The sequence below is a fragment of the Gobius niger genome (assembly GCF_951799975.1).
Source record: "Gobius niger genome assembly, chromosome: 1".
Classification (NCBI taxonomy): Eukaryota; Metazoa; Chordata; class Actinopteri; order Gobiiformes; family Gobiidae; genus Gobius; species Gobius niger.
The window spans coordinates 14,606,735-15,095,476 of NC_136852.1; the positions used below are offsets into that span (position 1 = coordinate 14,606,735).

At 40.8% G+C, this 488,742-nt stretch overlaps 38 protein-coding genes across 46 annotated transcripts; 19 read left to right on the top strand and 19 right to left on the bottom strand.

Annotated features, from left to right (window-relative positions):
- Nucleotides 1–26,619: 26,619 nt before the first annotated feature.
- On the top strand, nucleotides 26,620–29,148 carry aipl1 (aryl hydrocarbon receptor interacting protein-like 1; the record flags this gene model as incomplete). Its single annotated transcript, XM_079562816.1, has 5 exons — nucleotides 26,620–26,796; nucleotides 27,615–27,803; nucleotides 27,897–28,073; nucleotides 28,602–28,743; nucleotides 28,949–29,148. The coding sequence occupies exons 1-5, from the start codon at nucleotides 26,695–26,697 to the stop codon at nucleotides 29,146–29,148; spliced, it is 810 nt and encodes a 269-aa protein (XP_079418942.1). The 5' UTR covers nucleotides 26,620–26,694.
- A 2,207-nt stretch (nucleotides 29,149–31,355) lies between these two features.
- On the top strand, nucleotides 31,356–45,818 carry trarg1a (trafficking regulator of GLUT4 (SLC2A4) 1a). The gene is made up of 3 exons (XM_079575228.1): nucleotides 31,356–32,181; nucleotides 43,120–43,246; nucleotides 43,983–45,818. Exons 1-3 carry the CDS (start codon nucleotides 31,774–31,776, stop codon nucleotides 43,997–43,999), a joined length of 552 nt encoding a protein of 183 aa, XP_079431354.1. The 5' UTR covers nucleotides 31,356–31,773; the 3' UTR covers nucleotides 44,000–45,818.
- A 1,158-nt stretch (nucleotides 45,819–46,976) lies between these two features.
- gosr1 (golgi SNAP receptor complex member 1) lies at nucleotides 46,977–54,600 on the bottom strand. 2 transcript variants are annotated; one of them, XM_079575891.1, is made up of 9 exons: nucleotides 54,521–54,600; nucleotides 53,991–54,102; nucleotides 52,746–52,833; nucleotides 52,563–52,670; nucleotides 52,352–52,443; nucleotides 51,787–51,861; nucleotides 48,599–48,628; nucleotides 48,023–48,105; nucleotides 46,977–47,452 (listed from the first exon to the last, which is right to left on the bottom strand). In XM_079575891.1, exons 1-9 carry the CDS (start codon nucleotides 54,552–54,554, stop codon nucleotides 47,328–47,330), a joined length of 747 nt encoding a protein of 248 aa, XP_079432017.1. In that variant the 5' UTR covers nucleotides 54,555–54,600; the 3' UTR covers nucleotides 46,977–47,327. The 2 variants fall into 2 exon arrangements, with proteins under 2 accessions (XP_079432017.1, XP_079432018.1); XM_079575892.1 differs by lacking the exon at nucleotides 48,599–48,628.
- A 633-nt stretch (nucleotides 54,601–55,233) lies between these two features.
- On the bottom strand, nucleotides 55,234–67,035 carry cpda (carboxypeptidase D, a). Its single transcript, XM_079551365.1, has 21 exons — nucleotides 66,236–67,035; nucleotides 65,648–65,889; nucleotides 63,042–63,184; nucleotides 62,784–62,953; nucleotides 62,169–62,572; nucleotides 61,890–62,081; nucleotides 60,881–61,048; nucleotides 60,694–60,803; nucleotides 60,455–60,557; nucleotides 59,569–59,711; nucleotides 59,315–59,484; nucleotides 58,829–59,131; nucleotides 58,558–58,753; nucleotides 58,354–58,489; nucleotides 58,139–58,285; nucleotides 57,953–58,051; nucleotides 57,824–57,888; nucleotides 57,614–57,745; nucleotides 57,328–57,513; nucleotides 56,288–56,390; nucleotides 55,234–56,146 (listed from the first exon to the last, which is right to left on the bottom strand). Exons 1-21 carry the CDS (start codon nucleotides 66,874–66,876, stop codon nucleotides 55,920–55,922), a joined length of 4,080 nt encoding a protein of 1,359 aa, XP_079407491.1. The 5' UTR covers nucleotides 66,877–67,035; the 3' UTR covers nucleotides 55,234–55,919.
- Nucleotides 67,036–68,653: 1,618 nt separating this feature from the next.
- cryba1a (crystallin, beta A1a) lies at nucleotides 68,654–70,075 on the bottom strand. The gene is made up of 6 exons (XM_079575949.1): nucleotides 69,966–70,075; nucleotides 69,639–69,692; nucleotides 69,389–69,507; nucleotides 69,173–69,314; nucleotides 68,906–69,048; nucleotides 68,654–68,816 (listed from the first exon to the last, which is right to left on the bottom strand). The coding sequence occupies exons 2-6, from the start codon at nucleotides 69,675–69,677 to the stop codon at nucleotides 68,669–68,671; spliced, it is 591 nt and encodes a 196-aa protein (XP_079432075.1). The 5' UTR covers nucleotides 69,678–69,692; nucleotides 69,966–70,075; the 3' UTR covers nucleotides 68,654–68,668.
- Nucleotides 70,076–71,736: 1,661 nt separating this feature from the next.
- Nucleotides 71,737–73,198, top strand: crybb1l3 (crystallin, beta B1, like 3; the record flags this gene model as incomplete). Its single annotated transcript, XM_079564532.1, has 5 exons — nucleotides 71,737–71,802; nucleotides 71,882–72,000; nucleotides 72,239–72,371; nucleotides 72,607–72,749; nucleotides 73,030–73,198. 5 exons carry the CDS (start codon nucleotides 71,737–71,739, stop codon nucleotides 73,196–73,198), a joined length of 630 nt encoding a protein of 209 aa, XP_079420658.1.
- An 896-nt stretch (nucleotides 73,199–74,094) lies between these two features.
- On the top strand, nucleotides 74,095–82,224 carry unc119a1 (unc-119 lipid binding chaperone a1). Of its 2 annotated transcripts, none has more exons than XM_079562491.1 (5): nucleotides 74,095–74,568; nucleotides 79,907–80,020; nucleotides 80,127–80,217; nucleotides 81,122–81,294; nucleotides 81,373–82,224. In XM_079562491.1, exons 1-5 carry the CDS (start codon nucleotides 74,445–74,447, stop codon nucleotides 81,483–81,485), a joined length of 615 nt encoding a protein of 204 aa, XP_079418617.1. In that variant the 5' UTR covers nucleotides 74,095–74,444; the 3' UTR covers nucleotides 81,486–82,224. The 2 variants fall into 2 exon arrangements, with proteins under 2 accessions (XP_079418617.1, XP_079418616.1); XM_079562490.1 differs by having other exon boundaries at nucleotides 74,097–74,568; nucleotides 80,124–80,217.
- An 11,614-nt stretch (nucleotides 82,225–93,838) lies between these two features.
- On the bottom strand, nucleotides 93,839–103,921 carry LOC306960320 (solute carrier family 13 member 2-like; the record flags this gene model as incomplete). The annotated part of the gene is made up of 14 exons (XM_079552735.1): nucleotides 93,839–93,967; nucleotides 94,168–94,305; nucleotides 94,386–94,547; nucleotides 96,303–96,418; nucleotides 99,636–99,730; nucleotides 99,972–100,181; nucleotides 100,255–100,377; nucleotides 100,486–100,657; nucleotides 101,298–101,354; nucleotides 101,423–101,676; nucleotides 102,223–102,359; nucleotides 102,460–102,588; nucleotides 103,119–103,280; nucleotides 103,910–103,921. 14 exons carry the CDS (start codon nucleotides 103,919–103,921, stop codon nucleotides 93,839–93,841), a joined length of 1,896 nt encoding a protein of 631 aa, XP_079408861.1.
- Nucleotides 103,922–104,116: 195 nt separating this feature from the next.
- slc46a1 (solute carrier family 46 member 1) lies at nucleotides 104,117–107,720 on the top strand. The gene is made up of 6 exons (XM_079555794.1): nucleotides 104,117–104,540; nucleotides 104,992–105,383; nucleotides 105,535–106,007; nucleotides 107,120–107,203; nucleotides 107,285–107,441; nucleotides 107,645–107,720. Exons 1-6 carry the CDS (start codon nucleotides 104,232–104,234, stop codon nucleotides 107,709–107,711), a joined length of 1,482 nt encoding a protein of 493 aa, XP_079411920.1. The 5' UTR covers nucleotides 104,117–104,231; the 3' UTR covers nucleotides 107,712–107,720.
- An 800-nt stretch (nucleotides 107,721–108,520) lies between these two features.
- Nucleotides 108,521–113,075, bottom strand: sarm1 (sterile alpha and TIR motif containing 1). Of its 2 annotated transcripts, XM_079577832.1 has the most exons (9): nucleotides 112,965–113,075; nucleotides 112,134–112,879; nucleotides 111,391–112,009; nucleotides 111,102–111,314; nucleotides 110,936–111,027; nucleotides 110,540–110,866; nucleotides 109,982–110,171; nucleotides 109,526–109,647; nucleotides 108,521–109,300 (listed from the first exon to the last, which is right to left on the bottom strand). In XM_079577832.1, exons 2-9 carry the CDS (start codon nucleotides 112,592–112,594, stop codon nucleotides 109,189–109,191), a joined length of 2,136 nt encoding a protein of 711 aa, XP_079433958.1. In that variant the 5' UTR covers nucleotides 112,595–112,879; nucleotides 112,965–113,075; the 3' UTR covers nucleotides 108,521–109,188. The 2 variants fall into 2 exon arrangements, with proteins under 2 accessions (XP_079433958.1, XP_079433957.1); XM_079577831.1 differs by having other exon boundaries at nucleotides 112,134–113,071.
- A 663-nt stretch (nucleotides 113,076–113,738) lies between these two features.
- Nucleotides 113,739–118,276, top strand: vtna (vitronectin a). The gene is made up of 8 exons (XM_079571291.1): nucleotides 113,739–113,887; nucleotides 114,111–114,230; nucleotides 114,528–114,908; nucleotides 115,690–115,829; nucleotides 115,894–116,050; nucleotides 116,307–116,459; nucleotides 116,532–117,020; nucleotides 118,054–118,276. Exons 1-8 carry the CDS (start codon nucleotides 113,824–113,826, stop codon nucleotides 118,170–118,172), a joined length of 1,623 nt encoding a protein of 540 aa, XP_079427417.1. The 5' UTR covers nucleotides 113,739–113,823; the 3' UTR covers nucleotides 118,173–118,276.
- Nucleotides 118,277–119,370: 1,094 nt separating this feature from the next.
- On the bottom strand, nucleotides 119,371–123,532 carry scarf1 (scavenger receptor class F, member 1). Its single transcript, XM_079570281.1, has 11 exons — nucleotides 123,328–123,532; nucleotides 123,043–123,104; nucleotides 122,873–122,974; nucleotides 122,177–122,717; nucleotides 121,886–122,104; nucleotides 121,656–121,784; nucleotides 121,479–121,585; nucleotides 121,295–121,406; nucleotides 121,093–121,217; nucleotides 120,642–120,779; nucleotides 119,371–120,461 (listed from the first exon to the last, which is right to left on the bottom strand). Exons 1-11 carry the CDS (start codon nucleotides 123,426–123,428, stop codon nucleotides 119,386–119,388), a joined length of 2,712 nt encoding a protein of 903 aa, XP_079426407.1. The 5' UTR covers nucleotides 123,429–123,532; the 3' UTR covers nucleotides 119,371–119,385.
- A 995-nt stretch (nucleotides 123,533–124,527) lies between these two features.
- On the bottom strand, nucleotides 124,528–130,442 carry rilp (Rab interacting lysosomal protein). Its single transcript, XM_079572667.1, has 8 exons — nucleotides 129,880–130,442; nucleotides 129,008–129,134; nucleotides 128,336–128,457; nucleotides 127,325–127,507; nucleotides 127,046–127,215; nucleotides 126,853–126,978; nucleotides 126,409–126,507; nucleotides 124,528–125,099 (listed from the first exon to the last, which is right to left on the bottom strand). Exons 1-8 carry the CDS (start codon nucleotides 130,225–130,227, stop codon nucleotides 124,973–124,975), a joined length of 1,302 nt encoding a protein of 433 aa, XP_079428793.1. The 5' UTR covers nucleotides 130,228–130,442; the 3' UTR covers nucleotides 124,528–124,972.
- Nucleotides 130,443–130,674: 232 nt separating this feature from the next.
- prpf8 (pre-mRNA processing factor 8) lies at nucleotides 130,675–143,097 on the bottom strand. The gene is made up of 43 exons (XM_079575328.1): nucleotides 142,928–143,097; nucleotides 142,397–142,510; nucleotides 142,113–142,281; nucleotides 141,864–142,028; nucleotides 141,538–141,756; nucleotides 141,249–141,461; nucleotides 141,039–141,164; nucleotides 140,862–140,967; nucleotides 140,535–140,725; nucleotides 140,185–140,304; nucleotides 139,920–140,109; nucleotides 139,722–139,841; nucleotides 139,411–139,545; nucleotides 139,208–139,337; nucleotides 138,931–139,127; nucleotides 138,631–138,837; nucleotides 138,357–138,520; nucleotides 138,153–138,279; nucleotides 137,767–137,959; nucleotides 137,508–137,695; nucleotides 137,202–137,440; nucleotides 136,985–137,131; nucleotides 136,694–136,904; nucleotides 136,483–136,599; nucleotides 136,156–136,403; nucleotides 135,902–136,081; nucleotides 135,691–135,826; nucleotides 134,979–135,148; nucleotides 134,775–134,904; nucleotides 134,553–134,699; nucleotides 134,301–134,461; nucleotides 134,033–134,224; nucleotides 133,632–133,869; nucleotides 133,411–133,539; nucleotides 133,192–133,305; nucleotides 132,951–133,124; nucleotides 132,584–132,777; nucleotides 132,270–132,509; nucleotides 132,039–132,180; nucleotides 131,808–131,948; nucleotides 131,595–131,734; nucleotides 131,239–131,441; nucleotides 130,675–131,146 (listed from the first exon to the last, which is right to left on the bottom strand). Exons 2-43 carry the CDS (start codon nucleotides 142,503–142,505, stop codon nucleotides 130,992–130,994), a joined length of 7,017 nt encoding a protein of 2,338 aa, XP_079431454.1. The 5' UTR covers nucleotides 142,506–142,510; nucleotides 142,928–143,097; the 3' UTR covers nucleotides 130,675–130,991.
- Nucleotides 143,098–143,260: 163 nt separating this feature from the next.
- Nucleotides 143,261–146,267, top strand: LOC306976693 (arsenite methyltransferase). Its single transcript, XM_079574726.1, has 10 exons — nucleotides 143,261–143,543; nucleotides 143,784–143,914; nucleotides 143,999–144,149; nucleotides 144,216–144,352; nucleotides 144,419–144,488; nucleotides 144,589–144,670; nucleotides 144,742–144,873; nucleotides 144,956–145,098; nucleotides 145,234–145,353; nucleotides 145,519–146,267. Exons 1-10 carry the CDS (start codon nucleotides 143,508–143,510, stop codon nucleotides 145,594–145,596), a joined length of 1,080 nt encoding a protein of 359 aa, XP_079430852.1. The 5' UTR covers nucleotides 143,261–143,507; the 3' UTR covers nucleotides 145,597–146,267.
- A 51-nt stretch (nucleotides 146,268–146,318) lies between these two features.
- aifm4 (apoptosis inducing factor mitochondria associated 4) lies at nucleotides 146,319–150,861 on the bottom strand. The gene is made up of 19 exons (XM_079574411.1): nucleotides 150,653–150,861; nucleotides 150,184–150,274; nucleotides 149,951–150,060; nucleotides 149,773–149,882; nucleotides 149,572–149,616; nucleotides 149,420–149,501; nucleotides 148,628–148,740; nucleotides 148,448–148,534; nucleotides 148,278–148,369; nucleotides 148,073–148,203; nucleotides 147,818–147,933; nucleotides 147,666–147,737; nucleotides 147,518–147,581; nucleotides 147,368–147,444; nucleotides 147,122–147,239; nucleotides 146,906–147,004; nucleotides 146,751–146,826; nucleotides 146,575–146,679; nucleotides 146,319–146,456 (listed from the first exon to the last, which is right to left on the bottom strand). Exons 2-19 carry the CDS (start codon nucleotides 150,270–150,272, stop codon nucleotides 146,426–146,428), a joined length of 1,617 nt encoding a protein of 538 aa, XP_079430537.1. The 5' UTR covers nucleotides 150,273–150,274; nucleotides 150,653–150,861; the 3' UTR covers nucleotides 146,319–146,425.
- Nucleotides 150,862–152,115: 1,254 nt separating this feature from the next.
- Nucleotides 152,116–164,762, top strand: tlcd2 (TLC domain containing 2). The gene is made up of 4 exons (XM_079575051.1): nucleotides 152,116–152,551; nucleotides 152,876–152,958; nucleotides 154,443–154,525; nucleotides 163,517–164,762. The coding sequence occupies exons 1-4, from the start codon at nucleotides 152,373–152,375 to the stop codon at nucleotides 163,895–163,897; spliced, it is 726 nt and encodes a 241-aa protein (XP_079431177.1). The 5' UTR covers nucleotides 152,116–152,372; the 3' UTR covers nucleotides 163,898–164,762.
- A 2,961-nt stretch (nucleotides 164,763–167,723) lies between these two features.
- Nucleotides 167,724–174,017, top strand: ccdc92ba (coiled-coil domain containing 92Ba). The gene is made up of 4 exons (XM_079574947.1): nucleotides 167,724–168,147; nucleotides 168,526–168,666; nucleotides 170,205–170,252; nucleotides 171,542–174,017. The coding sequence occupies exons 2-4, from the start codon at nucleotides 168,534–168,536 to the stop codon at nucleotides 172,261–172,263; spliced, it is 903 nt and encodes a 300-aa protein (XP_079431073.1). The 5' UTR covers nucleotides 167,724–168,147; nucleotides 168,526–168,533; the 3' UTR covers nucleotides 172,264–174,017.
- Nucleotides 174,018–174,644: 627 nt separating this feature from the next.
- On the top strand, nucleotides 174,645–186,623 carry cluha (clustered mitochondria (cluA/CLU1) homolog a). 3 transcript variants are annotated; one of them, XM_079573310.1, is made up of 27 exons: nucleotides 174,645–175,042; nucleotides 176,853–177,043; nucleotides 177,235–177,406; nucleotides 178,131–178,274; nucleotides 178,373–178,500; nucleotides 178,587–178,741; nucleotides 178,839–178,964; nucleotides 179,274–179,421; nucleotides 179,494–179,586; nucleotides 179,662–180,096; nucleotides 180,182–180,441; nucleotides 180,516–180,892; nucleotides 181,434–181,535; nucleotides 181,667–181,767; nucleotides 181,853–182,005; nucleotides 182,089–182,151; nucleotides 182,230–182,474; nucleotides 182,564–182,648; nucleotides 182,766–182,919; nucleotides 183,016–183,155; nucleotides 183,217–183,297; nucleotides 183,403–183,528; nucleotides 183,618–183,739; nucleotides 183,841–183,934; nucleotides 184,009–184,143; nucleotides 184,528–184,601; nucleotides 185,090–186,623. In XM_079573310.1, the coding sequence occupies exons 1-27, from the start codon at nucleotides 174,907–174,909 to the stop codon at nucleotides 185,214–185,216; spliced, it is 4,167 nt and encodes a 1,388-aa protein (XP_079429436.1). In that variant the 5' UTR covers nucleotides 174,645–174,906; the 3' UTR covers nucleotides 185,217–186,623. The 3 variants fall into 3 exon arrangements, with proteins under 3 accessions (XP_079429436.1, XP_079429437.1, XP_079429438.1); XM_079573311.1 differs by having other exon boundaries at nucleotides 180,516–180,805; XM_079573312.1 differs by lacking the exon at nucleotides 174,645–175,042 and adding an exon at nucleotides 175,881–175,978.
- Nucleotides 186,624–187,402: 779 nt separating this feature from the next.
- LOC306976648 (lissencephaly-1 homolog B-like) lies at nucleotides 187,403–199,659 on the top strand. Its single transcript, XM_079574650.1, has 11 exons — nucleotides 187,403–187,596; nucleotides 188,708–189,000; nucleotides 192,798–192,882; nucleotides 193,199–193,273; nucleotides 193,362–193,568; nucleotides 194,268–194,436; nucleotides 195,693–195,795; nucleotides 195,878–196,106; nucleotides 196,677–196,778; nucleotides 196,863–197,019; nucleotides 197,402–199,659. Exons 2-11 carry the CDS (start codon nucleotides 188,969–188,971, stop codon nucleotides 197,473–197,475), a joined length of 1,233 nt encoding a protein of 410 aa, XP_079430776.1. The 5' UTR covers nucleotides 187,403–187,596; nucleotides 188,708–188,968; the 3' UTR covers nucleotides 197,476–199,659.
- An 834-nt stretch (nucleotides 199,660–200,493) lies between these two features.
- Nucleotides 200,494–209,522, top strand: mettl16 (methyltransferase 16, N6-methyladenosine). The gene is made up of 10 exons (XM_079574400.1): nucleotides 200,494–200,640; nucleotides 200,836–200,965; nucleotides 205,045–205,232; nucleotides 205,324–205,464; nucleotides 205,533–205,648; nucleotides 205,857–205,999; nucleotides 206,914–206,983; nucleotides 207,095–207,184; nucleotides 208,565–208,738; nucleotides 208,828–209,522. Exons 2-10 carry the CDS (start codon nucleotides 200,838–200,840, stop codon nucleotides 209,395–209,397), a joined length of 1,620 nt encoding a protein of 539 aa, XP_079430526.1. The 5' UTR covers nucleotides 200,494–200,640; nucleotides 200,836–200,837; the 3' UTR covers nucleotides 209,398–209,522.
- A 492-nt stretch (nucleotides 209,523–210,014) lies between these two features.
- Nucleotides 210,015–218,661, top strand: mnta (MAX network transcriptional repressor a). The gene is made up of 6 exons (XM_079574353.1): nucleotides 210,015–210,252; nucleotides 211,915–212,497; nucleotides 212,576–212,617; nucleotides 212,695–212,806; nucleotides 217,050–217,242; nucleotides 217,433–218,661. Exons 1-6 carry the CDS (start codon nucleotides 210,180–210,182, stop codon nucleotides 218,155–218,157), a joined length of 1,728 nt encoding a protein of 575 aa, XP_079430479.1. The 5' UTR covers nucleotides 210,015–210,179; the 3' UTR covers nucleotides 218,158–218,661.
- A 2,539-nt stretch (nucleotides 218,662–221,200) lies between these two features.
- On the bottom strand, nucleotides 221,201–225,694 carry septin4b (septin 4b). The gene is made up of 10 exons (XM_079575404.1): nucleotides 225,342–225,694; nucleotides 224,861–224,957; nucleotides 224,503–224,776; nucleotides 224,292–224,426; nucleotides 223,787–223,904; nucleotides 223,605–223,706; nucleotides 223,439–223,535; nucleotides 223,200–223,362; nucleotides 222,991–223,090; nucleotides 221,201–222,196 (listed from the first exon to the last, which is right to left on the bottom strand). Exons 1-10 carry the CDS (start codon nucleotides 225,591–225,593, stop codon nucleotides 222,128–222,130), a joined length of 1,407 nt encoding a protein of 468 aa, XP_079431530.1. The 5' UTR covers nucleotides 225,594–225,694; the 3' UTR covers nucleotides 221,201–222,127.
- A 26,763-nt stretch (nucleotides 225,695–252,457) lies between these two features.
- limk1a (LIM domain kinase 1a) lies at nucleotides 252,458–282,942 on the bottom strand. 2 transcript variants are annotated; one of them, XM_079574231.1, is made up of 16 exons: nucleotides 282,671–282,942; nucleotides 281,061–281,160; nucleotides 269,478–269,616; nucleotides 258,631–258,740; nucleotides 258,200–258,397; nucleotides 258,012–258,117; nucleotides 257,729–257,928; nucleotides 257,458–257,644; nucleotides 257,252–257,338; nucleotides 256,687–256,818; nucleotides 256,554–256,613; nucleotides 255,904–255,969; nucleotides 255,469–255,631; nucleotides 255,336–255,391; nucleotides 254,945–255,102; nucleotides 252,458–254,867 (listed from the first exon to the last, which is right to left on the bottom strand). In XM_079574231.1, exons 1-16 carry the CDS (start codon nucleotides 282,726–282,728, stop codon nucleotides 254,702–254,704), a joined length of 1,986 nt encoding a protein of 661 aa, XP_079430357.1. In that variant the 5' UTR covers nucleotides 282,729–282,942; the 3' UTR covers nucleotides 252,458–254,701. The 2 variants fall into 2 exon arrangements, with proteins under 2 accessions (XP_079430357.1, XP_079430358.1); XM_079574232.1 differs by lacking the exons at nucleotides 269,478–269,616; nucleotides 281,061–281,160; nucleotides 282,671–282,942 and adding an exon at nucleotides 263,696–263,932 and having other exon boundaries at nucleotides 252,459–254,867.
- Nucleotides 282,943–283,301: 359 nt separating this feature from the next.
- On the bottom strand, nucleotides 283,302–289,166 carry LOC306960417 (uncharacterized protein; the record flags this gene model as incomplete). The annotated part of the gene is made up of 16 exons (XM_079552849.1): nucleotides 283,302–284,557; nucleotides 284,659–284,730; nucleotides 284,968–285,009; nucleotides 285,801–285,854; nucleotides 285,980–286,018; nucleotides 286,159–286,203; nucleotides 287,513–287,563; nucleotides 287,629–287,685; nucleotides 287,765–287,824; nucleotides 288,222–288,266; nucleotides 288,366–288,389; nucleotides 288,510–288,539; nucleotides 288,682–288,711; nucleotides 288,789–288,803; nucleotides 288,886–288,912; nucleotides 289,157–289,166. The coding sequence occupies 16 exons, from the start codon at nucleotides 289,164–289,166 to the stop codon at nucleotides 284,511–284,513; spliced, it is 648 nt and encodes a 215-aa protein (XP_079408975.1). The 3' UTR covers nucleotides 283,302–284,510.
- A 142-nt stretch (nucleotides 289,167–289,308) lies between these two features.
- On the bottom strand, nucleotides 289,309–317,443 carry elna (elastin a). The gene is made up of 32 exons (XM_079573951.1): nucleotides 317,097–317,443; nucleotides 311,988–312,044; nucleotides 311,371–311,418; nucleotides 310,650–310,733; nucleotides 310,480–310,506; nucleotides 298,193–298,288; nucleotides 298,013–298,084; nucleotides 295,466–295,540; nucleotides 295,187–295,234; nucleotides 294,955–295,017; nucleotides 294,842–294,874; nucleotides 294,699–294,764; nucleotides 294,429–294,470; nucleotides 294,264–294,350; nucleotides 294,005–294,124; nucleotides 293,793–293,837; nucleotides 293,586–293,723; nucleotides 293,354–293,524; nucleotides 292,949–293,044; nucleotides 292,823–292,909; nucleotides 292,292–292,429; nucleotides 291,906–292,031; nucleotides 291,716–291,844; nucleotides 291,571–291,645; nucleotides 291,459–291,485; nucleotides 290,633–290,696; nucleotides 290,465–290,535; nucleotides 290,301–290,342; nucleotides 290,186–290,221; nucleotides 289,981–290,091; nucleotides 289,693–289,728; nucleotides 289,309–289,388 (listed from the first exon to the last, which is right to left on the bottom strand). The coding sequence occupies exons 1-32, from the start codon at nucleotides 317,170–317,172 to the stop codon at nucleotides 289,315–289,317; spliced, it is 2,460 nt and encodes an 819-aa protein (XP_079430077.1). The 5' UTR covers nucleotides 317,173–317,443; the 3' UTR covers nucleotides 289,309–289,314.
- A 22,992-nt stretch (nucleotides 317,444–340,435) lies between these two features.
- Nucleotides 340,436–343,921, top strand: LOC306981013 (protein NipSnap homolog 2-like). Its single transcript, XM_079580559.1, has 10 exons — nucleotides 340,436–340,558; nucleotides 341,016–341,152; nucleotides 341,230–341,275; nucleotides 341,964–342,058; nucleotides 342,227–342,297; nucleotides 342,399–342,539; nucleotides 342,625–342,656; nucleotides 343,221–343,315; nucleotides 343,391–343,474; nucleotides 343,550–343,921. The coding sequence occupies exons 1-10, from the start codon at nucleotides 340,467–340,469 to the stop codon at nucleotides 343,612–343,614; spliced, it is 858 nt and encodes a 285-aa protein (XP_079436685.1). The 5' UTR covers nucleotides 340,436–340,466; the 3' UTR covers nucleotides 343,615–343,921.
- A 495-nt stretch (nucleotides 343,922–344,416) lies between these two features.
- On the bottom strand, nucleotides 344,417–346,228 carry psph (phosphoserine phosphatase). The gene is made up of 6 exons (XM_079580570.1): nucleotides 346,144–346,228; nucleotides 345,349–345,492; nucleotides 345,131–345,265; nucleotides 344,880–345,025; nucleotides 344,661–344,809; nucleotides 344,417–344,589 (listed from the first exon to the last, which is right to left on the bottom strand). Exons 1-6 carry the CDS (start codon nucleotides 346,203–346,205, stop codon nucleotides 344,479–344,481), a joined length of 747 nt encoding a protein of 248 aa, XP_079436696.1. The 5' UTR covers nucleotides 346,206–346,228; the 3' UTR covers nucleotides 344,417–344,478.
- A 1,286-nt stretch (nucleotides 346,229–347,514) lies between these two features.
- LOC306966300 (phosphorylase b kinase gamma catalytic chain, skeletal muscle/heart isoform-like) lies at nucleotides 347,515–350,785 on the bottom strand. Its single transcript, XM_079561016.1, has 10 exons — nucleotides 350,667–350,785; nucleotides 350,349–350,472; nucleotides 349,644–349,822; nucleotides 349,335–349,389; nucleotides 349,197–349,262; nucleotides 348,956–349,119; nucleotides 348,578–348,668; nucleotides 348,338–348,491; nucleotides 348,135–348,260; nucleotides 347,515–347,917 (listed from the first exon to the last, which is right to left on the bottom strand). Exons 2-10 carry the CDS (start codon nucleotides 350,435–350,437, stop codon nucleotides 347,651–347,653), a joined length of 1,191 nt encoding a protein of 396 aa, XP_079417142.1. The 5' UTR covers nucleotides 350,438–350,472; nucleotides 350,667–350,785; the 3' UTR covers nucleotides 347,515–347,650.
- Nucleotides 350,786–351,128: 343 nt separating this feature from the next.
- chchd2 (coiled-coil-helix-coiled-coil-helix domain containing 2) lies at nucleotides 351,129–353,789 on the bottom strand. Its single transcript, XM_079555682.1, has 4 exons — nucleotides 353,635–353,789; nucleotides 352,690–352,948; nucleotides 351,396–351,588; nucleotides 351,129–351,317 (listed from the first exon to the last, which is right to left on the bottom strand). Exons 1-4 carry the CDS (start codon nucleotides 353,682–353,684, stop codon nucleotides 351,307–351,309), a joined length of 513 nt encoding a protein of 170 aa, XP_079411808.1. The 5' UTR covers nucleotides 353,685–353,789; the 3' UTR covers nucleotides 351,129–351,306.
- Nucleotides 353,670–356,009, bottom strand: LOC306962514 (protein FAM98C). The gene is made up of 9 exons (XM_079555669.1): nucleotides 355,872–356,009; nucleotides 355,550–355,656; nucleotides 355,318–355,431; nucleotides 355,003–355,244; nucleotides 354,853–354,930; nucleotides 354,645–354,761; nucleotides 354,364–354,510; nucleotides 354,177–354,282; nucleotides 353,670–353,877 (listed from the first exon to the last, which is right to left on the bottom strand). Exons 1-9 carry the CDS (start codon nucleotides 355,913–355,915, stop codon nucleotides 353,801–353,803), a joined length of 1,032 nt encoding a protein of 343 aa, XP_079411795.1. The 5' UTR covers nucleotides 355,916–356,009; the 3' UTR covers nucleotides 353,670–353,800.
- Nucleotides 356,010–357,211: 1,202 nt separating this feature from the next.
- LOC306962583 (BICD family-like cargo adapter 1) lies at nucleotides 357,212–367,390 on the top strand. The gene is made up of 10 exons (XM_079555764.1): nucleotides 357,212–357,647; nucleotides 358,230–358,445; nucleotides 361,650–361,769; nucleotides 363,362–363,508; nucleotides 364,289–364,471; nucleotides 365,374–365,538; nucleotides 366,109–366,186; nucleotides 366,365–366,477; nucleotides 366,553–366,673; nucleotides 366,849–367,390. The coding sequence occupies exons 1-10, from the start codon at nucleotides 357,399–357,401 to the stop codon at nucleotides 367,086–367,088; spliced, it is 1,632 nt and encodes a 543-aa protein (XP_079411890.1). The 5' UTR covers nucleotides 357,212–357,398; the 3' UTR covers nucleotides 367,089–367,390.
- A 1,462-nt stretch (nucleotides 367,391–368,852) lies between these two features.
- ube4a (ubiquitination factor E4A) lies at nucleotides 368,853–376,775 on the top strand. The gene is made up of 20 exons (XM_079580054.1): nucleotides 368,853–369,023; nucleotides 369,340–369,496; nucleotides 369,597–369,773; nucleotides 371,161–371,273; nucleotides 371,362–371,514; nucleotides 371,584–371,743; nucleotides 371,816–372,018; nucleotides 372,108–372,299; nucleotides 372,375–372,708; nucleotides 372,794–372,920; nucleotides 373,020–373,327; nucleotides 373,411–373,543; nucleotides 373,618–373,808; nucleotides 373,890–373,990; nucleotides 374,072–374,185; nucleotides 374,256–374,430; nucleotides 374,531–374,711; nucleotides 374,794–374,941; nucleotides 375,356–375,513; nucleotides 375,622–376,775. Exons 2-20 carry the CDS (start codon nucleotides 369,370–369,372, stop codon nucleotides 375,752–375,754), a joined length of 3,228 nt encoding a protein of 1,075 aa, XP_079436180.1. The 5' UTR covers nucleotides 368,853–369,023; nucleotides 369,340–369,369; the 3' UTR covers nucleotides 375,755–376,775.
- Nucleotides 376,776–377,199: 424 nt separating this feature from the next.
- On the top strand, nucleotides 377,200–402,951 carry kmt2a (lysine (K)-specific methyltransferase 2A). The gene is made up of 34 exons (XM_079558570.1): nucleotides 377,200–377,517; nucleotides 383,478–383,550; nucleotides 383,693–386,814; nucleotides 386,970–387,147; nucleotides 387,228–387,456; nucleotides 387,534–388,195; nucleotides 388,272–388,348; nucleotides 388,457–388,693; nucleotides 388,766–388,912; nucleotides 389,024–389,122; nucleotides 389,213–389,333; nucleotides 389,426–389,542; nucleotides 390,413–390,597; nucleotides 390,695–390,874; nucleotides 391,006–391,116; nucleotides 391,202–391,275; nucleotides 391,442–391,656; nucleotides 391,760–391,854; nucleotides 391,943–392,080; nucleotides 392,173–392,331; nucleotides 392,417–392,528; nucleotides 392,644–392,722; nucleotides 392,816–392,976; nucleotides 393,057–393,191; nucleotides 393,286–395,749; nucleotides 395,845–398,373; nucleotides 398,693–398,761; nucleotides 398,831–399,048; nucleotides 399,158–399,232; nucleotides 399,349–399,523; nucleotides 399,847–399,954; nucleotides 400,043–400,123; nucleotides 400,242–400,371; nucleotides 400,449–402,951. Exons 1-34 carry the CDS (start codon nucleotides 377,272–377,274, stop codon nucleotides 400,722–400,724), a joined length of 13,077 nt encoding a protein of 4,358 aa, XP_079414696.1. The 5' UTR covers nucleotides 377,200–377,271; the 3' UTR covers nucleotides 400,725–402,951.
- A 2,677-nt stretch (nucleotides 402,952–405,628) lies between these two features.
- Nucleotides 405,629–408,046, top strand: c1qtnf5 (C1q and TNF related 5). Its single transcript, XM_079572909.1, has 3 exons — nucleotides 405,629–405,673; nucleotides 406,426–406,668; nucleotides 407,505–408,046. Exons 2-3 carry the CDS (start codon nucleotides 406,440–406,442, stop codon nucleotides 408,026–408,028), a joined length of 753 nt encoding a protein of 250 aa, XP_079429035.1. The 5' UTR covers nucleotides 405,629–405,673; nucleotides 406,426–406,439; the 3' UTR covers nucleotides 408,029–408,046.
- Nucleotides 408,047–412,571: 4,525 nt separating this feature from the next.
- On the bottom strand, nucleotides 412,572–415,123 carry rnf26 (ring finger protein 26). Its single transcript, XM_079571217.1, has 2 exons — nucleotides 414,967–415,123; nucleotides 412,572–414,844 (listed from the first exon to the last, which is right to left on the bottom strand). Exon 2 carries the CDS (start codon nucleotides 414,699–414,701, stop codon nucleotides 413,364–413,366), a length of 1,338 nt encoding a protein of 445 aa, XP_079427343.1. The 5' UTR covers nucleotides 414,702–414,844; nucleotides 414,967–415,123; the 3' UTR covers nucleotides 412,572–413,363.
- A 5,742-nt stretch (nucleotides 415,124–420,865) lies between these two features.
- On the top strand, nucleotides 420,866–464,506 carry mcamb (melanoma cell adhesion molecule b). 3 transcript variants are annotated; one of them, XM_079580102.1, is made up of 16 exons: nucleotides 420,866–421,071; nucleotides 450,446–450,570; nucleotides 452,256–452,487; nucleotides 453,106–453,176; nucleotides 453,809–453,896; nucleotides 453,984–454,163; nucleotides 454,985–455,115; nucleotides 455,190–455,322; nucleotides 455,401–455,516; nucleotides 457,225–457,366; nucleotides 457,549–457,676; nucleotides 457,896–458,037; nucleotides 461,553–461,594; nucleotides 461,943–462,066; nucleotides 463,220–463,331; nucleotides 463,435–464,506. In XM_079580102.1, the coding sequence occupies exons 1-16, from the start codon at nucleotides 421,005–421,007 to the stop codon at nucleotides 463,435–463,437; spliced, it is 1,836 nt and encodes a 611-aa protein (XP_079436228.1). In that variant the 5' UTR covers nucleotides 420,866–421,004; the 3' UTR covers nucleotides 463,438–464,506. The 3 variants fall into 3 exon arrangements, with proteins under 3 accessions (XP_079436228.1, XP_079436229.1, XP_079436230.1); XM_079580103.1 differs by lacking the exon at nucleotides 461,553–461,594; XM_079580104.1 differs by lacking the exons at nucleotides 461,553–461,594; nucleotides 461,943–462,066; nucleotides 463,220–463,331; nucleotides 463,435–464,506 and adding an exon at nucleotides 459,533–459,671.
- Nucleotides 464,507–465,001: 495 nt separating this feature from the next.
- cbl (Cbl proto-oncogene, E3 ubiquitin protein ligase) lies at nucleotides 465,002–481,727 on the bottom strand. Its single transcript, XM_079580092.1, has 16 exons — nucleotides 480,778–481,727; nucleotides 478,373–478,620; nucleotides 472,761–472,907; nucleotides 472,298–472,454; nucleotides 471,598–471,719; nucleotides 471,189–471,326; nucleotides 470,834–470,921; nucleotides 470,458–470,589; nucleotides 470,116–470,334; nucleotides 469,606–469,737; nucleotides 469,091–469,498; nucleotides 468,831–468,919; nucleotides 468,571–468,759; nucleotides 468,410–468,498; nucleotides 468,087–468,332; nucleotides 465,002–467,476 (listed from the first exon to the last, which is right to left on the bottom strand). Exons 1-16 carry the CDS (start codon nucleotides 480,922–480,924, stop codon nucleotides 467,172–467,174), a joined length of 2,856 nt encoding a protein of 951 aa, XP_079436218.1. The 5' UTR covers nucleotides 480,925–481,727; the 3' UTR covers nucleotides 465,002–467,171.
- Nucleotides 481,728–488,742: the final 7,015 nt, after the last annotated feature.

Consider the following 488,742-nt stretch of genomic DNA (forward strand, 5'->3'; position numbering starts at 1 on the left):
TTTAGTTGTAGGGGAAACTGGAGCCTCGAGAGGAAGTCTAAGCAGACACGTTGAGAACATGCAAACTCCACACATGTCACCTTGCTGGTCCATGTGCTGCACAGATCATGGAGCAAATTTGAGAGGATTGCATAATGTTACGTAACAACAAAAAATGAAAAAGTAGCTTTTTGTGTTTTAGGCATGTTGCTTATTACTCATACTCAAGTCCCGGGTACATATTGCAGGAGTACTGTATGTTAGACTTTTAAGCTGCCAAGTTAAAGGTGTGTTTGTAGGATTCGCTCCTTGTGGTTTTTAAAGGGCACAGTATCCAAACATGGGTCGTTGGGTTGCTTGGCTCTCTATTCGTGAACATTGCATTCCTAATTTGAAAGCAAAGAACCTCCAGCGTTCAGTCACTGAGCTTTAACTTCTGGCGGTCGGCTCTAACATTAATTGGGGGCAGGGATTGTGGACGTGAGTGAAAGTCCCTTCATGCTCATGTGGACCTGCAAACTGAAGTGTGCGTGTGGCTCACTCCTCTTTCTGATCGGATAATCATCTTGAGAAAATGTGTTCCAGATCCTACCTTTGAAATACTTAAACATGCAGATAGATTAAAGATAGATAGAAGTAGTAGTGTAAGAGTTTTGTATCATGAGATTTTACTGTTGTATTGTATACATACAGTAATTGAAGATCTCCCATCTCACCTTCCACCTTCCTTTCTTCTGCTTGTTCTACATGTCGCTTCATCACACCACCACCATTCTCCCATTACCCACCCCAAACCCCCCGCCCCCTTTCTGTTTGAGCAAACGTAAACACTTGCATCTTCATATTGTTCCCATGCATTCCTGTCTCCAGATGCTCCATATGTAAATCCCTTTTGATGACGCTCCTCGCTTCGGAAATAACTTCCTCTTTTCCCTGCTGCGGACTTCCTGCCTGCCTTCCTGTAGCAATGTGCGCAATGCGTTTCAGTGAATAAGCAAGCAAACATTACAGTTAACTCTGCTTAACTCGCCGTAATTGGAATGAGTGAGACATTGATTTGGATCTGACTGTCATGATCGGGAATGCGGCTGAGTCATGCCTTGTTTGCATATTCTAGCACACTTTGTACCACCCAGGCAAAATCAGGGCAAACCGGATTTAAAAGGGGTCAAATTTGGATGAAGCTACGTCTAAACCCGGTGTAAACCAAATCAAACCTGAAAAACACCCAACTCAAATCCATCAATCCATCAAAGCATAAATGATATTTCTCTAAGTCTAAGTCGAGCACAGTTTGAGAACCACTGCTGTAAGGAATACATTAGCTGTTTACTAGACTTCACGTCATGGTTAAACTATGCGTTACACATGTTTTCCGCTTTCAGTCAGGGTTTGAAGCTGAATAAGATTTAAATAGATTGTGCAGTAGCGCGAATAAAGATGGCACAATGCTATTAAATGTGCAAAAGTGAAAAAGATAAACAATAATGCTCAGGAGGCAGATTGGATAAACGTGTGTGAATGATGATTTTATGCGACTGAGAAGTTGGGAAATTTTGTCATGTCATTTTCTCAGGTCTCGACAGGTGGAATTTAGCGCATATGCTACGACCTGGCATAATGCAATTCTCCTTTTTGAGTTTTGTACAATATGATAAATAAATAAAAAGTGTTAGTGATCATGCAATAACTGAAAGACCTTCTAGTACAGGGGGAGAACGATTCTTTTCCCTGAAGCCATAAACATTTACAAGGCCCTAATATGCAATTTCAAGCATTTGCACAATTCCTGGGATTAGCTTCTTTTCTATCAGCACTGTATATGTTTGTTCCTATGCACAATACACACAAATGGTGAACTGGAGCTTGTCTTGTCATCCTGGACGTCATTTTTGGATTGGACAGCACTTTGAATGATAAAGCCTGTCTGACAGAGTGCTAGTCTTAGCAGAATCACCCTGGCTGTTGTTGCTTACTGTGTGTGGGGAGGGGGTATGTGTGTTTGTGAGACTATTGCGTTCTCTATTGCATGTTGAAATCTGTATATGTTCTTCTCACTAGTCTTATTCATGGCTCAAGGGAAGGGAAGGGCAGATATATTGATCTTCTAACATCTAACTATTAGAGGATTCACTACACACTCCTCCACTGCTTCCAAACCAACACGGGCAACCAATTTCAGCCTCTGGCCCACTAGATGATTTTGGGAAATATTATTGCAAATAAGAGATCAATGGAGACAATGGTGAGCTTTGGCCCTTGGTGTTTTGGCAATGATGAAAGTCGGTCCTCCACATCACAAACCTGCCTACCCCTGAGCCTGAGGTTTAGGGACCTATGGGGGCATGTGACTAGGTCGCAAGTATCCCCCTTTTTTAGGTGAAACATTATTTGTGTTTTGTAGTAAATTATACAAATTCTATTCAAATGTTTTGGTTTGAATAAATATGCTATTCAGTCATACTACAATAGTAGTAAACAGATGTTTCATTTTTTACACACATATTAGGTATTACTACTACTAAATAAATGGAGGAACTATTCTAAACTACTGGTGATCCAATTCCAAGATCATGTATCATATTAAATATAAATACACCTAGCAGTAGAGAACTGATACAAGTGTATTTTATTCCCGATTAAACTGGTGTGTTTCTTGCATTGTATTGTCGATTGCAACTTTAACATATTATTATAGCATTATTCTCCTGTATAAACCACATATCAAACCACTAATAATATATATATTTAAACACTGTCTAGCTGTAGTTTCACTGTGAATCATCAGAAATGTGTCCCTCACATGTGAGTGTTTGTACTTTCCCCACATATTTCCAGCATGCTGTTCTTCCTGCCTGTACTCGGGGTCATTAAAATGGAACTATAGCAGTGCTGTATAGAGCCTGGATCAAATTGTCATAATTGATTTTGGACCAGTATTTCCATTCCTCGGATGAGTCACAGGGCCTCCCCTTTTTTATTGCTGTGCAGCCTGTTGCAATGTGCTGTTATTGGCCCGTGTTCTTAGATTTAATCCCTTCTCCATCCGCTCTGGATTTTCTCATTCATACTTTAAATATCATTCACATTTAGTCAGAAATACCATTTAACCTCATGAAACTCAAGCCACTACAATGTAGTCCCTGTTGCATATTTCTATTGCAATCTCTAAGACTTAGCCTGTTATATCAGCTGTCAGTGGGTCATAGGTCGCTGAGTGACAATGCATTTTTACTCACTGCCCGTCAGGGCTCCCTGATGCAGGGGAAAATTGCAAAATCTTATTACAGTCTTGTGTAGTAAAACTATATTGTTGCAGTATTATAAATGTGTTAGACATTTGTTTTTCATCAAATTGTGTCATAACAAGATTTGAAGGGAAAAAATTAAAACAGGACCAAAATAAGGCTAAAATGTAACTGTTACACATGTTTGACTTACTATACATTTTTGCTTGAGGCTGTGTTTGCACAAAAGAAAAAAAAAGTATAAATCGCAGTCAGATGAAGAATCTCAATCAATCAGTCAATGGTTATGTATAGCCCAGTATCACAACGGGAGTTTGCCTCACAGGACTGTACAAACATTAAAGTAATGAAACAAAACCGTAAACAAGACAATGTAAAGTTCAGGCAAATGAAGTATTAGGATGAATGAGGGTCTGTTTGAGAGTGCGAGTGGAGGACAACGGATGCAAATTAGCCCATGGCTACAATCCGGCGTGGCGTGTTTACATGCACGAGTCCCATGTATGTTCATTAACATGCACTGTCCCAAATAAGCAAACAAATAAATAAATAAAATTCAGGCAAACACAACGTCCAAGGAAGCATCTCAGCAGTTGTGTGATCTATTATTAATCACCTAATATTCCAACAACAATCATTTATATTATAACAATAACTTATATTTCTAATTTTGACAAACTCAGTTAAGTATGTTGTGTCTGTAAATGGTTCACTTTCACTTTCTTAGTTTCCTTTTACTACCATTGTTTTCTATTCTTTTAATACTATGGACCAGCATTCTGTGTCTTTAATAAAGCTTGAATGAATGAAAGATCTTCTGACAGAAATGATTCACTGAAGAACTCAAACGGACTTGAAGAAGTGGTAACTTTCTTGTGTGTCTCGGTAGTGAAGTAAAAAGGCACTCTGTGATGGCAGAAAAGTTAAAAATTATCTTCGATTTCCTTTCCTCTGAGGCCACTGGCGTTGCTCGTATTTTGTCCTAAGTTAATTGCTCTGATCGAGGAGGGTAACGAGATACTTGTGGGACAAGGATGGGGCACCTGATATAGACAAATACTGTCTTCTGGCCAGTCACCTTGCACTTGATTTGACAATTTCTATGAGAAGGAAACGTGAAAAATGTAAACTATGTATTTTAATGAGTGCTCCCTAAGTTTAGTGTGCATATAGGTCACCAGCATCCCAGCAAGAGAGTCACCACTGTGTCTAGCATCAACAATTCAAAACAGCTTTGTGTATTTTCTGTACTTCATTAACCTTGAAGTAACGGCTTGATTCATGAGCCGTTGCCACATAGATTTACCATGTGTGCTCTTCTTGAGTGTTTCTGTGTTCGTAAGTTGGTGCGAGAGGAGCCATTTTCAGCCTGTTGCTTGTTGCATGGCCGTAATTGTCTTGGGAATCGTCAGCCCCGTGTAATAAATCACTCCTGGTACACTGTGTTCTCTCTCCGGGATGGGCCCAGTGTGGTGCATGCAGCGTGTGCCTCGCATGACGTCAGCACCACAAACACAGTAGAGACATGATCAAGGTTAAAATGACATTTCTCCAAGCACTTGTGTCTGTCGAAGTGGCTGACTTTGGTTTGTTTATATGTTCAGCAGAGATACAGACACACTCATTTACACACTTTACTTGCTCACTTAAGTCCTTCCTGTCTTTCTATAACACACATTTATTTGTGTATCATTGCAAAGATGACAAAGACAAAACACAAATTAAATTGAACCAAATCCAATGTAAAACCAAAAGGAGCTTTGCAGGAGAAGTCAAAAGGGAAGATTTAATGCATTTAGTGAAAATACACCCACAGATTTGAAAGCATTGATTCAAAACCTAAAAATCCATGTAAAGTGAGTGAGATTAAAGATTAAAGATTAAAGATTAAAGATTAGAAGTCAAGTTTTCTGGTGGAAGATTCATATAAGGATTTCTTACTTTTTCATTCTTTCTAGTTAAGGATGGGTATTGAAAAAAACAAAAGTATTGAAAAGTGATAATGAAAAAGAAATTGCATCTTAAGAGACCAAGTGTTGCGCCTGTTGGAAGTTACTTGTATGTGTCAGCACAAACAAATGAAACAAATTTAATAGTCTTTAATGGAATAAATTAACATTATTTTTCTGTTTTATGGTTCTGTATGACAAATATTTTAGTGTATAGGACAAAGTATCGTTCAGGTATCAGTATTGTAAACCAAGTATCGTTAAAGGGACTAGATATATGTTGCCATTTTCACACTCACTACTGCCACCTCAGGTCTTAAGCGCAACTGCACTTTCTATATTAAGCTCATGCATGACTGCACTTCGGACCCAAATTAACAACGTTTTGAATGACTGCAGGATTTTAGCGACAGTTGAGATGAATAGGTCTCATTCTACACATTAGGACATTGTTGGAAGTAGGGGTAGAAAATAATACTATACTATATCATTTTAACATCCGTCTAGTCTCTTTAAAGAAGAACTAAGTAACTTGTTTACCCTAATGAATCCTTTTCGTAGTCCGTAATACAAGTGTTGTCTCTCATCTGGGGTCTCTGGCCAGAAAATCACCCTTGCAACTTTTCCTGCTCTGGGTCGGAGGCGCAATACACACTAATGGAACCATGAAGAAGAAGCTAACAGGCTAACGGGCAAAGCTAGCGCCACTTAAACAGTATTTACTGCCAAGTCTGAGTGAAAAAATAATGTCCATTGTGTAATTGGATGTACAATATCTCTCTCTCCCTTTGTCTTTCTGTCAGCATAGTATTTACACTCACGGACAATTAATGAGTAAAAAAAGGCAACATGCTACGACACCTGCAGTGGTGCTTATGGCCACTAGGGGCATGAGTTACTTAGTTCTGCTGCCAGTATTGAATTTATTTATTTTTTCAAATGACTGTAATTAATTAATGATTGTGGCTCTATAATGAAATAAGTGCTTGCAAAGTTAGAGGAATAAATCGCTACATTTTATATACAAATATTTAAGTAGATGAATGCCACTTTCTGACCACCTCTTTTCATAAATCAATAGTGCATTAGTTTTGTATATCAGTGGTCTCCAACCGAAGCTCCCAGTAGCTCTCCAGCCTTTTACAAGTAGCTCCCCAAAGGCTTTCTACATTTTAACATGTGCTTGATGAGTCAAATGGTAAGTTGGTTTGGCCTTCTGTGACAGTGATAGTGAAAGTCTTAGGTCAATTTTTTTTTAGCCTTTGCGCATCAGATTATTGAGTTATGTACACATCGAACACTTAATTCTAGCATACTGTATGCACATATGATACATGCAATGTCTTTCTTTCGCCTTTTGTGTAGAGAGTCTTTCAAGACTACCTCCAAATATTGGAGCCTACTTCATCACATGTCCTTTTGCACATGTACTGAACATTTTCTTTACCATAGTCATACTTTACTGTGCATGTTTTTAAGCTTTGAACAACAGCTTGTTGACCTCATATGTCAGCATCTCTCCCTTTTCTATGCATTTATTCCCCCTGTGTGCTTGCACCTTAGGGCGAGGTTAACCGTTTCTTTCCTACTCTCTTCAACTCAGTCCTTTGTGCAGCGCTAGAGAACCTCTCTGTTTACTGCAAACAAAGACTCGCTTGGCTATCAGGTACTCCTTTACAAATGTAGTCAATGAGTACATACAATAGATTCCTCTGGCCTGGATTTCACTGGCAATATCATACACGCACAGTCGCACACTGGATCTGTATGGGTTGGCGTGGAGTTTTTGTGTCAGCTGTTGCGCAGAGCAAGGGAGAGAGTTCGCGAAGGTTTCCGGAGGGTTGTTGGGTTCACCGCGGCCCCGAAAGCTAAAGCTAAGACATGCCCAGAGTCCCGTCCTTGAACTGTGAAGGAATATGCAGCTAGGAAAAGGATTTTTTCTTTTTTTTTTCTTTTTACCAGACGGACTGCGATAGTTGAAGTGAGGCCAGCTGAAAAAGAGCCAGGCGAGACCGAGTCCAGGGCCAAACACTGCCCGGCGGAGATGTTGCCCTGTTTGAATGTAGAAGATTGTGTTGACCCTTGATTAATGTATATTTATTTATGATGTCCCAATGATGACAATGGGATTTCACTTTCACATTCGAGATGAAATGCGACACCACTTCTCAAAAATAGTAGCAGAATCTTTTGCACTAGTTATTCTTATGCAGCATATCTCATGGCAGATTTTTCATGTAGCCTATATCTATTTTGGTTGATACACAAGCGCGGAACACTTTTTTCCCTTGATTTTTGTTCTGTTCTATCTGAAATGTGATTTGGATTTTCTTGCACAGCGATCACATAGTTGAGAACTGTGGTTATTTAACACAATCCCAGGAAGAGGGTGACTTGAAAGCAAGAATTCGTACATTAATGCATGAATACGGTCAACAAAACCTCAGCTGCCCCACAGGACGAGCTGTTTCCTATCAAGTGTTCTAGCCTCATATCTTACTTGTAAATACTTTCTGCGTTCAATTATAGCTAAAAAGGGAAGACAGCAGAAAGCGCTCAACTGTCGGCTGACGTAGGCCGGATTACTGAAGTCTGAATCACACGAATGCCATTTCCTCGTATCATCTCCTCTCACCTTTCCTGCTACAGTTCCCTTCAAGGACTGTACTAAGGCCCCTGACAATGAGACAGAGTTTTGATATCCATTTATATGCGCTATGTACAACCGCCCCGTGCAATTTTTGATCAATTAAAAAAATCCCCAATAAAGTTTAATGAGGTCTTACAAGTGATAACAAGATTGATTTGCTTTTAACCAATATTTCGAGCTGGGAGACTCTTGAACTAAGTTACTTGTTTACCTTATTAAATCCTTTTCGTAGTCCCTCTGGGGGTAATACAAGTATTAATGGGATGATTGGGGGGGTCTTTCATCTCCCCCTGGTGTCTCTGGCCAGAAAACCACACTTGCAACTTTCCCTGCTCAGTGTCGGAGGCGCAATACACACTAATGGAATCATGAAGAAGAAGCTAACAGGCTGACGGGCAAAGCTAACTGCGGGCTTGCGCCACTTTAGCAGTGTTTACAGCCAAGTTTGATTGAAAAAAAAAATCTCCATTGTGTAATTGGGTTGTGAACAATGTGCAATATCCCTCTCTCCCTTTGTCTTTTCCTGCAGTGGCACTCATGGCCTCTAGGAGCAAACCAAATAATTGTAAAACAATGACACATTGTGTTTGTAATTATTACCAAATACCTTTCAAAGCATAATACCCCTGCTTTATGTTTCACTGATACAGACCAAGTGTTTCCCTCCACAAAAAGGCAGTGACTCCTGGATTTTTTCCTCTAGCCTGAAAGTCGGTGGTTCAATGCCCGCTGTGTCTAGTGCAATATTGCCATTGTGTCCTTGGGCCATACACTTCACCCACCTTGCCTCCCGTGTACACTGCTGTATAAGCGTGCATCTATGAATGAACAATGGCAGCTAATGCGTGTTTCCTGATCCGTTTTCTTCTTGATTTGCAGGACGTACACGACACCTCACACGGAGAGTCGCGGCGCACCCAAATCTCGTTTTCATCCACTGGCCGACCCACAGCAGTTCTTCACTGGCAAGCTTTATGTCTTCATGCTGCAACTAAAGCTGCCAGCTGAAGAACTGTTGTGGTCAGCTCTATGCTCCGTGCTGCAGCGACCTCGCGGCCCGTAGGATTTGCCCACCCCCTGCCCGTGGCGCACAGAAACCCAGTTACGTGTGCAGCTCGATCATGTGCTGGCCCTCACACCATGACACCTGCTGCATTATGTAACGAAAAAGCATTGCATCATGGAACCGTCAACTCATCACCGCCACCACTCGCACTTACCTCCAACGACAGCAATGTAAGGAGCAAGTGTATTCAGATGAGGAGTGACAAAATACTGTGCAGGGTTAAAGACTTTCACCTGATTGCGTCATCACATAATATTTCTGTGCCAGCTAAAGCTGTTACAGATGATTCTGTGTGCTTTGTATGTAGATTTGTGAGTCTAAAAAATAAAAGTGAAATACATGAAGAATTGGATTTTATTATCAGATGATCAGAAATATACAAAATGACAATTTAATAAATGTGCATTTGAAAGTACAATGTTTGAATGGTTGTAAGTCATTATTAATTCATTCACAAAGACTGCAGATATTTAGTGAGTACAATATCCTATACAAACATTAGACCCTTTAGCAGTTCCTATTGCAATTTTCTCCTCAATGGTAATGCTTCTGGATGTGTTAAAAAATGTGCGCTGTTGTTAGAATCTTAAGTTAATCTTATCGCTCTCCTGATACTCACCATGAGACAAATTGCTATTTGATATTTTTCTAAAAATCATGCAGCCTTTTTCAGTGATTCTGTACACTATAGCTTATATCTTATATGAATGTGGGCTGAGCACTGTCCTGAGTGTAGCACCATAAACAGACATGTGGTGTGTGACCTGAGCGCTCATAAAGCAGACTTCAAGAACCCAGAGCAGGATACAGGCTCAAAGGTGTCTCTTTAAAAAGCTGCCAGTCGGAGCCTGACACAGGAAAGGAATGTTCCACGACTGAACTAAACCAGATGCCTGCGCTTCCACCACATTGAGACCATAGACGATGCCTGACTTCAGGTATAGTCTACGGATCATGAGCTCTTGTTTGGCCAAACTGACTGGTATGAACACATGAGACTCATGTTTGTAACCCTGCCATGGCCGACTGTGGTTGGGTTATTTCTTTCCGATATGGTGCACTAAACAAAACACATAATTAGATTTAACAGGTCCAGAAGCATGTTTTTGATGGGTTTGTTTGTATTTATTTAAACTTTTGTCCTTACTGTACATGTTTCTTTGAAACATTTGACCCCATCGAGACGGGATTTATTGTTGATTCAAAAATTGAACACTGCCTGAGTAATCGCAAATTCTCTTTACAAGTTGGTGACCACTCAAACTGTGAATTTGATTTGACTGTTTCAAATGTGCACCCATAGCTTGTGCTCCGCAATCCCATTATGTTCTTGTCTGCTGCCCTTTGCTGCTCAGCCCTTGCACTTGGCCGACCTACCCTTGGACCTTCTGCCCCCACAGACCCGCCTCACCCCTCTGGCACATGCAAACCTGGGATTAGTCCTCTCTTCAGTTGCACTGCCAGTCTTCCGCATTATAAAGGTGCACACACGGGTCACGGTTTGACCTTTACGTCGGTGTCTGTCCGCCTCCATGTGCTTACGGGGACTTTTCTGCTGAGTGCATTAAGAAGCACCTGCGCTTATTCCGATGATGGTGGGTTTTTGGAGTTAGTTGTTTTTCAAATCCAGATGCATAAGGCCAGAAGAAGAGCTGCAAGGAGAAGGACTGTGAAGATAAAGCTTTAGCTTCCACAAAATAGAAACTAGCCTAACTTCTGTCATGCTATCGTTAACTTTTGCACTATCAGTGAAGTCATTTAGCTTTACATGCTTCCTGGTGTCACCATTTATCATTTACCATTTGTTTCCTCAACTTAAGTGTTCCATTATCTTTAATCGTTAATTGATTTTAAATTTCTTCATGATTGCGCTGCAGTTTCCTCTGAGGTTAAAGCAGTGGTAGCGAGTTGCCCGTGCCCTTTGGAATTTGTAACAGTAATCAGCTCCTCACAGCATGGAAACACATTACGCTGCTGACTTTGACCTGGGTCGTTAGTAGATTATCTTCTACTGTAAGGTCCAGCCGAGTTTCCCACAGAAGGTCAGGCTGCATATCCCTGCACTGTTCAAGTCAATCGCTCTGTACCACGACTATAGACATCAATGCGTAATCTATGATCCCTACCGCTTCAGTCTGTCTGCAATGCCAGAAAGAACCAATTAGGATGAGGGCTGATTTGAGATTTAAGACTTACATTGATAAGCACATTATATGTTTAATTGTAATCAAGGCAATTGATACAGTATCATTTAGAATGAGGTGTCACTATTATATATAAAACTCTGATATTCCTATAGCTGCCTAAGCTATTTCCATCCAATTACCCTGTTATTACTGTGTTGTAAAGTAAAATGGAGCTGATCAACTGTTGTCTTTATGTCAAAAACGACTTGGTGTTGGTTAAGTTGTAATCACAGCTCTGCAGTAGAGCGCTAGTTCTCTTCATCTGTCTGTAAATGAAGAGCCTTCTACTCTCCTGTACGAGTGCCTTAAATCTGGGCAGGGAGAGTCTCCAAGGCCAGCTCTGAAGAGGTTTACAAGCATCTCCTAAATTCCTCCCCGTGGGTGAAATCATGTGAAAGCAGCTTAGGCAGATTACCCCTGCCTCGACAGCAGCTGGCACTTCCCTCCTTCCCAGTGCACCTGACTCACTACTATGTGATGCAATGGGCACATGCTGCACCTCCAGTCAGAGGACCTTTAGCCCCGAGTGACAAGAACACCTTTGGTCTGGCACACATTTGGCACTCTACATGGGACAACAGAGAATCCAACACCAAGTCCAATACCATAGACCATAGTGTGAACCAAAGCCAGTTCTGTTTTCACACTGAATTTGTAGAGCTGTGAGAAAGCCACAACATACAGGCACATAATGAAAGCAAAGCTGTAATACTATGAACAGCTTATTCCCGTGGGTAGTTGCTGAAGTTAACAAAAGACATAATGTATAATCCAAGGCATGGAGGATTCTTGGATCAGTACCTGGACAATGTGTGGCCTGCAAGTGATTAGTGGTTGGTGAGAGGCTGTTGGAGAGTGTGGGAGGTAAAAGAATACTGCAAGGTGAAGCGCCTCTGAGTGAAAAAGTCCTATATATCAAATGCCCCTCTTTCCCTCTATCATCTTTAATTATGTACAATCAATTAATCCTCCAACAACATATTCTTCCTGAAAGGTTGTGGCTCTAGAAAATACAATTTTATGTGTGATGCTCTTTATATGGTGAAATCTAAAATGTCAAAGTGCTACAGAATTAAAAAACATGATCACTTCGAAGATAAAAAAGCCGTTTATGCCGCACTGTCACCAACTGTATGTCCTCCGTGACATTGAGGAATGGATTAGATGCAGACAGAAGTTATTTCTACAATGATAATCATCCACCTTCAAAGCAATCGTGTCAATACATCCACCAGTGATACCTATTGGGGTGAATGTATCAAGTGCAGGCCTGTGGTAATTACACTGTATACAAATTTGAGATGTAGTGTCATTTTTATAGCTCTTGACTCTTTCCAAGTATAGTTTAATGAGGTCCCAGGTGCACTGTCATCTTAATGTGTCAACACAATCCACACCCTCACATCAAGCTGATTTATCGAGTACGACAGGGGTGTGTATGCCATTTCTGAATCACGGGCAGAATGAGGCTATAAAGATACTTTTCAGCCTGTCAGGTAAATCACTGAGCCATGGGCCTGGTGCTCATCCTTGGAAAAACCACACTCTTATGGGTCACTACACGAGGCACAAAGGTTAATATTATACAGTCTCGACATCCACTGCCTTTAAAAAAAATAAAAGGCAAGAAACTGCTCTTCTCAGTGGCACAAAAGTCAAATAAATTACGACTGAATGTGTCTCTCAGAAATCTTTGCTGAGTTGCGCTGGTCTGGTTTGTCTTTCACTGTCTTTCTTTGAAGCTGTTTTTGAGATCGAATGCAGCGCAATGGTCATCTTCAGTGTCTCTGGTTCCTGATAAATGACCAATGAATGAAGCCATTTGTCCCAACAGTCAATAACTGTCTTCAGACCCTTTCGTTATTCTTCATTGTGGAGAATCCAGAAGTGATGCTGTAGCTCTAACAACGCAGGCCACTAAACCTCAGACTATTTTTGTTAATACAGGTGACTTGATGGGTCGATTGATGTGCCGCAAGGAAAAATTTGTTTGTTAATTTGTTAAATCATATAATGTAGGGCCTGATTTGCAATAGAGTGTGCTAAAGTGGTGCAAAAAGCAGGTGCAGTTGATAATTCTGTCTCTCATAAATTAATTTACATATCAGATTGCATCATTAATAATATAAACTGTCTCTAATGATAAACCCAGTACGACACTCTGTAAAATTGCATGTGCTCATTTTAAGAATTAAGCACCTGGCATAGTAAATCAGGCCCTTATTGTATTGTATTCATACATCTGCACATCTGTGAATACAATACCGCTGTTGTTCTACGTCAATTGTTGTTGTCCGATCATATTTAACATTTATTTTATTTTTTACTATTTATTCATTTTAATATTCTTTATGCATGCCCTTATAGTCTCATAGTTTTAAAGTTTTCATAGCTTATTTGTGTCTAAATTCTGTGTTATATGTTTTATGTTGCACGAGTGTACCGAGAAAAGATCCTACTTTGTAAACTGGTTCTCAAACAATGGCAATGAATACAATTCTGATTCTGATTAAGGCTTTTTGCTAAAACACTGAATATACAAACCATGGCTGGGCCTTTTTTCTATTAATTCCAAATAATTCATCATATAAGGTTTAGTGCGATTAAAAGTATGAATCGAAATTAATCACACTTTCTTTGAGCGGCACAGACACCTTTTCAGTTTCCTTTTTCCTTCAAGACGACCAAAAAAATCCCCAAACAATTTTACTCTCAAACTTCTTTATTCACACAGTTAAGCCAACATAAACTTATTTTCCAAGTCTCGCAAATGCACCCTGCCGTTGTGTCCTTGGGCAAGACACTTCACCTTCCTTGCCTCCAGGGAATTAAAAGAAAAAGTGGTTATGGACTGTTCTTGTCCAATCTGTCATGCAATGTGAAACTTGTTGTACAGTTGCAAGCACAGTTTATCTTACTGGTTTGTGTGTTGTAATGTAGTGCTATATAGTATGTTTTGTGTCGTATTGTCTGACTCTGAATGGTTGCAATTGTCAATGGAACTGAATGTGGAGAGGAAATTTACCTACAGGTATGTCTCTATCTCATGAGCTCAATGTCTCTGTCCAGTGTCCCTTAAATAAACATTAAACCGACACTCAAATTGAATCCATTTGACACAGGGACTTTGCTACACCAATACCAAGCCAGCTCCTCAGTGCATTCTTGGTTTGCAATGGTCAGTATCTAACAAACACGATCCAAAGGTGGGAGCAGAAGTGTTGTTTTGAGTCGTCTTGTAACCAACAACACACTCTTTGAAGGTTGCAAAGAGAGAATGGAATTATAAGTAGCAAGACACTGTGTAGTTGCCGTTACTACCAAATCCAGAATGCTTTTACACATTGCAGCTAGTGCTTGGCTAGCACTGTCTCCCAAAATAGCCTGCACTTCCACATAGGTGGGCTGCAAGGAGCTGGAAAGACAAAGTGGAGATGGATGCGAGAGTGGGCTGCAGAATAGCGGAACAAAAGCAGTTTATATCTTTAATGCGCCGTGTACTGTGAGTGTCTTCCTGTCTCCTCCATGAAGGCTCGTTATTTACCTTTTCACCAAGTCTGACAACACACACTTCGCCATCTCTCATCCGGCCCTCACGTAGACACATACTTCAAAACCCTATGCAGTTCACTGAAAAGAGAGGCCCATACATGTCTATGAGGCACAGAGTAGAGCTTACCCAACAGAGTTATAAATATCTATAGGGCTTGCACCTTAAGACGGTTTTGTCTGGCTGGAGGGCGTTCGGAGTTCAATGTAACCTGACAACTTAATCCTTTTTAAGAGTGAAGCCAAGTGAGACTCGTGAATGTCTAGATTAAGGATATCCGACGTTGTACTTTGTACAATGTATCATAATGATCTGCTGGATTCCAAATTCATGATTCATTGAGGCTTACAGTTTCAGAGACATATAATGGTGTGCAATATTATTGTGTATTGTGATGTTTTCCTTGTTCGATACATCAAACTTGTAGGTATTCTATTTGGTAAAACTGGTGCGCCTAAGCAAAGCAGTTCACAAGAGCATAGTTTCTGTGTACCACTTTGGAAAAGCTACGAAAGCATCCTTAAAACAGGGTTGAGTGTCCAGACTTCATCAATCTACTCACCTACTGTTTGCTATTTCAATTAATCTTTATAACCAAAAATGTTACAGAATAATCTATGTAATTTCACAATGAACTTAATATTACCTATAGATACAAAAGGAATAGTGTACTTAGCTCTATACTCAAATGAAGAGGATCATCAAGGGGGAAAAATCATCTGAGAATTTAACCCATAACTCCAGCCTTGTATCTGCGGATAAGGCCTTACTTCTAGCATATGTTATATCCTCTCAGTGAAAAGAACAGTATATTGTGTGTCCTATGCAGGCATGTCACACATACTTGAGGAAATTGTCCGTAGTTGCAGATGGGGGCGTGGGCCGGAGGAGGTGCTGCATGCCCTCTGCGCCACATGGTCCACATTATGCTGCTGCCGTCCTCGTGTCATCGGGCCCACTCAAACGCCCCACTGTTCCTGCGCTCTTCCCCGCTCAGGAAACACCATCTCAAATGGTTCTTGTGCACGCCGCGTCTCTCTTGGGGAGTGTTCCCGGGGAGATGGGAGTTCAGTGAGTTTGTGTTCAGCCATGCACAGTGCACCAGTGGACTGTGATACTGTCACGCGGAGATCGATGCATAATTCACATAGTGTGGTTTGAGACTTGGGCAAAAAGCTGCACGCTCTCCTTTTAAAGACACATACTGTACCGCTGCAGTAACCTAGCTTTAATGGTTCCTGTAGTATTTCCACCTACTGTAGGAGTCTATACTGCTTTGTCCAAGAGGTAAAAACTAGTAGTTAACAATGATAGAATAACTATGAATAAGTATTCATATAAAACGTTTTTTCTTTGTTTTTGGTTAAACAGGTCAGGGGAGCAGTTGGTTTACTATTCACACTGTAACTAGGTTTGGGGTACAATTTATTTTGTGTTTGTTACATCACCCCATGGTCATTAATAATGAATACTTTATTTTCTTTATTTTCCTTTTTTTTTATCGCAATAGAAACAACTCTTTACCCACTCACCACATAGCCTTTTCCAATTACCTCAGTTGCCCCCTGTTATACCTTATACACTCACTTCCTGCTTCTAAAGGTAGACAAATAGCCTTAAGAGCACGCCAGGTTAAGTGTATTGAGGTCAGACTGGATGAGCGCCGAATACCGTTCATTTAATCCCTCGACTTGGTCCATCCTGCAGCAGATTACAGCAGCAGTCCATGTGGAGAGGACTGTCCCATAGGCGAGCTCTCTGTTGGCTGCACTTCAATCATGTTCAATATCCTACTTCCTCGGCTCATATCCTGCATGAGGAAAGGGTCAATACCACACGGTCACATGTCTGATCAGAGTCGCAGCTCCAGTTCAAAACAGATGGCAGGCCTCTGATGCCTGCATATTCTAACGACTGTTCCTAACGAATTAAGTGTTATGGATTAATGAGCGACAAGAACAAAATTAGGAAGACACTGTATGTTTTGGTATCAATCAGAACATTTAGAAAATTGAAAAACATTTTAAATGACAACCACTGTTTTACACATGGATGGAGGTAACTTGTTTACCTTAAAAAATCCTTTCCGTAGTCCCTCTGACGACAATACAAAATCAATCTTGCAGCTTTCCCTGCATCGACCCGGAGGTCCAATACACACTAATAGAATCACGACGAAGAAGCTAACAGGCTAACAAGCAAAGCTAACTGCGGGCTAGTGCTACTTAAACAGTATTTACAGCCAAGTTTGAGTGAAAAAAGTTAGCTCCATTGCGTACAATATCCCTCTCTCCCTTTGTCTTTTCTGTCAGCGTGGCATTTACTCTCACGGACAATTAATGAGAAAAAAAAAAGAAAAAAAACATGCTACAACGGGCGGCATGGTAGTGCAGCGGTTAGCGCTTCCGCTTCACAGCTAGAAAGTCCCTGGTTCGATTCCCACCAGGACGGGGCCTTTCTGTGCGCGGCACTGCTGTCATCCACTGCTCCTTATGGGTTGCCCCAGTGGCATCGAAGGATGGGTCAAATGCGGAGGACAAATTTCCCTAAAGGGACAACAAAGTATACAAACAAACAAACAAACACCTGCAGTGGCGCTTATGGCCTCTAGGAACATGAGTTACTTAGCACTGCTTTAAGGTCTTACTCCGGGTTGCCAGGTCTCTGCAGCCAAACCTGTCCAAAAATGTCTGAAAAACCACCCAAAATGTGCAGACATACAACAATTTTCAATGTTTACAGACCTAATGTGTTCCTGCGATGACGACAAACCTCTTCTTTCTCCTTCTCTCACTGAAAAAAAAACAGCACTAAGAGCATTGGATTTGAGATTTTGTGACGCTTTTAAAAATGATCAAGTAATAAGCTAAAACTGGTCTATGTTACATTGAACACAGCATGGCAAAAACACAGACAGTTTTTTCCACCCGCGGCTAGACTTAAAAAGCCCAATTTACTTTGTACAGCTGCTGCTACTTTGATTTCCCGCCGGTGCATTCACCTCGGACCAATCGCAGCTCGAGTGGTGCACTGTTGAGTTGCAGCAAATAAACGTCTAAATCATAACATAGAAAATGGCAACTGCAAAGACAAGAGCTTACCACGTGACAGATTCAGCATTTGAAAGTGATCTACAGCTGTGTTCACTCATAAGAAAATGAGCAGGTATAGCCTAAACCACATAAACCACGCCACATTTCTTTGATTGATTGGAGTTGGTTGCAGCTCACTCAGCGCCGGGTAGAGCCACATTAAGATAAAATTCAATGGGAGCTGTACCAGACTGTGTTAATACCTTGTGAAAACATTGAGTGAAAGAGTCAGGCAGCTAGCCAGGCTAATGTTTTTCAAGTTGCTATGTGTGGAAGGCTAAAAAGGACACTGTACATGTCACCAATTTTAAATGAAAAGTATCAAAAAGGTTTTCAAATGCCCTAAAATAGTCAAACATGCTTTTCATTTTTCTATAATGTCTGATGTAGGCTAATGTGAAGCATTTAGTTGATTTGCAGGCTAGTGTTAATGCAAAATGATATTTTCCCCATCAACTGTGTCTCTTGAGTGACAAAACTAATGAGCTGTTGTTGAAAGCAAACAATAGGATTAGGTGAGTTCAGTCTCAGGGGGCGGTTAGGTCAATTAGCTCAATTAGCTCACGGTGCGAGTGCTGGAGGATTTGACTTGTCTTTATAAGGAGCTTGTCAAAGGCATCCTGCTGATGACGTCTGACACCTCCCACCATGTACAAGGGCAGGGGAGCTTCAGTATGTTGCACAGCTATAAACCTTCAGAGAGGAGAAATTATGAACATTTCTCTTTCATTTGCTGATTCATTGCGGCTGGAATATCCTTGACTAAGTTTGTTGATCCACAATGGAGATTGCGTGGTCACCTTATTCTATCACCTTCACATTTTACTTAAAACTTAAAACGATGATTCTTTCTGTATGGAATCAAGTCTTATCTGTCAACATCAACTCCATGGATTAGTGTGCGTTTATTTGTTACATAAAAAGTAACAATTTGATGCATCAATGTATTGCATAATCAGGTTTGAAGCCATCCAGGTCAATGTTACGCAGTCCAAAGTGCACCAACAAGACTGATGTTTATTTTCCTATTGTGTATACCCCTGTGGTCTGTCACCCAGATCATGTAATGTCATTTTTATTGTGTGTGCATCAACTTATCATCCACTGCAGGCCACAATCACGAGCGGCATCTCCGGACCATGAGTTAAAGTGCGGTGGCCCTGTGCACTTTGTCCTGGCTGCTATGTGTCTGGCATGTTGCTAAAGGTCGAGGCCAGGTACAAAGTGGAACCGGAGAGACCCGATCAGGGTAAATGTGGTTGAGCGCCATAGGACAAAAGTGCAGTGCATATTGTGCAGTTTGCTCTAAAACAAAGATTTACATCACTGAACAATGAAGGGTCTCAGATCATTTCACGTTTGATCTGTAGTGCAACTTTCTTTTCTCTTTACATCAGATAAAAGAATAACAATACTGAGTGCTGAACAATAAAGAGATGATGAAGGAAAAAAGAAAGTCGAAAATATATACATTTGGTTTAGTAATTCATGGTACAGGCCTTTACAATGGTCTCTGCAGATTCCATTATCCATTTATTTATGGATTGCTTTATTAAATGGTTAGTTTTGAATACTAATACGTCCTTTATTTCCTCAGAGACAGCAGCAACTTGCACAATCAATCGTGAGCAACAACGACATCCACACATCAGGAATCCAAGCTGGTGTGTCATTTCAGCAAGTTCGTCTTTCACACGCGTGACTTCACCAAGAGCAGTCTGTTCCTGGCAGTTTTGCAAGTCAGGGCAGCTTACAGCTAAAAAGGCCCTACAACACATGCAGTACACAGTGAGCAGTGCTGTTGGCCTCTTGTGGACAGGACCGGTACAGCAGAGTCAAAAGTCCCTGCATGTGTGGCTGACCTCTGGCCTTTCCACAAGGCACGCTGCCAAGTAGTCTCCACATGTCACACGGGTTCACAGAACGATTACACGGGATTTAGACAGGGGTCGAATTAAACAATCAACTTGGTCCAACTGCTTCCTGTCTGGGTGCACTAATGTTAAATCAGGCAATGATGTAATTTAGGTAGGGCATAAAGCTATTTAAAAAAGAACTTTGAGCTTAATGCCTTCATTCTGTAACAACATTGTGTAACTTGATTTGTACATTTCTTATCGTACAGTCCTGTGGTGTAACAAAAGGGTCAGCACGGCGTTACACAAAACCGTGATAAAGGTTTAATTTCAAGTTCTGCTGCAATTTACATGGAACTTGCAGACTCAGTTTTATGGTGGGTTAGACCGTCCAGAGCAGGGTGTGAGAGAGCAGGGTTCATGTGATCCTTTGTGTAAGCCTCCTGTCACTTCTACTTGAACTGACACTTTTATGCATGACCAATAAGAGAACAGAGAGTCACATTCGAAGGTGTTGAGTATAATAAGAAATATCGAGCGCCGAAAGGAAGCGATTGATGATCTAATAATATTACACGTAATAACATCATAGTGTGAGCTAATATAACAATACCCATGAAAACCTTGTCTCCACTGTTTCTTATGTTAGTTGTAGTTGATATTACACCTCACTGCATCATCACGTTAGTTGCTCAAATAATTCACTCAGTTGACAGAATGAAAAACTTACTCTTTGACTGCCACCCACTGCAAAAATAGATGCTTATTAGGCGCATGTTTTGTATTGGCAGCAGTGTAATCCAAAAATGTTACAGAGTATGCTTTGAAATTAGGCTTTTGTGCAAACTACCAAAGGCCCCTCCAAAATCTCTCTGTTTTTTTTTTTTACTTTTTTGCATTTTCTAATACATTTAAGACAATTATTGTGCTAACCTATTCTACAACCACCAATTTGGCATTCAATCAAGACTCCACCCTTTTGAGTCATATTGGGGGTTTTCTGGGGGGGGGTTCTGGAGGTTCTCGAGGCAGCACTGTGGTTGTTCTCACAAATTAGTTTTTGTTCATCAACTCTATCAGTTGTAAATGAATCCATATCGCTGCCTTTTGAGAAACAGATCTGTGTAAGAACAGCATACTCAGCACTGCCTTGTCTGTGGAAGTGCCCCCTACACATTTGCTCCTACTGTAGTGTGTTTGGTTTGTACCTCTCTCTCCCAAACTGTGTGTGCCCAGGGCCTCATTCCCACGACGCTCGCACCATTAGCGCACAAAGGTTTACACATTCATAAATATTATGTTATGTGCGTATATGCTGTGCGTCATGGAAGAAAACCGTCCCCATGTGTTGTGCATATGAATGAATGGCCTTTTACACAGGGAATAGCCCCTCCCTTGGAAATCCATGACTGTACCTTCCCAAAATAGACTCTCTCTTTCAAAGTGGAACTAATGCATCAGCTATGGTTGCACGGAGGCAACTGATAGGCCAAAGCAGGGGGTCTTGCTGTGTGTAGCTGAGTGTTCTCAAAGACTTTGAATAGAGTGGTACAGTGGGCTGGTTTCCCACACTGTAAGTAGCCTAAGTGCTGCTAACGTGTGCCTAATACGGCCAGACAGCAGAAGAGCACAGTGTTGTAGGTGTGTGTGACGCATGTTTTATGAGTCACTGTGGAAGGAAGCCGAGTTATATCAAAGCCCATTGTCACCGGATTACATTTGCAACAGGTTAATACTAAGTGAAGTTACACAAGGAGTCACTAAACTTTTTTGCCCGTATTTGTGACTAAACTGAATAAAACTTATGTTTTAGAGTTGTTGACGTTGACGTTTAAAGTATGTTGACGTTAAAAGGCTGTCATTACTATGGCAACGCAAACCTGTCATCACAGAAGAGCCACACCACATACACAAGTAGCATTTTTGGTTTCACCCCCCACATGTTATAAAACATTTAGTTCAGTTTGGTTGTGCTTGCTTTATTGTAAATTCTATCAATGTGAAACAATAGAAAATAACCACAAAGCAGCGATTATCAGCCCTCGCCGACCGCCCTGCCCAATGAAAGGGCCGCTTCGTTTCCTTTTTTCTCCCTCAATCTTAGGTTATGGTATTGCTACTACCTTTAGCACCACGCTCAGTTTTATTTGACCTTATGCAGAGAAAAATTAGTATGAATTTGTATCACTCTATATTAGGGCTGTGCAATTAATCGAAATTCAATTACGATTTCGATTATTACACTAAACGATTATTAAATTAGCATAATCGAAATTATTTATTTTTTCACTTTTTTTTCACTTTTTTTTTTTGCAAAGCAGACCTACATTATTTCATGCCGCTGGGATTATTTTCCCTTCGCATTTCATGTGCCATGGCTCAAAAACAAACTGCGCTGTGTGATGATGTCATCAGGCCGCGCTGCTCAGTTTACTTGTGAGGGCTGGCCAGCAGGGGGCGGGTGTGAAACAGAGACCTCTCCTTAATCGAGGCATACTTGAAATCATTTGTACTTTTATGACTGTTCAAAAAACATAAAATATTCAGCATAGTTGTTTGATTAATAAATAAATAAAATAAAGGTAGACTTTTTTTTTAACAACAAATAATCGTTTGAATAATCGGGATTTCAATTATGACCAAAATAATCGTGATTATTATTTTTTCAATAATCGAGCAGCCCTACTCTATATTTAAAAGATGATCAAAATCGGGCTTCATATGTGCAAATGGGAGCAATTGTTTGTTTATGACAAAAATCACAAAATTCTTCGCGCAGTGGCAGCTTCGCCGCATAAAAAACGTTACATTTTAAAAAGTACTTTGGATAACTTAGTTCTACTTCTCAAGATTATTTTCCACCCCAGTTTAGCTCGTTTCGATAAACGCCTAAGGGGGCGATCGATTTTGTACAAAGTGGAAAATAATGGCGGATTCCCACATCGCGGGCTATCATCCAAAATGGCCGATATCCAATATAGCGGACAGCGTTGCCATAATAATATTTTTTACTCAACGTGTCCTATCATGCAATGTTAAAATTTTGTAAATGAAAAATTTGGAAGTAGCCTAAAGTTGTGTGGGATCAGGTCAAAATCTGTGTGTTTTCGTTGTTCACTGGGCGAAATTTGTGACGGCGTGAAAGAAGAGAAAGAATGTTCCCATACGAAAACAATGTATCCACTTTCTCCGGTACCATAAACAACACGCATCGGGATTGGGATGTTCCAAATATGTTAGGAATGAGTTTGGACCACCATAAGTAATATTTTAACTTAGTGGCTTCCTCTTTATGTGTTTTGTTTGTAATAAAAAAAAAAACTAAATGCTGAATCATATTCAGGCAAGTTTTTGCTTTTACTGGGGGATGCAAATACAATGGCCACGAAACCTTAATAACAATATAATAATATGTTGCTAATGATAAAGAAACCACATAAAATATATACATGCCATGAAACTGACATAACATACTTTAGTATTGGGCCTGGATTCACCATTCATTTATGGGGATAGACGGCTCAATTCAAACGGGTCTGGGAGCCATTCGCTCACATACGGATCAGTAGAAACAGGCTACTACAGGAATGACATTTCTAAGATTTCTATGGAAGCCATCCTCACTTAGTCCATTCTTAAATTACAGTCTCGACAGTACTGAAGACACTGTGAGATGGGTGGTTAAGAGATCAGAGTTAGTAACAACATGTTTATTACTTTCATATATAATGTGGGGTTCTGGATGGTCAATAAATGTTTTCTTTTACATTATATAGATGGACACATTTTATTTCACTATTTGAAAAATAATTATGTGTAGGGCCTTTAATGCAATATATGTTTCTACTATTAATTCTTTTTTTTTTTCTTGCCACAAGAGGGTGCAAAGAAACATTCTCATTCATGTTTAAACCGTTGCCTATCACAAATGTCTTCTTTAAGGTTACACAACGGAAACTTAAATGAGGGATTAGAATGGTTGAGTTTTCTATTTGTTCAATTAGTACGGAATAATGCACTAAGGTAATTTTTGAAGTAATAGCTCCTTAAAGTGCTTACAGACTCTGTTCACCCGCGCTACAGTAGCCGTACATTTCTCACACACACGCGGTGCCCTACAGATGGGAGACAGATGTTTAATGGAAGGTCACAGAGTCCATACCGTAATTGTCTGCTTCACTCTCTCTCCGTATTGAGTGCATTGTTCAGATCACCACATCCACATAAATCCAGGAAATTTCCTCTGGAATGGAAACAATGTCCTATATGGGGCTATTTGTGTTTCTTTCTCTTTCTCTCTCTCTCTCTCTGTCTCTGTCTACCTCACACAGAACTGCTCTCAGTTTACCAGAATTCTATGTATCACCAAAGATCTGTCTCATTTATGACATACAAAACTCTTTTGGTTGATTAAACTTATGTGAACCTATTTTTACACAGTTTCCAGGACCTTTTGTGTGTCTCATATTTATAGATCTATATTTTATAAAATGATTATTACTTACTACACAAGTATTTAAGTAAATTAGTTGGATCACGATGTCATGGTGCATGTTTTTTCCCTTAATTGTGCCAAAACATTTTACTTGAGATGGTTGCAACTCACTGAATTTTTGAGCTTAGAGTTCTCAAACTTTCACACAAAGTACCCACATTTGCTTACTACAGATGGCACCAATTCAAACCCCACTACCGGGGTAGGTTGTAACACAGGATGAGGTAAGTTGTAAGTTAAACAAAAGAAGCAAAAACAGAGGCCACGTCATATGATATACCTCAAAAAGAGGTTTATATTGAAATAAAAGAACAATGCAGAACAATGTCTCTCTAACCTGTCATATGCTTACCTCATGTGGAGTCAGTCCATAATACAGATCTGCTGCCCGTCAAATAGTCGGCCAACACTTCCTCCTGCACTTCAAAGAAAACTTGATGATTTGTTGATGCTCCAATAACCTACACAGGAAAATCACTGGACCCTGCTCTCTCAGCTTCTGCAGTGTTTTGCTGTATCTGCTCTGTGTTATATGTCAGATCCCACGTGCCTTCGCAACTGATCTGACTGATTTGCCCTTCTTTCTGACCTCATCAGATGCTTTTTTAGGAATTTGAAGGCACACCTCTGTCAGCCGTTCTTTCCCACTGCCGAGGCATTCTGTAAAAGTATTAAAACCAAGAAAGTGTCATTAGTTGTATGTAAGGGGACCCCGTCTGCCATTGTTTAGCGAGCTGTATTAGCATAATAGTTTGAGATTAGCAGGGGAAATGTGCATCACATTTTGCCTGAGAAACTACTATTTAATCTGATGTAAGTCTTATGGTTTTATGTGCAATAGTTTAAGCTCTAAACAAAATATAGTCTTGGTCAAGAAATGTACTCTTATACCTCAAAATAATTTCTCTATAGAATCTGCATGAACCTGTTTACAGCTTTGACAACCACCATGTGATGTTTATATCCTATAGAGACAAAAAGTGTCCGCCCAACTAAATAGCTCCCAAAAAGAATGTATTACTTACACCGTGTGTAACGTTTCGGGCATTGGCCCTTCCTCAGACATGAAGGAAGGGCCTGAGGAAGGGCCAATGCTCGAAACATTGTACACGGTGTAAGTAATACATACTTTTTGGGAGCTATTTAGTTGGGTGGACACTTTTTTTCTCTTTGTTTTCTACTTTGATCCGGCACACTATTCAAACTGAGTGTGTGTTTTTTGTTTTTTCTAATGTTCATATCTTATCCCTGAGTGGTGGAACTGGAGCTGTACATTCCAAGTAAATTGTGCTACAAAACAAAAAGAAGTAGGTAAGACTGAAGCATCTTTGACATAAACAACATAATAGCACCATCAGTTTGGTACTACATTTCACCACAGTCAGTGATGACGACTGAAACTGAATGCAAAACTAAGACATGAAGAAGTGTAATCTGATTATTTGTCCCTGCGGGCTAATCCAGCAGTGGATACACGCTCGTGTCATCTCCCCATCTCACACATGCACAGTGCTCTCTTCATTATAGACACTTGTGCCTTGTGGTATAGACCATATACTGCTGTATAAAATGTCAGACATGCAAGACACACTCTTGCTGGGGACAGAAGGAGTCAAGAAAACCATTCTGCACGGAGGAACAGGAGACATCCCCAAATTACCCACAGGAACAAAGGTAACACATTAAATCATTCATTAATCCTATGGATGTGATACATAGTTGGAAATAATATGCTGTAAAATAAAGTGTTGATAAAAAAAAACATATATATATATATATATACTCTAGTCTAAATAACCATTTGGCTACATTGCTGCATTTGTAGATTGTCTATATTCATTTTGAAGGTTCGTTCATCCACAAGATTTGTATCTATTAATTCTGAAACAATTATCACTCCAGGATCGCTCATTATAGAAATCTTTCAATTATCCATAAATCACACCTGTGTGCAGCTATTCTCAGTGACCAGAAGATGGCAGCAGTGTCTGGCCCAAATCTCAAAGAAAAGACCTGTAATGTGAAGTTGAACTATAACATGGAGCAACCTGATTATATATTTTACAACATTAATTCAAGTTTGATATGTCTAATGCTGCATCAGATGTGCAGCAGGCCAAAGAGTTTGTGGTCAGGTTGCATTTACTCAAGGTAAATTGAAGTAACTGTACTTATTCCCATCATTTTACCACACAGTTCTGTTAATTTCTAATTCAGTAATAATATTTTGAAATTATATTACTGAATTAGGTAAGGATAAATTATAATTTTCCAAATGGGAGAAAACAAGTGTGTAATGTATTTATGTTTTTTTCTGGTTTAGACTTGGTTTTCACGCTGTTGGACACAATTTTAGGTCAATGTGTCAAAGTAAAATGTTTTATTCAGTGGTAATTGTTTTGGCTACTCTAAACTGTTGATGTGGGTGTCCATGGCTTAATCAAAACTCAACCACTTGTTTATTTTTAGTATATTTATGTAATGTTCTCATTGATTTTAATAGTGCCAACCTCCATCAAAGCACTAACACGACTCTCTCCTCCAGGTGACATTCCACTTCCGAACCCAGTTGTGTGATGCCGAGCGCACGGTGCTGGATGACAGTAAAGTGGTGGGGACGCCGATGGAGATAGTGATCGGAAACATGTTTAAGCTGGACGTGTGGGAGTCTCTGCTGGCCTCCATGAGGATCGGAGAGGTGGCCGAGTTTTGGTGCGACACTGTTGTAAGTGACAATCCATGGGCCTCTGTAAGAAATGTGCAATTAAGGCAAGGACATGTTAATTTAATGGCAAAGTATGATGCTGTAACTATTCAACAAAGTATAGGCATATATGAGAACAATTAGACTGCAAGAATGTATGTAAAAGTCAGAACATGAACAAACACAACATCAATGCTCGAAACACGATGCTGCAATGACCTCATTAGACTCGTCATGCGTCTATTTACTTAAGCGATTGTCACTTATTTTGTTACGTTTTGGTGTCAGTGGCAGATGGTGGAGGTACTGCCATTAATCTGCAGCAGCCTCACTATAGCCTTCTCTCTAATCGGCTCTGGGTACCGCTGACTCAGCACTCCTCCCTCCCTGTCTCTCCTCTCTGCTCCGCTTTGATTAGATTCGATGGAGTTCAGAGCGATCATTCCCTGCTTTCTCTGACATTACCGCCACACATTCTTCCAGTCTTGAATCAGATTTACACCATCAGCCATTTGAAGTCTAACGTTGTCTCTTAATCGTGTAATACCTCACTGCACTTTCATTTGGAGTGCTGTAGAAAGATAACAAGATAACCTAGAATAATATACAGTATAAGAGCCACATGTGTGTGCTGTCCATGGTGCTGTCTTACCCCTCTCTTTCCCTTTGTCATTGTCAGTTTGTGAACTTCGTGCTGCAGTAAAGCGTCACTTTGCTCCCTGAAAGTTGAAAAACATGCTCATAAATTCAAACTTATGAAGAATACAAATGTGTAAGAAACATTGGAAGGAGTTTGGACCACAACTAACAGTTTAACTTGCGTCGCCTTGTTTCCCCAGCACACTGGCGTCTACCCACTCGTGGCCAAGAGTATGAGACGCATCGCTGAGGGCAAAGACCCGGTGGAGTGGCAGACGCACACGTGTGGAATGGCCAACATGTTCGCTTACCACACCCTCGGCTATGACGATCTGAACGAACTCATGAAGGAACCACAACCACTTTACTTTGTTCTGGAGTTGATCAGGGTACAGCAACAAAAAAACATAGAAATGAAGGAAGTAATCATATGTTTTCATTCATAACATAAGGCAAGAAATGTGCTGTTTGTTTTGATCCAGGTCCAGCAGCCAAACGAGTACAACAGGGAGTCGTGGGCGCTGAACGATCAGGAGAGGCTAAAGGTGGTGCCCGTTCTGCACGGCCAGGGCAATAAGTTTTACAAGCAGGGTCACTACCCAGAGGCAGTTCAGAAGTATAAAGAGGCCATTATCTGCCTGAAGAACGTGCAGACCAAGGTACTCATGCAAAATATACACATTCACTCACATGGAGAAAATGATCTGCAAAGTTAATTTACACAGCAAAGATTCAGTGAAATTATGACAATTTCTCAATAATTAGTTCTGCATCATCTCCCCTTAAAGCTGCAATATGTAGCTTTTTATCTTGGAAAAAAAAGTTGATATTTGTGTGTATTTGACCTTGTAGTGACCACGCTGCTGTATGAGTGGTCAGTATGGCACCTTTACTTTCGATCACAGTGAATCTACAACGCTCCAGGATCAATTGTTTTGTAGGTTTTCTAGTCAGAGGGTCCCGTCAGCAGTGAAAACCTTCCCAACCATTGATCCTGGAGCGTCCTAGAGACCACTGTGATCGAAAGTAAAGGTGCCATGCTGACCACTCATACAGCAGCGTGGTCACTACAAGGTCAAATACACACAAATATCAACTTTTTTTTTCACATAAAAAGTTGCATAATGCACCTTTAAAGTCAAATATGTGACATGATCTACGGTGTGATTGATGTTTATTATTTGAAGGAGAAAGCATGGGAGGCTCCGTGGCTGAAGCTGGAGAAGATGGCCAACACGTTGACCCTGAACTACTGCCAGTGTCTTCTGCGCATGGAGGAGTACTACGAGGTCATCGAGCACACGAGTGACATCATCAACCAGCACCCGGGTGAGCCATCCACACACATTGAGTATAATGAAGACACACAGCCGCACAATAAGTAGTGGATGATACACTTCCAGGAGGCTCAGAGAGTACAATGTTACACAATATGGCATTAAAGATAAAGGAGCACAGTTGGAAAATAGCAAATACAATGAAATATTTCTGCTACTCTACCCACCTCCTTATGTTAACTATTTTGACTACCCAGGAATCGTAAAGGCCTATTTTCTGAGAGGCAAAGCCCATAAGGAAGTGTGGAATGAGGCAGAGGCACGACAGGACTTCAACAGGGTGCTGGAGCTGGAGCCGGGGATGAAGAAGGCCGTGAAGAGGGAACTGGCCGTGCTGAATATGCGCATGGAGGAGAAGAACCAGGAAGACAGGCAGACGTACAAGGGCATGTTTTAGATTAAACCTGTTGAGCACCTCTGTAATGTTTTCAATAAAGCGTGACACATACAATAGTATTGCCGTTTGGGGTGTCTTTCATGGAATGATACTTTACATTGTGGTATTCATTTAATTTGTCGACTGGACTGGGGAGATTGGGTTGAGGACATTTCACTTCTATCTTCAGAAGCTTCTTCTCCCTCTTGTAATCTAATATTCTCGCATTATAGTCACTGTTAATCCACTGATCCACCCAAGAATAGATTGCAATAGATCAGTGTTTCTCAAACTATGGTATGGGGTCCAATGAGAGGTACTCATGTAGAACTATGTTAAATTAAATTTTGCACAAAAGTAACAGGGAAAAAAAAAAAAGAAAATGAGTGAAAGGTCTTGTCATGAACACTTGTTAAGACAGCTGTAGCTTCTTCTCTTTTGTTTTTACCTGGCACACATTTCATAAATTAAAATGAATCCTGCTGCTGTAATTGTTGTTAATATACTTCCCTCTGGGCAAATGTGTTCTCATAGAGCAGGGGTTCTCAACCTGGGGGTCGGGACCCTCAAGGGGTCGCGAGACAAATATGGGGGATCGCCATAGCATATAGATAAAAATATATATTTTAATATTATTATTATGGTATTGTAGCATACATGCTATTTTATCAGGGTGCTATTATGCGTTCTAAATTTGATACATTTTATTTTAGCCATTGTTTTTTCTTTGTTTTTTTGAAGAATTACATAGGTCAATGTCCCGGTTTTTCCCATTGTCTGACTTGGGCGGGGGTCACGATCCTAATGAACTGTTATAATGGGGGTCGCGGCTCCAAAAGGTTAAGAACCATAGAGAATGTATTTTCTGACTGGCTTCTAAGAAATACACTGTAAAAAGCGCTATAAAGCCCATCACAACTCTTTTTGGTTTAGCTTGTGTTTTAAACTTTATGCCTTACTTCCACAAGGCGGAGCTGTGGGCACAGTTTCCTGCTTTATGGGAGCCTTTAAAATCTGCCCTTTGAAGAAAACGCCTCGGCAGCACTTATGACTCCAAGAGAGTATGAATATTTAAGTGTCTGGAGGCCAATAAAAATAAACGGTCCTAGTTGTATCTCTGCCTCTCCTTCTGTTCTGCAAAAGCTGACTCTAGATGATTATGATTTCAGACTAACGCGACAAATGCGATTGAATTGCTTGTTGGATCAATTTTGAAAAGAGCACATTATGAATACAGTCAGGTGTGGGTGTTACATCAAATGGAAACTTCTTGGGAATCCCTACTCCTCCCTCTTGGTCCTCCCCCATCAATTGAATCGGGCCACAAAGCAGTGAGAGGTCATTCTTGGAATAGTTTGACGCTAATGCACCAGTCTAACGATGAGGGAAATCAATGCGAACGGCTCAATGCAAAGAAAACCCCTTCAGCGGTTGTAATTAACCCCATAGTCTCCATTCCAGATTTGGGACATGTGTAGCTGTCTCCTGTAGACGCTAAATTGACGCAAAGTCAAATTTCGCCGGTTTTTTTAAGACCCTATCTCTATCTCTAGACACTGATGGAGGCTTTCATAACAGCAGTGTTCTGCATAGCACCACACTGCCAAGGGCTCGTCTCCATAAACCACTGGTGCTGATGAGAGAGCAGGGATGGAGAAGAGAAGGAGGAGGAGGAGAGGAGAACGGGCTGCGCGCCAGACTGCCCCACGAGAGCCGCATAAAGTCTACCAAAGTCACGTCACTTTCCACCGGTGGACACTTTCACAATAAGATTTGATAAAGTTTGCAGTCATCATAAATTGCCACAACCGAGGCCACCAATATGAAGTATCCTGGACTACAAAACAAAATACTATAAAATATAGTTTTTGCCGCGAGATTGAATCTATCCATCTATCTGCTCTTTGGCTAAGTATCTAGTGGAAGTGGCCAGGTAAAGGCCAGGTTTAGTCTATTAGGTTTACTTACGTTACAGATCATTATTTCGTTGTCTACTTGTTGTGCCCAAAAAGGTAGCAGACCCCTAATACTGGACACATGCCTATAAAATGCAGTGTAACGTATTGCTGCAAACATATAGTCTTTGCAAGTCCAAACGATTTTATACCGTGATCTGCTTCGTCAAATTCAACGCGTTGTACGTAGCTTGCAAAGTGAATGAAGTTTTGTTTTACTTTTACGCACGGGGAGCGGAAGTGCTGTGCGTGCACGGCACGTGTTGACACCGGTCCCAAGTTGAGTACAGTCGTGTGTTGCTTGCTGCAGTGTGCGAGACGGGAGGAAAAAGTGTCGCACCTATGGTCTGCTTCACCTTCATCCATCTTTTGTTCCGTTAGAACCACGCTGGGCTCGCTTTGAAGCGGACTCCCACGCGGCAAAGGGAAAGGTACGAACTCACTCTTGGCCAAGTGGAGAATCATCAGCTCTACTGGAGGAATTCCGAATTGGGATGTGAATGAAGTAGCTGGAAGAATGGTGTTGGCCAGTGTAGGAGTTTTGCCTTTTCTCTGATGCGTTTTTTCACTTGTTTTATTTAAATGACTAAATGGTTGTGCAGTAGGCTTTTTCTGTGATTTGTAGAATAAGATCAGTCAGAATATTCCAGGCTATTTTTCTTTGATGATATAACCTCTTGAAGACTTGACCATGGCCATCAACACAGACACTGAATATCAAAAGACCAACTTGGGAGAAGGTGGAGGAGGAGGAGGCGCCCAGCCTGCAGACTCCCATGAGACAGAGAAACTACTGGCTGTTACCACTGAACCAGGGGGCAATGGGATGAAGATGTCCACCTCTTTCAACGCGAGTGGAGACAAGGGCCTTGACACTGACCAGAATGGACACAGCATTCCTATGAGGTCTGGTTCGGCTGGACACCTGACAGCAGCCGCGCCCCTGTCCCCGTCCCGGGCCAGCCTGAGCCGCTCCTCCACTGGTAATGCCACCGTCCAGGAGGCACCCAAACCCAAGGACTACCTCATCCTGGTCATCTGCTCCTGCTTTTGCCCCGTGTGGCCCATCAGCATTGTGGCATTGGTCTACTCCATCATGGTAAGTGCCGAACAGCTCTATCATGCTTTGGCAAATTTACCCAGATACCCAAAAGTTTAACCTTTCACTCAAAATCTAAACTAGGGCTGCATAATTATTCACAATCTAATCGAAATTAAAAGTTTAATGGCTACAATAACCAAATCACAAGCACCAGCAATAAAGCAATACTATGTGCTTTGGAAAAAACATTATTTGTCTTCATTGGGATTTATTATGTACAATCTGCAAACCATGTGCTGCAGTAGACCTCAACCAACTTCATTAGAAATTACCTTGTCCTATCTCAAATGTTAATCCTAGAACTTTTAAAGCATTCATGGCAAATTTCATTCCAATGTTTATCAGAAAAATTTGTTTTTCCAAACAGTGCAACCCTAATCCAAACCATCAGCAGGAAATATCATGTGTTTGTGTGTTAGTTTTAGAGTCATATGTACTACTAATTTACACAAAATGTTAACTTTTAAATACACATTAAACAAAAATGCACCCTAAAAAAAAGAATACATAAATGCACAAGAAAAAAAAAAGCGAAGACCAGATGGTATAGCGGAGGTAACAAATGAAATTTGATGCTGTGAATATCTTGTTACATCTGAGAAGTTCTCCCTATTCTTGAAATCAATGCCATAAGAGAGTAAGTGACTTTTTTACTTTCAAAATTAATCAGAGCACAAATGATATATACATAATCATAATAATCATAATAGTCATAATAATCATAATAATCATAATGCATTGAATTAGTAACACACTTTACATTTGTACGCAAGTCTCAAAGTGCTACAGAGGGTGAGAGCAGTAAAAACAAAACAAAAGTACAATCAAAGAGAATTAAAGGCTAGAAACATAGCTTTTTATATTATTGTGTTTCAATTTTAAGCCGAATGCACATAAGTTTTGAATTTCCTGGTCATTTTCACTTTCATAGTAGGTCAGATGTCATCCCAAATGCAACCCTGTGTATATATCTGGGCATGGGACTGGCATGAAGAAAACACTGATGGTTATGTTCCTCATTCTCTTTTGTGGCTCAGCTTAAGTATTATATTTTCTATACGTATAGCTCGAAGTTACGCACATTTTGTTAAAGTGTCTTGCTTATGAGCAGTTGCCGCTGCCATACACTTACAATAATTTCCATTTTAACTTGGCTCACTTCTGACAACAGTACAGATTACAGCTGCCGAGACGTGAGATCTTTAAGGAAACCGTACCAAGACAATGCCGCAAAGCCGAGGCAGTCGTTCTGTAATCTCACTCCGATGGGCCTCACACCGGAGGGACTATCCAAACCCTCACTTACAAAACCCACTGACTTTTCACAAGTCTCCCACTCAGTGATGGTGCAAAGAGAGAGAGAAGAGAGGAGATATTTGACAGAGGGCAGAAAGAGGAGTGAAGGATGGGGGAAACCGGAGCTGCCCGCTAACTCAATAGAAGGCGAGAGAAGTCAATTTAGTTTCTGAGCAGAGGGCAGGTCGGAGCAGTTATCCGGCAATGTGGCTCCCCCCCCCAATCACACTGCTCTTTCCTGAGGTTACTGGGGGGGGGGCTCAAAACACCATTGACTACCTGGCCTGATGGGTGCTCGAGAGACAGCAAATGGCTATAAAGTAGTTCCTATCACTGGATTACAGAGGAATTGAATCAGCCGTAGTGGAAAAGTGCAAGGATTGGGGAATACAAAAGCCTCGCCACCACAGATGATTCAGAAGTAATGATGTAGCAGAATGTATCGCTCGCTAAGTGCAAATATCCCACAGCTCAAAGGAAGTTAGTGTTACACTATGGGAGGAAAACAGGGAGTGGAGATAGTGGCTGCAACATGAGGGGGAAAATAAACCAATTTTCCTGCAGCAGAGCAGAGTGACGTTGTAATAAATTGTCTATGTTGTAGCTGGAATAGTGATGAGGGCAAAGTGCCTTGTACATTCATCATGCCAGGAACATGTTTTAGACCTGGAGTATTACACCAGGCACTTCAGTGTATAGGTTTGTATGTGTATGTATTGAAGAGAGTATTTCAAAGGGCTCTACAGAACAACTACAGAAGACTCCATTTAAAAGGAAATTAAAATTTACCAAACATGGATAAAAATCATTGTATTTGCAACTCTTGATAGTCAACGTTTTTCATTGCAACAACTTAATGGCTTAAAGTGCATTTGATTCATTAGACACAATTTTTGCTAAAACATAGTTAACACAATTATATTTAAAGCAGTTCTAAGCAACTTGTTTACGTTGATAAATCCTTTCCGTAGTCCCACTGGGGGTAATACAAGTGTTAATGGGATGATTGGGGGGTCTTTCATCTCCCCCTGGTGTCTCTGGCCAGAAAACCACAATTGCAACTTCGCTGCCTACGGGTCGGAGGCCCCATTACACACTAGTAGAATCACGAAGAAGAAGTTAATATGCTAACGGGCAAAGCTAACTGCGGGCTAGCACCACTTAAACAGTCTTTACAGCCAAGTTTGAGTGAAAAAAAATATCTCCCTCTCTTCCTTTGTCTTTTCTGTCAGCAAAGTATTTACTCTCACGGACAATTAATGAGTAAAAAAACACATGATACGACACCTGCAGTGACGCTTATGGCCTCTAGGGGCATGAGCTACGCAGCTTTCTTTAGTTTGGCCATTTTTGTGGTGTTTATAGTTTCACTTCCTTATTGGACACTGACAGGAAGTGACATAGTTGAAGGCAAACAATTTCAAACTGTTGCCGTGCCAACCATGTTAAGTCCATGGGACATGAGTGAGTCAAACTGCTACGGAAATATACTTTCACCTAAGTTGCTTTAGGCCCATAGTTGATGTAACAAGTAGACGATCAATGAATGAATATCATGTTAGCATCTCCTGAAACATGTATATTCAGAGTTATGTCATATTTGATGTTTGATTTGATAATGTGGAGAGAGGATAGCATTGATGACAAGATATGATGTAACTTAACTTTAATTGTCAGTAAACTTTTTGTCACTAAGACATTTCTGTGTGGTGCTTGTTGCTTGTATCAATATAGTGTTAATCAAAACAAAGCACCACATCTGAAGGGACGACAGTGACCCTATACCTTACAGTACATGGATGGCTGCACACGGCCGTTGTTTTAGCCTTGTTACAAAGACTCAGCATGTGTCACGATTCATTGAGACTAACCAGTGAGTACCATCCATCACGATCGCTCACAGCCTCAGAAAAAACAGCTTCTGTCAACCACAGACCTCTGGCAAAAGCTCCAGTGGAGAGGAAGGTTGTGGCTGGCAAACACACAAGACGTGCAGTCAATTATGGGGATTGGAGAGGCAGAGCTAATAGGTTTTTACTGCCTAGACCGGCCTATCCCAGTAATGACAGGGCCAAAACTGCAAGCGTCTTATTGCTCGCACTGCAGATTTGCCTGTGAAATATGGACGCTGCATAGGAGCGTATATACATGTGTGTGCACCACTGAATGACTTATTATTACAAATTTAATATAGGAGATACAGTGAGAGGAAGGCATTACGGAAACAGATTTGGTACGTTATAGAAAGAGAAAGAAGCGGTTTAAAAGATAAAGAAAACACAATAAAATATAAATACAGTATATATTGTGATTTTTCTGGCAAATGTTTTTTTTTTTTTTAATCGTCCATGAGGATTAACATTTGAGAAAAGACTGAAATAACTGCCAAACTGCAGCAATATAAAATCACAATCAAAAAGTCTAAGCTACAGGGTGACGCATTATACATACAAGGTCCCATAGAGACTGGATATTATGTTGTTAGAAGAGAAAATAATTGCAGTCTTTGTGATTTGCTATCTTTGCTGAAAAGCTTTTTTCATTGGATTGTTAGCTTTGCAGCTCTACTAAAATGTAATAGCAGTCTAATTGTCTAATGGTCTGAAATGCAGAAAGTGTGCAGATAAAGGAGAAGGGGCTTGCTCAGCTGTTAGGAGAAATACAGTGTATTTTCTTGCATTGACTAAACAGTAAGGAAGGATTGGTTAGCTCCTTCTTTAATGTTTAATCATTTTTATGCCATGATCTACAATGAATCTGACACTGCAACAGGAGTGGGCCCCAGAGTCACATTATTCTGGTCCACAAACTATTTTACTGGTTGTTCCATCGAGGGCAGGAAATAGACGGTGCTAGAAGTAATCTTGACCCTGCAAGATATTGTATTGAAACTTTTGTTTGGGAGATACGACACAATACACTAACATTTATTAAGACAGGCGCTTCACAGTGAGTGCAAGCTAGAAAATTCAATATAGCTATTTGTGGGCATGTAGCACCAAATCTTATAAGTTGAAATTGTGTGTGTTTCTGTATTAGGGCCCTAAACCTCTTATGTAAATTAGAGAATGCTGTGTGCTTAATCCCCATCTGGAACTGCCACCTTAACGTAGTGGAGGGGTTTGAGCACCCGAACGATCCTGGGAGCTATGTTGTCGGGGGCTTCAGGCCCCTGGTAGGGTCTCCCATGGCAAACAGGTCCTAGGTGACAGGTCAGACAAAAAGCAGTTCAGAAGCCCCTTATGAGAGACCAACTGCCCAATTAGAACCATGAGGCTGTCCTTCCGTAGACCCACCACCTGCAGGAGGGGCTGGTGCAATGTGATTTGAGCCCCCATGACCCGGCAATGGGTCAAGGGGGCTACTCATTCTGCACATGAGCAAGCACTTGATAAATGACCAGCTGAGTATATCGTCAATGACATGAGAAACCAATGGTAAAGATCCAAAACTGCTGATAAATAATAAATAGCCTACTTTATGTGTAATAATAATTTATGTGCAAGCGATGTCTTATGGCTGGAAAATGTATGTACAAAATCAAAATATTGGCCTAAAAAAAGTGATTATCTGGGGTTGCTGTAATTGGTCTCGGCTCAGCAACAGTATGTGCACAAAGAATGAGACTAGCTGACTGACTACATACTTTACTGAATGACCAGATTATTCCACAATGCATATTCCAAGACATCATTTTCACACATGGATTGGCCACCACACAGTCCAAAATGTAACCTTTGTGTTGTGTTTGAGAAGGCTTTGCGTGGAAAATAAATCATGCCATAATCAAAGGTAAATCAAATCTTAGCGTGTTTGACCAGCTTTTTGTCTTTGGCCAGTCTGTGTACACTTTTGTCAATATCAGACGCCCCGCTGAAACAGTGAACAGTTGTATGAACGAGACTGTGACTGTGCCGTTTAAAACTCCTGGAAAAATGGTGATAAAGTGCAGCGTGAAACAACAGCTTGTCATTTGCAACGAAGCAAATGGAGCAGCGTTTCTGTGGTGCTAGCACTTAGCTTGTTCATACCACATTTCCAGTTCACAGGCTAAGATGCAAGACAAAAATGCAATTAAAATTCATGAGCTGTAGCTGGCATGCATTTATGGTGCTGAGAACAAGAGCGAGGCCATCATGGCTCTGACAGACCTGCCCATAAGACTGCTTGCATTTTTTATGGACTCTCATGGGTAATACTACCAGGGCTTAACTTAATATACGGGTTTCCACAGAAGCTCTAATTGTTTCAGATGAAAGGTTTGAAACACCCAGTGGTCTATTTAATTTCTTAACTGATTCAATGTTTACATGAGCCTTATACAGTGAACATAGCCCTTTCATAACTATATTTTATTACAGGTAGGTGATATTTCTTTTCATCAAGAGCCTCACATCTGCACAAAGTCATTGTTAAAAATTCATATACAAAGTTTAAATTATTGTATGTCATCATTTTAAGCTTTGTGCATGTATTTTGATTAAGTTACTCTCCCTCTCCGTTTGTTTTCACAAAGGAAGTAAGGCCAGGTTTTTTTATGCAAACTGCGCTAGTGATCCATTAAATCCCCTTCAGTCCCTCGCACACATAATGCCCCTTGCATCCAATAAACAATATCCTGTTTACAGAGAACTTTTGACTTAGATCTTCTGTATGTGCCAGCTAAAGAGTGCATGTTTCCTGAAAGAGGAACAGTGCGCATTGATTCAAGGTGCTGAGGCTGCCTTTTCTCTGTGATGTGAGTCCGGATCAATAACGCGTCTTCCCCTGGGACTCGGTGCGTCCCACTGCTTCACATTGCAGTCTTTCAAGGGAGAAGCGTGTCCTCTCCCGAATTCTCCTGTTTACTGTCACACAAGTGGACATATCTCTGTTTTGAAATTCCCCTTGCATTACATAGTCAGTGTGATATTCCAGAGCACAAAGTCAAATGCCCGATTTATTATTTATTTACTTATTTATTTGGCATGATTTAGTAAGGTCATAGGGTTTGATTTTTAGATCTTATTGCAGTAGGTTGTGTTCACGAATGATATGGCAGGGGACTAAACAACTCAATTGGAGTGACACAGCTATGGAAAGGAACCTACTAACAGATAATCTCTAAATGTTTGCCCTGTGATCAGATTCACAAATCTGTGGCTGAAAGTCCCTTCATCTGACCAACATCAAGCACATGATGTTGAATATTGTAACCACTTTTGGACACCTTTATCAGAGAGTAATTTGACTTTACTTCATAGATGCAAAGAAAGAAGACGTTGAACTTTGTGACACAAACAACCATAAACCAAGTCAAAAGTTAATGCCATAGTTACCACATTAGAATTCTTAGCTGCACCAACCAGACTTAATATTAATAGACTGTCGTTGCTCACTCCGCCCCATGTACAGTAATTACTCCATTCGAGCGAGAATCCATGATGGCTGTTCAGTCTCCTGACAAAACATGTTCCAAAAAGGACAAAAAGCAGGAAAGCCCTGTCAGTAAAAGCTCACAGCTATGACTTTAATGATGACATAACACCAGCGTGTTTAAAAGTATTTTACTCTTCTCAGCATTGACACGGAATAAACTATATTTTTTAGAAATAACAAAAGTCTTTGGAGCCAGGTTTTTAAGATGTTTTTTGGGAGGTGTAAAGCCTTCATTGGAAACAGTTTGTTTTTTTGGAGTCGCCAATGGCCAGCAGGGGGTGGTTTTGCAGCAATGTCAGCTCCTTGCCATGAGAACCAAAGAGAAGTGCTTTTCTCACCCATTGGTCGTGACATCATGTGAACACAACCTATCAATTATGATTACGTCAACAACTGTAAAATTAAGACAGCTGATGGCGCGTGGCTTCCCCATAGCGTTCAGCGCAGTCTAGCTGAAGCTTGTTCATGCTAGCAATTAGGCTGGGTTCTTGGAAGTAGTGAAAAAATAGAATTGTTCAATAGCTACATATGTTGGGGCAAAAAAGTTTAAATGAAAAGTCCATTAAAGCCAGGAATTCCCGGATCCAGCCGCCATTTCCTTGCGGCTTCAGGAAGAAGTAGACCATAATAGTCCATTCAAAATTTTACAGTCTATGGTTCATGTTGCACATTTTAGCCTTCCACTGTTTGAGAAAAGACTGAAATATTAACAGCTGAACTAATCACTTGCGTTTCAGAACATGTTTGAAAAGGCCAAAACCACAAGTTTGTCAAGTTTGAGCGGGATTCAGCACCAAGGACAGCTCCTGAAAATAGGCATTACTGGCATTAGGCTGTTATCTGTTGATTTCAAGATTTATTCAGTATTTTCTTGCACTTGTGCCATAGACATTCAGCCTGTAGGTGTAGGGCTGCAATTTTCAATCTAAAATCTCAATGGAATGGGGGTTAAAATCCCCTCCAGCAAAAGCATGAAGCTGTTCTTTTGTGGTCATTTATTACCACTGCAAATTACAAATCTCCAGTCTCCATATGGTCTGTTCATGAATAAAACCTGCTGTTGTTTTGAAATACTAGTTTAGCTGTTCATCTTTTTCTCATAATGTTAATGCTTTCCTCGACATATTCACGATGTGCATCAGGAATGAATTAACTTTGCAGCACTCGTGATTAGATATTTTCTAACTTGTTCACCCCATGGTGGGTTCTCAGTGACCTGTGACAACTGATTTTCAAAAATTGCACAGACATCTTTTTTTTTTTTGCAATAGGCGGTTTATATTGCATACACAAATTAAACATGTGTTTTATTATTTCTTTATTGATTGATTTGCCTTCATATTGTTTCAGTTGTAACTCATGCCTCATTTGATTCCAATATCACACAGTGAACGGAATTGAGAGTCCAATGCAAACAGCGGCGGGTGTGATTGAGAGCAGAACACAAAACCGAAAAGGGCCATCAATCATAGCTCAGACAAATGATGCTGTCTCCGCACCTGCAGCAAGGATAGCACTATTCACTCAGCATCAAAGTGAAATACAGTGGTGTCACTGCGCCACAGCCACAAGGTCCAGCCTGTTGGCTTCCATGGCTCAGCGTGTCACATCTCTCTATCGGGTCTCAGTCGCACGTAGAGCTCTGAACCAAGATGAATTACTGTCCAGATTTTAACTGAAGAGACAAGTTAACATTAATATACAGTGTTTAATGTATGTTACCTTTGGATAGGTAGCATCAGAATCAGAGTCAGAATTTTATTTATTGCTATTGTTTAAGAACAGGTTCACAAACTAGGATTTTTTCTCAGTACACTCATGCAGCATAAAATATATAACAAAGAATTTAGATACAAAATAAGCTATGAAAACTTTAAAACTATAAGACTATAAGGGCATGGATAAAGAAAATTATGGAGATAGATAAATAATACAAAATAAAATAAAAGTATGATAGGACAGCAACAATTTGAACAACAGCGGTATTGTATTCACAGATGTGCAGGTGTATTAAGAGCGGCAGATATGAGTGTGGACAAACCACATAGTGCACGAGAGCAGTGCAAATGGCTGGAACCGGTTATTACATTCATGAGTCTGATAAAGAGTTATTGGATCTTGTTATCATTCATGAGTCTGATGGGGGAGGGGGAAAACTGTTAAAGCGGTGGAAAGTAAGGGTCTGAATAGACCGTAGCCTCCTGCCTGAAGGGAGAGGGGTGAATAGTCTGTCCAGGGTGAGACGGGTCAGCTGTGATCCAACCTACATGCCTCCGGGTCCTGGAGGTGAACAGGTCCTGGAGAGATGGGAGCTCACAGCCAATCACCTTCTCAGCAGCATGCGCAATGTGCTGCAGAGTCGATGCTTGTCCTGGTCTGTAGCGCCGGAGTACCAGAGGTGATGGAGGAGGTGAGGATGGACTCGATAATGGCTGTGTAGAACTGCATCAGCATCTTGGTCGGCAGCATAAGTTTCCTCAGTTGCCTACTTATAACATATATTACATTATATACATGCATACATACACAAGTTTGATTGATTGATTGATTGATTGATTGATTGATTGATTGATTGATTGATTGATTGATTGATTGATTGATTGATTGATTGATTGATTGATTGATTGATTGATTGATCGATCGATCGATCGATTGATTGATTGATCGATCGATCGATCGATCGATCGATCGATTGATTGATTGATTATTAATGCTTGAAGATTATTATTGAGAACATACAGTGGGAACCAGCTGTTTGCATACACTTTATAAAAAGACACATTTGCATATTTTTTCCTCACTGTTTGACATTGAACCAGAATTAACTTTTACTTTTTTAGGTCAATTAGAATTTGACAAATTATTTCTATTTGCTAAATGCCAGAAGAATGAGAGTTGATTTTTTTTTACTTTTTAGAAACTAAAAAAGTTAAAGTTAATTCTGGTTTCATGTCAGACAGTGAGGGAAAAAAATTAAAAAAAATATGCAAATGTGTCTTTTTATAATGTGTATGCAAACAGCTGGTTCCCACTGTATGTTCTCAATAATAATCTTTAAGCATTAATAATCAATCAATCAATCAATCAATCAATCAATCAATCAATCAATCAATCAATCAATCAAACTTTATTTATAAAGTACAGATTACAACATTTAAAACAATATGCCTGGCACAACCTCCCATACATATATTTTATATTATATTATTTAGGATTAAATAAATAGAAATAAGGTTTGTCTTGAATAGACAATCTTAAAAGTTACTTCTGAATGAACATGTAAGCTCGTATGCCACAATAAAACACAAACATCTGTAGATATACATACATGAACTTATACTCTAGGGCTGAAAGACTAATCACAAATGGATCAGAAGGGCTTTTTCAACAGTTGAAAAGTCAGTAAACTAAATACTGTATCTCTAAAGTATTTCTGACATACCCTGCTTCACCAAAATAACAGGGTCACATGCTCTAATATATTGTTGGGCCGCGTTAAGCTTTGATTGCTGCGCACACTCACTGTGACATTGTTTCAGTATCTGAAATGTCAAAATGTTCCAGCATTGCATTTATTGTTCCGCTAAGATCTTGTATTGATGATGGGAGAGTGTGACTACTACGCAAAACCTTCTCCAGCACATCCCAAAGATTCTCAATGGGGTTTAGGTCTGGACTGCAAATGAAAATGATGTTTTGTGCTCCCTGAACCGCTCTTTCACAATGTGATGAATCCTTGGAATATGCCCGTGCCATCAGGGTAGAAGAAATCCATTGATGGAATAACCTGGTTATTCAGGATGTTCAGGATAGTCAGCTGATCTCATTCTTTGGGCCCTGAACCAAGACCTGACCAACAGTCATAACAGTTAGTTAAATCCAGGAAGAGACTTGTTTTTTGGTCAGGCAGTGTAGTTTCCTTGTGGACTAATTATGCAAATTAACTATAGCTGCCAATCCTATCCTATGATGTTGAAATCCAGTTGTCTCTATAAAAAGTCTTATTGCAATTTGCTATACTCACTATCATTGCAAAGTCATGCAGTCTTTATTCTTGATTCACAAGGCAGAATTGCATTGCCACAGTAGCTCAATAATGCAATCTCACTGCAATCGAGTTATAATGAAAAAAAAAATCTGTGTATGTTGGGCAACTATGCTCGGAGGCTGACATTATGATACATTTGTGGTGTTGTTAAATGTCTGATGTGTTGTGTCCAGTCCAGGAACAGTCTGCAGAACGGGGACATGGACGGGGCTCGGAGACTGGGACTACTGGCTCGACTCCTCAGCATCGTGTCCATCGCCCTGGGCCTCGTCATCATCATAGTCTACGTCTCAGTCTCACGTAATCACACCCTTTCTCTCCTCATGAGTTCATACAGTTATATCTTATCATATCGTAAGAAGGATATATGTACACTCATACTGCAGTGTTTTTCAACAAAACAAAGTAAGATGGAACTTCTGCTCATCATTAAGTCACTGTGTATTTGCTTTGCTTGTAGTACTGCATTTTAGATAAATACAGTGTAGAGAGGCCTAACCAGGGACAAGAGTTGAAAATTTACATTAGCTATAAGCTGCTAATCTGCTGTAACTATGCTGATTCCAACATCCCTGATAAATAACATAAATAACATTTTTTTAAAATGTAATATTGTGCCTTCTTGCAATGTGGATATTCTGTCTATTAACATTGCGAATGAAATAATGTGACAATGTGCAGCCCATTGGAAAATACAATTAATGTTGAACCCATATTGCACTCTGGAGTGTACAAAGTCCTTGCATATTGCTTTTGTTAACCATAGCTACAACTGTACACATTCTTTCACACCAGCGACTTAAACGGGGCTGGTCCACTCAGAGGCCTACTGCATTACCATTACAGAGTGATATATGATCGCTGCACTGGGGCACCAGTGTGTGTTTGTGTGTCCGGGCTCAGCACATTTTGAGCAGTGTGTGTGTAGATTGATTTAGCACTGCGGTGACTGTGCGGACTGCAGCAGTGAGATTTAACCTGTCGCTGTCTATATCTGACCTTACCGTGTGCTTTTGTCTCCTCTGCTCTCTTCTAGTGACATGGAAGAAGTAATGTGGATCCACCAAGGAGAAAATTATAAAACTTTCTTTTTATATTGTAATAATCATTGAATAGCAAAAAAAAAAAAAAAAAGACAGCAGCTAAGCTCAGAATTATTTCTATCCTGGATAAAGTTTGATTTCTGACACAACAAACTGACAAAAGTCTGGTAATAATACTTCCAAATATGTTGTTCTTATAGTAGTAAATTCAGCATTCCTACTTTGTCAGTGTGTTTCAGATTATTGTCCAGGTTATAAATAATTTCATAACAGTTGATACTGTAGCAAGTAAGCAAAAATATTCTGAGAAAATGAAATGCATGCTCTAAAATACAACAATATATGCTTGACAAAGCAAGGAAACTTTAAATGTAATACACAGATTAAAAAAGAGAACAGTGAAAATGACTATGATGAAATGGAGAAATGTGCTTCCTGTGAAAATGAAGAATTGTATGTGGAGCCCCTGCACATTTTGTACATTTGGGACAAGGCCAAACAGATTCTGGATTCCAACTTTGGACTTTCGCAAGTTTCTTATCGCCAAACATACATTTACAGAAACATACTTATCTGAAGAATACGATTCTTATTATTTGTTTGTAACGCTTTCTTTAAATACTTGGATTGGTGCTGGTTGGCACCGAGTGAAAATGTGAGTGACGAGGTCATAGGATGTGCTTGTAAGTGAGTTTTATATACTTTGTGCAATTCGATTGCATGTCAAAATGTAAATAATCGTGACACTTGATTTGTTGACTTTTTTACACTACTGGGGTTAGAAAGGCTGAAGGTTTGCACAGGGACTGTGGGATTGGTGTAAATAATGTCCAGCTCTAGATGAATGTGTGAAGACTCCTCATTGGTGCAAGCATGGCATAGATCTTCTTAACCTGATGGCGTGACTGCTGCCTATTGAATTTACTTTTATACTTTTTAAAATCATTCATTATTGACGACCATTTAAGATGTTCAAGCTAATCATGTTAATCCAAGAAACAAGAGTCCTCTGAGTCGATGAATGTTTTGCTATTTATACTGTATTATCAAATGTATTTATGGGCAATATAATTATGCAATATGAACGCATGGTCAAATACAATGTTTTGTAAATGACTAGTTTCACTGTGTAACATAAACATTTCAATCAAATTAAATACAAGCACGAATCACAACGGTCTGTGTTTGAACTCACACTTCTGCTAAAAGCACATTTGTTATCACTGTCAATGTGATCCACTTCTTTGAGCCTTGTTTTCTAAATGTATTTTTTCACATTAGCCTCCTTGATCATAACAAAAGTACAAACAATACGTTAACTATTTTCATCAAGTGTAAGGGCTTACTGGCGCATATCAAAAATACTATATTGTGTGTAGGATATTGTCTTTTCTTCTGATTTGAGCTAAATAAAATGGACACCATTTTCTGATGTGTTAACAAACACCTGTACTACATTGGAAACATTAAGACACACCAGCTCAATAGGGTTTCACACAGTTAAAACTATGCAGCATTTGAAAATATTGTCACTAGTCAAGCATTTTCCTCTATTTATCCACTTATCCCTGTACATATAAATGAGACATCATAAGACAGCAACATCCAAAGACAAAGTGATATATACTCTCTCCAAGGATCCAAAACTAATTGGTGTTCAAAACATTAAGAACTGCTCTCCTTTATTTCATTGCTTAAAATCTTACCATGTTCCCCTTGATGTACTGTGTCCCATCTCTGCTGTACATTTGTGCATGTCTGACTGGAATAAACATTGCCATGCATGGTCCAACTTCTCAGTGTCTCATTTGCCTTCTACAATAGGCGCAAAGCTGTAACATTAATCTCAATGTAATTCTTTAGCATCATTGTTTAAAATGTAGATTGGATTGCATGTCGTATAGATCTGGCACCAACAAAGGCTGGCGCTGGAGCATACAGGCTGCTTGGGAGTAAAGTGCAATCATTTGTCATTGTCCACACAGGTGGGCATCTAATGAAAGGAGAATAGTAGCATTCTCCTTCACAAATTGGGTTTATTGGAACCTTAATAAAGCTAAATTGTTAACCGCCCCACAAAACCTAAACGTTTTGGTGTTGTAAACAGGTTTCTGCTAATCCAGTCTATATGGAAATTTGAAGAACATGAAAAATGTACTTCTCTGTTTCTTCTCAATTCTAGGCTCTGGGGATCAGTGTTCAACATATTTTTTATTTAGTTTTAGTCTTAGTCTTAGACAAAAATGTAATTCAATTTTAGTCTAGATTTAGGCAAAAAAATATCTTCAATTTTGGTCTAGTTTTAGTCGACTAAAATTGCATGTCAATTTAGTCGACTTATAATATTCATTATAATCATATTTAATCAAGGTCCTCTACTTCATGGAGCTGCTCCCACATGAACAAAGCTCAGAGCTGTTCCTTTGGCAGTGAATTTAAATGATATGAGGCTCTTTCAGACTGTCAATAGAAGTTTGGATGATTTTAGTCTCCCCTTTTCATTTTTATTTAGTCTTATTTTAGTCGTCATAGTTTTAGTCTCATGAAAAATGAGACCAAAACTCATAAAAAATGTTTAATTTAGTTTTAGTCGTCAAAAATATCACTTTGACTAAAATTAAGACAAAATATTTTAGACGACGAAATGAACACTGGTGGGGATGATCAGAGAAATCATATATACAGTACGTATATATATATATATATATATATATATATACACACAGTATGTACATTTTGCAGATGGACTCCCCTCAACTTGTAATTTCTACTACTGCAGGATATTGCACTTGGAAAGTTTTGTCAAAATTAAATCTGTGGCCTTCTGGTGTAAGGCATAATAAATAGGCTAGGGGTGAAATGAAGTATGTCAAAGTCTATGATTTTGTGGACTAACTGCTGCGTTTCAACACCACTATGAATGCATGTTTGTCAAGATACCATTAAGAGACAAAACAAGGTCAAAACATGAATGGTTTCATACTGTATTTTGAAAAATAAACAGCATAGTAATAGTGTCACACACTGATATGAATAATTTATTATTTCACATTTTACATAGCGCTATGAACAATGCATCCCCATTATCTGAATTAAAAATCCTTACATCCAAAACCTCCTCTTCACAGTCTCACAAGCTTGTTAAAACCTAGTCCTGGGGGAAAGTTTTGGTCTCGATTCTCATGTTGGCTGAACTACCAACTCCTTCACAAATCTCTGACGCTGATCCTGGCCAAAGTGTTCGTGGGTTAGGAGGCTCCAGGATTCTTCAAGAACTATTAAAGTCTCAATTATGGTACACAGTAAAACAGTCTCAAAGGCTCCCTCTGACGTGGGCTTCAGTGTAAAGCGTAGAGCAGCAGGATGATGGTGCAGACGCCGATGACAGAGCCCAAGATGAGAGAGTCCCGTCTCTTGCGCAGGTTGACTCGCTGGATGAGGTTGTTGATGGTCGGGAAACGGTCTGAGATTAGACGGTTAAGGACAACTAGAGGTAAAGGAGTAAAATATTAGGTACAACGCTCAAGCAGTCATTTCTCTTGGATTTTATTGACCCAACATGTAACCTAATCAATTTGGCCATCAGGGAGAGGACTGCGAAGTTGTGTGCTCAAATTTCTCGTCCAGACTTTCGCTTACCCGCTGGAAGTCTTGGTCTTTGTGTTCAGTCGTGCACGTGTTGCTGTATCAAAGGCCAGGAGCATTGTCTGAGGCCCCTTTGGACAACGCCCCCTCCTTTTGAATTAAACCCGTCCTTATTGCATTAAAACAGTCTGTGATGTCCAGTTTGTACAAATCATCCTATAATTTAGCGGCTAAACTTCGTGGGGGTGATTGGGCAATCCCCCTTACCCCACCCCCTTTACCCTAAAAGAGGCTAAATGGAAATAAAGTCGTGAACAAATCATGACTAAAAGTTAACTTTGCCACACTTAAGACTCAAGATGTGTTTTTGGCTGTGTTTGCAAAAATCTGTAGTATGTTAATGATTTTAGTCATGCTCAGCACAAAGACATACGGTGATGAAGGATACTGGCCAAAGTGTTGACCTTGCTCTGTATAGACTTCAGCACGCCTCTCTGGGATGTCATGTTCTCCTTGGTTGCCATGGCAATGCTGAAAGAAAAAAGTGACACAATAAACCACAAACTAAATCTGCCTTTATTTTTTAATAATCCAAGCAAAAGATAGTAAATAAAATAGTGCACAGTTGGGTCCATGTTTATACTCACTAACACTTTTACAGATTACACCAAATACACAGAAGTTACACCAATACTAATGTGTGAGTACATCCAAATCAATATTATGACAACACCGGTGTCAAAGTGAATATGGATGAGGTAATGGCAGCTCGTACGGGTGAGGGCTACTGAGGGGACAGTCCGCAGCCCTGGCCTGGAGCAGCGTGAGGCAGATCATGTTCTCCTCAGTCAGGAACAATCGCTTTGCTGAGTCCCGCACCCTCAGCGGAGTCCCCAGTTGACATGTGGACGGGCCAATATCCAAGTCATAATTCGGGGTCGTCCCAATGTCTAACTAAAGATCTGTTTTTAATCTATGTGCATTTAACAACTTGAAAACTGGGAAATGTGAGTGTGGACATTACCTTATTGTGTCATCGACCAGTCGTTCTGAACTATGGATGAGAACAAAATAAGAAAGCAAATTAGTTTTAAACACACAATACACGTTTTCACGTACAAAATCAAAAATGATTAAACTGCATGTCATTTAGGCCACGGAGCTGGTCTTCTTCATGTTACTCTTGTGGTCGAGTATTGACCAAATATCTCCCCAGAGAAAGGCCTATTTGAGGGCAGAACATTCATCTTCGTGTGCTTTGTGCTCTGCTAATGACTATAAACAGCCTTTTAGGTTTTGGTAAGTATTACTAATGAGGAAATTTAGAGTAAATGCAAGCCTAATGTAAGAAGTAAATAGTAAATGACCAAAATAAATTCCAGCGCTGCAACCCTCGACTGCACTACTACGAGTGAAAAGGAATGAATACAGTGCTGAAAGTGGATTGCAAATGGCTCCAACTTTGAAGCTGGCAGGCAAAAGTGGTAATTAAATGGACTTCTGGTTGCAAATGTGTTAAATTAAAAAAAATTAAAAAGGAGAGTGTTGTTGCAAAGAGCAAAGAACATCAAGCAGCAATGAAGAATTTCTGCTTCATTATGGCCTACAAAAAGAAAATGATAATATGGTATCATTATTTGTGAGATGCATGGCACTGAGTGGGTTTCTTCCGTCCGCTCTGATCAGTAATTCTTTGAACAATCATTAACTCATGCTCATTAGCTGCATTTTTCTGCCCACATCTTTAATTCTATTGTTCTATGTGAACATAAAAGGACATGCAGTACAACAGGCAGCAACCTCCCTCTTTTGGTTATGGTTGTCTCCACATTGTTTTACTGGATACTTTTGTACTTCGCTGTGTTTTTGTGGAGTTCTGTGGATTTTTTTTACTGCAAAGAGTCCATAATGGTCCTGAAGAAAGCAGCTTTTTAAAAGTTAATAGCTAGCTGATCAGCTAAACCCATTTGAGACCTACAAATTTCAGCCTCATTAAAATGCATACACTTTAATAAACTAAACCATTGTGTTTTGTAAAACCCCTCAGAGTTGTCACAGGAGGAATCTCTTGCGTTAGAATCAGTCATTTTCTTTGAGCGCTATATAAGTTGAGTCCAGTAACCATTTACCATTTACATGTAAAGTTCGTAGGGACCTAGAGTCAGAACGCCGCCATGATCACCATTTTCTTTATTTTTGTTGGGTATGGCCTAAAGCCTCATGCTCTCTCTGCTCTAATAGAAGCAAGCAGGGGTTCACAAAGGAACATTGGCACCATAGTGTTTTGAAGCAAAAACAAGCACTTTCTTCCAACTGTTCACTGATTGTGCTGGGTTTTTGGGAAACACACAGCTCCAGCCATATATTTTTTAAATAACAACTTTCATTACTTTGCCAAGGAAAATTGCCTTGGCACCGTTGGCATCCACCACAAACTGCAAAGCCAAGAGGAACAGTGGCCACAAATCAAAGCCTGGGGCTCATTCACAACCCACTACTGCAGTGAAATACTGATTAACTGTTATATCTTTGTACCGCAGTGTTCAATCATCCACATGCAGCCATCACCTCTGCAAGCGACAAGTCTAAATAGACTGCAAAACAAAGTAGATCACATCCACTTAATATTGTAAAGGAAAACAATATACATCTTCTTTTTGTTTTTTCTTCAATGATTAAACACGTCTTTACTATAGCGGCAGCTCTGAGTGCCCAGATCCAAGATTAAGCATATCAGACAAACTCCCAAGATGGAATCCAGCCAGGAAGGAAGAGGTAAAAGCACAATTGTCCATACTCAGCAGACGATACTTATGCGGATGAACTTGAAGGTTGCCTAGCTCTCTACTGAATATGTGTAAAATTAAGTTTAAATCTTCCCTGAGGTCCAAAGCCATCTTACATCACCAATGACCAGAGGCACAGAAGCGTTTGCAAAATGAACTTCAAATGGACTTTCACCTGCTAGTTTATTCATGAACATCAGCCATTACAGGAGATTACCTGCTGTGAGCAACCACTTCTGCCTTCACTGGTTATTCTGCACCACTAAAATCACAGCTCTTGTCGGACATTTTGTGGGGAAAAAGTCAAAGGGGTCGATTTGAACATGTACAGACTGTGTGTACATTTGAAGAGGAAGATTTGTGGATAAAGTAAACAAAGGCAGGTGTTAAAAATGGCATGGTATTGCATTCATTATTACAGAGAGTAAAGACTATTGATGACCTTGAACAAAGTGTGTGTTGGAGGATCACTGACAAGGTACAGTACAGTAACGTAGGGCAAGGGTTATACATAAATGAATGAACAATGTAGAGACACTACTTTTAACAAGAGGATAAACTCATGTGCTTCTAGTTTCTGGAAATACTAAGTCGCAGATGACGCAAAATGAGACTGGATCCCCGTGTATAATGCCAGAAGGTGTTCACGCCCTGCTGACAAACAATCTCACACTCATGAGGCTTCTCACACCTCACTTGCTGTATCATGATTGAATGTTGCAGTAAAAATGGTCTCCAACATGCTTTTACAAAGACACGATTTAAAAGCTTATTGGAATTGGTGATAATAATATGCCACAATAACAAAAGCAATCCTCAGAAGCACAGGAGATTTTAGCACCGACTAAATAGCTGTGCAGTACAATCAGAATGAGTTATCTCAGCCTTGACTTCTGGGAAGCTGTGGTCGTTACTTTGCCAGAACAAACTGTGAAACCCCAAAACTTGGCAGCTTCTGAACTGCTGAGATTGAAAATGGCTGCCAAAAAGTAGCTTCATAAAACTCTTTATCTGGAAGCTGGTACCTCTTGCTTCTTTATTTTCAAAGACTTGTCGAAGGGAACAAGGGAAGGGAAGGGAAGGGAATCTTATTAGTATAGCGCTTTTCACATGACACAAGTCACATCCAAAGCGCTTCACACATGAAAGGGAGGGGGGTTCTTTCGCTCCATGCTGATGGTGGTAAGCTACATTTGTAGCCACAGCTTTCCCTGGGGTAGACTGACAGAAGCGAGGCTGCTTACATCTGCGCCTACTGTCCCTCTGACCACCATCAACCACTCTCACATAGGCATTGGGTGAAGTGTCTTGCCCAAGGACACAACAACAATCTGCACCTGCAGGAGCCGGGATTCGAACCCCTGACCTTCCGATCATAAGACGACCCACTCTACCATCTGCGCCACTGTAACAATAATATACTTACTTTCTGAGGTGTTCGTGTTCTTTAAGAAACAACTCTGTTCGTCTGTTGTTGACACCTGACCCACTTTTATATGTCCTGAGAGAAGAAAACAGTAAATTATTCAGAGCAATGAGAGATGAGTGATAATCTGCTGAAATAATTAACAGTTTTAATACGTATACATTTTTAAATGTAATGTTAAATGTTAAATGGGTATTACGTTATTCTCTACATTGTAATTAATGCAGACAAAGAAGAATCTTAGTTTGAAGATCTCCGCTGCCCCCTAGTGGTATCATGGTTACTGCTACTGTTCTAATATACAGTGGTACTTCAATGGACTGGCCCAAATATAACAAAATAATTCTGAAATTCCATTTGGGTATCCAACTATCCAGACTGTCAACAATTACAGTATAAATATACACACATTTAATTTACTTTTCTCCCAAAGTCAAAAGACAAATAAAAAAACAAAGCAGTTGCTAAAATAGCAATATTGAAATCATAATTCCCACTGTAATTAATTAAGGAGCTCTGTAAAGAGCGGTGTGTGCTGCGTGATGCATGACCATAACCTACGTACTCGATATCTTTTCGTACAGATCCAAGCAGATCCTCCCTTTCCCTGATGGCCAGAAAGTTTCCTTTAGTTTTGTGAAACTCCTGTGTATAATCCTGAAAAAAGGAAAACACATGTATTAAAGAATGAGTAAAAAATATAATTAATGAGTTATCCATTTTGTTTTCTTTTCAGAAACAAAAAAAGAACTGCAGGGGAAGTCACGCGGACAAACCTGCAGGATGTCTCTGTGTCTCTGAAGAGTGTGCATTAAGGCAGCATTAAGAGACGCAGTACCAGGTGTGTTTGTGTACTCTGCCATTTTATCATTGACGGCAGTTAGCTGCAAAGTACACAAAATACATGTTTAAGTGAAATAGTTTAAAGGGCTGCTTATGTGTTTGAGTGGAAGACTTACTTTTGCCAGCAGCTGTTCAAGCTCCACTGACATGGTGTCAAACATCCTGTCCTGGGTGGAGTTGTTGAGGAGAGGGGTCGTGTCAGACCTGTTAAAAGAGAAGCGGTCAATAAAGTGCTGGGTTGTTTTTAGAGGCAGGGTAGTGGTCAGTTACATTGCTCAATGAACTTTTTGAGGTAACTGAACTATCATACAGCACTATTTACTTTTACTTGTCATGAAATATCTTTGTTGTTACCATTCCCACAGTGAGTAAATATTTGAAGTGACAATGGGCGAGGAAAGCTCTTCTATTTGGTCCTCTTGGCAGAGAGCTGACATTGCTGTATTATCACCCCCGGTGGCCAGGGGCGACTCAAAAAGACACTTGGTAAACAGGATTCTACTATAGCTTTAGGCCTCGTTTGCACTGCTTAAAAGCCTAAAAATGACTATGACCCATGTGACAACAGTGGGGTAGGGAACATATTTTAAACCACACTGGTTTTTGTATATTAAAAATAAGCAGTGGAAGCCTAAATTGATGATTGACACTCTCTGGAGGAGCACTGTGGACCTTTTACGGAGCAGGCTTCTTGAGTTAATTTCACAGACCACTCGGATCATTACTATGAATGGGCCCCGCCGATCTCTGTTATTTAGATCTATGGACAAAAGCCTCATGTTCAGGCTTATCAGAATTAAGTCTTTTTATGCAATTTTATTTGGCATTTTCACATTATTTTATGTTTTGTGTCTCATAAATATGTCACTACTAAAATGCAAACCTTAAAGGTGCCGCCTTAACACTGTGCCTCTAATTATAATATAGACTTTGAACAATTTGATGAATTTGTAGGCTAGTTTTGTAGCATTTCTGTCAAAGAGACCCTAAAAAGTGCAAGTTAACAAATGTGCTGATGAATTTGTCCCTGTGAAGAATCAGTATGAGTTTGAACCAAAGCTAACATTTACATTTTGTGGCTTCCTCTTTCACTATTTGTTATTCAAAGCTCAGGTATAACGCCATTAACCAAACATGCTTTTTCTCCAAGTACTCTTTTACTCTTACAAAAAAGTAATTATTTGGCTATTTACTTCAACTGGAATAAAATTATTTCAGAGTAATGTCACTCCTCTGATAGTTTTTAAGAACAAAAAAAAGGAAACTAGGCTTTAATGTTGACTCATACTGAAGCACAAAGGGTCACCTATATCTTAATCCTAATCATACATGTTTAATGTGCTGTACAGAGGAAATCTTACGTTTCTCCTCGACGTCCATCTCTGGAGCTGCTGTAGCTCGTGCACAGTTTACTGAAGGAGACCAACTTCAGGTCGAGTTCATTTTCCAGTTGTCTGGCCTGTTTTCGGAGATCTGTATGGGACGTAAAATGTGTCATATTTAGGCAAGAACAAGCCAACATGTGTTAAGTAAGTATCGAAACAGATGTGTTAAGTTCATCGTGTAACTTGGTAAGGCTGACACCACCAACAGAAACACCAAGCGAGTATTTAACTTCAATATATCTTACCGTGACACATGTGAAATGTTAAGTAGCCTCAATACAGCTACGGATTTTCACAGCTTAACATGAACTTCAGCACGGTGTGTGTCGTGCAGTATGTTGATAGCCTGATTTGTGCTTTACCCTGACTTGCCATGGTCAGCTGCACGCACAGGCTGTACAAAACAACACTGACACTGTCGGTATGTCACTGACAAGATTGCACAGCATGCACCCAAAAGGTGTCGAGGCCGAAAAGAATAACGTGAACATTTAATACTGGTTTACCTTCCCAGTAGCCGCTGCTCCCAATCCCTGCCATCTTTGTTTTTCTGAGACGTCACCAACTTCCGGGGTGCGGATATATCACGTGACAGGCGTTTTTTTTTTAAACATCTTTAATTTCTGAGCAGCGACATCTAGAGGACGTCTATAACACCTGTTATAATGTCCCACTTCTTTCAATATGGAATTGTTTATAACAGATTTTCATAGAGAATACCGTAAAAGCCTTACTCCTCGCATAAAATGTGCAATACTGAGTTTTTGAGACCTATTAACACTTGTTAGTTCTTTCTATCTCGTTCTATCTTTGTTCATTAGGGGTTAAAAAAGCAAAAGAAAAGGCTCAATGGTGGCTTTCATCCTACAACTAGTCCCACTGTTGTTGTTTGAGGTGGGTACTGCACGTCTGACTGCTGAACTAGATTTCCTCAAACAGACTTGGGGGGGAAAAATGTCAACAACAAAAATGGCACTCAATAGGAGATTAAGACATCACTGAACCAAAGTGTATTTATTGCATTTCTGAATGATAGCATATCAAGATCACAAAAAATTTACAAAAATGTGTAAAGTCTTCAACATGGTTAAATGCAACACAAATTATGCACATCAGCTTCCAGTTCATAAAAAATATTCACAACTATATCATTGTGATTCATACTCACAAGATCTTTCACATCTGACACATAAAGTTTTTTTTTTTCATACCTTTGAATCAAGGCAAATTGCTAATTCAATCTTCACACAGTTACAAGTATTCACACACCACCAGCATTGCACTCAACTTAGTTTTGAAAATCAGGGCAGATGCTAAAGAAGATGCAATACCTCAGTCACACACAAAAATACATTCACATTTGCCTTGTCGAATGACACAGGGAAAGTGATGACCTCCAAGAACAGCCAGCATAAAATCTACACCGAAACAGTGCAAAAAAAAAAAAAAGTCTTTAAAATAATTTTCAGTCCTTCTACCACCTGAGAAGATTCAACCAGAGTGAAACAAACGCCAAGGCACATTAATGGATACAGAAAAAAAAAAAACATTGAAGATTTTGTGGCGTATGGCTGCTTCTGGGATAATTGTTCTCAAGCTGAAATTAATAAAAATGTTGAGTTTAGGGCTTAATCCAGTTTTATTCCGTCCAGAGTCTTGGTGAATGATGTGAAAACAAGCAGCAATTCTTCAACTTCAACATTGAAATCTCTGACAGGTTAATTCAGGCAGCAAACCAGTAGAAGGAGATTCTCCAGTGGAAAAGTGAGCAGTCGTTTCACAGTGATGCAGAGGCTGCATCTTTCATCATCATATTTGCCATTTATCAGTTCCTTGTTACAAGGGCTTCAATTTAAAAGGACATTAAAAATGAGCAAACAGTCATGCTGCGATTCCAACACGCTGTCAGATTTTGTTGGCATATAATGTTTCTTCATCACTTTCACTCTCATCTTGAAACTCATGAGAAAGCAGCGATTTCTTGGAGCCCATTGATGTGAGCCTAATTTCATCTTCATAATCGTCTCGATGTTGCCGTAAACGGTGAAACCCATCCTTTTGGTGGTTCGACTTGGCAGCGCATACACACCAGATGATGCATGCGGTTACCACTAACGCAGTCATGGACGCAGCTGCAGAAGGCCAGAGGATGGACAAATGATCAATTACAAAATGATGACAGAATTTTACATGCATATAACAGTACAATAAAAATACATTACTTTTGACAATTATTTTATGGAACATGCAAGATCATCAAGTCAAAAGCTTACCTGCACTGGCTACAACAAACTCTCTTGGCAGCCCAAATATACTATTATCCATGTCAAACTCAATAACTATGAAGCAAGCCGTTTCATATGAAGATACAACAACCTAAAAGAAAGAAAGACAGAAATGAAACTTTAAGGTTGCAACGACTAAATACAGACTCGCGTACAGCCTTCATCATTTGTCACGGGTAAAGGTAAGACAACAAGCCATTGAAGGCAATTAGTTGCAGGTGTGTCTGTTTAACGCGTTTCTGAAAAGCAAGAGAAAATGTCCCGCCACATACAGAGGGTAAGTGTCTTCACTGCTTATCTATTAATTTGTATTAAATGAAGGTATTTATTGCGCTTTAAATTTCAGGAATATGACATGAGTCCCTATGGTCTGAGGCACACAATCAGGTGTCCAAAAAAGTATGGAGAAACTACGAAGAACAGAAATTATATAGTGAACCAAAAATACACAGCAGATGTTGAAAGTGTATCGGAAAGACCCTTGGAGGACAAGTTTTTAAAGAATGCTGCAATTCTTCCAGACCTCTGTTTGCTCAGCAGTGACAAGGACAAGGAGCAGAGCAGCCCCAATAGCACAATGACACAGCCACTTTTAATCCATGGTTTCACTATATCGGAGTACCAAGCCACTTATCATTCTGTGGTCGACCCTCTTCTTCTTCAGTCTTGTGGAAATATCAAACCTTACTGCCTCAAACTGGGCCGTACAATTAAGGAGCATCTTTTTGAAGAACTAGCCTATCCCACATTTCATATTTCAGAGCAGCCAAATGGAAAGCTGGACATTTCTGAAAGATTCTGTATACTTCGTCCTACTCCCTTTTTAGACATAGACGATATAGAAGAAACCGCACTTGCTTAGAAATACTAGGTATTGACTTTTGATGGCTTATGAGTTAAAAAACAATCACATGTTTTGTTTTTACAACTTTTGATTTTGTTGTACTAATGTGCCTGTCAATAACAGGCAGTATAATAGAGAAAGAAACAGGACCTTAAAGAAAGATTAATATTTTTGCACTGTTTACCTCCTGGCGTTGTTGCTGGTAGCCTTCTGCAACAGCTTCAATGCTGTGGCTGCCTGGTTCCAGAAGAGCCTGGAAGTAGCCACCTTCTCCTGTCAGAACTCTTACCCCACTATTTAACACTACAATAGCACCAGCTATAGGCTTTCCGCTCTTGTCTCGCACAACACCACGTACCCCTTTGTGGACCTGGATGAAATAAAGACTTTTTATGATTTTCTGTCTTGTATTTTGTCGTGTATTCTGTAAGTTTTGAAAAGGGGAAAAAAAAGAAAAAAAATCAGCATACCTCCACTAGCATGCTAAGAAGAGATTTTTTGTTCTCTTCCCACAGAGTGGCCAGCTGCTTAGCTGGGGGGAACAGGCAACAGCCAGTGTACACTGTGATTTCAGGACAGTGGCCAAAGTCCATACTGAAGTCCTTTGGGGGAATCACAAAATGTAATATATTGATGAAAAAGCTCAAACTATAAATGGATTTCAATCAGCGAGCATTTACCTTCATACTGCCCATGTGACTCTGTCTCTCCGCTGCCCTCATGACCCCATCAGGAATGTCATTTGCTGCAAAAAAATATATAATTATATATACAACCATAAAGTTGTGGAAAGTGCACAAGTTGCATACTTTGCCCATTATTAGAACATCCAGTGTTGCCAAGGTGCATCTTGGGATGATTGCGGGCATAAACATTCGCTAGATACTTAAGCGTGCCTTCATTTTCAACTGAAAAATGTATAATAAAATTCCCAATAAATAATTTTCCCATTCACTTTGTGTTTCCTATCCAATCTAGTAATGATCAATAATCACCAGTCTGGACAGGCTTATCATAAGGATAAGTAGCAACCAGGGAGCCTCCATCCAGGGCCACAGACAATGTGTAGCCTTTTTCTTGAATAAGATCCATGATAGCTCTCGTCTCAGGCTGAGCTTCTACAACACGCTGTGAGGCATTTCCTGATGGAGAATGGACAATCGAAATTAAAATTTGGATACGCTTATTCAGACATGTCGCTACAGCTTACCAAAAAAGTCTGTGTCCAGGTCTTTGCCATGAACGTTTGTCAGACCCTGCGTTGAAGTACATTGTTTTTCAACAGCTTGTTCCCGTCCATCGGGATTAATTGAAGGCACAATCACAATCCGAGTTTCATTGATGAGCTAAAGAAGAAGAACATTTTATAATCTGGCATTTGTAAACTGAATTCTGTCAAACGGCTGAAACATACTTTAGTAATGGCTGGATTATTGCCGTAGTTGATACAAAGGAGGGCTGCAAATTCCAGCAGAAGCTCTGTGCCGACGGGCGCGTTGCCATGGATTCCTGCTGCAAAGCGAATTTTGGGTTCAGATGGTTCTGCCTCACCTGGTTGGTTAGAAATTTCAAGAGCCCAAATGGTCCGAATCTCCACACTTTGGCCAAGTCTAGACGGAACAAATGGGGACAGTTTTACATGGGCTCAAAGCAATGGAGTTAATCACAGAAGGCTCCCCACGTACCTTCGCAACGATGTAATTTTAGGAAAGTTTCGGTTAAGGCCCCTCATAAACTCAGACATCTCTTTGTAACGACGGTATCGGAAGCTGTTTTCTGTCGCCGTGTTTTTCACCAGCTGGTCCAAGCCCTGGCCTAGAGACAGCTCCTTGATTAAGCTCTGAAATTCCTTCTCTGATGGGTTTTGAGTGGGCTGGGGGCCGCTGTGAGCCGGTCCTTTAGCGTCAGAGTGGAGGCGTGTCAGTTTGAAATCCACCACCTCCACTCTATCCTTTGAAACCGTTGCATAGGTGTTTTCCTGTTTATACCTGAAATAAAAATCCTGTTAAATTGAGACCTTTCCAGTTCTTTTGTTATTATTAGGGCTGTACAATATATTGCCTAATTGTTATTTGCCATATTCAAGATGACAGAATGTTGCAATTTGATCTACTGTAACACCATGCCGCCCTAATTATATTTATTGGTATTTTCAGGTCAAATTAACTTACCCATGGGCAGACACTGTGATGGAGTAAGTGCCAGGGGTCAGGAGTCTCCAGTAGTCACCAGTAAGGGCAGTAGTGACAGTGTGGTCTATGCCCTGCACACTTATAGTGGCATTAGAAATCCCTGTACCATCAAGTATGTCAGACACATTGCCTTTTACACCAGTGTGCACCTGGAAACATATCACATGTTAATAAAATTGCATCATGAGGCCACAGAAAGTCAACAAAACAGTGGTAAGGGCTGAAGTTGTTACTTGATGTATGAATTGAAGCAAGGCGCGTCTGTTCTGCTCCCAATACCCAGGCAAATCCTTAGCCCAGGGGTACTTCACACAGCCCTGCTCGATGGTCACCTCAAAACAATTGGTGTTCAGGTAGTTCCAGTCTTGCATTCCACCTGAAACATAGTTGTTCCTTGTCACATATGCTAAATTCCTACGCTATTGTGTTGAAGTCTATGCTCACACAGAGACAGTACTTTTTTTTTTTTAAATCTTGCACAAACGTTCAAAGACAGCACAACTATACCGACAATTGGTTTGCAGTTGTTGTACAGGATCTGAATTTATCATTTATGTACGAAAATACTTGCCAGATCTCGACAGCTAAGTAGGGCTGTCACGATAATTACTATAATCGACTTATCATCCTATAAATTACAGATAAACTATACATTTGTACATTTATGAGCATCCCCCCTATTGTTCTTCATTCACTTTTAGAACAAAGGTTTACTGTCACTTTTATGCCTGAGAGTTGACAGTATCTAGTGTTGTTAGAGTCAATATCATTTATCGCGCTACTTTCCTGCCTAAATATATCGAACTTCAAATTTATTATCGTGACAGGCCTACAGCTAAGCAAATTTTATAGAGAACCTGCGCTACATGATAAACTACTTTACACTTTAAAATATCAGTGAATAAAATGATAATTCAAAATCAATAATGAGCCCTGTTTGAACGTGGTTATGAGAGAATAACGCATTTCTGCAGAAGTCAGTAAAAGGAGTGGTTACCTTTGGACCGAGATAAACAACGTGTTCTTGTATTTCACAAGAACACAGTGTGCCACGTGCATTTAACAGGCACGGCAGAAGCTAAAAGACGATCAGGAGCGATACGGGGGAAAAGTGCCTACCAGGGACATTGTACCAGTTGGCGCCGTTGGTGATGCCATCTGTAAAATATTCATCTCTGTACAGTTTTTCACAAGGGTGGCCATTGTGCATCATGGGGTTTTCCTGCACAAAACAATGACAACCACTGTAGTCCTGTATTAAAAACACCCCCCTGATCTGTCTGCACCTGTTATTTTTCATTGTAACATGAATCCACATGCAGACAGTATCAGATCAAAAATCCACGGCTTCAGATTACCTGTGAATAGGCTCGGGACAACTGCTGAAAGACCTCATCATCTGGCGACTGACTGTACTGAGTAACCATGTCTTTGTCATCATCATAGGGATAATTTACCACCAAGGAACCTAAGTTTTAGAGTAGAAAAAGTAAAGTTAAACTATGTAAGAGGCGGCGAACACGACGGAGGATGAATAAGTGTTACCTCCGTGAAGGTTTGCTGACAGAACAAAGGGGATGCTCCTCAGCCAATTCATCACAGCAATTGTTTCTGGCTGTCTGGGCTCTGTGATGCTGACAAACTGGTCTGGAAAGTTGCGGTTCAAGTCAAAGTTGTTGCTGTTGTTGCGACCTTTATAACCTTGGACATCGCCTGGAATACAGTAATGCAGTAATGCAATATAGATGAATACCACATCATATTGTACAAGCTTTCTCATAACTTTATTTCTCTATTTATTCTGTTTTTGTCATTGAAGAACATCAACAGACCATTCTCAAGGCAAGTTTGCTCACGGCCAATTTTTGTCTTTGTAAAAAGGCGGGGGGTCGAAACTCACTTGGTGGCTCAAACCCAAGCTTTGCTAAGTACAAATGTTGTTTCCCAGGAAAAGTTTTCCATTTGCCAGTATTTTTCATCAAATTTGGGACCGGTTCATAAATTATCTTGCCGTAAAAAGTGTTGCAAATGCGGTGGAAGGAACATGAAGTGCTCCTCAGCAGTGTTGAGGGTGAAATCTTGTATGTTTGTATTATTACGTGTACTGTATCTCGTAGGTCGCAATTCTGTTTCTCTTTTTGTTTTGTCATATATTGTTTTGTTACATGTTAAAGCAGAACTAAGTAACTCATGCCCCTAGAGGCCATAAGCGCCAATGCAGGTGTCGAAGCATGTTGCGTTTTTTGCTGCTTTCGCTTTCACTCAACTTTGCTGTAAATACTGCTAAAGTGGTGCTAGCCCACAGTTAGCTTTGCCCGTTAGCCTGTTAGCTTCTTCTTCATGGTTCCATTAGTGTGTGTTGGGTCTCCGGGTCAGAGCAGGGAAAGTTGCAAGGGTGGTTTTCTGGCCAGAGACACCAGGGGCAGATGAAAGACCCCAAATCATCCCATTAACACTTGTATTACCCCCAGAGGGACTACGAAAAGGATTCTTGGAAAAAAAAACTATAAAAATAATGTGGTATGGATATTCGTGTTGTGATGGCCTCTCTTACCTTCTACGGCGACCTCGTAGCCATCAGGATTCATCGAAGGCATGATGTGAATACGAGTGTTGTCAACCAAATGAGTGACTTCTGGGTCAGTGCCATAGTTTCGGCATAAGTATTCAATGAGGTTAAGCATTAACTCGCGGCCTACTACCTCATTGCCGTGCATGTTGGCCACATACTTAAACTCCGGCTCGCCTGAGAAGAGAAAAATGAATGAACGCAAGGTATAAAGTAGAGAAAGTGCAGGTGTAAATGTATGGATAACTTCCAAGTAAAACCTACCATGTTCATGTACTTTGGGATTATCGGAGATGACCATCACATACAGTGCTCTGTCTTCAACTGAATGCCCGACAGAGTACAAATGAGTGATCGAGGGGAAGTCGGTGCTGTACTTGCGTAAAAACAGTTCCATATCCGCAAAGTTGTGATGTCTGAATTCTTGCGGCTGAAGCGGCTGGTGCTGAGTTGGTAACACAGGAGTTGTGTTTTCCACAGAGGAATCTGCTTCATTAGCACTGGAGTTTGTGGAGCTCGAAGTAATGCTGGGAATGTGCGCATCACTAGTCATTGGTGGGGACGGCGTGGTCAAAGCTGCGGGTTCACTTACAGGCGCCAAGGTGAAATTAAGTTCTGTTGCCTTGCCCTCGGAGACCTGCACACTTTGGACTGTCATTGAAATATACCTGTGTTCAGGGGAAACATAACAAACGGTCAGTTTTAAGTTGTTTGTGTATGTGTAGTCTAACAGGTTCTAACCAGGAAATGCACTTTCATTGGGGGGGTTGTCTACAGCATCGCACAACAGTGGAGTCCCGTCATTAAAAAAAGTGATTTGTCATGCAATTTGATAATCTTCTAAGTCAAAACCATTATCCAAAGACAGACTGCGCTCACCCTGGCGCCACAGCTGTGATGTTATATGTTCCTGGGAGCAGCAAACGGTAATAGTCCCCAAACATTCCAGTTGTCAGATTATGGCGAATTCCTTCAACAACAATGCTTGCGTTAATAAGCGCCGCTCTTCCGACTGCTTCTTTTACATATCCACGGACGCCAATGTGAACCTGAGCATCAGAGGAAAAACAATTTAACCGCGCCGAATCTAAAACAAACTTTCTATTTCCTTTAAGCGTTTTGTTTTAAGCCCAGTACCTTCTCCATGTAGGCCAGCAGAGACTCCCTGTTCATTGACCATTCCTTGGGGAGACTATCAGCCGGTGGATGTTTGCAGCAACTTAATTCCACTGTGATTTCAAGGCAGTTTCCATAGAGGTAGTTGAAGTCTTGCATCCCTCCTGAATAAATGTAAAAAAGAAGAGAGAAGAAAATATATATATATATTTTTTTTACAATAATCCAAAGTAAAGCTCCAAAATATGAGGAAAACTTTAGATATCAAAATGTCAAAGACTTTAGGTCCAAAATGAGGCTCAAATTAAACTAAATTTGGAAAACCGTGATAAAATTGATCATCTGTGAGGCTAAATGCATATTGAGGGCCAATATTTTGATGTCAAAGTAACTTAAATAATTATAATTATATTTTTTATTATTTCAGCAACAGAGGGAGCTACATTTTTCTCAAACTTAAAGCCTTCTACTTAAACTATGTATTTTTGTTGTAGGCTGTGCTAATAAAATCTGAGAAAAATTGAATTCAAATAAAATGGAAGACCTCTTTGATACATTGCGACTCATTGCAAACATGGATATTGCATCACTCAGTGTTGCGATAATAATAATTTGCCAATAAATTGTGCAGCCAAATCCAAACAACCACTTCTGCATAACACTGTTTACCGGTAACATGTTTTGACTGAAAAATATTCTAGTTAAATACAAGGAAAGCTTTCTATTGCAAACGTGTGGTGTTTTATATGGCAATAAGCCCAAGGCGTTTGCTGTTTGCTCACCAAATTACACCAAATAGCACAAGAGACTTAGGAGAGCAGGCGGTATCCTGGGGACAGCAGCAGGAAAGCAGCCCCAGCCTGGCAGGGGTTGTCATGGCAGCCCCCTGTGGCCACATGCACCCAATGAGACGGCTACTGTTGCAAATATGCAGCCACAATGTAAAATGGATCAGAATGCAAACAACTACAAATAACGTTGCAGAAAGCAGTCAGTCAGCTACCAAACCAAAATTAAATCCCTTAATCCAAAGGACTGCATTTGTAACAAAAAAAAGAGGATTTGATTTGATGTTCACACAAGCAGACAACAGGTTATTGCATCTATGCTCTATGTTGCATTTGCACAATGGGGACCACACCTTCATGTACTCATTTTTTTAGGTAGTTTTTTAGAGGCTTTAACTGCGTGTGGTGCAATGTCAACTAATCAATCAAAGGGCACATAATTTAGTCAAAAAGGTGTACAGCTCAACTCTGTGATCTCCAATTAGTTAATCACACAGGCTTTAGCATCATTGACTCAGAATTCTGTCTACACCGGATCTGGTGACACACCCTAAGGAAACTACTGACTAAACAACCATTAAAGGAACCTTCTCAAACAATAGCTGCAGGAGCCTGATAATTTAAACAAACATATGACTTAATCCAATGTTTGAGGTTAATCAGCAAAAGAGGATGTATTTTAGTCACAACAAAAAGCCAGGTCCGGCCCATAAGTGCTCTGGGATGATACATTAATGGAGAGTTAATTTAGTCTCTTAACCCTCACCTGAGCCAAGCACATTTTATCCAGTTTGGCTTTACCCAAATCTATACAAGCTTTTGAAAAATAGCAACGAAAACAAGGATGAAAATACAACAAGAAAAGCAACTAAAGAACGACAAAAACATGACTAAAATGTGCCAGAAAAGCAGCAATAACACGACTGAAAAGTGACGAAAATGTGGTGGACACAATGCCAAAAAGTAAGGGAAAATGGAAAGAAGAAAGCAACAAAAAATGACAAAAACACAACAAAAATCCTTTAAAAATTTGGCAAAATCAGAGACAAAAAAGTTAAGATCAGTTTTGTCGGGCCTTAGCTTTCAAATGAGGCATCACCCTGTTGCTCTTCAGTCCAGATGCCTTTAGATTTGGGTAAAGCTGAACTGGAGACAATGCACTTGGTTAAAGCGGGGGATAAGGAGTGATTTGTAAAGTATATTGGCTCAGGGGGCAGCACGGTGGCGCATTGATTAGCCCTCATGCAAGGGGGTCCTTTCTGTGTGGGGTTTGCATGTTCTCCTCCGGGTACGATTCCCCAACCACTGGTGTGTGTGTTCATGTGTTCATTAATATGCACTGTACCGACCAAATAAACAAATAAAGTTAATTGTAATAATTTATATACAGCTTTTCCACCTCCAATGAGCACAAGATGTGTAATAATGTGTAATGACATTTTACCAGTCAGCCACAGAGGAGCAATGCTGGGTATTCCTTTTATATCCCAGCAGTAAGCATGCCAATGAAACTGGTGCCAAAATTCAATTCAAACATAAAGGACAAACTGGGAAACATTATGAAAGAGAATCTTGGAAAATAGTTGCAACAAAAGGCTACCTGGCTGCCGAACTTCAAGACAATGCAAAGCTTCTCATAATCTAGCCTAAGGGCTTTGTGTGTAATGAGCTACATCAGATCATATGGCCAGGGTAATGGTAAACATTTAAAGTCACAGAAAAGCAGCTGGTAGAGATTTTGTTAAAATTACTGCAAGGAAACACTACAAAATGACTTGCTATTATCTTCACAAGTATTTATGGCAGCACTGTGGACTGCACCTCAGAATTACATCTTACCAGGTACGTCATACCACTCAGCCCCATTGGTGATGCCATCCTTGAAGGTTTCATACTCAGGACAATTAGGAAGACCAGTTTTCATTACAGGGTGGTTTGAGGAATACACCAAGGCCAAATAACGAAACAGAGCATCATCCGCTGCTGGGCTGTAGTGTCCCGACGACTGGTGGGAGGCTGAGTCATCAAATGGGTAACTGGCAACTACGGTGCCACCATGAAGATTTGCTGACAGAACAAACCTGAAGAAAACCAGAGCACAGGTACAGAAGATTACAGAGAGCAATTCCCCTTACATGAAAGATAACTAAATTACTGCTGATCTGTTTATTTCAACACAAAACAGTGTGCAGAGCCTAAATTAAATAATGACATATCAGGTTTGATGGTACAGTATGCTGTTTAGCCACTTAGAATCACACTTATAACATATGTTGATATAGGCTATTTGCTTAAGCCACTGTTTAAGAACACTACAAAAAAAATAATTTGCTTGTGATGTAATGAATGGTGCAATAGACTATACTAGCACGTGAAAGATGGTAAAATTATGTTTTCGTATGATCCACTATAGGGTTCATCACTCACTTTTTCTCCTGGATCCATCTAATCATGGCCACCACTTCAGGGGTGTCAGCCTGGCTCACTTCTGTCTTGGCATACTGATCAGGAAAGCTCCTGTTCAGATCAAAATCTCTGGCATTATTTCGCCCCCCGTTGCTTCCCCGGCAGTCTCCTTCTTTAGACTTCTCAAAACCATCTGGGTTCATACTGGGCATAATGTAAATATCTGTTGTATTGATCAGCTCCGTTACACGCTGCTCCTCGCCATATTTGTCCAAAAGGTACTCTATGAGATACACCAGCACCTGTCTGGAAACGGTCTCGTCCCCGTGCATGTTTCCTACGTATTTAAACTTGGGCTTCCCCGGTGTGTCCGTGTTGGGGTCCTTGGTTATGCGTATTACCCAGAGCTCTCTGCCCTGCACAGACTGGCCTATGCTGGACAAGTTGGTTATCAAGGGATATTTCTGGGCTAATGAGTGAAGGAGATCAGTTAGCACCGAATAATTATAATATTTGCCATAAGTTTCTGCAATTTCCGCCGTTGTACGACTTAATCTTCGTGTCCTTGCGTCAGCACAACAGGCAACAAGAAGAAAGAGCAGTGAGAAAAGAAGCAGTTTCGGCGCTGGTGAAAAGGTAAAAGAAGCGCGCGCCATGATCATTTCCCCCACTAGTCCTTTATCATCGGAGTTTGTGATCCAACGCCGGGCTCCAGAGTAAAAAAATAATCTCTCTTCGCTTTTCGGGGAACAGGTTATTTTTGCCGTGAGCGCAGGTCAGACAACAGCCAGCCAGGCCTGCTGTTTGCATCCACTTCCTTTTCCCCCCGAAGTGGGCGGGGATACGCATTGACGTCATATTAAAGGTAGTACGTACGTATACTACAAAAAAAAACAAAATGCAAATGGTGTCATACCAAATACGGGTAAATGATACAAATGCTAAGTATTTGCATCTACAATAGTACATGTTTTTGCTGTATTTTACAGAATAGTCTAGCTTTTAAATAGTGGCTTGTGGAAATATTGAAAATAAAGTCGTTAGTAACATTTGGAAAAGATGAGCCACAGTTGCCAGTAAGTAAAAAAGCCAATGTTGAACCCTGATGGACATTATGCTTTAATTTAGTTAATAATAATAATAATAATAATAATAATAATAATAATAATAATAATAATAATAATAATAATAATAATAATGATTATAATAATAATAATAATAATAATAATAATGATAATAATAATAATAATAATAATAATAATAATAATAATAATAATAATAATAATAATAATAATAATGATGATAATGATAATGCATTAGTCTTATTTGGCACTTTTCCAGACGGTCAAAATCGCTTTACAATTTCGTGCATTAGTTATTCACTCCATACTTGGTGGTGGTAAGCCACTGTTGTAGCCACAGTTGCCCTGGGGTAGACTGACGGAAGCGAGGCTACGAGTCTGCACCATTGGCCCCTCCTACCACCACCAACCATTCACTGACACACTACATTCACCCAGGCATCGTGGTGTTCCCAAACAGTCTCCCATCCAAGTAGTAGGGGTGCTGGTGCATACCCAAAGTGCAGGCAGGGGTAGCTTCAGACCAGTTCTTGTTGGCCCTTGGTCTTTTTGCTGAACCTCATTAAATAACATGTTATTGTGGCACAGCCTAAAAAAGTGCAGTGGCACTCTGCAAACACTCTACAACAGTGGTTCCCAAAGTGGGGTCTGGGGCCCCCTGGGAGGCCTCAGAAGCACTACAGGGGGGCCCCCAAAACTTGTCTAAAAAACAAGTACATTGAAAAAAGTTCATTTTGAATGGAAAAATACATTTAAATCAAATGCACCAGTATAGCCTATACTGTCATTGCTAGATGTTACTTTTAGTGTCATTTTAGCAGTAAAATTATAAAAAAAAAAAAAATAATAATAATCTTTTGAATGGAGTAAACAATTGTGATTTGGGGGGCCCCGTGAGATTTTCTGATCAATAAGGGATCCACGATGTCCCGGACTTTGGGAATGGCTGCTCTACACAGTTGAATACTTCACTGCTCTTCACTGCTACTATTATCAGCAACCTTATAAAATTCTATCATATTTCATGATAGATCACTTATTCTAATATAGGCATCTTCGTCAAATTGAAAGAACAAACATACAAAATCAAGGATTGGATCATTTATTTTGGTGTTGGCTAGTTGAAGCCGACAATATAAGGCAACGTTTTCCAAATTATCATTATGGTATGAGTCAGCATCTCTCTTTGAATCGACAGTCTGTTTATTTTAATTTGGCATAAGAACAAAACCAGCTCAGTAAACATCTTGAATTTGAAGCACCTGATAGCAGCAGCCTTGCAGCTTGGAATGACTGGGAACAGGGAAGAAAAGGAGAAAAGGAAAAGGAAGAAAGAGACAAGGTACAGGGGCAGGAGGGAAGGCTGTGGGACTCATTGTTGAACCCGGCGCAGCGACTGCACCTGGAACGTCTGAGCGTGTGAGCCCCACTCTCGGTAATGTTTGTACTCGCCGCCGTGACGGTCACACTCCATGATGTACTGGTAACCACGGTAACCGGGATACTGATAGCACACCCAGCTAAAAAAAAGGGGGTATAGGTGACTACTATGGTGAGTTAAGTCAATACAGGCAAGTATAGTGCTGTATTTGAAGAAGAAATAACTTACGATCCACACTGAACTTGCATGGACCCGATCTCATTGTTGCCCCAGCCCATTGCCTGCAGAGAGGGGTAGTCATCATTTACCTCCCACTGACGTCCCATGAAGTTTTCCTTCTCGAATAGCACAATCTTTGATTCTTTGTGACTCTGTGAAAGTATAAAGAATAGAACACAGTGACAGCTGGTTACTGAGGTCAAAACAGGCATTACTGTTACTAAATGGTGGGGAATTTTAGTTTGGAGAAAACACGAGAATGATCTGCAGACTCACAGCAGAGCAGATGGGGCGGAAGGACATCAACCTCTCGATGTGGTAGGCGTTACTTCCACTCCATGACTCCCACTGAGGGTACTCTCCTCTCTCCAAAACAAACTGCTGGCCACAGAAGCTGGAGTGCTCATATCCTGCCCAGCTGCTCACAAACACAGACACATGAACATGATATCTTCATGAATGTGCACAAACTGACTGATTTTACTGACTTACGCTCCACACTCCACCTTCACGGAGCGGATATTGTCTACACCAGACTCCATGATGTTCTGACAGGCGGAGGTGAACTCCACACGTTTCCCCTGAAAGTTCTCCTGGTCATAGACAGTGACCTGCAGAGGACACAAATGCATACATGTAGTATGCACCGGCCACACACACACACTGAGGTGTGTATAGATTGTCATCAGAGCAGGCCAATTACAGAGAACAATCAATGGTGACTACGCCACTTCAGACTCACCTTCCATGGTCCCAGTGGTTTTGGGTTATTCAGAGCCATTCTGCTGCAGATTCACTGCACAAAAGAGTTGCTAGAGGTCAAGACTTAAAGAATAGTAAAGGAGGACATAAAACATGAGCTCTGCAAGCCCTTCCATTTTTGGTCAACAAAAACATGTCTTTTCAATTGAAGGTCTTTTCAATTAGCTACAATGAACACGCACATAAGCCATGCATGGGCTGTCATCCACATTGACATGTCTGTTATCAGCCAATGTGGAAACAACAAACATACAACCTAATAATTGACAAAGCTTTTATGATGAAAGCGCTGAGACACAATGCTTACCTGACTGGCCCTAAAGAATAGCAGTATAGTTCTCAAAGGGGCTCCACAAAGCACCGTCCCAACCTGAGTCTACCCAGGCCTATTTATACATGATGCTGGTGAATGCTGCCGGGTGTATGGGCCAGGGCAGGAGTCAGCACATTACTGCTCCACTCATTGTTTAACTCTGAGCCACCGGGCTTTAGCCTGCGATAGTGCAACTCTACAGGGCATGGTGCCCAGTGCCTGCAAGCACCCAAGTGTTACATTACTAGACTGGTCTGAACAATTATGATTGTATGTGGTATCCCAAGGTAATAAACAACAACAACAACACTATAAACTAAATGTTACCCCTATATATAAGTGATCATTTTAAATTGTGTCCATTTAAACATAGCTGAGCAACTCACTGAGTCAAAGATGTCTGCCTCTCTCTCTCTCGGTACTACTGTCTATCTCTACAGTCCGTATTTGCATGTTTCACTGTTCAGTTACTCCAATGAACACACACGCTCAGTCATGCGCACACAGTCACACCAGGGCATACAAAAGACCTTTGTGGTTCTCACTTTAACGTTTGACATGTATGAGATCACAGGAACAAACACTCAAAAGCATGGCATAGCACTTTCTACTTTCAATATTGCACCGGCTGAAAAGGAGCTACAAATCCTTATTCAAGTCTAATCCAATTGTACTTTTTACTCGGGATTATCAGCAATTTTACATTTAATCAGAGATAATTTAATTTATACTTCAATAATGCAAGTTATGTTTTTTTCTTTCTTCTAGTTTACACACAGTTTACACATTATTAAGTCCGATTTCGATCTACTTTAGATCCCATTAAGTCTATTTTAGACTTAATGGGATTTAAGTCTAAAATAGACTTAGATCCTGGTTCTTATGCCAGTGAAGAACCACTGGCATAACTATTTTACATCAATAGGACCATTCTTGCAAAAATAAATAAACAATATTAAACAAAATGAATAAAAAACAATCTTACATAATGTGTAAGATAGTTCTATGTTCTATGTGTATGATCAAGCGGATATGTGTGGTCGGTCTGGCACCATGAATAGGCTTGAATCCTCTTTCTGCAGTCAGCGTATCTGCACAGACAGGCTTAATGGCAATGTTTATGTGGAAAAAATAAAGATTGACTAAACAAAAAATAGAAAGACTATACAAAAAATGTATGGAGAAATTAGATATACATACATTGTGTTTTTTTTTCTTTTTCTCCAAATGTGTGCCTGCTTTTTGCTGATGATGCCAACTGTCCCCATTCAGGGTTGGAAGAGAACAAAGCGTGTGCCTGTGTCAGCACAACTCCACAGATTAGCAGCGTGACTTTTGACCCTCTGCAGTGCCCCAAAATGGTCCCAGCCAATGAGAATTGTCGCCTGTGAATCTATACAATGAAGTTGGATGTGAATGTATATATATACCCCCAGTGAAAACGCCCGTGTCCATCGTTTCCTCCATTTGACCCTACACCTCGTAAGTCTGTATTTATTTCTAATCTAAGCAGGTATAACGATAGAAACAGCTCTTATGTGTTTGTTGAGCATCTCAAAAAGTTAATGGCTCATAGACATCATTTTTGTTTGGGATGTTTAAAAAGAGTAGCTGTAGTTAATTTCTGTGTATTTAAACTGTAGGTGCGTGACATTGTGTCCATAGATATGTCTTTAAATTCCCATATTTGCAGAAAATGTAGTGACTTTTGAGTTGATAAAAATCTTAACATTAGTTTTTTTTCTTCTCTTTTGTAGATTTGATAATGTCTCATTCAGGTGCCCAAGGTAGCATTGGCAGCCACTCGGCCAGTGGCATGCGCAATTACAAGGTGAGCTACATCATTACTTCAGTCAGACGCTTTGGTAATTAACTCATGGCCGCCAACTAAGTCTGTCCCACTTTTGCAGATCTACCTCTATGAGTTTGAGAACTTCCAGGGTCGTAGGCTGGACCTGTTCGGAGAGTGCCGTAACCTGCCTGAAAAGGGCCTGGACCGCGTTGGATCCATCCGGGTAGAGTGTGGGCCGTAAGTCACTGATCATCCTAAAGCAATGGTGTCCAAACTATGGCCCCGGGGACCGAATGAGGCCTTCTGAGTGGGCTTTGTTGGCTCCCCGGCTACCTGTAGAATAAGCCCAAACTCTCATAACAGTAATGCCTGAATCAATTTTTAATATTTAAAGCACAATAGAAAAATGCTTTTAAATTCACATTTTCCAGGAAATAATAATAGAAACCAAGGCAATGCGCTTGTGTCTTTCCAGTTGGGTCGGGTATGAGCAGCAGAACTTGAACGGAGAGATGTTCATCCTGGAGAAGGGAGAGTACCCGCGCTGGGACACCTGGTCCAACAGCTACAGGTGTGACCGCTTCATGTCCGTCAGGCCTATGCGCATGGTGAGTTATAAGCCAAAGTCAAATACATGTATAGTAGGCTCTCAAATCCCCAGTACAATCAGTATACAGCACAAAATAAAATAAACGTGTGTACACAATATGGGGTTCAGTGTTGTTGAGTGGCTGGAGAGCGCCACTGTTAAAGAAAAGGGGAGAGAGTTCATCTTCTTGAGGTGGTTTTGAATGTGCAATGACATTTTCAGAGCAGAGATAACAAATATTTTTTGTTGTTTAGGACCCACAAGACCATAAAATCTGCCTGTATGAGTGTGCTAACTTCGAGGGTCGTAAGATGGAAGTGTGCGATGAAGACATTCCCAGTCTGTGGTCGTATGGATTCCAGGACAGAGTTGCCAGCATTCAAGTGACCGGTGGAACGTAAGTGAGCTTCAATGTATATGAAAGAAAACCCACCAAACAAACAAGGAGGACCTAAGTTGTTTATGTAATTGAAACTGCTGCATTTGCATACTGAATTTAGAAAACGTGTGTCAATATTTTTGCTTCTTTTACTTACTGTATTGACTATTGTTGTCAGTGAGTAGCCTAATGTGGAAACTGAAGCTCATTTCTGGGATCTGGAAGTCTGCTCATCTCCTCTTTCCTATTTGATTATATTCACTAACATAACTCAATTTTCTTGTTCAATTTCCTCCAGCTGGGTGGGCTACCAGTACCCGGGCTACCGTGGGTACCAGTATGTGTTTGAGATGGGCCCGTTCAAGCACTGGAACGAATGGGGAGCGAACCACCCTCAGATCCAGTCCATGCGCAGGGTGAGGGACATGCAGACGCACCGCCGCGGCTGCTTTGAGATGACCGCTTAAGGGAAACGTCACACAGGAGAGCGAGACGGAACAGAAAACGTGTACCGTGTGCAACCCTTTGGAAGTTCGACATCTCTTTGAATTTGACTGGTTCTGGCTTTGATGACATCCACGCGGACCTCCCAGTGAATTTGCCCTGTCTACAGAAACATCAGAGGAACATTATTTATATATTTATAAAGGAATCATTTGCAGATTTTTAGCTCATAGTTGGCGTTTATATTCATTCACAACTCAATGATTTATTTTATGAATTTATTTATTTTATAGCTTGTATCTTCGTACTGATGCCTAGGCCTGTTTACTATCTGTAAACTCAGCTCCCTCAGCATGGCATTTCTTCTCAGTCCTCACCACCACGGACAGCTCTCTGGTCTGTGTATGTGCTGTTGTGCATCATGCAGCAGGAGGCGCCGTTCTCTTTGTCTGACAACACAAGTCGTTTTGTAAATGCAGTGAGCGGTCAGTGATCCGTATGGGATCACGTGACTGTACCATTCTTCCAAGACAACATTTGCTGCTCATTGATGGGACTATACTGTCTACAAGATGTGCATTGGACTCTTTCTCAGGGATGCTGGCATCTTAACAGTAAAATCTTATGAATAAATAAATTAAACTGCCCCGTGTCTTCCTTCCTCTTCCTTTGTTGATGCCTTAATACATTCACAACAAACATCAGGATGCAGGTGGATATTCAGCCTATGAATGCAGGAGGGTAGATATTCAGGAGAAAGAGTTGAACCTGTGGCTTAATAGGAAATAGTCAGGCAAAATGATACAATGTCATCTGCTCATATTCCGAATACAATCTCGAATCCAGTATCACACACGAACCATACATAAACACAGCAGCATCAGACCATGGGTTGTTATGGCCGTGCAAATCCTATTCGTGTGCGCGTGATGACGACACGCGCAGACAGTGAGCCACGCACTGGTGCCCGCTGTAAAGCCGTGGGATTTGGATTAAATAGCTTGTGAGATGAGCCTTGGGTAAGGGGGAGGGAGCTAAGGACTGATTCTGATCTTTTACCGGACCGAGAAGGGAGGAGGTTCGGAGAATGACTTATTCTTGTGGCAGCTCGGCGCAGTCTGTTAGCCTGACGGTGTGTTAGCCCCGACCGAGCCACCTAAACACCACCGACGCAACATCCATTGGCTCCTGCGGTCTGGGACGCCGAGTGACGGACAGCCAGCGCTTTTGTCAGGTTCTGCACAGGTGAAGCAGCCCTCCTCGCTGGACATGAAAGTGCAGCAAGGCTGTAACTCGACAAACATGGGGATCCCTGTGAGAACCGAGGAGGAGCTGCGCAGAAACGCTGTCATAACACCAGAGGATGTGCTGGGCTTGCAAAAGATCACCAAGAGTAAGTAGCCTACACCTGCTGAAGCCTAATTGCCACGATGGAAAATGCTTCAAAAGCAGAAAGTGACAAGGTGACACGGGTGTTTCTGAGTTCATTTAGACTGTGCCTGAGCCATTTTGTTTAAGCTTTATTGGGGTTTTGGTACCATGGACAGCGACACAACCAGAGGACGTAGCCTACCTTTGGTTTTGGCTGTAGCTGACTGAGTGCAAGGCTTGTTCTTGTCACGAGAGTTTGATGAGAAGAAGGCTTGGACGTAAAGTTTACAAGTAGAATATTAGTGTGTTTGTTTCAAATAGATCAATCAATCACTGAACCGTACCCCTCAACGGGACCTTTAACCTGACCTCACTTGTGGCACTCAGGTGACAATCAACATTAGGCTGCTCTATATTCTTATGCTTCTTCTGCATTCATGATGAAGCATATCTGCCGTATCAAATTCAAAAGAAGATTTAGCAACAGGTGAACTGTGGATATCACACTACTCCATACACTCTCGGTGTCTGTCCCACACTCTGGGTGTCTGGATCCAGCTCTTGTTGAAGTGTGATAAGGTGATAATGCCTAAATCAGTCCTGATGGTCCAGTAATCTTCGCTCTGTGCTGACATGTAATCTGGGATTACGTATTGAGGCTTGTAACAGAGTGCACCTCACCGCAGGTAATTAATATTTCCTCTAGCAAAGTACTTGCTAGTGTTTGTAAATTCGATATGTTAAAATCCGCTGTGAATATAGTAGCAGGCTGAAATGACCAATTCCTCTGGCAGTGTGTGTGACCCTCCCTCTGTTTTAGGGGCAAAAGCCAGAATCTTGGACACAGTGGTTCAGTTCTGAAAAGCAACACGGCTGGGTGTTGTCACATAAGGTGAAAGTAGACAAAATATTGTCCAATAAAACCAACTTCCGAATATTACTATTTTAATAGCCTACCATCATTACAGCCGGCAAAACTGCTATGCCAATCAGATATGGGAGGGAGATCTTCAGCAATTCTTTTGTTTTACTTTAGTACCAAGAGGATTTGAATAGAGCTTTATATTTTGTAGGACGTGTGTTACATAGCCCAGCAGTAACGAGTTAAGCATCTGATGTAAGAAGTTACATGAAAGATCTCAGACAAATTACAATTCCTCCATATGCTCCTATCCGGGCACCCACACAGAGATGGTGTGAGGAGCTCTTCACTTCAGTGAAGCCTGAAGTAGAGCAGCTGCTCCTCCTGCTGGTGGCTGTTGGTGTTTCTCCAAAAGGATTTGTCCAGGAAGAACAAAATCTTATCTATGCTTTTTATTGAATAAAAGCATAGATAAGATAGCATAGAACTAGTACCAATATCTTTAAAATAAACTAAAGTACCAAAGACTTTTGAGTTAAACACATTCAGACAAACACACCTCATCAGCGTACCGTAGAATTCCAATTTAAGTGTATTTAAAGTCTTTCTGACTGTTGTGCTGTAGATTTTATGCCACTGTATTTACTATTAATAGATCAGTTACAATCTATAGTTTTCATTAATTCAGGGTTAATGCTTTTCTATAGATTGCATTCAGATAACACCATTCTCAGAGATCTTATTGTATAAAACTAACGGGACATGGCACATGTACATAAACTGATTCATGGTTAATATTTCTGCCATTTCTGGGCCTATCCATGAAACATTTAAGGAAAACTTTTCATTATAGTGAAGTACAATCCTTTTTAGAGTTGATGAAAATAATAGACTGCAGTATTCATTTGAACCATTTTTATACAGTTAAAAAATGTGCACTTTTAGCAACCAAACTACCAAAGTGCAGTGTTTGTGCAACAAAGGACCAGCCTTCAGAGAAAGTGTGCAGGAATCAGTATGGGAAGTCAAATTTAAGCAGTCTTCACTTTGCTTTAATCAGGACATATTTGTTGCTGAAGTCTTTGATCATGTTCATACTTTGTATTATTTTCCCCACTCTAAAACTATGAAGTACATTTGGAAAGTTTGGAAAATAGTAAGGTAAGGCGAGATGTTATATCAAATTGTGGGAGAGATATTAATCTTTTGAGTGATAGGAATGTGTGCCCAGGGAGACAGATTGATCATCCTTCATAATAAAGTGGTCTCACGTGAACACCTCCTGTCTGCTCTGCACAGTGTTTATGTACCTTTATTTTCACTTGAGTACATTTGCTTTAAGTGCACTGTTTTCACAATCTGAGAGTTGAGCTATATTTTTGAAAGATACATACTTTACTCTCCACTACATTTCTGTAAAGGCTCCACATTTAAAAGTATTGTCCCATTTAAAAGCAAAAGTATTTTCTACACCAAATACACTGGAAGTACATTTACTTATTTTTGTTTTTGTTTGACCTTGATTTAACCAGGAAAGTCCCATTGAGTTTCAGAATCCCTTATTAAAGTACTAATTTTGGAGTTGTCTTGTGTATTCCAACTCAGGTAGAAATGAACCTTATCAAAGCATGGTTTATGATGTGGGAGCATATGCCATGGTAATAAACTGCCTTCTCGCAGCCCAATAAAGAGAAAGCTCCCAGGAGTGTTTACCTCTCACTGAACCTCAGTGTCAGCCAGTTTGCCTACAGGTGCCGTTCTGCGAGACATGAAACAGCCTGTCAGACACAGGTGCACTGTACATCAGGGCTGAATGCTAATGTCACTCGCTGCCCCTGGCTACAAGTTTTCTGAGGTGAAGACAGGGCACCATAATGTTACTTATAGCTCCACCATTCATGCCATGTTTGTATAGTAACATGCAAAGCGAGTCCTTGTGCAGAGTCTTTCCCTCTGTGGTAATCTTATTCGGATTATGGCTCTAAAAATGGCTGCCGTCTTTCTCCGTGTGATTGCCACTTTGCCATCGCACCGGTCTGTTTGAACTGAAGAGCATGACTCAAGTGCGAGTGCTAATTCTGCTCCCCTAAAGGCCCATGCTTTCTAAGAGTCGTGTAAACTCTTGGTTGATCCTCCACTGAGAATCGAAAGGATGTTTTGGAATTGGGTGATTTGCACTTGCCATGTCCTGCCAACGCTGCTGATAACGTTTGGTAATGAACAGATTGTGACAAAAATACCTAAGGTTGCACTAAATATGCCCATGCATTTTGCACTTGGATTAGCTTGGAGTTTGCTTTAAAAACCTTTTATAGAAAAAGCATGATTATTGTTGATTGTTATTTTTGCTGTGAACTCCAGTTACCTGCTAGAGGTGATTTGTAAATTCACTCATAAGTGGAAGGTAACACACTTCACTCTGAGCCAATGAATGGTGGTTATAGATTGGAAGCCCCTGTGGCCACAATGGTAGCTTACCATCATCAAATATGGAAAGAATAATCATTACAGTGAAACACTTTGATACACTTGTAAAGCTTGTAAAGCACAGTGTTAGACATTATGTTCTTTCTAGGAGTGTGTGATTCAATGGACAGTGAGTTTGATTTAGATCTGTAAGGATAGAAGTAGAGTTGATGCTTCGAAACTCTTCAGACAAACCAGACTGCTTTATGTAATCCTGTCTAAATATACTGTGGTAGTGCTTTTTGTCTTCTTCTAAGTATAGTCTAATTAATTGTCTCTAGCTCCACAGTCCTTTCTGGGTGTTGTCCTACGTAGTTACTTCTAAATCTGATTCATTTCAGTATAGATTGGCATCCATTCACATTGTCTGATTAGCCAGTGACAGAGCACAGAGCTGTGTTGCCGGCACCACAAAGCCAACAGATGTATCGTCATGTTTTTATGTTCTGTGATGTTAAATGCCATTCATTGTTTTTATCTGAACAGCAATATGACTTGCTGGCTATATTTAGAAAAAGGTCACCCTTACGTTAGGCACTGCAATCACCTCGACAGCTATAATTATACACAAGCAGGTGGCCAAAGTTTGTCCATCTGTTGTTGTCCAGCTCAAAGAAGCGGCTTTACTCTAATAGACAGATGTTGTTTTATCTATTTGTTTTCATCATTTAAGAGTTCAGCCTTTGTCCACGTTGAGGACCGCCGCTTTTGGGAAGATCACTAGTGCCTTACATAACATATTGGACCAATAATAACTGCCCCGAGCGTAACCTTAATGAGATAGTAGGAGCTCGCTTTTCCAAGTCAGCCCATCCATGTGATGGTGAAGCACAGTAAGCCTCTTAGGTCTAATCCTGGTCTATTGGGAGGGAAGTGTCTCACATGCACACGCACATTACTGCTCGTCTACAGTTCATTTGATATTTTTATACTTTGGTGGCGAACACGCTGGAAGAGAAGGAGAATCATTAAGTTCCTGCGCTGTCTGAAGCACTGTTTATTTGAGTTAAACAAAAGTCTGGGCTTTGTTTTTACAGATTCTCCTCAAAAATAACTAACCTACAAATACAACAAGTAAGCTGGTTTAAAGTGCATATGACTCATTATGACACCATTTTTAGTAAAACATAGTTAACACGATTATATTTAAGATTTTGCTAAACATTGTACCCAACTTTATTTAGTTTGGCCATTTTTGTGATGTTTATAGTTTCACTTCCTTATTGGACACTGACAGGAAGTGACATAGAAGAAGGTAAACAATTTGAAACTGTTGCTGTGCCAACCATGTTAAGTCAACGGGAAATGAGTGAGTGTAACTACTATGGAATGTTACCTTTATCAATATCACGTCCTGTCAGCAGCTTAAAAATTCAAGCAAAAATAACTTTTCTGCCCACATTTCTTTATTAAAGGGGCTAGATGAAAGTTTGCCATGTTCTACTCACTACTGCCACCTCAGGTCATACGTGTAACTGCACCCTAACACCGTTTTGAGTGACAGTGCAGGATTTTAGAGGCAGTTGTGGTGAACAGGTCTGGGCTCATTCTACACATTAGGACATCGTTGGAATATGTAGGGGGAGGAAAATACATAATTTTAACATATTTAAACTCTATATAGTCCCTTTAAATAAAATTATGCAACTGATGAACTTGCAATTGATGTTATCCTTCTAAATAAGTCATATTACCAAAAGCAGTAAAACCTATCATATGCACTATTATGTAACATCTAAAGTATGCGGATGATGTCACAATAGGGCAACAGAGGCCGAATGAGGTCATGGTTGAGTTATTTAGTGTCTTTGTTTTTCTTACTTTTACAGTCATCGTGTTGGTGGTTCATTTTAGAAATAAAGTGATCTAAGTGTAATATCTTTAGTCAGTGCCCTCCAAGTGATGTCCATGAAAACTACATATTTAATTCTGTATTTGTACCGTTTGTGAAGTGTTGTGCCTTTTGAATAAAGCATCTAATCCAGAACTAGAAGACACCCAGCTAACCAATGCTCTCCTCTGTTTCCTGTAGATTACCTTTGCTCCCCTGAAGAAAACGTGCACATGATAGACTTCACCAGGTTCAAGATCCGGGATATGGAAACTGGGACTGTCCTATTTGAGATTACCAAACCCCCAACACCAGGTCAGCACTGCTCTATAGAAAAAAGCACTTCAATGTCCATTCCCTGTAATTTGTAAAATGTGTGTGTCCTATATAATGTTATCAACTCTTGTTTTGTCTTCAGCAGGGGGCAAAAAGCAGTGTGACCCCAATGCCGGCCGTTTTGTGCGATACCAGTTCACCCCAGCCTTTCTACAACTGCGGCAAGTCGGAGCAACGTAAGTTTGAACACAATTCTTGATAAATTCATATGGATCTGTTGCATTAGTCCACATGGGGGTGAATGGGTTTTGGTGTGAGTCAGTGCTGCTGCTGTTCATGTTCTAGACTCCTACTCAGCGACTGACAGCTTCTGTCAGAGCACCCTGGCCTGCATTTGCATATGATACATGTGTAATGATTGAGTGTCATTTTATATAGAACAGGCCAGTTTGCTTATTTGCTGACCCTATGCCACACTTCGAAAATGCTTCATTCTTAACCCACAGTAGCTAAAGCAAGGCATGTATACATTTGTCCCATGTGTTACAGTTTTCTTCAGTTATCTTGGCTGGGGTCTGGCACAAAGTGTATATTGGCTAAAAGTGCAATAGGAAGGGGCTATATCCTGCTTAACTGAGGCTTAAAAGGTTCTTTTTTGGGGATTGCTCTGCATGTATTTTATTACTTAAGAAAATGTCTCTTGAGCTCTCTCTGTAGGCAGCAGTGAGGATGACATCTTGATATAACAGTGGATACAAATTTTCAGTTCTGCTAACAGCATTCTAGAAACTCTATGGCGCCATGATGAACACATTTTGAGCACATGTCTGCTCAGAAAAGGCCTGGTGATGTTTTCAATATAATCTGAGAAATACAGATTGGAACGCTTCAGCAGTATAGGAAGAAACGAACAAAGTGAGCAAAATTACTCAAAACTGCGTGAATGAAGTAAAATACTACCACAAGTACACATTTTGACAAGAGACAATGTAATAACAATACAAATTTTATTGTATATGCTTCCTTTAAATCCAGACACAATTAATTATAAAAAGTGTAACCTCATAGAAACACAACCAGCACAGAGTGAGCCAATGTTTGCCATCAAAATGTTTTGATTGATTCGCTTCTGTTTTGCAGTGTGGAGTTCACCGTAGGAGACGCACCCATTAACAACTTCCGCATGATCGAGAGGCACTACTTCCGCGATCAGCTGCTCAAGAGCTTCGACTTCGAGTTCGGCTTCTGCATGCCCAGCAGCAAAAACACGTGCGAGCACATATACGAGTTCCCAGCTCTGTCGGAGGATATCAGTAAGTTTCACAAAACACGAAGCTGAAGATATTATTTTCCGTTTTTGAATGCTAAATGTTGTGTCTTGTGTCTTGAAGTGCGCGAGATGATCCTGCACCCGTATGAGACGCAGTCCGACAGCTTCTACTTTGTGGACAACAAGCTGGTCATGCACAACAAAGCAGACTATTCCTACAGCGGGGGACCATAGGATACATTTTCTCTGTAAAATATCTTCAGTACAGGTTTTATACATTCCAGACCCATGTAAGGACCAGGGACAGATGACGAGAGGAACGCCATGAGTACAGTTATTTTTGTTTATGTATTCAGCTGCCTGACCAATCAGATCTGTCCCTCTGTCTCACTGTCTTTGCAAGAACACTGAATTCTGCCGGTCATCTGTGTGCAAGGGAGAGTGTGTGGGCAGCGAACACATGCACTGTCTGTACTTATAGTTGAGAGCAGTCTGTTGAATTGAAACAGGCATATAACAGATATCTTTCATTTTACAATTTTGTGTTACATTTGAAGAAGCAGAAGAGACAAAAAAGACCAATAAAAATATCAAAAAAGCGATTTGTGAAAGCAGTAATTGGCATTAAATCAAGTGGAATGTACTGTACAAATAATCGACACATTTCCTTTGCAGATGTTGTATTATGATTTTTGTAACAAACATCAACCACTGTGTTCAGTTAAACAGAATCATGTCCTGTGTCTCCGGTGTGAATCTTTATAGTACAAATAAGTCAGGAGTATTTTTCAATAAATAGACATTTTTAGTGTCAGACATAAGCCGAGCTCATTCCAGTTTTGATATGTATATGTACTCTGTAGTACTGGACACTGTGCATACTTTAACTACCAATAAATGTTTTGTGTACAAAATTTAAAAAAAGAAAGTTTTGATGGTCTCCATCAATGCAATAAATATGGGATTTTTCAAAGTTTTGACAATCTTTCTTTTCTTCAGATAAATATAATTTTACATACCTTTTTCAATGTGTAGGGAAAAAAATCTAATTTGAAATTGCAGGGACACTGACAGACCATTAGGTGTGTTGTGATTTCACCAGAATCAAATAAACAAATTCAGTCAGACTCTCTTTACTGTCATCTACTGTGTGGACTGTGCTATTGCGCTCTGTCCTTCGTGCCACCACGAAAATAAAAGATTTAAATTGACTGTTTTTTGTTTGGTTTTACCACTTACAAGGCTGAGGTGGCCAACGGTTCTGGTGCTGCACTGGAAACATGAACAGGGGGGGAGAGATAAACACTGATTTGAGATAGAGACATGAAAAGCACAAGGTTCACATTAAGGAGACAGACGTGGCACTGAAGCTCAGACCACCAGCCACACTCTCCACTCCAAAAAACTGTCCGAGGGGATTCGAAGAGTTTAAAGAGTTCTGGTCCAGTCCCCACAGCCTCTCCACGCCATTGTCCACATAATGGGTTTTATCTTGGCCGACCATCCCCTCAGAGGTCTGAGGGACGGGTGACATGTAGTTGCTCTGCTCACTGGAGGACACGACCTGAGGATCTCCTGCGCTGTCCTCCTTTAGCTCCTCCCATAAGTTACCTTCACACACAAAGAAAACAGATGCTGGAGAATACAGTATCTTAAGGCTGTCATATAATACGTGTGTTTGGTAAAAAAGTGCAGTATTTACTATGTAAAGTAAAGCAGTTAAAGGCCCTGTACCTTATATTTTTCAGGTAGTGGAATGAAATAGTGAAGAAGACATTTGTGAAAAGACACTATATTTAATTAAAACAGAGAAATATCGTGACTGTGATCCTGATTTTTAAAAAAGACCCCGATGACTGTGAAACGGGCTCATAGACTTGTCCCTGTGAAGAATTGGGATGTTGAATGAGAAATGTTAGGAAAGAGTTTAGACACAGAAACACAACTAATTATTCAACATTTACAAACAATCAGTGGAAACAAAATGATCAAAAAAATCAATTAGCCTATAGGGCCTTTAATCAAAAAAGTATTTGATACTATGGCCACTATTGATTGATTGATTGATTGATTGATTGATTGATTGATTGATTGATTGATTGATTGATTGATTGATTGATTGATTGATTGATTCATTCATTCATTCATTCATTCATTCATTCACTCATTCAGTCATTCAGTCATTCAGTCATTTAAGTGATTAATTTGCCACTTTACAGGCCTCCAAAAGGCCTCACCTTGCAGCTGGAGGTCAGTGAGGCTGGGGTTGAGAGTGTCGATGTCACAGCCAGTGTCTCCCTCCATCAGCAGGTCCTGCATGCCTCTGCCACTGTGCCCCTCTTCTGTTGCCACACTGTATGCCGGGGGCATCTTCCCTGGCAGGGCTAAGCTCAGGCAGCGGGGGGCTAACACATGCTGGCCGCTGCAGGGCGGGTACAGGCTGAATGAGTGGTTGGGACGAGGGGCGGAGTGGGTCAGGTAAAGTGACTCTGGATAAGGTTGTGAGGAAGAGGGAGGGCTGAGCTGCTCTGGGCCGTAACACGAGGAGCTTGTGTAAGTGTGGCGTTGATCGGGCAGGATCGTAAAGTGAGCCAAAGATCGGAATCTATTTGGCCTCTCTCCAAGCAGGCGGTCTAAGTCCTCTGAAAAGAGAAACAAATCTTCAGAAATCTAATGTTTAGCACTAACAAAAAGTAACTAAAAATGAAAACTCCATGACCAGAAAGTTTCATTAAATCAATAAAAACATGACACGACAAATAAAATATCCTATAATTCTTGACAAAAAAAAGTGTCCTCCTGGATTTATCTAATTATCACGATGTTGAGTTGCTGCAGTTGGTCAGGTCAAAAAACACTTTGTGCCCAAAGATTGAGATCCGCTGAACCTGAACATTCTGAACGTCTAAGTTATTCCATCAATACATTTCTTCTTCCCTGACGGCTCAGGCATATTCCAAGATGACATTGTGAAAGCGCGGTTCATGGAGCAATGAGACATCATTTTCACACATGGATTGGCCACAACAGAGTCCCCATGGAGAATCTTTGGGATGTGCTGTGGAAGGCTTTACGCAGTGGTCGCACTCTCCCATCATGAACACAAGATCACTGGATCTTTTGACATTACAGAGGCTTATTGTGCGGTGTGTGGAGTTTGCATGTTCTCCCCGTGTCTGCGTGGGTTTCCTCCGGGTACTCCGGTTTCCCTTTACCACTAATAACATGTACAACAGGTTCCCCTCTGGGGCCAGGACTCCCCTGAAGAAGAGATTCTTAATCTTAGAGGGACTTTCCTGGTTAAATAAAGGTCAAATAAAGACTTTTGTTTTGATCAGGCTGTTTAAATAATACATACGAAAACTCTTCAAAGCTTTTCTTTTGTTCATTCAATACATTTGAACTAATTGTAAATATAAAACGTATGACACCAGATATTATGAGGCAATTTGTTTTACACTACCTTGATACATTGTACCAAAGTAAATTTAGTACATTGTAATCTGCTTTGTAACTATTTGTAATAACGTATGTGTACATACACAATGGAATAAAGCATAAGACCTTTAGGGTTAGGGCTTAAGGTTAGGGTTAGAGATAGGGTCTTCTGCCTTATGACATTATGTACCACCCAACGACAAAGACAAATGATTCTATTGTGTAGTTAACACATAGGTACAAGATATTACACATTGTTGCACTTCACATTACACTGTACTAAATTTGTCAGGTACGTTATTGTAAAAGGAGATGAATAAACCAATTTGTGGTGTTATTACACACTGTGGGGTTCACCTGGTTTGGCCATGCTCCTGCGCACTGTCCCCTGGTCTTTGCGGCGCCACTTATGAAGCTCCTCATGCATCTTCTCCACTTTGGCCGGATTTAGCGCCCACAGACACCCTTTACGGGAAGAGCTGCCGTTTTTGTTCTCCACCTTCTCGAAGCACTTGTTGAGGGACAGGTTGTGCCGCACAGAGTTCTTCCAACCGTCAGGGGCCGTCTGCAGAGAGAAACATGCAATTTAGATAGAAATGTCTTCGTTTAAAAATCTGCTCTTGCTTTCTTGAGCCCTGCAGCTGGTGTTTAATGTTACAGGCAGCTGTTTGGATTGCAGCCATGAGAAAGGTTCCTTGAATGGAAAACAGCAGAAGAAAAAAAAACTTGGAGCTCTTTCCATAAAGTGAAAAGTGGAATGTTAAATTTACAGTTTTTGTGACAATCTCAGTTCAAAGGGTTTACCTGCAGGTGCCTCATTAAAGTAGGGCATGATTTTTCAAAAGTCTACATTGCCTATAACGTTATCTCACTGTAAACCCCGAGCTGATGTTTCTGAAGCACAAAATATCCTAAAACCTATACCTTGAAATACGGGAAGTGCTCAGTCATGAAGCTGTAGATCTCGCTGACCGGCAGACTCCCAGTTGTGCTGTTCTTCAGAGCCATGAAGATGAGGATGCTGGAGAAGATCACAGACACAGATTTACCTTGGGAACTTTGGAAAAGGACTACAGGACTTTCTCTTTACCTGTACGAGTAGATGGGTTTGGGAAATTGCGGCGGACTCTCTTGACAAGTAGATGAACATTTTGGAGGGGCATATTTGAAGCTGTAGTTCTGGTTAGAAGCTGCATATGGTTTTGAAGACACCTAAAAACATTAATGTAATAAATAAACTACAGAAAACCGATGTTTACATTCAAAGTCTATGAAATCACTATTTACTTCCAGCGGGCACTGTGAGAGAACAGTTAATGTTTGTAGAGACACTTCCTACAGGTTATCACTTGCTTTTGCCAACATTTAGTTCTCACTTTTATTGGCAAGGGTAGGTCTGCAGAGGTGCTACTACTTTTGAGTATAAACAACTTCATTAAAAGATGTTTAACCTCTTACCCTCCGCACTACCAGAGCCCATTTTCTCCAGTTTGGCTTTACCCAAATCTAAAAGCTGCGCGATCGGAGCTTACAGCCTATAGGCCAGAGTAAAGCTAAGAACTACAAAACTAATCGTAACCGTTGTGTTTTAATTTCTTTTTTTAATCCTTTTTTTCCTTGTTTATGTCTCTTTTACATCTTATTTTTGTAACTCTTTTGTTGCTTTTTCATCACTGTCAAGCTTTTGTCCCTATACTGATTCTTTTGTTCTGTTAGCATTTGGCCTCTCCCAATGTATTCCTATAGCTCCAAACGGGGTAAAGTTGGAAGCTACCACACTCTTCCACGGGCACGCACAAAGAAGAAGAACATATCTCAGTATGGAAGAACGGTGACCTGTTCCTTTAAGAAGCTTTTAGATTTGGATAATCTGGATAACTAAAGAAAATGTGCTCGGGTGCACTGTCCAGACAACTTCTTAACAATGGCTTTAACAATCTAAAAAATGTGAGAAAATGCACATTCAACATTTCTGTAGATGCATCAGTTGTAGCTATACGCGTAAAGCCCAATGTAGATTGCAAGCAGACCTACTTGGCCTAGAAGTCTTACCTCAGAGACGTTGGTAAATGATAGTATTGATGGACAGTCAGAGGACATGAAGGAGGAGTTTGTAGTAACAGCTGGTGCCACTGGGTAAAGGTTCTGTGGGAATATTGACAGTTATTAGCCCCACATTTACAGCGTTTATAGATAATATTAAACAAATGAGTGCAATCTTATTCATTTTAGGAATCTGAGAATAAAAAAGCATTACAACAGAACTCCAATAGTGTATATCCCAGTGTTACACTATTTTCATGACACCATTTTGATCAACTTGTGGATTTTTGTTCTGTAGCAAAAACACTAGTGGCCTGTGTGTGTAATGTCGTCACCTGGACAGTGTTGTTAGACCCCCACGAGCTGCTGAGAGGGCTGCACAGGTCGGGTCCACAGCTAAAGGACGGGGAACGTGGCTGGACACTTGCAGCAGCACTGGTCTCATCACTGAACTGTCGGAGATACGGGTGGAAGTGCTCCACCTGACCTGTCCCATCAACACTGTGTCTCCTGCTCACACCCCTCAGGCTGCTCGAGGAGCACACGGCAGGACTGAGATCCTGGGTTGTCTATGTGTAGCAACAACACAGGCAAACTGTTTATAATGTGCTGAGAAACTGAAATGATTCATATGGGACAGAGGCAATTTTTTTATTTCATAAAAAATAATGATAATAATTAATGAGCAGAAACTAGCAGCTGAGTACCTGTGACAGTGCCATCTTCTGCCGTCCCAAAAGATGTGTGGCGCAAGAGCTGCTTTTGATGTTTGAGGAGAGCTTCCTAAAAGAAAAAAATCACAGCTTTTTGAATCAAATTGCTGATATAAGATTAAAGTGTTATTACAAAGCATGGCGGAGAAAATTAGACAGCTGGAATTCAACTCATAACAATGAGAAGTCTCGTTGTCAACAGCGCCAAAATGCATGTTATATACACTTGATTTTTTCTTCCTGTAAAACTTTGACGTTATGTTGTATTTTCTCTTTGAAGCCACAAAAAGTGTAGTGTCTTTAGTATTTGTCTCTGGTATCAGTGTGAAGGTTCCCCTGACACTTGGGTCTTCCTCAATAGAAACCTTAACTGTGACAGAGAGCACACTCATTAAAAATGCCAACAAAGCGTGTCTGTTTGGTCACATGAAGCCAAAAAGTGCTGATGCACACAGCGCAGTGACAGAATGAGGGACGAAGCTCACTGAGGAGAAATCTGAGAGACTGGCCTTTGCTTTTGAACTGTGGCAACAAATACTCTCATCTGTTTGACAGACACCAGAACAGAGACAATACAACATACTATACAATATGCATATACATATACATATATATATATATATATATATATATATATATACATACATAGAGAGGGAGGGAGGGAGGGAGGGAGGGAGGGAGGGAGGGAGGGAGGGAGGGAGCCTACTATGATAAGTCAATAGATCACTCAAATATTTGCATATTAGCAACAATAGTTACCAGTTGAGTTATGTAATTTTATTATAGCCCAGCCATTGAAAATTGCATAATGAATGTGAGCAAATCTGCATGTTTTGACTTGCCATCTATTTGCTATTTTCTGGATTCTTTTGATTGTTTTAAAGAAAGTAGTGACGTTGTTGCTTTTGGCTGAGGCATGTATGTAAATTAGCTACAAGGAAACTGCCAAGTCGAGAGTGGAAGCCAGACAATTATTGTTGCCAGTGCAAGGGCATTGATGTGTCATTGCTTTGCCTCAGGTGAAATATTTCGTGCCTGCTACCGTGGAAAACAGTGCATTATGTAATCTTAACTGGAAATCAAGTAAATATTAAAGTGCATCCTAATATGCAAATGTGGCTACGTAAGAAGAAGAATGTCAGTGTGTTATATAATGTTTCACCTTGGAGGAAGGTCATGCTTTTCTGAATGGTAAAAATTTAAGAGATTGTTAAATGCTGAAGATTATTTTTTTATACTTATTTTGCGTTTCCCCCAATACCCAATACCTTAAATATAGTTGTATTATCTTTGTTGTAGTGAAACATTATCTATTTGCATTTAAAAGCTGCTACATGTTTGACAGATACCTCTCCCTCCACTTCACCCCATTTGACTTTCATCCTGAACCATAAAAAATAATGATAATCTTTTGTTTTTAGGTTTATTAACCAACGTTCAGCACTTGTTGCGGTTTGGTAAAATGCTATATTAAAAAGTAACTGAAGTTCATATTAGTGACAATGTTTTCGGAACAACTGCAACAAGTTTTTTTGAGCAACAGATGCAAACAGGTGTAGTACCTTGCGTTCCAAATTATTATGCAAATTCTATGTTTGTGTCAAAAAGGTAAAAAAATATATAATAAAATTGAATGAAACTCTTGGATGGTATTGTGTCTCAGGGCTCTTTGAATCACTGAAGCCCAGTTAAGGGAAAAACAAATGAAAAAGGATGTTCCACTTTATCAAGCAGATCATCATTTTCAAGCAATATGGGAAAGAAAAAGGATCTCTCTGCTGATGAAAAGCGTGAAATAGTTGAATGCCTTGGTCTAGGTATGAAAACCTTTGATATTTCATGAAAGATTAAGCGTAATCATCATACAGATAAGAGATTTGTGGATGAAGGCACAATGTCCCTCCAGAGGCTGCAGTTGTGCATAAACCTTCTATCCGGGCCTCCCCTAAACTGTTAATTGAAGCTGATGAACAGAAACGGCTGCAACGGGCTCAGAAATATATGAAGACTCATTTTCAAACAGTCTTGTTCACTGTTGTGTAACCCTGGATGGTCAAATCAATGGAGTGGTGGATGGTTGGTGAATGGCCACAATGTCCCAACAAGGCTGTGACGTCAGTAAGGAGGGGGCGGAGTCATGTTTTGGGCCAGAATCATGGGGAGAGAGCTGGTCGGCCCCTTTAGGATCCCTGAAGGTGTGAAAATGACCTCTGAAAAATATGTGGAGTTTCTGACTAGCCACTTTCTTCTATGCTACAAAAAGAAGAGCTGTGCTTTCCCGAACAAGATCATCTTCATGCATGACAACGCACCATGTCCTGCTGTAAAGAATCCCTCTGCATCACTGCTATGGGCATAAAAGGAGAGAAACTCATGATGTGGACCCCCTCCTCCCCTGACCTCAACCCTATTGAGAACCTTTGGAGCCTCAACAAAAAACAAAAAAATTTTAAAGTGGGAGGCAGTTTTCATCCAAATGGCAGCTCTGGGAGGCTATTCTAACATCCTGCAAAGAAATCCAAGCAGAAACTGTCCAAAAACTCACAAGTTTAGTGGATTTAAGAATTTTGAAACTGCTATCACACAAGGGCTCCTTTGGTAAAATATAACTTGACCTGTAAAGATTTATTTGATTGAAATAGATTTTGATTTCAGTAAATATGACCTCCTAATGCTACAAATTCAACAAATGACCATTTTCAGTTAATTACAAGCTTTAAAATGTATTGAAACGATGAGTTGCATAATAATTTGGAACAGTGGATTATGAGGTTTTTACTAGATTTATTTTTGAAAAAAATACTGTTATCACTGGAAGATTTTTTCAACCACATTTAAATGATCCTCTACCAGTTAAAGACATGAAAATTATGCTGACTCTCATTTGAGTTGACAATTTAGAAAATCTAAGAAAAATGTCATTTGCATAATAATTTGGAACGCAGTGTACATATAACATACAGACATCTTTCACAGTATTAGCGCTGCTCAAAGGGAGTAGGAAGAAGTTAGTTATAACTTAAAAGGCCCTACCCCTCCCAAATCACATCAGTACATCACACCAATACATTACCGACATCAAATGACTTGTTGGGAGTAAAAAACATTGGACGCATTAGAGCAGAAAGTAATAATATAACAGGTGAAGGGACAGGCCATTTAAAACATGCAGATGAACATGCTAATGTTTCTGCAGGGATTAGGATTGTATTTTTCAAAATCTCTAAATTTGTAACTTTTCGGGAGGAAAAAAATGTATAAATCAAGACAGCCAATAATGAAACACATCCACTTACCCGTGTCAACCTGAGGAATGAATCTTGTTGTTTCCATCTAAGATCAAAAGTTCAGGTTTTGCAGTCACTCTCTCTAACATTATCAGTGCAGCGCATGCATACGAGTGACTGTCTTAATGTGTACAGTAATGTTCAATGGGTTGGTTTCACATTTTGGCAGCTTTAAGTATTCTGTGGGTGTGCGCAGGTTTGTGTGTGTGCATGTGTGTGTGTGTAACTCTGGCACTTCTCCAGTTTAGCCCAGAAATAACAGATAGAGAAATCAAAACCTGCTGCAACAGGTTGAGAGATCCAGTGCAGCAGTAAGAGGCAGCTGGCAGCATGCGCTCCCTTCAGCCATCTCTCTTCCCTCTGCTTTCTGAGCCTCACTGCCTGCATGAGTGGACATTACAGACACCAGCGACCCCCACACCCATAATAACAGGTATAGAAGCACAGTTTTCCAAATGTTTATAAGACTGGTATAACAGCACTCATGACAGGAAGTGTTGCGTAGTTTGACCCTGAGTTTGCCATGAGTGCAAAATGCTCAAAATGATGGAGAGAATCCTATTATCCCCTCAGTGACCCAGGAACAGAGCTTTAGCTCGTAGCTATAGCTTGAACAAACTGTGCTCTCAATACAAGGGCGAGGCCAGTGAGAGACAGAGGATTAGTTACAGATTGAATAAACTCATGTTACTGTTACTGCAGGGTCTGTGCAGAAGAACTGCTGCCTATGGGCTTTATCTGTCAGACACAGATGTTAACACACGGGACACTTCAGTCAAAGACTCTATAATTATACTACTGCTGCCAACAGGTCACAGAGAAAGTTCAGGATTTGTCATTAAAATAATGTTTATATTCAAGCTAAGAACCTTTTGATAGCAATGATACAGTTAGTGCATACAGATCAGCAGTCTATTAGATCCATAATCATCATGTCTAAGAGGGAAACTCTTAGACATGAAACTACCAAACAAGTAGCTGCTTATCTGTGTGCTTATCTGGTGTTTGTCATTTTGTATCATTCTTAAAACAAGTGGTCAATTCGACCAAAGGATAAACAAACTGTGTTTACATGAGTGTTGTTCAAGATTGGATGATAAATGTACAGAAACATAAACTAAAGACAATTGCATGTCTGGTTAATAACAGTGATTTATGAGAGCTGTTTAAGTTGAAGATTTTTATCCCCTGAGGATTAAATACTAAATATTTGAGTTTTTGGCACAGACAAAGTTCTATAAATTCAATCCTATCCTGTGAAAGCTTTGTAATAAAACTGTAGGTGACTTCTTTTAGTGTGGTTTGCAGTCGGAAACAACAAAATAATGGGATCAATGTCTTGCAGAGGAACTACACAGTGTGCGTTAAACCTGTAGTACAACATTCCAAGTCGTAGATTCTTAAATCATTCTTTGAAAAGGACAACAATAAGAAGGCAAGCAAAGACAACACAAGAGATGGCATGGCTTACCTGTGACAGCGGTCCATCAAGCAGCGACTGAATGATTCATAGCTCTTTTCTCTGGAAACTACGGTTGTTTTTTACTGGAGAAACAGTGGCCAGATTAAAAAAAAAATCATTTTAGATATTTTACCTTTGGCCTTTTTGCTTTGCAGCTCTGAAATCCTTTCTGCTTCCTGTCATCACAGAAGAATACCCTGACATGACCTTGAACCAAAAAGTTCAATAAAATATTCTTGTAATAGGCTATCCTTGGTTTCCGTAATTTGATATGTTCCCATCATCCCCCCCATTTTAAACAGGATTTGTATTTGAGCATTGATCCAATTCCATGGTCATTTGATGTACAGTAAACGCCTTTATTGTATTATCATGCTCTCACATAATATACAAAATCCAAAAACTCCATTATTTAGGCAGAAACAGAGGTAGACAAGCCAGTACATAAAATCCCAAGTGCATAATATACAGTAGAAGGTAAGTATCTAAGGACCATGGTCTGGGAAAAGGAAGCCTGCCAGTTCCATCCTCACACAACACATACTGCAGTTGTGTCCATGGGCAGGACACTGTTTGCTTCCCTGTGTTGTTTTTTCTGTGGGACGTCTGCTTGTCCTCTCTGGGTGATCCAGTTTCAAAGCAAGAACATGTTCAGCAGATATTTGCTTGTATTTAAGGTGAGACACTGGAGGTGAGTTTTAAATTTGAAGAGATCAATTTGAAACGCTTGCTGTAGATTACTGGCTTGAATAAATATGAAGGGGGAAATTTACTGCACATTTTCTGTCTCTTTATGTTTTCATATAAAAAAAAAAAAGGCCTTTAATGACTAAAATGCCCCAAATTTCCCACATTTTCTGTGACGAAATCTGAGTAATGGATCGAGCCAGGTTTAAATGTACGGTTTTATTTTGTTGATAATAGTTACAACTTTTTCAGAGGGGAATTGGGATATTTTGTGTAGTTTTAAAATAAGCTGAAAAAATTGAAATTTCATCTTGTTTGTTGAAATTCAAAACTCAATAAATCAAGCTAGGAACTAGAGTTTGTTTTGAGAAAATGGCCATTAAAATTACAATTTCCCAAATAAATCTACCGTGAAACTGTGCAATAATATTAACATGTTATTGTGAAGAGTAGGTATTTATTTGTTTAACAGGTGAAAGTTTATGTTAAAAGACCAATGTGGCCCAAAACCTGAAAACAATGAGTTTTCCTGCAGGGTCGCCCTTACATTAAAAAAATACAATAAATCAAAAACACCACAAACGGTCAGCAGGATACCCCAGGACTCTGACATAGTATATTATAAATTGGATTGGGCTCACTAGATCAGATGACCACAAAACTATTGAAATACATCATACATTACTTGCACAAAACGTCCGATGTAGGAGTTTAAAGCTGAAACCACATTTAAGTCCGAGTTAATTGTTCTGCGTGATTTTCTAATTGGAATAGTTGTTTCACAATTATAAATGAAGATTAGGTCACAACAAAAACTTGAGGTTAAGGCACAGTCTTCACAAACAGCAGCCACAAATTCCCAACATTACAGTCCCGTTTGCATTTGTTCAGACTTCTCAAAATGTATAAATAGCCTAAAAACTAGTATTAGTGCTCCTGTCCCGCACCAGTTCATGATCAAGGCTTCACAGTGACATTAGCCCACTCTGGAAATGTGTCGAGGTCAAACATTGCCACACCCCAAGTATTTATGGCAAGATTTATAGTTAACACTCCAATAATATTCAGCATGGATCCAGCCTTGACCTGAAAGGGAGAATGCATAGGGTCACTGTCGAAGCGTACAGTGGGTTCAGAAATACCACTTCTATGAACAATAAATGAGTGATTGGATTTAAGGATTATTTTTAAGCTGCTTACATTGTAATTTTTATGAGCCAATGTTTCCAGAGATGGTAAACACAGCCCTTTGTGCTTGAGTCCCAGTGTTGGGTGTCAGGTCTTACCATGTCCATGACTTTGAGGTTACCAAAGGAGAAGGCGATGGCGTTGGGGGGCGTGGCCACAGGCAGCATGAAGGCCAGGTTGGAAGCAAAGGTGCATGGGATCATCACATACATCGGGTGGATTTTGATTGCTACAGCCTGGAAAATGCATTAAAATAAAAATAAAAAGTAATTCAGTGACAAAGCCATGTGTCGGTGTTGATTGTTTTTGTTTTTACCATTGAGGCTAGAATGGGCAGAAACAGTGTCGTGGTGGCCGTGTTACTGGAGCATTCTGTGAAGAGGGCCACGAGTAAACACAGCAGGATTGAAATGGCAAACGGCGGGATATTCTGCAGAGGGATCAGAGTGTCCCCCAGCCATGCAGACAGTCCAGATTTCTTCAAAAAAGAAACAACTATTAGACCAGGTCATTTTAACAACAATAATGCACTTTACAAGCCAGAGTTGACTAGTTCCCACTGTTCCCAATCTATATCATTTGCCCCTCCAACCACCATTCACTCACTCATATGCCACTTTCATACAAGCAAAGCGGGTACAGTGTCTTGCCCAAGGACACGTCAGTCTGCGCCAGTGGTAGCCAGGATTCAAACCACCAACCTTTAAAATATAAGGTGAATAAGGATTCCATCTGTTCCATTCTCACACCACATTTTAATATACAGTATGACAGCAATTGGCAGAGTTGATAGAGTAGCCAAAATATCCATCCATCCATCCATTTTCTTCCGCTTTATCCGGGGCCGGGTCGCGGGGGCAGCAGTCTCAGCAGAGATGCCCAAACTTCCCGATCCACACACACCTCCTCCAGCTGTTCTGGGGGGACCCCGAGGCGACACCAGGCCAGCTCGGAGACATAGTCCCACCACCGTGTCCTGGGTCTTCCATGAGGCCTTGTCCCACTAGGACATGCCTGGAACACCTCCAGCGGGAGGCGACCAGGAGGCATCCGGAACAGATGCCCTAGCCACCTCAGCTGACTCCTTTTGACGTGAAGGAGCAGCGACTCTACTCCGAGCTCCTCCCGAGTAACTGAGCTCCTCACCCGATCTCGAAGGGTGCGCCCAGCCACCCTGCGAAGGAAACTCATTTCGGCCGCTTGTATTCGCGATCTTGTCCTTTCTTCTACTCTTATGGACGTAGCCAAAATATTTACTCAAATAAGAGTAACGTTACTTAACCTCTTCATCCCCGCCTGAACTGAGCACATTTTCTCCAAAATTTTCTTTACCCAAATCTAAAAGTTTGCCTCATTTGAAAGGTTAAGATCTACCAAAGTGATCACGTTGCCGTCGTGTTTTTGTCACCTTTTTGTTTAGTTTTCTTCCTTTCTTCTTTCCTTGTTTTCGTTGCTAGATTGATGTTTTTTTTAATAAGCTTTTAGGTCAGGCAGAGGGTAAGAGGTTAAAAGAAGAAGAAGAAGAAGAAGAAGAAGAAGAAGAAGAAGAAGAAGAAGAAGAAGAAGAAGAAGAAGAAGAAGAAGAAGAAGAAGAAGAAGAAGAAGAAGAAGAAGAAGAAGAAGAAGAAGAAGAAGAAGAAGAAGAAGAAGAAGAAGAAGAAGAAGAAGAAGAAGAACTTTTATTCATATAGCACCTTTCAAAGAGCGCTTTACATGAGCCAATTTATCATTCACTCCACACGCAGTGATGTTCAGTTTCCCCCTAATCATTTTACTCAAGTTTAAGTTAAAAAGTACTTGGAGAAAATGTTACTTGTGTACTGAGTAACTGAGTGTCAGTTTCAGACATAAATGATCACAAACAATGATCATCTTGTAATCATATGAAAATACTAAGATTTCCAAAGAAAATACCATGAATGTATGTATTTAAATATGTTTCTGAAGAAAAAGGGATACAAAGCACAAACTACACATATTTTAGGTCGATATGAAACTTTAAAATGTTCTCACAGTGGCACAAGTAACTATTCTTTTACTCAAGGGTAAATATGCTTCATTACAATATTATTCCAGTAGACAAAGCCACTTGAGTAATAGTACTGTAAAGTAAAACGTACTGAAAAGATATAATTACTCTAAATAAGTATAATTTCTTTAAAAAGTTACTCAAGTACTTGTACTCGAGTAAGTGTAACTGAGTACTACCCGCCTCTGGTAATTGAGTGATTACCTCACTGCCGTGTGCCAGTGCAAAGCCTCCTCCCAGAAGCAGAAGTGTGTTCCAGGGCAACTTCTGATGGACTATGCTCCAACTGAGCAATGGAGGTGGAGCTTCTACAGAGTCCCCTATTAAACAAGATAGAGATATTTATTCACTGTAAACTCTTCAGATAATGTCCTCAAATGGCATTGAAATGTTAACAACAAAGGACTTGGTTCGATTACTGATCTTCAAAGCAGGCTCCTGATGATGCACTCTGTTACTCATTAACTCCAGTGAAATATTGGTGGTAATGTATGTGGCATCTTGCCATACTGCACAAGCAAGCTTTCCAAGAACCAATTATCACAAACAGTCACTAAACAATAAAGTGCGTGGGTCGAATTTTTTGGTTGTATTTATTTGTTTTGGCAAACTCTAGCTATGTTCCAAAATGTGACCGTTTATTTTGTTGTTTTGTGACTAAGATTGATGTATTCACAGTTAACAAGATGTCAAGTTAAATCAACTTGCCTTTAATTTTGTAGTGTCAGTTTAAACGTTAAACCAGGGAGGGGGCACGTGTCATGTTAATCAGCCTTACCAGGAAAATACATGGTTTCTGAAGGTCTGTACTAAGGTCAGGGGTCAACCTTTTTTACCCAGTGAGCTGCTTTTATGCAACAAACCCATCACAGAGCTACTTATGCTTTGAAGTTACTTGTGTAACTATGCAACTTAAAGGAGTTCACCCTGGAGAGTTAGGTTAGATATTTCTACAGAATTTAACTTTATTCACCTAATTGGTTTGCAGATTATTTTCAAAACAAAATGAAATATGTGATCAAGCGCGTGAAGTAATGTAGAAAGCTTTGGGCAGCTCCCAAGATACTGGTAGGAGATCCCAGAGTTAGGTAAAATTACTTATTCATGAGACAAGTTGACTGAACTCACAATTGAGTTTCTAAATTCTGCACAACTGAACTTTAACCTCAAAGTCAGGAGCATGAACTTGTCTAAAGGGAGTTAGATAAGAGTAGTTCAGCAGGTTCAAGAGTCACAACATGTTATGAGCCTTTATGCAAATCTGCCTATCTTTGAGTCATTTTGGCATAAATCCCTCATAACCCTGTAACCCTCCTGTTGAGACGCTACAAAACAGAGGTGGCCAATAACGTCTGTAAATATGCTTAAGACCTGTACCTATGTAGAGCTTTTGAAGATCTGTTGAGAGATAATTTCCTTTAAAGCTAATATATTAATTGAGAGGCTCAATAGTAAAATGTGTGAGGTTGGTTGTGTGTTTAGTCCCGTTTAAAAGTCATATAATGCACACTGCAGAACAGTAAGTGATCATACGCAGACGCACTGTACCAGGAAGGAAGAAGGATTGTCCCTGACGTGTGCAACTAAGATTTTAAACAACAAAAATCAGGCGTATTAGTTTCACACTAAATGGACCATTTTGACACCTTATTAACCGGTGTCCATCACAGTGACACTTTTCTAAACACAAAGTAGCTCTTCATGGTTATAAAAAGAGGGCAGTGACACGTTTGCAAATACTGTAAAAGTTGGACACACTTCACTTATGTTTCCAAAGCAGAAAAAGCAAATATTGATGAAAGGAAAGTAATTTATCTAAAGACCAGATAGTGTGTGAGCGTATGTTCAGACTTGACCTCGAGGGTATCACACTTCCCGATCGTCGATGGGAGCAGATACGAAAGAACTGAATCAGCAAAGTCAGCCGTGGTGTTTAAGTGACATGTGCGAAAACAAAAGCCACCTGAAGCAGTGGTGAGTGTGAGTCTGAGATAAGGAAAGGACTTTATTTGTAAAGTGCTTTTCACAGACATGGTCACAAAGCGCTTGACATGGGACAATATATGTTGACTCTACACTCGGTTAATATTCATGGAAGCCTGACTGCCAATCTGCGCCGTCTGTAACCTATACAGTACTGTATGAATACTAATGTACTATATCAATTGGACTAGAGTCAGAAGATCTACGTTCAACTCGAGGAGCGGAGAACAGATAAAAGGAGACTGAACCATGAATTAAGACGTAATAATAGGTACCTTATATTATTATTGTGCAACAGACAATACACACAAATAAGTCGTAGTAAATAAGCGAATGCCCATTCGATAATAAATATTTACAAAAAAAGTTATGTACAATCAGCAAATAATTCCTTCAAACCCCTGCGTAATGAAGGCGCAATTGGAAACGCAAATAGTCCTGGGTTTCCCTTGTCCGGGATGTAGAGTTCGGGAAAGGGCCCACAGCCCCAGTACCGTCCAGAGGGCTATTGTCCAATGTGAGTGAGTGAATGAGGAGGGGACGGATTGAGTGCGTATACGGGCTGTGGACTCGCAAGGGAACTCGGAAGAAAGAAAGATGGGTGGCTGCCAACAGGAGCCTCCTACCGGCCTGACCAACAGAGTAACAAACCACTCACTCTCACATACACCCTATTGTACATGTTTTTAGTGGTAGGGGAAACCGGAGCACCCACAGGGGGAACATGCAAACTCCACACAGAAAGGCCCCGTCCAGGGGAATCAACCCGGTAAATTCTTGCTGTGAGGAATGAGTGCTAACCACTGCACCGCCATCCCGCCCCAAGACTGCACAATAAATTAAAATCAAATCGAAATCATAATTTGAATGGTTGCAATAAACAAATACAGAGACTGCGATTATGTAGGCAGTACAATATCTGTCTATATCTGGCTAATCCTGTAGTTCAGTTCTCTACAAACATGTGAAGAAATGCATGTGATTCATATGATCGTGTTCCAGGGATGTGTTTTAAATCTTGCTTAGAGTGTCCATAGTGTAAATCTAGCCACAGTTATAATAATTGTATGATTTTTGTTAAAACTGTGCTGCCTTGGTGCAAGCTCTCAGTCATCCAGAGGTTTTCCGACAAAAAATAAACGTTTCATTAGTTAGTCGACAAAAGGTTACACCTGTATGTGGATTCAGAAAGTATAAAGACTCCTTTAACTTATTTCTATTCTATTACGTAGCAATCAGCTCAAGATCATTTTTATTGTCAAAATTCAACACTGATAATTAAGTTTTGTATTCAGTTAAATATTACAAATATTTAAAAAAAGAAATAAAATCTTGAATTTCACACTGACAAAAGTGATCAGGCCCAATAACGTTGTTACCTTCATAACCATCATCTTTTTATAAAAGCCTGGTTATAGAAATGAAAAAAAAAAATAATAATATCAGCATAATCAGAAATGATAATGAATAAAGGGTTACGAGGGACATTATTTATGATTAATATAAAAGAATATAAAATGTGGCATATGATTCACACAAAAAATATCCCCTCACCGTTTGACGACCTGCACAAGCATGATGGTAAACTGGACGGGATGCAGAAGAACAGTGAAGACATCAATATAGCCACTGTACCATCTGTGACGTACCTGACAAAATACAAAAACAAGGCCCCAAGCATATTATTAAACCAACACTACACTTCAGGCTCCAACTGAATTTGTGAACGGATCTAGCAGAAAAGTCAACATTGTTACAGTCTCAACATCAGGAGCTCTGGCAAATTGGCTGGTTTTCCCTATTACAGCTATACTGTCTAGGAAAGCCCATGTGTCCCCAAAGAAAATAATGCGCTTAGGAACAGCACATTCAAACATTCTCTGCACTCACTTTTTGTGCTGGTTAAAGAGGACAGTGGCCCAGCCGGGTATGAAGCCCGGGTCCCTGGTGAACCACAGCAGAACCAGCAGAGTGAAGATCAACAACACACAGGCCTCAGCAAAGCTCATCCGGCCCAGCTTCTTGTGCTCATCTTTTATCACCTGGTAATCCTCTTTCCGATCGCTGCGCTTCGAGCAACAACCGAATGACTCTTTAAAGCTGTGAATGTATGAAATTATTGTATAAAACCAGTCAAGTAAGTGCTAAAATTTAATGAAGGGGATGCGCTTACTTGAAGCCCACAAATAAACACTGCAGCCACAGCCATGACAGCACCAGTGTCAGGATCATGTTGGGAAAAGAGAAGCCAAACCAGCTCGCATAATTGATGATGCCCCCATTGTTTGGAAAGAGCCTGTTAAAACAGATTGCAACAACAAACTAAATGAGAGGTTAAATGATTTTCACAGCCATGCTTTATTTACAGGCCTGTCCCGCCCTGTCTGTGTGAGTGTGGTCATACTCATCGATCTGGCCCTTCAGGATTACATTGGGAGTTGTGCCAGTCAGTGTGGCAGTTCCTCCAATACTGGCAGAGTAACAGATGCCCAGACTCATGCCTTTAGACAGTCTGGAATACTTCTGTTCTCTCTGCACCCTGCGCTGCTCAGCCTCAGCTCTCTTGGCACAACAATCTGATAGAAAGACAAATGTTTCAGCTGGAGCAACAAAAACAAGTCACTAAAGGTTGGCAACAGTGTAGACTGTAAATGTATCAGCGGCATGTCTTACAAAGCTTCATAACCCACAGCCAAGTGTTTTAACCCGTTACTTGCCGTCCCCCTGATCAGGGAGTGTGGGTTATATTAGGTTGCTGGTCAGGGTTAGGATTAGGAACGGCAACTGTGATGTAAATTGTGTTATACCCATATACGTATATCTTACACATAGTTTTAGAAGGTCTTGGCTTTCAAATGAAGTACACTGGCATATTGGCTGTAAACTCTCCTAACCCTAAATTGCCAGAAAACAGGTTACTCAATGTCAAGCACAATCTTGTTTTATGTCAGTATCAATATAATATGTTTTGTAACTTATTTTTTTTATGACTGCGTTAAAGACACTTGATGGGAAGCACGGCCCTTTATAGCATTTTGTGTGTTACTTAAAGCGCCCTCCACAGGCAGAAGGGAGAATCAACCATAGTAAATACAGAATACTAGATATTTTAGCCAGTGGCATGCGCTCAAAGCAGCAGGTCCATGATGAACACAGAAGCTGTTTTCCAGAGTTTACATCGTGCACAAGTGCCTCATTGCAATGAGAATTACATACAAGCATCATCTTCCCTGCAATCTCTCAGCTCTTGACTGTTTTCATGTTTTGCAGCATCTGAAACAAGACAATGGGCGCAATCATTTCATAGAGCCAGTCCCCCTCAAACACACAGACAAGCGTACCTTTACTGAAGCCATTTTCCTGGACGTCGAGTGCACTGTCAAAGTCAGTTTTCTCATCTTCCATTTGAAACGCTGGGTTCTCGTCACCGTCATTGACTGCCATCATTTCCCACTCCTTCTCCTCTGCTGTCGCCTCTGTGTCGGACAGCTGGTCGAGTACGGCCTTAGAAATGGGCAGCATCATGGCAGTAGCGGCCGAGTTACTGATCCACATGGACAAGAAGGCTGTCGTGCTCATGAACCCCACCATTAGGCTGCAAGATGAATGAATATTAGAAAGGTAAATCAGGTACATGCCAAAATGCACAATAGGGGGTGGTCACAGTTCAGTCCCTGACAAATCAAAGAGTGATGCACTATGTAGCATTTTATCTTCCAGCACATGGCATAGTAATAGTGTGGTCATCATGGTAATTACACGTTAAACAGGACACAAAAGTAGTTTAGTTCAGACTAATCTAACTTGGTGTATTAATTTACCAGGAAACATGTTGAGTGTATGTTCTTGTTATAATGTGGATAAAGGGCAGCAAATGCTATTTCCAATGTATTTCCTTATTGTTACTGTGAATAGGAACCTCTGTGTTGACAGTTAACGTATCATGAATGACTAGTAGTTTGGGGAATGTTCTCACGTTTGAGCTGCATCATTTGTTTCCAGTAAACCCCACCCCTTGAAATATCAAAATTACTTATTTTTGCAAGTTTGATCAAGAAATTGATTGAACTAAAAAGGGTGGTCATCTGCCTATTTTGATTCACCTGCCAATGGTCATAATAATGGTGTATTTTAAACTTACAGGGATGGTTTAACTCCTACAACAAGCAGAACCTGTAGAGCGATTCTCTTGTGCAGATTCCATTGCTCCACAGCGATGGCGACCACCAGCCCCCCAAAGAAAAGCATGTTGGAGTCTTTCAAGTACTGGATGCAAACCTGAACTTGGACAAAACTGAGCCAGGAAATCAAAAAATACACTACAATGCTCATTATGAACAAAGCTAGAGCCATGAAATGAGAATTTGTTAAGACGTACCTCATCTGATTCCATAATTTGCAACATGGGAAAGAGTATAACAGGCAGCAAGGCAGTAACAGCCAGAGGAATGCACTCTGTGCACCAGAACAGTGCCATCAAAATGATTGCGAAGCCACATTTTCCTGCCTGCAAAAGGGATTGGAAAATCACAGAAACAAGATGCGACCCATCGGATCCTTGTCATAAAGTTATAAAGAGCAGTTAAGGTTAGTAGTTATGACAACATTATCTTTGTGTCTATGGGGGAGTAATAACCTATAATAATGGTTCTTAAACTTTTCACATCAAGAACCATCTCATGAAATATCTGACCTTTCAAGCACCACCATATACGTATAGATCAAAGCTAGACTAGGTCCTGATTAACATAAATTAACTTTGCAATAAATTCAATTCAATACAATATTTTTTTCTTTACAAATTATTGTTTATAGTTCTTTGAGTGTGTAGAGCTCATGAATGTGCACCTCTGCTCTGATCTTTGCACTTCTTACTGGAATCCTATTTTCTCAGTTGTTAGCTGATAATATACCTTACTGTTAAATAGTTAAAAAAAAAAAAAAAAAAAAACATCAACAAATAAATACCTGTAAGTTAATTAATATTTACCCCCAGTAGGGGGTGTTCAAAGAAATGTTGCTTGTATCTGTTCTTACCGGAGTGGGTATGAGCAGTGGTAAAGGCAGTAGCAGAAGAGGTGTCAGGACTATTATAATGTAATTCCTATATTTCCACAAAACATGTAACGATGCACAACAGCCAGCCATGTTCCAAGGGACACTTAACGCATCTGAAGTGTTGGCCCTCTGGCAGCTGCACTATCTCAGACAGTAAAGACATAGATAGCATAAATCACCATTCCATAGATTAACAATTAACTCAACATGAGCAGCCTTCTGAAAGCTGTTTTAAATGAGTAAGGCACAATACAGTATATTGCCCAATTATCTTTATTGCAGGTGAAGTATATTAGCCATTGAAGCCATAAGATATAAGGTCAATAAGGTTGTCCATTTGACTGAGATTGACTTAGCTTTGCAGCTGTCTGGCTACTATTGGCACTAAAATATCTTCATATCTATTTATACTATTCTATCGTTATTTGAAAACATATTTATCTTTGTTCTTTGATTGCATATTTTTTTTACTATTTGCACCTTACTAAGAGCGCCTGTAGAAAGGGAATTTCACCACGGTGAGATCAATAAAGTCTAATCATATCTTATCTTAAGATTTAATGAGACTTGGATGTCACAGTGCCATGACATTCAAAACATTCTTGGGAGGCCAATGATAAACAGTCGCCTGACCAGTTGTACTCTTTTGGAAAAGAGAGTCTTGGTTGTCCAGCCTTTGTTATTGTGGCTTGATGTATAAAAAGGCAATCTAAATGTGGTTTAAAAGCCATAGTTGTAGTCTACGGGGAAATAACATTTGGTGAGTCTACCCAACAGAACATTATCTGTCTGTAATTGAAAAAAAAAAAAGAAAAAGGATTCCCTTAGTCTGGATATGTGCGGCTGTGAGTGCAGTGTGAGTTGTAATAAATCCAGTAGGGGGCAGTCTACTTACACACAGACTTACTTCCGAAACAGAAAAGGCTACAACTACAGGAGAGCCAGTAAAACTTGCTACTCACACCTGACAATGTAGCCGACAGAGTCAGACGAGAAGTAAACACAGTATATTTGAGTTGCGCTGTTGTTAAACAGGTTACTGACCAGCTGAGAAGAGAAGGCGTTTGTGAAGTAGTTTCTTATAGTTTCACTATGGACGAGCGTGACACCGTCGCAATCCTGGACCACGTCCTCGCTCCAGCAGCCGATGATGATGAGGACCCTTCCTCGGTGACCTGCGCTCAAACAGAAGAAGAGTCTGCGCGCGCTTTAAAGCCTCCGTTTTCGTGCTTGAAGCCAGTTACTGTGGAGCCTGTGATCTTTCTCTCCACGTTTTCTATAGCATTACAGGGGCCATTGTTCACTCAGTATTTGTGGGACAGAATCAGTGAAGACGTTGGATACAATGGCTCCAAAAGTTCAGAGTGCAACACCTCTCAGCCCGTGGACCCGCTGCAAAGGGTGAGGCTCATTGAAAACAAAAACAGATGTTTCAGTATGTGGACTGTCCCAAAATCTCTGTTCCGCTTTAAAGGAAGTAGGACAGACTGTCAGAAAGGAAGAGCTGTAGAAAATGTCTAGCTAAACAAAAAAAAGTTGCCTTCATGTTATAACCTGTTATTATAGTGCTGTGGTTACTTTTCGCTGCCTCATAAACTATTTCAGAAGTATCGCTTCATTGCATTTTTCACCTTGTACCATCTCATAGATATTAGTCTAAAAATTGTAATAAATCATGTCTAAACTGGATTAAACAATGTCTAAACCAGAAACACCCTACTTAATTGCACTACTAAAACACATATTAAATTATGTCTAATTAAAGTGTAGGTATATGTGTTATAGTGAAATAATGATATGCCTATTAATAGAATTGTTATTGCATTAAGTCCATCCATTGTTTTGTTTTTAGGAGGTGGAGACACTGACAGCTCACTGGAATCTTTACATCAATCTAGCGGGACTTTCTCTGGGCCTGTTAGTGGTGCCATTCCTGGGCTCCTGGAGTGACAAGGCTGGGCGCCGGCCGCTCCTCATCATCCCAAACCTGGGTCTGGCTCTAGAGACAGTAGTTTACCTCGTGGTCATGTACACGAGGCTGCCAGTGGGTTACTTTTTACTGGGCAGAATGCTCAGTGGCATCTCAGGTGATTTCAACTGCATATTGGCGAGTAGTTTTGCATATATAGCTGATATAAGTGACAGGAGATCCCGTACTTTAAGAGTGGCAATCTTGGAAGCTTGTTTGGGATTGTCTGGGATGCTGGCAAGCATTATTGGAGGCCAGTGGAAGCGGACACAAGGGTAAATATAAACAGAATTTGTTTATTTCATTAATTCAAACAATTGTCACCTACCACACAACTATCAAAAGTGAGACAGTTAAGCATAACCAATTACATGACAAACAAAATAAATTACTGGATATTTTCTTAAAAATATTTTGTTCATGTAGGTACATCAATCCATGCTGGCTGGTCCTGGCCACGAGACTGGCCTCAGCACTGTACAGCTACTTGTTTGTTTGTGAATCAGTGCGTATAGACCCCTCCGTCAGGCTCTTCAGCACCCACCATCACAAAGCTCTGTGGAAACTGTTCTCCACTGGGGGGAGTCAAAGCACTGGCAGCTTTCACAAATACAAGTTATGGCTTTATACCTTGTGCTTCTTTTTGGTGGTGGGTGTTCACACGGGCTGCAGGGATCTGTATGTTTTGTTCGTGTTGAGCTCTCCGCTGTGCTGGGGGCCGGAGCTCATCGGATATGGATCGGCAGCTCTGCACCTGTGCTACTTGAGCAGTCTGCTGGGGCTGAAGGTCATGACTCGCTGCCTGGCGGACTCCTGGGTGGCTCTTGTGGGTCTGCTGTCCAACATCGCAGGCTTGTTGGTCTTCTCTGCTGCAAACACCACGGCGCTGATGTTCACAGGTACATGCGTACTCATTTGCTGCTCAACATAATGTCACGTTTTAGACCAGTGGTTCTCAATTGACACAGGTTTGGGGCTAGGGCAGGGTACTGTTATGTTTTCATATGCTGGTACTTTGACGGTACATGATTTACGATCCAGATGCCTGAACGATACTTTTTTCCAATACTTACATGAAAATATGTGTCTTCTAGAACCAGAAAACAGAACAGTAATGTTAATTTATTCCATAATAGACCATTACTTTGAAATTTCTATCATTTGAGCTGAACAACCAAGTAACTTACTTCAATGCTGTCCCTGAACTAACAGGCATCAAAACTTGGTCTCTTAAGATATAATTTCTTTTTTTCAGTCTCTGCTTTCGATTCTTTTATTTTTCTGATACCAGTAGTACCTACATTTTTTTTTTCAACTCCATACTGGTATCGTTTAACATTACCCAGCCCTATTTGGGATATTATCAACTTTTAAAGTGGACATACAGTAACATCCATATGGGGCTTTTAAACATTATTTTGGGTGCCCCAGAACTGATATTTTACATTTTACAATTTGAAATAATGTCTTAGTAAGAATTAAATAGTAACAGTTGTAGCTGGTGAAGACTTTGACTGGGGCTCCTTCTACTGGTAGCTTTAGAAGGAGTAATAACTTATTAAAAAACTAACTTACAGTTTCATTTACGCCGTGGTTTACCGCTTCGTCACAGATAAACACACTTTGAGCGCACCATTATGGACTTAAATAAAGTACATAACAACGTGCTGAAACAGAAATAGCCAAATTGTCAACTTAATATGTGAAAAAAATGTTTAACCTTTGTAATATTAAGTAATGTCAACATTTAGTATGTATTTGTTGCAGAATTTATATGTATATCTCATATTTGGGAAATGGTACTGCAACACACTTTTGGGTCTCGACCTAGAAGATGAGCACTACTGTTTTAGACTGTAGTTCTTCTGACTCTATTCACACATCTTTTTGGAGACCCACTTAAAAGGAGGTGCACAAAAATATTTCCTGTGTTGTCAGTGTTGTCAGGTGCTGTTTAAATATGTGATTTATTTTTAGGCTTTTTAGCTAATGTGTTTTTATAACTCACCAGGTTACGGTCTGTTGCTCTTCTTTGTGACGACAACTCCAGTGATTAGGTCAAAGTTGTCCAAGTTGGTAGATCCAACAGAACAAGGTGGGTCACACTAATATAACAATTAATTTCATACATTATATGTATTTTTTTTTTTTGACATTTTCCTTTGTTTGTATCCAGGGGGTTTGTTTGCTTCTATAGCCTGTGTGGAGAGTTTGTGTTCTATGGTCGGGTACAGTGTCTTCAACTCCCTCTACCCAGCCACTTTGCACTTTATGAAGGGATTTCCTTTCCTTTTGGGGGCCATCATATTGCTACTGCCTTCTGGTATCATCTGGTAAGGCTACATTTTTATTTATTGATAAAACAGGAAATGCCATTCACTGCACTTTTGACCCAATAAGTACTTTGTGAACTATTGCAAACTGTTGTCCATTTTTATGAAAATGTGTACAATTTGTCAGGAACAGTGCCTTGTAACTTAAGATGCATAAGGCAATAGGGAAGTTCTAATATTAATAGTCTCATTTGTTGATGTAGGACCCTCTGGTGTTTGGATGGAAGACACGAGCGGCAACTTGACACAAAACGAGAGAATGAGGATTGAGTACTTCAACTCCTCATTGAAGTACATACGTGATATGAAGAATCAATCCATTTTTTTTTTTTTTTTTACACAGAATTGCTGATTCTAGCCTGCACTGTTACCCCATAGTGCCATTCACTCTGTGGCAAGCAAGTGACTCTGTCTTGCATCAAGGGCTCAGTTCCTGTGTTTTGTGAGTAAATGATATCGATCTAAATAACTGGCCTGGCAAACCCCTCCTTCACCGCAAAAACCAGATAGTCCCTCAGTGCAGGGCCTCATGGCACATGCACAGAGGGGTCAGGTCCTTGATGCATAACGAGGGAGTAAAAGCTGCATGATACGGGGTAAATCTCTCAAAGGGAAAATTAGAGGTTAAGTGGTTTAATATGGGGTCACTAAACCTGCTAACCTCAAAACACTGTGAATTTGATCAAAGCCAGTTAACCGACATGTGCCATATGTGGTATATCAGGTGTGTGTGGCAATTCAAGAATGATGTTATTTATCATATTAAACGTACGGTAAATAAAATACAACATTGTCAAAGCATTGAGTATTGATACTTTATTTTACATTGAAACCAAAAATGATCTTTGGATACTTGAACTGTATGTTTACACAAGTCTTAAATCCACACCTTTGTAGCTGCTGTGTTATTTGTACTGTGATGGTTGGTTTGTTTGTTTGTTTGAAAATAACATAGTTGGCTTACAATATACTTTCACTTGCAAAGCGGGTACATTTATTTGTTTTATAAGTAAAGGCCTTTGTACAATAAATTAATGTTTGAGCAGAGTATTGAGTATTATTTGTGGCTGGCACTCGTTTGGTCGTAAGAGCTGCAGCTGAACCATTTCTCCGACTAACAAAAATATACATTAATACAACAATTCTGGTCAGCTGTTGCACATATTTCACTACAGCATTTGGGAATCACAAAGAAATGGTGTTATTATTGGTGCTACAGATTGCTTTGCAGTGAGTGCTGGAGGCAAATTAAATAGTTATTTTCCTGAGAACAGAAGGCTGTACCTGATTATATTTGTAATAGCTGCATAAGGGCACTAAAGGCTGATTACAGATTAAATTATACATATTGGCATTCATATTAGATGTTTATTGACTCACATACTTTATTAAGGTCAACAGTTGCTCAGACCATCCCACTTATTGTACATGCTGTTTTGATAAAAAAAAATCTTTCAGTGGTTCTCAGCTGGTGGGTCAGGTCCCAAAAGTGGAACACAGGCCCTTTTCCTAAAATCACTGTTGAAGGTCCACCTTATGCTCAGCGCTTAATGAACAGATCTCTGTGAAAAAATACTGTATTTTATATTAAAAATACTAAAACAGGGCCAAACGGAAACATGGTTTTATCATACATTGAAAAAAGTGTATTAACTTGACTGTAAAATTAAAACACCAAAGCTTTACCAGTTGAGAACCACTGCTTTGCATCTATGGTAAAACATCACATTTTGCATGTTTATCTCGCTCACTTTTTCTTTAACGATTTGCAACAGTCTGGGCCGTCGGCTTGGTCTTGGTTTCCTTTGAGAAAGCGAAGTATCTTTTCAATTGAGGCCTCCTGATATTCATGGGACCATCTGGAGGAAAGAGCACATAATCATATTATTCATAAAACATAACTGTTGGTATCAGAGAATTACAACATGGCCCTGAAACATTAAGGTAACAGTTCTGTGTAGGCTGTTTTAATCAAATTTTAAATCAATATTCACAAATCGAATATACACAGCATTTACTTTACAATATTAATTTAGTCTAACTTGATTTATTGCAGCTGGTAGATTGCGCAGTGCGTAACTCACTTGATGCCGTTGTAGTTCAGGATGGATCTCATGTCCTCAGGCAGGGAAGTTGGCTCTGGCCACTGGAAGTTATCAGTGACGGGGACAATGTTCTTCTGGCAAGTCAGAGCAGTGACTATCTCCTGTAAAAATGTTACAATAAGGTTCAGCCAATTAAGTTAAAAGCGGTTGGTCAATAGGGCTGTGAAATTAAGCATTATAGCAAGCTCAACTACAATCACCATGGGGCTTTTTTGGGGCTAGTTTTTTTTAATAATTCAGTCTTCCTGGTTTGAAGTGAATAAGAGTAAATTGTTAAGTGTTAAATGGCACCGGAGTGTGCAAATATTGACTTTTAGTTTAATCTGAGGTTTATTTAAAAGGTTTATCTTGCCAATGTTCACACGCCATATCCATAAAAGCTGTTAATTGTGTGTGTGTGTGTGTGTGGGGGGGGGGGGGGGGGTTGTCACTGACCTTGTGCACCCAGTCCTTCATGGCTGTGTCCCCCATGCACTTGTCCAGTGCATTTGCGGAAAGCACTAGGATGAAGTTGCGCGCACGTTGCACACTCTGGATGAGTTTGTCTTCAAACTTGCCGGCCTCGAGCTTCTCCACATCTATGAAAACGCTGAATCCTCGGACCTGGAGGTGCACTTTCAGAAGGCTGGTAGAAAAGACAAGCAGTACACTTTATGTTACACTTAGTGTAAGGAAACCAGTTTTGACTACTGACCATCACCAAACAACAAAAATGTATAAACTAAATCAATCAAATCAATTTAACATGTGTAGCTGGTTTTCAGGTTTCCAGAGGCCTCCATACAGTATTTACTGTATTTAGTAAAGTGTTAGTGTTTTCAAGGTGGACAAGACTTGGACTGTTGAGCTAGATGCTGCATGTGTTGCCATAGTGTCTTGTCGAGGTTAGGTGTAAGTAAAGAGGTTACGAATTTGTTTTCTATTCTTACAAATATGAGAAATATTGAATAATTTATTATCTGAATTGGACATTAAAACATTTTTGGTTCCTACCTGGCCATCTGGGAGCCCGTGGTCCTCCTATAGCTGATGAACACATCGGGCCCTGAGGGCTGGGTAGTGATGTGACTGGACATCAGAGGCCTGCGGCTCGCTGCCAGGATCTTGGCTCTGTGTACCCCGTTGTGAATGTAGCAGTCCTTCTCCAGCTGCTCGTCCGTCAGACTCTGGACACAGTTACGGTTCACCCCTGACTGCACTAGACCATAGGTGTACCGCCTGAAACGGGGGTCAACCACAGCCAGCCAGTCAGCCATGTTGTTTGGATCACAGGTGGAGTAGTTGGCGTACATTTTTAACACGTACAGATCCCTCAAAAACCTTAAGAGAAAGTTAAATACTTAAATTTGTGACTAAAATGTTATGAAAGAATATTCAGGTTATCCTCACCTCTTACGGGTGAGACTGGCTGTCATGCCAAGGTCATTAGACAGCTCCTGGTCTGTAATGTTAAGCAGTAAGTCTCCATCCACCTGCAGCTCCTACAGAAAACAATAAAATGAGTACGTTATGGGCACATTTGCACTGAATAGACACATTGGTACTTTGTAAACACCTGGAAGCGATCACAGAAGGCACTGAAGCCGATTTGCTGCAGCCACGTCTGCACTTCACATGTTTTCCAGTTGGGTACGCTTGATATTATGTGTTTCGGGACTTCCTCTCCCATCATAGTGAGTGCCCGTTTGGCAAGAGAACAAGTTGTGCCATTACTTGAATACATGACGATTCTCTTTAGGCTTTGCACAGCTCCAATCTCTTGAAATATCTAAAAAAGGCAACACATCATTGGCTCAATGAAGATAAACAACGGTATTATTGTGGAGTTAGGACAGAGCTTGTACCCGAGTATTGCGTTGTCTGGACTTGATGCTGGTCTCCACACAGAGATAGAAGGCTGCAATACATTTTCCCTCCACTCTTGTGCCATCCAACAATGGCAGTAAGTGCTGCAAATCAGAAGCAGTCCTTCCCTGCATCGAGTCTGCACTGTCCTGTAAACTCCGGGCAAAATCATCAGGATCCATAGATGCAATGAATGGCTCGACCAATTCCAACGTGCCAGATTTCACCACCTCTTTCTCTATTTCTTTGTTTGCAGCCAACACTGCCACCGCAAGGCAAGCATGGAAGCGAATGAGCTCATCCTCTTTGGAAAAGGCCAGGGGGAAAAGCCACTCGGCTGCTTGCTTTTCAATCATCAGCCGCTGGCAACGATGGCCTCCGTACATGGCACAGTTGGCCAGGGCAACTGCACAGTGTCGCAGCACAGTGGGGTCTGTGCCTCTGCACCAGAAGAGCAGTGCATCCAGAGCCCCATTTGAGATGAGCTGCACTGATGTCTCCTCAGTGTGTTTAAACATGTGCTCCAGGATCCCCGACACACTGCGGGCCAGCTGCGCATCCTCCTGCTGTCGGCTCAGGTTTAGAATGACCCCCAGCCCGAGCCTTGCAACATAATCTCTGCAAGAAAATCACAAAATATCTTGAGTTGTAACAGTGAATAGTGCTTAATATTCGTCAACATTTGAAATGCCACTAGCAAAAAGTCTGTGCAAAAGTAACTTGGACAGTGTATAAACAGTACCTGTTTTCTGAGATGAGAATTTGCTCCAGGAGTTTGGCAGACTCGTACGTGATGTCCACAGCCGGGGTTTGCTGGAGCTGCAGCAGGAGCTCCAGACCTCCATCCAGCCGTATTCTGTTGCAGATCTCCTCAGCCACCAAGCGGCCCGTGGTGGGCAGGACCCACGCCTCCTCTACCAGCTGATATATCTCAGCTATAGCTCTGCGCGTCTCATCCGGCCCATCAGAAACACAAGTGTCCCTGGACGTCTTAAGCCTCTTGATGGCGGATCGTAGGTTGGGCAGTATACTGTCTAATACCGCCTGGACGTCGGCGTTGATCCCGGGAGAAACGGCCCGGGGCTCGTTCTTCTTGCCGTGCAGTCGACTCACATAATCAGGCACATTAAGTCTGTCTGAACTAAACATTATGGACAAATGTCTGTAGAGCCTCCACAGAAAAAGCGTCAGAGAAAATATCATTTACCGGAAGAAACAAAGTATCCGTGAAGAGGGGCCTTGTAATCCTCCTGTGCCGCCCTGCGTTCAGGCCTCGGATAATAATCACCTGTGACAGCTTTCAGCAAACAGCAGTCCCTCGCTCTCCATCAAGGATGTGTCTGTCACTAAGTCTGATAAAGCATTGGTAATGACAGCAGGATGTGGTCGCTGTGCGTACACTTCAAAACAGTACAGCTGTAGCTCGCACATGCGCCTCAGCCAATAAAGAAATGTTCTTTTCTTTGTCTTCGAGAGACCTATCAAGGTCTGTCACAGAAATACAGTTTGTCATTCCTCGTCATAACTGTCTCTTAGTTGGACCAGTCGCTTTGGATCGATCACGGCCGCCTACCTGACACCGGCCCAGCAAAGGAATCCATAGGGGTGTGATGGACGGAATGGATGGGAAGAGCAGCGGCACTAGCGGCACCCCTCCTCCTCTGACCTCTCTGCATCATCAGCAACTCATCATAGCAGCGCATGCGCACTACGACCCGCCGCAGAGGCATGTAAACAAAAGAGTTCCCTCTGCTGGAGAGGTGATAGACACCTAATACAGTGTTATATTAGCTATATTATATATATATTATTATATACATTATATATATAATGTAATCGCAACGACTACTATTAGGCCTACTGTTACTAAATAATAATAATAATAATAATAATAATAATAATAATAATAATAATAATAATAATAATAATAATAATAATAATAATAATAATAATGGTAATAATAATAAATTTAGTATGCACTTTACTTTTAAGCTATAAATTTGCCAATCAAGGCTATGGGGTAGGCCTACTTAGCATGTACTTATTACTTCAGAATAACAAAATCAATACTATTTGAATATTACAGGAAAGTATTGCAGCCTAGATTACATTTTGCAGTAGAATGTATGTATTTATTCTGAAGACAGGCCTTTGACGAATTACGTCAGAGTTTGAGTTGATCACATTCTAAATAATCCAAAAAAGGTTAGGAAACTGTGGGAATGTGTTTACAAATAGTTGTTATTGGGCCACTTGTGGATCTTATTGATCTGTCTTTTTGGGTCAGTTTGTCTAGTGCATGAGAGAAGGGGATTGGGAAATGTGTTTTGAACAAACAAGCGGTCGGGGTGAGTGACACAAGTTTCCAACGATTGGAAGCACGCAGTCCATGATTATGCACTCATTCTGTTCCTCTACACAACAGACTCAACATGAGGCTGAGGGCTGCCCTGCTGCTGCTGCTGCCTCTGCTGGCTTTAACATCGGCTTCTGAGGGTAAGTACAAATATAAAATCAGAATATGCATTTGGTTTGTAACTCATGTAATGTCAAGGAGTTAAGTTCAAGGATTATGGATAAGAATGAGCATCAAAGCTTAGTGGGCTGAATGTAACTTTTGGCAAAGGCTCATTCGCGACCCCTCTTTTGAGCCTCTGCTATTAGTGGTGTTGAGTGAAAGTTAGTTTGAGGACATTATTTACAGAGAATTTTCCTTTAGAGTCATGCATGGACCGATGTGAAAATGGCTTTGACTCTACAAAGAACTGCCAGTGTGACTCCATGTGCAAGTACTACAAAAGCTGCTGCTCAGACTATGAATCCACCTGTGGGATGATGAGTAAGTAGTATCTTTACATTTGTCTACACTAAGTTTGGGACCCCTGAGAAATTGTGCAAAGAAGGATGAAAAAGCATTTTGAATTAACTTGAGCTAAGAAATGTAAGCATGGGGCCCATTCCAAGCAATGTAGGCCCTGGGGATTCATGTTGCAAGAAAAAAAACTATCCAACATTGAGGCAATAAAGTTATTATAATTAGAAATACGCCTGGAAGACAACATGGTTCGTCTTGTTCGTGAAAACCTGCTCTCATTTATTGCATTAATGGCTGCTCTCCATGTCAAACTGTTTTCAGCTCGGGGAGACACATTTATTTTTGCAGAAGATGACGAGCAGTTTGACAGTACCACTCCAGCCCCACGGCGCTCGGCTCATGACCAAGGCTTAACCCCCTCCAGTGGCCAGGAAAGGCCTTCAGAGCGGCCCGTGACAGACTTCAACCCCAGGCAAACAGATGAGGGAACGATTGAGATGACTAAACCACAGAAAGTGGCCAAAGGAACAGAGGCTCTGGGAGATGATACAACAGCAGAGGCCACCACCTCTGCCCCAACCACCATCGCCACCACTGCCCCAACCACCACTGCAGCCCCAGACCCGGACGCCGTGGTGTGCAGCGAGAGGCCGTTTGACTCTTTCATGCAACTGAAGAATGGATCCATCTATGCATTCAGAGGTAAAGATTTCAGGTATTAATCTGGAAAAAAATACCATCTTACATTAGATAAATGACTTAAAATGCGTCTTGAACTTGAACAAATTGGACTAGTCAAAGAGATACAGGCAATAACAATACAGGCAGCATTGTTTGACCGTACCTAATTCTATTTCTGGAAATGGAACCGAAATCCTCCTTTAGTGTATTCTAAACTCAACATTTGTGGGGAAAAAACACTGTGCATTTAACTATAAAACATTTGTATCAATTTCATGAACCTTGAAATTTGCCTCTAAACTTGTCCCTGCAGAATTTGAATGCTCCAAATATATGTTAGACAAGTTATGAATGAATTTGGATCACCACCATTTTATTTCGTGGGTTGCTCTTTCATTCTTTTCAATTAGAAAATAAATAAACAAATCAGGTGTAGGGCCTCATTCAGAACCCAAATCATATGATATGTTTCAAAGTTAATTTTCAAAGTTTTATGCTTGTTTAATAAACAACGACATTTTAGCTAATTTCAAGTCAAATATTTCATTTAAAACGTTTGTTTCCAGTGCACGTGACAGTTACGAGATGGGACAACACATTTGTTTTTTTCAGTTAAGTTCATGGAGCCTGTGTTAGCTAAAATTGTGAAACATTTCTCGCTGCACGTTTATCTAGGGGTTCAGATGGTACTTTGCGAGCCTCAGCATTGATTTCCTTTCCTGGCTTTTTTATTGTGATATATTCTTTATCATATTTTAGTAGCACAGTATATATTTTTTCATCATCTTATTTATTTTTCCAGGGGAATACTTTTTTGTCCTGGACCAGAAGTCAGTTCTTCCTGGTTATCCCAAGCTCATAAAGGATGTTTGGGGCATCCCCGGGCCCATTAATGCTGCTTTTACAAGAATGAACTGTCAAGGAAAGACCTATATCTTCAAGGTAATAAGCGGCTTGTTTTCATGTTTGCATTGTTTTAATATTTAATCTAAACTGTATTTTACAGGGAAACAAGTACTGGAGGTTTGACAATGGGGTTTTGGACGAGGACTATCCTCGGGACATCAGCGTAGGCTTTGACAAGATTCCTGATTATATCGATGCAGCATTTGCACTGCCAGCACCAGGGCACAATGGCAGAGAAAAAGTATTCTTTTTTAAAGGTACGCACAATATATAGTAATTGAGCTATGGGTTATAGTGGTGTATAATAGAAATATCAGGAACTACAAAGTGTTCTCATGCTTCCTGATACAAGTTTCACTTCACCTGTTCATGGTCATAAAGTGTAATTCATCCGTTACCATGTGATTACAGTGATTGTTCTATGTTGCGCGTAAGCACCAAGAAAAAATCCTGTTCTCAAACCATGGCAATAAAAAACAATTCTGATTCTGATTCTTTGTTATGCACATATAGGGGACCAGTATCATGTCTATGAATTTGTGCATCAGCCGTCCCATGAAGAGTGCATCGGCATGTCTGAGAGATCGCCAGCCACAAGCTTTAGACGTTACACAGATGTCTACTACAACAACTATGAGAGCTTCTTCACTCAGCTCTTCTCTGATTGTAAGTCCTTATACATATGCTATAAAAACACTTAAGTATCATTTGATTAACAATGTATTTATTTTGTGCTAGTTCCACAGCACCATGACCACCACCACTTCATTGATAAGGACTGGAAAGGCCTCAAATCCCCTGTGGACGCAGCGATGGCGGGCAGGATCTATGTTACCCCCCTGAGGTTCGCCCCGGGCAGAAATGACGACCGACAGTGGTACCAGCAATATGGCCAGCAGTGGAATCAGCAGTACGGCAATGGGCGGCGCAGGCAAAACCGCTCCCCATTCTGGGACGGCATGGCTCAAGGGGGCATGAATATGGGCCAAGACTTGGCTCAACGAGGCATGGAGATGGGGATGAGGTTAGCGGAGAGGCGCATGGAGATGGAGGAGAGGCTCGGGAGAGACTGGACCAGAGGCTGGGACCAGGACTGGGATCAGGACCGGCGCAGGGACAGATATAATTCCAACAACAGGGGCAACTATGACAGCCGTGGAAACAGCAGGCCCTGGGATTTCATCCAGAGGACCCAGCCAATCCAGACGGTCTACTTCTTTAAAGCAGGTTTGAAAAGCTTCTGGTACTGGGGCTTCTTCGAGTGGTACCAAGGTTCATCTGCAACTATAAAATGTATTATTTTTAAAGATGCATTATGCAACTTTTTATATATAAAAAAAAAATGAATATGTGACCCAGTGACTGTATGGGTGGTTAGCTTTGTGTCTTTGCTTTCCGACACAGTGGCCTCTATGACGCTACAGGATCGATGTTATGTCAGGTTTTTTAGGGTTTCTGGAAGGAACGTATACGTAACCATGGAGATAGTTCCATCAGCAGTGAAAACCTACTAGAAACCTTAAAAACAATTTATCGTGTAGCATCCTAAGTCCTAGGCCACCGGGATGGAAAGCAAAGGTGCCATGCTGACCACCTATGCAGCTGCTGGGTCACTGAAAGGTGGCACATGGTGGCACATGAGATGCTCCATTGGTAAAAGCGTTTATCCACGGATCCAAAGGTCAGCGATACTATATTTATCCAGCTCTGAATGGTGCATACTGTTGTTGTGTCCATGGGCAAGACACTTCACACACCTTACCTATGCATGAATGTGATGTATGAGCGTCCGTCAGTCCGGCTAAATACAGATCTTGCCACCATATGATTGGAGATAGAATAAATAATAGTCCAAAGTTAAGTGCTCTGTCTGTGATAAAACCATCTCTGCATTAAGCTTATGGATTATTTATTTCATTAATGTATGACTTGTTTGCTTGTTCAAACTACTACTGCTACTACTAGAGGTAGGATAATCAAAAACAGTGAGCGAGACAAAACGCTGTTCACAGACCCCAGACTTAAAACAATGATCATGATATCAACTGTAACATGTGCTTTTAATCAGTGACAGTGAGTCGAGAACATGTGAATCATTGTTGACATGAGTTATCTAAGGTGACAGGAAGCCCCAAATTTAATATAATGTCAGTCGATGCGTTTCACATGAGAACATAATAAAGGCCTTATTGTCGTTAATTAGTCACATTCACCTCATGCTTCTCGTTATTGAGTTACGTTTTTGTCTTTGTGTCTCCAGATAAATACTACAGGGTGGACCTCAGGACCAAGAGAGTTGATCCGGCGATGCCCCCATACCCCAGATCTATTGCAAAGTACTGGCTCGGCTGTTCCGATACCCCCGGGGCAGAGAAGTAACTGCTACCTGCTTTTACAAGTGCTTAGGATCAGTCAAACGCCAAATTCTGCTGCTGCTTTGGGCTCTCAGTTGTCCAGGAATTTTCCACTGTAGTAGAGATTTTCAAATACATACAATGGACAGCAGGGCCTTGTCAACACCAACGACTCAGAACAAAGACTATTTTAGAGTAAACAAGAAATAGGTGGTCCCTCCTGAGAGTTTAAATGGGCTTGTATCTTTAACCAGATATACATATTTCACTCTGAGTGAGAAGAAACATCATCTATTCAATCAACCCGGTCAAGACAACGATATTTTAAAGTCTCTACTACAACAAATTCCTGCTACTGTGATAGTAACAAGCACCTTGACCTAACTATTATGTGCTGTTTTTATTATAGATCTATAACATATTAAGTTATTTTGCTTAGGACTACTCTTTAGCGTATCATAAAAATGTATGGGGAAGTTCCGTTTACTCCTGCCAACGTTAGTCTAACTGGTTCATAGCAGTCGTGTTTTCCCATCATGTGACTGCACAGTTTAAAGTTCAATGATTGCGACCTTTGGCAAGCCCTTGTGAAATGTGTATGTGCACAAATGGGTCAAGATATGTATGATTTTAGGAGGACTATGTTAGCATCGTAAACAAGAGTCACCCAATCCTTTCTTATTAAAATATGCATATTGTTGAATTACATTTTCTTGACTACTTTCTCCTTTCAAATGTCAAAAGAGACAGTTTTTCTAAGCTTTGATTTACCCTGAAATGGTCACATAATATTTTTCCCCACAGAGAAGAGAACTAAAACCGTAAGATAATCTCGAGAAAGTCATAGAGAGAGCGGTTTCTTCAACTTCGAAAACTTGCAATAACTAATAAGTTCATTAAGGTCCAACGAGTAATGATTAACCATGGATACAACATCACAAGGTCAGATCAATTGCTCTCAATAAACGCATTACTCTGTAACTACTTTCTATTAGAATTTAAAGAAACACCAGCTGTGAGAAAAAGAAAAAATAAGAAGGTTGTTTTATTATTATCAAGGTTATTTATGTGTGTAACGTTGCATTGCTTAACTAATTACTTCTATATTCGTTTATGTAAAAAAAAAAAATACAAAAGCATAAATAATGTTTCAGTCTATGAAATATGTAGTGGAATAAATGGTACAAAAATGTAATAAGTTACAGTACTTAAATACTATCTGCTGAATGTAATCCATGTCATTGTTTTACCATAACATTTTCATAGCACGGTTCCTCATTGACAACTGCCCTTTCATTTGTGATGACCTCACTGAGCGCATCGCCTGCTGGTCCCACAGTAAAATAGCTGCTCTCACTTCCTCCCTGAGCTGACCCCTGCTCTAGCCTCCCCTCCTCCCCGTCTCCGGGGTGCGCTGGAGCCACTTCCGGCACACTCTTAAGAATAGTTGAGAGGGGTCTTTTTGGACGTTCACTCTCTGCAGTTTGATCACCTGTCGCTGTGTCTAAGGGGGTGTTTTGGGCGTGTTTTCTTCTAATTGGCTTACAGATTTCCCCTACAGGGTGCCCCCCTTTCTCCCATAGGTTTACCCTCGCCCCGAGCTTCCGTCTCGGGGGCTTAGTCATCCCCTCTGCTCCTTTAGACCTGCCTCTGTCTGGACTTTGGTCTTTCTGTCGCTGCAGACTTCCAAGTCTTCTCAACATGGACTGGACAGGACCCTCGTAAGTGGGTTCAGCTTTTGTCACGGGCCGCCCCGCTTTACCCACTGTTACGTACACAGTGGTGACTTTATGGGAGACTGTCACCTGACTGTCAGAAGCAGAGCCGTGGCACCTTTTATGAGCGCTTGTGTTGCATTTGTCCCTGTATTTTCCTGCTATGTTATCCTGCACAGCGCCACCAGATGGAGTGGTTGAGTTTTTGTCATCATTCTGTTCTGCATTCTCACTTTCCACCTCCTGACCATACTGCGCTTCTTCCGTGGCACTGTCCTCAATTCTGTTCTCCTCCCCAGTCTTTGAAGCTTGACCTTGTAAGGCAGACACCATCAAAACACCCCAGTTGGCTTTGGGTTTAGAGCGTGGGGGTCCGGAGGGCGTCACCACCTCCTGTCCTGAGCCGCGCCTCTCTTTGGGGCTGAACCGAGTGCCCTCTGCGAAGGACACGGACGGGCGCTTGGCCTTGGCGAGGCTGGACGTCCGTGGGATGTTAAAAGGTGAAGTTATGTCCTCGCTGCTGAAGCCAGAGGGGTCCAGGAACATGTTGCATTTAGAGCTAATCTCCTGAAACTCGCCTCCTGCCACAGCCGGGATGTCTGCCAAACAAAACAAGAGAAAAAATGTAAATTATAAACTTATTCTAGACCACGATAGAGAATGTTTGTCTGGAGCCATTAGCCATAATTCTACAACACTGCTTTGCTTTGAATAAAAAAATATGTAGGTACAGTTTGATCTGTGAAAAATGAGAGTCCACACATAGGGCAGGGCATTACCTTCTCTTGGTGGAACACAGTACAGCGCCTCTGCCTCCTCCTCGTCACTCTCAAAAGAAGAGCCTTCTGTCACCCAGCCACAAGAGGGAGGCTCGATGAAGCTGTGGTTAAACGTCAGCTCTGGATCGTGATGCGACACTGTGGAAAAAGATAATTTTGTATGTTTTAGCATTAATTATTAAAATCAACATGTACTCTACAGCACCTTTATAGTGTTGTAATAGAATAAAAATAGCATTGTGACCAAAAGTTTAATAACAAGGAAATCACACACACGCACACACACACCGGCTTTTTAACGCTAACATGATCATTTACATCCTAAACCAGCCTCAAGATTGTAAGTGACATAACTAGAAATAATATGGAATCAGGGCTACAAAATATAGAGAATTATTACCATGTTCCAAAGTGTGACCTGCTCTAGGAAACAACTTACTGACAAACCTACCAGTGACTCGAGGGAGGCCATTGGACCAATCAGAAACACACGGAAGAGCGGCACCAATGTTGGCCAGTACACTATAGACATGATACTTCATACGCAGCAACAGCCCACCTTCAGCCACAAGTGCCCTGCAATAAACAGTGGTTTGAGAATCACTCAATGTCTCACATTCACTGAAAATGAATGAAAACCATAAGAGCCATACCTGTCCTTGGTGTCTACAGGAGCTTCCCCGCAACACACACAGCAAAGGGCCACAACAATAAGCAACAAAAAGAAAGGCACCAGCACACCTGCGATTACTGCACCTCGAGAACCTGACAAACAAGAGGCAGCTTTAACAGTATGCACTGAGTGTGTATATTATGAACAGAGAAAGAGACATTTACTTTGAGGGCAAGCACCAGTGACAGGGTTGCAGCCTGCTCCCTCTCCACAGTCGCAGACCGCGGAGCAGTTTGGGCCGAAATGCAAAGTGGGACAGCTGCTGTTACAACTGAAATGGGCACAAGACACCATTGACTGATATGAAAACAGTTGATAATATAATGCAAAGACCAACTCACCTTTCTCCATGAAAGCCTGGTTCACAAATACATTTTCCCGTGACATGATGGCAGCTCCCATTAAAACAGGGGTTACACTGAAAGGCACAGGCATCACCATATGTTCCACTGGGACACTGATTCTCACATCTGGTTAAAAAAAATGAAATAGTTGTGTCACCTGAGAAATCAACATGACATAAGTGGCATGCCAATTGTTGTGTTAAAAACAATGTGGTCTATGCATATACCTGGGGCCTGTCTGACCCGGGTCACACCTCCAACAGCTCCCTGTCTGTGGGTCACAGGGCTCGTTTCTCCTGCAGCGGGGACATATCAGTTTACAGCCATCACCATAGAAACCTGACGGACATGGGCTGTCACATCGTGTGCCGTTCCAGCCCGGCGCACAAGCAGCACAGGCGCCATCAGTGGTGGAGCAGTAATGGTTGTCTTTACAGTGGCCACAACTGACAAAACACAACACTGGCTTTAAAACAGATTCTTAACAAATGTGGCTCAGTAAATTCTAGGTTACACACCTCATTCTGCAGCCGCTTCCATAGGTGCCTGCGTCACACGGCTTGTTGCAGTAGTCTCCATTGTAGCCTGGATGGCACAGACAAAACCCAGTGGACGGGTCACATCTGCTGTGACTGAGGTCACAGTTACAGCGACGGTCACAGCTGGGCCCCCACCAGCCCTCTGTGCACTCGCACACACCAGTGCGCTGATTACAAGGCGACATGTTGCAGTTACAAGTCAGAGAACACTTCAGGCCCCAGAAGCCCTTGTGGCACTGGCAGCGTCCTGTGGCCTGCTCACAGCTGGGGCGCACTGAGCCCCCGCTCACACACTGGCACGGTTTGGCACATGTGGAAGACCACCAGCCCTCATCACAGCTGCAGTTACCGTGCAGCGTGTCGCAGTGACCATGGCGGGCACACTTACAGGCCAACTGGCAAAGAGGCCCCCAGCGGTTTGTGTTACAGGTGCACTCTCCTGTGACAGCGTGGCACCTGCCGTTTGGGTAACATGGGCACACCTGTCGACAGTCTGATGCCCAGAACTCACCAGGACAACCTAAAAAACCCACAGGAACAACACTCTGGTTACATAGTTGGTGATATAGAATTAAATAACACTTTTACCAATAAATATATATATATACAGTATATATATATATATATATATATATCCCACATAATGAGTAACACAGACAGGATGTTGATACTGACGTGTTTTACAATGAGCTCCGTAGAAGCCAGGTGGGCAGCGACACACTCCAGGATACACACAGAGCTCATCCTTCAGACAGGCCTGCTCCCCCTCGCAAACAGCTGCACATCCAAGACAAATTATTATCAGCACAAAACACTTTCACTGTAAATATAGTTGTAAATCTTACGCTTAGTGCACTCTTTTCCTTCTTGTTGCCATCCAGTGCAGCACACCAAGGTAGAGGGGTCCCTATCACATACAGTACACACAATCTCAAATGCATCAAGTTAAAAAAACATAGATTTGCTATAACTCGTGTTAAATGAGCAATTTACATAGCTTTATACGAGGTATAAAGGTATAGTTTGGAGGTTTGATTTGAACATACAGTATCTAGGCAATATCTGGAGACGCAAATAGGTCATGTTTAAGAAATATATAGTGTATCTTACATGGTTGAAAAAAGATTTACCTGGGGTTGTGACAAACATTTCTCCCAGCAGGATCCAAATCGGCACATAAGGACAGCGAACAACACAGGACAGTAGCCAGACTCCGAAGGAATGGCTTCATCTCAACAAATGTAACATAAAAATAGTTGTATTTTTGTTTCTCTCAGTTAGATCCAAACTCTGTGAAGTGTCCGTCTTTCTGTCTGCCCGCCGCCCATCCCTGCTTCGTCCCTCTCTCTCCGTGAGTTGTCCTGCTTCTCCAGTGCAGTCCAAGGGGTCGAGGTTCCTCATTTCCTGGGGAAGTCAGGGCCCGCTTCCTGCCATTCTGTCGGACGCAGAGCTTTTTAAAGATGGTCAAGCCCTACTTGGTGGGCCTTCTGCTCATTTAAGAGTAAAAACAAAAGGCTTACCTCTGTCTGAATGTATGAAGAAACTCATTCCACCACACCACTTAAGAGAAAATTATTAAAATACTCTTTATTTTGTGCAATACAAACAAATCTATGCAGTGATTCTTTATCTTTCAGAAAAAACAAATACAAAAATGGTTGTTGAAATATGTTTCTGCTATTATGTTACATTACGTTTACAGCAAATACCCATAAAACATGCAAATTAGTATTATCTCAAAGGCTGTCAGGATTAACATAAATCTAACTCATTTGCAAGGGAAGCACATGTTTTATGGGGATACACTAACATGTATTTGGCACCACAGATGGAGGCAACTCACTCACAATCGCACTGTGCAAAATTACCTCCACAAACACTGTTAATGAGTCAGTACAAACATAGACAATACTGTTCGCATTTCCAGATAATGACGATTTGAACAGTGCAGTAATAGTTAAATAATTTGAGGAAAATGCCATAGTATTGGAATAAAATATTTTTTAAAAATCAGCAAGGAACGTAGCAATGCCCTCTAGTGGGAAAAATGGCTACTGTTGAAATCAAAATAATCTAAGAGTTCACATTTCTCTTCTCTTTCTTTGGCATTTAAGCAGTGCTTTGAGGTAAGTCATAGAGGCGGTAGCGCTTAGTTACTTTTATCACTCAGTACTTTATACTTTTACTTGAGACATTTTACTTTAAAGTATGAATACTCTAACTTGAGGAGACACAATTGTTCATCTTTGAACTGTGAGTAAATCTGTAAGTGACAAAAGCTTTGTGTTAACTTTATAAAAGAGATGTTAAGTTTTTGTGTCTTGTACCTAATCTACCTAAATTATACATGTTATGTTTTCATGGTGCGCTATTGGAAATATCAAAAATTTCACATTATATTGTGTTTTGCTAGTTGTATTACGTCACAACTAAAACATTTTATAAGTAAGTAAGTGCTTTATTTTGCAATTATTTGGATGATTACTGAACCCTTTTATTTGAGTAAAGCTATATTAAAGTATCGTTACTTTAACTTTACTTAACTTTAACTACTCTACCCGCCTCTGGTAATTTAATCTAAAGTAAGTATAGGATTGACGTGATAAAAACTATGCTATGGTTTTTCCCTTTAAAAGTAAATGCTGAGAGAAACTACAAATGAAAAGGGACTGAAATCAACTGAAATCATAAAAGTCCTTAAAAATGCATGGATGTCAACACTGCTTGTTTTTCATTCAGATTGGGTGATCTCACAGCTCGTGGTCAGTGGCGGGATCAGGAGGGCGCCTGCAGCTCTGTGTCCTGGCTGGCTTCTGCGTCTTCGATGATTTCCCAGGTGGAGGCGGAGCTGGTCATGTGGGTGGGGCTGTGGCTGCTGCCTGATCGTGTCAGGAAGCCGAAGCTGCAGCACAACGAAGAGAGAAACGAGACAAGTCTGAGCTTTAGATCATTGAGAGGGATTACTGCTAAATATAGCTCTGCGGGAAAGGCCTCGGGGGCAGAGGCAGCAGCAGCCGAGCCATGAAGCCACTGTCATTTATGCACTGCTGCTTTCAAGTTTATAACATTTTATCATCTTTCTGGGTACCAAATAATAGCCAGTATGCACAATTTGAATTGGAATATAACCTTCAACATTACAAATTGAGTGGAAAATCTAACATTGCAAACTTCCCACACGATTTTCTGCTGTTGCTGTGATGGAATGCCAACGGCCATGCTGTTGCTATGCTATGACATCACTCACATAACCTCTATACAGATGACACAAAAGAAACATTCATAATTTTGGATCTGGTCATTACAATTTTTCCAATATACTTTCTTTGGAGTGTTTATAATGACCAGATCTGTTTTAGAGACGTACAAATATTAATACATAATATAATATTACAGCAATAGTACAGTATTTTTTTCCTTCTTTTGCAATTGAACTAATTTCTTTATGTGGTTACTAGGCAAATTAATGACTAAAATATGACGTTATTTGCACATTTCAAAAAACATTTCTATTGATATACAGCGCATTAACAAATATCTGGTTCAAGGGCTTTACAGAATTAGGGCTATAATACAAACTTGACAACAACACTTGAAGTGACCTTTGCTAATATTTGAGGTAGTTGCCTAAGACTGGATTTTACCCTAAACTTTCCAACTTTTGGGTTCTTTAGAGATGTCCTGGAATGTCACATGATGTTTTTCTCCTCTGACATTTAGGCAGTTTTACTTAATCTCATTCCTTTACAGGTTGGCCAGTCTCTAGTCTAATTACTGAAGGTTTTTTCTGAATAAACACTATTGATCGACCAAGTTCCCCTGTCAACCTATTAGTCTGGCGCTGCACTGTGGCGACTGGCAGTGAGTAGCGTCACATCTTGTTTGTTGTGCGTGAGTCCATCAGACCTGACACAAACAACAGATATAATCACTAGGTGCACTTAATTCAGACATATGAGGTTGATGGGTGGCCCTGGTTTGAGTTCAGGCCTGTTCTTTGAATGTTGTCAATGTTTGGATTTGTTATTGAGAATGTTTTTGCTCGCAAGAATTGTTTGATCTACAGATATTTTTACCATTTGATTCACAGGCTGACACCACCCCAGTAACTATCTAGCTCTGGTTCAGAAACTATTCGATACTTTAAAATGATGATCCACTTACAAAAGTATCCATTATTATTATGATGTTAAACTGAGAATAGTACTTACAAGGTTTTAATGCGTGACTCTGCTGGTTTATCAGATTCATCATCCACTGCACCGTCAACTTCGGATTGTCCCAACTGTGGATTCTTGTCCTCGTCATCACTGAGAGAACAAAATAATCAATGTAGTTTATCATCTTCATGTACATTTAGAGTAAGTATGTAAGTCTGTATGTATGTGCAGTATCTATTTGTTATGACATTCATGACACTCTCTGTGTTTGCTCTCAGTGGTCGAGGAGCTTTCCATCATAGCAAAGGTTTAGGGTCACAACTAAGTCCGGAAGACTTCTTTGAAAGTGTTTCTATGATGTGTTTCTTTAATTGTTAAAAATCTGATAGCTTAAAGTAAAGCCAGCTTGCAGTAACATGTAAATGAACATGAACAGCCTAGAGTTGCTGTGTGACCTCGGTGAGAGTGGACAATGTGTGTCTTTTGAGAGGAGACCTGTTGCTACACTCGTTCACAGGAATCCCAAGCATCTTGGCCTTGATTAACTTTCTTTTCTTCTTTATTGCAGAGCGAACAGCTTCTAGCAGAAATCCAGGACATCTCTCTTCATTCAAAATCTCTCTTTAGGAAAAAAAAAAAACACTTATTAGATTTGGTCCTAATTCAGCTCACATACCGCTGTCCATACCTCTGGTAGTAGCTGAGCTCCTCCTGCAACAGAAAGAGGTTTGTCTTGAGCTCATTCCTCTCAACAATGATGTCACGGACTTCCTTTTTGGTGAAACACGGCTGGTCAGGGTCCTTTTGGTCACTAGTTTGATTTGCCTCACGAGCTTGAGCTTGACGCCTCGAAATGGACTTAAGAAAATTGAAAGTAAAAACACTTGAGTGAGAAACTGAACTCACTGGCTTCAGCAAATGTACTGTGTGTAAAAGAATGCTTGGTAAAAGTAAAGATATCATGTACAGGGCTGCTGTTGGTTCTGGACAGTTCCGCAAGAAGGTTTTCAATTTCTTTATTCTTCTCTTTCAGATCCGCCTCCATGTCGGCCTTTCTCTCCACTGTGCTCTTGAGCTGCGCTTGCATCACATTCTGCTTGTGTCGCAACTCTGCATTCATTTTCATAAAGCGGTCCAGCTGCTCCTGAAGCTACACACAAACACATACAATACAGCATTACAGCTTACAGCAAAAAAGTTTCAAAGTGTTTGTCCCAGCTTTAATTGTTCTAGGTAAACTACACAACCAAGGGGGAACTGAAAGAGGAAGATGAGCAGCATTTACTGCATAGTGAATGGCACCATAAAGCTAGATTTAACTGCCTTGTGCCTACACACCAAAATACCAAGACAAATGTCCCATTCATTGTCGCTATGAAAAAATGTGAGGTATCCATTTGGGCAAACAGAGTCTTGTTGAACTAGAGGAAAAAAATAACATGCCTTTCCCCCAATGACTTATGCTAAGCTATTTGAATCGTGCTGTGTGAGAACAATAAACACAGTCACATGCAACGGTCATTAAGATTAAGACACATTCACACATGTAGGAGCAAACCGTAATCCTTAAAAATAGGTTTCTGCGTGACCTGTAAACTTTCTCACAGCTTTTTGCTCTGTCGATAAATTGTATGTTGAGACTTTGTAAAGCAGAGGTTGAAAGAAGTGCTTGTTTTGTGTGTCCAAGTCAAGCCCATGTCCTTTGCATTTAATTTAAGACAGACATGTTTCACTCTTTCCATCTGTTGAAAGCTTTGATATGTTTGTGCAGGCAGAATGTCTCTGTAGCACCCAGGGACCTTGTAAATTGTTCATACGAGATTCATTTTTAAAGAGAGGCATCAAATCTACCCAAATACCCAGTCATTGGTCACAGTCAGGCCCATTTAATCAAGTCACAACTTGCAAGTCCAAGCGGTTTTGACAGTGTGTGTAGGAGGTGTAATAACAGTGAAATTAACATAAGTTTTCTGCTTACTGCCTCCACTTCTTTAGAGATGGTGGAGATCTCTTGGACTTTGGCCCTGAGCTCATCTCGCTGCTTGTCCACAACAGCCTTCAACTTCAGCATCACCTCTCGCTCCTGCCGCTGAGCTCGGTCTACAGGGTGCACATAGAGAAATAAATGTATTAGTCATTTATGTATTAGTCTTTAGTGACTCCCATTCATGCACGGCGGATCAAAAGCCTGTTGGTAAAATGTCAACTTGGCCTATACCTGGCACAAAAACTAGAACAAAGTACAAAGTATTTTCTGTTGGCACAAATGAGGGGCACGGTGGGGGAGCTGTTAGGGTTTTCACCAAACAGCAAGAAGTTCCCAGATTTGATTCCTGGGCCATATTGGGCCTGTGTGGCGTTTACATGTCCTATTCTGTGTTTGCATAGACTTCCTTTGGGTGCTCCGGTTTCCCATACCACTAAAATGATGTGCAATAGACCGAAATCTCAATGGGACTTTCTTGGTTAAGTAAGAATATGACAACAAGTTCTAGGAGCGCAGCTTATTTAGCCTATTTTATAATGTTGGCTTTATTGGTAGGTCCATATAAAATGAACATTGTGCTCTCGCATATTAAACTGCAGTGCATGAATCAACCCTGATTTGGTGGGGAAGTAGGTGAAAGGGTTGTTTGCATGTCTGGCATACCTTCTTTTGCATAGTTGCCCTTGAGTTGACTGTGCAGCTCGTCCCTGTCCTCTTGCAGCTGTCGCACCTGGAGCTGCAACTCTTCGCACCTGGTCCTCCATTGCTGTTGCTGCTCAAGCTCCTCTTGCTTCAGGAACAGAAAGTAAAGAATATAAAATAGTAAACAGAGAATAGTCTTACTGAAAACTATGCCTTGACAACGCCTTGAGAGCTCTCCCTCTCTGGAGAAAATGGAAATTCGGAGTAGCCAAGTTAACGGGTGTGTCCATTTGTTGTTGAATCATTGCAGATGTGGCAGATGAATCCCAAAAGCAATGAAAGAGAAGCCTAGGTCCATTCTTGACTTGCAGATCGCATGATGTGAACATATTCTGGGGGGGCAGGAGATTCAGGGGATCATACCTCAAGGGGCCCTTTCTGGTTGATAAAATAATGTCAAATGTTGATCATGATCATTAGTGACTCATAAACACACTTTGGCTCTAAGTAGGCTGACTTTTGCATCAACCTACCTACCACCCATATGTATCCACACACAAAAAACAGACTGATGTTATTTGATACTTGGCAAATACATTGTAGCAATAATCAGCCTCTTCTATAGTAGGCCTGTAGCATATGTTGCTGCACAGGTGGCAAAGGCAGTGGTCAATAAATGCACCTGAAGGAGTCCGTGTCGATAACTTGTAGCCCTAAAAACACCAATCGTGTGGTTTAGTTGATATTAGATAAAGATGATGTTTATATAATGCCCTGATGGCGTGGACAGCAGTTCTAACCTGCCAGGACAACAGTTAGCTCAGCGTCGAGAACAACATCTGTCACAACTACGTAATAAAGCGCGTATAGGTGCACGCTTTAGCTTCTCCTACCTCTCTTTGGTCTTTAAAATTGACCTCATCGCTGTCTTTGGGTCCACGCTTTTTGTTTTGCTGCAGCTGTATCGTCTCGAATGTCTTCAGCAGCGCCTCTTCTTGCAGCTTGTGCGCCTGGCTCCACGACGCATACCTCTCCAGAAGTTCAAGCACTTTCACTATTTTGGGCACAAGACCCACCACGCTCTCCTTGCCGTAGCCGTCGATGAGCTTCTCTACCTCTGCGCCGATGAGTTTGGCGATCTCGTACACGTCGTCCACGGTGAGGGAGGAAAACGTCTTGTCAAAGCAGCTGCTGTCCGTGGGCTTAGCTTGAGACGCATCGCGCTGCTCGGATGCCTCCATGTCTGATAAAAGGCTCACAGACACATGCTCTTTTACGCGTTTATCGAAACCGAGAGAGCGCCATCAGTTGCACACGGGGATAGAAAAGAGAAACCCGTTTCGTCGAGGTTAGCTTGTGGCGGTACACGTCTGGACCTGCAAGTTAAAGTAAAAGGTCCGCTTCCGTCAACATAGCGTCACGACCATAGGCTCAAGTTGACTGCTACTAATGCACTGCTCACACACACTCAGAGGAAAGCAACCAGGGCAAGTGTGTGGGCATCAGTGCGTAAAATGCTCATTTCCGTTTTACTATATTGAATTATTGATTGTTATGCCACAAGTGTGAACCCAGAAGAGCAGCTGCACAAAACCACTTCATGCGCAAATAAAAATGTACACCAAAAAAAGACATAAGAATAGCGAAAGTAAAAAGTAGATCTTTATTTAAACCCAAGTTACAATGCAAGAGAGCAGTAACTTACAACAAAGTAACTGCTGCTGACATGAAAACACGTTTCAATTTCATTTTCAGGCTTAAATCCTTTTGATAAGTTGTGTACGGAAAACTACACAGAATTTCCCTAACGTTTACCAAACAAATACCAATTTTGCACTTTAAAATGCAACACGCATACAAAAAAACGGGAATGAAACAGTTAAATGAAACATTTCTAAAAGGTCTCAAAGCCTTCACTTTAAAATGTCCAGACAGTTACACAGCGTTTAACCATGACTCATGATTAAGTTAAGTACAATGTTGAATCTCTGGTGTCAGACGGCCTTCAGGCATACATGTCCTCTCGGTCTGCGTTATAGATCTCACCCTCCTGCAGAGAGGCAAAGTTTAGGAAGTGTGAGGGTCTGTGGACTTCATGGTAGAACTCTTTGGGGTTGGCCAGTTGCAGATCATATTTCATGTTGGGGTCGTGGCGCACACCTACAGAGGAAATGAACAAAAACATAAATACTTGGCTTTTGAGCAGATTTGAAATGACGGGAATATATGAAGATGGTAAAATTTGTACAAACCCATGAAGTTGTAGTTCCAGGACACTTGACCCGGCACCATGAAGAAGCCCAGGAAGCGGTCAGACAGCAGCATCTGCACCCTCTCGTAGTGGGACGGGAGGTAGCCTTTAGGATTGTTACCCTTGTCCGTGTTCTGACGACCCCATTCGTAGCCGCTTGGTGTCAGTTTGTAGGCCGTCAGCGTGCAAGACCCAGGCGTAAAGCTGTAATCACAAGTCAGTGGTTAAAAAATTCAGAAAGCGTGTCGATGTCGGCATCCTCGATTTTTAACATGTTGACAAGGTAATGAAAATGCCAACAGTCTGACACTTAACTTTTTAATGAAGCTTGAGCATTGTCAATATGCACAAACCAACCTGCAGGTGATGATGATGGTCTTCTCTCCATCCCATGAAGGGTTGTCGGCCATGACTTTAGCATGAGTTGTGACGTCCTGAGGAGACAGCTGAGGAGACTCATTTGGCTGTGTGTGGATCCAACCAAGGGGCTCCATTTCCTGATGGACAAAAAAGGGTCAGTTTCCCCCTTTTATATTTTACAGTATTGTATTAAAAAAAAAGCGGTTTTACTTTTAGGTATTCATGCCCTGGCAGCTGGTTGGGCAGATGAACGGTCTGATGTGTTCCCCACTGCGGCACCATAACAATACAGCGGATCTCTTTGACTTGAGGGTTGTCTGGTGGACTCGTGCCGTACAAGTAACCTGCAATCTGCAAGCCGAAACGCCCATTTAGTTATAAAACATCGAGTTGTGTGGTGAATGTTGAATAACCCGTAAAGGCACTGAGAAATGTACACACCTGAGCTCGCAGATCAGAAATGCAGATAAACTTTTTGAGGACGTTTTTGGGCAGGATGTAGGTGTATCCGGTCTCTTTGATGTCATCCGATGAGACATAGATATGGTTTGTCCGCAGGTGGAGGTTTGCAGCAGATATAGCCCTGAAACAAAGACATTTGTTTAGACATGTAGACAGACAAGAGAAACACTCATATGTGCACTGAATGTTTAGGTACAATAACAAACATACCGGACTCTCCACTCAGTTTTGGATGAGAAAGTCTGTGTCTCATAGTTGGAGGTGGTTGATGTGATGATCTCGTCACCATGCTTGTTCACTGTGCGGGTCTGTGTGGCTGTGAGCTGCGACTGCTCCTTGGTCTGTTTCTCAATCTCTGCAATTTGCTGTCGCTGCTGTGAAGGCGCGGAGATCTCCATACCCAGGATAATGTCCCGAATTTCCGACTGTGTGAGCGAAGCCACATTCACACTGGACAAAGGAACAAAGGTATAAGGTCCTTCCATATTCATTTACATAGAATTGATCAATGCATTTAATCTTACTTGTTCTTTTTGCCATAGTCGGCCAAAATGAGATCCTTAAGTTGAACTTCCACTTTGATCCATTCCTCATCAGACAGAGTAGGCCAGATGTGATGGGGCTCAGTGATGGTGGTTTTGTCAGGCTTGAGAATAACCTTGGCACGGTCATTGTTGACATGAAGTGCTCGGAGGATGAGGATAAGCCTGGAGAAAGCCTAGCAGTAAAGAAAGACCTTTCATTTTTGGGGGTAAAATGACACTGATAATTTTTTTTTTTAAAGTTGGATAGAAATGTGATGCTGATAAAACAGCCATGATTTTGTTACATCTAGACAAGTGTAACTCCTTAATGTAGCCGGAAGTGTGGCTAAAAAAAAGTAAACCTTACTGTGTATGATGAAATAGTCTTCAGCCAGTCATCGTAGAGATTGAAGAGCACCATCTGAGGTTCTGTGGCTTTTAGGATCAAGTCTCCAAACTTCTCAACCTTAAGACAAGCTTGGAAAGGAAGTTGCAGCTCAGAGCCTTTGATCACAATGTTGGGGAAGTCCAACAAGTGAACCTGTAAAGCAAACAAATGTCGTTACACTCACAAGTGTCTATTATTAGTGTTTAATAAATGGTCTCACCTCGAGAGGGTCCAGCATGCCTTTCCTTGTTACAATGATCTGTTTAGGCTGCTCCTCAACAGGAAGGGAACGAATCAGGGCAGCTACTTCTTCAGCTGTTTTCCATTTGGCAAGCTAAAAATGGGAATGTTGGCATAGTTAAGGCAAAATAATGTATAAACATAACCCTTCCAGCTGGAAAATAAATGTATACATTTTTAGTATATAATGTAAAAGCACCTGTCCCAAACGTTTCTGGCCAGCCCACACAGAAGTGTGAATGATCTTGAGGAACAGTTGTCCAGTTCGGGGATTAAAGATGAAGATAGCCCCATTGATTGGCTTTGTTGTCAAGTTGCCTTCAAAGGTCTACAGGGAGAAAGAACATACAGGGAATTTAATTCACATGGAAATTAGACTCACAAAACATATATTGTGTACAATACTGTATTTCACATCACCTTGTGGATGGTGACACGATACACATTGGTGTCATCTACAAACCAGATGATCTGGTTGGAGAAGAGTTCACCATAGTTCTGAGAGGACAGGTAAGGCTCAGTGGGCTCGGAGGAGTACAGCTGCAGACCTTTGCGGATCCGCTCTCTCAGCACATACAGAGCAGGGTTGGCCTTCATGATCTTCGCCATGGCTTGCTGGATAAGAGGTTTGCTTCCAGGGAACCAATTACCATAAGCACTAGATTTGCAAAGACAAAAATCAGATACACATAATGCAGAGTCTGTAACATCTTTTGCCGTTTATAGAGATAACCACAACAGTTTTACTTTTGATATTTAACATTACATTTATAAATGCAGTCAGGTTTTTTATTGCTATTGATAGTTATTAGAAAACCAACCTGTGGAGATTGTACGCCAGGTCGATGGCTATGAGCACTCCAGTGGGGGACGGGTAGATACTCATGTTGTCTGTGGTGTAGTCCAGAAACTTGGCCCTGGCGTAGCGCTCAATGTCATGTGAATCATAGTCACCCCAACGCAGCTGAATGTCAATCCAGTACTTTTGGGTCGTGGTGCTGTCCATGACATCCCTGAAAAACAAGATTCACACAATTTGTAAAACATATTTGGTTTGTCTGCATTTGTGGTTTAAATGAACAATCATACTTTGAGTCAGCCAGCAGAGAAGGCCGTGACACATTCCACTTGTAAGATGCGAAGAGGAGGATGTCTGCACAAGATGAATTCATCTTGTATGATTTCCTGGGATGGATAGTCTCCTTCTGCACAGTCTCAATCTCAAGAGCATCAAGCTCCTGGTCAAATACCTAATGATGGGAAGAAATTTGGATAACAGCATTACTAACAAACTACAGAATAATTTTACAAATATACAAGCGCACTAAGATTTACACATACCTGACAGAGATCCATAACAATGCTCTCATGAATTTTCTGCCACAAGTGAGCTCTGAAAATCTGAATGAGGGAGATCTTCAGTGTTGGGATCTTGCCATGCATGAAAATCCCTGTCAGGTCAAGCTGCACCTGGAAACCCACGTACACCTAAAAGACACATACTTGTTAATTTCATTTTATTTTATCATTTTAATTGAAGAATAAAATAGAAAATGCGCTTACATTGGCTCTGTTAATGGTGGGCGACCACCAAAGAGTGAATCGACGATTGGGGATTTGATTGAGACCAGACCTCTGGGCATTAGTAAGCTTCTTCCATTTCATCGACTCTTCAAAACCACTGGCCTTCTCCCTGACAGACAGCAATATTCAATCATTAGGCTTAGTTGTTTTTAAACTTAGACTTGTGTGGTAAAGTAATCTCACCAGAAGAGACCTTCCCAAGTGGGGAAGTAAGTGCCTTTGAACAGTGTGTGTTCCAGGATGCCTTCAACTCCCCCTAGAGCCTGAATCATGTCTGTGCGGTAGTTGTTGAGATTCCACAGTTTTCCATCGTGTCTCTGATGAGTCCACCAGAAAGGATTCTGCTTCAGCACCTATGCAATCAAAATAATATCTTATGATTATGATACAGTTTGACCAGTTAACTTAATTAATTTGCCATTTGTTCCACAGGGTTATGATTACAAGTTGTGGGTAGGGTTTGGAGGAGAGGACTTGATCAATAGGCTGCGTTCACGTGACATCACTAAATTCTAAAGAGCCTTAAAATTGAGGTGGCTACAAATTCCATGGTGGTAACTATGGTAACCTGTTTTTTGGCTTTGTTTTTCATGGTTATTGTCCCAGTATTGAAGGGGATATTGGCCAAAAAACGTCACAATATTCAATGTCTTCTCTGTCAGCAAAAAGGTGCCGAAAAGTGGTGGCAAAATTCTAAATCATGTTTGCCAATAGAAGAACTTTCAGCCATAAGATGAATGTGGCAGTTTTAGGGACTTGATCATTCCTCAATAATGATCAGGAACAAAAGTTTCCCCTGACAGAGTTGTATTGTACCCCGTCTGAGATGATATCAAATTCTAGAACGTGAATGCAACCAATTGTTAAATAAACAAACGTTGGCTAAAACTCAAACCTGGTATTGTTTGAAATCTGTTCTGACTCTCCAGCCTTTGTCATAAGCCAGCGTATGTCTGTCCTTCTGGAACAGTGTGTTAATACGCGGGATACCTCTGTCCCAAGAGTCCTCCAGGTCTTCAAGTGTAAGTCGGCTGCAACACACGGAATACTCAATTATAAAAGGAGTACTTTTTTTTTTACATGTATTCTTACAACTAAAATCATACCGATTCTGTGCAATAGCCTCCTGTCTCTTTAGAGCGTACTCAGCCCAGACTCTCTGGGAGTCAATGAACTCGCTCTCCCACGGCTGAATGTAACGATACAAATTGGGAATAAGCTGGTCTTCTTCATGGCTCATTCCCGACCTGAAATGGGTGATGCCAACATCTGTCTGCTTGGACCACCTGGGAGAAAAAACAACATTTGTACAATGCAAAAAAATATATGCACATTAAGTGAAATAACTATTTAAACTTACCGTAGATCGGACTGTGGGATGAGGACATGGCCCATTGACAACATGCCCAGCCCACCCAGTTCTTTAGGAGTGTAAAAGACAACTGGGGGGAAACGACTTGGCATTTTGGAGTTCAGGCCAATCTTGATACGAGTCTGAATCTTGTTTTCACACTTGACCAGTAAATCCAACAGCTCCTGTGTGTTTACAACGGCTTCACGGAAATATGTCATTAGGCCGATCAGAGCCGTGTTCCATTTGTTGACAATCTGTCACCACAATAATAAAATGAATACAAGTACATAAAACATTTAAATCTCATGTCATTGTGCAGTTTTTTGTTAAAACCTTGGTGAATGTTGTGGAGCCAGATGCCATCAAAATCTGACGAACTCGGTTGTGGAAACGCTGCATGGACTCATCATCCACTCTCAGGAAACATTGTGCTGTTCTCTCTTTTGTCACCTGGGAAAAAATGATTTAGATGCTGCAGTAATGCCGACATGTGGACATTTTATCATAACTGTTAATATGCCATTGACAGCAGCCAGCGCCTCACTTCATTCTGAAGGTTCCAGACACCGTCCTTGTGGGTAAATTCCTCATAGCTTGTGCGACACTTTGGTAAAATGCGACACTCAAAGCCACACATGTTGAAAAGCAGATTAGGGTTGTCCTTGCTGTAGACTGACACAAAGCTGTTCTCCCACTGGATAGTAGTCACTGACCGGGGAAGACGATTCTTGATATCCCAGAAGACTGCACGTCCCCTAAACGTTCAAAAAATATACTTTTAAAAAAGAAAGCTCTTTTAAAATCAATGTTCATATAAACACAATCAGGCTCTCACAGGTTGACGTCATGCTTCATCAGCCGCATACGAGCATCTCGGGGCCAACATTTCTTGTTGTTGTAACCAACAATGTTCTCATTATTGGGGTCTGGGTGCTCCGTCAGGTATCTCTGAATGAGGTCTCTGGCCTCATCAGCTGTAAACCTATTACAAGAACGAAGCATTATAAAAACTGTAGCCATCAGGCGACAGAAATCATTAAGGCACAACCAACCTGAAGAAGATGTGGATGCGGTCAATGTACCGACAGTACAGTCTGATTGGGTGGGCACTTTCAGAGACTGTGTCTTGAAAACTTAAAAAGTCATTGGGCATTTGAGGAGGCCCAGCCATTTCACTGGCACGATGTAAACCCAAGACAAGCAGATCCATGACCAAACCATAGTATTGGACAATGAACGAGGCAAACTGAAGCCCTCGGATTATGCCATAAGAATTGGTATGGTTCATGTCCTAAAGACAAATAGAGGCCTTAGTACAAAAATAATGTTAAATGCACCATGTTGAAAACTTGCAGTACCTTGTAGTTGATGACCACGTTGTTCTTGGCCGTCATGTAGTCAGCAATGTTGTGGTCTACGATAAGACGCAACAGTCTGTTGAGCAACGTCAGGTCAATCTTCTCGTACATTTTCTCATAGCGAGACTCAAGCATTACATTGCATTCTCCCTCAGCGGTCTCCCAAACATCCTGCAAGTTGTTAATGCCTAAAAACAAGATAATTACATTATTAATTACATTTGTACTCAGTTTAAAAATTATCTTTATTAGCACTAACCTTGGCACCACTTGTACACCAGCAATGGCGGAGGCTCAGTGTCAGCTGGTTTGATCCATGGAGGGAAGAGGCGTCTCTTGTCTGCCTCATACCACAGATACTGGTCCAGGTAGGCATCAGTGATCTTTTCCAGGGGCTCGACGTCATAGACGGGCACAAGGTGACTGTACAGGTCCATGAATTCGATGCCCACCTGAAAAAAGAGACATGGTGGATAAGTTGTTGAATTAAATAAATGTAGGGAAAGACACCATTGTAAAAGTGTCCTTCCCTACAGAATAAAAGCAACATTATCTTAATATGTGCATTACCAGACTTTAGTGCATCTACACAATTTATATTCTGATATATTTTAATGTTTTCTATTTAGCCTAATTGGTCAGTACCTCTTTAAAGGCTCTCTGTGTGAGCAGGTGACGCTTGATCCTTGACAGCGCCTCGTGTGGGTTGTCATAAGCCTGCTCAATCAAACCCAGCTCCTCCCTCTGACTCTGGTTTAGACGAGACTTTACACTGTAAGACAGAAAATCTGTTGCTTTAAACCCAAATATCGCCACGTTACAATGCTACACTATTTTAAATGTGTCCACCTGTATGCTTCCTTGAGTCTCTCCAGAGCCAGGATAAGAAGTTTTGTGTCGTGTTTGTAGGACAGTGGAGGGAAGGGGATCGGTGAGAATCGTCTGCTTTCAAGCCAGTGGACAGTGGTGGTGTAGATGGCCACAGCTTCTTCTGCCGTGATGTAGGGGCCATCCTGAAATTAGAAGCAACAATGTTGTTAAAAGGTTGCAATGGTTAGGATACAAACAAAGCTATTCATTTGGTCTAGGAAAAACATAATTCCAAATTAAATGTTAGAATTACCTTCAGGTAGTTGTGCTGTCTTTCCTGCTCAGCTTTGAGGTATAGACGCGTCAGTCGACCAAGATTCTTCTTGCACACAGTTTTGTCCACAGTAGCTCCTCTGCGAATGCGCTCACGGTTGTAGTGGGCTGTGTTGGTCCACCAGTCAGCTTTGGCTTTCACGTATCTCAGGATCATGTTCTCAATCGGAGTCGGCAGGCCTGGCACCTGAGGAGCACCAAAAGTTTCATAATTTTTTAATCAAAGACCATATAATTATTACGCCATAATGAAACGACAGGATCATGAAAAAGCACTAACCTTCCAGGGGATGTTGGCTTTCCAGCATCTCCAGGACTCGCTGAGATGCTGAAGAATGGTTCTGGCTTTGTTCTGTTTGATGCCTTCTGGCATCATGTCCAAGATGTCGTGCATGACAGCAGCACGCAGCTCCAGGTCGAAGTGAGACTCCACACGCTGCTTTGTAACAGTCTTAGCCACACCCTTAGAATGACGACCTACAAGGGCAAAGACGGTGATTTACACACTTATTTACAATAATGACACCATAGCAAATCAACAGAAGGCCATTGCTGACCTTCAAACTGTCTGGCTAGGAGATTTCCAAGCCATCTTTCCAACAATGGTGTGATTCCTCGCATGAAGAAAAGCCACACCCTCCAGCCTGGAGCCCAGAATCCACAACCTGGACCTTTTCCTACTGGTCCCTGAATTGTAAAGTGAAATTATGAGGTTTTGTGGCCTGTAAACAAGTTTATTGTAACAAGGTTTTTTACTTACTGTGTTGAACCGGTAGTAGATGAGATGCTTTAGATCCTTGCACATGCGGATTTGTCTCATCAGTTTGTACTTGTAACGGTACATGCCAGTCAGTTGGCCCACATGAGCAAAGATGTACTGGAGGCCATCAGACAACTGCAACATATATAGTCTATATTTAGGTAGGTGAGGAAAGTGGCATCTAGTCATATGCAATATGAGAAAGTTAGGATTTAAAAGTAATATACTAGCGGCACAAAATGTTTCGATCACTTATACGGGTAACATTTGTAACGTCAACATATCAGTTTATTTGTTGGAAAAAAGCATACTTGGAAAGCATCAACGTTGCCCAGGCGGTACTGCACATGACTGTCCACCACCAATTTGCTTAGACGCAAGACCTCTCTGCAAAGATGGAAGGCATTGCCAAATCTGGACTTCTTACGCTCCTGTGGGGTAAAAGGTGGTCAGTTGGAGACATTACACCAGTGGATTGACTTCCAAAAAAGCCCAACAAAAGATCAAACCTTTGTGGTGAGCGTCTTCACAGGTTTCAGGTTGAAGTTGTAGTCAAGATGCAGATAGTTCAGGTTTTTACGGTGGATCAGCAGATTCAGCATGTTGTAGCCTTGTCTGCACACCTGTAGCCCAACCTCCACCCAATCCAGTTTGGTCGACTGGAAGAACTTGGTGGCCTTAAATGACCGGAACAGGTACCTTAACAGCAATGGGGGAAAGCCGTTTTAATGCACAATGAATTTGAACATGTGTGGTTGAAAAGGAGATGCTTACCTCTTTTTTTGGGCTTTTGGAGGTCTGTGCTTCAGAGCATTGAGAACATAGTACTTGAGGAGTTTCTGGTAGGACACGCGCACTTTCACCGGTTGTCCAGCAGGGCAGTGCTCACGGTACCTGAAAATAATTACAAGAACATGTTTTTATTTGTTCAAGAAACTCAAGTACCCGACAGAAACCTATGCTGACATGGGAAGAACACGCAGACTTTACACAGAAAGATCACATCAGGCCCAGGATTGAACCTGGAACCTTCTTGCAGTGATGCAAAGATGCTAATCACCATGGCACACGATTCCACAAAATGGTACATAATATATTGGTTTGTTAAATTCATGAGTTCTCACCAGTTTTTGATCAAGGGGATGTCAATGGCGCGTCTGGTGCGGCCAGATCTTAGATTGAAGGGTCTTGGTCCCCAAAGCAAGGCAATGCCATTTGCTGTGTTGTCTGTGTACAGAGGCGTTTCTTTGAGGAAAGGATCAACATACTCTGGAAGTTCAAACTCTTCGTCATCATCTGGTAGTGGTTCTTGCACCTAAACACACACAAAAACTCATGACTAAAAGTCTCATATAAAAATATAAGAATTGGAAAAAATATATATAAAAGCCTTTGTTTGGATCTTTCTATAGCAACGTCAAGCATTTAAGAATCATTTACACTGAACTTGCCTTGATCGAATGTCTGTGAGAAATCGGATTAATCAATGGATCAAAGTAGAAAGCCGGAAGATCAGGATCCTCTGTCTTGATAAACACCACATTGGGTGTATGATACCTACAAAAACAAAGCCACTTAGAGACGCATGTTTATGCACTGTGTACATATGGTTGAGACATTCTACTAACCAAGTGAGGTGGACATGGTGTGGCAGGTTATTGTACAAGTAGGGAAAGGCAATTTTGTATTCTGTCCTGATTGGCTGACGGATGATGATCTTGTTGATGTCATTAAATTCATTCCAGTCTTCATCTCTGAAAGGAAAACACAGATTGGGTTACACAAATTTCGAGCAGATACACACAATGAAATAGTTCCAACTAAATCAAAGGCCTTACTGGAGATTTATGTCTCGAACCAAGGGCTCAAACTTGGGTCCTCCAGGGATAGCCATGTTTAAGGCCTTAGAAGTGAAAAAGGCCTTCAGATCGAAGAGATAGAAGTAATTGAGGTCCACAAGGTCTGTCAGAAGCTGATTAGCCAAACGGTACAAAGTGGACATCATCGGAAGGGTGAACTGCCAGCGACGGTATGTTGTTCCATTCACAAACCTGAGAAGCACAAGAATATATTGCCAACCAGACACAAAACAACAGAAAAAGCTTACACATGGATAAAAACACTCACTTCTGAGTGTCTTTGAGAGGCTGGTGCTCATAGAACCATTCCACAACGGAAGAATCTTCTTCAGTGTCCAGCTCCATCTGAATGGCCTCCAGTGGCTCCACATCCAGGATGTTGTCGGCATAGTCCAGCGGAGGCTCCTCATCATCAAAAGGTGGAAAGCGCATTCTTTTGAAGTGTCTCCTGTCGCGCTTTTCACGACGCATCATAATCCACATTGTGCTGGAAAGACAGAAAATATGTTTCACTCAGTTGTTGTATACAAGTCACAGTGAATAGGAAAATAGGAAAACTACAGGCAAAGTATGTACAATAGAGGAGAACCTTACCCCCATTGAGCTATGTAGACCGGTTCAATAACCCAAGGAATTTCATTGACAAAAGAGATGGCTCCAGTAATGTGGTACAGGACTGGCACATCTCTGATTTGTTCCCAAGGCATTGGCATGTTTTCCAGTAACTTCAGTACCGCATGGGGCATGTATTTGAGTGCTCTGTTAACAGTGAATTGTTACAGGTTGTTAGATTGAGAACACCAATATTTTTTGACATTTTCAATACATTAATTAATTTTTTACCCAAGATACACTCTCTTGTCGTGACGAAACTTTCGATTTGTCATGTCTCCGTGGTCTCTGATGATCTTGCGCACATGTTCAGGCGGCATGTCTTCCTTCTGAGCATCAACAAAGCCAAACTTTCTTTTTTCTGCATAACGTTTTGCCTGCAACTGCTGCCATTTTCGTGCTGAGTAAACAAAAAATCAGAATGAGTGTTATTGCCATTGTTAGTGAACAGGTTAACAAACATGTACATCAACGACCATTTCCCCTCAAAACGTGTTAATACTACAGGAACGTACCTTTTTCTTGGAGTTTTTCTTCGGTCATATACTCCGGTACAGGGGCAGGAGGGGGGACACCTGGAGGCATCCCCGGAGGTAAACCTCGAAAGGGGTAGGCAGCGGCCATGGCGCCTACATGAAGCAAGTTGATAGATTTATTGAACTTTCATTCCAATCTAGTGCTCAATCACGTTCAGACATATGAAAACAAACAACAAACCCCACGAAACGCGACAACAACATTAAACGACATAGCTACTGCTTTTTCTCTAGCAAACAAGTGTACTAGTAGATGTACGCAGCTAATCTAATGTTATCCTCAAATAACTACATTGCAGATGTTTCCAAACCAGGTAATTTACAACATCGCGTTCGTGTGTGTACGTATACGTCAAAACACATTTTTAGATTGAGGATGAGACTGTGGCTTTAAATCAAAGGTATGACAAATGTTGTATATACGGCCATGTTAGCTAAATGAATGCTACTGTTAGCATGCAGCTAGTAGCTAGCAACTCAAAACAGGCTACAAATGCAGAATTTACCGACCTGCTGAATCTCGCCTTTCTCGCACAAAAAGAAAAGTTCTTCAATTCGGCAGGTCCAATTACATTTCGCCAAATAAGTTTGGATATCGTCAGATTCACCAATGTGTTGTTTCTATGAGAAGTTCTCCACGCAAGACAAACGACTGCGACCACACGGTGTTGGCGCAAGAACTTTAGGGCTATTCACCAACGACATGCGCTACAAGGACCACGGTGAGACTGCGGGAGGTACGTAGTATGCGTACATGTTCTGCGCAAACGTCGGAAAAGTCGTTTTATGAGATACCCGGATGATGATCATGTCTTTCCGGCTCAGTGCTGCCCCCATAGGCTAACATAATTATTTATTGTATAAAGCACTGTCATAGATTGTATTATTTACTGTGACATGCAATTGCGTTTCTGGCTAAATGCCAAACAATAGTTGAAGATCAAATATTAGCTATAGTGGACCGGAAGAATCTCACTGGTGGTGCAACAGTGTGGAGTTGGATCACCGGACACTACAGACTTCGGACACGGGTGCAGATCTTCTGACGTTCGCTAACTTTTTGCAAGTTTTGCTTGAGAATAATTAAACAATGGCAAATGTTGGAGATGTTCACGATAATGTCAAGGTGCGTTTCTGTTAATTTGTATGGGAGGCTGTCTTTTGCTGGAGTGAAGATTGCATAAAATAACTACTTTTTTTTATTCAGTAGCCTATGTCTACTTTGACATGGACACTGCCTTGCTAACATTGTGAAATCCTTAAAGAATGTCCTAATATCCTAATTCAGGCCATCTCTCAATAAAATGTATGGTGTGGAATATAGTCAATATGGATAGGTTATTGATGCAGTTTATTTGTAATGCAGAAATACTATGGCAGTCGACTGGGATCATCTGGTGATTTGCAAACCAGTGCAGTCTCCTCCTGCAGTTTGACCTCAATGCCACAAATTGTCAGAGAGGCTCTGAGTCTTGTTCATCCAGAGGTGATCAAAAAGTATGTTGCAGTCTTATGTTGGGCTTATGTTTACCATTGTCTTGATTAGCTGTTCGTGTAAACTAAATTATTTTATCACTTCAGATTCTTTGGCTGTGGACTTCCATTCCCAGCAAAGCTTGAGGAATGCAGAGTCTTGGACCTTGGCAGCGGTTCTGGGAGAGATTGTTTCGCCTTCAGTAAACTTGTCGGGCCAAATGGGCACGTCACAGGGATTGACATGACTGAGGAGATGGTAGGTGCAGACCAAAATACAAAACACAAAGATAAAAGCACATCCAACCATTTTTTTCTGTTTTAGATTACTTTGTCTCAGCAGTACATACAGTACCACCAGGAGAAGTTTGGGTACATCAAGCCCAATGTCACCTTTGTTCAGGGCTACATGGAAAAACTCTGTGAAGCTGGTTTACAGAAGGATTCGTTTGATGTTATTCTGTAAGATCAAGTAATATTACACAATCCTCTTTGAAGTGAGATTTTGTACATGTTTTTTGTGTGCAGGTCAAACTGTGTCATTTGCCTTTGTCCTGATAAATTGTCTGTGCTAAAAGCAGCATACGATGTGTTGAAGGTGTGTTAAAATTCATTTATATCTGTAACTGTACATTGTATGTAGTTTTTGATTATACTTAATAAATAGTTTAGAAATACAATATATATATTTCTCACAGGAAGGTGGTGAGATGTACTTCAGTGACATGTATGCCAGCAAACCAGTTCCAGATCAAATGAAACAAGATGCAGTTCTGTGGGGTAAAATACATTACATTTTTATTATAACCGTACCATGAAGAACAGCTGATAAAATGTCGGTCTCTTTCAAGGTGAAGGAATGGCCGGTGCCCTCTATTGGCAAGACTTCATTTCATTGGCTGTTAGCGTGGGGTTCAGTACACCTCATTTAGTGTCTGCAAGCCAGATTATAGTGCACAATGATGAGCTGAAAGCCAAAGCAGGTTGAATATTTTGTATTAATTTATTGATTTTTACTGTCTAATGAAGATAAAATATAACTTTTACAATGTCCCATACTGGCAGGCGACATTCAGTATGCATCAACAACCTACAGGCTATTCAAGCTGCCCAACAAACCAGTCTGTGCTGAAGCTGAAGTGACTTACAAAGGAACTATACACGGCTTCCAAGAACAGCTGAACTTTGATTCATCACATAACTTTAAGGTAGCATTCAGAATTAAACATTAACTACATTGGAAAGATTGAGATAACAATGCTCTTACAATCAGCTTGTAATGCAATGTATTACGCAATTGACTCAATCTGAAATTAATCAACAATCTCTTAATCATTGTGCAGAAAGACATTCCAACCAAAGTGAATGGAGAGATGGCTTTGATCCTACAGAGTTCTCGCTTTTCCCCTGATTTCGAAATAAAGGTTCTGGATACAACAAACAGTACTTCCACGTCACAACAGGTAAATACTGAAATAAACAGTGGATGATTAAACTATTCTAATAGTCTTTTGTATTTTTACATTGTAATAAAGTGTGAACAATATTGTATTAAGTCCTCTTGGTAATCAGGCATACTTGCATTTGTATAAAGTGTCTAATTACTATTTTTCTTATGTTATTTGTAGTACTGTCATCTTAATCCCTTCCGCTTGGCCGACCAGCTGGGGTCTGCTGTGCTGCAATGCTCCAAAACAAGCAAATAAAGCTACAACACAAGCCAGTCTTAAATAATCAGTAAGTGAGATGATTTTGAAAGTCTGAATGATTCATGCTATGTCCAAACAATATCACATAGGTTTTGTCTATTGTAGTGTCTGATTTTTTGACAAATGTTTTCGCTCAATTTGTTAACCTTTTGCTAATTTTTGAAATATTTTGGTTTAGTCAAGAGCATAGATTATAACATCATTATAAAACAGAAATCAGTAATAACCATGTTGAAGAAACTAATATGGGAAACATTTCTGAATTTATATATTTTTATATCTTTGTTCCGTTAGTTGTGGAGCAAATACAAAACATTTACATTATCCTACTAATAAACACAATGTATTTTTGTATAATGTAACACAGAACGGTCAGCAACCAGTGTAATCATTGCAACAGTTTTTACAAAGTTTCAGGGTAGACAGGTGAAGAACCCACACATTCTGATGGAGATATGTGTCAGAGAGACAATGACAAACTGTACTGCACTATCTATACTTTCTCAGTATAATATCAGTAAAATTGTGTATTGATTGCGATGTTTTGATAGAAGCTTCCAAGAGTAAACAAAGAACAAACAGGAAAAGCAAATGCATAAACTGACAGTGTTTGGGCCTGTGATTAAATCATCTCAATCGTGTAACATTGATTAAAAAAACAGCAAAAACAATCAAATAAAGTCAAATCTATTTATTTTTGTAATCATTTTGGAAGTAGATAAATAAGGCCATTCTCATCTTAAGCGTGCAGACCTGAGTATAGTAACTGATTCTTTTATTTGGCAGTGAGCATCATCTGACTTCTTACCAGTGGGTTTGCAGTGGCTTACATCTGCAGCCAGCTTAGGTCATCGGCTCTAAATGAACGCAGATAAGTGAAGTCAGTAAAATGATCTTAATTGAAAATACACTGTGCAAAGACAGCGCATTATTTAACAGAATTGCTGTGATTTTTATTTCGTAAAAAAGGCTTACAATGCTTGGGTTTTCGTTATGCGTTGTCCTGTAGCCATCATTTCTGCCAGGCGCGAAACCGCTGGGTCAAACATTAAACTGGCCGCTGCTACAACCACGCTCTCCCTATAAAAAAAGGAAGTTGTAAATTCTGCACATAATTCTTTTATTTGTGTGACGTTGATTTGAGCCCTCACTTTATGTAAAAAGCCAAGAACTTCCTTTCCTCCACTGTGCCTTTGAAGATAATTTCTGTGTATCCTTCATTGTAACCTGTGATGAACAAAAGGCATGAAATGTCTTGTTTGTCTTCACTCAAAATAAAAATTAAAAATGTTATAAACAACATTACCTGTGTATCTTATGGATTTACCAAGTAACACTGTCCAGAAGAAAGGAACAGACTTGATCTCAGTTTGCTTGTTGAGCATATTGAGAGCAGCTACTCTTCCTATAAACAAACATGAAAAAGATACTAGTGTAAGAACCAACAACTACAATCTGGAGCAAATTTGGGAAAGAAATGCAAAGTGTAACGCTATGTATTATATGATGTGCAGCATCTTACCCTGAGAATGTGACATTTGCCAATGGCCAATGCTAACCATTTGGTCTCCTCTTATGGACAGGGGAAAGGAAGTGACATCCCCAGCACTGAACACACCGGGTACATTGGTCATCATTAACTGTGAAGAAAATATGTTTTTAAAGACAAAAGTCAAAGCACTATTTCAATTGTCAGATTAATAATAGTAAACATAAAAGTCATAACCAAAATCTATTTTAATGCATTCAATGCTTTTTGAATGCTTACCTTGTTAACAATGACAGCTTTCTTTGAGTCAATTTCAACCCCACTGTCTTGCAAAAAGTCTGAATTTGGAATCACACCTGGACATGGCACACATTTATGTTAAAAATCTTTGCTCACATCATTGACAAATAGAGACAAGCAACACATTACCTATTCCCAAAATCACCACATCTGCTTCCAGGACTCTGCCATCTTTCAGCACCACCTCTTTCACCTTCAAAAATATGAATAAATGGTTCTATGCTTCAGTGTCTTTCAATACAACACAACTAAAACATCAAGTAGAACTTGTTATTACCTTGCCATTGTGTCCTCTGATTTCCGAAACGCCACTCTTCATGTAGAACTTGACGCTTTGCTCTTCCATCATCTTTAAAGATACAGGCAACATTGAAATGTTTATTAATGTGAGAAAATACATACATACATACATTATGAATGTATTCTCACTTTTAAAGTCATTTGTCCAATTTCTGGGCCAAGAGAGCGTTCATAGGGATAGGCAGACGTGCCAACTACTGAAACACTTGCAGCTTTGTCCGATAAGTAGGATGCCGCCTCCATCCCTTGAAACAAAAAAGAAAAGTCACGCCATAAGTTGTTACATTTCTAAGTTACGTCCGCTTCCCACATTGCAATACAACATACAGTGACCTTTGATTTCTTTCGTTTTTAAAAAGAACCTAATAAGATATAAATCATCACCTATAAAAGAGGTCCCGACAACAACTGCCTTTTGACCCAAAGACAAAGTATGAATCTCCTTGGCATCCTCGTAGGTTTGCAGTAATTTCACTCCTTCCAAGTCCCATCCTGGACAGTTAAGTGGACGAGCTCTGTGGGGTAAAAAGAATGACCCATTGTGTTTTTCTTTGTACTTATCTGTGTGAAATAACAGTTAAGCTCTAACCTACAACCAGTTGAAATGAGAAGCTGGTCATAACGCTGCAAGCTTCCATCACTAAGCTTTACCACCTTGTCCGCTGTGTTTACTGATATCACCTGCAACATAGAAAGATGAGCCAAATTTATCTAGCTTCAGAAAAGTCACATGACAAATCCCCCAAAAACAAGACTTACCTCTTTCTGGGTCCACAATTCAATGCCAAACTCATGAAAAAAGTCATGAGACCTTAGGAGGATGTTACTGCTCTCTACATTCATAGCCTTTAATGAGGGCAAAAATAAAGGCATGTCAGCTGAATGCAAGTGTGAAGGAGAGAAATGAATAACGATAACATGTGTGAAGCTGTAGGTTACCTTACTCAATTTAGGTTTATCAAAAGGAGGCAACAGATCTTTTGTTATCATGATGATGCGACCCTTGTAGTCATTCTGACGCAGTGTTTCAGCGCAAACCAAGGAAGCGGGGCCTGCAAATAATATCACAAATTAACTTTGGATTAATTTTGGGTTATGTTTTATGACTCTGTGGTAGCCTCTGCTATCCACTATGCTGCCGTGTGCTGGATCCTGGGCAGCAGAGAAGAGACTGAACAAGCTGGTCAGGAGGGCCAGCTCCGTCCTGGAGGAGGTGAGGCACAGGAGATCGTGGACAACATCTCTCACCCACTGCACGGGACCATAGAGGAGACTATAGAGGAGACACCCAGAGCGCAAGAAGGAGCGCTACCGCAGATCTGCAGTCACTATTGCAACAACACATAATCAATAGGGTAAAACTAACCGGTCTCACGGCGGTCTGCAATAACCCCTGTACCAGAGCCACTTTATCAGGATTTAAGATACCTCTACTATTACTTGTTGATTGCACATTTTCCTGTCCATTTGCACCCCTGAGTGTTTCCTCCGGGTACTCTGGTTTCCCCTACCTCCAAAAACATAAAAACATGCTAGTCAGGTTGGTCCACAATGGCGACGTGCAGAGTCACAGCGGCTCTAGACTAACCCAACATCTGGTCCATGCAGTTTCGTTGTACAATTTTACAATGGCAAATATAGCACCTCCTTTTTGTAACAAGTGAATTTCTCCATTGTGAGATCAGTAAAGTTTTATCTTATATTAAACATATTAAACAAACAGTAACTTACCTCCGCCAATTAGGACAATGGTATGCTTGATATCTGTGGCCACGCTGCACATCTCCTTCACTCTCTTGGTTTGCGTCATTGTCTGACAAGCAATGTACATGTTATATTTTAGTGTTCACAATAATAATAATAATTTCAGATGTGTGGCTTACCTTTTTGTTGATGGTAACATAAACATGTCCATTCTTCACTGTGACCTGTCGAATGAAAGTATATATTAGCCACTGACAAGGAAATGGAATGATGTACGGGCATTTCATTGTTTCCCAATGTAAGTCGTAGTTATAGGGAAATGGATGTTGTCCCTGTATTTTGGTTTCATAGTTTCATCATATATTATACAGATTATGCACCTTGTAACATGGAAGAGAGTCAAGCCCCGGATAGTCCTCAATATCCCCAGTTCTGACATTGAAGCAAGCTCCATGAAACGGACATCGCACTCTGTCCCCTAATAGCACTCCTGAAAACACATTCAATTTTAGTGAAGTGCTTGGGAATTGGTGTAGAGTTACTGTAGAATGGAATTACCTTTAATTAAAGGAGCTCCATAATGGGAACATCTACTTCCAATGGCTGTGTATTGACCATGGGCGCGGACAATCAACACTTTGGCCTCACCCACATCCACAGCTTTCATCCTTGAGGCAGAAATAGAAAAGTTTACATACATATTGTGATATAATTAACAATTAACACATTGAATAGAATATTTAGGACTAATGTTTATTCATTCAATGTGTGTAGTGAGGAACGATACTTACTCTCCATCCTTTAGATCAGTCTCTTGACAGACCAGTTCTGTCAACTCCTCTGGGTTATCATCTGGTCCTCTTTCTTGGCGGGTTTCCATAACTACATGACACAGCAAATCTTGTTCAGTTAATCTAGATTTTATTATGAAAACAGGTTCAGGAAAAAAAGAAAAAAAAAAAGAAGCAAAGGCATTCAGACACTCCCATATTTGTATTGTGTCCTACCACTTCATTACCATTGTGTAAGCCAGACAGTTTAACTTAACTTTGCCATTGTGTCTAAGTTCATTTAACAAAGTTACAAATGTTATGAATTAACTCTTAAACCATTAATTTAGAGAATTTCCAGAGCTGAAATATTGTCTAATCAAATTATGTCTATCACCACTTGTTGGCATCAGATAATTGGCAAGTTCTTGCACCTTGTAAGTCTCACACAAATAAAATAGTTATTTCTTACAAGATGTATTCTTCTTACCAGTTCAGCTCTCTTCCAAAGACCAAACCCAAACTTGGATGCTGACTATGCGGATGCCAGTCCTCTGGGTGCTCGCTTTGCAGGACAGATACCAAGGACCGTTTCAGAACGAGTCTCTTTACCACCACAGTCGTGTGATCAGCGCCTGCTCCTACAGCAGACAGGATTGGGCACGGTGATTCCTCTCAACAATGGAGGTCATGTGTTGTAACCATAGACTGTTTTGAAACCATGTGGTAACGTAACATCCACCCCTGGACATGTAGAAAAAAAACACTGTTGGAGTAATTGAGCTCAAAGACACGAGGCTACGCGTAAAATTACAGGTTCCGCGCAGAAGACGGACTGAAAAAGAATGAGACAAATGTGCGACGTGATGCTTACGCCAGTTGAGGGCGCCGCAAATTAGGTTTTTCACAACATGACTAAAGCGAGCTCATGGTAGATCCGTGGGAGAGCGCCCATAGCATAAAAAAAAAAAAACTCTAGAGATGCCATGGCAACGGTTTCTGTGGCAAAGAGGGCGGCCATCTTGGGATCTAAGGAAACAATGGCTGTATCCGAATGTCCACACTATCCCCTAACCCCTCATTCACTACATAGGCCCGCACTATGTATTTGGCTCCTTCAGTGATTAATGTGGGTCTAAGACGATAGCTTAAAAAAAAAAAGAATCTATTCTAAAATTAACAAGAAGCCAGAGCAAAGATGCGAGGTTATGCAGATTATATTTCTATCTAAATGTAAAACATAAGATGCAATGTCAAATTAAGGGACTATTCAAATAATAAATAAAAGAATAACATTGCCGAGGTAGCCACATCACTCGCATAAGCTAAATTTTAGATACGTTTATTTGAAAGCTGTACTGCGGTGTTTGGACAAAACCGCACACGTCCATTTGTTTTATTTTAATAAGTGTTACTGTTTTTATGTGGTTTCTCTCTCTTTTTAAATAAATATCCTGTTACTGTTGACCAGCATAATATGGCTGCTACCGGAGCTGGAAGTTACGATGGCGACGTTCTGTTTAGGAGCCATTCATATCTCATTTGCTTGTTTGCTTAGCCACAATAAAGAATTCCCTTTTTAATGCCTTGATGACACCTGCACAAACCCACTGACTGGAGAATCCGAATGGTGACAACTTCAGGAGAAATGTTGTTGAGTTAAGCGACAACGTTTACGAAAATTAGCCTTCTTATCTCCATATTTCCGACAGCACTTGAAAGCCCCAGGGCGCTGGCCACACCTCCCGTAGTAGGGCGGGGAGGGGAGACACGCTGTTGGGATCACAGTGTTGATGTAAAGAAGTTACACAAGGCAGAGACTGGAGTTTTACAACAGGGCAATTACACAAGTGCTACCCCACGCCTTCATAAACACATCGATAGTCGTGTGAGAGGAGATCCGCCACTGCTTTGAGGGATTTCGAGGCACATTTGATTTGATAATTGTCCTCTTCCTCGCCCTTTTTGTGTCAAGCGACAAATCGTAAAAGAAACGGCGCTTTTTTTTTTTCCTCCGCTTCACAATTTGTAATTTGGGTATCAGAGAGGATGGTTAGCACGTGTTAACTGGATTACCTCGGCCGTTTCAGACAAATAGCTCGCTGTCTCTCTTTTTGGCCAATAATCCTTGAGTCTTTTCGCGCCCACCGTTCGTCTTGAAGACCTTTCTTAGACATTTCTGACAGGAGGAGACAACCCCAGCAGCAGCCATGGAGTTGAGTTCTGTGATTTTGACAACTGGGGGCTCTGTGACCTTTTTCAGCCTCGTGAACGCAGGGGTGCGTTCTCTTCCCATGCCTGAATCTGCCCACAGAAATGCATGGAAATGGAGGAACATCGCGACATCCTTTGTGCACAGTTTCATCACTGCGATATGGGCAGTGCTATGGTGAGAAAAACAGAATTACAATTACATTTTTTATTTTTTATTTAAGTGTGCATTGATGTGCATGTGATTTTTTATATGTTAATGAATTGTAGTCCTGCTCCCATATTACTCAGCTGTGGACCAACACTGAGTTTGTTTTCATACTCGGTTGATCTCCCACTGGAATCCTGTGGAATTCAATTGGGAATATCTTTTAAGAACAGCATGACAAGAGGATTAGCACTGTCTGTCAGTATTTGTTGTTGTCAGTGACGTGCAAAAATCCAAACAAACAGATTAAATTTTGCTATGTGTTGCAGTTCCTCATTTTCTTTTTTTCCTCAGCTTTTTCCATCACCCTCAAATGGCCGAGGACTTGATAGAAACCTTCTCTGTGTTTTCTCATGCATTGGTCTCCTTTTCAATTGGTGAGTGGTCTATGATGCTTAGTTTATTTTTTCTTACTGTCACCAAGGCACTTACAGGTGCAGCTTCACTTATTCATTTACCACAGAAACTTATTGGCAACATAGTTTAGTTTAGTTTTTTTTGTGTGTTGTGCCAAACACAGGATGTGTTTTGGGACACTGGCAAAAAGTTGAACTAAAGTTGTCCAACCAGTGGCGCATGAGTTCGCTTAATCTATTCAAATTTATTACATCCATGCCCGTCAACAAGAGCTTCCAGAGGATTCCCGAGATGTTTGGCATTCTTTGTAGAAACCCAGCCCTTGATTCTGGCAGAGCTAGTATCTGTGTTGGTATTTGATCAATAGTGGCCATTATTTGTGGTTCCAGGCACCAGGCGTAACCCCACATTGACGCGTGACATCACTGGGCTACAAATGTGAATCAAGTGGTTTAATTCAGTTGTAGCTTCCGGTGGTGCTCTGGTAAAGGGCAGCTCTTGTATGCATCCCCTGAACACTGCCTTTAGGAATGTTGTTAGGCAGACGTGTCAAATGTGCGATTTTCTCGGCTTACCACCAACCTCACTGTCTAAATGCCTAAAACATTTGTCACTTCTTAAATAGAGGACTTGCTTAAGGAGTGAATCGAATTAATAGCAACAGTGTTATGGTACTCAGTTTTCAGATTATAAATTACAGAGCAGATTTTGTTCTCTAAGCAATCAGCGGCCATCATTATAATTATACCGCTCTTACTGTGGGAGCTTAGTTAAGTTGGACAGAAAATATATAAGGCCAGGATGATTCTCTGCAACTTTAAAGGTACATTATGGAAGTTTTTATGTGGAAAAAGGTTTATGTAGTGACCCAGGGGCCGTATGGTTGGCACCTTTACTTTCCATCACAAGGTTTTCTGGTAGGTTTTCGAACCGAGATGGTTAGCAAAGGCACCATGCAAACCACCCATACAGCTGCTGGGTCACTCAAAGGTCAATTGACCTTAAGGTTGCATCATGCATCTTTAACCTATTCACACTTGTAAAGCTCAGTTTCTTATCTATAAAGAGGTATTCTTGGAATGTCAATCTTTACAGGATTCCATTTGTTTTTTGCAAGCGTTTCTTGCAAATTGGAAATTCAACTTCAGAATATTCGTCTTTTAAAAATTGAACATAATTTCACTCGGGGTGAATCCAAATGCTAAGTCAATTGCATTTACCTAAATGTGGCCCCACTAAGTTCCATGCTGCCCTGTATTTCTGTCTTTCACATTCTGAGCGCCACGCTGAAAAGTGGTCTCTATGGATACCGCGGCGAGAGGAGCGGGTGGGGGTGGACGATATGAATAGCCCCTCTCCGAGACACATCTTGGTAGCTGCTGTAGTCGTCATGGACACACTTGATTTCCTTAAATGATCATCACCCTTGATCCCAACCCATACTGTTTTTTTCTTATTAACAACAATAATAAAATAAACGTGTGTTGTATTTTCTCTTTTCCAGGTTATTTCATCTATGACTTCTCTGACATGGTGCTAAACCAGAAGATAAATGCGTCATGGGAGCTTCTATTTCATCACACAGTGGTAGGTCCCATTGTAACAATTACACATTAAATATTAACCCATGAAGATTTGCAAGTTATGAAGAAAAGCTAAGGTTTGGATTTCTCTGAAGGGCAGGTTAAAGTAAAGTGCAAAAGTAGTGGTCAAGCTTCAGTTATTTATACCGGTAGTTGCTCTCGTCAAATGAATACATGACGAAGAGAAAATAACCCGTCTTTCTTGTCTGGAACAAGAAAGACGGGTAATTCTCTTGTGACAGCTGTGAATGATTTGATTCACCCTGTAGTATCACCCTGTCTCCATAAACGGTTCAAAACAGACTTGAGGAACTGATGCAAGACTTTTCTTTTTCTTGCTCCTTCAGAGTGACCTACATTTAATCATGCCAGTACTCTGTTGCCAGGCCAACCATATTGTATCGTAATCAGCCGATGCATTGTAGTCTAAGATGGGGGTTTGATTGATACATACAAGCATATGAGAGGGTCTGTAGAGATCTATAGAAATGTTCTGAACAAAGAAATTGCTATTTACAAAATTCAAATTGTGTTATCCTCAAATGCTCGGTGCAAAAACACTAAAGCACGAACAACAACGCTAACATGGTCAGAGCAATATCACATATGTAAGCACAGACATTCTTCTATATAAAGACGTATTTTAGCAACAGTTGTGATAAAAGGCTGTCTGAAAGTATCTCAATTGATTCCTATGCCTGACTTGAAGTGTAGCTAATAGCCTGAAGCCTAAGAAAACAAGGCAGTTCCTTTTAGGAAACTTTTTCCTATGAACAAACCAAATATGGCTTTTCTAGAGTTTGCCAAGTGGTAATGACATAATTCTTCAATGGAACATACTTTTTCGCTTTTCATGTTGATTTCGCCAAATCAAGCCTTGCTTTGTTGGACTGTATGTTTAATCAGAAGCATACATTTAATTTGGCATTAATTATTTTGGATTGATTGTACTGAACTGTCCATTAATCTGTTGTTTGGGGATTCACATCCTTCCCATATCAGCACTGATGCAGTATAGATTACAAATGAGTTGATGTCTTGGTCATAGAGGTGCACAATTATGGAAAAATAGCTTATTGTGACTTTGATTAGATTTGCAATTTTTGTTTCAAGATATTATTATTTTGATTGTATTCAGAGCACATTATGATGGCATTCTTTGTGATTTTTCTATATTGCGACTTATAAACTTGCAATTTTGATCCAATTTCCACCGATAAATTGCATTACATGATTTGGAATGAACTTTGGAAAGGTCATGAGAGCAAAACCTTCTGCCATCCAATCAGGTGCTAATTAACTTCAGTCTGGTAGCTTTCCACATGTTCCAATAGATCAGCAGGGAGTCCCTTGATCAATACAAAGACATTACATGTAACTCAGCTGTTGGAGACATTGCGTTTGAACTGGGTGTTGGAGACACCGGCAGCACATCAGGGAAACCTTTGCAACACCAATACGTTCTTGTGGCGTGGGTTTTGCATCTGTATTGCTTTCGGAGACTGATTGCAGGAAAGACTTTTGGAAATGCAATGATAAGGTTTACACCAATGAAAATCATAAAACACATGAAAAAGTCCCGTAACATTTTGTGTTGGAGCCGTCATGTCAATGAATGAAAAGTGATCTCCGTTTACATAGGTCGTGAAAATACCCTTGTGTGGGAGGGAACGTTAACTGTCGAACATTGAGGAATGTCACTTCTGGAAAGGTGCAATAAAGAATAAAAAGTGGAACAGCACGTTTGGTTGGCCATGACGTGACTCTGGGCGGAATGTCCAGGAGCTCCACTCCTTGGAAACCTGATTATCTTGTACCTGTGCATCACTGCTACGTTTAGTCCTTAAGCAAAGCTGAGACAACACGTCACTAGTGCTACATATTATGAGCAAAAATTGCAATATTCAATAACTGTTTTTTTATTTTATTTGTCGAAGCCATTTACACACAGTATGGGCCATTGAATTTAACATAAGCCATTAGATTTTTCATCAAATTGTGAAAAACAAGACATAGGAAATGTTAAAGGTTAAAATTGGGATAATTTGGACTATTATGACTAAAACTAAACTTTTTGCTCATTTTTACGTTCCCATGCATTTATGTTTTATGATGCGTGGCCCTTCACATCAAACTTGACACAGGTTTGATGCAACTTAAATATCTGAGATCTTGTTTGCCAGGAACCCCATTGTCTGGAGACAGTGATGTTTATTCAAACCTGCACGTTCTCCTGAATCATGTCCAAACTCATTTGGAGCGGGGACCAAAAATGTAAACATTGTGTTGGTCGGGGACTAAAACAGATGAAGCCTTATTTGATAGAGTAAATGCTAATTTGACTACTTTTACTTAGTGTTTTGTAACAAGCTCATGTTAGCTGATATTAATGTTTTACTAATTACTGACCAGCATCAGACTGGGCTTTTCATCGGTCCCACTTTATGTTATTGTACAGTGGCACTGTTACCACCGGATGCTTCTACATGTGCGGACTTTGATATTCTTATAAGAGACAGTGCTTGAACTTGCAGTGTTTGTTTTGCAGAGCCATGCCGTTGTAAACTTAACCGGCACATGATTACCTGAACAAAGAGTTTCACAACTCGTCTTTAGTCAGTCTTAATCATTCATGTTCACTGTCCCTAACAAATGAAATGAATGAACAAATGAATGAGTAGAGTAGAGCAACAATTTAACACTTTATAATGAAGAATAGGCTAGAATAGTTATAAAGACTGACACAAAAATACACTGAGTTAAAGGTGAAACAGGACCTAAAACCAAGACTAAAATTAGCTAGAAATTTTTGTGACACCTGAACCACGATTGCATAGCCAACGTGTCATGCTGTAGCCAAGGCCTGAATGTGTGCACAACTGCACATGATGTTTTCCCTTTTTTTGGCGGGAAAAATGTGCATATTTTCATCTCTTTTGGCAGGGAACTCCAATAGGTCCCTCTTCTGGGAGTGTAACCAAATACAGGACAGACATCTGGTCTCCACATGAACCTCATGTGCCCCAAAGACACACATAAATACACGCTAGTCTTCTGCCAATCTGTCTCCCTCAGGCCATTTGGACTACGGTTGTGTCCTGTGTATATCGCACACAGCGCCTTGTACTCCACCCCCATATCCTCACATCCGCCTCAAAACACTACCCCCATCTCCCCCTCATCCACCCGCACACTGGTGCACACCATCCCCACACTTAGATTCCAACCAATCAGAGCCCTGTTGATCTGTAGTACACGCTGTTTGTTTTTTTTAGTCTGTATGATCTGCAGTCATAAACATTTCCTACTGCGTTGATTCACATAGGATTTATATATTGTATATAATTTTTAATGTGTGAGACCAGACATGATGTCAAAGAGGGATGTTGTGTGAAGGAGGAGTCATCCATCATGGAAAATTTTACATGCTATTGAACTGTGGAGAATGACAAACCAAGGTGGGGCGAAGCAGAAGTTGTTCAAACTAGACACACCTTGGGGTTTCCACCAATGCAGACAAATATGGGGCTGGATTTGGCTCAGATACATAATGTATGTGAACATTCTGCGGTCATGTTTAGCATTATCCATCATAGTACAATGCAGGCTTTTGTTGAATTCTCAAAAAGGTCTTCTCTCTCCTAAAGTGGTCTATAGACTTGCAGAAAGTGTTAGAATCTTGGTTTTATCATGTACAATTTTGGCCTTTTTAATATGCTGGTCCAGTAAATAGCTGCTTTTATAACGGATAAAATATGAGAAGTTTGTGAGTATACTGCTCCTCTTTCTCTGTTGCTCATTTCTCTTTGTGCACCTTCACTTTTGTAAGTATTACAAAATTGATCAAAACTGTTGCTCCCTTGCCCAGTTTTAGTCTTCTCCATTTTTCCATTTCCACATGAATCAGAAGCTAACATCCTGCAACACAGTGATATTATAATTGGATATTTCTAACCAGATGTTTGTGACCACAAGGTGCTGTGGGGACTTGCTGTGCTGCTGTCAGCTGACAGGAGTTAACACAAACCGCATGAACTTAATCATGCCATGGCTCCCCTCATTCCTCACATAAGTGTGCTATGTGTATGTCCTGTTAGACTTTGGACTTGTTTATTGTGTATCCAGGCAGCATTGCGTTATATTTCATGTCTAAACTGCTGGCCCATCCCACCTGCCCATCACCCCACTACTGCTGATGTCTCCCGTGTCTATTCTGAGCTTCCTGTGAGCTTTGCTTTTTCTCTGAAACATTGTCTCTTAGCTGAGCTCTTCCAGATGAAAACTTTCTCCATGTTCGGGTCTTCTCTCCAACAGCCTGAAAGAACCTACTTTCAGCACAAACAGTGCCATAGCTGCACTTTGTTCCAGCTGGATTTAAGGCTTGGCCCCTCTTTGTTTTGTGCATAGCTTTAGTTTAAGACCTTCTGACCCTCTGTGTTTGAGGCACCCTTTTCCATAAGGAAAAATGCTGATGGTGAATTTCTTGAATGCCTGTGGCTTCTTGCCTCTTTCTATGACCAAACCAATCTGACCACCATTGTTGACTTTAAGAAAACAAAAAACAAAAAAACATTGAGCTCTCAAAGGCCAATTATTGAGGTCTATCTCTTTTTAACATGTTTGCAGTCATTGAGTGACCTTTGGTCTTGTTGTTGCCTTGGCTGTGTTGGTTTGTCAATGTTAAATCCATAATGCTTGTCCTTGTACCTGCTGAACTATATTATCATATTCAAATGATACGAATGATCAAATCTATCCTAAAGAATATTAGCATAAGGATTTGCTTAAAGGAATAGGCCACTGTTTTTACATACTGAGATATGTTCTTACCTAACCTTAGCCGAGTTAATATATACCCGTCTGGTCTTTGTCCGTGCGCTCTGTCACGCAAACGGAGCACATACGCAGCCTCTCCCACATGTCATATAGCTCAAAAAAAGCTCACAATAGAAGCTACCAAGCTCTTCCACGTGTTCCCTATTTAAATAAAGTTACGTGAAGTGTTTTCATGCGAAGTATATTTACTTGGAAATGTAGCATCTCGATATTATTAGCAGATAAAAAAGGGGTACTATAAAAAGAGGCGTAATGATACGAGGAGCAAAACGTCCGCGCAGTAACTCCTAAAGACTTCCCCCGCTCACGTCCGTCAATAGAAGCTGCGTGACATGTAGAGAGCCTTTTACAACAAGCAGAAAATATATTTTCGGAAAGTGCTGCGCATTCCTACCTCACGGTAGAGGTCCTGAGTCCTGTGTCGTCGTCCGTTGAGTTGTAAATCTGTGAAACATTACTACACTATATACTTTCTGCTTGTTATCACAGCCCGGCGCGATGCACGTACAAGGCATTGTTCACAAGTTATCGACGCTTCTTCAACTGTTTTCTGCTAGCTCTCTACAAGTCACGCAGCTTCTATTGACGGAAGTGAGCGGGGGAAGTCTTTAGGAGTTACTGCGCGGACGTTTTGCTCCTCGTATCATTACGCCTCACAATATAGTACCCCTTTTTATCTGCTTATAAAATCGACATGCTACATTTCTGTGTACATATACCTCGCATGAAAACACTTCACGTAACTTTATTTAAATAGGGAACACGTGGAAGAGCTTGGTAGCTTCTATCGTGACCTTTTTTGGAGCTATATGACATGTGGGAGAGGCTGCGTATGTGCTCCGTTTGCGTGACAGAGCGCATGGACAAAGACCAGACGGGGATATATTAACTCGGCTAAGGTTAGGTAAGAACATATCTCAGTATGTAAAAACGGTGGCCTATTCCTTTAACACACTCCACAGCTATGAACAAAAGAGGCTATCATAATAGAAATTTACTTTCAAAGCGTAAACATGTTTTTCACTGCGCAGGCTGCTCTTACTCAGTTGTTTTGTTAAGTGTAGGTCTTTGAGGTTAGTCCGTCTAGTAGAATGCACCGTCACTACTTATTAGCGCTGCAGAACAAACAAGTATCAGCGGAAACTTGTTTGGGTTCTGATTCATATCAACAACCTAAAGTAAAATAATCTTATCAGCTTTGTCTGGACTTTGTTTTTCAATCGGCTTAACTCCTAAACACAGGCTGCGCTGCTCAGTTTAAAAGCCAATACATTCAAAATATGTGTGAGATATAGGCAAAGGTGTATGGGGAAGTGCAACTAATTAGAATTGCAATTGTTCAATTTCAGTTATTGTCATTGGCCTTTTTCAGACTGTTGCAGTATCGGCATAATGAAATAAGATAAAATTGAGATGGACCAATTTATAGGGAAAACTCATATTTTTTTTGCCACAATAACCAACTCTCGGTCCTACAATATACATTCTTTAGCATAAAAATAAAGTATCTGGACCTGCATTTAAAAGAGAAGTTGGTTTGGCCGGTTTTGGGGAGGGTGCCCTGGACGTGGGACTGGGATGTCGCAACTGCTCTATCAGACAGTCACCGGAACCAATCCATGAGGAAGATCCCGTGATGAGGGTGATACGTCTCTTTATCAAATGTCAGTCCAGTTGTTTAAATGTTTTTGGATTAAATCAACCACCTGGATGACTGAGAGCCAACATTGTTTTACAATGGTAAATGGACTCAACTTATTTAGCGCTTTTCTACCTTTATCAGGCCCAAAGCGCTTTACAGTAAGGAACCAGTCACCCATTCACACTCTCATTCATACACCAATGTACACAGACACTGGAGGCAAGTAGGGTGAAGTGTCTTGCTCAAGGACACTACCAACTACGCCACCGTCACCCAAAATACACAGTATCATTTTTTTTTACACTATATTGTTGTAGGTATTTTATTATATGCAAGTAATTAAAAACATTATTCCACAAATAAGTCGCACATTGCATATGAAAAATAAAAGTGCTGTCTCTTTTATATAAACAAATTCTCTCTTCAGAGTGTAATAGTTATGTCCGAGTAGTTACATTTCCATAAAGACCAATGTGCTCTTCTTTACATTATGAAACAAGTGTATTGATACTATGTATGCCCCTGAAAATGGGAACAGGTCCCTCACTAGGACATAGAGAGCATCTAATTGAGTCCACAGGGACAAAGGCAAGAAACAAAACAGTCTAACTGGTTTGTTGTTTTAAGCCCTAAGCAACGTGTTAATTCTGGTTTTAGGTGTGTAGACTTGCTCTACAGTAGCTACACATGCTGTATCGCCTGGCAGCGCTTTGTATCAGACGAGAAATGGATGTTTGTACTGCAGTCGTGCAGAAGTCGTAATTTGAAAGATGGATATAAAATGCAAAAGATGGAATTATCTAGATGATGTATAATGTCCTCTGCAAATAACAAAATAATCTCCATTTATATGAACCCAGCCAACCCTGTTGTTCAGATCCTTACTAACACGTTTTGAAATGCATATAATTCTTGTATTAGTTTAGCAAAAATCATATTTCAACCTAATGTCTCTGAAGTTGTTTATAATAAGCCCCGGGAACTTATATGGATTTAAAAATATGAACATGATAAATTACAAATCTATTTGGCAATTGCAATATTTGTGTGAGAAAAATAACTTCCTGCCAAAATCACCCCTGAATGTTCTGTTAACAGGACACAAAAACTAAGAGGCTTTTGACGATGACCATAACCATGCATCAATGTTGATGAACCTTAATATTATTGGTTTGTGCAAAAATATGAAATAAAAGGACCCGATGAGCTCTGTTGTCTTACAAAAGCATGACACTGAGAAGCATGTGGTGCACACTCTTTGTAGCATTTGTTTATTCTTATGACTGTTTACTGTCGTCCTTGAACAGGCTCTTAACCATTATGACCTCGGGGCCCAACTTTATCAGTACAAAACAACCTGGGTACCTTTCACACTGTAAAAGCGGTGCTGCATCCCTCAAAGTGACCCCCTCTATTATGGACCCCATTCCTCTGGGTCAGTTTGGTTTGGTTATATATCATTGATGAGAAGAGGTTATGTGACTTTATGGGTCATTGTTATCATTATGTTGTAGATAAAGAAGAAGAGATTTTATTGGTTGTGAAACATGTTATAACAGACCATAAAACTTATGTCACTGATTATAAAATAGGTTTTATAAGCATTTGATATATTTGCATAATGTACGCTGTAATTAGGAATTTTCTTACACCCATGACCATATTAGAAGTTTCATGGTTGGTAGCTGTGCTCAGGCTTTAACACATCACCTTGTCTCAGGTTTCAGGTGTTTTGAACACAAATGCCCTGTGCCTGCCTTATCTCGAGCTTGTGTAAGGACGCACGGTGACCTTTAGGACACCTGGATTATCACATTTTACAAAAAATCTATGTATGTGCTCTTACTACCATATAATTGGCGGTAAACCTGACAATAAAAAAAAAACATTATGATGGTATGGTATGTTTTTTATTTAAACAGGGACAGTACACAATTTAACATTGACATTGATAAACCAATGTTGAGATTTCCATGTTTGATACTTGCACAGTCCTACTCTGCCATTGGTTACCATGTTAAAAAGGCTCTTTAGGGTTTATTTAGTCATGTGTTGTAAATGTCTTGTTGTGAGGAAAGTTTGAGTGAAAGTGGAGTCCTGATGCCTGCTGACTCTCCTCACATGCACTGTGCTGCATGTCACACGACTGTGACAAACTATATCCTGTGACCTCAAACCGAGCCACTACCACCTAAACTACAGTGACTGATGCTACTGGCCACACTTGTACCTTACCCCAGAAAGCACAGCACCACAATTGGCAGAAATACATTTTGTGTTTAATTGTGATAGGCCATGATTGGCCTGTTATATCGAACATCCTTTTGTGACTATGTGCTGCCATCTGGTGGAGATTGTGTTGAATCTGTGTCTAGGCAATGTGCTCTTGTCAAATAACTTGTTTTTTCAAGCTAACATTTATTTGTTATTGGCTACATCAGCAATACATTTTCCGTCATTATTAATTGTATGCATTTCATACAGCAACTGTCTCACATTTATTCTCTCTTTTCAAAGGTGATTGCCTGCTTTGGCCTCTCTGTGATCTCCTGTAACTACGTGGGCTTTGCCGTGGTGGCGCTCCTGGTAGAGATCAACTCGGTCTTCCTTCACCTCCGGCAGATGCTACGAATGTCCGGCATTTCAGCGGGCACTATGTACAGAGTTAACAGCATTATCAACCTGGGCACATACGTGGTGTTTCGCATCAACACTCTGGCATGGATGACCCGCTGGTTGGTGCTCAACAGGGACAAAGTTCCTCTTGTGGCCTACACCTTGGGCAGTGTGGGCATGGCCATAATGACAGTTATGAACATTGTGTTGTTCTACCGTCTCCTTAGGAGTGACTTTTTGAAGACGAGCACTCGCGAGACGAAGAAAGACAAGGACATGTAGGTAGAAGTGAAGGAAGGAGAATGAAAAGCAATGGAATCACATTTAATTTTTTTCTTTTATGTCAGCATCCTGTGGCATACATATGATAATATTTTGGTCTTGTACAGCATAAAATGCCTATTCTGGAAATAAGCGCAAACATGCTCTAACGCTTTCAACACAACTTGTACTACATCACGAACATTGTTACAGATATTCTAAAGTGCTGTTTTTCTATCTGAACAATGCCTGGCCTTGTAAAGCGTCAGCGCCTTATTGCCTTCAACCCACGGGATGCTTAAGCTAAGTCTGTGCTAAAATGTAGCCTACTCTAAAGTAAAGATGCACTGTTTGTTCTTGAACACATTTTTGAAACTCAAAACATCAACAAATCTATTTAAATTTAGGTGTATTTTAAGCTTTTTTTAAAAGGCTACTACTCTGTCAAATATGTTAAGCTCTAGAACTGCACACTGTATTCCTCAATTAACAACCACCTGCTACCTCGAGTTAACTGTAGCAGATAACAGTTTAAAGCTTCTTTTCATCCTTATATACAGTAACATATGTTTTTGGTAGAATCAACTTTACATTTATCTTTACTCCTATGTGTAGCTTTGTAAAGGTGCCCGTTTGAGACTGTGTGCCTTTAGCAATGACTTCTGGGGTTCAGTCCTTGAGCCACAGTTGATTTTTTTTGTATCTGGATTCTCCTTCCAGACGATGAAAGACCTGAAAGTGCTGATAAGTGCGTATGACAGGTTTTATTCTTTTCTAATTCTTACTTTGTTTGATGTGATAATTCCTGTGGTGATTACTAGTTGTAGTTTACACCAGTGAAGTGGCAAGTAATAAAATAAATACAAATTTTACATTCATTCGAGGCTTAAAGAGAGTGAGACTTGCACTCAGCCCATTGGTACAGTATGATTGCATATATATATATATGATTAATCTAAAATTTATATATAGCATTTATAAATGAAAAGTCTTTATCAAACTGTACTATATATATATGCTTATTTAAAAATCATTCATCATATAGTGCACACATTTAAGAGTGTGGTAGATTTTGAACATGATCTCCCTGACCTGTGAACCGACACCAAAACACACAGACTGGCAGCTTTCTGACTGAACACACTTGAAACCTTGTTAGTCAGGAAAATGTGCTCGATTAAGTGGTGCTGCTAACACTTGTTTGGATCTTTTGTCGCGATGCAGTAGTATTTTACAATAAGGTTACATTTCGGTTACCTCAGAATGACTAAAGACACAATAGAAGTCATATAGAATTCATATAGAATACAAAAGCCAATTAATGCAGGTTATCTTTGAATACTAATGAATGAACATGTCTCATCTTCTCGGCTGCTTACTTGTTGATGCTATTGATGTTTTGTCGAGTTTCTATTGTGCAGTTATTCATTTGGGAGAACGGAGGTATTTTTTTCTATGTTGTAATTTTATTTACAAGTTGTGGACTAAAATGAACAATGGCTTTGTTGTAGTGAATTGATTTTGGTGCATTTGATGATTGTAATTGTAATTTTTGTTGCCATTACTATGCTTGGTTTTGCCCTTGCCAAAAAAAAGACAAATCTGAACATCCAAAACTGTTTCAAGCAGCTGATGAAGTGGTTTCACAGATGCTGATGGCTGGAAAACTAGACACCCGGACACCACTGATTGAAGAAAACTGCACTCAATGGTGATGAATCAGCGCACCGAAAATAAGAGTGATTAGCTGCCGTGAATGAACAAGTAAATTTGTTTTGTGAATGTATTTATGTTGTCAAATTTAATGGCAGCTTACTTTGGTTGTATTGCACATTTGTTGACAAATGAAGACTTTTCAATTGTTGTAAACGTGTTGTACATGGCGACAATTAGTGGAGTTGGACTGTTCCATGTTTGTGCTGCTGTGTTTGTTTTGGTTTACCCACAACACTGTCTTGTAAAGTATCATGTCAATTGTCAAAAAGATGTAATTTGACCAAACATTGTGCTGTGTGTGTTACACACAATGCCACACATTTTCCCTCACCAACTGCCTTCGGTTTTTCTGCTCACAAAACAAGATTGTACTGTTCACACGGTGCAGCGCATCAAGGACTTGTAAAAACTCCTAATCGGAGGGTTTACAAACATCCCTGCAACTAACTAATGCTGTGCAAAGAAAAGCAGATTTGTTTGCGTTTTGGAAACATTGTTGTTTATGTAACCATTATTCTAATCTTTTTTTCAGAGATTATTTTGTAATTAAATCTATCTTTGTATGTTTATACTGTAACAAAATGCTTAATGTAAAAATAAAAAAGCACATGAACGCGTTTCCTGTTTATTCATGCAGAGAAAAGGTTTTGGTTTTGTTTGGCTTTATTTAGTCCATTTGAAGGAACAAGTTGGAATGATAATGCTTGAACACCATTTGATTCAGTAGGATATACACTACGCCGGTGGCTCACAAACTATATGTTCAAAAAGAGCAGTTTTGCTATTACACTCAAAACGATGCATTTGGTTTGACCAATACTATGATGTCCATATCAGAAAAGTAAATATGTGAGGCTTCTCCTGGTAGTTCTCCAACTCCCTCTGCAGATGGATCACTCACTTCCTGACGGACCGGAAACAGCACGTGCAGCTGGGGAGGATCGTCTCGGACGTCTCGGACACTCGGACTACAAACACTGGAACTCCTCAGGGCTGTGTACTTTCCCGCTGGCTCTTCTCCCTGTTCACAAACGGCTGCACCTCCAGTCACCAGTCCGTTATACTGATCAAGTTTGCGGACGACACCACCCTCATCGGGCTCATCTCTGGACTTCAGGAAAGACACAGCCCCACCGTCCCCCCCTCGCCCTGACAGACTCTCCCACCCCATCTCCCATCACTTTATATCACTTTATTGCTTTATACACCATATCTAAATCCAATCCCATTGTTGTTCTATGTCATTTGTTGTCGTCTTACCATATTTTACCTCTTATTATTTTAAATCTTATTTAATATTCTTATGCATGCCCCTAAAGCCTTGTAGTTAAAAGTTTCATAGCTTATTTTTAACTTAACTCTGTGTTATATGTTTTTACATTTAATGTTGCATGTCTGAGAACAAATCCTAGTTTGTGAACCTGTTTTCAAACAATGGCAATAAAAACTATTCTGATTCTGTGCTATTTTCAGACTTTAATTGGATGATTTAATTTATGCATTATGAATTTATACATTTAAGCAAGGTGTTCTTCAGGTATAGACATGATTTACATACATAATTTAGTCCAATTTATGTCTATTTTAGATGCTTTTAGACCTGGTTTGGTTCTGATTTGATTTTAATCTAGGCCTGGCTTGGTGGTACTTGGAAGGTCATATATTAATAAGGTGGGACTTTGTGTGAAAAAATGGGACAACTGGCCTGTGCACTTCAAATAGAACAGCATGATTACAGAAACTAAACTACAGGGTTTGAACGTTTACACAGACCTGTTTGCAGATACGACTGTAGCGGCTGCAGCCAACTAACTACAAAACAACTGCAAATTGCAATTAGCCTTAATGTGTCGCTCAAACAATGAAAACCTCTGTCCATGGTTCTGAAATTTACAACACTTTTTATTTATTTTTATTTTACTACTTTTCTTTTTTTTTTTTTTTCTACAACATGCTAGCACTTATTTGGTCTTTTCTTCATTTCTCCTGAAGTTTTTGATTCTCTCAAAAGTGATAAAATTGCAAAAGGTAGCAAGTCGCGTGGATCAGGCCCAACCAACCAATCAGCGACGGCGCTTGACATTCTCGCGTGTTCTGCTCGCGCTGCCTTGTGTTTTTATCCCCCTCATCTTTGCCAGGCTTCTTCAGCGGAACAATCCGGTGTCAGGAGAGACGATACCGCGCATGTGGGACAATGGATCGGGATCTCAGCCTGTCCACTTTATTCAAGGATGAACATTTTTTCTTACTGATGCCCTGTGAATAAATGTTGCGGCGATGGGGGAGGGAGGTGTGTAAACCAAATGACTGCGGTGCCATCATGCATCTCCCTGGCTCTGCTTTTGTGCGCACTTTTCCCAATCGTAGCCTCCTGCGAATCAACGGCGTCGCTATCAGAGCTGTGGACCGCTACGGTGAAAAAATGTGTTTGAGAGAACCGCAGCCAGCAGGATTTGTCCAACACCGGAGGATGCCCTGACCGGCTGGTGTACGCCTTAAACGCACGTGAACAACTGGGACAACAGGCCATTTTCAATCAGAGCTGTACATCAAAGGTAGGGGCGGGCTTGTCTGAAATAGCTACTAATTTCTTAGGTTTTGTGCTGTTGGCTCTTTTCATTTGGGACAACTCCAATTAGATTTACACATTGTCTTAGGGCCAGATGAAATGAGTTGAAATCTCTCTTACTGTCTTCTAAAGTAGTGCTGAAAGTGTATAGTTTTGTTTCAGTAAGTCTTTAACAATAACATAATGTAATGTAGTGATGTAATAACTGTTTGTAATTGGCTAATTCTGAGATTTTACAAACATGGTAACCCAGTACACATACAAATAAAATAAACTCGACTACTGCATTACTTGTGACCCAAAGAATATTTTCTACTGCTGTGTAGATTTTGAAATGTGTAATGTGGTTCCTTTTCATTTCCAGGCAGTGCCATGGCAGATGACAACGGCTTACCTCAGCAGATCCAGAGCGTAGAGAGGGGTATAGTGTTTCTCAGACAGGAGCACCTGACTATGTTACATGGCCTTCACCTAGAGATCCTCTCCATGCAAAAGCGATGCACAGGTGGGCACGGAAATGAGTAAACAGATGCCTTCAGTGTCACCTCCTGAGCACAGCTGTATATTATATACAGTGGGGGGGAAAAGTATTTGGCCAAAATCCAATAGAATGTCTATGTGAAACTGACCAAATACTTTTTTTCCCCCACTGTAGATGGTGGCTACTCATACTAAACTGTACCGTAGTGATCAACTAATGATCCATAAAGGGTAAAATAAGACCCGCCAGTCACACAACCCTAACATAGGCTTAAATCACTGCATCCTCAGGAACCAGAGAACATAGTGTGTGTGTGTGTCTGCCACATCAATCAATGGCAGGCAATGATTTCATGGTGATGTCATGCCACGATTCCTGTAGATTGCATCATTTCCTGTTAAAGATCTGGACATAGCTGCAACCCAATTAATCAAGGACAGGCATTTTTTATATTTCTATTCTCATGTGGATCCTGTAGTTGTGGTGTTGTGGTGGTCATACTGCCCTACATGCTGAATACCAATGCACACAGTCACATATATAACATAGAAATTTAAACCATCTGTAATTCATATGGGGGATTGTAGTCCATAGACACTGAGGGGGAAGGGCATGTTTGTGTTTTGCCAGCAGTGAAACACCTGCTGTCAACTCAACAGTTAAGCAGGACAGATTGTGGTCAAAAGCAGCATTTGTAAACACTATATATTTTTCTTAATAAACGAATAACATATTGAAAGTTCACTACATGAATAACTACACTCATACATCACTATTGAAACACCGTGAATGCTTAAGTGGTTCATGTTGTAGGGTTAATTCAGATTTTAATTGCTTAGCTTGAGGGCATACCGCAAGGTCGAGCTATCATAGTTTGTCCAATTATCTGTGCAACTGTTGGTCTTTTTTCTCTGAATTCTTTATTCCTGGTCAGCCCAGAGTTTCTTTAAATTCTGTCTACATGTCGCTAAATCACAATATGCGGTCTATAATTAATGCAGCGATTTTCTTTAAGTCATATTTTAACATTAATTTGGTGTGCAGACTAGAGGAACAAATGTTATTGTTTTTTTTTATTGTACTATCGACAATCAAGTTGTTAAATGCTTAAAACACAGACAAATGAAGAGTAAGTTGCTGATTCTTTTTTGCCTCTAATTTGTCCAGAATAATTAGCCGTATATAGTATAAGCGAAAACAAACAAAAAGTCTAGTAATGCCCCAGAAACACCAAGAGTTTGCTCATGTGCAAAATGAGTAGCAAAAGTGGAGTCATTTTTTTCGCTTTACATAGCAGTGTTTTTCATTACCAGGTCTGTTTCGGTGAAAATGAACGAAAATGAAAATATAAAGTAACGAGTTCTTCTCAAATTGACACAACTTTACTTTCACAACTTTCATCTATAGAGTAGATGAAAGTAGAAGTATCAAAAACGATTCAGATAGAAAATAGAGATATCTGCTTTTGAGAACAAAATGAACTCTTTATTGTGAATCTTACTGTGTCTGCAATTCACTCTCCAAATCTTCTAACTCTTTGCTTTTTATTTTTTCATTGTCAGAGTTAACGACTGAACTAAAGGTGAAACACCAAGGAAGAAGTCAATTCGGTAGGTTCAGCATTCATTTTTATCCACACAAGCACACTGCCGTACTGCTGTCTGGGGCAGCCGCCCAACCCTCCCCCCCAGAGAGGGATTCCTATCAGTCAGCCTCCTCCGCACTCACCCAGCCCTTTATCTGTGCATCTATTGGCTCTTGGACAGTCGGACGTTACTACAGTGAAACCAGAACACGGTCATTTGTCGTTAGGGCTTTCTGCAAGGTCAGCAGGCCTCATATTCATTTCACAGTGTCAAAGATGGTCTGAGGTTTACACAAACAAGTTGTTAAGGTGAATTTTCTTGGATTTAAATGTATTTACCGGTACTCATTTGCTCAAATCCTTTTATTTTTGCTTTAGTATTATCTTTAACTTAGACAGGGTTTACAACTTAGTACAATAGATCTATTGTAGACTTGGTTCTGGTTTCATCTGGATCTAGGCCTGGTGGTCAAATATTTCAGGAGGTGGTACTTAGAAACTGTGCTGAAATTGTTTCTCATTGTGCAGCCCTACTGTAAACAAGGCATTAAATACTTGTTTTAAGATACAAACAGAGGTGGGTAGAGTAGCCAAAACATATACTCAAGTAAGAGTAATGTTACTTTGAAATAATTTTACTCCAGTACGACTAAAAAGCAATGACCCAAACAATTATCTAAGTAAAAAAGTACTTGTAGAAAATGTACTGTGAGTAGTGAGTGACTGTTAATTGAGAGGTTTTGCTGAGGGTGGGGTAGAATGGTAGGGAAAATATGGAAAGTAGACATCGGTTGGAAAACAATTAAGAACAAAACAAGGCAGCAGAATGCTTTCAGCAGCAGACATAACGATTACATTAGGTAGTCTATAGTTAGTACTGTACATAGGGAGTGGATCGAGGCGACAGAAAGCCTGAAGTCATCAACAATAGATCCTAAAAATTAGACCATAAAAATTAGATGAGAGTTATACTTATTTGTTTTTGTGATTTAACAGTTGTCTTATATACAATGTACATGCAATCTATCTGCAGCATTGTATTAAAAACTCCATGTAAGATAAAAAATAAATAAATACTATATACTATTTAGCATCTGTCTTTATAAACGACCCCAAGTTAGTTGCTGTAAAATTTGATTTTAACCATTCTTTTGAGGACTCAGACTTAAACCACAAATATTTTGAAGTTGTGTTATATCTGACCACACCTAAAATTCTGCATTTAAACTAATAATATCCATTGTGTCATACTACAGCTTGTTGTGGTGTCATTTGAACCCTATATTCTAAATGCTTTTTCTTTCTTCTTCATAGATATACAAGATCATGAAGAGCTCCTAGAGTTACACTGCAGGGACTTGGAGAACTGTTTACATGAGCAGGAATATTCTATTGGAGAACTCCGCAAAGAACTGACTCACAAGGGGGCTTTGGTGGGGGCACTCAGAGCCAATCTTAAAGAGAAGGAGCGCCATTTCCTCGAAGAGCTTAAACGTCGTAGCCACGGTTCAACCATCCTAAATACAGAGCTACAGAAACAAGCAGAGACAGCAGCATATCTTTCCTTCCAGCTGCATGCAGCCAAACAGAAACTGCAGCTCCAGCGGATGCAACAGAGACAGGGATTCCTGGCCAGAGTCCACAGTCAAGGTGCTCACTATGAACCAGAACAGAGCTATCCTTCATCACTAATGCCATCAGGAGCCTCCCCTTCCTCTCCTGTGGTCAAACCTAAGCGTAAGAACACAAGAGCGTCCTCTAGAGTGGAACGGGCCAGAGAATGTGTTCCAATGGAGAGAGTCCTGGGCCCAGCTGAACCCATGGCTATGCCTGACCCTGCACTCTTCCTTAACCCAAGGTGGCACAGAGCCCGACCGAGGCATGCTGTTGCACCCACACCACCTCCACCGGGACTGGGAAAAGACCAAGAGTCGGAAGGTGGTGGGGAAGGGCCTGAGGAGTCTCAGAAAGAAGCCACTAAAGCCATAGTTTCTTCAGCTGTAGCATCCCCTGCTGCTGAGACTAAGGCAGACTAGCAGTTTGTACAGCATTGTCACTTATGTTCTGGTAATGACATTGTTCTGCACTTTGCCGCATACAGACTGATTCCAGCTACTTTACTCTTTCACAGTCACTTTTCTAACATGAATAATGTTGTTAGTACTTTTACAAGCTCGACACTTTAACCCAAAATGACTTGATCTGTATTTGTAGTTACAATGAGCCTTACACGTGGCAGTTAAGTGTAGTGTGGTAGTGGCAGCTGTCCTAAAACCATTTGGGTGACAGAAAAAACAATGACCTTTCTTGGCTCCAAGGCCAAATGTTTGTGTGAGCCGAAAGGTCATTATTGACCGAGGCTAAACATGTCTATTTAAAAAGGCTTTGTGTTTTGTCACATACAGTAAAACACCATGATACCAAACATACTGTAATTAAGATACAGAAAAAAGTCTTGTGCTGAATCATCAAGTGTTTTCACTCAGGCATACGTTGTACTTGTACTGAATACTGACTATAAAGTTATATATGTGCCTGAGTTTCTTTACACCTCAGGAAAATCGAAAAAGGCATGCCTCAAAAACATTTCGTTATGACTATTTATGTGATTGACATACTGTGACACATTAGTGTGTCTCTATTCTTACAAATGTATATACATTTAAAAATCCACCAAGACGGGCCACCAGTTGTGAAATATGGGATGGGGTCATTTGTTGTTGTCTTTTTTTTTTTTTTTTAATATTTCTGTCCTATTCATTATATACAGATATATTTAATACTTAATTATACTTAATTGTAATTAATGCCTTACATCTCTTGTGTTATCAGTCAGCAACACAGTTTAATTTAAATTAACATGATCATTTATATCTACATTGTATGCAAAGTCACATGCTTCCTATGAAGCCTTAAGATAATTCTTTGCTTTGGTGGTTTTGGGTTTTAATAATGATTATTGTTGCATTGTTTTAGTTGTATTTTAACAAAAAGCAATATAATTCTTAATAGTAGATTATATCAGGTGAAATGATTTGGTCCAAACATTTTTTTAAATGATTGTTTAAATTAGTTTAACTTGTTTAAAGTTTGTGTTCAATTTGTAAATGTTATTAGGCTGTTGTAGGGATCATTTTCAGGACTGCCTTATGGGCTTTTGCATTTCCTATCTTTGTCTACGGTCTGTCACCAAATATTTAAATCTAAAATAACTATATTATCTTAAGACTAATTAAGACACATCTTAAGGTGTTATTTCAGTAGAGTGTTGATTTATGCTACATGAAGTATCGACTAGTGGTATGTACTGTATGCAAAGCGGAAACGGTGAAAAGTGCAGAATGTGCACTACCAGGTTTGCTCTGTAGGGTCGACCATGTGGATGACTGTGCTTCCTCAGATGTAAAAGACGGCTATAGGCTTTAGAAAATATTTCCTCTTTTTTTTTTTTCAATCTTTCTTTTTATACAGAAAACCGACTGTTATCTAAGAGTTTCTTACCGTGTAGTTGCAACACGATGGATAATCAATCACATTAGTTGTTAGAAAGGTTCTTCGCAAAAAGACAGATGTAAATGAGCCAAAGAGGTCACACTTATTGATGAACATTGTGATGCCTTATTGAAGATGTACTCAGACAAATATTTCATCCATCCTTTTCTCTCTTTCTGACAGTACGTGAACACAATCTGCGTTTTTGATTGTTTTTGATTGCTTTGTTCTATCCCTGCAATATGGATTCTAGTTGAATATTAATAGTTAACTACCGCATATACTGTGTAAGCCTTTAAAAGTGCACATGTTTGATTAGAAATAAAATAATCTCCAAAGCTTTTTGTTTTATTCAAGATGCTATTTGAGTTTGAGGGTAAAAAATCTGATATGATTCAGTGGTGACATGAATTAAGAGACACAAAACAAGAAATTGCATGAAAATCCTAGTATTTTTAAAGGAAATGCCAGAAAAACATGGTAGACTGACTGTGGAACGAGTAACTTATTTTTTTACTCAAGTAAGAGTTCAAATTCTTATATTACTAAGGAGAAGTAAAAAGTACCAAATGGCAAAACTACTCTAAGAAGTACAATTACTACAAAAAGTTACTCAAGCTCATGTACTTGAGTAAATGTAACTGAGTACTACACGCCTCTGATAAGTGTGGCAGATCAGATGTTATGGTTTCTGCAAAAAATGCAGTTACACATTTGCCCTACTACACACAGCTGTCATTGAAAAACAAATGGATGTATCCTACTGGTGAGCTTTTAATTATGTATTACCTCTGTAGCTATCTTGATTGCTAATTATATGTAAATAGTAACCAACATTTATTTGAAATTCTACTGTTCTGACTTGAAGTGTGTAAAACATTACCAGAACTATGTCTGAACAATGATATCAGCCTACCATCTTGATGCATTTGGCTTTCCGTAGTGCCACGCGCAGTGGGTTGGGACAGCAACGCAAAGGCAAATAGGTCAAGAGGAGGAGAGAAATACCACGTGTGTCCCCACCATGTACAGCACTGTCCTTCTTATGTAGAGTTGTTTTTGTAAGTCTGTAACCTCTGCATGTAGACAGTTGCTCTGCCTAAAGACATAGATCAAAGTTGGTACCTGCAGACTGATCACATCAACCAACGCTGCTGGGGTATCAGTCGCCACTCTGACTGTCCACCATGGTGAGCAAGACAGATGACATCCCGGCGTCAGTGCCTGACTGTAATCCGCTTGATCTTGCGAGTGAAGCCACTGATGGAGCCCAGAATGAAAAAGAAATCAACAAGACCTCTCTAGACGATTCCTGTGGTTGTGGTAAGGCTGAAGCATTTAAGTCGAATGACTAAGCATAGAGTGACAGTGGGAAAAAAGTATGTTCCAAAGCTCAAAGTATTTTAATATGCTGGGACTGCTTTAGTGTTGGGTTTGGTCTCACAAATGCATGAGTTCATTATGTGTACTTGCTTGGGTCTTCTCCTTGGTAAATCAAACTCATAGTGGATTCTGCTATGCACCAGCTATCTGAAAGTAGGATTTACTATACAAGTGTGCAATGTAATCTCAGCAAATATTTTGCATTAATTTGTAGAGTGCACGTAAATGGTTCTTCTCAACCTACAGAAGTGACTCTTCTTGACTGGTGCTAACGTTAGCATTCCAGTTGTCAGCAGCTAACACTATTAGCCTTTTTTGCTATAGCCGGAGTTCATTCCTACACTCACAGAAACTGAGGTGCTGTGTTGCATGGCTTACAACTTTACAATGCTAACTGCAAGTATTTTAAGCTATTTGTAGCATTGTACTGCACTGCATTGTCGTTGAACGTGTTGTGTAAAGTTGTAAGCGCACATGTCCTGTTGTCACCGCGCATGAGAAATGAACTGAAGGTCACCTTCAGTGGAGTAGTATATTACGAGGACTGAGAGGTGGCCAGTCTAAGACATCCTTGTTCTTCCCTAGCATTTGTTCCCCATAGCTAAACTTATCAACGGGTTACCTTTCATTCGCGTTGTGGTAACAATAGATGTTCAAAATTGTGGCGTACACATGCTGGGGATTTAACCAAAGCCCATTCCACAACCACGACCCACCTCGCAAAATGTATTTTTGGTTTTGCCCTGCGCTCAACCTGGAAGCGGAAGCGCAGTGTTATGAAAAGCTATGGTGTGTGCGCACAGCTAGGAGGAAGGTTACCCTAACATTACTACTATATAAACGGCACATAAACCATCGGGCACACTTGGCAGTAGGGTGAGTATGTTATTAGGAGAACGATCGTGTTGCTGGAACAAATGAAAACAGCTGACATCAAGTTAGTTTAGATTGCTCAACTTTGGGTATCTCTGCAAAGTCACTTCAGTTCACCTGAGCCTGTTCATGTGGTAGATTATGCTGCTTTCAGTTTGAATTATGTTTAAGTTCATATGCATATTTGTTGATACTACTCCAGCACACCATGATCTTTATTGCCCATATGTGGTCATTGACAGTCCCTCAAGAACTGCTATGTGATCATTAATAAAGGGTTTTGGTCCTTTTATGTGCTGCCCATTGTTCTGGTGTAAACCTAATACACTAGGATTATAAGGCAAATACAGGGCTGCTCAAGTTTACTCAACTTGCTCTAAAAGGAAGGGTTCAGGGTGTCCACTAGGAGGTAGTGCAAATGACAGCTAAAGGACCTTCCTGTGATGTTTTGCCAGGGCCGTCTGGCTGGTTAATGTTGCAGCCATGGCCTCATGTCAAGGCCCGTTAAGGGAAGGGAACATCCTTACTTGTCATTTGATTATGTTGTAGAGAAAATAAATTTGGCTTCTCAGTGGTGGTTTGAAGTTTAAAGTCTACAAGTTCAAAATATCAAAATGAGTTTACTTGGTGTACTTTATTAGGTGAATTTGGCATTACGCCTTCTAGTTAATTAACATGTCAAATCTTCACAAGATCACTGTTTTCACATTTTGAATTATATTTCAAAGTGCAAGTTGTAAAATAAAATGGAAAAAATAAAATAAGCAACATATAAGGTCTAAATAAAAGTAAACGTGGTAGTAATTGTATTTATTTACTTTGTTGTTTTGTGTTTTGTGCTTTAATCAATGCTGTTTTTTCTTTTTTGTGTGTATAGAGCACAGACCAGATACTGTTATGATGAACGGTGGGGAATCCACCCTGCAAACGGAGGATGCTGAGTCACATCAGAATGAAAATGGTGATGCCTGTGGTGAAGAGTCAAATGAACAAGAAGTTATTGTAATCCAGGACACAGGGTTCACTGTGAAGATCCAAGCCCCAGGAACTGAGCCTTTTGACCTGCAGGTAAACATTTTATTGTTATTCCATATGCAACCCTGTTGGCAGTAGCCTGATGTCATAGACGAATGTTTCTTTTGAGAGCAGCAAGGCTCCAACAATTTGACTTTGACAATTAATTAATTCATAACTCGCCACGTATAGCCTTTTAGTCCTTTAAGTGATCACAAAACTTATTGTTTTGCCTGCTTTTCAAGGTGTCACCCCAGGAAATGGTGCAGGAGATTCACCAAGTGTTGATGGACAGAGAAGACACCTGCCATCGCACATGTTTCTCATTGCAGCTTGATGGAAATGTTCTGGACAACTTTGCAGAGCTTAAGTCAATTGAAGGGCTGCAAGAAGGATCCTTGCTCAAAGTTGTCGAAGGTCAGATTGAACAAATATCACTTTCTCTTTTATCTTTTGTTAAAGAGGGGGTATTATGCTTTTTCAATCACATAGCACCAGTCTATATCACACTACAATGATGACGAAACCTTCTGTTGGTCTGTAAATGCAGTAAATTAGAATAACTGCCTTGTATAAAATTGCTCTCTCAAATTGGCTGTAGTGAATGTCTTGAAATAGGCCTCTGTCTCTTTAAGAACCTCTGACCCTTTCCGACACGCCCCCTCCACATGCTGTCTGTGGCATCAGAGGGGAGGGGGTTCTGCTGAGGAGCAGTGGTTGGTTACTCGGCTGGTGACGAAAGCTCGGAGGTGTCTCCAGGAGGTGGGGGCGTTCCTAGGAGGACTCAGGCAAACCTATCCCTAAAATGGCTGCCATCAGAGTTTTTACAGATTACTCAAAAATATGTGAATGTGCCATGGCAACACTTCAGGCATGTTTTTAATGAGGGAATGACATAATAACATGATGTAAAGCTTGAAAAAGTCGATTTTGCATAATACCCCCCTTTAAAAAATATTTTCTATCATCTATATTAAAAACAAGGGCATTGTAGAATAACTGACAAATAATGATAGGGCCTTGAAAATGGATTCAGATACAGTATTCCTCTCATGAGCAATCGCCTTAAGTACTAGATTGTATGTTGCATCATATTCAGTCGTAGTCATCCTCAATCTTTTATGTTTTTGTTAATTTGTAGAGCCTTATACAGTTCGTGAAGCTCGCATACATGTGCGCCACATCAGAGACCTCCTGAAGAGCCTTGACCCTTCAGATGCGTACAACGGTGTTGACTGCAACTCATTATCTTTTCTCAGTGTCTTCACTGATGGGGATCTTGGAGGTGATTCACAGAAATCTCTGTTGTTTTCTATATTCTCTCATTTGTTGTATTTGCACATGTCTAATGTAATAATACACTTATTTTTATTATGGTTCCAGATAGTGGCAAAAGAAAGAAAAAAGGCAATGAACTGGAGCAAATTGACTGTACTCCTCCTGAGCACATTCTCCCTGGCAGCAAGGAGCGCCCGCTGGCAACCCTCCAGCCTCAGAACAAGGACTGGAAGGTATTAGGCCACAGCTCAATGATTTACTCAAACATTAAACTATTATAAAAAGAATCATGCATTCACATGCTGACTTTTCTCAACAGCCTATGCAGTGCCTGAAGGTCCTCACTATGAGTGGATGGAATCCCCCTCCAGGAAACCGGAAGATGCATGGGGATCTTATGTACCTGTATATTGTGACTGTTGAAGAGCGTCATATCAGCATCACTGCATCTACACGTGGCTTCTACCTCAACCAGTTAGTTCTCTCTTTCTCTCAATGTATTAAAAAACTAGAAAAAAAACATTCTGTATACATCCAACCATGTTTTATGACTATTTCATGTTCTATACAGATCAACTTCCTACACGTTTAACCCCAAGCCAGCCAATCCAAGCTTTCTGAGCCATTCTTTAGTGGAACTTCTAAGCCAGATAAGCCCAGCTTTCAAGAAGAACTTTACTGCCTTGCAAAAGAAAAGGTAAATACCATAACCGTATGCTACTGTATTTTACATGCCTATATTCCAACATGGTGCCCTTGAGACTTAAAAAAGATTAAAACAAATAATAGTAGCTTTCGGACAACTTAATGCTCTTGAAGTAGCACTCTGCTCTAGAAAGTTTGGTGAGCCTTGTTCTAGAACATATACCCTGTGGTAGCTTTTGGAGTTTTCTATTGTTATGTTTAATCGCACCATTGTGTTAATTCTCCATCCAATCCCTTCCCACTGTATTAAGCGCTGACTAACCAACACCCTCTTATTCTAATTTTTTTGTGGCTGCTCCAGAGTCCAGAGGCATCCCTTTGAGAGGATCGCCACTCCTTTTCAGGTATACAGCTGGACAGCTCCGCAAGTGGATCATGCCATGGATTGTGTTAGAGCAGAGGATGCCTACACCTCCCGTCTTGGCTATGAGGAGCACATACCTGGACAGGTAAAAGATAGTTCACTAAATAATTATTTTGCCATTTTCTTTGCTATGTTGCTGATGATGTTTTGACATTAGACCCGAGACTGGAATGAGGAGCTACAAACGACCAGAGAGCTTCCCCGTAAGAACTTGCCTGAACGTCTGCTGAGAGAGCGTGCCATTTTTAAGGTATTTTACCTTCACTATTTGTCTTTTATCATAAACATAACATCTTTCAGCCCTCTAAAATATGTCTTTTCTCAGGTACATAGTGATTTTGCAGCTGCAGCTACTCGTGGTGCAATGGCTGTGATTGATGGCAATGTTATGGCTATAAATCCTGGAGAAGAGACACGAATGCAGATGTTTATCTGGAACAACATATTTTTTAGCCTTGGATTTGATGTTAGGGACCACTATCGAGAGCTAGGAGGTGATGCTGCTGCACATGCTGCACCAACCAATGACTTGAATGGCGTTCGAGCTTATGGGGCTGTGGATGTGGAGGGTTTGTACACACTGGGGACAGTGGTAGTAGACTATAGAGGCTACCGTGTCACTGCCCAGTCAATTATCCCTGGTATTCTTGAGCGTGAGCAGGAGCAAAGTGTTATCTATGGCTCAATTGACTTTGGAAAAACTGTTGTGTCTCATAACAAATACCTTGAGCTTCTGGACAAGACAAGCCGGCCTCTTAAGGTTAGTAAGAAAATTAAGCTATCACACTATCACAGCTATTTCTCTGAAATGTAAGCACAGTTCTTTTAACTCTTTTGAACATCAGGTCCAGAAACACAATGTATTGAATGAGAAAGATGAAACTGTGGAGCTGTGCTCTTCTGTGGAGTGTAAAGGCATTATTGGAAATGACGGCCGGCACTATATTCTTGATCTGCTTCGTACTTTTCCTCCGGATTTAAACTTCCTGCCTGTGGAGGGAGTGGAGCTGCCAGCTGAGTGCAAACGTCAAAGCTTCCCCCGCCAGCACAGACACCGCCTGGCTTGCCTACGTCAGGAGCTCATTGAGGCTTTTGTTGAACACAGGTAGTTGTCAACTTTTCTTATGCAATTACTATAAATGTAGAACAAATAACATTTGTTTTTTTCTTTGATTTTAGATATCTTCTTTTTATGAAAATGGCTGCATTACAGCTCATGCAGCAGAAAGCCAACAGAGACACCAAAACAGATGTCGCAATTACAGATGGCTCAGAGACGAGCACAAACAAAATCGACATAACTCAGACATCAAATGCAGATTCCACTTCCTCACCAGTCTCCACAGACAGCAGCACCTCTGCTGCCTCACCAGAGACAGATGAAGGCAGAAACTCAAGTCCCACCATTAATGGGCCTCTAGACTCTACCACTACTACCCAGAATGGAGCGTGCAAGAACCCACTCGAGGGTAAGGAGCTTGAGGATAGTATTCCGGGATTAGCTCAGGCCAAAGAGCTTGCGGAGACCTTAGTATCCGAAGATGGAACTGGCATTGGTACGTCAAAATATCCAGACAAACCACCAAAACAAAGTTGGACAACATGGAGAGAGCTACTCATGGTGTAAAGTCTCACATGATTAAGTGCAAACAATTAAAACTAAATGTTAAATTAACAGCAAAGAATACAGTATTACTGTGTTAGACAAATAAGTACCTAGGCAACTTGATAGGTCTCTCTGTTTAGTCCTACTTTGGTGAAAGTGTCAGTGCACTTTCCAAAGACTTTCATTATTGTTTCTAACCAATTTTAATTCTGATTGGAGCAGCATGGTCGCATCATCTTATCAAACTTTGTATCTGCTTGTCAGATTAAAGACATTTTTGCTTTGATTGCTTGGTGGTGGGTGTCTAATGGTGTTTTTTCTCTTTTTTTTTTAACACTGCATAATTTACAATTGTGGTTACTAAATCAAGTTTTATCAAGTGCATGTGTGTATCGATTTTTATGTTGAGTATGTTAAAATGTTGATCATTGCTTTGGTACATACTCTAAATACATTGTTTTGTTTCTGTCAACTGTTTGGTTAAAAAATAGACCCTAAAAGCAGAGAGGTGGTTCTGAACGCTTGCAAAGCGGTTGGCTCCATCAGCAGCACATCCTTTGATATCCGTTTCAACCCTGACATTTTCTCTCCAGGTAAGATTTTATGGATGTATTGTACTTGTGTTGACTCTAATGTGTTAGATAATAAGGTATGGGTTTTATGATCTGCATCTATGTTTGCCTGTGGTCGCTTACCTTTATTTTCGGATGTTTTGTTTAATTAGGAGTGCGGTTCCCAGATGACAGCACTGATGACATCCAAAAACAAAAGCAGCTTCTTAAAGATGCTGCTGCATTCCTGTTGTCTTGCCAGATCCCTTTGCTGGTCAGTTACTGTGTGTGTTACACATAGTATTTGTATGTTTACTGTACATTTGTTCGATGTTTTAAGACTTTGTTTTAATCATCAGGTCAAAGACTGTTTGGACCACAGTGCTCTGCCCATGGATGGAGCCACACTGACAGAGGCTCTACACCAAAGGGGCATTAATGTTCGGTATTTGGGCAATGTTTTGGATTTTATTGACAAGACTCCTGCCAAAGCACAGCTGGAGCATGTCCATGTGAGAACCGCACCTCCTAAGAATCTTAAGTGTCCCTATAATATGCGAGCTATGACACTGTTCTCTTTGTGTTTGTTGTTTAGAGAATAGGAATCAGTGAGCTTATCACCCGATGTGCCAAACATATCTTCAAAACATATCTTCAGGTATAGATCATTTTCCAGATTCATAAATCTCTGTTCTGCTTAAGCTAATTAATGTGAGTTTTTGTCTGTGCTTTGTAGGGTGTGGAGCTGTCTGCTCTCTCTGCTGCTGTGAGCCACTTCATGAATTGCTTTCTGAGCTCTTTTCCTGATGCTGTGACGCACCTTCCTCTGGATGAACTGGTGTCACGACGCAAGAGCCGTAAACGACGCAACAGAGTCCCTGGCAGTGGGGACAACACAACATGGGCCAGTCTGACTCCCAGCGAGCTGTGGAAAAACATCATGTCAGAGGCACAAACTTACTATCATTTTACAATAGATTGGTAAGCACTTTTGATTATATGCACCTTCAGTTATAAACAGTTGTCTGTATTCAGTATATTATGATATTAAATAAAAACTTTATGTGCAGTGAAAGCGCTGACCAGGCTGTGGAGAAATATGGCCTCCAGAAGATCACTCTTCTCAGGGAGATTTCCATAAAAACTGGAATTCAGGTATACATTTCTTTGATAACATTTGTATCAGAAAATTCACATCAAAGGTGCAGGAACACACTGAACTGCAATCACCATTAAAGCCTCTGGTTAAATGTGCTTTTTCATTCTGCCCAGATCCTAATAAAAGAGTACAACTTTGACAGCCGCCATAAGCCAGCCTTCACAGAAGAGGATATCTTGAATATCTTCCCTGTTGTAAAACATGTAAACCCCAAAGCCTCAGACGCCTTCCACTTTTTCCAGAGCGGTCAGGCCAAAGTGCAACAAGGTGAGTCTTTCTGAACAAATGAAATGTCTAGAAGAGGAAAGGCAGAGTGCTCGCGGGATCACCATAGTTGATCCAACTCATCATTTCTGTATACAGGATTTCTGAAGGAGGGCAGTGAGCTCATCAATGAAGCTCTGAACCTCTTTAACAATGTTTACGGAGCCATGCACGTTGAGATTTGTGCCTGTCTGCGTCTCCTGGCACGCCTTAATTATATTATGGGAGACCACCCTGAGGTAATTGCACCAAGTTATCAGATTTCACTAAATACAATGCTAACTTGCATTATCTTCTTAGGCTCTGAGTAACCAGCAGAAAGCTGTTCTGATGAGTGAAAGAGTGCTGGGCATTGAGCACCCCAACACCATTCAAGAATATGTAAGTTTTTTTCCCATATGTTCATTACAGTTTATTTCAAAAATGATGTCATGTTTTATTCTTAGTTATGTATGCATATATAATTTGGATTTGCTTGCTTTCCAGATGCACTTGGCTCTTTATTGCTTTGCTAATGGACAGCTGTCAACTGCCCTGAAGTTGCTTTACCGAGCCCGTTATCTCATGCTGTTGGTCTCCGGAGAGGACCACCCTGAGATGGCGCTGCTTGATGTGAGCAGTGATTCGAGTTTTAAAGATATTTCATTTTAAAAGGTTTTTTGTTGAGTGATTCCCAGCTCTGTGTTTAATTTTCTATGCAGAGTAACATCGGTCTCGTACTGCATGGAGTAATGGAATATGATTTATCACTGAGATTCCTTGAAAATGCCTTAACCACCAATGCAAAGTATCACGGACCTCGATCCCTTAAAGTGGCTCTTAGGTATGTCGACTTGTCTTCAATATTAATGTCACTATGAGCAAAGATTATTTGGGATACATGACCGGTTCCATGATCATAAAAATGATTTATGTTTGTTTCAGTCATCATTTGGTAGCCAGAGTCTATGAAAGTAAAGCAGAATTTCGTTCGGCACTTCAACATGAAAAGGAAGGGTACACAATCTACAAGAACCAGGTGTGTTTCCACTTTCGTCATGATAAATCAATGTAGTATTAGGTCTATTGTGACTCTCACTTTACTCTTAACAGATGGGTGAAGCACATGAAAAAACTAAGGAAAGTTCAGAGTACCTGAAGTACCTGACGCAGCAAGCTGTAGCACTGCAGAGGACAATGAATGAAATCTACAAAAATGGCTCCAATGCCAGCATCACTCCAGTGAAGGTGAGTGCCTTATGTGCATTTTGTGTTTGTTGACATATGCAGTAATAAGCAGGGGTGACGGTAGCTCAGATGGTAGAGCAGGTTGTTCAATAACAACTCCTTGAGATTGGCAGCTCGAATCCTGGCTTCCATAGGTGTATGCTATCTTTATGTCCTCGGGCAAGACACTTCTTCCACCTTGCCTCCGGTGTCTATGTACAGTGGTGAATGAATGAAAATGTTAATGGGGGTGTGGTTCCTTGATATGAAGCACTCTGAGCGCCTGATGTACTGCAAGTGGAAACGTGCTGCATAAATGGAGCCTATTAGCCGTCACCTTTTACATAAACATGTTTTTGTGGAGAGTTTTCTTGCCTTGTAATATTTAATGCTTCTATATTACAGTTTACTGCTCCCAGCATGGCCAGTGTCTTGGAACAGCTCAATATCATTAACGGCATCATCTTCATACCTCTGAGGTAAATATTTTATTCCCTAGAGTCCATGGTTCATGTTGCTTCAAGCTTTTTTTTTTTTAAAGTGGTAATGTAGAAACTGTTTTGTGATCGTACAAGCATGCACTTCAAAATAAAAAAATTATAGGTTTGGACGTCCAAAGAGCCATTCTTTCTCAGGTCCAAACTTCACCTTCACGTTTCAGCTCAGGATAAATTATGCTATACGTAGGCGTGAAGATGGTGCACCACAAAATAATCGTTTATCATCATATAATCATTGGGTCCTCAATAGGCTTTTCCCCCCAAAAACTATTTTGTATACCTACACAACAATTTGTGGACCCCTAATCTAAAGGCTTTCTATCAACTCTATAAAAACTATAAAACTCATTACGTATTATGTATGTTTAAATTAATTGTTATGTTTACATGCACATATTATTGTGATTTTAAAATAACCATGACAAGGTTTGAGTCAGACACAGTAATCTCAATACTCTTAATTTCAGTCAAAAGGATCTGGAGAACCTGAAAGCAGAGGTACAGAGACGACAGCAGCTGCAGGAGCTGGGAAAGACTGATGAGGACGCTGACGAAACCCCGCTGGAACTGGAAGACAAAATTCCTATTGACTAAAGTTTAACAGACACAAACTGTCAAGTCATTTATTCTCCGTGAACTGAAATGCTTCAATCAACTTGAAAAACTATGGGAGGGGTAACGCACAAGTTGTGTGGTTTGTGGGCCTTTAAAGGATTTTCTACAACGAAGGAAGTAACAAGAGGAAGGCAAACATATGTCAGATCAATGTTAACATGCAATACAGATATACCTGGTCCAAGATGACTGTGTGAATGATTAATTATGCTGCCGGAAAGAAAGACCAAGATGACCATGCTTATTGTATACCAGGGCCTTATTAATTGTGTCGCAATTACCCAAACTGTTTCAAATTTGCACAGTACTGTTGGTCCAAAGCTTGAATACTCTGCAGTTCTCTGAAACCCCTCAAGTGATTCGCCTGCCGAGGTGGTATGTTGATGCCGCATCAACCATCTCTGAGAACTCAGGAGTCACTTCTGCTGTGCACTAAAAGCGGAGTCTCCAGCAATGCAATGTTTGAGTGATTTAAGAATGTAAGGATTTCCACTACTGTAATAATTTGTAGTGGTTCATTTCTCATTTGTTCCCAGATAAAGGTACCTACCATCATTCAAATTGCGCAATAGTGTGTGAGAATGAAACTTTGTCTTTGTATTTGGTGTGTAGCCTAGAGCCTAGTATTTTAGGATTTGATCTATTAATTAAAGCCATGTCTGTTTTATAGAAAGGGGCAGAGGGATGTATAAATCTTATCAAAGTATACAGGTATTTGATTGTAAAGGAGATGCAAGTTTAAAAACGTCCATGAACTAAAAGCAGTTGAATATCTATACAGTAGCGGTAAACTATTTTTACACACTGTGGCATGTTGTATGACTGCGTGTGTGCATCTTTGTGTTGTCAAACAAAAATGTTTGGCTTGGGCCGTTGCTGCTTCTGCTGCTGTGTAGTTTTTGTTGAGGCTAAACAATAGTATCCAGTTTATTTTTCTATATAATGGTACATCTGTTGGATAGCTGTAGCCTCTATGATTAAAACAATCAATGCCTGCTGAAGTTGTAACTCTGTTCGTGGATCATAGAGGTACTTGAGTGGGTGCTCAGCTGGAGCAGTAGTAACTGATTCCATTGTTTTGTTTTTATTTTGTCTTGTTTTTATTTTTTCAATTTTTGGATAATGTTATTTTCTATGTCATGGACATAAAAACAAGTCCATCTTGGAGTGTCAGTTCATTGGGCAGTATTCGGGGCACTTTTATGTGCCATTTGATTGTGTGGTCAATGGTCATTGACTGCACAACCAAAAGTAGACAAAGGGCTGCTTCAATGTTTATACCAAAAACGAAGCTCATTTGTGCTTGTGTACATCCAATGTGTTCCTCTCATAGCAAATTGTTACTTAATTACTGCCGTGTATAATGTGTGATTAAAGCAATATTGTGGAAAGATTATTTGTATCAAATCCTCCTGCTATGTGACACAGACCATCTATACAGCTTAGAGCAGCATGACCAGAGGCAAAGCATTTTTTTGTTATGAATTTTTGCCTTCAACCATTGCCAATGGTTCCCAAAGAGAAGATAATCTTTTAAAGTGTGGGTCTGACCATCCAGTTGTCTCAAGCACACAGTTGTTGGTTCCAAGATGATTTCAAGATATAAAAAATGAAAAATATGGAGTTTCATTGAAAACATAGATTTGCGATTTGTGTTTGTTTGATCAGTTTTTACTTATTTATTTTTGCTTGATGTTGAAAATAGTGGTTTTCACAGTGCGGATTGTTCACTTTTTAATTTGGGTGTGTCGGCCTGAAAAGTTTAGGAATCTGCAAGGATGTCATTCATCCATAGGGTGGCGCTCTAAGATTAAAATGAAATGTATAACTTACATAGGTGGGAGCCAAATTCCAATAAATGTCACAAGAGGCTAGTCGTTTGAGGACTAAATAGACTATTTGTAAAAGATTTCTAGGACAGTCGCCGTATGTTGTAATGTACTTTGAGCGTGTGGGTGGGATACATAGACTGTGGGATATTGGAAACGAGTCCAAATTTTCATCAATTCGTGAAATGAAAATGTATGTTCAACTTGCATTTTGATACAACACCTCATTTAAACGTATTTTCATAAAGTTACATTTTCGATCACGTTTTTTTTTTTCGCTACGCACGCAAGAATCAGTAACGTGCGCGCTCATGTGTTTGTGAACGCGAGCTGCAGCGCGCTCCCGGGTGAAGGCGAATGCGGCGCAACAACAGCAGAGACAGAGACACTCAGGCAGAGACAGAGCTGAGACAAGCCGAGCGCAGTTACCTCTGCATCACAAGATCACATTTGAGAGCGGAAATTTCACGCCCTGCCGGGCCGTGTCACCGCAGAGAGGGCTGAGAACAAAGTAAAAGCCAAGCAAGAAGGTAAGTTTAAACCGTTACAGCTGTTTCCCCTTCAGCTTAAAGGAAACCGGCCTTAGTAGGGAAAATGACTGTAATTTCTGCAATTCCTATTTGTCTCAAAATGGCGGCTCGGCCCTTGCACTGGATCTGCTGCAGGTTTCTTATCCAGATTTGATTGGTCATTTAAATGTAAATCGTTTGGGAAGAGTATGTGTAGTAGTCGTAGTCTGGTCATGTTTCCCGATCCTTGTTTTACAGTTTGTATCTCCATGCACCCAGGAGCAGAGGGAGGAGCGCAGCTAAACTTTCTGAATATAGGTGTGAGGCTAACTTCGCTAATGATAACACTAGCTAAACAACCTGTCAGCTCTGTTTATTTAGTCTAAAATAAATCCTTGATAAACATATTGGTTTCAAAGCTGCTATTTTATATATTTAAAATGTCACTCAACAAGCTGGTAGTCCTTTTAAAATGATCTGTTGCTTATCTGTCACATATTGCAGTTCCAGTCAGTTTCATCTTTGTGTCAATGTTGTACGTGGGATGGTCTGTTTGACCAACGATGACAAACCATGTTTTGGCTGCATCTGCTTTCACTGCTGATATGAACACAACACACATTCCCTAAAGCAGATTCTAATCAGACGAGACACTTGCATTGCATGCACAGGGCTGACGATTTTATTTATGCAAATGTCCTCATACTGTTCACTTTGGCTAAAAACATATTCCTCTAAACAATGTACTTTATTGGTCATTTAACGTTAAAACACTATTGTAAAACATATTGAGCTGCTGGATTGAGAGAAAATGCACCAAAAGTTGAAACAAGGTTTGGAAAAAAAGAAAGAAAAGGAAAACATAGTTGTAAGGCATTCCCTTTTGTGACACTTCTTTAGTCTGTCTGTCTGTCTTTGTGGGAGTTGTGCTGTCTGCATACTTTTTCTTGAGCATCCATGTGAAGGAGCACGCTGCTTTTGTGATGGGAACTTGCTGAACAAACCAGAGCTTTGTGGAAACTTGTGACATGACAAGATAGTACGATTATGAAACGAAAAAGAGTAATGCCCGTCATTGATTTGCACGTCTCATTACGCGCACAAAAATAAATGTTCTTTTTCTCCTTTTCAGATGCAGTGTAGACTCAGCTGGTGACTGGTCTGCAGGCGCTCTGCTTCTCTTGTTCGTGGAGTGAGCCAGTTTTGGGAGGAGCAGGCTCTGGCGCTTTCTCTCCTCGTCTGAACTCCACCCGCAGCCCTCCTCTGGACTACAGGGTTTTCCGTCGGTCGTGTTGCTCGGATCAGCTCCTTTCTAAAGCGAGGAGCAGCTGCACAACATTTACCTCTATCATCTGATCTCCCCCGGCCCCGCCCCAAAACCCACGCCGCTACCATGGTGCTGTCCCAAAGGCAACGAGATGAACTGTAAGAGCCTGGTCCTTGTTTAATTGGAATATGCACATTTTCATATGAGAGTATTTATTTATGCCCATTGCTGTAAAATTTGAAATTTAACATCTACCCACAATGGATGAATGTGTAGAATACTGCTAAATGTTTTTGGCTTCTGGGTGGTGACTGAGGTTAGATTAGATTATACGTAGTTCCTGGAGCAAGGGTTTGTCCAGTTGAAGGTTTTGGAGGTGTTTACTTTGTTCTACACTGATGAAACGGTTGTGATGTTTGACTTTGGTCTTGCTCAGTGGCTTAGATACATGTCCACTTTCACATGGCAAAGCTCAAAATGCTTAACAATGTTTCCCTGTTTTTAGATTAGTTGTGGGCGGTGTCTGTTGGTATGGAGAGTTCTATTGGAATGCTAATCTTTCATGCCGTTTACTATTCACTGAAAGCTAGTTCCCCTAAACACTTCTTTTGTTTCGCCATTCATAGAGTTTGAACTACTTTATAAGAGGGCTCTATTACCATTTGTTGTTTTTTGCTATAACTTACTTCCATGTCGTATTCACTCATAAGAGCTCTGACATAGATCTCTGAGCAGAGCCAGCCAGTGCTTAATTTGATCCCCACATTTTCCCATCTTTCAGTTTTTCAGCGTAAAGTATCTGCATGGTGTTTAATGGTATTTAATGTGAGTTTTTCCAGCAACTGTTTTGGCCTGTTCCCCGAATCTATCACATCAGTCCAAACGTATTCCTGAAACTACTAATTTATCAATTAGGCACTGGCAGCCATAAATCAGTAGATGAACGTGAAGGCAAAATCATGCATCAGATTTTTTACTGTGTTGTCTTAATTATCATCACAGGACTAGCCATAGTTTGGACGGTGGATGGTAATGAAAATGCATGGTATTCTGAGACCTCAGAAAAACTTTAATGTGTTTGTTTTTTATGTAATTGTATTTTTTGTTTGAGGTTTCATTTCCATTCTAACCATTATCTTGTTCAATGTTCACCCATCGACATCATTGCATTGAACTCACCAATAGAAACTGGTGGCGATGCAAACCCCTGCCTTTTAAGACAATGCCACCTGATAATATCACACTGATAGATTTTGCTATGGAGTTCACTTGTGTTGCTGAAATTGATATTTTAATCAATTTAAGTTAATAATATCTAGAATTGCTGTGTTGAATTGCTTTGTTTGCACAGTAACTCCACAACAGACTCATATTTGAGGCATCAGCTGATGAAAAGTTCGTTTGTGTTTCTGTCCTGGGTCAGGGGACTTATCCCTGCTGGCACACCCGTATAAATAGACCCAAGACACAAACTGACTGCTCTCCTCAAAGTCCTGGAGGCGCTCATGTAGATGAGCTTTTGCCTTTGAACTCTATTCCACAAGAAAATTCCCCGTACAAAGCAAGCGCCATGTTCAAGACTGCACAGTTCCTGTCATTATTGTCCCCTAACTTCTGTTGCCTCTGGCTCTGTTGGTGATATAACAGATATAATGGCATGCTGACTTGCATGTACTAATACACATGAAAAACCACAGATCGCTGACGGGTGTTTTGATCCAAAACAACAGAGCACATGCACCAGGGGATGTTCTGAGTGTACTTTTACCACTGTTTAACATAACCAGTAAAAATCATGTCTGTGTTGTTGCCAGGTTTATCATTGTCAAATGTGGAGCTGTTACCGCAGCGACTATTACAGTATTGACAACTGAGTCTTTATTATTTTATAACTACTTTTTAAAATGATTTTATGATAACAACAATCTAGTGAATACATAAGTAGCACAGCTTAATTTCAGTTGTTGGTACTCTCCTTTTTGTTGCCCTTTCATAATAATAATAATTGGATTTGGGGAACAGTTGTGGAGAATAGGGCTGTGCTCAGTATATTGTCTTGGGAATATATTGTTACGGAGTACTTGACAATATGCACGTATTGTATTGAAACACTTGAATCACGACATAGAAAATACTTTTAAAGTCTATTGTATACTGTATGCTTGTTTGAGGCCAGGCTTTGCTCAGAATGTTTCAGAACATTATGTCACTAGGCTTAACTTGCTGAGCATATTCAACATCTAGTGCACCTCTAAGATAATTTTTTCTTAATATTTATATTTATTGACATTTGTATTGTAATATGGACACTGTATCAGGCTATGAATTATATCGTAAATACCCAGCCCTACCCGAGAATGCACAGGTGTGAGCATCTTCCTTTTGGTTTAGTCGGCGCATTTTAACCAGACTAATCGTCACACCAACAAAATACTTTTTGGTAGGGCTGTGCAATTAATCGAAATTCGATTACAATTTCGATTATTACACTAAACGATTACAAAATTAGCATAATCTGGGGAAAAAATGATTTTTTTTTTCTTTCAATTTTTTTTTTTTTTTTTTGCAAAGCAGACCTGCATTATTTCATGGCGCTGGGATTATTTTCCCTTCACATTTCACGTGCCATGGCTCATGCTTTTGCCTGACATAAAAAACAAACGGCGCTGTGTGATTATTTCATCAGGCCGCGCTGCTCAGTTTGCTTGCGCAGGTGTGAGGGCAGGCCAGCAGGGGGCAGGTGTGAAAGAGAGACCTCTCCTTAATTGAGGCATACTTGAAATCATTTGTACTTTTATGACTGTTCAGAAAACAGAAAATATTCAGTATATATTTATTAATAAATATATGAATAAAATAAAGACTCTTTTTTTAAAGGCAACAAATAATCGTTTGAATAATCGTGATTTCAATTATGACTAAAATAATCGTGATTATTATTTTTTCAATAATCGAGCAGCCCTACTTTTTGGGACTTGTGATTAATCTACAGCGGTCTCCAAAACATGTTCCATTTCTCTGATTGGTTCACTTCTCACCTGTGTGTCCTCCTACCTTTAGATAAAGGTGCATTATGGAACTTTTTATTTGGAAAAATATTTTTTTGTGTGCCTATTTGACATTTTAGTCACCCAGCGGCTGTGGTTAGCATCATGGTGCCTTGGCCTTCCATCACGGTTGAGTTTCTGTTAGGTTTTCACTGCTGAATGACCCTCTCAAGAAAATCTACCAAACAATTGACCCTGGAGCATTGTAGAGGCCACGAAACTGACCATTGGGTTACAAAATGGTCAACATCAAGGGTTTTTTTGTAATAAAAAGTTTCATAATCCGCCCTTAAGGCAGTACAACACTGATTTTGTAGAATACAATGGTCGATATGGCTTCCTGAGTGACAAAGGTTCTAGTGCTGCTGATTTCAGGTGACCAGCGCAGACTGCTTTGACAGATTGTGCTCTTCAATCCCCCCCCCCCCTTCTTCATATTAACACCCCCAGCTCAGGCTAGCAGCTCGTCTGGCTGCTGCTTTGGTTGTTGAGCCTCATTGTGTGAAAGCAAACACAAGGTTTCATTATGGATTCACTGTGATTTTGTAATATTATATATTGCTGATTATATTGTGCTAGCCTGGCCAGCCATACTCACTTCTTTCTCTTCATATTTGAAAGTGGTCTCTAGTTTAGAATAAGCAGTACAGAATAGTCTGGCAGACTAGCATTGTGCAGTTTTAAGTAATAGGTGTTGGTGAGCGAGACTGATAAAATGTCTAGAGTCATAGCAGCTCAGTTTATGCCAGGCAAACCGTCTGCACTTCTGTCTGCCACATTTATGAACACCCCATCTTCTCCTTCCGTCCATGTTTAACAATAATTGTTTTGTATTTTCTTATTGTTCTGCTCCTAACTATAAATGTTATTTTTCCCAAGATGTACTTGAGCTCTGTTGTCTGTTTCAGAAATCGTGCAATAGCTGATTATCTTCGTTCTAATGGATATGAAGAAGCATATTCCAATTTCAAAAAAGAAGCTGAATTAGATGTGGTGAGTTACAGCAATAAAAACAATCTTACTTTGAGTATGTATCATGCTCTATGATGAGTACGGTACATTGTTTTTAGTCTTGAATTAGCTTTGAGTTAGGTTTGTTGTCTAGAGCCTTAACCAAGTGTGTGTGTGTGTCAGATTTGTCACAACATGAATGGCTTTTTGCTCGTATACACGTTGGTGTGAGCGGGATTTCTGTGTGTGTGTGTGTCTGACTCTTACTCAGATTTTTTTCCTTTTTAGTGTTATTTAGTTTTGTTTTTGAAGTTTTGTAACCTTCTGAAATTTAAATGTTCTTTTCTATAAATGACAGAATGAAGATTTGGATAAGAAGTATGCTGGGCTTTTGGAGAAAAAATGGACCTCTGTCATAAGGTTGCAAAAAAAGGTTTGTCTTTTCATGAGCAGTTCTTAATTTAGTGTTATAATTAATTAAAAACTAAAGTGTGTGTTTTTGTTTTGTTTACCATGAACAGGTTATGGAACTTGAATCTAAGTTAAATGATGTTAAAGATGATATACATATAAGTGGACCAGTCAGTCAGAAGCGCGATCCCAAAGAATGGATTCCCCGTCCTCCAGAGAAGTACTCCTTGAGCGGGCACCGCAGCCCCGTCACCCGCGTCATATTCCATCCAGTATTCAGTGTCATGGTGTCCGCCTCCGAGGACGCCACAATAAAGGTATGTTTCAACACAAATGTGTTGTAATACGTTCAATGTCCATCAGTTTGTGTTTGGCATCCATTTTAAATCTGTTATTGTGCTGTATTGGTGTTCTTTTTTGAATCATGGCACAACATTATTAGTAACATCCCTGATTGTTGTATGTATTGTTGATGTATTTTGGTGGAGATCGAAGAGAAATGCCTATAGTGCAAACAATCAGCCAGGCAATGCTTCATTTTCTTTGAGCGATATGTGACAGCAAACCTGCTAAATCCTGTGTGCGAGCGTGCATGGCTGCCATCTGCTTTGTCTGCTGCTTGGGTGAAGGGGGGTCCTTGGTGTGACTTCATATGTGTCGGCTCAGAGTCCCCCTCCTGACAAGAGCTGCCCAAGAGCCAAGGGTTTAACCTTCTGTGAGAGCGTGATGGCTACATGAACACAGAAACTGATACTACCTGCTGCTGTTCAGTCTTGTGCGCCTTAGCTCTAACTTAAACCCATCTTTTGCAGTCCTCTTATATTTGCTATTAGAAATATTACTCTATATATAAATATATGAATATGAGGTTTATAGTATTTGCAATAATATAGTCATGGCAATATTCAAAACCATTATCAATCATTTTTGGCTATTTTTTTTCTCATTGTGCAGCCCTATTAAATATATTTTAGATCGTACTTTGGATTTGTGCTAATGTTATGAAAATCTTTCAGGTGTGGGACTATGAAACCGGAGACTTTGAACGCACTTTGAAGGGTCATACAGACTCGGTACAAGACATCTCCTTTGACCAAACTGGCAAACTGCTGGCCTCGTGCTCTGCTGACATGACTATTAAGCTGTGGGATTTCCAAGTCTTTGAGTGCATAAGGACAATGCATGGTAAGAAAGTCAAAAGTTTGATGTAACTTTCTGCCAGGTTAGGTTTTCTGTGTTGCCCTGTAGAACATAGTTCAAGTCTATATCAATATTAAATGTGCTTCATCAATGCTGGTAGTACAGTGAAATAGACATTTGTGGAAGGAAAAATGGTTAGTTGCGTTGCGGCTACAGTGTATTAGGAGCGATTGTCAACACGGAAATATAATAATTATATAGCATAAATAACAAATTGTTGCTAAAAACAATTAGCCTGGTGGAGGCTTATATTGTAAACTACACTGGGTCACCATCCTGTTTATGAACACAGCCCCGAGAAGAATCGAGATGTTAAGAATACGTTTAGAAATTATTCATATTTGGACCACAATTAACAAGCTCCATTTTTGGGTGTACAATCTGAAAATAGAAAAATAGGCACAGGACATTACAATTGTAAGTTATTCGCGTTGTTGTACAGATACCCAATAATTGAATACTGCTCATAATTAGTACATTTTTAAGCTCTGAAATATTGTGTATTAGTCTTAACTGAATTAATTTCTTCTGAAAATATTCTGTGCACCACCGGCTCACATTATATTTGCAAATGGATACTGTTTGTAACAAACAAACATAGATCTAATATAAAAACGGTATTAGCAATTCTGTGTTGTCAAACAACATGACAGCGCTGTGTGAACTTGAGCATGTATACTGTGTATTTGACACGTGTGTGGGCACAATGTGAGGAAGAAATTAGGATATTCGATAACTGTTTTGAATATTGCAATATTTTACTAAACCGTTTTTATAGAGTAAAAACACCAGCAGGTTGTTGTTTTTGTATTGCATTTTGTCAAAACAAGACTTTACTGAACCTTTGCACATTTTCCAAATTATTGCCATGCATTTTTGTTTTAGAGAAAAACATCTCGGTCAGATGGAAAATCTCAGTAATTTTCTTCTTACGATGTGGATTCTGTGTGACTTATTGCAATAAATGACGATATATTTAGTGCAGCCTTGAACCCTCTTACATACAGACTATGGTTGAATGATTAGAGTCCTCTTACTCCTTTTATTTGTGGATTTAAGTTTGTTATTTCTGATACAATTGTTGATCAAATTATGCGTTCAAACAGTGGTCCATAGTCCATTGTCGTATTTTTGCATCTGAGATTTTCTGGGAAACTATAAATGACCATTATGTTATCTAAGTCATGTTTTTTGTCAGTTTTGTAGTAGCAGAGTTTTTAATATTTCTTATTTATTACCAGGACATGATCACAATGTTTCATCAGTTGCCATCATGCCTAATGGAGATCACATTGTCTCTGCTTCGAGGGACAAAACTATAAAAATGTGGGAGGTCGCCACCGGGTAAGAAAACAAAAACGGCATGCTTTTAAAATTAAAGTCTTCATTTTGAACCCTGTTTTCTGACACACTATTTCTTTTATAGCTATTCGGTAAAGACCTTCACGGGCCATAGGGAGTGGGTCCGTATGGTGCGGCCGAACCAGGATGGCACGCTAATTGCCAGCTGCTCCAATGACCAGACAGTGCGCGTTTGGGTGGTGGCCACAAAAGATTGCAAAGCGGAGCTGCGGGAACATGAGCATGTGGTGGAGTGTATCGCCTGGGCTCCAGAAAGCGCCTATCCCAATATCCAGGATGCCACGGGGTCCGAGGTATATTGGCTTTTTTGGTCTAACGAATAAGATTGGATGTGAAGGAAAACAAGAGTAGGACAAAAAAAGAGGATAGGAGCTGGAAGTTGGATAAGAACTATTTTGATTAGACAGAACTTTTTATGGATAATTAGATCAAGAAACTAAACCAAGAAATGTTGTTGTTTTAAAAAATTTAAATGATATTTAATTGCAAATAATTTAATGAAACATTTAAACAGTACATTATTCCTATATTATGGGACAAAGATGTTCATAAAAGGATTAACATCTTACCTGCCTTCAAAGATCTATAGTCATATTAAAGGGTCTTGCACGTCACTGCTCATGTGAATGGAGCATCTACAAATGGACATAGAGAGCTTGTAGAATTAACTAGATTATCAGAATAGCCTTGAGCCGCACAGACACCCACCCTGTGCCTTGTGATCCACTCGAAGCCTTGTCAGATCTACATTAGTCTCCTCACAGCAGTCGTCCCAATGTAACCTCTGTGTAAAACCACTTTTAACTTGTTGCTGTTGAAAACATTTTAATTGGAAATGCATGATTTTGTTTGTTTTCTTTTAGAATAAGAAGAGTGGCAAACCAGGTCCATTCCTATTGTCCGGCTCCAGAGATAAAACTGTAAAGATGTGGGATGTTAGCATCGGCTTGTGCCTTATGACTCTGGTAAGGACAGATGGTCAATTGCATTGTTTTAAAAACAGGTTAGATGTAAATGGTTTTCTATTGACACTGTCTTGCCTTTTGTAGGTTGGCCATGACAATTGGGTGCGTGGTGTCCTTTTCCATCCTGGCGGCAAATTTATAGTGACCTGTGCAGATGACAAAACTTTGAGGGTTTGGGACTACAAGAACAAGCGCTGCATGAAAACCTTGAGTGCCCATGAACACTTTGTTACCTCTATGGGTAAGTTATCAGCGTAACTTGACTTGGCTACAGTGAGAAATAATGTGAATTAATGAGAATATTTGGGAATTGTGTAGGAATAAACACAAATGGAGGTGTTATACAGTATGTATCTTAGCAGAACGGGATTTTCAAATATTGCTAGCTGGATAGGGTTCATGGAGTAGAGGACTGCAGAAGCTTCTCGTGGTCAGATGTAGGTCTGGTAACACAAACTAGAAGTCTATTTAAACTAGCTACTCTACCTATTTCCTGTTTACACTAAAACAGGTTCACAAATGAAAATAGTCTTTGTTATGGGGTATTTTAATTGGTGAAATTGTCATGAAAACATTTAAATTGTGTCAATGAGTTGTTTGTTACTGTAATATTTCTTCCACAGATTTCCACAAGGCTGCTCCGTATGTTGCTACTGGCAGCGTAGATCAAACGGTAAAAGTGTGGGAATGTCGTTGATCTGGACCTTGGAGGGTTGGACCACCTGCCAATTCCCCAGGCGTTTCCCCGGATACTGCTTATTTCCACGTTACCTGACCATGTAACCCAACCTACTGCACATCTCTGCAGCTGCACTTAACCACCACGGATATTTATCCATCGTGCTCTCTGATCCAGTAACTTGTCTTTCTGTGTAAAATATTCCAGGATGTAGAAGAGCTATTAAATGTTACACAAAAAGTATTCTTGCATGGTAATTCCAAATTGTATAATGTAAATTTAAATGACATAGCTTAGAAAATAGGTGACTGACCATCCGTCACACAGACCAACTCAAGGCAGGGGTTTGACTGGGTGTGAAATGTAGGGCACTAAAACCATAATTTAAGATATGACTGTGTCTTTGTCTGTAAAAGATTTATTTTTGTGTTTTGTTATTTCTTATTTCTACCACGGTTTTATTTCTCCTAAAGCCAGTTGGTGCCTAGCATAATTCTGGATATCGGACGATAGGTTTTCTTAAATGTGACACTTAATCATACTTTTATTTAAAATTACCTCAAAATATTCGGACTTTAGAAGGCTCGTTCACTTTTGTCAGGGTGCCTGATCAACCCTGAGCTGTGGATAAAAAAACAATAGAAAAATAATTTTCTACAAAAGTGTCACATGGTATATTATGACATTCTGAATATTGATACATTTTCCATTCCATCCATTTATAAATGTATCAACTTCTGAACCTGGTCTGATCAAGTCGAGATCAAGACGTTCTATTTTCTCAGTATAGTGAGAAAGAAAGTTCACGGAGGGAATGTGAAGCCTGTGCACTTCTATTAGCCTTTTTTTTTTTCTTATGTAAGTTTTCTGTGAAAATACGAATTTAGATTTAAGTTTATTTAATGCCAATATTTTGGTTTGGGCCCGCCACCCATTGCTGAACTGGAAAGGATTTAGACTGGCTCTTGAAGAACAAAGACGCTGTGTGATCTGTTCCCTAAGGAGAGTACTCTTAGAAGCTTACTTTTATGAGAGAACAAGAATCCCAAAAAGATTTGTCACTGTGTGGAATCCCATAAACACTGATGTGCCCAAAAAACAGCCGTCCTTCAGCTTTTGGAAGACGCGAAGAGGCTCTTTCAAAAGTGGAGTTTGAAAGGTCTAATAGTTCTCTCCTTTAATTTTTTTGGTCCTTGTACGACAAAGAAATTCGAATTATGCTTAAGCTTTTCTGTTTAGCCTTCTCATTCTAATTGTAATACTGGGTTAATAATTACACTGCTTATTTGACATTGCAGCTTCAAGTCTTTTCTTATGTATGATGTGATGATGACCTGCTGCTCATAGGATCATAGTGGCCATTGTGAGTGCATTATTGGATTGCTGCATGACATCATGTAATTGACCATTAGAGATGGAGCTCTACAGCCACTAATCAGTGAACAAGGCTGTAAGTCTACTGCCTCCTTGTGTGCACTGTGGTTTGGGCAGACTATAAAAAGAGCTTTAGGAATTGAGAGATTATTATTATTCAGGTATCTAAGAAGTCACATACAACACAACTGTAATTGTAATATAGTGTACAGTGCTGTGAAAACGATTTCAGTTTATTTGTATTAACATTTGAATGTATTAGATCATTTAACCAATCTTAATATTGCACAAATAGATTTTTCTCTCTCCTAAATAAGTTAAATAATTATTTGGAAACTGCATTTTGTTTGAACTTGGGTTGTTTCTTTATGCGATGTCAATATTGGTTTCATGGTGTGAAAAATTTGAGTGAAATACAATCTGAAGTCAGGCCCTTTTTCACGGCACTGTATATGCCCTGATGGGAGTGGGAAAGTAAAAAGGAGACAATCCGTTTTGAATTATCACATAAAGAAACTTGTCTGTAGGATCACTTTAAAATGGAGACCATGAAATATGAAGGAATCAGTCTGCCCATTGTCAGGAGGATGTTTGTTCTCTGCTGCTTTGAAATGTTTGAAATAGAAGAGAACTATAGAGCAGGTTTCATTGGCTCCCAGGCTTTCCCCACAGCCTCAACTTTTATACAATGTTCTCTCAGATCTCAACGACCCAACAAGCTCTTCAGGAAACTAGTCTTCACTATTGTGGTCTCACTTCTGCAAACAGTAAAAATAGGCTTTACCCTGTTTGTCATAATTGTTTGCAATAAAAGGCAAATGAACTACTCTGCTTGTGTATTTATGTATTGAAAAAGTAAACATTTTAATGTCCTGAGTACAGTACAAATAGTTATTATAATACTAATTGGCTATAGTTCTATAATGTGGCATAGTTCTGTATATAGTTTAACTTAAAGGTGCATTATGGGACTTTTTATGTAAGAAAAAAAAAGTTGGTATTTGTGCGTAAGTTACTTTTTTGTGACCCAGTGGCTGTATGGGTCGTTAGCACCTTTACTTTCCATCACAGTAGCCTCTACAACTACACGATCAATTCTTTTGTAGGTTTTCTGGTGAGAGGGTCTGTCAGCAGTGACAACTTACCAGAAACGTTTAAAACAATTGATTTTGGAGCGTCGTAGAGGCCACTGTGGTGGAAAAGTAAAGGCGTCATGCTTAACCACTCATACTGGGTCACTAAAAGCACTAATAAAAAGTTGTTTTTTTTCCTCACAAATCTTCCATGATGCACCCTTAAGTGATTCTCAACCTTTTTCTGTGACTACATTACCCCCATAATCCAACCTGACAAACTTCTGCATTTTTGTCAAATTAAAGTAATATAATTTCCTTGGTTATGTAAGATATTATTGAACCCGAACAAATTAGATAAATTAACCTAATTTAGACCTCATCAGCTTTAGTTTCCAGTGTGTTCCTTTCATGGCGACAGTAAAGCTATTACAGATATAATATTTAAATATAGGGATGTAATATAAAATACTTTTATTTTTAATGTAATGTCTTATGGGCTACACGATGGATTAAAAAAAAAAAACATTTTCTACACCATGGAGTGTTACGGCACTGCGTCATTACGTAAAACTGACGTCAGAGGAAAACAGGAAAAGGTTTACAAAAAGTAAAAAACGCTAGAACAACGTGGCTTGTCTTAACTTTTGTCAATACACAGTTCTTCGACCTCCATAAACATGGAATACGTGTGAAATCCATCGGTATCTTGAGCTTCATCATCGAGACAAGAAAGGTAGGGCATACATCACGAAACGGTGTTATGTTGTGCAGCTACGTTAACTTAACGTTTCTCCATAGCTTGTTTGAGAAGAGTTACTGATTTAAAAAAAAAAAACGGTGTGTAATTTTGAAACTTTGAGAGATCATTTAAGGAGTAATAAACGAATAATAAACACATGGACCTTTACTACATTTGCGTGTGTTTTAGCCATGGCTCTAAACAAGTCAATGCATCCTCGGAACCGCTACAAAGATAAGCCCCCTGATTTCGCCTACCTTGCATCCAAGTACCCCGAGTTCCAGCAGCACGTGCAGACCAGCCTGGTGGGACGTCCCGTGTAAGTAACCTCACAAACCAGATGAACTGTATAATCTTCAGCAGCCTACCTCTTCAAAGGCATGTTGAACACAATCTGCAAACATTTAGGTAAATATAGTATAGCCGGAAGTGGAAAGAAACTCTAGTCATGTTGTTAAATTGTTTTGAAATAGGATCAACAGAGTCAATTTGCACTCTGCAGATTTTGTTTCATGTAAGTAGCTCACAGTGAAAAAAAAAATAGAACCTTGTCTTGGAATGCATGTGAATGACGAATGAAAAATAAATACAGTGGGAGGAAAAAGTGAGTACACATTTCAGCCTAAATTGGTAATAAAATGTGGTCTGATCTCTATTAAAATCATAAGACCGATCAAACAGTGTCTGCTTTAACTAATGCCACCCAAACATTTACATGCATCATATTTTTAGTGGCCATAACATGTAAACATTCACAGGAGAGGGTACACCCCCTGAATCTCGCTGAACTGCAACAGTTTTGAAAAGAGGAATTGTCTAAGATTCATCCTAATCGTTGTGAGCGTCTAATCTGCAACTACAGGAAAGCAGTTATTGTTGTGAATGTCTCATGTTTTTCCACAAAGTATCTTGATAAACTTGTGAATTAATTTTTCTATTGACGGTAGCACGTGGTCCAGGCCCTGAGGCAACAAAACAGCCCCACACCATGATTCTCCTTGCACCGTATTTCACAGTGGGCATGATGTTGATGTGCTGTTCCATTTTTCCTCCACACATGACGTTGTGTGTTCCTCCCAAACTATTCATCTTTGGTTTGTGAAAGAGAACTTGGATGCGCCACAGCACTACTGGCAAAATATTTTGTAGACTGATAAACCCAAAGTTGAATAGTTTGGACGGAACACACAACAATGTGAGGGGAATGTATGCAGACTTTACTCATGGTAAAGTAAACTGTTGCATGCAAATGCAAAAGGCATGGTAGTCAAGGCGGGTGAATTATACATTTTCAAGTTGCTAGTATTTCAGAATGCAATCATGTATTTTCTTGGAAAAGAGCCCTATTATTGGTGCAGGAAAGTGTCCTGTACATTATCGCTGCCAAGTAGGGCTGCAACTAACGATTATTTCGGTAATCGATTATTCTACCGATTATTTTTACGATTAATCGATTAATCGCTTGGCTGTGAAAGGTGCATGGAAATTGTATTTTTTCAATTTTTTTTATCACAGACATAAGCTAAAGTGGCGCCGCTTGAGGACATGTTGATGGAGTAAACTTAAAGTAAACGTTTGTGGGAGGCTATTTGTGCTAATTCTGCTTTCTGATTGGACGAGACAAAGACAGATATTTATGAAATTTACAATGTACAAAACACTGCAGACCCTCACTTTAAAAACAAAGTAGGTTTTCATCCACATTACATAATTTTCATGTCTTTTTTGCTCTATTTTAGTCTGTGTTTACCAGAAAACGATTAATCGATTACTGAAATAGTTGACAACTATTTTAGTAATCGATTAGTTGTCGATTAATCGATTAGTTGTTTCAGCCCTACTGCCAAGTTTAATTTGATGTGCTTTTTTGAGCCGTTGGTTGGTTTTCTGTTGAGGCCATGGGTTAGTATTATGTGGTGAGACACTGGCCAAACAGATATAGTACATTTCTTCTCTGTAGTCGAATCATTTCAGTCGTGTGGTGGATCATCTTCGAGAAAACAAACTTTTTGCTTTCATTGTTCAGAAATTGTTTTCATGTTGTAACTCATGGACTCCATGTAAGTTATGAAGTTATTTTAGTTTTTCTCCTCTGGTTACTATTATTACTTGATTGCACATTTCCCTGGATATTTGCATTCTTTGTGTTCTTGAAAGCTGATATAAAAAGTGAATTTCTCCATTGTGGGATCAATAAAATCTCATTATCTTATCCATCTTGTCCAGATTGTGGGATCTTTCCATGCTGCTGTTCTCACTTTTCAGAGCATATGAGCTGCGGCTAAACCCCTAACCACCCCCGCAGCACATGCTCGATGGGTTTGTGATGTTTGTGACAGGAAAAGACCAGCCATTGATTCCAGGTCATCCTCATTTGGAAATAATGGTTCTAGTTTAGTTTACTTTTTTTTGTATATTTGAACGGGACCATGTACAAAATACATGACTATTACGGTTAACGTCATGGCCGTCATTGCTGTAGTACCGCCCTATCGTCGCTAGTCTCCCATTGAAATGCATTGCACTTTAGACACGTGAAAAACCACTTTAGAGCCTGGTCCCTAATTTTCTTAAACTTTCTACTGCTAGATATTCCTCCTGTGATAACGCTGGGTTAGTTACAATTAAAGGCACCAGGCTGGTTTTCATGAGAAGAATTTTTGAAATCTCGTACTAATGAGGACCGGACTGTTAGCATTGGAGCAGAGCGAACAACACGTCAAGCAAAGGGGGAGTCTACAGTGAAGATCCCGCCCTTAAGCCCTTTTAGGAACATGCTTCGTCAGAGCTGGGGAGGAGGAGTCTGTCAACCTGCCATGATTTCCCCCTCGAGCGTAGTCATTGTTGCAAATGGGGAGGAGTGAGCAGGAGACGTCTATTCTTTTTAACAGTCTATGGTCAAAACACAGCTCTGTTGTCTGTTGTTGATGAGAAATATGGCAACCTGGTAAAACGCTCTTGAAAGTATTTTTTTTCATAATACCCCCCTTTAATATTTTTAGGCCATTATACAGGTTTTTTTTGTGTGTGAGTATTTAGTAGTAGAATACAGTCAGGAAGGATTGAAATTGTGATGGAGATTGAAAATCCTGATATGAGAAATAAGTTTGCTGAGACCAGCACAGTTTCCTAGCACACACCAGGTGAATGAGTTTGAAGGTCGTCCCTCTGTGGAGGCAGATTGTGAGCACACTGCATGTATTCTTTTGTGCTGATGGTGTGTCAAGAAGGTGAGACTGAGCTGTTTGCCTCAGCAGTAAACTGGCCTCTGTTGTGAGCACATTTTATTCATTCAACAATAAATGCATTTCACTTTTGGTTTTAAAAGGGCCTTTTCTAGTATTTTCAAACATCCTTCTCTACTTAAAAAGAAATTAAAATGATCATTCCCATTTTGTCCCTCTGTGTCTGCCGTCACCAAAAACAATAATTCATTGCGTAGAGCCGCACCTACGTGGCACCACACGCGTAGAACCGCGGGCACTCTCACGCTCACGCCAGCATCAGCCATTGCTCCAGCGTGGCCGGATTTGCGTGCTCTCCTCTTCTGTTCATTTGGTGGTGTTGCCATGGAGACGTGGCAGGGCTGCTGATGGGCCTGGTGGGTCTGCAAGCACACACTCGCGCCTAAAAATAGAGTTTGTCCACAGCATCCTCTGTGAATATTGATCCTGACCTAATGATGCCTCGGAGGACAACTGAGGGACGTCATGTGATAAGTCTGGGCAGATGAAAGCGATGGTTGCTCTTTACATTGGGGTAAAGAGTGACTGAAATGAAAATCAACCTAATTTTTTCTACTTTTCTTGCTCTTTAAGTTGACTATGAAGTAACAAAAGAGGCCAGGTGTGAGCCCTCCTTACGGAGGTCACGCTGACAAATTTGTTCCATTAGTCTAATGTGTTCATCAGGCGAAGGCACACTCTGTTAGATTGATGAGCGTCTGTATAGGTAAATTGTCTCTCATTTGTACAAGTCCAACACCTGTTTGTCACGAGTCATTAACAGCAGCTACTCGGTGGTGATGTAGTTAAAAATCATCAATACTAAAAGAGTCAGATAAATGATACAAAAAATCCATCCTCCCAAAAGTTATATTAAAATTTATCATCAATATAAACCAAACACACAGAATAATACTTTCCTCTTGCCAGTTCTTTGGATAGATGCTGCTGACAGCTTTGTAAAGTTTTAGCTTGTTTAAAAGTTTACCGTGGTGAAAAGCTTGCCAATATTATGTTATGAAGGTAAACAAATTAGAATTTGATATCCAGTTAACTGTTGCCTCTTATGTTTCAAACATAAATGTTTGACATCTAAGAACACCTACATCTTCCATTAATGAATATGTGATTTTAGTGAACTTAATCAACTTGATATTGTTTTATTTTTATCTAGGGTGAATTTCAAAGAGCCAGAGGCAGTCCGGGCATTGACCTGCACTTTGCTAAAGGAAGACTTTGGTTTGACCATTGAGATTCCTCTGGAGCGCCTCATACCCACTGTCCCTCTGCGTCTCAACTACATTCACTGGGTGGAGGACCTCATCGATGGCCAAAAGCAGCTACGCCGAGGATTTGATATTGGTACATGAAATATACACCAACACCTCTGAGACTCCAAAATAGTGGAGAAAATTGAGAAAACCCACATACATTAATGTTGCTTTCTCTTCAGGCACTGGGGCGTCTTGTATATACCCTTTATTGGGAGCCACGATGAATGGATGGTACTTTCTTGCTACAGAGGTAGATGACATTTGCTTTGACTATGCCAAGAAAAACGTGGAGCAAAACAATATGTCGGACCTTATTAAAGGTGAGTGACGTTTTGTTGCCAAACCAATACTTGATATAAGTAATTCTCATTCAACATTTTCTACCCAGTTGTGAAGGTCCCACAGAAGACTTTGCTTATGGACGCTTTGAAAGAGGAAACTGAGATTGTGTATGACTTCTGTATGTGCAACCCGCCATTCTTTGCAAATCAGATGGAAGCCAAGGTACCAGTTGTTGAGATTGTATTGAATGTATTTTAGGGCTGCCACAAAAAAAGGATAACTCTGCTATATAAATATTGCAGCCTTAATGAATGCCATCTTCGTTCTGCTGACTACATCTCTATACCAGTCAGAGCTTGTCTTTGTTCATGGTTAGCGCTGTTAATAGGATTTCTTCTTAATCTGTGTCTACCTTTTTGTCTCTCGCCAGGGGGTCAACTCCAGAAACTCCAGACGGCCTCCCCCGAGCTCCGTGAACACAGGTGGAGTGACTGAGATCATGGCCGAGGGCGGGGAGCTGGAGTTTGTCAAAAGGATCATCCATGACAGTCTGCAGCTTAAGAAGCGTTTACGGTAAATTATTGGGTCTAAAAGCACTTCTACACAGGCAAACAAGTTATTTAGTTACCTGTATACTACATTTCTTATTCAGCTCTGACTTTCTAAGATAAAGCTATGGTATAGTTTTGTGGCCCTGCTGGGAAAGTTGTCTTATGCATGATGTGACCCATCTATCAGTGCCACTAGGATAACCTGTTGGGAGCTGTGGGTGAACGCCCAGGGGAAATCGGAGCACTCTTAGGAATCCCTGAACAGGAAGAACATGCAAAGTTGTAGTGAAGCTTAAATTATCGATTGGACTGGGTTTGGTTTGGTTGAGTTGAGTTGATGTTTTGCAGAAGCAAAATGTCCTCAACTCAACCAAACCAGGTTCCAGTCCACAATTTAAAGTGTACCACATTGAATACTTTGTGGGCAAATGAGAGCCTTCACAAACAAATATGCAAAATCCATACTTTCCATACTTTTGCTAACTACTCCAACTCGCAGGTCCAAGGCCTTCTCTATGTCAGGCATTTTCTATTGTTTTAGCTCTCTTTTAATCTTCTGTCTAAAGCTTGGGGATAAGTGAAACATAGCTCTAGCTATTACTGCCAAAACATGCCGAGACCCCTGTGGTAACATGTTGGAACATCCTTCTTACCAATTGGGTACACAAGCTATGGACTCTCAGCTCTTGTATTATTCAGTTTGTGTCCACAAGTGATTGTTTTCCCTTTTAACCAAAAGGTATTGCACAAGGATGTTTATTGATCAATCTCTCACCAATAATACAGCTTCAAATCTGCTCCCTTTGTTCTTAAAATCCCCTGCGTTCCCTTTTCTTTTGTGTTGTTTACCTTTGAGTTGCTCCCTGAAGCCCACCTTAGCTTTGAGGCAGTGCATCACATCTTTCAACAGTGTTCAGAGATTCTGTCTTTGTTCAGGTGGTACAGCTGCATGTTGGGGAAGAAGTGCAGTCTGGCGCCTTTGAAAGAGGAGCTGAGGAAACAGGGGGTCAGTAGACCAACTTGAAATACCATAAATTATTGAATTTACTATAAATGACTATTTGCCAAGACTATAGACATTGTCCCTATCTAATGTGTGCTTTCTTTTTTATTCCAGGTACCCAAAGTGACCTACACAGAATTTTGCCAAGGGCGCACTATGCGATGGGCTTTGGCCTGGAGTTTCTATGACGATGTGATTGTCCCAGTAGGTCTCTTTACACTTTTTGTCAGCAAATAATATCATCTTATTGAAGCAGTACTGCATTAAAATGATTCTTTACTTGTAATTGATTGATATGACCATTGGATTTGTGCAACTTTCACTTTTGGCTTCAAGCAGTAGTATAGTATGTTGCTTCCTGGATGTCTCCCTGGGGTATTTCCAACCTAAAAGCAGTTGTGCAGAAAAATTGGCCTATATATCTCTCAGCCCTGTCCACCCTCCTCCTCCACTAGCACTCGGATTCTATGTCGTACACATGGGAGCTGCACAGCATCATTATGAGGTAGAGCCTGGAGCCTGTGCTATGATGATGCACACACATGCTCGCACTGCAGTGGGTTCTCTGTATAGACTTTTTATTCATGGTTGACTGGCTACTGACGTCTTGATATAGGTTTGTGGATTAGGTCTTGAATATACCATTTGAACTAAAACATATGTGACATGAACAGCAGCTGTGACCTACTTAACCAATATTACTCGGCCGAGGTCCAGCACACACTGTATAAATGGGTTAAAAATGTGCCTGGCAAGTTCCTTGGCATTAACCATGTTCTTAATGGGACACATAGGTCTGCTGTATGTACTGCCAAATGGGTTTTATTTGTACAATACATACGTAGTGGAAATACAATGATACTGAATTACTAAAGTGTTAAGGATAGTGTTATTGTGTTAAGGATAATGTTATTGGTCTGAGCATGTTTGAAGCTTGTTATGGAGAAGACATGTACATACATTTGTGATCCTTCCGTACTAATCGGAAAAAATACAAGAAAAAAAAACATTATAAAGACCGTGAAGTGTTCCAAGATTAGATTGTGCCATGTCTGGTAGTGCAGCAGAGCAAAGGTCAGACCCAAAGTGCGATCCTTTCATGTTTGTAGGTCAGTCGGCCATTCTGTCTGCTCCATCATGGCCCATTGCTGCGGCAGACCCCCGCTGCCCCCCCACATTTGTATCATCCTGCAGTCACACGTGGTTTCTGATTGCCGTATTTGCAGATGAATACTGACAACTTTAAAACAGCAGTTTCAATCATTAATCACCTCTGCTAGCATAGCAGTGTGTCATGGATTAAAGTTAACCTTTGCTTTGTATAATGCAAAATGTTTCGATTGGATAACGCAGCTCTGTAGCTCCATCTTCTGGTACTGAATTGTACTTTTTTTTTGGTCTACTTTTGCAAATGGACTTCTTCAAACTGATGTGGTACTGCTTATACCTGTACACAATGATATTTATGTTCTTACATTTGAGTCCGCAAAACCGTCAACATCAGGCTTGCTGTGTTATATTTTATGTCTACCGTGGTGTGATTTAGGTATGCCAGAGAAATTAACTATTTACTATTTTTTTTAGTCTCCACCAAGTAAGAAACGTAAACTGGAAAGGGCTCGGAAACCACTGTCATTCACATTACCAGAAGCAGGGCTGAAAGAGCTCCAGGCAAAGGCCTCTGCCTTGGGATGCACTGGCAGTTTCCCTGTGGATGGTGTTACTGCCCTTCTAGAGAAGTCGCTAACTGATCTACGAGTAAGCAATGACAAAGAACTTACTGATTTAATGTTTAAAGTATTATGTTAAAATAAACAACAACATCTACCTGTCTTTCTGATCCTCAGGTGATGTTTAAACACATACCATGCAGAAAACAGGAACAAAGCCTCTTCTTGACTGCAGTGGAAAACACATGGATCCATGGACGTCAGAGACGACGGGAACAGATACGGCAGTTGAGAGAGGTCCCCAGAGCACCGCAGAGTGCTAGCCTCCAAAATACAGCTGTAACTGCACCTCCCTCTGCAAGTGTTTGTGACACTCAGGCGAATGCACAAGTTGAATGTAGTTCAGAGCAACAAGGACCACATGAGCCGGAAGTGAAAAGTGAAGAACCAAAGGAGCCAAAAGAGGCTGGGGCTGACCACATGGAGCTGTCGACCTGCACTGACACTTCAAATGTAACGGACAGCTGTCTAAAGGAAGGGCTCACCACGGAAAACAAGCCCCCTTCACAGCAGTCCAGCAGTCCTGACGGCAATAGACCGTTCCTATTCAAGTGTGTGCTGAACATCATGCTTGAGGAGAAAGATGTTCTGGTAGAGATGCATTGGGTTGAGGGTCAGAACAAAGACCTTATGAACCAACTCTGCACGTTCCTCAGAAACACACTGTTAAGGTCTGTTGGAAAATAGTTGTGTAGTTCTAATGTACAAATCATTATTTCTCAGTCACACTGTGTTTAGAACAAAAAACTTAAAAAAAAAAAAAAAAAACTTAGTAAATAATTCACAAACATTTTTAAACTTTGCTTTTAAATAAACTGTGTTATTTCACTCCAAATTTCAAAACATTTGCTTTATTCCTTTTTTTAATCAGCAGCAACTCACTGTGGCCACAAGAGGTCAGAGGTTAGTTAAATTATCTGACGTTGACTGCAGGTATTATCGATTTGGCATTGGGACATGTCTCCAGATGACACATTTCCAGCCTTAAATGCAAGTCTGATGAAAATATTATATATAGCGAAATATCCACATAAAACTCATCTTCATGCTACAGTTATGGATTTTACATAATAGTATAAGCGGCTGCGCATGTGTAGATGTGATCAGTTGTCAGTGAGAGCATGCACTTTTATAATAAACATAATTTGATAACGTAATATTCCACATTTGCTGGTCCAGTTCCGTGTTTTACAGTATCCCTCCGCACTTTGCATGAGAGGGAGTGGATTTGTCAGAGGGCGGTCTCAAGCGCTGCGTGTGCGTGATTCACAAACCTTATTTGTACTACTTTGAGCGCCATCTTGTTTGTAACCCGGGCTGCTGCTACGTAAGTGGCGGAGTTTTCTGCAGGGGGGGTGTCCGATTACCCTCAGCCAGTTTTAGACTGGGAACCTCTCCCTGTAGTACTTGGGCGCAATTTGCGTTTGCTTTTCGGTTTCTACTTTATTTTTTATAACACGTTGTTCGGAATGAGCATCGAAACGCTCCTAGAGGCTGCTAAGTTTTTAGAATTGCAAGCCCTGCAACAACAGAAAGCACGTGGTAAGTGGGACATATAAATATTTAATAAACGCGGTTACGTGCACATTCGTGACAAACCCTTATGTCCGGATTTTCTATGGGTTTATAGAGGAATAATTTTACTAAACGTCAGTGACATATTGAACTATGTAGCACTAATGGGATTACGCACCAAAAACGAAACGCTTGGTTTTTAGCCTACTTACCTCTGACTTTCGCGTTCACATTTTCGCAATGAAGGGGGTAATCTCTTCATCAATCGCATCTGAACTCGGTGTAGTTTTCTTCCTAGCCAAGTTAAGCGAAGTTTCGGGCAGCTATTCAAATATGACGATGCAATTTCGCCTTTACTTCAGGCGTCGAAACCGAAACATATGCCTCTTCAAAGGACTTCACATCTCCCTCGCGCACCAGTAATGGTTAACAAAACAAAACCGGGTAGAGTTAAGGTTAAGACACTTCTGGAGCACGCTTTGCAGCAAAAACATTTAAACTGTATGCCAAAACATGAGTGCACAAGGGCGGTGGCGCGGGGAATGCCAATCTCGCTTTACATAATGATCTGACACAGTGCGCAGAGATCAAGTAGCAGATTAGTGTCGCGCGCGGGGTGTATGTGTTTCGTGGCGTATATAAATAAACATTGTATCGGATTTAAGATGGTTCTGGTTGTCGTTTTGCAGGAGTACTTCCGTGTAATGTTTATGTAGTAAAGGTAAAACTTGTAGCTGGTGTTGCTCGGGCTCCGTGTAGATGACGTGCGCGTAGAGTCCACGCCCCTGAACAGTAGGCACGCCCATAGAACGCCCCACTCACCACGTGCGTGCCGGGCAACCCCTCCCAAAGATTGTTTATGAAGGGGATACTTCACTGATACTAAATGCTGCGCGTTACCCAAAGGTTCAAACAATAGTGCGCGTGCAGGTTCAAGAAATTGCGACAGTCTTTACGCATTATGGAAACACTGCGTCAGCTTCTGTGAAAAGATACATAAAAGAAATACCCAGCAGAGTGAGAGCTCTTGCGCCACACTAATCCAATCCTCTTGTCTGCCTCGCTGCATTGGGAGCAGTACAGTCCTCCTCCCTTCTTCTGCACGTAGAGCAGGCTACTTTAGGGAGAAAGTAGGCCAGTGTTTCTCCATGCATTTACAGTTATATAATAGGCACAGAAGCGTTTTGATTTATGACTTTTCCCGGTGTTCCTCATCTTAACCTGAGGCAAGCAAGTCGTCAAATATAACTATAATTGTAATAAAGGCAACGCTGGCAAAAGTACACGTTGTTCTTTGCGGCTTTGGAATATAAAAAAATGGAAGGTTCTGAAGTAAACCATGTGTCACAGACTGATAAAGCTAGTACAGGCAAACCTATCCATCAGCTGGTTTTCATGAAGTAATAGGAACTTAAAGTTAGGTTATGTGTTGTGGTAGGGAGTCTTAATTAATTTGGGCATAGAAAATGTCATTGAATGTTTTAGTGATGTGTTTAGTCTAGTTAAGACATAGGTCCCATAAGATCTGCTTTAATTGGTCCTGATTTGGTCTTGATCTAGCCCTCATGGTATTTGAAGCTTTGGTCAGATATTTTTTGAGGTGGTGGTTTGTGTGAAAAGTTTGAACCACCCTTTTGTCGAATAATTAATGATAAATGGTAATTGTTTTTCTGTTTTGTTTTTTCACAGAAGATGATTTTAAGGAAAAGTTGCTACAGGAGCAGCTAAGAGAGCCCAAGACCCCTGAAGTCCCTAACCCAACGGTTCACTTTAATAATGTGAAAAAAGCCAAGGAATGTCGCCCTACTTTGATCCGACCCCCGATGCCTTCTCCCTCTGTGCCCATCACGGTCATCCCCGTACCTGTGGCCACGCCCAATCACACGGGCTCCCCAACTCTGCCTGTGGCCACACTCTCACCTCCGCCTCTTGCCAAGAGAGAGGCCCTCTTTCCCCAAGATCAGAACCTCTCAGGGCTGCCCCGCTCTCCACAGCCACGACCGGAGCATCCCACCTCCGCCCCCGGTGCCGGCCATACACAGCCCCTACCGAACCACCAACCGCACTTTGTCGCTCAAACTGCTAACACTAATTTTCAGCAGCAGTCGCTTCACCATTACACCGGCTCCATCGTTTCCCCTTCCTTGCCTCAAGCATTTCTCCCTCATTCAGGCACTTTCCTACAGCAGGCGCCTTTCCAGAACGGGGCCATCGGTGGAAGCAGCCCCCTTGATGACTCCCGGCTTCTGGACAGTAAAAAGCGGTCTGGGGGGTAAGTTTGCAGGTTTAAAATTCATTAACACCATTTTTGTGTAATCACTGTTTTTTAAATATATATTTTCTTATACAGGGCAGGCACAAGAGAGGTTCACAACAAGCTTGAGAAAAACAGGTGTGTGTCACAGCTGAATACTTTCTTTGTACTTCTAAATAACAGTTTGCTGATTGAATATTTCTATACACTGTTAGACGGGCTCACTTGAAAGAGTGTTTTGAAACGCTGAAGAAGAATATCCCCAACGTTGATGAGAAGAAGACCTCAAATCTGAGTGTGCTCCGGAGTGCGCTAAGATACATACAGGTAGGATTTTTGTTGTTGTTTGGTGAGGAGCATTTATCAGTTAACAAAAATGCTAATTACTGGTACTACAAGTTATCGTTTTATTGCAACGATGAGCGAAACTAAAGAATTATGGGCAAATAAACAATACAATTTGTAGTTATTACAGAAAAGGTCCTTAAAAAACAGTTAATATTGTACAATGGCATAACACCAGTAGTTGAAAACATAGTACAGTTTTTAAGAGAACAATTATTCAATTATATGTATCGACAGAGTGAGACCCCAGAAGCAATTAACAACATTAAGCCTTGGGGAAAACAATAGTAATGAAATTATATGCAATAGAAATCAAAACTAATATTGAAAAATAAATTAAATAAAATGACAGTAAAATTCTGATATAACTTTACTTTACTCAAGAAAATGTAAATGAGTAAAGTAACTAATAACTAACCAATCTGTTACAAAAAAGTCAGTCTGTAAATCATATACTGGTACTTAAAAAAGTATGTACTTGTGTTTGCTATCAGCAAGTACTCAAATAAAAGTACTCACATCGGTTTAAAAAAAGTGGAAATGCTTGTTTTGTCGTAAAAAAAAAATCTGGTTCATGGCCATTTCAGAAAATGGACAGAATGTGTGTCCCAAATAAAAATGACCTCCGCATTCGTTCATATTTGATAGAAAGCCGTTGTTGTCCTCTTTTTGGAGCTGCCCTTCATTGAGTTGCCTAGTGTACGAAATGTGCAGTATAAATAAAGTTGCCTTGCCTTCATGCTCTCAGCACTAATAATCAGATGTGGATATATTTAGTGTGGTCAGATGTCTTGTTATTGTGAGAGAACACGCGCGACTGTTGATCTTATTTCCTTCTGTTTTCAGTCCTTGTGTTAAAGAACTTGAGGCATTACTTTGTTAATTTAAGTAAGGCTGGTCCTGTAGACACGAACAATGAGTTCAAAAGTCTATTTGCCTCATTACAGTTTTGTCAAGTATGTCCTTAGTTCTTATTTGAAAATGGAAACAGTACATAAATATTGAATTTGGCTGAGTTTTCCTGGAGACGTAGCAGCTTCGACCCTGTGTGCGTTATGTATCACCACCCACTTTGCCATCTTGAAGGAATCCAGTCACCAACTTAAACATTGGGCTGTATGGATTCATTGGACTTTGATTAAGTGCACATATAGTGGCCTTGACATTAATGTTGAGAGGTTTGTCACTTTTCTTCTCTTAACTAAACCTGTTTGGAAGGTTTATGTTTAGCTCATGAGCTGACATGGAGATGCAGTGTACTGTTGATCCGCAGTGCTTCTGTGTGTGTGGATATGAAGGGGGGAAAGAACTAGGACAGCGTGGGTGCAGCCTGTCACCAAGTCCCCCCTCCTCCCTCTGCTCTGCGTGATTAAGCAACACGGTGTTCAGTGTGTTATGCTCTACTGGCAGACTGACCTGCCTATCCTTGTCTTTCTGGTCATAAACAGTTTCATGTCTTTTAATTCCTGCTACTGTCTATAGCTTTGACTGCTAGAGCTTCTCACTTGCTTGTCTTTTTCATTGCTGTGGCCTCCAGTTATTAAAATAAGCCACTGCTATGCTCCTATTATATTGTGTTAAACATATAAGAATGTTTTTAATGTATTAATTCCTTGTCAATATCCCATTACTTAACTTTAGCTCGTGTATGTTTAGTTTTAATATTTTGTGGCAATTTTAGTGCTTCTTTTTCATCATTTGGTTTCATTTTTAAATGCTTTTCATGAGAGTATGCAGCGCTCCTCCCCTCTCCTCAGCCACCCTTTACCCCGCCCGACTCCTTCCCTCGCTGGGCCACATGAGCAGCAAGCACATGGCTAGCCTGAACCGCGTGACGTCACCCCCGTGCTGCGCCCCCACCACACACTGCAACAGACAGGACTAACCGTGCCACGAGGCTTAGCAGCCAGCAGCACGGAGGGAACATGGAGCAGTAAACACAAGGCTCGGCTTTCTCTGCTCCCGCTTCACTTCCTCTCAGAGCTGGCTGAACTCGTTTCTCAAAGGCTTGACTTCAAATGCAAGCTATTCCATCTGTTTGTCAAAAACCCTTTTAAGGACACGCACAGAGTAAATTGATTAAGAATGAAAATGAAAAAGACTTCTAGTTTTGATCTGATGTTTAGTATTTGTTTATCAGGTCTGAATTTGGAGTTGAACTGTAACTGGGCAACATTGGTCACACATATCGTATTTAGGTTAGTTTTGAACCTGGCAACCCAACCTTCAGTAAAAAAAAAAGAAAAAAAAAAGGACTTATTCCCACTCAAAGAAAGGCCTTTTCAGGCACCATGTGAAGTTTTCCGTTTTGGCTCAAAGGCACTAATAGAATAGGGTTTTTAGTTTCTGTGCTGTCACAAGACCTGGCAAGTCAGACCAGCTCAGGAGCATGTCTGCAACGTGGCTTTTGTGCTCCTGGCCCTTTAAGATATCCAGCCTGGTGTATCTACTGCAGAAGTGAGTCAGTGAGCCCAGCTTGTTTTGCTCTGTTCAACCCCCCTCTCTCCTGCTCCCTCCCTCCCCCGTTCTCACTGAGGCCATGTGCTCGGCACTCGCATTGCCGGTGACAACGCTGAGCGGTGTTTACTTTATACACGCACACACATAATGCACCCTGTCCCTGCGCTGATCTAGATTTTCGGGCAAACAAGGATGAGGCGGACCTTGGCTCTCTTTGAGAAGGAGGTTCAAAGGCTTAGAGGTGCGGCCTCATGAGAACACGCTTCACGTAACGCTTTGTCCTACCAACCTGCTTCAGTCACATGCCATCCATCTGCACTTTATCTCTCCTTTTTTAGTAACTTCCTGTCCTCTAAAGACCACTTAACTTTATACAATAGCCGGCGTTTTAGCTCTTTTTCACCCTTGGATGTATCTGTTTATAGCATACTGACATAACACACAGAATCACAGATCATGGGTCAGGACATGCAGTACTATTGTGCTCATGTTTTGCACCAAGCAATTTTTAAATGTCTCTTTATCCATCTGTATTTTGTTTGTCTCCAACACAAATGTTCTATCAAGAGGACAGTGAACATTGTGCTGTCTTTGGGTGTGTACAGCCTCTTTAGAGAGTTGACTTGTTTCCATGGAGACCACAGAGAGGGCATTTCAGAACATATCATTCATCCAGCCTTTTGCGGAGGGTAAATTACTCCACAAAAAAACACATTTTATATCTTTAAAACTATGTGTCACAAAATACAAGATTATAATGTGTTGTCTGGCTCCTAAGTTTGCGCTTGTGGTCCAGATGAGAGTGGTTGGCCGCTGTTCTAAGCCTGGATAAGGACGAGGGGCAGGTGCCGAATTACACATGGCCTGCCTTTTGTCAGCCTTTGGTTATTTTTGTACATCATACTGTACAAGCAAACAGCACTTTAAAAATACAAATGAGATAACGTGATGAAGTCCACTCTTTGGTTAATGCCTTTATGGCTCACAAGTCATGCGCCTGTGCTATTTTTGCTGACTTGGTACTGTTTTAACAACTCCTCAGTGAATGCTCCTATGACTAGTCCTATGTATGAGTGTGTGCACTGTACTGGCTTGGTTTAACATTCTCCGTGTACTATCTTTAGTCTAGTCTGTTTAGTCATGTCCTCTATCAGCTGACAGGGTTAAGGGAAATTGGGTCAGAGAAAAATGCTGCCTGGAAGCACCTCCCACTTTTTGCCCCACCCTCAGCCAGCGTGTTTCTTTAGTTTCTGTTAAAACATGATCATATCCCAATATGATCATCTTGTTAATGATGGGTTGTTGTTGTGAATATTTTACAAACTCAACCTATTTGTCTCCCTTTAGCATGTTCATCATTTTACTTTATTGTTGCTCAGAATGAAAATAAAAAAATAAATACTTTGAGATTATTCATTTTGGTTCTTGAGCGAATTAGCCAATCAAAGTTGAAATAGTCCCACACACTTAGGGTCGCCTTCTGTATGTATGTCTACGGTAAAACCTGTCTGCAATAAACCTAAAGGGGCTCCTTTCCCACTTCCAAAATCCCAGTACTTGTCCCAATCAAGTTCGAATTGGCACTACTGTCTGGCTACATAAGTAGGTTACTGGCTGAATTCTAGAGGTTTTTAGCTTTCAAATGAGGTCATGTTCTTATAGTGTTTGTGTACTCAATGTGCAGCTTAAGGATCAAAGTTCAATTGCAGATGCATCCTTCATACCCAGAATTTTCCAATTTCATGTTTATTTACTTTTCTTGTAGACACTGAAGCGCAAGGAGAAGGAATACGAGCACGACATGGAGCGTTTGGCACGGGAGAAGATCGCCACACAGCAGCGACTGGCGGAGCTGAAGAACGACTTGAGCCAGTGGATGGATGTGGTGGAGATTGATCGCGTCGTCAGGCAAACGGTGCAGCCCGAGGAAGACCAGGCCTCAACATCCACTGCATCAGGTGTGTGGCCCAAAGATGATAAATGAATTTACATACAGAGGGTTCACTTTTAATCCATTCTATTTGATTATGTGGCTGTAAAATAGACAACACTTCCTGAACTCACAACATTAGGCCAAAAAAAATAAACAAATCTACATATACCGTAGTGGTACATATTATTAAAAACTTAAATCTCTGTGTTTTGCAGAAGGTGGAGATGTTATAGATGATGATCTTGATGACGAGATGGAGCTAGAGCCCTGCACGCCTCCCGCTGCTCCTCAGTCGACCAAACCAGAGCTGCCGAAAACCGTCGCACCTCACGAGAAGCCAGCTCCCGCCCCCATCGCCTTGTGCATCGCCCAGCGCAAAGCATCACCTCCGCCGACCGCACTGCCACCCCCGCGACCACTCCTCAAACCCGCGCCTCCCCTGACCGTGACGGCAACCCTCTCCTCCAGCACGTCGGTCACCTCTCCCATCTTGAGTCCTGTGGTTTCCGTTTCCGCTTCTGTCCTGCACCCCACTGTTATAGCCCACTCCTCTGTCTCCCACCCATCGGTCATCCAGACTCTGAACCATGTGATCCAGACGCCGAAACACATGGCTCATCTGGCCCCGTCGACGAGCAGCGGCCCGGTGCACTTGACTTCGGCTCAACCGCCCATCAGCCTGTGCACTGTGCACCCGGTCACGCACCTGCCGACACTCTACTCCCAGCCCTTAGCCGTGGCGCACGCACTCAACCATGCCCATCCGCAACTAAACGGCGCTGGCCAGCCATCTCCTGCTGCTGCTTTAGTGGGGAAACACACTGCAATGGGCGCACAAATGGTCACTCATCACACACAGCTAGTGGGTCAGACAGTACTCAATCCGGTGACAATGGTGACCATGCCCTCATTCCCTATAAGCACTTTGAAGCTGGCTTGAAACGCAGGTGTTATTTTAAGGCTGTACTCTTAATCCAAAAATCAGCAGGAGAGCAGTGGAGGCTACATGAGGTCTTATCAAAAGCATTAAGAAGCTGGTCTTCCTCCTTGTCAAACAGCTAGAGCATTATGAATTGGGAATAAGCAGCTTCTCATTGGCCACTCAAATTACTCCGACGCGCAATTATTTTTTATCAAAGACTTCAATGAGAAAAGCTATTCTGGCCTTATTATTACTCATATATGTGTGCCGAAGGATGTACGCGGGGCCGCCCTATTCCGTGTACAATGTGATTTAGCAGAGCTCTCCCCCTGAAGTGGAGAAGAGGCTGCCCAGAAATTATGGACTAAACTTCGCACAGGATTTAGACCTGTTAAAAGCCGCACGTGTGGAAATGGCGCCTCCTGCTGTCCAGTCGTTCTCATTAATAAACAGAAGTACTCGTGCCTCTGAAAGTGAGGAATGTGATGTAATTTCAGTTTGGTGTTATCGCGAGACACAGACAATCAAAGATCAATCAATCGATCTGTCAGTTTTGTCACTGACACGTCGCGTCGAGCTAAACGTGACATTGACGTGAGTTCTGTTTGTGCTGCTATTAGATAGACTCTTGCAATCTGATCTCTAATGTTGAAATGACAATGAAGGTTAAACTCTCTCATCACACTAGCTCTATCATCAAGTAGTTTATATTCTATTGGATGGGGGTACTGAATGTAATTAGATCCACACAAAAACCTTACAGTGTCGTGTGTCCGTGCTGTCTCGCTGGGCAGCAGACTGCGCGTTTGCATGCTATGAAAGCATGCAACAGTTGTTTGTTTGTTGAGAAGATATTTGAAGCAGGTCCACATGACAGTTGTATGTTATGAACTTAGATTTACCGTAGCTGTGAGTAATAACTCTGGGATAAACACTGCTTTCAAAACTATATTGATTTTGTTTAGGGCTGCACAATGAGATACAAAATTGTGATATTCATTAACTGTCTTCAGTGTTGTGATAGTGATTTTTGCAATATTTTACAGAGCGATTTCCAGGAAGTTCTGTCAAATTTAACCATTATTTATTTACCTTTTAATTAAATTGTGTCAAGACAAGATTTTAAGAAATACATCATGACCAAAACAAGGCTAAAATTCAAATAGATCTAGACTGAATCTTGACTGAAACTGAACTGAAGTGCATTATGGGACTTTTTATGCAAAGTTGATATTAGTGACTATTTCACCTTTTTTTTTATCAGGGTTTAACAGTGACCCATCTGCAGATCCAATAGGTTTTTTTTAAGGCTTTCTGGCAGGTTTTTTCATGGAACTGTCTCCATGGTTACTTATCAATTCCATCCATAAAACATACCAGAAACCCTTAAATAAAAATGCATTCTGCAGTGTCCTAGAGGTCACTAAAGCCATCACTGTACACATACACACTAATATTAACTTAATTATTTTCCTTTTTTAATTTCAAATAGAAAAGTTCCTATGCCTTTGTTTTGGGCTGTGTTGGCAAAATATGTGCAAGCCCCTGTCAGATGGAATGACTGTAATTGCAATAACAATAATTTTGTGATATATTGTGTAGCCCTATTACCTTTAAAGATCCACTGTGAGTTGTATTTAGTATCATTTAGGAGCAAACCTGAACATTTAGCGATGGCCTTGATAGTTATTTTATCAGAATGTACTGTTCTAAGGTTAGCGCATTCATTTTTTTTCTACAATATTACTCAAATTATTATCAAAAATCCCATGAAATAATATTTAATAACAAATTTTGTATATTACATTGTTGCTTGTTTCATCTTGAGCTTTACCTTGTGTATCTGACATCGTGCAATTTGATAGGACTCTGATAGGGACCACATAAATCATCTGGTTGATGATTTAAGACAGCCACAGTCCAAAATTCTATACGTTTTAGTCACTAGAATAAAAGTACGTTTGTGTGAAAGATCAATGAATGAAACGTGAGAGTGTGACACTTGAAATGGCAACAATACATGTTTTCCCTATGGTGAAAGAAGTTACTTGTTGATGTTAATGAACTGCATTTTAGATCTAACTGTATTCTCTAAAGATCATGATATGCTGTCAGATATATAAAAATGTTTGTATAAGAAATATTAATAAATTCAATGTTCACAAATATCTGATGAGATTCCTCTCTTTAAAGACTCTTAGGGTTATAAACTATTATTTTCCCGATGTGGACGGTTATTTTACTGCACTGATGACCCTTTATCAGCCACACTGCAATATTAATTTTATATATGCTTACTGTATATTGTAAGTTCTTTATAAAATCAGACTGGTATTCTGACATCATTCACCAGTGTTAAGTATTTCAACCTCTAAACCTCCACCTGAACAGAGTTTGGCATTACCCAAATCTAAAAGCTTCTCTTGAATAAAGCGTCAAGATGGCAACAAAAACAAGGATGAAAAAACAAAAATGTGGTGAAAAGTGACAAAAATGCACCAAAAGGACAAAAAATGGCAAAAACACAACAAAAAGTGACAAAAACGCAACAAAAAACGCAACAAAAACACACAAATAAACCCAGAAAACGTGCCAAAAAAATGACAAAAAAGAAATGAAAACACAAAAAAAAGCTTCAAAAATGTGACAACAAAGCGGTGACAACTCGACAAAAAAGTTTTGTAGGTCTTAGCTTTCAAATCAGGCATTACTCTGGCCTATAGGATTAGATTAGAGTAAAGCTGCACTGGAGCAAATGGGCTCGGTTAAGGTGGGTGGTAAGAGGTTAAAGCATTTCCAATTAGTTTTTCTGAATGCTGTTTGCCATGCTGAAGTGTTCAATTCTAGAGAAGGGCTTTTCAACTATCCTTCCACTACGAAGGCTTTTTAGCCGCCTGGTACATTTATACAGAGGAGTGAAAAGGATAAAATCTAACCAAAAGACGACCGCTTGAACAACCAATTTTCAATCCATTTCAGATCACATAACTCCATTCACAACAATAAACCGTTGCATTCCAAAATAAATCAATGGAAACGACTGACATTTATGCTCAGACTTTATTACAACATTAGAGGCTGTACATTTTGTCCTCGGTTCATATGTAAATTATATTTCATAAATATACTGTTGCATAACGAAAGACATTTTTATAAAACAATGAAAACAAAAATATTCTGAATAAGATGTTTATGGAATGTACTTAAACGGAAAAACATCACCGATCACGAGTCCGCTCTGGCAATTAACTGGCCATTTTATACATGTTAAACTGTACAAACAACAGGCAGGAAAAATGAGCTTTGGCAATGAGTGTGTTAGCTCTCATCTGACATACAGACTATTTTCAACCCCTCTTATGACACAGTAGATATACAAATAAAGGGTATTGTCATATCTTTTCTACGAGCTGTTTCATTTAACAAAGCATTTTGTTCATCTGTCCTTTTATAATGCAAGTAAAACAAAGTGTTTGATGCGACTGTAAAATACCAATAGAAAATAACCTCTATATGAAAAATATAGATAATCGAAGGCTCTTTCAAATGTAAAATCAAAGATATAGAGTGCTTAAATAACAGGGAGAGGAAAACATGGAAACAATATCACAAGTCAACCATTCAATGCATAGTCATAAAAGAGTAGTCACACAAGAAAAGTGTGCTTTTAGCTCAAGTGTGTTAATCAACAGTACTCAAATGTAAACCTTACGTTAGATATGATGTTAAAGACAAATTATAAGCCTGTATTTAACAAAACTCCATTAATGTGGGAAGATCTGCACCATACATTTATGCTGTGTTTGTGTGTTGGGGGTAATATTTCTGAGAACATGGACAATCACTTGTGTAAAATCACCTCACGCCGGCCCCCTGCTCCGTCTGCGGCGGTGCACTGGCCATGTGACAGTCTTGTGGACAAAGGACGTTACCGGGAGGTTCTTCCCAGTTCAAGCTCATATACAAATATAAAGGCTCCTTTCTTCTGTTAATAGGCTTCTTTTTGTGTGTGCATCTGATCCTGAATCTTCTGTAACATCTCCTGCATCCGCCGCAGCTGTAAAATAGAAATTAATGTTAATACAGACTTTTAACACTATTGTAATGTGGTTTGAAATACTACTGTCAAACTTAATATAGCGATGTGACTGGCACTGTAAATCATTCATCTATTATAACATAATAGCGCCACACAACTAACTAACTAGAGGTGTGTTTATAACAGGGATTTAAAATACAGCGTCAATTTGTTTTTCATTATTTAACTTTTTTAACAACGTATTACATGTGTGTGTTTATTAACAGTATTTTTATTTTGTGGATTTAAAGTTGAATAAACTTTTGTCCCTCAAACCAAAGGAGAAAATATTTTTACAAAAAGTGGTGTTTTTATTAGACTCAATGAACAGAACATTGAAGGGTTGGTTGGGGATCTTTGATTTGGGGGAACACACATTAAAAGCTCTTGTATTTATATAATTGTTTCAACACTGTCCAAAGAATCACTCTCAATGTGTTAAAACGGCCGCATGAATTATATTATATATTATATAAATAAATACAGGCTACAAAAATATAGTGCAAGTATATTTCAGGGAAGGATATTCGGGGAAGGCTTCAGGGCAGTGTAAACACATTATTACATTGAATAAAATCATATTCAGTCACATGAAAAACATATGATTCAAGTATCTATTTAGGAAACTCTTAAAGAGCCTGGTCTGCCCAGTGGTTTGACTCTGCGTGAGGTTGGGCCTGGAGGTCTGGGGGGGCCTCATGGTGCTCAGGATCCTGTTCAGATCCTGGTTCATGTTGCTGTTCAGACTCTGTTTCAGGTCCGGCATGTTGTACCTCTTCATCCTTTTCTCTGATGAGCTTTTCTGTATCGCTTTCTGCTGTGCCTGACACCACGGGGATGGGGAAGTCTGTGCCGCTCTCCCGGGTTAGCTTGCTGTGAAGAACCACACATGTGTTTTAGAATGAACTTGGCAGCGTGTTATGTTATGTCTTTATTATATAAGGCAATATCTGAAAGGTCTTGCACATGTTTGGACACATACTTGCGGTTGCGCTCCTTCACCACTCGGCGGGTCATGCTCTGGATGCACTGCGCTCTGTAGTTCTCGTAGTGTATATCTCGGGTCACGTCTTTGAGGTCCTGCATGTGTGTGCGAACAAGCATGTTTCGCAGCTTCACAAAGTCACAGTGTGCCGAGTTCTCGACTGTAAAACACAATAATTATGATGTTTATTGAAATAAATATGAATCAAAGTGTTTAGAATATATATTTGACCTCACCTTCAACGATACCCCAAGGGTAAAGGCGACCCCTGACTCTCTTCCCTTTGGCCTCTACCACAGTGTTGCTGCCTATCACAGCAAAGGGAATACTTTCCTATGTGGAAATTCAAAAGGCTTGTAAGTTATGGTCAGTGTATGGTTAAAAGTATCATTCCTGTCTCACCTTTAGTTCATGGTCCTGTTGCTTAAAGTCCTCATCTTCATCAGAGTCACAGTCTGGAAACTGATAGATTTGGATCCCATACTGATCTATTTCTTCTCTGATCTGTAACATGTGTGAAGAACCTGTTAATGTGTGTTCGCCACATATAAAATATAAAACAACAGAATGAATAAACAACTGACCTTCATTTTCTTTTTCCTGACCTCACTGGGGGTGAGCGTGTCTGCTTTGGCTAAAACTGGGACAATATTAACCTTTTCATGAAGAGCCTTCATAAATTCCACATCCAGAGGCCGAAGACTGAAACAAACAAAAAAACTGAGATCAAAACCACTGAACGTAACCCACACAGGAAGGACCTCCACAAATATCCGATTCATGCCAATAGAGGGCGCTGTCTCCTCACAGTAAAATGCATTACTGGGGCCAAAACCATTCTTTAGTGTAGACAGCGGTCTGCACCAGTTCTGTATGTACGCAGTTCTCTGATTCAGCACAAAGCACTGATGAGAGGTAAATCTACCTGACAACAGCTGCATTAGTTCTGGCCCGGAGATCACTGCAGTGTCATTTTGTCGAGCAGGCCAAACGCAGACATCATGGAATACTGTGCCCTCTGATAAATGCATGACTAGGCCCAATTCAAAAAGCCCCATTTCTGTTGTTGTGGGTGTATTTGTGCCGTACCCGTGACCGAAGGGTGAGATAAAGTAGAGGCAGCAGTGCACGCGGTTGTCCTGGATGTTTTTCCGGTTGAGGCCGCTCTCGTCCCTGAAGTACTGCTCGAATTGTTGGTCGATGTAGTCCGCCACAGACTTCCAACTGGGACACAGGCATAACTCTGTCAGTCACCTGATTCCTCCAACACGGGACACAAGCTCATATGAACTTACGGTACCATTCAGTGTTATTCACTGCGTCCCCAAACCCAGGAGTGTCGACGATCGTGAGCTTCAGTTTGACGCCTTTCTCCTCGATGTCCACTGTGTGTTTGGTGATCTCCACTGTCTGTGTGATCCTCTCTGATAAGACAATATGCATTATAACAAATATTCTTCTTCCCTCTATTCCTCTCTCTCTCTCACCTTCTGCATTGAGGAGCTTTCGATCTTTGTACAGGTCTGTGAGAAATAGGCTATTGACCAGGGTGGACTTCCCCAGCCCGGATTCTCCTTCAAAAACATCAAATGAAAACAAAACTAATCAACATCTGTTCACCTCTTCTCCACAGATTCAGTAAGTGAAAAAGAGCTTACCTGCCACCATGAGAGTGAAGTCGAATCCCTTCTTGACTGACTTCCGATGAACTTGGTTTGGCAGAGTGGCAAAACCAACATATTCTTTGTCTTGGTCCTTAGAAAAAAAAAAGAACAAACTGAGAAATGCTATGATTCCAATGTGCACATGAAAACACCTGGCGATTGAAATTTCACTGCTTAAAAACCAAAGCAAGCTATGCCACATTCAGGCCCCAGTCCTCAGGGAAACCACAATAACAGTGACAATAGAAGTACCTTTGCTCCTTCAAATATCCATACAAATACAACAGAGCATACAAAGCACTGTGTTACAATTACAATTATAACAGCAGGAGTGTATAAATCTGAGGAAAAGTCAATAATACACTTTGTATGAACAAGCAACAACCTAACATTGCAGACAGCAGCAGTATTTAAATACACAAATGGTGTAAAAGACCAAAGCAGCAGTAACCGCGGCAACATATTCCTCTATTACCTCGGAGTTTTCATAGGGGTCAAACAGGCCCCAGGGGCTCTTAGGCCTGGACGGACTGGCAGGGGACGGCAGGTCAAACTCCACACTCCTGCAGCGTGAACCAGCAGCCTCCGAGCTGGAGTCTGACTGGGCACTGCCCGCCACCGGGGGCCTCAGCAGTGACGGGCTGGGGGGGCACTCATCACGCCCCACGTGCTGGCCAAACTCGGGAGACCCAGGCACCTGTAGGGGGCGCTGCTGCTGCTGATGCATAATGCTTTCCACCTCAGAATCATCAGAGTGGCTGTAATGCTGGAGGTGTCAAGGTCCGAGGGACACAAGGATGGATGAAGGGGGAAATGATAAAAAATAAAGAGGGTCAGGGCAACGAAAGAGAAGGCGTGGAGGGATGAAGAGGAGGTAAAATGATTTGGAGTTGAAACAGCAAATGATCTTGTTTGAAATGAACATCACTGAACGTCTAAACAATCAAAAATCCTTGTTGCGGTTCCAACAGGTACCTGCTGGTCATCGTGCCCCGTTTGGTGATTATGAGGAGGAACAAAACACAAATCCCTCTCGTCTGACGAAGAGTGAAGCTCATGGTCACTGTCCTCCATCCTGGCACTGGGGGGCACTGGGAAGTCCATCTCCAACAACCACAAAACAGCTGCCAGTTTAAGGTAGGGGGGCAGTACAGAGGAAAAGGCCATGGGGTTGATGGAATGCCAGGATAAATACAAGTAGGAAAAGATGAAATAGATGAAAATGATTAGAAAATGAACCGGACACATGAGATTTATCTGATGGATGGTACAGTCTCTAAGCCAAGAGTGCTCCAGCCCTAACCGGATCTTCTATGCATTAACAAGTCTGATAAACACTCCTGTCCAAGAACAACACACATTATCTACACGCAAAATGCAGAATCAGCGAGAAGTGCAATGGAGAACCCAAGCTCATTTTATTTTCTAGACACATTGCAAAACCTTTCCTTTTGAAGCTTAAGGTTGGACATTAATTTGTTTTTTAGGTTTACGAAGCCAGTGACCTGCTTTCAATGAGCACAATGATCAATACTCAGCATAATGACTTCCGATGCCTACACGGAGGAGCACTTAAACAGAAAATGTTTAACAGATGCGTAGGACTCTGACAAATCAGAATATTAGAGTTATAAAGTTAAGAGATATTGTCCAAAAATATACTATTTTGTCCAAAAAGTTGTAATAATTTTCTTTAACAACAACTGGTCTACATAATCTTTTCCTTGAGAGGAGTCATCTGTTTACCTGTCAGAAAGTCCTATCTGCTTTATGTCTCTTCAAGCAGTCCGCCTCATACCCAAAGCAGCAGAAAGCACACTACGCGAGCTGCAGCGCTTATATAGCCCTGGTTCAGAGGACACGGGGACCTTCAAACTGCACCGCCGCCCACCGCCCAGGGGAACTGATCACTAACATTGACCCAGCACAGTCACACAAGAGAGGCTGAAAAAACAACTCCCAAATACATGATGATCAGGCACCAAATGTAGCATCAAGTATAGGATTTAGAAATGAATTTAAACAGTAGACTAGTAGTAAATGATGTACAGTGTTTCAAAAAACAAGACAAAGACAAGGCTTGATGTAATAATTTTCTCTGTTTACAACTTATCCCTGTCTTTCTATGGGACCTGATGTTTAAAACTCTGATACCAAAAGATGTTTTGAATCTGTGATGCATGTTTCTTCAAGTTTAGTGGTTCATATTTTAGCCTGTGTTCAGTGATACACTCCCAGATGTGTTTAAATGTGCCATGTGAACTACAAATCTAACTTCAATTGTCACACTTAAAGCTGTGGTAATCAGATAATTTTCTTGTAGTGTGGAGGAGGACACAGCCTTTCTAAATCTCATATTTGGCTGCCTTTAGTCAGAGGAAAGGTGAACCATTCCAAACACTCACTTTTTTCTATTTTATGTATTGGATGAAATGTTTGTGACTTTTCCCTCAAATTGTGCAGCCTTGACCTTTACTGGACTTTCAAAAACAGGCATAAATTTGAGGTTTGACACAATTTCTTTCAATCGTCAGCAACAATGTGCCCTTTGCCACTTCATAGACAGGCCACAATGCACAAAGACTGGAAACAGTAACGTATGTGACCTAGTAAATCAATATAGTCCTACTACACAACCACCCTCATTGATTAACAATAGAGACAACTATTCCACTCAACAAATATTGTGCATATATCATATATGTTTGTATACATGATACATGTACAAAAAACTAATGATAAAACAGTCACAAGGTTAATTACGTCAAGCTTTAATTCATTTTACTTTATTTTATCATAATAATAATTTTTTATAATAATTTTCATTGTGCTTTTTTAATGGGGAAGTAACAGAACTGAGCTTTTTTTTAGATTTACTTCATCACTAAACATTAATCAGACATTTCCACTCGGTGCTTGACTAGTCTAAGTAATTTTGACTTTTACATGAGTAATTTGTACTGTAGTTGTTTTGGCTACTTGTAAGGGTAAATTATTTAAAGTCCATGCGACACATTAAACACATTTCATTTCTAAAACATAGTTAGCACAATTATATTTAAGATTTCTTTAGTTGCAACTGATGAACTTGCAACTGATGTTATCCTTCCAAGTAAGTCATATTTTCAAAAGCATTAAAACCTGTCATATGCACTTTAAACAAAAATAAGTGTTAATGTCAAGTCCTGTTCACAGCCTACCACACAAGTATCCGACATCCCACTCCCAGCAGAGGCCTGAACCAATTACTGCTTCTATAAGCGGCCAAATGACATTTCAGCGTCATTATCACTGATAGGATCACCCATCATCATGCTGCTTTTAACTAGGGCCACCGCTGCGCGATATATCGGCAAATTATCGTTATCAAAATATTATGTGACGCAATATCCATATCGCAAGAAGCCAGAATATATCACAAAATCACTGAGGTCTTTCATTAAACAGAGGTTTACCCGAACACAGCCTAAAACAAATCACGCAATCCTATCATTATCCGCCACTTAGACAGTTGCACAATATGCCTGAATTAAAGGGACTATACAGAGTTTAAAAATGTCCTTATGTGTAGAATGATCCCAGGCCTATTCACCACAACTGCCTCTAAAATCCTGCACTGTCACTCAAAAAGGTGTTACGTCGGGTCGAATTGCCTCATGCACAAGCTTAATATAGAAGGTGCAGTTACACATATGGCCTGAGGTGGCAGTAGTGAGTATAAAATGGCCAACTTGCATCTAGCCCCTTTAATAAAGTGACTGCCATAGCTCTATTGTAAAGTCGCTCCATTATAGAGAATCATTGTTTCCTCTTATTAAGCCTTTAGAGATGACAACAGCCGCTGCTCTGGCATTTCCTGCTGCTGCTCATTACGCGTTATTGCCCATGTTTATGCTCTACTGCGGAGATGTCGGAGATGTGTGGCAGGAATGTCCTGTTTGTCAAATTAAATGACCGAGGCTGTAGAAGTAGCATGAAGGCGCATAATGATTACAATGCCAAATTGACCATCTATTTTAATAAATGGCCTCCGGTAAAATGACAGGCTTCTCCACAATGAAAGGGAGAGACCACTGTGATGCCGCGGTACCGGCCCTCATGATAAATCTGGGTGGAAAATTATAGTTCCGCAAAAAGATAAAAGACACACAGCAAAAACAATCATCCCATAAGAGACAATAAAAGGACATTGAGCATAAACAAATTGTGGTTGGCTCGCAGTGCAGTGTTAACTTTGGATGCAAAAAGTGGTTCTGGCTGCCACAGCGATGACGGATGATGATTCGGTTCTCAGGGGGGGAAAGCCCACTTCAAATGCGACATGGGAAATGCAATCAGAAGCCGCCAAAAAACCACAGAGAGAATTATGTAAAATTATATTGACTTTGCATGATGAAAGCCAGTTGGACACAAGAAGAAGTGCAGTCATCAAACTTGTTTAAACACTAATTTATTTAAGTTGGACAGTTACTTTGGTGTTTTTGGCAAGAGTGCATGTGTGTTATCTGAAATGCTGTAAAAAAAAAATATAGTTCTAATGTCCATCTCAAATAACAATAAGTACCAAAATGAGCACACGTCTTGGTAGATATTAAGACACCACATAGTTCTGTAGCATAATAAATGACTTCAAAGGGCTTCATTTGGTCTATAACAAATTACTTTTCCCCGATAGCAACTTCTGTGATAAAAGACATTTTACAATCGATCGTGTCGTTCATTTCAGTCTTTTTTTCTGGGGGTTGGTGCGGGGCAATGATATGCTGTTTTAAAATATTTTTGCGGAGGAAGACTTCCAGATCCACATTTAACCTTTTTACCTTAACCCCCACATGAACCGAGCACATTTTCTCCCGTTTGGCTTTACTCAAATCTAAGAGCAAAAACACACGACTAATGAGTGATGAAAAAGCGACAAAAAAGTAACCAAAAAGCGATTAAAAAAGTTGAAAACACGACAAAAACGCTTCCAAAACATGACAATAACACACACACAAAAAAACACGACTAAAGAGTGATGAAAAAGCAACAAAGAAACAACAAGAAAGAACAAAAAAATCTACGAAGACATGACAAAAACGCTTAAAAATGCAACAAAAAAAGTTACGATCCATTTTGTCAGTCTTGGCTTTCAAATGAGGCCTTACACTGGCCTATAGGCTGTAAGATTTTAGATTTGGGTAAAGCCGAACTGGGAGGTAAGACATTAATAAAGTAGCCTATAAGGGAAATCCTACGACTAAAATCGTCCCGACTGAGGAACCATGCCCAGCCCGCTCAATACCAAGCTATATTTTATATGTTTGCCATTTGTGATCTGTAGTTACTTACTTGGGTTTCTTTTTATTTCATTTGAGTAGTAACAATAGGGTACTTATTTGGCAGAAAATGCTCTTCTTACATATGGGGATTTTGCCAAAGTAAAAACAATTGTGCTCATCAATGGTCTGTTGTCCCAATGAAACAATCCACAAGTTTACATTAGTAGTAATTTCACAAAGTGTAATTACTAATGAAGACCAAGAGGAAAAGTTCCCACTAACTTTCCCCATAGACCTTTTGAAATAAATAAATTAGAGAATGAAATAATAAAGGTAAAGGTAATCAATTAACTCATGGCCATAAAACACTTTCTTTTTAGTATTATTTTGTGTTTATCTGAAACATTATCAACCGTAAAGCTTTAAAAGCATTTAAAAGGGAAAACATGACATAACATGATTTCAAGCCACTCAAAGTTACTTTAAATCAAATGCATTATTCATTCACTCCTCATTCAGTTATTCTATTATACAGTAGGGGAGCCTATTAAACTGATGACTTGCAGAAATGCTAAAAAACCCACAATAATGACACAGAAAACAAATCTATGCGCAGCAGCATCACTAGACAGGCTATAAACAGTTGAAAATGTAGTGCCTGAGGACTCGCTCGTCCAGGCCTTCTCTGTGGAAATGCGGCGGCTTCGCAGCGAGGTTTCCCTTGTGGCCGGTAGCAGGTGGTGAAGCGAGTGCGCTCTGTGTGAATGCTGTGCTTGTTTGGACAGTTATAGCAGCTCTCTCTGTGTGAAGCTGGCGCACTGCACCGGCCGAGAGCAAGAGAGACACAAATAGTCTATATTAGAAGTATCTGTAAATGAAAGACCATTCAAAATACAGAGTAAAGGCAAAATGGCGTCTATCTTCATCCAAGGCCTTCCAAGATGACGATAACATGAATCACTCAAGCTTCACACATAAAAGATGGAAATATCAGTAACTAAAGCAAGTCAGTTTACAGAGTTAAGCCGCAAATACCTGTACATTGATGTTTGGCTTTGAAAGAGTTTATTTTACTTAATAAAGCCTGGGCTGCAACCAAAAACAAGGTTATTTCAGGACAAGCATAGCAATCAAAGCCTTCTTGTTCCATTCTCGACATCGCATTGAACTTCCAACCAACAAATATCAAATTTATTAAGACCTGTGCACAATCTTTTAGGACTATGAACATGATGTGTAACCTGAAGTCCAAGCAACAAGTTATCTTTTGACTAAAATGCACAAAAACAGCAAATTTGAGCACAGCCTGCACCCGGTGATCACATCAGAGGCAGCTGGCAGTGCCACAACCAGAGTGGCACGAGAAAAATCTGGATCTGTGCAGAAGAAAGACGGCGGGAAGGGGCGGAGACGTGTGCATTAGATAAAACGATTATTTGCAGCATGTAGGCCGTCACTTGTTAAGTGGGCCACACAAGCACAGCCTCTTTTCAGCACCATCAGTGGATTTAGGCTTTAGAAATCTCCACATTAAACAGAGGTGAATGGGGTTCATATTTCTATACACTAACGTGGCATTCTTCGACCAGCTTTTAGCTTTTAGTGTAATGGGGGAAATTTAAACATAATCTTAGCTGAGCATACAATTTATGCCCACGAGAGGAAGTAAGGAAATATTTGATCTTAATCGTAGTGAACCTCATTGCCAAAGGATACAACACATCGTCGAGAAAAAACACACAGCACACAGAACAAACTGGTGCTCAAACCTCAAATACACTAAAAAAGATATTAACTATTTTTATGTTGGAGGTAATAAGAAGGGCTTTAGGGACAAACCAGTACGTTTACAAGTGATTACTTCCTTTGAGCAGCAAAGAAGTCTCCTGAGAGGCCGAGAGGAGGCAGTAATCCTCTCTGCTGCCCATCTTCAATGTGATTATCAGAGGCTAAGAGGATGGACGTGCCTCTGGGATGGATAGATAAAATCAAACAGAACAGACCGACAATATACAGGCTGCAGTGGAAATGAAGGCCAAGAACGTGGATCAAGAAGGAGCCTATATATAATAAGCCCATAAGCACATGGGCTTATAGTTGTAGGGCTTTCTGCATCAGTGCCATTAAGATCTAGATGACTGCAGTGTGATAAAAGCCACGGCTGAGACTGGCCTCTTGCGGTAAGACTGGAGACAAAAAAATTAAGTGGAGTTGTATCTTATAATGGAAACAAATACTGCAGACATCATTGAGGGGTAGATGACTTTGCTTCTCTCTGTTTAATAGATGCTGTGAATGGGAGCGAGCGAGTGGGAGGTGCAGTGCCACCTGCTGCTCAGAACTTGGAACAACTTGGAAATATATTGCATTTGACATGGCTAATTTCAATCAATGGAACAAAACATTTCTCATCTGCAATCCTCATTAAAAATTCATACCCAGGCTATAAAGCTGTTTCATGGTGTTGTGATTTCTACATTTAATTGGCTATGAAAGTCTAATGTGCATCATAAGAGTTGTCATTAATTGATAAATGACCACATTAAACTTATAGACAACTTTAATTCTTAATCTGATCTAATCATCTTTAGTCAGGGCTTCATAATGGATCTGATTTATGCAACAAGCGTTACAATTTGAAGACAGAAATATGAACTACTAAACGTAAATGTTTGCAGAGGTCTATACTACAAAGTTAGGTATAAATCTTTATTGGCCACTATACTACCTAAATAATTGCTGTATTTGCAATTGGTTGATTTCAATTTCAAGGCAGTTGTGCAGCCTTATTTATCTAATCCAGGGTTGTCCAAACCTTTTTCACGAGGGCCATATATTGACATACATATAAGGCATGGAGGGCCACAGATCGGTGGTCAATGCATTCAAACATTCAACTGCGTGTATTTAAGAGAGGTTTAGACCATTCCCCACACTTTTATTTAGGCTTGGAACCATAATGCCAGCTCAGTCTCACGGTAAATGTTATTTTTTGAGGTTTTAAAGCAGTACTTGAAAACCACAATTGCAAACTTTGCTGCCTCCAAGTCGGAGGCACAATACACACTAGTGGAATCACGAAGAAGAAGCTAACAGGCTAATGGGCAAGGCTAACTGCGGGGTAGCGCCACTTAAATAGTGTTTACAGCCAAGTTTAATTGTAATTGGATGTACAATATCCCTTTTTCCCTTTTCCTTTTCTATCAGTGTAGTATTTACTCTCACGGACAATTAATGAGTAAAAAAACACGACATGCTACAACACCTGCAGTGGCGCTTATGGCCTCTAGGGGCATGAGTTACTTAGTTCTGCTTTAATTATGTGGAATTATCAACATTGCAGTAAAATGACCTTCTCTGGCGATGTGTGGCAATAAAACAAGAAGCCTGAGGGCCACCAAAAATTGGTCTGAGGGCTGCACTTTGGACATCCCTGATCTATTCAATTGTTTATATAGTAAGTAAGCAACTCCCAGACTCAGCAAACACAAACTATTCAGAGCTATGAAGGAACATTCTTGATCTCAAATCAACATTTTCCCGGAAAGAATCCATAAAAGTCTGCCGTCATGGTGTTGAAAATAGGCTTAAAATATGGATTGGCTACACTTGACCGACAAAGGGCAGCAGAGTTTCTCCCAGGGGTCAGATACAACAAGTGAGAGGCTCTAAGGGAACGTAAATATTGTCAGAGTAAAGCTGGGGGTCCACATCGGATCCCGACTTAAGACTTCCGACACTTCCTCCTCCATTCATTACGAGCTCTTTATCGCGCACCGAGAAATTCCTGTTGAAAAGCACTCAAAGCATTTCTCACATTGTTGTTGCCCTCATGTAAGAGCAGCGTGGAGTAACAAAGGCCCCGCCGGGTTTGGTGTCGAGGGGGTCGGACCGGTGTAGGGGAGCGGCTTTTTCAGGAATTCCATTGTTTCTTGTATTGTAATAATATTGGCCATTATAATATGAAGCTATTTGTCAAAGTTGGCCACTAAATCTTCGTCGCACACAGGGTAGGATCAAAGGAGAGAGATGTAAGAGACGGGCCACCTGTAACATAAAACGCATAATCTGCACTTTGCAGGTGATTTGAAGCGTTAATAATGCCACTATTACACTCCTGAATGCAGGCAAACTACTTTCTTCAATTACAACAGATCTCAAACCTTTTACACCAAGTACCACCTCACAAAATACCACCAGACCGAAATGAAATCCTCGCTAAATCAAGTGTTAAACAGGGTTAATCCAGGACTAAAGTGTTTGCAAACACGTCTAATCCAGCGACCCCTGCCCCCTTCTACCTCCAAATACAGGACTAAATACATAATATAATGTGTTTGATTTACGTTACAGAGTTACTGCTGAAATGTCTAAAGCAGGACAAGAGTTTTAAATAAAAAAAAACAGTTTAATAATGCATTCAAAATTCATCATATTTTCTCGGCACTAAGTGTAATAGCTCATGTTGCATTTTAGGACTCCGGCTCAATTGTTTACTCTTCAGACTCTAAATGCATCATAATCTGAAAGTAATTCTCAAATGCTTTGATGTGTGCCGGCATTAAAAGCACTTCAACTCAGTCTGCCCCAGTGTCTAGGTGAGTTTTTGTGTGGTCTCTGAGCGGCTGCACTACATTCCAGCTCGTCGAGATCGCACATTACGCCAGCACAAAACCACCTTGTGTGATTTTTGGCTCCTGTTGGCCGTACCGTATCACAGAGATCTGCTAAAAAGCATTGGCATTGTGTGATCCAATGAGAGAAATGACATCAGCGTCTGGACGGGGTTTCCTGTTTTACTCGAGGTGCCAGTGGAGGGGAAACAAACTTGAGTAGCTTATATTCTTGGGACTGATTTCTATGATGAATGACCATATCTTGGTACTATTGTGACAGCTCATAAGGCACAGCTGGCTGAGTTTACATGCAAAACAAAACATTAAGCAAGAATTGACCGACAAATGGCCAATTAGCAAACTACAACAGCCTTTTTGTGACAACATGTTCGTATTAGTATAAAGTCAATATGCAATATATTTGATAACTGCTCCATTTTGGGTCACACACGGTTCAAGTCTCAGGGCTGAGCAGATGGAGCGCACCCTGGACAATGTCGAGAAGGAGACTAAAAACGCAAACTCATATCCATGCTCGGTTAAGGAGAACCGAATGCAAACAGAGTGAAGTGTGAGGTGCTTAGTAGCTGGTTTTGTTGGTGCTGCACGATTCCTGGACTGTGACACACTCACGTCAGCAGCCAACACTTCCAATGAATCACATGTGAGACAGAAGAGCAACACCACAGCACAACAGAACGCGGGCGTGAGGATATGCAAGACAGATAATAAAAAGACACAAAATTGATACTTAAACACCGCGCTGAGTCTGTTTGTCAGTATGATACGGTTTACGATGAGAGGTGATTCAGACCATCAGCCTGGCCCGACATCTGGAGATGGGGCACCCACTGCTCCTTACAGTTACCCCTTTAAAGGGACTAGACAGAGTTTAAAAATGTTAAAATTATGTATTTCCACCCCGATCTGCTACAGAAATGTCCTAAAGTGTAGAATGAGCCCAGACCTATTCACCACACCTGCCACTAAAAACCTGCACTGTCACTCACAAAGGTGTTAATTCGGGTCCAAAGTGCCGTCATGCACAAGCTTAATATAGAGACTGCAGTTACGTGCAAGACCAGAGGTGGCAGTAGAGAGTATGGAAATGTCAACTTCTATCTAGTCCCTTTAAAGATGGGTCAAATGCAGAGGACACATTTCCCTATGGGGACAATGAAGTAACCTTATGACATTTACATTAAGATTCGTCAAAATAATTACGGGTTTAAATGCATAATACACTGATAAAATGTCATGGTACGCCCAAATAAAAATGAAATGTGTGAGCTCTTTTCAGCTTTAAAATGTCTAAAACACATGATGCCAGTTTGGGAATTAAAGCTGTTGGAAGGCTCAAAGAGCAAGGAAAAAGAGCATCACTGCCCGTTCTCCGAGCCAACAGGCCAGTGGGAGCCTCTTTATTACATCCACAGACACTCACTGTGTGTGGGTATAATGCTGTGAGCAGAGAGCTGTTGTCTTTAGTGAAAAACTTCAGGCCTGGCTGCTGCACAGAGCGGGGTGCACCAGGGCACAGAGTGACAATTCTGCAAGTTCATAGTGGCACAATGACTGCAGAGAAAGAGGCTTTAAGAGGCCAGTGTGCAGAGGTTTAAAATGACAGGTCATATTTCACAGTTGTTTTTCAGACTCTTCGTGCTCTTGCACGCTTGACCCAAAATGACAAAAATGACCAGCATGCTTCTAAGAGTAATAACCATCACATTCCTGTGCTCACACAACTCCCTTCAGAGCGATATCGTGACCGTACAATAAGACACTACTTTAATACAGCCTTTTATCAAACAAACAGTGAATGTCCTGCTCCAACAACAACACAGTGCCATAGTCAGTCTTACTAGTGAAGAGTGCCAGGTTTTTTAAGGTCATCTGTGACAGTAAAACACTGTGGTTTGTTTATAGTGTCTTCACTGACACGACTGTCTATTTATTGTATAGCACTGCACTGAGTACAGACAAAGCTGCCACTGTCTCGCACCAACAGCTCTGCAGTGATAAAACAACAGTCACAGCAGCCATATCTGTAATGTTTAAAACCACTGCCGCGCTACATATGAAAAAAATGTCCTTTATTATTGAAAACTCCACTTGGGAGCCAGAATCTGATGGCTGACCTTGGGCTGGATTCTCAGGCAGAGCTCTATTAATAGCCACAGCACCAAAAAGAGCCGGACTCCTAAGTCAGCAGGCCCTGCTTTTGGGCTTTGGATGGAATGGGCATTTGATTAGAAAGAAAAACAAGACTCCTGAGGTGCCTTGTAACTCATGCCAGTCAGCCGGTCTCTAAGCAGCACCCCTTCCTGACATAATAAACCCAAGCTAAGCAACTCTGGGCTCACTGCTATAATAACCCTCATGTAATCAGGTTATAGTTCAAATCTAGTTTAATTGACTTGGTTTAGTTACACAGAGAGTTGGTTCAGAATCAAGTATTTTGAACTATGAACAACAACTTTAACATCTACGTACTGCCTCAATGAAGCTACTCATCAAAATTCCCCAAAAATATCCAAAGAGGCCCTAAATGTTCTATTTTAAATATTGCACGTATCAAAGGACATGCTACTTATTATGATATAAAGCCAGAAGTTGAAGTGGCAGCATTTTGTGAAGTTCCATCTTTTGAAATCCAACCCAGTCATATGTTACGGGTTAAGCAGATATCGACTCCCTGTGTTCCTCTACATTATGGCACATTCCTCTGCAGCAGAAATAGGCGTCAGGCGGCGGACAGTCTGTGGCAGCAGGTGAGGTCACAGGTCAAAGTCACCGAGCAGTTTACTACAGATCTGTGATGGGACGAGCCTCAGGGGGTCCCAAAACATGAAAGACGCAGCGGAAGAAACACTCAACAGAGAAACATCGAAGATAAACAGGCCAACATGTGTTCCTATAGGACCAAATACTAATCTCCAGAGGTACAGTATCATCATCACTCTACAGCAGGGAACTCCAACCTGTAACCACTTCCAGCCATTTACAAGTCGCTCCCCAAAGGCTCTTTACATTTCTATGCGCTGGGTTTTTTGATTGAAATTTTAGATGCATTTTATTTTTAAATGGATTTTAAATCTTCAAACATTTAGATAAATGTAGTTAAGTATAAAGAGTGGACTAAACTCTTTAATTGTGTGGACATATCTTCACTCTCCAGGATGAACCTCACATAATGACAGAGGTGGGTAGTCACATTTACTCAAGTACATGTACAAGTGAAGTATCTGTACTCTTACTTGAGTAAAATAAAACAGTAACTAGTGACTTGTGAGTAAATCTTAATTTTCACACACAAAATAGATGCATTTTGTGTTTTGTAACTTAATTCTTTATAATGATTTCTTTTTTTAAGTTTATAATGATTTTCCTTTTTCAATTTTCACATTAATTCAGGTTTTGTTTCTCATAATTTACGTCTGGACTGAATCATAAATCAGACTTTTTTTCCTCAAACAGTTACTCAATACTCACAGTAAAGTAAAATTTTCTCATCGTACTTTTTCACTCTTGAGTAAATATTTCGGTCACTACTTTTTACTTCTATTACTTCTGAGTGAAATGATTTTAAAGCAGCGTTACTCTTACTCGAGTAAATATTTTGGCTATTATACATACCTCTGCATAATAATTATATAGTGTCTTTGAAGCTCTCTACCATTTATGTAATGTAAGAATAGCTCAGGGATAGCGCTGCACAATATATTGCCAATTTATCGTTATTGCAACATTAGATTGCACAACATCGCAAGAAGCCACAATATATCACAAAAACACTGAGGTTTCCCTTTACACTCACATTCATGGATTTTGAAACTCACTGTGTTGAAACGGTGTATCACCATTGCAATAGTCAAGACATTTTTCAGATACAGCAAAAAGTGACTATTGTGGCTCAAAATTCAAATGTTCCTGAAATAGCTTTATGACACTACTAAAGCAATACACAGTGTCAAAGAATGTAAATATTTGCACTGAGCTTTATTGTATCCCAGTGGAGTTTGGTTGACCATAACATCATTGCTGCTTGTGTGAAGGTCAGGAGTTACATGAGGTGTGACTCTTGTCCCAACGCTGCGGTAGACCTGCTGTGGTTTCCTTTGGCTTTGTCAGAAAAACATTTGGACAAAAGAGTCGGATTTGGGGAAAAAAGGTTACAGACTTCCCCAGGGCAACCTGCGAACCGATTTAAAACACCGGATGTTTTTTGGTGAGATTCAAATGTTTTTCAACACAAAAATAAGGAAGCCATTAGCTGCTCGCAGTGTCTAATTACTAAGGCCAGGTCTATAAAACAGTCAGTAATGGGCATCAGCGTCATGTGTCTTCGTAACCACTTAAAACAATAACATAGATGCTGTAATTAACCCTACCTCACACGGAGAACTGTGAATGCATGCGCCGTTTCAAAGCCGTCACTCACTTCGGCACTCTATATTTTAGCAATTTACTTAATACGTTTGTTGGGAGGAGCCGCCAATTATGAACACACAGAGATGAAAAGGTATGAAAGAATGATGAACAACAGGCTCCTGTCTGATACAACGAGACATGTTGTGGTTAAAGCTAAATGTCTAACTTTATTCTTAGTAACACATACACTGTTGAGAAGAGGCCAGTTTTTACATGTGCACCAGCCTTAAAGGGATATTTCAGGATTTTTGATATAGGGCCTCATTTCCTAGTTGTCCAGAGTGTTGTTGGAGAGATTTCTGAGGATTCTTTTTTTTTTTTTTTTCATGCAGTCCTTATATTTGAGTTTAGTGGTGCTAGGCTAGTGCATGTATATGGTAACTAGTAGCCTGCATTAAAAATCTCTTCAAAATCATGGGCAAGTCCTCCAAAAGTTGCCATATCTGATATGTAGAAAGAACCTTTGTGAATTCCATGTGTAGTAATGCAGCCCCAGGTAAACAAACTACTGTAGTCTGGTGCCTCAGGTGCACTGTGCTTGGGTCAGACTGTTTTTAATGCAGGCTACTAGCTACCATAGACATGTGCTAGCCTAGCACCACTAAACTCTTCAAATATAAGTACTGTATGAATTAAAAAAAATATGTCTCTCCAGAAATCAATAACACTCTGGAACAACACTGGATAACTAGGAAATGAGGCAAAAATCCTGAAATATCCCTTTAACCACTTGACTATCAGCTGCACTAGTTCCATTAAATGAAAACCAAATTGCCTCAATACAAAAGATAGAAAATAATAAATGAAGATCAAAATAAGACCAAAATGTAACTCTGATTTAGACCAAAATGGACCTTTTGCTTGTTTTTTGTTTCAGGTTGTGTGAGAAAATAATGTCTTGTGGCTTCTTGCAAAATGGATATTGTGTGACCTAATATCTGCCGTCCCCTGTGAACAGAGACGGCAAATGTGTTGTAAGTTGTGCTTCACTCACAGAGATATTACACATATTATTAGAAACTAGAAGGTCAAATGAGGCATCACACTGGCATAATATGTGGGAGCTTTCCAGTCAGTAAACTTTGAGATTTAGGTATGCCTAATTGGAGAAAATAACCCTTACCCTAATCCTAGCCCTAAGGTGGCAGATAACAGGTTAACTTTATCCTTAGAAGCACATGCATTGGTGATGAGGGGTGGACACGCATGAAAACAGACACTGCGGAGTGGAGACCAGTCAAGACGGCAGGTTTTCTTTAGAGATTTAAATGGGTAAAGCTACAAGAGTGAACCTGACATTCATTACTTAACCACAAGACTCTGGATAATGTGAATAATAGATGGTGCTATTTCTGTCCACACAAAGCTGGGTGTGTGACATGTGAAAGTTTCCACACTGACAGAGTAGTAAATATTGTTGAATGAAAGGGCCAAGCTGCGGTTTCGTTCCAGGCTCCTGTTTCAAAAGGTCCGCCTGCGACCCGATACAGTTACCCATACGCCCTGTGTCTAAGGCCAAACAAAGAAGCAAACACAACGGCTGCTGCCTATAAACCGCACCTGGTCAGTGTCTACTATTCCGGACTAACCCGCAGAGCTCTGGCATCTACCGTCCAAGGTGCAATGTCAGCTGACTACGCCGTCTAAATATTGTGGTTATGACTTAAAACGACTCCATTGACTTCTATCTATCATCGTGTCACAGCATGCCAACACATTCCACGCTTTACTTACACCCAAGTGCTTAAATGTAATGGAAACGTCTGAAAAATGGACAGGTGTAGTCCAAAGTCATTCGTAACACATGCCAAATCTTCACAGGGATGACTTTATTAGCACATTTCACAGCTTTCAGAGAGCAATACTGTCACTGTGATATAAACAACAACCAGCTAGTTCACGATCATTAGATTGCTTTATAATTAGATAATCAGCACACAACGTTCTGCTTTAACAATATAGTGAAAACTAAACACATTTCATTGCAAAAAAAATTAAACTACAGGGTCTAAACCAGTGGTGGGCAAGTTAAAAATTAAAAATTGGAATATATTCTATATTAGTGATTACAGCTTTAAAAATGTAATATGTTTGTATTACATATTTGAGCTACATTTGACTATTTTTTGGCAAAATATAAACGTAAAAACATAAAAAAGTAATAATGCCACCGAGCAAAAGTGCAGTCAACAATTTCCTTTTCTTTATTTTCCCCCATTCTCTTGTGTTTTGTTTTTGACAACATTAACTACACGCAACTGCAGCTCCAATACACTGCATTCTGTTTAGGGGCATTTTTTTATTGCTCTGTTTTATTGCCTTGATGTTTGGTGCAGCCCTATGAGGCGACTTCTGTTGTGATATTGGGCTATACAAAACCATTAAACTTGAAACTTGAAACTTTTTTGTTTATACATTTAATGCACTTCTAACTTGAGTAACTTGAACTGTGATGACTATTATATTCCCATATTTTGTTTCAGTAATATGTTATATTCCTTAGATACGGAAAAAGGAAATATATTTTTGTAACTCGTTACTTTTGTCATACGTTTATTGGTTTATTTGGTCTCACGCTCTCACACTCTCACTCATTCTGGCTTATTGTACATGTTTTTAGTGGTAGGGGAAACTGGAGTACCCGGAGGAAACCTACGCAGACACGGGGAGAACATGCAAACTCCACACAGAAAGGCCCCGTCCAGGTGGGAATCAAACCCGGGACCTTTTAGCTAACCACTGTACTACTGTGCTGCCACCCCAACACTGGTCTAAACTCCAGGGTTAGCAGCTTTTAGACACAATCAGACATGGAGACAAGAAATGCAGTTGTTTTTACCAATTACCAAATGCAAAATAACTGCATCCTTTGCTGTTTGCTAATTGCCCCATTCAAATTGCGATTTATCACATCACAATGAATGAAAATAAGGAACTCAGCTGTTTCTACTGACTGTTCCTAAAGCAAAAGCTGTGCCTGAACATGACAAGACAAAGAGGCATTTCCACAGGGGATTTAAGCATCCTTCAGTCCATCCCGCGCCTGATCTACTCATCTCTCCTCGTCTTCCTCGTGGCTTGCCTGGCATTTCCTCTCACTGTCCGGCGGCACAGTGGGAGCATCTGGAACTTGTTTTCTTAGGGGGAGTGGACCGGGTCGCAGCTGAGAGGCGCGCTGGTTCAGGACACACAGAGCTGTCACCATGTTGTAAACAGAGTACACAAGCGAGGACAGGGGCTTACAGCTACATCAGGGGCCAGTGTGAGCTTTGGTTTCATCACAGCAAAGGGCTGAAGGCGAAGTCATACGGGTGAGACTATGAGGAGAAATAAAACGGAGTTGCTGTTATAGATTGTTAGATACAGTATGAGGAGATCGCAACAGAAAAGGAAAGGACTTTATTTATAGAGTAAGAAAACACACACTTTATCAGATTAAGTCATGTGGTTGGCTGGCTTTTTAATTGTCTTGCATTAAAAAGGGAATAACGCGACAACGTCTATTAAACCATTTTTTTGACACAAATTTGTTCAGAAATCCACATGTTTTAGTAGTTTATATTTCTGTTTCTGTGAACTGAAGCGCTTAAGTCTGCTGAAAACTTTAAAGGCAGATGATAGGCCCTGGAAAGAATAAGTCAACTTTGAAGACTGTCCCGTGCCACTTCACCAAAGGCAGTGAGTGTATCTTCTATCAGTCTGATGTTGCCCCGAGATAGGACCAAAGGAGTTTGTTCCCAGAAGATCCGAATTGAGATCAAAGCCTGGCAGAGGTCAGGCCACGTGCTGTCTGACAAACATCATCCTGCTGATACAGTGTCTATAGGGGTTTACTGCAGCACCACACGTCCACCTGAACAACACACAAGGCCTCCTGGTTGAGACTGACTCCAAACATCTTTCTTTATCTTAAAAAATGTATAAAGGATGGCCACAAAGCTTTGCAAACTGGGTAGTATCCATTTAGTCTCCAGATTGTTCTCACTGTAATGCTATGACAAACCACTTAAGGGTAAAATGAGCTGCTAAAGGCAAGTTACTGTATGTGGGCAAACATCGCTGTACATATTTTTAGCAGGCGCTTGTATTGTAGAGGGATGACTAAACCGCAGAATGAAAACTGAGCTGTCCCAAAGCGGAAAGGATAAGGAATGCACCGCAGATACCTAGAACATATGATTGTACAGTGAAGTCCTGATTTTACACAATGTTCTCTCATATTGTGCAGCCCTATACAGTAAACAATTAGATTTTTAGACAAATTAGGGGTGGTTCGTGATATTTCTTCTCTACCAATCTCTACTCTATCTCTACCAAGTCTTGACCATAAGCAAAAATGACTGTTTGTACTTGGTGTTTTGCAAAGCGTCAGCAGTGACAGGCTTTCGGTGGGGGCCATGGGAACTGGGCTGGAATTATTTATAGCCGGTGATGGACTATTCGGGGGCCACTTCTATGTGGCTTTAAAGGAATGTGTGGGGTCACCCTCGGACCAAAAACTTTATAGAGTTTGGGAGGCTTGCTCAGACTGACGTGGGCCATCTGCAGAAATGAAGACATGGGCCAGTTGGCTTAGTATGGTGCGCATGGGCCCAGCAGGGACAGGAAGAGAGAGGGGACTGCAGGAAGTCGGGATGTTAAAAGAACGACCAAATAGGGCTATCCAGCCAAATGACCCAATCATTTCAGACGTGGCTTTTCATACTGTTACTGTACATATTTTTGAATGAGAAAAAGCTTTTCTGGATAATATTAGGTTGACAAAGTATTGCACATTCTCAAGGTCACATGGGTCAGCCTATATACCAACTATGGGCTGAGTGATCCAGGAAGTGTAGCTCTTTATAGTTTATAGAGCAGGGGCAGGCAAGTGAGCTTAGTGGAAGGCAGGGATGTGCAACAATACTCAATAAAATCAAATTCAAAATCAGACGAGACTGAGACAGGGCCAAAAAATAGAGCTTGTATTTTTTGTTCAGTTGAACAACGTATCAAACCGTGACTAGAGTGAATCGTTGCATTCCTAGTGGACGGAGGGTTGATTTTCTTCCTTGTCAAAAGACTAGTTTCCAAATCTCCAAATTATGTCCCAAAGTAAATCACCACTTTTCCAAAATCCCAGTTTTGCACATTATACAAATGGTAAATGGTCACATTTATATAGCGCCTTTCAACCTATGCTATATGCTTCCTCTGTTAAATGGGCTACAATTAGCTCATTGGAGATATTTACTATCCTTTTTCTTCAGGGGATTTTTTTTGTGCCAATGCATGTCTTTGGACAGCGGTGCACAATATACAACTTTTGGTGAAACCACAGTAAAAAGTAATGTCGTTTTTTATTATCACAGTGTATTATTATTATATTGTAATTGGCTATAAAAGTTCATATAGTGTTGCCTTACTGTGGAAAATCTTACGCTCTCGTCTCGTGCTCAAGACACATTCAACAACTCACGTTACAAGCTGCGATCATCTTTCACCATTGCTTAAAACATCCTCATATTCACTAAAGTGTTGTGCGCCTGCTCCTTAAGCCAATTGTTTGTCTTTACATCAAACTGCAAAGACTCAGTGGCCCGGCTGTCAGTGCAGGGCAAACCCAGCGGCTATAAGCACAGTGACACAGTGCTCAGCTCAACTATGTCATTACAGCCCAGTACATGCCGGGATATTAGGGACACTATTCAGTCCGCACAGAACATTCATTGAGGTATCATACACATGCAGTAATATGAAGCAACCATGCCACGCTACATCAATTGACAGGTGCCAAATGACTTGTCCCAAATACAATTCCCTGTCTGTAAAAGACTGAAGAAAAGGGAATAGATAAAAAGTGTGTGATATGAAATTGAGAACATAAATGTTCTTTAATTTAAGATTTTTCTTTGGAAATAAGGCATCTGATGTGTAAAAAAGACAAAAATGCATACATTTTGAGGGACAAAATGTTAAGATGGTAAAGAACCATATTCAAAATTCTAGGTTTCTTTTTGTTAAAACAATAGGCACACAAATGTACTCAGCTGTTTAGTCTCTGACAAAACTTCACTGAAAAGAACAATACTACTGAAAAGAACAATACATAAAAATGTATATTTAGCCTATGGGATAAAAAAATCAACAAATCAGGCCAGGATTTAGTTATGAACAATAAAGAAACCTGCAAAAACCTCCACATTGATGACGTTTAGTTTTGCAGTGTCACCTTTAAAAACTTCCAGAGCCAAGGTGATCTTGGCACAGTCATCAATCACACCCTTCACATTCACAATGCTAAATTAAAATTCTTCTGCTCCTTTAACCACAGTCAAATGTCAAAGGGTGTGTTAAATATGCATTCTGCTCTTCCAGTTCTTAAATCAATTCACTTCAATGCATCAGCTCACAAGCAGCAAATGAGAAAAACAGACAACTGCACGATGAGAGAATACGCTGGAAACTGGCATCAGCTGCAGTCACTTGCTAGCCAAGCTAATAGCCTAATAAACTTCAAGTATAGACTGGATAGGTTTTTGCTGCAGTGGTAAGAAAGCACAGGATGCTAATGGCTAGTTGAGCAAAAGCCACAGTGGAATGTACAATGTGCAGCAGCGAGGAGGGAGTTCACGCCCACCGTTTTTATGGAGTTTAGATTACTCTCTGACATCACACTGTCTGTCAAAAAGTGAGGTTTCAAGGCAAATTAAGAAACAAAGGAAACCAAAGCCACCATTTTATTTAACCACACCCCAGGCCTGAATGCTTTAAAGCAGCGGGGTGTGGGCACAGGGCAAGGACACGACAACTATGCCAACCTGGTTTCGGTAATTGGCCTCTTCCGGGCTGCACCGAAATGTAATGTTTGTTTGTGTTTGATGAGAATAACGTAAAGGGTGTGGTGTGAAGAGCTAAATTCATGCATGACCCAGCTCGCCGTGTTAGCCTCTAGAATTATGGCAGACCAATAGGTTGCTCTTCAAAGTGTCGAACTTTCAGATGGAGGGCAGTGGCTTCTACAACTCTAGAGGCAATCGTCACTGTTTCCAATCAGAAAAGGTTGTAATGTTGACACAGATCATTATTTGTCCGTAATAAGGCAGAATTCAAATTGATAAAATCGTGATAAAATCTGTGGTCAAGCTCAATTCCACTGACCACAAAAAGGACACACGCTCTTATGTTGTTGATCTGCCTTTAGCCTTAACTGCAGCACGCATTCGCTGTGACATTGCTTCAATAAGCTTCTGCAATAAGGCTCCAGTGTTGCATTAATTTTTCACTAAGATCTTGTATTGATGATGGGCGAGTGGTGACCATTGCACAAAGCCTTCTCCAGCACATCCCAAAGAGTCTCAATGGGGTTAAGATCTGGACTCTGTGGTGGCGAATCCATGTGTGAAGATGATCTCATGCTCCCTGACCCGCTCTTTTGCAGTGTGAGCCCCATGAACAATGTCATTGTCATCTTAGAATATGCCTGTGCCATCAGGGAAGAATAAATCCACTGACGCCCAAACATCCTAGTCATTCAGGGTGTTCGGATTGTCAGCTGCAGCAACCCCAGATCATAACAGTAACAACAACCATGTAAGTAAAAACAAATGTATCAACATTCATTATTAAAAAAGATTGATCAATATGAGGAATGTCAATTGACAAACTATCAAGTGTGTGTGATTGAAAAATGTCACCATTTGTCGACACTGTTGGAAGAGAATAATTTCCCTTAAGCTCATTTGTGCAAAAATAAACAGACGGGAGATTACACGCCTGTGCCAGTTTAATGCGGATAGGCCGAGTAATTAAAAAGATATTAGCATAAACCAGGTCAAAACATCGAACAAGCAAAAAAAGGCAAATTCTACCGCAGAGTTCTCCATCTCAGTGTTAATCTATGGGCTTCTTGGTATGATGTCACGTGAGCACAGCCGAGCATTGAGGCTGCCTGTCCACATACGCTGCCGCTTTGTCACATGAGCTTGGAATGCTGCTACTGAGGAAGGAACCCGAGGCTCGTCACACCCACAACGATCCACTCTATCTCCACCCGTTTGTGAACTGTTTGGGCCTTAAAAACAAACACGCCCCCTTTCAATGCGCTCTGCCCGGGTCAAACACAGCTGTGGGCCAAGTAAGCAGTGTCAAAGTGGGATGTCTGTTTTGACACAGAAGTGACAGGGTGCAACTCCTAGTCAGGTGAGAGAGCAAGTAAATGATGCGCCTCTTGAACTAAATCATATTTCGCAAAGAGCCGTGTTGTTTACGGAAAATAATCGCCCTACTTAGACATGAGCAATATATCGTCTATAACAGAGGTTCCCAATGATTGCAGGTTATAAGAGATAGTCTTTGAGAGATACAAATAATCACAAACGACGGGAAAATTAATACATGCGCAGAAACCACTGAAATGTCTGTGTCTTGTATTTAAATTTAATAGCCATTATTGTTGTTTTGATACATTTTGGACAGTGGAGACCCAGCCTGTCTCCAGCACGTGCTTAAAGAAAAAAGGTATTGGAACGTCTGCTCTATAAGATAAAAATTCATGAAATTGTTGTTTGAAAGAATGCGAAAACACATCATCAAATACATCGTAAATGACAAGAAACAAACAAAGAAAAGCTGCAAAAACTGCCCATGAAAAGCAAAAGTAAAAGACATTTGCAGCGTGATCTTAACAAAAGGAGTAACATCGCCCAGACGTCATAAACTTTACTACACACCTTGAACCTGTATAATCACTAGCCTTTTAACAACTACCGGCCTGACCGAAATTTCTCACCAGTCAAAAAGTGAATACAAAGGCGAAAAGATGACACGCCGGATTGATCAGATTCTCCGCTGCCACTGGGAGTGAAAAGAACAAGAAAGACGTGAATTTAAGACACGCCTGTTCACGAAATGTAAACTCTCAGGAGTCAAGTCCAAAAGACACATGCTCTACATAGACCCAAAATGAACTATTGAGTTGTGTTGATACATAATTTCTCCATGATTGATGCAAAACAAAAGCCAACAGAGTATAACACAACATCCTCATTTCAGATAATCAGAGCCTTCACTATTGACCTAGTTCAAAATCAGCCTCAGCGATGGGATTAAAGTCCAGTTTCTTACCTCTTCATCTGGACAGGACAGCGATTGATCCAAGGAACAGTGCAGGAACATAGAAGAAGAGAAGCATAAAGCGTACAGTTAGAAATAGACACACAGTTCTGAAGTACAGTATTTCTGGACAATAAGTGGCACATCGGTGACCTCTGAAAGAGTTTTGATTAAACAGTGTTGACATTTGACCAACATACACGGCCTGATTGGGGGTTTGCATGCTTCAAGGATTGTCTCTGTAATGCTGTTCAAAGGTACACCCTGCTGATGTGTATAAAAGGCTTCTGGCAGCTTTGTAGGTTTACTGTAAGACATGTTAATAAATCGAGGCAATATGGCATTACAACAACAGTAATGTCTGGGTTTTTGATTATATGGAAAAGAAAATTATAGAGTGGACATGACAGGTTACTATCATTACTTAAGTTTGATGGAATAATACATGTGATAAGTATTAATTTTGTGTTGCCTGAGTTGAAAAGGTTCTCAAAGTTGCTTACTTCACACTCGGTAGCAATAAACTAGTATTGTATCCACAGCTGCCCCCGGCCAGACTGACAGATGCGAAGCTGCCACCAACACTCACTCACACAGGCAAGGCAGCTGAAGTGTATTGCCCCAGGACACAACAACAAACAACAGAACGATTATAAGATGAGTCCCTCTACCATTTGAGCCACTGGAATTTTTTTGATGATGTTTTTGTTCTTAAATGGGATTGGAAGAGGGAAAGCTATATATTTCACTATGGAACTGGGAGAACAGTATAGTTGTGCCTGTCCAATATGGGAAGTGAAGTAAGAAACAACACAAACAATGACGATCAATGTAAAACTATGCAAGTAAAATTTTATGCACAATCCATATCATTTTAAGATTGTGTTAACTACAGTATGTTCTGGTGAGATGGATAGGATGCCCTTCCTATGCTGGAGTTTGCATGGCATATTATAAATAATGATGTGGAAGCTTCGGTTTACAGCGGCAAAAGGAGAGGTAGAGACTCAGGACTCGAGCCACAGCCTGAGCTTTCGATGTCCTGCATATGGACAATCTATAATGCATGAGCCGTATGTTGCCAGTGCTCCTTTAACCAGCCCCGCATCACTAACATCACTTCGAATGCACTTTGATGATGACAACTGGGCGAAATGCAAATAAAGCCCAGGAAATGTTGACAGACTTGATGCCAACTGAAATCTCCCCAAGTTAGCAGATAAAGCTGTCATTACGGACTTATGGGACATTGAATTCCACGGCTGTCCTGTAATGTCTACTTGCTTGAGTTGCTAATTTTTCCTGTGGTTATACTCTGTTGACCTACATGCAGAGGTCTTCCTGCCAGTGATGCTGGAGGGAGGCCACAGACAGACAGCAGTGGGGATGGTAGTCTGTCCACAAGGTTTTCCCTGAAGGAATGTTAGCCGCTGCTGACTGTGCCACCCATAATCTCCCTACTGGGCACTACCGCCACCAACTGTGGAGTGGCATTGCATTGTGAAATCTCTTACTCAACAGGCTTGAAATCCAGTATGTAGATGTAATGCAGTATTTAACTACCAGTAATGTAAAATGCAAAGATTGGAGAGGTGCCTGTGGTGTTTTTTGGTTTATAATCTAATCCCGTCTATGATAACATGTCAGAGTAGATGAAGCAAATAGGTCATGCATGAGCTCTAATGTGCTGACTTTGTAGTGACATACAGTAGAAACAGTAAGATAGACCCTAAACTACCTGTAAAAGACGTCATAAGTGCAAATGCACAGATGGAAGGAGCAGCAGGCACCGTTTATCGACACACTGTCTAGAAATAGTTTAGTGTGGCCAGTCCTGGTACCACTCTTGCATAACTGCGGAATTACACCCCTGCTGCTGCTGCCGTGTCCCGTGTGTAGCGGGGACTGCGAGGCTTTTAAGAGATTTTCCTTCTGCAGAACTACGCGTACCCTGTGAATTTTGCAGTAGCCCAACTTCAAGTCACATTATCAACGTTACGTGCGCAAATGCGTGATCCAAACGCACTGACATGCCAAGAAGAATGGACGAGATGACCTTAAAGTAAAAAGCATTAAAAAAAAAATGCAAAACAGGTCTAATTTTGTGTGGGGTTTTGGTTGGCAGAGAAGATCAACATCCCACATGCACTGACACACATGAGGAGAGCACAAACACTCACCGTGATTGAACATTGCGGAGCGAAACCGGTTGTTGCTAGAAAAATGGTCCATCTTCAAACTTCCGACACGCGGCGAAAACCCTCCTTCACCACGGCTCTCTCTCGGTGTATCCCTTCAGTCGTGCGTCGGTCCGAGCAGCACTACGGTGAAGTGACTGTGAGTGAGCGCAGTGTCTGACCGGACAAACCCGTCCTCTGTGCGCGTGTGAGCTGAGTGATGTCACCACGCAACTGCGACGCTCTTGCTGCGGAATCAAAACACAAGCACGTGGACAACATGAAGAGGAGGTCACATGGTTCCCTGATGACCACACCTGTCTTCTCTTGATTGCACCGCCATTTGTACCCTCCCGCTCTTTTTCAATGTGGCCAATAAAGTTGCATTTGTCCAATTGGCTGCATAGGGAATTATAACATGTATGTCATTTAAAGTGAATATAACACATTAGACACATTTTTTGCTAAAACATAGTTAACACAATAATATATAGGATTTGGCGAAACATTGTACCCACTTTTCTTTAGTTTGCCCATTTTTGTGATGTTTATAGTTCCACTTCCTTATTGGACTCTGACAGGAAGTGACATAGATGAAGGACAACAATTTTAAACTGTTGCCGTGCCAACCAGTCAATGGGACATGAGTGAGTCAAAACTGCTATGGAACTTTACCTTCATCTTTGTCACTTCCTGTCAGGAGCTTCAAAAACTAAAAATAACTTTTCTAATAACATTTCTTCATGAAAATTGCTGCTTCACTGAAATAAAATGATAATTATGCAACTGATGCTATCCGTCTAAATAAGTCATGTTTTCATGCACTTTAATGTTTTATGCACTTTGGCCTGCCAAGTGTTGTAAAGTGCTCCAGAAATAAACCTTGATTGATTGACTGCAATTTGCCTTAATTCCCACTCTACCCTACGCTCAACAAGTACAACATTGGGTATCCTATAACTTTCTGGATTGGAATATTTTGCAAACTATAACTCAGAGTTAATTATGCAACTGAAAAAAAAGGTGATATTTGTGGATATTTGATCTTGTAGTGACCTAGTGACTGTATGGGTGGTCCGCATGGCGCTTTTACTTTCCATCACAGTGGTCTCTTGGACACTCCAGGATCAATGGTTTGGACCCACTCACCAGAAAACCTACAAAACAATTGATCCTGGAGCGTTGTAGAGACCACCATGATCGAAAGTAAATTTGCCAGGGTCACTCATACAGCCGCTGGGTCACTACAAGGTCAAATATGCACAAATATTAAGTTTTTTTTTTCACATAAAAAGTTGCATAATGCACTTTTAAATGTAGATTTAGTTTGAAAAAAATCTTAGATTTTATTTACTAAATTTAAGACAAAGTTAGTCGACTTTGCATTTATGATATTTATTATAATCACATTTAATCAAGGTCGTCTGTTTCATGGAGCTTCTCCCACAAGAACAAAGCTCGGAGTTGTCTTTGGCAGAGAATTTACATGATTTGAGGCTCTTTCAGACTCAGTGAAAGTGTGGATGATTTTAAGTCTCTTATTTTCATTTCTATTTAGTGTTATCTTAGTTGACGAAAATATCTGAGCCACAGTTAGTCACAGTTTTAGCCTCATGAAAAACTGTGAATTTAGTTTTAGTCCAATTGAAGTCAGCAAAAATATCACTTTGACTAAAATTATTACTTCAGATGGAGATTAGCCTTATGCAAATCAGGCAAAATTAAAGCACCAATGTTTGACTTCAATACGTATTGTCCCATTCAAATAAAGTAAATGACCTCTAAACGGGAAAATGTATGACAAATGAGCTACAATGAGGAGAATTTGCATTACACTGATATATACATTAGAAGTGTCATAACTAATACACCACACAACAGCATTAATTGTAAGGAGGAACAGATTTATTTCCAGCTGTGACAAAGACAAAACAGTGACCTCCTCAGAGTCCAAATGTTTAAGATTAAAGTGCAGAATTGTTTTTCACAGCTTGTGTAAAACTTAAATAAGACAAAAAAGTTTAAAATAAGTCTGACGCTGGATATCTGGAAATATAAATACACAGATTACAGAACAAGATGGAATCTCCAAAAACATCAGCAAAAAAAAAAAAAAAATCAATTCTCTGGAGTCAGGCTTGCACATAATGGTAGATAAAAAGAAAGCCATGTTATTAAATCGTTGGCAAGGCTAGCTTACAACAAAGGCACAGCATTGTTCAGAGGTAACAATCCTTTTGCAAAGAAGTGCTGCGGTAACATTCTCAGCGATCATGGGGCACATCCTCACAGACACTGAACATGCATGGCGTGGCTCGGACAGGAATGAAAACGACAGAGCCACTTAAGAGGATACACAACCGGAGAGGGCACAGTTTTAGAAGCAGAAAGGTTTATATTGTCATCAGTCACATGCTTTATGATTCTGTAGTTACATTGTCCTTTTGTACTCCAATGAATATTTCAGCCCTGAGCCAAAGGTGTGATGTGTAAAGTGAGTTCTTCATGAACAAAGTAGCATGTACAGCATTGTTTACATGGGATCAGTGTGCAGACAGCACTCAGTAAAAGAAATCACACTCTCTTGGAAGCAAAGACCAGCAGCACTGCTTTTCTCTCTCTCAGAAATGCTTTTTTTTTCATGGCAAACGTAGTGCTCACGAGCGGCCTGCTGGTCCAAAGAGGGTGGATTTCCAGAACAACTTTGCAATTAAAGGCTCCATCAGCGTCTTGTATTTAGAAACATGAACTGATACAAAATGTCTTCATCACAAGTAGCAAAAAAGTGGAAATAAACAAACATGGCTATTTCCAGCCGTTTGGAAGTATAGTGCAAATAAAGTACCCAACTCTATAAAAGTGGCTGTACGTAACAAATGCTATGTTTTTATTTTCCTTTCCAGTCCAGTTTTCTGTGAACATCCTGAAAAAGCTGAACATACAAAGCCTGCCCATCATGCATCTTGTCAAGACACCAGCAGGGATTTTACAAGGCATCCCCAATATTGAAATGAAAAGGTGCAAGAGATCAACTTAAAAGTGGAGGAGATGCTTTCTGAAGTGTAGCGTGTTCGTGCGTGGTCAAAAAGTGGTTCGGAGACAAATGTACAGTGGTATTTACAGAATGCAAAGCAGAAAGGACTGTGGACAGATGGAGGACACAAAGGCCAAGCACTTGCTGCCAATGTTTTGAAAATCATGTCAGGATGATTTGCTCTAGGAACGGCCCTAATTTTTTACTGATTAAAAGGATTTCGTTGAGCAATAACTCGTCTTCTCCATCTTACACGCTTATTATAACATATCCATGAAAACAGTTGTCTATTGTTTTTGCAAAAAAGAAGGCATTATTTTGGGGCTGATGACTGAAGTAATATGGCTCCACTAAAAGTATCTCCTGCTGCCTGAATAAAATTACTTTTTCTCCCGTGTCAACATTTCTCCTTCAGCCGATTGCCAATAAAAATATGGCAATGTATTATATGTATATAAAATATGTCTATCAATGTACAGTATTTAAAACATTTACAATGTTGCTGGCTATGCTTGTTGTTACAATAATGAAGGCATGAGATTACAGCTTTTTAACATTGGAGACCTATCCAAACATTTGTACCTACTAGAAAAAGTACGATTGCTACAGAAAAAATGTGAAGGTATCAGTGCTGGTAAAATCAATGCAGAATCTCAGCATAATGTACAGCCATACAGTAACAGTATGTGAGCTATTTAAAGCTTTAAAGAGTCCCTAAATGTTGAGTGTGGGGAGCGTCCATTCATTTCCCTCTGTGGCACCAGTGAAGCCCCTGTCCTGTTATTTATCCAGTCTGATAAACAAGCCAAAAACGCCACCACCAAAATACCCACACACAGCACGACGCAATATAAAGAGCTTTAAGAGAAGGCTTCATATTATGATTCTTGTTTCTGCCTTTGTGTATATACTTTTCATTATTACAGAAATGATTCTACAGAGATGGTGTTTTTACATGTCCGCCATAAAGTTTTAAATTCTTCTGGTGCTCTGGTGGCTTTTTGGACCCCCCCTGAGACTTCTTAAAAATCCTGAGCCTAGGACAGCAACATCCTCAAATGAAGAGAGGTCCCCCCTTTCTCTTTGAGACACTACACCCGCCAAACAAACCAGAGCAGGCCAATACAGCGTAGCCCTTACTGGATAAGCACACACGGCGACAGCGCTCTGTGCAGATGGTTATCCCTTATCTAACGTCCTCATCAGCCCACCCTTTTCCAGATCTACTCGGGCTCTTCGGGGCTGTGCAGGCCGTTCTCGGAGCGTGTGACACTGTGATTGTCCCAGAAGGCCTTGTGCAGCTGCTCCAGTTCAGAGATCAGAGGCAAACCCATGTCCAAGTGCATCTGCAAGTTCTCCAGCAACTCTTCCAGTTTGGTAAAAGCAGGTCTAAAAACAAACAAAATAGGAATATTAGAACATACATTACATTTACATTACTTTGAGTTGCAGAATAAATGTCTTACCGTTTGTCTGCATCGAGGTCACAGCAGAGAGCAGCTAAAGGAAAGAAAGCTTGGGGACAATCCGGGGGCCAGTAATGTTCCAGGAAGCCAGAGATGTTCAGTCCAAAATCCACAGCTCTTGGTAAATAGTCTGGGTCAGCGTTGACTCTTCCTATTATCTGGACAAAGACGGAAAGATAAAGATCAAATACAGTTGCAAAAGATGACAGAGGAGAGCAAGCAGAGCCCCTGACGCAACTAAAAGTTTGCTGACATGTTGAAAGCTTCATAGTCCAGAACAGACAGTCAGCTTTTAGCCAATGAAAGAAACTTATGACCAACAAAAATATATGTATTGTTTCCTACATATAACAAAGAAGAAATTACTGTATTTGTAGATAGAGTTTCTTACCTCACAGAGCATAATACCAAAGGAAAATATGTCCACTCTTTCATCGTAGCTCTTTCCTGCACAAGAGAAAGGATAAATGCTTTAGACTGTGGAACACGTGAAATTCTATGCATGATTATGAATAGTCTTATACCGTGAATCATTTCAGGAGCCATCCAATAGGGATTTCCCACCACGGTGTATCTCTTCCTGCGATCTGGCTTCTTCAGACCTGACAGTTTCCCCTTTGACAACTCGTGCTTGTCCTCCACCATAAGACGTGCAAGGCCGAAGTCTGCTACAACAACTGTATTATCCTGTGGGCAAGCAGAGTAAAGCACTTCATATACATAAGCAAAATCACACTTGAACACTCGAAAAGTGGGTAGCATTACAAAGATCTTTTGTTTTCCAAAGTACAATGCCCCACAGTTCAATAAGCTCTGAGTTATGTGTTACTCCACTGATGTTTTAAGAACGCTTGGCATGCTTCAGCTTGGTGACAAAGATCTTTATGTCTGAACTGTTTGTAGATGGGACATGACCTAATCTTCAAAGAAAACAAGAGTAAGTCTGAACGAGATCTTACCTCTCGGACCAGGCAGTTGTGTGAGTTCAGGTCCCGGTGGATTATGTTCATGGAATGCAAATACGACTGCAATGACAGACAGACCGACGTATAACTAAACAGTTCAGTTACAGAAGAGGGGGACACATGAAGAAGCTGTTATTCATGGCCTTGACCCATGAACAACAGCTTCTTCTCAAACACAACTCCCCTGCCTCTTTTCAAAGTCTTTTGGTGTGGTCTACCAGTCAAGTACAGCAGCTTTTTTGTATTGTTTTTGTATCAAGAGAAAGACTGGGTTGAAATACTGTGCACTGGCGGTCCTCAAATGGTGTGGCTTTAGGATTTACCTTTAACCTTCATTGTAAGCCATAACCCAAATTAACATATGAATTTCAACTTAAACTTAACCTTTGTATCAAAACATTAAGCAGTGCGTTGCATTACATTATAACATCAATATACAAAAACATATTTGGCCCCAACCAGCAGTTGAGAACTATTATTGTTTACTGCAAAGACAGGCGGTTTTATTGTACTTTGACCAGTAGATGGAGACAACAATGTAAACATACACATACATACATACCGTTCCTTGTCATTTTCAAGAAACTAGATTTAAATTAGATAACTAGATCATTTGAGAGTTTTGTAGATGAAAGATAACTCACCATGCCTGCAGCTATGTCCTTGCCGAAGCTCACTCGTTGGTTCCAGGGGTAGTTGGTATCCTGTGAGAAGTCATGATAATTTTGAGTAACAGAATATTGGTTAGACAGTGTTGTGCATTAAACAGCTCCTCACCATTTTCTTAATAATGTCCCTCAGAGTACCTCCCTTTATGTACTCGGAGATGAAGTTGAGTCGCTTGTCTTTGTAGAGAACTCCGATGAACTTGAGAACATTGGGATGTTCAAGGCATCTCATCACTTTTACCTGGAAAACAAACAACATTGATTTATCTTTTGCAGTAAAGTTTTGCTTTTTATTTACAAATTGATTTGAAAGCAGCCTTTGATGTTGCCTGTACTGTTTTTCTTTTGCTTTACCAGATCTTTGCTATTAAAGCACACAAAACAAGCAGATGGTTTGACTCTGGCCTTCAGTCTTCAATCATGCACAGTGTGGTTAGAAACAGCTCTTTTAACTTATGGTCAAATTACAAAGTGAAGTTTTTTTTGTTCACCCTTTAAACATATTAGTTTATGTGGCAACCATGTGGATCCCATTTCTGAAAGTATTGGGGGTGTTCACCGTATAATTTAAAGTCAATGAACAACCACCCACTACCACTTAATGCACCACAGAATCCAGTCAGATTATTTCATTCAACACTGTGATGTCCACCTTAATAAAAACAAATAATCACCTCTTTAAGGAAAGTCCGCTGAGTTTCATCGTCAAAACGAATCAACTCCTTCATGACCATGACCTCCCCAGTCTCTCTATGTGTGACCTTCAACAAGAAAACAGTATTTAGTCAGACCAAGTTGAATGGCGTAGCCAATGCTGCCATCTTCTGGACATTGTGAATATTACAACCAAAATGCTATCCATGTGTAAACTCAACTGTACCTTTATGGCCTGCCCAAAGCATCCTTTGCCTAGTACTTCCCCATGAATGAGGTCAGATGGGCGGAAGATGCGATGAGTGCGATTTGAAACAACTCGCAGGGACTCAGAGCGGTTCATGTCCTTCCTTTGGGACATGGGGGAAGCTGCATTGCTGGAGCTTGGTGATTTGTCTATGCTATAGCTCCGCCTAGAGGACAGTTTGAAGAAAAAAAAATGAAGTTGAGCTAAACGCAGCATAAAGGTTTTAAATGATTGTTTGTCTATGACTTACGTGATGATACGTGATCGAATGTTGTTGAAGTCGGTGTTTGGGGGCTGTGTGATGGGCATAAGGCCTGGGCCGTCTGGGAAAGGACTGGGCAGTGGTCCATCCACCTGCTCCTCAGCATCTGCAGAGCCATTCTGACTGTGAGGGTCGTGCTCAATAGTGAGCTGAAGCAGTCGGCTGGTCTCTTGTATCAGCAAGTCAATCTAGGAAAAATATACAGAATGAATTAATATTTTTATTGAAACCTTACACTTTAGTCATGATATGATTTAAAAAGAATGCATACCTCATCCAGAGGAACATTGTGAATGGGCGTTCCATTGATCTCAAGGATCCTATCTCCAACATGAATGGAATTTTTGACATCTGGACTAATGCATTCTTTGTCCACTCTGAAAAATGTATAATCAATATTAAATACTGTGTCCATTAATAGGCCATTTGGAGATAGCCACATCTGGACTTGGTACTTACTCAGTGACTCTGAGAGTGTGCCCTGGCTCAGGACTGAGAGGCTGGTCGATGGCTACAGAAAACCCTCGGCCTCTTCGCCCGTTGTTTCCTTCTGCAGAGGCCGGGATGGACACCAGGGTGACTGTGTGTGGGATCCGTGAACATGGCGAGTCGGGGAGCGACACTGGAGTGACTACAGTCTGATAGTAGCAATGACCACTGCAGAAAGAACAAAGAAGTCAGTGGAAATTCTTTGAGGCAGAGGTTTCTGACCTTTTCTTACACTGTGAGCAACTTTCATGAACAGTAAATTAAGAGCATAATATTTATGCTTCGATGAGTCTTGTGTAACGATGCGACTAATATAGCAATCATTTTTTTAATATAAACAACATAGATTTTTCAGGGAATTTAAGATTGGCAAGCATAAAGAACATTGATTCTCAGCTCACCAATAAAGTTTGGATCTCTCCACCAAAGCGTACGTGTCCCCATCACCAATGAACGACCTGCAGCTCAGACAAGTGAAGCACTCGGGGTGATACTTCTGTTCCCCTGCGACCTAAAAGGATAAATCACAAGTTAGAAAAAGGTCTATGTACTAAGCAGTGTGACAGCATGTGGTACAGTTTGAAAAACCTGTTGACCTACAAAGAAAACTGCAATGGGCCAGGGGGCAAAACTGTTTTCTATAACCACTGAAGGAGGAAGTGTCATTACATGGTTGAAGAAGTACTAGAGGCAGGTCTGGACATTGTGCTGTGTATAGATTGAATCTTTTGATGCCAGACCAGTGCTGGCGCTCTGGGCTGTTTGCAAACAGAGTGGGAATTGAATTACTGCGAAAAAGCAAAACACGGGCAATGATCAGATAAATAGCATGAAGCTGGTCTCATTAGTCCAGCGTCTCAAACTGGGGCAATAAATCACACCATGTCCACACAAAGGCCTCCCACTTTTACTACCCCTCGTTAAATATTTCTGTCTGCAGCAATAATCGATCAGTGAATTGATTAAGCAGCACTTTCTTCACACACACATTGACCCTTTTAACTCCTTCAGGTAATTTTGCATCCTTCAGGTACGCCCACTCTCCAACATCGAAGTGGTGCCATGATTAAACATGAGCTGTAATGCACGTCAGCAAAGAAAGGTTAGGCCCACCGGCGTCGCTCTCCCCCCTGGGGCTGTCTGCGGACTCGCTTTTTGCTTTGAGTGGCATAAAATTTAGGATGGAGCGGGGCAGGCTCTTTGATGGTACCCACTGCAAGGATCTGCAAGTCAAATGAAGTCAGCCGAAAGTGAAAAGTGGGGCGGCCAAAAGCAGGAGGCTAAACAAAGGGTGATCAAGGGGCGATGATTCTGTACAGCCTGGGACCACTCGCATAAAATGACTAAAATACAGGGATTAACAGGAAGCTAAACTGTAAAAAGGCACAACTGAAAATCAATCAAGTCTTTGTGTTGAGCCATATGTCTCTGGCCCTCCCCCGGGAGACATCAGCGAAACCTCAAGCACACACACAAACAAACACATGGCAACCCGTCTGGCTGCATGGAGGAAGCCACTGTACATGAATATTAATTAAAAACCTTTTACCTAATTACTTTGAGAGGGTTCAAGCTAGCCCGCAAGAATATATTTTTCAAACTAGCAAAGTTAGTCTTAAGAGATTGTTTTCCTTTTTTGAGCTCTATGTTGTTGAATGTTTTGCTCAGGGCTGTTTTTCTCTATAGAGCAAAGACGAAAGAGTAGAAGGAGAAGATCCTGTTATTTGTAACTGTAAAACATCATCAAAGCACCACTGTTCAACACACATAATTAACCCCAACCCCTCACCTTAACCAAGCACATTTTCACTAGTTTGTTTTTACCCAAATCTAAAAGCTTCTAGAGAAAAGCATCCAAAGAGCAACAGAAATGAGAGGAAATGAGAATGAAAATAGAGCAAAAATGCAACAAAAGAGCAACACAAAAGTGACAAAAATGTGATGAAAAAACGGATTAAAAAGATTTTAGGAGGTTTTGTAGGTCTTAGCTTTCAAATGAGGCCTATAGGCTATACACGTTAAGATTTGGGTAAGGCTGAACTAGAAAAAATGCACTTGGTAAAGGCGGGGTTTATGAGGTTGAATATTCTTATTCTTCTTAATCATGGTATCTCCGATTGTCCGGGAAGAGCACAGTTTTTTCACCAAAAAACATAAATAAATGTTTGATGTCCATAACTGATAATGCTCAAATACAACTGCAAGTCTCCATGTGGCAAATTCATTAAAAAGGTAAGTAAAAAGGTAGGTGAAGGAATAAATAATGAAATAGGATTTGAAACTTTTTACCTTTCAACACTGCAAAGAATATGATGGAAACAGCATGGCACTGTACATGTGTAATATTGTCATAGTTATGGTAATTACATGAAAACAGGACACATAATTCATTTCATGGTAATATCATGACTAATTGTAACCCAAGTCCTAACCTTAACCAAGTATAAAGACTCCAGGAAACTTAATAGAACATGTAAACAGGGCTGCGTTATCCCTATACTATTTTGATCTAATTATCATGTTTACCGCACCACAAAATCTACAGAATGACAATAAAGACTTTGCCCCTGACCCTGCAAACCCTTCAGACCTATAGAATATAGAAATGTAATACTTTACTTCCTAAAAGCCCCTGGGATGCACTTGGGATAGCATTGATTTATAAATGGCTTATACCGGAAAGAAAGGACAGCTGGGCAGAGATGAGAAGGATGTCCCTGCCATTTGCCCCAGCCACAGGGGCAACAGACTCACCCACGAGACACATACGACACCCAGGGCCGTAGAAACCATTTGACAAGCAACAGCTGTGGCGCCACACCTTCACCTTCTTAAAACAATCTCCTTTCCTAGTATGTTAGTTTGCGGCATCATGGGTTAGCACTTGTTCCACTTCTTTATCTGAACCTCTTGAAGCCTGTTGTGGGCTGGACTTGTAAATGAGCTCATTGGTGTGTGACTGTGATTTCTGCCGGTCACAGATCCCTGGGGCGCCTTTTTGGGTGACTACAAACTCAGCCATGTGCAGAGCTGAGCAGAGGAGAGGGCTGGAATGTGGGAAAAGCCAGATGGGATTACGGCACACTGAAGGGGGTCCCCGCTCTCGCATGAAGCTGTATGAGGTACAGCTCCACATGGACATGAAGATAAAGACATGTACTAAAATTGGATTTTCAATTAGGGCTGACACAATAATTACTATATCTACTTCTTGTTCACTAAATGGCAGATAAACAACACATTTTTGGGCTCAATGTTTATCGTCAGTACATTTATTTCCATCTTTTCCACAGTTCTGCTTTATCTTTAGCCCAAAGTAAGTTGTGTCTCATTGTATCCATGTTTATTGTGGGCTATTTACCGTCATTTTTAAGCTTCAGAGTTAGTTTCTGTGGCATTAAAGGTCTTAATAATACCGTTTATCGCGATATTTTCTTGCCTCAATATATCAAGCTTCAGATTTTGTTATCGTGACAGGCATGATTTCAATAATAATATGATATTTACATAGAAACTGGTTCTTGCTGTGTAAAGTGAAACCATAACAAAGACCCTGGGACATTTAGGGGGAACAACAAACCAAAAGAAGAATGTTCACACAAGGTACTCTAAATAAACACACCAGCTATGTCCTCTGATTTATTGTGACATTTACTTGACAAACAAACCTTTGAAGTGATTTATTACAGTGCAATGTTATGGGTCAATAAATGGGCCAAAATAAGGTATTTTGCACATGTCTATCAGGCATCATTCGTTCTGTTCTAGTTCGTTTTTATCCACACATTGTGACATTTCTTCCTCAAAAATGTCTCATTTCCTCGTGCCATATGACAGTGATATCAGACACTGATGAACTAAAGTTGGAAGTTACGTAATTATCAACAGAGTAAATGCAGTAAACGAACATCTGCCTTATGAACTTGCACTTCACATCCAGCACTATTTAGTTTCTGCAGTTTTAATAAGCATCAAACAGCTCCGCAAATTAAAGAGGTTCAAAAAGTCACTGGCTTAGTAAATTCATATGTCGTTATCTCCTCCACTTTCCCACAGTCTTCGCTAAAGCCCAATGACTTATTGCCTGACTGTGGAAAATGACCTCATATCTCCAGCGCTCCGAGGTGGTTCTGAACGACCACATCAAATTATATAGACTCTGGCTCTGTCCGACCTCCTGCCTGATGTAATGAAGTTGACAGCGGGAGCTTGTTTGCTGCTGCACTCAAACCAAGTCCATATGTGACTGTGACAGAAAGTTCAGGCAGACTGAAACATCTCGCTCATTTGTTTTGGGAAATATGTGTGTGCCCTTAGTGTCAGGTCGTGAGATGAAGGGGGTTAACTTTGGAAAGAAGGGACGCTAGGAATGAATGGCACTTAAGTTTCATGTCGGTAGGTGACAATTTAAGCTGCTCACTAATATGAGATGAAAGAAAAAGTAAGGCATAACCTTAAGTGAAAACTATGCTCATCTTCAATGAATTTAAAGACATTGACATAAGTGTTTACAAACTGAATGTCAAGTATTGGTTTAGCTCATACAATAAACTGGTTACTAAATTCTGCATGTAGAAATTATTGCATTAAATGTAAAAGAACTGCTTGATTTGATCCCTATGTTACTCATTATGAATGCATTGCTCATGTACGGTCTAAATGAGAAAAGAAAAAAAACAGGAAGAAAATTAAGCCAGTGCACAATGGTAGCTTTGTTGAATGGACTTATGATTGTCATACGGTAGATGCTAGCGTTAACATTCATTGAACCAAGAAAGTCCCATTGAATTGAATTTCTGCAGTGGGGAATGCAAGAAGTATTTACGAATGGGATAATCCAATACAAAGCAAGTTAGTGCTAAAATGTCTAAATAGATGAAACTGCCCAACACTCTGTAGCTTCATCTCTGAGGAGCAGCTCTATCAGAAGAAACAGTGGAGCACATTGAGCCTGGCAGAATGGAAACCCCCTTGTGCCTCTGACAGTACAGTCAACACATACAAGCTTCAGAGACAGTGCTAATGCATTCATCCTCTTTCCTCATCTTGTTTCCCCCGAGCCAAACGGAGGAAGTCGGATAGAGCGGCTCACCACTGCTGCTGCGGCTGGTGTAAACATAAACAACAGTGATCTGTGACACGGCCATAAGGCATGACAACTGCAGGTCATCTCCAAAAGCACCGTCTCAATCCTGCTATTATCTGGAGAATAAACGCATCCTAAAAATAGCAAGCGTGCCGCGTGTCTCATCAGTTTTTCATGACAAGAACAAGAAGAAGAAGTAGGACCAGAGACCACAGAGAGAGATAGTCCACTGACCTAGTTCTAAATGACAGGCAAAAAACATATAACAAGTAAGAGATGGGGAACTACTATCCAGCATCAGCGTGCCCCTCGAGACTCCTTGCTCACATGCCGGGTCGCACTAAGAGCTTATATGCAGTGATCATGACAGTTCAGCCTACCTTCTTCTCCCGTTTCCACAGCCTGAGACAGCAGAAGCTCCAGAGGAACAAGTCTCCCACCATGTCAGCGCGAGCCGGTGTCTCCCTGCCCTGCTTCAGTGCATGCTACTCCCGCTGCCTTTGCCCCACAGTCACAACAAAACACTAAACACGGCGGTGAGGAGGAGAGAAGAGCGGCCAGTCCACGCCTTTGCAGCTGAGATTATCCCTGAATCGATGTCACTCCCCCCCGGCCGGTGTATACGCTCGCCTCGCTCGCCCCCTCCCTTCCTCCTGCCTCCTCCTTTTGCTATGACCTCATCCTTTCCTGCTTGGCTCCGCCCACTCTTGCACAGCCGGCTTTTTTGCAGCCCTCCCACTTCAAGGAAATCAGCACAGCAGCAACCCCCAACTGTGTTAAGCGCATTCCTGTCTGCACCTCCTTTTTGTATTTGGTCCCAAAGCCCCCCCGCATTCCAGAGCTGATAGGAGCTAAAATATGGGGCCACCATGTTGTGTTTGTGTGTTGTCGAAAGACTTCTAGAGAGATTTTCTTTTTTCACACTACGATTTTGTACAAGGATTTTCTTTTAAATACTGGATATATAGGCCTATGATGTATTTAAAAAGAAGAAGAAGAATATGTAGAGAAAACAATATAGCACATATTCAAAAATACAAAAAAATAAAAGTGTTCGTAATTCCAATTCTAAAACCATAACAAAGACCATTTCTGATAGTAAATTTGTTGCCGCCCTTCTTCAGACCTTGTCTGAAGGACAGCTTGGGAGCGACAAAGTTGTGCGGATCTTTCTACAGTATTAGTAGAAAGAAAGATAATTCAAATAGTATTTAGATTCACCTTTTCAGCCAAGTGCTTGTGTTCCCCAACAGGTCCCTGTATCTTTGGTTGGGATTCACCCCAGAGCCACCCTGGTCTTAAAGATTGATTCTGATTAATTAGTATTCTATTAAGACAAAGTAAAAGTTAGCATAGTTCTTTCTAGTTGTAAAATTTGATAAGGGTGTTTGCACAACCATCTATGACCTAATGTTGTGTTGCATCAACGTCGTGATGATGCAACTCTTTCTATAGACTCATTCTTTCCTTCACCGTGTTGTCCAAGTTGTCCGTGTCCCTGAAATGTCCCACACCAACTGTTGACAGTATCCAGTGCTGCGTCCCGACTAGGGGGGGGATTGTTATTAATAGATGGTCAGATGCACTCAGGGCCTGCAGGGCTCAAGCGCTTTACGCTAAACAGAGACAGACGTGGAGGAAGGAGGAGGCCAGACACTGCCTGATTCAGTTACACAGGGAGTTTGAGTATAGAGGCAGCACTGGTAACAAAATCACAGAGACAAGAGCTGTTTCAAGAACATTCTGGTTAGCAATGACTTGGGAGTAGTATGAAAAAACAACAACACTTCACTTGGGTTAAGCAAAAATAACGATAACAATGAAATTCCTGACCCCCCATGGTGATGATCTACAGCTCCATCCTCAAAACACAGATGCTTTTCTCCACTCCTCGTGAACTGTCAACTCTCAGGAGAAGCAGATACCTTTAACCTCTTAACCCCCACCTGAACCCACCACATTTTCTCCGGTTTGGCTTTACCCAAATATAAAAGCTTCTTGAAAAAAGTGTCAAAATAGCAACAAAAATGAGCTGAGAGCGAGGATGAAAAGAGCGTCAAAAACATAACAATAAAGTGACAAAAATGCAACAAAATAGCAACAGAAAAGTGGCAAAAACGCTACAAAAAAGAGACAAATAAGCAATGAAGAGGTGATGAAAACGTGTGGCGAAAACACAACAAAAGAGCAACAAATATGTGACAAAAATGTGAGGAAAAACGGACAAAAACGGCAACAAAAAAGCAATAAAAAGAAATTTCCAAAAAGGCTGCAACAACACGGCAACAACTCGAGGAAAAAGATCAGTTCAGATCAGCTTTGTAGGTCTTAGCTTTCAAATGAGGGGTTACACTGGCCTATAGGCTGTAAACTTTTAGATTTGGGTAAAGCTGAACTGGAGAAAACACACTTGGTTAAGAGGAAACTAAAGCTAATATAAACGTAGCGCACGCCCTGATCTCGGCTTCATTTTTCTTGAATGCTTTTAAATTCTTTGCTGCTCAAGTATTTTGTATTCATTGGAAAGTCACCACTCTTCCGATTAAACAAGTTTGTCATACATTGTGTAGCCTTGAGAAATAATGAGAATATAAAAATGTACTTCAGTGCACCACAAACACAAATAGATGCCCAGTCATGTCAGAAGTGAAGAAGTCAGCCCACAGCTGCATTCAGGGGGAGGACAGGACACCGAGGGAGAAGAAATGCACTCTTGGTGGTGATAATATTGTAGGTAGATTTACTACAGTGGGCTTGATGAGTTTATTCTATTCTACGATGGACCAGTCTAATCATTTAACCTCTTTACCCCCTTTAACCAAATCTAAAAGCTTCTTGAAAATAGCAACAAAAACGAGAAGAAAACAAGGATGGGACATGCAACAAAAAACCCACAGAAGAGCAACAAAAAGTGACAAAAAAAGATGTCAAGAAAGCAATGAAAGTGCAACAGAAAAGTGCAGCAAAAAATGTACAAAAACGCAGAAAAAAAGCCTAAAAAAACCTACAAAAGAGCAACAAAAAGATTCACAAAAACTATTACAACTGTCTCTTTTTTACTGTGTTTTCGTCACATTATTCACACTTTTTCGGTGGAGTTTCGGTCACTTTTGCTGCTTTTTTATCATATTTCTATCTTTTTTTGCTGTTACTTTGTCACTCGTGTGTTCATCCTTGTTTCCTTCTCGTTTTTGTCGCTGTCAAGAGGTTTTTAGATTTGGGTAAGGCCACACTGTAGTAAACGAGCTTGGTTCAGGTGGAACCGTAGCAAAGTAAATTTCAGACCATATACAACAACTGCAGACCCTTTGCCTTGCTCTCTGAACATTGATAAAAGTTTAGGTTTGTGGTGTGCATATATATGATACAGAAAGGTTTGACAGTCTCAGACATACAGTAGCTATAAAGGGGGCTTGTGTGTAAATTCTGAACCCACTGAAACTTCAAGACTATATAATAACTCAGGCAGCAGCAGCGGCGTCTTAAGTAAGAAACCACATGCGCCCCCCCTAAAGGCATGTTCTGCGGACGTTCTGTATCTTCATCAGAACAGCAGTGTGACCAGACTGACAACAACACGAGAAACTTAAGCAACAAAACCAAAAAAAAGTCGCATTATCATGAGCCTAACATTGAAGGGGAACAAACCTCTCAGTGACACATGGAAAACCCGCGCAGTGGGAGGTGGGATGTTTTTAGGACGGGGGACTTTCCATTGTTGTGGAGGCTAACTCTCGATAATAGAAAAATCACCCACTCATTGGAACTGTCTTTTGAGAAATGTAATAAATGTGTTTTGTATTAACAATTTGTTACGAAAAGTAAATATTTTAGTGATGAAACTAACGAATACCATATTGACCATGAAAACAATAGAGGTGTAACAAAAATAACAGGGGGGACTTTTCAGTTCCCTCAAGTGACAATAAACCATCCATGGAAACATTGTGAAGCTATTATGGTAGTTTCTCAGATTGTTAAATTGGAGAAGTGAAATACTGAATGAATTTTAAGGAAATCCCTCGTGTTTGGGGTGTTTGTCTGACAAGAAACATGTTCATTTACAGGAAAAAGTGTTTCATTATCTGTCCATTCCGTTATCTTTTTGACAGTATCAAGTTTCATTCAGGCTGCAGTGCATGACTTTACACAGAATGTTTTGACAAGAAAAAAGCCTTTTGAATAGCCTTTTTAACTGAGCAAGCATGTGGTTCAAAGCCAACCTAATACTCGCGGTTGTTACCTCTTTGAGTGGGAAAACAACTCTATGATAGCCTATTCTGGCTAACCATGTGCTCTACAGCGTTACCTCTTAGCTTGCTGACTCACTGCTCCAAACTGCAGGTTTTTCACTGACTAGGGATGAGCTGGGAGGTGATTCAAGTGCATGTGTATCTGTAAAGAGTAAAAATAGGACTGTGTTTTGCTGCGTCTTGGTGCAGGTGAAGCTGCAGACTTTTAAAAGGGAGTGGCTTCCTCAGAGAGCTAACCTTGGTCTGCCCGTCTGCCCGCTAATGTCATTCATAGCAATAAGACTTGAGTGGGTCTTCTTATTGAAGTGTAACAGTCAATCTTAGCACAAGGAGAAAGAGTAGCACCAGTGTTCTCCATCTCATCCACTCTGTCCTCTTGCTTTGAGGCATTATACAGATTGAGCTGCACAGTCTGAATGTAAAAAAACACACACTCTGCAGGATGCGCTCGAATGGCTGCTGTTCATCATGACCGTGACACATGACCTGCCCGGAGCTGCAGGCCGCACAATCCCACCAACACGCCACATGCTTTACGGCTAATAAATGAACTCTGTGTCATGGTTTTAACGGCCCATCTTGTTTTATGGAAGCACCTGGGCTGGACTTTATAAGAGTGAGAACGGAAAACCAATTATGGGAAACAAAAAGGAGTGGTGCTGGGTGGGCAATTCTTCAGATGGAAATATAGATTTGAAAATTAAACAATAGAAAGAAGGTGGAACTGGAAAGAAAGTGCTGCCACTTTCCAATCAAAACTACTTCAAAGACATGAGAATATTTCAATGATTAACCTCGTAACCCCTGACATCACCGAACACATTTACTCCAGTTCGACTTTAACCAAATCTGAAAGCTTCTTGATAGCAAATTTAATTCAAAGCCTTTTTATAATGGAAAAGTTAACCTACACTATAAGGTTAAGAGAAACATGTTAGGAAAATGTACCCTTGACACTGCATAACTGTTCTTCAGATTCTGACGATTTTTCTGGTAAACTTGCACAAAAGATATTGTAGAATTACTGTATATGTAAGGTTTATTGATTAGTGATTACGATGACCACAATTTGACTTTGTATTTTTATTTCAAATCAACCTCCATTGATTTTGTTCAATGTATGTTTTTTTCAACATTTTTACTTTAAGTGTCAAAATTAAGGCAAAAACGAGACCTAAATGAGGATGAAAATGCAGCAAAAGAGTGACAAAAATGCAAACAAAACAGGCAAAAAGAAAGAGATGACAAACCAACAAAACAGTTATAGGCTGTACACTCCAGTCGAGAAGCTTTTAGATTAGGGTATAGCTGAACTGGAGGTTATGGTTAGGACAAGGTCAGGGTTAAGCTGATAGGTTGATATATGATGTTTCACTCTCATGACTTGTGACTGGTTGATTTACCAACTATCCTAAGAAAAATGTTCTCGCAGCCTGGCCCAAGCTTGTGCCCAAACCCTTTAGCATAACCCGATACAGTAGTTCACTGTCACAATAACACCAACAACTTTTTGCATGTGCTTCAGCTTCAAATTCTGATGAAAAAAGTACCACTTCTTGACAAAGATTTTACTCTAGTTAAGTTACAGGAACTTTAAATGACCAATCAACAAATGCCTTATTTTGCCAACTCTATAATGCAGCAAATCCCTTCTCGAATTAAGCTTATTGTTATTTGGCCACTTTCTCCCGTAACCCATATGCTCTCTAAAGCTTGGGCTTCCACTGGAGGTCTGTAAAACGATCCATCCACTCACGCACAGTCAGCTACACCTCTGGCACCGGTCCGCGAGCTTGTATACACATTTGTACTCGCCGCGCACTCTATGAACCGATGAGAGAGGCCCGACAGTAACTTGAGTTTTATCTGCAAACGGAGAATACAGCGGGGGGTCCGGCGATCCTCTTACCATGATGAGCCCGGTGGTGATCGGGTCGTTGCAGCCGTGGCACAGCTCCCCGAATTTGGCCCAGTAGTCCTTTTTACAGAAGAGGCGGCCATCTTTCTCATAGTACCAGTGGGACAGCGACGCACTGCACTCACAGCACCTGGAAGACATTTACATCATGTTAGTTCATCGCCTAATCAACTGATAAAACAATGATCTGGATCTTCTGGCATGTTCTTGAAGGGGTATTATATTATTTACAAAGGAAAGACATGTTAATCGAAAGCCATTTAGCTTCAATAATCAAGAAAATGAGTGTGTTGTGCTGACAGAACATTTTGGTGACAGTGCTGGATTTACAGCCATGTAATTACACCACTTGACTAAAAATTATAGCTTTCCTTTTAAGCCTTTGTTGATGACATCATTGCGAACTGTATCCCCGAATCAGGTTAAGAGAGTATGTAAGTAAAAACATTTCAATCCACAATCTAACTGCTGTACCACAAGTTAACATCCAAATGAGTTGAAACTATTATAATAATTAAGCTAAAATATGCAGTTGAATATGTCATTGTAAGATTCATTTATACAACATAACAGGATAAATAGGAGGTAATAGACCTTTTAGAGATTTTAGGGTGTAAAAAAAATAAAAGTATCGAAAGCAGATACCAAGATTTGATGCCTGTTGGGTCCTGGGACAGCATCAACATCTTAACCAAGTGCATTTTCTCCACTTCAGCTTTACCCAAATCTAAAATCCCCTTCACTGAAGCCAGTGTTGCACTTTATTTGAAAGCTAAGACCTACAAAGCAGATCTTGTACCTCGTGTTTTTGCGTTTTTGCATTTTTGTGGCTTTTTTGTCACGCTTTTGTTGCGTTTTCAACCTTGTTTTCGTCTCGTTCTTGTCACTGTTTTGTTGATTTTTTTGTCACTTTTTTGTTGCATTTAGTTGATTTTTGTTGGTCCTCTTTTGGGGCGTTTTTGTGGGTTTTTTGAAGCCTTTAGATTTGGGTAATGCCAAACTGGAGGAAATGTGGTTGGTTTTTGAGGAGTTAAGAGGTTAAAGCAAGTTACCTGGTTGTAGGGATGTCAAGATCAACCATTTTTACATTCACTGTGGTTATAAACGCTCACTGTAGGTTAATCGTAAGGATTAGGATCAGGTATCAGTATTGCAAAACAACTATTGCTAAAGTATCCCAAAAAAATGAACGGTACCCAGCCCTCGTAATGAAGGCATAGATGCAATGAGTTTATTTCGCTCTCCTCTCCTCTGCAGTTCACGTTGCACTTGCAGCACGGACGCACAACTCTGTACTCAGGATTTATTTATGACAGAGACACACCCATTCTCCAGAGTGTCGGCATGCAGAGCTCTCCCCTGCAGTTCTTTAGACTGGGGCAAAGCTGCTTAGCCATGCGGAGTGTTTGGGTGAAGGAGGAGAGGAGAGGATGGGGGGGAATTTGGAAGTGGGTCAAAGCTTTCAGAAGACGTCTGCAGCAGAAGCCACTCAGCTGTCTTCACTGATAACCAGCCCAGTGATGAGGCCATGATCCCAGCAGCTCAGAGAGGTGGAGAAAATCCTCAAAGTACAATTGTAAAAGATATAAGAGAGTAAACAGACTAAAAACACAGACTTTAACATTCTACTAATTAAATCAACATTATATAAAGCACTTAATGCAACTGCAAGATCATATCTAGACAAATCATCATCTTCTATGGTTTGCATATACCTTAGCTATTATTACCGTTACTCCAGCACTACCAAAACCACACATGAAACTTTCAGTGTGCTCTTTGCGGCTGCTGTGCGTGACAGTTCATCAGCGGGACGTGTAAGAGGATTATGACAGTATTTGCCTAAGACTGCGCTTGCCTGCCGATGATATGACAAAAACCTACTGACACAAATTTAAACATTCTCAAAAAGAGAGGTTGCATCAAAGCCAGGAATTTTCGCGCTAGTACAATTTTTGCAGACGTTTAAATGGAATTGATAAAATGAACACTGAAACATATGCAAAGCCAGGCTGGAAATATGAAAAAGTCAGAGGAAGCAGAGGAGATTTTAGACACTGGAGGAAAAATGGAGTGGATTTTTGGTCCGACCAATGGCAGCATGGATCAGAGCGGGGCAGCAGTGTTGGTAAAGCTGAAACTGACCCCTTCCTGTCCAAATCCCTGATGGAATTAACTCAAAGTGTGCGGGAGATTTACTTTCACAGGTCAAAATGGCCTCTCTCCCTAATTTGTGGAAGCACGAGGGTCTTGTTGGTCGCTATGATATAGTTTGTATCACCTAAAGTTCATTCAGCAGTCGGAGGCATTATAAGAAAATCTACATTGTTCGGGATTTGTGACAAATGACATCGCAGCCACTCATGTCCACTGTGTCTTCTGTCAAGTTAAGGATATACTGATGCAGTGTCAGAAGCCTGGTGCTAAGACAATACGCCAAGGACCACATGCAAAGTTCAAATTGGGTCTGCAAAACCAACTTGAAAATGTGTTGTGCAAATCATCAAAGAGAGTCATGAAGAGGTAGGTACTCTTTTTGAAGTGCTGTGAATCCTATTTATCACATGGACAGGGTGACCCAGGTCAGTAGCTAACCCGATTCATTCTTCCCAGTCGATGTCATTGAACTAATGGTTAATGGACATTCGCGAAGTGAAAAGAGCAGAGTCGACTCCCAGGGGAACAGAACTGCTCCAAAGAAGGAAAATGCTAATATTTGGACGAGGCGGGACACTTGAGTAAATAATAGACACATTCCACACATCAGACACACGATTTCTGGAATGTATTTAACACTGACTGTCATGACACATTAGATCTCAATATTAGGAGGAAAGATAAAGAGTTATGATTGGAAGCTTTTTACCTAGTTCAATTGCTAAAATTAAATACATTCAGAAAGTGATAACTTGGGACTACTGGGAAAACAGCTTGTCATTGGATACATAAAAGTCACACTGCGTAATATTCCAGGTTTCATGTTGCTACATTAGAAGAGCAACTAAACAAATTAAAAAATATATACAAGTCATCAAACTTGCTCCAAATGCTCAGAAACAGACAATTCTTGTTGGATGTAATAAATGTATTCCTCATATTTGGTGACCTATTGACAAACAAAGCAGCAACATCTCCATGGAGATGAATGAGTGATGTCTCACTCCCTGCAAAGTAATGTGTCAGGTCTGTGAAGCAAACTCACAGTAAAGACACCATGGGCCCGATCTTGTGCATCAAAACGGAGACGATAGCGTGACATTTTGCGCTCAGTCGGAGCGCACTTTGTGATCTTGCCACTCCAGACTTAGCGCATTTACGTGGGTGGAGACGCACACATTTTCCTCCAACCAGATCGACTCCGCGTCCAGGAGAGTGGTTGTGTGGTTGTGTGGGGTGAACATGTGCTTTTGTTTTGCTTCGCGTTCACGCCAAGCGCGGGCCGATCCGCGCCACAGCGGACGCTGTAGCTCTTTTTCTCTCGAGACGTGAACATGGTTTAGCTCACGATGGGGTAAATAAAGTTTTTAGTTTGACCTGTGAGAGCCTAAGGCTTAAGAAAGAACGTAAGACAGCGCAATGTAAACGAGGAAGTGAATGTCAGCCGTGTTTCCATCAGTGCAGTCACCTCCTCTTGTGACGCCCCTCACAGGTGGTGGAGGCGAATGGCACATATAGCGCCGCCACTCGGAAAATAATTCGCCAAGAGCCTGCGCCGCCCCGTGCGCCGCCACAAGATCTGGCCCAATGTGTCACTGTGGGGAGGTTCTTTTGTAATAAACTCAATGTTTGCATTTTATTAATTTAATGACATGACAACATATGAAAGATTTTATGAGCCAGAATATCCCTATTTTGCAAATGTTATTGCACCACCAGTGCTCTCACCAGAGTGTAGGGGCCCCTTACACTGTGAATTTCTTCCCCCACACTGTGTTTCAACCAATTTTCTGTTGTTTTTATCCCTTTATAATCGATACCATCGTAATAACACCTGATTTGAATAGTGTCTAAAGAGGGGGGTGTCTAAATTTTCAAAATTTAAATTTAGAAATTTAGAAATTTGTGGCACTCACCTACGCCACACTTCAGCCTGCCCCTCCACTGTGAAAAAAATATGTGTGAGAACCCTGACCACCAATATTGAAATATTACAGTAATGCATCATTAGCCTTACGTGGGCGTCTTACTTTGAACAAGTGCAAGTTTCCTGTGTTTCATTTTGAAACAATAATCACTCAAAGCATTGTACTGTAACCGCCCTTTAGTTTGGGGACATTCATTTCGAAGCTGGCACACCTCAGCAGTCTGCACAGTGTTACATGGACCTGAATCAAGGTCAAAGTCAACGAGGTGTTGTGTCAAAGTGTCAGCAGGAGAAGGTCAGTGACGCACGGGCTGCCACTCCCTGACAGGATACAGAAGGGCACTGTCATAATGAAACAGTGGGAGCGCCCGAGAGGGGTGAGAACTGAATCTCTACTGACAGACACCTACCTGAGAGGTACCTGCCCCAACCACACACGCACTCCTCCCAACCTGCACAGCTTCATTAAATATTAACTGCTCCATCGTTGCCTACAAGCTAAAGGACATGCAGTGTCTTTCTACTGGCAGACTGTGGAGTGAGCATGAAATCAATACACCAATATAGTCCTATGCCCAGATGTCACAGGAAATTAATGTGTCTTGAAATGCAAACAATGCAAGTTTGGGATTTGGGACACAAGCACCGAAACCTTGACAAATACTAGTACTTGTTTTCAAAATAGATACATAAAAGAAAAATGTGGGTTAATGGATAATGGGTCTTCTTCTCAATGCATATAAATAGCCTACTGTATTCATTCATACTACAACAGTGTTGAATGTTATAAATAAATAATTAATAAAGTGTTTTCATTATGGCCTACTGCAAGTTGAAATACATGTTTTTCTTTGGAGGCCTGCCTTAATAGACTGAATGTGCATCGAGAAGCTATACGAGTTCATAACCACTGGATTTAGGTGTAATTGCATCACTCACTGAACACAAAGCTCCAGTCCATCTTGCAAACAATTCATTTCAGCTTATTAGTTTGTGTCTTTACTGACCCCTTGTGGCAGGGGTTAAATCTCATCAGGATCTCAGAAACAATGTTTGCCCAGAACATGTCCCAAAAATCCAATTCTCAAAAGTATCTCACATTTATCATTCACAGCTCTCTGCAAATTCAGAATCTTGCCAATTTAATCAAAAAAGAAGCAAACTATCAAAAACAGCATAACGTTCTTGGCAGCGCAAAGAAGCAGAATCCATTTAAAATACGTTGTTCTGGTGAAATAGTGGGATTTGTTTTTCACATTCACGCATCATTAGTCTCATTCACCTCATTCTCACGCCCCCCTTTATGGTGCCTCCCTTCACCCCCCCTCTTTGCCCATGGTTATCAAAAAAAAATGCCTTTGCGATGATGTCACCCCTCAAATAAAGACCATTACTTCATCCCTTTATATTTACTCTACACTCTCTGTCTATTGGGCATACCGAGATCCGACAGGAAGTGCCTCGACCAATCAGATGCTGCCCTTGGTCCCATCTGACCTCAGCAAACACGGGTTTATCCGCACAATGGCTGCTTTGGGTTTTTGGAGCTTTGTAAAACTGGTAAAAAAAGTAGCAAAATCAAGTGAGAAGCGTGTTGTGCATTTGAAACAGCACTGAATGTGAGTAAGTGTAATGTTGGCTCTGAACTCCGGGCTTTCAGCATCTCTTCAGTGAATGGGGAATGTGTCGGTAAATGAATGGAGCACCAGCAGCAGTTTTCTTTGTGCGGGTTGAGCCTCGATGACTGTCAGTCTGGGACCTTCTGGGAAAAGATAAAAGCTCTGGAAACTGTCACTAGGAAACAGGCCACAGTCTATAGCTCCTGTTTATAGACTCAATGAGCACAAAATCAGGTTAAAATTTAAAATATGATTGTAATAGTCATATTTTTACAACTGTTTCTTCTTTTTATTTAATAATTTTACTGATAAATAAAGTGCTGCACATTTTTATTCTTAAACGGTGAGATCACTTGTAAATTCTATGACAGATACGCAACATATCTTACTTTCTCTGCACTGTACTAGCTTCAAAGTTGAAATACTGAATGAAACAGAAATACTTTTCAGCTCACAAAGCTGCATCAAAGTGAGCATTTGCTTCTAATGTTATCTTTAAGAAAAATCAAACCATGGAAGCACCACTTTCACACTTTTACGTCTGCTCGCTGAAGTGCTTTGTTTGTCCTTGTTCTCTTATGAACATGAATGAATCCAATGTCGAAGCGAAAAGGCACTGAAGTTACAAATTAGGACGTGTATCTTGTTCTTTTAATCACACACAGCGTTTCAAGTTTATCACCTGAAATCCACCAAATGTAATTTCCAGAGAGTTATAGAAGTATTGTACCATGAGCCAAAGGTCAACGCTTAGGAAAGGTGATTAATCAAAGTGCTGCCCTCTGGGAAAGGTATGAGCGGCTGTGATAACACAGAGCTGCAAGGGCAAGATCTGGGCTTAAAACATAAAATGACCTCTCATGAAATCCCTTTTACACCGACAGACGCAGGACTCAGTCTTATTGTGTTACTGTATAATCTGTCTAATAGTTATTGCACAGGTTTTCAAAGAATTGTATCTTTTGCTCAACATACCATTATGTTCAGATCTATAAAACAAGACTGTCTGATAATAGTGAAAGACTTGGTGATTTAAAGGAACAGGCCACCGCTACTAACTTCACCCCCGTTTGGCCCCCCAACGGAGAGGAGAGGAGGAGAGGCTAAATGCTAACAACATCTTTGGTCTTTGTGCGTGACTGAGTGCACACGTAAAGACCAGACAGGTACGTATCAACTCGTCTAAGCTCAGGTAAGAACATATATCAGTATGGAAAAAACGGTGGCCTGTTCCTTTAAATTGCATTTCATCTGTCTCTACTTGACCTCTGTAGATCTCTCATGTTATTGCTGGTTAGTCATATGCTCAACCTCGAGTCACCAGCACAAGCTGCAGCATGGGATACTAGTGACTTGTGTTTAGGGAAGTCAGAAATAAAGAAGTGGAATAAGCTGATCAGAGGAGCACTGACACATAGGAAAATAAGACAAGTAAATACGTTGTTTTGGTCAAGAAAAAAAAAGTCTATCTTGTCTATGTTCATATTCCTGGTCAAATCAATATTTATGTTTTTTTTTCTTTTTTAATAAAGTCACTGCAAAAAAATTGTTTGATCATTACAAGGAAAAAAGGATAAGGATTATTCTTTATGCCTAATCTCAATTCTCAAAATCATTTCTATATTATTTTTAAAAAAGTAAGTAAGTAAAAAATATGACAACTTCTACTGATTCTTTTACTTATGATGTAAGGCACTCAAATATTACCAAAAAAGACAACCAAGAATAGCTGGTGTAAAATATCAGCTTACACAACCAACCACCACTATTATTGCTACTACTTATTACTTTAAATACTACTACACCATAACATATATATATATTTTACATAAAACTAAATATAACTTAAAAATGACTACTTTAAGATGACAATATTATCCTTATACATATATGCATCCTTTTAAAGATGACACAGACAAAAGGTGTTTTTGGCTGTCTCATTTAAATAAATTAAGAAAATTAATGGGCCAAGAATCTCACAAAACGCATTAACATGTCTGAAACAGCAATACAAAAAAGCAGATCAATATATTTTAACTGTGCACGCTTCACAATGCACTTACTTGACTGTCTTTCCTGCTGACATGGCTGTGCAGGGAGCCAGGGTCCAGTGGTGACAGTCAGCGGTCTCGCTCCTGTCGGCTCTGAACTGCCTCCCTCTGTCAATGCCATCACCCACAATCCCTCAGTCCACCCCCTACTTCCTCTGACAGGAGATGACACTTCTCCGAGTCCAGCTCTTTCTGACCTGCAACATCACACAGCCTCCTGTGTAAGGCACAGATCTAATTTTTCTCTGCTCTGCCATTTCATAAGTGCTCATCTTACTCATTGACCTGCAAGGATAATCTGATTTAGCAAGCTCTTCATTGGAAATAAATGGGCTTTCAGGGCGGAGACAAGCCTCTCCTTTCCTCTCCATGCATATTATCAATTGGATTAACTTTCACAGGTCAATTCATCATATTTACCAGGACAGTAATAAAAATGGCCATCAATGTGGACACTATGCTTGAATTTTAAAGTGGAATATTATCTATGTTACAAGGCTTTTCCTTACAGCTCAGCTATAGACAACAAAAACCTTCAAACTATAGTTTTCCCCCCAAGGGAAACTGAAGCTACAAACATAGCTTTCCACCACCGAGTGTGGAGTGAATGTACAATTGTCTCATGTAAAGCGCTTGTGACCATGTCTGTGAAAGGCGCTATATAAATAAAGATCTTCTTCTTCTTGACTGACTACAGTAGCTTACCGTTGTAGTCAGTCAAATGAAGCCGAGGCGTAATTTCTACCTGGGAGACCAATGTAGCATCACCTTCCTCCAGCTAATGATCGTGCCTGGGCGGGTCACACCTCCACCTCAGCCTATCAGCACAGAGCCACACCTTCGTAGCAGCCAATCATCGCCCTTGGGTCTGCTTTTAAGCCTCTGGCATTCATGGTTTGTTCGCTTCCCAGCTGTGCTACGACCCACCTCCACCCCGTCTCCACCTCTTCTATCCCCAGCTCTCTCTGCTGCATCCTTCACGGGTCTCCTATACACACCACCAGTGTTGTGGCTCCGGGGTAGACATCTCCAACTCTAACCTGCCCATCCAGTCCAATCAATTCATATATCTGATATCTACTGCCGGGGTCTGATCGCCAAAAACATACATACAGTATGTCAATAAATCTTTCTAATCGTTGCTTTTGTCTGTTTGAGTCTATCCAGGCTGAACTATAGTACAGTGGTACAGATACGGCCAGAAATGTATAAAAAATACCAGGGTCCATTTGAAAATTTTACATTTTTAGGATTTTATCTGCAGTAAAATGCAACCCTGTGCACATTTTCTTCATAAGAGCAGAACAGATCAGCTGGGGAGCTGAATCGAATATTCAGCTGGTCATGCAAATGTTTTGTCAGTGGACAAATTGAGATGACATGGTCCAAACTGCACAGACTCTGGTCCAGTGATATTTTTGACCATCTGCCCGTTTAAATTTGTAGAAAGTGGGAGCTGAGTCTTTTTTGTGTGAAAGCAATCCTGTTCGTTGATTGGGCATCCGAATGCAGAAGGAATATTGTGTTGTTTTCAGGCCAAATTATAACAGCTACCAATACAATTTCATATACATCTTTTTGATATATTTGTGTTTAGATAATTGCAGTTTTGATTCAATAGCGATTCATGGCGCAGCCCTGCTCTCGAGGTTATTTCTAAGACACAACTTTAACACTTGAAATATGTGACTCAATGCCAGATAAAGTTTTTACCCACTAGAGAGCAGTGGCACTATTAGTTATAAGTACTATAGTGTTCAAAGAGACAATGATTGTTTTATATCTCACTTATCATCAGTGAATTCATGTGTTATTTTTCTGTCCACAATTACACTCAAGGAAGGTTGCATAACAACTGTTAGTGTTTATAAAATGGTGCTCAAAGAAATTACAATGAAGCGCAGGCAGCAGCGATATCAGGGAGTCTCTTCAGATTTATGTGGTCAGAGAAAGGGCATAAGTATAATATATGGAGAGAGTTAAACATATACAATTTGAAAATGGGTAGAGGTGCAGACAAAACGTGCTTTTCTTTAGTTATGTGTCTAGACAGCTGGGCCACACACTCGCAATCGCACACTTCTGCACACTTCTCTGCATCTGCTGTTTGTTTAGTCTTTGTCGAAATGTCAAGGGCTCCTTTAAATGTGTCAACAGAAATGTGCACACAATAAAACTCGCCTCGGCAATGTGATGAGTGGTCGAGTGACGAGGCCAATAATAATGCATATTTAAACATGTCTTTTAATTATCGATAAATAAGTCAGCCTTTTAGTGCTTGAACCAAAATTGAAGACACATTGGTAGAACTTTTCCATTCTTCTAAATCATGAAACTATGGAGATGTTTTGTGACTTTTGTTTGACCCTTGGGACAAACTGCAGTGTAAAAATCACGGGGAACTCTTTTCCATTCCCCTCATGTCCGCTGGAGTGATGCACCATTGCAGCTCTGGGCTTGCAGCTGCACCGTCTCATCCCGCTCGTGTTTTGTTTGGATATAAGCCCCTTTCCCCACTGTCACCGGCCAATTTTCCACACAGCTCTTGTCAGACTAGTAAACCGTCTTAAATCCTGCTATTCCATGACATCCCCGCTCTCCATGTGGATTTGAAACTGGGTCAAAAACATGGGTGCCCCACAGGGAAACATCCAGGAATCATTTTAGTGAAAGAACACGCAGCAATGTGTCTGTAAACACGGTACCACACAGATCACCTAATCTGCCCAATTAGGCAACCATTTTTGTTTATGGTTATGCCGTGTGTCATATCAAAGTACAGCCCACTCTAACTTCTCTGTGTTGACCCATATTAATGAAAGATAGATTTATTTCTTTATTTAAATAGATCAATAACACATTTTTATGCCATATTGTCTCGAACAGGGCTACCAAGTTAAAAAGAAAACGTTGTAGATAGCAATGTTGACAGCACAGTAAGTCATTAATTGTAGAAATATGAATGAAGTCTGTGTTAATAAATACGACCATATAGAGGACAAAATCACAGGGATTGGTGGTAATGTCAGAAGTGCCACAGAAACACACACCACAAAACCATTGTAGACTGTGTAGACTCCCAGATCCTCGACTCAGATTTCTCATTTAAACATCCGGCCAGGGGAAATCATTAATGACACACTGTGTGGTGAGTTTCCACAGTGTGTCAGTGCTGCTTTGTCTGTCAGCGCACAGTAACAAGGGAAGACTCAACCTGTCAATATCAAAGTTACATTTCGAAGATTAGTGTGATCTGACTTGGAAATAGAGAGTAGGACGAGGAATGGATTTACAGAAATGGCAAAGGCGAGTTCATCGAGATGTAGTGAAGGTACGGTTTGTACTACAAAGAAAACTGTTCAGGGCTCCCGCCCACATTAAAGGGACTATACGGAGTTTATAAATGTTAAAATTATGTGTTTTCCCCCTACATGTTCCAACAATGTCCTAATGTGTAGAATGAGCTCAGACCTGTTCGCCACAACTGCCTCTATAATCCTGCACTGTCACTCAAAAAGGTGTTACTTTGGGTCTGAATTGCCGTCATGCACGCGCTTAATATAGAAGATGGAGTTACACGTATGACCTGAGGTGGCAGTAGTGAGTATAACATGGCGAACTTGCATCTAGCTCCTTTAAGTGAACGCTGTGACAATATAAAAATCGAAAACTGATAGCAACAAAACCAACCTAACTCTCATCCTTATTGCAATGTATCAATTCCACAACTGTGACAAACTGTTTTCTATCTATCACTGCACAAAACACTCTCTCAGAAATGAAAAGCCAAAAGAAACCAGTGTTTGAGTTTCTGTCTTACCTGAAGCAGACAGTGTGCCAGTCAGTGCTGAGGGCCTGGAGATACTGCTCATCGTAGATAGACTTTTTGCATCCCGCGCAGACAGGCAGGCTTCCCCCAGCTGCACACAAACACACCTCACATGGGTCACGGGGCACACAGAAGTGTAGCAAACATTCAACTGAATTTTAGTTTGATAATGCATGGCTCTAAACAATGATTGCTTTTCCTTGCTGCGTCTCCAGTGTAAGTCACCACGGCTCAGAAATGTCCCAGCACAGGCTGAACAAAAGCAGGGTGTTACTGTCCACAGATGGCATGTACTGCAGGCATTTACCCATATCTTTAAACGCTGAATATCTGAATATGTTATATCACGCCAAGGAATAACCTCAGCTGTGCAATGCAATTAACTACTTAAGGTTTAGTGCAACCTATAACATGGCCTCCAGGGGCAAAGGGAGAGACGTTAAAGATACAGTATACAGTAGTTAAAACATTGAAGAGTTACATTGTCACAACCGATATATGTAGTAAAGCAGGTTTGTATGGCTCAGGACCTTTGAGCCAAAGCACGAACACACCTGGACTTGCTTTTATTTATTTATGAACTAAAGCAGCTATAGTGACTCATACTTATAGTAGGACAACTTGCTTAGAAATATATGCATTTGCCAAACCACAAGTGAATACGAGCTGGTCTTTTTTCTATCTTTATTGCATAATGTTGTCGTTTTTGGCTATTTGTATTTGGCTGAAGTTTTGGCATTGCAGTTGTACTTACATGTCCATGTCAGCAGTTGCTGTCGTGGCTTTATTGATTGTTTGGGTCATGAAGTAGGTATGTTTTTGTGCTCATGCCCCCACTTCCATCCCATTATTCCACATCACTTTTTAATGAATATATATGGACATCATCCAGAAAATGTTCACTCGTGTCATCCTTAAACATACAACACAGGGCCAACACTAATGTAGGGTAGGGCTGACCTCATGATCACCTGCATTATTTACTCATGCACCTCAAAGGGCTTCATCATAGGAACACAACCAACCACAGGACGGTTTACACATATGACATTTTGTGATACCGAAATTAAACATAGCAATTTTTAGATTATTATGATTACAAATATTGTGACTATTCTTACAAAATCAACAGAAAAGTCAAGGTATGTCCCTCCTAAGTGATTGCTGGTACCATATAAAAAATAACTTAATATTTCTGTTTACATTAAGTCTCGAGTCGTGTGAAAAAAGGCAAACTGCAGTTTTTTTTCGAGCAAAAGTTGAAGACAATAAATAAATTAGCGGTTATATTTTGATAATATATCCACCCAAATGTAAATGCTCGTTTTCAAATACTTTTCTTCGTTGACACAAGTGCAAACGACACTGCCTGGTAACAGGGAGAAGACTGCGAAGATGGGAGCATCGTTTTGGAGAAAACACGCGAACACGTCTTCAAACGCTCTCTGCAATTTTGTTTCTTTTGCATTCATGCACGGTATAAGAGATAAGCCATTAGTTAAAATGACAAATGCACTGATCGCTCGTGCATCCTACTCATTTGGGAGGCAAAGATGCTCCTCCGCATCCCGCCCTGCCGCGGTAAACACCCTGCTCCGTACCTTCCTCCTCTCCCATACGTTCGTCCTTCCAGGTGCAGCACAGCAGCATCAACCTCATCCACCGTCTGTCACGGAGCTCCGGGAGAGCCACTGGGCCGCCTCTGGTCCGCAGATGATCGCTGTCCCGTGTTGCTCCCAGCGCAGCCCCGGTGGTGCCGTCTGTGCCTCGGTGTAGGCGGCACTCCGCTCAGATCCTGCTCCAGAGGCACGTTTCTGCGGTGCTGGATTCAAGAGCGCCGCTGGCCAATGAAGCTGCCCGCTCGGCCAAAGGAAACTGCGGCGGGCCAACCGGAGCAAGTCCTACTGAAAGGCGGGGCAGTGACAGACCCTGCACCACTTCCAAATTAAATGGTCATGTCAGTCAACTCAACACGTAATGTGTCATATTCATTGTGTTAAAGTGTCTTTAATAACAAGATGATTTTGTTATTATTTACTAGAAAACCTATTATTTTCTTTATAGGCTCCAAGAGAGGATAGTAGTGACCTGGGTGATTGATTTAAGGCATTTCAATTGAATTATGCATTTAAGCTGCACCTTCTGCTGCTGCAGCACAAATTCACTTTACAAGAAATGAGAATTCACAGACATTAATTGAAGTTGTTTTATTATATTATTCCTTGGAGCAGATACAGTTTGTGTATCCGGTGTGTCGTGGATATAAAAAGTGCAAAACCACACTGTTCCCCTTTATAAAACAGCTTTAAACAAAGATGAAAAGTATTCCACGGCACACAAGACAAGCTGACTTACAGTCAGTTCTTACATGGCACAGTAATGAACTGAAACCAGTAAACATCAAATTAGTACAAAATACAGTACACACTTTTAGAAACATTGTCACTTGGCAACAGCATGAACCTTTGGTCAGTAAAGCTTTTCTCAATAACACGTCAAGTAAAATAAAACAATATGAGCATGTGCCTTTTAAATATGGCTATAAAGAATCATCATTTATGTAAGATACTTTGAACAGTACAGAAAAATATCTTTATTCACAATTCCTGATAACAATAAAGCTATGAGTCAATGCATGATGGAATAGTAACCATATTATGGTAAGTAACTCAAGGGTAAATATTTGAAATTAGCGTCGTGAAAAATACATATGCTGAAGCTGAACTGTGAGGCTCTGAAGATAAAAATCACAATTTAACAAAGAGTCCAATTTTATTAACTAAACTGAGTTTGTTTTCAGCATTGAATCAATGACAGCAAGTGCATGTTGTTGATGTTGTCATTTTTTGCTCAGGAAACCGAAATGCATAGCAACCAAACGGGTGTCGTGAGAGAGCAGATGGGTTGGCCCAAACCCCGTTTCCCACTGATTTAGACCCAGCAGGACTAAAAATAGCTGCAGAAGAGACCGATCCACAGACAACGCACTGAGTGGCCAGACTTCATCAGGTTTTGACTATGTGCATGACAAACCGTGTGACATGTTGGCTCAAAAGCACACTCTGTGACACCTGCAGCACTGGGATTTTAGCACCACATACTCCATAGCTACATACACGATACTGTCAACATACACTCACATACTGTAAAGAGAAGCAAGGCGTCGCAACAAAAGATGACCTACACAAAGACTAGGTCGTCAAAGCACAAGTAGCATGTGTCCCATTAAGGGCACAAAAGCAAGACGTCAAGTCTGCAAAACAAAACAAAAATTCTAGGTCGGTGGGTCTGAACAAGGACTAACTTCATAGACAAGTAAAAACATCTTTACAATTCTAATATGGTTGTTTGTCTTATATGAAATGTACATTCTCGTTCATGCAGTAGCACCATGTTTTTTGTGTTTGTTTTTGAGGTCACTCTAAATCTCTTAGAGATCCTCTACTTCCTCCTCCCACAGTATTTTCCCTGGCAGCCCGCAGCAGAACCTGCAACACAAGTTACAACATTCACATATTGTTTATATTTACACATGTGCTTGCAGAGTTTATATAACACTCTTTTACATAAATGATTATTATGTTTTCACCTCTATAGACTCCTCCTCCACCACCTCCAGCACCAAGGAAACCCTGAAGTGGACCATACTTGGCAGCTTTAGCTGGAAAAAATCACACAAATGTAAAGATTTATTTTATAAAAAATGTTGAGTATTGTTCAGGCATGTCGCAGAGCTGCTGTATAAGAAAACAGATGTGCTTTCCTTGAACTAATCCTCAATGCAATCAATGTTTTCCTCAATCCTTCAACATTGAGGAAAACAGATTAAAATGGAGAAGACAAGCCATCTGCCATCTAGCCAAAGCAAATATTTGAGTGCTTGAGTGGTGTTTGATACCTTGTTGCGGAGTCAGAGGAGCAGGAACATATCCACCTTGACCTACACACACAAAAACAGAAGAATGCAGTTTGAAATGTATAACATATCATATGTTATACAGCTACAAACTATACTTTATGCCAAAAGGTTGTGTTAGCTTTCAAAGCTGCTGAAGCAACAGGAATTCTCACACTCAATGCAGACCCCATTGTTACAACTGAAAATGAATGTGCATTCATATTCAATCTTATTTGTAGCTTTTTCAAAAAGCAGTTTTTAAAGTAACCCAATGTGAAGAGTATGAGTCATTCTGATTTTACATTTGAAATGAGATGTAGCTGAAGCTACTGTGTAACTGTCTCACATGAAGAGAAGGAGACTGTGGAATAAAAGGTGGACTAATTTACAGGAGTTTTATTATTTCATGGTTGTTTGTGTATATATTTGTCTACATGGTTGAAAATGTTTCCTCTCCTTCTCCTTATGTCTTTCAGCTGCAATGCCAGCGCGATAGAGAAGTTTAGCTCTTTAATTTACTTCTGCTGGGTGGTTACCTTGGTGTGCGCATGGCACTAATCCCCGTCCTGGGCAAGGATAAAATGTTAAAGTTCATGTTTTACTTGAAATATAATTTTCTTTGTTACTGTACCTATTATGCTATCATGTAAATCGTAAGGTACATTTAAAAAAAAAAAAAAAGTACAAACGCTTAAAAAAAAAATCACCTAACGCTCTAGAAGTAAATTTTGTTCACAATAACATGAAGAAATGGTAAAGAGTCCGGTGGACATAAACCATTGGACTTATTAATGTTTTTGTATTTTGAACTGACATGAGGCTGATGTTTGTACCTGGATAATACTGTGGATAACCTGCTCCATATCCTGGAACACCTGGAGCTACAGCTGTGAAAAAAAAAAAATATATATATATATTAGATGTAATGTGTAGACAATGGCACTAACTTGGCAAATTGGTTATTGTTACATAAATACAAGATCATATGAATATTGAATGCAGAGAAATGTACCTCCAGGATACGCTCCGGCTCCTCCAAGATTGCCATAACCTGATTACGTATTTTTAGTTAGTTACATAGTTATTAAAGGCTACATTGTCATTCAATTTAGTAATGAAGTATAGGTTTTAAGAGTCAAAGTGCAATGTTTGAAAAAGGTTTTAAAGTTTTCAAGTCACATTTAATTGTACCTGGTTTGGGTGGTTTAGCTCCAGCACCAGCTCCCGCTAGTCCTCCTGAAAAATAAATGAAAATAAAATATCATACAAAATACTGCAACATAAACTTCAAAACGGACAGAGACAGACATGCAAAACTGTGTAAAATATGCACTGTCCACAGGGAGTCTTATCAGCACATGGGTCAGTTTCCTCGACAGGAAGTTGAGGGCAAAGCCATCTCCGGAATAACTGTCACTCTGAGCATGAAGCAGAACACTGTTTATAAATACAGCATTTTTTTTGGTATTGCTGTGGAAGCCAACCTTGTGGGTGCCAGGGATTGTTTGTGGGGCAGGCGCAGAAAACACTCAATTTACTTTATAGTTGTCTGAAATAAATGGTTAGCTAATATTTTAATGCATTTGTAGGAGATGCAGTTAGCAAAGTGTCATGTTCAGTGTAGTACAGAACCATTGCATTAAAATGTACTTTCCTGCAAGTTCAGATAAGAGAGCTCCGGGTCCAAAACAAACTGACTGAAGATATAGTTTCAAAGTGGTACAAAGAGAGATACACAGCTTGACAAAAAAAAAAGGTGCTACATAAACAGTCACACGCGCTAACACTTTGTTTGACCGCCTTTAGCCTCGATTACAGCTCTCATTTGCTGTGGAATTGTTTCAATAAGCTTTTGCAATGTAAAAAGCATTAATCTTTCCAAGATCTTCTAATGACGATGAGAGACTGAGACCACTGCGCTAAGCCTCCTCCAGCACATCCCACAGATTCTCACTGGGGTTAAGATCTAGACTGTGGTTAACATGCTCCCTGAACCACTCTTGTGAGCCCGATGAACCTGACATTGTCATCTTGAAATACACCCGTGTCATCAGGGAAGAACAAATCTATTGATGAAATAACCTGGTCATTCTGGATGTTTAGCTGATCTCATTCTTTGGGCACATAGAGTTCCTGAACCCAGACCTGGCCAACTGCAGCAACTCCAGATCAGAACCCCATGCTGGGACGCAACTGAAGCTGACGAGGTCAAATATATAAAAATCAAGTTGAAATGTAAGCTGAGAACAGTAAAAGTGTCAAGTGTATCCCAAGTGTCTTGTTTGTGTGTTTAGTCCTTTGTGTTATTTGTCTAAATTGTTTGTCTTATATGTAATAAAGAAAAAGCGTTGTATGTAAATTGAAGGGGAATGTACATTTTGGTTTTCTTCCCCCTCCCCCTATCGTACAGGGGACATTGTTTACTCTTGGCTATTACTTAGATGGAAGACCAGTTGTCTGTTTGCCCTGCCATTGTGCTATTTTTTTAATTGCATAATAAAAACAATGAAAAAAAAAAAAAGTGTATCCCAAAAAAGTGACTGACCTTGATAACCTCCTGCTGTCAGTGGTATTCCAGCCCCAGCTCCACCAACCACTAAATAAATACATAAATAAATAAATACACAAATAAACCCAACATAAGTAAGCCTAAGCACTCACCTGGAGGTTTTAAAGGTTTGGCTCCAGGCACCACTCCAGTCCCAGTGCCATATGGACCTGAACGACACAAAGAAAAGCAGGTGATGGAAACGGCCAACTATGACAGAAATATAGTTTAAAACACAAGAACACTTGCCAGAATAGGGTCCATTGTAAGGATAGAAACCTCCGCCAGGGAAGATGCCAGTTCCACCGCCTGGTAGAGATAACATTGTCATAATATTTAAGAAATGTATTTATTTTTGAAATACGTGTACATAAACCACCTTCTCTAAATCTTTGTGTGCACATTATATTTATATAAAATGATTGCTTAGTTGATGGTTGTCTTAGTTCCTCTTTGTTGCCTTGTGACCTAGAATCAATATTTAACACCACAAAAACGTAAAACTAGTTAAGTTGACTACGTCCTGGATAAATAGGAGGTCTGACCCTTCAATCAAGAGCAGTTTTCTTTCTTCGTTTCCATTACATGCTGTTGTTAATGAGATATACACAGGCAATTTTCCCCATTATGTTTTTTTTTTTTCAAATCTCACAAAATTCCAGGTATTAGAACAGTCACAACCAATACTACGGAATTTCACACTTGCCTGGAACAACTACTTTTGGTGCTTTGACTCCAGTACCAACACCAGCTGAAAAACATGCACTTTATTACAAAAGCAGTGTTTGTCGCCATCATGTGGTAAGAAATATATCGGACATTTGTTTAAATAAAAAAATTGTTGGCCTACCTCCAGGTTGTTGAACAGGTGCAACTAAAAGAAAGGGTTCTGTTAGAGACTTTTAATGCTCCAAAGGTTTATGTAGCAAATCGGTTTAATGATCGTTGTTATATTTCTGTTTAAATGACAGAACAATAAAAGGTTTGTACATACCAGGCTGCCCTTGGCCCACTGTTCCTCCTCCTAATAAAACAATCAGAGATAAGTGTTTAATGCAAAAGATAAATAAAAAATACAACAGCTGGAAGTAAAATTACCCCCCAAAAATAAAATAAAAGAGTTGTAAAAAGGAACAAAAAAATAGGAATAAAAATAAGTAAATTACCAGCAGAGGGCGCTTGGACTCCTGCTCCACCTGTGATAAATAGAGTGATGGGGAGGTATGTTGCTAATTTTTCTTGGGGGTATAATGTGTTTTAGGGTCACACTTACCAACACTTGTCCCAGCTGTAAAATTATGACAACACAGTGATCAGAACGACTGCATCCAGAAAACGTCAACATGATTAGTTCTGTGTAAAGTACTCACCACTTGGTTGAACAATCCCACCAGCAACTGTTAAAATAACAAACAATCATAATTTAGTGGAGCCTCAATGCAACATGACTGCACAATTTGATGGTGTTAACCTACCTCCCGCTTTTGTCACCCAATACAATATTGTGGGATTGAAAAAAAGAGAAGTATTCAATTAGTTTGAATCTACACAATAAATGGCTACTAAATGTCTGTATAGTTCATGCATTATAAAGTGATATGTTAGTAAAACACATATGTGAACACAATCAAGACAATAGACACAGTATCATGTATGACCATGTAAGATAAAGACAAATATAGATAATAATAATTTTGATAGTGGATAACAGTGAATTAGCATCACAGTCTTTACATTATGTCCAGTAAAAGATCCTATAAAGCCAAAAAACAGAATATTCAGGCGAAGTCACACTCAGTTCATGCACAAAGTAGCTTACTGCCACGCTGTGGGACACCGGGATCTGTGCCGTTAACGGCATCAGGAGCAGAGTCTGCCAAAAACACCCAGTGACAATGTATCAGCAGAAGCAGAAAAGCGAAGCATTAGTGTAGCCCTTAGCCATGGCTTACCTTTAAGCTAAAGCAGGCCAATAGCTATTAGCTACAGGTAACATCACCACAGTATCAGGTTCTCTCAGTCCCATTAATAATTACAACTCGCATTCATCAGCCAACTCATTTTGGAGTCTAACACAGCCGCTTCATTGAGTGATTCTGTCTTCATACTCATATTTACTACAGAAAAACTTAATGTAATTTACGCTACATTCATTTATCCATGATTTTTGCCAGTACCTGGGCTTGGTGTTCCAGTGACACCCACATCGGTTCCTGCAGAAAATAAAATACCTTAATCAGAATCAGAATAATTTATTAATGGCCACATAACAGAGTTGGTGGAATTTGTTTTCGGTACAGCATATTATGCTCACGTCTCCTGTGTCAGTCACATACAGATAGTCAATGCAACATTACAAACAACAGATTTAGGTACAGTTACTATAGGCATTTGTTTAGTGTCAGTATGGCAGATGGGAAAAAACTGATGGTTAATTACAGATTCAGTGTTGCTCAAATCGTTACCTGTTGGTCCACCACTTGTGCCCCCAGGAACTACAAAGCCGTGCGGCAGACCCCCGACTCCTGTACCGGGTGTAGCTCCTGGAGCAGGCAGTCCTTCTCCTGTGACACTTCCTAAACCATGTGCAAAAAAAATCATGATTGCTTGAGGGTCTTGACACAAAAGGGCATTCTTCTCACAAATCACAAATGTTAAGGGAGCACTTACCATGTTTTGGTGGTTTGACACCTCCAGGATACTGACCTACGGAAAAACAAGATGGCATATGTTAAAAACATAGTTATAATGCAGCGCAGTGAGTGTAGATACTGGTTAAATGCACCTCCGGGAACGAAACCAGGTACAACTCCTCCAGCTCCTCCTCCTACAGCACAAACACACACATCAGTTTCAGCATATTTCAGCTAGTTTCTCTACAGAGATTAATACAGTATAACTTAACTTAACTGAACTTAACATAACAAGGTTATATAAATAATTTTATACCATATTTAGCAGCCTTGGCAGCAGCAGAATATTGCCCTCCAAATGGTCTGCCTCCTGCCCCCACTCCAGTGCCAATATCTTTGAAAGAAAACACATTTGGTTTGATTACAAATTCAGGTTTTGATATAATAAGTAACTGATTTAGTAGATTGCTTTCATGTTGACTTACTCCCGTAGCCAGTGCCAGGCAACACTTGTCCAGTTCCTACAGGGACTCCGCCTGCACCTACACCTGTTAAGAAAAAAACAACTGGTTATCAAAAATAATAATCAGTTAAGTTCCTATAATAATGTATGGTTTACATCAGGGGTGTCCAAATTTTCCATCAAGAGCCACATAGTGAAGTGTATACAGCATGGGGGGCCACAGATCAGGGTTCAGCGTATTCAAACATTTCCCACACCTTTATTTAGGGCTGGAAACACAATGCCAGCTCTGTCTCACAATCAAATGTTGTTTGTTTGTATACTTTATTGTCCTCATAGGGAAATTGTCCTCTGCATTTAACCCACCCTTCGATGCCACTGAGGCAGTGCCACGCCTGGGGACCCATCTCCGTGATGTGGAACCAGGCTGATGGTCAGAATCACCTGGCTGGAGGATTCACTATTGCACATGTTTATAATGGTAGGGGAAACCGGAGTACCCGCAGGAAGCCTACGCAGACACAGGGAGAACAGGCAAACTCCACACAGAAAGGCCCCGTCCTGGTATGAATCGAACCCGGGACCTTCTAGCTGTGAAGCGGAGGCGCTGTCCGCTGTGCAACTGTGCCGCCCAAAATGTTGGTCCTTGAGGGTTTAATTATTACACTTGCAATAAAAAGTATTATGTCTGGTGATATCTGCTAACTCAACAAGAAGCTTGAGGACCACTGAAAATAAGTCTGAGGGCCGCATTTGGCCCATGGGCCACACTTTGGGCACCCCTGGTTTACACAGATTGAAGCCATTACACTTTTATTGTTGTTATAAAAAATATAAAAATGCTTACCGTACTTTGGTGGTTTGGCTCCAGATGCTAAAGCAAACCAAAATAATTATACATGTGAACCCAAATGCATTGAATTACAGTTCTAATAGACAAAAAAGTGCCTCAGACTCACATCCGTAGCCAGGAAAATATGGGCTTCTTGCTGGAATAGGTCCCCCTGGAACAACCCCAGTTCCCCCTGGGACACCTGATTAGAAATTTTCATCAGGAGCTGTTTTGCATTATCTTTAAAAATAAACATAACATTTTCAAGAGACCATATTTAGCAGCTTTGGCAGCAGCAGAGTACTGTCCGCCACCCAGACCTCCACCTGGGACACCTCCACCTGGGACAACTCCTGGGACAACTCCAGGGACATAACCTCCTCCTAACTGTCCCGCAGCCCCTACGGCAGATATTACGTCAAAACAAACATAATAACTGTACAAACTGGAATGCTCCTTTACCATATTTAGCAGCTTTAGCAGCAGCATTGTATTGTCCACCGCCCAGTCCTCCACCCAGTCCTCCACCAGGGACACCACCAGGGACACCTCCAGGGACATAACCTCCTCCTAACTGTCCACCAGCAGCTGTAGCAGATATTACGTCAAAACAAACATAATAACTGTACACATTGAAATGCGCCTGTACCATATTTAGCGGCTTTAGCAGCAGCATTGTATTGTCCACCGCCCAGTACTCCACCCAGTCCTCCACCTGGGACACCACCAGGGACACCACCAGGGACACCTCCAGGGACAAAACCTCCTCCTAAATGTCCACCAGCAGCTGTAGCAGATATTATGTCAAAACAAACATAACAACTGTACACATTGAAATGCGCCTGTACCATATTTAGCAGCTTTAGCAGCAGCATTGTATTGTCCACCGCCCAGTCCCCCCCCCGGGACTCCTCCAGGGACACCCCCTGTCGCCCCAAAGCCTCCTCCTGCTCCTATGCCACCGGTTCCAACCTGTCCTCCAACACCTATTGAAGATATTCAAAAAAGCTCATAAAGTTTTAAAACTTATTATGACACCGAAATCATATACAATTAGATATACTACAAAAAGACAATTAAAACACCTTGAAAACACTATAACCAATAAAACTGTGGCTAAAACTATTGCTAACATTTGAAAAATATAAGCCACAGTGGGCAATGAACATACAAATTTATATCAAGCCCCGTGCAAACCCATTCCATTGCACCCAATCCAAGTTATGATGTTTTTGGACACTTGTTTAGATCTGCACACATTACAGAAAGATATACCCTCCAAATAATCATGTGGGCTGTTTTTTATAAGAATAAAAGTGAATAATAGAAACTCTCTGAAGACACTATATACAGTATTCTAGTATATAGTATTACTCTACCATATTTAGCAGCTTTGGCAGCTGCAGAGTATTGTCCACCACCGAGACCTCCACCAGGGACACCTCCAGGGACACCTCCAGGGACACCTCCAGGAACACCACCAGTCCCTCCATAACCTCCATAACCTCCATTCCCTCCATAACCTCCAGTCCCTCCATAACCTCCAGTCCCTCCATAACCTCCACCTCCGAATCCAGCTGTTCCCAGCTGTCCCCCTACACCTGTAGCAGAAGATTGTATTTTACGCTTCTCAAAAATCATAAATCTCATATTGTAAAATAATAATAATAGTACCATATTTAGCAGCTTTGGCAGCTGCAGAGTATTGTCCACCACCATATCCTCCTCCAGGGACACCTCCTCCTGGGACGCCTCCTGGGACACCTCCAGGGACACCTCCAGGGACACCTCCAGGGACGCCCCCTCTCCCACCAAATCCTCCACCTCCCAATTGACCCCCAGCTCCTATTTAAGACATTGTTTAGAAACATACAAAAGTGCAGAGACAGACACACACAAATAGAACTAACCATATTTAGCAGCTTTGGCAGCTGCAGAGTATTGTCCACCGCCCAATCCTCCTCCAGGGACACCTCCAGGAACACCTCCAGGAACACCTCCTGGGACACCTCCCGGGACGCCCCCTCTCCCACCAAATCCTCCTCCTCCTAAACCACCTGTTGCCAATTGACCTCCGGCTCCTATTTAAGACATTGTTGAGAAACATACAAAAGCTCAGACACAAACACACACAGAACTAACCATATTTTGCAGCTTTGGCAGCTGCAGAGTATCCTCCACCAGGGACACCTCCTGGGACACCACCAGGGACACCTCCTGGGACGGCTCCAGCCCCTCCATAGCCTCCATATCCGCCGGTCCCAAGCTGTCCTCCTATCCCTGTACAAAATGTTCATCTAGTAAGATGCTTTTGATATTTTGGCAAAGCAAAGTTGTCATAAAGCATACCGTATTTAGCAGCTTTAGCCGATGAAACACCACCTGGGACACCCCCTATCAGACATATCGACATACAGACGCATTTAAAAACAATAACAATCAGAAATGATTTTTACTATAGTTGGAAGTTACAAAATTAATTAAATATGTGTATTGTCTTTAAATTTAGATAACAATAAAAACATAAATTTATATGATTTGTTGTCAACGGCAACACTGACCTCCAGGTAAAAATCCCCCTGTGCCACCAACACCACCAACACCGCCGACGCCACCAACACCGCCGACGCCACCGACGCCACCGACGCCGCCGACGCCACCGACGCCACCGACGCCAACACCTTATATCGCAGATAAACAAATTATTGAATGATTATTTGGTTAATTTAATCCCTTTATCCTGTGGAGTTGTCCGCCCTGTGTCCCCATCCATGCAGAATCCTATATACATGTAATTTCTGTCTATGTTCTGTCAGTTACCTGTTCCAACAGGATATCCCGGTATTGATCCAGAGCCACTTTTTCCTCCAGGAAGCCCAGCACCAGTATTTCCAAAACCCCCATAAGCTGAAGAAAATGAATATAATTTATATGTATTACGTTGTAATAAATACTGGATTTACTTGTGTTATTTTTGTTTTGTACCAAAAGGCTGTTTGCCTCCTCCAGGTTTTGCTCCATAAGCCCCTAAAACAAGCATAATATTTTTGTCATTCAGCTTATCCAGCTGCCAAAGAATCAAGTCATTAATACTGATGATCACAAATTAACATCAAAAGCATATATATTTTCTTTTATTAATAGCATGTGTGTTTTGATCAATAATAATAATAATAATAATTATCATGTGTACATTCATGTTACATTCTTAAAGCAGTATATTAATTGTATTCATATGTACATATAATGACCGACCTGGTGCTTTAGGGGATTTAAGAGGATATCCATGGAACAAGCCACTCTGACCATATCCACGGCCACCTGGTAATGGACACAGAGACTAGTACTTTCCAAAGATTAAAATAGGCCTATGGTAAGCAGTATGCAGCGAGTCCAACCTGGTCCAACCCCACCCTGTCCTCCTCCTGCAACTGTGTGACAGAAAAACAAGCTATTCAAATGATCTACAAATATCTGTTTTAAAAGTTACTCGAAACTGCTTGATTCTCACCTGATTTTGGATTCAAGCCAGTCCCAGTGGGAACTCCAGGAAGAACTCCACGCCCCGCGTAGCCTGCAGGAAAAGACAATTTGAACAGATAATGTCACAATGTCACATCCATTTAGTTTATATTTGTAATAGTTTCCAAAGAGTTGCAAGAACAATCGTTGATATCAGATAAAAAACAAGGCCCTTTAAACACTCAGTTGCAATTTCCAATAACAAGCCCATAATCACGCACCTTGTCCAGGAACTAACCCCCCTTGGTAGAGTCCAGGCACGGCCACACCTGCCACATTCAGACACAGCCATTAACCTTTGCATGTTTGAATAAATGACATATTTTCCTGGTTCCATACTCAGACAAGATGCAGTCAGCGGAACCTGCTGCTTGTTTTGTTTTACTCTGTTTTCCCCAATGCACTCATGGAACATAACATTAATTTGTTGTGACTGGGCTGCACGCAGAGCTGCGTTTTGTCTGACAAGTGAATGTTATTTAGTTTTGATTTCATTAGACCTGGCACTTTGGCAGCCTTGCTCCCCGCTCCACCAGCCGTCCCGCCAGGAAGCCCTGTCTGAGGGATTAGAGGTGCTGAAACGAAAAGACGAATGTATTCTTGAATTGAGAATGTAAAAACTGGCACCAAGACAGTATAAGGTTTTAGTAATGCAGCATGCCTAAACATCCAGCGCCTCGAGGTCCAAGGCCTGTTCCCGCTCCAAAAAGAATATGAATAGGTTGCGTTCAGTTCATTCAATTTGATGTCATAATGTTAGATGGAGGACAGGGCCCACAGGACGTAATTTGATATTGTTCATGAACATCAAGTTGAACATTTAGCCCATTTCCAGGGGATATTGGGCTTTTTATAGGAGTTTGACCAATTTGTGTACAATTATGTTTTTGTGCAGTTTCTGGAAAATGTAATATCTTGCAAAAACAATATCTAATCATATCTAGATCATAGTTTTGAAAAAGCGACCTAAAGCAACGTGAATATTTTCAGATCAAATCAAATTCACTTTATTTACCCGTGAAACTTCACTTGCATAGGAAAAACAGCACATGCACAGACATACAGTAAAACACCACAATCATGTGCTACAACAAATACATTAAAAACAATAGGCCTGGTCATAGTGAGAGTGTGTGAGGGGTCTGTGGAGATCTGGAGTCAGAAATGGTACTGAGTGGCTGCTGATTCTCACCTATGATTTTGTTGTTGATTTTGCTTATTTTATAGAGCGAGTTGCGCTGAGTGAGAGTGAGTGAACCAAACCAAGCAGTGATGTTGAATGTGAGGATGGATTCAATAAAACATTAATCGAAAGCGGTGAGAATAGATGGTTAGACCTGTAGTTTGCGAAGCTTACGGAGAAAAAAGAGGCGTTGTTGACATTTTGAAAATATGTGTTCAGCGTTGAGTTGGAATGTGAGTTTATGGTCGATGATGGAGTGAAGGTATTTGTTTGAATGAACCTTTTCAATCACTTTGCTGTCGTCTAGTGGAAATGAATGGTCAATGTCAGGTGATGATTGTCACATTATAATGAAGCATAATGGGAGCTTCCTCATTAGAAGCTTCTCTTATTCAAATTCTATGTGTGTGTTTGTGTGTGAGTTTTATGTTTTTTAACAAATAATAATATATATCTTGTTGACGTGTGAAGACTTTTACACTCCTATACAAATATTTCAATGACTCAAGTGGCCAGTAGAGGGCCCCGTGTTACTGCTCGCTACATGTGCCCACCTTGACCTCATCAGACAGGGTTTTGGAACTCCTGAGGTAGCTGATCCGCTCTGTAAGTCTGTCCTCAGTCCGTGATCAAAAGTAACAAGGTTAATACATTGTGCAATCAGGACAGCTAACCAGAACGCATGGCATCTGCCTCGCCTCATCAAATGCCTCATTTCCCCTCGCCATACCCTCATCCAGGAAATGAGCTGTCAGTTTCACTTTCACAGCAACTTGGCAGCACAATAAAATTCACTTGTGTATATTTTTTCCCCATTATTTGAACAAATCTAATCCTAAACAGTCCATAGTTCTTTGCAAAGACTGACAGTAAGTATGTGACATGTAGTGAGGAAATGTTTGGCAGTAACATATCTTATTTGTACTGCCAAAACAACATCCTGTTATTGAGTCTCATTAAACAGACATAGAATCATTAAGTTTGTTCATTGTTAGTTATTATTTATTTTTCTACGATGACAAGGGGTCAAGCTTAGGTACTAAGGGACTTCTTATTGTTGTGTTACATAAGAGAGAATGATATGCGTAAGTGAGGAGCTAGATGATTGTACCTGCGAGGAGTAAAAGAGGCCCCCCTGCACCTGCGAGCATAGGAAAACTATTTATGAGTTCGTTTTCCTGTCTGAGAGGCAGGCAGATACAGGTCATACTCGGTTAGATTTGCTTAAGCACTGTACATACATACTCTTTGAAGTAAGAACAGTTTTTATCCTACAGAATGTTTAACCTTTACGTGATTAATATTATTAATGCTCTTACTTGAGTAAAAACCTACATTGATAAATCTATGACAAGTTTCCATGAAAAGAACTTCGTAGCTTTAGTGCTTCACCAATTTTATGGCATATTCTTTGGAAATATTTACCATTGTTTTGTTTACGAATTTTCTCACAACTAAAAATGTGATCAAAATGTGAAACAGTTGCTTATTGCAGAATTATAATTTACACCACATAAAAAATAGTTAAAACTTAGTCTAGTTTGTTTGATCAACATGAGCTCATAAAAAAAAAGAAAGAAATTAAAAATATTCTGTACTACTTTGACTTTTTTTTTTGTTATTTGGATGTCAACTTTTACAACTAATTTAAGCTGCACTCATTGAATTATTCAAACTGTGGGAGTCGTGTAGTTATATATAAACAGTATAAAATCTCAGCTGTTGCCTAAACGAGTTTCTTGCTCACAGACCATCCCACAAATCAACCTTTAGCCTCTGACTTCCTGATTCGCGCAGGAGGAAAATGGACTATCGTCAGAAATGTCACATTTACAAGGAGTAAACCACCTTATACAGTAAATACCTCGTTTTGCAGGTTTCTGTCCCGCTCCTGGGTACAACCCTCCAGCCCCTCCTCCATATCCACCATAACCACCTGTATACAAAAAGGGAACATCTCAGAGTGCAGTTGTACAAGTTCAAAGTGAATCAAAAGTGCATGTGACATCAGCGTCCATATGTAATCTTAGTAATGGGAACACACCTCCCCCAAGTCCTCCAGCTCCAAGACCCCCTCCTCCAAGTCCTCCAGCTCCAAGACCCCCTCCGCCAAGTCCTCCAACTCCAAGGTTGCCATATCCTTGATGAGAAGGAAAATGACAAAATGAGTGAAGAGAAAGAAAAACAATGTAGAGCAAATGGTCAGTGGGCCAAAAGCAGTCAGAGCAGAGCAGGGTCGTAATAAGTCACCGTTCATCCAGTCCATGCTAAATGGCCTTCACAAAATACAAACGCATTTCAATCACTCATCGAGGCATTATCCTGGATCAGCGGACACGCCATACTATACTTCTGCCTTTAGAAAAATAACATACATAAAGTAAATATCACATAATATCATCTGTAGCTGATTAGCTGAAATTGGAAGCACACACAAGCTCATTGTGAACACAGTGAGAAAAAGGTCGGTCCAAACTAGCTGGAAAACATCAGAGTCAAAACAACAAGATCTGTCCAACTTGTGATGCCGAGTTGAAGGTGCAAGCCCCAGTTCATTTTTAAATGCTGGAAACAAAAATGTGAGCAATATGTGTATAAAAACAACACCAGAAAATACTTCTTATTAACATCTTAGTATTGCTATGTTGTCCCTACGCTACGCTAAAACAATGGATACTTTCTAAGAATCTAACTTTCTGCATAAGACGATAAAAGAGCTTTTACTATTAAAATGTTCGTCCTCCCTAAGTGGTCTTTCTACACGTGGAGAATCACTTAAACCTCTCTGACATGCTCTCCAAAGGTCATCGGGAATAAATCTTGTGTACCATTATTTTAAAGCATTATCAACACACGTCTCTGACTTCAAATAAAAATGGGGTGAGCCTGGATTCCTGAATGATTGCCAGAGAGGGACATAACGTACACAAGCTCCAGCCAGCCGCTTATTTCACCAGAGAAATGTGTGAAACCACCAGCTCATGAGAGAAGCGATGAGGGTCAGAGCGGATTGGAGGGTGTAGTTCTCTGGAGTGAGGCCAGCGGACAGGCAGGTAAGAGCAGGAATGCGATGGGAGAGGCGTGGGCTTCACAAAACAAATGGGCAGCGTTTGATAAGGCCCTCCAAACTGTTCGCCAAGACTCTTAGCTAAAGACGAAGTGAGAGATAACTTGTCTCCTCTGGGCTTACAGTGACACGAGTGATCAATTCATTTATAAATCACACAGTTGAGAGGCCAATCATTCCTCCCACTGTCTGCCGCTGAGAACAGAAATCAGTCTCTGTCATCTCTTTTGTGGCTAACAGATCCATAGCATGCAGCATTTGTGTATATTGGTGAAAAAAGGGGGGGTGAATGTGATTTGTAGAGCACTTTACAAGCTTGACAAGCATCTCTAAGTGCGACACTGTAGTCATAATTTATTCACTCCTCACACTATGGCAGCAGGCTATTATTGTAGTTACAGCTGCTCTGGAGCAGATGGACGAAAGTGAGGCTGCCAATCTGCACCAAAGAGCACGGATAATGGTACAATAGTCTGCTCGGGAGGGACTTTCTGCTTGATTTTCATGACACAAATTAGGGTTAGGAACAAGGATAGGGTTAGGATTAGGGTTATTTATATATTTAGACAAACCAACTCATAGCTCTATTATTTGCCATGGCAACGTGTAAACAGGCAGCAACCACCCTCTCTCTTGGTACAGCTGCACTTTTTAGCTTTTTCTACGAACTGCATTTGCGGTTTCTGTATTCCACATTGTTTTACTGGATACTTTTGTACGTCTTTGCCATGTTTTTTGAGGGGATCTGTGGATTTTTTCACTGCAGAGAGTCCATAACGGTCCAGAAGAAAGCAGCTTTTTACAAGTAAACAGCAGCTTATCAGCTAAACCCATTTAAGACCCACACATTCTTCTTCTGAGACACCGAAGAGGCACCAAGAGCCCTCTACACCTGCAGCACAGTGGAGGCATCACAAGAGGAGCAGGAAACACAAAAGGGACAATTGAGGAGGTATTCGGGCAAGACTCACAGCTGAGCCACACATGCCTTCTATTGTTCTGGCTAATGGACGTTCACTGGGGAATAAAACAGATTAACTGCTAAGGGCTTCCCAGAAGATGTGAAGTGGAGCTGTTGTGGAGCGAAGTGAGTGGAGGGAGCTGCGCAGGATGAAGAGGAATAAGGAGGCAGAGCTGACCAGTGCAGGACACCACACTCTGAAACAGGGACAAACTCAGGAGGCGGTGCACTGTTTCAGGGGATCAGAAGAGACTGAAGGCAGCCAGCCAGGTTTCCACCAGGTGATTTGATTTCCTCTAAACCAAAAACATGCTGGTCAGGTTGACCCACAATGGCAGCGTGGCTCAATCGCAGCAGCTCAGGACCAACACCTGAACACTATTTTGTTGTACACTTGTACAATGACAAATAAAGCACTTACTTATCTATCCAAAATCGCAGCAGACTGTTCCTCCTGAGCAGACTATCTAGCACTAACCCACTCACCACTCACTACATTCATCCACAGACAATATATGGGTCAAGTGTCTTGTATGGACACAGCAGCAGGTGGAACCTTTTGTAAAAGTATCTTTACTCTAAAATCGAATTAGCATTTTTCTTGCAAAACATAATCATTACACAATGCACGTTGCACATTAAGTAATGAACATCTGTCTAGTCTCGGGCGGCAAATGAGGTCACACGTTGGTGTAATTTTTGAGTCTGTCCCAAGCCCACACAGACACAATTGCATTGGAATCTGGTGAGAAATCCATGCCAAATCCACGGGAATAACTTCACATTCAGGTGGGGAAAAGAATTCAACTATAACTGAGAAATATCTAAAACAAAAGGTTATCTTTTAAAGCCTTTCCCTTGCATATCCCACAAACATATGGTTCTCCCAATGGACCAGAAGATATTTGATAGCAACCTTGTGTCAAAGTGACTGCTGGAAGATGGCGGCCCAAGAGTGTAAATATCTCTGTCATTGAAATAGACACAAAGAGGTCATCCATCATCCCTCCCGCCTGCGATCACACGTGCACGGCCCCAGCTACATACAGTGTCTGCGAGTCAGGTTCTCAGGGTTCACAGGCACCTGCCACATTGGTTTGAGAACAAAAGACAAGATGCAGACAAGCAGAGGTTGGCCAGATATTGTGGTTGGATGAGGAAGAAACAGACATTCAGGTTTTTTCTTTACCTTCTTTATGAATAACATCACCAGAAATACAAAGAATTAGAACTTTCAAAGAAAATGTAGACATTGGCTCGCATGTCTCGGCTGATTGTACGTTTAAACAAAACTAAGGGGGGTATTTGGTACAACAGAGCTCTGTTTATTCATATTTAGCACTTCAAGTCAACAGAAACAAAAATGCTATTGTAGGCCTTGGTGAATGTACACAAACTGTTCTGTCTTAGCTCATAATATTGGAAACCTGCACCGATACAGTTTATTGCTGCAAGCCACACAAAGAAAAGCGGACATTGTCATCTCTTTGCTTTGGTGCCGTTCCCGATGTACAGTTGATTGCGGACAAGCTGAAGTATTTCTACACCACGATGCGGAGGATAATGGATAATTTTCTCAGTGACCAGGGCTTAATAGGAAGCCTAAGAGAGCAATTGAAGCAATAACCGCTTTTGGAGCTTGGTCAAAACAACCGAAGCGAAATGTCCACAGTCTGAATACGAGATGGACGATGTTGAAATCTAATACTACACAAGGGAGAACAGCATGGGCTAAGAAAACTGTAAGGCTTGAATCCAGCACTTCAGCGTATCATAGTTTTCCCCCAATGTGAATCTGAAACTATGTGTAACAGAAGCATGAAGTTTTACGTAAGGAAGGCTACTACACAGAATTGGAGGTTGTAAATAACATACATGTAATGTAATCAATAATGACACCAGGTGCAAAGGCTGTTGTAGGATAAAGTCAGTTTTGACAGTGTCATAACTCAACATTTGACCACAGGTTTTTTTTTGTGTTTAACCTTTTAACCCCAGCCTGAACAGAGCACATTGTCTCCAGTTTGGCCTTGCCCCAAAATTTAAAAGTTCTTGTTTTTCAAAAATCTACATGAAGACAAAAATGAGACTTAAATGATGTAAACACAACAAAAATGCAACAAAAACGCAACGAAAATGTGATGAAAAAGTGACAAAAATGTGATGAAAAACTGACAAAGATGTGATGAAAAACTGACAAAAATCTGATGAAAAAGCGACAAAAATATATCAAGAAAGTGACAAAAATGTGACAAAAATACATTAAAAAAGTGGCAAAAATGTGAAAAAAATGCGATGAAAAATGGACAAAAATGCGATTAAAAAAGACACTCAAAGACGTTTCACAGAAAAACAGTAATAAAATCAGACAGCACATAAAAAATAGCCTTTTTAAAGAGGCACGGAGCGGTTGGGGCAGTGAGTTCCAGAGTGTCGGGGCAGCGATGGAGAAAAAGATCTGTTTAGATCAGTTTTGTAGGCTTTAGCTTTCTAGTTAATCACTGGCCTATAGGCTCCAGTCGAGAATCTTTTAGATTTGGGTAAAGCTGAACTGGAGAAAATGCGCTCTGATGAAGTGGGGGTTGAGATTAAGGTTATAGTGTTTCATGTAACAAAAATACGTTGGTCCAATTCAGCACAAGCCTGAAGGCCAACAAACGTTCTTCAAAGAGCTGCGTTCAACCCCAGGGCAACATTAATTGATTTTGGAAACCCGTACATCTCCTTCAGTCATGTGTCTCTCTCGAAGTAAAGTTTCCCAACACAGCCGTCGTCATTAGTTCATATTGTGTTCATGTTCTGTCCTCACATGCAGTTCATGGATGGGCTGCGTGTGAAAACAAACATAAGCTTTGAATCTCACTGTGGAAATATCCAGATTGCACTCTACTGGGATTATGAAAGATCCCCCGTTTTCTGAACCAGCTGAACACAAGAGTCATATGTTTGTTCATATATTTCTCCTTTGCGACTCCAGGAGAAAAGAAGTGGCACATGACCAAACAAGTAGAGGAGGCTCGATAAGATAGAAAATGCCTTCTGCCAGTTTGGCTTTTGGCAAAAGACATAATTTAAGAGAGCAAAGAATTCCATGGCAGAGATCCACTGGAACAGACGCAGCAAAAGCAGGCTTCACCCTCTGGAATGTCTATGAATATTTTAAGAAATGTTTTAATGTCTTCTCTGCATTTAAGTAATGGGGTGTCTTTGATAACATTGTCTCTCAGCACGCACATTTAAGAGGAAGTTGCTTCATGCACCACAGAAACTTTGTTCAGATTATTGTGCACGCTATCATATCGGTATTTTCAAAACAGGTGAGTGAATTGGCCTTCTTACGGGACAGAGACATGTGGGCCTATGTAAGTCGCCGTCCTTTACTGTCATGACGCCACATTCTTATATAATTATCACAGTATTTTCTTTTCCCATGTTGGAGAATCAAGCACATTCCTGGACGGTGAGGCAAAGCAGGAATAATTGTGAAATGAAAAGAGAGACTGCATGACACAAATAGACATTCAAAGCCACTAAACATCCTCAATAGCTCAGCTCTTTTCAGCCATATTATACACTATGGACACTGACCAATAGTTACACATACGGCTGGAAATGTTTGAAATCATATATTTGTGATCTATGCTAACCAACCAAATCTCTTTTGCTATTGTAATCACTAGAAATGCTCTTAAATAGTCGTTCTCATTTGGTGGATGCATGAGCTTAAATATAGAAACTGCAGTAAGACCTGAGGTGGCAGTAGCGAGTATAAAAATGTGAACTTCCATCTAGTCCCTTTAATAAAACCTTTTCGTAGTCCATCTGGGGGTAATACAAGTGTTAACGGAATGATTTCAGGGGTCTTTCATCCCCCCCGGTGTCTTTGGCCAGAAAAACACCCTTGCAACTTCCCAGCCTCCGGTTCCGAGGTGCAATACACATTAATAGAATCACAAAGAAGAAGCTTTAGCAGTGTTTACAGCCAAGTTTGAGTGGAAAAATGTATCTCCATTGTGTAATTGGATGTACAATATCCCTCTCTCCCTTTGTCTTTTCTGTCAACGTAGTATTTACTCTCATGGACAATTAATGAGTAAAAAAACGCACGAGTTACTTAGTTCTGCTTTCAGATCAAAGCTTGATTTTCTGAGAGGAAATGCTAAAATCTGATGTTATTTACCATTACCGGGTCAAAATGTTAGTTAAGGATGATGATCTTTCAGTCGACGCCTTAGTGACTGGAGTCATATCTCCGAATAGAGGTAGAAAAGATAATGTGAATCCACTTCTCCCCCACTCTCGGTAACTATTACAATTGGTATAGTCTGTTTGTAGAGATATCTTTCAAACCAAACAGAAACACTAACCCTGTACACAATCTTTGCCACACTCCACTGTGTAAGCAATAGAAACCATATTGTCGTTCTAGATGCGTTTATAGACATAAAATCTGCTCTATTTCATCATGTGATAATGACTTTCACACACTGTTAAAGACACCGGACCTGCCAGCTTCAATGGGCACGAGAAAACACACTCCACGTTTGAGTCACAAGCAATCCATGCAAATTGTGTCAAATTAACAACGTCTATAAAACTCACCATTACGCGTACATGGTTGTATGAACTGCCACTGTTGCCAAGTCCTGTCTTGGCCACTTAACATCTATAAATGTCGAAGTTTATACGCCTCTTGCCAGTACGCAATCCTGTTGAGTAAAACTGTATCTGGTGCAACTTGCAAACCATGTTTTAACAATTTATACATCAATGGGATAACAAACAACAAAAGGACTAAGAAGGATTGTGGTTCGAACGGTGGACTGGAGGCAGAAACCCCCTTAGAAATCCCATGTTGGACAAAATATGTTAATTCATATTCTTTGTATCAAATGCAACTGATGTCACTGTTTACAGAGCGAATCTTGCAAAGGAGCATGTCGTTAAGTTTCCAACGAAGTGAAGATTAGATTTTTCCAAATTTTAGTTTCATGAGAGATGCAACACTCTTTGTTCTTTGCATTGTCTTCTTGGAAAGTCACGGTTGATTTGCCAACACCAAAGTCGTCAAATGAGCGTGAAAAGGCTTACCACCACAGAGCGTGGAGAGAGAATTAATGATGCAATGTCTTTGTTTGTCCAGAAAAGCATTGTATAAAACGGATTGAAATATGAGAAATCAGAAATGTTCTCTTCAGTTCATTCACCCTGTTTCCCAAAGCAGATGGTCAACACACGCATCCAACAGCAATTCCACTAAAATCTTTGTCCAGGTTTGACAAAGCTGCTCCTCTCTGAACATGCACATTAAAACACTGACGCTGTTAGAATTCGGTCTTCCCTCAAAAGCTCTCTAGTCATCACAGACTGAGATCACAGCAAAGCCATCTGAGGCATTTGATGACAACAAAAATATTCACTAGATGTCAAACATATGAGGTAAATTGGCTGAAAAATCTGTTAATCTCTACGCTGCATGTTTCTGGAGCTCCTCCAGCCCCTCCAGGTCCAAAGCCGAAGACATTTAAGCATCATTAATCTTCTCTAGTCATTAACATGTGATAAATGTCACAAAATCTAAGACAGACACGATCGTGAGGTGAGACAACGGACAACCGTGTTTAAAAAACAGTTTGAAAGACTTGGACTAAAAAGCACTGCTTAGAGAGATGCTTCTGTCAAATAAATGAATTCATACTCATTTCATATTTTTATTCATCTAACAAATTGAATAAGTGGTGTTTGACTGCCAAAACATCTTTGGAAAATTAACATCAGTGTTAAAAACATTTTATTGAATTTTTTTGGTATGCAAATTCAAAATTTAAAGGGACTATACAGAGTTTAAATATGTTAAATGCATGTATTTTCCTCCCCCTACATGTTCCGGCCATGTCCTAATGTGTAGAATGAGCTCAGACCTGTTCACCACAACTACCTCTATAATCTTGCACTGTCACTCAAAAAGTTGTTACTTCGGGTCCAAAATGCAGTCATGCATGAGCTTAATATAGAACCTGCAGTTACACATAAGACCTGAGGTGGCAGTAATGAGTATAAAATGACCAACTTGCATCTGGTCCCTTTAAATTAAATATTGCAAAAAAAACATTTCCAGTTGGCAAATGTAAAACATATCATTATTGTTTTTTAACCTGGACCTAGAGGATGGATTCATATAGACGAGGTGGTGTTTGGCTGAAGGTACTGATAAAGTCTGTAACAGTGATGTGGTCTATTGCGCTGATGTGTGCAGACAGTAATTACGCACATGCGATCAAAAGCACCTCAGCACAGCTCACTGGCAGCACATCTGCAGAGGCTTCTTGCAGACAGAGAAGACAGGTCTGCGCCTGATAACGAAGAGCATATGTGCACATGGGGATGAGACCTCTTCTCCTTTTGACTAAACACGTTCATATGGAGCTCCATCAATCAGCCTGTGTCTGAGCGAGCTCCTTGCGCAAGTCCGACGGGTGGAGTCTGACATCCACCGCGAGTGCACAAGAGTTATCACTCATTTCCACCACTACAACAGTTTCTCCAAAATCTCCAAGTCAATCCTTATTTCTTTGAGTCTGAACCGCAGAAATACAACACATCTTACAGTTTTCCTGAAGAGGGGAAACAACAAGCTTTTTCCAGCTGAAGAACCGCTCCAACAGTCGCCAATGAGCTGGAACAGAACACAAAGAACACAGGCAAACGCCAAAGCTGCCATTTAGAGGCATTTACAGTAATCACAGACCTGCACCTCCTGCTCTGGGTTTCACTGCAGATCATCCCTTAAATAAGAGAAGACAAAAGCAACCAGCTAGAAAACTCCTGTGTTAACCTCCTGCAGCAATGTAGCACTTAATGGTACAGGAACTAGATCATCTCAGGCTTTTACAATTACTTTACACACTTTCATCTTTGAATTTCATATTTTATTATAACTAAAATAAGAGGTTTGTCAAGTAAATACCAATAGTTACACAAACTTAAAGTGAGAAAAGGTTTCACTTCTCCCTCTTTCATTCTGGTGACCAGAGCACAGCAGAATATGAGATTCTGAAGTCTCAATCATACTCCCTTGGTTAAATAAAGAACAAGTAAATACGCAAAGTAAGAGGAACTAATCAGTGGGCAAGTGATCGAGTGAGCGCTGCTGTGTGTTCGGAAAGTGATCGAGTCAGGTGCTCTTCAAGGATCCATGTGCAAAATCCTTATTTTGAGAGGAGGGAGGAGGTCCGACAAAGAAGAAGAAGAAGAAGAAGAAGAAGAAGAAGAAGAAGAAGAAGAAGAAGAAAAAAAAAAAAAAAAGGAGAAGAAGATGAAAAAGAAGAAGGAGAAGGAGAAGAAGGAGAAGAAGAAGGAGAAGAAGGAGAAGAAGAAGGAGGAGAAGATGAAGAAGGAGAAGAAGGAGAAGAAGAAGGAGAAGAAGATGAAGAAGAAGAAAAAGGAGAAGAAGAAGATGAAGGAGAAGAAGGAGAAGAAGAAGAAAAAGATGAAGAAGGAGAAGTTGGAGAAGAAGGAGAAGAAGGAGAAGAAGATGAAGAAGAAGAAGGAGAAGATGAAGAAGAAAAAGGAGAAGAAGAAGAAGGAGAAGAAGAAGGAGAAGAAGGAGAAGAAGAAGGAGAAGAAGGAGAAGAAGATGAAGAAGAAGGAGAAGAAAAAGAAGTAGAAGATGAAGAAGAAGAAAAAGAAGAAAAAGAATAAGAAAAAGAAGAAGGAGAAGAAGGAGAAGAAGAAGGCCTTTATTTATATAGTGCCTTCCACCGACATAGTCACAAAGCGCTTAACAGTCACTCCATACTCGATGGTGTTCAGTTTCCCCAGTATAAAATGTGGAGAAAAAAAGAAAAAAGCTGTGGAACAACTCCATTACCTGTTGAGTTACTGCTGGTAAATACATTTAACTCACCGTGGTGTCCAAGTGTTTTAATGTGAACATAACTCCATTAGTTTATAACTGCTGCTAATCCCATGATGCTTAGCGATATGACATCACCTACCCGAACTCCATTGTTTCGGGACACCAACGCGTTTCAACCAATTAGGTCTTCATCAGGGCAGACAGAGGAACTGAACAGCAAACATAAGCTGTGCTGCAAAGTGAGAACAACCACAAATGGGATCATCGGAAGAGGTTTGGTGAAAGTGTCTGGACGTCAAAACAGAATCTTCATAGACTCCTCTGAGATGGACTTGCACGGGGAAGATTATGTTCTTGAAACTGGTGTGAGCGTCACATCAACAGCTGCAAAAATCCTTTTACTCCAACATATTTGAAATGCGAATGGGGCCCAGGTTGCTCTAAACAGAGAACCCCTGATATAGGCCCTTTAACACAGAGCTGTAACGCTGGATGTTGCACATAATACCAGCAAATGATCAAACTAGAAACAAACCCAGTATATTTTTTTACTGGGTGGGTTAAAATTCCTCTTTACTGAGGTTGTAATAAAAGGTGTTCAAAATAAATAAACATTTCAGACATGGATTGGGCACGTCTGGGGACAGTGAATTCAATAATACTTTGACAGATTGTTCTTGGCTCTTTCTCATGGATGATGTGTTGTAGCCTGCAGGTACAGAGCAAAATTACACCACATGTACTCTTTTCCTTCTCATCTTAAAGAGACAAGTGTCAATCTCAAGAGACAGTCCCGCCCAGAAGCACGTTTCCTAAATCCGAAACAGACTGTGGTAATGCTAAAATGCTATTACCGCAACAGCAACCTCCATGTTCTCCATTAACCGACTTCACGCTGCCTCACGACGACAAAAAACAAACCGGCCGAAGCCAAGTTTATGCAATTGAACAGAGAATATCCATGTTTGCATGAGGGAACACAGGGAAGCAGAATTTGCCCTACAGCTGTTCATGAAGAGAAAGTTCCTACTCTGGAGCTTTCGGGTTATTGTCAACGTGAGACGCTGACAGGCCTCACAATTAGGCCCAACATTTACAAGGTCTCGCATGATTTACGCCACAATCCATTGTAGTCACGCTACTCATTGAAACGCTGCTGTTCTCCATTACTGACCACGCAAGGTGTGTATCCAAAAAGGAATGCATGGCAACTTTCAAGAATATATGAATTATTTGTAAAAGATAAGCCATGAAAAAGTAAGATTACTTTGTATTTTGGCATGCGAGATAACATGGCTCAAGGCTTACCTGCTGATGAACTACCATTTTTTTATGGTTTAGGAGAGAAATGGCTTCCAAATATGGATTAAAATTGGCCTTCAGACAGCATTCTACATCTGGACGGTGTGCTGTGAGCAACTTAATATAATTTAGAACACAATGAGAGAGTGAAGAAGAGGAAGACAGCACCCCGGAGATTAAAGCACACAGATGTAATGTCCCCTATAGGATTCATGTAGATATTGTGCTTAACTTTTACTTCAGCCTTTAGTCCAACTGAACAATGTCTTTGTCTTGCAAGACTTGTGTGAGCGCTCGAACACACTCAAAAGCTGGGGCTGTGATTCCCCTGCAATGCACAGCAACGCCAGCCAAAATCAACTTCCACCAAATTCTGGATATTAGGTCATCTTTGAGAAATGGCTGTGGGGCAACTGTTTTTTAAGGTCAGAGGTGGGGCCGTGCTGGGCGACCTTTCTGTAACCCACCGCGAGTCTTATCAGGATTACAAGACGATTGCTTGTTTCCTTATCTACGCAAACACGTAGAGGTCGATTGTATCAGCAGTGCTTTAGGAAATTAAGGGCCGCTTGCGCCGCTCAGCATCGCAGCAGCGTCGATGCCGTGACTGAATTACAGCAAAGAAAATATTTGCAATGCAGTATCTGAGAAAGAGGCCTTTGCAAATTTCAACTGGGAGGTTTCCAGATATTGTGAGGGGTCTTGCATTACAATAACATTAATCAGCGCGTTGGCACCATTGTTTGGCAGGTGATGATGGCAATTTGCACTTTCTGCCAATCACTGCGGCCCACTCCTGCAGAGGATGGAGTAGTGGAATCAGTGTGTATGGTCCCCCACCCAGTTAGGACACCCCAAACTGCTGCCAAGCCAGCGCAGCTCAACCAAACAATGTGGCGATAATAAAGAACAGGCAACGACCAACCGCACTTTTTGAACTGGGGCAGATACTTGAGGAGCTGGTGTACGTTAACTCACATTTATGTTGATCTACTTCACCCGATTGGAAAAATATAACGGTACGGCAGTCACATAGCTAGGTGCAGACTAAGGATATTCATACAGCGTTCACACAGCATCTCTACTCCATCATTATGGTCTGCTGTTTGTATTTACAATCATAATTAAATCGTGCTGACATACCTTGTTTAGGAGGCTTCACGCCTTGTCCTAAAACAAATAAACAAACAAACAAAAAAAAACATTGGTGGCACTTTTCTTCACAGAACAGTCATTTTGTGGTTAAAGGATGGAAATAGCATGGTGCCTAAAAATGTATTGACATGGTAAATACATTTTTCATATTTACTGACCAGGTACAAGTCCTCCGTACCCCAGTCCACCAGGTCCCACTCCGCCGGGAACAAAGCCTTGGCCTCCACCTCCATAACCTGGAACTAAATATTATGATTATATATTATTGTAATAAACAAAATGCATTTTCGTTTGAAAGACAATCCATTTTTCCATTATGGATATCTCTCTTGGACATTTCATGCTTAATGGGGCTATAAACCTGCATTTTTGGGCCCTTTTTTGTGTGTGTACAGACAAGACGATGGATGAGTAAGGCTTGGAGCCCCCTGGTGGCAGCTGAAAGAATTAACGATAGTAGACGAGATGAAAGCAATAATTTTAAGCTAATGGCATGCTATAAGAATTACTTTATTGATCTTCAAAGGGAAATTCACAGTGATGGCGCCATGATAAATGCACTCTATTGTGCCGCCATTATTGGTTTATGGACTTTAAGAATGCTGAAGACACTTCTGGGTTCTATTACGCAAAGTGATCCAGGAAATACAAATCCGAGAAAGAGAGATGACCAAATTAAACAGGATTACCCAAAACAGTGTGAATGAAGCAAAACACTGCAGGGAACCATATAACAAAAGCCAATTTTGAAGGATATGTCCCATAGTTTAATAGTTTAATAGTCGTGCAGTGCACTACTTTATGCTGAGCGAGATGAGTATGTAAAATGTATTTTATGAATAGAGATGAACCATAAATCCAGAGTCTCACTGTACTCACCTGCAGGATTGGCTGGTTTATAGCCCCCAGGGACCCCTCCAGCAGACCCTTGTAAAACAAGAATCGGAGAATTGAGTTTCAGGGAGTGATGTAATATCATTTACGTCTCACGAATACATCATAATAGCCAGTGACGTGAGGCCTTTTAATGAAACATAGGGTTCATTTTGAAAAAGCGCTGGACCGAACATTGCAAATTTATGGTGCACATAGAAGTACAGCTGGGAAGACTCCAGCTATTTGGTACAACAAGCCCAAATCAGATCACAGAACAAAAAGCATCTATGTGAAAAGACATTCGAGCATAAAATCTTTTCCAAATGCAAAATCAGGAGGTAGATTGTTTGCAGTGGCCACAAGAAAAGTCCTGCAAACGCAAACCCAGCATCACCATGAAATAATTATATCTTATGAGACCAATTCATCTTTTTGGACAAATTGTATGCAAATGTCATTTTGTTAATATACTTTCAATTACTTTGATGTTGTTTGCTCTATTGATCTACGTCTATATATAATTTTGGCCCATCTGCTAATACCAAACAATCCTTCTATGTTGTGGTGTTCTGGATTATAGCAGCTAAACAGTTTGGACAAATTCTGAATGACTTATTTACCTGGAAAGTGGCCTGCTCCCCCTGGTCCCAGTCCAGCGCCAGGTGGTACATACACACCTACAACACACAATAGACACAATAGACATGAGCCACGCTGGCTGCCTTTTTCCCACCAGTAATTGATTTTACGGGGGAAAACGTTCCAATAGTATTCATCATCTCTGACCCAGACTTTAAACTTGCGTATAATATCTGCCTTAGGTCAAAACAGCAGAAGGGCAGGAATACAACAGGTTGGGAAATACCAAGAAGAATGGAATAAAAACTTGAATTGATTATAATAAAACTCCAATTGTTTTCATAGTGATGACGTATTGCACATAAAAGCTTCAGTTCAGACCCCCAGCTGCGTCCCCTGCGGTCACTTTTTTCGTACATGATTTCTGGCTGCACTCCAGAAAAACTCTTGAGATAGCCGTTTTGGATCCCAGATGGAGCGGCCTCCAAATTGCAAGAAGCACCAACCAAAATAAAGGAATGACCGCATCCAACTGGGACCACTAACCGCTCAAATCCAGTGGGACGGCAAAGTTAGGGCCAAACTAACAAACATGTATTTTGGAGGTGAAAAATCTGCTTTGTATCAGAGTAGAATGAAGTAGAAAGCTAAGGGGCTATAGCCAATTCATGTTCACATGTAAATGTTGATTTCAGTCCATAGAGTGTGGCCTATCGAGTATGGGGCGGCGGTGACTCAGAGTTTTGCCCTAAGGTTAGCGCTTTTATCCCAGAGGCGTGTGAATATGACTTGGTGAGTGCTCCAAATGGAAACTATAAACTATTTCAAAACAAACTACATTTAAGATTGATAAACATGGCAAAAGTGTCCAAATTCATATTCTTACAAGTAGACTACTGGCCTCTTTTGACCTTATGCTTCAGCCTTTATCTGACAAAGCAGAGAGAAAAAAGGAAAGAAATAGACAAATATGACTCTGAAGATAATATTAGAAGACTGTTTCAGATACTTGGGGCTTTTCTGTGAGGAGAAGTGAAGATCCCACAGCTCTGGACACAGGTTGCCCTGTGACACTGGGGACATGAATGCTATTGTCGACTAATGTAAACACAATGATTTGAATAAGTTTCCCATCGAACCTGCAGCGTTGAGGCAGTGGAAGTGCATGGTGAAAGTTGAGTGATTGTCCCGACTCCTTCTCCATCATTTTACAGTGAAAAGGAGGATTTCCTGTCTTGGCTGAGAGAGCAAGGGAAAAAGCCGGTATCAAGATCCCATCAAGCCACTGTACAAGACTCATTAGGTGCACTGGGTTCACCGAGAACAGGCACAAAGTATGCACTGCCATGACCTCGGTCTGAGCTCCAAGATACTTTTACAACTCATTTAATCATTATCTTGCTTTTTATGGACTTAGCGAGGTTTTAGCCAAGAACCTTGAATTTCCATTCAATTTCCATTTCTGAGATTTTTGAGATGAAGCAATTATTGCTTGTCTTGTCTTGATTTTATGCTCCCATCAGGCACGCATTTTTGGAGGTCTGCTTTATAGGACAGAACAATTTAGTGTGAAAAGGGGTCAAGGCATTCAGCAAATTGTCCGAGCCAACACAACCCAGTGACCAAAGCCCATTGTGCAGGGCAGATATTTTCAAGGGAATGCCTGCATCCTGATACAATAATTGTCTTTCGGTTCAATGTTTCTATTCATGAAGGCAGAATCAGAGCAGAACATGTCACTGAGATGTAAAAAACGAACTGTAAATCCAGGCAGCACCATATATTTTGTCACTGCTATGAGAAGTTTTCTTCCTTCACATGTCCAAAACCACTGTTCCGAAAGGAGTTATGGAAAGGCCTGGTCCTGCGCGCCAAAGCAGTGAAGCACACTCTGCGGTCACTTAGAAATCTCTCCTTATCAGACATGTGACAGCTGGCCTCCTATCACTCACCCACTGTTTAAGAACACCCACCACGTCGATATAAGCAACTTGTGATTGAGGAATTTAAAAATGAATTCCTCCCATTGCATCAAGTCTCGCTACTATCTTTAGTGACTTCACGATGCAGGTCTCACAAAATGTCCCACCCACACAATACTCATTGGGAAATACTGTAAATGTGTTTATAAGTAGAGAGTGACTAGTAACAAGTGTGATCGAACAAGAAAGCTTTTATCAGATCAACAACAGTGAAATGTTGTTTCATCGTTTGTGTGTTCCCTGTCATAAAGTAGCACTCAACATTTTCAAATGACTGATTCACCAATTTCCCGCCAAGTTTACATAGCTGAAGTGGAAGCAAATAAAATGTAAGATTTATGTTTAAATCCAACCAATCTGCGCTGGCTGCAGATGAGACAAGGCAGCTGCACAGAGCAGAAAACGCCCAGCGCCTATAGACACCGTGTTTACCTATAAAAATGATTTGATCATGAAATTGACGTCAGGTATTTGATCATTCAATCGGTGCTTGGGCAACAGTAGGATGAGAAAACAGAAACATCTCGCAGCCTGGTGATGGCCGCTCACAGAGAGGCTGCGGTGAATCATCTCAGTTTATGTGCTTCTTTGTCCAACACTTGGCACAGGAACACCACAGACCAAACATCTGACGGCGAGACACTGAAGGCTCCACGAGAACCACACTAGACTCATTAATAACCACATTGTGTATATTTTATGAATGCAGACCATCTAGAAGGGGAAGAGAAAGCAGGTGTAATAACTTTTCTTAAAGCCACACAGCGGAACATGTCCGTAACACTCAAAACATTAACAAACACGTCTCATCTGCAGCCAGGGCAGATTGGTTGGATTTAAAAGCAGATCTTGCATTTCATTTGTCTCATGTTTGGCAACTACATAAGGAAGAAACATCTCCATGGAGATGAGCTGGTGATGTCTCGCTCCCGGTGAAGTTACAAGTCAGGTCTTTTTAGGTATTTTTCACCAACAAAACTAATGCTTCTGTTTTTTTTACTCAAAAGCGGTGATAGCTTGGGTAACTTTCCAGGTCTATATCTACTGAAATGTGTGGCTGTGGACAGAAGGATCTCGTAACACTTTCCCAGAGCGTGGGCCAAGGTAAGAACTGAGGTCTTTCACAAGCAAAGCCCAGTCGCTAAGAAAAGCTTGTAATCTGCTTCACAAATGGGTCCCGGATGAGGTCACCTGACTCACTACCAACATCAGCACAGGAGTGGAAACTGCTTTTACCTCATTAACATATATGTTTTTACGACTTTTACTTAACTTTGGACCTTTGTAGAACCAAGATAGATAGATAGATAGATAGATAGATAGACAGATAGATAGATAAAGTGCAGAATAAATCATCGACATGACAAAGTGTAGGAGCAGGTTTATACTTGTTAAATGGTGAAAACCTATGCCGGGGTTTCAATCATTTTCCTGACAGCGCAATAAATAATAAAGCTTCCAGAGGCCAAGCAGTGTCAAAGCAGATTTTACAAGAATAACACACATCTTAGTTAAGCTGTGTGACAGATGGGGCTCGTGGAATTGTCATCGTACGAGAGAGAGATAGAAACTAACAACACAACAAAGCTTAGGATTAGACGACGTAGGACAAATTTATTAACAAACTCCGACCAAGATGTTTCCTTCCAGACCATTACTCATTTGCACTTGCCATCGAGGGATACGGCGCAGTGACGGGCTTCCATTCATAATTCAAGGAGGAAATCTGTTTGTAAGGCGTGTGCATGATCGTCGGGGATAACTGTCTCTATGCCAATACTGAGAGTTATCTTCAGTGGCTGCTACAATTTGAAACCTGGATGTATTGTGTTGAGACAAAGCAAAGCGAGCCCATCATTTGTATCAAAACTACATCTTATCTTTTAGACAAAATATTTCCGATTGCTATCTGACCAAGCCGAGTGCTCTTCTTGGACGCTAGGATGGAATAAACATAAACAGCTGTATCTTTTAGGCGAATAAATATAACAAAAATGGACTTGACTGCGGCAGACCCGGCTCCAGATGCAAAACATGTTTTCCTCTTAAGTAGACCGCAAGTTAGGAGAATCACCGGCCAAAAATCAGACCCCGAGAATTAGATTTAAAGTTGTGCAGGATGGAGATGAAAGGAAAGGCACTCTGGCCCTGGGTTTCTGTTTCACACATATAAAGTCTCTCCTAATCAAGCAAAACCTTTTTTTTTCTCCATTGGTAATCAGCTAATTCTACAGCTCTAACAGGCCGCCCCAGATCAAAGCTATGCGTTTGACACTCTTGCCTGCTCTACCCCCGCGTCCACCTGGGAGTTCATCAGGGGCAAATTAAACCTCATGTGTGGGTCGAGCGCAGCCGAGAGCAGCTGGAGTCTGCACCCTCCATGTGTTATTGAAAAGATCCGGCCCTTATGCACAACCTGGTGAACTATAGAAACAACCGAGGCAGTGAGGATGTGGAAATACTCAGTGACAGCTCATTGTCTGCGGTGGAGTTGGGAAGAATACAATGTAAACAATTTTATGTGAGGGAATACTGTAGTGGAAGCCCTTATTTTTTAAATGTCTCAAGAACCAAACTTGTAAAGCCATATTTATGAGTTTTAATAAGAATAAAAAACTTGAGAAGGATTAGTATGAGAAAAAAAAGTTTTAAACCCCAGCCTAAAATCAATCACTATAATAATTAAACATTACTAAAATGTCAACAGAAGCCAAATGAGTGTCAATTCTATTATTATTTGCTTTCACACTCAGTCCAGGGCATTGAGTGTTTTAGAATGAAGATGCAAGTGCACACCCACTACTGTCTTTATAAACCTACAGAAAATATGTAAAACTTTCTGAAATGGAAAAGTTATAAACTTACAAGAAATAACATTGTGACAAGTGTACATGTTGGTTTAAATCAGGTTGAAAGAGTTAATATTTCATCTTTTGCACTGCATAAATCAGTGTGTAAAGTTGTTATAATGATACAATGCTGTGAATTGGAGTCAGACATATTCCTGAAAACTGAAAAAAGATTCGAAAACCAAATGAAGACGACAGTGGAAACCTGACACTGCGGTGGATAATCACTGTCAGGCTGTGTTGAACATATTCCCCAGACATGCACCTGCTGAGAGCCCGCTGCAGACCCAAGAAGCTCTTTACCAGTGCAGACACTTACCTCCTTGAAGAGAGGGCTGAACCACTGCTAGAAGGATGAGTCCACACCAGAGCCAGAAGACCTTTCTGTTAGCCATCTCGCCACGAAATGCACCACTCCTCCCTCGATCAGCTGCTTTTATTCTCTTGAACTTAATTACCAGTGTCCGGGAGTCTGAGGAGGAGAAAAAGTGAAAAAGTGGAGAAGATGTGGATAATTAAAAGAGGGCAGAGGCTCTGGTTGAGTGGATCATTTGCTTTTTTCCCCTGCTCGATGTCTGGTGTTGCTGTTTTTATTCTGGTCACTCCTGCCAACAGAATGCAGCCTGTTGCCAGCATAGAGGGAGAGAGCAAGTAGGACGGCCCAGACACCCCCAGCCTCTCATCCAGCAGGAACGAAGTGTCTGCCAAACATTTGCGTGGATCCAAAGCACACTTATCTGTTAGAGTCCGACAGACAGTCCATAGAAGAAGACAACACATCCTGATTATAACCTGCTGTCCATTGTTCTCATTTGCAGCTGGTTGGTTTTCAGGACTTTGGGGCAGAAATTACATCTCCATACATTCTTTAAAGGAAGGAATAAAACTTTTCCAAGAACATCTTTACAAAGTGACTGAGTACGTGAATAGAATGAAAATAGCAATGTGATCTGGCTGCCAGTTGACAGAAGCACGTCTCATAGTTCCTGTGTGCATGCTCGGCCCCAACCAGCGATAGCACTGTGCAATAAGCCAAAAAACCATCAGCAAACTAGACTGGGATGACAAGCCATGCGAGCACTTGTTTCAGCCTCATAACTAAAATCAGGTGCAGAGCGCAGACTGCACTAAAGTGGTCTCAGAATTAATCAAATGAATTTCGAGGAAGCAGCCCCAGTGGAGGCAATCGTAACAAAAGTGTCATATGTTTTCCAAAGTATATTTCAGTCTGCAGCTGCTTATTGATGAGCTGATAGGCAGGACAAGTGTTGATGTGAGAGCCGCGCCGAGACTAGTGCATCACTAAGCGAACACATCCGCTCCATGCACCTGTGCACTGACAACTTGGCTTCAGATTCACTACTAGCACTTGAGAAACACCTCTTTGCTGACAGACCTGTCACTGTCCATCCTTTTTATTTTTCCTTGCGACACAATTTTTGGAGTTGTAAGAAGGAGAAGTTGACCAGCAAGCCTTTCTTTTTTTACCGGAGAGTCTAAGCCAAAGTAATTACTCTCTCAGACACAAACCTGACACACCAAGCTGTTGCACGCATGCTAATGGGCTCCGCTTTCCAAGACACACAACATTCTTCATAATTGTGACGCCTGCTATTTGCGTTCATTTAACTTTGTGTTATTACCTTAGGTCAGCCATAAAAACACTGACTGGTATGGGGTTCATTTCAAATGGAGGCAATGTGCAAGAAAACTGATTAATGTAGCTTTCCCTCTCAGTCAGATGTGCAATTGTGCTCAAAAGTTTACACACCCTGGCAGGATTTTAGATTTTTTGACAATTTTTCAAAGAATATGGAAGATAACGCACAATGTTTTTTTCACTCATAGCTAGTGGTTGTGTGAAGCCATTTATGGGGAAACAACTGAGTTTGCTATTTTTAAATCATAATGAAAAAAGAAAGTTCACAAACCCCAGTTTTTTCTACTGTGTATTTCCCCCTTTAACATTAATGACAACTTGGAGTCTTTTGTGGAAGTTGTAGTTACGATAATTTTTTCTAATGGTAAAGCGGCCCATTCTTCTTGGCAAAAAGCCTCCCACTCTTGTAAGTTCCTGGGCTGTTTTGAATGAACAGCACGTTTGAGCTCCCCACAGTGGTTCAATGATATTGGGGTAAGGAGACTGAGATGGACACCTCCATATTTCACAGTAAATATGGTGAACTTTTCATCATTGGCCCTCATAGGCCTTGTTGACAACAAAAAAGTGCACCATACCCACTGTGAATTATGGAGGTGTTTCGCCGATGCCAGTGGCTCCAGCAGAAAAAGACCTCAATATCATTGAACCACTGTGGGGAGCTCAAACTTGCAGCCCAGGAACTTACAGGAGCGGGAGGCTTTGGCCAAGAAGAATGGGCCGCTTTACCATCAGAAAAAATAATGAACCGTAACTACAACTTCCACAAAAGACTCCAAGGTGTTATTGATGTTAAAGGGGGAAATACACAGTTTTAAAAACTGGGATATGTGAACTTTTGATCAGGGTCATTTTGATACTTTCTTTTTTCATTATGATTTAAAAATAGCAAACTTGGTTTTTCACCATAAATGGCCTCACACAACCACTAACTATGAATGAAAACCTTTCAGATTCTGCCAGCGTATGTAAACTTTTGAGCACCACTGTCCCTTCACTGTCTTCATGATAACTACAATTACGTTCTCGTTCCAGCAGCCATGTTGTCAAAAATATTGTGGATTGTATTACCTACAAAACATAATCAAAATGTCAAGATGAGCGCAACATCTGTTTTCCCCAATGACAACATGGGATATATCACATCCCAAACATGAAGTAAGTCCAGAAAACGTTTATAGTTAATCACGAGGAACCCATGAGCTGCCCTGCACTCGGAATGATTACAGTAAATGATTAGTTGTGATCTGAACTTAAGACACTGACCTAATGCAGTGTGCTATTATTCTTCCTGTGTTTGATGTGAGAGCAATGGCTCGACTGACACGTCTGTTTGTGGGGCCACAGTGTACTCTGGACAAGGTTGTGTTTTTCTCCATTTATTTGTGAGTGGACGCGTATTTGAGCTCATGTCTGTAGGAGACATTTATCCAGGGAGGAGGTCACACACGTGCATAACTTTCTCAGTAATTACGAGTCACTTATGTTTGACAAATGTTTCTAGAGTTTTTTGCGCATTAATCACACAGCACTGTATTTACAAGAATGACCCCCACCATTTTCAACACTACAGTTTTCAGTCAAAAAGGGACAAAAGGGTGGGGAAGAGGTCAAATGACACAGCACTGCATAAGCTCCAAAGTTTAGATTCCGACAGTCGGGTCAATCTTGTCTCCTGTACTGCAGAAAAGTATTTCCTTTGTGGGCTGGCTGGGCGCTACTTTAGAGATAGAATGATGAGTCCATGTCACCTCGGTCATCCTGAGGAAGGGAGGACACCGCAGAGGAGAGCTAACCCCAGACATGCTGTCAATGTTCTCCAGAGATATTTATGAGGAGAGACAGATTATTTGTATTTGATAGAAATAGAAATACAGTTAACTCAATACGCAACAAGAGCCTGACTGATGTACAGCAACAACAATATTCAGCGAACAGAGAAAGGCAGATTTTGCTCTCACCAAAATTCCTCACACAGTTGCAATCAATGTATTTCAAAAGAGCAGCCAATGTCAGAATTATGGCATTGAAAGCAGTACATCAGAAGGCCACTTTGTACAAACAGAAGTTGAATTTTTCCTGGCATATGAAGCTAAAATTTAATACGACGTATGATTTTACCTGTATACAGTGTGGACCAGAGAGCCAGACAGAGATTATTTCCAAACTCTATATCTGATCATTCTGCTCAGAGCACATTTATTTTGTATCTACGAGTGGCGCTGAGGGTGAACTAAACTGGCTGCTCTGATCGTCTTGGGTTAAGCCTCTGATCCACATGGAGCTATTTTGTTGTGCTGAGAAAATTGCACTTTAACAGTCCACACATGCCCTGCTGATGGGACAAGGAACCTTTGTTCACTGTTTGTCTCCTATGAGGAGCGCTGGTCTACATCAGCTCAATGATTGTTATCTTTCAGCTTTCAATGAGTGGTGTTCTGTTGTCCGACTTTTGGACACGATGCAAATGCACAGTGGTTATTGGACCTACCTGTATTATGCTGTAGTGCAGTACGTATTGTTTAGAAGTCTAGACCGGGGCAAGCTGTCTTTGCCACATGTCATCCTAGAACAGGAAAATCAGGACGGCCTGGCAGAGGACCACTGTCTCGAGTCTAGTATGAGCATAATTTTTTTAATGACCTGTGGTGTCACCCTCGAACAGAGACTCAGAGATGGCCTCCCTCCAGTGAGATACACAAGTCCAGACCACACTCCAGATGTGCTCAGCTCAGGGCTGAACGTTGCAGCTCACATCTAAGATCTGGCACAGCCAAAGCAGTGGTTCTGGTGAAGGCCAGCGCGGTGACTCATATTTGGCATTATGATCCTCAACGTCCAATTCAAAAGCTGCATTGACTCTATGTGCTGCACTAATATTTGCGGCAATATTGTGGTATAGACATCTCACAATGTGACACAATTGCACTGTTGAATATGGAAAAGGAGAGGCTTATCACAGAGTTTCCCAGGCTTTTGGTGGGACTCAGAGAAGCATGGCAGAGTGCCACTAAAATCAAGGAAAGTGAAAGCTAATATAAAATGTTGATGAAACAATGTTTCACTGTGCAATGTGTTGTTCGATGACTGATACACTTGGGGTATTGATAATTATTCAGCAATTATGGATGTAATGCAATAATAGAACAGAAGATACACAAGGTCAATTTTCTGTTCAAGTTTCTGCTCATACATAACATGAAAATTCCCTCATAAATTTATGGATTTGATGTCATTATTGAGGTGAAGTTGGCGTTTGCTTTACTTCTCAGGGCTCAATTAAATTCAGGAGACATTAACGTACTTCCTCGACATTGTTAGAACTTCCTAATGTGCCACTCAGAAATGGCAATGCCAGCTCTATTTAAGAAGATAGGAAGTTCACAGCTTTTGATAAGCAAAAAGCTTCTAGTACTTAGTGATTCTAAGGGTGTATATCAAGGTCATGTTTTAAACACGGATAAATAAACTGTAGATAAGCCAAAAGCATCAAGTGAAATTGAGAGCGAGAATGTCCATTGTGACCCTGCCTGTCGGGTCACTCACTTCACTTGAGGGACTGGTTTCTCCAGACGTGAGCTGTAGTTTGAAGATTTCATCTCATTGCTGCAATTTATCATTGTGATATTTAGTTGGACAGCTGCTTGAGATTTTACCTTTACAACAAACATTGTCTTAGGCAATAAATGTTCTAATAGACGATAATAGTTGCAAATAAATCCAAATTCAACTAAATAATTGACAGATGTATCAATGATGATCAAATATTAATATACCAGTACATCATATAAAAAACAACATTGTCTTCATTAATGGGAACAAATATGATTTTATTGCAGTGTCAAGATAGATCGATATATCTAGTCTAGATAGATATACAACTAAAATCTCTCAAAAAAAGAAAGTCACTTTTTTTTTTTACTAATTTCAATGTTCACAGAAGCAGATCATTTGCATGTTTAAGTTGGGACATGTTTTTACAACCAGATGCACTTCTTGATAAGTGTGAAGTGCTCACCTCAAGTAACCTCAGGCTTTTTGCCCAGTGGTTCAGGCGAGTTTGACAACCTGTAACTACGACTCCCTCAATCACTAATCACTCAACCACATGTACAGTGCAGTACAGTGCAGTACAGTACAGTACAGTACAGTAGATGATTGCTCTAACCATTGAGCCGCTGCTGTCCTAATGATATACCGATATCCATATTATCGTCTTTCTATGCACACACAGTGAGAGACTGTTCTGTGAAAAAGTCATTACATTCCCTGGTCTTTTGCTAAAAACCCCGTCAGACCAGATGTTTACTTATATGAGATCATACGAATAAAGCTCTGACTGTCACAGACTTTTGACAATACATCAACTGTTACACATGTCTGTTAGCTCGACACTCATGCATAAAGTTATCGGGATGATTTAACATTAGAATTGTAGATAGAGTGTTCTATATTGTAGCTGTAGACATTACATTTTACCTTTGAATGACCAAAAGGTAAAACATGATGGGCTGATAGTTGAGTATGCTATGGCCCGCTTACAAAATATGGCAAAAGAAATGTTGGTTTTGTGCATTTCAAGAATGTGTCTATAGATGGCACAGTTGTCATAATAATAGTCAACCTTATACAATATGCAGTGTATGGACCATTCTGGCTGTCAGTACTTAAGGTCTATTGTTATTGGCAAACAAAACACAATTACATTTAAAATTGACACGATTATTGCCTTATAGTCTTGTATTAAATGAGGACTGTGTAAATAAGAGATGTTATGTTAGATAATCATTGAGCTCAATTGAGCCTGTGTGGACTGGGGCAGTAGTAAAAGTATAGACAGGTGCTGGTCTAAAGACGTTTCCATAAGAGGACAAAAAATAGACTATACAATAAAGCGGAATGAATTATCTACTACGTCTACTTTGTCATTCCATCTTTTAAGCAAAGAAAATGTTTTATACAATAAACTCATATACACCAGCAGCAGAAACCTATAACGGCTTTGGCTCATTGTTGCAGACGTCCCACATTCATAGTAAATTAACAAATGTAGCTTGTTAATATGTGGCTGTGGTTCTTGGCTTGCAAGGCTGGATGTTTAATGGGGGCCAACACCGCTGCATAATGTCTGCGATGTGTCCCTGAACATGTTCAGGAAGGGCTCGACAGCATTGTTCTGTTACACACTTAATTGATGAAGCCCTGCCAGTTTAGCAGGAATGAAAACACTCAAAAAACAATCCCCCCTCCCATTCTTCTACTGCTACTTCTCCTCGAGTGCCTCTTGGTTTGGAGCAGCTGTGCCCAGCTGAAAGGAAAATCTGCAGTAAGATTTTCCCAGAATATGCCATTTTATTTCTGTGTGATAAGTACAAACATGTTTGGTAACGTGTTTTAGTGAATACAGTAGTTAACACAAAACTTTAATGGGATGAATGTCATTGTTTGCCAACTATACTAATACTTAAGTTTAATATCTTTAACTTAAAAGTAATTGAGGTCATTCAGCCTTTTCTGTTTACTTACTCCAGCGGTTTAAGTGAGGAAGACATTTGCCACATGGTTAACAGCAGTGTGGACACATGAACCTGACTGTTCATCGAGCGTCACCCACTCTCTGCCTTTGTGCTGAAACTGCTCATCAAACGTCATGACGGTGTTTGTGTCGTCGCTGTCCTCTAAACCAGCTGCTTGCTCTTTTGGTTCTAGTAAAAGGCACTAAACCTGATGTTTTCTGAAATTTCTTTTGTCATCCATTAGTATATTGTAAACTCAGACATTTATGTGAAAAATAATGAACGTCTATGTACAAACGTTTGTTTTCTTACATTTCTGTGAAAGTGGCCCTGAAAAGTGACCCTAAAAAGTGACCCTGAAAGTTGAGAAATGTGCCTCTAAGCTTCCCTGTGAAGACTTCATCAACTACATTTCCATAGCGGTACATACGCAAGCAAAAAGGAAACCGGTGTAAACCAATCAGAGAAGGGCGGGCTTCTGCTGTTGACGCAGTGTTATTAGCGGCTCTCTGTTAAAATAAAGGATTATGAAACATGAAACTCACCTATTGTCAATGTAGTTTTGGTCATTTACCACCTTTAAAAGCTCTACAACACGTGACCGCAAATAAACAAATCTGAAACTGATCTTGTTTGAGTTTTCTTCTGCCGCCAATGATGCCGTGGGTCCCAAACTATCATTCTGGTCTCGCCAGGCTAAGGAAAGTAAGGAATGAGTTTGGACCACAACCAACATTTTAATTTTGTGGGATCCTCCGCTGGCAGGGGAGGAAGCCGGTCAGACCTGGCAGGCCCAAGCGTGTTGTGAGGGTCTGCTGGGAACGACTGGCGGATCCCTCTGTCAGTGGGGTCTTCAACTCCCACCTCCGGAAGAGCTTCACCCAGATTCCGGGGGAGGCGGGGGACATGGAGTCCGAGTGGACTCTGTTCTCCTCCTCCATTGTTGATGCGGCTGCTCGTAGTTGTGGCCGTAAGGTCTCTGGTGCCTGCCGCGGCGGCAATCCCCGAACCCGGTGGTGGCGCCCGGAAGTAAGGGATGCCGTCAAGCTGAAGAAGGAGTCCTACCTGGCCTTGTTGGCTTGTGGGACTCCTGGGGCAGCTGAGAGGTACCGGCAGGCCAAGCGTGCTGCAGCTCGTGCGGTCGCAGAGGCAAAAACTCGTGTCTGGGAGGAGTTCGGGGAGGCCATGGAGGAAGACTATCGGTCGGCCTCGAAGAAATTCTGGCAAACCATCCGGCGCCTCAGGAGGGGGAAGCAGTGCTTCACCAACACTGTGTACAGTGCGGGTGGGGGGCTGCTGACCTCGACTGGGGATGTCGTCGGGCGGTGGAAGGAGTACTTCGAGGACCTCCTCAACCCCGCCGTCACGTCTTCCGATGAGGAAGCAGAGGCTGGGGACTTGGAGGTGGGCTCGCCCATCACCGGGGCTGAAGTCACCGAGGTGGTGAGAAAGCTCCTCGGTGGCAAGGCTCCGGGGGTGGATGAGATTCGCCCTGAGTACCTTAAGTCTCTGGATGTTGTAGGACTGTCTTGGCTGACACGTCTCTGCAACATCGCGTGGCGGTCGGGGACAGTGCCCCTGGATTGGCAGACCGGGGTGGTGGTCCCTCTCTTTAAGAAGGGGGATCGGAGGGTGTGTTCCAATTACAGAGGAATCACCCTCCTTAGCCTCCCCGGTAAGGTCTACTCCAGGGTGCTGGAGAGGAGGATCCGGCCGATAGTTGAACCTCGGATTCAGGAGGAACAATGCGGTTTTCGTCCTGGTCGTGGCACACTGGACCAGCTCTATACCCTCCGTCGGGTGCTCGAGGGTTCGTGGGAGTTCGCCCAACCAGTCCACATGTGTTTTGTGGACTTGGAGAAAGCGTTCGACCGCGTCCCTCGTGGTGCCCTGTGGGGGGTGCTCCGGGAGTATGGGGTCCGGGGCCCTCTGCTAAGGGCTGTCCGTTCCCTGTATGACCGCAGCAGGAGCTTGGTTCGCATTGCCGGCAGTAAGTCAGACCTGTTCCCGGTGCGTGTTGGTCTCCGCCAGGGCTGCCCTTTGTCACCGGTTCTGTTCATTACTTTTATGGACAGAATTTCTCGGCGCAGCCAGGGGCCGGAGGGTGTCCGGTTTGGGAGCCTCAGAGTCTCATCTCTGCTGTTTGCAGATGATGTTGTTCTGTTGGCTTCAACAAACCAGGACCTTCAGCACGCACTGGGGCGGTTTGCAGCCGAGTGTGTAGCGGCCGGGATGAGGATCAGCACCTCCAAATCCGAGGCCATGGTCCTCCACCGGAAAAAGGTGGCTTCCCCTCTCCAGGTCGGTGGGGAGTCCTTACCTCAAGTGGAGGAGTTCAAGTATCTCGGGGTCTTGTTCACGAGTGAGGGACGGATGGAGCGTGAGATCGACAGACGGATCGGTGCAGCGTCAGCAGTGATGCGGTCACTGTATCGGTCTGTCGTGGTGAAGAGGGAGCTGAGTCGGAGGGCAAAGCTCTCGATTTACCGATCGATCTACGTTCCCACCCTCACCTATGGTCATGAGATTTGGGTCATGACCGAAAGGACAAGATCGCGAATACAAGCGGCCGAAATGAGTTTCCTTCGCAGGGTGGCTGGGCGCACCCTCCGAGATCGGGTGAGGAGCTCAGCTACCCGGGAGGAGCTCGGAGTAGAGTCGCTGCTCCTCCACGTCGAAAGGAGCCAGCTGAGGTGGCTCGGGCATCTGTTTCGGATGCCTCCTGGTCGCCTCCCGCGGGAGGTGTTCCAGGCATGTCCTAGTGGGACAAGGCCTCGTGGAAGACCCAGGACACGGTGGTGGGACTATGTCTCCGAGCTGGCCTGGTGTCGCCTCGGGGTCCCCCCAGAACAGCTGGAGGAAGTGTGTGTGGATCGGGAAGTTTGGGCATCTCTGCTGAGACTGCTGCCCCCGCGACCCGGCCCCGGATAAAGCGGAAGAAAATGGATGGATGGATGGATGGATGGGATCCTCTTTCCTTGTTTGTAACTTAAAAACATATAATGCATAGGGCCTTAACAACTGGATCACATGCAGACATACAAGGACGCAGGATACCATACTGTGAGTGATAGTGTGTCTAACCTGATATTAATATTCACTCAGAGGGTCAATTGATCCATTGACATTGACTTTTACAGCTCAGCCCAAGACGGAAACCCTTTCACCCCTTTACTTTGCGCCTCATGTGATGTTAAAGCATCACACCTTCAATGATAATTTTTGGTGACAGTTCCCCGAGGACCTTGCGTCATGTTCGGCGTTGGCTCAACAGCGCCATATTTTCAAATAAGAACTCAAGGATAGTATGTCGACTTAATATCTACCAGAGGGTCTGTAAATCACTTAATAGCTCGTCTTGGAGTTGCTCGTGAAACACAACTGACTCATTTTTTGGCGGGGTCCCCCTCAACAAATACTGTCTGACAGGCATAATATGGATAAAATAAAATCTCCCCTGGCATGTTGGGAAATAAACGTTTAGAGCAAATTCACAATGCTCTCAAATGCAAGCTAAACCAAGCACAACTGAATCATTGTTATGGAAAACACCTATCAAGGGATCAAAGCGAGAGACAAAACTGTTCCTGTCATGATCTGAGGATTACATGATTTACTGCAAAAAGATCCGGCATCAGGGGAGTTCAGACAAGTCACTGAAACTCTTTACTGGACAGCGGACTACAAAAAGTGAACATTTCATAGACTCGTGGTTTTAAGATGACAACATGCTGTTTAAGTGAAGCATTTGTTATACCATGTAGGGTATTTATATTAGCAGTTGTACCTATATCACAATATCCATATCACGACAAGCCACAATATATTGCAACATCACTCAAGTCTTCATCGGACTGAGATCGAGACATTTTTTTGCAAACTCAGTGAATTTATATATTTGTAAAAGTTTTAGTTTTAGTAAATCTCTTAACCCCCACCTGAATCGAGCACATTTTCTTCAGTTTGGCTTTACACGAATCTAAAAGCTCCTTGAAAAAAAATCTAATGTCAAAATAGCGACGTAATCGTGCCGAAAAAGCAACAACAACAACACAATTTTTTTAAATTGGGGAAGAAAACCCCAAAAAGCGACAAAAATTACAAAAAAACACAACGAAAACCCTCAGAAGATGTGACATAAATGTGACGACAACATGAAAAAGGTCTTAGCTTTCAAATGAGGCGTTACACTGGCCTGGAGGCTGTAAACCAGGGGTCCTCAAACCTTTTTTCTCTGGGGACCACATTATCATTCCTGACTGTGATGGGGGGCCGGGCCGGGTTGGCTATAACATAAAATTGTATGACCCAGACCAAAATGCAGCAGGCATCATTGTGAAGTAGAGATAACTAGCCTGGCATAGTCTCCCCCACTACTATATCCACAAGATCAACACTTGACTCCAGGCACATATTTGTTAAGCTGTAGTCTTCACACTTTGTTGTGAAGACTTGATTACTATTATTATTTTTATTTTCAAATGAAACATCACTGTGAAATGTGATCAAAGTAATGACAGCTTACACTTGTATTGTGCTTTACAAGCCCTCCGCACTCTGTGGTGCTTCATTTACCACGTGGCTATAATGTGTTGCTTATATCCTGATCTCTTATGTTAGTGACTCAACGTGTGGAATTCTTTTTTATTTATTTAAGTTGCCCCCTAGTGGCTGGAATGAGTATTTAGTTAAAAAATCATAGCTCCGCACAGGAATGGGCTGGAACTTACTTTTTTGTGTGTGCTCTACAAGTCAGGGGCCAAGTTTGAGGACTCCTGCTATAAACTCTCCAGTCAAGAAGGTTTTGGTAAAGCTGAACTGGAGAAAATGCACTCGGTTAAGGCGGGGGTTAAATATGTCTTAATTTAGTTCAGTTTTAGTGTTTTGATCCTGATATAGTCTTTCTTTAAGTCGTCTTTGAACACAATTTGCTGAAAAACTAGTTACTTACAATTTGTGATTAATTAGAATGGAACACATTGTGTTGAAATAGTTTAGTGAAATACCGCAATAATATTGTCGTGATACTGCACAGCCATATCGCATATCGCGAGCGACTTCAATATCATTCAGCCCTAGTTGTAACACATGCTCAAACTTAAAGGGACTAGATTCAAGTTAGTCATTTTATGCTCACTACTGCCACCTCAGGTCTTATGTGTAACTGCATCTTCTATATTAAGCTCGTGCCTGACATCACTTTAGACCCGGATTAACACCCTTTTGAGTGACAGTGCAGGATTTTAGAGGCAGTTGTGGTGAACAGGTCTGAGCTCATTCTACATATTAGGACATGGCTGGAACATGTAGGAGGAGGATAATACTTAGTTTTAAAACATTTAAACTCTGCATAGTTCCTTTAAAGGTAGAATGATGCTCTGGGACTGATGGTTTGGACTCAAGGCAGCTGCACATCCTTTATGCATTGGACTGGATTGTCAGTAATACCAAAAACAGCGGTAATGGAGAATGCAACATCTTTTTAAAGTTAAAATTGTAAAGCAACACAGCTGTGAATGTATTTGACTGAATGTATAGCTGAAAATCTATTAATATTCCTGTTCAAACACACTTTTCTCAAACAGAGGCGGTATAGATCTCCCGTTGGAAAGTTTAATAAATCATTTGCAGATCAGTACATTCATCAATGCTTTCCCTTTTATAATATACAATGAATCACAAAACAATGCATTGGAAAGCCGACATTTGGAGCTAAGAGTGCATTACAATGAACTTGCATGTTAGTACATCATTAGTTACCTATAACACTTGCTCAGGTTTATACACAAACCAACTGATGATGTAAGGAAATGTTTACGCCAATAATACATCATCATTTATGACACACTACCCAAAGAAACCCACTTATTAATCATGTTTATGACAATATCGACAAACACGCTCATGTCAAACAGGGTTTCCCAACTGCTTGCAGAAGCACAACAAAGTCATCCACATCTGGGCAGTATCATCATCGGTCAAAAGACTAAATCAATCCTCCATAATTTCAAGGTCTCATTGGCACAAAACACAGTCTGTGATTGCATTTGTTTTAGTCAAAATTACTCCGGAGACAAAGCTTGGCCGCTGGTCTTTAATGCCCAACGATTGCTCAATAAGGGGATGGTAATGACTGAATGTGACAAGACGAATTCCTTACAATATTATCACTGTTCAAAGTATATTCATAATTATTAGACAAAACAGGGACCGTTCCAAAGATTGACCGCCATTAGAAGTTATGAAGTTCACTCTGAAGACGGGCTGCATGGTTTATTGCCAAATGTATTGCCAAGAAGTCACAATATATTGTAAAATCAGCCAGGTCTTCCATGTGATTGAAGTTTACTCATTTTTTGCCGACATCCAACTACAAAAACACATGGTAATTTAATGTGCAAAAGTTCTGTCTGTCTGGCTTCATTTTAGTCTTGTTTTGATCATAATTGACTATTTATTTACAGAGGTGGATAGTGCTCAGCTACATTTACTCAAGTGCATGTACTTAAAGGGACCAATGGAGTTTAAACATTTAAAACTAAGTATTTTCATCCCCTACATGTTCCAGCAATGTCGTAATGTGTAGAATGAGCTCAGACCTGTTCACCACAACTGCCTCTAAAATCCTCCACTGTCACTCATAAAGGTATTACTTCGGGTCCGAATTGCCGTCATGCACGAGCTTAATATAGAAGGTGCAGTTACGCATAAGACCTGAGGTGGCAGTAGTGAGAATAAAATTACCAACTTGCACCCAGTCTCTTTAAATAACTTTTTAAAGTAACTGTACTTTTGCAAGCACTTTTTTCATTCAGTACTTTTTACTTCACGTGAGTAATATGAAAATGAAGCATGTGTAAAAAAAAAAGTAACTCGTGCCACTGTGAGTAAATCTTAATTTTGACACATGCAAAATATATATTTTCTTTGCTTAAAGCAACACCGCATAGAATTTTACCCCAAAAAATCAAATTGAAATACAAGCATTTATTTTATGACAGATATTTTCATCATTGGAAAAGCTTCATAAATGTAAAAACTTTTGCTCTGAGTAGTTCAATTCTCCTAAGACATGACAGTAACTTTATCGGGTGTGGGTTCGTCTCCTGCTCGTTTCCATGAAGATGTCGAATAAAAGAAGCATAATTTGAGATTTGAATAGGTTAGGTTCTAATCCAGATCCATTCTTTGATCACCCACTGCAGAAATAACATTTCCTGTGTTGAGCTGGTCATTAGGAGGATGTTTTGTTTTGCCAGCAGCAGTATTGTCCAAAATGTTACGCAGTGTACCTTTAATTAAAATCATTTCTGGTTTTATAGCATTTTCTTAGAAAATATTTTAAAAAATCACATTGTTTCATTTGTTTTGTTTCTCATTATTTATGTTTGAATCCTGAATCAGATTTTTACTCAGTTTTCACAGTACTCAAGTAACATTTTCTCCAGGTACTTTTCTAGTTGAGTAAATATTCAGGCTACTTCTACTTGACTAAAATTATTTCAAAGAAACATTACTTGACGTTATATTTTGGCTACTCACCTCTATTTAAAGGAACAGGCAAGCCTTTTTCCAAACTAATATTATGTTCTTACCTGAACTTAGATGAGTTGATGCGTAACTGTCTGGTCTTGTTGTTAGCATTTAGCCTCTCCTCCTCTCCTCTGGGGTGAAGTAAGAAGTGACTAAGCTCTTCCACGTTTCCCCTATTTTAATACAGTTACCTGAGCAGTTACATGATCCAAGTATAGCTACACAAAATTACACATGCTGATTTTCTAACTTCACTTGTTTGGGTCCATGAGGAGAGGCTAAATGCTCAGTGTTTCTGCATGCGTGACTGAGTGCACACGTAAAGACCAGACAGTTACGCATCAACTCGTCTAAGCTAAGGTAAGAACATATCTCAGTATGGAAAAACGGTGGCCTATTCCTTTTAACGGGACACTAACATTTTGCATAATATTGCCAGCAAAACAAAACATGCTCCTATACTGGCCAGCTGGACACACAAAATGATATTTTTGCAGTGGGCAATAAAAGACTGTATTTGGATATTTGGCCGCCTTTTGTGAGACGAGCTGGCGACGTCTCGCTCCCAGTAAAGTTACATGTCAGATCTTTGGAGAGGCGACCCGCTACACTGCAAAAAGTAAATAACTAGATTAGATTAAATGTATTAATTTGAGCATAATAGTTTAAATTTCAGTTGTTTTGACTAGCAAAGATGAATTTGGGCCTTTTCACAAGATTATTTCACTCATTCTGAGAAGCTTCTGACTCATATAAAATGCATTTTGTCTTTATTTGAGAGTAATTTCTTTGCCAATGGGGTCAGAAAATAGTTCCTGTCCCATTGGCAGTTTTACTTTCTTATTTCATGCAATATTACATTACAACCAGTCTGAAATGTCACCAAACAAGCAGAGTATTCTTGGTCCGATTAGGAAACAAGTCTAAATGAGTGAAAACCACTCAAACCAAGGTAAAGTTTCTAATTTCAAGTAATTTAATCTCTAAACCGCCTTAACCGAGTGCATTTTCTCCAGTTCAGCTTTACACAAATCGAAAAGCTTCTTGCCCGGAGCTTACAGCCTATAGGCCAGTGTAACGCCTCATTTGAAAGCTAGCGTTTTTGCCATTTTTTTTGTCTCTTTCCTTAACTTCTTATGTCATGTTTTCGTAGTTCTTAATGTCGTTTTTGGTACCTTTTTTATTTTACACTTTTTGATGCATTTTTGTCCCTTTTTTGTGGCCATTTGGTTGCTTTTCCATCACTTTTTCGTCATGTTTTTGTCGCTTGTTTATTATGAGATTGTTGGTTTTCCGGCGCAGTTTTGTCGCTCTTTTCTCACCTTCTTGTTGCGTTTTCATCCTCGTTTTCCTCATTATTTTTTTTACTCTCTCTTTTCTTCTTTAAATTTAGCTTTTAGATTTGGATAAAGCCAAACTGGAGAAAATAGAAAATGGGCTTGGTTCAGGTGGAGGTTCAAAGAATAAGCCACCGTTTTTCCATACTGAGATATGTTCTTACCTTATCTTAGACAAGTTGATGCGTACCTGTCTGGTCTTTACACGTGCGCTCAGTCACGCAAAAAGACCAAAGATGTTGTTAGCATTTAGCCTCTCCTCCTCTCCTCTTGTTGTCTCTTCTATGGGGACAAACGGGGGTGAAGTTGGAAGCGACCAAGCTCTTCCACGCTATCCCTATTTATACGTGAGTACTTAGATGATCCAAAGGACCAGACAGGTAATAATATAATAATAATGCATTGGTTTTATATAGCGCTTTTCTGGACACTTAAAGACGCTTTACATTGCACTATTCATTCACTCCATACTCGGTGGTGGTAAGCTACTATTGTAGCCACAGCTGCCCTGGGGTAGACTGACGGAAACGAGGCACCAACAGGTCTGCGCCATCGGCCCCTCCGACCACCACCACTCACTCACTCATGCATTACATTACAGGTACACATGAACTCGTCTACGCTAAGATAAGAACATGTCTCAGTATGGAAAAACAGTGGCCTGTTCCTTTAAGAGGTTAAACACATGCTAGAAATTTACTTTTTGTAGTGTAACAGCAAACACACATGTTTGTTTGTTCATTTACAATACAATAAAATGTCTGCAATGAAATAAATGCTTGTATTTTAGTGTCTTTATACAGTGACATGCTGCGCGCTATAGCTTTAAAGGAACAGGCCACCGTTTTTACACACTGAGATATGTTCTTACCTGAGCTTAGACGAGTTGATGCGTACCTGTCTGGTCTTTACGCGTGCGCTCAGTCACGCACAAAGACCAAAGCATATTCCTATAGCACAAAGACCAGACAGGTACACATCAACTTGTCTAAGCTCAGGTAAGAAAATATCTCAGTATGGAAAAACGGTGGCCAGTTTCTTTAAGCCTTATTTTGACACAATTTGACAAAGCTTAATCACTTTTATTTCAAGTCCAGGGTCTGATTCCCGGTCCAGCCTTTCTGTGTGGAGTTTGCATGTTCTCCTCGTACCTGGTCGGTTTCCTCCATGTGCTCCAGTTGCCCCTACCACAAAACCATGGGACCGGGGACCAGGACCTCCCTGAAATCTCAGATCTCAGTGGAACTTTCCAGATTTAAAAAGGTCAAAAAATCAAGACAGTTATCAGATATCACAACTGTGCACCCCTATGTTATATTAACTGGGCTGCCCTGATTACAACTAGTTAGGAAGAGTTTCAAAACATTAACTTAGTATCACTTCCAAAAAAACAACATCACGTTTAATGTTTTCCCCATTTGAGTCATAAAAAGCTGAAATCCCACTTCAGAATCTTTCTCCAAGTTGCAGCGTTGATTTATGTAAGATCTCAAATGGTGGGGTAATTTCACACATTGCTGGACACTGTCTTCTATGTTTAGTGTTCCTGGAAAATGTTAACATGGAAAAGGTTTGGTGAGAAACAGAACACTGACAACTAACATTTTTTCCACCAAAACAATAAAAAAAATAAAACATTTTCTGGATGGGACTGATAACAGTGTGTAAGCGTGGACTTGTCATTGCAGTACAAATGTTCAATAATGTTCTCGAAAACACGAGCCTCGGGGAACGTCTCCAGCATCACATTTTATCGATTAGACTGTGGTAACAATGAGGTAAAGTATGAGCACAGACTACAGTACATCAGTCCCAAACAATGCAGTCATCTCACTTTCCCTTGTTTCTCATGAGCCTTGTACCTCAACTTGATCAATGCATTTCATTACCGAAGACTGTGTTTTTTTTCTTACGTGCTAAAAATCACTCGACAAAAGTGACATATATCGTTCACTTCGGATTGCATTGAAAGCGCAAAACCTTGATGCATTTTTCCCTCATGACGTGGGCTGCAGGAAATTATTTTCATATGGAGGCCATGTTTGTCTCCAATCTGTCAGAATACCATTCCACGATATTGACAGCATCATCTCATGCGCAGGAATTTTCTCCTAATCTGACTGGAGCACTCCTCTTGTATGGAGATAGATGCGTGTCTGTGCATAATAAACACTAACCACCATGAGAATATTATCGGACAAGCTAAAACCGTAGAAAAATAAACCCCACATTATTTCTCCCTCAAACAAAACCATCTGTTGTTATCTTCCACAATGAACAGAGCCTCTGAACGCATTAAAAAATGCCGCTATTAGAGACAGATTTTCACATTTGCATCTCGCTTGGCCCACTCGGTCTATGACTTCCTCTACACGCACATGACAAACGTCTAACTCGATGCATCCCGCCTATTAGAGTGTTTATAAAGCCAAGGTGTGCATGTGGCATTCAGCTGAAACATACCAAACTTTCCCTATAGATCTCACTCTCCGTCAGCAAAACAATAGTTCAAAATAACACAACTCAGATGTGCAGTCTGGCTCCATTATAGCAGCCTACTGCATGTGACCTAATACTACAAACATCTGGCCCATTCAAAGGTAACATTGTGCCTTATAAAAGGTTGAGAAATGTCACTCCTACAAAAAGACCTGTTAAATGATGCGGATGGGTCATGAACACAGCACAACGCTGGTCGTAAAGTTCAACGCGTTTTTTGTTGTTCTTTGTTACCAAATAAGTATGAAATTGAGCAATTTGACCCAGTGTAGTTCAAATGAAATACAGATTGAGACCTGAATCAACTCCTTTATTCTAACACGAGGAGCAGGAGAATATTTGTTGGTAGAATTAAAACAATGGCGATTGCATGTCTTAAGAAATAATGCATGTTTTTATCATTACACACAGGCCTAAAGCAAATTAAGTTATTGTACACAGGATATAGATATAAAACACACTTCGTAGGGGTGGGCCGAGGAGATGTGAATGGGTTCACAGGAACGTGATTTTGACATAATTTTTAATAATAAATAAATGTGAAATATTTCCTACTGAACAGTTTAACTGTAATGAAAATCAATTTAAAAGTGGAAACCGATATCTGATGTAAACAGTGGTGGGTAACAGACAGTTAACCTCTTAACCCCCGCCTTAATCGAGAGCATTTCCTCCAGTTCGGCTTTTCCCAAATCTAAAAGCTTCTCGACTTAAGCTCATAGACTATAGCTTCTTCCTCGTTATGATTGTCAAGTTTTTGCCATTTTTGGTTGTGTTTTCATCACGTTTTTGTTGCTTAAAGGGGCTAGATGCAAGTTGGCCATTTCATACTCACTACTGTCACCTCAGGTCATACGTGTTACTGCACCTTCTATATTAAGCTCATGCATGACGGCAATTCGGACCCGAATTCACATCTTTTTGAGTGACAGTGCAGGATTTTAGTGACTGTTGTGGTGAATAGGTATCTGCTCATTCTACACATTAGGACATTGCTGGAACATGTAGAGGGAGGAAAATACATAATTTTTTACATTTTTGAACTCCGTATAGTCCCTTTTAAAGGAACAGGCCAACGTTTTTCCATACTGAGATCTTACCTGTGCTTAGATTGATAGAAGTTGATATGCACCTGTCTGGTCTTTGTGGGTACGCACAAAGAAGTGGAAGAGCTTGGTCGCTTTTTACTTCACCCCGTTTGGAGCCATAGGAATATACTGGGAGAGGCCAAATGCTAACAACATCTTTGGTCGTTTTGCATTACTGAGGGCACACACAAAAACCAGACAGGTACATATCAACTCGACAAAGCTAAACATATCTCAGTATGGAAAAACGGTGTTACAGTTACATTACACTGAAAAAAGTGGTAAAACTATACAAGGTAGCAATAAAAATGTGACAAAAATATGACAAGAACGCAATAAAAAATGCAACAAAAACGACTATAGCGTGATAACAAAGACGAAAAAGAAGCTGAGATGAGTCTTGTAGGTCTTAGCTTTCAAATGAGGCATTACACTATACACTATAGTCTGTAAGCTCTTCAGTTGAGAAGCTTTTCAGATAATCATTTTTGGGCAAAACCGGAGATGTGCTCAGTGCAGTTGAAGGTTAAAGGAATAGGCCACCGTTTTTACATACTGAGATATGTTCTTACCTCACTTTAGTCGAGTTAATATATCCCCGTCTGGTCTTTGTCCGTCCGCTCTGTCACGCAAACGGAGCACATACGCAGCCTCTCCCACATGTCATATAGCTCCAAACCCTAAAGGTTATTGACGGAAGTGAGCGGGGGAAGTCTTTAGGAGTTACTGCGCGGACGTTTTGCTCCTCGTATCATTACGCCTCACAATATAGTACCCCTTTTTATCTGCTTATAAAATCGACATGCTACATTTCTATGTAAATATACTTTGCATGAAAACACTTCACGTAACTTTATTTAAATAGGGAACACGTGGAAGAGCTTGGTAGCTTCTATCGTGAGCTTTTTTGGAGCTATATGACATGTGGGAGAGGCTGCGTATGTGCTCCGTTTGCGTGACAGAGCGCACGGACAAAGACCAAACGGGGATATATTAACTCGACTAAAGTGAGGTAAGAACATATCTCAGTATGTAAAAACGGTGGCCTATTCTTTTAAGGACCTTTAAGTTGTCTACAATGAGTATAATGGATGCAGCGCTGTAAAATAAAGCGAAATATCCACAATATTCATCCACTCGGGGCCGAAAAGTCTGGTGGTATTTGATCTTACGAAATCTTGTGGCACAAGATCTTGGCCCATCCCTAATTTTTTGTGTTTGTCACAGTCACTATTATTGACTCAAAGTGATTTCATATGTATGAATGAAAAAGCTACAACTTAAGATGACAACAGGATCATAGACGTGCATAGACTGTAATAATTAAAAGTGCAGTGTATCTATAAAATTCCCCACTATAGTGTGATCAATATTGCCATAAAGGGAACAAATCAAACCTATCCGTCCGTGGTGGTGGCCCAAGTCACCCAAAGTTCCGCTACATGAGAGGCTGACTAAGGTAAAATATGTTTTGGAAAAAGTTTGGATACACCCCTGCAACGGTTTTGGTGGGAAAGTTCAAAATAGATCTAAACAAACATTTTTTAGTTCCAGTGGCAATAGGCTGAAATGATATATTGACTGATTTAATCATACAATGCCTGATATCCTGAGAAAGCCTTTAGTCTGAAATAACGCTAATGTTTGAGCAGAACATAGAAGGCAACATTGACCCATTCATCTCTCAAATCCCTCTTGGTATTGAGTGGGAAACCCTCTTTTCTGCCAATACACTTCAGAATATGGGTATGAGGACTCTGGTGGTACTCTGTGGATACCTTCAGATGTGAAGCAAACTCTAAAATTGCTTCCAGACAAACATCTCCTAGGTGAAAGAAGGCCTGGCTCAAATAGACTGTTCCCACCCTCTATAATCTCAGTCTTGGCCTTGAGAACTGACCACTTTATTTTTCATTCACACCTCTGACCCGGTGTCAAAGTCGTAGTGAGGATTGAGTGCAGCGCGGCCGCCGTTAAGACACGATAGACGGTCTGACGTCACCAAATACCACAATAAATACAGAGGATTCCTTTATTTCCCAAGACCCCATTCTGTCCATTATCAAAGAATGAGAGAGGGGTAAACATAGCACACCAGCCAGATCATTAAGTGCACGCAGATCGACGCTGCTGCAGATACTTCTGATTGCAAAGCTTTGACCACATCTGTGTGTACGTAATTGTATGATGGTAATAAGTAAAAGGATAGATGTAGCATGGCAGTGAGGTCTCCTTCTTAATGGAGTAGAACATTGTGTGGGAAACCTTTTGATTGTATCACCCTATGAGCACTTATTTCCCCCCACACACATTCAATTAATAAAAGCTCTAGAACAATTACCCTATTCACGTGTGTTCAATTGACAAAGACTTTGCTGCAATGACAAGTTACATAAATCGTTGTGAAGACATTTGTACAATCTAATCAAAGCTGATGTGTTTTGGAGTTGCACATTTTTCAATAACATTGTTGCATTGATAAGGGTGTAAATCTCAAAGGTCTTCTCACGAGTCTGACAGCAAATCTTGGAGAGCTTTTAGTGGGACTTGTGTCAAATGATAAGGAAGGAAATACTTTTCGATTACAGCACAAGTTCAAACAAACACAATCAGCAAGCTGTGTGGAGCCACGATGCTAGACATGGCCTTTTTTTTTTTTACCTATTAGCCTATATCAAAAATCTGGAAGTATAGTCGACATGAGCTTTAAAGTCCAGATTAAATAAATCCAATGTAGCTTCCATATAAAGTTGTATGAATATTTAAGTTTTAAAATTAACTACACGTCTGATCTTCCCCTAAACATCCTCATTCTCCTGTTGAGTTTAATTTACTGTGCTCCTCCTGTCATACTTTGCATTCTCAGACACATCCACATTTTGTCTTTATTGTCCAAAAATGTTTCAGAGATAAATCCTCCCCTGTGATCCTTGTGATTAATGTGGTCTTCTCGATTAAAAAAATACAAAAAATGCCTCAATCATTTCTTATTTCCATTCTGTTGAATTGTAGGGGGAAACTTTATTATTATGCAAGCTTTATTAACCCTTAACCCTGTCATTGTGCCTTAAAGGCCCTTTATCTGATCGACTGAAATCGACACATTCTCGCAAACTCAGCCCAAAACAAACAATGAACAGAACTGAAAAATGAGTAAGAACTTGCGATTTGTGTTTAATTTGAATGGAACGTGCCGTATTGAAATGGTTTGGTAAAATATTGCAATATCGTCATCGCAATATTTGCACCGCCGTATCGCAAGTTACATTACTATCACGCAGCCCTAGTTAGTTGTGTGTCAACTTAATCCTAACATATTTGTAGCATCCCAATTCTTCACAAGGACGAGTTTTAAGGCACATTTCACAGCTTGCAGGGTCACTTTTCAGCCTCACAAGCAGGGCCGCCTTAACCTTCCCATAGGCTCCTGGGCCTGGGGGGTTGAACTTGTGCCACAATGAAGTGATTGACAGAAAACTCAACAAGTGGCAGAATGACATAAAACTGTTATGACTGACTTTGCACGCCTATGGGTTGGTTAACTCATGCCGCACATGTAAAGTGATAGACAGAAAAATCAACGATTTTGTTTTTCATTGAATTCTGATCGGCCCCTGACCACTGTAGGCCCCCGGGCTCCAGCCTAGACAAGCCCAAGGCGGCCCTGCTCACAATTTTCTGAGTTTACAATGTACGAAAAGACTACGAAAAATCAGCTATAGTGCTTTTAAGAAGAGTAAACGCTGTAAGCTTTTATGGACAATGGTGTCTTTTGCTTTTGCGCTCGTGATGCACCCACCTTGATCTTGTCGCATATGCGGTGCAACCTTTCTGAGAGTAGCTTGCAAAAGATAAAAGCTGATTTAAAAAAAAAAAAAAGTGTATCAAGATAAACGGAGACATTTGTTTCTCACATACCTACTCTGTACTGTGCACATGGACTGTGCGGCCGCAGTGGATGCACTTCCAGTAAAAGCTCCCATTCTTCTGACACGGGGCTGCGTCGCCCCCTCGTGGTCACGGCAGGTACTGTGCGCAGTAGTGGCTCAGTGGAAGATGGCGACTGGAGTCCTTCAGAGAGCGAGCGGGGGTTTGGGTCGGGCTCAAACCAGGACCTGTTTGACCGGACTGCTTGTCTCCTGGAGCAGGTCTGGCTTTAATCCTTGTGCATTGTTAGCAATTTAAATTACGTAATGATTGCGTCTGTTTGCGGTCGTTTCAGGCGTTAAATCAGTGGCCATGATGATGCAGGGCGAGCTAGCCTCTCATAAACACTAGCCACTACCCAACCCCCTCCATGTCTGTTTAGTTGTGAAAAAAGCAGAGCAAAAATAATTCCTTATGTAGCATTGAAAGCCATTGTATGAATATAACCATTTGAGGAAAGCTTCACGTTTCTGGCCTCTGCTTTAGCATCACACTTGTTTGTCAAGGTCAATTTGCTCACTCAGTGTTTACAACACCTTGCTTTCCATTGACAACTTCTTGTATTTCCATTGTTTATTCACTGTAAAAGAAAGAGTTGTGTTATTTGCATAGACTACTGATAAAACTTGATTATATCATTCTGTTTGTGTTGACTGTTGACCATGACTCATCTTGCAGGGGATTTGCATCAAGCAACCAAAGCAGAGAGAACAGCTGGTTTAAGTCGCTGTTTGTGAGAAAAGTAGATCCCAGGAAAGAAGCACATGCAACCCTTCTGACTAAAAATGAAGAGAGCAACCTTTACAAGATCCAGTGTAAGTCATAAATCCCAAATTGTGACCACAAACACACTGGCCTACATTTTATTCTAACTCAAATAATATAATTTCAGTCCATAACGTGAAGCCGGAGTGCCTGGATTCCTACAACAAACTCTGGTGAGTCTTGACTGTATCTTTGTGTGGGAGACACCAAACACCAATGTAAAATAATGAGCAATGTGTGATCGACAGCCTGTCTGAGGTACAACATCGGCCATGCCTTTGGAGTCATGGGGGCACGTGTAGTTTGGAGCTAAATTAGGACTGGGAACACGACACAGCCACAGTTGTTCATGTGGTTGTTTAACTCAGACATTATGAAACAAATTAGGGCTGGGCACTAAAATAAAGTAAAAAAATAATCTTTCTCCTCATTTTGATTGATCATCAGTAAGAGTCGGTTTTATTTTTGTGAACATAAATCTGTCTTTCATTAGTATGGTTCATGAGATACATTTGTAAATTAGATCAGATTAGTTAATTTGAAAGGGGACAGTGCAATTTCATAAAACAGTGATTAGTCATGGATAAAAAAAAAGGCAGATTTTTTTTTCATCTTCTCTAAACCTCAATTTTCACAGCAGATTAATGTTTCTACTCCAACACCAGTCAATGCAAAATGTTTCTCCTCCCAAATCAAAACTCCACTCCAAACTGCTGTTACTGCCACAGGAGGCTGTAGACCTGTCAATGAATAAGCACCACATCAATATTTACCATAGATAGATAAACAGATTGATAAAATCTGTTCAACAGGCCTGCTGATTATAACCCGTTTCTAATTATTATTATTTTTTTATCACAGTGAGGAAGTGTTGCCCTCGATCCATGCTGATAAATATTATCCGTGTGAGCTGGTGGGCACCTGGAATACCTGGTATGGAGAACAAGACCAGGCTGGTAGGATTGTATTGGATCTTATTCTGATTTGCTTTGTTCAGATGTACATTTAAATAAATATGTCATGAGGCCGTTGACTTTTTTTCAGTAAACTAGCTTAGTTTCCTCACTGTTAGTGTTATAGAAATCTGCATGCAATAACACTCCACATTTGCATCCTTATTTTAGTGCATTTGTGGCGGTACAGAGGCGGCTACCCGGCCCTTACAGAAGTGATGAACAAACTTAAGCAGAACAAGGTAAAAAAAATATATACATATAATTGAATTTTGTTGTAGGCCTAATGCAGTTTGTGTTACCCACAAATATCGAGTTCTTAAACCAAATTGCTCTTCTGCAGGAGTTCACAGCTTACAGGAAAGCGCGGGGAGAGATGTTGTTGTCTCGCAGGAATCAGCTCCTTCTGGAATTCAGTTTCTGGAACGAGCCAACGCCCCGGGAAGGGCCCAACATCTATGAGCTGAGGTCCTACCAGCTCAGGGTGAGGTTTCTGTGTACATTTGTGAAGTGAGTTGTACCGGTAAAGCTGTACATTGATGTGGATTTATATTTCCATCTTCTTTTAGCCAGGAACTATGATCGAGTGGGGAAACTACTGGTAAGTAACTATGAAGGTCCCAATGACAAATACTATATTTTAATTAGATTGAGTACAGAGTAGCCTGGCCTTAGCCATTCATAAACTCCATTCAGCGAGCGGGGGAGGCGGGGGTTGTAGGTGACGTCAAGCATTTGCGCCGCATTTGCTGGTTGTAGTTTGGCAATGGTGGCAGATACGAAAGTAATGAAAGCTCTTCAATCCGTTCTGGCTCGGCTCCCAAGTATCCAGAAATTAAAATTGAAGCCTAGGAATACGCAAGGAATGCCCCCAAGAGTTATAATAGATTTATAATAGATTTATGATAGAGTTATGATAGAGTTGTGAGAGCTGCTTCTCTCACTTGGGCGCATTACATAACGTTAGAGAAAATCAGAGCCAATCGTTCCAAAGGAGTTCACCCCTCCCACCTGATAATGGAGCTCATTTGTGAGGGTCCAGACCCTTGTACGAAACGCAATGAGCACGAGGGTATGGTAAAACCAGGCTAAGTATACTGTAGTAATGAGCTTAAAACACACTTAAGTGGCATGTTTGTGTTATTTTTTTTGTACCGTCTTATAGGGCAAGAGCCATTGGAATTCGTCAACACAACAGTGAAGCAGTTGGAGGCTTTTTCTCACAGATAGGCAATCTTTACATGGTTCATCATCTATGGGGTAAAGTATACTTGTATGTATTCTGCAGAGATAATTGTGTACTTTGGCTTATGAAACAGTTTACTCGTTTTGCAGCTTACAAAGACCTCCAGTCGAGAGAAAACACAAGGAACGCTGCATGGCAGCAAGAGGGTTGGGATGAGGTTGTGTATTACACAGGTAAGTTGTCCATTTATTGGTTACTTTTGATACAATTATTTCTCATTTTAACGGTTTTGTTAAACCTGTCTGCAGTTCCACTTATTCAGCACATGGACTCAAGAATAATGATACCTACCAAAGCCTCTCCACTGCAGTAAAATAAAACATCGTGGAACAAATGCTCCTTCAATGATGTATTTATCCAGAGAGACTCTGAAAACCTCTGATTTCTGCCCTGTACCGTGGTTGTCACTGTCAAATAAAGCCCAACAGTCACTTTAAAGTATAGGCTGTTGGTTAAGAGTTATTAACCACTTAATGGGTAAGCTGCAAAGAATATTTTAAATTAAGACCCACCAAAGTTACTTGAAATCCAGAGCAGCTTTCTTTGTTTGTGACTACTGATAAAACTAACTTTTTTGTTGTTGTTGTTGCACTGATTGGATTTACTCACATTCATTTCAACAGAACCAACATATACACGAACAGTACATCACAAAATGTTACTCTTTTTTTTTTAAAGGTGTATTTTCGATATTTAGTCCGATATTTCAGTTTGTGTCCTTTCATGAGAAAATAAATGCAAATTTACATATGTCCTTTCAGGCTGGTTTTAAGACTCTTATCACTTGCAATGCGTTTATGAAACTGCCAGACGTGTAAAGCTACTGATTTATAAAAATGTTATGTGAAGCATGTGACAAAGATGAATTAAATTGGATTAAAAGTCTTTATTAGTATGATTTTTTATTTGTGTTTGACAAGACAAAAGCCAGCATGAAGAAATAATCAGTCTTAAATTAAAAACAAAGCTACACTTTATAGCACCTGCCACAACCATATATATTTTTACAAGTGTAAAAACACTCAAATTCTGGCAATTTAGACAGTGAGGCTATTCTTTTTTATTAAAACAAAAAATTAAAAAACACTATTAAAATGGTCATAAAAAAGTGGTCTGAGGGACACCAGTTGTGCAAATACAAAATGGTAATGTTAAAATCAGTGTTTTTTTTTTCTTTTTAAATCTTATCCATTTCCTCTAGCAGCTCTTCGAAACTTGTAATGTACCATGAACTCCGCTCCTTCACTTGCTGTCTGACTACGTTGCCACCAAATCCTACAAAAGCGTTCTATTTTAAAAAAAAAATGTTTAGTGAATTGTACAACATCACATCAAATACTCTTAGCTTTCAATACTTACGGCTGGAGGGCAAGCCTCGAGGTCTGTAGCTCCATCTCCGATCATAACAACAGTCTTTAAGCCATATTGCTCTTTCAAAAGGCTGATTACTTTTCCCTTTCCACCACTTTCGGCTGTGGGCTGACTTTCATCAAATCCTGCATACTCACCTGAAATAAATATATGTGGTATGATTGCATCAGCGTTTAATACACGCCAATGATTGATCAACCATCATACCATTAAAGTAGAACTTGAGTCGGTTCGCATAAACATGATGCAAAGGAATATTTAGCTGAGTGGCAACATGCTCAACTATGCAGCGAAATCCTCCAGATATAAGAAACACTTTTATATTTCGCTGATGTAAGCGCTCCACTACTTCCCTATAAATAAAACAAATATATTAATGTTCAGGTCACAGATAAACCCTGTTGTTCCTGCTGAAACACAATCATGAGTTGCACGCGAGTTGTGTTTATTGAATTTACCTGATACCTGGGGTCAGCTGAGGAGGGTGGTCTGTTATCAACTTATTAACTTGTTCCCTTGAACATCTGATAATGGAAAGGCGCTCTTTCAATGCTGTTTTGAAAGTCATTGAACCTCCCATTGCTTGGCGAGTCCTGGAACCAGTTTTGCATGAGTAGAGGATTAAAAACATGACAATGAAAACATTTACAACGTTGTAGTCAGTCAGTCTACATACATTTCCGTGACTGCATCCCCTACTCCACAGAATTTGGCCAGTTCATCAATGCCCTCTTCTTTGATGACTGTGCTGTCCACATCAAAGCACACAGCATCTGCTCTCCTGAAGAGCTCTTTAGTCTCTGACTGAGTTAACATATTGCTGTACGGAATGAAAATGTAGGATTAGGTCAGCTGAACAATCAAGATAAAGCAACACACATTAGACCTAATGAGGCAGCCTGTATGAGAAACTTTGAGTTGAGTTGGCATAAGCTTGTTTTTCTTTTTTTTTACAAGAACTAGGCTATTAACTCAACCAGAAGTTTATTGTGCAGCTTAGGCCTTTATCAGCATACAGTGCATATCTTACATCTATTGAAGCAGCAAATCCATTGAGACAAAGGTTAAACATAAACACGTGTCCGGGGCCAATGAAGTGACAAAAATGCGTTGCATAAAAGAGCAGGACTGAGGACAGGCATGGAAACCATCAGTCCATGTTGCGTCACCCGCGCAACGCAGCGCGTGCAGGCAAAACTGCATCTTTACAATAACGACATGACCAGACAAATCAGGCTGCCCTCGAAGAAGTGTTACTGCACTGTTGTAGACAAAAGCTGTCGTTACGAAGCTTGGAGGGAATGTTTCATATTGTTTAGTGTAAACAATGTTCATGTTTGCTGAAAGAGCGTCACTAAGAAGAAACGTTACCGCCGCCTGAATGGAAATTAACTGGGATTGCTTGTGCAGAATACTGTCAATAAAACTGAGGACATTACGGACGAAGTAATAAAGTAAATTGGCTACTTACCGATGGAGGTTGCAACGGCGGAGAGATACTGCAAGCTGCCTTTGGAGAAGCTGACCCTTCATCTACTCACACAGAGGAAGAGATGCCGAGTACTCGACCAATCACGGCCAAGCCGGCGGAGGAACGTCCCGCCCACTTCACAACCAGCATTTTGTGACGTCACGACGGCAGAACGTTAGCGAGGTTTTTTTTGTAAATATGGAGGTAATGGAAGAAGACAAGAAAAGTAGCCCGGTCCGTTGCTTGTATTTTGGGATCATCACATCGCCCACATTACCGCTGCTGAGCGCTAATGCCTTATGGTAGCCCCCCCACAGGGTATGCGATTCTCATATTGGGACAGTAGGTGGCGCTGTAAGTCCTTTATAAGGAAACGCAAGTCCGACATACTTCCTCCTGGCTGCAGTCAGTTAGATAACTGTGCGTCAACGGTAAGGAAACATTGTATTCTTTTGCCATGGTACATTTGCATGGACGAATTCTGTATTACTTCGACATAGTAAATGCAGTCAGACACCATGCTAAAGTATACTTCATGCTAACCTTTTGTCAGATCGATGGCGTCGTGTGTGTCTTTGGTCTTGTGTTGGTGCGAATACAAAGTCTTGCTCTATTTACCTCGATATGGTTTGCATTATGATGATGCTTAAATATCCACTATTTCTTTGTTACAGTACAAAATCTCGTGTTTTAGCCGCTTCATGGAGAATTTCCAATCTGCATAAAAACTGAGGACGACGACGTGGACAAACTTTACACCACCACCACCAGTTGCCAACACGTGGCTGAGTCCGATTTCTCTTTGAATCATCTGTGCGGTCAATCTAAATGTAATCGTTTATGTAGGTCCAAAGAAATGCATCGTTAGATTTCCATTTTTACTGATCTGAGGTGGTCGTGTTTTTTCTGTAAGCTGTAAGTTTCTCAAATAAACCAGACTAAACTCATCAAACCAGACTGAAGTTTTTTATATATTGTATAGGTAACTATTGGCTTACATTACTAACTATTGCTATAACATCCTTCACCAGCAAGTCCGCGCATAACATGGGCTAAACAATAAGACCATTCAAAAGGCTACAACATTTTCATTGTCTAAACCGTGCCCAAAGTGGGGGACCCTTGGGGGAGGCTCCAAAGGTTGTCCCCACACACTTGCATAATAGGTGTGACATGCAAATTAAACAGCTACTACATACATTTCAAGTATTTTTGGCATACAATTACTATTTGCTAATTGACATGATTAACAAACGACATTAAGAGTGTATCCATAGTGTTTGGGACTTTTGATGAGGGGATAGTGATGGGAAGGGCTGGTCAAAACGCAGTATAAGCCTTATTTAATCCATGATTTTATAAGGGTGTAAATGTGGGTAGACAAAATGCTGAAGAGCCATATGCAGTCACACAAAGCATTAATCAGACCTGAATGCAACATTGACACATCCCCCAGTGTAGGCTTCAGAAATGTACCCTGAGAAATTGGTACAATAAATTATATATTTTAGCATATGGTTTGAGTTGGTTCATCACCCTCTGCCATAAGCGACAGCAGGATTGCCTTTGGAGTGTTCTCAAACAGAGCAGCTCTGTTCTGTGTTTGTCCCTTTTTGACCCAGTGGCCGTAGATCTTGAATGCACAGGCATCAATGAGCTTGCGGATGGGCTTGACAGCATAAGGGTCACTTTGAATGACCTCCTTGGTCACGGGCTTCGCTCGCCGATAGTTGCAGTAGATACGCATAGTTGCAAGAACAGTCATGCAGATGACCTGATGGGATAAATGCCACCAATCAGCCACCTATTTTTAATATTAAACATAAATGTCTAGTAATACTGGTTATAACACAATTGTCATTCTTCTGGCAAACCATAATATTGCATTTCAATAATATTGTAAATTGGTAACATTGCAAAAAAAAGCAACGTCATACACAACCGACAACAGAATTTTCTTAACTATCATCCTTATTTTAAAAAAAGCTTACCTTAAACCTCCTATATGGGCTGAACTGTCTTACTTCAGCCACAACATACTGAGAAAAGAACGGGTGGTTGAGAACTTCAGTAGCAGTGTAGCGCTGCTTTGGGCTGACGACCAACATTCGGGAAATCTGAGGGGGAAACATGACAATTAGACTGTGTGTATCCAGCTTTAAAAACATCAGGTTAATAGAAATGTATTGTGTACCAAATCCTTGACAGTATCCGAGCGGTCTTCCCATTCTGGAGACGTAAAGTCATATTTTCCAGCCAAGATCATACGCAACATCAGCATCTGTTTCCTGTGCCAGAAAGGTGGAGACCCAGCGAGGAGGGTGTACATGATGACTCCTGAACTCCATCTGAGCAAAGGCAAAATAAGGATAAGATTAAATAAGTTTCAGTTTTACAGTTTTTATTTAATTTATGGATCTTTTCATTAACTCACATGTCCACTGCAGCACCATATCCATCATGCCCTGAATCCATGGAACATTCAATAATTTCTGGAGCAAGATATACTGGAGTTCCACACACCTCTGACAAAACATAAAACACTTCATGTTTTTATTTTATCTCAACCTATGATGGGTCTACTTGAAAGGTCAAGTACAACACTCAGTTGCGCCCTATGACCTCTACAAGAGCACAGATAAGAAGGGGAGACAAGTTGAACAAGAGCATTCATGTCTTCCCTATTCAAGGAAAATAGCAAGTTGCAAACAAATATAATGTAAAAATAAAAAGTTATTAAGAACAAGCCGTAATATACTACAGCAGAGTTGTTGCTTTGAGATGTGAAATTTAAACAAGTCATGTTCCTGACCTTTGAGCGTCTGCCCAGGTCCGATTTGGACAGAAAATCCAAAATCTGTCAGTTTGATATTCATGTGGTCATCTAAAAGGATGTTTTCAGGCTTTAAGTCACGGTGGACTATGTTCTGGGAATGCAGAAACTGTACAACTTCAAGTAAAGCTCGCATAATCTTCCTACAACCAAGAAAATAACATTGTATGAGTGTAGTGAGATTGGTATTGACATTTATTTTGAATATGTTTTAACACACCTGGTTTCCTTCTCACTTAAAGTTACTTTCTCAGTGAGGTAGTCGAAAAGTTCCCCTCTCTTCATTCTAGGGGGAAAATTGAAACGTGAATAAGTATTAGTTCAATAAAATTTAAGCTACATTTGATCAAATACTTACAGGTCAAAAACAAGAAAGTAAAAAGCCTTTGACTCATAGCAGTCTTTGAGTTGAACTGGGAATAAAAGGAGAAAAAAGGCTTAACTGTGGGACCTCCCTCACAAAGAAACAAATGACAAAAAATCTTAACCTTTGGGTACCGTGGGCCTGACATACATATATCCTGTTCCATTTCAAAATATCCCTTGCAAATTAGTTATTAAAAAAATACTTTACCCCTCGCTATACTGACCTTTATCTATATGTGGGACAAAAGCTTCCCAGTGTATTTTCATCCATATATTTTTAGGACAAGTTCTGAGCTCTTACTGATGTTGTCCTGTCCGCAGACTTTTCTCAGAATATCGATCTCTTTCACGGTCGCCGCTCTGATCTCCTCTATCTCCTGTGGGCTCATCTTGTCTGACGGAGTGATGTCAATGATCTTTACTGCATACTCCTGAGAGGTCTGTTTGTCCACACAGCGGCGAACCACACTGCTCACACCCCTGAAAACAAATCAAAATACATTGTACTTCAAAAACTAACTTTGTGCAATGTGACCAATCATTTAGGTATCCAGCCTAAACTAGATTAAACAAATTATATAACTACAACTTTATTTTAAAATTCACCCTTAGTGGTACCTCCTCCACGCTCTTGAGACTGTGACATTTCCAGATTGTTGTGTCTACCTGCATTTAGGTGCACTTCTGAAAGAGTTGGACTGACTGTGCCATCTCTGTAGGGTCCTGGTATTGATGCTACCACCCCATAAAGTTTAATTATTTACATAGGTTGCAACAGGGCACTTGAATCACACTTGAACTTGTGATGTGCCAATCCTTAAAAGCATTACCCTCCTAGCACCCCCCTGTGGCAGCTGGGGAAGAATGATAATGAGAGCTCTGGCACTGCCATAATGCCTTGGGGAAGACTTCTAGGAAATTGTTAACTCCTAGGTCACTGCTTCCCCTGATGACTGACTAGAATAGTGCATGCGTTTGTGAAATTGCATAAGGAAATTGGTCTTACCTTCCCAATATCTCCTTGGGGTCATATTTATCATAAAATTCTCTTGCTCCAACCCAGTCAGGTAGGGCCACCTCCTCCTCTTTAGTCATGATGAACACTAAAACTGGGCTCCTTTGTTGAACTCCTTAGAAAAGTATAAGATAATTGGACATACAGTAATGAACTTAAAGCATGCAGTGACCATTCTGTCAACAGTCAAGTCTATGAACACACAAAAATGTTCCCTCTACAGAAGTAAATGTCAAAGTGTAGCCACTGTGAACTTACAACTATCACTCCTGTAAACATATTCTCTAAAATTGAATGTTCAAAACTCACCGTCGTTTTACCCGCAGTTACTGTTTTGAAACTCTTCTTTCATTACTTATGTGTCTTCCTGCAGTAGCCAAGGCACTCCAAGGTCTAGTCCATGAAGTCTGACGGGCTTGTGGGGCCGCTTCCACTGCACAGGGGTGAGCTCTAATGTCAGATGCCAAAAATACATTGAGGCTTTGCTCACACCACACTCACACATGTAAACACAAAAGCCATAAAACAAACAACCTTTTTCAAGGCACGCCTAAACGTCAGAAGGTGCACAAAGTTTTTTTTAATAGCCCATTTAGATTATTTAAGCAACCTTGCATTTGAATTTTTTCAAGGTTGTGTTTTTATGCAAGTCACATCAAAAAGGTCAAAGAAGTTCATAGGCACACACAGATTGCTTACACTTGCTTTATTATTATATTCTGGACAACTGCAAATGATGAGTATGGAGATCATTGATTTAACAAGCAGTGACTGTAAATGTATCTGGCAGAAAATTAATAGCAAAACTAAAATTATCTCAAATAAACACAAACAAGTCAATAATCATAAAAACCTTGATGTCTATATAAATACAACAATATCTGACAAAATATGTTGTTGTCGGTCACTTTTTTATTATTCAGCAGAATCATAACTGCAGACTGCCGCCTCATGATAGACCTACAGAGAAAAAGAAAACCAAAGAACTTAGGACAAATCAACAACAAACAACAAATAATGTCACAATCCGTCATTTACCATTGGAAAACTTGCACTGCTTAAGGACTTCACTGAAGCCCTCACAGAGTTTGAAGTCGCTCTGAGTCTGGGCACACTCGATGAACTGTTTGAGCTCATATGAGCAGGCTTGCTGCTGGGGTTCTTGTTGATACATTGGCTGCGGCTGCTGGTACGAGGGCTGAGCCTGGTATGGTTGTGCCTGGTAGGGCTCCTGAAAGAACACGGGATGCATTTATTTATGTTAATAACAACTACTTCATAAGTATTGCTGTTACAAAAATAAAGCTGCTGTTCATAGTGCAATTTTAAGTTTAACATTTCCTCAGGTATTAAGATTTGGTGACAAAATAAATGTTAAATTAATGCAAGAATCATGAATTTAAGAGGAAGTTTGTATTGGCAGTATCTCATGTTCAAAACCTGTGAAGACCTAAACTAAACTACAACATTAGCTTTTGATTGGCAACCATTAAAATTTTTATTTTGAAAATGCAGCCTAAATACATACAAAAACACCACAAAAAAATAAATATTAAAACCAGAAAAATGAAAGTACAGTTCAACAAAGTTAACCTGGCATTATAGCCCCAGGTTTACTTTAAGCTCCCTCCTTATGGACCTCACTCCCGTTATATATACGACAAGCTAATCATTTTCGGAAGACATTGCTGTATTGTAAGGCATTCAGGTAATTGTTATTAATTCTGCTTTGTGAAATTTTATTCATTATGTATTTTTAATGTTTTTTTTTTTTGTAACTGCTTAGAAAACTGCTATACAAATACATAATAATTATTATTATTATCCAGTTTAACCCACGTAACAGCTGTTATGTAAAACAAATGGATCCCACTCAGGTGCGTTGATTTGCACCGATGCATCTCAAATGACAGCATTAAAGACGTCATCATTTCATGGCTGAAAGTTGTTCCATTCTGCGGTCAATTCTATTTACGATGATCAGCAGAACACTTTCCACATTTAGGAGATGTCGGATTAAGTACTTAATCCAGTGCTTTCGTATCAACTTGTTACAGCCATGTGCGTAGTTTGTGTAGCCGGTGTAATCCATCTGTTCGCCCCACTCATAGGAGAACTGTATTAAAACTAGAACCCCACGCACTACACCTTTAAGCACACATGTACACATCAACTACTGTAGATCTCTACTTTTGTATTTGATTTTTTCTGAAAGGTCCATGGTAAATTTGAGCGTAAACCTTATTTTTCACAACTTCGTGAAAGCTCTACAGGTACCACAGGCCCATCTGCAGCAATGTGTACTTTAACAGCACTATGGCGATTATTTTACCTGGTAAGTGACATCAGGCCTTGCAGGCTCTGAATGTCCTCCACCGAAGCCTCCTGTCATGGCGTGACCAATGGTGTGGCCCACAGCAGAGCCCACTGCCACTCCAGCCGCTGTAGTTGCCATCTGGGCAAACATGCCTGGCTGCCTGGGGGCTGCTGGAGCTCCGACCGCTGATGGAGGCGGCTGCATAGGAACTGGGGCATGGGCCGGAGGTGGTGCAGCTCGAGCCATGGGTGGTGGTGGTGGAGCGAAAGAACGACTGGAGAGAAAATACACACTTTAAATTTCAGGATCATTCTTTTAAGATAAGGATATCTGTGTGCAATGAAATACACAAAAGCAAAGTCTTTTGATTTTAATTTCAATTTCAACACATTTAAATATATGAAATCTATATATGTTGAATGAAATTCATTCATTTTTATAGTAAAATAAGCAATAGGCTGCAACTGTGCTGATTGACAATATAACTTCCAAATCTCGTCATGATACTGACGTCATCCTGTGTAGCTGTTACAACTGAACTAGCCATGACTGGCGGACATCCAGGAGACTAGATCCGCTAGGTATCCAGACAGGCTTACAACTATTAAAACGATTTATTTAAAGCTATAACAAGAAAACAACGGCAGTAATAAAAGGGCAGACATCGACAATAATCCATGACCTTCACGGAAACTACGTCAATCTGAAGCTGTTAGCTCGCGCTGGTAACAAACGCACGTTGGTGTGATAGTGTCCATTAAGGTTTATAAATGTACATTTTTTTTAAAGGGATCTCATCAGATTATGAGTAAACAAACATCGTTATTAATGACTTTCATATCTCTGTTGACACTCATGTCTGCAATCGCACAAGCAACGCTAGTAGAAACTAATCGCTGCCGTCACTGTGTCGCACTTTGTGACCGTGAATCCACTTTAGTTTCACATTCTGAGTCTTACCTGGCTGGGGGGGCCATCCGGGATGTCCGGCTTCTGCTCCCTCTTGGCATTTTAGCTAAAGTTAACTCACGTCGGTTTAAGAACGAAAACACTACACGGGTTTAAGAAGCTGCTGTCCGACCTTAAACTCCGGAATGTTCTGTGTGTTACATCATTTAATTCCCGATTAACTTCCGGTTTGTATGTAACAAGCCCGTTTTATCTGGCTTGGACCGGGGATCATGGATCGGATGCATGTAGGATCTATGAAAAAAAATGTGAGGCCTTAATTAATATTTAATCAACATATAATGTTCAAGACAAATATATAGTTTGTGTCAAATAAAAATATTTATGAAATACCCCTTTTTGATATAACAACATCAGCTGTAGCTGTTGGCCAATGTCCACTATATAAAACATTTAAATAATGGTTTTAATTATTCTCATTATTAACTATATATTTAAGAGGTAGGGATACTAGACTTCTTTTTTTGTCTTGATGTAAATTTAATGCTTTTTCTTCTTTTTATCTCCAAATCTTCGCCCTTTGTGGCCACCACCTCCTCGTCCTGATCTGTGTCCTGATTTCCGATCTTCCCATGACGGCATTGGTGGCTCAATTTCTCCTGGTCTTCCTCCACGGTCCGGTACTTCTCCCATCTTCACCTAATAGCATTACAGAATACTGTTACACACAGTAATGATAAAATAAAGACTTATTTTGTGAGTGTAACATGAAATCCATACTTTGTACACTGAGGTGGTCTTCCCAGGACGTATTGGTTCAATACAAGACTGATTGACTCGGGCAGCCAGGACAAGAGGCAGAGACACGTTTGAAGCGCTGTCAAGTGATGCAATCGGAGGAATCATGTCCAGAGCTTTACGTCGCTCCTAAAAAAAACAAAACTTTACTTTCAGTGGAGTCAGCACTACCCAGTACAGTACATCTGGCTATAACAATAACATATACTACATCTTTCCCTCATTGTTATAATTACTGTGGATGCAGTACAGTTCAAGCTTACCTCGACTTTGTCTCCCCATGCAAAAGATTCAAGTGTAACTTGAAACCGTTTGACCATCATTTGTCTCCGACACTTATAATCACTTGACAAGATGTCATTTATTTTTTCTAGTTTGACCTTGAAAAAAAGATACAAGACAAAGAAAACAAAGGTTCAGGATGTAGCATAAAATGATTCAAAAATATCTGCCAGCTTCTATGTAACTCACCCACTGCTCTGGAGTAAGACTGGTGTTAAGAAGAGGGCTGGTGGTATCAGATGGTAGATTAGTTATTCTCAACTGCACCTTCATTCACAAATCAATATGTTTGTATCTTTACACACTGTATATTTTCAACTTACAGCTGTGACACCTTACCTCTTTCAAAACATCTGTAATATGTGAATTTGCATCCATGTTTAGAGATTTGAGCACCAACTCCCACTCTGCCTGCTTATTGGCACTAGCCATGCAATCTTCATATTCTTGACAATGCTCCTCAGGATTTAAGGCGACACATCTTTGCTCTTTAGGAGGTTGCACTTCTGCTGTCCTTTCTTCTGACTGACTGACTTTCTGCTTGTTGATGATAGCTGCTTGCAGTTCTGAAAGAAAATAGTCTAAAAAACAAAAACACACAAACTTAATAGTAAACCACATTGATGAATTACTGATCCTAATTGTAAATCTCACCTGTAATTTTATCAAGCGTAGAAGAGTCATCAAAAGGGAGATCAGCCAGAGGAGATGACATGTCCAGCAACATATTTTTCAGCTCTCCGGCCAACATCAGCTCACCCCCTCCACCTGAACCATGGATGAAATGTAGAAAATAGAATAATAAAAAGAACTCGCACAATAAAAATACACAAAGAGTGGCTTAGAACTATTTAAAATGTGTTTTTAATAATCTTGTATAGTGTACCCTTTAGCTCGGGGCAATGCAGTTTTAGTTGTCTACAGAGCCAGGACAGCAGTGGACAAGGAAGTTCATCACAATCGCACCGACTCACGCATTCCCTGCCCAGGTACCTGTGACAGAAAACATAGGAGCCTGTAGTGAATTATTGCCATTGCCAGTTCCCTGTAATAGCGCATTTTAAACCACGTCAGGTGCCTCTGCATTTCAAAGGCACGTCAACTACACCTATTATTATTATACCTGTTAGCTTTGGCGACTTAGCTAAGAACATAAGTCGATATAACTTTATTGCGCATCTGTAATAAAATATGTTAGCAGAACGTACCCCACAGATTTTATTGCAAAAACTGCTCCCAGCGTCCTGTTCATTATTGCAAAGTTATGATTACTTTTAACTTTGATATTTGTAAGCGGCCAACCTCTTCCTTCTTCTTGCGCGCTTCCTCGTCGTTATCGCCCCCTGCTGGCTAGTGGCGGCTACAGTCACACGCAGATGCAGCTTTATTGTCCACGAGATGGCACTGTCCATGCGCTCACTGTGGCTGCCAGACGACGATGTGCGATGTGGAAAGTGAAGGTAAAATGATGTCAAGAATGTAATAAATAGCTTGTTCTAATTGATTTCATAAAATAACCTGGAGGTTTCTCTCTTTTTTTCTTTCTTCTTGCAGTAGACTCCATCCATCCATCCATCCATTTTCTTCCGCTTTATCCGGGGCCGGGTCGCGGGGGCAGCAGTCTCAGCAGAGATGCCCAAACTTCCCGATCCACACACACCTCCTCCAGCTGTTCTGGGGGGACCCCGAGGCGACACCAGGCCAGCTCGGAGACATAGTCCCACCACCGTGTCCTGGGCCTTCCACGAGGCCTTGTCCCACTAGGACATGCCTGGAACACCTCCCGCGGGAGGCGACCAGACTCATTTTCTATTAAAGGCTACTGTAACTGTGACGGCTGTGAAAACAAATTTCCCCCGTGGGACAATAAAGGTCTATCTATCTATCTATCTATCTATCTATCTATCTATCTATCTATCTATCTATCGATCGATCGATCGATCGATCGATCGATCGATCTATCTATCTATCTATCTATCTATCTATCTATCTATCTATCTATCTATCTATCTATCTATCTATCGATCTATCGATCTATCGATCTATCGATCTATCGATCGACCCGATTTGCACTTATGCATGCCTTGATATCAAACAAACAGAAGCCGCCCATGTGCAGATAGATCTCAATATGCAAATGATGGAGATAGGCCTGTAAAGTGGCAACAATAGAAACTATGTAGGCCTATGTGCTTATATTAATTATTTTATAACTTTTTACATGGGCCATACAATTTGTCTGTTTTTTATTATTATTGAATTGGGTCTACATATTTGTTCAAAAATAGTTGAAAAATACAATTCCTTTGCTCATTTTGTCACACTTCTTTTTGTAGCCTACATTATTTGTGTAATTATTTTGACATGGATCTTATGAGTCACATGTTTGATATTTTTACTGATATGTTTCTGGTCATTGTGATGATGTGTACTCGTATAAACTTGTGACAGGTGCCTATTGCCAGAGGGGTGATTACTGTTGCTCAGGTGACTGGAGGTAACGCCCCCTGCAGACAGCAGCGTGACAAATGCAGCTGACAGAAGAGGCAGCAGCCACTTTCTGGGACAGCAACACCAACCTTCTGCCCCACTCAGCCAAACAGAGCGAGGCGGCAGGTGCCATAAATGCGCGCTCATAACAGTGCCCGTTCGTCTTTGCGCTTGAGAATTCTTATCTGATTTACTTAGGACTTCCGTGGATTTCCTCTGCAAAACGTGTTTTCATATATTTTGAAATGGAAATGCTGAATAGACTGAATTTCAAATCCAAGAGCATGGATTTGGAGGAGGATCACTTTTTCTACGACTACGGGGCGGAGGAAATTACAGATTACCAGGACCCCAGTGAACTTGTGGCTGCTCTCAAACAAAAGGAGGAAGAGGTTATTTTGGCAGCCGAGCTTGGAAACGCACTACTTCTGGAAAATCGGCAGCTGAAAGAGCAAAGCGAACAGCTCCATGAGCAATACGCAGACAAACTCGAGGTAAATCATTGCATTTTTTTCCATAAATTATTCAACTTGGCACATATTATTTACTCTGTGTCTGTAGGCTTCAGTGACCTATTTTTACTTTAATTGTGAAAGTAACTAAATAGACACAATAACTTAATATTACTGCACCCCTATTTTTCCACTCACTTTGTTAATGGGTGACAGTACAGGGTTGCACAAGCAAACAGTGAGTGTACAGTGACAATAGGGAGGAGGCAGGAATTTCCATTTGATATCCAATGATGGGACATGTCCCCGTTGTGCCTGTATAGCAGGCCTATAATAACAATGGTAGAAGCCATATGATATTGGCCCAAAGATCCCAGTGTCCAGCGCAAACAAATGTCTCCATTGTCTAGAGAATGTGAGCTCACTGGTAATGTTCAGTATGCAAGCTCAAGTTATGTCAGCGAGTTTAGTGCAAGTGCTGTGGTGCCAACTAGAAAGGGAAAGGAGGTTTTAGGGTTTGTCTGTTTTTATGCTTTGGTCTACATATAATGATCAAAGACTATTTTAACATATCATTTCATTTTCACTTCTCAAATGATAACTTAAATGTCCCATCTTGTGCAGATTCTGGAGCAGAAGAGGCATGAGCTGCGGCTGAAGTTCGAGGGGTGCAGGTCCCAGTGGGAGAGCCAAGTGAGCGACCTGGAGCGGGATGTGCGGGAGCTGAATGCTCAGGTGGAGCACCTCACCTTGGCCCTTGGCGAGGCCGAGCGCAGTCAGACCCGAGCCGAAATGGAGCATGGAGAGAGCACACAGCGCCTAAAGGAGCAACTCAGTGCTGTGAGTGTCTGTTCTGTTGCTGTAAATTGAACCACATGGGACACACTGCTCTGGTTTGTGAAGAGGGTAACTGAGATGCTGGGTAACAGACACCAAAGCTGGAGGACTCACTGAGAGACTGTCACTTAATCCGCACACGAAATCTTAATGCCCTAGCTCGACTATCGTGCGTCACAGATTGGCTATAACAAACTGAGAAAGTAAATGCTAGAAGTAAGCTTTTGTCTAGCCCAAGCAAATGTGGACAATTACAACCCATTTCTCCTGCAATAGTGAATAACTCATGCCAGTATTAAGGGATATCTAGCCACAAAACAAAATCAGGAAGCCTTTTTATTTGTGTCTAACAATGTTTTGGAAAAGGTTTTATGGTTGATTGGCATTTTCCAGTCGGCTACACTACATGGTCGGCATTTTCCACAGTATGATGAGTATGATGAATCATTAAAGAAATTGTTCATTACTTAATTACATTTTAACAAAGCGCTTACGTCTGACAGCCTGGATGACCTAATGGACTGAATAACTTCAAAGTCAGTAGGGCCTATCAGTTAATACGTAAGTGATAGATAAATTTATAATGTTTTACTGTCCTGCGCTGAGAACGGACACATTTTTACAATCGCTTGCCTTATCACACCAGCAGCTGTTGACGCACTCAGCCTTGGGTTTCCAGCCAGAGCTACATTGACGCCTTTTAGTGCAGGACAAGTTTTTGTGATGTTGTTACGTCCTAAAAAATCTTGAATGTGCAAAGTTAATATAAATCAGACCAATAACAACCGCCTTCCAAGAGTTCAAGGTCCACAGAATAAGCAGTTTTTAACTAATGTAACGTCAGTGGGCAGGCGACAGGAGCACAGTGGAAGAGAGATTCCCGAACACTCAGGAAAGGGACAATTTAGATAAACTGCAAGAGAGGAAATAGGGAGTTTTTTGTACTTACCTATGGGTGTAGCTCAGAAGTAAATGCTGGATAAATCCTACCTTGACTAACGGAAAAAAAAAACCTCTTCATTTGGTAAGCTTTGTTTATTTATTAACTTTATACCTATTTACCAACTCAAACTACTATTCACAAAAATAAAAACCTATTGTTCTAAAAATAGATCACCAAAGTATGTAGTGTTACATGTGACTTCTGTTTAAAATAAAACATGAGGAAATAGAATAAGGTTTACTGACTATTTACTGACTACAAGGCTAAAAGACTGAAGTGGCAATGGTGTGCTGGTTTTAATTATCTAGGTACATGCCGGGACATTTTGTAGTTTGTGCCAGACATTTAATTAGATAGTGTTGCCAAGAGGAACTGAATGTTTTATTCTGTCACTGGAAAAAGAAAATTAAAGGAAACATTTGAACAAAAATAATAGCTAACTGGATATGTAGATAGGACGTGGCCGTTTTTTTCTGGTGCTCGTTTTGGCAATTCAGATTCAAATGGGCAATAACGCTACTGGTGAATACATTTCCAAAGGTCTGTGTTTTCTGTTATTCTTCAAACGGGCCAATAAAATGGAGCCAAGCCTCGCTGACCTCTGCTCCCTGTGACTGCATCACGCCACTTCCTTACAAAAAGAACACAATATACATTAGGCATCGGAGATATAAATCTTCAGTTCTTTTCTTTGATGCTGTTGTACCCCATACCCAAACATCCCATAATCCCTTGGGGGAGCTGGCGTCCTTTTTGCCTGCTCCCTGAGGGCTAAGGCAGCGGCTGTGGGTGTCAGCTGTTCCCTTATGAGTCTGTGAAGGGGGGCAGGTGTGGGTATAATGTATCTAAGCTTTGTGCATATTGTAAGGCTACATTAATCGCAGTCAAATCAAATCGAAAATCACAGTTTAGTTACAGATTGGCCGCTATTATTTAGGCCAGTGTTTCCCAGCCAGTGGTACAGGGAATTTAGTTGATCACTTTCTAAATAATCGGTTTAATAAAAGACTCAACAGGCCGGACAAAAAAGGCTGGAAACCACTGATGTAAGCAGTACAATATCCATGGCTAACAACAAAATATTAAAACTGCTTTTCCTGTAGTTTAAGCCTATAAATGCTTATGATTCTTGTAATAGTTAAGCAATTCTCTAAAATGGGTCATCTATGTCAAATTAACAAATGCATTCACACATAGGGATCACACAGCATTTCTGTTATGTGTTTTGCCATAGAACAAGCCAAACGTTAATGCACCTGGACATGTGTAAAATCCACGCATGAAGCATATTTTGATTTGTAAACATGCATTTTTAACATAAACCACACACCAAATAGCAACACTTGCAACGAGGCACCTTCCCAAAATTGCGCAGCCCAACTGTTAGTGCAAAGAAAAAAAAAACAGATTGTGAATTAATGACCACGTTATGCCTGCACGCTTTGTATTTGACCACTCACGCTCTCTTCTATCTCGTCATTTCCAAAACACACGCACTGCCGGCTCAAGTTTGCACTGCGTCACATTGTTGTCTAATGTGGCATGATGATGTCACTAAGCGAGATGCCATGTGCTCCCCTCCCCATCTGCCCCCCTGGGGGGAACGGGTTTTGATCCAGCATTATGAGGCAGTGATGAGATGTGACAGGGGCCCGCGAAACTGCTGAGTTGAGCTTCAGATCGATCGGCAAGACGAATAGTTCTGAGACCAAGAACAGTAGCGTAAGCATGTTTTCCCCACATCCCTTTGCTGCACGATATATTGATATACAGTCTAACACTGTTATCCAAGTAATAGGTGATACAATATCCATATCACAAGAAGCAACAATTAGCGCAAAATTACTAAGGTCCTGCATCTGAAATGTACTTTCTAACATACCCTAAAACACAAATATATGGTGCACAAGTTATTTTAATGCAATTTGATAAATACAAAATAACAGAACATACCCGCAATAAAGGCATATTGAAGACAGTTATAGAATATATTTTCTTTTTCTCATATTGCACAGCCCTCTTTGATCCTTGCTCAAACGTCGTGATCCCTCTCTGCCCAACATATAGATCTCAACACCAAATCTCACCTTTGGGGCATGCTTTGCCCCATCTGGCTCTTGTTTAACAGCTTTGTAACTAATCATATGCTGTATTCTTTATACTCCACTGGGAAGACTGAGTACTCATGTCTTATCTGTAAAGCCAGAGTGAATGCACTTTTCCCCTGATAATATCTAACGTACCATGTTTATATTCCATCACAGGCAATGGAGGTCGAGAGAACCATGTCCAGTGAGCTGCAGGCGTTGAAACGAGAGCTCCAACAGAAAACCAGCCTAAACCGGCAGCAGGACGAGGAGCTGATCAGTGCCATGAGGGAACAGGTATGGTTTGTGATAATACAGGGTCCTAATATTGTTTTTTATACATTGTCTGACCCAATGAAAGTTGCCACCCAAATAAGGTCACACACTTTGATAAGCTCCTACAATGTCACAAGATTGATGTTTCATTCTTCACCAAGATTGTATTGATGATGAAGGTTGGACCGCTGTTCAAATACTTCTCCAGTGCAACCCAAAGATAAAGAGGTCTGGACACTGTGGTGACCAATAGATGTGCGAAACGATGTCTCATGCTGAACCATAAAACACTGTTTTACAATTTGAACCCAATGAATCCTGGGGGGGAAATGGTGGAATAACCGGGTCAGTCAGTATATTCAGGTTGTTGTTGAATCCAGATTTGACCAACAGCAGCACCCATTTCCAGGTGGCAACTTTATTGGGGATCAAAACAATATCTTGTCATGGAATTAGGTTTGAGCACAAGTGTCACCACCTGCATAGCATTTCTGCTTGATGCACTTCCGCCAGTGCCTTTTGGACAGCTGCAGGGCCATCAGCCGGGAGCCACCCTTCATAGATGTTTCACTCCTTTAATCCCGGAACATCTCTGGGTGGTGGAGCAGCAGTAGGGACGTCTCCCCACTGCCCCCTGCAGCTGCCCTAGGACCCGTTTTTCCCCCACAACTTGTCTTTCCTGCGTAGCCAGAGCCAAAAACTCCCTTGCTCCGCCTCTCCTGCCAGGTCTTTTAATGCCTTTCGCAAGATGGGTCCTCTGATCCCTAACGTCTTCAGGAACCGCTGAGTGGAACATCCAGTAAAGCCTCTGCAGCCGACCTCTGCTGGAAAAATGTCCTTCCATCCTCTCCACTCTGAGGCAAGCTCGGCATACTTTTCCTTTTTCCTCTCAAACGCTGCCTCCATCCCGTCTTCCCATGGTATGGTCAGTTCTCCCATAATGACACACTTGGAGGAGTTCGACCAAAGTACGATGTCTGGACGAAGCGTTGTCATGGCAATGTGCTCAGGAAACTTCAGTTGTCGACCGAGGTCTGCTCTCAGCTCCCATTCCCCTCCTGGTGACAAGAGAGACCTGTCACGAACCGAGCTGCTGAGCGCTTCTCCCCCTTGCCTGATGAACTGGATGGGCTGACATGATGAGGATGTTGGTTTGGCCTTGTTCACTTGGAGCCTGCGCACCTCAATCACTTCAGCCAACTTTCGCAGGACTCTGTCTTGACGCCATCCATACCGACCCTGTGTCAAGGCTGTTTTGCAGCCAGATAGGATGTGATGGAGGCCTGGGTTTTGGTGGCTACAGAGTTGACAAAGCTCTTCTGTGCCATACCACAGATGCAGATTTTGTGGGCTTGGAAGAGTGTCGTATGTAGCCCTAATCTGGAAGCTTAGCCTTGCTTGGGGCAGCTTCCACAGTTCTGCCCAAGTGATGGTCTTTTCCAAAACACCCTCCCATGTCGTCCATTTTCCTTGCACAGACTGGCTCACTGCTTTGAGCTTGTAGCCTTCCTCCTCCTCCTTTGTGACCTCCGAATTATATATATGTGGTGTCTGTTTTTGAGATAAACCATGACTATGTGCGTGTATAATATATATTTACTCTGACTTTGCAGGTGTTAAGGCTCACACAGAAGGAGCAAAGTCTCGAAGAACGTTTGGAGAATGTGGTTCAAGAAAATGCAGAGCTAAGAGGCACTCTGGCCTCCTTAAATGCACGCTTAGCTCTTCAAGATCAACTGAACCAGCAGCAGAGCCAGCAGGTACAAAGACATGTCATCAAAGAAATTTAGAAGTAGCTGAAGAAGCATTGATAATACTATAAGCAGTGATGCAAACAGAGGTTGGCCTATAGTGGCAGTAAATGAAAAACAAGCTGAACTTAAAGGTACATTATGGATCTTGTTATGTGAGTAAAAACAAACAACTTATTTGACCTTTTAGTGACCCAGGATCCATGCCAGCCACTCATACAGCCACTTTTTTTTTTACTACTACGACTACTGTGATATATTTTACAGTAAGTATGTAAGATGGTGTACAGATTGGGAGTATGTCTTCCAGCTATGTTGACTAGAAACGCTGCTGCACAGAATAGTACAGCTGAAGCATGAATGGCAGACGCACAGGGTTTCGGTTGGAGTGTTTAAAAGCCTTGCTAAACAATCACCTCATCCCCATCAGTGTGACTTTCCACTCGCATTTCTGGATTCCACTCGTCGTTCGTTTAGTTTCACGTTTGGCTGGAATCCGGAATGTCAGGATTTCCCGTCCACTGTTTTACCACGTGTCACAGACTCATGTGAAAAAACAAACATCAAGATAATACAAAATTTGTGTAATTAAAAAAAAACTAAACAAAATTTCCTTGGGTTCAATAGAGTATTTCTAAACTAATCTAAACCCTAGTGATTTGTCTTAATTATGCTTCTTTTCACACATTAATGATCATAAGTAAATGATTCAATTATTCTGTTTATATGTCTACGTTGACTGAAAAGTTGATTGATAGATCTGTGCGTCATTACTGAATGTGTTTTCAGTTGGCTGAGGCCTTGCAGGAGGTCGAGGTCGTCCGAGCTCATTCACACGAGCTGCAGACTCAGGTGGAGGAGCTTCAGGAGGAGGTGTCTCTGCAAGAGGCCAGGAGCCATGGAGACGCCTCTCTACTGTCGGAGCTGGAGAGCAGCCTGACCACAGCGAACCTGGGGGTTGACAGAAAAGAGGTACATGCACAATTCAATAACTGCTACATCTCCAACATTTTTTTTTGTCTGTAAGCTACTTATTCAAAAATGAAAAAGTCAGAGAGGTACTTGTTTTTGAGGATTCTTGAATAAGTAGTGCGGACACTTTGTAGCCAAGATGATGATTCAACACAAATAATCCTCGAATTACTTCTTAATTAAATGTATCTACGTGTTTGGAGATTGTGATTGATGTGTTTATAACTCATTCATGTGGTGCACGAACAGAGAATTGTATGATTGACTTGACCCATATGAGTTGTTGCCAAAACAGTAATCACAACTGACTTATCAAGCTTATGTAGAAATGCAGAAAGTCTTTGGAAAGGCTCAATCCAAGTCCTAAATCAGTTTTCTGAAATATCTGAATGAGAAAGCATTTTGTGATGACAATACACACTTAATGTGCCAAGATCAGCTGTTTGTTGTTATTCTTGCTTCTCGTATAACAGTCTATTGTACTATGTGCAGCTGTGAGGACTTTCTTGTACGAAATGAGCCAAACTAGTGATCTCTCATTCTACGTTTGTTGTTACTATGGCCCTGCTCTGTTGTATAACACTTAACACTTGTCGTACGACTGCTTGAAAGTCAAAAGTCCACATAAATGAACCTGATAAAGACATGAGATAACATGTACTGCTGAATGGATGAGCTTGTTAAGAGTTATTACTGTATAAACTAGTCAACCTTAAGCTTACCTCTTTTCATTGTGTCTCCGTTATTGTTCTACTCCAGCAGGAAAGTGCTCTCATGAGTCATTCACTGCATATCCTGTTTGTCGCAGTTTTGAAAGTTCACACCCGTACCAAATATTTATAAACAGTTTTGACATTTTGTCGACATGGGTTTGAGCCAAATGTGTATTGTTTTTTTCTCAGATAACAGAAGAAATGGAATCCATCCTTGGGTTGCTACAGCCACTTACCCACAACCTTAGCAGCACCTTGACTCTCGAGATTTCAAATCAACCTGATGGACTGGAAAAGGCTGTACATCAATTAAAAGCAGTCGCCCAAATCTTAGCGAACGCATGTGGCACTCAGGTAAGCTCTACATTCACTCGTACTGGCAATACAACAGAAGAATAATTATGAACAACATGAAATGCATTTTGTGTTTTGTTTTACTGAGTTCTTCATAATGATTTCTTTTTTATGTGTTTTTATGGGATACTTAAACATGAATCAGACAGTTCCTCAGTACTCACACTACTTAAGTGAAATGTATTTAGTAAATTCGTAAGTTGCTCTTAAATATTTTGGCTATTCTACTACTTCTGTAGCTGAGAACATACTGTACTTCTTCTCCCAACCTCTATAGAAAGCACATTTAGCTGATTGCTTACTTTTATGTCTGTCTCCTAAATGGTGATTACAAGTAAGACCAGAAAATACCTCCAGTAATGAACCTTTCATGCCTGAGTAGCTCCCACCCGAGATATACAGTACACTTGCAGCTCATAGCACCTGCTGTGCATCGTCACCAACAGCCTGTGTGTTTCTTAACAGCACATTACTGTCCCCTTCCTCCCCATTGAACAAATAGTCAAACAACAGACTGTTCGTCTGGTCTCAAACCTGTACTGACATCCGATCTCTCTGTTAATGTCCCAGGGGCTAAATCAGGCTTTTGTTGGGCGGACGGCTGATCAGTGTGGGAATTGGAGTGCAGCACAGGAGCTGAAAGATCAGGTAACTAGACGATGAACGGACACTCTCAGGCAGGGTGGTGCCCATCTAGACCAATGTGCGCAATTACTATATTACAATGCACTGGTGATACTTGTGTTCATGCCATATTTGATGGTATATTTGATTTAGATTTGGATTAAAAAAGCAAAAAAAACAAGTTTATTTGTTTTACCTCTAGAACATTCAGCTGAAGAGTGAAAATGCTGATTTGATGCAGAAATTGCAATGTATACAGTCTCAGGCTGATGTGGTCCAACAGTCCATCAGAGATCGAGATGACGCCATTGCCAAGTAAGTACATTTTAACAAAACATCAGGGCTGTTTGTGAATGTCTATTAAAATAGATGGTCTATTTATTAATTTAGGAAAAACATGATGGAGGCCGAGTTGGTGAGAAGTAAAAGTGATATGATGTGTCTCAACAACCAATTACTAGAAGCAATCCAACGCAAACTTGAGCTGTCACAAGAGCTGGAGGCCTGGCAGGTATGTTCACAGACTATATAGTCGGCCTACAGTGTTTTGGGTTTGCTTGTATACTTATAGAGTTAACTGACTTGTTTTCATTATGTTTGTTGCATCTGAAAAACAATGGACTCTAGGCTGTGTGTATTATATGCCGTAGTATAATACTGAAATTCTCATTTCTCATCATCACCAGGATGATATTCAGATCATTCTGAACCAGCAGCTCAGGACTCAGCAGCAAACAGAACAAGTTCAGAAAAAGACAACTTCCAACGGGTTATCGTTTTTCCGCCGACCCAACTGGAACAACTCGAACTGGACGCATCAGTCGTCTACCTCCTCCACTTGGAGTTCAGACTCCAATGGGGATAAGGCCCAATCTCCGTGGAGAGACTGGTTAAGACGAGGCAAAGGGGCCCAATATGGGAAATAATGGACAGAGTTGTAACTCTCAGGAAAAGTGAAAGTTTGAAGAACTGACAAATGGATGTTTCAAAGGCCAAGATGAACAATACAACTTGTTATACAAGTATATAAAAACACATTTCATTTGAGGGCAAAGCCTTCTTCTAAACACTGTGACTACCGGAAAGCCTCGATTTCCACATGACATGGGAATAGGTCTGATATTGTAAATACTGTGCCTTATTTGATGATGTAAATGTTGTAAAATGTCTTTGTGTTTATCTATTGTAGGCTAGTTTGTATAATTAGCTCAAAGAAAGGTAGTCACTATTTAACAGAACGTTAGTTGTTATGTTAAGAACCAAGACACTTATTTTGATAACATGTGTTATTTAATGCTGTATAAAACCTAATAAATAATTTGTCTCAAGAATGCATTTGTTGATTATGACTCTTTTCAATCTTTCTGTGGGGTTAGAATCGAACGAGTAAATACACATTGTTGATAATGGCAAAGAACACACATTTTACAAGCTAAGTGAGTTTGTGAGCCATTCAGAATACTCCAATAATGGAAAGCTGCAGACCCGGAGCCGAGACAAATCTACCGTGAAAAGTGAATCCACCGTGATAGTGCGCCCTCTGCTGGCATACGACGGTATTTAGCTCATGTTTTACAGTTGTATCGTTGGGATTATTTTGTGTAATTTAGAATGTGTTGACATGTAACTTAGTTTAAGCTACATGTAGCCTGCTATTATTTGGGTTATTTTATGAAATTAAAACTGTATGTTTTACTGCTTTCATTGTATTTTGTCGGGCAGTGCCTTCATTTGTTCATTTGTTCAACAAGGGACAGAGACAATATTTTGGAACAAAATCAAATTTTTATAGTGGTTACAGGCCATTGCTGTAATCAGTAAAGAAAGGAGAGAAATCGAGTTAATAATGTTAGCTTGCAGATGCAAAAACAAAGTAAAAAACAACATACCGTCAGGGTCTTCCCTGTTTCCTAAATTCAGCAGCATCTTTCTGTCAACTTCACTAAAACAAAAGATCAACACTGATGTCAATAATGTGTAAAAATCAAATGTTGTAATTCTGGGCCAATAATGATAAAAAATAATAATAATAATACGGTCAAAACTAGTCTGGAATGACATACATGAAACAATGTGCCATTAATAATGGTGCCATAACTTTTTTTTCCTTTTATTTTTCCTTTATTTATCCAGGATAAACTCGTTGAGATTAAAAATCTCAAGAGTGTCCTGGCCAAGATTCTTTCAAATTAAAATATGCAATAATTTTTACAGCCTGCAATTGCATTTTTTGGGTAGCATGTAATTGAGATTATTTATTGTTTTTACTCATTTACAACTAGCATAAACGCTATCTTAAGCAGAAAATTAATGTGTCATCTTATCTTTATCAAACAACATTAATGTGTCATGTTATCTTTATCAAACAATAGAAGCATCTACGATTTCAAAATTGGTTCATAAGAAATCAAAACATGAAATAACTCGGTCAAAGATCACGTTCGTTGAGTTGATCAAATCAATCTGTCGTATATCCGTCTTTACCAGGAGAGGGCGCACTATCACGGTGGATTCGCTTCACGGTATTTCTGTCTCGGCTCCGGGTGTGCAACACCTACAACGCTGCTACCCTCTGCTGGTTGCTTTATGTTACTGCATAAAATACTCACTTGCACGCAGCAGTACAAATATGTCGGAGAAGACACACTTTGTCTTACAAGGATTGTTTTAAACATATTTAAATCTTAGATGTGAAATCACAAAGATAAAGCACTTTTTTTGGTTTTGATATTGAAGAGGAAAGAGGAAAGTAAGCCGTGTGGCGCGTATGGATGACGTTGGCAAGTTTATTTACAGAGGAAACGCTGTCACTCGTTTTGTTCAAGTATTTTTCAAGTTAACATTTTACTCTGTTCATACTGGTAAAACTGTTTCTTTCATGTAATAGTCTATTGCATGTATTATGGAGATTCCCTACTTTTATCCGTCTATAATCGCGATTGTAGTAGTAGTAAAGATGTGTTGTAGCTAGGGCTAACGCTGGCTAACAGGAAAGACATGTTACCAAGGTTTTAGGAACTGCGAGTCTGTACGTAGCAACACTATTCAGTTATATACGTGTCTTATATATGTATTATCAAGTCAAGAAGAAAATTCACCAGCTATTGCTATTGGTCCTGTTTGATCATTAACATTAAAACGGATAAGCTGATCGATACTTTTGATATTTACTAACAGGAGCCTGAATGGAATGAGTGTAAAGTTCCAATGACTGACCAGGGTAACAACAACCAGAATATCTCCTGTAACCCCTTTGCTGCCCTCTTTAGTTCACTGGCTGATGCCAAACAATTTGCATCAGGCCAGAAACCACAACAATCTTCAGAACCACCTGGTGCGTATTGGAATCTGCTATTGTGTAATAAAGCGTCTCCCTGTGCTCAATGGACACTAGATTCAACGTTAAACCCAACACTTGCTGTTTTCTGTTGCAGTGGAGGACTCGGGAGACAGCCAGTCTGAGTCTGACAACTCTGTGTCAGACAGCGTTGATGAAAATGACGACTCGTTGGCAGAAATCAGCCGCTCTTTTAGGTCCCGTCAAGAACTTTGTGAACAGCTCAATGTCAATCACATGATCCAAAGGATATATCTAATTACATTGGATAACAGTAAGTAAACCGAATGTGATTTGCTTGGAGTGGCTGTGCATTTGGCTATTGGTCCATTAGGTTGGCCATTCCATCACAGCTCTACCTAGTGCATAATGTTGTTGTGTCTATGGGCAAAACACCTTTGGTGTCTGTGTATAGTTGTTTATAAATGAGGGATAATACTGGTAACAATTCGGCATGGCATGTTTATATGCCTAGATGAGTCTCAAGTATTGTATGTATGCACAGTCTTGACCAAATAAGCATAAAAAATAATAGTACTGTAACATTTTACATTTCACGAAGAGTTCATTTGCTCTGGGTGGACTTGAGTACACTCTCCTACCATCACAGTTTCACTTTTTATTTCATTTTTGGTGATAGTAAACAGAAACACATTTGTATTTTAGAGCTGCACAATATAACAGCAAATTATGGTTATCGTTATATATCATGTGATGCAATATCCTTATACTTTATAATTTTTTAGAATACATAAAAAAAAGAAGAAGTTTGTCTTTTAGTCATGATTTTCCAAATATAGATCAATTTATGCCTTATTTTGGTCAATACACTACCGTATTTTTGTTTCAATATAAGTCTAGTTTAAAATAAGATCAACTGTATTGTCTGTCCCCAAACATGACAGAAATTTGTCTTTGACAGGCTCAAAAGATGCACACACACTCCCATAAAAGCACAAGTCACATTTCAAAAAATCAACATAACAATAATGAACAACAGGACTATTGTTTGTGACCGTTCAAAGTGGAGATTGCCTTTGGAACAAAATGACTTCTTACATATGTCTTTGTGGGCCAGGGGGACTGCCCGATGGGAGCTGCGTGAAAGCGCTGTAGAGTGGATGTGAGATGTGAGGGGTCTTCAGTGATCTGGGTGGCCTTCCTCAGCACTGAGTGACCGTAAACAGTTACACAATTTGATTACATAAACAAAATGCTTTGTTTAAATGAATATAGTATGGAGTGTTGAAATGTTGTAGCTAAATATCAATTTCAATACAGCCATCAAATATCACTATTGGTTTCTCAAATTGTGCAGTCCATTTTTTTATAGTCCATTTTTATAGCATTGGAACTTGTAAATAAATGGACTGTTGTTTCTGCAGAGTGTCATTCATCAATGCATTTAAGGCCTTAGTGGTGGTGATGATCATACTATGGTATCTGTTAGCGATGACTGTGTTGTATTCCAGTAAGTATGAAATGAGTCATCCTCCAGTAAGACCCCATCTAAACTGAGAGTGGACTTGGTTTTTTGTTCCAGAACAGTAGACGTATGAGTCATAGTCTAAGAAACACAGGCATTTCCTTTTGTCAGTTTACGACTAACATTTTGTCCTGCTAATTTAACATTTTATTGTCAATATAATTTTTTGTCATAGGTGATCCTAGTCTGAGGGGAGGAAATGGTATACCCCCACGTTGTGTCTTCCTGGAGGAGATGGCTGCTGATCTTGATGGACAAGACTGGCTGGATATGGACAACATAGAACAAGTGGGGGATCATTGCATTCAACATTCTTAAGTATTAATTATGCTTTGGGAACGTGTGTTGAACCTGTGGTGCTTATTCTCTCCCCCAGGCTTTGTTTAGCCGTCTGTTGTTGCCAGAGCCTGGGAATCACCTCATCTATATGACCTCATGCAGCGCCATCAACCTATCTGCAGACCGTGATGCAGGGGAGAAGAGCGCTATTCCTTACCTTTTTGCCTGTTATTTGAGAGCCAAGGAAGAGGTATAAGATTAACTATTACAGCTTCTGAACAATTTTCTTCTCACATTCAATTTACTGCTTTTGTAACAGGTTAAAAAAGTACCAGAAAAGTTACTGTCATTCGCTGTTCGCTGCAAGAACCTCACAGTTTCCAACATGAAGACAGTTCTCCTCACTCCAGAGATTTACGTAAGCCAAAATATCTACGAACAGCTATTAGACCTGCTCCTGGATGGTGTCAGGGGAACCGGTAGGTTTGCCTTTACTATCTCATTTTCTTTCTTTCTAATTCTCATTGGTAACTGGTTTTCTGATGTTTCAGATCCTGAAGACGTGGTTGAGTTTGTGGAGGAAGTGTTTGCAGGTCTGCTCTCTGACCAGGAAGTCCGAACCTTTGAAGAGGTCTTTGTACCAGTGTTGGATATCTTCCAGGGTCGAGTCAAAGACTTGAATTTGTGCCAGCCTCAGTTGTATTTTTACCTAGATGTTCTTCTTTATTTTAGCCATCATAAAGACATTGCTAAGGTTTTTAAGTTTATACTTTTATATACAGCATGAAGCACTGTATGTTCAATTTCTCGCTCTCATCACTGTTTTTTTTTTTTCATGAACAGGTATTAGTGGAGCACATACAACCCAAAGATCCAGCAAATGGTTTGCAGTATCAGAAAAGCTTACTGGGAGCGATGCTCAACATTTCTTGCTTGCTAAAAACCCCCGGTGTTGTAGAAGGACATGTTTTTTTTCTCAACCCATCCCGCTCCAGTGCCCAGGAAACCAAGGTTCAAGAGGCAAATATTCACCAGGTATTGTGATGCAGCAAGATGTGTGTTTGTTGTTGCTTTTTACATTGTCTTCTGAGTCTCTTTTTTGTTTTGCAGTTTATGGGTCAGTTTCATGACAAACTGCATCAAGTTTTTAAAAATCTGCTCCAAAGAACAGGTGAGACACGGCACTTGCTGCTCTCCTGGTTGGGGAACTGTCTTCATGCCAATGCTGGCAGAGCAAAGATTTGGGCCAATCAAATGCCAGAGATCTTTTTCCAAATGTATGCCTCGGATGCATTCTTTTTAAACTTGGGCGCTGTAATGATGAAACTTTGCCAACCATTCTGTAAGCCACAATCACCTAAACTGCTGACTTTCAACCCAACTTACTGTGCACTCAAAGACCTGAGTGAGGAAGAGCGTTGTGTCCGAAATGTCCATGCAAAGGGTTAGTCAATAAAATATAACAGTTTCTAAACTTTATGTTTTTAGTTGGTCTTTATATGTAAATGTAAAGCTGCCTTTTGCATTAGGTCTTGACAAGGAAACCTGTCTGATCCCTGCACCTCCACAGCATTTGGTGGAGCCAGCTCAGTCTTACAGTCTACTAACAGAAAACCTAATTCTTACACAGCTCACACTGCACCTTGGCTTTCACAGGTTTGTGAAATATGTGACGATCCATCTATATTAGGCGATCGTATGTCGGCATTAATGGTGCCATCTTGTTCTTTGTGCTTGTTTGGATTGTTTGTACAGACTCCATGAACAGATGGTAAAAATGAACCAGTCTCTCCACCGGCTCCAGGTCACATGGCAAGAAGCCCAACGCACAGGCAATCCTATGTCTGAACAGCTCTTAGAGCAGTTTGAGCGTCTTATGATTGTTTATTTGTCAACCAAAGCTGCCATGACACAACCTGCCATGCTCCAATGCTGCCTTAACCTGCAAGCCTCCACAGCTTCTCTACTGGTTCAGCTCGGAATCGGAAACCAAGGTCCTGAACATGCAGATCTCAATTTTCCGCTTCCCTCGCTCCACACAAATACACTGTGCTATATTCCTGGTAGGTTACTACAATGTAATAACTTTGGAATTGAACAGAATCCAACAAATCACACTTTGTTAAATATTCATTCTGTTTGTTAGAATTTTTTGCAGACAACTTGGGAGATTTTTTCATCTTTTTGCGTAGATTTGCAGATGAGGTTTTAGAGACATCTGCTGAAAATCTGGAACAGGTTCTCAGTTTCATTACTGTTTTTATGGGAAATGTAGAGAGGTATGGAACTTCCTAATACTAACATCACCAGTTATCTTCTATCTATTTTATTCTATTGTATTACTCTGTTACAGGATGAAAAATCCACACTTAAGAGCAAAACTTGCTGAGGTATTAGAGGCTGTCATGCCTCATATGGAGCCTGTGGCTCCTGGAGCAGCACAACCGATCATGTTTCTGCGAGAGAGACTCTTCTGCTCCTACAGACATGCTGCTCCACTGGCAGAGGCTCTCATCACTGTGTTTGTGGACATTGAATTTACAGGTAATCCCTCTGAAGAAGAAAACATACTTTTAATGAACTGCTATAGTCCTTTAAGGCTCTTACTAACTTGTTACTTTGCAGGGGATCCTCACCAGTTCGAACAGAAATTCAATTATCGAAGGCCCATGTACCCCATCCTCAAGTACATGTGGAGCAAAGAGAGCTATAGAGAAAGCATAAAGGTGGCATTACTTTTCAACACATTTTGCCACAGTTCTATTAATTTAATAATATTAGTATTAAATCAAATATGTGTGTTTCAGCATTTGGCAGACTATGCATCTAAAAATCTGGAGGCCATGAACGCTCCTCTATTTCTCAGGTTTCTTAACTTACTTATGAATGATGCCATCTTTCTTCTTGATGAGGCAATTCAGGTAAGATCACACATTACTTTTCTCTCATTTTTTCGGTCAATAAATGATAAAATTTTATTTGCTCATTTAGTATCTTAGTAAAATCAAGATTCTGCAGCTTGAGCGGGATCGAGGTGAATGGGAAAATTTGTCCCCTGATGCCCGAAAGGAGAAGGAATCAAGCCTGCAGATGTTTGGACAACTTGGACGTTTCCACAACATAATGTCTAATGAAACAATTGGAACATTGGCCTTCCTTACCTCAGGTCTTGCCTCCATTTTGATGGCTCTATGTGTTGACTTTATGTGGTGGTCGCGTCTGCAGGTTGTATAATACTTATGCTGCATGGTTTTCTTCATCACCAGAAATTAAGGGCATCTTTGTGCACCCCTTCTTGGCTGAGAGAATCATCTCCATGCTTAACTACTTCCTACAGCACCTGGTGGGTCCAAAAATGGGTGCACTTAAAGTAAAAGACTTTAGTGAGTTTGACTTTAAGCCACAGCAACTCGTCTCAGACATTTGCACAATCTACTTAAACCTGGGGTGCGTCAACATAAACCTGATTAACAGAATTCAATTTTGTCTTGTTAATATCTTATCTTGCTATCATTTTTTTTGTTTACAGTGATGAAGAGAACTTCTGTGCGTCAGTGCCCAAAGATGGACGGTCCTACTCCCCTACTCTTTTCTCCCAGACTGTTAGAGTACTTAAGAAAATTAACAAGCCTGGGAATATGATAGTGGCTTTTGGACTCTTGGCAGATAAAATTAAGGTACAAAACAGAAGAAGGGATAGTTGTGTAGAGCAATAGTTGTTGGTGTAACTTCGGGATGCACTTTCAACAGATCATGACAAATAAAATACTACTTTAAACAATCCCTGACACAGTTCGCTATACAATTTAAAAAAAATATTTTCTTACAGTTCTGTCGATTCTAGCATTGATCATAGGGACGAACATCATGGAAGAGGTTTTCCAATATCGCAGAATCGACTGGGTTGAGTTCAGGACGTTTCACCTCTTCTTAGAGCTCAGGCTTCATCTCGCTCTTCTAAGGGAGTAGAGGCCCCGAGCTGAAACATCCTCAGCTCAAACAACCCAGTCCAATCCACAATAGTGGATTGAACCTCTTCTACAATAGAAAATTCCTGAATGACCTAAAGCTCAACTAAAATTCTGTTTCAGTCACATGCAGACCGTCAACAACAGGAAGAGGAGACGTACGCTGATGCCCCTGATGAGTTTCTAGATCCAATCATGTCCACTCTAATGCTGGACCCGGTTATTCTTCCTTCATCGAACGTCACGGTGGATCGCTCAACTATAGCACGACATCTTCTTAGGTTTGTTAGTTGATGATCTGCTGCATCTTGCAAATTTTTTATACCTTTCAAATAAGTGTGTAGTCAAATTTGTAATATTATATGTCGACTGTGTTTTATTACCTGCAGTGACCAGACAGATCCCTTTAATAGAAGTCCTCTCACCATGGACCAGATCAGGCCAAATGAAGAACTTAAACAACAGATCTCTCAATGGCTGGATAATCATAAGAAGAGTTCACAGTTTGGGCCGAGCCGCTAGCCCCAGTTTCCATGTCTGATAAATTTGAAAAAAGTTATGATTTAGTCATTTTACTTACTTGTACTTTTGGCCTCACATGGAGACTAGTCTTCAGTATCATGATGTCACTTGGGTGAACTCGTGTCTGACAGCAGAACAATAGACCACCTTCTTACCTGATCTTAAGAGCACTGCTTCTGTCGTACAATATTTTAACTATTTAAGAACACAACAAATGTTTCTTTCTCTTTTCTCAATTAATTGTATATTGCTGAGTGACTAAAATGTACAGAAAGATCATAAAAAGCATTTTATGGAAAAAAAAAAAAAGCCCAATGGTAATTTTGCTGAACCCAGTCAGCCATTTTTAATATCTTCTACAACGCAATGAAGAAATTGTGAAAACGAACAAGAGGCATTGTGACTAGTCTACTACAATAGTTTGGCCTGACATAGAGAACAGGTGTTTGTTAACAGATCACTGTGAAAACCAAATTTTCAGAAATATTTTTAAATTCTTACTGATTATAAGGAAGTAGAGGTGTGCTGTTCCTAGCCTGGCAAGTCCAGAATGATACCTCTCTGTATTTTGTATACACTGGGATATCAATCGCTGGTACAGTGGTGAGTCTTGATTTTTCCTGGCAATGCTGTTACTGCCACAATTTGGATTACAAAAGCAGTGTAAGTGGGGTAAATCATTTCACCTGAATCATACACCTGCTCCATGTTTTATATTATTAACCACAGAAAATGGGCTCATCCAAAGTTGTATCATTTACCCACTTTGTGTCACATTTGCAAAGTACGTTGAGCTCAAACTAAAAACAGTGCCTACAGTGGGCTACTGCCTCTAGTCTGAAATAAGTTGGTATACAACTTTGTGGCATGGAAAATAGTGATGTTATCTTTAAATTGTGAATTTTTATGAAAATGAAGTTGTTACAATTCTTGTAACAAATGTGTAGCTATCTATGATTTGTTTATGCATCTGTAATATGTTGAATGTAAAATATGCAAACTGGAATAATGTATAAACGCTACTATGATTTAAGAAATAAATATGGCATAGCTACTACATCAGGTGTTTGCATGTGTACGATTTCTAAAATGTATAAAAGTATAAAAATTGGCTTATCAAATATTTTGGCAGACGTGTGTGAGTGCTGCTTGAAAACAAAGAATTTAGCTTTGATTACAGAACCTAAAGCTTCGCGATCCCACTGCCTGTCCTTGATATTCTTATTTGCTTGAGGTCGAATAAATATTGACTTTTTCCCAGACAGAGATTTTTGGTCCTTGTAACTCAATTCAAGTTGTAGATTGTTTCCCGGGCAAACCCCCTGGACCAGTGAGCGAGCCGAACCACGGAGCAAATGTGCTGTCGGTGTATCCGATGTTCCGCCCCGCAACATGCATTACGCAGTACGACCAGTGAGAGGCAGCGCTGCGGTCGGGGTTGTTTATGTGGAGTGCTGGGTTTAGGGTTCCGCCCACCGAGGTATCTCCGATCGCAGGGCAGACAGGCAGAGTGTAAAATGGCGCACAGCTGTCGGTGGCGGTTCCCCGCTCGGCCCGGGGGGAGCAGCAACTCCGGTACCGGGAGGAGAGCGGGCCGGATCAGAGTTACTGCCTCTCTGCAGAATATTTCGGGAGCCCACCAGAACGCAGCGGGGCTCGGACCTGGTTTTGACGCTGCACTACAAGTCTCCTCGGTTATCAGAAGAAACCTGCAGAAATTTCGGGATGTTTTGGGAGAATCCAGTGACTCTAGCAGTGGAGAGGTGAGCTCAAGATGGGACCTTACTAGTCCTGTTGGATGCACAGTTTACTTTGCCTTCTGTGTATGACATTAGTTGCATGTTTTATTGAAAGATAATCATCATCACAGTGTAGGCCATGCATTTAGTCTGCCAGATGTATGGTAGAAAGTTTGCTTGCACCACTGTAGCGTAATGACAGGCTAATAGTACTTTCACAATCTGGATGAATGGTCCAAGCTAACACTACAATGTTAGCCTGGTGAAACCAATAAATAGATCTTAAAATACAGCATACTACTGCAAACACGTTGTCCCCTTATTTGATTTTAATCTGAATGTGAAATTAAGCCGTTACAACTATTTTATTAAGCCACTTGACACCAGGCTGATATCGGAGGAAGTTACCAGTGGGTTTATAAACACTTGAAGTTAGCCTTAGTTATTTCTTTTATCCCCCATTCTTGTGTTCAATATACTAACTAGTGATCTGAGAAGGGTCAATCATGTTGCAAGTAATGCTTTGTGAAATAACGCAGGAGCTTGTGAGGTGTTTAGAAACAGGGCTTGTCAACTTGAAGGGGGCTGTGTAGTTGTGTTTAGTACTGAGCTAGCGTGAACTTAGCGTCTCTCCTTGTAGCCCATAGTCAGATATATGAATTTACTCGCTTATATTTATTTATTTAATGTTCGTTAGTCGTAGCAATCTAAACGTGGACTTAGTTGCTTATTATTTGTAGTCTACTTTATGGAGAGGGTAGAATACGGTGCGCTAGCATAACTGACCCGTTAGCTTCCTGGCTAGCTGTACACACATCTCAGCTAAAACTAACTACAATATTTTACTGCTGTAAATTGTGCTCAGCTGGCTGGTTTAGTTTGGTCTGGAGGTTTTGCTTGTTTATCCTTGGCGCACAGATTGCAGCACCGCCGTTAAGCATCACTATACAACCAGTCTGCTCACGCTTAGGAGTACATTATCTCTATTGGTGTTTAGCTAACAGTTACTAAGCTATGCACTACTACGCCACGCTAGCCATTGGGGCTACTGCTGATGCATAGGAAAATGGGAGGTGGACATGTTTTCTCCTTCTCTACCAAGACCTAGCGTAGAAAGTACCAAACACGGGGGGTTATTAATCCACAGATTTGACTCCAAAATTGATATTGCGCTTGGGAAGTGATCAGGGAAACTGCAAAAAGCGAATTGTTTGAGTACTGGTTCTGTATAGATGGCGTATTTTGAACGGAACTACATGCTGTGGTGACAGTGCGCATGCAGGGTTGGCTACAATAACAAGGAGCCCCTTTTCGAGGACCGTGTGATGTGGGGGTGTGTTCGCCTCAGCAAACGACCATCTTCCTCCCTCATGATGAGCACCATGCGCTCATTGCAGTGGGAGCACGCCGTGTGCAGGGATGTTTACGTTCCACATCTGAACCACTATGTTTATAGCATGTGCATTATATATATATATATATATATATATATATATATATATATATATATATATATATATATATATATATATATATATATTTTGTATCATTAAAGAAAGTTGTATACTTACCTCGTTTCATCCAATAGCGTACTAAATATTTAGACCAACCAACATATGAGGTTTTGTTTTGAAGACATTTATAACTTGTTTCTTTTGTTGTTGTTATTTTTTTGTGCAAAGCATGTGAGCTTTTAGTGTTTAAATAGCAGCAACAGTAGTTCTGCTGTTGAAGGTTACACCACTGAATCTCAGAATGCAGAGGACCCTAGTAGAGCCTTCTGAGATTTTGGACACAGTGTGGTGATTTCATTGAGAAATAGTACTGTGTCTCCTTGGCCAGAATGGGGCAGAATTGTTCAGGCTCAGTGTAGCCTGCTGAGCTCACAGGGTGCACTCAAACAGAGCGCCAGCCGAACACTTGCCACCCCTCCCTCGGTCTAGGGCAAAGAGGCCCGACTTCAGACACACACAAACCGTCTGAGAGGCAGACCAACTTTTCTTCTGACAGCTGCCACTTTGGAATGGATTACTGAACCTATTGGTGTGACTCAATGGGGGGCATGCCAGTTGTTGCTGTCCAAATAAAGCCATTTGTTAGCTTTTGTGTGCGAGTTGTTAATTAATTTTCCTGATTTAGATGATTTGGCATAGGTGCTAATTTACACCTTGATTTTTTTTGTTTAGATGTGACTGATCAATTGTCTGACGATTCATTTGCAATTAATACCTGCCAATTAATATTACTACATTTTATTCCTTGGAGCAAATTTCAATTTCAATTTAATTTGAGCTAAATAATTGGATATACTTAATATAAGCAGGGAGGGAATGCTGAATTTGAAATCCATTTGAAAATTCAATTAGAGGGCAAAAAATGTGATTCTTCATTCATTTCATCCTTGTAAAGTTCACTCTGAATGTTTTACTGTTCAGTTTCCTCAAGCTATACAAAACTATTAACAAACAAATTGTTGTTGTTATTATTTACCCAATGCTGACTCAGCTATCACCAACTTTAGCTTTTGTGTCATCAACTCAAATGTTTGGCTCACATGATGTTTGAGCAGAATGGCTTCAATCCAGCAGGTGTTTGGACTATTTAAATCGCCCCCTATGCTGGGCCGTGCACGCCCTCCCACCCGTTCAACCATTCCAGAGACAGCCTGTGGACTGAAGCAGGAAGCTTTGTGTCTGCTTTTATTCTAGCCACTCACAAAGTGGGGGTGACAGAAAGAGTGCAGGCAGGGATATCAAAGGGTGCAGGGCGACTCCCCTCCTCCCTATGGGACTGAGAGGAGAATTAGTCACAGAACCTCCCGCCCATGGCTTTATTCTGCCACACGAGGCAGGCTAAGAGCTTTCACCTCTGCTTGAGGAGTTTCCTTACTTGGAGAATCTCTCATGTGTCTATGTACAATGTTGATGTATGGACAGCACATGCGATTGATGTGTTAGTCTCTGTCCATTTGTCCAAATTGTGTTTGAACACTTGAAAAAACAGTTGTTAAGCTTTTGTCTCCATTTCCATATGGGTAGTAGTAGGGCATGAAATTATCCAGAATTTTGGAGGCGTTTTGATGTTTTGGAAGTATTGGAACATCTCTACTAGGGCTGGGTACCATTAAACAATACCGCTATGATTTAGGAAAAAAAAAGCTAAGTTATTGGGGGAAATAATGGTTGGGTCCAGGGAAAGCACTAAAGAAAGTTACTTGATTGTTTCACCTCAAATAAATGCTTTGTATTAAAAATAAATAGTCTTTTATGGAATTGAATGAAAATTGACATTATTGTTCCGTTTTATGGTTCTGTAACAAATATTTTAGGTATGAAAAAATAAATAAATAAACTTTATTTGCAAGGTTGTAACACAAAGTGCTTTACAGATTAAAAGCAGTTCCCGCCCACCCAACCGCCCACTCTTCCAAACAGACAACAACACTGCTCACCCCACCCCCCTCCACATAGCCACACACACACGCACACGCACGCACACACATAGTATCTTATTGTGCTTGATTGTTTTTTGAGAGTTCTTTACTGTGGTTGTTACTCACTCAGACCACGAGGACAGAGGCCGACCAACACGGGAAGTGGCCATGGTTTGAATATAATAGTCAGACTTTATCATCTACAGCAGGGGTCCCCAACTAAATCAGCTTGAGTTCCGCAAACTTTTCCTTTGTAGCTTTTGACATATGTCCAGGACATATGCAGTCATTGCTCTTGAAAATTCTAAAACATGAACACAGGTTGTCTATTTACAAAGCAGAACTGATTAATGAATCAAAAATGTTGCCATCTTATTTCAATGTTATTCAAATTATTTAGATTTTCAATTTTTAATTGAGCCTTAGAAATTAAGTATATTGAGAGGATGAAAAGGCTTTGGTCTGGATCTCGACCCAGGTCTGCCGGTGTTAGTGATAGTGTTCTAGTCTAGATCAATGATTTTATGCTGCACCGTGCAGTGCACACTCCCTGTTAGAGTTGTCAGATTGACTCTCCTTCATACATTGAAAAATTCCCCAGGGTAAGTTTCATATGAGATGTTCCATTTCAGGGTCAATAGCACTGTGAGGTCATGCCAGTAGATGAGTCAAAAATGATCAACAAAAGAAAGTGAGCTGAAACATAACTGTAGAATTGAGAGGTTGATAATAGGAATGATTGTTATATGTTACTGGTTATACATCATTGTTTTATTGTATTATTATTATTTCTTGTTAACGTTTTCTTCAGAGCTGATAATGTGTTGTGGTGGCAAATATAAATTGATCAGTCTTGTATTCATAAAGTTGTTAAAAGTCCCTTTTCATTTCTAACCAGCATACTCTTGTTTCTCATCCGCTCAGAGCTTCCTGGGACTGTCCCTCATGTGGTGTAAAAGCTTTCATAATGAATGTCTCTCCTGAGGCAAGAAGTAAAGATAATTAAGTATTTGTTCTTGTAGTTTATAGTCTAATGTAATGGAAGTGATTTTGACATGAGTTTACAATTATTTACAGTACTTACAGTACTTATGGGGCACTGAAGTTGCATCCTATTGGCTCTTTCCTTTTGCTGCGGCTTCACACATTTCTCAGTACTTAGCAGTCAGTAGGTGGGAGGCAGCTGAGTCAAGTCAGTGACAGAATGTATTTGGCGACATGGCATAAAGGAGAAAAACAATCCTTTTGTGTTTGTGTTAAGGTATGGGCAATTTATGTTTAAGGAAGATGTCCACCTTGTCTTTTTGGCATGTGGTCATGATGCTGTTTCCACCACTCAACCCTCCTTATGTTTTTACTGCCCTCCCCCACAATTATACTTATGATTGTTTACATTTTCAGTTGCAATACACTAATGGTGAAATAAATGTTGTTTAGTGAGACTTGTGCTTTTCTAAACCAAAAAAGCACAAAGATGTACTAAACTGGCAGATCTGCCCTATTTGTTCTGGTTTAGTGTGAAGGGAAGGAACTTGTATTTACAGCAAGTTTAAAATTCATCCATCCATCGATCTTTTTCTGCTAATCCGTTGTAAGCAGAGCAGAGGTCAAAGCTCTACACTTCCAAAACCAGGGTCTACACGGCACAGCGGCGCAGCGGTTAGCGCTAATGCTTCACAGCTACTAGACCCTGGGTTCGATTCCCACCCGGACGGGGCCTATCTGTCTGGAGGTTGCATGTTCTCCCTTGTCTGTGTAGGTTTCCACCGGTTTCCCCAACCAGTAAAAACATGTGCAATAGACTAGGATGAATGAGAGTGTTTGAGTGTGAGAGTGTGAGAGTGTGCGAGTGTGGGACTCAAATTAGCCCATGGCTACAATCCAGTGTGGTGTGTTCATTAACATACACTGTCCCTACCAAATAAACCAATAAATAAACAGCATGTCCACAATGCGTAAATGAAGCAGAAACATCTTGGCTGGTCATTAGGAGCATGATTTGTATTGTTGGCAACAGTATAATCTAAAAGAGTGGTGTGCCTTTAAATACCGGTGAAGACCAGGATAGCAGCTCCTCTACAAAGTGGGCCAATGGGAACTTAACTGCATCCCCACACTCTGCTATTAATAAACTTGACAAAATGGCATACTCACCTCTTCTCTTAAACACACTTTAGGTAGATATGCTTTTTGGCGAGATTTGCAATTTGGCAAGTTTTGTGAGCGCCTATCACACACATGAGACGCTCACTTAATTTAGAATAACAAAACAAAAAAAAGTGTTTGAACAATTTCTAATTATTAAAAGAATTGTATTAAACTATGTTATGTTGTGGGCAAACAGGGAGTTATTGTCGTAGGTTTTAAATGTTTATTATCAAAGTTGGCCAACATGACATCTGAATACTTCAGAAAGACACTTTCTACATATTTGCATGTGCTGGTTTTAAACTATTTTTAAGACGTGTCACACATAGCACTTTGGGCCATATGAGTGTTATTTTATTTTGGGCTTTAAATGGAACTTATTTTTAACTTTTCTTTCTTTTAGGAGGAGGTGTTTGGAGGATTTGGATCCCTTACAGAACAAAAAAGAATACAGAGTCCTTCAACAGCTTCTACAGGTGGCCAATTCAGTTTGATTTGAATAAACTATTAAAAATAGAATGCTTTTAAATAGAAGTAAATGTTTAAAATACAATATATTTGTAAACCATCTTCTTTTAGTGTTGTCTTTCTAACAGTTTTCTTTTCAAATTCAAACAGACACTCCCACACAAGAAAAGAAGCCCCGAGGTCGCCCCCCACGAATCCCACCTGCCCAGAAACCATCACCCTCCTCATCCTCACTACCGTTATGTTCTCAAGCTCAACCTGAGGGTCGCGAAAAGCCAGCGGAAAAGGTAAAAAGGCTGCCCGGCAGGCCACCTGGTTCTGGGGAGAAGAGAAGAGGTCGTCCTCCTTCAAGTAAGAAATCCTGGGGTACAAGTTCTGTAGAAGACAGACATTCTGGGACTGAGCTGGACACGGAAGAGGAAGATGGAAAGAACACCAAGGATAGGTCTCATGACACTGATGCAAAGCTGTCCAAAGGTGGGAAAGCTGTTTCCAAAGCTACTAGCCTAAAGAGACTGCGGTCCACAAAACTCTCACCTCTTAAATCACGGCTTAAGACATTGCCTGGTGTACCCCGACGCAGGCGCGGTCGACCGCCTTCAGCTGAGCGGCTTAAAGCTGAAGCAGCGCGTGCTAGAGATACTCCACTCCTGAGGAATGAAGATGGTGCTGCTGACCAGGACTCTTCCGATGCTCCTGCTTCGCCATCACCTTCTACACCTGGCAGAATCGTTGGTTTGAGAAAAAGCCCTCGACACAGAAAGCCTGTGAGAATTGTTCCCTCTTCAAAACGCACGGATGCAACTATTGCTAAACAACTTCTCCAACGGGCTAGAAAGGGAGCTCAAAAGCGTTTAGAGAAAGAGGCTAATAGTGGAAGTGGGGTAAATGCCACAGAGGCTGGAATCAGGAAGACACAGTTGAAGAACATCAGGCAATTTATTATGCCTGTGGTCAGCACAGTTTCTCTGCGAATTATAAAAACTCCCAAACGCTTCATTGAAGATGAGGGAAGCTTTGGAACACCTCAGATGAAGATTCCACGTTTAGAAACAACATCCACTACTGTGTCCACATCCTCTCAACCGACTACAGTAGTGTCGTCCTCTGCTTCACCTGCCCCAGTCTCGTCCACAACAGTGGTCAGCAGCACTGGAACCACTGCTCCCACTGATTCCCTTCCTCCACCTCCGGCCCCTGCTCCAGTTACCACAGTCTCATCAGAATCTGCTAGCGTTCACAATGACACAAATGATGCCACCAATGGAAGATTTAGCAGTACAGCATCTTGTGGGTCCAGTGCAGTGTCCCAGCATTCTACACAGCTTTCTTCTGCAGAGTCCTCCCGGTCCAGCAGCCCCAGTCTGGAGGACTCTACCTGTGACTCTCAAGCATCAGAGGGCACACAAACCTTATCAGAGCCAGAGGACCATTCCCTTTCTTTGCAAGAAGAGGCAGAAACCAATGAGTTGCACAGCTCCAGGCCTGTCTCTCCTCCTTCTGATCCTGAACCAGAGCATGTTCTGGTTGATAAGAATCGAAGGGGGCGCAGAGGTCAGGAGGTGGGGCGGGGAAGTCAGAGGGGCAGAGAGATTCTTACAACAGTGTCCAAAAAACCCATCATTAGCCCTCCTACAGGAGTGCTTCTCTCCTCCACAGCCCATGTGAATACCCAACAAGCTTCATCCACAGCATCGTCCTCCTCTTCACCACCACCTCCACCTCTTCTCAGCCCTCCACAGCCTCCTCCATCAGCCTCTAACACAGCTGCTATAAGTGAACACCATGGACAGTCACCCTGGATTTCTCACTCCATCCCTCCATTCTGCGGGGGGCCATCCATGCTCTCGAGTTTAGCAGATAAGCGAAGTCGATCAATCTTAAGAGAGCCAACTTTCCGCTGGACATCCCAGCCACACCCTGAGCAGCAGTACTTTTCATCAGCAAAGTATGCCAAGGAGGGTCTCATACGGAAGCCTATCTTTGACAACTTCCGCCCTCCACCTCTAACCCCTGAAGACGTAGGGTTAATGCCACAAAGTGGAGTGACACCAGTCACATTCCCAGTACCAGGCAGTGGTGGAGGAACAAAAACCATGTTTAGCCCTGTCCATCCTCATTTACATCACCAACAAGTCTCCTCTTCCCGCTTTGATGCACCGATTCAGAAACGTAGCCCATTACTACGTGCCCCTCGCTTTACTCCTAGTGAGGCCCACTCTCGCATTTTTGAGTCTGTAACTTTGCAGTCGTCTTCTGGAAGCAGCCCTGGCTCGCTTTCCCCTCAGCAATCATCCTCAAGTTCAAGCAGAACTTTTAAGCGCAAGAGACGACTGGTACCAAGAACTCTTCGAGTCCATCTGCGCTCTCCTTCCCACTCGATGACCAGACGGAGCAGCCAAATGGGAGAACAAATATCAAGGGGTAAAAACTCTGAGAAGCTTGTGTTATCAGGCCCTGTCTCTAGTCCTAACCCCAGCTCTATACCAGGGGTCTCTGCCAGTTCGCTCACCACAAGTGCCTTAACCCCCTTCAGCACCTTCCCCACAATGACCCTGGGTCTGGGAGCACAGGCCACACCTGACAGCAGGAGAAGCCAACCCCACTCCACAACAGCACCAGCTTCTTCCCCACTGCTTCCCATTTTTCCAACCACTCCACTTGACCAAGGCAGAGGAGTGGGCAAAGGTGGAAAAGAAAAAGGCTTGTCCTCACCACAAGATTCTAGTCACAAAGACAGAGATTTTGAGAAAATCAAAGAGAAAGAGAATAAGCGAGAGAGCAGGAAGGATTTAGAAAAAAGAAGCAAGGTTTCATCAAATGATGGTTCCCCAAGTCCACCCTCCAGTCACTTAAGCCTTGAAGGAAAAGACTCTGAAGATATGGCTCTTTCTTCAAAAAAGAGTCTTGGACGCAAAAAGTCAGCAACCACCGATACATGTTCTGATGCTGTTTCTTCAGAAAGCCGCATGGCCCAATCGAATGTTCAGTTAGCTATTGGTAAAGGGCGCTTTTCCAAGAAAGGACGACCTTCTGAAAGAGGGGTAGAGGTTGATATTGAGGAGAAAGAGAAACAAAATAATTCTAGCCAGCAGGCAGCAAGTCTCTCTGGACAGCCCAACAGACAACTCCCAGTCTCTTCAGTTTTGGCACACGCGGAGAAACAACCTGTTACTGACAAGCGTGTAGTTGGACTGCTAAAGAAGGCCAAAGCTCAGCTTTTCAAGATAGAAAAGAGTAAGCTGAAACCTGCTGAGCCAGTGAAGGTACTGGTAAGTAATGTTCTGTTCTTCTCATCATTTATTGTAAAATTGACTGTAAGTAATGTTTAAATTAATATAATAATTGTTTATAATATTTAAACGTTTGGCAACCTAAATACCTGAAGTAAACTGTCAAATTTGTGTTTACATTTATTGTTGCACAGGGGCAAGAAAGTGATTCATCAGAAACCTCAGTCCGTGGTCCTCGCATCAAGCATGTGTGTCGTCGTGCAGCTGTGGCCCTGGGCCGCAATCGGGCAGTGTTTCCTGATGACATGCCCACACTTAGTGCCTTGCCCTGGGAGGAGAGAGAAAAGATTTTATCTTCCATGGGAAATGATGGTAAGATGCTAGGTCATGTAATTGTAAAGTCACTAAGGTACTATGTAAAAATTAATCTAAAACTTTGTGTGACTACATAGACAAGTCCTCCGTAGCAGGCTCTGAGGAGGCAGAGCCACAATCTCCTCCAATGAAGCCCCGGGAGACACGGCACAAGCCTGTTCAGGAAGCTCCTCCGAAAAAAGGTCGGCGCTCAAGGCGCTGCGGCCAGTGCTCAGGCTGCCAGGTACCAGAAGACTGTGGTGTGTGTACCAACTGTCTTGACAAGCCAAAATTTGGAGGAAGGAACATCAAAAAGCAGTGCTGCAAGTGAGTGAAGCATTTATATTGCTTTGATAATAAATGTTTGATTGACACTGTAATAATACTAATTTTATTGTGGGCAGGATGAGAAAATGTCAGAACCTACAGTGGATGCCCTCAAAGATGTTCCTTCAGAAGCAGGGGAAAGGCAAAAAGGATAAAAGAAAGAACAAACTGTCAGAGAAGAAAGATTCCGTTAATATAGTTAAAGGCCCCAATGTAGAATCTAGTTCGAAACCTAGTCCTGCAACAGGAAAAGAGGAGCCTTTGGGTAAAAAGAGTTCTACGCCTCCTTTAAAGCTAACAGAGGATAAACTTAGACAACAGCCATCAAAACAGTCATCTCCACTGACGATATCCCCTCCACACGTAGACTCCTCAGAACCACCTGTACAAACTCAAGACGCGTCCCCAGCCACAGACTATAAACAAGTGTCTGTGTCCAGCCTATTGAGCAAGAAAGGACATAAAACACAACAGTCAGTGGAAACTTCCTCATCTTCTTCTACTTCATCTTCATCTTCGTCCTCCTCTTCCTCCTCCTCCTCTTCATCTTCATCATCATCCTCAGCCCAGAACTCTCCCGCTAAAACAACACCTGCTCAGCAACAGACCCAACAGCAATATTGCCCAACTTTTAATCAGACACAGTCAAAAAAAGAATCTCTTAAAAGTCCTTCCAGTGAGCCCAGGAGAAAGCCTCAATCCTCCATTCAACATCACAGTTTAAGTGCATCAGATACGGGTGCGTAACATAACTGCAGTTTATCCCCTGTGCTGTTTGAATTTTTGCAATGTACTTACAACTGTATATGACTTAGCAGCTGACTTGAAACTGCCAAAAAGGTCTACTTCTCGGTCTGTCCCTCCATCTCCAAAACAGAGACCAAAGGATAAGGTAATGTACAATATTGTACTGGTCAGTATCTCTATGAATGTGTAGAGTTATTACTTTTGTTCAAGTAATTGTAATTAATCTGTTTTTTACATTTTGTTTTGTGAAAAGGCACTAACCATTAAGCCACCCAGCAGCAGTAATTTAAACTGGCTGAGCACTCCCTCGACTAGGGGCCCAGCAAAGTCCAGCGCACCCTGCGACGGAGTGCATCGCATCAGAGTTGATTTCAAGAGGGACCATGATGTAGAAAAGGTGTGGGAGGCAGGGGGCCTCAGCCTGCTCACCTCTGCACCTGTCACACCCAGGACGCTCTGCTTCTTATGTGCAAGCAGTGGGAATGTGGAGGTAAGTAGCTCTTCTATGAATATACATATTTATTCCTAACACTCTTACCAATGACAATCTTTGTGCCCTTAGTTTGTCTACTGCCAGGTGTGCTGTGAGCCATTCCATCTTTTTTGTTTGGGGGAGTCTGAGCGCCCTCTACAAGAGCAGCTTGAAAATTGGTGTTGTCGAAGATGTCGATTTTGTCAGACCTGCGGACGCCAGCACCAGAAAACTAAAGTAACCAGGATTTTTATACAACAGATGAATTTGCATCTAAATTCTACATGTAATTTTAGTGCTTTAGATTTTGTTAATTTAAGATTTTGGTATGTGTGATTGACCTTGCAGCAGCCACTACTTCAGTGTGATAAGTGCCGTAACAGCTATCACCCAGAGTGCCTGGGTACTAACCACCCTAAAAGACTCACCAAGAAGAAAAAAATCTGGGTAGGTCTTTCTAAGATTTATGTGATTGACTGACTGACTGACTATCTGTCTGATTGATTGCATATGTAAACACCCATGTCTCCTTTTTAGGTGTGCAGCAAATGTGTTCGTTGCAAAAGTTGTGGGACCACTAAGCCTGGAAAATCATGGGATGCCCAGTGGTCTCATGACTTTTCTCTGTGTCATGACTGTGCCAAACTCAGTATTAAAGGTGAGCGCAATGCCCAATGTATACTAAGAGTTGATTTACTTTCTTTAATACGTTTTTAAAGCCAAATCCTTTATTAACATGTTTTATTTCAGGAAAACTTTGCCTGCTGTGTGATAAGTGCTATAATGAAGATGATGACAGTGACTGCAAGATGATGCAGTGTGGCCAGTGCAGTCGCTGGGTTCATGCCAAGTGTGAGAAAGTGACAGGTTTGTAGGCCTTTTCTAACTTGATCAAAAATATTTGTTTACACTTTAAAACTGTAACAATCATTGCGTATTTAAACTCATGAATTCATTTAGACCCAGCAGTAAACTCTTGAGCAAATGAATATGAATTATATTATTTTTTTCAAATGACTGACTTTTTGTATTGATATTTACCAATGCTGAACACCCTGCACTGTATTGACAGTAAATGACATAAATAAGAAAGCTCTGTGCTGTAACATTCACTTTCATGAGTAATTATTGACAGTAGCCAGACACCACATTTTTCCTCATAAAGCCAGTCCAAACTAATTCAAATAAGCCATTACATCTTTGTTATATTCAAATACTCTTTTTATTTTACACATTTACTACAATAAATGGCCATATCGTCTTGTGAATCCCGGTCCGGTCAGATCTTGGAAGCTAAGCAGGGTAAGGCCTAGTTAGTACCTGGAAGGGAGACTGCCGGGGGAATAACAAGAAGCCGGTGTGAGTGAGTGGTTGGTGGTGGTTAGAGGGTCTGTCAGTCTACTCCAGGGGAAACTGTGAATGAAAATCCCTGTCCCCTTCGTGAAGCTCTTTGGGTGACTTGTGTCATGTGAAAACCGATAGACAAATAACATTCCCTTCCCTGAAATAACAATAAGCTTTTGTTGTCCTTATTTTTCTTTCACATCTGTCAATGTGTGTAGCCGTGTAGTGGTTAATGTTGTGACTGTGACTAGAGCTACTTGAACTGTTCTTAACTGTTGCACCAATGTTGTTTTCCACGTTTCCACCAGGATTTTAAAGATTGTTTTTTATTCTTAAAAGATACATAATAATCAAATTGCTTCTAATAACGTTTCTTTTGTCTTTGTCAATCAGATGAAATGTATGAGCTGCTGTCCAAGCTTCCTGGGAGCGTTGCCTACAGTTGTACTAAATGTTCAGACCGCTATCCGACCCAGTGGCGAATAGAATTGGAAAAGGAGCTTCAGGGTTGCATTCGCCATGTCCTTAATGCCTTGCTGAACTCACACACATCCGTGCACCTTTTGCGCTTCAGACAGGTTGGTGGGAAATGAATTTTATTGTGTTAAAATTTAAATAATACCATACGTGATGACTTGGTAATCTTTAACAAACTTACAAATTAAACACTGACAGCAGCCAGTTAAACCTCCAGAGCTGAACCCAGAAACGGAGGAGAGTCAACCGTCCCGGCGCTCCCCGGAGGGGCCAGACCCTCCAGTTCTAACAGAGGCTTCTTCTTCCAGTCCCGGTGACTCTCCACAAGATCTAGAGTCTGTAGAGAAAAAAATCAATTTGGGATGTTACAAGTCAGTGGTAGGTGTTTTTTTGCGATTAACTTATTTTAAAATTGTGCACTTGGCTATCATTAACACATTGCTTTTAATGAACAGCCCTGTTTGTTCTGCAGTACCGCTCTGAGTTAAAAGCATTTGTGTATTCCTTAGCTGGAGTTCAGCGATGATATTGCCAGGATCATTCAGACAGCCCTGAACTGTGATGGCGGCCAGCCCGAGAGCCGCAAAGCTAACAGCATTGTCAAATCATTTTTTATTCGGGTAAGAACATTATCGGTTGCACTTTTTAACAACCTTATATTAATTATTAGCAACAATAATAATTCTATTGAATTACATTTTTTAGCAAATGGATCGTGTTTTTCCGTGGTTAAAAGTAAAAGATTCTAGGATCTGGGAAAGACAGAAAGTCACAGCCAAGTGAGTAAATATATATTAACATATATATAAATAATATGATGTACATCTAAAGTTTTGACTTGTAGTTTTGACTTGTTGTGATATCTATTGTTTTCACATACTTATTTGACATTTGATATAATGTTTGTAGTACTTCTTGTTTATTTATTTTTGGTCTGTCTCTCAGCAGTGGTCTCCTCCCAAATGCAGTGCTGCCTCCATCATTGGACCATAATTATGCCCAGTGGCAGGAGAGGCAGGAACTTTCCCGAGCTGTGCACCCCTTCTTCACAAAGAAGATAATTCCAGCTCCTTGCCCGAAGACCCCCAGTGAACCAGATTCCCCAGCTTCGCCTCCTTCACTCCATCCATCTCTGCTCCCACCTCCTACACTATCTTCAGGTAAAACGTTTTTTCCTCTGTTTTTTGTTTTTGTTTATTAAATGTACAATGAACAACAACAATAATTACCTTAAATGGGTGTTAATTCTTTGTGTTTTTACAGATTCGGAAGACTACCCATATTTCCCATGTCCACCTGGCACTAATGACAACAGGCGATGTGCTTTATGCCTCAAGTATGGTGATGACAACCATAACGTAAGTGAAAACTTGCTTTAAAATTAGATAGTGGAATTAAACACGTAAGGTATGCTTTTTAAGCATTTGCAATATGTCTACTATCCAGGAAGGTGGTCGGTTGCTTTACATTGGCCAGAATGAGTGGGCCCACGTTAATTGTGCACTATGGTCTGCTGAAGTGTTTGAGGATGATGATGGCTCTCTGAAAAATGTTAATTTGGCCGTTCAAAGAGGGAAAGAAATGGTAAATAACTACGCATTACATATTACTAGATTGTTTACATTACTTTACTTTCAATGACCATCTGTGTTGAACCTTTTGTTTTTCTGATTTAGTGTTGTGAAAAATGTCAAATGCCCGGTGCCACAGTTAGCTGCTGCCTTACCTCGTGCACCAATAACTACCACTTTATGTGTGCCCGTCAATGTCATTGCATCTTCCTAGAGGATAAGAAAGTGTATTGTTCAAAGCACAGAGACCTAATTAAAGGCGAGGTATGAACTCATTTCATTAGCAAAATAAACATGTGTTTTATAAAGTGATACTTTATGTGTCTTATTTGTTATAAATTTCTGTTAGGTTGTGTCAGGGTTTGAAGTGACCCGCAGAGTGCTGGTGGACATTGAGGGCATGAGCCTAAAGAAGAAGTGGCTGACAGGACTTGAACCTGATAATATCCACATGATAATTGGTAAAAAAAAATGTTTTTTGTGTTTTTTTCCATACTTAAGCAAACAAAAGAAATACAAGCACAGTATTTAAACCTAAATACTAAATTATATTTTTTATGTGTACACCTACCACAGGCTCCATGACCATTGATTGTTTGGGAAAGTTGACTGACTTCTCAGACTGCAAACGCAAGCTCTTTCCAGTGGGATACCAGTAAGATTGATGTTTTGTTTTTGTTTTATTATAATACATTAAACAAATTAAGGTATTGTAATTTTTAAAACTTGAATAATTTCTCTTATTCAGGTGCTCTAGGATGTACTGGAGTACTATAGATGCCCGGAAGCGCTGTGTGTACACCTGCAGAATCCTAGTTTGTCATCCTCCAGTCTCAGAGTGTGAGCTGAAGAGCACAATGGCTCCTGAAGAAAATCGCACAATAGCACACAGCCCACCTCCAATAGCAGGTAAATACAATGGTAAAAAGTTTTTTTTCATTCAAGCTTAGTTAAAAAAAAAGGTTTTTATTTTTGTTTGTTTTTCTAAGATTTTCCAGATCCATTTGAGTCCCCAAGACGCTCTGATACACTTTCGCCTTCCAACGCCCCTAAACTCAGGGTTTACACTAGAAATCGGCATCCCAGCTACCCTCCAGCTGGACCAAGGCCGATGCTGACTCCAGGTATTTAAAATGATACATTTTATCAACAAAACAAATTGAGTTAACATTTTCTACAAAATAAAGTAATGGTTCATGTTGTTCATTGTATTAACAGGAGGCACCTCACGAGCCCAAAGCCATGAAGTTGTGACAGCAGGACATCTACAGCCAAATCCCACTGTTAAAAGTGTTGACACACGGCGCCACAGCTCGCCTTCTCTCTCCCCTTCTCACCAGCTTATCAGACAAAGAGGGGTTGTCTCTTCTTCACAGATTGTATCAAGACCCCTAAAGTCCCCACCACCCCTTATCCCATCTCCTGCTAGAGACCCTGAAAGGTCAAAACATCTCAGCAAAGAATCAGCTTACAAAGATGATGAAAAAAGTAGATTGTTCTCGCCAGACAAAAGCAGATGGCAACAGACCAGAGACCAGTCACATAAAGATGCCAACAAAGTGAGAGCGTCAAGTCGAGATCAAGTGTCTAAGGACACAGATAGGAACAAGTCTAAGGAAATCCGGCAAAAGGACCAGGGTCCATTATCAGCCAAAGAGCCTGAACAACACAAATCACTGACCAAAGAGTCAAGTGTAAAGGACACGGAGAGAGGAAGAGCAGTAAATAGAGAGTACAACAGAGATCCAGAAAAAGGGAGACAAATAAGTAGAAGTTCTGAGGAGACAACTCAACACAGCATATTCTCAAGCAACAGAGAAACGGACAAGAACAAAACATCTTCCAGATCCCAGTTTGTGGAAAAAAGTAAATTGTTCAATAGAGATACAGGTTTAAGAGACTCAAATAAGCATCGGCAGCACAGTCGGGAAACAGGAAAAGACCGATCAAATAGAGACTCCGACAAGATTAAACTTCATTCCAGAGAATCGAGCCACAGAAGCACAGAAAGGCATAATGACTCAGGGAAAGACAGTCATAGGGGACATCAGTCAAAATCTGGAGGTGAGATTAAGAGCTCTAGACTGACCCCTGCAGGTCAGGGCCAGGCCTCCCCTCCTGCGGGAACTGCTGTTGTCACAGGACATCACACTGAAAAGCATGAAAAACATGGGAATGACCAGGAACTTTCTTCAGCTCCATTTTCTCGTCACAAGCCCCTCTCCTCATCAGACGTAATCCAACTGAAAGACAAGTCCAACTCAGGGAAGGTGAGCAGCAGAGGCTCTGGAAATGGCCTGCCCACTGCTTTGCAAAAGAATTCACACATTGAAAAATCTGGCTCTTCACAGCCATCATTTCATAAAACTAATTCACGAAAATCACATAATTATGTTCTAAGCCCAATCACAGCAGCAGCACAAAAGCCCCTGTTGCCATCACGGTCGCCAGCAGGTGAAGACATTTCAAAACAAGGCTTGGACACCCCCGCTGCCAAAGACAAACACCCCAAAGTTAAAAAGTCAGGCAGCAGAGAACGGTCCAAAGATCACGAAAGAGACAAAAGTCTCACAAACAGCAGTGACTGTTACCCCACAGTAAATTCCAATAATATAAATAAATCTACCGGCAGCTCGAAAGCACATTCTCAGAACTCCAGCACTTACAACAACAGCAAATCGCAAATCATTAGAAACCACACCAAAGGTCATAGTAAATCTAAAGGAGAGAGAGTTGAAAACTTGAAAGGAGATAGATCATCCTCAAAAAGCAGACACAGGCACTCTGATTCAGATAAAAAGAAGAGTCCAGATCATTTGCAACAGATGCAGAAAACAAGCTTAGCAACTGAGCGATCCGTAAAGTCTCAAACCAAACACACAACTAATCTGCTCTCTGCAAAGGAAACCAAGTCTTCGAAGTCCCCTACATCTACTTCTATTCCTGCCAAGCCTAATGGTACAAATCCCATTGATGGAATTTCTTCCTCTTGTCTTGGCACGGTCACCACTTCCTCTGTCTCACCTGCTGGTCAGGGAGGCTGTAGGTCTGCCAGCTCCGCTCTCTTTTCCTCACCCTCCACTAACAGCGACAGTTCTGAGTCAGACACCCATCCGCATCCAGCTGAGGATGACATACATAAAGACTATTCTCAAGGTCTGCTCACTCAAGGCCCAGTGGATGACCCTGACGGACAAGATGATGATCACAGGAGTTTAGATGACAAGCACCATGAGGATGACAGTGATGGCTCAGGGTCTAAGAGACGTTACCCCCGACGCAGTGCTCGTGCTCGCTCAAACATGTTCTTTGGCCTCACACCTTTTTATGGAGTTCGCTCTTATGGTGAGGAAGACCTGCCCTTCTATGGCAGTGAGGAGGGAGCTGGACCAATTATGAAGAAAAGGTCTGGAGGTCATAAGAAGTCTGCAGAAGGGCAGGTGGATGGAGCAGATGATATGAGTACGTCCTCTTCATCAGGGGATAGCGGAGATGATGACAGTAGCAATAACCCTTACTACTACAACTTCAGGCAGACAATAATTAATACTGGGGAAGGTCTCCCATCTATTGAGGGGTTAGACCAGTGTCTTGGACAGGGCTCTCAACTCCAGCGCTTTCTTAAAGATGAGGAGCAGCAGAAGGGCCAAGCAAATACAGATGAGGACATGTTAAGTGACTTGTAAGTACATAAATAATAATAATAAATATCAGACTAATTTTTCTGTTGTAACTATTTTCTTTTTCATACAAATTGCATTCTATTTTGTTTTCCAGGTCCTTGGGGCAGCAGCATATTGGTCAGCTCGATGGTGTTGACGATGGCTCGGAGAGTGACACAAGCATCTGTACCACTAGCACTACAAGCACCACAGCCACCTCCACTCCCCATAAGAACACCCCAAAGAGAAGGACAAGGGAAAGGCACTCTGAGAAGACGGACTCTCATGAGTCAAACAAGGATCCTGACAATAGTGCAAGTACAGGCAGTGGCAACACTCGGGAAGGCAGGAAACACCAGAAGGAAAACTGCCTTCCTCTTGGAGGAGGGGTCAAGTCCCAGGCACAAAGCCAGGGTCAGGATCCTCTCGATAACCAGCTGTCCCTCAGCACTGACCTGCTGAAGTCTGATTCAGACAACAACAACAGCGATGATTGTGGCAACATTTTGCCTTCAGACATCATGGAGTTTGTTCTCAATACTCCATCTTTGTCTATGCAGACTTTAGGTCAGCAAGCTGAGTCTTCCTCATCAGAACTTCTGCTCGATGAGGGCTATGGAGTCGATGTCAACCAGCGCAAAGACATTCTCTTTGATGATTTTTCACAACCTTTGCCCAGCTCCGAGAGTGGAGGTGGGGTGGAGAGCAGTGTAAACAACTCCATGCCTGTTGAGGAACCATACCTGCCTCTCGAGCTTCCCTCAGACCTCTCTGTCCTCACCACTCGTAGTCCAAGTGTAAGTACCAGTCAGAACCACACAGCCGGCAGTCTCATGCCTGACTCCTCAGACCGCAGCATGCTTGGCTTAACGACCGAATCAGGCTCAATCAGTGGAGGTAAAACTGGAAACAAAAAAAGAGCAGACAATAAACGCGACAATACTGCTTTGGGGAATCGAGATACCCAGGTCACTGAAGGTCACATGACACCTGAGCAGTTTATCCCTAGTCCGGCTATCGGCCAGGCCGTAGAGCCTACTGTGAATCCTGATGTTCCAAGGACTGCTGGCACTCCTACCCTGCCCAGTTCCCCTTCTATTCCACTTCAGGGTCAGAAATACCTCCCAGCAACTAGCAGCCCCAGCCCAGTTACTGTGGCAGGACCACCTCAAGGCCAGGTTTCCAGCACTGCAGTCATCAAGCCGGGCCCAGACAAGCTTATTGTGGTCAATCAACAGTTCCAACCACTGTATGTCCTCCAAACTGTGCCAAATGGAGTTACTCAAAAAATTAGTGCAACGGGAGTTATGGATTCTAGCTCCTCAGCAGTGCTCAGCTCCATGACATTGACAACTGGTCTGAACCCAGCCCAGTCAATATTTCCTGCTTCAGGGAAAGTTCTTAGTACAATGGCTCATCCCTCTCAGATTCACACTTTCACAGGACCTGCGCAGACTACCTTCCAAACAGGAATCCCCAGTACCACCTCAGGATTGCTTATCGGTTTGTCGCAGCACCAAGAACAATCACAGATTCTGGTCTCAGAGGCAAGCCGACAAAACCTTGCTATAGTTTCCAGTCCATCTACGCTGACCTCTTCATCTATTCTCCCCTCTGCCCATGGTAAGAAAAGACCAATTTCTCGCCTCCAACCAAGAAAAAGCAAAAAACTGGCTCGATCCCGCAATCAGCCTACTCTGGCGCGTTCTGATGCCGGCCCTCCCAACATGACCCTCATCAACTTCTCCCCCTCACAGATTGCCAGCATCCCGGGCCAACCTGCAGGCCTCGTTGAACTGAATACACTATCAGCATCACAGCGCAAAGTTCCAAACATAATTAAAAGACCTAAATCTGGAGGGGTGATGTACCTGGATCCCACAAGTCTTCTACAGCAGAGAATTACTGGCTCAACTCAATCTGGGATTTTGGGGCATGATTCTTCTGCCCACCTTCTACCATGCACAGTATCCAGCCTCAACTCGAGCCAGTCTGTGTTGAACGTTGTGTCAGTGGCTCCGAGCGGAGTTCTTACACCAGGATCAGTCTCGTTGTCCTCTTCTGTCCTCAGCTCCACCGACATCACGGGGCCGATAAGTAATCTCTTGTTTAAGGCGGGTCCACATGGTTTGGGCTTGTCAGAGCAGCCTGTCGTCCTTCAATCAGCCGGAGCCCCCCTAATGTCCCAACTTGGTTCAACGGTTCAAACCTCTATAGCAAGTGGGATCTGTGTCTTGCCCTCTCAGCAGAGCCTCAGCATGCCCATGAACCAAGGTGAAACGGAGGGTAGTAACATCCAAGTTCACTCACTCACAGCCCAGTCAATCCACAGAACCCAAACACTGGAGTCCAATCAGAATACACTTAGTATCAATCCAGCCGGCCATTTAAACCCCACCAAAGGACACGTGGTGGGAGTGTTTACTCCATCGCCGTCGCAGAGCAGCAGAACTACCCCTATCTCCAGATCCTATGAACAGAGGCAAATTAACCCCAGCAAACTGGCAACAATGACCGGAGGAGAGAAAGGCAAAGTGAAAAGCAAAAGGAGTATGCAAAACCCAGAATTCATCAGTGGAAAGAAACACAAGACCTCTCTGGAGCAATGCAACATCCATCCAGCAAAAGCCTCCACTAATTCAAGGTAAATTACACAGAGTAACAACCCATTATAGAACTGTAGATTTTAGTCAACAAAACTCTCCTGGCCAATAGTTTCTTTAGTTGAAAGTAACAAGAATATTCAAGTTTGGGCCTTTGCTTGTTTGTTTTACTTCTCTTCACGAAACAACAAATCTGTCATACTTAAAAAAGAATTGAGCTCTCACAGTATAGGGGCTAAACAAGATGAATGGCCATTGTGTACTTTTGAACAAGTGCCCCGTTTCATGTATTTATATAGATATAGATAGTAACATTGTAAATAACGTTTTATTCTCTTTTTTATTTTCTTCATCCTCCAGCTCTAAAGAACCAAGTAACTCGGAACCAATGGACACTGGCAAATCTGCAGACAAGTCAAGCCATCAGAGGTAAGCCACAATTTGTCATCCAGTTTTACACGATATAACCAGTCTGTTTACTAACTAAGTTATTATTAGCGCCTACAGTAAAAAGAAGACATCTGAAGGTCATGGAAAGATACTGGGCCGAAACAAAGTTCCACATGCCGAAAGAGCGAGGACTATTAAAGTGTCGTCACCACCTGATCAGGAGGACAACAGCAAGGACACTATACTCGACAGCAGGCCTAAGAAGGGCATCATCTTTGAAATCTCCAGTGAAGATGGCTTCCACATCCGCAGTGAGAGTATTGAAGGTAAAAAGAGGCATCGGTTAAATAATATGCTCATTTTGTACCTGCGTCTTTAAAACATTTTCATGATAAGTGGTAAATATGAAAAGCTGACAGATCTGTCCCTTTGCAGAGGCCTGGAAGTCCCTGACTGATAAGGTGCAGGAGGCGAGATCCCATGCTCGTTTAAAAGAACTTTCCTTTGATGGTGCGTTTTCTCAAACTTATTGCAGCAGAAAGTCCTATTGCGACTTTCTTAATATTTCATTTTATGGAAATACATATGCAGTGGTATATCATAAGTTCAAACCATCTGTCCCACAGGCGTGAATGCTCTACGAATGCTTGGAGTTGTTCATGAGGCAGTGGTTTTCTTGCTAGAGCAGTTGTCTGGCTCCAGACACTGCCGTAGCTACCGCTTTCGTTTCCACAAGCCTGAAGAGTCAGATGAACCTCCAATCAACCCCCACGGCTCGGCCAGGGCAGAGATCCATAACAGGTCAGTCCCTGTGAAATTCATGAAGCTTTGTAACATAGAGTGTTTGACAATTATTCAAGTTGTTGATGATAAGCTGAAGCTAAATGCAGAGAGTGACAACAATTTGGGGATTTGAATTTAGCAAATATTATTTGTAAGTTATAATTATCATCAAGTTGATTTAGCTTTATTCACATACACATAAACATTTTTCAAATGTATGTAATGTAATTCTCTTGTTTTCTGTATGTCTACGTACTTTGTAGCAAAGCACTTTGGGTTGCATTACACATGTGAATGAAATGGACCATAATGACATTAATGAAATTTGATGTTATTTCCAGGAGGTGTATATTTGATATCTTTAACTTTTTGGCCTCAAAACACCGTCAACCTCCTGAGTACAGGCCGCATGAAGAAGATGAAGAGGAGGGACAGCATAGAGTTGCCAGGTTAGTTCCAAGTCTATCACTATTAAAGAGCAGCACTTTTGCATTTGGTTAGCCCTCATATTGCTGCTTCGTGTACTGTGTTATGTAGGCGTGCATACATGGAGTTACCACTGACTGTGAGGTTCAAACAGCTCAAGGCCACTTGTAAGGAAACTGTGGGAGTCTACAGGTAAGCCAGTCATCTGTTCATTTGATATGGCGAAGGAAATATGAACCAAATTAAACTTTACACTTTTATTTATGTTATGTATGTTCAAAACCCTATCTCGATTTTTTTTTTCCCACAGGTCTCCCATTCATGGCAGAGGTCTGTTTTGCAAGAAAACTATTGATGCTGGGGAGATGGTTATCGAATACTCCGGAAATGTCATTCGCTCTGTTCTCACAGACAAAAGGGAGAGATATTATGATGGGAAGGTAAGAATCTGATCTTGTATTGAACTTGGTGTTACTAAAATCTTAAGAATTTTATTGAATATAAATCTATGTTTTAGGGGATTGGCTGTTACATGTTTCGCATCGATGACTATGAAGTTGTAGACGCCACAGTCCATGGCAATGCTGCGCGGTTCATTAACCACTCATGTGAGCCCAACTGCTATTCGCGGGTCATCACTGTGGACAGCCAGAAGCACATAGTCATCTTTGCTCTTCGACGTATCTACTGCGGGGAGGAGCTCACCTACGACTACAAGTTCCCTCTTGAGGACGCCAGCAACAAGCTGCCCTGCAACTGTGGCACTAAGAAGTGCCGGAAATTTCTCAACTGAAGTGGACCTTTGTGAGTCGCTCCTGCTGAGACGCTGGGATTGGTAAAACTTCAAGGGCCATTTGGAGGAGGGGCCTTCTGTAGAGATCTCAACATTTTGTGCCTCATTTGTTTTGGTACGGTCTGGAAAGCGGATTTTAATTGCAGAAAGGAAATGGTTAAGCCTTCATAATACAACAATATCAAACTTCAAATTCCCATTTGGTGTAATTTATATATTCTGCATAGGCCCATCCTCCTTATTTTTCTATGTACAAAAAAGTGGTCCATCAATGCTATATGTAAGAAAAAGATATCAAAGAACTTTGTCTGATTTCACACCAAAGTGCAATTTGTTTGAGGGACTTGGAACAGTAATTTGACTTTTTTTTGTAACTGTTACTGATGCACATTTCCTGATCTGAATGTGCCCTAAATCCTTCAGAGTTTTTGAGATCATCTGGAGGTTTCCCCTGCAAGTGTTAATTAAGCGCTTATTAGTGTACATTGAACACTGTAAATAGAGATGTGTGCGTTCTAGCTGCTTACAGAGGAACAGGGGATGCAGTATGGAAAGGCCGTATGATAGACTAAGGGTGTTCAAAACAAAAGCTAATGTGATTGGCTTTTATTGTGAGAAGAGGGTTGCTATGTTTAGATTTTGTGGGGGTGAAGGGAGTCTGGCCTCAAAAGCAAGGCAGCTAGAGATTCTGGTGGACTGACAGCCAATGGACTGGAGTACCCTACTGATGTGTTTCAGACACATATTTATGATTATTGAGAAATGCAGTGAATAAGGCAGGAACGGTGTGACGTACAGGAGAGATTGAACTGATGCAGGTTGCATGTTTTTATAAAATGTTTTGTTACAAAATATAAGCTCAGTAATTCACGTTCCAAAAACAGCCGCAAAGAGAACCAAACATTGTGACCTTAAAATGAATCGAACGGTTTCCTTGTGCGCCTGTTGTATTGAAATAATGCTACACATAATGTTTTCTTTGTATAGTAGTAAGTCGTTACAATTTTTGCCTGTTGTCTGTCTTTTTTATTATAAGCAGGGAAATATGCTTGCTTTTTAAAATGTACATAATGTATATTTTTCTACAAAAGACTTAAAAGCACTCACTAGTGAATAGCACTTAATTGTATTTATATTTTTTAAGAAATCATATTTATTTTATTGCCATTTTTCTAGGAAATAGAGGTTTACGGACACTAATGCTTGGTCTGTGTTTTGTATTCTGCTGCCTTTTGAGTCGTGATGTTTCATTTTGTTTCTTTGTGGTTTTACAGTTAATTTGTAGCTGAATGTTTACTTTGATTCCAAAGACTGACGCTGGTCTGTGGCTTGGTCCTGAATTCAGTCCACCAGGAGCTCTGTATTCCAGTGCATGGTCAGGGCATAGGTCTGTCAGTGTCAGTTGTGTGAATCTTTATGCACTTGAGAGAGCTCAGATCGATCCATTGCAGATATCTCCTCTCTCCAGCCTTATTGTTCTCATGCCACATTACACCCACAATCCCCAAACCAGGCAGATGCATAAAACTTGCCATTAATCCAAAGCCACAAGACTTGAATTGGCAATAGCTGTTCGATAATACAAGAAAAAACACTGCATTTTGATCTGACTTGGTTATTAATATACAAGGTGCCTTTAATAAGAAAGCTACCAACATTTAATACGTCATATCCTTGAACCTATCCTTTACTTTGAACTCCTTTTATGAAACCACTCTTCAACGGTGACCACTACAGAGTGCTCATCCTTTGCGACACAACTCCCCGAATGATCCTTTCGATTTGCCATAACTGTCTTTATGTCGTGCAACAAATCGCGACAGACTGTTCTCTGCTGTTCACGCCAAGGTCACAAAAAGGTTATTAGCTGTTGCTCCGACACCCAGCTGGCAGAACCTTTGAGACTTGACATGAGAAGTGTTGTCTGGAATAGTTTTGTAACTGCTTGTGGCCGTTTGGTCGCCAGCAGAGGGCATACTTGGGGCTCCAGTAAAAGTGCCTCTGCCAAGTAGTGAGAGCAGGGACCGCTCCAGCTATTTTAGTGTCCCACCTGTAGCCTACAGAGTGTAACATCAGGGCTGCACTGCCACTGGTTGGCTGGGTTCTTCTGCTAGTGCTGACTATGAATGTATTTTACTTGGGCATCTTTTGACCTGTGATACATTTGCTTTCGCTGCACTGGGGCTGCACGATATGAGACGCAATTGCGATATTCAACAACTGCCTGTTTTTTCACCAAATTATGTCAAAACAAGACCAGGACTAAAACTGGGCAAAACAAAATTGGGAAAATTATGACTGCAACTCAACTCAAGCACATTTTTAAGTCAATGTGCATTCTTGTTTAAGCTGTGTTCGAAGACCAGTGTATTATGGCTTCTTGCATTATGGATTATTAATCACCTAATATTGCAAAAAAACTATATTGTGCAGCCCTACACTACGCCGGCAGAGAGTAGAGCGATGAACTGCGGCAATGCTTTCTTTCAATGATGCTACACAGCCTCCGTGACATTAAGGGCTCCAACTCGGACTTACATTTTTAGTCAGACGGATCCATTTCAGTTTTTCACATATACACGCGATAAGGTTTTCTTGTTGAGGTTTTTTTCTTTTCCCGCCGCATCAGTTCTCTGTAATTATAGTATAAATACATACAACAATATTCTATGGAAACATGCATAGTAACTTCTTGTACTTTATACAATACTATATGGAATGGACAGACAAAACTTAGTTACAGTAGCAAAACAACAGACTATAATAATGGTAATAGCAATGTCTCTGTAATATTTTTTACTGGTTTTGTGTTTCAGATACAACTAATCATACTTTTGTGCACAGATATCTAGTTTTTGCCGTGCTGGTAGATGCCCCCTTCCCGCATCAGCGAGGGGCATCGGTTTCTCTCTTTTCGGTTTTGCTTTTGTTTGTGATGAGAATGTTTAGTATTAACGTGGTTGTGAAATTCTCAAGGTCCGCCATTTTGGTTTCTCCCCACTGGTTATAATTGTCATAGTAAAATGTTCTTTGTTATTTCCATGATACGTTTTAACAGGGAAAATCTAGACGGCTTATTGATGTGGTATCGGTTTGTTTTTTTGTGGAGACTTACTAGTAGCTGTGAAACATCCAGCAACAACTTCCTTTTATTTTCTTCATTTGGAGCCTCTAGTGTCTCTCTGCTTTGGTTGTACTCCATATTATTATGTACCGTTTTTTAGAAAGATATAATGCGAGTTAATAATGAAAGATTTAATTATTTATTTTTGCAAACATCTTCCCCGAGATGTTGAATTTTACATGTACCTGTAATGTTGGACTAGTTTGTTGTGCATAGATGTTTTCAGCCTAGGACTGGGTTTCATGGAGGGGAGTGGTCATGTTCAGAAAAGGCTCCTTTCTTATGCCTTGAGTATACCTTTGTCTTATCAATATTCCTCTCTGTAATAATAATAATAATAATAATAATGCTTATAGAACAGTCATAATTTCTTCTTTTAACAGTATTTTTCTCAATATACGCATCTACAAAATGAAGGAAAACCACCATGGTGAAAATAAACCACAAACTACTTGGTTGAATGTATAATTAGGAAACAAAGTTGTACATAGATGTAAAAAGAAAGTTTCTAATCATGTTTATTTTCTATGCACTTTTTTATTTAAGTGATAGTTTAAATAATAAACATGTCTCCTTTACACATTCTTGTCTTTTGATTGCTTTATTTTAAGATGACCTTCCCAGAAATGTTGATGACCTTGCCTGGAAATGTTTTCCATGTTCCAAGTAAATCCCAAATGTGCTGATTCTGGCTGAAGATAATTGAAAACAAAGTGTGTGGTGACTTAGTTCCTCTGAGGGGGGGGAGGGGGGGGGGGGGGGGGGCTTTTGGACTCCCCCTCCCCACTAAAGCCTAGCGAGTCAGGGTTTAGAGTCTACTGTTTCAAAGAGCTGTACGCCTCTCATGAGGCTCATAAAGAAGGTGTTTTACAGCACAAACGGACCAGACATGTGTGACGCAGCACATTTCAACGACAAAGCTCTGAACAACGAGCTTCCACACAATTTAAGCATTAAATATGTTCTTTTCTTGCATCAAACCACTGCCTTATCACTACAGTTTATTTAGTAGGTATATTTATTAATTCAAATGAAGATGTTTTCTAATACTTTGTAAACCCTTGAGAGATCAGTGTCAAAAGTGATTTAGTTTCCTTAGAATGATAAGGTTCTATCTGAGTAGTTCTGAGACATTTAGGTAAACATTTCAAGCGTTCAGAACAAAATGGAAATGGATAGAATGTTTTTGGTCATGAAAACCTAAAATAAATGCACCAAGATTCACAAAACTTTGATATAGCGTATTTCAATTTGAGATGATTTGTGAGGTGTAAGACAACAGCATGTACTGTCTGCATCCTCATGTTACTCATTCATTGCCAACCTTTAAAATGAAAGGATTCTTTTCATGAATCAAAGAAAGCAATATCACTTTGCATAGTGCTATTCTCGTCCTGCACAGATGGTGTGTGATCCTGATGGTCACTGCAGTCGGAAGATGGCAATGGCTCATCAGTCAAATCACTAAAATGTTCTAAGACTGTATTAACACTGTCACTTGCATCACTTAAAACTTTAAACTCTGACTATATCCTGTTTAAGCAAAGTTTTGATTCATGCTCATCAAAAAACATCTGTATTAACTAATGCATGCCTTTATAACTAATCTCTTTTTCCCCAGTTTTGTCCCTTTGTACAAAATTATGTTTATTTATGCTCCTCCCAGTTTTTTCCCTCTGGTCTCTCAGTCCCCCACCCACCTCAGGCTCTAATTGGGTTTTCATTACCCTTTCCTCAGTTTTCTTCAGTCAGAGGTTTGGAAAAGAAGTGTTCACTGGACTATTTTACTCACTTTCATTTCAAATTCCTTCTACATCCTCAAGGAGTAAGTCGTTTTTAAAATTCTACATCATTTGACGCTTTTGCTGCATGTTTGAAAACCTAAGCCTCTTCTTGCTTCTTTATTCAACTACATTTTTTTCCCATGCAGTGTTTTATGGCTGGAACAGAAAAGGGTTCTGATTTCATTATGTTTTATGACTCTGTGACAAACCTTTGAGACTCCCAACCAAACGGGAACACACGTAGTACTTTACAGAGACATATTTCAATCTCTGTTCAATCCCAAACCCTGCCTAAACCTGCAGCTACAGTTGTTATGGTTATTACGGGCTGTGTTTCCAAAACACTAAATCCTTGTAATGAGGGAAGATTGAAAATTTGCTATGTTTTTCCCACTTTACAAAGAATTCCACTGCAGTTACATAATGGATGAGCACTTTGCACAGTACATTTGGGATAAACACTTCGGTTAGAGCCAAAGTATCAATTTGAGTTGTGACAATGCAAGTAAAAAAGAAAAATGTCTTTAAAAAACTCATTCACATTTGTTTTTTTCACTTTCCTAGGCATTCTCTTATTGTTTTTTTTTGTTGATGAAATGAACTCTAATTAGAAACAAGTACATTTTAAGGTGCTATTTACTGCTAAGATTGCAACTACCGCAACAGATTCAGGATCAGAATTGTGTGTTGCCACTGTCAGTCAAAAGGCTTCACAAAAAAAAACAGAATAAGCAAATAAATAAACAATAAATGTGGATGATCATGAAGTTATTTTTGTGTTTGCCGCCTTTAGGTAGTGACACTGAAATGCCATCTCTATGTCTGTCTTCAATCTACTTACTGCTGACGGTGCAAGTGCGTCTTTCGGCCCAGTTGGAGGACAATAAGATCCTGTCCACTCAGTGTGTGGGTCAGCCAGGTATCCCAGGATCCCCGGGGGTTCATGGCAGCCCTGGTCAGCCCGGACGAGATGGGCGGGACGGGAGAGACGCAGCACATGGAGAGAAGGGGGAGAAAGGTGACAGGGGAGATACAGGTAGATTATTTGACGATGTAACGCAGGGTTTTCACGGGGCATTAAAACTCATTGTGTAACTTGTCAAAATGAGGGCAAATTATACTTTCTAGAGCTTTTTTACCATGTTGCACTGTTGTTTTCTTATCCAAAAACATACCTGGAGTTGCCTTTCGAGCCACTCGCGCAACTTTGAGTAATCTTTGGAACTTCCTAGAGGCTATTCTTTGCAGCTCCCATAAAGCTCTTCCTGTATACACCTATGTATCCAGGAAATGTGTGATCTCTTGCTAAGCTTAACCCTCTCATTGCAAAGTAAAAACACTTGCCAAAGCTTCACTACTGCCACAAGCACAAAGAGCTTAAGGTAGTTTGCGTGGAGGTTCAGGAAGTGAAACAGGGTATTTTGCATTTTCTAACCAACGAAGATAGTGATAAAGATGTGTTTGAAATTGTACCATAACACCCTCACATTAATGTCATTTAAAAACATTCAATTTGATTTTAACTAGCATTAAATTAAAATGTCTTGAAAAATAATGACATTGTTGTCTACTACATACATTGAAAATACTAAATAAAATGCAGTTTTGACGGAAATTGTAGACACTTTCTTGTGTCTTGCTAAAAAGTTGATCAAATGTCAGAAATGAAATAAGCAGATTTCTTTGTGTTTGTGGTATCCAAAATGTAGTATTTGGTTATTCAAAAGCACTTGCTGCGACCTGTACAAACACTGTAATGTTAAGAAGAAAGCTGTGCATGGAAAACATTGGCGGTTGAATTGAAATAGCTTTATAAACCTTGCTATAAACAAGACAAACACTAATGCGCAGTCTCTAATCACATGCTCCCAGGTGAGTCGGGACAGAGAGGCCTGACGGGTGATAGGGGCGACCCAGGACAGAAGGGAGAGAGGGGCCAGCCCGGAGAATGTGCTATTGCCCCCAAATCTGCGTTCAGCGCCAAACTGTCAGAAGGCCTCACGCTGCCCCTCAGTGTGGGAGAAGCCGTTCGCTTTGACAAGATCATCATCAACGAGCAGGACGACTACAACGCAGAGACGGGACGCTTCACGTGCAAAGTTCCAGGGGTCTACTACTTTGCAGTCCACGCTACAGTGTACCGCTCCAGCCTGCAGTTTGACCTGATGAAGAATGGGCATGCGGTGGCCTCTTACTTCCAGTTTTATGGGAACTGGCCCAAACCGGTGTCTCTGTCCGGGGGGTCGCTGTTGCACATGGTCCCAGGAGATCAGGTCTGGGTGCAGATGGCTCTGAGCGAGTACAACGGCCTCTACTCCAGCTCCAAGACTGACAGCACCTTTAGCGGCTTCCTGGTCTACTCTGACTGGAAACACTCCGCAGTTTTCGCCCTTTGAACAGAAGTGGACAAAACAGGGGTGGAATTATACAGTGATACTAATGGGGACAAATGGGGACATTAGCCAAAATTCTTAAAAAACAAACGGACCAAAACAAATAAATCAAATGATTAAAATTAAGGACAAATAAATAGCACTTTGGTAAAATAGCACACACATTCTTCAATAAAATAATAATAATAAAATACAGATTTGTATTTTTTTTTTTTACTAAGCAATTATTTCCCACCAAGAAACTTGTTATTGCTTCTCAGGGAAGGTTTTGCTTCATTTCTGTCTGGCTTGACCTTTGCACGATGGTTTTAAAAGTTAAGCCTAATATTGTTTTAATTTGCATATTTCTGCTCCAGACAGTTATACCTAAATGATGATAGACTGAGCAGTGCTATTTTCTATGTCTGTTTTTCCAGCAACAGTTAATTTTATGAACAGATGGCAAGAGCCTCGCACCAAGTGCGCACGTGTTCGCTCATCATCTTCCCCTCACGTTTTCAAAATATTTACATTTTTCATTTGACTGCAATAAAAAAAAGGACAAATACATGTGTGTACCTTTAGTTTCGCTCCTGTATAAATAGCCGAGGTGATGCATCCATGCTTAGGTGTCCATGCTTGTCTCTTTGATTGATTTGATGGAATTTTTATTTTCCTCGATTGAATAACTTGAAGAATACAGATAATCGACGTTCCTTGTGCGCCGCGTCATTGATATTTCCACTAGTTCATGGATGGTCAGACAGTGACATCACCAGGAAATAAGTAATAGATTGGGTAGGTTTGTCACCCATCACCCTAAAAATAGATAATTTATCTGATGTTTTCTTCGTTTTTTAACATTTCATGACAATGGAAAGGTTTGAGCAATGAGCAAGTTACACTTTTTCTCCAGCAGATGGCAGCGATGCATCGGCTAACACAGCACACACTTTATCAACAAGAAAAGTTCCTGCTTTCCCGATGGGGCTTGGATGTAAGTACTCCTCGGGAATGAGAGAATAAACACCTGCTGCATGATGTCCACAGCGTCTGAGAATGAATGAGGTAACTATAGTGCTTTGGAATCTGATCCAATAACCAATAGCCCTCGGGATCAATGATGCAACTCCCACATTTTGCTCAGAGAGTAGACAGAAATGCCATGATCCATAATAATACCAGTGACGTGTCCAGACTTTTTCACTAGGGTGGCCCAGGGGTGCCATTTAAGCAGCGCAGTGATAATTTAACACTTAATATGATAGAGTAACCTTGTGTGCATAAATCTGAGTGATAGGTTTGTGTGTGCTTATTCATGACAATATCCTCAATTTTGTTTGGCAGTATTGTATAATTTAACTTGATACTAAGCCCCGAAATCCTGCATCAGAATCCAGGGGTGGCCTGTGCTACCCTTAACCATCCTACTAGACCAGGGGTTCCCAACCTTTTTGGCTGGGACCACAGAAATGTACATGTAAACAACTCGGGACCCCATTGTATAAAGTTATTGCTTCTTATGCTACTTTAGGGAAGAAAAACATTTGACGTTTATATGTATTTAAACCGTTTGTTTGAAGTATTTGAATGGATTTCACAAATTATATGTTTGATAATACCAAAAACAGTAGCATTTTTCTTTTTATTTCTTCTTGAAATAATCTGGGGACCCCCACTCAAGGCCTCGCGACACTTTGGGAACCACTGCTCTAGACACACCCCTGATTGAAACCTCATCTGTTTGTAAAATTACTCAGGCACCCACAGATCAATAAGCCCCTCCTCTGCCTGCTCTGCTCATAATAAATGTATGACAGCTCATGTAATGTAATGCGATTCAAACACGTCAGCAAAGTAGTAATTCTAACAGAGATCTTTGCAGGAGGTCCGCTTCCCTGTTCCCCGCCTCGGCTATTATGCAGCTTATATGCATATGATCTGCTGCCTTGCTTTAAAAGATTGAAAAATAAAAACACTACAAGGCCTTGTTTCTATGCCTGGTCAAATCTCATAGCTCATTACGTCATGTTGTAGTATAGGGACTGTTGGTCTAAGCCTGAGCATGTTTGTAAAAAATATTTTGTGACACATTTGCAGTAACGCAGTGGTCCCAAAATAATTTTAAGACAGTAAATAATCTTTCTGACTCTGTAATTATTATGATTTTGAATTGAACACTGCATAATGTTTAGGAATTGACGCCAAATACAAAAATAAACGAATTCAAAATATATAGAACTAAACACATTTTTTAATGTTTTGCAGCTTGTAATTATAAAATATATATAAAATGCACGTGACAGTGAAGATCCCAGGTTGTTTGTGTGGTTATTTTAGAGGGTCTTGGCCTGAAAGGTTTGGGGCACCCCCGCTCCAAGTTAGGGCTGGGCCGCGATATATCGATATTTAAGATATAGCGATATATTTTTAAACGAGATATGGAATTAGATCATATCGCGTTTATCGGAATATTTCAAATTCAGATAAGTTATTAAGCTAACAAAAAGAAACACATATCTCAAGACGATTTTTTATTTGATCTTATTCTCAAACTGAGCACTTTATTTTGTTATCTCTTAATATATAAATGCTGCCCTATTTTATTTTCTAGGCTATTTTTTATTATTATTTAAATGTGCACCTAACGGAGTGTTTATGTTTACATTTTATTGAGAGTTTTCAATAAAACTACTTGTATTTGGCTTTGACTTTGACTTAACATTTAATTTCACAGCTCTCACTTTGTGGAAAAAATATCGGGATATATATCGATATTCAACCAAAATACATTGGAATATGACTTTTGGTCCATATCGCCCAGCCCTTCTCCAAGCATGGAGTTAGTAGTTGGGTTTATTTTCAAATGGTTTGCTTACAAGTTACTTGCACATGCTTATTATTCTTAATCTGGGCTATGCTTTGAGCAGTAGTGCATTTTGTTGCTTATGCTTCCAGAAACACAAACAACAGGAGTTTCCTCATCAAGGCCAGTGGTCAATTTATCAGATTCTTAGTTGAAGGAAGAGCAGATTGGCCTACTTTGTGTGACGGTGAATGAAATGGGTAAATATTGGAGTTTTAGAGCAAATTACTCAAAACCACGAAACCTATTGTGTATGTACAACCCGCTAGCCCTGTAGTTCATCCCTCTATAAACATGGTTGTATTAGTTTAGCAGCAATTTTAGTCTTTTCTCAAATGTTAATGCTCCTGGACATGTTTAAAATGTGCACTATGACCTAGTCCAAGGCCAAGGACACAACAATGACAATTTAGACGAAAATAACCCTATGTCATGAAAAAAAAGAAGAAAAAATAGTTGCCAGTAATAGAAACATGACCTCACAGCCGTTCTATATCGCATAACATGAATCTATATGGGGAATTCTCCTCTTTCACCAGAACCCCAATGGGAGGTCAGGGGTGAGCTGTAGGTTTACTACTGTTTATAGCAACATTTCAGTTGACTAACCATGTTTACCCTGGCTCCCACTCATTAGGGCAGGATGAAAGCAAACAGTGAAGAATGATTGAGAGCCACAGATGCTCAAAGAAACAACCGCAGTGACAATGGAACCGGAGTGAGTTCGACAAGTTCGAACCGAGCAGACATTTTCCCACACAACTCTCGGCCCGGAGCACTGGGGTTAAAAGGAAGAGGACCCCCAGAGTATACGGCTCTGCTGACGTTAAACTTCCTCTCCTCTCTTAAAGCATAAACATTTGTGGTGTAAGGCTCGCAGGTCAGCACAACACAAGCGTCTCTCACTGAATTTTGCTACTTACCCTGCTGCCTGTCAATACAGTCACTTTCTGAAAGGCTATGAAACAAGCTGTGGCCATTTTGTGTAGCCTTTATAAAAACTTCCTCTAAACTCTACAGAATCATTACGTTTGTGTGCAAAGATGGTCAGTTTTTACTTCTCTGCATTTTAGATCCTTTTCTAAACTTTATTCCATACTGTTTTGACAGAATTAAAAGTAAAAGCATTTTGACATTTGATTTAAACACATACATTTTGGCACTGACCTTTTTGTAAACAGTAGGCAAATCTAAAAGTGTCAATGTCTCTTCTCCTGTATAGCAACTGCGTCAAGTACGTTTACGTTTGCTCTAAAAGTACTTTTACATTTTGGTAGGATTTTAATCTGATACTCAAGTAAATTCTTTGCTCAATTATCTGTTCCTTTGTGCAATCGCAATAAAGTTTGAATTCAGGTCATACTGTATGTCTTCACTGAGATGTATAATGTCTGTAGTTGCTTGTGATTCTCCTCTTAGTTTAGCAGTTCATAATTCAGTCTTCTATCAAATGCTCCCGAATCTAACTTGATCTTAAAACAATAATGGCTAATGTAATCTCACTCACAATGTATTTAGGAAAAAAAGTAATTAGGTACTTCACCAATATGAGGATGCCCTTATAGGTTTAATTATTCTACTGTGGTCTCAATAAAACATAGGTCACTGTAGACATGCTGCTGATTTACGGAGTTCAAAACATGTCATTTTTTTTAATTATCTTTCGTTGTTTATTATAAAGTCAAACCATTCACCTTTACATTCATGTTTTAAGATAGATTCACAAATACTTCAAACGATTTGTCAGGCTTTTTCTTTTTTTTCAGCATTTTAGGAATACCTAAATATTAAAGTAACAGCACAGTCTGGTCTCTTAAAGGGAACGTTTTGTTGGACATTCTAATTGGAAGATTTGGTTTCATTAATTTGCCATTTGGCACATAGTCACATAAACAGGTATTCGGAATGATAAAAAAATAAAAAGATATGGTAGTCGAGAAAACAGAATAAATGGCACTCTATATAGATCAACAATTCAAAAGCAGTAATAGTGAAGTGGTGCAAACTTTCAACACAAAACAAATGTTTGGTTATGGTCCCTTTACTGAAATAGCCCTCTCACAGGGAAATGGAGAGCCTTTTATAGATTCTGTGACCGTAATACACCTCTGATGGAAAAGTGAATTATGTACACAAAAATAGCTATTTTTTCCAGAGGTGACAGCCAGTAAAATCTTGTTTTTCTTCGTTTATATTGGTTTAAAGCACAGTGAAAATTTTGAAGTAGTCTAAAAGCCTCTAAAACAGAATGTTGCTGTACAAAAGTAATTGTGCATGTACAACATTGTTCTTTTCCCCGGTCATCACAGCTTGGATCCACAAAAAGCACAAGCCTGAAACGTAAGACAAAATTGGTGATAATTACAGCATCAAAGAAGGTTCCTTAAGGCATTTTTAATACTGAACAGACCATTACCAATGATTGTTCAAGGAACATTCCCAAAGGGCTTTGTGCATAAGATAGGTTGTCTTTTTAATGAGGAATAGTCCCAGTTACAGAAACACATCCATAGTGTTGAGGATCATATGACGGCACAACGGGCAGTTCTGTTGGTAGATAGGCTGCCTAAGTAAAATGTTAGTACAGTCTCTACACAGACACAGGTGGCGACATGGCAGCAGCACCACTGTCTTGGTGCAATCCTGACAGATCACACACTTCTTCCTCTCCTCCTGCTCCTTCAGTAGGTTAAGAAGATCCTCATCCAGATTTGCTTTACAGTCTGTGTCTTTGCCCTGGTTGGTCAGAGGCCGCTGTGTGCTGGAAGAAGGCAATGCTAAATCCTGGTCTTGAGTGGTTTCATTGGCCTGTCCGTCCGGTTGGTCCCTCCTCTCCTCCTCTTCAGCTTCGCCATCACCCCCTGCTCTGTTGTCCCTGTCCCTGCGGCGTGTTCGCTGAGCCAGGAGCTGACTGCTGTGTCGGGACAGCTGCCGCCACAGTCGTCTCTCCAGAACATGCAGATGATGCAGGAGCCTTTGTAGTTGCTGTACTTGTTCATATAGATACCACTGGGCTGTTTGAAAAGCTGTACCCAGAGTTTGTACAAATGTACACAGTCTATGAAACATAGGAAAAGAATTAATATAATCCACAAAACGTGAAACCGCCTGTCGTGTCAGCTCTGGGTTCAGATAGGCAGTGGTAGTTACAGCGATAGTAACAGTCAGCATGAAGCCATAAATGTTCAGCACAAAGATTTTGATGAACACATAGACCAATGACACAAAAAAATCTGAAACTAGTTTCATTGGCTCCCATAAGGCAGCTGTGGTCCCAGCTACACAGCTGTAGAGAAACGTGAGCGATGTAAGGGTGAGCTCCAGGACTTTGTGCAGTGGACTGGACACTGTCTGTAGCACGCTGACAACCCCCAGGTACAAGTTTTGAATGGCAATGAGCACTAAATTGACCACAGTGTTGGTAAAGTAGACCACCAGACTGATGACAATGGCACATCCTTCTTGCAGAGATAGCAGACCTCGGCATAGGTGCTCTTTCCCTCGGAGCAGTAAGTGCATGGACAGGTAACCCACCATCTTTAAACTCTCCAGGAGACTCTCCACAGCAAGCGGTAAGGTCCCCAGAGCGGCCGCTGTTCCGTAGGCAATGTCTGAGGTGGTTTCTGCTACAGACAGCAGGCAAAACGAGGTAAAATTACACATTTCCAGTAAGACGAAGAGGAGGAGGGAAGGAATACTGTTGATGAAGGAAACGATAGCCACGAGTGTCCGCACCACGTTGTGGACAATCACAAAATTCAAGTCCAGCAGCAAAAAAAAGGCGTCGAGGCATTTTGCAGCAATAGAGAATATAAAATTCACCAAACCCATAGTAACGTATCACAGCGTTCACTTATCAGTGCTCAACGAGTTCAGGTCGCCTCCCAGGCAAAGTCCATGTCTGCTTGTACGTTGAAGCAAAATCCTACATTTCATCTGCTATTGTCTCTCCGCAGAACGGCAGCTCAAACTCTCTGTTGAGAGACAAAAAAAAAGCATTTCTGTACAATGAATCTGCCATTTAAAACAAACGCTGAGGCTATCGTCAACACACGTTAGCCAAGCCAAGCGGATGTTTGTGTTCAAATAAACTTACACGCTTCCGGTCCACCACTATATTTGTTGCGGGTTTCTACATCGATGTATTTGAGTAGTCGTCACAATGGAAAAAAAAACATACTTTAGACGCAGATACCAAGCTAGGATATAGAAAATACGATAATACACAAACAAGCCCCCGATGTGTTTTTTGTAGACGCCATATTTGTTTTGAGTGAGGTCAGCTGACCACCAACACTTCCTTCCGGTAGAGGGGCGGGATCTGTCAGATTTTGTTTTTTTTTGAATGATCCAGATTCTACTTAAAATAGTAACTAAAATATATGAATTACTTTCATAAAAAAAAAAATGCAATTATACAAATCTTTGTTGCTGGCCACGCATTATCAATTTAATAAGTCAATTATTTATTTTATTTATTTGCCTCGTGTGTTTTCAAAGGTTTTTGGATATCATTGTTGTTGTTTTTGTGGTTGAGCAAATGGCGCTGACATTATTTTTTATTTGTGCTACAACTTCCATTACAGTAACTTAACAAAACAGCTTTGCTATCCAGTAGTCTACTGCTGGAGTTCCTTCCTTGACTTGTGTCTCATACTGTCCATTTGTTTCATGAGGAATGATACGATCATGGGATATCCTGCTCAGAAACTTTGAATGCTTGTAGGCATTTAATGATACACCTGGGATCCATGGGAGCACTACAAGGAGCTGTAAAAAGTCTGATACATGGCTTTGTTTTCTGCAAACCAATTGAAGATCTATTCCTTTTATGGAAAGCTCTTTTCCGTCTGTGTCTTTGTGCGCCATGGCTCAGTTTCCTCTGTTTGTCTTTTAGATGACCCAATCCTTCCTTTTTGGGTGTTAACAGGTTGCTCTGCTTTTATCTTACAAATATATTTAGAATTCTTTTCTTTATAGGGAAAATAAAAAAAAAGTATTTTTGCAAACACAACATAAAGAAAATGATTTTGTCATGTTCTGTCATTATTATCGGTTATTTTGGCTTTGAGAGATCAAATTTCATGCTGCACTGAATACTTTGGTGTCCTTCCAAACCCGATTGTACATTTGTCAGAAAGTATTTGTGTGTTTTGTGTGTGTTGCAGTAAGTGACTATGGGCTGAGGCAGCAGACCAGAAAAGACAAACTCTCTATGGAAATCACTGGAGTGCAGACTGGTCAGGAACCTGAAGCAGGTCCTGGAATTCCACTCCGAGACTCTCTGCAACACACTGGGACCACAGCAGGCAACAACGTCCTCAAAGGTGACGTTGTTAAAAATATAGTATTGCGGGTGTGGCTGTGATATATTGAAATAGCACAAGTGTCAGTGGAATTTCCCCCCAGTGACATTCCTGCTTTCTTCTCAGGACCTTCATGACGTCTATGCATCTGCAGGATGTCCATTAGTTTGCAGCTTCCTGCTTTATGACTCATTTTCAACATCTGTCCATTGTCAAATCACTAAAGGATGTAATCCTGAGTCACTATAATCGCAATGTGAATTTTTTCAGTAGCAAAGTAGGCTAATACCATAGTTCTCTTCTCGCCTAACACAACACCTTATTCAGACTGGCAGAGAAGAGAACTCTAATATAAGAAGTCACACATAAGAAAGTACAATAACAATGGTATATTTGCCATGGCTCAAGCATATGAATGCTTATGCTCTAGATACAGTAGCTGCAACAGTTACTGTATGTCAGTTTTGTATATAGTACAAAACAATGTACTCAAAATGTTTTTATTTTTTTTGGACCAAGATTTTCCCATGCCAAAACAGGAAAACACTCCAGTGAGTACATTTAACTTGAGTAATGTCCTTATTACATATAATCACCATGGAGAGGGGATGTTTAGATCTTGGCTGATGTTCTTATCAAAGTAGCTCTTTGTTGCATTAGTGAGTATTGTGACGGAGTTTAGCAGAAATTCAAATTTCTCTCCCACTCCTCATTTAGCCCCCTCACCATACCAGTGCACACTCAAAGCCCCCTGCTCCTGAAGCGGATGAGACAATGGTGGTCTCTCATGTCCGTCCGACTTACCCCCAAAACAACTTGCTCTCAGGCTGGCCTCATGGAAAAAATGACTCTTTTCCAATATTTGCATCCTTCTTCCTGGTCAGATTGTAGAGATCATATGTAATCTTGTGGCACATCGGAGTCCTGTAGTCATAAACAATTTTAATCAGTAGTGTTTACATTATTACAATATTAAAACATCTCAATCTATTTTAGACCCTTGGAAATCAGAAATGGCAAGCATATAATTTCTGCTTTATTTTACTATACTTATTAGTTTTAATAGTCCCATCAAGTGTACTGTGTTAGCTTTGTTATGCTTGCATTGTTTTCTCAAACCGCGCCTGAGACTTGACTATAACTCACTGGCCTTGAGTGGCAGAACAATGTTGTTGTTTTGAGAACAGTGACTTTCCTCCTATCACTTCAAACCAGATGGATGGGCTTCATCCTATAGGAAATGAAATCCCTCAACACAGTGGTTTACGCCCCAAATGAGATTTACATACCGACTGAATGTACACAGAAGCATGCATTCACACTGCAGCAAGCATCACTGACCTTCTTGAGTAAAGCTTTTTGTCTGGGTCAAACAATTGTAATTGTAGCTGTGCTTGTGGTATAGCGATATAGCCATCCAGAGAGGAAGTTGTGTTGAGTTAAGAACAATACGGGACAATTACAGTAGCGACCAGAGCAGAGCAGCAGCACAGAGGGGCCAAAAGAGAGGGATGTTAGGATATGTTATCAGCTTTCTCCTCTTATTTCCATCAAAACACACACACATAGCTCATATCTCCAGCTGCAGATCTGGTGTAAAGGCTACTGGAGGGAAAGAATAACACTGCATCTGAGTAAAATGAGCTGAACACCATCATCAGCTGTCCACTTCTCAAGTCCAGACGCCCCCAAGCTGAAAGTACGCCACAATCAAGAATACTGAAATATGTGCATTACTTTATTCTGTTAAAAATACTGCAATTTTTGCAAAATCTTTTGCTCTAAATCCTACTTCAATCAGGATGATCAACAGTCTCATGTATGGAAAATACTGGCATTACCTCAAAGCATTACCTCAGAGTGTGTGTAGTTTTGCCATAACCCTAAAAACAAAACAAAACATGGAAATATTGTATTTTTCTGATGAGCATCATGTAGTATAACATTATAACTACATTCGTTCAATGCTGAAGAACATCCACAACTGTTCATTCATTCATTCTGGCTTTATTGAGTACATAGAATCCTGGTCCATATTAAAAGAAAAAGAAAAGATTGGAAATAAAAGTAAAAAACAAAACAAAAACTGATTAGGAAAAAACTAAGATCTTATAGTATTTTTAGACTCCTAGTTTCCCAGGCACATTAATAGTCAAAGTAACATCTCTGCTCCACCCAGTGAACAATCCACTTTTACTCCGTGCACTACTCTTTTCAGTGTTGCCGGTAGTATCAGTCATGGCTTGATCCTTCCTTTGTGGCAGTGGCCCAGAGTCAGTGCTTTGGCAGAGCTCTGCGGCAGACAGCAAAGGTTACATGGATCAGAGTGGCTGACCGTGTCTCACTATCCTCTGATCTGTCTCCAAGAGCTGGATACTGCAATAGTTCACATGGGATAAAATTATATCAAGGAGATCAAATATTGAATACATAAATACATTTACAAATGATAATACAGTGACAATAATAAATATACATGTAAGTTAATTAAAACCCATATTATAAGAAATTTAGACAAGCCCTGCATTTTGGGAGTGGGAGTTTTTTTTTTTTTTATGTTTTTTTTTTTTATTTGGTAGGGACAGTGCAAGTTAATGAACAAGCCACACCGGATTGTAGCCTTAGGCTAATTTTCATCCGTCGTCCCCCATGCGCACTCTCAAACACACTCTCAAACATACTGGCCTATTGTACATGTTTTTTAGTGGTAGGGGAAACCGGAGTACCCGGAGGAAACCTACGCAGACACGGGGAGAACATGCAAACTCCACACAGAAAGGCCTGTCCAGGTGGGAATCGAACCCGGACCTTCTAGCTGTGAAGCACAAGCACTAACCGCTGTGCTACCGTGCCGCCCACGCCCAGTCAGTGGGACAAGGCCTCGTGGAAGACCCAGGACACGCTGGTGGGACTATGTCTCCGAGCTGGCCTGGTGTCGCTTCGGGGTCCCCCCAGAACAGCTGGAGGAGGTGTGTGTGGATCGGGAAGTTTGGGCATCTCTGCTGAGACTGCTGCCCCCGCGACCCGGCCCCGGATAAAGCGGAAGAAAATGGATGGATGGATGGATGCATTTTACTGAAGTGACTTATAACTTATCAACATGACTTGTGTCAACCAGCATATTCTGTTTTTCTTCTTCTCAAGAAGTCAAAATTGCTGCTGATGCCAGGAGGTGGTGCTTCTCTGTGTTGCTAAAGCCCATACAATTTCACTGGACTCAAATTGCCTTCACAGCTGACAGCCTTTAGCCTTATTTAAACTGTGTCACGCCTCTGTGTACTGTTGGATGTGTTTTGGATACACATACATTTGAGCTTAATTACATGGTTTTCATACAGATACATGATTTAACATAGATGCTCTCCCTTCAACATGTCAACAAAACACTCAATCAGTGAAAATGAGGGATGTGGCTAAAAATAGCTGTGCCAAGACTCTCCTGGAGGCAAACTTGTTTGTTTACTTTGTGTATCTCCTGCATGCTGTGCTATTGTACACTTGGTGCAGATTTAGCAAAAAGGGAAGTCTTCTTCTTCAGACATTTGTGCAGACAGATGGGTTTAAATCCTCCCTCTGAAAACATGCAAGCACATTAATATACTATAATATCTTGATATGACTTCTGGCAGTAATCTTGTTTTTACATGAGCTGTTCAGAGTCCCTACTCCCATGATGTTCATGTTAAATTTGGCTTCAAACACTGAGTGGGAGTCAGATCCACAGTTTTATGAGGGTCTGATAAAGATTAAATGCAGCACATTTTAACAGCCTATGGGTGCAAGCTACAACCAGACACATTCCCTTTCTGTGTTTCATTCTCTGGGTCTCCACTGCCATTTTGTCTGCAGATATTAAGCCAGATGCCCATCCAGTCTTTAGAACTCGTAGGACATGTTTTGACTTTAACCTCAATGTAGAGGACACAGCACTCCATGGAATGAGCCAACTGTTTTCTGCAGATTAGACTGTTTTCTGTCTAATCTGCAGAAAACAGTTGGCTCATTCCTGCTCATCATCTTTTGGTGAAGTTAGCTTGTGCACAACTCCCTGTGCCCTCTTCTCCAGGAATCTGATTGACCACCCTAAGTGCACACTCAGAGAGGCTGAGGCCATAAATAGGGGGTCAATAATAAGTTTAGTTTTACTTACAAGTCACCAAAGTCGAATAATCAAAGTTTGCAAAAGCCTCAATTATTCGCGCACGCAGCCTCAATTGACTGTTATCCAATTATTATCACAAATCTGGACACGCCCCTGCTGTGCATTACACGCAGACAGCAAGCTGAACCACAAAACGAGCCATAGTTTACAACATTTACGCGCACTTTTGACACATATGCTATTGCAAATATGCCAACAAATTACATCACAGCTCGACACAAGTGATCAGTGAACTGGATCCCTTGGCAGACCTCCGCCCTCCCGGTTATCTCTCTCGTGCACACTACAAAAATAATTAACCTTAAACCCGGTCCTCTCCAAACGTATACTTTCAGACATCTTCTATCGGCCTAATTGCTTCCAGCAACGTAGTTCTATGAAAAGTTGTTAAAGTAGCGTGAGAACGATAAAAGCCTGTTGCTGTGACTTGATCTTGTTGATATTTTGCAGTGCACGCCCTCTCGGCTCTGCCCCATGATGCGCTCTCGTGCGCGCTGCCTCCCGCCGCCCCCTGCTGCCTCTCGCTTCCTCTGGCTGAGTTTTCCAGGAGGACCAGCCGCTGTCACAGTCCCTCCTCACACACCCAGGACAGGCAGGCAGGCAAGGCAGGCAAGGCAGGCGCACGGACTCACAGACCCCAGCAACGACGACCACCAACACACCGCTATGGCTGCACGGGACACCGGCTCTCTGCTCGTCGTTGGACTTCTACTCTTCATTCACACCTGGGGAGGTCAGTGCAAATACAGGGGCCGCTCTTTTGCTGTCAGATACGTGTGTCAGAAAATGATTTGGAAATAGGCTACAGTGGCTAAAAGGGGGATTTCCAACTTAAGTCAAAACCTACTGCTTTATGTTAGCCAGACGTTTGTGGGATCTTTCTGTGTAAACTTTTGATACAATACTACAAGGCACAAGTTGTTTAGTTTGCTCTGTAAAAGTTCTCAAACTGTTGTTCTTGTATCATTGGTGGCTTGTTTGGATCTCACTTGCAAAGCTAAACTTTTTTCATATCAAGTGGAGGTATTTCATTCAGGCTTTATTAATGCTTTGAAGTCTGGTTTTGACATGGTTTACACTCAGTTTAAATCACTGAATCCAATATATAGACCCTTTATTCGGCGTAAAAAGTTTGAGAATTGCTGGCCATGAAAATGAATTAAGTGCATGTTATGAATACAAAGGACACATACAAAGTCTTTAAAGTGCACTTTAAGGAGGCTACAGTGTTATAACTTGCTGATAGTAAAGACATCTCAACATCCTGTGCTATGCCTTGCACTGTATAACTTCACGTCCCATTTAGACGTTTGGCTGTGTGTATTTTAAGCCAGTGTGCATTTGGGAGTTATAGTCAGGGAGCTCTCTGTCTGCTTTCTGTCAGCTCCTGTCTGTGTCCAGCAGTGATCAAGTGGCACAGTGCAGCTCTGGTGGCGGCAAACAGCTCGACTATGTCCACACAGTAAGAGATATAGCCCTCTGTGATTCCAAGTTGTGGTGCTTTGAATTGGATGCACACAGGTTTTTTTTCCGTCTGCGTTGCTTGTATATGTTTGCGACAAATTCAAGTGTTGATTTCCCTAACAGTCCTTCCTTTCAACTTCCTTCTGCACATGCCCTCCACATTCTCCACACTTTCTTATCAGTTTGACGACCATGTGAACTTTTGTCTACCCCAACTCCTGCATTGTGCTAGTGTCCTGTTGTCTACGCCCTAAACTTCCAGTGACACTTTGGAGTCTCAAACAATATCCCTAAACTTCATAAGGCCTCACGTTTTCTCATAATCGTCGTCACCTTATGTCACCTTGTGCATTACCAGGATATGTGCCATTAACTATCATGTGGAGCTGATGTACTAAAAATAGAAAACTGTTTATGAAGTATCAGCTACAGTCAACTACAGAGTCACAGTAGTCTTTTGGTGTGTCCCTAGTCTGAATAAAGAGAGTTGGGTGTGTTTTAAAGGGCATCTGGCATCAGATTTATGGCACCAAATAGGTATTTTTACAAAGCAGGATTTGTTTTGGCAACTGCGAAAGGTAAAATCCAGTGGGAAGAATCCAGTGGTAAATGTTAGCAAAACTGTTCTCAATTTGAAGGCAAGATTAGGTTTTTGAGAGGTACGCTAAAAATGGCTTCCCTCCTGCATAAAACGTTCTGCCAAATCAGTGTGCAAATTGCATCAGATGAATTGATTGAATAAATGTAAATAGAGGTGTCTGAAGTGCCAATTTTTGTTGGCCCTGAGACTTCTTTCTGAGTTGGCACATATCTGAATAAGACTTTAGGTTTCCCTGCATTGACCACTGGTGTGTGGCACTCCAGACTGTATCGACATCAATATGCGGCTCATGAAGAGAGAAGTTTAGACACCCTTTGAGTTGGAGCGTTTTGTGTAAAAGGTTAGTTGTCAATGTGCAAATAATGTCATGCTATAGGAGGCCATAGATTGATAACACAGACACTGATTAGCCAGTAAGGATAGTATTCATTTCCTGTCGACATCAGCCAATCACAGCGGGCCAAAGTGCAGTGACTTAGGGGCCTGACTCCCTTTAAAGGTCATCACTTTGTGGCTGAGGCATTGTGCCACAGTCCCATGTGCTCTAACAACTGCTGCTCCTCAGAAGAACTGAACCGGTGGCAAACAATAAATGTCGTTGTGAGTCTGACCACAGCATAGAAAATTGAAGCCCGGCAATCTGGCGAAAGATCAGCATCAGAGCGGGGCTGGTTTGAAAAAAAGTCCCATAGTTCAGAGTCAGACATGTTTTCCGGTTCCTTCTCGACTGTTGTAGATTAGTGTATGGGCAGTTGTGCACACAGCTGTTGGGGCATTGTTCAGTAGCAGGTGGACGCCATAGGATGTTTTTGATCTTTCATAAACAACAGTCTTGATGAAAAATATAACATGAGTTCCTTCCTCAATCTTGGTGAACCTGAATGATCAATTTTAGTTCTTCTCAATTCTTTAGTTTGCATTATTGAAAATGTGGTAAATATGACTTTTACGGTTACGAGAGATACAGGTTTCCAAACTCCGCTCAACACAAGCTGTTGGGAGGAGGCTCTGTGCATTAAAATGTACCATGACAATCACTGAGACTAACCATAGATTAAATCACAGTTTAGTTATTCCACTGTCCTGTTGTATATACGCAGCCTGTTCAAGGGACTCTCAAACCTTTCCATACAACTTTCTTTAACAATGACAAAATGTAATAACAACTATAATCCCATTAACAATGAAAATTTAGGATGTAACCTGGATTAAACTAAACCAACTAACTAAACTAGAACTGAACCAGTACAGAAAAAGGTAAGCAGCATTAGTCTAGGATTTAGAGATTCCCTTTAAAAAGAGGAGACTTTCCTAGATAAAAAACAATAGGCCAAATAATATTGTGAAATAAATGTGGGGTGGGGGGGTGGAAAGGGGGTGGGAAGGCTGACTTGAGAACCATTATCTGAACCTCTTCCTAAATAGTAATCATTTGATATTTAGTTTGTGCTTGTGAGAGTTACGTTGGTCACCGGCTAAGGCTGCTTTATCAGTGTCCAGGAATAAAGCCTGGAGATGTTGTGGCGTTCCCATGCAACACACCGCTCGCTGGAGACCACGGGCTACTCCTACTTCTGATCTGGGTCAGCAACATCAATCTGCACATGACCAAAACTGTTTTGGCTTTATTTATTATTAGTGAAACATAATCCAGACACGCCAAATGATAGAGAAACTTTGGTGAAATTCTCAAAAGACAAGTTCATGAAAGGGTTACAACTGAAGGTATGTTTACATTACCGTTTCCTGTGCGCTGTATTGTTGTAGGGACAAAAATGCCATTCTTCAAACGTGATGTACTAAAAAGGGAAAAGAGCGTTGTTCGCCCCACGCCGCTTGTGTAAATGTTACACATTGATAATCTGCTAGATATAAATAGTGGATCCAGTAAAGCCTTTTCCCAACAAGTCCCCAAAAGAACTTGATGTTTTTAGGGCTTGACTCCTGGAACGTCCTGGATTTGTTTCCCAGATCAATTTTCTGAGTGAAGTTTGCATGTCCTGATAGTACGACATATAATAGGTATCCTGATCAAAATCCTTGTTGAAGATCTGGAGATGGTTCCCCGCAGGCGCTGCACTCCGGTCGCCCATAGACAGATATTATTCTTGCTGTGATGGATTTTTGGCGTCATATAACCAGATGTAAATATAATGGCTTCCGTCTTTTGTTCTTATCTGATTGTGTTGGGACGGGCAGCCAGGCCCTTGTTGACCCCTGTATGATTTTATCAAAGGTGTTTATAGACGTCTGGTTTCATTAATTAGTATCCGCAGATTAGGTGCTATTACATGCTTACTTATGATACAGGAAATGTTCAAAAATCTGCACACGGCCACTACCTATAAAAGCTGTACCTTACTGCACTAATTTCCAATCTTTTTGGTCTCGCGTAACCCTTGAGTCTTTAGAAAATTAGTTAAAATCAGATTTCTTGGTATTTAGTTGTGTATTGTGTTAAAAAAATGAAGCAGAAACACTCAAATTCAAACCTTTTACTGCAAATTAACTCTTTATTTTACTTTAAAATAATATTGAAATACTGTTCAGTTTCAGATTTAGATTTGACATCAGGTATCTCCTGATCAGTCCTTTCGTGGCGTCTTTGTATCCCTGGTTTCGGAAACACTGCCTTACTGTATGTCAGTGTATGGTCAGTGAATGGAATTTACCTCAAAGAAGGAGGAAGGAAATGGGTTTGCAATTATAGTGCTGGTGCACACTATTGTCATTTTTTCCTAAACTTACATTTGTTCTTTTAATTAAGTATAGAATTATCAGTGTAGAATAGTTTTTCTGCATCACGCTGCTTCATGATAAAATAGAAATAGTCTAATTGAAATAGGGCTGATATGTCTCTGTTTCTGTTGTTTTCAGTGAGACGATGTTTGGCTGTGGTGGGTATTCCCCGCTGGGCTTTATAATGGCCTGAGCTGTGCACTCGGGCCGAGGAGCACAGGCAGGTTGTTTTCTTTTACTGTTTGATCTTCCCATTGATGTGTGTTATGTCCATTATCACCATTACCAGGGTCAATACACTACAGCAGTGATGGAGGAGGCGGCTGCGCTGTTGTCATCGGGGCTTTTGTGTCTTCATTTGCTGCAGCCAGGAATCGCTATGTGTGTGCTTTTTTTCCCCTCCAGAATCATTTATCCGGTCCTCCCAATTTCACACTGGCCTAATACTGCAGTAAAGTTGCAGCACAGTGTCAACAAATGTACGGTATGTGCATGGTAACTGTTTACATTTCACACAAGGTCACTCATACTAGAGCTGCACGTATTTATTATTACAAATATCAGGAAGAGTTGTTTTTTTTCTTCCATCAAATTGGGCAAAATAAGACTTAAAAAAGCCTAGATCTGAACCAGAAACAAGCAAAGATTGAATTCAATTGACTCTGTGCATAACTTCAAATCATAACAATGCCGCCCAAGAAGTGACTTCCTGTTTCGATCCAGCACACCAAAATAAAAGCACCCAGCTCATCTTATTAATCAGTCAGTTAGAAAATTTGTGGGTGAAATTAGAGAAAAAGTGATAGGAATCTGTAATTTAAGTAAAATCATTTTCTGATTTTGTGCTCCTAGAGGAAATATATACAATGAGTAAATGATTTAAAATGAAAAACGACAGAGTGCAATTATAGGCAAGTGCAGTTAACGGTAATAGCCCCTAAGTATCTGCCACAAAAGTAACTCCATTTAGATTTTGTAGTGGTATCATTTGACTATTTTTGACTACTTCTCCTAATGTTGGTCGTTTCATTCTCATCAAGAGGCTTTTAAATTCGTAAACTTCCGAAGAGCTTTGCCACACATCAGCGTAAGTCACAGGCACTCTGATCTATTGGGTCAATTTGTCTGTGAGGCTGTTCCACTTAAGCAGATACTTTCACCTATAGCGAGTAAAGAGCGGTTCTCTCTGCGGATTTCACTCGGCTTTGAAGCTGTAAAAATGCGGACAGCTGCTTACACCTGGTGCCAAATGCTGCCCCATAACCGGAGCCATGGGGCAAAACAAATGTCCAGTAAGCCCCAGACATGTCCACAGAGGTGAGAGGTCAGCCAGTTTAATGACCTGTTGTCATCATGTGCTATCTGTGACAATGAGGTGTCACTGCTGAATCTATAACAACTTCTCTCACTTGGTGACATCGTGTGGGTGTTTTTTATGTATTTTGTTTAAGAATCAGCATTTTTATAATTTGTTTAGTTCCCCCTCATTATTTTAATAGGGTGAACTAATTGACAGCTTTCAGTCTTTCTATCAACAGCTACCGTTATCTTCCATCACGATTGGCTTGGAGCGCACATAACTAAAACAGAGATTTTCTCCTCAATAATACATAATTTTTGACATGTTTAATGGGCCTACATCAGGGGTAGGCAAGAATTTCTTCACCACCAAATCACCAAGGGTCGAACCTCACCACTGAGGCCCAAAGTAAACAACCATTTTCTGCAAATGTGAATGTTGTGCGTGAAGATCTGCAAGGATTTTTTAAGGAGATGGGGTCAGTTGAGCCAGTGGGTAAGTCGATCCACCCGTTAGATGTTGAAAATAAAATATTTAAATTGCTATGTAAGATTATAGATTTGAGCTTTGCATGATTTCAATTTGATTTTTAGTGTCGATATCACCTTTAAATCCGGTGGTCCAATTTACCCAAAGACCTGGTTTAGTTTACCCCGCTACTGGGGTAAATTACACCTAAAAGAAAAAAAAAAGGAAAACAAATCAACATCTTAAAGCAGTACTAAGTAACTCTTGCCCCTAGAGGCCATAAGCGCCACTGCAGGTGTCGTAGCAAGTTGCGATTTTTTTAACTTATTAATTGTCTATGAGAGTAAATACTATGCTGAAAGAAAAGGCAAAGGGAGAGAGTGATATTGTACATCCAATTACACAATGAAAATATTTTTTTTCACTCAAACTTGGCTGTACAGTGGCGCTAGCCCGCAGTTAGCTTTGCCTGTTAGCCTGTTAGCTTCTTCTTTGTGATTTTATTAGTGTGTATTGGTGGCTCCGACCCGTAGGCGACGAAGTTGCAATTGTGGTTTTCTGGCCATGGCCGGGTAGATGAGAGAGCCTCCAATCATCCCATTAACACATTAACACTACGAAAAGGATTTTTTAATGTAAACAAGTTACTTGGTACTGCTTTAAAAAACATGAATCCTAAAATGTATGTAAATATTGAAATTTTGTTTTTATATTCTACTATTTTTACACAAAAGCAAAAAGTGGCTTATCTTCCTCGACTCTCCCTGACTTAAGTATTTGACCTCTTATTTGTGTAATAATATTTATCATATTCTTCTTGGGGGGCCAGAGGTTTTGCACTGGAGGGCCAGATTTAGCCTGGGCCTGACATTGCCTACCCCTGGCCTACGTTAATGTCTTGTACAGTATGCATACATTTCTTTAGGTGTGGTGCAGCCCTGTTTAGACTTTGTTTAGTCTCATCCTGGACCTGCTATAAACTGTTTTTACATCCAGACGGAGCACTGATTATTTTGTAAGATGGTACTTGGTGTGGAAGGTTTGAGAACCACTGGTCTAGTAGTTGGTGGCAAACTTTCTTTTAATGCTTTATTGTGTTTGACTGATTTGATTGATTGCTGGGCATTGTAGTGTGCTTCTCTGCGATGTTACTTCTTAGTGTTTGTTCATACAGGGTAAAAAAGCTTCTTCTTTCCAATGGCACAATCTTTAAAAACCTTTTTATTTTTAATCACGTCATCCACCAAAATGTTCCTTCCCTTTTTAACACTAAGAAAGCCTTAGCAAAAACGACTATACTTAGATCTGTTTTTGCAAATGTCAAGAGGACACATATCTGTTGGATTCTGGGTAAAAGTGTATTTCCATATCTGTCTCAGTGAGGTCAGTGTTCTTAAGGCCACTCGGGTAGCTCAATGAACAAACAGGATGAATGCCTTTGTTACCGCTGTGCACTCCCATTTGGGCTGTGTCGGAGTTTGTTTAAAGCTACTGAAGCCTGTCTCTAGATGGAAGAGGGCAGGATGTGCGCCCCAATCTCCTACTCAGGGGCTGTTTATGCCGTTTCCCCCCAGTGAGTCATAACTGCACTCAAACTTCTCCAAACCATGAGAATATCGCATTCTGTGTACCGTCTGATTGCAGTGTCATTCTACTTAGCGAGATGGCGGTCACTCTTACGCCTTGGTTAAAACAACAAACTAACTGGACCATGTATGTCTTAGACAAACTGCTGTAAGCCAGAAGGATCAGCGTGACTTAGCAGCTCAATCACACTCCTACATTAGAAAGATGTGAGGTGACTCAGCGATGTTTACTTTACAAAGAGCCACTGAGGTTTTCTTGTTTAAAATCTTCCCAAACCAAAAGTGAAAGGGTTTTGTTTTTCCTTGAGTAAAGTCATGAGGTTTTGGCTGCGGTTTGTTACTGCTGCTAATGAGCGGCGCCGCAAGACGGAGGAAGCTTTACGACACATGTGTAAGTTAATGGGACATTGCCAAATTTAATTGAGGTGCATCGAGTGTCCCAAAGTAACCCCCAGAGTTTAATTCAAGATTTCCAGATGGCTATTTCTTTACATTGCCTTTTACTCATTATGTCATATACATCCAATAGACAGTCTATGGGGAACTGACCAAATACTTTTTTCCCACACTGTATGTCCAGGCAAAAGTGCGATATTATTGTTTTAAGCCCACACTCAATTCAAATGCTGAAAGATTAAACAGATTTATGACTTTATTGACAGTACTATATTACCTTTCTCAAACCACGCTTTTCCCTCCTAAATTCCAGACTCACCACCAGCTGCTCCGTCTTGTCACCAGACTTTCGTAATGACATACATGGCTGTTGAAATAGTGATCATTCTTCGGCATTGCCTGGGTGTGGAGTTTTACCAAAATGTTGAAATAGACACCGCTCACACTGTTGCATGGGGCGGATGATATACGAAAGTCTGGGGTAGAAGTCTTTACTTGGGCAACAATTTGGAAATCACACTTTGCTTAGGAAATCCAGGCCTTTTATATTCATTACTACATCACAGTGATTGTAGGCTTAATCTACCACATGGTGTGTCTGTTACTTTATCTGAAGACTTACATGTGGAATGTGATTTGATCTAAATTAAATTATCTTATTTTCCGCCGATGCTCACCTCAGCCTGTTCCACGGCTCACATATAAAGTATAATAGACAACGTAATCAAATCAGTAATTCCATTAAGGCTCACACAGACAAGTCAGTGATCCTTTGTAATCTTTACCGTTTACTCTTTGCCTCCATTCCTCAAGTGCTTGTGAAATTCTGATTTATTTTGTTGCTACCGTGGCCAAAGCACAGGATTTATGAGCACAGGTTCAAAGATCACCTGAAAAGAAACTGTTCCTTTTTGGCAAAAATGCATTTATCTTTAAGATATAGTCGAGGAAGTATGTTTTTCAGATGGGTGTGGGTTGAACAGCTGTGCAGCAGCTGACAGAAATCAAACCTCTGATCTCTTATACATATGCAGACATTACTCCATAACGTTGTTCAATATACGTTTCCATACAGCATGTCTTTCCGCTGAGTAAAATGCATTTGTATTGGATATTTTTAGAATGTATGCCAAATCTCTTTTCATTCAGTCATTTTTATTTATAATTTTAAGGATTTGTTGCTAAACAAATAGCCACACAGTGGGCTATGAATCTGCTATTGTGCTCTTGGTTTGAAGTTGGGTTAAGTATTGTGGGTTGAGGGGCAAACACTCAGCCCACTGTGACATTTTCTTTCCTCAAAAAATTAAATACAGCATAGTATATACAGTATATAAAATTGTATGTGCAGGACCCGTCAAAGGTTTCAAAACACTTTTTTTAATGCATTGTTTTTTCTTCCATTTCAAGACCATTGTAGATTCTCTCCAAAGGCATTCATTTACGAATACATAAATTCTTCAAAAAATAGGCGCCTTTTGATGTGACACACTTTTGACATTTTCTCAATGGGCTTTGCGATGTAGTCGCCAGAAAAGATTTTGACTTCACTTCAGGGGCGATCTTATGAAGCTCATTGAGAAAATGCCAAGAACAAAGGGTGGCAATTTTGAAGAATTTCACCCTTTTTTGTTTCCCATATTATCCCAGTTTAATGTCTTTAATAAAAATTACACAATGTAAATAGTGCTGACAATAAAGAGAATGAGAAGCTGCAAGAGGCATTCCCTTAATCTCTTAACCCCTACTTTAACCAAACACATTTTCTCCAGTTTGACCTTACCCAAATCTGAAAGCTCCTTCAAAATAACATCAAAGTAGTGACAAAAACAAGTCGTAAAGGAGGATGAAAACAGCAAAAACGTGACCAATAAAGCACAAAAAATATGACTAAAAAGTGACGTCAACGCAAGGAAAAATCTTCTGTTTTGTTGGTGTTTGAGGCGCCACACTGGCCTAAAGGCTGTAAACTCCAGTCGAGAAGCTTTTAGATGTGAGTGAAACTGAACTGGATGTGCTTGGCTCAGGTGGGAGTTTAGAGGTTAATACTATAGATACTAATATACTAAAAGCATATACTGTGTGTGTATTTACTTCTCATGCCAGTTTTAATCTCTTGTTGTGCAGTGGTAAGGCAATGATAGGGCAGTGCAAACCTCAGTGCGTAACTGATTATATCCTATATGATGTAGAGCTTAGCGTGTACATGAGAATGTTTTATTGGTTGAGGTCAAAAACGTGTTTTAAATTCGTGACATGAAAGTGATGGTCCAGAGCAGCTTTATGGTCTCGGCTTTCACTACTGGTTCTCTATATGTACATCTCCAGTGGTGTATTGTTTTATCACGGTGTAGCTGTAATGCTGCCTGGAGCCGGGCGTAAAGATAATTGATCGGGGACAGTGGCTGTGCAGGAATGTAACAATGAGGTCATCCATTGACTGTCTGTGAGTGACTGCAGAGAGGAGACATCTTTCTCTGAATCTGTGAATTATGTGCTCCTTCACCTCGCGTCAGAGTTGGGAGGCCCGATGCACAGTGCTGTCTCTGTCCTTCCGCCTCATGTTAGCGGTGTGGGAAACACACTCTCTGTTTTGTGGAGGGCCTCTTCGGTCTGGTGCTTGGTGCCAGAGAGATGACCCGCTGGGCACCCCAATAACCCAGGGTGATTATTGCAGCGGGTGAAAGTCACTAATGGCCCATCCGTTGCCTTCGGGTGACAGTACAAATTAGGCTTAACTACTTTCGGTGACATCTCCATCTATCGAGGTAGCCTTTAAACTTGGGCTGGACACTTTGGGAAATTACATTTACAACTTATTATACAACTTATAGTATTGTTCACACACAAAAATCCAGCTGCAATAATAACTGTCATTATGTTTTCTTATTTTTCAGCTCTATAGATATTAGCATGTAGTTGATCAGGTTTGCCGTTTCCTCCTGGTGCCGATGACAGTAGGTCTGGTGTGCCTGATGGAGCGCAGAGCAGGCACTCGTCCGTCTGTTTCGGCCGTACTTCATGCTGCTTAATAATAGATGTTGTTTTCCTCAAATGAAGCTGTGTGCTGATCTAATGCACAGGCCTTTTAACCTAATGCAGGCTGTGGCCGATTGACAACGAGCCCCTGACTCTACTTAGCCGACTGCTGTTTTGTGGCCGTGCGCCATTTAGTTACATATCATCTCTCTCTGTAGTTAACATTACTTGGTTTCTCCTCTTTTGCGCTTTGGAATGATCAAACAGCCCTGAATCTCGCAAAAACTCTGTCATGGGATGATGTGTTATGTTCCTCATTAATTTTTCTGTCATGACAAGGTTTGGGGGCCCGACCGATATGGATTTTTGGGGTCCGATACCGATATAAGCATGGCCGATAGCTGATATATAGGCCGATATTCTAAGTAAGTAGTCTATAGTTAAACATTTTGTATTATATTAAAGAATTAAATCATAAAAATATAGGCCTATCTTAGGTTGACCGATGTGGGTTTTTCTGAGGCTGCTGCTGATTTTTTTTTTTTTTTTTGATTGGCCGATGCTGATATGCACCACTGATATTTTCGGCCAATATAAAAAAAAAAAAATCTCGCCTATAATCATGATGCTTCTACATGTGTTAGTGTTGAACTGTGACAGCAGGGGGCGCTGTATATTTATGTTTAGTAGGTACTTCAGAGGGAGCTTGTTTGGAAGTCAAAAATCAGTAGATTCCAAATCAAAAAACAGCAAGTCTCTATCTCTTACGGTTCAGAAACTATACACAAAAGTCTACAGCATAAAATAGGTGAACAAACAGGTGACCGATTTTCACCACGGAATTTCTCCGCTCCCCTGAGGCCTAGGAAGTTGTGGGAGGGCTCATTTTAAAGCCCAGACCAAGCCCTTTCTAGTACCAATGGGAGGTGTTTATCATTTTCGGAAATACCCAAATATCGGCCCAATATATCGGCCAGATCATATATCGGTCTGGCCTCAGTTAATTGACCTGAGGATGACCTTTCACTTAATGTATGATGGGCTGTATTTATCATTGTTTCAAATTTGAGTGCAAATTACCCTGGATTTCATTGATTTATCATAAACCAAAACAGATTGGTATTAGCGGGCAAAGAACTGAACACAAATAGAGATGCATTTAGATCCATAATGATTTTTTCCCTTTAACTGTGCCAGGAACTGTTTTAGTGGTCTTAATATTGACTGTACAACCACTGAATTACAATTTATAATCAGTATAAATTTGCGCAAAATCGAACCCCACAAAGGGCCGAGTTTGCCCCATGGACCTCACTTTGGGCACGTCTCCTCTATCATGTACCTGTAATGCCTCCAGATCTTTTCCCATTTCCAGTCACATTCCCTAAAATATGCTATAATTCAAGTTCTATTGATCGTATTTCTATTGAGCCCCTCCCGAACAGAAATAGCTGCTGAAGTCAAAGGCGCCCATTGTTTCTTGTATCTGTTGCTTCCTCACAACACAGCATGTGAGATATTTACCAACGTCTGTTTGCGCTCTGGTACACAGGCAGAGCTTTTTGGCAAGACAACCATGTGATGCAACCTAAGATAACGTCAAGTTTGAGAACACTTTGAGCTTTTTATTTCGAAGAACTTACAAAATGCATTTGCCTGGTGCCTTGGCTTGTAGCTCACTGTGTGCTGCTGAATGTCTGTATCTCATCTATATTTAGTCCTGATATGCCACTCATCTCATTGCAACCAAGCCACGTCATGGGACCTCTCTCGTGTCCGAGTCAGTGCTGTATAAAAATACGGTCCCTGCTGGCCTTTCCCATACTTGTAATTGGCCTGTGTTATTTTATTGCTTGTTCCTTTGGAGCGGCTCATGTAGAGGGGGGTCGGGGCGCTGTCCTGGGACGTGGGAACGGGGATGGAGTGGGGGCGGCGGTACCATCATGGGAGCAGGCATGAGGAAGTGGCCCGCAGTGGTTCACACAGGGTTTCACTGTAGGCACACATTTGTACAAGTCGCAATGTCCAGTCAAATGTGATTTTTTTGTGTGTATGTTATTGTAGATGGACATGGGAAGAGGTCAAAAGTCACATATACAATTTCATGCACTTGCAGATACGTGGGATTGAACAAAATAGCTGAGTGGAAAGTTTGAGCTATGACGACTTGCTGCCAAGTTGTTATCAAGGACTATGTGCTGTATGAAGACCAAAGAGCAGCTTATCAGACAGGGATTAAATTTAGGCCTATGGACCTGTTAGGACTTCACCAGCTGCTGTCCTGCACCACACGCTCTTTTGACCGTACGGTTTATACCTAGGCCTGTCACGGTAACAAAATGTGAAGTTCAATATATTGAGGCAAGAAAATATCTCGATGAACTTCATGCAGACAATTTTTTTTTCTAAATGTGCCAAACCACATTTTAAATCACACAAGTCAAAACTCAAACGGATGATAAATATAGAGCCCTATAATATGTTGTTTACCTTTCACTTATTGAACGCTAAGTCGATATATGAATCACTGTGACAGGCCTATTTATGCCTGAGTTGTTTCTTGTTTCTCTGTTCGAAAGAAAACTCAGATTTTAAGCTTTTGATCTCGTATGAAGCGAGCAGCATGTAGTGACCATGGTGACAAAGGAAACTAAACAGATATTTGATACACTCCATTAGCTGCAACAGAGATGAACAATAACAAATAAATAGAGCAGTATCGCAGTTTACAAATACATCTTATTGCACGCTTGCGTTACCAGATGACAACTGTTCAAATTAACCTTTATATGTCACACTCCTACAGTGGCACCATCTGCGATTGTCAGGGACCAGTGTCATGTGAAGCATTCGATCATTCAGTTACCTCCTCCCACTTTAACTAAAGGGTCTATATCATGCAAAATCAACCTTTTTGACCTTTTAACTATGCTCAAAAACAAATCTGTGCCCCTTTTAACACATGTTGCTGTAATCCTGCATAATTCGCTGCTGTTGTATAACTGCCTTTTGTAAAACCTTAAAACTGAGGGTTATTTTCTACTTTTAAGTCATACCACAAAAACACCAAGGCTAAGGTCACTAAGATAGGTTGTAGAATAAAGCATGATAAGGATCCTTTATTAGCAGTAAAAAAGCTACTTAACAAGCTTACAGTATATAGGCCATTTTTATGCCACACATTTTGCACATGTGTGGCATAAATTGTGGAGTCGACCATTTGCATTAGATTTGTTAATATCTGGCTAATGACCTCAGAACAGAAGATCACTTGGCCCTGATAGTGTCACATGGGCGACAGTCACTCAGATGGTAGATTGGAAGATCGGGGTTTTGAATCCCAGCTCCTCCTGCATATACACTATCATTGTGTCATTGGGCAAGACACTTTACCCACCTTTCCTCCAGTGTCTGCATACATTGAGGTATGAATTAGAGTATGAATGGGTGAGTGGTTCCTTGATGTACTTTGGGTTGACCATTTACCATTTACATGCAATGGCTATTCACTATATAATAAGTAAGTGCTTTATTTGTCATTGTACAACCGTACAACTAACTAGTGTTCAGGTGTGAGCCCTGACCCGCTGTGACTGAGTCACGCCACCACTGTGGGCCAACCTGACCAGCATGTTTTTGGAGGTAGGGGAAACTGGGGCACTGTCTTCAGTGTCCTCTGATCCTCTGAAACCGTGCTACTTCTCCTGGGTTCGTCTTCCGAGCGTGGTGTCCTGCACTGGTCAGCTCATAAAGTAATTGTGACACTAAAACAACCCAGTACAGATGACAACTCAAGATTTTTTGTCTACAAAGGAAAACTCCCATACGACTGAGAGCTTGCACAAATTTATTATACGATATTTCACCTTGAGGTCAGCAATGCTCTTTCCTGTGACAGTCAAACTTCAGCAGACACTAATTATTTGTGGCGACTTGGAAAGCAATCAACAATGAAACATTTTTGCTTAATCTCTGTCTTTCAGTTACAACCATCTGACATTAAGTGCTGCCCTTTCCTCCACCATTAGGCCCTGACAATGTGCCAACCAAAGTTTTTTACTGTCCTGTCCTCCCTGTAGTGAGTCAGCAGCCCCAATAAAGCCGGGAGTGGAGTGTGGCGTGCCGAGAACCGCGCCAACTCCATCCCAGCCTGATCTGTCCAACAGGTGGTCCGCTGAAAGAGAATCTAGATTCGTATCACGGGTCGGAATGAGAGTCACCTCTCTCCTCTGTCCCGTTCCTGCTGTGTGGTCCATTCTCCATTACTGTATTTACATTCTTGTTGACTCGTGCTGCCTCTTCTGCCTTTTGTAAATCGCACATTGTCGCGGCATGAGCGGGTAACGCAGGACACCGCCTTCTGTGCCTTTTGCGACAGCGCCATGTGACAAGTTGACCTGTGTTTTTTCTCAGGCATCGTGGGAATGCACAGTCGAGTGGAGTGGCTGCAGCTGCCGCCGTCTGTCTCATTGTCTCCACAGAGCGATTAAAGCATCACCAAGGCCCCCTCTGCTGAAAGTGAAGCTTCTTTGAGCTGTATTTATTTAGAAATCCTAGCATGCACATAAAACTTGACTTGCACAAAATGAATTTCGGTTTACGAGGCTCGACTTCCCTTGAGCTGCTCTGTTCACACTATAAACTATGAAATTCCACCAGGACCGCCCTTTCTAGACATGATTTCTGAATGGGGCTTTGCTGAGCCAGTTTTCTCAACACACTGGGAACCAAGCCACTGATCCCATCCAAGGTTTAGCAAAGAGATACAGCAGCAACGTTTGAACTATAATAAGGTTAAACTGTATAAGAAATGACGCAGACCCAATTATCCATTTTCAGTTTAAGATGAAGAGGCCTGTAGCAGTCTCTGTGTCCTGAGATGCAGAAGTCTTACTTTTAGCTCCTCTGTTGTAAATGCACAGTATTGACAAAATATGCAGTATTTTGACATTTGAACACCAGGGTATTTCCAGTCTCTTCTGCACAGAACGTCTTTGCTTTGAGGCAACAAAATGTTTATAGAAGACTGTTGTTGCAATAAATGCCGTATTCGATCTATGACCTGTCTTTTGGCCAGTGGTGGAAGAAGCACTCAATATTCTCACTTAAGTAAAAGTGCAGATACAGGACCACAAATGTACTTAAGTAAAAGTAAAAGTATCTAATAAAATGTTTACTTAAGTTGAAGTACGAAGGTATGCATTGTAAAATGTACTTTATAAGTAAAAAGTTAAAATATTTCAGAGTTTAATGTGCAGGATTTTTTAAGTCATTTGAATCAAACCAGGTCTAAATGAGTAAACCACTAACTAGTACAAAGTACAGATACAGGCTCTAAAATGTAGCGAAGCAAAGGTAAAAAGTCATCATAAAATCATAAATCAAAATCATAAAATGTACCTAAGTAAAGTCAAAGTACCTATAATTTGTACTTTTTACTAGTACTTGTACATTTTACTTCGTTACTTTCCACTGCTGCTTCTGGGCATCAATTTTGAGCATAATTGATTGAAAACATTTATTTATTGTTCTTTTTGAACAATTAGGTTATTTATTCATCCCTGCTTTTCATGCCCACATGATTTTCAAGAACTTACCGGTACTTTATCTTTTTTTTTAATTACCTAAAATTGTAAAAATGTTTTTAAAATTAACATTATTTTGGGAAAATATGTAACTGCATTTAAAAAAAGTTGCAATTGGGATTCAAATCAAGATTCAAGTTGTAAGAGACATTTTAATTTCTGCCATTCAGTAATTAAGAATCTCTAAAATGAGGAATAGTATCCCCTTTGCGTTATAAAATATGTCCGTGTAAATGTTTCAGGCGATTAAATCCAGGTTATTTCGCCCAGTAGCTCATCGTAAATCAACCAGAAGCTGTTTGTAGTGGAAATGGAAGTTGTAATTGTTGTCTCTGAGTGACACTTGTTATCTTGAGCTCGAGAACCTCCCTCTTCACCGACCGCCGAAGTGTGCCATTGAGGGATTAGTGCGATAAAGGTTAGAGTTCACACGGAGTTAAGTACTTCTTACTCCATATCTCTCCTTCTTTCCTCCCACCCTACATTTTCCTCATCACGCTTTTTGACTCCGCTTAGCACCCGATACTCTGGTTTCCCATGAGCCTCGTCTCTGCCCTCAGGCGCACTTCTCGTCAAGTATGGCCGCCGTTTCTGATGACATTCGGGTCCGTGCATTGTAATCGTGCTGCATCATGTAAGCAAACAAGCGTGACAGACTGTTGTTATTGTTAGATGTGACGGGGCTGGAAACATGTGACCTCAACTGACCTTTAGCTCGCAGATTACATCTTTAGATTATGGGTTCAATTTGTTCAGTAATTGGCTAGATTAAAAAGTAAAGGGAATGTTTAGATAAGAATCTATAAGTAGAAAGGTTTTTTAAAGACATGTTTAATAAAAAGGGACATTTTGAGCCTTGTTATGACTTTTTTCCCCCATCAAAAACATACCTGGTGTTTTCTTTCATTTCTTTCAAGATTTGAGTAATCTTGATTTTGTTGTTTCTTCCTCTGCTGCTGAATCACAGATCTGTATTTCCTTATTGTGTAATTGTTAGAATCTGAAAGTGTCACTGCATTTATCGTAACGCCATTGACTTGTTAGCTTGCCGTTGGCTAACAATGGTGGCTTGTATCTTGTGTTTAAGATACTTTTTCATCGCATTTTTTGTCACTTTTTTGTTGCTCTTTCGTGGCTTTCTTTATTTTGTTGTTTTTCATCACTCTTTAGTTGTGTTTTTGTCACTTTTTGATATTTGTTATTGTTGCTTTTCCAGCACATTTTTGTCGCTCTTTTGACTCTTTTTGGCTTTTAGATTTGGGTAAAGCCACACTGGAGAAAATATGGTTGGTTAATGTGGGGATTAAGAGGTTAAAACTGGTATATAGAGAAAGAAAATCAATACTTTCAATATCCAGTGTTATTGCAATATTGGCTTCAATGATGTTAGTCCCATAAAAGCTTGTAAAGCACCTGCCCTCATTTGTTGGACCCAGGGACGCACTCACCTTTCAATACCTTTTAAAATGAGGTTATTGGCTTTGCTCATTGACTTATGAGTGGTAGCAATTAAAAGTACATCTCTGACCAAAGCCTTACAAGGAGGCTACTTGATTCTAGCTCTTGATTGATATACTATACGCACACATTCAGTCCAAGGTGGTCTTGAGACGACAAGGCAGGAGTAAATCAAACAAGTGTTCAAGCATAAGCCGGAGAGTCCTATGGTATGTAAATATTAATGCAGAGCCTTAAGATTCACACTGCTAAGAAATGAACACATTATGTAAAGAAGTTCTGTATTTAGACTGCGCTGTGCAATTAATGCAGTTGTTAAAGTCCTTTGAAAAACATTCCCGAGCGAATGGATGATGGCGCGGGAGGATGTGTGTCTCTGTCACATGCTACTTGTGTTTCTGGACATTTGCAAAGCATGCGATAATCTGTTTAAGGCAGGAGTCAGGTCTCAAGTTCAGGGCAGGCTCTCCTGGTATGAGTTAGACACAGTGCACTGGTTCGGGCCTGTGTGCTGCTGTAGATCCGGTTGCGTGTCTGAAGCCCAGCCGCTCTCAGCCATTCCGAAAAGATCCAGGTTTGGGAAGAGTCTGGGCTGGATTTGACCCGAGCGCGATCATCTGTCACTATGTGCTTTGATCTGACGGCAGCGTGAGATATGAAAGTGTCCTCCCGGGGTTAGCTCCTGTCTGTGTTTTTAGGTGCTTCAGCCAATGGCGCCTTATTGGATAATGTCTAGTTCTTTCACTATTTTCTTTCTTTACTAGATTGGCCAAAACCTACCAACTTCTACTCTTACAAGCTATAACTAAAGCATTAACTATGAACTAAGAAGGGTGCAAATCTAGGTCATAACTAGATTTCTCTCATCATAAAGAGAATGCAAGTGAATACATAAATACTAATCTATCTATCTATCTATCTATCTATCTATCTATCTATCTATCTATCTATCTATCTATCTATCTATCTATCTATCTATCTATCTATCTATCTATCTATCTATCTATCTATCTATCTATCTATCTATCTATCTATCTATCTATCTATCTATCTATCTATCTATCTATCTATCTATCTATCTATCTATCTATCTATCTAATGGTATTGTTAATAGTCGTAGTGGGTCAGTGACTGAGTGACTGATTGCTTGTGAAATCTGTTTATATTTAACGTAATGAAAAAACAACAACTATGTAACCCCTTGTTTATTATAAGAGGTGTAACGGGTCAGTTTCAGCTGTAAAAACAGAGGTTTATGGCTCAGTGTGATGTCACGATGCAGTCACCTGAATTTGTGCCACTAATGCCACTGTAGTCAACCTAATTTCACCTTATTTACACAAGACTGGTATGAACACATTGGGTGTATTGAGAAAAACCACACTCCTGCACCTGAACTTGAGCCTTTTATATACTATGTTAAATACAACCGCAATAAATTATGACCACATCCATCACCTTATTTACTCAGGTGTTCTCTTTCTGAAAGAAACAATACATCTTCATCAGCAGAAAGTGCTTTAAAAAATGCACTGAACTCTCTACTCTCACTTTGTTTTTTTAGAAATTTATCATAGGGCGTGCCTGCGCATTTGAAGACCCCCCCATTGCATAGACTATATTCTATACACCATTCCCCTCAAACTGATAAAATGAGTTTCGTTTGCACAGCTATCATGGAATGCAAAATACTATTATCATCACTGTCTCTCATCAGGGAGATAAAATGGCTGTCATTGCAACTGGTGAATTTCAGATATTTGGGCAGTATTTTTTATCAGTGGAGTAAAATGTTTCTTTCCCCTCCTCAAACCGCCACCTTAAAGGGTTATTTCAGGATTTTTGACATAGGGCCTCATTTCCCAGTTATCCAGTGTTGTTGATTTCTGGAGATTTTTTATTTTTATTTCATGCAGTCCTTATATTTGAATAGTTTAGTGGTGCTAGGCTAGCGCATGTCTATGATAACTAATAACCTGCATTAAAAACCTCTTCAAAATCATGGGGTAGTCCTCCATACGTTGCCATATCTGATTTGTAGAAAGCTCCTTTGTGAATTCCACGTGTAGTAATGGCAGCCGCAGGTAAACAAACTACTGTAGCTCCTGTAACCTCGCAGATCACTCCGCCGCTGCGTAGCTTACAACCAGGAAGCTGATGCTGCTCAAATATAAGTTCTTTTAAATGCAAAATGGTTATATTTCAAAAATGATTCAGTCAACACAGACATTTATATCGTTAACCTGGTGCTATAAGTGATTTGCCTCAGGTGCACTGTGCTTGGGTCAGACTGTTTTTAATGCAGGCTACTAGTTACCATAGACATGCGCTAGCCTAGCACTAGCCTAGCATTAGCCCTACTAAACTCCTCAAATATAAGTACTGCATGAATGAAGAAAAAAAAAGAAAAAAAACTCCAGAAATCAACAACACTCTGGATAACTAGGAAATGAAGCCCTATGTCAAAAATCCTGAAATATCCCTTTAATGCAGTGGAGGGGTTTGAGCATCCCAAATGATCCTCGGAGCTCTGTTGTCGGGGGCTTCGTGCCCCTAGGAGGGTCTCCTATGGCAAACAGATCCTAGGTGACGGGTCAGACAAAGAGTGGTTCAGAAGCCCCTTATGAGAGACCAACAGGCCCGGTTGGAATGAGGCCGCCCTTCTGTGGGCCCACCACCTGCAGGAGGAGCAATAGGAGTGCAATGTGATTTGGGCAGCTCAGACAGCTGGACAAATGGATGGATGGATAAAATGGTTGTGGAAGTATACTGTTCTATCATGTTATTATGAGTTTGATGCCCATCATACTATCCTAAAAATAAAGGCTATGTCACATTGGGAGGAGAGCCCGGGGGACACGCTGGGACCATGTCTCTGTGCTTGCCTGATGTCGCCTCGGACCCTTCTCTGCTCAGACTGCTGCCTCTGCTTTACCCGGCCTGGATAAAGCAGAAGAAAATGGATGGATGGATAGATGAGGGCTGTAACTTTATGTATTGCGGGCACTAAATTGAAGTTACCACAGACCTCAACTTTTATGAATATTGAAGAACAGCAAAACAATGACTGAGAGCAATGGAATGGGTCAGCTGTTGTTGTGTAAGGTCTACGTAGTTAGGTCACTATAACATTTTGATTTCATTTTGTCCTTTTTTACTTTGTATATTATTTACACTTTCATTTTTTATTTTGTAGGTTGTAATGTCGATTTTATGATCAATTGAAAGTAAATGTAGACAATTTCACTGCTACATAATTAAAAAGAATTAATGGAGAGGTCTGAACAAGCTTGCCAATATCTATGGTTAAAATACTTCTTTTTTTATTATCATATAAGTAAATATATCGTGCTACTAAAATGTCTGATTGCGGATTAAAAAGAGGCAAAATTGCAACATTTTTCCAACATGGATTGCCTGTTCCACCATGGTCTCAATAGAAATTGGTGAAAATCACTGCCGGCTCCAGCCTCCCCACGCGTCTAACAGGATAAGCTCTTTAAAATGAACACAATAGCCCAGCGATGATCTCCTGTAAAGTCAGGAGTTGATCATCCCCTGGTCTGGCGTGATGCACAGATAGCCACCTGTGGTCCTGGGCCTGCTGCCAGATCATATGGAACGCGCCGTTTATGTCCACAAAGTCCAAACGGATTCCAGGCCTTTGAGCGGCGGCATGCCACCTCCCATCTGTCTGAGCTGTCAGAGAGATGCCTGTCGTGTCTGGTCAACGTGTGCACCCGCCATAAAATAAATAAACATGTGTGATTTAAGATGTAAACCGACGTGGGCCTCTCGTCTGCTGATCATTTCTCTGTGTTTATAAATGGAAGAGTCAAATGATTGGGCTGAGTTTCTTTTCACGCTATACCCTGTAGGTCTATATTGTTTAATAGGTTGTGTTCACACCATTTTCAATTTGATGGTCATTATTTCAGGTGTAGGGTTGGGGCCTATTGCTCTAACTCTATAGGTGATTCACTATTTTTGAAACATAGGAATACCCACAAATGTTGAATAATGTCATTGTCTAACGTTGATCTGGTCCACATAACCTGCCATATTAAACGTGTGGCTTAGGCTTGTAATTACAGAAGCATCACCATAAACCACATTGGGTTTTCGGACTGTTTAACCTCTTAACCGAGCACATTTTCCCCATTTTTTCCCCCCCAAATCAAAAAGCTTCTTGGCCAGTGTAACGGCTCATTTGAAAGACCTGCATTTTTATCCCATTTTTGTAGCGTTTTTTTCGTGATTTCATCTCTTTTTTTCATCTCTTTTTTGTTGTGTTTTCGTAGTTTTCTTGTTCTCTTGTTTTTATTCCTCTTTTGACACTTTTTGACTTGTTTTTCATTGCATTTTTGTCACTTTTTGTAACTCTTTTGTGGCTTTTAATGTTGCTTTTTCATCGGTCGGGTTTTTGCCACTCTTTTGCTGCATTTTTGTTGCGTTTTCATCCTCTTTTTAGTCGCTGTTTTAGATCTGGGTAATGCCAAACTGGAGTAAATGTGCTCCGTTCAGGTGGGGGTTAAGAGGTTTAAAGGCAAGCAAATGCACTTATAAAATTCAGACCTTGTCGTCAGCCACCCTCAAGAATGTTTTGATGCCACATGAATGTACAGTTGCTTTTTACGGGATGTCAGGGAAGTGTGGAATCCTAACCAGAGTGTCAGTGGCCACGTCTGCTACCATCCTGTAAAAAGAAAAAATGGAAACGTAATCTACAGAGATGGGGAGCTGGTAAAATGGTAGACAGATAATGATTTTTGTGTGGTATTGTGAGATCATGAACCACATTACTGATACAAACGTTAATACATCTGTTGCATTGTAGTGTGAGTTTTGCTGTTGGATAATTCTGATTAAACTACAACGTAATCAGAAAAAACGGCCTTGAGTTCCCCCTCCTGCCCTGAAAAGAACCTGCATGATAGTACTCACCGGATGCTTTGTGATATCTACAGCCCCAGTAGTGGATTGTTATGTCTGCAGTGCTATAATCGGCTTTTGTCATAATAAACAATAACTTTGATTATGCTTCCTCTCATGATAAAACAATCCGGCTTCGCTTGCCTTGCTGTTATCTTAAGAGGTCCTCATTTTGTCGTCCCGTCTGAATACTCCAGTTATCGTGAGATGAGCCGGGGTTTAGGGGTATGGAGCGGAACGGAGATGTTTGTTTCAGCCTTTGGGATGAGCTACTGCTGCGCTGTCAGGGTCTGGCTGGATCTCTGTGATCTAATTAAGATGTGTGTTTTTGCATGTGGCCCTCGTTCGGATCACAGTCATAAATCAAAGACAAATATTCCTTTTAAGTTCGATTTCACTTAATAGGAGGAGACGATATTAACTGCCTCGCTTTGTAGACTTCTTATTTCATTAAAAAGATGTGACGGCGCTGTTACTAATTGGTCATAATGATGTGTGTTGTGAAATATTGCTTAGGACTTTTTAAAATGATTTTCACCCCTTTCCTCATAGATTTATTATTCCTTTTCATAATATTAAAAAGAATATGTTGCACAACTGAACAATGCTGTGTGTCTTTTCCCCCACACTCTCCCGCTTTGGCCATCTTACATGCTCTGAGTTTATAGACAGGGATAATTAACTTATCACAGAGGAGTGTAAGTAAGTAAGTTTAAGCGCTTTTCACAGATAAAAATTGTGGCAGAAGAAACAACATAAAAAAGGTCCATCAACCAAAAACTTTCCTAAATAACAAAGTCTTCAAGTGCTGTCCACCAACTCAGCTTCATGGAGGGACTGGGGCAACGCTTGGAAAGTCAGGACTTAAGTCAGTTTGACAGGAAGCCAATGGAGATTTGATAGGATGGGGTAATGTGGGCTATTCTGGGTGCACCTGTCTAAGTCTAGTAGCAATAGTAGTAGTAGTAGTAGTAGTAGTAATAGTAGTAATAATAGTAGAGTCGTCTTGTTACAAGTGTGAACTTAAAGCATTACTAAGTAAGTCATGCCCCTAGAGGCCACAAGCGCCACTGCAGGTGTCGTTTTTTTACTCATTAATTGTCCATGAGAGTAAATACTACGCTAACAGAAAAGACAAAGGGAAAGAGGGATATTGTACATTGTGCCACAACAACTCAATGACACAATGGAGATATATCTTTTTCTATTTTCACTCAAACCTGGCAGTAAATACTGTTTAAGTGGCGCTAGCCCACATTTAGCTTTGCCCGTTAGCCTGTTAGCTCCTTCTTCGTGGTTCCTTTAGTGTGTATTGGTGGCTCCGACCCAGTGCAGGGAAGTTGCAATTGTGGTTTTCTGGCCAGAGACACCAGGGGGAGATGAAAGACCCCCCCCCCGATCATCCCATTAACACTTGTATTACTCCTAGAGGGACTACGGAAAGGATTTATTAAGTTGCTTAATACTGCTTTAAATATGCTGTCTAATATGTATAAAACCTGCTAACCCTGTAGTTCACACCTCTCCACCTTTTGGGGGGGTGCACTGCATGTAAGTCCCTGTCCCCTGTCTGACTTATTGAAATGATGGCCCACTTTTTGATTGGTTCCCTGTGAATTGTATGTAACAGCTCATTTTAGGTTGAATTACTTATACAATTTTTAGCTCCTTAAAGCTTTGACATATGCTATCCCAATTACAGTAGACAACAATCTACAATTTGAGGTGCTCACGCCTCTACTAAAGTGTCCTGAAATGCTTTTTATTCTCTTATTAGCTTAGCATTCGATATTTAAGTGTTGTCTCAAATATTAATGCTGTTTAAAATATCTACTGTGTGCCCCAAATGTTGATTTTAAAACATAAATCTAATCGCACTCACAAACAAGTCGCGCACACATTTTGATCATCGCTCTAAGAAAATCCTATTTTTTGGCCGTCCCTAATGTGTACTTCCATGTTCCCTTATGCACTGTGCAGGAACTATTTTGCTCAATCACTCAACTGCAGTTTCTTTTCTTTCCCCCTGTGACCTCAGCTGTGTCTTTGCACCAATGCCGAGGGGGATGCTCCGTCAGCTTTGATTTAGCGCTATTATCTAATATGCACAGACCGTTTCTGCTGTCTCATTATCAACAGTGATCGATGCGGGTCTCGTAATAGGAGCTTCTCTTGTTGATACACTCAACTCACCAAACAGTGTTCAAATTACTAATCCATTCTGACTGCGCTCCTCCTGCGGGTCTGCGTGTCAAGATGAATCGGTCAAACGGACTCAAACTTGCACTTGTTGTTGTTTTTGGTGTACACACAATAGGTGAGATCTCAGCCGGGGGAGGGGCCGGTGAGTCAGCATTGTCCTTCATCATTGCTAATGGGCAGGAAATGTCTATGTTACAGAGACTAATTGGATTTCTTTAACAGGAAAGCATCTGTCCAGTTCCATTATGTGGGGGGTAAACAGCAGCAGCAGAAGCAGGAAAGTGGAGGAGATGGGCCCTGAGTGAAAACAGGAGATTTTGTTTGAGATGATCAAATTCAGTGCCACTTTTGCTGCAAGATTTCAGCCCTGTTTGGGGTTTATAGGTAAAAGTGTTGTTTTGAGATCAGAGCTGTTGTAGTTCCAGTAAGAACAAGCCCACATAAAAGCAGATTGTGATTACAGACCCCATGATTAAGATTTTCTCTGTTTGGAAATGGTAAATTATCTTAGCTGTCTTCTAGTTCAGTGTTTCCCAAAGTGGGGGTCGCAAGATGATATTTCTTTTACATTTCTGACCTTGACTTAGATGTATTTTTGATTGAAAACAGCACATTTTAGATAAATTAGGCCATACTATCAGCAAAAATACAATGTGCCACACTAACATAATAGGTTGCATGTTATAGAATGAGATGATCATAATGTCAGGTGGAGGACAGGGGCCAATACAACTCTATGGGAGAAATATGTTTTTTGTAAGAAATCTGGAAAATGCTTTTCCTCATCTCAAACCTGCCACATTATTCTGATGTCTGAAAGGCCTTTCTACTGGACAACATCATGCTCATGTTTTCGAATATTGTCTCCACTTTTGGACAGCTTTCAGAGAAAATAATTGGACATTGATTCTTATGTGCCGACAGAGCAGACAATGAACTTTGAGACAGTTTTTATTCCATGTTTATTCTCCCAGAGATATTAACCTAAAACTAAAAGACAGTAAAAAGACAGTAAAATCTGTAGTTCGCCAGTTACCATAGTTACCATCATGGAATTTTGAGTTGCCCTCCACCTCAATTTTAAACCTTTTTTTTTTTTTTTTAATGTTTTGCACCTTAAATTATTATAAATGCTAATAACATTTACAGAAGGGGGTCCTGAGCTGTTGGTTGAGTGGTTTTGGGGGTCATGGCCTGAAAGGTTTGGGAACACCTGTTCTAGTTCATGGTCAAATGAATCAGAAACATCCGAATTAGAATATATATATTTTTTTGCCATTGTCAGTGAACAGGTTCACAAACTAGGCCCAAACAATATGAAACATAAAACTTGTGGTAGAGATGAATAATAAACTATAAAAAATGTAAACTACTATGTGAATTACAGATGTAATACCGTGTTTTCTAGAAGCGAAGCCTCACATTTGCTTCTCTGGCTGGCACATTCATTACAGACATGAATTTGATTATATATTTTATATTATTTATTATATGGTTTTCCAGATCCACCAACCAAAAGTCTGTCATTCATCATCCATAATCCGTTTTTCCACTATTGCAATGTGCACAACTGCTTTGTTACTGCTGCTAGAATACACCAGTTTCTTAACTAGTTCAGGATTTAGAAACCAACATTTGCAGTGACCAATGGTTCTTGAATTGCTACTGGTGGTACCAGGTCTCAGGATTATGAATTGACCATTACAAAAACACAAAAACATCCGACTATAAGACTGAATCTTTAAAGCAGGGGTAGGCAACGTCAGGCCCGTGGGCCAAATCCGGCCCTCCAGCACAGAACCTCTGGCCCCCAATATGATTTTGAAAAATATTATTATGCAAATAAGGGATCAAATACCTGGTATGCTAAAAATGCGAGAAATAGTGTCTTTTATGGTGTATTTTTTAAATGTCATTGCAGAACATCCCACTTGGTCATATATAATGTAAAACTGATTCTCAACTTGTGGGTCGGGACTCAAAAATGGGTCACGAGCCTAAAGGGAACTTTTTTCAATATTTTCCATCTGAAACTACATGGAAGCACACTGGAGTCTGTTAAAATTAGTATTATTGGGTTGTTTTGATCATAATTTCAGTCTTAAAAGCAAATCTCCGGCTTGTTCAATAAAACCGTGTGGTAAATACAATATTTTATATGATATATGACAAATTACAGTTTTATTTGGGTCGCAGCTTGTCATTAAGGTAATGGCGGGTCTCGGAGCCGGACCACTTTAGAACCACTGTTTACAGAAAATGATTCTTCACTTTAGGCTACAATGGTGAGGTTCGGCCCTCGGCACTCCGTAACGCAAACTTGCCTACCCCTGCTTTAAAGTGTACTACTCATTTCAATCTTTCTTGATCCAAAACGTTTGATTAATTGCTCGCTTTGAAGCCTGTGACAATAATGACAAACAATGCAAAAATTACTATATTTTTTCATACGTTGATGCATATTTATAACCTGTTGCCATGTCAACTGTGTCATTTTGAAGAACAAAGTCTAATGTAATGCAGTCACTGAGGAAAAGGTCAGTGAAGGACACGCAGCAGATTTACATTCTGATTTTTGCTCTTATTTCCATATTTCCCACCACTAAATAAAAGACTCTAAGCGTCTCATTCTGAACACAAAGGCTTCAATCAAACCTGGCACAACAAAGCTAAACAACTGCTCGTAGTGTCTGTCTACACAACACATTTGTACGGAGTAACCACAGCTAGTTATCGAGTACTTGGAGGATGCGTCACCATAAGTTTAAAAACGCTGAAAGGAGAAGCGCTCCTTAGAAATGCATGGAGAGGAACAGTGGGTCTTCTATACTGCTGTAAATTGAGCCTTTCTTCCTGGGTGAGGGTGCCATAGAGGAATGCGGCACATTAATGTGGACATGGGTGGCCGGCTCATTCCTGTCATAGCAGCTCGTCTTCCCTGTGACACTCAATTTATGCTTCACGGGTTGGGCTTTGCGAGTGCTAGATGTGTAACACCACGATGAAGGAATTTGTTAACTTCTCATAACTTCAGAGTTCTGCCTTTTGTTTTTTCTGCAATCAAATAGTTGTAGATACTTCACATACAGTATTAGATTCCATTGAAACAGGAGAGGGCTCAGCATTAGCCTGGGAATCGGAAGATAATCGTTTTAAAACCCAGCCCGAGCCCATAATGTCATTCTGTCACTGGGTACGAAACCTGACACACGTTTGCCTTTTATTATGTGCCAAAAAGTAGAATCCTGTCCTTAGTTATGTATTTATATATATGCAATTTGTGGCGAATTAAGGAGCCACGGGACACAGCAGGAACTTTTGGAGGCGGTCGCTGTTTAATCTGGCAATGTGTGAAAGAAAAACAATTTAGATAAGACAAGCCTTTACGGATCTCATAATGGAGACTTAGTTAGAGCCAATAAAAGGACATCGATGACATAAATGAACCATATTGGAACCATATATGGAATGGATGGATGGATGGATGGATACTAATTAAACCAATGAAAAAAAAATATGAAAAAGCAAAAAGCCACAGAAAGAGACCAAAACTGACGCAAAAGCAACAAAAACATGACAAAAAAAGACAAAAATGTGACCAAAACGTGGTGACAACGTGACAGAAAGTTACAATCACTTTTGTAGGTCTTAGCTTTCAAATGAGGCGTTACACTGTTGCTCTCCAGTCAAGAAGCTTTTAGGTTTAAGTAAAGCCAAACAGGATAGAATGCGCTCGGTTAAGGTGAGGTGTAAGAGGTTAAAATAAATAATAAATTTGATATAGAATATAATAAAAACAGAGGATGCCAGTGGAAATTATATTTAAAGCAGAACTAAGTAACTCATGCCCCTAGAGGTTATAAGCGCCACTGCAGGTGTCGTAGCATGTTCCCTTTTTATTTACTCATCAATTGTCCATGAGAGTAAATACTACACTGACAAAAAGACAAAGGGAGAGAGGGATATACATTGTGCCACAACCAACAATGGAGATATTTTTTTCCACTCAAACTTGGCTGTAAATACTGTTTAAGTGGCGCTAGCCCGCAGTTAGCTTTGCCCCTTAGCCTGTTAGCTTCTTCTCCGTGATTCCATTGGTGTGTATTGCGACTCCGACCCGGTGCAGGGAAAGTTGCAAAGTTGGTGGTTGTCTAGCCAGAGACACCGGGGGAGATGAAAGACGCCCCAATCATCCCATTAACACTTTATTAAGAATTTATTTAGGTTAACAAGTTACTCAGTTCTGCTTTAAGTCAAACGAGGGCGCTACCTTCCAATTGATCCGGATTTAACAATGATACACATAGCCACTTTTGTGTTGCTTGAGGAGACGACAGCACTAGATTAGTTTTGTATGAATTTCTATGAGTCTCATGTGTTGTGTTTTTGTGTTTCAGCGTGGGGCGCTGTCGAGGTGAACATGGAGGACAGAGTGGAGGTAAACCTCGGGGACACGGCTCAGATCACCTGCATGTTCACGACAGAAGACGGACTCGGCGGAACCATCATACAGTGGTTTTATGTAAGTGTCACACGTGCCACACATACAGTATAATGACAGAAAAATACATGCAATATGAAAAACAGTTGCCAGATGAGGTTCAAGCTTAAAGGGGCTAGATACAAGTTAGCCATTTTATACTCACTACTGCCGCCTCAGGTCATACGTGTAACTGCACCTTCTATATTGAGCTCGTGCATGATGGCACTTCGGACCTGAATTAACACCTTTTTGAGTGACATTGTTGAAACATGTAGGGAAAATACTTAATTTTACCATTTTTAAACACCGCATAGTCCCTTTAACCTCTTAACTCCCACCAGAACACAAGACATTTTCTCGAGTTCAGCTTTACCCAAATCTAAAAGCTTCTTGACTGGAGAGCAACAGTGTAATGCCTCATTTGAAAGCTAAGGCCTACATAACGGATCCTTTGTCATTTTATTTATTTATTTATATAGCACCTTTCACAGACATGGTCACAAAACGCTTCACATGGGGCAATTTGTTGCCACATTTTTGAGCCGTTTTGGTCAATTTTTTTGTCACGTTTTTTTGTTGCTTTCCCGGCATTTTTTCATCACTTTTTTGCTGCATCCTTGTTTTCGTCGCTATTTTGATGCTTTGTTTAAGCTTTGAGAGTTGGGTAAAGACAAACAGGAGAAAATGTGCTTCGTTAAGAGTTTAAAATTGTACAGGACAGTATCTCACTTTATTTAAATAATAATAATAATAATAATAATAATAATAATAATAATAATAATAATAATAATAATAATAATAATAAGAATTAAAGCCGCAAGCGGCATTTAGAGGCCCTCGCGAGCAGCGTTGGCCGGTTGGCGCACGCCGTCGCACGCCACCGCAACAACCGGGGGGCGCTGCCGCGCCCTACGTGGTTATGCCGTCCTTGCCACCCTCGGTTGAGTTTATAAAAGAGCAAAGGCAAGAAATGCGCCTTCGGCGCCAGATCACGCAATATTTCCCAAAATGGCCGACCTCTTGTTGGTTGCCTAGCAACCACGTAATGTACTTTTTTGTTCGGAAGGTCATGACGAAGGTGTGTACCAATTTTGGTTTGGCGTTGCGCTCGTCATCGACTACTTTCTTGTCAATGTTGCGCCTTCACTGGATTTTTCACCTTTTTTCACACGAGCAGTTACAAATGTGCCGCTTTCGCGGCACACGCCTATTTCACCGGACAGGGCGTGGTGCCGGGGTCCCCCCTATTACTGTCTAATGCATGGGGAGCGCTCCGCGCTCTGTTTCTTGAGCGCTGCGCGCTCTTTTCGGGACGTGCGCTACGCGCACGTCTTTCTTCAGTGCGCTCCGCGCACTGCCGTACAATTACAATAGGCCCGAGCCCTGCCAGGCCGCTCGGGCCTAATAATAATAGTAAAAAGTTGGAAAAAATGACTCATATGTGACAGTAAGTTGAAAAGAAACAAATGCTTTTATTACTATCAGTGGTTAGAAAGTTTGTCCACAGATCCAAAGGTCAGCGTTTAGCTCCAGCTTACTCTCATCCTTCACCCTCCTTGCTTACGCATGAATGTGGTGTGTTTTTTGAGGGATAGATTGATTTCAACGCAGATTTGCAGCTGTATTTTCATCAGCGCTTTGCGTGACCTGTGACTGTGAAAATCCACATAGAATTCTGTACAAAAAAGTATATTTAACTAATTCCCCCTCAACTCTGAAAGCAGGTGGCATCGACAGGAGACAAGCAGAGGATCTACTACCTGGAGAGTGGCATGAGCTACGCAGAGAAGGGAACGCCCTTCTCAGACCGCATCAGTGTGAACGGCAGCGGCGCCACTGGAGCGGTGGTGCTGACCATTGAAAACGTGCAGCTGAAAGATGAACTGGAATTCATCTGCATCATTAAAAGTATCACGGTCGGCACCGCGGAGGGGAGGACCAAGCTCCAAGTGTTTCGTGAGTTTCTTTGTCTGTCTTTCTACTCATCTGTCTGTTTATACTTATAGACCCTTTTTATAGACCCCTTGTATAGATACACACGGCATCTCTGGAATCGTCATGTTTGGAAACAGTTAAGGGGGAAAACAATTTGGAGAAAAATCTAAACTTTCTCTAATTATTCAAAAACTACTTCTACAAATGCTGAATTATTGATATAGTTTTCTACTAAATAAAGATACAAAGACATGGAGGGGAGCAAAGTGGTTCAACAGCACATAAATACATAAATAACGGAGAATGCTAACTTGATGCTTCATGTTAGCATTCGACTAATGCTAACAGTTAGCTAGCGCTAGCTACAACTGCTGTTTTTTAACTTCTACTGAACAATCTTCTGTGAGAAAATATCCATATGGGGCTCATTTAGACTTGACTTTATTTATGTGTGATATGAAGTTTATATTTCACCAGAAAATGGCTAAAAATAGTGGAAAATTGTGTTTATCTGAAGATTCTATTTTCCCCTTCGGTGAAGCCACGCCCCCTTCTATGACGAGATGCCGTCTGTATCTATATAGGCCGGTCACAATAATCACTATATCAACTCACATTGCGTATTCATTCTTTGTACAGATCCACCACAGATGCCTAGAATCGAAGGAGTACAAAACGGGATCTCAGTCCAGGAAGACACTCTATCAAAAGTAACTGTCTACACATCATGTGTAATATTCTAAATAGTTGTCGTAAAATGAGATGGTCTGTTATTATATCCGTATGAAACAAATATCCTACAGTGAAATACAGGCGATGCAGTGGTGTAATGTTAAAGCCCCAACTAACAATCGGAGAGTCAGCAGTTTAAGCGTCGTTCAAACTGCATCCTGCTCCTGCTGTTATGGTCCTGTCTCTTTCCTCTGAAGGGTCAATAGTCTTCCATCTCCTAAGGATACTCTCTTTGGCTCGTGTTGCTAAAAGAAAACAAAATGTTATGCGATAGAAGGCATTATAGTATATGGCATAATTCAAGTTGGATATTAGTTATTTGACACTGAGATGAATTGAAATGGTCTGGGTTTTGAGTTCAGTAATTTGCTCCAATTTTCCTCTGTGAAAGATTGGATTCCCCTTTTGTTTTGGATCAGTGTTTGCTATAAGCCGGCTGGTTGTCAATTATGGTTTTATTCAAAATTAAGCCTCACATCTGGAGTCACAAACAGATTCATCAGGTTTATGTGAATTATAATACATTATGCTTAATTGTTTCAAAATAAAAGTAACTCAGGCTTTAAATATTCTGAATGTAGATCTATCTGTAAGCTGTATTTCTTAACAGATTGGGACCTGTGAGGTTAATCATGGCTATCCGCGGCCAAACATCACTTGGTACAAGGGGAACATGCCGATACGCAGCGCCCGTGGCGGTAATGCACATCAGTGAATTTAAAGCCATTCCTCACACAATATGCATTCTTCATAATATTGAATAAAGTTCCTTGTTTATGTCCCAGTGATCAATGTTGAGCCCAGCATCACGACTGAATCGAGTGGTCTGTACTCGGTGACGAGCGAGCTGTCCATGAAAGTTGTGAAAGAAGACGCAGATGAACTTTTCTATTGTGAGATCACATACTCGATTCCTGGAGGCACTAATATGGTAGAGACCCCCACCATCAACATCACCGTGTTCTGTAAGTGCAATACTAATGTAATAGAAAGAAAAGATATATACACTTCAAACCTTTGCTGTACATTATATCACAATTATAAGATAAAAAAAAGTATATCAACCTTTCTCTCATTTATTTTTTTCATATGGAAACACAAAAATTGCATATATCATTCATAAATTGAGCCAGGTTTAAATTTTGTGTATTTTTGTTGAGATATTAGACACAAAGATTTATTTTCTCAGAAGGAATTTTCCTGTCTTGTTGGACCTGAAGTGCCTAAATGCTCTTGAAAAGGGGATGATTTAGGTGGAGATGCCGTAGCTAGAGCTAGTTTTAGTCCAATATAGGCCATTTTTAGACAAAGTTAAACATTTTTTACTCTTAAAATAGGTCTGAAGTGCGTTTTATCCACTTCAGATTTATCCAATTCTAAAAGTGTAACGCCTCATTTGAAAGCTAAGACCTACAAATCTCATCTAAAGTGGTTATTTTCCTCGCGTTGCTGTCACTTTTTTGTCACCTTTTTCTATTGCTTTTTTGTTGCGTTTTTGTAACTTTTTCATAACATCTGTTTTACTTTTTCATCACATACTTGTCACTTCTTGTCATTTTTCTCACATTTTTCTCACTTTTTTGTCAATTTTTTGTCACTTTTTCATCACTTTTCTGTCACTCTTTTGTTGCTTTTTCATCCTTGTTTTCATCTCATTTTTGTTGCTATTTTGACGCTTTTTTTGTTGATGATGATGATGATGGTAATTTTTGCAGAAAAAAAAAAGAATGTTTCACCTGCACCATCTTCCCTTAAAAGCGCATAACATTTCCATGTTATGTTTTAGATCCACACACGACTATAAAAACGTGGATAGAGTCGCCGAAAGGTCACATCAAGGAAGGAGACACGGTGAAGATCCAGTGTTCCGGTGATGGCTACAATCCATCCACCACCTTCGCAATAAATGGTCCAAGGGTAAGAAAAACACAACAACGACAAGCGTAGCACCAATTAGTGATATGTTTAATTCAATGTTTGTGTTTGTAAAGAATTCGTCATCCGATTCCAATGTGCTCATGGTGGAAAACGTCACTCGTCTGAACACGGGGGACTACTTCTGCTCTGCACTGGACCTGGAATCGTATAATGAAATCACTGAAAGCACCACTGTATTCGTCAACTGTGAGTATATCGTCACTCGATAAACTATGTGAGGCGACTGTGTAACTGATATTTCTATTTACTTTCCGCTGTGTGCAGATCTGGAGGATGCCGTGATTTTGCCCGGGAAAATCATCGAAGTGGCCCAAGGAGGAGAGGAGCAGGCGACGTGCAACGCCCTGTCCTCTCTGCCCACGCAAACAGCCTGGTTTAAGGTTAGGCTCTTACTGACTTGACGGCTGCTGTACACAACACACTATGCCTTTAATAGCATTTGTTATCCCTTAGCCAAGAGTACCAAGCCTCACTGTGTAACATGTCATCCAATAAAAATGACAAAATACAAGCATTTATTTCATTACATGTGTTGTGACTAAATACCTTAATATCAATATGAGTCTTTACTGTGAGCTCTCCTTGTCTGGGAGCGGGACATCGCTGCAGATATACGATGTCTGACCAAACAAAATGTTGCCACAAAAGAAGTCAGTCTCATAACCCCCATCTGAACTGACCACATTTTTCCAGACCAAACCTAAAAGCTTCTTGGAAAAAAAACGTCAAAGCGATAAAATGAGGATGAAAACGCAACAAAAAAGGGTTTCACTTTATTTTACAATACCCGGATACATTGTACCCAACTAAATTTAGTACAATGTAATGTGCTCTGTAACAATCTGGAATAAATTGTACCTATCGGTTAGATACACGATGGAATAACTTGTATTAGTACTTTGTAGGTACATAATGTAATAGTACACGAGACCCTTACAGTTAGGGCTTGAGGGTAGAGTTATGGTTAGAGTTATGTTTTATTACACTACAAATACATTTATAATACATTATTCCATTGTATAGCTAACCCAAGTGTGCAAGTTTTTACACATTGTTACAGAGCGTGTTACATTGTACTAAATTAAGTTAGGTACGATGTATCAAGGGTACAGTAAAATAAAGTGACAAAAGAGCGGCTAAACCTGACAAAAAGAAATGCAAAATTGACAGCAACACGGCAACAATGTGAGGGAAAAGATCCGATTAGACACATTTTGTAGCTTTCAAATGTGGCGTTACACTGGCTTATACAACCTTTTAGATTTGGGTAAAGCCGAACTGGAGAAACTGCGCTCGGTTAATGCAGGGGTTAAGAGGTTAAGTACTAATATTTCATAGGACCACCTTTGCCTTTGATTACAGCGCGTATTGGCTGTGGCATTGTTTCAAAAAGCTTCTGCAATGTCAAAAGATCCAGTGTTGCATTCATTTTTCACCAAGATCTTGTATTGATGATGGGAGAGTGTGACCACAGTGTAAAGTCTTCTCCAGCACATCCCAACGATTCTCAATTGGTGCTCTGTTGTGGCCTATCCATGTGTGAAAGTGATGTCTCACGCTCCCTGAACCACTCTTTGACAATGTTAGCCCGCCTGGAAATATCATCTATAAGGATAAGCCTGTGCCATCAAGGATCTACTGATGGAATAACCTGGTCATTCAGGATGTTCAGGTCGTCTGCAGATCTTGTTCTTTGGGCACATATAAGTGTTGCTGAACCTCAACCTGACCAACTGCAGCAACACCAGCTCATACTTAGTTACATCCAGGCATTGTCGGTGTTTATAACTGAGCATTAGAAGCATGTTTGCCATTGTTGACCAGGAATGTTCTGCAGTGTGACTTTAATGTAGAAATTACTTTTTAGATTATGATGTTCGATGGATTTAATAATAATAATAATAATAATAAATAGCTCTAGGCCTGTACAAACCAAAAAAGTACCTTATTGAGAAGCTGACGAGAGATCAACAGAGAAATCAATAAAGCAGTGAGGTGAAGAAAACGCCTGGAGTTGTATAACGATGATTTACAACTTCATTACCTCCACATCTGTGAGAATCTTTGTTTTTCTTCTGTTGTTTCTAGAATGGACAGGAAGTTTTGAAAGGCCACACTTTGCACCTGAAGGATGTTACATTTGACACGGCCGGGACGTACGTGTGTGTGGTGACGGCTCTGGAGGTGGAGGGACTGGAAAGCAGCGGGGCAGTGCGGGTTCACGTTCAGGGTGAGTTCAAATGCTCTTTGTCAAGAACTGTTGGTTGGGAGCAGGGCTATGAGCGTATTATTTACCTATTTAGTTGTAGGTTCTTCTCAATTGTCTATGTTTATGTTGTGTTTTACTCTATAAAACTGGCAAAACATCAAGCTCAGAGAGATCCTTATCTTATTGCTCCTTTGTTTCTTTAGGTGAGCCTGAGATCAAGACTCCGAACAGCACAGAGGTAGAGGAGAGCATGGACACAATGGTGGACCTCAGTTGCTATGTCCGGGGCTACCCTCACCCCACTGTCTCCTGGTCCACATCGGAGGGAAAGGTAGCCCTGCATTTGTTAGTTTAGCTCAAGATTCACCAAACAGAAAGTTAGATGTTTAAGTGCAAAGGACTTAAATCAACTTATTGTGTTGTACTTTGGACGTTTTGGCCTATGTAACTTATGAATGTTGCTAAATGCGTGCAAGCCGCAGAAGGTTGTTTCCTGTACAACGCCCTCATCTTGAAAGACATTGTTGAAACCTGCGTGTTTACTCTCCAGGATGTGCCCACTGCTTCAGAGAAAGAGACCGACGACGGGGTGATCAGTTCGGCCAGTGTCAAGGTAACGGGTGACCTCATCGTCTTCTGTAACGCCACCAACACGTTAGGAGAGGACTCTGTGGCCTTCAACATCAAAGCCAGTGAGTTACCGCAGACCTTTTACTCTCCTCTCCTCTCCAGTCTTGTGTGTGTGTGTCTCATTTGTGTTTGTCTTAGTCCCTCTTTCCTCAGTGGTGGAGCTGTGTGGAGCCTCGGCCTCTGTGTTGTGGCAAAATCTGTAATTGTGATTGTGACTTTTTACCAGTGGGCCACTTCATGAAGCAGGTTCAGCTGAGCCTTTTGTTTTTACTTAAACAAATAACAAATCCAGGACAAATGAGAAGAGTTGAATAGAGAAACATAATTTATAAAACTCTATTATTTTGTATTTAAAGGGACTATACTATATACTATTTCCTCCCCCTACATGTTCCAGCAATGTCCTAAAGTTGTTGCTTCGGGTCCGAATTGTCGTCATGCACGAGCTCAATATATATAGTGCAGTTACACGTATGACCTGAGGTGGCAGTAGTGAGTATAAAATGGCCAACTTGCATCTAGAATAATGTATAGCTTTTACATGAAATTACGTTGAATAAATTTAACAAGTCTTCCACGGCAACACATTCCTAGTTTTATTTCCGTCTATGCATTTTATTAAATGAACTGTTGCGACTTTAGTTTGACTGAAGCAACACAGTGAAGCTTATGTGGCAAAAGTCGGTCTTACATTACAGTGTAAATACCATTAGCTCTGTAATATTGATCAATGGCTCCTAATTAACGTCTTAACCCCCACCTAAACCAGTTTGGCCTCACCCAAATCTCGAAGCTTCTTGAAAAAAGTGTCAAAATAGCAACAAAAGTGAGACGAAAACTAAGCCACAAAAACGTAAAAGAAAAATGCCAATGATGACAAAGATGTTACAGAAAAGCAACTAAAGAGCAGCAGAAAAGTGACAAAAAATAGACAAAAAAGTGACAAAAAAAACAGTGACGAAAAAGTTCCAAAAAAATGTAAAAAATAAAATAAAATAAAAATCCTTTGAGATCAGTTATGTAAGTCTTAGCTTTCAAATGAGGCATCACTCTGGCCTATAGGCTGTAACACTTTATATTTGGGTAAAGCTGAACCGGAAAAAATGGTTAGGAAGGGGGTAAGGAGGTTAAATTGCTCGAGAAGAGGACAGACTTTTAGCAGAGCTGTTAGTATCTACTGCAGTGTTTGTTGTCGGCAAATGTAAAACCTACATACTCAAGATAAACTGAATTGCCAACTCACAAATCTCACACTGTAATTGTCAATAGTATTTCATAGTATAAGGTAAGTAAGTAATCTTTACATAAGCTCTCAGTACTGCAAACTCCTATTACCAGGTGCAGATGACACAATACATTTTTAAGGTCTACATTTTAAAATCCTTTGCTTTTAATGTCCGGATTTTGCTTTGGCCTTAAACCTGCTTCTTGAAAACCGCCCATATTGTTACTGTTGTGGATATGTGCTGTACAGTTGTGTGGCCGTCCTCTGTGCGCCCCTGTTCCCAGTGTTTTAACTGTGAGGCTGGTCCCGTCTCTGTCTTTACCTGTTTTCAGCAATACACACCACCACACCAGAAACCACTAGCCCCACCATCCCCATCACCACCACCACCACTACCACCACCACCACAGGTCCACCGGGTAAGTATACGGACAGGCCTCCTCTCCTGTAGTGGTTCTCAAGCACAAAATATAATTTCACAAAGTTGCCAGATCATTTGGTGTATTTTCGGTGTCATTTGAATGGAAAATGCTGCAGCAAACACCAGCGGTTGTTACACTGGGGCTGCGAAAATGTTTGAGAACCACTGCTGTAGAGAAGCACATCAAATACTGCGCGAGTATACTGTAGTAGTGATGCACAGCAAGAATTAACTAGAGCTAATAAACGGAATATACTGTGCTGAGAAAAAGTACACCATCTGGAATTTCTCACATTCCTGCCTAAATTGGTCACTAAATGTGGTCTGATCTCCATCAAAATCACAGGAATGATTAAACAGTGTCAACTTAAACTAATACCACCCAAATATTTACATTTGATCATATTTGTATTGGCCATAACATGTAAACATTCACAGGAGAGCATGGAATAAGTAAGTACACCCCCTGAATCTCACTGAACTGCAGCAGTTTTGTAAAGAGGAATGATCCAAGATTCATCTTCAGCGTCTAATCTGTAGCTACAGAAAAGCAGTTATTCCTGCAAAAGAAGGATCAGCAGCTATTTAATACAGGGGTGCACTTACTTATTCCATGCATGTTGTAAATGTCTCAGGTTTTTCTGAAAAATATATTGATAAACTTGTGAATTCATTTTTCTATTGACGGTAGCACGTTGTCCAGGCCCTGAGGCAACAAAACAGCCCCACACCATGATTCTCCTGCACCATACTCCACAGTGGGGAGAGGGTTTTGATGTTGATGTGTTGATCCATTTTTCCTCCACACATGACGTTCCTCAACTTTGGTTTGCAAAAGAGCTCTTAGATGCTCCACAGCACTACTGGAAAAATATACTGTGGACTGATCAACCCAAAGTTGAATAGATGAATCTTGGACCATTCCTCTTTACCAAACCGCTGATGTTCAGTGAGATTCAGAGGATGTACTTACTCACTCCACGCTCTTCTATGAATGTTTACATGTTATGGCCTCTAAAAATATGATAAAATGTAAATGTTTGGGTGGAATTAGTTCAAGCAGACACTGTTTAATCATTCCTGTGATTATGACCACATTTAGTGACCAATTTAGGCAGAAATGTGAGAAATTCCAGACGGTGTAATTCCTTTTTCTCGGCACTGTAGTTGAGTATTAGTCATAGTCATTTGACAAAAATAAATACATTTTGGTCAAAGTAACAAAAGCTATATTGCATGATTTAGAAAAGCCTTTAAAAGTATAGTATTATTTATTACCCTGAATGATGCTAAAAGCTTGAGGCTCTCGGATTCAAAATAGGAAATCCAAATAGTTTCAACAGGAACTTGGATCCTGTTTTCTTTTTTGTTATTTAAATCAGTCCAAAAAATATATGGGGATTTAGTCATAGTCATAGTAGTTATTTAATTATTTATTTTTTTGTTTTAAAAGTTGAACTAAAAGAATAACTTCAGACATACAGACGCTTCTCTGTTGAACTACATTAGACACCCATGGCTCTCCCATCACATTATTAGTTGTTCACGTCACCTGTCACTCATCATAATAGCATGTCCGATCCCCTGTTATAATTGTTTTTACTCTATTTAGTTCTTTAGTTAAAAAGTCCCCAAAGCAGCACTGCAGCCCACACATAAGCACTCAGCATCAGTGTGGAGCAGCTGATCTCGCTCGACGACGGTCTGCTGACTTCTATTACGCTGTCTTGAACCAGTCCCATGTCTTTTTGTACTTTGTGTCAGAAAAATTCCCCAAAGCAAAACCTTTTAAATTGAGAAAAGTTGCAAAAGAGATCCGAGTCTTGCTGTGTCATTGCTGGTCAGAAGGCTGCTTGTAGTTTGAAGTAGACATGATAAGTCACTGATATATTAGTACCCACTGCTCACTGTTCTCATGTGGTTTTTCTCAGTCAAACCAGAAACAGCTAACCCTCCAAAGAAAGTCAAGAAAGGTTTGTAAAAGCTGCAGAAATGGCCCCGCTCCTCTGTTTTCAAAGACACTCCTCTCTTCACAGCCCCTGCTCTCTCGCCCCCAGTATCACACTCATCACAAGTTTTTCTGCGCATGTTAGTGTAAGAAGCACACTTCCTCCGCTTCTTCTATGCACCCCCTCCTCCTGTGGGACGCCCCGGTCACGCGACCCCTGCTCGCGCCGCACTCTACTACGCTCTTCACTCCACTGTTGAATGCCGCACAAAGCCTGCCCGATTCTCTCCCACTTCTCTCCTTCATCTGCGTCTGAGGTGGGGTTTTTATAGGTGAATGACGCTGTGGTTCTGTGTGCTCTTTCTTCCACCAGAGGGCAGTGGCGTCATCATCGCGGTCATCATCATATGTATACTGCTGCTGGCCATTCTGGGCAGTGTGCTCTACTTCCTGTACAAAAAGGGCAAGATCTGTGGGCGATCTGGCAAGCAGGATCTGTAAGTGCGATCAGTGGTGTTGCTCAGTCTAAAATGAGCCATCGTTTACCCGCTGTCACAACTGAATTTAACCTCTTAACAGGCTACCTGAACCAAGCACATTTTCCCCAGTTTGGCTTTACCCAAATTTAAAAGCTTCCTGAAAAAAAGTGTCTAATAGAGACGAAAACGAGCCGGAAATAACACTACAAGCGACAAAAAACACAACAAAAATGTGACAAAAATGCAGCAACAATGCAACAAAAAAGTTTAGATCAGTCTTTCAAATGAGGCTGTAAACTCCAGTCCAGAAGCTTTTAGATTTGGGTTGAAGGTATATTAATGTTTTTAAATGCCTAAATACTATATTTTAATGCAACAAATAAAAAATAAAAAAACCTGCTCATATTTTATTTCAAGATTTGCAAACATTTCATCAAACAGAGAAAAGAGAATTGGACAAAATTGGCCACCATTTTGGTATTATTTATGAACTTATACAGTAAAAATTGTTGAGCAATGTCATCATTTTCCAAGATATTTAGATCTAAGGCCGCTTTGAATCTAATTTCATTTTTAATTATATTTAAGGCCTTGCTTTTTCGCTAAGTTATTACTTTAAATGCTTTTTAATGCCCAGCAGAAACCCTGATTTAATCTCTTAAACCGCGCCCTAAGTATATTTTCTCCAGTTCAGTATGCAAATCTAAAAGGTTGGAGCCTATAGCCCAGAGTAACGGCTCATTTGAAAGCTAAGACCTACAAAACTCATCTAAATGAATCTTTTTCATTGCATTGTTGCCGTGTTGTTGTCACTTTTTTTGTCGCATTTTCATCCTCGTTTTTGTCTAATTTTTGTTGCTTACATTTGGGTAAAGCCACACACAGTAAATGTACTTGGTTCAGATGGGAGGTTAAGAGGTTAGTAGTTATTCATGTTCTCACAGTAGCTCTCAAAATGTTTACACCTAGTACCAGCTCATAAAATATTTGATCTTCAAGCACCACCAGGACAAGATGAATATCAAATCAGGATAAGGAAATGAAATGGGATAAATCATGTCTAAACCAGGAAAACAAACTTAAATGCATTACTAAAGCCTAAATTAATCATCTGGGGAACAACATTAACGGTTGAATTATGAAACTAAGTCATTGTTCTTTGCTCTTTCAGAAACAAAGGAAAGTCTGGTAAAGATAACATTGTGGTGGAGATGAAGAGCGACAACACGGAGGAAGCCGTGCTGCTGGGCGTCAACGGAGAGAAACAAGCCCCCAATGATCAGGTCTGTTTCCACCACAGCCGTTTTGCATGATTGCTGAGATGTATTTGTGTTTTATTTTGTCATACCGTTGTTCATAATGTCTTCTCTGCTGTCCTTTGTGCAGTGAAGAGTGCCCCGTCTGTGGAGGCCTGTAGCTGACAGCGGCACCTCCCCTCCTCATCCTCTCAGGCTCAGATGACTGTTTATCCTGCTTCAATCGAACCTCCTTATGCTCAAAGTGTTGTCAAAGAAAGCCTCGGCTGTGCACTGCAGCTCTCCGAACCTGCCTCGTCCGTCACATCCTGGCACGTTTCTGTTCAAATATCGCCAGTGGACTGCTGATTGTCAACAGATCTACCGTTAAAAATGCACCCTTATGGCTTCACCTCAGGCAAAGCAATCACCAAAGAGCAGCCCAGAAAGCTCTTATCCTGTATATATGAAACTTGTGTATATATTTCTTTATTTAAAAAAGATACATAAAAAATAAACAAAAATAACAGGATGATTTGGTGCTATTTATGGAGCCTAGAAAGTTCTCTGTTTTGATCATTTTAACAAACTGTTTGTTGTGCCCAAGTCTGAACACTGAAATGTTATGGCTTCATTGAAAGCTCAACAGGACAACCAGCTCCAGCCTTTTCATCCCACACCAAATCTCCTCCAAACGATAGGACTGACACTGTTCCACATGTAGGTTACCGAAAGAGCTCGTTTCTTCACTGTAGTTTTGATACCTGGTGTTTGTTTTACATTATATTGTAAAGGTGAGGCTTCCTAGATGTTTTAAATGCTTTATATTTTGAGTTCAGAGCACTGATTTCTTTTGTGTTAATGTGAAAACTGTTAATTTAGAAAAATATTTGCAAATTATTATTTCACGGAATGATGTCTCCATCCTCAAAGCTACCATTATGTTACATATGAAGACTGAATTTTAATTTGTTTGAAGATTCCCCTTGACACGATTCCTCAGTGAGCGCTCTCCCTCTTTTCAATGCGACAGATTCAGTGAACTACTGAGGAGGGGGATGACTGTGACTCCTTGCAACTAAAGTTAAATGACAATCAATGAAATACACTTTACAAGTATTTTAACTAGCGCTGAATATTATTTTTGAAATGAAATGTACTGCCTTGAACTTGTCAAGTTGTTATGACATTAAAACCAAAGTAAAACGAAACGTTTGTAATTACCGAATAAATATGATCTGAATGTAATACTAAAAATGTCACTTTTTATTTTGAAGAAAGATCACACACACAGTTTGATTAACCTTTTATTAACAGCACTGTGCATACTTCCAAAGTGATATGAGCTTTAAAAACACCAAAAGGTAATGAATGCCTTTACTGACGCAAAGCAACATGAGTATGTGGAATAAGCACTCCCTCTAGTGGCAGAGAGGTATAGTGACCCACTGCAGGGTCTGGCTCATAGACTGTAAAATTACAAATGGACTTATTGTGGCCGACTTCCTGCTGCAACCATAAGGAAATGGCGGCTGGGTCCAGAAGCTCCTGGCTCCTATGGACCTTCCATGTAAACCTTTTCCCCCCTCTGAGTCATTATTGAACACAGGCTTATTCTTCTTGACATACACAACATCGTCAAACATCAAATGTTATCCTTTTACGATTTTTATTTTCATCCTATTCTGAATAAATGGAGCTGACTCCAAAAATGCATTCAAATTGCTAGCATGAACGAGCTTCCGCTAGCCTGCCCTCCCTCAGTCCATTCTTAACTTTACAGTCTATGGTCTGGCTACGAACCGTGTTTTTTGAGATCCAACTTTGAATGGCATCTGCTCTGTCCCTCGGGGGAAGGAGCAGAAACCTGCCACACACCTTCACTTGGCCTCAAATAAACTGGACAAGTTTTTCACTGACGAGACAATTTACAAGCAATACTGCACAACCCTTCGCCATCAACAACACCGTATGTGATGAGGGTCTTCAAAATATGGCACTGCTCACAGAGATTTTCACAGAAGTAAACAAAACCTTTGGAACAAATGACCTTTACAGGAATGCAATGAAATAAACAGCTATTTTAACCTCTAACTGTACAATGGGCCTTTAGAGTGACAGTATCAAAGTACACACCTGGATATTGTGCGAATGAGGCAAATAATACAAAACATTGGTACAGTATTAATGACCAGGCTCGTCCCGGCCATTTCCCAATCATTCATAAAGTTCTCAAGGCAACTCGGACAGAAAAAAAGAAAAGTTAAAGATAGCTTTCCGTCATCAGATACAGCTATCCATAATAAATTAATAAATGGTGTTTTTCCTCCCAAAAACATTCTTCATATGCTGGGAGATGTCACCGTACCACTGAACCTTCTTACACTGTTCATACTAGTACCTGCCGTCTCCAGTCCTGCAATGTTAAAACATGTGCAAAGTTTTCAAAAATAAAATAAAAAAACAGGCTACTTGTGTGACTTCATAAGTGGAGTTTTTGGCTGCATGTCCCTTGAAACGGGCATGAGTTTTTCTTGAGTTTCAACAGCTGGGGTGAACGCGACTTTGTCTACATAAACGTTATTCCTGAGTTAAGTTCTTACAGTGGGCCCAAATACTGAATAAATTGTAGACCTGGGAGTGGGCCAGCAAAGCCACAAGCCTACTTCATCATCGAGAAAAAGAAAGAAAAGTTTGAAAAAATGAGACAGAAATGATAACTGAGGCCTTATATTCTTCACTATTCTTCCGTACACACTTTACCCTAAAGTTAAAATGGTTAATACTGAAGAACAGCGAGAGATGCAGCGTCACAAGCTGTGTGTACTTTCAAGTATGCTACATTACGGACAAAAAAACAACAACAATGATACTGTCACTTTAAAGAACATGACCGTTAACACAATATTCACAAAATACATTTAAGGCTTAATTGTTTAGCACTAACAATAGTAGCAGCAGTGAAGCACTTCTGAATTATTTTGTAATAACAATATTTATAATAATAATATATTACAATAATATATTAAAGAAAATCAATGTCTTAATTTCATAACATTAGACCAGGTCTGAGACAAACGAAAACGCCGCCAAAGCTCACACTGGTGTGTGCTACTGCAGGGTCAGGCTGTTTACACCCATCACACGCCACATTCACAGCAGTCATTAAGAAGAGGTCAAGAACCACACACACAACCACCCACAACAGCTGAGACCTAAAAACATCATGCTACCTTTAACATAGCACACAACAAAACAATCGAAGAAAACAAAGTACCAAAGCGTTGTTAATCAAGGCCAAAATTGACTTCATTAAAAAGCTCTGTGGAGTGAAACTCATGTGACCTCCAGAGAGGACCTACACTCTGTCAGATAACAGCCCAGAAATGCATTCTTAATCGCTTGTACCGACAGCGACCATTTTCACACACTAAGTACAGACAGAATATATTACACACATTTAATATACACTTACTCATATATTAAATTTTCATATAGACAAACATTTCTGTTTTACTTTGTGAGGTGTAGGTTACATTTTCAGCAAGAAGCTTCATGACAAAAGAGGGTCATTTTTCTGAGAGTAACTGCAATGTGTCCCATCAGTGTTCCACATTCACTTACTCAGTCTGAGCAAGATGGAGAAACAGAGCCCGCCAGGGCCTGTGAACAAGGCCCAACACTGTTTCAAAAAGCGCATGGAGTGCAGGGCACATATCCCAGAGATGCTGCAACAGCGAATGAGAAATTCACAGGGAGAAGACCACCCTCCAGCACCAAAGCCAGTGCTGAGGCTTCTGAGAGCTCAGGCTGGACTCACAGCCCTAAACCCTTAGACTTAGCCAAAGGAGGCTGAAGGAAGAAGCCGTGAGAGGCACAGGAAGTGTGCTATGTGATGATATGCGCTGTAGAAGGAATGGACACAAACTCACGCAGGATGTTCTTGGCCATTTCTACATTGTTCCGTGCAATCATCAGTGCTTTCTGGATGTCCTGGTGCGAGTATCCCTGACTCACAAGGAGCTCAATCTCACTGCTGATCTGGGGGTTGGCCTCTCCCCCCATCGCACTGCTGCTGAGAGGGCCCAGGACAGAGGGAACAGGTGGGACCGGGCTGGGGCGACGTTCAGAGTTGAACCGCCTGGGTAATGGCTTTGGGGGTCTCTCCGGTGCTTCCCCTGTGTCTGCGAACACTTTGTTAAAAATATGGAATAATTAAAGATTAAAACTATACTAGATCAATGTACATGAATGCAATTGGCAGGTAAAATGGTATCTTCATGTTGTGTACTATTATATATATCGGACATTTAGGTGGTTTTAGGTGGTTAGAGAACAAACTTATTTAATGAATGAATGCGAGAGCTTTACTCGTTTTTTTCAGTCAAACTATTGTGGTTTTGTGGGAAAAAAAAAAAAAACATTTCCCCCTCCATTTCTTAAAGTAGACTCACTATAGCTTCTGTGGAAGTAAACTTATGAACATTATACACAGTAAAGTGGATGACCTTCTCACTGCTTTACAACTTTAATGAAGCACTCAGTGCAGTTAACAGCCGGGCCTGTCAGCAGGTCTGAGAGACTTAATTGGCTCTTACACAACTTTAATGCCACACTCAAGACACTGGGCAATAATCAGCTGAAAAATGCTCATTAAATGTAATGTATTTCAACTCGGTTCGCATTGCATTTTAGTTAAGATTTCCCTGTTAATAAAGATTTTTAGTAAATATTCCTAAAAGAGACATTGGCAACAAAAGTAACAATCTTGCATAATAAAAAGTAAAGTGGTCTTAAACTTACAAGCTGCAACTCCACCATCAGAGTCGAGAGAAAGTCGACCAAAAGCTGCAACTGATGAACAGGAAGAGGATGATGATGATGATGATGATGATGAAGAGCCTCCTAACTCTGCAAGGGTGCGGCGTGTGGGGGGCAGTGGCAGGCGGGGTTTGGGATAGTCGTAACCATTCTCCTCCTCTCCCTTTTCCTCAGATGAAAGCTCCCTGGGCCCATTGGTCAACGCCAGCGGCGGCAACTCAGAGTAGTCTTCAAACAGAACATGTTTCAAGTTAAAATAAATGGCAAAAATACCTACAAATCTAAAAAGTTAAATGAACAAATACCTGAATCTGTGGCTTGCTGAGCGCTGGCCTGAATGTTGTACATTGCTTCATACATTTGTGGTCCGTCCTCTAATTCTGCCACAGCAATCCTACAACAAAAGAATCGAGTGAACCAGGCGGCCAGCGAACCATTCATAAAGAAGTAAAAGTATTCACTGTACCGAGAGTTAAGTACAGACGCTTGTGTGTGTGGCACAGGCTGAGGAGGTCGTGGGACAGGGGGGTTGTCTCCGGCTGAGGGGGTACACATGGGAGGTACAACGGGCCGGGACGAGGGAATCATGTACTCAGACTCTTCTCCACTGTCCCGTGTCTCATCAGAAGTCAAAGACCTTAGAGCTGGAGAGGGTCTGGACACAAGTGATAAAAGCATGAACACCACAAAACTTTAAGTGTACAGCGGCAAAGGGGATAACCGTACCTGGTGGCCAAAGCGTAAATGGCATTAGCTGAAACGGAGGGCTTCACTTTAGGGTTGTCATACTCTTGGCCAACAATTGAGGCCAAATTCTGGAAAGAAAGCAAATTCAGCTGTACAGTAAGACCAGGTTCAATTCTCTGTGATTTTGATTAAGTACACTTGGTTCATAAAGCATTGCATTACTAGAGATCCGCAGACAATCGTTGGCACTACATTTACCGTCTCTAAACGGCTCACTAGTGTGCGTTGTGTGCGCTCACCAGCTGGTGGTCCAAACAGGGCGAGCTGTTGTTCTTGGGGGAGTCGGAGCGCGTGTCCATGGAAGAGGGCAGTGCCAGCGGCAGGGAGTGTCTGTTGGAGAGCTCCCGGACACCTGATCGCAAGTCTACCCCGAGAGCAGACGCTTGAGTGGACGATGAAGGTGACGATGAGGCGGTGGGGGCCTTGGGAACAGGCCGGGAGTTCCATTCAGCAAGAGGCCTGTTCGGAGGAGCTGGAGGGAGCTTATCTCGAGGAGCTTCCCCTGGAGTGCAAGGTAAGGGTCGCCTCTGTAAGCGCACATCAGCAGCTGTCCCAGCCGAGTGTGGGCGGTCTGGGGGAGGGGGCGGGGGCAGGTCTCTGAGCGCTGGGGGCAGAGGGAGGGGCTTGTCTTTGTGGTGGGACGGCGCCTGAGGAACACACAAAGAAAAGTCAGTTTATCTCTGTACAATGGCCACACAGAAGCTCCTGACAAACAAACTGTCAAAGTGTTTTTTTTCTTCTTCTTGGAGGTTACCTTGCTGGTCACCCCTGGACTTGAGGCTCCAGAAGAATTTGACGGTCTGGGCGGCAGTAAGTCTAGCCTCGGCGGCACAGGGGGTAGAGATGACTGTGGAGCTACAGACATTGGTGATGGGGGGCGCTCCACCTGAACGAGAGGAGAAAAAAAAAAAAAAAAACATCTCTTGCATTTATTTCAATATTTAACACAGCGCAAGGTTTTTCACCTCACGCTGAACACCCACGGTAACAGCTCAAAAAAGTGTCAGCACCAGTCAAAGCCATCAGAGTTTCTAGAGGACATGAAAGAGTACATGGAAGCTGGTATTCTGTCAGTCTTCAGAGAGTCGAACTCAGGCACATAAAAGAACCTTCACATTCAAACAGAAAGGAAGGGTCTTGACATCGAAGATAAAAGCTTTCAGGAGCATAAAGCTGATAAAAATGAAAAGAGCAAGGTTCATACATCAAACTGCTGAATGTACAGCATTTGTAGATGAGCTTCCAGATGTGTCCAGGGTCTCACCTTGCTACAGGCCAGTTTGCTCATCATAAGGTGGGGATCTTCCAGGCGGTCATCGTCGTCGTCATCGTAACTGGGAGAGGGAGCGCCTTCTGCACCAAACATTCCCCTGCAGGACCCCCCGCTGTTGTCTTTGGGGTCGAACGGGTCCACCACGATGGGCTCAGTGCCTTTAATCTCGCAGCGGCAGAATGGACAGCCCGTTCCCTGACCCTCCGACTCCTGCAACACAGAGGCGCACAAGGTTTGCAGTCGTTAAGTCTTTCCCATTTTTGATAGTCATTTGTTACGACACCGACTTTGAGCAACCAACCCACACATTCCCCTCTGTCTTCCCACGCGTACCTGCCAGGCAGTGAGACACGATGTGCACATGAGGTGACCGCAGGGCTCGATCTTCACATCCTTGTCATTCTCCGCACAGATCTTACACAGCTGAAACGTGGAGCCCATCTCACAGTACAGCTCATACTGCTCCTGAGGGGAAAACATGAGACAAGTCTGAGCTTTCCTGTGGCTAAGACCAGCCTACACTGTCCGGGAAGAGACATGGCTTTGCCAAGATTAAGGAGTGCATTTGGGAGTTTTGAGTTTAAGACCAGATAAAATGCTAAAGCAGTGAGTGCTTTGCTTTATTTGAGAAGACTGTGTAGTTTGAAAGGGAGAAGGGAGAGAGATTCAGCAACTGCTAGCTATATTTGGTCCATCTTAATGCCCTTACCTGAGTGACTTTAATGTGGTCTTGAGGAGAAGGCTCACACAGTCCAGTCAGATCCGGGTTCTGTGTCCGCCCATCAGGAAATAAATAACTGCAAGAACAAATGAGACCTGATTGAAGGAAATCTACAATAAAACCGTCCAAATAGTGTGTGTGTTTTATATCTGAAAACAGGCAAACCAGCAATGTCTGAAACGCTGCAAAAAACCTGTCACTTGGTAGCACACAACACAAATAGACTGGATAAGACTTGGCCAAAACATGTGAATCTAAATTAAGATTTAGCCTATTTCTGAGAATTGCAATCACATAGACTTAAGTAAATTCAGACAAATTAACAGTTAGAAATCAAACTTACAATCCTTCGCGAAATCCGTCTATGAGAGCCTGGAACAGGGGTTTGTTGTGGGGAATGGTTTGGAGTATGTTTCCGTCGGCCGTCACGTAGCCAATGGCCCACTGGCCCAGCCGCGTACAGCTCAGCCGAAAAATGTAACTGCAGAGAAACAACAAATAACCCACCAAAACTTAAGTGGCGTGGAAGCATTGTGGTTCTGAAAGGAGCATTTTAAGACTTCACTGACAGACCTGCCTCTCAAATGGTTTATACAGACCTCTAAGAACTCTACAGGAAGTACAGAGGTATAGGTGAAATACTGTTTCTCATGAAGCTGTTGCCAATGGCAACGTGAAACCCATTTATTTATGTAAGCCATACAATGTGCTGGTTTAAGACTGAATGAACGTTAGTAATTGTTAAGTCTCACCTGCCAGGCTTGTGGATGAACTTCTGTAACCGCGCTTTGACCTCATCGTATGTGAGAAAGGCCATGTATCCTGGATGAGTAACGGCCAAGCTGTTCCAGTTCCGCAGAAGCGACGACCAGGGCTTTAGAGAGAAAAGAGTGACTCACCCCGTTTCATCAGAGCTAAAGTAACACACGCAATGTGGGTAACCACTAACCAGCCTATCGGACGTTATTTAAGGACCTCTACAACATTATTAAAATTCATTCAAATGACACAAGTGCCACTTTACATGGACAGCAGATATCAGAGGTGAGAGAGGGGGAGGTGCTACTACACATTGGCCTCATATGAAATACAGTGTTGTAACTGTGTCACAACACCATGCCAAAGACTTCTGTTTATGTACTGTACATATAATTTTGTGTATACTCAGACATGGCAGATAAACACCTCATGTTCTCTCCATGGAGGTCACAATTCAACTACTGTTATGCTATTCCTATTATTCATCATTGAACATACAACAATAAAGAGTGTCTGCCTAACTCCGTTCCCCAGAGTTAACTTTCCATTTTTCTGCCCTACTTTCTTATAAAGTGTTCTGTGCCCATTTACAGTAAAGCAGCTGCACTATTCTATATGCAAAATGGACCAAATTTAAAATGACTTTCCAATTGCCTTGTAGGATTACAATATGCAAAAACAACGGCATAGTACCTGGAACAACCTGGTGAAGATATCGAACTCAAACACTGAGATGTAGTCGTTGCAGGTGAGGTCTATGGTGGACTTGAGAGCCATGGCTTCTAACCCCGAGCTGATGGGATGAAACTCATGCAGAGACTGACGAAACACCTTCCAAGGCACAATGGTCCTGTATCGAGCACAGACACGAGTGCAATCAACAAACTAAACGTTAAGGAAAGTAATGTCTGTCGAATTTCTTATAACAAACTAAACAGAACAACACTTCATTAATATGTCCGTCAGTAATGATAAGAATGACCTAAATTGCTTGAATTGTGAGAATTCATGAAGATTTTGTGTAGTAATCTCACTATGTGTAAATAAAGAGTAATATAATGGTCTCTAAAGTAATACAAATAAATACAGCCCATTTTCCTGCAGACACTTGGTACGGGCCCCTGTGGGTGCAGGAGTCTGGAGCCACAGCACTCACTTGTCCCCAAAGGCACGTCTCCAGAACTCTGCAGCATCTGCCTTGGTGATGCGGAAGTTATCTCCCTGAAACAGGCCGTTGGGGAAGATGGCCTTGAGCTCCGCCAACATATGGCTGAAGATCAGCGACAGCTTAGTCAGGTTTCGCCTGTGGACAGGAGAGCATTTAAAATCATGCAAAAATACTTAGAAACACTTTGTAAATGGGTTTTATCAAACACAGGAGGTCTAGGGCAGCTTGATGTTGGAGAAATACGTCATTTTACGTGATTTTTCAGATTTATATTTTACATCTGCAATGCTTGTCATTTCACTGAGCACATTTTAACATTCATATTTGAGAGAAGCCTGAAATATCAACAGCTAAACTACAATAGCAATCCCAAGGACCCCAGAAAGTGTTTGCAGGAGTCCAAACTACAGGGTTAGCAGGTTTACAATCCAGTCAGGTTACATGCAAACTAAACATTTCCCATCTGGCATGAGTGTTCAGTTTGATTGCAGTGAATCCGAATACAAAACCAACTTACAAAGAGCACAGGACACGTGGTGGTGACTAAAATATGCATATGATGGGTGGTGGCTGACAGCTGAGTACAAAGCTGAAGTGACACTGTGCCGCGCGGGGGCCTTTTCACAATGCTGAAATAGTTATGAACCTAGCAGCAATCCTGTGAAGACCTTTAAAAGCACACCTACTTTATAAAATGCATACATAAAAGATGCAAGAATAGTCAAAAATGTGAGGGGAAGTTGGTCAGCGTCATTGTAATCCCGCATCAGAAGAAAGTGCAGAGAAGCCATGATTTACGAGGCAGCACAGAGGGAGACTGTGCCGCGCTCTTGGCTCGGCTGAATTGACATTCACGACAGAGACGGCTATGAAAGCCCGGCCACTCTGCAGCTGCCCTCACTACACTGCCAGCCCTATGAGAGGACTAAGGAGAGGACAGTGACTGAGGGCCATGAATACCATTAGTGTAGTACGCTCATGAGGCCAGACAGACAGGACACGTGTTGGCCAAGATGATGGTCAAGAAATCAAAGCATTAACATATTTTAAGAATGCAGAATCTAAATTTGTTGGAGAGGTTTTTAATCTTGTGAAATGCTCTCACTACTTACAATCAAAACAGTAGGATCTGTATGAGAGGCTGTATGACTTTGAAGCCAGGGTAACCCATGTCAATGATGCAATATGGAAATGAAATCTCAAAACAACCCCAGGCGTTTCCTCAAGGACTTCAGGCGGGCGTTGCATGTCATCTCACAAAGGCGGACGCTTGTGACACTGCAGCTTTTTTCTGTAGTTTCTTTAAAGCAGGTTTCATCTCAGCGGGGCGTCCCCCCTCAGTTCTTCTGCTTTCTAACCCTACTGGCCTCGTCAGCCTTAAAGCTACACGCACACATTAGACAGACTGTCTCTGCACATCCAAACGCCTCTTCACTTTCATCTGGACCAGATCACATGAACAGTTCTCCTTTTCAAAGTTTATGTGCAACATTAATCTCTCACCACTCACAAGTTTTCATTTCCACATCTAGGGCCGTTTAGCATCTTGTGAATCCACTTATCCACTCCCCTCGTCGCTGAACTTGAAACATTCATGCAGGCTACTTAAGACTTCAGGCTTAGAAATTCCCTTCTTCAAACATGCCGTTTCATTTCAACTGCGGGGGTCTGTTTAGAGTTTATACTTTCAAGATTTGTGCATTTTCACCAACTTAATGGTGAAAATTGGCCCATTCCCTTGAAGCTGCAGTGGCTTTCAATATGCAGGATCCATAATAACAGGATTATCCACATTTAATCAGTTTGTTCAGTTGAACTTCACACACCAACAGCTGGAGCAGAGAAAGTGGCTCAGTAAGTAAGAGCATTAATCATGAAGGTCAGAGGTTCGAATCCCAGCTCCAACTGATGCAGACAGTCGTGTCCTCGGGCAAGACACGCAAGTTCACCACTCTGCCAGAACACGAATGTGATGGTCATCCAAAGTATGGATGAATAAAAACTACAGTGAAAAACTGAAGCTTGTAAAGTGCAATACAGCTGGAACCATTGATACATGGCAGGATTGTAAATGTAGAGTGATCACTGTGTCTGTCAGTCGTGTCTTTTTGAGAACACTAGGTTTTTGTCCAGCCTCCCCCTCATGCTATAGACTGACCTCTGACCCCGCAGCTGGCTGCTCCCTTCCTGTTTCCTGCTGGCTGTGATGGTAGCGCAGTTAGCTGACCAGCTCTGCACTGTGCTAATGCACTGCAGCTCAGCCAGCACAGCGACCTTACACTTAGAGCCTGCACTGGCTCAGGCACAAGTAGCTGGAATATCATCACAGCTGTGTTATCTTTGCAGTTGAAAACGAAAATGGGATCAAACTTGTACAGAGTTCTACAATTTTTATTATGACAAACTTACACCAACTTCCTTATTCAAAAGGTCATGGCGCAGTTCTCCCTGTTTGCATAACAAATCCAAAACACTAATATAAACGACCTTGTGGACCTATAAAGCTTTAAACTTTATATAAAAGACTCGCAGTATGTGCACATGTTCACACTGCTGTGACTCTTGTAAAGAGTGACAAAGGTTGAAACCACATGATTAGGTCGTGGTGCTCCAACTTTATCTTTTATCATTTTTATTCTCCGGAAATTGCTTTAGTTCAGATCATCAGGAAATGGCAACGACAGCTCGACACTTGTGGCTTCATAAAGAGAAGTGAGCGCAGCCAACTAAATTGGCTTGATCAGATAAACACCATGTTTTAGTGACACGTTTTCATCTTGATATGCAACAACAGATGAGTGAAAGATAGGTCCCAAAAATAACTTGTAGCAGCGTAATCCCTTTTTATACAGCTGAAGGGCTTTATCTCAGAGCCTTGCTGCCTCATTTATCTGCATGTGGAAAAACAGCAAGTGCCGGCTGGACCCTACAGGGCTGAGGCGCTAACGGCTTGCATCATGCTAATCACTATAATCTAATAGCGTGAGGACGACATGAGGTGCTGGCTGAGGCTGCAGGGACATAAATAACCATGATGATGCTCTGCTATTTGAGTGAGCGAGGTTCTGCGCAGAGGCTCGGAGAGAGAAGTGAAGGCAAAGTAACTGCAGCTGAATAACAAGCCTCTGAAGAGTAAGCGGGGTTTTTTATTTCAAACGCGACAGCAAGGTTTAGCTGCTGCTGGGCTCACCATGAAAGCTCCTCCTCAGCTGCATGACAGTTAACCTAACGCACCCCGCTGTGGCATCACTTACAAAGCCCTGTTTTTAGAAAAGGTTTTATGATTTCCGCCATTTCCATATCAGTCCAAACAGCGCTTTGATTCATATTGAAAACAAAGAAAGGTTTGTTTTCATTATCCACTGACAGAACAAATGTTAAAAAGATAAACAACATTTACCCCATGATGGTTATCAGGATTGATATGTATTTTAGAATGCATTTCGTAATTGTGATATTATAAAAAATGAATAAAGGTTTTCAAATATAGACAGAGAATTTGTGCGCGCTATTTGAGTTTAATGAAACTTGTCAAAGAGTTGAGTCAAACATAGTCTCACGCCAAAACAAAACTCTTTAATCTTCGTTTGGGGAAAGTTTAAATCTCTCTGGAGCTTATTGCAGTGGAGTTACTCGTGTCGTACAGCGTAAACTCGAGCGCCTCGTTGTCGGTCTGATTTGTGTTTTCTCCGGGACAGTTATTAGTCTGCACGCTGCTTTTGTGAGAGGCACAATAGTAATGAAGGGACGGTTAATTAAATTTCTCCTCTTATGGTTGTGGTGCTGCCGATTAGACGTCATTTTATCCTTACTCTGGACTTCGGGTTTGAGCCATGTGCTGAGCTCAGCTGCGCCCTAACCACACACAAGGCTGTTTATTGGAGCAACGTCATTGGTCGACAGCGCTGCATTCTCATGTGGGCCGAAACCCATTGGTTAGTGTCACTGAACCTGCCTTCTCCGCAGACAATGGTGGCTTTGTGCACAACGCTTAGCTGCCCTGTGTGTGCAAGCATTTCCTCAGCCTCCATCAGGAATTCCTTTCTGAGAAGCCTCTCTCGGCGCAATAAAGTTATGAAATTTAATTTAGGAAAGAGTGGTCAAAAGGCTCCAGGACACAGCGGTGTTATCTGCAGAGGCACACTGGGGTGACACATCGTGGCTTCCTCCTCTGCTTGTCTCTGCGCGGCTGAACACAATTATATCTAAAATTAAATGTCACAAAGGAACTAAGAAGCGAGATGAGGATGTGGATTGTGCTGTGAGCTCAACTGTGCTACAAGCAAGAATTATTATTAGGCATTAAGTAAAAGTGGCTTTTTTTTTTTAGCCATACAATAGTGGCCATGGCGTGTTCGAAATATTAAAGAAATATTACCCAATTATTATGCATTTTTAACAATTTTAGTGTATAATTGTGAATAAACAACTGTCAGTTACCGTCACCTCATTTGCATTTTTTTGCTTAACTAATCGTAAGATATTTTTGGCCCGGTCTACTAGATAAGGGTGTAGGGTCGTGTTTATTGGCGGACAGGTTTCAGCCTTTCCTGTGTCTTGGCAATGATTTCGGGAACTGAACACAGTCGGATCTCTTTCTTGTCCACTTTGGCTGAGTAATAGTTCAAATAATTTCCAAATATGTTCTGCTTCGCTTCATCGCGGCACTCGAGCCACAATTCCATATTACTACAAAAAGGTGTTGAATTGTATCCAGATCATCTACCTCTCAAAGTCAGGCTGCAGCCGGGCCAACAACAGCGCCCTGAGCGAGCTGCAAGCAAAATCGTGCTCTGGAATATTGACACACTTTTAACTTTATATCCAAGTCAAGATTAAAACAGGAGTGTGGCTGAACGCACTCACAGAGAAAGTTTTGCTTCAGGATTCAAAACAAGTCATTCACCTCGGTGTCATTTTTTAACCCCCGCATTAAACTGAAGCTGCTCTGCCTTAGATCTGAACTCGTACTTAGGAGATGTCTGCAGAAACGTGCTCAGTTTCTACAAAAACTATATAGAAATTCTGATGTCAAGATTACCTGATGCTGAACAAAGATCTTAAAACCAGACAAGGAAATCTGTCTCGACTTGTGAAACCATATGCAACTCGGGAGTAATCATAGACGCACACTTTAACTTTGAGACTCAAATGACAAAAACTGTTCAAACTGATTTCCATCAAATGCTTTTTTTCCAAAGCTTTGTCTCTTCAAGATTAATGAATCACCGTGTATGCTGGAATTAGTCAAAATAAATAAATACACAAAGCTAAAATAATACTACCACTTCTTTTAACAAACACAAGAAAACACGACCACACTAAACCTGTTAATACCTCCCATTTCAAGCTCAATATAGCATTTCCTAAAACAAACTAAATGCAAGACACCAAATGGCAGGAAAAGCGTAACGTGTTGCTTTAAGGAAAGCAAATGCAAAGTGACGAGTAAAGCGCTGTATAACGAGTGCCACCCAGACCACAACGTTCACATGACAAAACCACAACACGTTCTGCTGTTACGCTTTTAAGCTACAACCGTCAAAGGAGGCCAGACGTAAAACAAAAAACTGCACACTTCAGTCACTGTGCGCACGTACCTGGGCTGCGAGTTCTCCTCATACATGCGCTCCTTGCCCTCCTTGAACAGGCTGATGGTCTGCTTGGTCTTCTTGGTGAGGTTCTCCATAAATACCCGGAAGTATTCGTTGTCCCCTAAAGTCTCCATTTTGCCCTCGTAGCGTGACAGGATGGTGCGCAGGTGCTGGTAGGTGTCTGGGAGGAGGTCTAAGATGTAAGGAGGGCTGTTCTTCAGAGCCAGTTTGGGGTTTTGGCAAAGACGTACCACCTGCACAAGGAGAGGATGTGAGGGGGAGAGAACGCACAGGTGGAAGAACATCAGAAGCTGTATTGGGGGGAAAAAAGCAGATTTTACTAGAACAAAAGCTTCAGGAATACTTTGAATCAGGCAGCTGGAGCAATGCATGCACCTGAATATAATAAAGGAAAGAAAGTTTGAGGGTGTGCAACTTCGCCTGCATCATCAGCTTAGAATACTATGTGCGTTCGTGATTATAATGTGGAAGTGTAGCTACAGTAAACAGAGTCTGAGCCTCCTGGTTTACTATTACAAAGACACTGGCCAGCAGACGAGTGGACATTTGTAACCGCAGTGCTCAGACTGCAGACACAGCAGGAGAACTGTATGCAAAATTTCAACTTCTGTGTCCTGATATAACCCTTGCTAACAGTAGACGTCATGATATGGATCTTGCAAACGGAACACACTCAAACGATTGTAAAGTCAGTCGCTACCTTTAAAATAGTCACCGCAATGGCCTCAACTCTATTCCAGGTTGCGAGGGCACCTATGACAGTCGGTCAGTTTTCTGTTTTTAGCAAAAGCAAATCATTGTAGAAACCAATCAAGTCTTGATTTTTGATGTAAATGCTGACCGGTGTCTTCCGTGAATGTTCAAAGATCTAGATTGAGATTTTTAGGATGAAGACACATCCACAGGTCGAAAACAGTGCAGTCTCCGACAAATAAAACTCTCATATAGAGGCGGAGACATTTAAAAGAAGCCTTCTGGATATATACTCTTGACACACAGTGGTCTAAGGTCACAACGAACAGTTTGACCCAAGACCTTCTAGGACCCAGTGTTTGTGTATTTGCCTTTTTATTTTTTAATACACTTTCACTGCAGTAGTGTTGTGATGGTTGTTCTAGCCCCAGACATCTCTGTAAAATATTTGCAATTGACGTCAATTATGGAAATGTAGGTAATAGAGTGTACCTTCTTGCACCGGTCCACCACTTTAAGATGTGCCAGCACACACCGTTTATTATACCTGGATATTGTAATATCACCTACTGTGTCATGTTTTGTGATGTAAAATGTTCATGTTGAAATGTTCCTCTTGAAACATTTTGGCTTGACTTTAGACTGTGACCCATCTGATCACATGACACACATTATGCCGTTTATACAGGTGTGCCTGAGCATCTTATGTCTGATGAAGGCCTGAAGCCTGAAACGCCACTGCCAGAGAGAGCAATTAAAAAACAACCTTTCTAATTTATAATAAACAGAAATGAAGTGGCAGGCATTGCATAAACCTTCTATTCACTCTTCGTTGTCAAAGTAAATGAAGTTGTTCTTGTGTATACTGTTCTAGGCATAACATTCTTTGACTGATACTGTTAATAACCATACAATAAGCTGCACAGGTGTCACATTGATTTGGGTAAGCTAAAGATGTTGTGACTCCCATGCCTCTACAGACCAGTGTTTTACATAATTTACAACACTATACTTCATGTACAATACATTTATGTTTCTGTTGGTAAGTCAGAAAGATGGTCATGAACTCAACAGGAATAAGAAGTCGGTCTTTTTTGTAAGAGTTATTCTCGTAACTTTAGTGCAGTAAACTAGAACCTCAAAGAGGAACAGGACACAAAAGAGAGTCTTGTCTTCCTTATTCACTCCATTATTGCTTGTGTGAATCTCACAGGAAGCTATGGGTCAAACTGCTTAAGACTTTTTTCCGTTAAGTGAAGCTGTGAAACCTCCCTGTGAAAAAAATAATTGGGCCAGATATATGGGCTACAGGAAGTTACTGTGGTGTGCATTCATATTATTTTGATTCGTGGGCTACATGTATTTATAACAAGTGAATATCTCAATTGTGAGATCAAAAGGTCCTATCTTATCTTGTCTCTCTATTATTTCTTTGGAACAAACACCTGTGTTAGTTTGTTCCAAACTGAACTTGATGATAAATGATTAAAACGTTGCACGTGTCCTAAAAGTTGATAGGTTCAAAGCCATGGTTGAGAGTAGCCTCTAAGATGCTGGTTAGCAAATTAGCTCAAGTTAGCTAACACTAGCTTTGCCAAGCCTGCAGAAGATTAGCTGCTTATCGCTAGTTAGCCGCAGTTAGCACATCCAATCTCACTGGGTACAATAGCGAGCAATAGTTGGTCATTGTTACAAACCTTGTCCATCAGTTTCCAACATTTTTCCACCGTCTTTTTATCCACGGCCCCTGGCTGGTGATGGGAGTGGAGATGGTGGTGGTGTGGCTGGAAGGCATCCTTCATCATACCGATGATCCCCCCGCCTTTCTTCAGGTTCCCTGCCATTATCACGCTTCACCAGGGGCGTCCAGAGCGACCCGAGGCAGGGCAGGGTCAGAGCAGCGTTAGCTGGACCCCCCGGACAGGACAGCGCCCGAGAGCCAGGGTCCAGCGGGGGGTACAGGGAAGGAGGGATGACTATCCGCTAAAAGCTCCCATGCGTAACACTAACATGTGTTCGCTTTAGAAGTGTCCCAGATGGATCCAAAACTGGTCCCTGGCGTGGCACACACACCCAGTAGAGCTGCTGCTGGTGCTAACCGAGCTGCTGTCTGCACAGGGACCAGGCTAATTAGCACAACCCCAGAGCAGGCTCCGCTCGCCCCGCACTCAGCACCGCCGCGGACTGCCTGCAGTCTGGACCGGAGAGCTCTCTTCTCAAGTCCCGATGTCGTTCCCCTTTTTGTCAGTAGCTTGTTCCTGTGCTGCTTAAACGGGAAGTTGAGGCTGTGACAGTGCTCTGGGGGCTGAGGTTGACGACGCAACTGTCGTTGATCAAAAAGAGGAAACGGAACTAAACAGCGGACGAGCGAGAATAAAAACAGTAACACAAGTGAACAAAATAGTAGTAGGTTTAAAACCAAACACTGGCTAGCATTTTTCTGTTTCCCTTGTGACGTGTATGTGTGGCCCTTTCCTGTCCGTCCCCTTCCGTTCACCTCCTCCCAAAAAAGACTCGCCTTCTGTGTGCGCGTGCACAAGCATGAATGTGGCTGCGCGCGCGCCTTCCGACAGCATTCATAAAAGCTGAAGGGATGATGCTGCTGCTGACTCTGTGGTGCTGACTACGGCCCGGATTCTCCCTGCGCGGGCCGTGGTCACCCCTAACAACAAAGGACGCTTTGACAAGTCCTGCTAAAGGTACAGGATCCAATTACACGCCTCGTGTGACTGGGCGCCCTACCCAGTTTACCATTGGCTATTATGACAATCAATCTCCTGCAATTAGACAGATCGGTACTCCCATTGTAACCCCGACAACCAGGGCTCAGAAACAAGAACTCACCCATAGAATTGAGGATATTGTACTTGCCCAGAAACATTCCTCCAAACAAGTGTTCCTCCTCATTTCAAATTTATTTCCTGATTGTCCTCTTATAATCCACTATATTCAATTATGGATAACGGATTTAGTTAAGTGAACTTTCATAATCGTATACATACATCAGCGGAAATGTAGAATTTAAACCCAAATAATGGGCTACTGGAAGGTTTTATTTATGGGCCTACATACATTTACTCATGTAAAATGTAAGAGGAAAAAATACAATCGGGATGAATTAAGTTTAGCCAAATGTATGTAGAATATTTTAACTCCTCCAAAATAATGGCTTGAACATGTCATTATCATCACTATTTGTAGGGCACCAACATGAATCTAATCCACTGGGGAGGTTTTGAATATATGCCTGGTCACCTCTAATTTCTGGAGTATAGGCTGGGCCTACATGAAACTTTTGGACAGCACAGCAGCTCCGGGTTGCTAGGGCAATAGTGCAGCATCATATACACAAAAGTGGGCTTCTTGTCTTCTCTTCAAAAGCAAAAGGCCATTTATTCAGTCCAAGATATTGATGTAATGTAGTGTTTTTGCCACTAGATGTAGCAATTTACAATTGATACATTACTAGTCAATGCATACCATAAACATATGCATGGATGCAATGTATTTTTTTTTTAAATATATTTTTTGCGCTGTTGTTGAATTACATGTATTTGCCATTACATTGACCATATATATATATGTGTGCGTGCGTGCGTGTGTGTGTGTGTGTGTGTGTGTGTGTGTGTATATATACATAATGTATGGTGTGGTCCAAAAAGGTAAAAGTAAAGTGTAGATCTAAAAAGATGTACAAGTTTATGGGGTTATGATATCATAATATGGGTAAAGGCCCATAAACAACAAAAGGGGAAGCCGAGCTAACAGTTAATGACGCAGGAAATCAGATTTATCCTCCCCAGTCTAAATACAACCTCACGTTCCGTGGGGGAGCCAGATAAGCAGATCTCACTTGGAGGGCTGTCGTTTGTGTCTCTTTTGCAAGGCCCAGAACATTTTTTAGATTCTCATTAGTGAGGTAATGAATCATTTACTCAGGGATTTAGATAATTCTGCGCTCTAACGACCAATTAACACAAGAACTCAAGAGGCTGCTATCTGTAGACCAGTGTTTTCTCCCTGAAGCACAAGGATTTACTGCCCCCAGAGAGGCAATGCTTTTGTTTGTTTGGTGTTTTATAGAGAAGACTATACCAGCTGCAATTGCAAGCCTATTTAGTAATATTTCATAATAAAGAAAAGTAGTCAATTGGAGAACTTATGAGGCCCCATATGTTGTTTTGACAAATGTTGAATGAATTAGGTCTCCTTTGTACTTTGTCTTAATTCATTCAGAAAGGTAGTGAACCAACAAGGCATCATACTTTGCTTCATATACATCCACACGACATAATAAATACACAATATAACAATAAAAAGTTACAAGAATAATAAATTCATGACACACAACTTAATATAACCTCCTGGGAACTGGACAAAAAAAAAGAGGTTTATGTATTTTTAATTTGAGTAAAAGGGTTAAAATAAACATTTTACGATTTAGTTTATTTATTTCTGGGTCGATAAAGGTGAAATATGTTTATCATAAATGATGTAAATCTGACGCTACGAGAGTTAATATGTTAATTAGGATACATTTAGATTTAATTTCAAGTTAAAATCACCTCTATAGTGAGTATGATTATGGTTTGGAGTTCCTTTAACAAATGCATGTAAATGAATGTTAGTGACGCTGACCTGTGTTTCCACAGGTGTGACTTTGCATTTGGGATGTGAGTGTTACAGAGCAGTGATGGGGTGTGTTTTAGAAAACAGAGCTACAAACAAACTCTAGTGCTACAGCACAGACCCAGACCTGCTGTGTCGGCTGATGTTCCAACACTGGGCCTTCAGCTCCTCTTCTCAAAACTCCAATTCTAATTCTCCTGTCACTAATTCATCCAAAATGTTTTTCATTAAACCCTAAATTTGTCATAGAGATTAGCTCTGGGGCAATAGGATTCAGACTTGACTTGAAGACACATTTAGTCCTGATGTCCTTTACAAAGGAAATGCTTTTCAAAAGGGCTTAAATGTTAAAATATTGGTAAACATTTTATTTACAAAAGTAAGAAAGACCCTTCTCTACAAGAATTAATAAGATTGATGAGTCGTTGACTGACGAAAATGTGGCCATTTTGAACAAAAGTCTCAAACGCCCTGTAAGCGCCAGCCCAACACATTGTATATTGTTAGAATATGTGGGCGGCACGGTAGCGCGGCGGTTAGCGCTCTCGCTTCACAGCTAGAAGGTCCGGGTTTGATTCCCACCTGCACGGGGCCTTTCTGTGTGGAGTTTGCATGTTCTCCCCGTGTCTGCGTAGGTTTCCTCCGGGCACTCCGGTTTCCCCTACCACTAAAAACATGTACAATAGGCCAGGATGAATGATGTGTGTGAGTGAATGTATGGTGGTGGTCAGAGGGTCCGTTGGCGCAGATGTGTGTGGTCGCGAAAGCGCTTCTGACAGTCTCCCCCAGGGGAAACTGAAACTACAAACGTAGCTTTCCACCACCGAGTATGGAGTGAATGTACAATTGTCTCATGTAAAGCGCTTTGTGACCATGTCTGTGAAAGGCGCTGTATAAATAAAGATCTTCTTCTTCTAGAAAGCCTTGGGGCAATAGGATTCAGAAAGACTGCATGTAAACAACCTGACTTCCAGACTCAAGACCAATGCCCACAACAGAGGACATAAAAGTACAAATAATCAAATAAATAATCAGTAGTACATTATAGAATTGGTCACTTTTGATTCAAACATGAAGCCGAGAACCACAGGGATGATCACGGTGAATCATTCAAATCGTGTTAGAAATATGATTATGCCCACATTTTCATTTGAGATGATAAAGGACAGGCGCGTTGACTGACGTCTCTATAATTATTTTCATTTTTAGTCAACTAAAGTAACGCTATCAAACACCCACCTCTTAAATCTATTATAGTCATTTACTATCTTTTGGCCATGCAATGTTTAAAAGAGTCCATAGGTCGAGCAACCATAATTGACTCTGTGCATAACCTCAAATCATAACAACGCCGCCCAAGAAGTGACTTCCTGTTTCGATCCAGCACGCCAAAATAAAAGCACACAGCTCGTCTCTTTGATTGGTTCAGCAGATACTTGCAACGTTACACGAATATAATTAAATACACACATTTTAAGTGTTGTGTCTGTTAATAGTTAGGCAGAAAGAAAGTTGAACTAATGATCCGCCGAACTAATGAATAAGATGGTGTTTTTATTTTGGTGTGCTGGATCGAAACAGGAAGTCATGTCTTGGGCAGCGTTGTTGTGATTTGAAGTTATGCACAGAGTCAATTAAGACGTTTTAAATTGGCTAATATGGAAATTTGGGCCAATTAAGCTGGAAGTATATGGGCCAACACAAAAGGAGGCCACATTTGGCCCCTGGGACGTACATTAGACAACCATCTAAGCTTGAGTCCATGTCTTGCCATTGTGCCTAGATCTAAGTTTGAGATTTTCTTCTTTTTTATCCTTTTGATCACCACATTATTGTATCATTCTGTTTCCTCTGCTCAAAGACTTTCATTATATTGACTTGCATTGTATGGCATACTTTTACTTTGAATGTTGCCCTCGATCCCAGGATCATGGCATATGGTAATGGCACTAGTTGTTATTTAGAGCATGATTATTCTGTTTATGCTGTCAGCTCTGCTCGGAGACAGATGATGCTGCGTCAAGTCAGTGCTTGCGTCTCGGGTGATGCATTTTTCAGCTAAAATTAGAAATCAATTTCAAGGTCAAAAGAGAATTCCGTGCATACATTCTGCACTGAGAAATTCTTTTCCACTCGTTTGAATATGACTATGTGCGTACAGCAGTGACAGAAATGGTCTGGTTGGAGTTCATACAGCAGATTACCTGAGAGGATCTGGAAATCCACTTAATTTGTGTCGTGGCTGCAACAAGGTGGCCTTGAGTGATGACTCGAAATGGTGATGCTGTGATTTCTCCCAGAGCCCAAATAAAAAATACACCCACCTGCAGCCACACAACTCAGTAATCGATGCCTCCTCATCTAAGAGCCATCGATCAAACCACCGATGAATAGTAAAGAACGGAACACGAAGTAATGAAGCTCTATTTTATTTCTCTGAAAGACAAACAATGTCAAGATGTTTTGGTCAATATGTTCAACAGCATCTGTCAGTGAACAAAAGGCTCCAACAGCCTCGACATAATATCACCTTGGAAAGGATTCTTACTCTCAATACCTTTTCTTCTCACACAACAACAAGCCTTTGGCCCTTAATTGACAGAAATCAATGTAAAAATGCACCAGTGTGGTAGTATTTCATGTTTTCAAGGATGATGCTATTCAGCAGACAATGTTCTCATTAGTGGTAAGCAAACAATCATATACAATGCTGTGCAAAAGAGTGAAAAAAAATGCTATTATCGAGGAAGAATGTAAAAGTTTATCTTCTTATAAAGGAAATGTACAAACAATCTTGCTACTGGTGTAGATCGGTAGCAACAATTTGTTCCAAATCTAGCTCCAGCCATAAAGGCCACATAAAGAAAGTGTTTAAGTGGATTATTTGTGGATATGAAGGTTCAGATCGACATATCTTCACAAAAGAGCGATAGTTCTGAAGCAGGGTTCAAATCAGAGGCACTGCAGGGGGTCTCCCAAAGCTTGTCTACAAAACATACATCAACAAGGAACTTTATCTTAAGGTTGAACATTTCAACACATATGAGTTATAATGTATAACCTTTAATCAGTGCGTAGCTCACAGTCATTACTTTTCATTATTTTAATATATTAAACTGTACACAAATATTTTGATTAAAGTGAATTGTTGGCTGGCCCCTAAGAAACCTTCAGCTCGATAAGATGGCTGAGACGCTCGAAACTTGATGAATGACTGAAATAGACAATCTCTGACCTCGAGTAGAGAATATTTATTATTATTTATCATTATTTTATCATGTAAACTGACACTTTTCTTTCTGTAAAACATTTCTGTCCAGCATAAAATTCCTACCATATCTCTTTTGCACAGTATTGTACGACAACATTGTACAAAACAAAACAAAAAAAACACAATATACCATTGAACAAAGGAGTTATGGTCAACATCAGTCAAGTAAATATACAAAATACAAAAAGTGTACACATTTTCTAGTTGCAGCTGGTTGAAAAAAAAAGTTAAGATAACCTCCCCCTGGTTGTGTAGTTCAAGAGTGAAATATGATTGAATAATTGCAAAGTTAAATAACCATTGATCAGCACTGACATTTTTAAATGCTACAAGTAGTTTCACTTGAGAAGATGAGTTGACTTTCCCACACTTCTGCAGGCACTCAGTGCTCATCATGGGCTCCATAAATCCAACAGTGAAGTGGAGACGAGCAGAGTCGGGAGAGAGAGGAGCTTAATTTATGAACCAGGAGCCGCAGAGGCAGCAAATAAACCTGCCATGACACACAGGTGGTCCATGTGTGCGTTATGGATATGCACAGTGACGTGCAGGTGGGGATGAGCTGATAGCATGCCATGTCTAATGCTGCTGCAGTTGTATTGTTAGAAAGGCAATGGCAGAGCTGAGACTATGAGAAAGCCACAATACAAGCGTGAATCAGATGCAGGCTAAATGCAGCGTGTGTAGAAAAATCACAGTGATAGATGGACTACGGCTCGACAGCGTATACAGCACATGTGTGAGTTGTTACACTCATTAGCCTCACCACCTACACCATTTCCCCACTGTTGCAAGGACTCATAAGTGCGCTGATGATGCTTTAGTTACAAGGAGGGACTGGAGGTAGTAGTGTTTTCTGTTCTACCAGTGCGATGTTTACTGGCTTAGAAACTCATCCTTGAATACAGCATCCCACAACAAAACCGAAAAAACACAGTGCACTCAGAAAAGGAACATACAATACAGAAGGTGAAATACACCAGATAAGGCCACCAAACCTTTGACACTGATGTATTCGTCTATAATGATGAAGTATAAATATAAAGCATAAGAAAGGACAACAAGACTGTGGTGTGTCTCTCCAAACGGTCCCAGCGAAGGTCGCATGCTGTTTCACTGGGATTTGTTTTAATTCCAAGCCGACTGCCTTCAAGGTAATTGGCAATCTAGTGACCCAACTACGCTTGATTTAACGTCCCTGTAAATGTTTTTAGTGTTTAAGAAGTTGGCTCAGAGAGTGCAGTGAGAGGTTTCCTACTCTTAAGATACAGAGACGATGAGGACAAACCTTTACTGTCGAAATAAAGACATATTTTCAAACAATTATATAGGGAATATGAATGGCATACACCGGTGGCCTCTCAGTAACACAATTTCATTTTTGTTTTTGTGCATACCTTCTCTGGGACGACAGGAGTTCATTAGTGGGGATTGGATGTACATGAGTTCCCATTAGTTTCCCTTCGTAGAGATTTAATGCTTTCTCCAACGCTCACTTTTCTTATGGGAGCTTGAACAATATCCAAACTGTCAGATACATTTTTTATATCGAATTGGCAAAGAAAAGATGTAAAAAGCTAGCTTAGGGCATGAGAGATTAGCATTAATAAAGTGATTTTTGCAATACACTTGTAAAGCGCTGTAATTCACTCCGGTGCAATTGATTCAAGTTACATCAGCGCGGGCATTGGAGCTAACAAAAAGCTGAAACGGAATTAATTTCATGTGGCTTCAAAAGACAAACAGAAAAACTTAGAACGAC

Excerpts from the sequence above, each read along its gene's own strand:
- trarg1a (XM_079575228.1), top strand. The coding sequence starts at position 31,774 with ATGGCCATCAACACAGACACTGAATATCAAAAGACCAACTTGGGAGAA. Across the intron at positions 32,182-43,119 it reads CATTGGTCTACTCCATCATG|TCCAGGAACAGTCTGCAGAA; the intron begins GTAAGTGCCGAA and ends TGTTGTGTCCAG.
- gosr1 (XM_079575891.1), bottom strand. The coding sequence starts at position 54,554 with ATGGCAGGGATTGGGAGCAGCGGCTACTGGGAAG. Across the intron at positions 52,444-52,562 it reads GACACAGAGACATCCTGCAG|GATTATACACAGGAGTTTCA; the intron begins GTTTGTCCGCGT and ends TCCTTTTTTCAG. Across the intron at positions 51,862-52,351 it reads TCTGTACGAAAAGATATCGA|GACATATAAAAGTGGGTCAG; the intron begins GTACGTAGGTTA and ends TTCTTCTCTCAG.
- cpda (XM_079551365.1), bottom strand. The coding sequence starts at position 66,876 with ATGATCATGGCGCGCGCTTCTTTTACCTTTTCACCAGCGCCGAAACTG. Across the intron at positions 60,804-60,880 it reads GTCAGCAAACCTTCACGGAG|GTTCCTTGGTGGTAAATTAT; the intron begins GTAACACTTATT and ends TCTAAAACTTAG. Across the intron at positions 57,514-57,613 it reads TTCTTAGCATGCTAGTGGAG|GTCCACAAAGGGGTACGTGG; the intron begins GTATGCTGATTT and ends TATTTCATCCAG.
- cryba1a (XM_079575949.1), bottom strand. The coding sequence starts at position 69,677 with ATGGCTCTGAATAACCCAAAACCACTGGGACCATGGAAG. Across the intron at positions 69,315-69,388 it reads GTGAAGGTGGAGTGTGGAGC|CTGGGCAGGATATGAGCACT; the intron begins GTAAGTCAGTAA and ends GTTTGTGAGCAG. Across the intron at positions 69,049-69,172 it reads TCCGCCCCATCTGCTCTGCT|AGTCACAAAGAATCAAAGAT; the intron begins GTGAGTCTGCAG and ends ATACTTTCACAG.
- unc119a1 (XM_079562490.1), top strand. The coding sequence starts at position 74,445 with ATGAAAGTGCAGCAAGGCTGTAACTCGACAAACATGGGGATCCCTGTG. Across the intron at positions 80,218-81,121 it reads CTGCGGCAAGTCGGAGCAAC|TGTGGAGTTCACCGTAGGAG; the intron begins GTAAGTTTGAAC and ends TCTGTTTTGCAG. Across the intron at positions 81,295-81,372 it reads AGCTCTGTCGGAGGATATCA|TGCGCGAGATGATCCTGCAC; the intron begins GTAAGTTTCACA and ends TGTGTCTTGAAG.
- slc46a1 (XM_079555794.1), top strand. The coding sequence starts at position 104,232 with ATGGACGAGCGTGACACCGTCGCAATCCTGGACCACGTCCTCGCTCCA. Across the intron at positions 105,384-105,534 it reads CAGTGGAAGCGGACACAAGG|GTACATCAATCCATGCTGGC; the intron begins GTAAATATAAAC and ends TTGTTCATGTAG. Across the intron at positions 106,008-107,119 it reads CACGGCGCTGATGTTCACAG|GTTACGGTCTGTTGCTCTTC; the intron begins GTACATGCGTAC and ends ATAACTCACCAG.
- sarm1 (XM_079577832.1), bottom strand. The coding sequence starts at position 112,594 with ATGATATTTTCTCTGACGCTTTTTCTGTGGAGGCTCTACAGACATTTG. Across the intron at positions 112,010-112,133 it reads ATTCTCATCTCAGAAAACAG|AGATTATGTTGCAAGGCTCG; the intron begins GTACTGTTTATA and ends ATTTTCTTGCAG. Across the intron at positions 109,301-109,525 it reads CTGAACTACAACGGCATCAA|ATGGTCCCATGAATATCAGG; the intron begins GTGAGTTACGCA and ends TCTTTCCTCCAG.
- vtna (XM_079571291.1), top strand. The coding sequence starts at position 113,824 with ATGAGGCTGAGGGCTGCCCTGCTGCTGCTGCTGCCTCTGCTGGCTTTA. Across the intron at positions 113,888-114,110 it reads TTTAACATCGGCTTCTGAGG|AGTCATGCATGGACCGATGT; the intron begins GTAAGTACAAAT and ends ATTTTCCTTTAG. Across the intron at positions 117,021-118,053 it reads GGTCTACTTCTTTAAAGCAG|ATAAATACTACAGGGTGGAC; the intron begins GTTTGAAAAGCT and ends TTGTGTCTCCAG.
- scarf1 (XM_079570281.1), bottom strand. The coding sequence starts at position 123,428 with ATGAAGCCATTCCTTCGGAGTCTGGCTACTGTCCTGTGTTGTTCGCTG. Across the intron at positions 123,105-123,327 it reads AATGTTTGTCACAACCCCAG|GGACCCCTCTACCTTGGTGT; the intron begins GTAAATCTTTTT and ends TGTATGTGATAG. Across the intron at positions 122,718-122,872 it reads CGGAGCTCATTGTAAAACAC|GTTGTCCTGGTGAGTTCTGG; the intron begins GTCAGTATCAAC and ends TGGGTTTTTTAG.
- rilp (XM_079572667.1), bottom strand. The coding sequence starts at position 130,227 with ATGGAGGCATCCGAGCAGCGCGATGCGTCTCAAGCTAAGCCCACGGAC. Across the intron at positions 128,458-129,007 it reads GGGCAACTATGCAAAAGAAG|ACCGAGCTCAGCGGCAGGAG; the intron begins GTATGCCAGACA and ends TGCACCCTGTAG. Across the intron at positions 127,216-127,324 it reads CCAGAACCAACAGCAGCCCT|TCCATTTCGAGGCGTCAAGC; the intron begins GTACATGATATC and ends AATTTTCTTAAG.
- prpf8 (XM_079575328.1), bottom strand. The coding sequence starts at position 142,505 with ATGGCCGCTGCCTACCCCTTTCGAGGTTTACCTCCGGGGATGCCTCCA. Across the intron at positions 142,029-142,112 it reads GACAAGAGAGTGTATCTTGG|AGCACTCAAATACATGCCCC; the intron begins GTAAAAAATTAA and ends CACTGTTAACAG. Across the intron at positions 134,225-134,300 it reads TCTCTGCTGGCTGACTCAAA|GGATGTCATGGACAGCACCA; the intron begins GTATGATTGTTC and ends CTTGTTTTTCAG.
- LOC306976693 (XM_079574726.1), top strand. The coding sequence starts at position 143,508 with ATGGCAAATGTTGGAGATGTTCACGATAATGTCAAG. Across the intron at positions 144,874-144,955 it reads TGAGCTGAAAGCCAAAGCAG|GCGACATTCAGTATGCATCA; the intron begins GTTGAATATTTT and ends CCATACTGGCAG. Across the intron at positions 145,099-145,233 it reads ATTCATCACATAACTTTAAG|AAAGACATTCCAACCAAAGT; the intron begins GTAGCATTCAGA and ends ATCATTGTGCAG.
- aifm4 (XM_079574411.1), bottom strand. The coding sequence starts at position 150,272 with ATGGAAACCCGCCAAGAAAGAGGACCAGATGATAACCCAGAGGAGTTG. Across the intron at positions 150,061-150,183 it reads ACTGATCTAAAGGATGGAGA|GATGAAAGCTGTGGATGTGG; the intron begins GTAAGTATCGTT and ends TTCTGCCTCAAG. Across the intron at positions 148,204-148,277 it reads CTCATTTCAACTGGTTGTAG|AGCTCGTCCACTTAACTGTC; the intron begins GTTAGAGCTTAA and ends TTTACCCCACAG.
- tlcd2 (XM_079575051.1), top strand. The coding sequence starts at position 152,373 with ATGGAGTTGAGTTCTGTGATTTTGACAACTGGGGGCTCTGTGACCTTT. Across the intron at positions 152,552-152,875 it reads GCGATATGGGCAGTGCTATG|CTTTTTCCATCACCCTCAAA; the intron begins GTGAGAAAAACA and ends TTTTTTCCTCAG. Across the intron at positions 154,526-163,516 it reads TTCTATTTCATCACACAGTG|GTGATTGCCTGCTTTGGCCT; the intron begins GTAGGTCCCATT and ends CTCTTTTCAAAG.
- ccdc92ba (XM_079574947.1), top strand. The coding sequence starts at position 168,534 with ATGGCAGATGACAACGGCTTACCTCAGCAGATCCAGAGCGTAGAGAGG. Across the intron at positions 168,667-170,204 it reads CATGCAAAAGCGATGCACAG|AGTTAACGACTGAACTAAAG; the intron begins GTGGGCACGGAA and ends TTTCATTGTCAG. Across the intron at positions 170,253-171,541 it reads CCAAGGAAGAAGTCAATTCG|ATATACAAGATCATGAAGAG; the intron begins GTAGGTTCAGCA and ends TCTTCTTCATAG.
- cluha (XM_079573310.1), top strand. The coding sequence starts at position 174,907 with ATGGTGAGCAAGACAGATGACATCCCGGCGTCAGTGCCTGACTGTAAT. Across the intron at positions 178,501-178,586 it reads CTCAGAACAAGGACTGGAAG|CCTATGCAGTGCCTGAAGGT; the intron begins GTATTAGGCCAC and ends TTTTCTCAACAG. Across the intron at positions 182,006-182,088 it reads CACAGCTGGAGCATGTCCAT|AGAATAGGAATCAGTGAGCT; the intron begins GTGAGAACCGCA and ends TTTGTTGTTTAG.
- LOC306976648 (XM_079574650.1), top strand. The coding sequence starts at position 188,969 with ATGGTGCTGTCCCAAAGGCAACGAGATGAACT. Across the intron at positions 192,883-193,198 it reads AAGAAGCTGAATTAGATGTG|AATGAAGATTTGGATAAGAA; the intron begins GTGAGTTACAGC and ends TATAAATGACAG. Across the intron at positions 196,779-196,862 it reads GCTTGTGCCTTATGACTCTG|GTTGGCCATGACAATTGGGT; the intron begins GTAAGGACAGAT and ends TGCCTTTTGTAG.
- mettl16 (XM_079574400.1), top strand. The coding sequence starts at position 200,838 with ATGGCTCTAAACAAGTCAATGCATCCTCGGAACCGCTACAAAGATAAG. Across the intron at positions 200,966-205,044 it reads AGCCTGGTGGGACGTCCCGT|GGTGAATTTCAAAGAGCCAG; the intron begins GTAAGTAACCTC and ends ATTTTTATCTAG. Across the intron at positions 207,185-208,564 it reads ATGACGATGTGATTGTCCCA|TCTCCACCAAGTAAGAAACG; the intron begins GTAGGTCTCTTT and ends TATTTTTTTTAG.
- mnta (XM_079574353.1), top strand. The coding sequence starts at position 210,180 with ATGAGCATCGAAACGCTCCTAGAGGCTGCTAAGTTTTTAGAATTGCAA. Across the intron at positions 212,498-212,575 it reads AGTAAAAAGCGGTCTGGGGG|GGCAGGCACAAGAGAGGTTC; the intron begins GTAAGTTTGCAG and ends TTTCTTATACAG. Across the intron at positions 212,807-217,049 it reads GTGCGCTAAGATACATACAG|ACACTGAAGCGCAAGGAGAA; the intron begins GTAGGATTTTTG and ends CTTTTCTTGTAG.
- septin4b (XM_079575404.1), bottom strand. The coding sequence starts at position 225,593 with ATGCATCAGCAGCAGCAGCGCCCCCTACAGGTGCCTGGGTCTCCCGAG. Across the intron at positions 223,905-224,291 it reads ATCTCACCCTTCGGTCACGG|TCTTCGGCCTCTGGATGTGG; the intron begins GTACGGCACAAA and ends TGTTTGTTTCAG. Across the intron at positions 223,536-223,604 it reads AACAGGACCATGAACTAAAG|GAAAGTATTCCCTTTGCTGT; the intron begins GTGAGACAGGAA and ends ATTTCCACATAG.
- limk1a (XM_079574231.1), bottom strand. The coding sequence starts at position 282,728 with ATGAGGTTGATGCTGCTGTGCTGCACCTGGAAGGACGAACGTATGGGA. Across the intron at positions 281,161-282,670 it reads ACGTATGGGAGAGGAGGAAG|CTGGGGGAAGCCTGCCTGTC; the intron begins GTACGGAGCAGG and ends GTTTGTGTGCAG. Across the intron at positions 258,741-269,477 it reads TCACCACCGGGCTCATCATG|GTCGCAGGGGAACAGAAGTA; the intron begins GTAAGAGGATCG and ends TTATCCTTTTAG.
- elna (XM_079573951.1), bottom strand. The coding sequence starts at position 317,172 with ATGGCTAACAGAAAGGTCTTCTGGCTCTGGTGTGGACTCATCCTTCTA. Across the intron at positions 295,541-298,012 it reads ACAGAAACCTGCAAAACGAG|CACCTCTAATCCCTCAGACA; the intron begins GTATTTACTGTA and ends TTTTCGTTTCAG. Across the intron at positions 292,430-292,822 it reads TGCCAAAGCTGCTAAATATG|GTGTTGGAGGACAGGTTGGA; the intron begins GTAGAGTAATAC and ends TATCTTCAATAG.
- LOC306981013 (XM_079580559.1), top strand. The coding sequence starts at position 340,467 with ATGGCGACTGGAGTCCTTCAGAGAGCGAGCGGGGGTTTGGGTCGGGCT. Across the intron at positions 341,153-341,229 it reads CAACCTTTACAAGATCCAGT|TCCATAACGTGAAGCCGGAG; the intron begins GTAAGTCATAAA and ends ATATAATTTCAG. Across the intron at positions 342,657-343,220 it reads ATCGAGTGGGGAAACTACTG|GGCAAGAGCCATTGGAATTC; the intron begins GTAAGTAACTAT and ends ACCGTCTTATAG.
- psph (XM_079580570.1), bottom strand. The coding sequence starts at position 346,205 with ATGAAGGGTCAGCTTCTCCAAAGGCAGCTTGCAGTATCTCTCCGCCGT. Across the intron at positions 345,266-345,348 it reads GGGGATGCAGTCACGGAAAT|GACTCGCCAAGCAATGGGAG; the intron begins GTATGTAGACTG and ends AACTGGTTCCAG. Across the intron at positions 344,590-344,660 it reads TCGAGGCTTGCCCTCCAGCC|AACGCTTTTGTAGGATTTGG; the intron begins GTAAGTATTGAA and ends TTTTTAAAATAG.
- LOC306966300 (XM_079561016.1), bottom strand. The coding sequence starts at position 350,437 with ATGACTAAAGAGGAGGAGGTGGCCCTACCTGACTGGGTTGGAGCAAGA. Across the intron at positions 349,390-349,643 it reads CTGCGGACAGGACAACATCA|TTCAACTCAAAGACTGCTAT; the intron begins GTAAGAGCTCAG and ends TTTTATTCCCAG. Across the intron at positions 347,918-348,134 it reads GCCCATATAGGAGGTTTAAG|GTCATCTGCATGACTGTTCT; the intron begins GTAAGCTTTTTT and ends TTATCCCATCAG.
- chchd2 (XM_079555682.1), bottom strand. The coding sequence starts at position 353,684 with ATGCCAAGAGGGAGCAGAAGCCGGACATCCCGGATGGCCCCCCCAGCC. Across the intron at positions 352,949-353,634 it reads CGGATGGCCCCCCCAGCCAG|TCGTTCTTTCGCTCCACCAC; the intron begins GTAAGACTCAGA and ends TTTTCTCTCCAG. Across the intron at positions 351,589-352,689 it reads GGCCTGATGTCACTTACCAG|GAGCCCTACCAGGCACAACC; the intron begins GTAAAATAATCG and ends GTGTTCTTTCAG.
- LOC306962514 (XM_079555669.1), bottom strand. The coding sequence starts at position 355,915 with ATGAACAGGACGCTGGGAGCAGTTTTTGCAATAAAATCTGTGGG. Across the intron at positions 355,657-355,871 it reads TTTGCAATAAAATCTGTGGG|GTACCTGGGCAGGGAATGCG; the intron begins GTACGTTCTGCT and ends TTTCTGTCACAG. Across the intron at positions 355,245-355,317 it reads TACGCTTGATAAAATTACAG|ACTATTTTCTTTCAGAACTG; the intron begins GTGAGATTTACA and ends TTTGTTTTTTAG.
- LOC306962583 (XM_079555764.1), top strand. The coding sequence starts at position 357,399 with ATGGAAATGCTGAATAGACTGAATTTCAAATCCAAGAGCATGGATTTG. Across the intron at positions 361,770-363,361 it reads TCAGTGCCATGAGGGAACAG|GTGTTAAGGCTCACACAGAA; the intron begins GTATGGTTTGTG and ends CTGACTTTGCAG. Across the intron at positions 366,478-366,552 it reads CGAGATGACGCCATTGCCAA|GAAAAACATGATGGAGGCCG; the intron begins GTAAGTACATTT and ends TTATTAATTTAG.
- ube4a (XM_079580054.1), top strand. The coding sequence starts at position 369,370 with ATGACTGACCAGGGTAACAACAACCAGAATATCTCCTGTAACCCCTTT. Across the intron at positions 372,709-372,793 it reads CCGAAATGTCCATGCAAAGG|GTCTTGACAAGGAAACCTGT; the intron begins GTTAGTCAATAA and ends CTTTTGCATTAG. Across the intron at positions 375,514-375,621 it reads ATAGCACGACATCTTCTTAG|TGACCAGACAGATCCCTTTA; the intron begins GTTTGTTAGTTG and ends TATTACCTGCAG.
- kmt2a (XM_079558570.1), top strand. The coding sequence starts at position 377,272 with ATGGCGCACAGCTGTCGGTGGCGGTTCCCCGCTCGGCCCGGGGGGAGC. Across the intron at positions 387,457-387,533 it reads ATCAAAAAGCAGTGCTGCAA|GATGAGAAAATGTCAGAACC; the intron begins GTGAGTGAAGCA and ends TATTGTGGGCAG. Across the intron at positions 391,657-391,759 it reads ACCTCCTACACTATCTTCAG|ATTCGGAAGACTACCCATAT; the intron begins GTAAAACGTTTT and ends GTGTTTTTACAG.
- c1qtnf5 (XM_079572909.1), top strand. The coding sequence starts at position 406,440 with ATGCCATCTCTATGTCTGTCTTCAATCTACTTACTGCTGACGGTGCAA. Across the intron at positions 406,669-407,504 it reads AGGTGACAGGGGAGATACAG|GTGAGTCGGGACAGAGAGGC; the intron begins GTAGATTATTTG and ends ACATGCTCCCAG.
- rnf26 (XM_079571217.1), bottom strand. The coding sequence starts at position 414,701 with ATGGGTTTGGTGAATTTTATATTCTCTATTGCTGCAAAATGCCTCGAC.
- mcamb (XM_079580102.1), top strand. The coding sequence starts at position 421,005 with ATGGCTGCACGGGACACCGGCTCTCTGCTCGTCGTTGGACTTCTACTC. Across the intron at positions 453,897-453,983 it reads GATACGCAGCGCCCGTGGCG|TGATCAATGTTGAGCCCAGC; the intron begins GTAATGCACATC and ends TTTATGTCCCAG. Across the intron at positions 461,595-461,942 it reads TCCAAAGAAAGTCAAGAAAG|AGGGCAGTGGCGTCATCATC; the intron begins GTTTGTAAAAGC and ends TTCTTCCACCAG.
- cbl (XM_079580092.1), bottom strand. The coding sequence starts at position 480,924 with ATGGCAGGGAACCTGAAGAAAGGCGGGGGGATCATCGGTATGATGAAG. Across the intron at positions 478,621-480,777 it reads GTTGGAAACTGATGGACAAG|GTGGTACGTCTTTGCCAAAA; the intron begins GTTTGTAACAAT and ends CTCCTTGTGCAG. Across the intron at positions 471,327-471,597 it reads TTCATCCACAAGCCTGGCAG|TTACATTTTTCGGCTGAGCT; the intron begins GTGAGACTTAAC and ends GTTTCTCTGCAG.